Consider the following 532,694-nt stretch of genomic DNA (forward strand, 5'->3'; position numbering starts at 1 on the left):
GTGGCAAGGACTTTTGCTTCAATAGTGCTAGACCCAGGTTCAGATTTACACATAAGCTAGACAAGCTGGAGCTTAAAACTTCATATCATTACAAGATTCTCCAAAAGAGCTATTAAACCTAAAATTTACTGAGTCCCTTAAGAGGTATAGGCCTTAAGGGGCCACGCCAACTTTAAATCCTGCTCTTGTTAAAAACCTCATAAAAAAGGTACTGTTATAAGTTCGATCCTACTTTCTGGCTAGAGTAATTTTTTCCAACCTGTTATCGAATTAGTTAATCTTTGGTACAGACAATAAGTTTTTTTTTCTTTTTTTCTTTTTTTTCTTTTTTTACAAAAACGCGGGATTTTAATGGCAAACCTAAGAAAATCGATTGCAGAACTTACAATATTTCAGACAATAAAATATAGTGTTAGTGACCAAGACAAAATGGCATTTATCTGCAGTACGCTCCTTCCTGGATGCCTATAAAAAATTAGAAGTAACCTTATGCCAGCTATCTGTGATGGCTAAAGGTGGAGGGCAGTCACCTGCTGTGATCAAAATCTCTTAGCCTGGTGCATTTCCTTTTTGGCAATACAAGGTATTAGTTGATTTTTTTTTTTTTTAAATCAAAATTACTGATGCTGTTATTGGACCATTATTATTATGAAATACAGCAGTGAGGCACTTGTGAGTGAGTGAACGTGAATATTAAGAGTAATCAAAGAATAATGAAATATTGTTTCTCAGGTCCCAAATCTGAATGGGGATAGTCATTAAAATATCAAAAGTAACGGTGGATACAATGAGATATCACCAGTTATCTACAGTCTACACTAATGCTAGTAGAATCAGAAGTAACAGCAAGGAGTTTTCACGTTGATTAGCACAACTTGCCAAAAATTATAAGCGTTAGTAAAAGTTGGTGATAGACATAGAAATAACATGAGAAAAGCGTTCTTTCCGTCTTCCTTGAAAAGTGCATTTTTAGAGACGAGATCCATATTTTAAATTTACATGTTGCCTTAACATAATGATAAATAATAAAATGAATAAGAAACACAGTACTTGGAATTTTATTTTATTACAATATTCATACATTCTTAATATGTAATATTTCTCTGATGTAACACTAGCAATGTCACAGCAAATATAGTGACAATACAGAAAGCTAAATATGGTTGATGATGAGCCTTGAATCGATTATTTTTAGAATTGGGTTAAAGGTTATATAATCAGGAAATCCTACACTATAGACTAAATCGGAAATGTTTCCAATCGAATTCATATCATCCAATAAGCAGAGAGAATAATGATATAAAAAAAAAATCAGCTAACACGTTTTATTTCCTGATAGAGAGTAGGCGAGGCCTATATACCTTATATAGCTTTTGGAGACTGAGTGGGCAGTTCAATCTCCACTAGTAGTCAATCAGAGATAGCTGTCCCATTCTATCACTAATTATAGAAGCCACAGATGAAGAGGCTGGCAAACAAGTGCTGCCATCTCTTGGTGCCTAACCCTAACAAGATATATTATTGTCTGAAATAATGTGGGTAATACGGTCGATTTTCTTGAGTTTACGGGATTAAAAAACCCGAGTTTCAGGGAGGAAAAACCCACTTACCCGTACCAGAGATCGACTAACTCGGGAATCGGTCGAAGAAAGGCTTAGAAAAAGTTCCTCCAATTAGCGACTAGACTTGAACTTGTGCCTGACTTCAAGCAACCAAGTGCAGAGGATGCAAGCACAACTTCCACTGATGTGTATTATTATTATTTTCCTGACCTCGATGTGTCACAAGACTCATCATGGATTGAAAGCATTAGTCAAGACAAAGTCTATCATACAAAGTCTGTCATACCACTCCTTAAAATCATCCATAGTTTGCATATTCACCACCCTCTCAGGCAATGGATTCCATGCTAATACCACTCTCCATGTAAAAACTTACTTCTTATCCTTTTACTCACCACCTTTTTCAACTTCTAGGGATTGCAACTTGTATTTGATCATTCCTTCAACAGTTCGAAGGTCTTGATCAGATTCCCCGTTTGGCTTCTGTTCACTAAACTCTGCTGTCTGCATGCTCTCTCAGTCTTCCCTCAAAATCTATCATACAGTCCTGATATCATTTTTGTTATCTATCTCTAAACCCTCTACAAGATTACTTCATCCTCTTCAAATCCCAGTGATCAGATCTGAACACAGAAATCCAGATTTATACAATGGGACTAGCATAATATTTACTCTTGTGGGCAAGTCATGTCAATGTTGTCCTCAACACTGCAACAATTCCCTGAGATGTCTTTACAAACTTTGCAATATGTCCTCAAAACTTCAAATCCACAATCACCTCAAGATCCCTTGCGTTCTTCACTTCTTCCAGTACAATAAGACGAAGTTAGTATGAAGCATTCCGTTTAGGGATCCCAAAATGTAAAACCTTGCATTTAGTTGCATGAAACCGACATCCCCATTTATGAGGGTGGTCGAAAGGTTCTCGGCCTAAAAATGAAAAAGCAAATTTATAATTTCAAAATTATTTTTATTTTTTAACATAATCTCCCTTAAGACTAATACATTTATTTCAGCAATGCTCCAGCGCCATTAATCCCCTCCCTGGTGTGGTTCTCAGTAAGATCTGCAAAATATCCCTCTACATCTGCAATTAGCTCTTGACTCAAAGAAAAATGCTGACCAGCAAGGAAGAGTTATAGTTTGGGGAAAAGAAAGAAGTGAGAGGAAGCCAAATCTCGGGAATAGGGTGGATGTTCCAACAATTCATAGTGCAGATTCCTTAATTTTCCCTTGATTTTATGATTTTATATGTGTTATTATTATGTGACACCTGTTTTCTTCGTAATGCTTTTAAATTAAATAAAATGTTCAGATTCTTTAATTGGAAACAATAATGTGATCGAGAATAAGTGACTGAATTTGCTAAATTCGCAAAGTTTTAGTGATGTAAATTATTTTCATTTTTCCTTTTACCCTATCTAAATCGATCTTCTGAAGCAGACGACACATGCCTATGCCGTCTGTTTATCAGTGGCAAAATACGCGGGATATTCGTTAGTGTTCAATTTCCGTAGGTTAGTTTTCGTTGCGTATTAATTATGTCGAAACCTGGTAAGTTGAGCTGTTGACCTAAACTTCTACATATTTATATGTGAATTTTATTCTGGAATCATGATGATACACCTACCTTTGATTGTTATGTATAGGTTATAAATTTGCATTTTGACATTTCTTCTCTATTAATAGATAAATTTATATTTATGTAAGCTTATCGCTTGTAAATTGGCCTTTCTCATATCACCCGCGTAAGTTATTTTATATTTTTAAAGTATTCCACATTTACAAAATAAATAAATGAATGAATAAAAAAAGAAACAAATGAAATAAAAAATCGGAATTTGTTTTGTATCATCGAAGAAATTGCATATCTGATTCATGCCGTACATATCGTTTGCATTAAAAAGCTTACGGAACGCTATATATTACTACGTAGTAGTAACTTTTAAATTTATAGTGCAGCGTACAGATTTTCAACATATAATGCGAAAACAAACAAACATAACAAAAAAAAAAAAAAAGAATGACAGGAAACTGTTTAACAAGTAGTGAGCAGAAACGCTTATTACAGTCCAAGGATTTTTTTCATTATGACATTGCTGGTACACTTCGCTATGTGAATCTATTTAAGTAACATGTCATTAAGGTATTTCATTTGGATGCAGTAGGTTTTATTCCTAGGAAGATGGTTGAAGGGTTAAAAGTGAGTGAAGCAGATTTATTTAGAATGCTAAGTTCATCAGATGCCACCTGTTTTAAGGGAATGTGCTAAGGAATTAATAGAGTGCCACTTACCTGCCTGTTTAATGAAAAGAAGACCCTGAAAGAGGGTGATGGTGGAATGGCACCATCAAATGTAGATCAATATGTATTACTTCTGTGGTAGTTAAGATTTTGGAGAAACGGATAAGAGCTCATATACAGTCCTGGGCAGATAAAGGTAATATTCTGTGCAGGTTAGAATCGATTCGTTAAGGGGCACACTTATTTTTGTAATCTGTCCTTTTTTATAATAAAGTAATGAGTAATTGATGAAGGAAGTGAATACATTGTGACTTTTCTGGATTTTACAAATGCAGTTGATAGTGCCACATGATAATTGATATTTAAGTTGCAACACATAGGTTTAGATATTTGGTTTAGGGAATGGACTGTTTAATAGATATAAAATGGTATGGGGCAATATCACAGAGAGAGAGAGAGAGAGAGAGAGAGAGAGAGAGAAGGAAAGTTGTCAGTGGAGTTCCACAGGCTCTATACTAGGACCATTACTGTTCCACCTATATGTCAGCAGTATTGTTGCTAGACTGTCGAGATATATTCAGCTGTTTGGCTGATGTGAAGCAAGGGGTATTATTAGGTATAATGCTAATGTAGTGGCCCTTTGTGAGGATCGGAATAAGCTGGAAAGATGGGTAAATTATTGGGGATGCCAGTTTAATGTTCCTAAGTGCAAAGTTTTAGACTTGCAGGTTATCAGACAGTAGACTGTATATGCTGTATGTGGAAAAAGTGGAGGTAGTGTGGAATGTTGGGGAGGGGGGAGATGGTGGATAGAAATTTGAAATTCAAGGGACATGTTGCACAGAACAAAACTATTCCCATTATTTATATCCTGGGTGCATCAGAGGATTGCTTCAGTGTTGAGAAGGATGTTGATTAGCATAGATAAAATGGTAGTAGTGGTAGTAGTTCCATTTTATACAGTTCTAATCAGACCACATCTGGACTAATAGTGCTCAGATCTGGTGATCAGGATTTGGAGGGAATGAAGTGACTTGGGAGAAGGCTGATAGCATGTAATTTGCAGAGTTTGGTAAATAGTATTTACAAACTCTGCAAAGCCGAGTCCCCCTGGTGTCCATCTCATCATCATGTGTTGAAAACGCCAAGGGGTTTGTGGCATATTGGTCACAAATGTCTGTTTGTTAGATATATATAAAATATTAAAGTTCTGCATAAAAATTCAAAAAATTCCTTAATCAGTCCTTTTAATTTATTTTACTTTTATTAAATTAAATTAAATTAATTTTATTGTTTTACTATAATAATAATTATTATGATTATAATTAGCTAACACATCTTATTCCCTTATAGGGTATAAATGATGCCTTTTAACCTTATCTAGTTTTTGAAGACTAAGTGGACAATTCAGTAGCCAAAAACCGGTAGCCAATCAGAAATAGCTTACCCATGACTATCTAATTAAGTAGCAATTAATGAAGAGACAGACAAACAAAACTAACTCTAACAGGATATGTTATTGTCTGAAATAATGTGTGTTCTATGGTCGATTTTCTTGAGTTTTGTGAGATAAAAAACTCTAGTTTCTGGGAGAAAAAACCTGCTTGCCCATGCCAGAAGTTGATTAACTCCAGAACAAGTCGAAGAAAGGCTTAGAAAAAGTACCTCAAGTTGGTGAATAGACTTGAACTTAAATCTTTGGGTGGCTTAGTGAGGGGTTGAAACACCACTTCTACTAAGCTACACGGGTCTTTCTTTTATTATAAGCAGACCAAAGGAAATCATGTGTAGCTTAGTACTGACCATCATCACTCGTTAAGGTTAATCTTCAGATGGAGAGAGAGAGAAATGGATAAAATAGTTGAGTTACTGTGTGACCACTTTGTAAGGGCATTTCATTCTAGTGAGGGTACTTCTTTAACCTATGTGACACACTAATGTGGGAACAGAGGTAGATTAATTGGAGGTTCTTAGGATATTGCAGAATCTCAATGTAAATACCACTGTGGGATTAGATGGGATATCAGCTAGGGTTTTGCAAGAATGTGCAAGGGAACTGGCAATGCCTTTGACTAGGCTCTTTTAGTCTCAGCTCTGGTAGAGTTCCAAGGGAGTGGAAAGAGGACAAAATAATTCCTTTGCATAAGGGAGGTTCTAAGACTGCAGTAGCAAATTATAGACCAATCAGTATATCAGGTATAGTGGTAAAGGTAGTAGAAAAATTAGTCAAAAAGAGAATTCAAGAATGGGGAGATAAAAATATGATACTATATGAGGGTCAACATGACTTTGTGAAGGGTCAGTCATGCATAGTGATTTACTAATTGCCTTAATGCATAGCATTACACATATCCGCAAGGAGATGCGCTTTGCATTATGGCAGATACTGGGATAGGAGTGATGAGAGCGTTCTCCACCTTTTGCAATGAGTTTCCTGGTGTTGCACTACCTTACCCCAGTCCTGAAGATACTTTCAGGTGCAAACTTTGTTTGCTCACACTTGGATAAAGGATTAGACTAAACTTATTATAGTCTAGCCAAGTGAAAAATAAGCTCTCACCATCTTTCTCTGAATCCGGAGTAATTTAATAATAAGGTTGCACACCTTTGGTAACTCCTATAGGTTAGGATGACCTCTCATTGCTTCTGCCTTTATATCTCCACTACTGGGCCTGTCTCCCACTGACGAGACCTCAATAAAGGTTGAAACCAGTATGGGTAGTGGCCCTTGCCTTAATGCATAGCATTATACATATCCGCAAGGAGATGTGCTTTGCATTATGGGAGATACTGGGATAGGAGTGATGAGAGCTTTCTCCACCTTTTGCAACGAGTTGCCTGGTGTTGCACTACCTTACCCCAGTCCTGAAGATACTTTCAGGCGCAAACTTTGTTTGCTCACACTTGGATAAAGGATTAAACTAAACTTATTATAGTGATTTACTAACTTTTTACTCTATGATAAAAAGTTAGTAAATCACTACGGCAATAAATAAATATGGCATAAATAAATCTGCAGATTTATTTATTAATAAATTGGTTACTGATTAGGAAAAAAATAAGTTTTTTTAAAATTATTTTGTATAGGCAGCAGCCCCACTTAAAACTTCACGGGCCGACACTGTAATAGAGTAACAGCTGCGTTGGACAAAGGAAATGGCTAGATGATGATTTTGCTGGATTTTGCAAAGGCATTTGACAGAATACTACATGAAACTCTGTTACTCAAATTAAAACAAATGGAATGGATACGACACTGGTTAGGTGGATAAGAGAGTGGCTGCTGGACAGATATGATATCAAAAAGTGATATATGGAGGAGGGCAGAATCGAGGCAAAAACAGGTGACTAGTGGTATGCCAATAAGGTTCAGTGCTGGGACCATTGCTGTTTGGTTTGTACATAAATGATATAGGAAATAACCTGAAAGGAAATATTCAGTTGTTTGCTGATAATGCTAAATTAGGTAGAATAGTAGGTGATGTGGAGAACTTGCAGGATGATTTAAATAGGCTGTCAGTATGGGCAAAAGATAATGTGGAGAAATGTAAAGTTATGCATTTTGAGATACTCTAGGAAATAGATGAAGCTAGAGATTTAGGAGTGGTGGTAGGCAGAGAGTTAAAGTTTAGAGGACATATTGATAAGGTAGCCCATAAGATTACTTGGTTAGTGAAGAACACATTAACATGTAGAGATAAGGAAGTTGTTACTCCTCTTTATAAGACCTTGATATGCCCACATCTGTATTACTGCTCAAGTCTGGGCCCTTGGGTTTTTTGGGGATGAGGAAGTGGTGGAGATGGGATTCAGAGGTGAGTGACCAATATGGTGAGTGACCTGTGGAATGTTCCTTATAAGGATAGATTGAGGGTGTGTGGATTGCAGAAGTTGGTTGATAGGAGAAAAAGAGGGGGATATGATAGAAACATTTAGGTTGCTTAAAGGGTTTTATAGGATAGATGATTCAGGGGAAATGTTGTTTTTCAGCACTTTGCTAAAGGGACCAGAATAAGGGATCATCCCTGGAAATTGAATAAAGGTGTTGTTAGTAGGGGGGTGTGAAGTCTAGATTTTTTTCTTGGAGAGTTGTGTATGAGTGGAAATGGGTTGCCAGATTCAATTGTGAGCACTTTGTCTGTTCATGGGTTCAAGGAGAGGTATGATAAATTGTATGGATAGACTGGGTCTTTCACGATGAGTCTTCGAACTAGATGGAGGTATCAGTATTATAATAATAATTATTATTATTATAATTATCTTTGATATTTACTCATATAAAATGTATGCCTCTCTTTCAAAAAAAAAATAAATAAAATAATAATAATAATAATTTGATATATAACAAAAAAGTATTGAATCACTGGCCTATACACATTAGATACATTTTTAGCACATTTAAACAGCCAACATACAAAAATACACTCTACAATAAAAAAAGGAACAAACAACCGTCTTCCTTTTCTAGATGCACTAGTTACCATATCCATCATATGGTCATTATCCTTCTTTGTTTATAGGAAATTTACACACATTGGAAGGTACATAAGTAATAACATCATCATCCATTCCTTCAGTATGGCATTCTCAACACTTACACATAGAGCTAGTGCTATTTGTTCTAATGACACAGCTCTTGTCACAGAAATCAGTTATCTTTTTTTATAAAGATAGCTTATAGATAGTTCTTCATAAATATAATCTCTGCACCACTTTCAAACCACACATCCAACTATCATTCTCCAAAAGATCAGCTGTATCCTCTTACACATTCTGGAGTTTCAGGCTCATAGCACTTTATAAAGTTCCATATGCCTACAACTTGAAAATTACATTTGCTGTGATTGGTATGGAAAGTTAATATAGGCAGAGTAGGGTGTGAAAGGGTACTCTGGGTACCCTTTCCATGCCAATGAGAGCAAATGTAGTTTGCTGTTATCGATATGAAAAGTCAGGACAGGCACATCATTCTGTGGATGCTCTTACACACAGAATTAAATGGTTCCTATGTGTCTGAAAGACTATTTTTGAGATCGGCATTAACTATGACCCCCCCCCCACACACACACAACCAAACTTCAATAAGTATGGCTGCATTAACTTGCCAAAAATCTGGGAGACAGTCATTTTAAGCTCACATTAATTTCATTTTATCCAGTCCTGAGGAGGGATCATGATAGGATATTATGCCATCTACTGCCCACTATCACCACTAGTATTTTCACAGACAATCACAAAATCCATGCCCATTGCGGGATTTGAACCTGCAGCCTTTGGCTGGAGTGCCAATATGCTAATCACTCGGCCAACCGACATAGGGAAAGATTTAAGAGTAGATATTAAGTTGTTTGCTGATGACGGATAACTGGAAAGAGCAGTAGTTGATAAAGGTGATGTAGATGTGCTGCAGGATGATTTAAATAAATTGGCATTGTGGGCAAAGGCTAATGATTGTTAATTTAATGTTGCAAAATGTAAGGTTATGCACTTTGGGTTGAAAAGGTTGCATATGACGTATCATATTAATGGTATCGGTTTGCAGGAAATTTATGAGGCTAGGGACTTGGGGATAATGGAAGTAATATTGCAAAAGTTGGTAAAAATAGCTCAATGAATTACTTGGATGTTGAAAAATGCACTAATAAGCAAAGATAAGGAAGTTGTTATTCCTTTTTATAAGGCTATAGTTCAGCCACATCTTGACTACTGCCCACAGATTTGGTCACTTGGGTGTCTTGGAGACTAGTAGGTAGTCGGAAGGATTCAGAGACAAGTGACCAAGATTGTGACAGGTTCGTAGATTTGTGGGTTACAAAGTTTAGTTGATAGGCAGAAAAGAGGTGACATGATAGAAACTTTTAAGATATTAAAGGGGTTTTATAAAATTGATTCAAGTGAAATTTTTCAGTATATGACAAATAGAGTACTAAGGGCCATTCGTGGAGGTTGTGTAAGAGGGTTGGTAGTAGGGTGTGTGTGCCCAGATTTTTTTGTGTGGAGAGTGGTGAGTGAGTTGAATGGATTGTCAGAATTGGTTGTGAGTTGATTTGGGTCTCCTGTGATGAGTCTCTGGACTCCATGCAGTTTATAATAATAATAATTATTATTATTCCTGATGCTCGTGGCATTGCCTCAGTAGTGAACGCCCTTTGGAAAGATATGATTCCCAGGCAGCTTGAGAAGAACATTTACGAATGCTTTTCAACTAATGTTGAGATAACCATTCTCATATTGAATAGTAGGTTTTTATCTTATAAAGCCAGCAAAGAACGCATGCAATTTGTAGATATAATGACCTTTCTTCATAGCTTTAGTTTATTTGCTGTAATCTAAAAAAAAAACATCATAATACCAAGCCTAATACTCCTGCAATTATTTTTATAGAGGCAAAGCAGTGCATTTCCAGTATTCCTATTAGCCTCATACCCATTATTGTTCTCTGTAACACATTATAACACTTGAGCTAGTTCCCATGTATGGCCATCTATACTACTTTTGGACTTTGGAACACTATTTACCCCTATTTAATACATCCACATGCTCACTGACTTTTCTTGCATACTTGTTCAAATGTAATCTATTTCTTGCATACAACTTTCTTTCAATCCACTCCAGATATCTGTATATTCCAAACATTTTTTGCATACATATTCTCATTGTGTTGTTCAAAATATAGTTTTCACAATATAAAAATTTATTCCAAAGATGGTGCTTATTTCATTAATATACGAACATATATCATTTCACATGCAATTTGATAAGTGCGCAATAAGTTCATCATCAGGCTTAGGAGTATGTCAGTGATAAATATACCCTGATAAAGTACAAATTAAGAAGCCAGTTTCCTCTTTCTTTGTACTATCCTATATTGTCACATGTTATCTCCATCCAGCCAGGAGGTTGACTATTATGGATCTCTACCTGACATCCATAATGTGCAGTAGAAAGATAATCTGGGTGGGGCTCTAATCTCTTCCATCTCACAGTTAGCATCCCAAGTCTGTAGATGAGTGTGTTCATGGGGCCAGTTTGCCTGTTTTGAGGGAATCAAAAATCAACTTTCTGGGGAGAAAAAAACAACAACTTCACTTCCATAAGATTGGCTAATTTGCCATTTGATTGAAAACACTTAATAAAGGTTCTCACATTATAGATGAGATTAAAACTTAGGTCTTTCCATCCAAAGAGCTTGTCTAAATCAACTGAGTTTTGGAGGATCCTTTTTTTTTTGTACTACTGTAATCAAAAAGTACGGTTGTCAAATGAAGTCTGCATTGTTCCTAACATTCTGCTTATGGCTAAAATGTTTAGATATATTGATTACCTTTCATTTTTAATATCATCCACAAAGTGACAAAATAGTTATTTGCTCTTAAATAAGCATACTTATTTTGCTTATATAGGATCAGTAAAACTTTCTGAGGCAGCACAAAGTGAAAATGAGTCTGCTGAAGAATTTGAAACAGTAAGTATTCTACTTTATTGCAATGACTTATTTATCATTATCTTCAAATCATGAAAGAAATGTTTTTTTAAAAAAAAATCTGTAAATGCTTCATGTTTTCTATAAACTTTGCCATACAAAAACATGTTTTTTCCTTTCCTAATTTTACATCAAAAATGCATCTTCAGAGCTTGTTGGAGGAGGAGTGATAATTGAGCAGAATATGTTGGCCATCTATCTGTACAATATTAATGATATTTTTCTTTAAGTGGAGTTACAGAATAAGAGGCCACCCCTGAAAGTTATATGAGAGTGTGAGGAATGTATTAGTGCAGAAACAGTAAACAGTTGACTTTGTGAAGGTCTAATAATAAACTGGACTACACTCAGTATTTCTCTCTCTCTAATACCTTCTGGTATTATTATTATTGTTATTATTATTATTATTATTATTATTATTATGTGACACCTCCTGGAGCCCAATGACTCATCGAGGGAGGGGCACCTACTCTACAACTCACTGCCTCCACCACTCTATCCACCAACTACAGTGAACCATAACTACCATCATCTACACCAATGGCATCTACTGCCCACCACACCACCACTAGTATTTTCACAGACAATCATAAACATCCATATCTGCCCATGGTGGGATTCGAACCCACAGCCTTTTGGCAGAAGAACAGATACAGTAACCACTTGGCCAATCAGGCCGGCATTGGTATTAGTGATTGGAATGAATAGAGAAGTGATATGCATAAATGAGAAACATTTATGACATTGGTTATTGTGAATTTGTCAAAAATTCTTGACATTATTATATACAGGGGAAGAATGTGAAGAGTATAATATTTTTGTGAAGAGAGAGAGAGAGAAATGGAAAAGGAAGAAAAGTATTGCTGTTTTTTTTTCAGAATGAAGCAATGACAAGGATTGAGAGAAAAAAAAAAAGGACAAAATGTGTAGTTGATGTTATAGATTTAGGTTTCTAGAGTAAGGTTGATGCAAAATACATAGGCAGTCTGTTCAAGTACTACAAGGTGAGTTGTATGATTGGTTTAAAGTGCAATATAATAGAAATTGTAGTATATTGAATATGGACACTTTGACCATTAAGTATAATTATAAATTAACTGGATTTCATTACATTGTAAATAGCTACAAAAATAATGAAACCTTCTAGTTTTGCCCTTAAAATTTCTGGCTTCTTCTGAGTTAAAAAAAAAAAAAAAAAAAAAGAGACAAAAATATATATGCAATAAAGGTAAACATAAACTCTAACATTACTAAAAACAAACTATGTAGGAACTGTTACAATATAAACTGCCCAAAACCACATGGAATATTCCCATATTCCATGTGGTTTTAGGCAGTTTATATTTTGGAAAGAAGACGAGATCACAAGCAGTGTACTATATTGATGGAATTGAACTGCAGGAAGCTGATGAGGTCATGGACTTGGAAGCGACTGTGGACAGGAAGTTGAAGTGCAGAGGATATTGAGAAGGCAACCAAAACAGCGCAGCAGATTGTGTAGAAGATCACATTGCCCAGAATAGAGAAGTTATCGTTCCCCTTTATAATGCTTTAATGAGGCCACATCTGAACTATTGCACACAGAACTGGACACCTGGATTCACTGGGAATGAAGAAGTGATGGAGAAGATCCAAAGCCAAGTGACAAAATTGTGGCAGGGCTATGGAATTCTCCCTATGAGAATAGATTGAAATATCTGTGGGTTTCAAATCTAGCTGAGATGCAGAAAAGAGGAGACACGATAGAAACATATAAGTTATTAAAAGGGTTTTATAGAATGAGCACATAAGATTTCTTCTCAGTACATGGCAGGAAGGGAGATGTAAAGGGTCACATATGGAAATTATGTAAGAGTGTCATTAGCAAGGGTGTTAGGGTTAGATTTTTTTTTGCTTAGAGATCGGTGAATGGGTGGAGTAGGTTACCAGAAGTGGTTGTGAATGCTCAATCATTGAATGAGTTTAAGGAGAGGTATGAGAGGTATTTATTATTATTTTCCTGACCTCCACGGAGTCACAAGACTCATCATGGTAGCTCAACACATAATCCATCATACTACGCCTTGAATTCATCCACTATCTGCATGTTCACCACTCTCTCAGGCAATGCATTCTATGCTCCTACCACTCTCCATGCAAAAAACATACTTCTTACCCTTTTACTCACCACTTCCCTTTGCAACTTCCAGGGATTGCAACATGTCCTTGCTCCTTCCTTTCATTCTGCCATATAAAAAATCTCCTCAGTGTTAACATGATAATAACCCTTCAACAGCTCAAATATCTCCATTATATCCCCCCCCCCTTTATCTTCTGTTCACTAAATTCTGCAGTCTGCATGGCATCAGTCTGTCCTTGTAAATAACATTGTACATCCCTGATATCATTTTTGTTATTTATCCATCTCTGCACACTCTCCAAGTTACTTCATCCCCCTTCAAATCATGGTGACCAGATCTGAGCACTGAAATCCAGATGTTGTTTGATCAAATCTTTATACAATAGGACTATTACACTTTTGTCCGCGCAGTTAGCCTAGTGGCTTTGTGCTTCGCAACCATATGCCTGGGAGAAGGAGTGTCCTAGGTTTGATTCCTGTTGCCGATGTGAGGAGCTCAAAGATCTTCCTCAGCCATAGCCAAGTCAGCCAGTCTTGGACGTGGACAGCAGGGTTTTTTCCCACCAGTTTATCTGGGGTTTTTCATCCCGCAAGCAGGCAAACCAGCCCCACGAACACACAGGGATACAGCCAAAAATACTTCATAGGGGTGACCATCCTATCCTTGTACTTTGGTTACAAAATCCAAGCATGCTTGGAAGGTTGCTTAAAGGCCTGTTAAAGCCATTGGGATAGGACTATTACACTTTTATTTCTCACAGTCAATGTCCTCCAATGTGGAATTTACATAAAAATTCCACATTCTTCCTCCTCAACATTGCGGCAATTCTCTGACATGTTTAGACAACATTTGCAATATGCCCTCAAAACTTCAAATCTCTATCCACAATCACTCTGAAATCCCTTGCTTCCTCCACTTCTTCCATATAACCTGACCAAGTGAGTATGAAGTATCCCATCTGTGGATCTCATATTTTAAAACCTTATATTTAGTTGCATTAAACTGATATCCTCATTCATTTGCCAACCTTTCCAGCCTATTCAAATCCTCTTGAAGAGCCAGAAATCAGCATTTTTACTAATAACCCTTCCAAAGCTTCACATCATTTGAAAAACAACTGATCATCTCCCTGTATTCTGTGACAATATCATTTACATAAAGATTGCACAGCAATGGTCTCAGTATTGAACCCTGTGGAGCTCCACTTGTAACCTTCCTACTCTCTGACTGCTCCCCATATACAACTCTCACTGATATCTACAAGAGAACCAATCACAGATTCAATCCATTAACCTGATATCCAGACCCATATGTTGCAAATTAAAACTCAACTTGTCATATGACATTCTGTCAAATGCCTTTGAAAATCCAAAAAAATGATACTATATGCGTTACCCTCATCCACTGCTCTTGTTACTCTATTGTAAACGTTTACCACATTACTAAAACAAGAGTGCTCTTTAACAAATCCATGCTGGCCTGCATAAATAATATTGCCCTTATGTACCCAATTCTGTATACAAGCTCTTACCACTTTCTCCAAAATTTTAACAGCTACAGAAGAAATACAATCAGGCTTATAGTTTGATACCTCCATTCTTCCACACCCTTATGTGCAATGGCACTATCTTACCCTCCTTCCTGTCCAGGAGCCTGTCTCTCATTGCAAGGCTTTCTTTAAAAAACAGCCAAGCCAATGGCTGTTTCTTTAAACTGGCAAGCCAATGGTACAGTCAGTTCCATAGCATATTCCCATAAAACAATTGGTGAAATTCCATTTATGTCCCCCCCCCCACACACACCTTATTAACATTTAGCCTACTCAGTATTCGGAATACATCCTCTTCCTTCACTTCTAACACTTCATCTAGGAATAAAGCCTGCTGTACCAGGATGAGAAACTCTAATAAATTGATTATTAAATAGCTCAACTCTGTCACGTGCTTTGGTCACCCAATTCCCATCACCGTCCAGGAAGGTGATCCCTCCACTGTCATTTTTCCTCCTACTCACCACATAGCAAAAAAACTCCTTGGCTACAGCCAGAGTCTGCCCTCATATTCTAATTTTTCTCTGCTTATAATACTAGTCACTTTCATAGCCTGAACCCTGTATTACTCATGCAACTGTAAAATTCGATGCGGTGAAATTTTGTTAAAATTTTCCGACATCATTTTACAGAGGTCATAAATCATGTGTAAAGAACAGAATTGTACATTACTGTATTTTGACGGTCAAATACTGATTCTAAACTTGTAAAGATAACTGACTAAAAGAATGACATAGAATTGTTCGTGAGTTATAAAATATCGTAAAGGTTCAATTGTACATCACGTTGAGTTAATATTAAGTTCTGATGTGAAATTGTAAGAATAACAGAATGTTAAAAGTATTTCTGCCTCAAGTTAAGAGGATTAGACAAGATTATGTTGGTGACTTGAAAGTGAACAAAGGCATTGAAGGTCATTGAATTGTGGAGATATTTTGCCGCCAAAACTGAAGGTCAAGACTAGAGTGACGTCAGTATATTTACAGAAGATTTGAGGGTCTCCGATCCTAAAACAAGGAAGTGCAGAATCATATAAAAGAGGTCTCGAAAACCTCAACAGGGAGCTCTGAGTTTTTCTTCTTGTTGCAGTTTGGTGGCCTGCTCGGACTTCCGAGATTTTGTTGGAGCGTGACTCCTAGGCACGGGGAACCAGGAGAGGCAGATTATTCTTCAGAGATGTATTTTCATAATGGAACGTGCGACCAGATACATGCACCTACAGTAAAACTAGACTATGCTACAATTCCCAGAAAAGGACTACAGCAGGATGACCGCCAGGAGCCATTCAGCAAAGGCTAGTATATGGGACGAAGGAAAGCAGTCAGCAGAATCGGCACAAAATCTTCAAAGCTAGTAGGACTGTATATGTTTCTGCAAATTTGTGAGTAGATTCTATTGTATTAATGCTGAGGTAATGATTAAGAATTGTGTGTCCACTGAACGTAGCTCTGTTAAAATAATTGTAAACGCTATAAGAGATAATTGAGGCTGAAAGTTAGCTAGTATATATTAAGAAGAATGTCAGCTATTTTGTTTATTAATTATCTTGAAAAGGGTAAAACAATAACTGGGGAATATTATTCCGATCTTTTAACCAGACTAGATGAAAAAATTCGTGAGAAAAGACCCAGTTTGCAGAAGGAAAAAATCATCTTTCATCAGGATAATGCACCTTCCCACAAAAGTGTTTTGGCAATGGAAAAATTAAGGGATCTGCACTATGAATTGCTGGAACATCTACCCTATTCCTCAGATTTGGCTTCCTCTGACTTCTGTCTCTTCCCAAAACACCTCTTGAATCAAGAGGTGATTGCAGCTATACAGGGGTATTTTGCAGTCTTACTGAGAACCACTACAGGAAAGGGATAATGGCACCGGAGCATTGCTGGAATAAATGTATTACTCTTAAGGGAGATTATGTTGAAAAATAAAAATAATTTTGGAATTATAAATTTGTTTTTTCATTGTTAGGCCGAGAACTTTTCAGACCACCCTTGTATTTATGACTAAACAAAACCCAGTTTACTAGATATTATAGCATTTAAGTGCAGACTTTCTGCACATAACCAGCTTGTAATAATTAAGTCCAGATCTGGTAATAATAATAATAGCATCATTCAAACAATACAGCTAACAGTGCTTTGTGCGATTAATGGATTTCCCACAATGTCTTCTGACTCTGTGGGAGATGCCTGTATAATAATAATAATAATAATAGTTTGTTTTAGTAATGTTATAGTGTGTTTACCTTTATTACATTTATTTTTATGTATTTTTTACCCAGAATAAACCACAAGTTTTATTGGCAAAACTGGTAGGTTTTCATTATCTTTGTAGTTATTTATGACTAAACAAAACCTAGTTTACTAGATATTGTAGCATTTAAGTGCAGACTTTCTGTACATAACCAGCTTGTAATAATCAGGTCCAGATCTGGTAGTAATCATAATAATATTACCACCTGCATTGTTCTTAATCCTGAAATTCTCTTCTTCACATATGAAGCAAAATATACCTTGGTAACTCCTATAAATTCCCTTATTTTCTCCCCATGTCAATATTTTCCTTCTACTTGAAATTTCTCTGCCATCCATACACTTCTTTCTCTCTCTCTCTCTCTCTACAGCACATACCACATCGTTGATTACTTTTAGCCTTCAATTCACTTTCTTGCTCATCTCATCCCTATCGTATATAACTTCTAGAGATGGCTCTTGGTCTTATTCCCACCACTTCTTCATTCTTTTGGAAAATTCAGCAGTATCCCAGTAAGCTCATCTCAACAATTGATGTTGAGTTGAGCATCCTGTTATTCGCCAACTGCTGCTCATCACATTCTTCATTTTGTCTTCATCTCACTAATATCAACTTTATTCCAAAATCTCTCCATGAGTTTCTTATCACTTCAGAAGCCAAATGACCAAATCTTTGTATATTCTTTCTTTTAAGGTTACACATTGGTCAGCATTTGTAGTGCAGAATTAATGGAAACACAAACACACATGTTAGAGAATGGTAGCACGCAAGAAAATGGTAGCATGTGGCGGTGAATTTGAGCTGTGCGGAGGAAGGTGATTTTTAATCAGTGAATAGTTCGCTTTTTTCCCCCTTTTTCTACATTTTTGAGTGCTATATTGTTTCTCTGAATACGAGTGTACTTCAGTGGTTGTTTTTTGGAAGTTAGTTGCTGTCGCGATATAATATATTTTGGTACCGTCGGAATCGAACGCATAACGGTGGAAGACAAAACGAAGCTAAGTTACTGTATTTAGTTATATTTCATTTTATTTAATTATATTTAGTACTTAAATGTTCTGATGTTTGTACTTTTTTTTCCTCTTATTTATTAATTGAATAATTATTAAAGATTACGCTACTCGGCAGTAAGGGATGATGGTGGATTCAGCAGCAGTCGCAAGTGGCATAACACCAAGTCCTCCGCCATTTAAGAACTCAATTATTAGCAATATCATAAGGGACTTTGTGCATGCAGTACTTGCAGCATGTATGCATCTCGGGAATTACATATGTGGCTTGTTAAAGAGAGTGGAGAGCGTATGTGCGTAAAATGCAGGCAGTTGGAGGAAATAAGTAAATTAGATATATCGATATCCGACTTTGTTGCTCCAGGAACAGGGAATGAATGTAGGAAGACAAGTAGTGTGATAGGAGAGAATGAGAAAATAATAGTTGACAGTGTGGAAGGTGTGAGTGACTGTGAAAGTTTAGGAGATGGTTTTGTTTGGGAGAGTGAATTTAGATTAAGAGTGACTGACCTGCAGAGGGAGATAGATGAGTTGAAAGAGGAGGTGGAATGTCTTGTGAATGAGAGCAGAAGTATGAAAGATAAGATTAGGAGAATGGAAGAGATAAATGCAAGGCGAATCAGAGTAGGAGACAGAGAGAATTTAGGGAGTATGAGTGAGAGGTATGGGGGTGCTAGAAGAGGAGAGAATGGAAACAGTAGAAGAGAGGGAATGAGAGAGAGGTATGGGAATGCTAGCAGACGAGAGGATGGAAACAGTAGTAGAGACGGAATGAGAGAGAGAGATATGGAAGTGCTAGAAGAGGAGAGAATGGAAACGGTAGGAGAAATGGAATGAGAGAGAGAGGCATGGGAATGCTAGAAGACAAGAGGATGGAAACAGTACTAGGAGAGACAGAATGAGAGAGGGAATGAGAGAGATGTATGGGAGTGCTAGAAGAGGAGAGAATGGAAACAGTAGAAGAGAGAGAGGTATGGGAATGAAAGAAGAGGAGAGAATGGAAACAATAGGAGCGAGGGAATGGTAAGAGGTATAATGTATGGCGACTCAATGATCCGTGGTGTTCAAGATAGGATGCGTGAGGAATGTTTGCCAGGAGGAACAATAGAAAGGGTGGATGAGATGATTGTGATGGTAGGAACGAATGACTTGAGTGGTGATGTAAGTCGGGCAGTGAGAGATATGAGATTTTTGCTTGAGACTGTATGGAAGAAGACAGAGAGAGGAAAAATAGTGTGCGTGCTGCCTAGGTATGATAATGATGAGCTGAGCAGAAGAGCGGTGATATTGAATGGCATAATAGCGAGAATGTGTGACAAGAGAGGACTGGTATATGTGGATGCTTGGAGTGCGTTTGAGGAAAGAGAGGAATTGTATGCGAGAGACCATTTACATTTGAATGAGGAAGGACGTAGGCATCTGGAGAGATTGCTGTTCTGAACGAGTCAGTGTGTCCCAGGGAGGATGATAGCAGGGGTGGCCTCTTGTGGGAATGGATACTTGGGAGAAGGGAGACAATGTCAGGTAACACTGAGCCCAGTGGAGTCTAGAAGGGATAATGCTGGGTATAGAAGCAATGGCATTTATATGCTTTATACTAATGCCAGGAGTATCCGGAATAAGGGAGAGGAATTGGTGGCGCAGATAGCATCAGCCTGGCCAAAAATTATTGCGATCACTGAGACGTGGTTGACAGAAGGGGATATAACAACAGAAATAGAAGTCACTGGGTATAGTTTTTCGTCAGGATAGGAGGGGAAAGCGTGGTGGTGGTGGGGTACTGCTTATGATAAGTGATGACCTATGTCCTCTAAGAGTGGAGAATTTGGAAGGAAGTGAGACAAATGATTTTGAGAGCGTATGGTGTGTGAGGTAGAGGTAGGCAAGACAGGATATTTAGTGGGGTGTTGCTACAGACCCAGGAGCACAGAGGATGGGGACCAGGAGATGTTTAGACAGCTAAGTTTGGCAAGTGCAAGAAGAATGATTGTTATGGGAGATTTTAACTTCAGTAGTATAAATTGAAGAGAGGAAGATGCATGTAGCAATAGGGGAATGGAAATTCTAGGATTCTTGAGGGACAAATGTCTTAGGCAACATGTAACAGAGGGAACAAGAGGTTCAAAAGTTTTGGATTTGGTTATAGCATCAGAAGAGTTGATAATAACTGAGTTGACGTCTCTCCCACCAGTTGGAGAGAGTGACCATATGGTGTTGATTTGGAAAATGATAGACATGCAGGAATATCAACGAGACGGGAACTTATGTGGAATTATAAGGCAGGTGATTATAATAGTCTTAGACGTCAACTTTGGGAAGTTTCATGGAGGGAGGAATTGGAAGGCCAGGATATCACTAGTGCATGGGAAATTGTGAAAGAATATTTGTTATCAGCAATGGTAAGTTGTATACCACGAGTGAAGAAGAGGACGCAATTTGGAGTAAAGTGGATGACAAACAATATTAAACAGGAATTGCATGCGAAAAAGAGACTATGGAAGAGATATAAGGAAACAGGTGAAGAGATGCATGAGGAATATAAGACACAGGCCAGAAGAGTGACTAGTGTGGTAAGGAAAGCGAAACTGGAATATGAGAGGAGATTGGCCCTAAGATCCAAAGAAAATCCTAGGGAATGTTTTAGCTATGTGGCTAGTAGAAGGAGAAATGACTGTGGAAGAATGATATTGTGGGATAAAAATGGGAATAGAGTGACTGATGCAGAGGACATAGTGGAATTGTTCAATGAACACTTTATTGGAGTATTTCATCCTAGAGGAGTCAGTTTTAATGCTAGAGGGATAGGACTGGTTCAAGGTCTGGAGGTACAGGAGGAGAGTGTGTTTCAGATACTGAGTACTCTGGATGTCAGTAAAGCTGTGGGACTGGATGGTATTTCACCACGAGTTTTGAGAGAATGCGCTAGGGAATTGACAGTGCCTTTAATGTGGCTTTTCAATGAAAGTCTGGCTTTGGCAAAGGTGCCCAGGGAATGGAAGGAAGGTAAGATAGTGCTATTGCATATGCAAAACATATTGCCAGTCTGTGTGTCATCAGTAGTTAAGATCTTGGAGAAAGTAGTGAGGTACCGTATACAGCATTGGGCAGATGAGGGTAATGTTATCTGTGAGAATCAACATGATTTGTGAAAGGAGACGCTCTTGTTTTAGCAATATGCTAGCCTTTTATAATAAAGTTACAAGAACATTAGATGAGGGAAAGGCATATACTGCAATTTTCTTAGACTTGGCGAAGGCATTTGACAGGGTGCCACATGATAAGCTGATATTTAAGTTGCAGCACATAGGTCTGGATGTCAGATTGGTCAACTGGATTCAGGATTGGCTGTCTGATAGGTATCAGAGAGTTGTGTATGGTGGAGCAGTTTCCAGGAGGCAGAAGGTTACAAGTGGGGTCCCACAGGGCTCAGTACTAGGACCTATATTGTTTAACCTTTATATCAGTGACATAGCCAGTGGATTGCAGGGGAATATTCAGTTGTTTGCGGATGATGCGAAGCTGGGAAGGATTATTAGTAATAGTGCAGCTGTGGTAGCCCTGCAAGAGGATTTAAATAAGCTAGATAGATGGGCAAATGAATGGGAGTATTGGTTTAATGCAGCAAAATGTAAGGTCTTGAGGTTTGGGAAACATCGATGGGATGCTGCATACTCTATGGGAGGAGTTATACTGGAGGAAGTAGGGCAGACAAGAGATCTGGGGTTGATGATTGATAGAAACCTGAAGTTTAGGGGACATATTGCAAAGGTGGTGAAGGTTACACAGAGGATTGCTGCTATTATGAGAAGGACACTGACCTGCAGAGATAAGAGGGTTATCATTCCATTGTATAAGTCTCTGATCAGACCACACTTGGACTATTGTTCTCAGATTTGGTCCACAGGATTTGAAGGGGATAAATTAACTGTGGAAAGGATACAAAGACAGATGACAAAGATGGTTTCAGGACTGTACAATGATAGCTATGAGGATCGGCTGAGAGAATGTGGACTGCAGAGTTTGGTGGCTAGAAGAAGGAGAGGTGATATGATTGAGATTTTTAAACTGTTGAGAGGTGGTTACAATGTTGACACTGGGGAGTTCTTTCGCTTGGTTGAACAGCGGGAAGGAGTGATGACAAGAGGCCATCCCTGGAAGTTACGAAAGGAAACTGTGAGCAAGAGGGTAAGGAGTGGTTTCTTTGTGTGGAGGGTGGTTGAACCGTGGAATGCATTGCCTGATGGAGTGGTGGGAGCGAGAACGGTCAGTGAGTTTAAAGAGTGGTATGATAGACTTTGTGTTTCTCAGGGGGGGACCTCCCCTCGATGAGTCTTGACAGACTTTATGTCTTAGGAAGGACCTCCCTCAATGAGTCTTTTGACTCCTTGGAGGCCTGAATAATAATAATAATAATAATAAAAAAAACCTTGATGTTTTAACTTCTATATTAAGGCCATCATCAGGAAAGTGTACATATGTAACAGAGTACAGGTTACATTACGCTGCACAAAAGTAAGATAGATCTAAATTCTTTGTTAATCATTTACCCTAGCCTGACCTCTAGTGGGAAAAAAATTAATAATAGATAAAATATATACAAAAATATAAATTAACAAAATAAAATACATTTTTTATACATATCAGTATATTAACATACAGATATTTAAAAAAAAGTAAATAAATAAAATTAAAGTTTTAGAGTGGAACTACATTAAACACATCTCAATAAAGGCCTCATATATTATAGTTTTCTTGTGTTGGGGTTCTGACATCATGTTCTGGATGCTATACAGATTGCAGATGGGTCCTCCAGATTCTTGGAATTAATAATCCATTTTTGTTAAGATTTGGATGATGTTTCAGCTTCTCACAGCTTCTTTGAACTTTCCCTATGTAGAATAGGTTGCTAATTCCCACACTCCCAGAATTTTTGGCCTGCCTAAAATACACAAAATAAACATGCCTCTATGACCAATAGTTGAAGGAATCGACAGCCCCAATTATCACTTAGCCAAGAAACTAGCAGCTACATGCCTTGAGTGTAGCTGCTAGGAGTTGGTAGAGCTGCTCAAGGAGCTGGTAAGTCATTTCCTCTCATACATAAAAAATACTCAACAGCTCATAAACAGAATTTTGTGATTTGTCAACAAACAAAAAGTTTGTGATTGTCTGTGAATATATTAGTGTCGGTGTTGGTGGTGGTGGTCAGCGGTAGATGGTGTAGGTCAGTGTTTCTCAAAGTGTGGTACGCTTATCCCCAGGGGTACGTCAAAGGTCTTAAGGGGGGTACGTGGCAATTTTCGGCTATGCATCATTAAAGAATGGAATCATTATTAAGAAAAAAAGAATTATTTTAAATGTATATATTTATCAATAAATTATATATTATATATGAATTCTCCTACTGAAATTGTGAGTTACTATCGCCACAATGTTCACGTCCTGGCAATAGTAACTTGCTTTCTCCAGTAAACAACATGCCCTCCCCAACAGCATCACTATACTGAAGACGAAAGAAAAACAAGTAGTTTTATTGTATCACTGAATAAGGTATATAGACATTTGCAGTCTGTGTAATATATTTCTCAACAAAGAGTGCAATTAGAGACAACTGGGATAAATGGTACTATCTAATGAATCACATGTCCCCTTCCCACAGAAACTATGCTATTTAGACTCAAGCAAAACCATGCAACATATGGTTTTACTTGACACTACCCTGTCGTGAACGTGTTAAAACTAAGAAATATATAGTGAATTTGTTTCAGATATTATGGAATTCATTTGAAGAGAATTAGCATTTCAACTCAACTGTTGGCTTGCCTTTGTCTTTGGTTTGCGTGATCTTTTGTTAATACCGCACCAGTCATGTGCACTTCTTCATAGCTGCTCTATCTCTACTGGCCTACTACTGCTGTCTATTTTGCGCTCTGCTTTTACTTCTCATTAGTCATTTGTGAAGGACTGTTCATTACTTACCTCAAGTCTTGTAAATTACTGGTAATATTTGCTTGAAATAATGGGAAAGAAGATGAAGCTATTTTGGTAGATGACTTTGATGCACATAAGGAAACTGTTTTCGATGCCAAAAGTAGCAATAGTGAATAGGAGCTTCTTGGTAAGTCACACCATTTCAGTTTTTTTCTGAAAACTTTAATTTCCCAAAAATCCCCACATATATCTCGCACCATGATTATTTAGTTTTAATTTCAGGAAAAAAGTGTTAGTTATATTCAATACGGTAATTTTTTTAGCTTTCAAATTCTAAAGTATGGATCATTGGTTAAAGACTGGATATATAAAACACACAAAAGAGAGCAATATAGCAGATATCAGTAGCAACAAGAAAACGTTGATATTGTATCTGGATCAAATGAAATTGATAAGGGTGTGTCGTCTGACATCTCTAGAGAACCAACTAGGAAGAAGATGAAAAATCTTCGTATGATACGAATTACTTGAAATGTGGATTTTCATGGACAGGAAATGAAGAAGAACTTATTCCAAATTTTGTTCTATTAAAAAAAATCATATTTTTTTGTTTACATGAATATATAAATTCAAATAAAATAGACATTTACAATGAAATATACTTTATTTATTTATTTATTTATTTATTATTTTGATAAGGGGGTACTTAGTAATAATGAAAATTTAAGAAGGGGTACGTGGATATCTGAAGTTTGAGAAACACTGGTGTAGGTGATAATGATGATGGGAGTTGCAGTTCATTGTAGTTGGTGGAGATGGAGAATTGTAGAATAAGTGCCCTCCCTCGACGAGTCTTTGGACTCCTTGGAGGTGTCATATAATAATAATAAATTAGCCGGCCTGGTTGACCAAGTGGTTAGCATATTCACTCTCCAGCCAAAAGGCTGTGGGTTTGAATCTTACCATGGGCATGGATGTTTGTGATTGTCTGTGAAAATACTAGTGATGGTAGTGGTGTAGATGATGATGGTAGTTGTGGTTCATTGTAGTTGGTGGATTAAGTGGTGGAGACAGAGAGTTTGTAGAGTAGGTGTCCTTCTTCGATGAGTCTTTAGACTCCTTGGAGGTGTCATGTAATAATAATAAAAATTAAAAACATCACACTCAATGACAAATATTTATTAGTCAGCTTTGACATAACTGCCCTTTTCACAAATATCCCAATCAATAATACCATTCTTCTCATACAGAACATATTTCCACCCAATATCACAGCCCTCTTTGCCCACATACTTTGCTCCAGATATTTTGTGTGGTAAACAATTTCTGCCTGCAAAAAGAAGGTATAGTTATGGGCTCACCATTTTCTCCCCATAGCCAACTTTTACATGGAAGACTTTGAGCAATGAGCTCTATATTCAGCAAGCTTAAAGCCCAAAGTCTGGCTCAGATATGTTGATGATATTTTTGCCACTTGGCCCCATGGCCCCATGGCCACAAAACATTAAATACATTCTTAAGCTATCTGAACAAACAATACAATCGTATCCGATTCACCATCGAGATTGAAAACAATAACTCCTCCCTTTTCTAGACATGCTTGTCACACATCTTCCCTAATGTTACCTTTTCACGGTCTACCACAAACCTACACACACACACACACAGGCTAATACATATATAAAAATTCATACTGCCATCCAACACAAAAACTAGGAATCATCAGCACCCTCAAACATAGATCCCTCTCAGTTTGCTTCAGTGAGCAGGCACAACAAAGAATATGAAATTATTAGCCAAACGTTTATAAAAAATGACTATAACAAAAACACAGTTTGCAAGATCCTCCACAATAATACCATTGAGAGCAAAAAAAGATTACAAGAATGCCATACCATACATTAGGGGAATATCAGAAAAAATAGAACAGTATGTAAATTCAGCATTAAGGCAACCTTCAAACCTCCTGAAAACTAAGCAGTCTACTCAGCTCATCCAAACCCCCCCCCCCCTCCTCTTCCCTGCCTTTCCCACCCAAAGGGTTTGCAGAATTCAGTGCACCTGCAACCTACCCTACATACTGGAAATAGGGTGCACTATCCCAGTAAGAAAAGATGAACATAAATGCCACATTACTCTGCCACTAACACTATGGTGTGTGTTCGCACACTTCAAACATATCACAAAATCAACTGGAAAGGATCAAGGTCCGTACACTGCATCAAAACCTGGTTTGAAAGAAAGTTCAGAGAAGCCTGTGAGATGCTGAAACATTATCCAAATCTTATCAAAACCTTACACTACACAAAAGCAAGATTTATCTTGCTTTTGTGTAGTGTAATGTAGCTTGTGTTCTGTATACACATGTATGTTTTCCTGATGATGGCCTCGATATGGAGGTCAAAATGTCGAGGGTTTTTTAATTATAAATATTTTCTTAATTATAAATAAATAAATTACTCTGACATGTATGTTTGTATTTCCATAAATTCTTCACCATGAAATCTTTCTATAAAGAGAGTAATCCAGATATCGTCTGAACCTTTATATAACAGGACTGCTACATTCCTGCCTTTTCATCATCCCAAAGTGTCTTGCTTCCTTTACTCTCTTTGACTTTTTGTAGTATAACCCTATCAGTATATAGTATTTGGCATATACATCACAAATTCCAAAATTGAAAACTTTGTATTTAGACATATATTTGTGTCATTTAAGTTAGCATGAGGTATTTGTACAAAATTAATGTAGAAGTGATTTTTAATTAAAAAGTAAAAAGGGAGTGACAGAACAAGGGCTATCCCCAGAAGTTATGTGAGGAGCAGTTTTTACCGCTTGAAGACTGGTGGGAGAGTGGAATGCATTAGTGCAGAAATACATTAATGCAATATATTCATCTTTGTCTACCTACCTTGTTGGTTCATTTGCCCATGCTGTTGTGTCATTTGTCATCATTCATAACTTCTATCAACTCCCTATCCTTGCTTCATCTGAAAACATAGAAATCTATTTCTCCAAATCATTCTGAATGTCACTGATATACATGTTCAGTAATGTGAAGACCGACACAAGCTTATTATTAATTGGTACCATGGATGAGCTAAGGGTTAGATAATCGTGAAAATTCAACTCAAGAGAATTATTTTGGCCTCCTTCCACTCTCTTAGGACTTTGCCAGAGCTGAGACAAACAGAGTTCCCCTTCAAATTCTTGTAAAATGCAAGCCAATATCCCATCCAATCCCACAGCTGTATTTGCATTCAGATTCTGCAGTATATTAAGTAAAAAAACTTTGAAATTTCTTCCCATAATCTGATTTTGCCTTTCTTACCATGCTGGTCACCTTTGTTGCATGATTCTTATACTGTTCATGAGTTAGCTGGTTACCTTTCTCCTTATATACCTTCCACAGCTTTTTCTTTCTTCTTCTTTTTGCAGCTCATACTACTCGTGATACTACTCATCCATCTAACTCGAACCTGACTCACTCTCCTGACTTTGGGTAAATAATGTGATGCGGTTTCCTCCAGATATCTGTTGACTATCTCCTATGCACCGTAAACATCCTTCTCTTGCAGAACTTTATGCCATTGTACTGCTTCAAGCTGCCTTCTACATTATTATTATTATCCAAGACCCTACGAAGTCAAAGACTCATCTAGGAGGTCCTTTTATCAAACACACAGCTCATCATACCGTGCTTTAAATTCTCTGCAGACACCACATTCTCAGGCAAGGCATTCCAATCATTCACAACTCTGCATGGAAAAAACCTGCTTCTCACTCTCCTACCCACACCCTCCTTACACACTCTCTGGTTTTCCCCCTGATCTCCCACTATTTTCTGTAGAACCTCTCCAGCATTGATCCTATAACAACCCCTTAATAACTTGTAAGTCTCTATCCTATCTTCCCTCCTCCTCCTCCTGTCCACCAGACTCGGCAAGTTGCATCTTCTCAATCTTTCCTTATACTCGATATTCCAGAGATTAGAACCTACCTTAGTCAGTTGCCTCTAGACCCTCTCTCCAACATCTCTTCATCCTTCTGAAAACCAGGTGACCAAATCTGGGCACAATAGTCCATGTGTGGCCTAATCAAAGCCTTATACAATGGAACAAGAATCTCTCTACTTCTACAAGTCAGAGTCCTCTGCATCATTCCCAGAAGTCTTTATGTTGTCTTCACAATTTTGGCTATGTGTCCCCCTAAATTTCAGATCCTTATCCACTATCACCCCAAGATCTCTTATTTCTTCCACCTCCAACAATATATCCTCACTAACCATAAATTCTGCATACCATTTTTCTTTTCCAAATTTTAAAACCTTACATTTTGCAACATTGAACTCGCATCCCAATTCCCGTGCGCAATCACTCAATTTATTCAAGTCTTGCAAGGCCACAACATCTTCTCTACTCTTCATGGTTAGTCCCAACTTTGCATCATCTGCAAACAACTGAATATCTCCATCCAAAATTTCACCAATATCATTAATATACAAGTTAAACAACAATGGCCCTAAAACAGATCCCCTGAGGCACACCACTAGTAACTTTCCTTTTCCTGGATATCGCTTCCCCATACACAACTTGTTGATACCTATCAGATAGCCAGTCTTCAATCTAATATCCAACCCCATCCGCTCTAGTTTAACTATGAACTTATCATGTGGTAATCTATCAAAAAAAGCCTTTGCAAAATCTAAGTATATTACTATGTATCCTTTTCCTCTGTCCATGGAAGCAGTCACCTTATTGTAATAACTAAGTAATTTCTAAGTAATTTCTTTTCCTGGATATCGCACCCCCATACACAACTTGTTGATACCTATCAGATAGCCAGTCTCCAATCCAATGCACTAATCTAATATCCAATCCCATCTGCTCTAGTTTCACTGTCAACTTATCATGAGGTACTCTCTCAAAAGCTTTTGCGAAATCCAAGTATATTACTGTGTATCCTTCTCCTCTGTCCAAGGAAGTAGTCACTCTATTGTAATAAGTAAGAAGATTACTAAAACATGACCTCCCTTTAGCAAATCCATGCTGTCCATCAAAGATCATACCATTGTTGTCAACCCAACTCTGGATTCTAGTTCTCACAAGCTTCTCCAACAACTTAACCACAACACCTGACACAGAGATAGGCCTATAGTTTGATGCTTGAGTTCGATCACCTCCTTTATGAAGTGGCACAATCTTACCCTCCTTCCACTCCTTAAGAACTTGACCAAGTACAAGACTCGTATTAAAAAAATATGTCAAGGCAGGTGTCAACTCTCTGGCACATTCCTTCAGAATACGCAGTGATATATTATCAAGTCCCACAGCCTTATTTACATATGGTTTACTGAACTCCCCCAAACACCTCTTGCTCACTTACTGTCAGTCTCTCCTCCCCATCATCAACTGCTCTCAATCTCTCCATGAAGTCACATTCACAAGATTAAAAGATCTTTATGAACTGCTCATTAAGTATCTCCACCACACAATCTGCAACAGCTGTCTTTATACCATTTCCTCCAATCAATGTCATCCTTCCATAATCATTCTTTCTTTTGCTGGCTACATATCGAAAGAACTCCCTAGGATTCTTTTTGGCTTCATTAGCTAACTGCTGTTCATACCTCTCTTTAGCTACTCTCACCAACCAAGTCACCCTCTTTGCCTGGTCTTTGTAGACTTCATGAAATTGGTTACTTCCACTTCTCTTATGCTGCCTCCACAATGCCCTTTTTCTCTGTATCGCATGCTTAATCTCTTTATTCATCCATCTCACACCTACCTTATTTAACCTTCTCACCCTTGGAATACATTTAGACATTGCATCAACTAAATAGTTCTTGAACCCCCCCCCCCAGCTGCATTGATCTCTTTTCCAGCTAAATCCTCATTCCATGCTACATCTGCAAGCTGTCTCTTGAGCTCTTCATACCCCCCCCCCCCTCCTTGTAGTTTCACATATACCGTTTTCTTACAGAGGTCCTCATACTGCTGGCAACCACCCAGCTAATCACCTCATGGTCACTCTCACCAATTGGGGTGATTTGACACTTCATTTATAATTACATCCTCTGATGAGATGACCAAATCCAAGACCTCACAATCCTCGTGTGCCCTCTGTTACATACTGCTGAGGTAGTTATTCCTCAAAAACTCAAGAAACTCATTTTCTTTACTTCCGGTGTGCTATCTCATCATTCCAGTCTATATTGCCATAATTAAAATCGCCCATAATGATCACTCTTTTCTTATTTGCTTGGCTAATTTGATTATACATTTCATAGTCACTACCATCCACATTTCCTGGTCTATAACAACATCCAACCAAGTATTTCATTCCATTCACCTCTATCTCACACCATACTGCCTCAAAACCACTGGCACTGTTTCCCTCTTGCATCTCTACTTTGTATGGACATAACTCTTTTTCTATCATCAATAGCACTCCCCCTCCACTTTTACCCCTTCTATCCTCACGAAACACATCATATCCTTCCATCTCTATTCCTGTCAGGATGTCGTCCTCATCTAACCATGTCTCACTTATTCCAACAATTTTTGGGTGAACAGACTCAATTAGTGTAACCATTTCGTCTGCCTTGTTTCTTACACTTCTGGCATTTGTATATAACACAACAGCTCATTCCTGGATCTACAGTTAGTTCCACTGATAACACTCATTCGATGTGATCCCTCCATGCTCGAGTGGGGCCATTTCCCTTTCTGCTTATTCATTTTAGAACCCTCTTCAATTCCAACTGTTTCTTCTTGATTCCAGGTCATCCCATTCCTTTCCTTTCCTGTTTACACATGCTCTCACATTCTCTTGGAGCATCCACCTTTCTCACGCTGTGTACCCCTGTCCACCCTGAATCTCCCCATTTCCTTGTTCATCTTGCACACCCATTCTCTCATTTTCCATACTCATGCCACTTACTTCCTCATTCATAACCACCTCTTCAATCTCTCCTATCATACTCTCCTGCTCTTCCACATCACTTCTCACTTGATCTAATTCATTCTCTATACTCATTTCTCTATCTTCCAGTAACAGTCTCTCCAAATGACTCATACCATAACCACTCAAATGCAGTCCATCGCTTCCATACAGTTCACTTCGTCCTTCAAACTCATTCCACACATTAATAAATTGTACTCCCCTCTTCTCACACATTTCAGCCAACATACCATTCATAATCTTTGCTCTCTATCTTATCTCACCACAGTCATACCTAGGCAACACGCTTACTACCCTTCCTGTCACACTATTCTCTTTTATCCGTCTAAGCAGCTTCCTTTGAATCCTGATATCCATTCTGACATGCTCTTTGTTCTCTGTCAAGTACCTATTAAAACCATCAACTCCTTCACTCACTCACTCCCTCCTCATATCCAATGCCTCAATCATTCTACTCATTTTACCGCCTGGAAAACATACCTTGTGCATCCTCTCATCCAGCACACTTTTAATAATGGAGTCGCCATACCATGCCACTCGCTCATTTTTTGTTAACTCTTTTGTACCTACTTGATTTGTTTTAATCGTTTTCACCTGAATTTTCTTAATTTCACTCCTCATCCATTTCATTTCTTGCCTCATCCAACCCAATTCAACTTTTGAATCTCGCATCACATTCTCTCTATCATTCAATCTTTCTAATTTTCGAACTCTCGATTCCCACTTCCCACTTTCACTCTCATTCATCCTTTTGAGTTTCTGTACTTTTGGTCCATGCGTCCAACTTTCGTTTTCATTCATTCTTTCCATTTTTCCCACTTTCGATCCTTTCATCATGCTATTTCTGGTTTCTTTCATTCTCTCAATAATGTACCCCTTCTTAACTAGAATTTTCATGTTCTGCTACTTCCCAAGTCAAGACCACATGGTGACTTTCTACAATTGGAGGCAATGTAGCCACCTTAGTTACAGACAGTTGTTCTGATTATATAACAAGATTCCAACATTCTTGAATCCCAAGCCCTCCTCCCCCCCATCATGTTGTGCTTCAAGTAATTATCTCTCAGTAAGTGTATAAATTCCATTTTCTTTCTGCTGTGTGATCCCTCCTCCTCTCAATCTATATCTCCAAAGTTGAAGCCCCAATAATAATTACTCGACTTGCGCTCATTGTACTAATCTGCTGATGCATGTCTTTTCCACATCCTTCCTGGAACCCCCCCCCCAGCCTATAGCAGCAACCAATTTCATATTTTGTCCTATTAGCCTCGATCTCACACCAGATTGACTCAAAAGAACTGCCATCTGCGTGACTGTTGGCTGCAAATCATTTGCTATCATCAGCAGTATCCCCACCTCCTGTCCTGTTTACGCTATTCTCCCTGAAAATATTAAATCCATCACATTCTATCTCTGTAACTATGCCATCTGCTGTTAGCCAAGTCTCACTAATGCCTATAACTTTTGGCAAGGTTGCACTAACCAATACCGAAAACTCTTCCCTCTTATTCCTGATGCTTCTGGCATTAGTATATAGAAACTCTGGCATCCCTTTAGGTCCTCAACCACCTTTACATCCTGAATTAACTACCCCATTCAATATTGTTTCCTGAGAGACCAGATTCTACATTTTTTATTCATTCACACACTCATTTGCTTCATAGGTGCCTTCACACACAGTCATCTGGATCCGCCCTAATTGCGTTAGATTTTTTTGACTTTGCACTTCCACATTCTCAGTGAACAAAGCTCTCTCTCTCTCCAGACACCTGACTCTGAATCCATTTAAGTGCAGTCCATCAGCATACAAATCTTTACATCTATCAAACTCAGGCCAGATGTCCACAAACTCTACATCATTCCTTCTGTACAACCTTCATATTGATTCATTAGCCATCATCGCTCTCCTTCTCAGATCGCTTCTATCATAGCATGGTAGCAGTCTCACAAACTTCACCCTCACTCTTCTTTTTTGCTTCTTCTAACAACTCTTTCACATCCTCTCTCATGCAATACTTCTCACCTTTTGTTTCCCTGATGCAAAAATTAGTAATATAGTAAAGCTGTGAGAATGCAGAAAGGGAAGGTAAAAGAAATGATTGTTTTGTCAGGAACCAATGTAGAATCATGAATCATGAAATTTTTTCTTACAGTTTTCTTTTTGACTTCAAGCTTCTTGTTTTTTTCTGTTTTCAGTTCAACTTATCTCTTGCTCTTTCTGCAACCTTTCATTCTCACGTTTTGGCTTGTGAAGGGCTACATGCAATTTCTTTATTCAGGTCTTCTATTTTCTCCTGAACAACTTCCACCACTGCATTTTCAGTATTATCACTGTTGTTTACATTTTCCTGTCTTGTAATCATGTAATTTGTTCTCTCTCTCTGCATTCACTTTCAAAGCATTTATTTTGCAAAAGCTTTTAGTAGACTTCCACACAACAAGCTATGAAATAAATTGTGGATTGGATAAGAGACTAGTGAGTCTGATCAATGACTGTCTATCAGATAGGTATCAGAAAGTTGTATATGGGGTTGTGCAGTATCCTGAAAGAGGAAAGTGCACTAGTGGTGTGCCACAGAAGTCTATATTGGAGCCATTTTTGTTCAACTTCTATATTAATGATATTGACACAGGGTTAACTGGATATATGCAACTATTTGAAGATGATGCAAATTTGGGGAGAACATAGAATCAAGCAGATGTTGTGGCCTTACAGGAGAACTTCTATAGATTGTATGAATGGGCAGGTATGTGGAACTGTCAGTTCAGTGTTGCATAGTGTAAGGTTCTGAAACTCAGTAAACAACAAAGGGTTGCAAAGTGTACACTTGGTGTGGAAAATTTGAATGAAATAGAGGAGATGAGAATCTGCAAATGATTATAGACTGACCTAAAGTTCAGGGACCACATTGCACAGGTTGTGAAGTTGTCACATCAGATAGTGGCAATGATACATATGACCTTGACATGCAGAAATAAAATGGTTATGGTTCTATTATATAAGGGCCATGATCAGGCCTTGTATGGATTATTGTGCATAGATTTGATCAGTTGGTTTCATGACAATGAGGATATGTTAGAAAGGGTGCAGAGAAGATTCACAAACATAGTAACTAGTTTTTGGAATGTGGAATTAGATTAAATTAAATTAAATTAAATAGGTGAGTTATCAGAAGTGATACCATTGCAATGGCTCTTGAAGATTTGAATTGGTTGGAAAAGTGGGTGAGTGGGGATAAAGGTAAAATGTGACTAAGTACAGGAAAACCTCGCTTAATGTGAATTCAGCATGTATGATTGAGTGAAATGATACCATTTCCCGCTTTAAGTGAGTGATTAATCAGATAACACAATTTTTTTACATTACGCAAAATTTTTTATCTGCATTCTGCAACGAGGGTGATTATGACGATCATCAAATATTCAATGTCAATGAAACTGGTCTCTTTTGGAAGCATATGCCAACAAAACCTTCCTAGCTAAAACTGAAGCATCTCAACCAGAATGCAAAGGTTCTTAAGATTGTCTTACGCTTTTATTAGGAGGCAATGCAGAAGGTGACTTTAAACTCAAGCTTATGTTTGTCGTGCGCAAAATCCAAGATCATTGTTGGTTAGGATGTAACCAACAAAAACTGCCAGTAATTTGGAAATCAAATAAGGTTTGGGTGATCAAATGGTTCAACTATTATTTTTGTCCTTCTATTGTAGACTACAGCAAGAAAAATAATCTTACCTTTAAAGCCCTTTTGTTATTGGATAATGCTCCCAGTCATCCTAGGGGGCTTGCCGATCTTAATGAAAATGTGAAGATTGTTTTTTTGCCCTGAAATACAGCTTCTTTACTTCATCCAATGGACCAAGGGGTCATATCATCATTTAAAGCATACTACCTTCATAGAACCTTTGCCCAGGTCCTTGAAGCAACAAGTAAGGAGAATGCAATTTCTTTACCTGAGTTTTGGGAAAAATATGATATCAAGCAAGCAGTAGAAACTATTCATTTAGCATGATAGGAAGTCACTGCCAGCAATATGAGATCCATGTGGCAGAAGGTCTTACCCCACTGTGCAAGTGATTTCATTGGGTTTAATAACCCAGCTGATAATATTATTGAAGAAATCAGCATAATTAGAAAAGAAGTTGGATTTAATGAACTGGATAATGAAGATGTGAGGAACTTGCTTGATTCCCATTCAGATATTAAGATATGAACAGTTAAACAAGAATGACTTACAACTAAGAAGCTAATTGCAAAAGAACTTGAACTAATTTTCATTCGCATTGAGCATGCTAAGGAAATTTTGTTCGATGCTGATCCTGTTATGAAACAAAGCTTCAAAGTTTGCCGAAATCTTGATAAAGCAGTCGCAAATTGCATGACAAGATGAAGAAAAGTCGAGCACTATTCAAACATCTTTACTTAATTTTTTTTTTTTTTTTAAGTAGCTCAATCAAAAAAAAAGTAGTTTAGACATTAAATAAAAATTTAAGCAGTTGATTTTTATTAACTTTGATGATTTTATCCTCTAATATATATATGTTTTTTTTTTTTTTTTTTCAAATTTATGCTAACTGCTTGGAAAAATTATAATTATTCCTATTGTTTATTGTATTTGCTTAACACGATTTTGCTTAGCGCACATTAATTGATGGATTAATTAATTGTGTTAAGCGAGGTTTTCCTGTATAAGTGGCTGTGCACATCAGAAATACACAATCAATAATAAGTCAATTGTTAGTTTAATGAAAAAAGAGCCAAAGGATAGTTGTATATCATTGTATGAGAACGCGATCATTAGAGGTGTGATTACTAATAAAGGGCACAAAGCATGCTTTCCTGGTGGAATAATGAAACAAATAACTGATGTGTTGCAGAAAAGGAAAGAGTAAGAAACAAAATTAGTAGTATTTGTGTGCATAAATGACTTAGTTGAGGAAAAAAGAATGTCAATAGAGACTTGAGGAAGTTGTTGCATCAGATAAAGGAAAACAGTGTTATTGGGAAAGTTGTTAGCTTGTTGTCCAGATATGACAATAGTGAATTGTGAAGGAGAGCAGAGATAATGAATAGTAAGATCTCTGAGTTGTGTGAGGCAAAGGGGGTTCAGTTTGTAATCTTTAGAGTGAATTTGAAGGAAAGTTGGAATGGTTTAAAGTTGATAGATTGCATTTGAATGGGTTTGGTGTTGAGTACTTAGATATGCTATTGTTTTTTGAGAAGACACAGAGTCAAGAAGTTAATGCAGTAAAGGATCAGCGTCTATTTGTGAAGCAGGATAGCACAACTAAATGTATTGCACAACAGGAGGAAGATGAATACAAGGTTGAAGATGTGGTTACAGCAGCACAAGGTGATGGAATGTATAAAGGGAGGATGAGACAGGTAGGAATGGAAATCAGGATCAGGGAAACTGGAGTGGTCAGACCAGAGAGAGAGAGAGAGAGAGGGGTGTGGTATAGCAGCTAGAAGGTAGAATGGCCTCAAAGACACAGGGATTATTATGTTTGTAAACAAATGTAAGGAGTATTCAAAACAAGAGAGCAGAGTTTATTGCATTGATTAAGTCAATATGCCCAAAAGATAATTGGAATAAGTGAAACTTGGTTGTCTGAGGAGGATGTGATGTTGGAAATAGAAATAGAAATAGAAGGATATATAATTTTCCTGAAGGATAGAAATTAGAAAAGAGAAGGGGAAAGTGCTGTTAATGATTGCAGAGGAATTGTAAATTAAAGATACCAAGAAATTATATACTTGGTTTAATCCATTATCCAAGTGTCAGCAAACAAAGTTGGTGCCTGAAGTATCTTCAGGACTGGGGCAACTCGTGGCAAAGGTGGTATGACTTCACATCACTTGCCTTAGTCTCCCATAATGCAGTGTTTCTCAACCTGTGGTCCGCAATGATGGGACAGGTGGTCCACAGACAGACTTAAATTAATTAAATAAATATATATTTTTTAATTATTCAGACAAAACAAATTAAAATTGAATAACTAAATAAAAATTATTGAAATCAAATGGAGACTTTAAAAAAACCCAACAAAACTAAAAAACCACTTCACTCCTCTTTTATTATTCGTCATACTGCCGCCACAAATTTAGCAGCGGAATGATTAATAACAAAAGAGGGGTGAAGTGAACAACAATATAGTTTTATTGCTTCCGCTTTCCTCTGCTGTTTTGTCAGATTTGAAGTGAACATGTGTTATCCACATTTCAACCAATTGCTTGTTGTTCATTGATTTTTATTATTGAAGATTTCCCTCCTTCAACCAAGGCTCAGTATATCTTCAGAAGTGTTAAGTGATACTTGAGACAAAGTGTCTTGAGTTAACCCTAGTATTTATATATTTTTCGGAAACGTTTTTTAATAATGGAAAAATGGCTTAGAACTAGGACTTTGAAAAGAAGGGCAAATGAAACAACTGATGATAACCCTAATTGTGATACATGTGTTGTAACGGCACGTAAATCTGATACTATTAAAGTAGAAGAAACAAGCAGTTCAAAGAAAAATACAGTAGGAAATATAATAGTTCATATTTGGAATTCGGGTTTACTTAGTGTGGAGATGAAAGTGAACAGAAACTTCAATGTGTTTTGTGTTATGAAGTGTTGTCGAATGAGTGCATGAAACCTGCGAAACTCTGACAACATTTAGAAACTAAACACTGTGATGTGAAAAATAAGCCAATTGAATTTTTTCAGCGATGCTTAGGGACATTAAATCATGGGAAAGATATAATTTCAGCCATGGGTTCCATTAATAGCAAAGCACTGGAAGCATCCCATCTCTTAAGTTTGTGCATAGCGAAAACAGAGAAACCTCATTCTATTGGGGAAAATTTGCTACTTCCAGCTATAAAAGATGTGGTAAAAATATGTTTGGCAACAAGTGATTCCTCTTTCAAATAGCACTGTCAGTCGCAGAATTAATGATATGGCAGGTGACATAGAATCTCAGTTAATCAAAAGAGTTAAGAAGAGCCCTTATTATGCATTACAAATAGACGAGACTACTGATGTTACAAATGATGTGCAGTTAATATGTTACATAAGATATGCACATGATAACAACATTCATGATGATATTCTGTTTTGTAGAACTTTGCCATCCTGAACAACTGGAGAAGAAATAGTTCACACTCTCAGTTTATTTATTTATTCATATGGAGTTCCCTCCCTTTTCTCCCCCGTCCCTATTGGAGCGAGTTGTGCCCCCTCATGGGGGGGGTTAAGTATTTATGGCTGTAGATCCGTGTGTGTGTTCAAGGGGCCGGTTTGCCTGCTTGCGGGATGAAAAACCCAAGATAAACTGGGGGGGGGAGCCCTGCTGTCCACGCCCAAGACTGGCCAACTTGGCTATGGCTGAGGAAGATCCCTAAGCTCCTCATGTTGGCAACGGGAATCGAACCCAGGACACTCCTTCCCCAGGCATATGGTTGCGAAGCGCAAAGCCACTAGGCTAACTGCCCGGACACACTCTCAATAATTACATAATACACAAAGGGATCCAATGGGAAAAATGTATAGGCTTCTGTTCAGATGGTGCTTGCGCCCTTACAGGCAGGCATAGTGGGGTTGTTTCTATGGTCAAGAAAGTAGCTCTAGATATGAATTGGGTACATTGTTTCATACATAGGGAAGCGTTAGCCTCCAAAGGAATTCAACCGGAATTTAAAACTGTGCTATACAACGTAGTAAAGCTAGTTAATTTTATTAAAGCTCGACCATTAAATAACAAGTTATTTTCAGTACTCTGCGATGAAATGGGCACTGAATATACACACAACTTTTGCTTCATTCTGAAATTCGCTGGCTTTCCAGGGGCAAAGTACTAACAAGGTTATTTAAATTAAGGCACGAAGTTTTATTATTTGTAAATGAACATAATTCTGATTTTACATCACTCCTTGTTGATGAAACATGGTTATCAAACTATCCTATCTTTCAGACCTTTTTTCGAATTTAAATGAACTAAATCTCTCCCTTCAGAGAAATTCTTTAACTTTTCTTGATGCCTACGACAAAATAAAGGCATTCTATAAAAAAAAAAAAACTAGTTTTATGGATTAATTATGTAAAAGACAGACTATTTGCACCTTTTCCAACATTGGAATCCTTTTTAGTGGAAAATGATATTTTTGTTGATTCTGAGTTTCTGGAAAGGGTTTGTGACCACCTCAACAATCTGAAACGGGAATTTTGAAACATATTTTCCGAATAACTTTTATAAGAAATTTCTGTGGGTTCGCGATCCATTCAAGCTTGTGGTCACAAGAACAACCTTTCGTTATCCAAAAAAAACCAGCTAATTGAGCTTTCAAGTGACAGTGGACTTATAATACAATTCTGTGATCGTGGTTTAGCTCAATTTTGGATCTCGCCTTCAGTGAGAAGTGAATTTCCTAAATTATCTGAAGAAACATTGAAAATCGTCATGCAGTTTTCTACAATCTATCGTTGTGAGAAAGGATTTTCATTGCTCCTTCAAATAAAAACGAAATTCAGAAATCGTCTTAGTGTGTATGTGTGTGTGCCGATCTTTGACTGAAGTTGACCAATATTCAGCCAGATATCCAGCAACTCTGCAAGGGCCGAGAAGCTCGGCCATCTCATTAAAAGTAAGTAGTAACATAATTATATCATATTATTTATTTGGTTAATAAAAATTAAAACTTTGTTCAATGATGATACACTTTTAATCATTTACTTCCAATTTAATTAATTATGTTTCCATATGTATTCAAAACATGCTTTTAGATTTATTATGTTATAAATGGCACAGTTTTTCCGAAATGTTGGTAATTCCTACATAGGTTTTTAAAAAAATTACAAAAATCAAAACGACTTTTAGGGAAATAAATTAAAAACACTATTAATGAAAAATAGAAACAAAAGACTTCTCTTCAGTGATGAAAAATTATTTAAATTAAGTGGATATTGAATCCAACATTATTTCTAAGCCGAATAGAGAAATTACAAGTTTCATGCCGAATATAGAAACTATAGAAGTTTCGGCGGATATAAGTGTAAGCTGACCTTTCATGACAGTGCAACTCTTAGTAAAGGTGGAGTAAGATCCAATCACTGTCCTTAGTATTTTCCCATAATGTAAAACACATCTCATAGGAGATGTATGATGTTATACATTAGGGGGGGAGGTCACTACCCAGACCAGTTTTGACCTTTTTTGAGGTCTTGTAAGTGGGAGCCAGACCAAGAATACTCAGGATGAAGTGATGTAGAACTTATACTTTACCATACTAGTTGCTAAAAAAGGTGGCACGCATCATAAAAACCATAAATTACTGAAAAATAGAGCGAAAAGGCTTCACTTCGGCGATGCAAAATTATTTAAATTAAGTGGATATTGAATCCAACATTATTTCTAAGCCAAATAGAGAAACTACAAGAGTTTCATGCCTTTTATAATGTGACACCTTTTTTAGCAACTCGTATGGTAAAGTATCGTACACTAACATCCAGTGATAAAGAGGTTATTATTCCCCTTTATAAAGCGTTGATACTTCCACATTTGGATTACTGTGCTCAGGTCTGGTCACCTGGATTCCTTGGAGATGAGGTTGTGGCGTGGGTTCAGAGGAGGGTGACAGTCGGTGAGAGATGTAAAAAATGCTCCCTACATTCATAGATTGAGAGCTTGTGGATTGCAGAGGTTGGTTGATAGTGGTGAAGAAGAGGGGATTTAATAGAAACATTTAAATTACCAAAAGGTTTTTATAAGATTGATGCAGGAGAAATGTTTCAGCTGTGTGATAGTGATGGAAGAACAAGAGGTCATCTCTGGAAATTAAGGAAAAGTGTGGTTAACAAGGGTGTGAGAACGAGGTGTTTCGCCTGGAGGGTGGTGAATGAGTGGAATGCATTGCCTGACTCAGTTGTGAGTTCTTCGTCTGTAAATGAATTCAAGAAGAGATATGATAGATATTGTTTTGATAGTTTGGGTCTCCCGCGATGAGTCTACTGACACCATGGAGATACCCGTAATAATAATAATTATTATTGTTAACATCTGACCTCCATGGAGTCACAGACTCATCGTTGGAGATACTCACTATCATACACAAAGCTCATTCAGCCATGCCTTAAACTGATTTAGTGTGTTTGCATTCACAACACACTCAGGCAATGCATTTCACTCTCCATGCAAAGAAACTACTCCTCACTTCTGCTGATACCTTCCTTATACAGTTTCCAGCAGTGGCCTCTTGTTCTATCCCCTCTCCCATTCTATGAAAAATCTCTTCCATGTCAACTTGATAACAACCCCTGACTAACTGATATGTCCCAATCATATTCATCCCCCCCCCCTCTTCCTCCTATTCAAGAGCTTTGCAATTTACATTCTCTCAATCTATCCTCATACTCCACATTCTATGACCTACCAACTCTTTGAGTGTTGCCTCTATTTTCTTGGCTAAGTAATAATTAATTTCTGCTGCCTTATTACATCTTTCACATGTCTAACCTTTACCTTATTCTCTTCATGCAGCCTCTCAGTACTTTCCTCCTTGAAATGTCTTCTATATAATATCATCTTCCGCTGCAGTTCCTAAAGTTATGATTCATCCATTTCTTACCTATTGTATTTATTTGTCTAGCTTTCAGGATACAGCCTGACACTATCATCAACTGATCTTATACTAGATCCAGGCATCATGATGGATTGCCCTTTTCATGCCACAGTAAGTCAACATTCCGTTTGTTGAGTTTGTCATAGTAAAATTCAGTGAAGTTTCAACCTACATGACCAAGTTCCTTGTTATGACTATGTGATCATTCCCAGCCAAAGATGCCAAGATCCTCCCCATCTTCTTTTACATATTTTGTCAAATGGCCTGTTATGGCCAAAAGTAACTTAGCTTCTTATAAATCTAATTGTGTAATGTTAGGATGGTAATCTTCTAGTACCTTTATATGTATTTTCAGGCTAAGTTTGTCTGTCTGTTTTATTAAATGAAATATATGAAACTAACTAATTTCGTCACATACTAAATGGTATTTGAATCCCAGCATTTCCAATCAAGGTATTACTGCTACCAACTGTATTATTATTATTAGTAGTAATATGAGTTCTATGCCTCTATGAGGTCAAACTCGGACAGACCACAATACACTTGTTCTTGTGCTATAGATATACTTGTCAATAAAATGTAATTAATTTATGTATACTACTTTAAATATTTCCATAAAAATATGTGCTGTTATAGTCAATTGTGGGGGGAAAAGCATAAATGATGATTTTTATTTATATTAGACCATGATGAAACCAGAGAGGAAACCTGCAAGATCTCTAACAGATGAAGAATACAAAGAGATTTTTGATGCTGTTTTACTTGCTTCGCAGAGTGAATCAAGATCTCTAACAGATGAAGAATACAAAGAGATTTTTGATGCTGTTTTACTTGCTTCGCAGAGTGAATCAGGTCTGTTTTATTTTTTAATATTGTATTACTATTATTGGTAGTAAACCATTTTCATTAAACTGGTAATCAAATCTGACAAAAACTTTTCATGAATTTGGCAAAATTTGTTAGCATATAGTAGGGTTAGTTAATCTGTTGTACTTGTTTGAAGAATAAAGCTGCTCTAGCTAGATGGACTTTTGGTATTTGAAAGAAAAAAAATAAGAAACTCATAGTAGCATCAGTAATGCAATTATTGTTTCAGTATATGCCAAGGCCAGTTGGTATCACTGATGTGTCCAGTGGTGGAAAGACCTGGATTCAAATCCCACTTAGGATATGAAGAAAGTTTATAAGGGCTTTTCAGCTGAAGGTAACTTTCTCATATGGAATCAGCAAAGGTTTTCATTGGGCACAAAAAGCCTAAAGAATACACATAATTGACAAACATAGCACAGTATGCAGATAGAATTAACTTCCCTATCAGAGTATTAATTACGTTTTTATGAGGCCGAGTTACTTGACTGTAAAGACCATTGTGCTAAAATGTTAGGGGGAAAGATGAATAGAACAATTTTAAAGCCTGTTCACATTCTTATTGTACAATTAATCTGGTACAATTAGTCTTTTCTTATCAATAATTTGAAATTGGCTTTAACAGTAGCTTGCATACTGTTAAAACTGCCAGTTTAGTGTTTTGGCTGATTTCTGTCTGATTCTATATAAATTTATTCAACTGATTTCCTGCCATCCAGTTTTGTTTATGTTATTATCTGTTCCAGATTGAATGTACAATTTTCACTAAAAATTTCAAGCCTCTGTAGCTCAGTTGGTTTTGACATTTCCCTTTGATTGAAAAGATCTGGGTTAAGTCCTGTCTAAGATGTGAAGAACCTTTATTAGGATTTTTAGTTGAAGATGAGTTAGCTGGTCTCATACAGAAGTTGAAGAAGTTTTTCATCTTGCAAAATAGACAAATTTTCCAGAAGAACGCATGCAGACATAGGATTTATTTATTTTTTATTTCTTATGTTGCTTCCGCCCATAAAAGATTATTTTCAAATCTATAGTACATTTTGTGCCATGGATGGGCTATGGATTTTTTTTTTTCCTTTGTCAATTTTATATATATATATATTTTTTTGTTTGTATATTTTTATTTATTTTTACGTAGTTTAGACTTTTTCAAGCTACTTCAGGCCTCCGATAAGCAGGGTGGTGGTCTCATAGCAGATGATGAAATCCAACTCCTACCTATCAAGGAGACTATGGGAATAAGGATTAACCATCATATTCCATCTGATCTGGTTTTGACATCCTATGGTACAGTGTGGGCATGTGCATAAGTGTAAAACAGACAGACAAAGTGACTGAAAATTGGACCCTTTTAATTACTGATTTTCATACCAAAAAAATTATCATAGCAATTTAGTTATTGGATTTATTTAGGAGTATAACATCATCTGCATAAATATATGGAATTGAGTTGAATATTTTCACTTTTGACATGAAAAGTACCAGTAGTTTGTGAGTGTTGGATGTAGTGAGTGCATAAAAAGATTTAGAGATATTGCATTCTTGTTGCCTAGATTATTATAATTAGACACCTCCAGGGAGTCGGAGGACTCATCATGGTATCAAGGTACGTCCTCTATAGCTCTGTCTCCACCATTCCATCCACAAACAGAGGGCTACTACACCGCCATCTACGGCCGACCAACATCACTAGTATTTCCAAACACAATGACAAACATCCATGCCCACGGCGGGATTCGAGCCCGCGGCCTTTTAACCGGAGAGCGGATGTGCTAACCACTCGGTCAGCCAGGTTGGCCGACACAGAGGATTGCTGCTATTATGAGAAGGACACTGACCTGCAGAGATAAGAGGGTTATCATTCCGTTGTATAAGTCTCTGATCAGACCACACTTGGACTATTGTTCTCAGATTTGGTCCCCAGGATTTGAAGGGGATAAATTAACTTTGGAAAGGATACAAAGACGGATGACAAAGATGGTTTCAGGACTGTACAAGGATAGTTATGAGGATCGGCTGAGAGAATGTGGACTGCAGAGTTTGGTGGATAGAAGAAGGAGAGGTGATATGATTGAGACTTTTAAACTGTTGAGAGGTGGTTACAGGGTTGACACTGGGGAGTTCTTTCGCTTGGTTGATCAGCTGGAAGGAGTGATGACAAGAGGCCATCCCTGGAAGTTACGAAAGGAAACTGTGAGCAAGAGGGTAAGGAGTGGTTTCTTTGTATGGAGGGTGGTTGAGCCGTGGAATGCATTGCCTGATGGAGTGGTGGGAGCGAGAACGGTCAGTGGGTTTAAGGAGTGGTATGATAAACTTTGTGTTTCTCAGGGGAGACCTCCCCTCGATGAGTCTTGACAGACTTTATGTCTTAGAAAGGACCTCCCTCGATGAGTCTTTTGACTCCTTGGAGGCCTGAATAATAATAATAATAAAAAGATTTGTCTATAACCAAGATGGCTACATTGCTGCCAACTGGGGAAGAGTGATCACACAGTCTTGACATGGGGAGGGGGATGGCTCAACATATGGAACTTTTGGTTAGGAAGGAGTATATGTGGAATTACATAGTAATTCCACATATACAAACCCAGGTGACAGCTTTGAGCAATGCCATGACATAAGAAACTGAAAAATGAAAGGATGTTAGTAGTACATGGAAAATGATCAAGGAGTGTTTGAAGAGGAAGTAGTATGAAGTAACAGTTTGATAGTGATATTTATCCTTTTGCCTCTGTGCATACAGAGAGAGAATTTAAAAAGAAAGGTGATTAGCTAGTTAATGAACAATACAAATAACATTGTAAAAAATGCAAAATCAGAGTTCTTTCATCATGCGGCAGGTAAAAGGAAGGATGATGATGGTAGTATGACTTTGGTGAATACTAATGGTGGGGAGGTGACAGAAATTGACAAAATAGTTGAATTACTAAGTGATCACTTTGCAAGAGTGTATCTTTAACATGTAGATTTTGCTGTAACATATGTGATAGAGACTGATGTAGAAATAAAGTTATATGACTAGAAATGCTTAAGATATTAACAGAATCCTGATGTTATGGCAGTGGTATTAGATGGGACATCAGTTTGTATATTATGAGAATGCGCTAGGTAATTAACAGTGCATCTAACTAGACTATTTAATTTAAGTCTTACTCTGGCAGCGTTCCAAAGGAGTGGAAGGAGGAAAAAATATTTCTATTGCCTAAAGGAGGCTCCAAGAGAGAGAGAGAGAGAAAATTACAATCTGATCACTATCTCAGGAGTAAATGCCCAAGATATTGGAAAAGTTGGTTAAGAAGAAAAATTCAGAAATGGGCAGATATAAATATGGTACTGTAGAAAAGAATGGTTTAGGGAAGGATATGTCATCATGCTTTAGTAACTTACTTGCTTTTTATAATAAAGTAACAGCTGAGTTGGGTAAAAGAAATAACTACATGATGATTGCTGAACTTTTCACAGGCATTTTACAAGATATCACATGGAACTCAGTTATATAAATTGGACAAATGGGATGGATAAGAGGAAGACTAATGAATAGATAGAGAGTAATTTATGAAGAAGTACAATTGGAAAATGTGGGTGACAAGCAGTTATCAAGGCGCTGTACTCAGATGCTGCTGTTTAATTTGTACATTTTAATGATACATAAAATAATCTGTGGAAAAATATTCAGTTATTTGCTGATGATATATAGCTGCATAGAGTATAATAGATAGTAAAGATGATGTGTAGAGATCTTACTGGATAAAAGAAGAATGGCTATCAGTTTAATGTGGGAAAGTGTAAGATTATGCATTTTGAAATGAAAAAGATTACTGCATTAATGGAAATGGACTGCAGGAAATTGAAGCTAGGGATTTGGAGGTGCTGATGGACAGGAAGTTGAATTTCAGATGGCATATTCCAAGAGTGGCTAAAATAGCTCATAGGATCTGCCCTCATAATTTGCATTCCATAATCTCAATATAATGTTTGTAACTCTTCTTTGCACCCTTTCCACAGCTGCTTTATCCCTTCTGAAATACAGGAGACCAAACCTGTGCACAGTATTCCAGATGTGGTCTTATCAAGGCCTTGTAAAGAGGCAAAATGACTTTCATTATCCTTATGAAATTAAATGAAATGCTTCTTATGAGAATAGATTGAAGAGTTGTGGATTACAGAGATTAGTTGATAGATGTTCACTCAGCGAGCACTTTGCAAGAATATATCATCCAGGTGGTGACATTGCAGAAATGAATGAACCAATAGATTATACGGGAATTGTGGTGAATGAAGTGGAGGTGAGTAGTCTATTGCAAAACCTCAATGTCAATACATCTGTGGGATTGGATGGTATACTAGCTTGTGTTGTATGCGAAATGCCTAAAGAATTGTCAATACCCTTGACCATTTTGTTTAATTTGAGTCTCGGGTCTGGGTTAGTCCCAAGGGGGTGGAAAGAGGGGAAAATAGTTCCACTGCATAAAGGAGGTTCCAAGACTGCTATTGTAAATTACCGACCGATTAGCATATCAGGAATCGTTGTCAAGGTCTTAGAGAAATTACTCAAGAGAAGAATACAGGATTGGATAGATGAAAATGGGATACTGTATGGGGGACAACATGGTTTTGTTAGGGGTAGATCATGCCTCAGCAACTTGCTCACGTTTTATAACACAGTGATGGCTGAACTACATAAGGGTTTACAGTGATTCTACTGGACCTTGCCAAGGCCTTTGACAGGATACCACATGGAACTCTAATCAGTAAACTGGAGCAGATGGGGATGGATATAGGGTTGGTGAGATGGATAGGAGGGTGGTTGATGGAGAGATACCAGAGAATGGTTTATCCAGGAGTTGAGTCCAAAGGACGGCTTGTGACTAGTGGTGTGCCGCAGGGTTCTGTTCTTGGACCACTACTTTTCAATTTGTTCATTAACGATATTGGAAAGGATCTAAGAGGAAGTGTTCACTTGTTTGCTGATGATGCAAAGTTGGGTAGAGCAATTGTCAGTGCACAGGATGTCAAAATTTTGCAGATGATTTGGATAGTTTGGAGGACTGGGCTAAGGAAAATGGATGTCAATTTAATGTGGCAAAGTGTAAGGATATGCATTTTGGGGTGAAAAGATTAGCAGCAGTATATCACATTGGTGGAACCGATGACTCCAGGAGATTGGTGAGGCCAGGGATTTGGGAGTGTTGGTGGATAGGGAGTTGAAGTTTAGGGGGCACATCGCAAAAGTGGCTAAATCAGCTCATCAAATCACTTGGCTTCTGCAAAATACTTTAACAAGCAGAGACAAACAAGTTATTGTTCCTCTGTATCGAAGCTTGATAAGACCCCATCTAGACTACTGTGCCAAGATATGGGCACCAGGGTTTCTTCTTGATGGGGAGGAGGTGGAGAGGATCCAGAGATGAGTGACCAAGATGATAGCAGGTCTGTGGAATGAACCTTATGAGAACAGGTTGAAGATTTGTGGGTTGCAAAAATTGGTTGATAGGCGGAAAAGGGGGTGATATGATTGAGACATTCAAATTACTGAAAGGTTTCTATAAGATTAATCCAGAAGATATTTTTGAGAATAGGACTGGTGGTGAGAGGACTAGGGGCCATACATAGAAGCTGGGCAAGAATGTGGTTGGCAGGGGTGTTAGAGCTAGGTTTTTTACTTGGAGAGTGGTGAATGAGTGGAATAAGCTGCCAGAGGCCATTGTGGGTGCTATGACCGTGAATGAGTTCAAGGCGAGATATGATAGATACTGTGTGAATGTCGAATAGTTGTTCTTGACATGATTTTAGGGCCTCCCTCGATGAGTCTGTCGACTCCTTGGAGTTGCCCGTAATAATAATAAAAATGTTTAGTTTTTACGTCTCCCTTGACTATCTCTGATTCCTTTTAAAGTAGGCTTACCTCCATTTCTAAGCTTTCTTAATAGTGTACCTTCATCTTAATTCTTTTTTCCTCTTCTTCTTACCAGAATCTTTCTATGTCTTCTGTTTAGCTACTTTTACATATGCTTGGGTGTATAACATTTTTCTCTGTACTCTCTCAGGAAACCTATTGACTTATTTATTATTATTATTATAATTAACATCTCACCTCCATGGAGTCAGAGACTCATCATGGGAGACATACTCTATTGCACACAATGCTCATCCAACCATGCTTTAAAGTGATTGAATGTGTCTACATTAACAACACACTCAGACAATGCATTCCACTCACCAACCACTCTCCATGCAAAGAACCTACTTCTCACTCCTCTGCTCACACTCTCCTTATACAGTTTCCAGCGATAGTATCTTGTTCTCTGTTATGTCATTACTTTTCCTATAATAATTTACTTTCTTTATGAATTTACCTTTCTACAATGACTTACAAGACTTACAAAATTGCCTCGACTATAATATCTGTATTACTTCTTAGGTGTTCATTCTATAAGGAAAGAAAATTCTATATCTCTAGCTGATTCCTATTTTACTCATGTGCTTACCCTGACTGATTAAGGTTATTCCTTGCTAAAAGAAACAAATCCTCTAATTTCTTTCTGGGGCCGTCTTCTCTTCAGATATTGACAGATTTATTTTTTAAAGCTGTGCCAGCCTATATCTTAGAATAGAGTGGACTCTTATTCAGGGAGACTTTTGGTGCATATAGGTGAATAAATTTAGTGCTTAAACTCATAAATTAAATGCTTTACTGTGGCTAAGTAAATTCTGGTTTACAGTCGTAACTTTTTAACAACATGTTATATCTTTCTTTCAAACCCCCCCCCCCTGCTATGGTTCAGATTAATAAGTGGTAGTTTTGATTCATATCACAGGCAAAACTCAGGTATAGAAAAAAAAACATATTTATTGGAATCTAAAGACCTATACACTTAGACCAATCTCACTTTCAATTATTTCAGTGACATGCTAAATCAAACTGTATCAAACTGATTAATACTCTAATGCATGAACAATAAATCCTTCTTTTGAGTTAGAGATTAAACACACGTAATATACACATTATACACTTCTAATCAATATTCTACCTACAATGTTAGTCTTGCACATTAAACTAGTCACAATCAACTATGATCATTCCAGACAATTTGTCTTATGGACACTAGCCACTGCTAAATAATCACTTAAAGTTCTTAAATACTGTCCATACTCGATTATTACACTACAATGATCTTTCCCTTTTACTGACTGGGTAATTATACAACAAAATCTGTACTTTACCATTTCTTGGGGCAGGATCTCCAGGTCCGTCTGAACTGTCCTTCTTTGTTTGAATTACCTCTCGATACTTCCATAAGCCTGCGTCCACGTAATGGGTCACTATGGTCATCAGATTAAGCTATGCTCTTCACCTGGCGTGCGCTTTTCCCTCGTCTATTCTCGATCTATTTTGGGCCATCCTCATTTCTACTGCCAGTTCATAGGATACGTCCGCAATATTATTCCGTTGGAACTTTCAGCAAAGGAGCGAAGACAGCATATGCCGACATCTCACACTTTAGCACCAGCAGAAATTCAGACATAGAAGGGAAAGGCACACCGTCCGATATCTTACTATCGCCAAGAAACACCATTAAGAACTTCCAGTCCACGGGAGAAGTCGAATAGGCGAAAAAAGCTGTGAGAAAGGAGTGCAAACCCTTTTTATTCTCCCTTCACTCCCCCCCTTTTTAGCACCCTGTTACTAGCTGCGATGGCGCCCTCTTACTTTCTGCGATCTTTTCCCACCCGCTACTTTCTTCTTCCGCGGGGATTTCAGCACATCGCGAGATCTCTAGCAGCATCTTCTGGGAATTTGTCTAATACTAATTTATACACAAAGTTCTTTACATGGTATTACAATTCTACTAAAAGGAGGTAATTCTATTTCTATTTACAGTTAATACTTTATTTCTTCTGCTCGAGTACAAGTTTTTTCTCTGTTTACATTTTAGACTTGTTAGATCCTGAATGAATAATTTCTTTTAATAAATGTTTCATTCAGGATGTAACATTCTCCCCCATCTCTCATTCTATGAAAAATCTCTTCCATCAACTTCATAACTGCTCCTGACTAGCTTATATATCTCAATCATATGTTCCCCCCCCCCCCCCTTTCCTCCTATTCACAAGGCTTTGCAACTTACATTCTCAGTCTGTTCTCGTACTCTACATTCCAAAGACCACTGACCACCGTTGTGAATTTTCTGTGGGACCTTTCCAACATATCCTCATCCCCACAAAAACCTGGCAACGAGATCTGTGCAGAATAATCCATATGAGGTCTGATCAAAGCCATATACAGTGACATCATAACCTCTTTATTTCTGCATTTCAGGATCCTCTGCATCATTGCCATTATCCAATGTGATGTCCTCACAGTTTGTGCAATGTGGCCCTGAATTTCAGGTCCTTGTCCACCATCACTCCTAGATCTCTCATATCCTCAACTTTCTTTAAAGTTTCCCCACCAAGTGTATACTTTGCATCCCATCATTGCTTACCAAATTTCAAAACCCTACACTTTGTAATATTGAATTGACAGTTCCACTTATCTGCTTAGTCATGCAATCTATTCAGGTCATCTTGTAAGGCCATAACAACTGCTTTACTCTGCATTGCTCTCCCCAGTTTGCATCATCTGCAAACAGCTGCATATCACTACTTAAACCCATCCCAATATCATTAACATACAAATTGAACAACAACAATCATCCCAAAACTGATCCCTTCTGTACACCACTAGTGACCTTCCTCTTTTGGGATACTACATCTCCATATATACAACTTTCTGATAATTATCTGACAACCAGTCACTGATTCAACTCAGAAGTCTGTTATTCAATCCCATCTGTTTCAATTTATATACCAGCTTGTCGTGTGCAAGTCTATCAAAAGCTTTTACAGAATCCAAGTACACCACCATGTGTGCATTTCCCCTGTCCAAGGTATTTGTCAACTTGTTATATTACATAAGTAAGTTAGTAAAACATGATCTCCCTTTAGCAAACCCATGCTGATAACCATAAAGAATACTGCTGTTTTCAACCCAATTCTACACCCTACTTCTCACCAATCTCTCTCTCTCTCTCACCTTCACAAATCCAGATATACAGATTGGTAATTTGAAGCTACAGCTTTATCACCACCTTTATTCAGTGGAACAATTTTACCTTCTTTCCACTCCCTTGGAACCTGTGCTGTTGTAAGACACTCTTATTACTGCCAATTCCCTTAAGATGTGTGGTGATAATCTCATCAAATGCTATTGCCATATTGACATCAAAGTTATTTATTTCCTCAAATATCTCCTGCTCACTCACAATTAAGCCATCCTCTCCTATGTTCCCTACACTTAAGTTCCTCATGATTCCACCCTGATCAGGATGAAATACTCTTATAAATTGATTACTGAATTCCTCAACAGTGTCTTTGGCAGCAGTTATCATTTTCATCCATTAATATCATCTTAACATGATCGTTCTGCCTTTTACTTTCCAAATATCCAAAAAACTCTCTAGGGTTTTTCTTCGCCTGATTTGCCAATTTTTGCTCATACTGCACTTTTGTTTTCCTTACTAACTGAGTCACTCTCCCTTCTTGTTCTTTATACTCTTCATGAAACTGATTATTACCATTATTCATCTTGTACTGCCTCCAAAGTACATTCTTCTTTCTTTATGTATATGATATGTTCTATTTTTTGCTAGATGGGTTAGATAAATTTTTAATGCATTTAAATAGCTAACCTCCAGAAATCCACTTCACAATAGGAAAATAATCAAGTACCATATTTTTCAGACCATAAGACGCACCTTTTTACATAGAAAAATTGACTGAAAATTGGGGTGCGTCGTATGGTCCAATGGTAACATTAAAATACGAATCTTTATACTGTACCGAAGCTGTTAGCGAAGTTCAATTATTGGGGCAATATGTTAATAAAATTAGTAAGTACCACTGAAGGTAGTACCTAAGTTATCTCGCTGCATGTGGGTTAATCACTGATTTAGAGCGTCAATAGTCATTAGTGTGTAAACATATGTGCTTTTGTACAGTTCATTTGAATTATTTTTTATAAGTCGTTAAAATTTTTATCTTAAAATTAGAAAAAATTAGTAGAAAACAAAAAAGACTTTCATATAACGTGAGTTATAAATTAAATATGATAAATTATGCAAAACAATATGGAAACAGAACAGCAGAAAGACATTTTGGTCCACCACCAACAGAAAAAATGGTTTGTGAGTGGAGAAAACAAGAGGAACAATTAAAACTGCTATATAAACACACGCAAACATTCCGTTCGCACCTAGAAAAATGGCCAGAATTAGAAGTACAAATAAAAAAATTGGGTAACAAATCATCGAAACATGGGAATATCTGTTTCTACGAAAATGATAATTTTTGAAGCGAAACGATGGGCAACTGCTAATGGAATTTTAGATTTTACTGGATCACCGTCTTGGTGCTTTAGATTTATGAAAAGACAAGGTTTATGCATGCGTACAAAAACCACTCTAGCCCAAAAAATGCTGGCTGACTATGAAGCTAAAATTATAGAATTCCATAGATTTGTCATCAGTGAGAAGGAAATTTAATTTTGAGCTTAATCAAATTGCGAACATGGATGAAGTGCTTCTAACTTTTGATATTCCTTCAAATCAGACAGTAGATTCAAAAGGCACCAAATCCATAGTGATCAAAACAACAGGTCACGAAAAAACTCGCTAGTTTTAGCTTGTTGCGCGGACAGAACAAAACTACCCCCCATGTTAATCTTCAAGAGAAAAATGTTACTGAGAGATGAAATTCCTCGTGGCATTATTATCCACGTTCAAGATAAAGGCTGGATGGACGAAACAGGAATGAAATTATGGATACAAAAGATATGCGCAAAACGTCCAGGTGCGTTGTTTAAAAAGCCTGCGATGTTAATGTGGGATCAATTCAGAGTGCATAAAACAGAATCAACCAAGAAGGTTCTAAAAGAAATGAATACAGAATTAGCTGTCATTACTGGAGGCCTTACAAGTCAATTACAACCCTTGGATGGATCTATTAATAAACCATTCAAAAATTTTATGCGGGAAGAGTGGAACAAATGGATGGCAAAGCCAAATCACGATGTTACAGCAACAGGACATATGAAACGGCCAACAATTTCAGAGGTATGTACCTGGGTGAAAAATTCATGGGAAGCTGTGAAAGAAGAGATGATTATAAAGTCATTTAAGAAATGTGGGATAAGTAATGTGATGGATAGTACCGAAGATGACACAGTTTTTGAAGGGAGTGACAACAATAGTTCAGATGAAAGTAATACGAACGGTGACATTAACGAGAATAGTGATAGTACCGAGAGTGAAGATGAACTTAATATCGCTAATACAAATGATTGTAACAATAAATAAAAATTAAGTAAGAATTTGTAAATATCTTTATATAATAAAATATTTTTTTCTAAAAATCGTCTCATAAATTTGAGGTGTGTCTTATCATCCAAAAAATACGGTAACTATCTGCCCTTCCTAGTTACACTAGTCACAGCACCAACCTGAGCATACTGGAAGATATTTACACAATTACATTGTCATCCAGGCAGCAGTACATATCCTAAAAACACTAACACACAGACCCTGGGGGTATCTCCTCCAGTGATACTGCTTTTACCACTGAACTCACCAAATATTTTAGCCAGTCCCAAAAATATAGATAAAATATTAAATGCCTTTCAGTCTCTCTATTATACAAAACCACAGTAAAACTATCACTACTCTATATATTCAGGACAAGGGGCCTTCATAGCTCCGTCAGTATAGATGAAGCCCTTGGGCAGAAAGACATGGGTTCAATTCCTGTCCAATGTGAGGAACATTTTTCTGGTCTCTTTTGACTAAAGGTGAGTTTAGTCAAAACCCTCCAATCTCATACAGAGTGGAGGGTTTTTTATCCCAGTAACTCGGGTTTTTTATCCCTCAAAACAGGCAAACCAGTCCTGTGAACATATACAGCTACAGTCATAAATATTTATGGCAAGGAAGGCAATGGGAAACCACCTTGCTTCATATCCCCCTAATAATCAGCTGCAACCCTCTCAAAGAGAGAGGAAGCCACAGGATTAGGATTAAAATTCTAGTAGCAAGGCTTATACATTGGTCATACATAACTGGTAATTAGTTTACGGAATTAACAACGCATATAAAGTATATTAATTAAAGGTAACTTTAATAAATAACTTCTATATTTCGGCAACGTCACGTTGCCATCTTCAGGAACATAAAGATATGGTATGTGCATGCAGGCACTAACAAAAGCAAATGAGGAAGAAAGCAAGAAACTAATATTGTTCCTAAAGTCCTAATGGTGCCCTCTGGTGGGCTAATTTGGTTGACTTGGCAGTTGGGCTGAAGTTCTCAAAATGTAAGTCTCTCAAATTTGGGGTAGTTTCATGCACCCAAATTTGTTCAGGTTAGGAACGTTTTTTAGAGTTGCTGAAGATTCCTTGAATAATCTTTCGTATTTAAACTTGCTGCAGTATATTATTTTTGTTTTCTTCCAACGAATTCTATGGTGGGTATCTAAGGCATGGTCTGCCAGCCCAGAGCGGCTGTACTAGTGAAACCGGATGTAGTCTTTGTGTTCTGAAATCCTGATATTTGTTGTTCTGCCTGTTTGGCCAAAGTAGGACAATTTGCAGCTGCAAGGGACCTGGTATACACCAGGTAGGTCTAAGGGAAGTGGTTGGTCTTTGGTAGAGCGGATAAGGGATGCCAACTTTTTATATGGTCTGTAACAAGAAGTAAGGTCATATTTTCTGAGGATATTGGTTATTTTCTCAGAGGTGCCCTGGATGTAGGGGATGGTGATAGATTTGGTGTGATCTTTATTGTGTAGGGGGGGGATTGTGGTTTACTGGTTTGAGTATTTTTTGGATTTTTTTGGGGTTATAGTCATTGGCTAAGAAAGTCGGTTTTCTCACTAAAGCCAAACCTCCAAAAACCAACTTATCCAAAGATGAATATGCAGCCCTACAAGAAATGAAGAATAACAAAAAAATAATAATCACCTAAGCGGATAAGGAAAACGCTACTGTGGTGCTAAATCAAAAGGACTACAAAGGTAAGCTTAATGCTTTAGTACTAGACCGTACTACTTGCCTCCCTATTGAATATAATCCTACCATCTCTCAGATTAGAACTCTCCACAGACTCCTTAAGAAAGTCACTTCTTGGCCTGTGGAAGTCACTAACAAACTAAAACCTTATAACTGTAGACCCCCCCCCCATTGATTATATGGACTCCCAAAAATACATAAACAAAATGTGCCATTACGTCCCATAGTGGATGGCATTGATTCCCCCACATATAAATTAGCCAAATATTTAGCCAAAACGCTCACACACTATACTGGCAACACACCATCACATAAAAAACTCAGCCCACTTTAAAGCCAGTATAGAAAACCTCTCACTCCAACACACTGACATAATGGTCAGTTTTGACGTCTCCTCCCTATTCACTAATGTCCCACTCAAAGAAACCCTAGAGCTCATTCAAGCCAAGTTTCCTCCCGATATCTCAGCCCTATTTCAGTTCACAATGAACTCAGGCTATTTCGTTTGGCAAGGAAAGTTCTACAAACAGATAGAGGGGACAGCCATGGGTTCACCACTTTCCCCACCCTTGGCCAATTTCTTTATGGAGACCTTTGAAGAGAAAGCCTTAAACTCCGCCCCACGAAAACCCACTATTTGGCTTTGTTACGTGGATGATGTGTTTGCTATTTGGCCACATGGCTCAGACTCACTCCACTCTTTCCTAACACACTTAAACAACCAACACCCCAGATTCCAGTTCACCTTAGAAAAAGAGGAAAACAACACCCTTCCCAGATACTTTAATCACCCTCCAGCTTGATGGATCTTTGGTTTTCTCTGTTTACAGAAAACCCACCCATACTGGCAGATACATTCACCAGCAATTCCCCCCCCCCCCACAACAATATGGGGTTATTAAAACACTATATAACAGGGCAAAATTAATCTGCTCAGATGACAAGGCCCTAACTACTGAACTAAACCACATCCACAACACTTTCTTAGCCAATGGCTATAACCCCCAAAAAATGCAAAAAATATTCAAACCAGTAAACCACAACCCCCCCCCCTCCACAATAAAGATCACACCAAATCTATCACCATCCCCTACATCCAGGGCACCTCTGAGAAAATAACCAATATCCTCAGAAAATATGACTTTACTTCTTGTTACACACCATATAAAAAGTTGGCATCCCTTATCTGCTCTACCAAAGACCAACCACTTCCCTTAGACCTACCTGGTGTATACCAGGTCCCTTGCAACTGCAAATTGTCCTACTTTGGCCAAACAGGCAGAACAACAAATATCAGGATTTCAGAACACAAAGACTACATCCGGTTTCACCATTACAGCCGCTCTGGGCTGGCAGACCATGCCTTAGATACCCACCATAGAATTCGTTGGAAGAAAACAAAAATAATACACCTCAGCAAGTTTAAATACGAAAGATTATTCAAGGAATCCTCAGCAGCTCTAAAAAAACGTTCCTAACCTCAACAAATTTGGGTGCATGAAACCACCCCAAATTTGGGAGACTTACATTTTGAGAACTTCAGCCCAACTGCCAAGTCAACCAAATTAGCCCACCAGAGGGCACCATTAGGACTTTAGGAAAACAATATTAGTTTCTTGCTTTCTTCCTCATTTGCTTTTGTTAGTGCCTGCATGCACATACCATATCTTTATGTTCCTGAAGATGGCAACGTGACGTTGCCGAAATACAGAAGTTATTTATTAAAGTTACCTTTAATTAATATACTTTATATGCGTTGTTAATTCCGTAAACTAATTACCAGTTAGGATTACGATTAGGATATTCAGGACATGTCTAAAAAGATATCCTGAGTCACACCACACTCAAACCATATGTATCAAACTAGCAACCTTCATCATTCAACTAAGAACAAACTCCATTCTTTGTCATGTCCAGAGTTGAATGTATGAAGTATCCTGTACTGGTGAACTAGTTTACTATGGACAGACATTTAGAGCTGTTGACATTTGCCTCAGAGAATTTAAGAAATACATTTCTCACTATTACCATTTTAGATACCACATCACAGATGATTAGTTGGGAAAAACCTGTGCTATATAGAAGACATTACAAGTCAGAGAGACTGTTTTTGGAATAAACAGCAACTATAAAGCATTCCCCAAACCTCAACAAGTATGGCTGTATTAATTTATCAGAAATCTGAGAGACAATCATTTTAAGATCAGCAAATATGAAGATGAATACTTGTAAATGTATCCATCAACAGACAGCACCAAATCAGGATTTTAGTTCTTTGGATTGTTCATTATAATTTTAAACTGCCCCACTACTAATAACTAATTATTTTTTTTTTTGCATACTATAACTAACTGTTTACACTCTAAACAGTTAGTTATAATATGTCAAAATATTACCAGATAAATAAAATAATTATCTTATTTATTTATTTGATCAGAGATTAGAGACCACACTATGCAGATTCTTAGTCATATTAAAAATGAAGATAATAGTAACTTGACCTTTTTAGCATTCTAGTCTGAAGTCAGGATTTTGATTGTCCTAGATGGCAGAGCCATAAAATCTGACAATATTGGATTCCTGATAAATAATAGATTAATTAAAGGGAGAGAGTTGTTGATAGGATGGTTGTAATAATATAAGCCTAACTAGTACTATCTATATCCCTTTAGAGTGCATAACATGAATGTTATGCAATACTTCTGAAGTCCTATAAGGCCTTGATCAGGCCTCATATGGGTTATAGTGGACAGATTTGGTCCCCTAGTTTTTATGGTGATGAGGATATGTTGGAAAAGGTCCAGAGAAAGCTGACTAAGACTTTTGGGATGTGGGATATGAGGACAGATTGAGGGAATTGCAATATGTAAATCCTTGTGAATAGGAGGAAGAGAGGGAATATGATTGAGACAATTAAGTTGGTAAAGTGTTGTGACCAGGTTAATGTGGAAGAAATTTTTCGTAGAATGGGGAAGGGTTTAGAACAAGGGGGGGGGGGCATACCTGGAAGTTGTATAAGGAGGGTATGAGTGTAAAGAATAGGTTCTTTGGATGGAGAATGGTTGGTCAGTGGAATGCTTTGCCTGCCATTGTGGGGAAATGCAGATACATTGAATGAGTTTAAAGTACAGTTTGATGGACTTTGTATATAACAATGTTTTTCTCCTGTGATGAGTTGTTTGACTCCATGGAGGTCTGCTGTTAATAATAATAATAAACATGGAGGCTAACTGTTTTATCCGATGCTTATGCTTAGCTCATCCATGGGAAATGCTACAGCATTTACATGCAACCTTTTGTAGTGAATGTTATCCAAGTGATACTTCATAAATGTGATTAGTGTGGAAATTTACTTACATAATTTTTATTTCAAATAGATTATTTTTTACATAATAGAAGGGGACTATAAAGTAAAGTAATGAGTGTAGTAATTTATTATTTTAATAAATTTTATTTTTGTAGAGGTAGTTTAATCTGTAAATTGTTTACAATAAACCCAGAGTGTTGCTGCTGTGGTGATTAAGACACTGACAAGTTTTTTTTTTTTTTCACTTATGAGACATTGCAGTGCATGTAGCAAATTATTACATTGTATGAACATGGTTAAGAGAGGAGGAATCTATTGATATTTTTTGTATAGCTGTAGATCATAGTCCTTGGGATATACTTTGTGACGAAGGATGCTTCAGAGAATAGCGACATTAGAATGTAAGAGAAGGAGAAGAGTGGATTTCACGTGTTAGCAGTCGAACTGTAATGGATGTTATGCAAAAGGATATGAGAAGGATATCAAGCATTTTGTAGGCTAAGTGACAAATATGGATGTGATGTATTTTTGCCAGGAAATGCTACATGTAAATGGCCATCAAAGAAAAGGAAGACCGAGAGAGAGAGAGAGAGAGAGAGAGAGGGGGGAGGATCTGATTTTGTATTGGTATTATCAAAGGTAAGGGAAGTGAATGAATATCAATGTTTTCTTGTGAGACAGAAGACAAGTCTTTGTTTTGGAATCACTGAAGTTTGTTCTCAACTTACTGAAGAATGATTTTGATACATAAAATATTAGAGCATGGATCATCAGATGAGCAGGAGGAATGAAGCATACTGTCATTAGCAAAATATGTATAGAAGAAAGAGAGTAGATTATAGATCAATTGGGAACTTGACGTGCCTGTGTTTGTGATTGTTCCCTTGTATAAGCCTCTGATCAGATCTGATCACTTACTTTTTTGAGATGATATTTATTCTATAATCTTAGAAAAGGTGCAGGAGGTAATAATTAAGTAACTCAGATAATTTCAGGCTATGGAATGTAAGTTATGACAGTGGATTGAGGAAATGCAAATTGCAGAACTTAGTAAATAAGAGAAAGGATGATACCTTCTAGATGAAGTTGGATTTTTCACAGGTTTAAAGGAATAAGAGTGAAATTCCATCCTTGACAATTATGTAAGCTTGTGTGTGAATAGGAATGTGAAGAGTAGTGTGTTTGCTGTATGTAGAGTGGCAGATGATTAGAATGTATTGCCATAGAATGTCTTAAGTGCAGCAACTCTAATTGAATTTAATTTGTGGTATGACAGGTATTTGGCATTTAAGCGTGTTGTAATAATATGATCATAGCCATTTCTTATTAAAAAATAAATTTATGCTGAAAAATATAGATGGCCAAGTAGAATCCAGTATAACATTTTACAATGTTACAAAGTATGTTATACTTGATGCTGTGTATATTATTCTTGATGCCGAGTTAATCAGCCATGTATGGTCTGTTCTTATGAAACATTTAAATTTAGCAAACATGGGATATTAAAAGATCAAGAATGATCATTGCATTTGATGATGTTGTGCATATGAAGTGTAACTGTACTTAACCAGATGATATCAGTAAAAGTTTTATCTTTTTGATTATTATTATTATGTAGTATCTTATGGAGTCAAGACTCATTGTGGGAATCCATTATTCACAATATCCATCATACCTCTTCATAAACTCATTTGCTGATGAAGCATCCACATCTACCTCTGGTGATCCATTCTGCCCATTCACCACCCTCCAAGAAAAAAATCTAATCATCTTACTAACCAAACTCTTACACAACTTCCACTAGTGATCCCTTGTTCTCTTCCTTCTTGCCATGTACTGAAAAAAAAAGTCTTCAGTGTCAATCCTATAAAACCCCTTTAATAACATAAATGCTTCTATCATGTCTCCTCTTTTTCACCGATCAGCTAATTTTTGAAGCCTACAGACTGTCAATCTATTCTCATAGGGAACATTCCACAGGTCTGCCACAATTTTTATCACTCTCCTCTGGATCTTCTCCACAACTTCATTCCCAAGGAATTCAGGAGTCCAAATCTCTGCACAGTAGTCCAGATGTGGCCTTATTAAAGCATTATATAGGGGAACAATTACCTCTCTATTCTTGCTTGTTAGTGTGTTCTTCAACAATCATGTAATCTGATGTGCAATTTTGGTGACCTTCACAATATGTTCTCTAAACTTCATTTCCCTGCCCACACTCACATCCAAGTGCATGGCTTCATCGATTTCATGCAGTTTGGTTCAATCAATATAATACACAGCTTCTGATCTCCTCCCAAAGTTCATCACTTTATGTACCTCCAAATTGTATCACCTAATGTTTTGTGTATTTAACATCTTTTAAATATATTTAATATTGATCCTTAGGAAGCAGACCATACACTCAGAAAAACTGAGAATATGATTTCTTGTCAAGCATAATATACTTTCTATCCCCCCACAAAAAAAAATATTATATTGATTAGTCTCATCCATCCCTTTAGGATGGGTAGAGTCCCCTAACGAGGGGGGTTCATGATGAATTTAATGTGGCTGGTTCATCACTCCTCGCTGCATCCTCTGAGGGCAGTATTCATGACTAATCTTGTCTGTTTACGGGATTGGTTTGCCTGTTGTGGAGGATGAAAAACCCAACTTTCTGGGTGAAGAAACCCCTACCTCCGTATGAGGCCGGCTAACTCATCTCTCATTGAAAGAGACTAGATAAAATTTCCTCACGTCATGGATGGGAATCAAACTCAGGTCTTTCCGCCCAAAGAGCTTTGTCTATACCAACTGAGCTGTGGAGGCTCTATATTGGCAGTTTTTAATCTGTATATTTTTATATTAGTTTCACTGTATTGATTATAGCCACTTGCATGTTTTCAGCTGCTACCAAAACTAAAAACATTTATACAATGGTACTTAATGTTTATGTATACTAAAGGTTGCCAAGTTTAAATCAGAAGCAAATTTTTCATAAACTTTTGTAAAGATGCTAAATACAAAATCTCATGAAGATCTTTCTGTAGCAGTGGCAGGGTTTTCATCTTGTACATGCAAAAGGCAAACCGGTCAGAAGAACACCACACTCTTGACAGACAGACATATTCCGGAATCATAGCTCAGTGGCCTTGGCCATAATTCCAAAACAACAACATATATCTAGGGCTACTTAGAAGGCTTTTTTTTTTTTTTTAATGACCACATAAATAGGCAAAGGTAATGTTAAAATGCTGACCTCTGTTGTGAAGAAAGCACCTATTACAAGTTTTTTTTAGTAGAGTCAGGAGTATTCGTGAAAGAATGAATGTGTGTGTGCGTGCTTGCGCGCGCGCGCGCGTGTGTGTGTGTGTTGATGTATGATTTAATTAGACTTTTTTTTTTTGGAAATGCATGGTAGACATAATAATGCATGAAAAAATGGTTTAATAAATGTAAAGGAAATTCAGTTTATTAAGATCCCCTATATACTTTGCTCACTGTAACAGAATAATAATAATGTTCTAATAAACAAATAATAATGTTCTATTTGTATAAGCCAACTTTTTAACACTTATTTCTTTCTTTCTTATATCTGGCTGCATATTATTGATGATATATTTGCAGTTTGATCCCACTCTGAAACAGAATTACTTCAGTTTGTGGACAGAATAAACTCTTTATACACTTGCATCAGGTTCACTTGTGAATCTAACAACAGTTTTCCCTTCCTGGATACCTTAACAATTCATAACTGTACAGGCAGTATTGAATTTTCATCTACAGGAAGCTTTCCTTCACTGGCAGGTATATCCACCCAGCTTCACATTATCATCCTTCACAAAAATTGGTATTATGAAAAGTCTTGTACACAAGGCATGCACAATTTGTTCCTCTGACTCCTTTCTGCTAATTACTAAAGATAAATTGCCTCTGCTATTCTTATCTAATGTTTATCAAGTACACCATCATGTTGACTTTGAGCAGACTAGCCATTATCAGAATCAAAGAACATCAAGATTACATAAGATTTCTAGAATCAGAGGTACCAGGCATTGCTTCTCATACCATCGACACTAGACGTAGAGTTCGATAAAATCAGACAAAACTGTTACACTATAGTAAATTTAAATTTGATCATTGTTTCCTCAAAATCTTGGAACACTGCATTATCGCTTAATCTTAATTGAATAGACTGCATGTGTATCTCCAATTTTTTGGAACTAATTGCCGTAAATTTCTCATTAATATTTTAAAATTTTTTCTTATTTTTTTATTGTTAATTTTATTATTTTTTTAAAAAATTAATTTTGATTTACAGAACTATACCTGGTTCCCTGGAACTTTAATGGTTTTATCCTGTTCACTCATCTGCAGCTGAGATACATGGAAATATACTCATGCCGTTTGAATCGTTCTTGTGTTATATTTCAAATGTGTAACCAATTTTTTTTTTCTCTCTCCTTGAATTGATGCTCATATTACAGTGAGTGAAATTTATGGGAGATTTTGATAAATTCTAATTTCCCTTATATGTTAAACTGGTTTTCAAACATTACTATGATTTAATGAGATTATAAACTGCAAACATAAATTTATTGATTAATCTGTATATTTCTGAATATATTTTAGAGACTGATAGAGATGATAATGAAGAAATCCAGGAACAAGATAATGTTATGCAGGGATTTTTTCTTGAAGAAAACCCACGAGACAATTTAATGTAAGTAATATTTTATTCAATAATTTTTTAAAAGATGTATAATCATTAACTGTCTGTAAAAGTAGGCTTGAATCCTCTATAGAATTTGAGGAACCTTTATAAGCACTTTTCAACTGAATATACAGAGAGTACAAAGATGACGTGGTTGGTTTTTTCCCCTTCCTAGAAACTTGAGTTTTTATTGTGGAAAGAGGAACTGTTTTTTTTTTTTCAAACATTAGTTTGAAATGTATCGTGTTTGGTCTCTAGAGAACTACATTATCTAAGACTTCAAGCTTGGCTTTGATACTAAATGTGTAGTAGGTTTACAACCTTTCTGCACAGGATCAGCATTAACAGAAACAAAATGTATATATATGAGTTCAGTTCACTGCTCCCATTCAGCATAGCATGGTTAAGATAAGCAACTGCCTGATGCTGGTCAGAGAGCAATATGGCTACATTGTAATATAATTCAGTGTGTATACATGCAGAGCCTCTATAGCTCAGTCATTATAGACGAAGTCCTTTGGTCAGAAAGACCTGGGTTCGATTCCCATCAGTGACGTGAGGAACCTTCATCTGGTGTCCTTCAACAAAAGGTGAGTTAGCCAGTCTCATACAGAGGTAGGGGTTTTTTTGTTCCCCCCCCTCACCACCCAAGAACAGGCAAAGTAGCCTCTTGAACACACACACATATCTATATCTACAGACATAGGATACACCAGGGAGGCATAGGGCTAACTACCTTATCCTTGCGTACAGTTGCAAAGTCTGAGAATAACCTGGACACCGTAAAAGGTAGAAGAGGAGGAGGAGTAAGTAAAGTAAAGTGTATGCATGCATAAATCAGTGAGGTATACGTGGCTGGTCTGTGAAAAAGTTCTCGGCCTTGAACATAAATGGCAACGCTATTGGCAAGATTTTTTTTTTTCCTTAGTTGATGCATCTGTTCATAAGCATCCATGTGAAATTGCAAGTCATCCTATCAAGTATTTGTTTTTATACAGCTTCATAAAAGTTTATGGGCACTCTTCTCCTTCCATTTCGACAATTAAGAAATGGGCTGCCGAGTTTAAACGTGGCCATACCAGCCTTGAAGATGATCCACGTGAAGGATGTCCAAAAAGTGTAACAACACCAGAAATCATTGATCAGGTGCACAATATGGTATTGGATGACCTGCGAGTCAAAGTGCATGAAATTGCTGAGACTATAGGCATTCCAAAAGAATGTGTAGGATATATTTTGCATGAAGAATTGCAAATGAAAAAGCTTTACACAAGATGGGTGCTGCGCTTGCTCACAGCAGATCAAAAATGCACTCACATGAAAATCTCTGAACAGTGCTTGGAGTGTTTTAACAAAAAAAAACTGATTTTGTATGTTGATTTATTACTATGGATGAGACTCTGATTCACCATTACACACCAAAACCCAAACAGTAGTCAAAACAGTGGACAGAAGCCTCTTGTTCAGCGCCAAAGAAGACAAAGTCAGTTCCATCAGCAGGAAAGGTCATGGCATCGGTGTTTTGAGATGATAAAGGTGTTTTGTTTGTTAATTATCTTGAAAACTGTAAAACAATAATTAGAGAATATTATTCCGATCTTTTAACTAGACTAGATGAAAATATTCTTGAGAAAACATCCAGTTTGGGGAAGAAAAAAAATCATCTTTCATCAGGACAATACACCTGCCCACAAAGGTGTTTTGGCAATGGGAAAATTAAGGAATCTGCACTATGAATTGTTGGAACATCCACCCTATTCCCCAGATTTGGCTTCCTCTGATTTCTGCCTCTTCCCAAAACTAAAACTCTTCCTTGGTGGTGAGCATTTTTTTTTTTTAATCAAGAGGTGATTGCAGCTATACAGGGGTATTTTGCAGATCTTACTGAGAACCACTACGAGACAGGAGATAATGGCGCTGGAGCATTGTTCCAGCGGCATTATCCCGTATTAGAAATAAGAAAAATCTCATTGACCATGCTATTGTAGATAGTGATGTTTTCTCCCTAGTGCAGGACACCAGACTCTGCAGAGGATTTGAAATTGGAAGTGATCACTATTTAGTCTTGAGCAGGATAAAATTTAATTTCATATTGAAAAGAATAATATGTAAGAAAGTTTTAAAGCGAATAAAAGTTGAGTGGCTCTCAGATGTGAACTGTAGACTAAAATGCACAAAGATGATTGAAAAAAAAAGAAAGAGTTTGAGAACAGGAACCAAACCTTGGAGATTCATTGGCAAGCCTTGAAGAAAACCCTGATTGATTCAGCCAGAGAGGCATGTGGTGAGGTTGTCTGCAAGGATAGAAAAATCAGAACTCCATGGTGGACACAGGAAGTTAAAGAGGCAATGAAGGAAAAGAAGATACATATCAAAAGTTCCTGGCAAATAAGTCAGATTGTGCTCTTAGAGAATACAGAGACAAATGTAAGAAAGCTAAACACTGTGTAAAACCTAGCTAAACAAAAGTCTTGGGTGGACTTTGACAAGAACATAGAAAATAAATATCAAGAAGGTTTCAAAATATTTTGGAGGTTGTTGAAGAAGCTTAGAAATGGAGGAAAGAGTGCTGTAAAAGGAGTTAGAGATGATAAAGGTGACATGAAAACGGGAGAAAAAAGATATCTTTGAAGTATAGAGTAATTACTTCGAAAAATTGCTAAATGAAACAAGCAGTGATAGCACAGTGGTAAAAAACACTCAACAGGCATGCAGTTAGGAATACATATCCATACTTTAAGTAGAAAAAGCCATCAAAGGCTTGAAATGTGGAAAGGCAGCAGAAGTAGATGATATTCGACCAGAAATGCTGAAGTACGGTGGTTATAAAAGCCTTACCGTGGCTTACATTTGAAGGAAGTACAGGAAGATGGTTTAATGTTGAATCTGGTGTGAGACAAGGATGTATATTAGCCCCTCTGTTATTCATGAAATAGGAGAAAAAGATATCCTTTAAGTATGGAGTAATTACTTCGAAAAATTGCTAAATGAAACAAGCAATGATAACACAGATATCCATACTTGAAGTAGAAAAAAACCATCAAAGGCTTGAAATGTGGAAACGCAGCAGGAGTAGATGATATTCGACCAGAAATGCTGAAGTATTATTATTATTCAAGCGTCCATGGAGGTCCTTTCTAAGAAACACAAGTCTATCAAGACTCATCGAGGGAGATCCCTCCTAGGAAACGCAAAGTCTTTCATACCACTCCTTAAATGCATTGACTGTTCTTGCTCTCACCACTCTATCAGGCAATGCATTCCATGGTTCAACCACCCTACATACAAAGAAACCACTCCTCGCTCTCTTTCTCACAGTTTTCTTTTGTAACTTCCAGGGATGGCCCTTGTCATGACTCCTTCCCACTGTTCAACCAAGCGAAAGAAGTCCCCAGTGTCAACCCTGTAACCACCTCTCAACAGTTTAAACGTCTCAATCATATCACCTCTCCTTCTTCTATCCACCAAACTCTGCAGTCCACACTCCCTCAGCCAATCCTCATAACTATCCTTGTACAGTCCTGACATCATCTTTGTTATCTGCCTTTGTACCCTTTCCACAGTTAATTTATCCCTTCAAATCCTGGGGACCAGATCTGAGAACAATAGTCTAAGTGTGGTCTGATCAGAGTCTTATACAATGGAATGATAACCCTTTTATCTCTGCAGGTCAGTGTCCTTCTCATTATTGCAACAATCCTCTGTGTTGCCTTCACTACCTTTGTAATATGTCCCCTAAATTTCAGGTTGCTATCAATCATCAATCCCAGATCTCTTGTCTCCCCTACTTCCTCCAGTTTAACGCCTCCCATAGAGTATGCAGTGTCCCATTGATGTTTCCCAAACCTCAAGACCTTACATTTTGCTGCATTAAACCGATACTCCCATTCATTTGCCCATCTATCTAGCTTATTCAAATCCTCTTGCAGGGCTATCACATCTGCAATATTACTAATAACCCTTTCCAACTTCGCATCATCTGCAAACAACTGAATAACCCCTTGCAATCCACAGACAATGTCATTGATATAAAGGTTAAACAATATAGGTCCTGGTACCGAGCCCTGCGGAACCCCACTTGTAACCTTCTACCTCTTTGATATTGCTCCACCATGCACTACTCTCTGATACCTATCAGACAACCAATCCTGAATCCAGTTGACCAATCTGACATCCAGAGTACTCAGTATTTGGAACACACTCTCCTCCTGCACCTCTAAACCTCGAACCTAACCTATCCCTCTAGTATTCAAATTGATTCCTCCAGGATGAAATACTCCAATAAAGTGTTCATTGAATAATTCCACTGTGTCCTCTGCATCAGTCACTCTATTCCCATTTTTATCCCACAATGTCATTCTTGTACAGTCATTTCTCCTCCTACTGGCCACATAGCTAAAAAATTCCCTAGGAATTTTAGCTGTGTGGATCTAAGGACCAATCTTTTCTCATATTCCAGTTTCGCCTTTTACCATACTAGTCACTCTCCTGGCCTGTGTCTTATATTCTTCATGCATCTTCTCTTCACCTATCTCCTTATATCTCTTCCAGAGTCTCTTTTTTGCATGCAGTTCCTGTTTAATATTGTTTGTCATAGACTTTACTCCAAATCGTGTCCTCTTCTTCACTCGTGGAATACAGCTTACCACTGCTACAATAATAAATTTAGTTTAATCCTTTATCCAAGTGTGAGCAAACAAAGTTTGCACCTGAAAGTATCTTCAGGACTGGGGTAAGGTGGTACAACACCGGGCAACTCGTTGCAAAGGTGGAGCAAGCCAACATCACTCCTATCTCAGTATCTCCCATAATGCAAAACGCATCCCCTTGCGGATATGTGTAATGGTATACATTAAGGGAAGGGCCACTACCCAGACTAGTTTCGACCTTTATTGAGGTCTCTTCAGTGGGAGCCAGGCCCAAGTGGAGATACCAGTCAGAAGCATTGGCAAGGTCATCTCCACCTATAGGAGTTACCAAACAGTGCACCACCTTTTTATTAAATTACTCTGGATTTAGAGAAAGATGCTGAAAGTTTATTTTTCTCTTGGTTAGACTATAATAAATTTAGTTTAATCCTTTATCCAAGTGTGAGCAAACAAAGCTTGCACCTGAAAGTATCTTCAGGAGACTGGAGTAAGGTGGTACAACACCGGGCAACTCGTTGCAAAGGTGGAGCAAACCAATATCACTCCTATCTTAGTATCTCCCATAATGCAAAACACATCTCCTTGCAGATATGTATAATGTTATGCATTAAGGGAAGGGCCACTACCCAGACTAGTTTCAACCTTTATTGAGGTCTCTTCAGTGGGAGCCAGGCCCAAGTGGAGATACCAGGCAGAAGCATTAGCACGGTCATCTCCACCTATAGGTTTTTTCACCACTCTCTATGTTCACTGGGCATTTTCAGAAGCCGTATGGTCACTCCGATGCCCGATGATGTTCCACACCAGGCCTCACCATGTAGTCCTGTTGTTTGCTTCTCTGGCATCTTCAACTCTCTGAAGATCAGTCACTGCCACATGCCATCCATCCATCCGTCCATCTCATTGATGGTCTACCCCTGCCTCTTTTTCCAGGAACTTTACCTTCTATTACTGTTCTGAGAAGTCCTCCTTCCATCCTTTCTATGTGTCCAAAATATTTTAACTTTCTTCTGTCAATAACCTTAAGGAACCTTAAAATTCTACTAATCTTTTCTAACACCCATTCATTTGTACGCCTTTCAGTATATGATATTCTCAACAGCCTTCTGTAACACCACATCTCAAAAGCAGATATCCGTTTCTTATCTGACTTCTTTAGGTTCCAAGTCTCGCATCCATAAGTCGCTGTTGGAAAAACAACTGCATCTAAAATCCTCAACTTTGTTCCCATGGATATAGATCCATCCTTCCAGATTTTAGACAGGTCTCTGACTGTTGTTTTAGCCATTCCTAACCTTTTTCTGACATCTTCTGAACAGCAATTCTTCACATTAATAATGGATCCCAGGTACTCAAACTTGCTGACTTCCTCAATTCTTTCTCCATTAAGATACACTTGTTTCTCAAGAGCTTCTCTGTTTGTTTTTCCTTTGAGAACCATGATCTTTGTCTTGCTAGAATTGAGTTGAAGTCCTCTGTTATTACTGATCTTGTTAACTTTGCCAAGAATTAGTCCTAGTTCTTCCATGTCATTACAAAAGAGTGCTGTATCATCAGCGTACCTCAGATTACTGATCAATCTACCTCCTATCGTAATTCCTGTCCTGAGCTCATCCAATGCTTCACGCTTGATGTCCTCTGCATATATACTAAACAAGTGAGGAGAAAGTAAACATCCTTGTCTAACTCCTTTTCCAACTTGAAGCCAGTCAGTCAATCCAACACCTGTTCTTACTGTGGCTTCTTGCTCCTTATACAAGTTGGCTATCAACCTGATAGTGTGTTGAGGAAAACCCATTCTTTTTATTACTTCCCACAGTTTCACATACTCAACACACTCAAAAGCTTTAGAGTAGTCTAAGAAACACATTACCAGAGGGAGGCTGAATTCTTTATATTTTTCTATGATCTGTCTAAGGCAAAGGATCTAATCTCTGGTGCCCCTACCTTTCCTAAAACCTGCTTGTTCCTCGGGCATCTCTGCCTCAACTTTGGCCTCGATCCTATTTAGCATGATCTTTAATAAAATTTTGCTTGCATGAGATATTAAACTAATAGTTCTATAATTCTTGAATGCCTTCTTATCACCTTTCTTGTGTAGTGGTATAAAAACTGACTTCTTCTAGTCTCTAGGCCATGATCCTATCTCAGTGGTTTTCACCACTACTGCTAACAAATATTCCTTCACAATTTCCCAAGCACTAATGATATCCCAGCCTTCCAATTCCTCTCTCCACGAAACTTCTCCAAGTTGACGTCTAAGACTATTATAACCACCTGCTTTATAATTCCACATACTTTCCCGTCTCTTTGATACTCCTGCATGTCTATTTGTTTTCCAAGTCAAAATCATGTGGTCACTCTGTCCAACTGGTGGGAGAAATGTCATCTCAGTTATTATCAACTCTTCTGATGCTATAACCAAATCCAAAACTCTTGAACCTCTTCTTCCCTCTGTTACATGTTGCCTGAGACATTTGGCCCTCAAGAATTCTAGAAATTTCATTCCCTTATTGCTACATGCATCTTCCTCTCCCCAATTTATACTGCTGTAGTTAAAATCTCCCATAAAAATCATTCTTCTTGCACGGTGGTATAAAAGTTTTACAGTGGCTGCACTGCATAATTCAGAAGACCTGGACAGAGGGACGAATTCCTGATGATTGGAGTAGAGCTCTCATAGTACCCATATATAAAAAGGGAAATAAAACTGAATGAGAGAATTACAGCGGTATTTCCCTACTGAGTGTTCCTGGTAAGATCTATGCAAGTATACTTGAGAAACGGTTCAGAAGAATTGTAGAAGAAAAACTTGGTGAAGAACAAGCTGGATTCAGGCCAAATAGAGGCTGTCAGGATCAGATCTTTCTTCACTTTATGACAAATAGTTGAGAAATCATGGGAATAAACAAAGATCTGTGTTTAAGTTTTGTCGATCTGGAAAAGGCATATGAGAAGGTGCCAAGAGAGAAGATATTCAAAACACTACAGTTATATGGTGTTAATGGGGCATTATATCAAGCAATACTTAGTTGGTATTTGAGTTGTACATCAGCAGTTAGAATTGAAGAAGTACAGGAAGATGGTTTAATGTTGAATCTGGTGTGAGACAAGGATGTACATTATCCCCCTCTGTTATTCATTATCTATATGGATCATCAAAATTGGAAATGTTAATATCAGCTCTTAGTTTTATGCAGACAATGTTATACTTCTAAATAAATCAGCTACAAGTCTGTAAGATTCCCTGACTAAATTGAATAACTGCTGTAATAGATATGGTATGAAGGTCAGCAATAAAAAGACAAAGGCAATGAAAATAGGCAAAATCGTTGGAAATGTCTGCTGTGTTGTGAACGGAGAACCTGTAGAACAAGTAAAACATTTCAGCTACTTAGCCACAATTTTTAGTGAAGATGGTAAATTAAATATGGAAGTAGACAACAGAATCAACAAAGCTGGTATGGTAGGAAGTCGATTGAATAAATTCATATGGAATAAGAGAGAAATTAGTCGGAACACTAAATTAGCTGCATACAAGACACTGTTCAAACCAGTTTTAACTTATAGATCTGAGAGCTGGGTCAGAAGTAAAACACTTGACCAAAGACTAGAGATTGAAGATGTGAGAGTCCTGTGAAAGATTAGAGTGTGAACAGATGGCATCAGTTGCAATATCATATTAAAAATGAGGATATTAGGAAAGGTTTTGACATTGTCAGCATCCAGGAATGTGTTAGCAGAGCTAATCTCAGGTGGTATGGTCACTTAAACAGAATGGACGAGGAAAGATTAGCAAAACAAGGGTTCTCTGCCACGTTGGCAGGAAAATGACCCAGAGGAAGACCAAGATATAGGTGAATTGATATGGTACAAAGTGCCTTAGATGATAGAAATATAAGATCCGATAATGTTGGAGTCTTGACAAGTAACAGACTGATTTGGAGGAAAATTGTAGATAGGAAGTTAGTAATGATGTAAATTTTTCATGTAGTACTATCATATCCTGTACATCCCTTTAGTGTACATGGCAGGAATTTGATGATGATGATGATGCCTACCCCTCTATATTCCTTGAAGAATCCAGTTATCGTATCTGAGGGGGGGGGATGGCCACCCTCCATGTGACTTATGCCCTCTGGTTTGTAAAGACCTGAATTTTAATGATTCTCATCCTGATGTGAGGAACATTTATGAGGATTTTTTTTTTTTTTTTTCAATAGAAGTGAGTCAACCTTATATGAAGGTGACAGGCTTTTTCTCTTTGTGGAAATTCATTTTTCCCTCTGTAGAGCACATAAACTGGCCTAAGAAGTATATATTCAATTTCATGTTATTATGATTATTATTATTACTATCATTAGCTCTCTGTAGAATGAATGTTCACAAAGATCATTTATTCCACTGTCATGTTACTCATCAAACTGTATCTGAAACTCATTCACTGTTTATGCACTCATAATATTTTCAAACAGAGTTTCTCTCCTTAGAATCTAAAAGGAGATGGAAGATGTTCTTTTCAAGATAGTCAAGATAACCTCCATGATTGCATTGTCTAAGGTTAAATCTCAGAAGTAGTGTTGATGGAATTAATGTTAAAGCCCCATAGTGTGTATTAAAATGAACATTTGGAGAAATCTAGTTGATTTGCAGCTGCTAAATCCTCTGCTTGCACCCACATTGGTGGACTCATTTGTAGCCCTGGATGTATATACTACAGCCAAGGTCATTAAACCATCAGACTAGAGGAACTATCTAGGACGGAGTTAATAGTCAAGAATTGAGGTGAATTGATATTGTGGCTATGCAGATCCAATAATTTAGTTTTGATCTCTTCTCCCATGCAGCAACATTCACGCAGCCACTCTCATTTACTTTTGTTTTGTTTATCAAGAACTCATTCATGAGAGGTTGGTCAACTCATAGTACACCAGTATTGTGGATGGGCAGTTTTATACATGAATAATTTTTTCTACATTTTCTAAGATGAGATCCTGTGGGATGACTTAAATAGACTAGCAGTATCGGCAAAGGTAAATAGCTGCTAGTTTAACATGTCCAAGTGTAAGGTCACTTTGGGATGAAGAGATCACAAGCTGTGTATTATAATGATGGAACTGAACTTCAGGAAATTGATGAAACTGAGGATTTTGGGGTTATTGTCATGAGGAAGTTGAAGTTTAGAGGACATATTGTAAAGGGGGGGTCAAAAAAGCACATCAGATTATGTGCTACTGAAGAACTCACTGACAAGCAGGAATAAAGCAGTTAATAATCCATTTTTATAAAGCTTTAACAAATTCACATCTGGACTATTCTGTGCATATCTAGTCCCCCCCCCCCCCTGGATTTCATGAGGATAAAGAAGTTGTGGAGAGTATCCAGAGGTGAGTGACCAAGATTGTGGTCACTCAATCAGGTGAGTCTATGGCAGGTCTATGGATTGCTCCTTATGAGAATTGATTGAACATCAGTGTGTTTTAAAAACTAGCTGAAGCAATAGCAGGCAGAATAAGAAGGGATGTGATAGAAGCATGTAAGTTATTAAAGGGGTTTTATAAGATTGACACCAAAGACTTTTTTCAATACATAGTAGGAAAGGAATGAACACATGGTCACTCCTGGAAATTATATAAGAGTGTGGTTAGCAAGGTGTTAGAACTAGATTGTTGGTGGTCGTGAATAGGTGGAATTAATTGCTAGAGATAGATGCAAGGGCTTCATCAGTGAATAATTTCCAGGAGAGGCATGATAGATATATTTTGTGAACAGTGGTTAGAACAGGCCTCCTGTGATGAGTTTTTGACTCCTTGAAAATACCCAAGAAATAATAATAAGAAGAAAAATACTAAGTGGGTCAATGTTTACAATTTTTTTTCTTTATTTCCTTGGTTGGATTATTGTTATTTTGTTTTGTCTTCTAATCCATGCATTTGTACCAAATGCATCACCGAATCAATTTTTATTTGTATGAGATCATCTATTTCCCCATTACACTCTAAATTCTCATGCCTCTATTCTTTGTTTCTCCAAAAAGTGTGCCAAAGCCATACATGTGAATTATCAAGAATAATCAGTTTTGGCTTTCATCAAAATCTTCTCCATCTTCTTTTTCTGTTTAGACTAAAGCCAGAAATAGTTACAAGCAAATTATCAGTACATCTAAAACTGATTTTGATAGGGATGTGGTTATCAAGACACTGCATGCTGCAATAGCAGGCAACATGCAGTGTCTGAATGGCAGTCATGCTCTTAGGTTTATGGCCAAAGCTTCTGGATATAACTTCTTTCCAATTGTGCTTCCAGCTATTTTGCATTTGGATGGTTCTTGCGTTGTTAATTATGGAAAAGCTAGTCATCATCGTGCATCTTTATTTTCTTTCAATTCTTGCATTGACAATCTTGTTAAATGTCCTCCTATCATTCCAAACATGCAATATTCAATGGCTGCTTTGATTTTTTGTGAGAAATAGATCATGAAAATCTTGTCCAAATTGATACCAATAAGTCTCCTGGTTCTACTGGAATTTTTCCAGTTGTTGTGAAGGTTTGTGTCCCAGAATTGACTCCTGCTCTATGTCACCTCTTTATTCTCTCCTGTTCTACTGGTATCTATCCATTAGCCATGGATGCTAAATTAAAGATATGGAATTTTCATTTTGAGTGTTGTTCTCCAACCATACACACAAATTTTTATCTGATTTGGAATAAAAACTTTTTTTTTTTCAGATATTGATTTAATTGCTATACATAACTATCCCTCTTATATATATATATATCAGTTTATTTTGGCCTAGATCTGTGCAAGGTGCTCAGAAGCTTAATGAATCAACACCACCAGGTTCTGATGATGAAAGCATTGATGTTTCTCTTTTGCAACCTCCAGTGAAAAAGAAAAGATTCTTTTCAGCTAAACGGGCTGTTCTTAAACCTAAACAGCTTAATTATGAAACCAGTGAAGTCACAGAGAATTTAAAAAATGGTAAAAACGCTTTTAAATATTTTCATATTAGCTTTTGTTAAAATAGTTCTTAAACCTAAACAGCTTAATTATGAAACCAGTGAAGTCACAGAGAATTTAAAAAATGGTAAAAACGCTTTAAAATATTTTCATATTAGCTTTTGTTAAAATAGTTCTTCCAAATTAAGAGAAATAGTTTTTTGATATCGGTCTCATGTTATCACTCTTTTTGAAGTTATAATAGCACAGATCAACATTCTAAACTCTAAATCAATAGACTCTGAATTATTGACCTTCATTTCAAATTTTTACAAAGACACAAAAGCACTCATCAAATTTAATAATATAAAAACAGAAGAATTTAAGATAGAAAAAGGAGTCATGCAGGGCTGCTCACTTTCACCACACTTATTTAACATATACCTAGAGAAAATATGCAAGGAAATCTCCAATGAACCAGGTATAAATATAAACGGAAGAAACATCAACTACATTTGGTCTTACAGATGATATAGTAATCCTGGTAGTATCCAAGCTACAATTAGAAAAAACAGTCCATCTTTTAAATGAAGTGTGTAAAAACTTTGGAATGAGGATCAACAGGCAGTAAGACCAAAATAGTGACAGTAGGAAGAGAAGCTGAAAACATCTCAATAACCCTGAGAACCAAACCCTAGAACAAGTGAAATTCTTTGTCTACTTAGGAAGCACCATTACACACAATTTAGACAGTACTGAAGCAGTGAAACACAGTATTAACATTGGATGGTCAAACATAAATAAACTAAACAATATATGGAACAATAACAAACTCTTGAAACATCTTGAAACCAAACTATTCAAAGTCATGATCATCCCTATAGCAACATGGAAATGAGTAATGGTGACTCACTAAGAAGGAACTACTCAAAAATAAGCATTCGAGGGGAAATGCCTAAGAAAAATAAAACACCACTGGAATAAACATAAAACCACAGAACAAGTAAAGAAGGATTGCAGTTGCCAGGACAACCTCACAGACATTATTCTTCAGCAACAGCTCTGTTGGTTCGGCCATGTCCAGAGAACATATACCTAGAGAAAATATGCAAGGAAATACCTTCTCACAGACTTCAAAAGCCATGAAAGCAAAGAGGCAAATACCCCAACTTCATTACTATGTTCGAGAAGACTAGAAGTAGAACCATTTGGAGACAGATTGTACAAAGGGGACTCAACCTGTCACTAGATGGATGAGAAGAAGAAGAAGAAGAAGAATAGCATAGATTATACTGGAAGAGGAGAAGAAGGCAAAGGTCATGAATACAAATAGCATGGTGAGGAAGATGCAGATCAGCAGAGATACGGTTATGGTATTTCCATAATCTGTGTGGTCTTACATATTATGAACTGCTGTTTTTTTTTCTTTTTTTTTTTCAGAGCCACTTGTGTCATAATGAATATACTTTTAACAAGTAAATATAAAAAACAGTAATAATATTTTATTTGGAAATATTTTGGCTTGAAATTAACAAGCCATCCTCAGTAGGAACAGTTGAACAAGGTACAATGCTAACAAGATTATATCCAAAGATATTAGTGCCATGTGAGCACCTGATGTAATTACATTGAGATATGAATAGGATACTTAAAAAAAAACTAGTGATGACTAAAGAGAATGAGACTCTACCATATTTTTGGTAAAGACATACAATAATTTCAATTCAAGTTTAGGCAGTTTACTCAGGCTTTGGCACTTTCATTAAATAAATGTTTGTATTTAAAGATATTGATGAAGCAATTGGATTTGTGACCAAAGATATATGTTTGTCATCTGCATTATGCTTTTCTCAGCCAGACTTTTCAGGTAGTCGTTTACCCACACCAGTTTGTCCAAAATAAAGAAGCTACATTCACATGGACTTGGGACAGGCCTGGAAGGGCAAGAGGGAGTTGTCTGTCCTTAGAGGAAGCCAAGATGAGAGTTTATTAATAAGAAAGAATGTTGGTATCAAGTTATATTTCTTTAACATTCTTGAAACAAGTTCAGAGATGCTGAAGATGTAAAGAATTGGAACTCTTTGCACAGTTTCTTGGAATTAATTTCAACATAAAATTTTGTAAATAAAATATTGTTATCCTTTCTTGTGTGTACATGTTAAAAAAAAGTATATTATGAACTAATGTTTACAGGTTTGGTCACTTGGATTTCGATGAGATGGAGAGACTAGAAAATCTACAAAAGGTTGCTAAGAAAGTTGATATCAGGACTGGAACACTGGCTGTGAGGACACGTTGAAGGAATGTCATTTCTGTAGATTTTTCAGTAGGAGAAAAGAAAAAAAAAGTTGATATCATTTATGGTATCAGAACATATAAGTTGTTGAGAGATGCTACCCAGATGAATTCAGATGTTTTCCAAAGGATAGAACAAAGGGAAGTGATAAGGACCATTCATAGAAATTGAGCAAGTGAGAATTTAGGCTTTTTTGCATGGAAAGTGGTGTGTGTGTGTGTGTGTGCGCGCGTGCGTGCGTGCATGCACGCACACGCTTTTATTTTTTCTGTTTTGTGAAACTAACTTGCCTTCATTGAAAAAGCTCATATAAATGTTCATGTCCCATAATTTTAATTAGCAAAACCCAGTTGCTTTCTTCAAGTTCAAAAACCTCATAGTTAAATTTGTTGCAAATCTGTTGCATCTGCTGTAGACTTAATTAGATTTATGTAATAAACAACAATAACAGCAGAAGAAGACTTCTGTTTGACCTGACAGTCTGATTTCATTTGAAATTGACCAGTTTTCATGCCTTCATATACCTATAGGTATATTGAAGACTATACCTATCTTCAGCACATCTTCTGTGTCTGAAGATGTCTCAGTTATCCACCTACTAGGCAAATCGAGGAGTGCTATTGTTATCTTCTGTTATTGGCTTAGCCATTATGAAGATCATATTCAAAACTATGTTCATTCTACAAGAACCTAGAATAGCAGAGTTGTCCCTTGAAGACTACAGTCACATTCTTCTAGTATTATATCACACGTTAATACCGCCTGAATCGAAGGGCAAAATATTTTTGCAAACTTGATACTGGATCACATTGTCCCCACCTCTAATCTGACATTATCAGAACACAGAATAACTTCTAAACTCTTTAATATTACCGTCATATCACATCAAACAAAATATCCCTATCTAAAATAGTTTTTTGCATTCCAATTCTCCTATAGCAACAATTATTATTATTATTACATGACACTTCCAAGGAGTCCAAATATTCGTTGAGGGAGGGCACCTACTCTACAACTCTCCATCTCCACTACTTATTCAACCAAATATATGCAGAATTTCACTAACTACCATTACATCCATGTCTCACTCACATCACTATTACATTCTTACTTTAAAAAAAAAAAAAGGAAGTTTTTATTTATTTATTTTTCCTTTCAAGTGATATAGCCAGAAATTTAAGTAATAATAATAATAATAATAATCTGCTGTAGCTATAGGTCCTTACATCTCATGACCTGCCCAGATAGGGTTTTGTAATCACAAGTTTAGAATAAAGTAGTTAGTTTTATGCTTAAGTGTATATTTTTGTGTGTAAATTGTGTAGTTCTTCACTACCTCCAGTTGTTTAAAAGCCCTGATAAAGGTTCTTTTCACCCCAGATGAATTTGGACCTGTCAAAAGGCTTCATCAAAAAATATTTCCAGTCAAAAGGCTTCATAAAAGCTGACTGAGTTCCACAGACTCTAATTTAATTAACATCAATTTATTTGAAATAATTCTTATGCAGAAAAAAAAAAAGTGAATCATGTTTTTTAGCTTAGAATCATTATTATTAGACTCCTTTTGTCAAAAGACTTATTGTGAAAGATTGAATCAGTTTTGTATTCTGTAAATAGTCCTTGAAGAAAATGTTCAGCTCTTGAGTATGTAACTTACCAGGCTATTATTTGATGCAGTATCTTCACAAGAATCTGTAAACAATTACTTATCAATATGTGTATATGCAACGAGAACTTCTAATGGATAATTGATGTGGTATATACAGTCTTCCCCTTTCATTTGTCAACTGGCTTCTCATTGTGGCTTGTTTCCATAAAATGGGCTATTGGTGTGTGTGTGAGAGAGAGAGAGAGACCATTCCCACTGTAAAACAATATCTTCCCAGCTGGAGAAAATACCAGTTAGGTTGGAGATTACTTTCACCCAGTGAAAACACCACTCTGCTTATTGAAGAATACAAAGTATTATTATTATTTATTATTTTGTGATGCCTCTAAGGACTCCAAAGACTCATTGAAGGAGGGTACCTACTCTACAACTGTCCACTACCATCACCATTGGTATATTTTGTCTGTAAATTGTGTGTGTTCTGAAATGGTCAATGTTGTTTGGTCTCTAGAGTAGGGGATTCTGGTTTCTTTCTCCCTTTCCATGTCATGTAAGTACATGTAAAAATATTTAGAAACCCCAATCCTCCATTTTGTTGATGAAAATAATGCCTTATCATTTTGCAGTAACCTGTCAGTATGCAAGTTAGTCTCATAAACAGAAAACACAAACACAATTTTTACAAGCAAAAAAAAACACACACCTAAATCTCACTTGCTCAACTTCTAAGAATGTCCTGAACATGTCAGTAACAAGTGAGGAAGCTTTCTGTTCAGCTGGTGATAATCCATCTCCCATATACTCTGCCAGGTCACCTGGAGGAGGGTAGAGTACAAGTAGTGGTATGAAGGAGGCATTGTCAAGGCCATGTTTGGCAAAGAGACTGGTTACTCTCAATATGGCATCATGTCCAAGAATCTATCTACTCTCATTGCATGTCCCTGTTCTCTTTTCAACACTATTTCCTAATCAAAAAATGAAATGTGCAACAAATAGTGATAGTTTCATTGTGATTTAATAAAACCTCCCTCAAAATCTAACTCAGCAAAAATTACAAAACATACCAAAATGTATATGGGAAAAAAAAATCACTTTTGTGTCCACTTTACAAAAGTGATTTTTTTTTTACTTAAATATAAAGAGCCAACAGGCTTCATTTCGGCAATATAAACATTAATTAAATTAAGGGGATATTAGATCCTACATTGTTTTAAAACCGAATAAGAAACTCAAAGATTGGAATCAGAGAGCTTCTTATTCGGTTTTAAAACAATGTGGGATCTAATATCCCCTTAATTTAATTAGTGATTTTTTTTCCCTATATCTGTGGCATAAATGCCATCATAAAAGCATATATAATCACTTGCAGATATCTAAACCATATCTCTCATTCTTGACAGAAATCCAAATTCCAACTACAACAACTACCATCCACACCCACTGTCCAAATTACATTCAGTATGGTGCCTTTAGATCAGACATTGCTTGCCTGAGAATGCCAAACTTAGAATCCTCAGCTTTTGGCTTCACCTAGCTTAAGGTTTCCTTACCCCATTCAGTAACATTCATCTGCTATATTTACTGCTTTCCAACTTCCAAAAATCACCCTGACCTCTTCTCATATTTCTGAAGTTTGACTTTCTGTACTCCAACTATTCAAAATAGTGAAGTTATCTTCCTAGGTGGTTAATGAGAGAAGGGTCATCTATTAAGCAATTAGCTCTCTTCTGCATACATCAGGCATTCTGAGGAAGGTTTTTAGCATGCCATTTCAGATGTCTGTGAACAGTATTCTAAGATTTACACAAATCTGGATTGTAACAAATATTGTGGCATCAGCTTACTTAGTACCTGTTATAAAGTATATGCAAAAATCTTAGCATATAAACTTAAATGTTTAGTAGACTCAAAATTAATAAAACAAAATGGATTCAGAAAAGGCAGGTTTTGCATACACTCTGCATTTACGTTAAAATTACTAATTGAAAAACACAGAGAAATGAACATAGAAACACACATAGCTTTTATGAATTACATCAAAGCATTTGATAAAATTATCAGAGAAAAACTACAGGAAATCCTGGAAGAATATGAAATACCAAACCAACTCTTTAGAGCCTTATTTGATATATATATCAGATAAAATACCTGTGAAGTACAATAATTTAACATCAAGCTGGAAACCAATAACTAGAGGAATATGCCAGGGCTGCCATCTCTCACCAGTTTTATTTAATATATACATAGATAAAATCATAAAATAATGGAAGATAACTAATGAAGGAGGATTCAAGATAAACTGTAATAACAGATTAGTTACCCTACTGTTTGCTGATGACCAATAATACTTGGAAACAATGAAGATTAATTACAAAAATCATTATGCAGTCTAAATAATCTGATAAAAACATATGATATGGAAATATCAACAGACAAAACAAAAGTCATGGGCTTCAAAGGTGCTAATCCAGGCCTGGTTGGCCGAGTGGTAAGTATCTGCTCTCCAGCCAAAAGGCTGTGGGTTCAAATCCCACCATGGGCATGGATGTTTGTGATTGTCTATGAAAATACTAGTCGTGGTGGTCGGTGGGAGATGGCGATGGTGTAGATGAAGAAGGTAGTTGTGGTTGGTGGAGACAGAGAGTTGTAGAGTAGGTGCCCTCCCTTGATGAATCTTTGGACTCCCTGGAGGTGTTACATAATAATAATAATAAGAAGAAGAAGCAGCAAAATAGTAACAAACAACAAAATAATAGAGCACGTAAATGCATTCAGATATTTAACTATGTCATATGAAAATTCACATGACACGATGTCATGTGAAAATGAAGCTGATATAGAACTGAAACTATCAAACTTTTTAAAAGTAACAGGCATTATAAATAAAATTTTTCAAACCCCAATTATGTACAAAAACACACACAAATAAGAATCTATACAGTAGTTAAACCTACCTTACTTTATGGCAGTTAAATATGGACAATAAAAAATGCAGATGAAAGAAGAATTGAATCATCCGAAATGAAATTTCTGTGCAAAACTGATGGAGTCACAATAATGGATAAAATGAAAATCAGCGAAATCAGAAATAAACTTGGAATTACAAACTCCCTAAACGAAACAGTTATTTGCTATAAAGAAAAATGGAACGAACACGTACTGAGAATTAATAGAAGTAGAATACCCAATTCTAAATTACCACCCAAAAGGCACCCGATGCAGAGGAAGACTCTTAAAAAGATGGAATTGAGTCCAGAACATGCCACTTGGCCTATAAGCCTAGAAAGGAAAAAGGAGATGTTAGGAGTTAAGTAGAAAAGAAATAATGTTTAAAACAATAAAAAAAATACCAAGTTTTTTTTTTTTTTTTTTTTTTTTTTTTTTTTTTTTTTTTTTTTTTTGAGGCTCAAGATGCTATATAGAATGTGATGTGATTATACCAGGATGGACTGATCTTGGTTGGTAAGTGTGTTATCAGAAGTGAAGAAGAGTGAGGCGTGGATATAAGGGAGAATGTAGATAGCATGCATTGGCAAATTAGCACAATGAATGATTATTATTATGGGAAGGAGACTTCATCTACTGGGACATAGATTGGAAGGAAGAATGGTCACAGGCAGGAAAAGAAATGGAATTTATACAGCTTCTAAGAGATATTACCTAAGACAACATGTTATATAGGGGACTTGAGAGCACTGCATTTGGTCATAGCATTGGAAAATATAGTAGTAACCAGTGTAGGTACAATGCTTCCAATTCAGAAACCTGGTAGATTTCCAGGCATCACAATTTTTGGTTAGGAAGGGGTATATGTGGAATTGCAAAGCAGATAATTATGAGAAACTGAGCACATCAGAGAATTCTATGTCATATGAATTTGGACTCTGGAATTTGGAGAGATGTTAGTAGTGCATGGGCGATAGTCAAAAGGATATTTGAAGAAGTATCCAACTGCATACAGAGTCAATAAGATCAATCAGGTAGTGGTTACATGGATAAATAATATCATTAAGCAGGAGCAGCAGAAAAACAAAAAAGTTGCAGAGGAAATACAAAGAGAAAGATGATTTTCAAGTCCATGAGCAGTACAAGGTACAGACAAGAAGAGTGACCTGTATGGTAAGGAAAGCCAAAGCTAATTATGAGAGGAAGATAGTTAATAATGCCAAAAGAAATCCCCAAGTTTTTGCTGTGTGGTGAGTAAAAGGAAGAATGACTATGGAATGATGACTGTAATGAGTGCTAACAGTAGGAATAACAGAAGAACAAGAAATAGTTGAGTTATTGAGAAATCATTTTGCAAGGTTTGTACTGTCCAGGTGAAGATGTTTAGTACCATATGTCAGTGCTTCCCAAACTTCTGGATGTCAGGGCCCCCTTTGCAAAAATTAAAATATTTCATGCCCCCCCCCCTCGAAAAAAATTGTAATAGAGAGATATATTATTATAATATTTATTGTATTTATATTCAGTACAAAACATACACAGCAAATATTACAAAAATCAAATGCATATATTACATTTTTTACCTCCTATTGGTTCTGAAGACGATCTGGGCTGTTCTGGTAAAATATGAAATACTGTCCTTATTTTTGAGTCTTTTCTACTTCTTCTGATTGTTCGCGGGATTTTTTTTTTATTTTTTATCAGCCACTTATCCATCTCAGGGTTAAATTTTTTAATGTAGAATAGATCAAATAATATCACCACTTACCGATACTGGCACACTACAGACTGATAACATGAAATTAGGGAATATTACCTGAATAAGGAAATCCCCAGACCAGGAACATTTTTCTCTTTTGTGACTTTTCTCCCTTTATGGTAATTAAGCCTAACGCGAAACAGACAGTAAAGGCAGGTTATTAAAACATGCATATGATTGGTGCGGTATTAACAAAAGATTGCACAACCGAAAGATAAAAGCATAGTTGACAATTGAGTTGAAATGCTAGCTCTCTTCAACCGAATTCCATATGTGAAACTGCCATAACATTCATTATATATATATATTACTTAGTTTTAACACTTTTACGAATTTTAAAACGTTCGGTTGAATTTTATTGCTGCCTTGGGAAATCAAACTCACACACATCTAATTAATAACAATAGTTTTTAGTTAGATACTGTGTTTACCCATGCAACATATGGTTTTGTTTCAGTCTATATAGCATAGTTTCTGTATGAGGGGGACATGTGATTCATTAATTAGTTTTTATCCCAGTTGTCTCTAATTGCACTATTTGTTGAGAAATGTATTACACAGACTGCTCATACCTTATTCACTGGCATAATAAAAGTACTTGTTTTTATTGCCTCTACAGTATAGTGGCTGTTAGGGAGGGCGTATTGTTTACCACTGCAAGCGTGTTACTATCTCCCCACATGAACTTGTTTAAGCTTTTTTTCATGTGTGAAGTATATATGAAACTTTTATTTGTAACAGAAAACTAGCTTGGATGACAGTGATAATATAAAACAAGTTTTGATATGTATATAAAGTCAATATCAACAATTCCTGATTACGAACACGTGATGAAAGAGACAGGAAGATTTGAAGCTTCCCTGGAGAGCATTCGTAGTAAATACAATTAACCACTGCTTTGAAATGAAACATATGAATAAGTAATATTTATTAATGTATATTAAGCGCCGAAATACGCAGGAAGCAAAGTTTGTGAACCAACACCAATGTGTGAATTTTTCCATTAAAATATAAAAAATAACAAAAAAGAAATAATAAATGAAAGTTAAATACATTTCTTTTAAAATAAAAAAATCTGCTTAGTCTTAAAACATTTTAAATTTGTTTTCGTTATTTCACGGCCCCCCTCAACCAAAGCTACGTCCCCCAAGGGGGCCGCAGCCCACAGTTTGAGAAGCGCTGCCATATGTGACAGTGACTGATTGGAGAATACAGGTAGATGAATTGAAGTTGCTTCTTCTTATTATTATTATTATTACCCCAAGACCTCATGGAGTCAAAGACTCATCTGGGAGGTCCTTTTATCACACACACATCTCATCATACCGAGCCTTAAACACACTCAAACTCCTTGCAGACACCACATTCTCAGGCAAGGCATTCCAATCATTCACAACTCTGCATGAAAAAAACCTGCCTCTCACTCCCCTACTCACACCCTCTTTATACAGTTTCCAGGGATGACCTCTGGTTCTCCCCTGATCTCCCACTATTCTCTGTAGAACTTCTCCACCATTGATCTTATAACAACCCTTTACCAACTTGTAGGTCTCTATCATATCCCCCCCTCTTCCTCCTGTCCACCACTCTGCAAATTACGTCTTCTCAATCTTTCCTCATACTCAACATTCCAGAGGTCAGAAACTACCTTAGTTAGTCGCCTTTGGACCCTTTCCAACATCTCTTCATTCTTCTGAAAAACCAGGTGACCAAATCTGGGCACAATAGTCCATGTACGGCCTAATCAAAGCCTTATACAACTGAACAAGAATCTCCCTACTTCTACACGTCAGTGTCCTCCGCATCATTCCCAGAAGTCTTTGTGTTGTCTTCACAATTTTGGCGATGTGTCCCCTAAATTTTAGATCCTTATCCACTATCACCCCCAGATCTCTTATTTCCAACAATATATTCTCACCAAGAATAAATTCTGCATCCCATCTTTGTTTTCCAAATTTCAAAACCTTACATTTTGCAACATTGAACTCACATCCCCATTTGCTTGCCTAATCACTCAATTTATTCAAGTCTTCTTGCAAGGCCACAACATCTTCACTACTCTTTATGGTTCATCCCAACTTTGCATCATCTGCAAACAACTGAATATCTCCATCCAAATCTTTGCCAATATCATTAATATACAAGTTAAATAGTAATGGCCCTAAAACAGACCCCTGAGGCACTCCACTAGTTACTTTCCTTCCTGGATATTGCACCCCCATACACAACTTGTTGATACCTATCAGATAGCCAGTCTCCAATCCAATGCACTAATCTAATATCCAACCCCATCTGCTCTAGTTTCACTGTCAACTTATCATGAGGTACTCTCTCAAAAGCTTTTGCGAAATCCAAGTATATTACTGTGTATCCTTCTCCTCTGTCCAAGGAAGTAGTCACTCTATTGTAATAAGTAAGTAGATTACTAAAACATGACCTCCCTTTAGCAAATCCATGCTGTCCATTAAAGATTATACCATTGTTGTCTACCCAACTCTGGATCCTAGTTCTCACAAGCTTCTACAACAACTTAACCACAACACCTGACACAGAGATAGGCCTATAGTTTGATGCTTGAGTTCGATCACCTCCTTTATGAAGTGGCACAATCTTGTCCTCCTTCTACTCCTTAGGAACTTGACCAAGTGCAAGACTCGTATTAAAAAAATATGTCAAGAGGTGTCAACTCTCTGGCACTTTCCTTCAGAATATGCGGTGATATATTATCAAGTCCCACAGCCTTATTTACATCTAGTTTACTCAACTCCCCAAACACCTCTTGCTCACTTACAGTCAGTCTCTCCTCCCCCATCATCAACTGCTCACAATCTCTCCATGAAGTCACATTCACAAGATTGAAAGATCTTTATGAACTGCTCATTAAATATCTCCACCACATATTCTGCAACAGCTGTCTTTATACCATTTCCTCCAATCAATGTCATCCTTCCATAATCATTCTTTCTTTTGCTGGCTACATATCGAAAGAACTCCCTAGGATTCTTTTTGGCTTCATTAGCTAACTGCTGTTCATACCTCTCTTTAGCTACTCTCACCAACCAAGTCACCCTCTTTGCCTGGTCTTTGTAGACCTCATGAAATTAGTTACTTCCACTTCTCTTATGCTGCCTCCACAATGCCCTTTTTCTCTGTATCGCATGCTTAATCTCCCCATTCATCCATCCCACACCCACCCCATCCAACCCCCTCACCCACGGAATACACCCAGACACCGCATCTGCTAGACAGCCCTTGAAAATCCCCCAAGCTGCATCGATCTCTTTTCCAGCTATCTCCTCATTCCATGCTACACCTGCAAGCTGTCTCCTGAGCTCTTCATAATCACCCCCATTATGATATTGCAGAACCTTAAATTAACACAGTTGTAGAATTTAATAACATATCAGCCTAAGTATTATGAGAATGTGCAAGAAAATTGGCACCTCCTCTGATCAAGCTGTTTAATTTAAGCCTTAGTTCTGAGAAGGTGGTGAGGAAGTGGAAAGAGGACAAAATAATTTCAATGCATAAAGAGGTCTCCAAGACATAAGTGGTGTGGTGGTTAAAGTATTAGAGAACTTGATAAAAGACAGAATTCAGAATTGTATAGACAAGAATGTGATACTCTATAGGAGGCAACATGGTTTTGTGAAAAGTAAGTCTTTCCTTAGTAATTTGCTTACTTTTTTTTAATAGAGTATCAAATTGAGTTGGATAAAGGAAGTTGGCTACTTAGTAATACTTCTGGACTTTGCAAAGGCATTTGACAGGATTCCACATGTAACTCTGTTGCTTAAATTGGAGGAATGGTGATGAATATAAAGCTAGGTGGTTTTGATAAGAGAGTAGCTAATGGACAGATAACAAAGAGTGATTTATGGGGGATAGGGTTGAGTACAAGAGAAGATTGGTGATTAATAGTATACCACAGAACGTAACTACTTGGTCCGCTGAGATTTAATTTGTATGACAGTGACAATAAATGATGTAAAAAGCAATAGTCAGTGATAATGGTGTAGAGATCCTGTAGGATGACCTAATAAATAGACTGGTAGTATGAGTAAAGTTAAATCTATCAGTTTAATGTAGCCAAGTAATGTCTACAGGTGATGGCTTATTTGGACAGAAGAGAAGGATGCACAGTAGTATACTTAGATTTTGAAAAGGCTTTTGATAGATTACCACATGATAAGTTGATAGTCAAATTAGAGCTTGGGGTTGGATATTAGATTAGTGCATTAGATCGGAGACTGGCTATCTGATGGTATCATCAAGTTGTGTATGAGGGAACAATATCCCGGAAGAGGAAAGTCACTAGTGGTGTGCCTCAGGGATCTGTTTTAAGACCATTGCTGTTTAACCTGTATGTTAATAATATTGGCAAAGATTTGGATGAAAATATTCAGTTGTTTGCAGATGATGCAAAGTTGGGACGAACTATGAAGAGTAGAGAAGATGTTGTGGCCTTACAAGAAGACTTGAATAGCTTGAGGGAATGAAGATGCCGGTTCATTGTTGCAAAATGTAAGGTTTTAAAATTTGGGAAACAAAGATAGGATGTAGAATTTACATGGTGGGGTTATATTATTGGAGGTGGAGGAAATAAGAGATCTTGAGGTGATAGTGGATAAGGATCTGAAATTTAGGGGACACATTGCCAAAATTGTGAGGACAACACAAAGAATTCTAAAAATGATGCAGAGGACACTGACTTGTAGAAGTAAGGAGATTCTTGTTCCATTATATAGGGCTCTGATAAGGCCACACATGGACTACTGTGCACAAATTTGGTCGCCTGGTTTTCACAAGGATGAAGAAATGTTGGAAAGAGTCCAGAGGCAACTGACTAAATTAGTTCCTGATTTCTGGAATGTTGAATATGAGAAAAGGTTGAGAAGATGCAATTTCCAGAGTCTAGTAGATAGGAGGAAGGGGGGTGATATAATAGAGACCTACAAGTTAGTAAGGGATTACTATAGGATCAATGTTGGAGAGGTTTTACAGAAATCGGTGGGAGATCAGGAGATAACCAGAGGTCATCCCTGGAAGGTGTATGAGGAGGGTATGAGCAGGAGAGTGAAAAGCTGGTTTTTTGCATGCAAAGTTATGAATGATTGGAATGCCTTGCTTTAGAGGGTGGTGTCTGCACAGAATTTGAGTGTGTTTAAGGTGTAGTATGAAGAGCTGTGTGTGTGTGTGTCTGTGGAATGCTCCCTGTGAAAATAGATTGAAGATCTGTGAGCTTCAAACACGAGGTGATAGGAAAAAAAAGAATATGCATGATAGGAACATATACGTTGTTAAAGGGAGTTTTATATGATTGACACTGAATACTTTTTTCAATATATGGCAAGAAGGGAGAGAACAACGGGGGGGGGGGGGTCATCTCCAGAAATTGTATAAAAATGTGGTTAGCAAAGATGTCAGGACTAGATTTTTCCTTAGAGTGCAGTGAACGGATGGAATAGATTACCAGAAATGTGATTGTGCATTCTTCATCAATGAATGAGTTTAAATAGAGGTATAATAGGTATTTTGTGAACAATGGTTATAGACAGGTCTCTCACCATGAGTCTTTGACTCCATGGAAATGGCCAAGAAATAATAATAATATCTACTGAACAAAACAGTTGATGGTAGTAAGAATGAAAAAAGCAATACAAATGTAGCAGAAATTGAAAAAGAGTGCAATTAACAGTAAAGTGGCAAGAAGGGTTGATGGAAAACAAGCATGTGTCTGGAGATAAAATAGCAAGAACGAATGATAACAAAAAAATTACACAAGATTTAAAAGCTGAGTTCGTGAAGATGAGGCAGATGCAAAGTGAAATGAAGAGAATTGTAGATATGTATGTAAGTGTGAAGAAGAGGAAAACGAATGTGTCAGTATGAAAGAGGTAACGAAAGACTCATGGGTGGCATTGTATGGAGATTCAATTATTTCTATATGTTCACTGGGCTCCAGATGCTGTATGGTCACTCCGATGCTCGGTGATGTGCCACACCAGGCCTCGCCACGTAGTCCTGTTGTTTGCTTTTCTGGAGACGTCAACTCTCTGAAGATCAGTCACTCTACACACACCATCCATCCATCTCATTGATCCCCCCCTCCTCTTTTTCAAGGAACTTTACCTTCTATTACTGTTCTGAGAAGTCCCCCTTCCATCCTCTCAATGTGTCCAAAATATTTTAACTTTCTTCTGTCAATATCCTTAAGGAGCCTCAAAGTTCTACTGATCTTTTCTAATACCCATTCATTTGTATGCCTTTCAGTATATATGATATTCTCAACAGCCTTCTGTAACACCACGTCTCAAAAGCAGATATCCATTTCTTATCTAAATTCTTTAGATTCCAAGTCTTGCATCTATAAGTTGCTGTTGGAAAAACAACTGCATCCAAAATCCTCAACTTTGTTCTCCTGGAGATCAATCCATCCTTCCAGATTTTAGATTGCTCAGATTACTGATCAATCTATCTCCTATCCTAATTCCTATCTTGAGCTCATCCAATGCTTCGCGCATGATGTCCTCTGCATATATACTAAACAAGTGAGGAGAAAGTAAGCACCCTTGCCTAACTCCTTTTCCAACTTGAAGCCAGTCAGTTAATCCGACACCTGTTCTTACCGTGGCTTCTTGCTCCCTGTACAAGTTGGCTATCAACCTGATAGTGTGTTGAGGAAAACCATTCTTTTCATTACTTTCCACAGTTTCACATTGCTAAACCCAATCAAAATTATTAGACACATCTCAATTATTAGAGATGTGGTAAGCAAGAAGATGCAAAAGGTTTGTTTTCCTGGAAGTAAAATGAATAGAATGATTGAAGTGTTGGATAATAGGAGTAAGCAAAACAGTTGGTAATGGGGACAAATCACTTGACTGGAAACAAGGAGAACGTAACAATGGATATCAGGAGGTTGTTGAGAAGGATTAAAGATAATAGTGTGATAGGAATGGTAGTCAGTGTGTTGCCGTATGAGAGTGATGAGATGAAGCAGAGAGTTAGGATATGAATGATATGTTAGCAGAAATGTGTGAAGAAAAAGGAGTGAGTTTGTTAATGTGTGGAATAAGTTTGGAGGACGAATTGAACTGTATAAGCATGATGGACTACATTTGAATGATTTTGGTGTGAGTCATTTGGAGACTGCTGCTGGAAGGGAGAAAATGTGTGCAGAGAATGAATCTGAGCAAGTAAGAATCAATGTGAAAGAGCAGGAGAGTAAGGAAGGAGAAATTGAAGTGGTGCTTACAAATGAAATAGGTAGCATGAGTGTAGAGAACAAGGGTGCAAGACAGACAAGGAAATAGGGAGACTCAGAGTGGACAGGAGAACACAATGTGAGAAAGATTTAATGCTCAAAGAAGATGTGAATGCATGTGTAGACAAGAAAGTAACGAGATGGCCTGAGATCTGGGGAAAACAGCGTGAGAAAGATTTAATGCTCAAAGAGGATGTGAATGCATGTGTAGACAAGAAGGGAAAGAGATGGCCTGAGATCCGGAAAAAATAGTTGGATTTAAAGATAGTTCTGGGATGAGTAAAAAGAAAAATTAATGGCTTGAGGAGTTTATGCAGAAGCCACATCTAATAAATGGTATCAGAGAAATTTGTTATAGATTCAGAAATAAGCTGTTATGTTTGTATACAAATGCTGGAAGTATCAGAAACCAGAGAAATGAAATGGTTACATTCATTAAGTTCATTCACTCAAAAATTGTTGAAATAAGTGAGACATGGTTGGATGAGGTGACATCATTAACAGGAATAGAGATGGAAAGGTATGATGTGTTTCCTGAAGATAGAAAGAGGGGGAAAGGGAGGTGGAGTGCTATTGAAGATAGAAAGAGTTATGTTCATACAAAGCAGAGAGGCAAGGGGGAAATGGCAGTAGCGGTTTTGATGCTGATGTCGCTATAGATCTGGTAATGTGAAAAGTGGTTAAATTAAGACCATTAGATGTATAAGCAAATTAGCCAAGCAGATAGGAAAAAGGTGATCATTATGGGTGATTTTCATTATGGCAATATGGCATGTGATGATGAGATAGCAACTGGAAGTAAAGAAAATAAGTTTCTTGAGTTTTTGAGAGACAAATACATCAGGCAGTATGTAACAGAGGGCACATGAATGAGGATTGAGGATCTTGGATTTGATCATCTCATCAGAGGATGTTATTAACAATGGGATGTCAAATCTTCCTCAATTTGTTGGAAGTTTTTCCACTTGGTCATACTATAAATTAAAGATACCAAGAAATTATATACTTGATTTATTTGGTAGATAGGCAGTTGAAGTTTAGGGGGCACATTGCAAAAGTGGCCAAATCAGCTCATCAAATCACTTGGTTGCTGAAGACTACATCGACAAGCAGGTTATTGTTCCTCTGTATCGAGCCTTGATAAGACCCCATCCTGACTACTGTGCCCAGATTTGGTCACCTAAGTTTCTTCTTGATGGGGAGGAGGTTGAGAGGATCCAGAGGCGAGTGACCAAGATGAAAGCAGGTCTGTGGAATGAACCTTATGAGAACAGGTTGAGGATTTGTGGGTTGCAAAAATTGGTTGATAGGCGGAGGAGGGGAGATATGATTGAGATATTCAAATTACTGAAGGGTTTCTATAAAATTAATTCGGAAGATATTTTTGAGAACAGGGCTGGTTGTGGGAGGACTAGGGGACATCCATGGAAGCTGGGCAAAAGTGTGGTTAGTAAGGGTGTTAGAGCTGGGTTCTTTACTTTTAGAGTGGTGAATGAGTGGAATGGGCTTCCAGAGTCTGTGGTGGATGCTGTGACAGTGAATGAGTTTAAGGCGAGGTATGATAAGTACTGTATGAATGTCGTATAATTGCGATGAACATGATTTGGGGACCTCCCTCGATGAGTCTAAGGACTCCCTGGAGTTGCCCGTAATAATAATAATAATTTAATCCTTTATCCAAGTGTAAGCAAACAGAGTTTACGCCTGAAATGTAATCAGGACTGGGGAAACTCATATATAAAAGCTAATGACCTCCCATCACTTGCTTTAGTATTCCATAATGCAAAGCACATATCCTTACAGGTATGTATAATGCTATGCATTATGGGAAGGGTCACTACCCAGACTGGTTTTGACCTTTATTGAAGTCTCGTCAGTGGGAGCCAGATTCAGAGGTAATACTAAGGTTGAAGTAATGCCAGAATCATATTTTCACATAAGAGTAGCCAAAAGGTGTCACACCTCTGGGTATGGCTCCCACTGATGAGACCTCAATGAAGGTCGAAACTGGTCTGGGTAGTGACCCTTCCCATAATGCATAGCATTATACATACCTGTAAGGTTATGTGCTTTGCATTATGGGATACTAAGGCAAGTGATGTGAAGCCATTAGCTTCTGTATATGAGTTGCCCCAGTCCTCATTATATTTCAGTGCAAACTCTGTTTGCTTACACTTGGATAAAGGATTAAATCAGGTACAATGGTACCTTGAGATACAAGTTTAATTCATTCCATGACCGAGCTCGTAAGTCAAAATGCTCGTATCTCAAATCAGTTTTCCCCGTTGAAATTAATTAAAATGAGATTAATTCGTACCAGCCCCCAAAAAACCACTCCAATTTTTTTATAATAATGTATTTATAATGAACAAATATTGTATACAAACAAAATAAAACCAAATGCATACATACATGTAAAAGAGAATCTAAAGAAATAAACAGATGTTGGCAGAGCCGATTAGCATATGGTATTAATTTTTTCTTTCACTTCACTTTTGCTTAACTTAATTTTGTTCTTCACTAGTTTTTTCTTTTTTGCCATGCTTTTGTCACTTTTATCTGCAGGGCGTTTCAATAGAAACCTATCCAAGGAGCTTTGTTTCTTCCTCCCTTTTAGAATGTTTCTGAAATGAGTTAGGCAAGTGTCATTAAATAACACTGCTGCACGACCAGTTGCAACTTTTTCAAGGTGTTTCTTTTCAATAAAGTCTGAAACTTTTTCCCACATTGCCAACACTTTCTTTATCTCACTTGAAGAGATAACCTCCCCTGCCTCTGCAGTTGTACCAGTCTCCTGCAGAACCTCTGTATGTTGCTGCGTGTGCAGTTCCGTCAACTCCTCCATCATCATCAGTTCCTCGGAATGTGCGGCGACAAGGTCTTCGATGTTGCTCTCATCCACCTCCAGGCCCATGGACTTTCTGAGGGACACAATCTCCTCCACCACTTCCTGTTCAGGTCTAAATCCTTCAAAGTCCCTTTCAGCCACAGTTTTTTCCATGCAGAGGTCAAGTTCCTTTTTTGTAACACCCTGCCAGGTCATATCAATAATTTTGAGGCATATGACAATGTTGTAGTGGTCCTTCTAGAACTCTCAAAGGGTGAGGTTTGTATACTCTCCGTAACCTCAAAGCAGCTTCGGAACATGTGTTTGGTGAAATGTTTTATGAAATTGGAGATCACCTGTTGGTCCATGGGCTGTAGGACAGGGGTGGCATTGAGTGGAAAGTAGAGAACCTTTATAAAGCTGAACTCCTCGAGAATGTCATCCTCAAGGTTTGATGGGTGGACAGGAGCAGTGTCAAGGACAAGAAGGGCTTGTAGGGGTAAGTTATTGACCTTGAGGTATTCCTTAACGGCAGGACCAAAGACCAAGTTGATGCACTGCACAAAAAACTGTCCCTGGTGACCCACGCCTTTGGGTTTGTCCTCCACATAACTTGCAGTTTTTCTTTTAAAACCTTATGCGTCTTGAAGGCTCTGGAGTTTTCTGAGTGGTATACGAGCAGCGGCTTGATCTTGCAGTCGCCACTCACATTTGCACACAGTGCAAGGGTCAACCTATCCTTCATGGGCTTGTGACCTAGCATCGTCTTTTCTTCTGCTGTTATGTAAGTTTTGCTTGGCATCTTCTTCCAGAAGAGCCCTGTCTCGTCGCAGTTGAAAACTTGTTGGGGGGGGGATGTATCCTTTGGCTTCGATCAATTCAGCAAAGGTTTTTACAAATTCCTCAGTTGCCTTAAAATCAGAGCTCGCTGCCTCACCATGCTTGACAACAGAATGAATGCGGTCCTTTTTTGGAAATTTTCGAACCACCCACGACTGGCTTTGAACTATGGTGAAGCCTACTGTGCTGAAGTATCTGGGGTCTGCTGCAGCAAATCTGTGTAAATGGCTCGTGCCTTCTCGCAAATTATGGTCTCTGTCACAGTGTCTCCTGCGAGCTGCTTCCCTGTCAACCAAAAAATCAGCAGGTTCTCCATCTTTTCATGGACAGGGTTGCGTAACTTTGAAATAATTTTAACGCCCTTAGCTGGAGTTATAGCCTTTATCGAGTCCTTCTGCTTCAGAATAATACATATCGTAGAAGTAGTGCGATCATACTGTGTTGCCAAGTCTATTACTCTTATACCTTGCTCATGTTTGTTTGTTATTTCACACTTTAATTCCATGGATATCACCTTTTTCCTTTTCTCACCACTGTTCTTTACACTCACCTTCTTTGCACTCAGGTTATACGAAAAAAATTAGCTAAATAACTGTACATACAAAAAAAAAACACAAAATTAAAACTCAACACGACAGAATGAATGAATGAGTGAACTGAACGATGCGCAAGAATCAGGAATCTGAGCAGCGTGGTGGTTGTGGCGTCACTGAAGCAGGCTTGTATCTCAAATTCTAGCTCTTAACTCAAGGCAGAAAATCGACCTAGTGACGGCTTGTATCTCAAAAAACTCATATGTTAGGACACTCGTATCTCAAGGTACCACTGTATATAATATATTGGTATCTTTAATTTATAGTATAACTAAGTGAAAAAAAACTTCCAATATCTATCTGTTATCCAGAGTATTTTAATAATAAGGTGTCACACGTTTGGCTACTCTTATGTGAAAATATTACTTCGGTATTACTTCAACCTTAGTATCTCCTCTGGCGGTCCTCCACTGATGAGACTTCAATAAAGGTTGAAACTGGTCTGGGTAGTGACCCTTCCCATAATGCATAGCATTAAACATACCCATAAGGATATGTGCTTTGCATTATGGGATACTAAGGCAAGTGATGTGAGGTCATTAGCTTCTATATATGAGTTGCCCCAGTCCTGATTATATTTCAGGAGCAAACTCTGTTTGCTTACACTTGGATAAATGATTAAGCCAAGTATATAATTTCTTGGTATCTTTAACTCCCTCCATTTGGTAAGAGTGACCATGAAGTTATTACTTCGGTGGTTGCAGCCATTTAAAAGTGGAAATGGGTGGAAAAGAGATCACTGCTGCTTGGGTGATATTCAAGAACTATCTAGTAGACACAATGTCTAAATGTATTCCAAGGATCAAAAGGTTAAATAAGGTAGGTGTGAAATGGGTGAATGAAGTGATTAGGCAATGTATGGACTACTGTGCACAAATTTGGTCACCTGGTTTTGAAAAGGATGAAGAGATGTTGGAAACGGTTTAGTGGAAATTGACTAAGATAGTTTCTGATCTCTAGAATATTGAATATGAAGAGAAGTTGAGAGGATGAAACCTATAGAGTCTAGTGTATAGAAGAAAGTGCAGTGATAGATGCATACAAGCTGGCAAGGGATGCTATAGGGTTGACATTGAAGATGTTTTTCATAAAATGGTTGGAAACGAGGGGAGAACAAGAGGTCATCCCTGATGTAATGTGTGTGTGTGTATGTGCATGCAAGAGAACAAGAAGCATGTTTTTTGCATGGAGAGTTGTAAAAGATTGGACTGCATTGCTTGAGAGCATAGTGTCTGCAGAGAATTTGCATTTGTTTAAAGTGTGGTATGATGAGCTGTGTGTATTATAAAAGGACATCCTAGATGGGTCTTTCACTTTATGTAGTCTTAGCATAATAATAATAATATATCATACAAACATATTAACATTTAGCCTACTGATCATCTCATATGCCAGGATTGGTTATTTATTTATTTATGCTAATGGCTACATGAAAACTGGTAAGTGAAAAGTACAATCACAATTTCCAGAAACAAATGATGAAAATCTTAACATATAAAAGTTCATTACATAAAAGGCACAACCTGCTTTCTAAGTCTTTCTTTTTTTTAAAAAAAATATAAAGCAAAAGTAACTTGTTGTAATTAAGCCAGGGACAATTATCGTCCTGCTGCACCAAGAATGACAAGGCTGCATGTTCTCACAACACTTCACAACATAAAAGTAGCTGTATCTGAGGTTTAAGTAGAGAGCAGTTGTGTCTTGTGTGAGAAAACTTGATCCATTAGAGGAGGCCCATTTCACACTGTATCATCATCTTCTAACATGAAGAGGAGTTCTGCTGATACTATGACGAGAATAACGTCTTTGTGGTGAGACAGGACCATGATCTTCTGTTTCCTCCATAGCCAATGCCATCATCATACCAACTACAGGTCAAGGTCCAGGCTGGAAAGCCAATTCAAGGCCTCATCTGTCACCTTGTGGTTGTCTTGTAGGCCACCACCATGAAATTGGCACCTTGGGCAGTCATACACAATATGAGTAATCGTCTGAGCCATGGGAGAACAATCACAATAAGGGTGATCTGACAGCCCCCATTTATGTAGAAGATAGCCACATCTGCCCTGACTAGTTCTGATCCTGCTTATGGATGACCAAATCTTCCTAGGAAGATCAAAACCAGGCTGCAGAGCACAGGGATCTTCTACCAGGAAACCGTTTGTTGGGAGATTGTTGGACCAGTATTCTCTCCATATGTCAGATATTGATGGAAGCACAGCTGAAGAGAGTTCGTCCATGGACCAGAGAGGCTTTCTAGATTTGAGGCATAGACTAGGTGGGTTTATGAGAGTCTGGTGTTGGGGTAGGAGTGGGTTGCTCATTGCTTTATTAAATTCCTTAATCGAGGCTTGTCTTCTCCGTATGTGTGGTGGAGCAATGTTGGATAGAAACTGTGGTACATTGTTGGTGCTAAAGAAAAAAAGAAACCCCAGAGATGAATCACAGGCAACATGAAGCTAATGTCTCAAACAAGGGGTCCAAAGGTTTCCAAGCCTCCTGGACTACTTATAATTATGATTGGATTATTAACTTCTAGTCTCTCTGGTATTTGGCTTCTGGGTTTTGCTCAGCATTACACTTGACAGTATGTTGGCAAAGTCTTCATTAAATATTTCACTACATCTTTTGTTGTGTGCACTTGCCATAATTGCCATCTCCCATTGCCACCCTTTCATAATTTTTCTTTCTCTTACTTGATATTATTATTATTACATGACACCTCCAGGGAGTCCAAGTACGCATTGAGGGAAGGCACCTGTTCTACAGCTCTATTTCCACTGTTCAATCCCCCAACTAGAACTAACTGCAACTACACCAATGCCATCTACCAACCACTACTAGTACTTCTATGGACAATCACAAACATCCATGCCCACGGCAGGATTCGAACTCACAGCCTTTTGGCTGGAGAGTGGATACGCTAACCACTTGGCTAACCAGGCTGGCAATATATAAGAACTGCCTTCAATTTCTGTTGTAACAATGCTTCTGTACTACATACAAGGTATATGCTGAAATTGTCTACCAGTGGGTACATTTCATTTGAAGAATGAAATTTACTGATTAGTTAGAAAGACCTAGATTCAAATCTCATGGAAGACATATTATTATATTAATCATATGACCTCCATGAAGTCAGAAATTCATCATGGGAGGTACACACTATTTTACACAATGCTCATCCAACTGTGCTTTAAACTGATTTGTAGTGTCTACATTCACAACAAACTCAGGCAATGCATTCCACTCATCAACCACTCTCCATGCAAAGAACCATCTCCTCACTCCACTGCACACACTCTCCTTATACAGTTTCCAGTGATGACCTCTTGTTCCACCTCCCTCTCCCATTCTAATAAAAATCTCTTCCATATCAACTCGATAACAATCCCCCTAGCTTAAATGTCTAAATCATATCCCCCCACCGCTCTTCCTCCTATTCACGAGGCTTTACAACTTACATTCTCTTAATCTGTCCTTGTACTCCACATTCCAAAGACTACTGACCACCATTGTGAATCTTCTCTGGACCCTTTCCAACTGTGAAAACCCAGCAACCAAATATGTGCACAATAATCCACATGATGCCTGATCAAGGCCTTATACAATGGCATCATAACCTATTTCTGCATGTCAGGGTCCTGTGCATCATTGCCATTATCTGATGTGATGTCTTCACAACTTATGCAGTGTGGCCCTGAATTTCAATTCCTTGTCCACCATCACAACTAGATCTCTCATCTCCTCTACCTCCATTAAAGTTTTCCCACCAGGTGTATACCTTACATCCCATTGCTACTTACCAAATCTCAAAACCTTACATTTTGCAACAGTGAACTGAAAGTTCCACTTCATGCAGTCTATTCAAGTCATCTTGTAAGGCCATAACAGCCGCTTAAACTCTGCATTGCTCTCCCCAGTTTTGCATCATCTGCAAGCAGCTACATATCACTAGTTCAACCCATCCCAATATCATTAACATACAAATTGAACAACGGTGGTCCCAAAACTGACCCCTTCAGTACACCCTAGTGACCTTCCTCTTTCGGGATACTGCATCCCATATACAACTTTATGATATCTATCTGACAGCCAGTCGCTGATTCAACTCAGAAGTTTGTTATCCAGTCCCATCTGTTTCAGTTTATTTACCAGCTTGTAGTGCGGCAGTCTATCAAAAGCTTATTCAAAATCCACATACACCAATGTATATGCATCTCCCCTGTCCAAAGTATATGTCACCTTGTTATAGTACATAATTGAGTTAGTGAAACATAATCCACCTTTAACAACCTATGCTAATAAACACAGAGAATACTACTGTTATCAACCCATTTCTGTATCCTACTTCTCTAATCTCTCCAGTACCTTCACCACAACTCCAAATATACAGATTGGCCTATAATTTGAAGCTACAGCCTTATCACCACATTATGCAGTGGAAAAATTTTACCCTCCTTCCACTTTCTTGGAACCTGTTCTGTCGCAAGACTTTTATTAAACAGGTATGCCAATGCTCTTACTAGTTTCCTGGGACTAGTTCTATTTTCTAATATATGTCCTGCTCTTCACAATTAAGCCATCCTCTACACTTGAGTTCCTTGTGAATCCACCTTGGTCATGATGAAACACCGTTATAAATTGATCACCGAATACTTCAACAATGTCTTCTACAGTAGTTTCCATTCTAACACTTCCATCTATTAACATCATCTTATACTGATCATTCTTCCTTCTGCTTGCCACCAATCTAAAAAACTCTGTAGGGTTGTTCTTCACCTCACTTGTGAATTGCTGCTCATACTGCATTTTTATTTTCCTTAATAACTGAGTCACTCTTCTGGCTTGTTCTTTATACTCTTCCAGTAACTGATTATTACCATTATTCATCTTGTACTTTCCCCAAAGTATGTTTTTTTTTTTCCAGATTTCATGCTTAAGCTCTACATTGATCCATTTTACCACCCACCTTATTCAATCTTTTGGTCTTCAGAATATATTCAGCATTTATTTCCTTACTGCTCAACTCCTCATTCCATGTTATAGCTCCAAGCTGTCTCCTAAGCCTGTCATAATCACCAGCTTTATAATTTCACATCTATCTTTTCCTCATAAAAGTCTGCATGTGACTAGCCACAACACAGGTACTTACTTCCTGACCACTTTCACCATCTGGATGAAAATGTGAAATCCCTCTCACAATTATATCTTCTGATGAAATGATCAGATTTAGAACTCACAATCCTCGCATGCCCTCCTTTACATGCTGCCTGAGATTGTTATTCCTGAAAAACTTGATTTTCCTTTGTTCTCTAATTCAAGTTGTTTATTCCTATTACTATTATTATGTGAGACTCCAGGGAGTCCTTAAACTGGAGGCCCTAAACATCATGTCCACACAACTGTACGACATTCTCACAGTATCTGTCATACCTTGCCTTGAACTAGCTCACCGTCATAGCACCCACAACAGACTCTGGCAGCTTATTCCACTCATTTACCACTCTAAAAGTAAAGAACCCAGCTCTAACACCCCACTAACCACACTGTTACCCAGCTTCCATAGGTGTCCCCCTAGTTCTCCCACCACCAGTCCTGATCTCAAAAATATCCTCTGAATTAATCCTATAGAAACCCTTTAGCAATTTGAATGTCTCAATCATATCTACCCTTTTCCGCCTATCTACTAATTTCTGCAACCCACAAATCTTCAACCTGTTCTCATATGGTTCATTCCATAGACCTGCTATCATCTTAGTCACTCGCCTCTGGATCCTCTCCACCTCCTCCCCCATCAAGAAGGAACCTAGGTGACCAAATCTGGGCACAGCAGTCGAGATAAGGTCTTATCGAGGCTCGGTACAGAGGTACAATAATTTGCTTGTCTCTGCTCGTCAAGGTATTTTTCAACAACCAAGTGAGTTGATGAGCTCATTTAGCTATTTTTGCAATGTGCCCCCCTAAACTTCATCTCCCTATCCACCAACACTCCCAAGTGTTGTTGGATAGGGAGATGAAGGACTCCAGGATATTGATGAGGACTCCCTGGCCTCATCCATATCCTGGAGTACAGTTCCACCAATGTGGTATACTGCTGCTAATCTTTTCACCCCAAAATGCATAACCTTACATTTTGTCACATTAAATTGACATCCATTCTCCTTAGCCCAGAACTCCAATCTATCCAAGTCATCCTGCAAGATTTTGAAATCTTCTGCATTCACTATTGCCTTACCCAACTTTGCATCATCAGCAAACAAATGAACTGTTTATTGTTAATGAACAAATTAAACAGCAGTGGTCCAAGAACAGAACCCTGTGGCACACCACTAGTCACAGGCCGTCTTTTGGACTCTACTCCTGAATAAACTACTCTTTGATATCTCTCCATCAACCACTCACCTATCCATCTCACCAACCCTATATGTTGTAGTTTACGGATTAGAATTCCATGTGGTATCCTGTCAAATGCCTTAGCCAGGTCCAGCAGTATCACCGTAAACCCAATACCCTTATCCAGTTCAGCCGTCACTGTGTTATAAAACTTGAGCAAGTTACTGAGGCATGATCTACCCTTCACAAAGCCATGCTGTCCCCCGTACATTATCTCATTTTCATCAATCCATTCCTGTATTTTCCCTTGACTACTTTCTCCAAGACTTTGACAACGATTCCTGATATGCTGATCGGTCGGTAATTTGCAACTGTAGTCTTGGATCCTCCTTTATGCAGTGGAACTATTTTCCCCTCTTTCCACACCTTCGGGACTAAACTAGACCCGAGACTCAGATTAAACAACATGGTCAAGGGCACTGATAATTCTTTAACCACTTCACATAAGACCTGTGCCAGTATACCATCCAATCCCAGAGATGTATTCACATTAAGGTTCTGTAATAGACTATTCACCTCCACTTCATTCATCACAATTCCCATATAAATGAATAGTTCCTTTATTTTTTTCAATGTCACCACCTGGATGATATACTTTTGCAAAGTGCTCGCTCAGTAACTCCACTATATCGACTGATTCAGTGACCTCCTTACCATCGTCATTCCATGAAATCATTTTGCCATGTATAGTTTTTTTTTTTGCTCGCAGCATATTGAAAGAACTGTTTGGGATTCTCTTTAGCTTGCATAGCTAGTTTCCTTTCATAATCTGCTTTTACTTTTTTTACCACACTCGTTACCCTTCTGGTCTGCACTTTATACCATTCATGTGCCTGCAGGTCACCTCTTTCTTTAAATTCCCTCCACAGTTGTTTCTTTTTTTTTGCAGCTCAAGCTTAATGGTGTTATTCATCCATTTAACCCCTAGTTGTTTTGCTATTCGCACCCTAGGTATACAATCAGCCATAACCTCCTGTAAATGCTCCTTGACCACTTCCCATGCTCTGTCGACATCCAGCCCTTGCAGTTGTACATGCCATAGCACTGATCCAAGCAATCTCCTAAGCTTGTCATACTTGCCAGCACGGTAATTCCACATATACCCTGTCTTAATCGAAAATTCCACACCTTTAGCCACCTCCCAGGTCAAGACCTTATGATCACTCTCACCAGTAGGTGGCAACATGGTCATATTCATTACAGTCAAATTCTCAGATGCTATTACCAGGTCAAGCACTCTCACACCCCTAGTATTTTCAATTACTTGCTGTCTCAGATAGGTATCTCTTAATAATTGAATAAAATCCATTTTCTTCCTCACATGTGTCCTCTCCTCCTTCCAATCGATGTTACCATAGTTGAAATTCCCCATAATAATTACCCTCCTTCCACTCATTTCATCAATTTGTTTATGCATACTATCTCCACCATCTATTCCATCACCTGGTCTATAGCAGCACCCAACTGTATATTTTGTTCTGCCAGTCTCAATCACCAAATAGCCTCAAATGAGCTATTTTCACTATCCTGCGATACAACTTCAATTCTCCTTGGCTGCAGTTCATCAGCTATCATCAGTAACACTCCTCCCCCCATTTTATTCTCTTTGTCCCTCCTAAACACACTATAACCTACACATTCTATCCCACTAACTATATCATCTTCTGTCAGCCATGTTTCACTAATGCCAATAACCTGTGGCCAGGAAGAGCCAATCAAGGCCAAAAATTCTTCCTTCTTGTTCCTAATACTCCTGGCATTAGTATACATGAAATGCAGTGGTCCCTTTGTCCCGCCCCCTATCTTGATGCGTTATTCTAACTATCCCATTCCGATTTTTTTGTCCTTAGTACTGGCTTGGGTACATTCTTACACTCAACTGTCTCACTGATGTCTGCATTCCCCCCCCCTCCTTGGTAGTTCTAGTTTCCCTGGTTCTGCACATCCATTTTCACTTCGTTCAGCAACACTTTTTCCAGTCTCTGCCAAATCCATTCAAATGCAGGCCATCAGTTTGATGGGCGAAAAACCATCATTTGCGATTATGGCCCTCCTTCTAAACTCCTCTCTGTCATACCATGGCAACAGACTCACAATTCTAACTCTCTCACTCTTTTCGTTTACTACCTTTAACAATACTTTCAAGTCCTCTCTCATAAAAAATTTATCTTTTTTCAATTCATTTGTACCCACCATAACTATTAATTCTTTCACCCTCTGTTTTTGCGCTCTAATACTCTCACTTACATCCTTAAATTTCGCACCTGGTAAGTACAATTTAGTTTAACTCCCATCTATCACTCCTCTTAATAACGAGTCACCATACAACACTCTTTCCTTCATTTCAGAAACTCTCTCGCTCTTACGCTTATTTTTCCTTTCAAACACTTGTTTATTTCCGTTAGCCGAGGCACTCTGGATAGAGTTTTGCAGGTGCTTCAACTGCCGCTGCGCACTGTGTATCACTGTGCTCAACCTAGCGATCTCACTCCCTACAAATAATTCATTTTTTTCATCATTTAAACTATTTTCTCTCTCTCCCTGTATAGTTGCTTTCACTCTTTCTTTGATCACCACTTTCATTGCCATCTTGTACATTTCTTCATCACCACTCTCCATGTTCCTAGGCCTATAGCAACATCCAACTAAATATCTGGAGGAAAATGTGAAATCCCTCTCACAATTACATCCTCTGATGAAATGATCAGATTTAGAAATCACGATCCTCGCATGCCCTCCTTTATATGCTGCCTGAGATAGTTATCTCTGAAGAACTTGATGTGAACCTCCATGTTACATCATACTGCCTCATAACCATTGCCACTATTTCCCTCTTTCATGTATACCTTATGTGGACTTAATTCCCCTGCTATCATCAGCAGCACTCCCCCCCTTCTTTTCCCTCTATCCTTCCAATTATTGCTGTTAGAATATTATCTTCATTCAACCATGTTTCACTTATTCCAATGATTTTGGGACAAATGAACTCAATCACTGACACTATTTCATCCCCCTTATTCCCACCTTAAACACAGGTGATTATTTCATGATCACTTTCACCATCTCGAGGAAAATGTGAAATCTCTCTCACAATTACATCCTTTGATGAAATGATCAGATTTATAACTCGTGATCTCGCATAGTCTCCTTTATGTGCTGCCTGAAATAGTTATCTCTCAAGAAATTCATTTTCCTTATTCCCAAATGCTATCTCTTCATCCCATTCTATATCACAATAATTAAAATCACCCATTATAATCATCCTTCATTTGTTCACTTATCCAAGCTGTTTATACATTTCTTCATCACCAACCTCCACATTCCTTGATGTATAGCAACTTCCAACTAAATATGTCTTCCTGTCAACTTCCACATTACACCACACTGCCTCATAACCATTGCCACTATTTCCCTATTTTTCACGTCCTCCTTATGTGGACTCAATTCCTCTGCTATCATCATCAGCACTCTCCCTCCCTTCTTGCCCCTCTATCCTTCCAATTAGTCCTGTTAGAATATCATCTTCATTCAACCATGTTTCACTTATTGCAGTGATTTTGGGGCGAATAAACTCAATCAGTATAACTATTTCATCTCCCATATTTCTGGCATTTCTAAACAAACACATTAATTCATTTTTAAGTCTATAACTAGTTCTATCCAAGCCACTTGTTGGTTGTGATTTTCCCCACCACATCTGCCCAATCACCACTTACCTTTACATAGAATACAGTACATATATGTGTACTGTATTCTATGTATTGTATGTCTTTATGTTTAAATAAGCTTCCTCCTATTAGGGATTATTCATTTCACAAAATGCCACCAAGTAAGTCACCATTCTCATTTCTTGGACAACATGCCTCATTACCTAGTGCTCTCATCTTCATTATTTCTTTTGTCAACGTTAGCATTCATTTCACCCATAAGAATATTCATGTCATGCTTGAGTACTTGTTCTATACATTCTGTAACTTATCATAAAAATTCTCTTTCTCTTCAATATCTTTTTCATTTCTTGGTACATAAACTTGTATTATGGTTAATTTAATACATCTTGCATATGATTTGGCCATTATTATCGGATTACTTATGGGTTTCCAGTTTTGTCTCTGCACAAGCAAATTCTGAATACAGTATTTGATATCTATCTACATTTCTCACCCCTCTAAATCCTGTCCAGCTCAGCTCATTTTTTCCTAAAGTATCTATTCCATATTTCCCCATTTCCTTAACAACTTTTTGTGACTTTCCAGTTTGAAACATGGTTCTAACATGCCATGTTGCAGTTAACATTTTCTGTTTACTTGAAAGCAGTGACACCTGATATACAGTTTTTCTTGGGCTCTCAGTTTCCATAATGGGGGAATTTTTACAGTGAAGGATGATTATGCATTTGCCCAACCTTCCTCCTTTATCTGGAATTGATATCAGCATAGGGGAAGACACCTCCCCCACAAGGAAGAGTTATAACACAGTACTGTATATATAAAAAAATACAGTATATACTTACATTTCTGTAAATTATAAAACTGTATAAAATTACAATAACAATTCTAAAAATTTCCAAATTTTGTTACAACTTCTACTTTATTTCAAGAATCCTAACACTCAACAGTATAATTTCACTTAAAGGTGTCAGATATCATAAAAAAAAGGAAGAAAGGCAACTATTTTCAAAAGAAACAACAAAAGATCGTCTGCTATTAATACAGAAAATAAGAATAGAAGAAAATAATGGAACATGGGTACAATGTTGTCATGAAACATGCAATAAGTGGCGTTATCTTGATTATATAAAGGAACCTTATCAAGTACCAGAAAATTGGTATTGCACCATGAATAAAGGTATGTCTCTTTCTCTCTCTCTCTCTCTCTCTTTCCTTCATTTTTTATATCAGAGTAATAGCGTTAACTCATGATGATGATGATGAATAGTGTTAACTAGAAAAAATGCTACTATTTATTAAGACTGAAGAAACCTTTAGTAGTCTTTATAATATGTAATCAGATGTTTGTTTTTTGTTCTTGTTTTATTAATCTATAAAATAAGACCTTTGTTTGAATGTTTAGAGCCTCCTGTGGCCACCAGGGAACTAGTAGCAGAAATATTATGGTTTATTGTGTTATTTTTCATACAATTTGATAAATTTAGTTAGTTTAATATATGTGAAGTTTTTTTGCATTAGTTTTTACCAGAAGGCTCAACCTAATAGTTACCTCTCTTTATATCCTGATCCATTTGCACATGTCATTAAGGCCTATAAACCATTCCAACGTTGTTTTAATATTTTATTACATTTTTGTGTGGTGCATTAAAACCTTGAATTAATCTGAGGATAAGCTGCAATTTTTATTATTATCTGATCTCCATGGAAAGACTCATCGTAGGAGGGCCATATACTCTCATGAAAAAAGATCATTGAACCATGGTTTAAATCCATTCACATTTTCTACACTTACCACACTTTCAGATAATGCCTTCCACTCACCAAAAACTCTCCATGCAAAGAACCTGCTTCTCACTCCCCTGCGCACATCCTCCTTATACAGCTTCTGGGAATGGCCTCTTCTTTTACCTTTGTCTCCCTCTACTCTGCAAAAAATTTCCTCCACATTAATCTGGAAGCAATCCCTCAAAGACTTGTACATCTCTATTGTATCCCCTCTGCTTCTTCTATTCACAAGGCTCTGCAAATTACATTCCCTCAATCACTCCTCATATCTGACATTATATAAACCTGCACTGACTTAGTAAACCCCTCCGAAACATCTTCATTCCATGAAAAACTAGGTGACCAAATCTGCACATAGTAGTCCATATGTGGCCTGATCAAAGTCTTAGACACATAACCATAACCACTTTTCTTCTGTATGACAGTGTCTTCCTCATTTCTACTGTAATCTGTGGGGATGTTCTTACAGTTTTAGCAATGTAATCCCTAAACTTCAAGTCTATCCACCATCACTTCCAGATCTCTCATCTCTTCCACCTGATTCATAATTTCCCTATTAATTGTATACTTTGCATCCTAACCTTGCCTACCAAATTTCAGGAACTTGCACTTTGAAATTTTAAACTGAAAGCTCCATTCACTTGCCCACTCTTATAGTCTATTGACATCCTCTTGCAAAGCCACAACATCTTCTCTACTTTTCATAGTTCTTACGAACTTTGCATAAGTTCGTTTACGAACTTATGCAAAGTTACGAAACTCCCACCTCATATCGCATTGGATATGAGGCGAGAGCGAGCAAAAGAGTTAATTGTATTAATTGGTACAAATGATTTCAGAGAGAACAAAGAGCATGTCAGAATGAATGTCAGGAGGCTGCTTGGAAAGATAAAAGAGAATAGTGTGACAGGAAGGGTAGTCAGTGTGCTGCCTAGGTATGATTGTGGTGAAATGAGGTAGAGAGCAAGGATTATGAATGATATTCTGGCTGAAATGTGTGAGGAGATGGGAGTTCACAGTTTGTTAATGTGTGGAATGAGTTTGAGGGAGGATGAAGTGACGCTGTATGGGAGCGATGGACTGCATTTGAGTGGTTATGGTGTGAGTCGCTTGGAGAGACTGCTGCTGGAAGGTAGAGAAGTGAATAGAGAGAATGAATCAGATTGAGAGGGGAGTAATGTGGAAGAGCAGGAGAGATTGAAGAAGTGGAAATGACTGGGGAATTGAGTGGTATGAGTATAGAAAATAGGAGAATGGGTGTGCAAGAGGAGCAGGGAAACAGGGAGGCAGAGGGTGGACAGGGGTACACAGCGTGAGAAAAGTGGATGCTCCAAGAGGCGGTGAGAGCACGTGTAGGCAGTAAAGAAATGGGATGACCAGATCAAGAGGAAACAGATGAAATTGAAAAGAGTTCTAAAATGAAGAAGCAGAAAGGGAAATGGCCCCAGTCCAGCATGGAGAGATCACATCAAGTGAGTGGTATCAGTGGAACTAGCTGTAGATCCAGAAATGAGCTGTCATGTTTGTATACCAATGCTAGAAGTATAAGAAACAAGGTGGATGAAATGGTTGCACTAATTGCGTCTGTTCACCCAAAGATTGTCGGAATAAGTGAGACATGGTTAGATGAGGGCGACATCCTGACAGGAATAGAGATGGAAGGGTATGATATATTTCGTGAGGATAGAAGGGGTAAAAAGGGAGGGGGAGTGCTATTGATGATAGAGAAAGAGTTATGTCCATACAAGGTAGAGATGCAAGAGGGAAATAGTGCCAGTGGTTTTGAGGCAGTATGGTGTGAGATAGAGGTGAATAGAATCAAATACTTGGTGGGATGTTGTTATAGACCTGGTAATGTGGATGGTGGTGGTGATAGTGAAATGTATAGTCAAATAAGCCAAGCAAATAAGAAAAAGGTGATCATTATGGGTGATTTTAATTCTGGCAATATAGACTGGAATGAAGAGATAGCAACTGGAATTAAAGAAAATGAGTTTCTTGAGTTTTTGAGGGATGATTACCTCAGACAGTATGTAACAGAGGGCACGCGAGGATTAAGGGTCTTGGATTTGGTCATCTCATCAGAGGATGTAAGTATAAATGAGGTGTCAAATCATCCACCAATTGGTGAAAGTGACCATGAGGTGATTACCTACGTGGTTGCCAGCAGTGCAAGGACCCCTGTGAAAAAAAGGTATATGTTGAACTACAAAGGGGGGGGGGTGATTATGAAGAGTTCAGGAGACAGCTTGTGGATGTAGCATGGAATGAGGAGTTAGCTGGAAAAGAGATCAATGCAGCTTGGAGGATTTTCAAGAACTATTTAGTAGATGCAATGTCTAAATGTATTCCAAGGGTGAGAAGGTTAAATAAGGTAGGTGTGAGATGGATGAATAAAGAGATTAAGCATGCGATACAGAGAAAAAGGGCATTGTGGAGACAGCATAAGAGAAGTGGAAGTAACCAATTTCATGAGGTCTACAAAGACCAGGCAAAGAGGGTGACTTGGTTGGTGAGAGTAGCTAAAGAGAGGTATGAACAGCAGTTAGCTAATGAAGCCAAAAAGAATCCTAGGGAGTTCTTTCGATATGTAGCCAGCAAAAGAAAGAATGATTATGGAAGGATGAGCAAGATCTTTCAGTCTTGTGAATGTGACTTCATGGAGAGATTGAGAGCAGTTGATGATGGGGAGGAGAGACTGACAGTAAGTGAGCAAGAGGTGTTTGGGGAGTTGAGTAAACCATATGTAAATAAGGCTGTGGGACTTGATAATATATCACCGCGTATTCTGAAGGAATGTGCCAGAGAGTTGACACCTGCCTTGACATTTTTTTAATACGAGTTTTGTACTTGGTCACGTTCCTAAGGAGTGGAAGGAGGGCAAGATTGTGCCACTTCATAAAGGAGGTGATCGAACTCAATCATCAAACTATAGGCCTATCTCTGTGTCAGGTGTTGTGGTTAAGTTGTTGGAGAAGCTTGTGAGAACTAGGATCCAGAGTTGGGTTGACAACAATGGTATAATCTTTGATGGACAGCATGGATTTGCTAAAGGGAGGTCATATTTTAGTAATCTACTTACTTATTACAATAAAGTGACTGCTTCCTTGGACAGAGGAGAAGGATACACAGTAATATACTTGGATTTCGCAAAGGCTTTTGATAGAGTACCTCATGATAAGTTGACAGTCAAACTAGAGCAGATGGGGTTGGATATTAGATTAGTGCATTGGATTGGAGACTGGCTATCTGATGTGTATCAACAAGTTGTGTATGGGGGGTGCAATATCCAGGAAAAGGAAAGTCACTAGCAGAGTGCCTCAGGGGTCTGTTTTAGGGCCATTACTATTTAACTTGTATATTAATGATATTGGCGAAGATTTGGATGGAGATATTCAGTGTTTGCAGATGATGCAAAGTTGGGATGAACCATAAAGAGTAGTGAAGATGTTGTGGCCTTGCAAGAAGACTTGGATAAATTGAGTGATTGGGTACAGAAATGGGGATGTGAGTTCAATGTTGCAAAATGTAAGGTTTTAAAATTTGGAAAACAAAGATGGGATGCAGAATTTATGCTTGGTGAGGATACATTGTTGGAGATGGAAGAAATAAGAGATCTGGGGGTGAGTGTGGATAAGGATCTAAAATTTAGGGGACACATCGCCAAAATTGTGAAGACAACACAAAGACTTCTGGGAATGATGCAGAGGACACTGACGTGTAGAAGTAGGGAGATTCTTGTTCCATTGTATAAAGGCTTTGATTAGGCCACACATGGACTATTGTGCCCAGATTTGGTAACCGGGTTTTCAGAAGGATGAAGAGATTTTTGAAAGGGTCCAAAGGTGACTGACTAAGGTAGTTTTTGACCTCTGGAATGTTGAGTATGAGGAAAGATTGAGAAGATGTAATTTGCAGAGTCTTGTGGAGAGAATGAAGAGGGGAGATATGATAGAGACCTACAAGTTGGTAAGGGGTTGTTATAAGATCAATGGTGTAGAAGTTCTACAGAGAATAGTGGGAGATCAGGCAAGAACCAGAGGTCATCCCTGGAAACCGTATAAAGAGATAGTGAGAGGCAGGTTTTTTTCGTGCAGAGTTGTGAATGATTGGAATGCGTTGCCTGAGAGTGTGGCGTCTGCAAAGAGTTTGAGTGTGTTTAAGACGGTATGATGAGATGTGTGTGTGATAAAAGGACCTCCAAGATAAGGCTTTGAATCCATGAGTTCTTGTGAAATAATAATAATAATAATAATCATCAGCAAATAGCTGCATACCTCCATTTAAGACATTCCCAATGTCGGTAACATATTAATGGTCCCAAAACAGATCCCTGTAGCAATCCACTAGTACCTAACCTAACCTAACCTGACCTTTCTCTTTTGGGATACCACTCCTCCATACACAACCTGTTGATACTTATCTCACAGCCAGTTGGCTATCCAGCTGACCAGTCTGTTATCTAATCCCTGTTTCAATTTAGCTAACAGCTTGGCATGTAGCAGTCTGTCAAACTCCTTTGAAAAATCCAAGTATACATGACTACATATGCATTTTCCCATTATCCAGCGAATTTGTCACCATATTGTAGTGCATAAGCAGATTGCTAAAGCATGACCCCCCCCCCCTCTAATAAGCCCCCATGCTGACCATCATAAAGAATACTACTTATATCAACCCCATTTCTGAATCCTATTCCTCATCAACTTCTCTAACATCTTAACTGCTCCACACACACACACACACACACACACACACACACACACACACACACACACACACACACACACACACACACACACACACACACACAGATTAGCTTAAAATTTGCAGTTTAGGTCTTATTCCCCCACCCTCCACTTTTGTGAAATGGAATAATTTTTTCCACTCTCCATTTCTTTGGGACTTACCCTGTTGAAAAACTCATGTTAAACAGGAGTGCCCAAGCTGCTGTTAATTTACTAGAGCATTTCTTCAAGACATGTTGTGATATATTTTCAATTACTATTACCTTATTAACATCAAGGATACTTACTGTATTTTTCTGTGTATAAGATGATATTTTTTTCTAAAACTTTTAGACCAAAAATTGGGGGTCATCTTATATAGGGGGTAACCGGTTGAGAGACCTGCAGTTGCCTTGGCAAAACTGCTGGTACCTTGTCTCCGCAAACAGGCTTCTGCCAATCACTAGCCTTTGTTAACTCTGTCGATTTTTGTCATTAACAGTTGATTCTGAATAAACCAATCAGAACTCTGAAATCATTCATACGTCTGCAACTTGTTAGCAGGGTATGTAAATGTATTAACAATATTTTGAGCACTAGCCCAAAAAAATGTCCTAAAATAAAAAAATGATTGTCATATTCTTCAAATTCTAGTTAAAAGTCATCAAAAGTCATAAAAAAAAAAGTCAAAATATTACGTAATTACTAAATATACGCAGTTAGCCTCGTGGCTGTGCATTTCGCAACCATATGCCTGGGGAAGGAGTGTCCTAAGTTCGATTCCCATTGGAGACGTGAGGAGCTGAAGGATCTTCCTCAGCTATAGCCAAGTTAGCCGGTCTTGGGCGTGGACAGCAGGGTTTTTCATCAGGCAAACCGGCCTTGAGAACACAACACTCTGGACATAAGATACACTGGGGCGTAGGGCTGACCCCCTTATCCTGTGAATGGTTTGAGGTCCAATGATTAATAAACCCACGACACCGCAAGGTAAAAGAGGGTAAAAGGAAGATGAGATGAGATGACTTTGAATATTTACATAAGTATCAAATGTGTTCTGCTTTATGTTTAAAATATTGATTTCTTAATTTTGGATTCGAAAAAGTAGGGTTTGTTTTATACATGGGGGCGTCTTATACACAAAAAAATACAGTAATTCCTCATATACCTCATGCTCATTCACTATCAATCCCTCCTCCATCATACCCTCTACACTGCAGCTTTTCATGATGTCTCCTTTATAAAGATGATTTTTTTTTTTTTTTTTTTTTGAGCTGTCTTCCATAGGTTGAAAAACTACTAATGTAATTAATTTTTATTTTATATATATATATATTAAAGTGGGGTGCTTAAGGGTCAAAGCTGTATAACTGAGAGGAGACCTCCACATAGCCTTTAAAGGAATGCAGAGAACCGACCAGGGCTTCTGACCTAATGTCCAATCCTCACCTTCTCGTGGTGCACCCTGTTGGGTATCTACTTTGATACTGAACGAACGAGGATGGGCTGGCAATTTGGGATTTAGCCGACCAAATTGTATTCTTATTGGTTAAACCAAAATAAAAAATGATGGTACAACATGACAAAATTTCATGCCGGCTGGGGCGTCGCCCGGTTAAACAAGGCCCCCGTTGTTTTCGCCAGGGAACCAGGGCGAACAGCGAAAAGTCAGCTACTGGAACAAATCTGAAAACAAACCCCAACTCAACATCACCAGAGTTAAAGATCGGTACTATCAACGTAAGAAGCCTGAATGGCAAAGAAATGGAGCTAGCTGAGGAATTAGATAAGTACCAGATCGACATAATAGGGGTGACTGAAACAAAAAAGACCAAAACTGGTGAGATCTTTCTGAGCAATAAATACAAAATGTTATATTCAGGCAATAACAATCAAGGAAAAGAACGAGTAGCCATAGTATTCAACACAAAATACGAGGCTAATCTTCTTGAATGGCAGTCAGTCTCAAGTAGAGTAATGTGGGCAAATATGAGAATGGGGAACTGGACAATGAGACTTATTTGTGCCTATGGTCCCACAGAAGGTTCTACTAAGGTAGAAGTGGAGGAATTTTTTGAGGCTTTAGAAAAAGCAACTGACACAATGAAAAAGGAAAAGTTGGTCCTTGTTGGGGATCTAAATAGTAGAGTAGGAAATGATTGTGAGACATACAAAAATATTTTGGGAAAATTTGGAGAAAAGAGCAAAGCTAATAATAATGGCAAATATCTGTTGGATTTCTGCTCAGGACATGGACTGGTTATTACTAACACCATGTTCCAACATAAAAATGTGCACAAATTCACATGGAGAGAAGAGGCTAGGAATAAGAAAAGTCTCATTGACTATGTTATTGTTGATAGTGATGTTTTCTCCCTGGTGCAGGACACCAGAGTGTACAGAGGATTTGAAATTGGAAGTGATCACTATTTAGTCTTGAGCAGGATAAAATTGAATTTCATATTGAAAAGAATAACATGTAAGAAAGTTTTAAAGCGAATAAAAGTTGAGCAGCTCTCAGATGTAAACTGTAGACTAAAATACAGAAATATTATTGAAAAGAAAATGAAAGAGTTTGAGAACAGGAATCAAACCTTGGAGATTCAGTGGCAAACTCTGAAGGAAACATTGATTGATTCTGCCAGAGAGGCATGTGGTGAGGTTGTGTGCAAAGATAAAAAAATCAGAACTCCCTGGTGGACACAGGAAGTTAAAGAGGCAGTGAAGGAAAAGAAGAAAGCATATCAAAAGTTCCTGGCAAATAAGTCAGCTTTTACTCTTACAGAATACAGAGACAAATGTAAGAAAGCTAAACAGTGTGTAAAACTAGCTAAACAAAAGTCATGGGAGGACTTTGGCAAGAATATAGAAAATAAATATCAAGAAGGTGGCAAAATATTCTGGAGGTTGTTGAAGAAGCTTAGGAATGGAGGAAAGAGTGCTGTAAAAGGAATTAGAGATGATAAAGGTGAAATGAAAACAGGAGAAAAAGATATCCTTGAAGTATGGAGTAATTACTTTGAAAAACTGCTAAATGAAACAAGCAGTGATGACAGCACAGTGATAAAAAACACTGACCAGGCATGCAGTCAGGAATACATATCCATACTTGAAGTAGAAAAAGCCATCAAAGGCTTGAAATGTGGAAAGGCAGCAGGAGTAGATGATATATTCGACCAGAAATGCTGAAGTATGGTGGTATAAGAGTCTTACAGTGGCTGCACTGCATAGTTCAGAAAGCCTGGACAGAGGGACGAATTCCCGATGAATGGAGTAGAGCTCTCATAGTACCCATATATAAAAAGGGAAATAAAACTGAATGTGAGAATTACAGAGGTATTTCCCTACTGAGTGTTCCTGGCAAGATCTATGCAAGTATACTTGAGAAACGGTTGAGAAGAATTGTGGAAGAAAAGCTTGGTGAAGAACAAGCTGGATTCAGGCCAAATAGAGGCTGTGAGGATCAGATCTTCACTTTACGACAAATAGTCGAGAAAGCATGGGAATATAACAAAGATCTGTATTTAAGTTTTGTCGATTTGGAAAAGGCATATGACAAGGTGCCAAGAGAGAAGCTATTCAATACGCTGCAGTTATATGGTGTCAATGGGGCATTATATCAAGCAATACTTAGTCTTTATTTGAGTTGTGAGTCAGCAGTTAGAATTGAAGGAAGTACAGGAAGATGGTTTAATGTTAAATCTGGTGTGAGACAAGGATGTACATTATCCCCTCTGTTATTCATTATCTATATGGATCACATTATGAAGGAATGTGGTATTAAACCTGATATCAAAATTGGAGATGTTAATGTCAGCTCTTTGCTTTATGCGGATGATGTTATGCTTCTAAATAAATCCGCTACAAGTCTGCAAGATTCTCTGACTAAATTGAATAGCTGTTGTAATAGATATGGTATGAAGGTCAGCAATAAAAAGACAAAGACAATGAAAATAGGCAGAATCATTGAAAATGTCAACTGTGTTGTGAATGGAGAACCTGTGGAACAAGTAAAACATTTCAGCTACTTAGGCACAATTTTTACTGAAGATGGTAAACTAAATATAGAAATAGACAACAGAATCAGCAAAGCTGGTATCGTGGGAAGTCAATTGAATAAATTCATATGGAATAAGAAAGAAATTAGTCGGAACACTAAATTAGCTGTATACAAGACTGTGTTCAAACCAATTTTAACTTATGGATCTGAGAGCTGGGTCAGAAGTAAAACACTTGACCAAAGACTAGAGACCACAGATATGAGAGTCCTGAGAAAGATTAGAGGCGTGAACAGATGGCATCAATGGCAATATCATATTAAAAATGAGGATATTAGGAAAGAACTTGACATTGTCAGCATCCAGGAATGCATTAGCAGAGCTAATCTCAGATGGTATGGTCACTTAAATAGAATGGGAGAGGAAAGATTAGCAAAACAAGTGTTCTCTGCCAGGTTGGCTGGAAAACGACCCAGAGGAAGACCAAGATATAGGTGGATTGATACGGTACAAAGTGCCTTAGACGATAGAAATATAAGATCTGATAATGTTGGAGTCTTGACAAGTAACAGACTGATTTGGAGGAAAATTGTAGATAGGAAGTTAGTAATGATGTAATTTTTTCATGTAGTACTGTCATATCCTGTACACCCCTTGAGGGTATACATGGCAGGAATTTGATGATGATGATGATATATTAAAGTTGAGCATTATTATCAAATCTGATGTAGAAAAGCAAGAGCTTATACAACTTCAATATTAGAACACAAACAGAATCCTAAAGAGAAAATCAATACAGGTATTCTTACTAAAGCAGACTCGTCGAACCCACAGGAATAGTTTGTTATAGTGAATAGTCTGATTCTTTTAGCATAGGACAGTAGCTTTGGTTTGGACTTTTCAGTTGTTTGTTATAGTGAGCTAATTGATTGCTCATTATTAGGTTTATTAGAATGAATACAACTCAAAGAAACAATTAAAAATAAGTTAATGGATCCTATGTTTCATCTTGGTCACAGAGGCATAATCAGGGATACAATCTTAAAATTGTAAAAGCACACACAAACACACTCAAAACAATAAGAGGGGAAAAAAAAAGTTTCGCTAAAAGCCTAAAGTCACTTCCATTTTACCAACATCCAGGACATCAGTTCAAGCATTAATTATGTATACTACTTAACAGGAATCAAAATTTGATCTGTTATTCCTAACCAAATCTCAGTTGATGTCCTCCATGACTTTGGTCTACCTCAGCTACATCTAGCATGATACCTTCCATAAAAATAGGGAGGGACATGTATGTTTGTCAAGTCTGACATTCCTTTCCAAAGGTTATCAAACCTGAAATCCCTGTTTTATGATCTACTCTGACTTAAGATTTCCTTATCTCACTTTACAAGCAAGTCAATTCATCTCCGTACAGTGCCATAAATTGCTCATTTTATACCTCCTCTGATCTTTTATCAGAAGGACATCAGAAAAATCCTGATTAGTCTTGATACTAATAACTCTGCTGGTCTAGATGCTAATTATGCTCAAAACTTATGCTCCCAAATTACACTCATCCTGTATCACCTATTTAAGCTATGAAACTCATCTGTCTACCTAACAGCATAGAAGCATGGGTTAATCTTACTGTCTCTAAAAAGAGGAGATAAAAGTCAGCCTTTAACCTATGGTCCACTTGCCAGCACCTCAGTACTCTCCAAAGTTATGGAGAAGATCATCCATACCACTGCCCTGAGACCAATAAGTTAATTAGTGATTGCTAATATAGATTCTGTCATTCTCATTCTACAGCAAATTTCCTCACTGACCTTACCCACCTTTGACCCCAGGCCATTGGAAAAACTCATACAATCACCCTGGTATTTCCAAAGCGTTTAATTATATCTGACATTTAGGTCTTCTCAGTAAGCCACTATCTTAGGATCTCCCTCTTCATCAAGGATATCATAAGATGTCTTGGTGAAAAAATTACATTTCAGTAGATTTTTTTTTTATTCAATGTTGGAGCACACTAGGGTTCTGTACTCTTGCACATGCTATTCTTATATGTCAATTAGAGTTCTTGTCAGCAAAACTGTCCATAGTTTTGCTGACAATAACTCTCCATTCCTCTTATTCATTCGATAACCCTTGGAATCTCAAATGATACTCAAATGATTCAAGAGCTTCACCATCCTCCATAACCAGTATCTCGAACCCTCATCTCGCTGTTCTCAAGTGTAGTGAAGATAGAAATAAATAATTCATGGTAAGGCTTGTAATGATTTATTTAAAAAATTAGACAAACTTTGACATGTTTTTAGCTGACAGCATTGTCAGGAAAAGCAGTAAAGAACATACAATAAGATCAGAACACTTTACCAACTTTTTTTTTAATGAATGAGTATTTTTGCATGAAATTTGTAGGTGGTTATTGGTATAACAGCAGTCTTGTATGTTATGAATAGGAGTCTTCCAGATATCATGAAGTAAAGGTTTTGGTTTATGTTCGATCATCATGATCAAATCGCTTTAGAAGATTCTAATGACACTTGTGGCTAACTAACTATTATTCTATCAGTTGCTTCATTAAAAAAAAAAGGTCATTAAGGTATTCAGATCTTATTGTATTCTCTGCTGCTTTTCCTAACATTGTTGTCAGCTAATTGATGGAAAAACATGTTGAAATTTGTCTAATTTTTTTAACAAATCTGTGAGCCTTTGCCCCACATTATTTATTTCTGTAACTCTAGTCCTCGTAATTATCACATTAACTATGCAGTGAAGATAATCATTGCTGTAAAAATATAATCCTGTCTTATTACCCAGAAGAAAGATTCTGCTTCTTTCTTTTGATAATGTTATTACAAAACTTTGTTTGCTCACACTTGGATAAAGGATTAAACTAAATTTATTATAGTCTAACCAAGTGAAAAATAAACTTTCAACATCTTTCTCTAAATCCAGAGTAATTTAATAAAAAGGTGGCACACCTTTTGGCAACTCCTATAGGTAAAGATGACCTCGCTATTGCTTCTGCCTGGTATCTTCACGTCTGGGCCTGGCTCCCACTGAAGAGACCTCAATAAAGGTCGAAACTAGTCTGGGGTAGTGGCCCTTCCCTTAATGCATAACATTATACATATCCGCAAGGAGATGTGTTTTGCATTATGGAAGATACTGAGATAAGATTGATGTTAGCTTGCTCCACCTTTCCTACGAGTTCCCGGTGTTGTACTACCTGACCCCAGTCCTGAAGATACTTTCAGGTGCAAACTTTGTTTGCTCACACTTGGATAAAGAATTAAACTAAATTTATTAATGTTATTACAGTAATACACTGCCTTATAACAATCCAATCATATGATGATTTTAGTGACGTGCACTGCCACGAATCAACTGATTATCTACACAATCGTTTACTATGGAGATGTAATGAGCAATGACACATTTTTATTTCTCTGTGAATTATAAACTGTTTATAACTGTTGTTTTCTTTTATTGTTGTTATGGCAGATAAAATTCAAAATAAGGGCAGTGTTTCTCCAGTTTAAAGAAGATGCATAAATCTATCACATTGTATTCTATGATGAAAATTATTAAATTCACTGATAATGGTGTATCAAACACTGAGATAGGCTGCACACTAAACTTACTCACATTGCTGTTGTTACAGTTGTTAAAAAAAGTAAGTAAAATGAAAAGTACTATAACAGTTAATACTACAGTTATCTGAATGTGACAATCTTATTGCTGAAATGGAAAAACTTTTAATGGGACAGATTGATGACCAAACCTGCTGGGGTGTTTCCTTAAGCCAAGCTATTCGGAATAACTTTTTTGTTTGCAAAAATTATTCTAAATTTTTCATTGGCATATCTGATACATAAATGCTTTATTTACATCATTTACACACATATGAAATATGTTCATCCTGAACAACTGCAATGCAGTTCTCACAACATCATGCCATGCTTAACACCAAGTGATTCAGGAGTTCTTGAGGTAAACTAACCCACTTCTTCAGAACAAGGATAAGGCCTTGTTTGTTTTCTGGAGGGAATTTCGAGAAGCAATACACAGTGTGCCTATTAAGTAATGAGATTGGTTTTTTACAGGACATGTTTGTTGCAAAAGTAACAAATATGTTTATAGTTTTTGACTGCTAGAGTGTGTTGTTGTAATCACAGATGAACTTTCAAGTCGAGTCATGCAGCAGTTTTTTTGTGGCAACTGTTGAAGTAAGTGTGTCAGAAGTTGTGTCATGGAGTAAATAACTATGATATACTTTTACTGTAAATTAGAAAAAACTGCTACAGACGTGTACCAAGACCTAAAAAAATTTTATAGCGATATTGTCTGAACCAAGCACAGGTGTTCTGCTAGTTTTCAATGTTTAAAGAGGAGAGGGAGTCCCTGGAGGATGAACCACATTGTGGATGGCCAGTTTCTGCATGGACAAATGAAAATGTGAAAGCTAGTGAAATTGTTATCCATGACAGGCAAATAACCACTCAGATACTCGCTATACAGTTTGGTGTCAGGAATGAAATGGCCAGATTAATCTTAAGAAAGAGATTACAAGAGGAAGATTTCTTGGAGGTTTGTGCCACACATGTTGACACATGACCAGAGAAAGCACAAATTGCATTTTGTCAAAATTTCATCCATGCAGTTGATCAAGATTGTGATTTGTTGCAAAGAATTGTCACCGGTGATGAAAGTTGGTGTCTTCAGTTTGATCCGGAAATGAAACGGCAGAGCATGGAATGGCATGGAACATCTCCCCAGCAGAAGAAAGTTAAGTTGCAAAAATCACATATGAAGATAGTGGTCTTTTTTTTTTTTTTGACATTGCTGGAATTATTCACCACGAATTTGCTCCTGAGGGCACCACAGTGAACAGTAAGTATTATTTAGGAGTAATGCAATGTCTGTATGCCCTCATGCAGTGTGTCAGGAAAGAACAGTTCCACAATAATTGTTGTTGGTTTCTGTTGCACAACAACGTGCCCTCACACTGTATGCTGCCTGTGAAGCAGTTTCTGGCTTCGAAGTTGATCTGTGTGATCGATCATCCCCCTGTTTTTTCAGATTTGGCTCCTAAGACTTTTTCCTCTTCCCAATGATGAAGTGTGTCATGAAAGGGAAGAGCTTCAGTGTCATTGAAGACATCCGACATAGTGTGACCCAGACACTGAAGGAGGTTCCTGTTCAGGACTTCCACCTGAACTTTCGAACACCTTTATGACAGATGTAAACATTGCGTGGAGTTGGAAGAAGATTTTGAATCTGTATAATTGACAACAAATATAGTTCTTTGTTTTGATATAATAATTGTTGTCTCATTACTTAACTAGTAATCTCCTTCCCAAACATGTTCTATGGGAGTTGAGATCTGGGGTTGAGAGCTGGCCACTCAATTTGATTAATATCCTCAGTCTCCAGAAGTATCTCCACTCCATATATGATGTGGTATGGCATTGTCATCCATAAAAATGAATTCTTTGCCTACAGCACCACAGAACAGTCAAATATGATGTTGAAGAACTTTGTTGCAATATCATTCACCAGTCATAGTTCCTTTTTCCAGCACTTGTAACTCGGTCCATCCATTAAGCATAATGCCTCCCAACACCATGACCTCAGCACCACCATATCTATCCCTTTCGAGAACATTCTCACGATGTTAAGCAGTACCACTTTCGCATCAGACCAAGTATCATCTAGAATTGGAGGAAAGAGTAAAACAACTGTCATCCTTTCTCATGCTACATCTGCTGCATCTTGTTATTAGAAATTCTCCTGAATACTGAATAAACAAGGATGGGCTGTCAGTTTGAGTGAAAAATTGAAAAGAATTATAACACCAGAGGAAAACACACATAAAATACTTTATTAGCATAGAATTTTCACCTTAGTATCATAGGCATCATCAATACAAGAACACAAAATGACAATTAAACATCAACAGACAATTCCAAAAAAGTACCACCTAAGTAATTAATGTGAGATAACTATAAAGGTTAGTAAATTTTCTAACTTATTTAAAAAAAATTATATATATATTTCCAAAAAAGTACCACCTAAGTAATTAATGTGAGATAACTATAAAGGTTAGTAAATTTTCTAACTTATTTAAAAAAAAATTGTGTATGTATATATATATATATATGTAGACAATATAAAGTTTGGAAAGATTAGTTGATTTAAAAAGTACTATCTCACACAAAGGGGATAGATATAGGCCATTGGATGTGTTTAAGTTCGGACATTGAAGTAAAGTTTCACATGTTTCTTTATAAAGCTGTTCTATAAGGAAATGACTTTTATGAAGAATTCTTGTCTTGTTCCAATGAGCTGTATGTTGATGGCATGCTCTGCAAGTCCAGACTGTTCAGGCTCATAGTACTTAATATAAGACTTGTGTTTTTCTAGTCAAATAAAAGCAGATCTTCCTGTTTGTCTGAAATCAGATAGTCACAAGAGCAAGAAATCTGGTAGGCATCTGTAATAATTGAGAGGTGGAAACTTTTTCTCAGGAAAGGTGGAGATTTTTCTGATGGGACAAAAAAAATATTCAGTGGTTTTTTTTAAAACTTTTGTTATGTGTTCACTAATGCCTTGCACATAAGGGATAGGAATGCAAGTTATTTCTTCTGTATTTGAAGAAGTAGACATACCATAACTGTTAAAAGCTCTTTTGATGAATCCTTAAAACCATTAGATAAAAAGATGGAATTAATATGTTTTAATTCTTTCTGTAACAGTTCATTTTAAAAAGTTCAAAATTCAAAAGTTTTAAAATTACCGAATATTTTTGTTGCCTCTTGCTCCATCAGAAAAATCTTCACCTCTCTCGCTTCTCCCTCTCAGTTATCCGGGAGATTCATTGCTCTTATGGTTTATCTTATTTTGGTCAAACAGGAAGATCTGCTTTTATTTGGCTAGAAGAACACAAGTCTTATATCAAATATGATGAACCTGAACAGTCTGGAGTTGTAGAACATGCTATTGGCACTAAATATAGAGTTCATTGGAACCAGATAAGTGTTCTTCATAAAAGTCATCTCCTCATAGAATGGCTTTATAAAAAACATGTGAAACTTTACTTCACTGTCCTACTTAAACAGATCCATCTATCCCCTTTGTGGGATATAGCACTTTTTTAATCAGCTAATCTTTCCTAACTTTATATTGTCTAAATATATATATATAATTTTTTTTTAAAATAAGTTAGAAAATTTACTGACCTTTTTAGTTATCTTACATTAGCTACTTAGATGTCGCTTTTTTGAATTATCTATTAATGTTTAATTTCTATTTTGTGTTTTTGTAATTAAAATGCCTATGATATTGAGGTGAAAATTATATGCTAATAAAGTATTTTATGTGAGTTTTTCCTCTGGTGTTATAATTCTTTCCAAAATGCCTACTCATGATATTGCATTATTGAAACAAACTGATAAATTATATTCTGTATTGCTTAAACTCCCAAAACAAAAATGGCAGTACATCATTTATTATTATTATTATTATTATTATTATTATTCTACATCCCAGACATGCTAAATAAACTACCTTTTGAATACAGGAACCTTACAAACTACAATAGCCTGAAAAGAGCCTTAATGACATACTATGAACAAGCAATATTCACCCTACTCACCTTACATAAATTTATGAAACAATATATTAGTTCAAGCTTTCCAGTTCAGTGATGCATCATGACATTCCAAATTATTGTGTGTGTCCCTGCATGTATGTGTGAATGAATTTCTCATCCTATGGCTGTAGTAAATATCAGACCTATCAAACATCAAACCAATAAACAATAACTAACCAGTGTCATCCTCAGATAAGCTTACTAAAAAGCTTCGAGGATGCAAGCTGAGACATTCTTCTTCTTCTCTCCCGAAGTCCTAACTGGACCGTTGGGTCACTCATGGCTGGTAGATGATGTTCTTTGTTAGCCTCCTCCAGTCATATTGGTCTCTTGTTCTTGATGTCAGTTGAGAAAGGGAAGAACTTGTCCATTTTTTGATGTTATCAATCCATTTTAATTGGGGTCGGCCCCTAACCCTTTATCCCAGAACAATTCCTTCTAGTGCTTGCTTTGGGATGCCATTAGCCCTTTCCACATGTCCGAACCATTTCATCTGTCTTCTTCTGATAAATGTCAGGATGTTTTCCCCCTTTTTTTGTTTTTCTGTCTATTGAATCAATCAGTTTCCAGACATTTTCATTAGTTTCAAGAGCGGTATAAAGAATTCTCAAAAGTCTTCTGTATGTTTTCAGTTCGTTCTCATTTCAAAAGGCAGAAGTCTCCTCTCATCTTCCCTCAATAAAGTCCAGGCCTCACAACCATACAGTAGGATAGAATTCATCAAAGTGTCAATTAGTCTTAGTCTGGTTGTGATTACTATTTTTTTTGTTATCTCTCCACAATGGTTTTAGCTTCTGTAGGGCCACAGTTGCCTTGGCAATTCAATATTTAATGTCCGTTTTTGTGTGACTATCTCGACTCGGGTGCTACCTAGGTAAGACAACTTGTTTACGTTCTCAATTTGTTCATTGTCAGTTCAATGTTGAATTTTGAGGTAATCATTCTTTTTGTTTTTTGCAGGTTTATGTATAATCCATATTTTTTTAATGTTCTGAAAGTACAGCTGGTTATCTCTTGTAATTCTTCATTTTCTGCCAGTAGATCGATATCATCTGCAAAACATAAGTTATTTATTCTTATCGCCAACTGTGATTCCATTGTCATATTCATAATGAGCTTCATCTATGACATATTCCAGAAAACAATTAAAAAGAAGATAGGACAAGATGCATCCCTGTCTTACCCCCCCCCATTCTGCCAGAAATGGTTCACTGCTATAGTTTTTAATTTCAATTCTTATATCGGATGAGGAATAAAGAGATTTAATAATCCTAATGATTTTATTGTCTATGCCAAAATGCTCCAAAATTTTCCATAATACCTCGTGCCATATTGAGTCAAAATCTTTTTGAAGGTCTAAAAAGTTATGGCAGATTATTTTGTTATGTTCTATGTATTTTTCGCTACTATGTGGATTTCTGGAAGCTTGCTTGTTCGTCTGATAGTCTACTTTCTATTTTCTTTTAGATTTTTGACAATAGTATTTTTAACAGGATTTTGCTTGGATGGCTAATAAGGCTTATTGTTCTGTAGTTATTACATTTACTGCTGCATCCCTTTTTAGGAATAGGTACGAGGACAGAAGTCTGCCAATCAGAAGGCCAAGTCTCTGTGTTCCATACATCCAGAAATAAATTTAGCAAAGTGTCTATGATAATATTACCTCCTTCACGTATCAGTTCCATTGTAACACCGTCGATTCCCGGTGATTTTTCTATTTTTGAGGAGTTAACTGCTGCAATGACTTCTTCTTTTAATATTGGATAATCTCTTTCCTCCGAACCTCCTGGCAAAATTCCGTCTAAAATATCGTCGGTCAGTTGGGGGTCCTTTTGGAAAAGCTTGGTTGTGTAACATTTCCATCTATCGACTATTTTCTGGTAAGGGTTCCATCTTCATCTTTTATACTTCAATTAATTGCTGTAAAAGGTTTGGTTAACTTATTGATAATTTGAAAAGCACTTTTAGGATTATTTTTATTTAGGTCCTCTTCTATGTTTTTGCATTCACCTAGGTAGGTTCCTAGCCTGTTTAACTTCTTTTTTAATAATCTTAATAATATTTTTATACTGTTCTTTGTTGTCACCACTATTAATATGAAGTTTCAAATTTCTTCTTTCATCACAAAGGTCCAGAATATTTTTGGTTATCCATGATTTATTAACTTTCCTTTTGTATCCAAGAATTTCTTCATCTGTTTCAGTTATCTTTTGTGAAAAGTATTTGGTTTTAGATTTGATATTGTTATATTTCTTGAAGCTTGTGTCAAAAATTTGTTTTAATTTGTGTTTATATAATGTATTTGTTTAGGGATCTTTTTTAATTTTTCTATATTATATCTTTTACGAGTTAGTTTTGTAGGTAATATTTCCCTCATTTTCATATTTACAGTCGGCTCCAGTAAATGATCTGGTTCTTGTAAGGTTGATGGAGTTTTTAAATTTTGTGCTTACAAGGATAAAGTCGATTTGGTTGTGTGTTTTATCATCAGGGGAAAGTCCATGTCCATCTTCTGGAAAGTTTATGGGGAAATAAGGTGTTAGAAATGGTGAGTTCGTTTTGCAAGGCAAAATTGATCAATTCAAAACCTCTTGTTTGTCTCTCCATAACCATACGGTCCAACAAATGGAAGAAAATTTTACCGATGTCTGTTCCAATTTTGGCATTCCACTCGCCCTGTACAAGCAGAAGGTCTTTTCTATTCATTTTGGTGATTGCTGTATTAAGCTGACCATAAAACTCCTCTACTTCAGAATCCTCATGGCCTGTGGTTGGGCCATAGGCCTCTATGATGGTGATATTGAGTGGTTCCCCTCTTAGGCAGACTAAAGCAATTCTGATATTGATAGAATTGAATTCCATGACAGAATTTCGTGACGTTTTGTGTATCAAAAACCTGACACCTTCTTTTCCTTTTCAGTCACATCCAGAATAAAGAAGCAGATGTCCTTCATCTATTGGTAATTCTCCTGTTTTGGGTCCTAATATTCCAAGTTCCAATCATTAGATGGTTGCAGAGTCTAAATCTGGGACCAGTTTTTCATTATTTTTGTCAGTGATAATGGTAGTGGTAGCGCCACTCGTTAACTTTTCATTGCCATCCCTGGTGCTACTACCAAATGGCAACATGGACCTTGTTGAACCAGGTGATGTCTGAGCTGGCATAGTGAAGGATATATAAATAAATCCTTCACCATGAATGTCTAGTGGGCAGTAGATTAAGACAGATGCCACCCATCTCCTCTTCTGTCTTCATCTGTTAGTATTTAACTGGGCATAGCGAGATGGCCTTCACACCTTGAGTGGCCCTAATAGGAGTAGTAATACTCCCGACATACTTCATCCATCCCCCACCGCAGTGAGGCAGCATAGCAGGACTCTGGGAGGGGGGAGACATCATGATTATTATTATTATTACATGACACCCCCAAAGACTCGATGAGGGAGGGCACCCACTCGTCTCCACCACTCAGTCCACCAACTACAGCAAACCGCAACTACCATCATCATCATCATCATCTACATTCATGCTCATGGTGGGATTAACCTGCAGCCTTTTGGCTGGAGACCAGATACACTAACCACTCAGCCAACCAGGCCAGCAATTGCATCTGAACCAAGATTAACAAAGAAAAAAAAAATCTATTTATTACATTTAAGTGCTGTAGTGACAGTGCTTAATAAATACATTATGGCAAAAATTGTAAATATATTATATAGTTTATTGTTATTGTATAAATACTGTAAAAATGTAATCTTATTCAACTGCAACTATAAATTACCAACTAGAGTAACTACTATTAATATATTATACAAAACAAGGAAAATTTATAAGAATTTCATTGTTAAAAAAAAAAAAAACAGAACAATACCTTTTGCAAATGCATAATATATAATCATAATTTTAATAATCAACATCATAATCATCATGTAGCTTCCTCAGTGAGAGGGTGCAGTACCATGTCCTTTCAGTTCTCTCTGTTGATGGCTTTCCTTTTTGTTTCTACATATCCATGTGATCCTGTCCATGATCTTATATCTTCAAGCCATGTCCTTCGTTTTTTGCCTCTTGATCCTTTTCCCATAATTTTTCCTTCTAAAAACCATTAGTATCCTCTGTCCTGCGGAACCTCTCAGTACATGTCCTGCCAATCTCATCTTTCTCTGGATCATTTCCTGTAATAAAGATCTATGTGTTCTAATTCTCTGTCCTTTCAGTTCTCTCTGTTGGTGGCTTTCCTTTTTGTTTCTGCATATCCATGTGATCCTGTCCATGATCTTATATCTTGTAGCCATGTCCTTCGTTTTTTGTCTCTTGATCCTTTTCCCATAATTTTTCCTTCTAAAAACTGTTAGTATCCTCTGTCCTGCGGAACCTCTCAGTACATGTCCTGCCAATCTCGTCTTTCTCTGGATCATTTCCTGTAATAAAGATCTATGTGTTCTCATTCTCTGTAGGACGTCTGTATTTGTCACATGTTTTCTCCATGGGATTTTCAGAGCTCTCCTATAGCACCACATTTCAAAGGCCATTATCTGTTGTCTTACTCTCTTCTTGAATATCCAGGTCTCACTTCCATATGTGAAAATTGGCCACACTAATGTTCTTATCATTCTTTTCTTTGTCTCAATACTCAAGAACTTCTGAGCAGATCTTTATTTTTCCAGAATGCATCTTTAGCTATGGCTGTTCTTATTTTTATTTCTTTATCTTGCTTTCCATCTGCAGTAAAGTAGGTGCCTAAATATTTGTATATTCTGTTGTATGTTCAATTTTCATATTGTTTATGAATATTTCTGGCTCGGATCTGCTTTCTTTTGAGATTTTCATAAATTTGGTCTTTTTTGCATTTATGTCTAATCCAAACTCTTTACCTTTTTCAATTAGTAGCTGCATTAATTTGATTAAGTTGTTACCATTCTAATAGCAGAAAATGGAATCATCAGCATATCTGAGATTGTTTTATTTTATACCATTGATACTAATTCCTATTTTTTGTTTTTCAATCTTTTTCATCACTGTCTCACTATAGATATTAAATAGATTTGGTGAAAGGATACATCCTTGTCTAACTCCTCTTTATATTTTCACTACAGAAGTCTCATTGTTAAACAGCTGCATTTTCTGTTTGGTGTAAATCATTTTTATAATCTTAAGTACATAATCTTCTATGTTTAATTTATCTAATATATTGAACATTTTATTATGTTTTACCCAGTCAAAAGACTTCTGAAAGTCTATGAAGCATATGTAAATGTTCCTATTTCTTTCTAGTGATCTTTCTATTAGTATTTTTAGTTCCAGGATAGCATTAATGGTTCCCATTCTTCATCTGAAGCCTTTCTGTTGTTCACTCAGTTCACCGCTTATTTCTCTTTCAATTTGTTTGTTAACGATGTTTAAAATAATTTTAGATGCATGGGATATTAGGCTCACAGTTCTGTAATCCCCTTAATTTTGTGCATTATGTTTCTTTGGAATTGGTATGCAGATAGATGTTGTAAAAACTTCAGGTAATTGTATTGTTTTATAGATGTCCTGAATGGATTCCACTAAATAGTTGTTATTATTGCCAGTCAAAGCTTTCAGCAGCTCAGCCGGAATATTATCACACCCAGGGGATTTATTATTAGGAAGATTCTTAATTACATGTTCTACCTCCTTTCTTGTGGGTAGAGTGGTATCTGTTGTTATGTTTAACTTAAGGTGTCGTGAATCATCTAACATGTTACGATTATCATCATCATAGAGATCTGATAAGTACTCCACCCATCTTCCATTTATCTTTTCCTTATCAACGAGTATGTTTTCATCTTTGTCCTTGATGCTATTAGACTGTGTACATTTTGCTTTTCCATTAAGTTCTTTCACTTTCAGGAATGCTTCTCTGGTTTTGTTCCTATTTTGTAATTCTTCTATCTCAGTGCAATTTTAATAATAAAAACTATTTAAGTTTTATATAGAAATCTAATGTGGGAAATGAGCCATAATCTGCAGCACTTAGTTGCTGTACTTTTTAAAATAACATGTTGGAATGTCACTTAAGATGATTATAGTATATATATGTAAATATTTTTAAGATCAATAAAAAAAATATATTATTATTATGTGACACCTCAAAGGATGCATTGTGGGAGGATACTCTACCCCACCATACACAACTTGCCATCTCCCCCTACTTAATCCTTCAACTACTACTACCACAACAATAGCACTACCATCAATACATAATGCTGTCTATTGCTATTTTATAATAAGGTGACAGCAGATGGCTGTCACCTTATTATAAAATGTGAATAAATTACTGTAGCATGACCTGCCTTTTACAAAGCCACTGTCCCTATAGAGCAAGTGTGGCCACAACATGGTTCACGAGCCACATGTGGCTCGTGTCCACACATCACGCAGCTCTTCATGCTCTACCAGGAAAAAATAAACAAAAAGAGAAGAGGGTCTGGAACTTGCTTCCAAAACTCAATCATGAAACATCCAATTTGCTTCAGTACTTCATCCTCTTGAATTTCCAAATTCTCCAGTTCTGCAGCTGCAACATCCATCACAATTGGTTTTGAAATAGGACAACTGCACTCAAGCACGTTCGTGAGGAAATGATTTTCCAGAAAAACGAAGGTTGGCTTAAGTTCTCCAAGGTTACAAAATCGACTGTTGAGTTCTTATTTAGTTTGATAAGATCCTGTTTCTAATTTCCACTCCTGGCGAATTTGTCAGTATTTTTTTCAGACAAACAAAGTGATTGAAAGTTATATTTTCGAAGTCTCTATGGAAAAATTGCAGTTTGCTTTGGAAGCTTAGCATGGTCTGTGCAAGATTGGTTATTAGTTTTTCTTCTCCTTGAAGTGAAAAGATTAATATCTGTAGATGCTGCAAAACATTGGTGAAAAATGCCATGTCTAACAACCATTGAGTGTCTTCAAGATCAGGGGAAAATTTCTCCTTCTCCCTAAGAAACTGTTTGATTGGTTCTAACAACAATAAAAACTTGTTTAATACAGTACTAACTGAGAGCCACCTTACTAAGCAAAACCATGATACGTCATTAGGAATCTCGTCACAATTCAACTCATCAAGAAAGCTTTTGAATTGTCTATGTGTTTTAGCACTTGAACGCATAAAATTTGCAATTCTTAGAACTACTTCCATTATGTATTCAAATTTAAAACACTTGGCAACTAGATGTTCCCTGTGAATAATGCAATGTACAGGTAGGAAAGTAGGATATGATTCATCATTCTCAAGAAGCACCATCAGTTGCAATGCTGACGATTTTTTCGCGTGATACCGAAAGAGCTTCTTTGATATCAGAGCCACATGTACTTTCAACACTCTCAAGTCCAATAGCTCTTCCTTGATGTTCAGGTCGTGAGATACAAAGTGGACAAATGTAGCTATTTGTGGATGGTCCTGAATATCTGTAGAATCATCCAAAGCCAGACTAAATGCAGCAGAGTTTTTCAAGTTATGGTGTAAGTTATTTACAATGTCAGCACTGATAACAGAAATTCTCATTTCAGTTGTATATCTGGAGACTGGCATCTGTTCAGCCAGTATGAGTAGTTTATTATTATTATTATCTGGGTTTAAAACTGAAATTATTTCTGCAATATTCTTCTGGACAAATTCTCTTTCTTTGTACGGACGTTTTGGCTGTGCAATATTAAATGCTAAAATAAAACCAGCCTTTGTAGTAAACATGGACATCAATTTACTCTGACCATGCAGTTGTTCTTTCAAAGGTGAAAGTTTAGTTTGCCTCGGATCAGAACCAAGAGGAAATTCTTTACTAAAATTACTGTGATTTGTGGCATAATGATGCTTGAGACTGCTGGCTTTGAATTGCGCAAGTGTTATTTGGCATATGGCACATATTGGTTTACTTTTCGTTTCACAAAAAGAAACTCCTCTTCCCACTCTGACCTAAAACTTCTGTATTCCTCATCATATTAATGTTTTTTATGCAACATTTATGAGCTTGAAAAAGAGTTCAACGATAACAAGCACTGTCAATGGACTCATCAACAATATGTTGAACGATACTGATAGATGAGAGCAGGAAGTGTAACTAATGTGTTGTGGCATAGTTTCTGCATCCCCACCGCACTTGTACACATTCACTCCTGTACCATTGCATCGGTCAAAGGTTGCAGCTCTTCTAAGTCTTACAGGAATTATTTTGCCTCCAAAAGGATGCATAGTTGGCCACCCTTGCTATAGAGTATCATATTCCTATCTGCACATTACTGAATATTTATATATAAATATATACTAGATATATCTATATAGATATAGTAACCAGCCTAAATATATATTTAGATTGTTCACAGAATTTTTTTTTTCTTTTTTTAGATAAGGAAAAATGTAGCTGTGATATACCAGAAGATAACTACTTAGACAAAGAGTTTATTTTAACAAGATTTGTTCCAGGTTCTTTAGTGTGGGCAAAATTACCAGGTTATCCATGGCAAGTATTTCTGTTTTTATTATTGTTAAAATTATTAGATTGTTTTTAAGCAGTGTTATGTATTTAGTTTGTTCAAAACAAACCCTATACCCTATAACAGCATAAAAATATATGTTGGTCAGATTGACTGAGTAGTTAGCGTATACATCCATTAGGTTTTGGGTGGGTTCAAATCCTGCCATGGATGTGGATATCTGTGGTTGTCTCTAGATTGGAGACAAACTTTATTGCCAGATATGAAATTGTCCTTCTTAATGGAGGACAGAAGTGGCTTGAAAAATTTCTATTTTTGGTCTCTAGAAAGGGTTCTGGACTATGTAAGAAATACCGTATTTTTCCGTTTATAAGATGATACTTTTTTTTTTAATTTTTAGACCAAAAATTGCGGGTTATCTTATACATGGGGTGAGGGGGTAACCATTAGAGAGACCTGCGGTTGCCGTGGTAAAACTGCTAGTACATTGTCTCCACGAACAGGCTTCCGCCAATCACTAGCATTTGTTAACTCTGTCGATTGATGTCATAGCCCATAAAAATGTCCAAAAATAAAAAACGATTGTCATATTCTTCAAAATTCAAGTTAAAAGTCAGCAAAAGTTATAATAGTCAAAATATTACCTAATTACTAAATATACTTCGAATATTTTAAAAAATATCAAATGTGTTCCGTTTTATGTTTAAAATATTGATTTCTTAATTTAGGTTTTGAAAAAGTAGGGTTCGTCTTTATACATGAGGACATCTTATATACGGAAAAATACAGTAAATTTTAAAAAAAAAAATACAAAAAATATATATATCATCATCATTATCAGCTATTGTCGATCCACTGCTGGATGAAGGTCTTTCCAAGATTACTCCAAAACTGTCTGTCCATGTCACTCCTGCAAATCTGATGATATCGTCAATTTACCATGATTTTGGTCAGCGTCGTGGTCGTTTTTCCTCTCGTGGAATCCAATCCAGTACTTCTTTCATTCATCATTGATCTTGTCTTTGAGCAGTATACCCAGCCCATTGCCACTTCAGCTGTTTCACTCTTCCTGTGATGTCAGAGACTTTGGTTTGATTTCTTATCCATGTATTCCTTTTGTAATCCAGTCTTGTGATACCAAGCATACTTCTTTCCATACTAAATTGTGTTGTTCTTAATTTCCTTTGCATTTAGCGTCCGTGTTTCACAGCCATATATCAATATAGGAAGAATACATTGGTTAAAAACTTTTCTCTTCAGGCATAATGGTAGTTGGCTTTTGAATATCGAATGTAACTTTCCAAATGCTTTCCATCCAAGCATTGTGCATCTTTTAATTTCGTCTATGATATTTTGTTGTCATTGATATCTGTTGTCCTAGTATATGTAATGGTCTACTTGTTTAATTTCTTCGTTATTGATTTTTATTATTTCTGGTCGGACATACTATTGAGCATAACTTGGGTCTTCTTTAAGTTTATCTTTAGGCCAGCTAGCAATTTAGAGTTCATGGATTTGAGTCTGTAATTCATGCATAGTTGAAGTAAAGATAACTATGTTGTGTGCAAAGCGTAAATGGCTTAAATATCTTCGATTTATTTTCAGACCTTTCCCTTCCCAATCAAGAAGTTTGAATATTTCTTCTAGGCATGCTGTGAATAATTTTGGAGAGATTGTGTCACCCTGTCTTATACCTCTCTGTATTTTCACAGCAGAAATGTTTCCATTGAAATGAATTGCTGCTGTGTCATTGGTGTATGCTGATTTGATGGTTCTGACATATGGCTCCTCCACTTGTTGGTTTTGTAATGCTTTTAGTATTGCACAAGTTTTTAGCGAATCAAAGGCTTTCTTGTAATCAATAAAACCAAGACATAATGGCAATTGATATTCATTACACCGTTCAATAATCTGCTGTACAACTTAAATATGATCTATTTCAATGCCACTTCGAAAGCCTGCCTGTTCTTTTCGTTGTGCTAGGTCTAGTTGTACAAAGCCTATGAGCTAAGACTTTTGTAAACCACTGATAGTAGACAGATGGGTCAGTAGTTCATCAAGTCTTCTACCTCAACTTTTTTATGTATCAGAATTAGGGTAGCCTTCTTCCATGTTGTTGGTACATCATTTTTCTTCAGGCATAAAGTAAATAGTTTTGCTATGAGTTTGTAGATTATTTCTCCACCTGTTTGTAGAAGTTCAGCTATAACTCCATCCTCACCTGCAGCTTTTCCATTTTGCAAGCTTTGGATGCTCCACATAACTTCTTCTGGTAGAATCTGTGGTACTTCAGCTGTTTCGTAGTTGTCTTCTTCTTCTTCATTTAATTCATCATCCTGATATAATACTGAGTAAAATTCTTCAATTCTTTTTGCTATAGCATATCTATCTCTGGTTATGGTCCCATCTTGTAGTTTGACTTCAACCATCTGTTTATTGCTGTGCATCAATTGCTGTTTGGCTTTTTTGAGACTACGATTGTTTTCAATTGTTTTCTGACTGAATACACAATTCAGTTTTATTCTGTAGGTCAAGATTTCCCAAACTTTTTTTTCCGTGGTCCGGTTATTTTAATACTTCATCTTCGTGACTCACTAAAATTTTTATGGCCAATAGGTAAAATAAAACAGATTTGAATGTTGATAAAGTTTTCATTTATTATTATTATAATAAAGAAGCATTTACTCTTACAAAAATATAAAGAAATTAAACTAAAGCCAAGTAATTTATTAATAAGAAGTGCGATGCTGTTGTTTGTTAACTAGAAACCTCAGGTTTGGAGGCAAGGTACACGTAATCAGTAAATACAAAAAAATTACTCTCTCTCTCTCGATGCTTAACATGGCAGGCGAGTAAAACAAACACCAGACTGCCAAAGGATTCGACTGGTGGCATGGTTGCTGCTGCGCAACCTCGCCATTAGTTGAGCTACTTTACCACGAAGAGACTGTGAAATGATGATGCGGACAGAGCGCGTTTTTTGTCTCTATTAATTAAATTATTTATTCATTAGTCCCGATTAAATGCTATTTACTTGTATTTTAGAGTTTTTTCGTGAAGAAAGGAAAACCCAAAAACGAAGCACCTAGGTTTTCAAGAGTTTTTTTAGGCTACCCGGCATTTAGCTTTCGTGACCTGCCATTTGGGGAAACGCTGCTATAGGTTATTTGATTGTCTCATTTCTCTTCGCGTCTTCATAAGCTGTTTTGTTTCTTCAGATATTTTGTCTTGTTTCTGTTCTGTGGTACCAACTATTTCAAGTGAGCATTGTAAAAGGTTTTGGGTGATAATGTCATTACTTTCTGATGGATCAGCATTGTCATTGACAAAAGAAGCCCCAGAGATGAATCACAGGCAACATGAAGCTAATTGTCGCAAACAAGGCATCCAAAGGTTTCCAAGCCTCCTGGACTACTTACAATTATGATGAATTCAAAACATAAAAAAGTTCCATGGCGGCTCGATCATTGCCAGGAATAACAAGGATCGCATTGCTTGTTTAGGTGGAGAGCAAGCTTCAAAAAATATGTTACAGTCCCCTAATCAACACTACCTCAAGATATGTTCCCTAAACATAGAAGGGATATCTAAATCCAAAGTCGAAGTCATCGGCAAAATAGCCAAAGATAAAGCAATTAACGTCTTGAATCTCCAGGAAACCCATGTGCCTGACACAGCCCTCAATAGACTAAAGATCCCAGGACTCATTCTCGTGTCTTATAACTACCACCTCAAGCATGGCCTAGCAACCTATATCCGGCCTGGTCTCTAGGATATAACCCAAAGTGTTCCTGATACAGAATACTCCATAGGTATTAAAGTTCAAAAGATCACTATCTGCAATGTCTACAAACCTCCATTGCAATCCTGGCCTGATCAGATAGACTGACCTCCTCCTCACCCTGCTGTCCATGTTGGTGACTTTAATTCGATCACACCATGTGGGGCTATTCCTCTAACAACCGGGAAGGTAATAATCTAGCTAACTGGATGGATACATATAACTTGTATTTGAATTATGATGCCAAGCAGGACGGCACTCTTTATTCAGCCAGATGGAACAGAACCTACACTCCAGATCTGTGCATAGTCACTAAAGATTCTGAAGACCATCCCTGAACCATTCTTAACAGATTCCCTAATAGTCAACATCATCCCACATTAATAGAGATAGGAACATCAATCCCAGTCATCAGCAGCTGAACACCAATTGTTAGATGGAATCTCTGCAGGTCCAACTGGACTGCATTTCAGAAACAAATTGAGCAAACCATTAGAGCAATTCCATCCACTCCTAATTTCTGTCCTAGATTTGTTAAACTATTCAAATCTGCAGCAAAAGCCTCAATCCCTAGAGGCTACAGAAAACAATATATCCCATGTTGGAGTAGAGAAAGTGAGGAACTCCTAGCCAAATATGAGGAAACTGAAGATACAACTATTGCTAAGGAGCTCATATCAACCCTGGATTAAAACAGAAAGGAAAGATGGATCTCAACCAATGAACTCGATTTTGTCATATCTAGTCGGAGAAGCTGGTCACTTTTGAGGTGGAGCAGAGCCAACGACACACAAAATAACAGAGATGACTCTTGATCAAATGGCTAACCATTTATTGAAAACCTCTAAGATTCATCCCAGCTCTACCAGGAAAATTGCTGTACAAGCTTCCATCAGACAAATCCTGAAGACGGAACCCGAGCTTCCTGAACTCGTACACCCAGTATCTCGGGAAGAGGTACAAATAGCCTTAAAACTTACCAAGAATGGCAAAGCTGCAGGAGCAGATGGTATACTCCCTGCATTCCTAAAACATCTTGGTCAACATGGCTGGCTGCCCTTTTCTCAGAAATCATCATGACTGGTAAACTACCAAAGTTGTGGCAGGAAGCCAAAATAATTGCCATGCCCAAACCAGGGAAAGATCCAAATGATGTGAAAAACCTACGACCTATCTCCTTGCTTTGCACCACCTTTATTCTCTTTGAAAGAATTCTCCTTAAAAGAATTTCACCACTCATTGAAAGAGCACTCCCGACTGAACAAGCTGGCTTCATGCCAGGAAGAAGTTGCTGTGACCAGGTTCTGGCCCTGACAACTCAAATTGAAGCAGGCTTCCAGAAGAAACTTAAATCTGGAGCTACTTTCATTGACCTAACATCTGCTTATGACACTGTCTGGATCAGGGGCCTTGTCCTAAAACTAGGAAATATTATAAACTTTACGACTTTTTGAATCTATTCTCTCCAACAGAAAGATCTGGGTCCATATTGGTGGAAAAAATGAGCAGGCCCAGATTTCTTCACAACGGTCTTCCTCAGGGCTCTGTGTTATCCCCTATACTTTTTAACATCTACGTGTATGATCTACCTCATACCAGATCAAGCAAGTATATGTACGCCGATGACCTAGCGATCTTACATCAATCCACCTTGAAATACAGACCTAGAATCAACCTTGAATATAGACTTGAAAACCCTGGAAAAATACTTCAAGCAGTGGTACTTGAAGCCAAATCCAACAAAAACAGTGTCCTCAGTATTTCACCTGTACAATGCAGAGGCAAATCGACAACTCAACCTTTCTTTCTGTGGAAAAATGGTAGAACACGAAAGCTGTATAAGTAGAGTGAGCCTGGACAGAAGCCTAACCTATAAAAGGCACATCATCAACCTCTCCAATAAAATTAAAACCAGAAATAATATTAAAAAAAAAAAATTTCAAGGCTTGCTGGAACAACCTGGGGTTGTGGTGCAGAAGTCTTAAGGTCGTCTGCACTAGCCCTCACATTCTCTGCAGCAGAATATTGTGCCCATGTCTGGGAAAGAAGTACACACACTAACATTATAGACACCCAGCTAAACTCTACCATGCACACAATTAGTGGGACAGTGAGAAGCATCCTTCTCTCCTGGCTGCCTGTTCTATCTAACATTGCTCCACCACACATCCAGGGAAGACAAGTCTCGATTAAGGAATTTAATAAAGCAAAAAAGGAAAGACTTTGGAAGCAGGTTGTGCCTTTATGTAATGAACTTTTATATGTTAAGATTTTCATCATTTGTTTCTGGAAATTGTGATTGTACTGTTCACTTACCAGTTTCATGTAGCCATAAGCATAAATAAATAAAATAGCCTTAAGAGGGATAATAAATTCCCTATCTTTACTTGTTAGCATATTTTTCAACATCTAAATAATCCTTTGAGCTATTTTACCAGCTTTTGCAATATGCCCTCTGAACTTCAACTCTCTGTCCACCATTATATACTATACATACTACCGTCTAGTATCTATCCATTACTCATCCTCCTATCCACGCTACTAGCTTCATATCATTCCAGTTTGCTCTGACTTTTGTAATAGTTTTCCATGTGATATTCTGTCAAATGCCTTTACAACATCCAGCAGCAGCAGCATCATGGTTTTACAGAAAATGGTGAGAGATCAGGGGAGAACAAGAGCTCATCCTTGGAAGCTGTATAAGGAGGGTGTGAACAAGAGAGTGAGAAGCAGGATTTTTGCATGCAGAGTTGTGAATGCCTGAGAGTTTTAGTGCACTTAGGATGTAGTATGATCTGTGTATATAACAAAAGGACCTCCTAGATGAGTCTCTGACTGCATGTGGTCTTAGCTAATAATAATTCCCCAAGTCCCTAGCCTCATTAATTTCTTGCAATCCGGTACCATTAATATGCTACACCATATATACAACCTTTTCAATTCATAGTGTATAACCTTACATTTTGCAGCATTAAATTGATAGTCATTATCCTTTGTCCACATTGCCAATTTAATGAAATCATCCTACAGGATATCTGTATCACCTTTATGAACATGGTGCTCTCTCCAGTTTTGCATCATAGCAAACAACTGAATATCCCTTTTTAAATCTTTCCCTACATCAGTGATATACAAATTAAAGAGTCCTAGTACAGAACCCTGAGATTATAATACTAGTGACCCTCATTCTCCTAGATTCAACTCCATCATATACTCTCTAGTATGTCCATCAGCAATTCCCCCCCCCCCCCATCCACGCTACTAGCTTCATATCAATTCCAATTTGCTCTGTTTTTTGTAATAGTTTTCCATCTGGTGTTCTGTCAAATGCCTTTGAAAAATCCAGCAGCAGCATGGTGTAACCATTTCCTTTATCTAATTCCATTGGCATTTCATTATAAAATGTGAATAAATTACTAAGACAGGACCTACCCTTTACAAAACCATGTTGCCCACTATAGAGTATCATATCCCTTTCCATCCACTGTTGAATTTGACTTTTAAACCACTCCTGATATATTAATTGGTCAGTATTAAGTGCTACTTCTGTCTTGGATCCACCTTTATATAAAGGGAACTATCTTACCTTCTTTCTGCTTTGCCCGGAACCTTGCCAGAGCTGAGACTCAAATTGAACAACTTCATTAGAAACTATGCCATTTCTCTTGCATGTTTACATAGTATATGGGATAATATGCCAGTCCATATTTCTAGTCCCACTGTTGTATTCAACTTAAAACAATTAACAAACAATTAAAAACAGTGATGTTTTTCAATATGCTGAATACCTCCTGTTTATCTACCTCAATTTTGACATGCATGTCTGTCACATCAGCAACTGCAAAATCTTTACCTGGACGATACACCTTCTTAAAATGATCACTTAGCAACTCAACTATTTCTTTTGCCTCTGTCTCCTGCCTAACATAAGCGTTAATTAAAGTCATCCTGCCATAGTCATTTTCCTCCTACTTGCCTGCTTAGCTAATTTTCTCTCATAATATAATTTGCATTTCTTATCATACTATTCACCCTTCTTGTTTTGCACTTTGTACTGGGCCTGTTGGCCGAGTGGTTAGCGTATCCGCTCTCCAACCAAAAGGCTGCAGGTTTTGAATTCTGCAGTGGGCATGGAGGTTTGTGATTGTCTATGAAAATTATATGGTGACAGTGGACAGTAGATGCGTTGGTGTAGATGAGGCGGTTTGTGGATGAGTTTGAGTGGTGGAGACGGAGAGTTGTAGAGTAAGTGCCCTCCCTCGATGAGTCTTAAGACTCCCTGGATGTGTCAAATAATAATAATATTCCCTCCACTACGGTTTTTTTTTTTTTCCAGCTCAGCTCTTGCTTTATATCTCTACTCATCCACTTAATCCCCACTTAGTTTATCCTCCTGACCTATCAGACTGCATACCATAGGTCAGTTTATCCTCCCGACCTATGGTATGCAGTCTGATACTCTTTTTTCAAACAATCTCTGACCACTTGCTAGTGCCATGACTTGAGCTTCTCAAGTCAGGGCACTTCTACAAGATGCATCCTAAGTCTGTTTTAATTACCAGCTTCATGGTTCAATATAAACCCTTTCTTGAAAGAGAATTCCACATATTTAGCAACTTCTCAGAACAAGACTGCATGTTCACTCTCTCCCTGATTGGAGGCAGAGTGTCTTCTTTGGTTGTGGATATAGCTTCTGATGCTATTACCAAATTCAGCACTCCCAAACCCCCTGGTCCTCTCTATAACATGTTATTTCAGGTAATTATTTCTTAGCAACTTTATAAATTCCACTTCCATCTCTCCATGTCTCTTTTCCTTCCTCCAACGTATGTCTCCATAGTTGAATTTTCCCATAATATTTGTTCGGCCTGCACTCATTTGTGCTAATCTGATGATGCATGGCATCTTCCTGTAGACCTCCTAGTCTACAGAAACTAAACAATATATTTTGTGCTATTGGCCTCTATTTCACACCATACCAGCCAGCCTCAAACGAACCATCTCTCCCAAACCTAAAATCCTCTTTAATTTCTAATTTTGTTCATTGTAGTTCTTCAACTATCAGCAGCAATACCTCACCTCCTGTCCTATTTCCTCTGTCTTCCCTGAAAATACAATATCCTTTATGTTCTATCCTTTTAACTATATCACTTTCTTTCAACCAGGTCTCACTGATGCTTATAATTTTTGGCCAAGTCAAGCTGACAATACCAAAAACTCTTCTCCTTTATTTCTGATATTTTTGGTATTTGCATATATACATTTCAACATTCTTGGACCCACAATTACTCTTGTGTAATGTCATTACCAACCCATTTGAATCAAACCTGTGAAATTGCATTTAGCAATTACATAATAATTTCTGTACTCGCACTCATTTATCCTAGGGATGGTTAGTCTCATGTTTGATTGCATCCCCCCTAATATCTCTAGTTCTCTGGTTTTGCACTTTCAGATTCTCACTAAACAACACTTTTTCAAACATGTAATGCCCAAAACATTCAAATATTGTAATCCATCAGGCATATATATGTCCTTTTGTCCACCAAATTCACTCAATACATCTATAAACTGCACACCTACACAACTTCTCATTGACTCCTTAGCAACCATGGCCCTTCTTCTCAAGTGTGTCATGTCATATCAAGGTAACAGACTGACTCACAATCTTCACTTCCTTACTTTTCATTTTCACTTCTTTCAGCAACACTTTCATATCCTTTCTCATTGCATATTTCTCCCCTTTAAAATTATTCGTTCCTGCCAAAACAATCAATTCTTTCACTTCTCCCTTCTGCAAACTTACAGCTCCACTAACATCCTTTATCTTCACACCTGGGAAATATGCTTGTGTTGTTTTCTCATTAAGTATATCTCTTATCATTGAATCTCCTTACAATACCTTCTCCTTATTTCCAGTTACTTGCACTTTCATACTCTCCTCCATTCATTTTTTCTTTCATTCTTCCACCTGTTGTACCACATGACAATCGTTTCTCTAGTTGCTCTAGCTCCCATTTTGTCCTGTGAAGGACACTACATAAACATGCTATTGTCACCTCATCATTCATGTTACTTTCAGTTACTTCTTTTATGCTCTCATTCATATTTTGCACACTACTTTCACATTCTCCAGAACACTTTTGCTATCTTTCCTTACATTGTTAATATTTCACTTAATTTTTCTGCTTTCCATGTGACTCGCATTTCTTACATCTGCACATTAAATATTTACAACACATTCTACAATGACATAAGTAAGGTGTCCTTATTACTGCCAATTGGTGAGAACGATCATGTGGTATTGATTTGGGAGGTTGCAAAATTTGTGGATTCTTCTCTTAAGAAGGGGTACATACAGAACTACAATTATAACAAGCTTCGGAGTGAGCTTGGAGCCATCCCATGGCAGAACATATTGCAGGGGAAAGATGTTAGCAGTGCATGGGATAAAATCAGCAGATATCTGAGGAAGTCAATATCAGATTGTGTCCTCATGGTCAGGAAGACAAACAAGGTAAGTGTTAGATGGATGAGTAGTAGTATCAAGCTTGATCTGCAAAAAAAGAAAATGTTATGGAGAATTTACAAGGAGAAAGGTGATCAGTACACCCATGAGCAGTACATAGAAAGGTTACCAGCATAGTAAGAAAAGCTAAATCTGATTACGAGAGGACCTTAGCCAAGGAGATCAAGGGTAATCCCAGAGAGTTCTTCCGCTATGTGGCAAGTAAAAGGAAGAATGACTTCAGAAGGATAACCTTAGTGGGTGCTGATAGTATTGAGGTGACAAATTCAGATGTAATAGTAGAGTTACTGAGTAATCACTTTTCAAAAGTCTATCACCTAAGTGAGGATATCTCTGTGCCTGTAGCAATAACCGATGTGAGAATTGAAGTTAAGAAATCAGAGGTGCTTAGTATATTGCAAAATTTAAATGCAAACACTGCTGTAGGTTTAGATGGAATATCAGAATATCAGCTCGGGTGTTGCATGAATGTGCAAAGCAATTGTCAATGCCTCTTACTTGGTTATTTAACTTAAATTTGAACTCTGGTATGGTCCCTAGGGAGTGGAAGGAAGGCAAAGAAGTAGTTCCATTGCATAAAGGTGGCTTTAAAACTGCGGTAGTTAATTACAGGCCAATTACCATCTCAGGAGTGGTGGTAAAAGTATTGGAAAATTGGTTAAAGAAAAAATTCAAGAATGGGTGGATCAGGATATGGTACTCTATAGGGGCCAGCATGGTTTTGTTAAAGGTCGATCCTGCCTTAGCAATTTATTAACTTTTTATAATAGAATGACATCTGAGTTGGACAAAGGAAATGGCTACACAGTGGTACTTCTGGATTTTGCTAAGGCTTTTGACAGGATACCCCATGGAATACTGTTGCACAAATTGGAGCAGATGGGGATGGATACTAAACTGGTGATATGGATAGGAGAATGGCTCAGGGAGAGATACCAGAAGGTGGTGTATGGAGAAGCAGAGTTCAGGGTTAGGCAGATGACCAGTGGTGTGCCTCAGGGCTCTGTGCTTGGGCCATTGTTATTTAATTTGTACATAAATGATATAGGAAATGGCTTAAAGGGAGATATTCAGTTGTTTGCTGATGATGCAAAGTTGGGTAGTGCAATACAGAATCAAGCTGATGTTGAGAGCTTGCAGGATGATTTAAATAAGCTGGTAAAATGGGCAAAAGGTAATGGATGTCAGTTCAATGTGGAAAAGTATCAAGTTATGCATTTTGTTATTAAAAGATTACCAGCTGTGTACTACATTGATGGAACAGTACTCCAAGAGATTGATGAAGCTAGGGACTTAGGGGTGTTGGTGGATAGGGAGATGAAGTTCAGGGGACACATTGCTAAGGTGTCCAAGATTGCATATAGGATCACTTGGTTATTGAGGAACACACTTACATCCAGAGATAAAGAGGTTTCTCTTTATCTTTCCCTACATTGATAGATTGAGAGCTTGTGGGTTGCAGAGGTTGGTTGATAGGTGGAGAAGAGGGGATATGATAGAAACATTTAATTTACTAAAAGATTTTTATAAGATTGATGCAGGGGAAATGTTTCAGCTATGTGATAGTGATGGAGGAACAGGAGGTCATCCCTGGAAATTAAGGAAAAGTGTGGTTGACAAAGGTGTGAGGACGAGGTTCTTTGCCTGGAGTGTGGTGAATGAGTGGAATGCATTGCCTGACTCAGTTGTGAGTTCTTCATCTGTAAATGAATTCAAGAAGAGATATGATAGATATTGTTTTGATAGTTTGGGGTCTACTGACTCTATGGAGATACCCGTAATAATAATAATTCTCTCCACTCTCACTTTTTTTATTCTATAACCCATTTACTCTCAATGAATACAGAAAACATACACTACATTGTATGACAAAATTCCTCATGCTAAACTCATCTAGATTAATAATAAACTCAGTTAACAAGAAGCCTTGGCTTCCATTTTCCTAGTATGCAGTTTCAACATTGAACATTTACAACACTACTATTACTCTGCACTATGCTAATGCCACTTTGATTAACTAATTTGCTGGCCTGGTTGGTCAAGTGACTAACGTACCTGATCTCAAATTAGTAGGTTTCATGTTTGAATCCTGCCACCAGGATGGATGTTTGTAATTGTCTTTAGTTGGGAGACGAATTTCATCACCTGGTGTGAGACCACTGCCTCATCTTGGAGGATGAAGTGGCTTGAAAAAGTTCCATGTTTGATCTCTAGAGCAAGATTATGTAAAAATAAATAAAAATTGTTAAAAAAAAAATTAAAGTCTTCTCACTGTACCTGATTCACTATAGGTTTGCAACTTTTGTGGTTGGGAGACATATTAAATAAAAAAACTGTAATTCTGAAAAAATGCACATTACATTGTATGAAATAATTGCTAATAACAGCTTACAGGATAACCTAGTTATAAAAGAACACACACACACGCACACACACACACACTGATAAACAGAGATGAGGAGGTTATTATACCTCCTTATAAGGTTTTGTTAATGTTCATGGACTACTATGCACAGATCTGACTACTTGAGCCTGGAGTTGTTTAAGAGATGGAGAGGATCTAGAAGCAAGTGACCAAAATTGTTGCAGGGTCATTGAATGTTTATTATGAGGATTTGATTTGTGAGTTATAGGGTATTGGTAAATAGGCAGAATGGGCTAGGGATGGGGCATAGAGACATGTTGTTACAAGTATTTTATAGAATTGATATAGAGAAGTTTTCAGTACATGACTAGCAAAGGAAAAATTAGGAATCATCTGTAGAAAAAATGGAGTAAAAGTGTGGTTAGCAATAATCTACAATAAGGTGACAGCTTCATTGGACAAAGGAGATGGATACACACTAGTATACTTAGATTTTGTAAAGACTTTTGATAGATTACCACATGATAAGTCAAACTAAAGTGGATGGAGTTGGATATTAGACTAGTGCAATGGATTGGAGATTGGCTGTCTGATAGGTATCAGCAAGTTGTATATGGGGGAGCAATATCTGGAAGAGGAAGGTCACTAGTGGTGTGCTTCAGGGGTCTGTTTTAGGGCCCATTGCTGTTTAACCTGTATGCTAATGATATTGGAGAAGATTTGGAAGGGGAATTCATTTGTTTGCAGATGATGCAAAGGTGGGACGAACCGTGAGGAGTAGAACAGATGTTGTGGGCTTACAAGAAGACTAATAGATTGAGTGAATGGGTATGGGAGTGGGAATATCAGTTCAATGTTGCAAAATGTAAGGTTTTAAAATTTATATATATTTTAAAATATATAAAACGAGATGGGATGTAGAATTTACACTTGGTGGGGGATATATTGTTGGAAGTGGAGGAAATAAGAGATCTTGGAGTGATGGTGGATAAGGGTCTAAAATTTAGAAGACAATACAATGAATTCTGAGAATGATGCAGAGGAAATTGATCTAGAAGTAAGGAGATTCTTGTTATTTTGTATAAGGCTTTTATTAGGCCACATATGGACTACTGCGCACCTGCTTTTCAAAAGGACGAACAGATGTTGGAAAGGGTGATTGACTAAGGTAGTCAAGTAAGGATTGACTGAGATCTGGAATGTTGGATATGAGGGAAAGGTTGAGAAGATGCAATTTTCAGTCTAGTGGATAGGAAGAAGAGGGGTGATATGATGGAGGCATATAAGTTGGTAAGGGGTTGTTGTATGATCAGTGTTCAAGAGGTTTTTCATAAAATGGTGGGAGAACGGGAGGTAATCTCTGATAGTTGAATAAGGAAGGTGTGAACAAAGGAGTGAGAAGCAGGTCTCTTGCATGCAGAGTTGTGAATGATTGGAATGCCTTGCCTGAGAGTGGGGTGTAAAGTGTGTGCAGAGAATTTGAATGTGTTTAAGGCAAGGTATGATGAGCTGTGTGTATGACAAAGGGACCTCCTAGATGAGTCTTTGACTCCATGGGGTCTTAGGGTAATAATAATAATAATAATTTTTAATCACTAAGAAGCATTGATATTTTTACATTTTCTTTTGAATGCTGTAGAATTTTATACTTACAGTGCATGTAAGTAAAAATGTATTATTATATACACGATGGGTCAAAAGTCATGAAGAGGGTTTCAATATTTAATAACTCCTTTATTTTTTGTTTTAAATTTACAATACCTTAGCATCATATATAGTATATATAGGAAATAAAGTTACACTAGGTGTGAAAAATCAAATCTTCTAAATGACATCCATTTTCTCCATCACACAAACATACCCACTCTAAGGCGTTTTTCATGCCACCTCGTAGTGTTTCAGGTTCCAGCACTCTGATTTCAGCCTGAATATTGTTCTTCAGCTGTTGGAGTGTCTGAGGCTTATTAACATAAATTTTTTCTTTGAGATAGCCCCATAGGAAGAAATCAGGAGTCATCAGATCTGGAGAACACGATGACCAGCTTACGTTCCAACCACAGGAAATTATTCTTCCCTCAAAAATTTCCCTGAGCAGTTCGATTGTGGCCCCTTGCTGTGTGAGCTGTCATTCTGTCCTGTTGGAACCACATGCCATGTTTATCTTGAAATATTTGATCATAGACTGATATTCATCTCCTGTAACATTGATAGGATTTCTCAACGTTGTCTTCAAAAAAGTAAGGTCCAATCACTTCTTCCGACGTCACCCCTACACCAGACCGTATACTTAAGAAGGTGCAATTCCCTTTGTCCTAGAATTTTCTGTACTACCCAAATCCTGCAATTTTGTTTGTTAATGAAGCCATTCAAATGAAAATCTGCTTCATCTGACATTATCAGCTTGTGGATAAATTTGAGATCTCTCCTTGCTAATTCTTGAAATCTGACTGCATATTGAAATCTGTGGGCATAATCTGATGGCTTCAGCTGTTGCACCAACTGGATTTTATATGGAAACAGCTTCAAGGTTTTCAGAATATGCCAGAGTGACGTCCAAAAGACTCCAACCTGTCCAGACTGCCTTTGAGTTGATGTGCTCTGGTCTTCTGCAACACTCTCCCTTACATGCACAACTGTGGCTTCATTCCTAACCGAGCCGGTTTGCCTGTTCATGGAAGGTCGCTTATTGAACTCTGTTCCTCAAAACGACCAATCAAATGTTTAATCATTGATTAGCTTGGAGAATCTCTCATGCCATAATGGCGACGATATGCTCGTTGGGTCAGAATTATTGATCCTTGGTTTTTATAGTAAAATTTCACAATTTGTGTTCACTGTTCAGTCACAAATTTTTCCATGGTTAATCTTCAAGGTCTTCTCTATAAAATCTATAAAGAAAAATAAAAATATAAAAACAAATTAATTAAAAAAGTTATTAAAACTTCAGAGACTCTTTGTGACTTTTGGCCCACCCTGTATAATAGTTGTTATTATTAAATATGATCTAGTTATTAGAGTGGATAGTAATATCCACTCTAATGAAGCAATGGTAAATTGACATGGTGGATATGAAAGAAATATCAGTAAAAAATCTCAATAGTTATTTGAGGTCTCATCAGTGGGAGCCAGACCCAAAAGTACTTGATACCAAGGTTGAAGTAATGCAGAAGTCATATTTCCATATATGAGTAGCCAAAAGGTATCATACCTTATTACTGAAATACTCTGGATTAGAGATAGATGTTGAAAGATTTTCCTCTTAGTTATACTATTAAGTAAAGATGCCAAGAAAATATATTTTCAGTTTCATTGTTTATCCAGTGCAAGCAAAAAAAGGTTTTGTGCATGAAATCTCTTCACGACTGCATTGCATTATGGGATACTAAGGCAATTGATGTGAAGTCATTAGCCCCCTATATACAAGTTATGTATGTATAAATGCCGGCCTGGTGCTGAGCAGTTAGCATATCCACTCTACAGCCAAAAGGCTGTGGTTTCGAATCCCACTGTGGTCATGGATGTTTGTGATTGTCTGTGAAAATACTAGTGGTGGTGGTGGATAGCAGATGGTATTGGTGGTGATGATACAGTTCACTGTAGTTGGTGGATTGAGTGGTGGAGACAGAGAGCTGTAGAGTAGGTGCCCTCCTCGATGAGTCTTTGGACTCCTTTGAGGTGTCATGTAATAATAGCAATGATAATAATAAACTGATACATGTAAAAGAAAAAAAAACTTCATCTGGAAAACGTGATAAAACTGAAATTAAAACCAAAATCAATTTTTCTAAAATCTTGAACTTGAATCAAAACTCGAGTCATTATTTCTTTCAGTTTCCTGGTTTGTAGATGCATAGATGTATGCTGATGTAATTCCACAGTCAGGATATACTTGATGAAAGAGTGGTAGAATCACATTTTTCTCTGTATGAAGATTAATTATAGCTGTAGAATATCAAGGAGGAAAGGTGAAAGAGTTAATAGTTTGGTAGGTACAAATAATTTGATAGGTGATGTATAAAATCAGAGAATATATGAATGAACTATTGGGAATAAAAAAAAAAAGTCAGAGAGGAAAGATTATAAATCTGTTATCATGCTGTTATAACATGTAGAATTTTCAGTTAAGAAGGGATATATTTGGAACTACAGCACCAGTGATTATAATATACTCAGGAGGTAACTACAAGCAGAGCCACGGCATAAAGAAACCACAAAAAAAAGAATCTTAGCAGTGCATTGGAAATGAAAGGGGGGGGGGTAGGGAATTGAGACCAACAATAATACTCTGTGCAGCCCCAGCGTAAGTAGAATAAATCCTATAGAAGTTGAATGTATGAGCAGGTCATTAAATAAGAGTTGGAAAAAAAAACAAAACTAAATAAATTATTATTATTATTATTATTATTATTTGACACCTCCAGGGAGTCCAAAGACTCATCGAGGGAGAGTGTGCCAACAGCATCGAACTATTGGACCCCTTCCAAATACTAACCATGCTCAAACTTACTTAACTGAGCCATTAGTAGCAGAGGCGTTACCAATCGACCAACCTTTGCTGGCATTGTATTATGCAGGGAATGTAAAGAATAAAATGTAATTATTATTATTATTATTATTTCGGGCGACTCCAGGAGTCTTTAGACTCATCGAGGGAGGCCCTAAACATCATGTCCACACAATTATGCAATTTCATTCTCACAGTATCTATCATACCTTGCCTTGAACTCGTTCACCATCATAGCACCCACAACAGACTCTGGCAGCTTATTCCACTCATTTACCACTCTAAAAGTAAAGAACCCAGCTCTAACACCCCTGCTAACCACACTCTTGCCCAGCTTCCATAGGTGTCCCCTAGTTCTCCCACCACCAGTCCTGATCTCAAAAATATCCTCTGAATTAATCCTATAGAATCCCTTTAGCAATTTGAATGTCTCAATCATATCTCCCCTTTTCCGCCTATCAACTAGTTTCTGCAACCCACAAATCTTCAGCCTGTTCTCATATGGTTCATTCCATAGACCTGTTATCATCTTAGTCACTCGCCTCTGGATCCTCTCCACCTCCTCCCTATCAAGAAGGAACCGAGGTGACCAAATCTGGGCACAGTAGTCGAGATGAGGTCTTATCAAGGCTCGATACAGAGGTACAATAATTTGCTTGTCTCTGCTCGTCAAGGTATTTTTCAACAACCAAGTGAGTTGATGAGCTGATTTAGCTACTTTTGCAATGTGCCCCCTAAACTTCATCTCTCTATCCACCAACACTCCCAAGTCCCTGGCCTCATCAATCTCTTGGAGTACAGTTCCACCAATGTGGTATACTGCCACTAATCTTTTCACCCCAAAATGCATAACCTTACATTTTGTCACATTAAATTGACATCCATTCTCCTTAGCCCAGAACTCCAATCTATCCAAGTCATCCTGCAAGACTTCGACATCTTCTGCATTCACTATTGCCCTACCCAACTTTGCATCATCAGCGAACAAATGAATTGTTCCACTTAGATCCTTCCCTATATCGTTAATGAACAGATTAAACAGCAGTGGTCCAAGAACAGAACCCTGCGGCACACCACTAGTCACAGGCCGTCTTTTGGACTCTACTCCTGAATAAACTACTCTTTGATATCTCTCCATCAACCACCCTCCTATCCATCTCACCAACCCTATATCCATTCCCATATGTTGTAGTTTACGGATTAGTATTCCATGTGGTATCCTGTCAAACGCCTTTGCCAGGTCCAGCAATATTACTGTAACCCATTTCCCGTATCCAGTTCAGCCGTCACCGTGTTATAAAACTTGAGCAAGTTACTGAAGTATGATCTACCCTTCACAAAGGGTAGATCTGCAGGCATCTTGAGCAATACAAAACACAGGCAGGAAGGGTGATAATTATATGAACTAACATTAACGAGCCATACAGAAATGGCAAATATAAAGGCAAAAAAAAGAAAACAAGTAGAAACAGAAATAATTTCATTACTGGAAAATTTAGTATTAATAATTTACAATCGTGTTATTATATTTGTGTGTTCAATAAGTTGTCAGGGTGGAGTGAATTACACGAGATTCTGTAAAATCTAGATATGCATGTTGAGATTTATGATGAGCATAATTAAAATATATATATATATATATATGAGGAGAGAAAGAGTTGTTTGCAAAATATAAATAAATAACCAGTAATGAGCAGCACTTGTGTACATTTCTAGCTCAATAATTAACTATAAGAAGGAGATTATTATCTAATGAACTAATAATGTTAATCTGGTGATTGATCTAGTTGTGGCATTAATATGTGTGGGTTGATGGAGCAGCAAATCATCTTGTACAATTTGTTATGCTTGTTATTTATTTCTATGTATTATTTATATAATATTTTATTTTATTTTCTAAGAATTTTCTTTTATTCACTAATGATCAGTATACACTATTTATATAATAATATATACATAAATATTTTACTAAAATAAAGAGCCAAAAGCACTTCAGCAATGCAAAATTATATAAATTAAGTGGATATTAAATCTAACATCATTTCAAAGCCTAATACAGAAACTATAAAAGTTTCATGTGGAAATTGACCAGAGAGCTTGTGGCAATACACTCGCCACCATACTATGAGTAGCCCTAGCCAAACCTTATGGGAAGCACCCTACTACGAGTAGCTGAATCTATAGGAAGCACGAACACTCAAAGTGCCCATATATTTTCCTCCTATTGGTCCATTTTGCAGTAGACCAGTGGAACCTTATCAAAATAGACCAATAGGAGGCAAATATACAAGCACTTTGAGTGTTTGTGCTTCCTATAGATTCAGCTACTCGTAGTATGGTGGCGAGTGTATTCCCACAAGCTCTCTGGTCAACATTTTTTTCTGCATGAAACTTTTATAGTTTCTGTATTCGGCTTTGAAATGATGTTGGATTTAATATCCACTTAATTTATATAATATACATAAATAATTTCTGATCATCATCAGAATTATGGACCTGTTCACGAATTCTACCTTTATCATGAGTTGTTGTTGTTTTTGTCAACAGCTCTTCCATGTTATCAATAATAGATATCATGCATGGTGAATATGTTGTTGGACATCAGAAGTTGCAGTCCTCTTATAATACATCATTACTAACTAAATATCAAAAATTTTTCTCCAGATTAGCCTGTTATTTGTCAACATTCCAATATTATCAGATTTTATATTTCTGTCTTCTAAGGCACTTTTTATTTTATCAATCCAATTACATCTTGATCTTCCTTTGGGTCTTTTTCCATCCATCCAGGCAAATAACATAACATAAAGATTAGCTAAACATAAATTTGTTTAGCTAATCTTTTCTCTCCCATTCTGTTCAAGTGTCTATACCACCTGAGATTAGCTCTGCTAACACATTATTGAATGCTAACAATGCCAAGTTCTTTCCTAATATCCTCATTTTTAATATGATACTGCCACACTGATGCCATTTGGTCAGTTGCCTAATCTTTCTCAGGAATCCTTGATCAAGAGTTTTTATTTCTAACCCAGCTCTCAGATCCATAAGTTAAAATTGGTTTGAACACTGTCTTATATACAGCTAGTTTAGTGTTTTGACTAATCTCTCTCTTATTCCATATAAATTTATTCAGTTGGCATCCTACTATACCAGCTTTGCTAATTCTGCTGTCTATTTCAAAACTGAATTCACCATCTTCACTAAAAATTATGCTTAAATAGCCGAAATGTTTACTTGTTCTATAGGTTCTCCATTCAGGGTGCAGTTCATGCTTTCAATGTTTCTACCTTTTCATTCTCTTTGTCTTTTTAATGATGATTTTCATACCAAATTTATTACAGCAAGTTATTCAATTTAGTCAGAGAATCCCTCAGATGTGTATTGGTGCATTGATGCATAAAGTAGGGAACCAAGATTAATGTTACCACTCTTGATATCATATTTAGTACCACTTTCTTCATAATGTGATCCATATAGATAATGAATAACAGTGGAGATAATGTGCACCCATGTCCCACATCTGATTTTACCTCAAACCATCTTCCTGTATCTCCCTAAATTTTAACTGTTGACTTACAGCTTAAATGGAGACTATATATTGCATCACTCCCAGATTTCTCATCTCTCTCTACTTCCTTCAAAGTTTCTCCACCAAGTGCATACTTTGCATCCCATCGTTGCTTACCAAATTTTAAAACCTTACACTTTGCAACATTTAACTGATAAATCCACTTACCTGCCCATTTATGCGATCTATATAAGTATTCCTGTAATGTAAGGTCATAGGCTCTTGACTGTGCACATTGCTTTCCCCAATTTTGCACCAGCATTTGTAAATAGCTGCATATCACCAGTTAAACCCATCCCAATATGATTAATATACAAATGGAACAATAGTCCCAAAACTGATCCCTGCAATACACCACTAGTGACATCAATCTTACGATATACTGCATCCCCATATACAACTTTCTTCTGAGTTGAAGTGATAACCGATCACTTCAACACAGAAGTCTGTTATCCAATACCATCTGTTTCAGTTTATTTACTGTCTTGTGGCAGTCTATCTTTTGATAGACTGCCACAAGATCCAAAATCCAAAATCCACTTTTCAAAATCCAAGTAGACTACTTTATATGCAGCTTCCCTGTCCTGGGTATTTGTTACTTGTTATAGTACATAATTAAGTTAGTGAAACATGATCTCCCTTTAACAAACCCATGCTGATAACCACAGAGAATATACTGTTATCAATCCATTTCTGTATCCTATTTCTCATTGATCTCTCCAGTACCTTCACCCCAACTCCAGATATACAGACTGGCCTATAATTTAAAGCTACAGCCTTATCACCACCTTTATGAAGTGGAACAATTTTACCCTCCTTCCATTCCTTGGAACCTGTGCTGTTGCAAGAGTTATTAAACAGACATGCCAATGCTACTGCCAATTCCCTGGAACATTCCCTTAACATACGTGGTGATATGTCGTCAAATTCTATCACCTTGATATTAAGTTTATTTATTTCCTCAAATACCTCCTGCTCACTCACAGTTACGCCATCCTCTCCTATCCCCTCTATACTTACATTCCTCATGATTCACCCTGATCAGGATGAAACACCCTTATAAATTGATCACTGAATACTTCAACAGTGTCTTCTGCAGCAGTTACCATTCTAACACTTTCATCCATTAACATCATCTTACAATGATCATTCTTTCTTCTACTTGTCACACATCTAAAAAAACTCTGTAGGGTTTTTCTTCACCTCACTTGTGAATTGCTGCCCATACTGCATTTTTATTTTCCTTACTAACTGAGTCACTCTCCTGACTTGTTCTTTATACTCTTCAGGTAACTAATAATTCATCTTGTACTTTCTCTAAAGTATGTTTTTTTTTTTTTCAGATTTGATCCATTTTACACCCACCTTATTCAACTTTGTGGTCTTCGGAATACATTCACACATTGATACTGTTATGTATTTCTTTGTCAGTTCCCATTCAGCATTTATTTCCTTACTGCTCAACTCCTCATTCCATGTTATAGCTCCAAGCTGTCTCCGAAGCCTGTCATAATCACCAGCTTTATAATTCCACATCTGTCTTTTCCTCATAAAAGTCTGCATGTGACTAGCCACAACACAGGTACTTACTTCCTGATCCCTTTCACCATCTGGAGGAAAATGTAAAATCCCTCTCACAATTACATCTTCTGATGAAATGATCAGATTTAGAACTCACGATCCTCGCATGCCCTCCTTTACATGCTGCCTGAGATAATGATCTCCGAAGAACTTGATTTTCCTTTGTTTTTTTTGTTTATACATTTCTTCATCACCACTCTCCATGTTTCGAGCCAATCCAACTATAGCAATTCAACTAAATATTTCTTCCTATCTACCTCCACGTTACATCATACTGCCTCATAACCATTGCCACTATTTCCCTCTTTCATGTTTACCTTATGTGAACTTAATTCCCCTGCTATCATCATCAGCACTCCCCCTCTCTTCTTGCCCCTCTATCCTTCCAATTAATCCTGTTAGAATATTACCTTCATTCAAACATGTTTCACTTATTCCAATGATTTTGGGACAGATAAACTCAATCACTGACACTACTTTACCCCCCTTATTTCTGATACTTCTGGCATTTGTAAACAAATACAACAGTTCATTTTTAGGTCTATGACCAGTCCTATCCAAGCCACTTGTTGGTTGTGATTTCCCCACTACACCTGCCCAATCATCTTTATCACCATTTACTATATATATCTGCTCTGTCTCAACTTCCCCACCCACATCGCAATATACTTCATACACACACACACATTCACTGCCACTTTCATCATCCATTCTCCCTATGTCATTGTCATGTCTTCCTGTCCACCTGGGCTTTCCTCCCCCCCCCCCCCCATGTATCCTTGTTCCTCTTGCATTCCCATTCTCTCTCTCTCTCTCTCTCTCTTCATCTCTCAAACTACTACTGTTTCCACTGTCAAGCACTCCTCTCTTTCTCTCTTCAATACCAATTTATTTAAATACATTGGCAAAAATAATTTCTGGGCAAAATAAAAAGAAGTTTTAAGCAGTGTGTTTAATATTAACAATTTATTTAACCATGAAGGTTGTAAATATGCTTAAAGGAAGTTATCGTTATTTTAGAGATACCTGTGCCATATGGTTTCTTCATTTCACATGGAAACACATGGAAATAAAGTGAATAATATTTATTCAAAGACCATATATTTCAGCCTGAAATTGCAGGCTATCATCATTGACAAACAGTAGTTTAATACAAAATAGAATGCAAATAGTAGATTGGTTTGAAACAGTGAGAACCTCTTAATGTTTCACATGACACAATGCAAAGGCATAACTGAGGGGAGATTATATGTTATTAATTAAAATAAGACTCTCCCATATTTTTGATATTGAAAGGCAGTTGTTCCAGTTCAAGTTCTGACAATGAAGCAAGGCTTCATTGCTTTTTTTAAATAATCATTCAAATTTATAGCGACAATAATATGTTTCAGACCATATGATATTGTGGTCTGTATCTATTCCATTCATATTTAAGAATTTAGGGACACAAAACACATGTGTTGAAATTATTATTTTACTTATTATTAATAAAATAACACTTGAACATTTTGACCCCTGTATTGAGGTCATCATCAGAAAGATACATGTGTATAGGAAACCAAGCTACATGCTCATACACTCTATAAAGGTAAATTAAATATATGCTGTTAATTAATCTTTTTCTTAGCCAGACCTCTAGTGATAAAAAAAATAAAAGATTAAATTAAATTTAATTTAATTAAAAAAATAAATAAATAAATAAAAATAATAAAAAAAACATTAATAAATAAAATAAAAACTACAATAAATTCTGCTAAAGTCCTCCTGTACTAAGATTCTTCTGGAGTTATACATTTCAGATTGTTATACTATGATTTTCTTCAGGACTTGTACAGTTCATGTTGCTATCGAATGTTGGGGGGGGGGAACCTTCACAAGTTTTCTTGTATTGGGATTTTTTTTTTTTTTTTGGTTGCTATAAAGGTTGCAAATGGGTCCTCCACATTCTAGGAATGGATTGGTTTGAAACAGTGAATGGAATAATAGATACAGACCACAATATTATATGGTCTGAAACATGCTCACTCTATCATTGTCGCTATAAATTCGAATGATTATTTAAAAAAAGCACTGAAGCCTTGCTTCATTGTCAGAACTTGAACTGGAACAACTACCTTTCAATATCAAAAATATGGGAGTCTTATTTTAATTAATAACATAATCTCTCTTCAATTATGCCTTTGCATTGTGTCATGTGAAACGTTAAGAGGTTCTCACTGTTTCAAACCAATCCACTTTTTGTTCAGATTTGGGTTATGTTTGAGCATTTCACATGCTTCCTTAAATTTCCTCTCGAACCAGGTTTGGTGCGGTGTAGGGACTTGGTAAATTTCCAATAAATACTGTGGTATTTTTGGAGTGCATAATCAGAAAGGCAGGGTTTTCCAAAATGGAGGTATTTAATGTGTCGTTTGTGTTTGTCCTTCCTAATTGGGGTGGTTTGCTCTGTTTCCCCTATGTATGGTAGGTTACATGTGCATTGTATTTTGTAAACCCCCTGTGTGGGCTAGTTGTGGCAGAGGATCTTTGGAAGAAATGAGTAGATGTCTTAATTTTGTCAGGGTTTAAAGGTGGTTTTGATGTTGTATTTGTGTACTGTTCTGTATTTTCAGAAATGCCTCTAACATAAGGTATGGCAATAGCATTCTTGAAATCTTTTTTGTTTTTTCTAGTATCTCTGTGGAGGATCTTGTGAATAGTTTTTTTACTGTATCTATTTTTTATAAATGTCTGGTTGATGATCTTGTATTCCTGGTTTAGAGCTTGTTCATTTGAACAAATAGTTCGAGCTTTGTGTTTAAGCATGCTTATGACCCCTAGTTTTTGTGTTGGGTGGTGATAAGAATTTTTGTGTATGTACTGGCCTGTGTGTGTAGGTTTGTGGTAAACTGACAAGCCTGAGGGAAGACGTGTGACAAGTGTGTGTGTGTCTAGGAATGGAAGCGAGTTGTTTTTTCCCTATTTCAGTGGTGAATTGGATACGTTTGTGTTGTTTGTTCAGGTGGCTAAGGAATGTATTTAATGCTTCACGGCCTTGGGGCCAAATGAGGAAAATATTGTTGATGTATCTGAGCCAAATTTTGGGCTTTAGGCATGCTAACTCTAGAACTCATTGCTCAAAGTCTTCCATATAAAAGTTAGCTACTGCAGGGGAAAGTGGTGAGCCCATTGCTGTATCCTCTTTTCGAAGGAAAAAATTGTTTTGCCACACGAAATATCCAGAGCAGACTATGTGGTCAAAGAGGGTCATGATATCTTGTGGAAATATGTTCTGTAGGAGCAAGATAGTATCAGTGATCAGGACATTGGCGAAAAGGGAAGTTATGTCAAAACTGACTAATAAATCTTGGTCATTCAGTGTAATGTTTTTAATTTTGTTTATGAACTGTTGTGTGTTTTTTATGTAGGAAAGGAACTGACCTACTAATTCCCTGAGTGTGGCCACTAATTTTTTGGCTAAGTGGTAATTGGGCTGTTGATTCTTTCAACAATCAGACATAGTAGTGTGTCTGTTTTGTGTATTTTTTTCTATGTAAGTTGTCCGATCTAAAACCACAGTTTTTCCGTCTGGCCCTTAAATCCCTAAAAAATAACCAGGACATTATAATCACAAAAGCAGATAAAGGGAATGCCACTGTTGTTTTAGATCGGACAACTTACATAGAAAAAAATGAACCATTTAGTATTGGACCACAACACTTACCAAATGGTAAACTACAACCCCACGAAATGCACCAAAAAGAAAACAAGTGAATTAATTAAATCCGTTAACACATGGCCAGAAGAAACAACTAAGAAACTAATACTTCATTATGCCCACATGCCCAGAATTTATGACCTGCCAAAAATACACAAAACAGACACACTACTCCGTCTGATTGTTGAAGGAATCAACAGCTCAAATTACCACTTAGCCAAAAAATTAGAGGCCACACTCAACGAATTGGTAGGTCAGTTCCCTTCCTACATAAAAAATGCACAACATTTCATAAACAAAATTAAAAACATTACACTCAATGACCAAAATTTATTAGTCAGCTTTGTCATAACTTCCCTTTTCACAATGTCCCGATCAATGATGCTATCTTGCTCCTACAGAACATATTTCCACACGACATCATGACCCTCTTTGCCTACATACTCTGCTCTGGATATTTTGCGTGGCAAAACAATTTTTTTCCTTTGAAAAGAGGATACAGCAATGGGCTCACCACTTTCCCCTCCAGTAGCTAACTTTTATATGGAAGACTTTGAGCAACGAGCTCTAGGGTCAGCGTGCCTAAAGTCCAAAATTTGGCTCAGATATGTCAACGATATTTTCGCCATTTGGCCCCAAGGCCGTGAAGCATTAAATACATTCCTTAGCCACCTGAACAAACAACATAAACATATCCAATTTACCATTGAAATAGAAAAAAACAACTCTCTTCCGTTCCTAGACACACTCGCACACGTCTTCCCTCATGCTGGCTCTCCTTCCCAGTCTACTGCAAACCTACACACACAGGCCAGTACATACACAAAAATTTTTATCACCACCCAGCACAAAAACTAGGGGTCATAAGCATGCTTAAACACAAAGCTCAAACTATTTGTTCAAATGAACAAGCTCTAAACCAAGAATACAAGATCATCAACCATACATTTATAAAAAATGGATACAGTAAAAAAAACTATTCACAAGATCTTTCACAGAGATACTAGAAAAAACAAAAAAGATTTCAAGAATGCTATTGCCATACCTTATGTTAGAGGCATTTCTGAAAATACAGAACAGTACACAAATACAACATCAAAACCACCTTTAAACCATGACAAAATTAAGACACCCTACTCAGTTCTTCCAAAGATCCTCTGCCACACCTAGCCTACACAGGGGGTTTACAAAATACAACGCACATGTAATCTACCATGCATACGGGAAACAGGGCAAACCACCCCATTTAGGAAGGATTAACACAAAAGACACATTAAATACCTCCATTTTGGAAAACCTGGCCTTTTCTGACCATGCACACAGAATTTATTGGAAATTTAGCAAGTCCCTACACTGCACCAAAACCTGGTTCGAGAGGAAATTTAAGGAAGCATGTGAAATGCTCAAACATAATCCAAATCTGAACAAAAATGATGGCCTAACCATTCCAAGAATGTGGAGGACCCATTTGCAACATTTATAAAAAAAATCCCAAACAGGAAGACTTGGTGAAGTTTTTTTTTTCCCTTAACATTCAATAGCAACTTGAACTGTACAAGTCTAGAAGAAAATCTTAGTATAGCAATCTGAACTGTACAAATCCAGAAGAATCTTAGTACAGTAGGACTTCAGCAGAGTTTATTGTAGTTTTTATTTATTAATTAATTATTTATTTATTTTTATTTAATTTTTATTTTTTTTTATCACTAGAGGGCATGCTAAGAAAAAGATTAATTAACAGTGTAGATTTAATTGACCTTTATAGAGTAAGAGCATGTATCTTGGTTTCCTATACACATGTATCTTTCTGGTGATGACCTCAATACAGGGGTCAAAATGTCAAGTGTTATTTTATTAATAATAAGTAAAATAATCATTTCAACACGTGCATTTTGTGTCCCTAAATTCTTAAATATGAATGCTGATCACCATGTAACCTTAAAAGAAAGTGTATCTATTCCATGTTTTGCAACTGATGAAAGATGCAGCAGCCCTGCATAAAATAAGATTAGATCTTTAACTGACTGTATCACAGAAATACCAGGTGAGTGTTGTTATAGCATTTATGATATAATGACCTCTCCCTAGCAGAGGGAGAGGTCACTATAAGGTTTTTGCCATGTCTTGATATTTCTTTTAAGAACACCACCAGTCTTATATCATGAATAGGAAATCCAATAAATTGGGCCTTGCAAAATATGGAATATATAGAGACAATCATATCATATGGGCTGAAACATGCTTACTCCATCATTGTTGCTATAAATTTGATTGCTTATTTAAAGAAAGCATCAACGTCTTGCTTTATCATCCAGACTTGAGCTGGAACAACTCTCAATATCAAAGATAAGGGAGAGTATTATTTTAATTACACACCTTTTTAAATTAATAATACAGTTAATTAATGATATAATGTCTCCTCAGTTATGCCTTTGTGTTGCATCATATATAACATCACATGGTTCTCACTGTTTCAAATCATTCCACTGTCTGCAATCTACTTTGTATTAAACTACTGTTTGCCCGTGGTGATATCCTAAATATTCAGGTCAAAGTATATGATCTTTGAATAAATATTATTCACTTATTTTCTTGTGTTTATGTGTGAATTGAAGAAAGGAAGTTATGTTTTGCAATTCATCACACACACACACACACACATTGCATAGCATGATGCAGCAGCCCTGTATAAAATAATAACTAGCTGAGGGGGGGGGGGTTTACGAAGTTTTTGCCATGTCTTGAGATCTGCTCTAAAATAAGAAAAATAATAATAATAACATTTCTTTTAAGCACATATCACACCTTTTTTAATGCAAAGCACATCTCCTCATAGACATGTATAATGCTATGCATTATGAGAAGGGTCACTACCCAGACTAGTTTTGACCTTTATTGAGATTTCATCAGTGGTAGCTAGACCCAGAGATGATACTAAGGTTGAAGTAATGGAGAAGTCATATTTTCATATAGTGGCTATTTGTATATGAAACCGTTTGGCTACCTGTATATGAATATATGACTTCTATTTCCAGTCATACATGTTTGTTTGCCATCAATTCCGCTTGCCACCTTACCGTTAATTGTACTTTATTTTTCAACTTCTGCTACATTCGTATCTCTTTCGCTATTCTTATTACCATTGATTGTTGTGTTTGTTTGGCAGATCACTTGTTCACTTTTTCATAACTTTTACCAATATTTCACTGCTTTCTTGGCATTCTCACTTCTAACACCTTCAATTATTGATTACTACCGGTCAAGTCCTCATTCAGATCACTCTCTTTTCATCTGCCTTAAATATCCACAATTTAACAAATACATATAGCACATGTCGCATTTCACAAAACAACTAAAATCGTAATTAAACTAAAATAAAGAGCCAAAAAGGCTTCATTTTGGCAATGCAAAATTATATAAATCAAGTGATATTAAATTCAGCATTATTTCAAAGCCGAATGCAGAAAGTATGAAAGTTTCGTACGAAATTTGACCAGAGCTTACGGGAATACATTTGCCAGCATTTACGAGTTGCCCTAGCACAGACCTTATATGAGACATGATTGCTTTGCCTAAGCATCCATATATTCACCTTCTGGACCTAAATGGACCAATTGAAGGCAAATATATGAACTCTTGGACAAAGCGATCATGTCTCCTATAAGGTTTGCACTAGGGCAACTTGTAAATGCCGGAGTGTATTCCCGTAAACTCTCTATTCAAAGGTTTGTACGAAGCTTTCATACTTTCTGAATTCGTATTTGAAATAATGCTGGATTTAATATCCACTTGATTTATATAATCAAAATTAAACTTTTTAAAGACAGAGTCGCCAACATTTTTCCTTTGCCAGTTATTATACTTCACTCTAAGTTTAATTATTTTTTAAACAAACAAGTCCAGACACTGCAAGCACACAATTCTACCACTACACAAACCTTCCAGCAAAATACCACTTGGTGATTATCCAATATGTCAGATAAATAACACACACAATACACACACACACATGCACACAGATCCTTCATGCAATATAAAAGAAAAGTGATGCACTAAGTTTTTATCATGAACAGATGTGGTTCATTTTTGGAATATAACATGCACAAAATGGACCATGTTTGCATACTGCTATGTTGCAAGTTTATCTAGCAAGAAATTAGAGAATATAGATTGCACATATGAGAAATTTCAATTTGCATTCTCTACTATTTACTACCTCATTGTAGACTTAAAGTTTGTTACAGAACTTTTACTGACTTTTCATAGTACTTGAGAAGCCATTAGAAGATAAACTGGAGGATAAGGGAATGATATTGCAATTTTTAAATAACACTGACAGAATACTGTATAAAATGATCTTGTAGATTTGGAGCAGATAGAGATAGAAAATAAGCTGGTGACATAAATAAGAGGACAGCTCACTGATACTGATGAATATGGGAAAGTAATGTGTAGAGAAGCAGAGTTTAAGACAATGAGGGTGACCAGTGGTGTACCATAGGACTTAATTCTTTGGCCATTGATGTCATTCTAGTATCAATGATAATGCTTTGTCATTAATATTGGAATGGTTTGATTGAGGTATCTGGTTGTTGCTATTGTTATTTGATTGAATGAAGTATCCAGTGCTAAGCTGGAGAGAGTCATATGGAGTTCTTGCAGGAAAATTCAAAGTGATGAGTATTATGAATACATGATTGGATGTCAGTCTGTTGTTGTCAAGTATCTAGTAATATACTTTGGAGTGAAAAGATTATAGGCTATGTATTATATAATGGACTTTCACTGCTGGCTTGGGTTGGATTGTTTGGATTTTACAGCCAAAATAGCTTGAAGTTTAAGAGGCCAATGGACTTCATTTTAAGAAACTGATGAACTATCGAACCAAAAGCGATATCAAGTAGACAGAGTTGAAGTTCAACTTTCATAATACAGATACTGGAATGCTATGACAGACATAATCTTAATATGATTATATCTAGATCACTCTACTCAGATTTAGTTGCCTTGGTTTTTTTTTGGGATGAAGAAATAGGGCATAAGATTGGTACTGTTGTGTCCCATTTTATGATTTTTATTCTAACTAGTAATTTCCTCTTATCTATGCTCGTGATATCACCAAAATTTTTACTAATATCTAAGTTATTTCTCCCCTTAGTATCCCTAATATTTGTATTATACTGCGCCTTTTGGGACATTTAGTTTAAGATATTATATGCAAAAACAAGGAGAAAGAACTAAAATATGTCAGAAAGTGTAATGTTGCAGTCGTGACACTTTATCTCGTTTCTTAACACATTAATTTCCCGCGTGATTAGGTTCGTAATTTTTCAAGTGGTGCATTGGACAGCAATTTCAGACAACTGTTTTATCATTGGACAAAAGGTTTATTAAATTCTTTAACATGGTACAATTGAAATTTTAGTTATTACTCAATTCAATGCTATACTAAATATTTACAAATTGACATTAGCTTATCATAAATAATTAAGCTATGATCCTATAATGGGTATTACGATCATGCCGCCATACACAATCAACACATAACTTCATATGACATGGACATATAAGATTAATTCACACTATTTAACTATCCAAACTTAAGTATCTTAACTAAACCATTTACTGCACTAACACATAACTATGACATTTAAACTTTCTTATACAATATAATAGACATGCAAAATTCTCAGGACACTTAATTACTCATATAACATTAACACTAGCTAGCTTACTTTCAATATATTCTGTCAGATACTAAAGTCCTAATATTGTTTTCTTGGTCACTTCAACAGTTCAGTATTAGAATAATGATAACTAATACAGACGAATCTTAGTTAACACGAGATATAATTTACTGTACCTTTCTTTCCTGAGTTTTCCATATGGGCCTCCATCTTTTTCTGATCGAAGTATCCTGGTATAACCTCTCCGATAATCTGCTTCTCCTATGTTCCCTTTTGAATTGAACTATGCCTACATGGTCTTTACCTTTCGTTATTCGGGACACACTTTGAATCGTCTAAATAATGGCTGCGCAACTCGCAACGTGGATATTGATTTCTTTACAGCTTTCCCTTTTTCGTGGTTGTCACTGAAGTTGAAACACAAAGAATATGCTTTCTTTTCCTGAACTATATGCTTCTTACATAGGAAATACGGAACTGAAATTCCGCTCACTTTTGTTTCCGTGTTGTGACGACAGAGATATAACTCCAATCTCACCACTCAGGAAAACACCGTGAAACCCATACGAAGGAGCTTGCGAAGAACTCTCCTGGAACAGAACCAAAAACCAAAAGCCAAAAAGGTCTTAAAAGCCTCCTAAGTCTAAAAAAGCCATGTGTGTGTGGGGGGTTCCAACCCTTTTATACCTGCTCTCCTAACGGTGCCTTCTTTAACTTCTTTTCCCCGCCCCTTAATTGATTTTACTTCACCGACCAATTAGGGTGGCGTTCTTCTGCCAAACATCCTTTGGTCGGCGAGCCCATAACGATGTCTCAATCCGGGAATCGCCCCTGAGCGATAGTCTGTTGTTTTTCTTTTGCTAGCCTCTAACTTAATCCCCTTTCCAAAATTTCTCTATGAATTTACTTAATATTTTAATCTTTAGCCTCTCACATACCATCTCTTATGACTAATCCTTTTCTCTCTTATTTAGTTAAATTTTCTCTTTTATATCATATTACAACATTAATATATTCTTTCTTTTTGTTAGTTCAACAAACACCTTTATATTATATATATTTTATTGGATGCAAGAATATTTCTTTTTCTTTTAAATAATTCATCTATTATCTTTTATGCACGGTTTTTAATTTATTTATTCCTCATGTTACACCATGATAGCTGAGAATTCTACATTCTTAAGATATCAGGTGTAACAGTATCTAAAATAATATGATTGTGGAGTGCTGACTATAATGGTAGATTGAGAAAATTCTCACTATAATGATTTATTAAAGATAATATAAAATAAATAAACAGATAAAAAGAAAGTAAATAACCAGAAAAGTATTTCTATTTATTATGAATATTTCCTCTTAAATCATTTCCTATATCATTGACATACAAATTAAAACATCACTAGGCCAAGTAAAGATTTGGTTGGCTATCCACTTGGGGAAAAAAAAATGGAACAAATAAGCAGACATCACTTTTTTTATTTTATTGCTATGTGACTTTTCACAGAAAAAGCTGCATATTGGTAATATTAGACATTATTTTTATGTGAAATTTTAAGATTCTTTATTACATTAAATAAGTAGTTTTATTTTCAAAGGTGGCCAGCTATGATTGAAGATGATCCTGATATAGCAGAATTTGTGTGGACAAATGAGTTGTCTGAAATTCCTGTAAGTTTGTGTATTAATTACTTTTCTAGAATTTTATAATTACATGATAAAATATTATTATTATTAAGAGAGACCTCCAGGGAGTCAGGGACTCATCAAGGGAGGCCACATACTACATGCACCAGTTATCATATTGTTCTTGAATTTATTCACACTGCTTGCACACATAACATCTAATGGCAATTAGATGTTATGTGTGCAATTATTCATTCCAATCACACACTACTCTGAAAGAAAAATCTAGCCCTAATCCCCTCTTCTTTACAGCATTCATTCTCAACTTCCATGGATGCCCTCTTGTCCTTTCCCCATTCTCCATAAAATGAAAAATTCCATCAACTGAAATCCTGTATGACCCTTTCAGAAGTTTGTAAGTCTCAATCATATCATCCCTTTTTCTCCTTTTTTGCTAGTAGTGTCTGCAGTCTACAAATTCTCAGTCTGTCTTGATAATCAGTATATTCCACAATCCTGATATCATTTTTAATGCTCTCCTTTGCACACTCTCTCTCTCTCTCTCTCTCTCTCTCTCTCTCTCCCTCCCTCTCCACTGTATCAGAATCATCACAGAAACTAGGAGACCAGACCTGCACACAATAGTCCAAGTGAGGTTTTATCAAGGCCTTGTAAAGAAGTAAAATGACATCCTTATCTTTACATGTCAAAGTGCTTTTCAACATTGCAATTATCTTTTGAGTTGTATTTGATCTTTGCTGCATGGCACCTGAACTTCAACTTTCTATCTACTAACACTCCAAGATCCCTAGCCTGGTCAGTTTCTTTTATCATAATTCCACCAATATAATACTCTGTTGGATATCTAATCTTGCCAAAATGCATCACTTTACATTTACTAACATCCATTTTCCTATGCCCACAATTTCAGCCTATTCAAATCATTCTGCAAGTACTACATATCATCTGCATTCCTGATTACCCTACCTATCTTTGTATCATCAACAAATAGTTGTATGTCGCATGACAAATCCTTCTCAATGTCATTAAATAACAGTGGACCAAGGACTAATCCAGACTCACATCCTCCCCCCTTACACCACTTTTTGATTTCTGCCAGTCAGCCATCCTCTTATCCATGCTAATATTTTAGAATCCAAGCCCATATTCTCCAATTTATGCAATAGTCTTCATCCTATATTCTGTCAAAATCGTTAGCAAAATAAAATATCATGATGTATCCATTCCCTCTTGTTCTGTTCAATTATTATAACATTAATATTTTTTATACAATGTGAGCAAGTTGCTAAAACATGACCTTCCTTTAGTAAACCCATGCTGTTCATTGCAAAGTAGGGATTCTCTCTCAACCCTTTTCTGAATGCAAGCCCAAACCAACTTTTCCTAAATCTTCACCACCACTCCTGAAATACTGATTGGTTGATAGTTGGATACAATGGTATTTGCACCACCCTTGTGCAATGGGATTTCCATATATTCTTTCCACTCTTGTGGAATATTCTCTGTTTTGAGATTCAAAAATATTTTCTCAGACTCAAATAGTTTCTAGAATGCATTTATTTCAACAGGATAAAAATTATTAAAGTATTCATGACTGAAATTATTATTCAGGCCTCCACTGATTTGTTATGTTATATATATATAATTTTTTTATGAATCCCTAACATGTATAGTAACACAAGTGATATACAAGCCACAGATTCTTCTCTAAAAACCAAACAGAGAATTTTTTCAAGTCCCTTCAGGCTTTTATTTAGTGCGGTGCTCTTCTTGGATATGTACTAAAAATTTTCACAAGCATCTATGCCACTGTGTGATTTGAACCCCCCCCCCCCCCACACACACACCTGTAGATTAGAGATCTGAAGGACTATCCACTTAGCCAACCAGGACTGCATATAGTAAAGTATGAAAGTACAGTAGCCCCTCCGTATCTGCGGTTCAAAAGAAACGTGTGAAACGGTCGAGCACCGCGCCGGTTGAAACATGCATATGTGCAGGCTGAAAACTTGTCGAAACATGCTTGTTTTGCTAAGGCACATGGACTTAAACCTGCGTGTTTGTTCATGTTTAGTTTTACTCGAATTGTCAAAGAAAGCAGTCAATTGTCTGTCATTGCAATTAAAAATTGCATTTAAATTCAAGAAATAAAATGTGAAAAATTTAAAAATGGCTTCAAAACCAAAGAGAAGACATGAAGTGCTCAGTATTAACGAAAAATCAAAGATTATCAATATGATTGAAGTAGAAAAAAAGTCAATTGCAAACTGTTACCAAGATCTGTAATAAAAATGAATCTTTGATACGTGAAGTGTTGAAGAACAAAGAAAAAATTCGTGCCAGTCTTCCCATTGCGCCCAAATCTGCAAAAGTTACAGGTACAGTGCATGATAAGACGTTACTTTGAATTTGTGGGTGGAAGACATAACAAGAAAAAAGATTCCTATTGACGGTAACATGTTACGGCAAAAAGCATCGATCCTATATGAAGATATGCAGCCGCAGACGAAACAGAAGAGGAAGAAAAGTCATTTACAGCAAGCAAGGGCTGGTTGCATAGATTCAAAACTAGGTTTAATCTAAAAACATAAAAATTACAGGAGAATCTGCATTGGCTGATGAGAAAGCTGCTGCATTGATTCCAGCAGAATTTTAAAAAATTATTGCAGAGAAAGGTTATCATCCTAAGCGAGTTTTTAATTGTGATGAAACCGGCCTCGTTTTGGAAGAAAATGCCCCAACGGACCTACATTCATAAAACTGTGAAGCAAGTACCAGGCTTTAAAGCATTTAAGGACAGATTGATGCTGGTACTTTGTGGCAATGCAGCTGGTCATATAATTAAACCTGGCCTTGTTTACCGAGCACAGAACCCACGTGCCCTTAAAAACAAAAACAAAAGTTGTCTGTTTTTTGGCAATCAAATTCGAAAGCATGAATTACGGCTGTGTTATTTACAGAATGGTTCCGTCGATGTTTTATTTCGGAGATGAAAAAATACTTTGAGAGGGAAGGATTGCCACTTAAAGTTTTATTGATAATAGACAACGCTCCAGGGCACTCTGAGTCACTAGTCACTGAAGATGAAAATGTTCAAGTGGTTTTCTTCCCACCTAATACGACCTCATTGCTTCATCCACTCGATCAAAGTGTCATTAGATGCTTCAAAGCCTCATATGCTGGGCAGGTTTTCGATATGATTCGTGCAATGGTTGAGGATTCTGCTGATGTTGGAGTCATGGAATGCTGGAAATCATTCGCAATTGCAGATGCAATTGTATTCATCAAGGGAGCAATGGACGAATTGAAACCAGAAACGGTAACTGCATGTTGGAAGAATTTGTGGAGTGATGCCATTCATATTTCTCAAGACGTCGCTGATATTAACTCACAGATAACAATGATAATTAACACAGCACAGAAAATAGGTGGAGAGGGATTTGACGACATGACAGAAGAAGAATTGAATGATTACATAGATGGACATCGTGAAGTACTCGCTAACGAGGAGTTTTAAAGATCTTACCAAATCTTCTACTGAAGAAGATGACGATGAGGATGAAAGTGAACAAGAACCGCCAGCTTGGTCATTCGAAAAATTGGCCACGATATTTCGAACGGCTCAAACATTAAAGGAACAGATAATGAATTATGATTCAGTGATGGAGCGCAGCATAAAAATTACTCGCACAATAACAGAAGCTTTGGTACCTTTGCAGAACCTGTTTACTGAATTGAAGAGACAAAAATGGCAGCTTCCGATAACAATGTTTTTAAAAAAAGTCGACAAAGCTTCTACTATCGATGATCTTCAGCCATCCACATCATTTGCTCAATAGGCAAACAAGCAGCAGACGGCCAAAGATTCAGAAGATGAACAAATATGTAGCTGAACACAACGAAGTGTTCTGATCTTAGTTGATTCCTCCTAATAAGAATAAAAATGTTAAGATTTTATTAACAATTGCATTTTCATTAGCATGTTTTCTCATTTTGTTCTACATAATTATTATGTAGGTTAAATTTTATTTGTCTAAAGACGAAGTTTTATTGAACGAGACAAATTTTTGGTTTGCCACTTCAACCGTACTACTCAGGGGTGCTTTCTACCTCATTTAGGCACACATTCCATTGCTCCTTGTAGATTCTAAAGAGTAAAAATTGTTTCATGATAATTTTAAATAAATATGTAATATTATTATCAAGGAGCAATGGAATGTGTGCCTAAACGGTAGATAGCATCCCTGGATAGTACGGGTGAAGTGGTAGTCTAGAAATTACCTCATTTAATAAAAAAATAACTCTTTTTATTATTATTTATTTAGCCATACAATTTAGTGTATACATTATATATTAACTACATAACATATTCACTAAAGAACTCTACAGTCCTAGCACATGAGACTAAGTCAATTTACTAATAATTTCCTGCTCTAATTTTGCTATATATGCAAAAATCTGGGTCTCACTAGTGGTTCGCTACTATCAGGTATCCGCAGAAGATGATGGAACCAAATCCCGCAGATATGGGGGCCTTACTGTACTTTTATTTTTTAATGTTATCATTTAAAATTAAATACAATAATAGTAAAATTAAAAAATCAATAGTAAAAAAAAATAGTAAAATTAGTATTTTTTTTTTGTATATTTTTTCCATTCTTTAAAATGTTTATAAAAAATGTAAAATAAAACAAATTTAAATTTTTATATTATATACTGGCAGTATACAATTATGGGTTAGGTGCAACCCGACTTTCTACATTGTGTGAATTGTGTCATAAATTGTGATTCATTCAGAACATATATACTTCAGTAAGTAACTCAATTATTATTATTATTATTATTATTCACGCCTCCACGGAGTCGAAAGACTCATTGTGGGAGGTCCTTCCTAGGAAACACAAAGTTAGAACACCCTCCATGCAAAGAAACTACTCCTCATTATCTTGCTCACAGCTTCCTTTTGCAACTTCCAGGGATGGCCCCTTTGTCATCACTCCTTCCCACTGTTGCACCAAGCGAAAGAACTCCCCAGTCAACCCTGTAACTATCTCTCAACAGTTTAAAAGTCTCAATCATATCACCTCTCCTTCTTCTTTTATCTACCAAACTCTGCAGTCCACATTCTCTCAGCCGATCCTCATAACTAACATTGTACAGTCCTGAAACCATCTTTGTTATCCACCTCTGTATCCTTTCCACAGTTAATTACCCCCTTCAAATCCTGGGGACCAAATTTGAGAAAATAGTCTGTGTTGTATGATCAGGATCTTATACAATGAATGATAACTCTTTTATCTCTGCAGGTCAGCATCCTTCTCAGTATTGCAGCAATCCTCTGGGTTACCTTCACTACCTTTGCAATATGTTCCCTGAATTTCAGTTTTCTATCAATCATCATCCCCCAGATCTCTTGTCTTCCCTACTTCCTCAGTACAGCTCCTCCAATCAAGTATGCTGCCTCCCATCGATGTATCCCAAACTTCAAGACTTTACATTTTGCTGCATAAACTGACACCCCATGCATTTTTCCATCTGTCTAAGTTATTCAAATCCTCTTGTAGGGCTGCCGCATGTGCACAAACACAAAGATGGATCTGATCACATCAGCTGTGGTTGGGCCTAAAACCTGCCTGTTCTGTAGGTATTGGATCCATGATGATGCGATTAATTCTATTGAAAATAAGCCTTTTTAGGAGTTTGTATGTGCAGCTAAGTAGTGCAGTGGGTCTGTAGCTCTGGGGTTGATCCTTTGGTTTACAAGGTTTTAGTAAAGCAATGATTTTGTTCTCTTAAATTGTTTTGATAGGATTTTAGTTTTTAGAATATCAGGAAAGAATTTTGCAAGCTATATTTTGGGGATTTGTTTTCCAAGTTTTACATCTTTCAATGCTAAATCAATGTTTTCAACAGAGAATGATCTTGAAAATTCTGATAGGCAAATTGATTTAAATTGATTTTAAATTCTCTTTTAATAAGTTTTGTATGTGTTCTATCATTCATAGATCTTGAAATATATACGATATGATTGGTAATCACATTTGGTGTAACTTCAGGTTGTTTCTTGACTCTAATATAGTCTAGCTTAGCTTGCGTAAAAAGTTCCATGCTTTTCTTCTTGAGTGTTTGAAATCTACAGTCTCCAGTCATCTTTGGACACTTTTTGAAGTGTCCAAACTAGAAAAGGTCTACAGCAACCGCAGAATCCTCACTCATAAGGAAATCATGACATAGTAAGTCGCTATGTTCATCCAAGCCTGGAATCTAATCCTTTTGATATCCTCTTGTTGACAAGTTGTTGATATAACTGCTCCAACAAAATGATCGTAGGTAGGTTTTGTAAGTAGAAAGGATAAAGCAGATACATTTCTCTAAGTCTCTGGTAAAGTTTTCCTAATTGGCTTTCTTAAAATTCCATCTAGAGCAGGAGTCGCCAAACTTCTTTGACCTTCGACCCCTTTAAGAGTTTCTTGACTTTTTATCGACCCCCTCTATTTTACTATTACGTAATTATAATAGGACAAGCAAAAAAAGACGCTTATGTGAGTTTTTAGATTGTTTGTTTTATAGTTACAGTGTTTATTGTGTGTATAATATAGTATATATTATTATATTACTATTACTATCACTAGTAATATCACTGGTATTACTACCAGTCCCACTCAACTCTTCAACATAGAGAAGTTTAGTTCATGAATGGATAACGAGTGGATTATAATATGTATATTGATGAATTTTAGAACATTGTTAACGCTCACTTGTATGTCGATGCGCAAAAATGAAACTGGGATCGAATACATGTAAGTATAAGTAAATAAGCAACCGCGCACGTGTTGCAATCTCGTTCCCGCCATGCCGGCAAAGCAGGAACCACAGACATCTGTTTATTGGTAAATACGTCATTTTGCCTCCATAACTATTTTCATGACCTTGCTCCATCTTACGGTCCTATTCATGTCACTGTTCCTGCGATTCACTCTTAATTGCATTGTCATTCAGGATGGAGGTAATCCAAGTTAACCGAATTAAATATTACCCGTACAATACATCTCTTATATTTTTCCATCGACCCCCTAACAATGTTATATCGACCACTTTGGCGACCACTGATCTAGAGCAATGAATGGATTTAATCAGAGGAATATTATTATTATTATTATGCGTCACTTCCAAGGAGTCCAAAGACTCATTGGGGGAGGACACCTGCTCTACAGCTTTCTGTCTCCACTACTCAATCCACCAACTACAGTGAACTGAAACTACCAACATCATCTGCTGCCCACCACCACCACTAGTATTTTTTCACAGACACTCCCAAACATCCATGCCCATGGCAGGATTCGAACTTGTAGCCTTTTGGTTGGAGAGTGGATATGCTAACTACTCGGCCAACCAGGCCTCCCAATCTAGTCTGCATTGACTATGCAGAAAATTTCCTAACACATAGCTGGAAGAGAGTAAACTTGATTATTGAAAGATAAAAATCTCAAGTCAGAGTTGTAATCTCTGTTCCAAGCAGCAGATCTGAATGTTCTCTGATCTTTAGCATTGAAGGTTTTTTTTTTTTTTTTTTCCCAGTCCTATTCCTTATTATTCTTCTTCTATCCTAAACCTTCTGGTTGTAGGCAGGGGGGGGGGGGGGATAACAATATGCAACTTTACTATGGAATAATGATTATGGAACAAAGTGGTTTCCCGTTGCCTTCCTTGTCCTATTGTAAGTATTTATGTCCATAGATGTGTGTGTGCGAGTGTTCACGAGACCAGTTTGCCTGTTTCAAGGGATGAAAAAAACCTGAGTTTCCTGACAAAAACCCTCCATCTCTGTATAAGACCATTTAACTCACCTTTAGTCAAAAAATTCCTCTCATTATGGATGTGAATTGAATCCAGGTCTTTTGGATCAAAGGGCTTCGTCTATACCAACTGAGCTATGGATGCTCCAAATATGACAAGAGACAACAGAATTAGCAAAGCTGATGTGTTAGGAGGTCAGTTGAATAAATTTATATGGAATAAGAGAGAATTTAGCCAAAACACTAAACTAGATATATACAAGACAGTGTTCAAACCAGTTTTAAATTATGGATCTGAGAGTTGGGTTAGAAATAAAACACTTGAATAGAGATGGTAGACCACAGAAAAATTAGGGGAGTGACCACATAGCTTCGGTGGTGGTATCAAAATAAATGAGGATATTAGGAAAGAATTTGATGTTGTTAGCATTCTGGAATGTATGAACAGAGCTAATCTCAGGTGGCATGGTCATGTTGGAGAGGAAAGATTAGCAAAACAAATATTTTTTTTTTGCCAGGATGTAGGAAAATGATTCAGAGGAAGACCATGATATAGGTGGATTGATAGTAAACAGTGCCTTACAAGACAGAAATCTAAAATCTGATATTAGATTGTTGACAGATAACATGTTAATTTAGAGGAATGTTGATGAAGTTAATAATGATGTTATTTTTTCATGTAGTACTATCATAATATCTTTTTCACTCCCTGAGGTTAAATGTCAGGAATTTGATGATGATGAGATAAAAAGTGCCTCGTTATTGCCGCATGTCTCAAAATTAATTTCTACTTGTTGGATTCACCGAAAAGGCTGTTCTATGAATTTTAGATAAAATGATTTAGACAAGTGCCATGGAAAAGTTCAGAGAAATGTGTGCTCTTGCCCTTTATATTTCCAGGGCTTTCAGTCATATTTGGGATCAAGACCTGCTTTTCAAACTGCCTTTCATTGGTCTACTTGCCACTCCTCTGTAACTGGATAGCAAGCTTTCTCTCTGGTTATTTACTCCATGTCATGGTGGGTGGCACCCTCTCTCTCTTTTCAAGCTTTGTCACCAATGCCAGAGTCCTCAGAGCTCAGTTCTATCACTTATCCTCTTTTTCTCTTATACATAAATAACCTACTCTCAATCACCAACAATCCTATCCACAGGATGAAAAATCTTGCTTTGGGCTGACATTTACCTCCAGCCTCTCTTACGACGAATGGCAAGAGGGGAAAGCATACATTTATTTAACTCACTAATATTTTGCTAGTTTTCTACCAAGCATCACCAGAGCACAATGGTAACTGTGACAGGTACACAGCACTGAACAAAGTAATTGTAGAAACAATTTAAATTTTAACTGACACCTAATGTCCTTACATGACACCCTCTATGGGTCAGATAACTACAAAGTGACTGCCTGTGACAGTTATCATTGTTCTCTGATGATGCTGGGTAGAAAACCAGCAAAATATTAGTGAGTTTAATAAATGTATTTTTTTTCCTCTTGGTGTTGATTATAGTGTTAATCATTATTATGAATAATGAACAACACTTGAGCCTTTTCTTTACATTCAAATTCTACATGGAGAAGAAATTGTAAATAAAGTAATCGCCTTGGTAAGTGGAAACTGAAATTTTCACGACAACTCAATCGACTGGCCTTCCTTAAGAGATATCTGGATACAAATACCATTCCAAACTGTCTAAGAGATTGAAGTTTAATTCTGCAAAAACTAGACATATTTATACATGGGCAAGTGTAGCACTAATTCATGAACGGATCAGTGGTACTTTCATCTGTTTGGCAAAAATCAACACTGTCATCACCTCATTGTCTAATTCCATCCCAAAAAATGCTGGTAGTAAAGAATTTGAAAAAGTTAAGGATCATTATCTGAAAAAATTTGCAGCACTTCAGCAGTAGTGCTGTTGCTTACTACAACTATGATAAGAATGTGTGGTAGTAAATTTATCATCGCAAACACACAGAGGACATAGTCAACACACTCCAAAAAAAAGTACCTTTTTTAAAAACTATGACCAGTGTAGAATGTGGTATCTGTGAACTTGCATCAACAGTGGCTAACAACATTCAGTTGGATGTGGCTAATATTCTAAGTAATTCAAACCTCCCAAGAATAACATCCCACCAAAAGAAATGCCTGCACTTAGAAAGCTATATAGAAAAACAAATTATTGTAACTAAAGCCAATAAGGGAAATGCTACTGTCATTATAAATAAAGCAGAGTACAACAGAAAAATGAATTAATTAACTTCTTAAAGACTCCTCCACTTATCAAATCATAGATTAGGCTCCTACAAAATCCCAAAAGAAAAAAGTATACAAATTATTTAAAAAATGTTACATCCTGGCCTAAAGAAATTACCAAAAAACTTAAACCTTATCATGTCAGACCACCCTGGATATACTGGATCCCCAAAATTCACAAACCCAATACCCCCATCCCTTCCCTTCGTTCAATAGTAGATAGCATAGACAGTTCCACCTATAAACTGACTAAACGTTTATCAAAATCACTTTCCTTCCTTAGAGGCAACTTTTCCTCATCTATTAAAAATTCTTTGCACTTTAAAACATTAATAGAAAATTACTAAAATAAAGAGCCAAAAGGCTTCAATTCAGCCATGCAAAATTATATAAGCAAAGTGGATATCAGATCCAGCATTATTTCTGTCAGTCTCTCTTCAGAGATAAGGTATGAAAAATATATTTCTCTGACATTTCAATTTCCTTAGTGCTAAACAAGAGTTTTTGCTCTCTTAAGGTTTCTACCTGATCTCTGAAGAGAACCAACCAGTTTGAAAGAGCTGTCTGGGCAGTGAAACCTTATCAGAATGGACTAATAAAAGGCAAATATATAGGCTTGGGCAACACCTGTCTTCTAAGTAGTCAACACTAAGGCAACTCATGAATCCGGGGAGGGGTCAGTATATTCCCGTAAGCTCTCTGGTCAGCTTACCTTACGAAACTCCTCATAGTTTCTACATTCAGCTTTGAAATAATGCTGGTGTTATGTCCCTATGCTTGTTGTTTATTTTATTTTTATTTTATATACCTTTACTCTTATTTATCTACGTTTAAGACCTTAACTTTAATACGAGCTTTGGTGCTAGATATAGAAGTTATCTAAACAATCTGGCTGATCCATAGATTGATCACATGCACATACTACTTAGACAAAGGGTTTATTTCAGACTGGAGTCAAATCCTTTGTTATTACTGTCTGGAGATATTTCCTGACTAGATACTGGCAAATTTATTTGTTTTGCTGCACCAGCCAATATTGTTAGGTTAGAAAGTTTCCTCAACCATGGAAAACTCTCAGATAAACATACAACGATGATCAATCTACCATTAATATTTAGCACTTAATTATCTATATCACTTTGCCGATTGTCGTTTGCAGTCGTGGTTATTGACTTACTATTCTGTCCTGCTCTGGTTCTAGATTAAATGAGTGGTGCACTGAATTCAATCTCAGGCCAAATTTCAGGTAAAATACAAAGCACATTTATTGAGATCATGAGATTACAAGTTCACATATATACACTCTACTAAATTAACATCATTCTAAGTTATAGAGCAATTTAGGACAACTAAATCTCAACTCGACTGGATTCTATCATGAGTGCTCTCTACAAGGTTAAACATTCCCTCCATACAATATACTGATAAAATTTGCATCCATACAATTATTCTACTTAATTTCAATAATCATTTCACATAACTTTATTGACACAATGCATCTATTTAACATTCTCTAAAGAAACGTTCATTGGAGTTATGCAGTAGCTATCTACAATAATCACTTAGGAGTTCTACACTAAATGTCCTTGCACACTATCTTACAACAATTCTTCTCTTCAAAAGGAAAAGAAAAACTAAAGGCAGTACATCACCAATTTTTAGGATCTTCAATAGGTCCGTTACTTAGTTCTTAATTCAGCTTGCACTGATTGATTGGTCCTTTTTCCTCTAATGTGACTAGAACGTCTCAGTCTGGCTTTGACCCACATGGTCACTCATGGCAGTCCTTCGATCTGGCTATCTCGATAGGCTGTCATTGTGCCCACTCTTGACTCGTCCCGTTGCCATTTGTCCTCGTCTGCATTGTCGCCTCGACTGCCATACTCGGTTATTCCTTTCCAAAAACGTACCGAGCCAGGACTCTGGAATGACGGTTGTCGACATCAAACTACCGAAGGCGATCCGGAATCCATGAAGAGGTGAGAGAGAGACCCGACATCCACGAAGAAAGAAAAAGCCTTGTTGAATGAGAGCAGACTCCTTTTATGTTGCGCCTTTGTTAACCTCTTTACTGCTACGTTTTTTCTGTGGCGTGTATCCAGACCATAGTCTGCAAGACCAGAATGGCTGTACTATTGTGAAAACAGATGTAATACTTGTGTTCAGAAATTCTGATATTCGCTGTCCTGCCTGTTTGGCCAAAGTAAGACAGTTTACAGCTGCAAGGGACCTGGTACACACCAGGTAGGTCTAGGGGAAGTGGTTGGTCTTTAGTGGAGTGGATAAGGGATGCCAATTTTCGGTATAGCCTGTAACAGGAGGTCAGGTCATGTTTTTTAAGATTTTGGTAATTTTTTCCGAGGTGCCTCAGATGTAGGGAATGGTGATGGATTTAGAGTAATTCTTGTTGTGGAGGGGGGGGCTGTGGTTTGTAGATTTTAATATTTGGGGGGGGTAGCCATTGGCTGAGAGTGTTGAGGATGTGATTTAGTTCAGTGTTTAGGGCCATGTCGTTAGAACAGATTAGTTTAGCCCTGTTGCATAGTGTTTTCACCACTCCATGTTGTTGTGAGGGGGTGCTGGGATTGTTGGCGAATGTATCTGCCTGTATGGGTGGGTTTTCTATAAACCAAGAAAACCAAGGTTCCATCAGGCTGGCAAGTGACTAGTGTGTGTCTAGGAAAGAGAGGCTGTTGTTTTCCTCTTTTTCCAGGGTGAACTGGATTCTGGGGTGTTGGTTGTTTAAGTGTGTTAAGAAGAAGGAGAGGAGTGTTTCAGAGTCATGTGGTCAAATAGCGAACACATCATCAATGTAGCGAAGCCGTATGGTTGGTTTTTGTGGGGCAGAGGCTAAGGCTTTTTTTCTTCAAAGGTCTCCATAAAGAAATCGGCCAAGGGTGGGGAGAGTGGTGAACCCATGGCTGTCCCCTCTATTTGTTTGTAGAATTTTCCCTGCCAAACGAAAAATCCTGAGTTCATTGTGAACTGAAATAGGGCTGAGATATCAGGAGAAAATTTAGCATGGATTAGCTCTAAAGTTTCTTGAGTAGGACATTTGTGAATAAGGAGGAGACGTCAAAACTGACCATTATATCAATATGTTGGAGTGTAAGGTTTTTCTATGCTGGCTTTGAAGTGGGCTGAGTTTTTTTATGTGTGATAGTGTGTTACCAGTATTGTGTGTGAGCGCTTTGGCCAAATGTTTAGCTAATCTGTATGTGGGGGAATCAATGCCATCCACTGTGGGACGTAATGGCACATTTTCTTTATGTATTTTTGGGAGTCCGTAAATACGGGGGGGGGGGGTATAGAGTTAAACGGCTTAATCTGTTGGTAACTTCTGCAGGCCAAGAAGTGACTTTCTTAAGGAGCCTGTGAAGTTTTTCTGATTTGTGAGTTGGTGGGATTGTATTCAATAGGGAGGTAAGTAGCCCGATCTAATAGAAGAGCACTATGAGCAGGACTACATCCATTTTCACAAGTACAGCCATTTTGGTCTTGCAGACCATGCTCTGGATACACACCACAGAATACAGTGGAAGAAAGCTACAGTAATACACTGTAGCAAATACAAATTCGAAAGACTATTTATGGAATCAGCCTAAGCCCTAAGAAACTCTCCAAACCTCAACAAATTTGGTTGTATGCGACTGCCCCAAATTTGGGAGGCTTACATCAGCAGACCTTCAGCCCAATGGCCAAGAACACCTACTTAGCCTGCTAGAGGGCACCATCAGGACTTTTAGGAGAACAATAGCTTCGTCTCTTCATTCTCAGTTACTGTGTTGTATTGCCTACATACACGTGTCTTTTTTTTTGTAAGTTCCTTTTGAAGATGGCAACGTGACGTTGCCGAAATATCGGAAATATTTATTAAAGTGTAATTTAATTTATATTCGTATCTACGTTGTTCAATTCCTTGAGTGATTTAGTAATGCATAAGCAACGTAGAAGCCTGTCTACGAGAATCTACATCCCATGTAATAGATAAAATATTACATACACCCACATCCCTCCTACACCCAACACGCAGGATCACAATAAAACCATTCCCATTCTCATTCCATATTAAGGGTACATCAGAAAAAATAGCCAAAGTTCCCTGCAAATATGATCTCTATATCACTTTCAAACCTTTCATTCGCCTGTTCTCTTAAAGATCGACTATATCATATAGTTGATCATATATGTTATTCAAGGTGGATGGAAACTGATCAGTTAGACGATCAGTTTCCATCCACCTTGAATAACATAAAAATTAGATCCAAGATCATCTGTATGGCAAGTCAGAATTTGCAGACCATGCTCTGGATACTCCTTCACACAGGATTTGATGGAGATAAACAGACGTCCGTCATTACAAGTTTGATAGACTAATTTTAGAATCAACATCAGCTATGAAGCACTTTTCCAATCTCATTAGTATGGTTGTATTAATTTACCAAAGATCTGGGAGGCTATCATTTTAAGACCAAATAGCCAGACTTCTCTAAATCAACTTTGTAGTTATCTGACCTATGGAGAGCACCATGTAAGGACATTAGGTGTTCAGTTGTAATTTAAATTGTTTCTACAGCTACTTAGTTCAGTGGACAGCATTAAGACCTTTTAAGGAGATTTTAAGTGCACCACCCCAAATGTTTGAACAGTATTCTAAGGATGGGCAGATTTGGGATTTATATAGGATTAGTAGCTGGGTGGGTATAAAATGTTTAGCTTCTTGAACAGAATAGAATGCCTAGTTTTTTAGAACTGAGAAAGCTACTGATGTGATGTATATGTAAAGAAAGGCTAAGATGTTGTTCATTATTCATAATACGAGCTTAATGGTATAACCAAGACCAAGAGGGAAAAAATACATTTATTGAACTCACTAATATTTTGCTGGTTTTCTACCCTGTGTCTGTCATAGTTATTGTTCTCTGGTGATGCTGGGTAGAAAACCAGCAAAATATTAGTGAGTTCAATAAATGTATTTTTTCCCTCTTGGTCTTGGTTATACCATTAAGCTCGTATTATGAATAATGAACAACATCTAAGCCTTTCTTTACATATACATCACATCAGTAGCTTTCTCAGTTCTAAAAAACTAGGCATTCTATTCTGTTCAAGAAGCTAAACATTTTATACCCACCCAGCTACTAATCCTATATAAATCCCAAATCTGCCCATCCTTAGAATACTGTTCAAACATTTGGGGTGGTGCACTTAAAATCTCCTTAAAAGGTCTTGATGTTGTCCAGAGGAGAGCAATTCAGCTTATAGCTGACCCTTTCCTCACATGTTCACTTCAACCTCTATCTCACAAATGCAGTGTTTTAGCTCTTTGTCTCTTCTATAGGCTTTCATGGTCACTTTTCCAATGAATAGGCTAACATCATTCCTCTACTTGCTGTTGGGCCTGTTAAAACAGGAGTAACAGCTGCCCAACATCCATTTTCAGTACAACTGTAAACATATTGAACCTGCTTGCCCTCTCCCTCATTTATTCCAACTACCTCATCCTCTGGAACAGCCTTCCTCATAATGTGTTTACCAACAACTTCAACCCTAGCTCTTTAAGAAAAATATTAAGAGATTTCTTCTTTCTCATTCCTTATCTACACCTCGCAAAGAGCACAAATGTGTTATAGGTTCTTGCACCTCTCGTGTGCAGGATAAATATAAAAATAATAATAATAATAATTTCTGATTGAACAGAAAAAAATTAAGCAATCTTACTATCTTATTGGAGGCTTGAATTTATTTAAATAACATTCTGAGCCACTTGAATTTCATCTTTAACAGTATAACTTATTAGCTCCAGGATGAATTTTGTTTTTAGAAATAGAAATAGAATCTTACCTTCACATGAAGTTAACTTGAACTGTTCTGCACCATATTCCTGATGTTGAACCAAATATTTATTTAACAAAATACATTTACAGACCTTCAATATATTCTCCATTCTGCCTTATCACTTCTGCCTGATATTTCAGTAAGTTTAGTATTTCTGGCAGCAAAACTTCTCTGTTGATATGTTTGATAAGTTGGGTGACTTCATCAGTCATGGTATTAACAGTAGTGGCAGAAACCTCATCAGTGGTAGTAGAACATTTCCTACAGAGTGGTTCTCGCAACTTTGTGAGCAGACCAGAAGGATCGATGTCAGGACTGTATGATGGGGAGGAGGGTTGAGGGAACACTTGCCATCCATTCTTTTCTACAAGATTAGATACTTTATGTGAAACATATGGTCTCATGTTGCAAAATACACGATATCTGACCTGAGGCAGATTCTTCCTGCATTATCAAGGCTTATTTCATGGAACAATAACACCACAAACAGAAAACAAGTGCAATGTATTCCTCAATCTAGCTTATAACTGATATGAAAATGGAGATTATTACATCATCATCCCAATGTTCATTCATAGTATGCAGAACTTTTGAAATGTCCCCAGCAATGTTGAACAAAAAATGGAATTTCTTATGATGTAGATGGCATTTTTAAAATGCCATCTACATCATAAGAAATGAATGAAGTATTAAGCTGAAATACTGCTTTTGGATTTTTCAAACCATGACGTGGTGAGACCAGGATAACACTGATGATCAGTTTTCTTCATTCTCACTTAGGCATCTTTCCAGAAAATTGTGGTGTAGTAAGTGATGAGCAGGACCAGGAACCATTCGTCCTGCTAATGTAACAATGCCAAAGAAAATGAAATGCTGGTTTCATCAAAGATAAGTATGCAAAGAAAAGGAAACAAAGTATTTATAAGCACTTTTAAATTTGTGTTTATTTTCAGCATTTTTTTTCTTATTGTAAATATGATAAAATATTTAAGAGAATAATTTTGACTGTTTATTTTCATTTTACAAAATAAATTTTTTGTCCTAATTAATATTTTATCATTGAACAATCCTTAGCCTTCAATATATATTTTGCCATACCTGTATCAAAGAACCCTGACATTCTAGAGGGGAAAAATCTCTGTTCTTATGTTTTTTTTTCTGTTTTTATTCCTTTAGACTCATTATCATGTTGTATTTTTGGATAAAAACGTGTCAAGGTCATGGATTAAAGCCCCTTCTGTTCGTCCATTTACAGGAAAAGAAACACAACAGGTGATTTTATTAATGCTTAAGAAACTGCATTATTATTATTATTATCACATCATCATCCTCATCATCAGATCCTCATGGAGTCAAAACTTATTGTGAGCCATCCAATGGTCATACACATATAGCTCATCATACCATGCCTTAAATGCATTCGCTGTCTTTGCACACTGACAAACTCTCGGACAATGCTTTCCAATTATCCACTGCTCTTCATGCAAGACACCTTCCTCTTACCCAGCTCATAAGCATTTCATACATCTTCCAGGGATGGCTCCTTGTTCTTCCCTGTCTCCCTGAATCTATGAAAACCTTCATTCACATTAATCTGGCAATAACTTCTTACAACTTATATGTCTCAGTCATATCCATCCCTCCTTCCACCATTAGACTATGCAGATTGCATTTCCTCAATCTTTCTTTATATTGAACATTCTAGAGACCAGAAATCATCTTAGTAAGTCATTTCTGGACCCTTTCTGATATCTCTTCATCCTTCTGAAAACCAAGCAATCAAATCTGTGTACAGTAATCTATATGTGGTCTGATCAAGGCTTTATATAATGTAACCATAATTTCTACATGTGCAGAAATTTCTCCTAATTTCTACACGCTTCACTTTCCTCCACATCGCTGTCATCATCTGTTATGCTGTCCTCACAATGTAAATTGTGACAGCTACAGTATGCTGTCCTCACAATTTACATTGTGAGGACAGTACAGCCTAAATATTTGGTCCTTATCCAGCATTACCTCAAATCTCTTGTCTCTACTTCTACTAGGAGATATTTCCATCTGTTGTACACTCAGCATCCCATCTTTGCTTTGGGAATTTTAAAACTTAATACTTGACAACATTGAATTAGTAACCTCACTCATTTTCATGTTCCTCCAGTCTATCCAAGTTCACTTGCAAAGCACAACATCTGCTCTACTCCTCATAGTTTTTCCCAACTTTGCCTTATCTACAAACTTCATATCATCATTCAGACTTTTCCCAATATCACTGTCATATAAGTTAAACGGCAGTGGATCTAAAACTGACCCTTGGGACACATCACTAGTGACTTTCCTCTTCTGAGATATCACTTCCCCTTATGCAAGTTGCCTGTACCTCTCAGCCAGCCAATCTCCACAACACGTTAATTGATTGTCCAGCTCTATCTGTGACAGTTTAATTACCAGCTTGTCATGTGACAATCTATCAAAGGCATTTGCAAAATTTAAATATACCACTTGAATGTATCTCCCTTATATATATGCATATACATATGATTACTGAAACATGATCCTCCTTTAGCATACCCATACTGTATATCAAAGAGAATGCTATTGTTGTCAATCTAATCCTGAATCATGGTCTAACTTTAACCACAACTTCAGGCACACAGATTGTCCTGTAATTTGAAGCCTTAGATTTATCACCTACCTTATGAAGTGGAACAATTTTTCCATGAATTTGAAACTTGGCCCAGTGTAAAACATGTTAAACAAGTATGGCAGTGCTGTTGTTAATCCCTGTAACATTCCCTATATGCAGTGATATGTGATCGAACCCCACAACCTGATTAACATCAAGTTTACTCAATTTCCATATAATTTCTACTCCCTCATCATCATTAGTCCTTTCTCTACCCTTCTAATTGCATCGAGTTCTACATTCACAAGGATGAAACACCTTTATTAACTGCTCATTTAGTATCTCAAGTTTTACCTCTGCAGTGGTTCAGTCTACCATTTCTGCTAACCAATATCATCCTTCCATAATCATTCTTTCTTCTACTGGTCACATATCAAAAGAACCCCTTGGTTTTCTTTTTTTCTTTTTTTTTTTTTTTACTTTCTTATCTACTGCAGTTTTGGCACCCTTACCAAATGAATCACCTTCCTAACTTACTCTTTATACTTCTCATGCAAATCATTACCTCTGATCTTCTGCTACCACCATAATGCCTTCTTCCAGACTGCATACCTCACCTATTCTTTCATGCATCTCACACCTGCCTTATTTAACCTCCTGACACTTGAAACACATTCAGACTTTGCCTCTCATATAGTTCTTGAGCAGGGCTCAAGCAGCATTGATCTCTTTTCCATCCAATTTCTCATTCTACGACATAACTTCGGCTGTCTCCTGGCATTTTCATAATTGCCAGCTTTATAGTTCCATATATATAGCTTTCTAACAGAAGTCCTCATATGCCTGGCTTCACCCATGCAATCACTTCATGGTCACCATCATCAATTTGAGGATGATTTGACACCCTATTTATAATAACATGATGTGATGATCAAATCCAAGATCTTTGATCCACTCTCTATTACTTTCTCCCTAAAGTAGTGTAGTTGCTAAAATTTCCTAAAATTACCCATAATGAACCTTTTAGGCTAATTTGTCTATACGTTTCCTTCTCACTGTCTTCCATATTACCAAGTCTATAGCAACAGCAAACTAAATATTTCTTTCTATCCACTTCTGCCTCACACCAGACTACCTTGAAACTGTTGCTACTATTTATCCCATACATCTTCACCTTCAATGGACACAACCACTACTATCAACAGCATTTCCCCTCCCTTACTGCCTTGTCTATCTTCATGAAAAGGTCAGGATGTCATCCTTATTAATCCAGGACTCACTTATCCAACAATGTTTTGGAAAACAAACTCAATCGATTCAACAACTTCATTTCCCTTATTTTGGGTACCTTTGGCATTTGTAAGTAAACGTAACAGTTCCTTCCAAGTTCTCTTACAAGTCCGACCAGCATTACTTCTCATATAAGTCTAACTACTAACCATAATTTTATAAGACATATAAGTCTAACCACTTCACCAGCCTGGCTGACTGAGTGGTTAGCGTATCCGCTCTCCAGCCAAAAGGCTGCAGGTTCAAATCCCACCGTGGGCATGGATGTTTGTGATTGTCTGTGGAAATACTAGTGGTGGTGGTGGTCAGCGGTAGATGGCATTGGTGTAGTTGCTGTCAGTTGGTGGATTGAGTTGTGGAGACAGGGTTGTAGAGCAAGTGCACTTCCTCAATGAGTCTATGGACTCCCTTAAAGGTGTCAAACAATAATAATAATAATAATGATGTCCTGACCATTCCTCTCTGTCACCACTGCCCTCTGAAGACTCATAAGTCACACCCCCCCCTTTTACATGTCAGACCATACTAATCCTTTCTTGCCTGCACACACATTCATAGTAACTTAAAGTTTGATATAACTGATGACTTACATTTATATATCAAAGCACACAACTAATAAACTGCGAAAATGCAAAGTTTAATTTGTTTTAAATATAAATTGATAGTCACATGGTCTTATGTAGCAATGGCATCTAAACAGTCATTGACAAGAAAGCTGCTTAAAATGAAGGTTGTTGAAAGTCATTTACCAAAAATTAAACTCATTTATAGAATTACCTCTCTCCCCCTCCACATTAGTCTACAGAATTTCAGCTCATGGAAGATAAAAAGATTGTCATACAGTGTGGAGAGAGAGAGAGAGAGAGAGAGAGAGAGGTTTTATAACCTTTTTTGGTTGCTAGAGATTTTATGACCTTTTATTTGCAGGCCTGATAAAAACATACTTTCCCCACCAATTCCCTAAAAGTACTGTACATTATTAAATCATTAGCAACCCTTTATGCAATACAGAGAATATCAATCACCCAAACAACCATATGTCCATGTTGCTTCAATAGTATCCAAATATTTCATTTTCCATGGACGTATCACATCTATGCATTTATTCACATGTAAAATCATCAGGATCAGTATTGTGGTTAAATAAAAGAATAAAATCACTTGAAAGTAATTAAAAGATGGTAAATTTTTGTCACAAAAAATATATGATGTACAACACTGTGGTGATACTGTATTAAACATAGACATAGCTTGAATATAAATAACCATAGCTATGTGAGGACAATAATGATTGCAGATCTACAGAGTGCAGATATGATGATAATGACAATGAAGTCATTAGCCTCTATATACAAGTAGCTCAGTCATGTGACTTCATGCGTGACGTCATGTATATTTCCTTAAACTATATTTTGTTGGTATGGCATTTATGCATAACAGAACAATGGTAGCAAGATATCTTTGTTGATAAAGGATGAAACCAAGAATATAATTTCTTGGTATCTAATTTATCCATGAGTTTGCTATTCCATTGGCACATTGAAACAGCTCAGAAGTTGTTTAAAGGATCCAGCCAGTTTGATCTAACTCTTCTCCTGCTACTGTCAACTGTTTTCCAGTCCCATAAAGAAACTCTTCCTCCAAGTCTACAAAACCTTCACGTCCCATTTCAAGTGACAACAGTGCATTTTACTTCAGTGTTAACTGTTGATAAAGTTGTGAAGTCATTTACTCCTCCTTTCACATGTTCTCCGGTAGGCATTCATGTTTTGAACTTAGCTCATTCACAGTATACACAATCCTTTTTCTGGATTATCAGTGCTGCACTTTCAGAATTGGCTGGCATCAAAGCAATGGCACTGATAATCCAGAAAAAGGATTGTGAATACTGTGCTCAAGAAGTTGAAGGAGTAAAGGTGATATGGGGGAAAGGAACACCACTTCTGCAATTGAATGAGTCTGGGTTGTGCATTGCATTGATTCATAATGCTGCAATAAGATAAGTAATTTTTTCAAATTTTTGCCAGTGATGCTGAATTCATTTATTGTTTTTATTTGTTTTCTAAGTGTGCAAGATAGACTGAGTTATTTAGTCATAAGCAAAATATATATATTTCCTTAAACTATATATATATTCTTGGTATAGCACTTATGCATAGCAGAACAGTGGTAGCCAAGATATCTCTGTTGAATGAACTAAATTTGCATGATTTTGTCCATTGTAAAATTTGTGAAATGTACTCATCGTGAAAGTTGAAAGATATATGGAAGAAGAGCAAAACTAGTGAGCGAGTGTGTAATAAATGTTTTAAGAGTGACTGCAGAGAAAACAAATTATGTAATAGAGAGAGCATTGATAGTAGACTGGAAAATGTAAATATCGGTGATAATATGGAAAGTGAGGTGGCAGAAGTTCAGCAGAACATAGAAGGCCTGAATAAATAGTGTGCTTGCATGTAGTCTTTCACAGGACAAAGCTCAAAATTGAAAGGCTATAGGAACAGCAAGAGATCAGTCAAACTGAGCACAGAAAAAAAAATGGAAGAGGTCCGAAGTCAAAAAGGAAAGTTGTCAGGAGAAAAAGCACAAGCAGATAATTTTTTATGGCAATTCTATGATAAGGGTAGTACATCACAGAAGCACTACAAATTCTTGTTTATATGGTGCAAAAATTAATATTAGTAATGCTGTTAGATTTCTGAAAGGGAAAGTGAAAGAATTGGATGTTTCGGCTGGAATCAATGGCCCGAGAGGTGAGAAGTATTGTATGAGGGAGGATGTGAAAGAGCTTTTCTTTTTTGATTCAAAGAAGCCAAAAAGAAAAGCAAGAGGGTGAAATTTGTGAGTCTACTGTCACACTATGATAGAGGCGAACTGAAAAGAAGGGCGATGATGGCTCATGAATATATGCAGTTTGTGCAGAAGGAATGATGTAGTTTGATGGACAAAAAGATTTGTACAATGTTGATGGACTGCACTTAAATGGATTGAGCATTGAGAGAGGTTTGTTTGCTGAGAGCATGAAAGCCAAAATCAGGAAAACTAAAGAAATCAAGGCAGTTACAAATGAGTGTCTGTGATGGCACCCATGAAGTGAGTGTGTGATCGAACAAAAAATGCAGAATCTAGTCTCTCAGGCAACAATATTGAATGGGGTAGTCAATTCGGAATATAAAGGTGATTGTTGGCATAAGAGGATGCTACAATTTCTATATACTAACGGTAGAAGCCTCAGGAATAAAAGAGAAGAATTTTGGACATTGGTCATTGCAACCTTGCTAAAAGTTATAAGCATTAGTGAGACTTGGCGAGCAGCAGATGACATAGTTACAGGAATAGAATGCGATGATGGATTTAGTATTTTCAGAGAGGACAGAAGAGACAGGACAGAGGGTGGGGTAAATATTCTTAGCAGATGAATTGCATCCAACAAGAGTTGGAGTCAGTTGGGCAGGTGGCAGTTCTTTTGAATCAATTTGGTGTGAGATCAAGGCCAATACAACAAAATATAAAATTGGTTGCTGGTATAGGCCAGGGGATGCTAGGAATGATATGGAAGACATGTATCAGCAGATTAGTGCAAAGAGTGTAAGTCAAGGAATTATTATGGGGAGGACTTCAATTTCGGAGACATAGATTGGAAGGAAGAAAGATCACATGGCAGGAAGAAAATCGAATTTATCCACTTATTGAGTGATAATCACTTGAAGCAGAATGTGACAGAGGAGACTTGGGGTGTGAGAGTTGGATCTTGTTATAATATCAGAAAACCTGTCCATAAGGAAAGTGATCATGTGGTCCTGACTTGGGAAGTAGCAAAATATATGAAAATTCCAGTTAAATAGAGATGTGGAACTACAAAGCAGCTTATTATGATACATCTAATAGGCAGCTTGAAGCAGTGCCATGGCATAAAAATCTGCAAGGGAAGGATGTTCACAGTGCATGGGGGAATAGTCAAAGAGTATCTAGGGAAGGCAATATCACACTATACCCAAGGTCAGGAGGGAGTTGAATGAGCAATATTATGCCTTATATACCCTCCAGGACAGCTAAGTTCATGAGTTGACCAGCCAACTCATGAACTGTACAAGGAACAGGCAAGAAAGGTGACCATTATGTAAGGAAGGCAAAATCAGATTATGAGAAGAAGTTAGCCAAACAGACGAAATGAAATCCCAAAGAGTTTTTTTCATTATGTGGCAAGTAGGAGGAAGAATGACTGTGGAAGGATCACTTTAATGAGTGATGCTGGTAGAGAGGTAACAGAAATAGACAAAATTGTTGAGCTATTTTGCAAGGGCATATCATCCAAGTGAAGATATTGACAGCTGTTATGGCAAAGGTGACACAGGAGTTAATGTAAGAACAGAGGTTAATGAATTGGGGGTACTTGGGATATTGCAGAATCTGAATGCAAATACAGCTGTGGAATTGGATGGGATATTGACTCACATTTTAAGAGAATATGCAGAAGAGCTGACAATGCTTTTGACTAGGCTGTTTAATTTAAGTCTCAGCTTTGACAAAATCCCAATAGAGTGGAAAGAGGGCAAAATAATTCCTTTGCATAAAGGAGGTTTTAAGCCTGTGGCAGCAAATTATAGACCAATGAGCATCTCAGGAGCAGTGGTAAAAGTACTGGAAAAGTTGGTCAAAAAAGAGAATTCAGGAATGAGTGGATAAGAATATGTTTTATGAAGAATTGGTCATGCCTTATTAATCTATTAACTTTTTGTAAAAGGGTGACAACTGAGTTGGATAAAGGGAATGGCTACACAATGATACTGCTGGATTTTGCAGAGGTGTTTGACAGGATACCACGTGGAACTCTGTTACGCAAACTGCAGCAAATAGGAAATGTATATGAAACTGGTGTTATGGATAAAAAGTTGCTGATGGACAGGTCTCTGTGCTTGGACCACTGCTGTTTAATTTGTACATAAGTGATATAGGAAATAAGTTAAAGGGCAATATTCAGTTGTTTACTGATGATTCAAAGTTGAGTGTGGTAATTGTTAATCAAGGTGATATAGAGAGATTTACCAGATAATTTAAATAGCCTGACAGTACAAGCACAACATAATTGATTTAATGCTGTTGATTTAATATAAAAAGTGTAAGCTGTGTACCACATTGAGAGAACTGTACTCTGCAAAATTGATGAAGCCAGCGATTTGGGGAGTATTAGAGATAGTTGAAGTTTAGAGGGCATATTTCTAAAGTAGCAAGAGCAGCTCACAAGATTATTTGGTTATTGAAGAACACACTAGCAAGCAGAGAAAAGTGTTATTATTCCTCTTTATAAATCCTTGATTGATATGACCGCATCTGGATTAGTGTGCTCAGCAGGGTTTCTTTGAGATGAGGAATTGGGGAAAGAACCATAAGCGAGTGATCAAGATGGTGAGTGGTCTATGGAATACTTCTATGAGGATAGATTGAGGGTTTGTGGATTGCAAAAGTTAGTTGATAGGCAAAAAAAAAGTTAGGATATATGATGGAAACATTTACGTTACTTAAACGTTTTTATAGGATTGATGCAGGGAAAATTTTCAGCATTTGATTAGAGGGGGCTGAACAAAAGGTCAGCCCTGGAAATTGGGTAAGAGTGTGGTTAGCAAGGGTATGAGGACTAGATTTTTCACTTGGAGAGTGATGAATAAATGAATGGATTATCTGTGATTAGTAAAATGTTGAACTGAAAGTTATTTGATTTCAAATATTTTTCTGCTTCTGTTTTCTTGACTGCCAATGGGCAAGAAATTCTTGTTCCTTTTCCTCATTTCTCTTGGATTCACAGAACACACAATAGCCAAGCCTGATTTGATGAAGTGATGTACTAACAAATAAAGCAATAGAATAATTCTGACCTTGACCATCTTAAATCTTTCTCCTGTAATGAGAGAGATCTTGACATCCACCGTCATCAAAAAACATGTTTCATCAGCATTAAACACTTGCCCTAGCCTATACCCCTTCTCCACTATTAGCTTCTTCAGTTGGCAAAGGAGTAGCTTTCACAACACAGCTTTTGGTTTAATATTGCTAAGTGTAAAATGTTGCACTTTGCAATATTTCAATAAAACAGCAGCTCCATGATCTGCTCAAGCTACCAATCTCATTTAGCCTCTCTACTGGCCATGATTTGTTGTCATGTCCACCAAAATATAGATGTGAAACAACATCTCCATTAATATGCATGATAATCCTTCACACTCAGGAGAACACTTAACCAGGTTAACTTACACTCATAGCACCATCTTCTCACAGCCATTGCTACAGAAAGCACAAAATGTGAAATTCTGCACAGTCTACAGGATAGCTTTAATTTTAAATAAACATGCTAGATGGCCTATATACATCTTTTATATTTCTAATCCTTTTATCTTATTATAGTTTGTTGTTATTATTATTGACATCCAACTTCCATGGAGTCAGAGACTCATCATGGGAGGTACACACTATTGCGCACGATGCTCCTCCATTAAGGGACAGTTAGATGAGCATTGTGTACACACTATTGTGCACAATGCTCATCTAACTGTGCCTTAATGGGGGACAAAATAAAGAGAAACTTCCACACTGTAATATGTTCTTTTATCAGCAGGAAAAAAATTGCCAGCAGTGGGTATGAGTAATTGTTGTAATCACGTTCTCTACATAAATATTTTATCAGATGGAAAAGGCAATGCTGAATGAATTGCATTTTGTTAATTTTGCCTAGTTATGCATAGCTGATAGTTAATTTTTATTTTCAATGAATTGCCCATGTCTGTTTTTTTTTAAAAAAAAATGCTGTTTGTATTGCTATTATTTTTCTCACTTATATCCTTTTTTCTCTCTAGTAAACAAAGCATAAATCTTTACCATATTACATTTATAAAAATTCATAATTTTATTTGCAATACACTGAGCCACTAGAATAATCCCCCACTAGAATTCCTTGTTACATTTATGAAACAAGGCAAATAAGGTAGACAGCATAAAGCATCATTAATAATATTATTGTAATTATCTTCAATGTTTAGAGGGGGGGCGGGACCTTCCACACTTTTGTTTTGGGAAAAAAGGAAAAGCTGTATGTTACAGATGGAAAAGGCAATGCTGAATGAATTGCATTTTGTTAATTTTGCCTAGTTATGCATAGCTGATAGTTAATTTTTATTTTCAATGAATTGCCCATGAAAAGCTACAGTCGCCCGTATAACTGAAAACCTAAACAAGAATCAAGGTCTAATTTTACCAGAAATTTGGAAAACTTTTGTCAGATCATTAAACATCAAAGAAATGAACTTTCATAACAGTTACGTCATGAGTCATCGCGAATAAATCACGTTAACGAGACACGCACATTGTCACGCACAATACCAATTTTTGTATGATTTGGAACCATCGGTTATAACTTAGTCTGTAACCTTCATTTTGTGCTTACTGATTTGTATTCCCTGAGGATGCCAATAGAAACAGATTGGCGAAACATGTAGGAGGATAAAAATAAAGCTACTTGATAAAGATTTTATAAAAAAGTGTAATAGTCTTATAAAAGGAAAAGCTGTTGGGAATAATTTAGTCATGAAAATCATGCTTTATGAAGAAGAAAATATTACACATCTGAAAACAATATATTTACTACTAGTTTTGATACCTAGCATTTCTGAAGTAACTTTACTTTTCCTGCTGTTTTACACACACCCATGTATAGGTATTTGTTTCTAAAATGAAGTAAATTGTTAACTCTTTTGTGAACAGTTCAAAAATAAACTATAATCAGAATATCTATAGTTTGAATAGTTGGCTAAATACCCCTTCTCAAAAAAGAAAAGTTGACTGTGTAACATATGTAACAAAAATCACCAGGTGGTGTTTCACTGGAAAGTTTATGTAAAGAAGGCTCCCAGTTCAGATAAGTTTTTTTTTACTAATTAATTGTAAATAAGTATGTGTTTACATGTAAGAGTCGTAGTAGAAGTTGTACACTTGAAGTGTTTGTAGTGAGTGGGCTTGTTTAAGTATGTTTACAAAATCATTAAACTTAGTACGCTGATACAACATGGTGGTGAAAGACAAATCGTTGCATAGGTCTGTGGGAAAGGCAAATAAGGTAGACAGCATAAATTCTTCAAAGATGGTAATGAGCCATGAGTGTAGTATGTATATGTGGGGAGATATAACAGATGTTTATGTGGAGAAGCTGAATAACAGAAAACAACAAAGTATGTGATATTCTAATGGACTATGAAGCTGGTTTAAATATCAGTAGGGAACATGGTATTGTAAGTGACATGGCAGTTGAAGATTGTGCGAATGTTCAGAGAGTGTGTGGAAATGACAGCACAGAAAAAAAAAAGTTCCATTGACAATTAATGATCAAGTGGGCAATAATGACATCAAAAAACAAAGTTCAGTTAACAGTAAGGTGACAAGAGTGGTTGATGGTGAACAAGTATATGTGTGACTGGTGATTAAATAGTGACAGTGAATGATTACGAAAACAGGATGCAAGATTTCAAAGCTGAGTTGGTGAAGGTGAGGCAAGATATGATGCAGATGTGGAGCGAAATGAAGAGAATTGTAGATAGGTTTGGAAGAGTGAAGAAGGTGAAAACAAATGATGTCTGTATGAAAATGATAACAATAGACCTGCGAGTGGCATTGTTGTATGGCGATTCGATTATTAGAGGTGTGAACAAAAGAGAGAAGATGCATAAGGTTTGTTTTCCTGGAGGTAAAATGAATAGAGTGATTGAGGCATTGGACGTGAGGACTAAGCAAACAATGGAGTTGGAACAAATGACTTGACTGGGAACAAGGCGAATATAAGTGTTGATTTCAGGAGGTTGTTTAGAAGGATAAGAGATCATAGTGTGATAAGAAAAGTAGCCAGTCTGTTGCCCATGTATGACAGTGATGAAATGAGGCAGAGAGAAAAGATTGTGAATGATATGTTAGTCAGAAATGTGTGTGTGAAGAGAAAGGAGGGCAATTTGTTAATGTGTGGAATGAGTTTGAAGAACAGATTGAACTGTATAAGAGTGATGGACTGCATTTGAATGTAATAAATAAACTTCCAACAATGCATTTGAATGGTTTTGGTGAGTCATTTGGAGAGACTGTTGCTGGAATGTAGAGTAATGAGTGCAGAGAATGAAACTGATCAAGTAAGAAGCAATGGGAAAGAGCTGGAGAGTAAGGAAGGGCAGATTGAACTGGTGCTTATGAATGAAGAAGTGAGCATAAGTGTAGAGAATGAGAGACCAAGTATGCAAGATAAAAAGAGAGACTCAGGGTAGGAACACACAACGTGAAAAGGTTGATGCTCCAAGAGAATGTGTGTGTAAACAAAAAGGGAAGCGGATAACCTGGGATGTAGAAAAAAGAGTTGGATTTGAAGAGGGTTCTGGGATGAGTTAGGAGAAAAAGAAATGGCTCGAGAAAAGTATGGAGAAGATACATCTAATAAGTGGTATCAGTGAAACTCGTTATAGATGCAGGAGTGAAGGAATGAGCTGTTATGTTTATATACAAATGCCAGAAGTATCAGAAATAAGGGAAATGAAATGGTTGCATTGATGAGTTCATTTACCCCTCAAAATTGTTGGAATAAGTGAGACATGATTGGATGAGGATGACATCCTGACAGGAATAGAGATGGAAAGGTAATGCATTTCGTGAAGATGTAAAATGGGAGGTGGAGTACTATTAATGATAGAAAAAGAGTTATGTGCATACAAGGTAGAGATACAAGAGTGAAATAGTGGTAATGGCTTTGAGGCAGTGTGGTGTTAGGGATGATGAGAATGAAATACTTTGATGTCGTGATAGACCTGGTAATGTAGAGGATAGTGGCCAGGAAATGTATAATCAAATTAGCCAAGCAAAAGGGAAAAGGATGATCATTATGAGTAATTTTAATTACATCAATATAGATGGGATGACGAGAAAGCAACTGGAAGTAAAGAAAAGCAGTTTCTTGAGTGTTTGAGGGACAACTATCTCAGGCAGTATGTAACCGAGGGCACACAAAGATTGTGACTCTTGAATTTGATCATCTCATCAGAGGATGTTATTATAAATGAGGAATCAGATCTCTCTCTAGTTGGTAAGAGTGATCATGAGGTCTTTATCTGGGTGATTGCCTACCATGCCAGGACTTCTGTGAGGAAAGGGTATATGTGGAACTACAATACTGGTGATTATGAGAAGCTCAGGAGACAGCTTGCAGGTGTAGCATGAAATGAGGAGTTGGGTGGAAAGGCAATCAGTGCCGCTTGGGTGATATTCAAGAATTATCTACTATTAACAATGTCTAAATATATTCCAAAGGTCAGAAGGTTATATAATGTAGGTGCGAATTGGATGGAGATTAAGCATGCAGTACATGGAGACAAAGTACAAGGAGTGGTAGTAATCAACTCCATGAAGAATACAAAGAATGGGCAAGGAGGGTGACTTGATTGGTCAAGGTAGTAAAAATGTTCAGTATGAGCAATAGTTAGCTAATGAAGCAAAAAAAAAAAAAAAAACCAGGGAGTTTGTTTGATATGTAGCCAGCAAAAATAAGAATGATTATGGTAGGATGGCACTGATTGGAGAAAATGGTATAAGGACAACTGCTGTGGAGGATATAGTTGAGATATTTAATGAGCAGTTCATAGAGGTCTTTCATCCTTGTGAATGTGACATCATGGAGGATTTGAGAGAAGTAGATGATGAGTAGGAGAGACTGACTGTGAGTGAGGAAGAAGTATATAGAGAATAAAGCAAACTTGATATTAATAAGGCTGTGGGATGTTATGATATATAACTGTGTATTTTGAAGAAATGTGCCTGGGAGTTGATATCCCCCCTTGACATATTTGCTTAATATGAGTCTTACATTGGGTCAAGTTCCAAAGAAGCGGAAGGAAGACAAGATTGTACCGCTACATTAAGGAGGTGACAGAAGTCAAGCATCAAATTATAGGCCAATCTGGGTATCAAGTGTTGTAGTTAAAGTGTTGGAAAGATTGCTGAGAATCAGGATCCACAATAAGGCCTTATCTTTGATGGACAGCATGGATTTGCTAAAGGGAGATCATGTTTTAGTAAACTACAATAAGATGACAGCTTCTTTGGACAGAAGAGAGGGATACCCAGTAGTATACTTAGATTTTGGAAAGGCTTTTGATAGATTACTGCATGATAAGTTGATAGTGAAATGTAAAGTACAGAAATAACCATTTATATATTAATGATGTTATCAAATATGATAGTATATAATAGTAGAATTCATTATTGAAGACATTGATTGTGATTTATGTAATCTTTTCATTTAGGAATGTTCCCATAGAAAAAGTTATAGTAAAATGATAAATGCTGCTCAAGAAATTGCAATGAATGCCTTAGGAATGTCTCTGGAGGTTGGACTTGTTTCTTTTATGTGTTGCTTCTTTTGAAAGGGTATATATATGTACACAACACATACACACAAATAACTTATCTGTAACATCATAAAAAATCACATTACAGTAATTCAAGTATAACATTTAATGAAAATACTCATACTATACAAGCTCAGATTCCATTCATGTTGTATAACACATGAAGCAATTAAACAAGAATAATCCTATTTCTTTCTTGTATAATGAAATACAGGGTGATCAAAATTAAAGTATCCCTGTTTAAGCCTTGTGGAATGCTGCCCAGTGATCCAAATGCTGCAAAACTTTGCAGGAATACATTGTGCATCATGTAGAAGCAATATCAGAAGGGGAGGGGTAGTTACAAAATTCACAAGAAGAGGGTACTGTATGATGTACCAAATGTACATGTAGTAATTTTTTTGCATGTGTGTAAGAACGTAAAAAGCAACACAAGCATAAATAATTCACTTCCATTCCATTCCATTATGCATTCACAGGCTGTACTCTTAAATGTGATGCACTTTCTGGTATGCCACAAACAGCATCCTTTGCACAGTGTGTTCAACAACAAAATGCAACTGACTTGGGACTGATGTTGTGTGCATGTTTGCTTTATGTCGCATTTCAGCACTGGCAAATTATCAGGATAATCCTGATAAACCTTTTGAGAAATCCCCAGATCCAGAAGTCAGGGAGATCAGATCAGGTGAACGAGGCAGCCATGCAGTGGGAAACACACGGCTGATCACCTGGCTTCCGTGAAATTTTCTTGAAGAACCACCTGTACAGATCAATTGATTTGTAGAGGGATCCATCCTGCAGGAAAATGACTAAATCCATGCACAGGCACAGCTGTAGCTGTGACACAACAAAATTGTTTATCATATTGCAATACCTCTTGGGAGCAACTGAGCAGGTCACAGAACCTGACTGGCAAATGTCCTCAAAGAAGAGTGATTCAGTGATAAGATAAGCAGTAAACCTGCACCAGATAGTAACTTTTGGTTATTATTATTATTATCAATACCCGACCCCCATGGAGTCAGACTCATCGTGGGAGGTACTCACTATTGCATACAATGCTTATCCAACCTCGTCTTAAACTGATTCGACGTGTCCACGTTCACAACACACTCAGGCAATGCATACCACTCACCAACCACCCTCCATGCAAAGAACCTGCTTCTCACTCCTTTGCTCACACTCTCTTTATACAGTTTCCAGCAATGGCCTCTTGTTCTACTTCCCTCTCCAATTCTAAGAAAAATCTCTTCCATATCTGCTTGATAATAACCCCTAACCAGTTTATATGGCTCAATCATATCTCCCCTCTTCCTCCTATTCACGAGGCTCTGTAACTTACATTCCCTCAATCTGTCCTCGTACTCCACATTCCAAAGACTACTGACTACCTTTGTGAATCTTCTCTGTACCCTTTCCAACATATCCTCATCACCATGAAAACCCGGTGATCAAATCTGTGCACAATAATCCATATGAGGCCTGATCAAGGCCTTATACAATGGAATCTTCTCACCTCTCTATTTCTAAATGTCAGGGTTCTCCACATCATTGCCATTATTTGATGTGATGTCTTCACAACTTGTGCAATGTGACCCCTGAATTTTAGGTCCTTGTTTACCATCACACCTAGATCTCTCATCTCCTCTACTTCTGATAAAGTTTCCCCACCAAGTGTATACTCGGCATCCCATCGTTGCTTACCATATCCCAAAAACATACACATACAAAACCCATTTCTGTATTCTACTTCTCACCAATCTCTTCAGGACCTTCACCACAACTCCAGATATAGAGATCGGTCTATAATTTGAAGCTACAGCCTTATCACCACCTTTATGCAGTGGAACAATTTTACCCTTCTTCCACTCCCTTGGAACCTGTGCTGTTGCAAAACTCTTGTTAAACAGGCATGCCAATGCTACTGCTAGTTCCCTGGAACAATCTCTTAAGATGCATGGTGATATTTCATCAAATCCTATTGCCTTATTAACATCAAGGTTATTTATTTCCTCAAATACCCCCTGTTCACTCATAATTAAGCTATCCTCTGCTATGTCAATAATAAATTTAGTTTAATCCTTTATCCAAGTGTGAGCAACCAAAGTTTGTGCCTGAAAATATCTTTAGGACTGGGGTAAGGTAGTACAACACTGGACAACTCGTAGCAAAGGTGGACCAAGCTAACATCACTCCTATCTCAGTATCTCCCATAATGCAAAACGCATCTCCTTGCAGATATGTATAATGTTATGCATTAAGGGAAAGGCCACTACCAAGACTAGTTTCGACCTTTATTGAGGTCTCTTTAGTGGGAGCCAGGCCCTGTAGTAGAGATACCAGGCAGAAGCAATAGCGAGGTCATCTTTTCCTATAGGAGTTGCCAAAAGGTGTGCCACCTTTTTATTAAATTACTCTGCATTTAGAGAAAGATGTTGAAAGTTTATTTTTCACTTGGTTAGACTATAATAAATTTAGTTTAATCCTTTATCCTAAATTTATTATAGTCTAGCCAAGTGAAAAATAAACTTTCAACATCTTTCTCTAAATCCAGAGTAATTTAATAAAAGGGTGGCACACCTTTTTGGCAACTCCTATAGGTAAAGATGAATTGCTTCTGCCTGGTATCTCCACTTCTGGGCCTAGCTCCCACTGAAGAGACCTCAATAAAGGTCGAAACTAGTCTGGGTAGTGGCCTTTCTCTTAATGCATAACATTATACATATCTGCAAGGAGATGTATCCACATTCATCCATTTTACACCAACCTTATTCAGCCTTTTGGCCTTTGGGATACATTCGTACATTATTGTTGCTACGTTTTCATACATTCGTAAATAATTGATGCTATTATGTATTTCTTTGTAAGTTCCCATGCAGCATTTATTTCCTTACCACTTAACTCCTCTTTCCATGTTATAGCTCGAAGTTGTCTCCTAAGCTTATCATAATCACCAGCCTTATAATTCCACATATATCCTCTCCTCGCAAAAGCCTGCATATGACTAGTCACAACACAGGTGATTACTTCATGATCCCTTTCACCAACTGGAGGAAAATGTGAAACCTCTCTAACAATTACATCCTCTGATGAAATGATGAGATCTAGAACTCTTAATCGTCGCGTGCCTTTCTTTATATTCTGCCTGAGATAATTACCTCTCAAGAACTTGAGAAATTCACTTTCCTTATTCCCAAATGCTATCTCTTCATTCCTATCTATATTGCCATAGTTAAAATCGCCCATAATAATTACCCTTCCTTTGTTAACTAATCCAAGTTAGTTAATGCAAAGAAAATTGTTGTTCTGCATGCAAGTTTTGCATAGCCCATACACAGCAGTTGTGGGTATTCACATCTCTGTTCAAGTGAAAGTGAGCCTTATCTCTCCACAAAATCATTCATAGCCCCACAGCATCCAATTTCCCCCTCGAGCAAGATAATTTAAACCAAATGTCAGTTGACTTTCATAGTCCTGCAACCGCAACTCCTATATCAGGATTATTTTGAGTGGGTAGAAATGCAGAATCTGCCATAAAATTTTCCAGACAGTTGTGTAAGGTACATCCATGCGGCTTGATATAGCACATGCATTGCAAGAACCAATGCTGTTATTCATGGTCTGCTCCACAATGGTAGTAGCAACTTCATTCATTTGTTGGGAACTGACTGGTTTGTGACTCTGCCAGATCTAACTTCCAACAGTCCCGTTTCTTCAAAACAACTAATCATTCATCACAGACCACATGAAGGTAGAGGACCCCATCAGCATTTCTTCAAGTGACAAAATTTGTGGAGTTTAGCAACAGCATTGCAATTGTTTAGATAGCACAGCTTCATGAGCAAAACAAGTTGAGACAAGTATCAAGGTTAGTGCCATCACTGTGGATGGTATTAAGAACTAGAATGAAGGAAAAATTCTGTGTCCATATCTTTAAACCTTCCTGCCGTGTTGCATGATATGCAAATTCCATGCATTTGATGTTTACAACACCCTATGGTGAATTTTGTAACTACTTTGTGTTTTTTTTTTTTTTTCTCAGATATTGCTTCTGCATAATGCACAATGTAATGTTGCAAATTTTCACAGCATTTGGATCATTCGATGGCACTCCACAAGGCTTTAAACAGAGATACATTAATTTTGATTACCCTGTACATTTAAAGTATTTTAACAAAATAGACTGAATAATATCCACATCCATAAGGATGATGTAGTGATGGTAAGGTGACTATTGAAGAAGACCTAGTGGAATTACTGAATGTTAATTTCATAAGGATGCTATTTCATAAAGAGCCTCCATAACTCATTTAATATAGACAAAGCTCTTTGGTTGGAAAGACTTGGGTTCAATTCCCGTCAGTGACGTAAGAACCTTTATCTGGTCACTTTGGTGAATGGTGAGTTAGCCAGTCTCATACAAAGGGAGGGGGTTTTTTTCACCTGAAAAATGGGTGTTTCGTCCTCCAGAAGACACGCCAGGCGGCATGGGGCTAACCACCTTATCATCGAGTTACGGTTGCAGTTATGAAGTCAAAGAATAGTTGGAAGGTCGTGGGCACTTAAATGCCTGTTAGGACCACAAATGATGCTGATGATGATGGTATTTCATAAGGTTGCCAGTACATAATGGTGGTAGCAGACTAGAAGTGTCAATTATAGGCCAAACTTGTGTTTCATCAGTAGTTGCTAAGATTTTGGATGTAAATAAGGCTGTGGGACTTGATAATATATCACCACATATTCTGAAGTGCCAGGGAGTTGACACCGGCCTTGACATACATTTTTAATACGAGTCTTAAACTCGGTCAAGTTCCTAAGGAGTGGAAGGAGGGCAGGCTTGTGCCACTTCATAAAGGAGGTGATAGAACTCAAGCATCAATCTATAGGCCTATCTATGTCTCAGGTGCTGTAGTTAAGTTGCTGGAGAAGCTTGTGAGAACTAGGATCCAGAATTGGGTTGACAACAAGGGTATTATCTTTGATGGACAGCATGGATTTGCTAAAGGGAGGTCATGTTTTAGTAATCTACTTATTTATTACAATAAGATGATTGCTTCCATGGACAGAGGAGAAGGATACACAGTAATATACTTAGATTTTACAAAGGCTTTTGATAGATTACCACATGATAAGTTGATAGTCAAACTGGAGTGGATGGGATTGGATATTAGATTGAAGACTGGCTATCTGATAGGTGTTATCAACAAGTTGTGTATGGGGAAGTGATATTCAGGAAAAGGAAAGTTACTAGTGGTGTGCCTCAGGGATCTGTTTTAGGGCCGTTGCTGTTTAACTTGCATATTAATGATTTTGGATGGAAATATTCAGTTGTTTGCAGATGATGCAAAGTTGGGATGAACCATGAAGAGTAGAGAGGATGTTGCAACCTTGCAAGAAGACCTGAATAAATTGAGTGATTGGGCACAGGAATGGGGATGTGAGTTCAATGTTGCAAAATGTAAGGTTTTAAAATTTGGAAAACAAAGATGGGATGCAGAATTTATGCTTGGTGAGGATACATTGTTGGAGGTGGAAGAAATAATAGATCTGGGGGTGATAGTGGATAAGGATCTGAAATTTAGAGGACACATAGCCAAAATTGTGAAGACAACACAAAGGCTTCTGAGAATGATGCAGAGGACACTGACTTGTAGAAATAGGGAGATTCTTGTTCCATTGTATATGGCTTTGATTAGGCCACACATGGACTATTGTGCCCAGATTTGGTCATATGGTTTTTAGAAGGATGAAGAGATGTTGGAGAGGATCCAGAGATGACTGACTAAGGTAGTTTCTGACCTCTGTAATGTTGAGTATGAGGAAAGATTGAGAAGATGCAACTTGCAGAGTCTGGTGGACAGGAGGAGGAGGGGAGATATGATAGAGACCTATAAGTTATTAAGGGGTTGTTATAAGATCAATGCTGGAGAGGTTCTACAGAAAATAGTGGGAGATCAGGAGAGAACCAGAGTTCATCCCTGGAAGCTGTATAAGGAGGGTATGAGTAGGGGAATGAGAAGCAAGTTTTTTCATGCAGAGTTGTGAATGATTGTTTAAACATACTCAAATTCTGCAGAGAATTTGAGTATGTTTAAAGTACAGTATGATGAGCTGTGTGTTTGATAAAGGACCTCCGAAAAGAGATCACTGCTACTTTCATTGTCTGAATGTATTCAAAGATCGAGAGTTTAAATAAGACAAGTGTGAAATGAACGAATGAAAAAAAAAAAAAAAAAAAAGAAGTTACCCTACAGAAAAAAGTTGGTCAAATGATTTTAGTGGACATAAGGAGAATTTAAGAATGAATATCAGGAGATTATTGAGAACAGTGAAAGATAACAGTATAGTGGGAAAGGTTGTCAGTGTGTTGATGAGGTATGATAATGATGAGTTGAGATGGAGAGAGCCAGAATCTTCAATGGTTATGCTATTGAAGCTGTGTGAGGAGAAGGAAGTACAGTTTGTGGATGTATGGCATGTATTTGAGGGAAGAACGAAATTATACAGATGTGATAGATTACATTTGAATTGCTTTAGAGGCAAGTGTACTGCAGAAACTGTTGCTAGGTGGAAGTGTGATGTGTGTTGCAGCCAAGAGATCAGAAGTAAGAGATGAAGTGAAAGATCAAGAAAGTGGTACTGAAGAGTCAGAAGTGCTTGGCAGTGGAAACAATAGTAGTGTGAGAGATGAAGAGATAGCAGAAATGCAAGAGGAACAGGAGGAGTCCTGGTGGACAGATTAAGATGGCATAGGGAGAGTGAATGTTGGAAGGAGTAGTAAATGTGTGTATGGGGGATGATCAGCATAGAAATGGAATAGATTGGAGGTTAGTTGGGAAGTTGAGACTGAGTGGATATGTGGTAAGCAGTGATAAAGGTGATTGGATAAGGGCAGGTGTGGTGGGGAAATCACAACCAACAAGTGGTTGGGTAGGACTGGTTGTAGACCTAAAAGTGAACTACTGTGTTTATTTACAAATGCCAGGAGTATTAGAAATAAAGGAGAGGAAATAATTTAACTGATTGAGTTTATTCACACCGAAATCATTGGAATAAGTGAAACATAGTTGAATAAAGATGATATGCTAATGGGAATAAAAATGGAAGGATACGATATTTTTCAAGAGGATAGAAAGAACAAGAAGGGGGGGGGAGAATGATGCAGATTATAGTAGGGGAATTATGTCCACATAAGGTAAACCTGAAAGAGGAAAATATTGGCAGTGTGGTGTGTGAGATGGAGATTGACAGGATGAAATTTATTTGGATGTTACAATAGGTGGAAATGTAAAAGGTGGTGATGAAGAAATGTATAAACAACTTGGGTCAGTGAACAAAGGAAGGGCAATTCTGGATGATTTTAATTATGGTGGTATAGATTGAATTGAAAAGAGCATTTGGAAATTAGAAAATTAATTTTTTGAGAGACAACTCTCTCAGGCAGCATGTAAAGGAGGGCACACGAGGATCAAGAGTTTTAGATCTGGTCATTTCATCAGAGGATGTAATTGGGAGTGGAGTTTTGCTTTCCTCCAGTTGATGAAAGTGATCACCTGGGCATGGTTAGTCATATGAAGACCTCTGTCAGGAAAGGATATACAGGTAACCCTCATATAATGCAGTACTTATACAATGCAATTTTGACATGGTCTACAAATTGTAGAAACCCTTTATCTTTTCATATATTTTTCACCACACGACTCAAAAATCAAATTTTATCTTCATTAAATTTGCATCTCCGCATATTGCGCATATAGTTATAAGTATTGAATTTATATTAGGAGAAATACCCTTTAGCATGCATGTACGTCAATTGTTTACCATATAAAATGTTTATTGTTGAAAATTGTCTTCGTTTGCTGCCAGGAAAGCACATTAAAAATCATAAGCGTGTTAATCTCAAGTGCACTTTATTTTCTAGTGTTACATACAATATGTAATGCTTTTTTATGTAACAAAAATTATTTTTATAGTCATGGCCACTTAGAGGACTTACAATATGGTTGAAAATGAAATTAGTGAATTAATTGATGGAGAAATAGATTTAAATGAGGAGAAACTGACAATTAATAGATGATGTCGAACCAAATGGCAGGGAAAGTTCTGCCTAAGATTCTGATTGGGATGAATCTGTTAAAGAATTCAGTTTAAAGAAATTAGCAGAAGGATTGGACTTGACAAGAAAGTTAGGAAGTTATTTTACAGATAATGATCCTTCAATGGAGCACTCTGGAAAATTCACAAGACAATTGGATATTTGTTTAGCTCCATATTATGAACTTAATAAAAAATTGCAGCATAGTGGTAAGCAAGGTCTTTTTACTGACTTCTTGATAACTAAACTAGCCAATGTATGCATTGAGAATTGTACAAATGATGTCCAAGAGATATCAAGTGATGATGACATCCAACCACTCATAAATAAAGAACATCTACAAAATGTTCGTTTTGAAGACAGTGATGACGATTAAAATATGCACTTTATTTTATTTTGCCTAAAACATTTGTGCATTATGTGCAAAAGTTTATGTACAGTTTATAAGTTTATACTATGTATTTGTTTCATAGTTTGTTTTCTAAACTTACATGAATTACCTCGATTAAATAGAATATATTTTGTTGAGTATGTCATTGTTGTTTATATAATTTAAAATAAAAAAATAAATAAAAAACGATTTTGGAACATAACCCTACTTTTTCTATGTGATCTAAGTCTCGCATGATGCGATTTATATAACACGGCATTTCTATGGAACCTAATATCCGCGTTATACAAGGGTTACCTGTATATGGAAGTACAAGGCTGGTGATTATGACAAGCTTGGGAAACAGCTTATAAATAGCATGGAATGAGGAGTTGAGCAGTAAGGAAATAAATGCTGCTTGGAACCGACCAGGGCTTCTAACCTAATGTCCAATCCTCACCTTCTCGTGGTGCACCCTGTTGGGTATCTACTTGAATACTGAACAAACGAGGATGGGCTGGCAATTTGGGATTTAGCCGACCAAATTGTATTCTTATTGGTTAAACCAAAATAAAAAATGATGGTACAACATGACAAAATTTCATGCCGGCTGGGGCGTCGCCCGGTTAAACAAGGGCCCTGTTGTTTTCGCCAGGGAACCAGGGCAAACAGCGAAAAGTCAGCTACTGGAACAAATCTGAAAACAAACCCCAACTCAGCATCACCAGAGTTAAAGATCGGTACTATCAATGTAAGAAGCCTGAATGGCAAAGAAATGGAGCTAGCTGAGAAATTAGATAAATACCAGATCGACATAATAGGGGTGACTGAAACAAAAAAGACCAAAACTGGTGAGATCTTTCTGAGTAATAAATACAAAATGTTATATTCAGGCAATGACAATCAAGGAAAAGAAGGAGTAGCCATAGTATTCTACACAAAATACAAGGCTAATCTTCTTGAATGGCAGTCAGTCTCAAGTAGAGTAATGTAGGCAAATATGAGAATGGGGAACTGGACAATGAGAATTATTTGTGCCTATGGTCCCACAGAAGGATCTACTAAGGTAGAAGTGGAAGAATTTTTTGAGGCTTTAGAAAAAGCAACTGACACAATGAAAAAGGAAAAGTTGGTCCTTGTTGGGGATCTAAATAGCAGAGTAGGAAATGATTGTGAGATATACAAAAATATTTTGGGAAAATTTGGAGAAAAGAGCAAAGCTAATAACGGCAAATATCTGTTGGATTTCTGCTCAGGACATGGACTGGTTATTACTAACACCATGTTCCAACATAAAAATGTGCACAAATTCACATGGAGAGAAGAGGCTAGGAATAAGAAAAGTCTCATTGACTATATTATTGTTGATAGTGATGTTTTCTCCCTGGTGCAGGACACCAGAGTGTACAGAGGATTTGAAATTGGAAGTGATCACTATTTAGTCTTGAGCAGGATAAAATTGAATTTCATATTGAAAAGAATAACATGTAAGAAAGTTTTAAAGCGAATAAAAGTTGAGCAGCTCTCAGATGTGAACTGTAGACTAAAATACACAAAGACTATTGAAGAAAAAATGAAAGAGTTTGAGAACAGGAATCAAACCTTGGAGATTCAGTGGCAAACTCTGAAGAAAACATTGATTGATTCTGCTAGAGAGGCATGTGGTGAGGTTGTCTGTAAGGATAAAAAAATCAGAACTCCTTGGTAGACACAGGAAGTTAAAGAGGCAGTGAAGGAAAAGAAGAAAGCACATCAAAAGTTCCTGTCAAATAAGTCAGCTTTTACTCTTACAGAATACAGAGACAAATGTAAGAAAGCTAAACACTGTGTAAAACTAGCTAAACAAAAGTCATGGGAGGACTTTGGGAAGAATATAGAAAATAAATATCAAGAAGGTGGCAAAATATTCTGGAGGTTGTTGAAGAAGCTTAGGAATGGAGGAAAGAGTGCTGTAAAAGGAATTAGAGATGATAAAGGTGACATGAAAACGGGAGAAAAAGATATCCTTGAAGTATGGAGTAATTCTTTGAAAAACTGCTAAATGAAATAAGCAGTGATGACAGCACAGTGGTAAAAAACACTGCCCAGGCATGCAGTCAGGAATACATATCCATACTTGAAGTAGAAAAAGCCATCAAAGGCTTGAAATGTGGAAAGGCAGCTGGAATAGATGATATTCGACCAGAAATGCTGAAGTATGGTGGTATAAGAGTCTTACAGTGGCTGCACTGCATAGTTCAGAATGCCTGGACAGAGGGACGAATTCCCGATGATTGGAGTAGAGCTCTCATAGTACCCATATATAAAAAGGGAAATAAAACTGCATGTGAGAATTACAGAGTTATTTCCCTTCTGAGTGTCCCTGGCAAGATCTATGCAAGTATATTTGAGAAACGGTTGAGAAGAATTGTGGAAGAAAAGCTTGGTGAAGAACAAGCTGGATTCAGGCCAAACAGAGGCTTTCAGGATCAGATCTTCACTTTACAACAAATAGTCGAGAAAGCACGGGAATATAACAAAGATCTGTATTTAAGTTTTGTCGATTTGGAAAAGGCATATGACATGGTGCCAAGAGAGAAGCTATTCGATACGCTGCAGTTATATGGTGTCAATCAGTGGGCATTATATCAAGCAATACTTAGTCTTTATTCGAGTTGTAAGTCAGCAGTTAGAAATGAAGGAAGTACAGGAAGATGGTTTAATGTTAAATCTGGTGTGAGACAAGAATGTACATTATCCCCTCTGTTATTCATTATCTATATGGATCACATTATGAAGGAAAGTGGTATTAAACATAATATCAAAATTGGAGATGTTAATGTCAGCTCTTTGCTTTATGCGGATGATGTTATACTTCTAAATAAATCCGCTACAAGTCTTCAAGATTCTCTGGCTAAATTGAATAGCTGTTCTAATAGATATGGTATGAAGGTCAGCAATAAAAAGACAAAGACAATGAAAATAGGCAGAATCATTGAAAATGTCAACTGTGTTGTGAATGGAGAACCTGTGGAACAAGTAAAACATTTCAGCTACTTAGGCACGATTTTTACTGAAGATTGTAAACTAAATATAGAAATAGACAACAGAATCAGCAAAGCTGGTATGGTGGGAAGTCAATTGAATAAATTCATGTGGAATAAGAGAGAAATTAGCCAGAACACTAAATTAGTTGTATACAAGACAGTGTTCAAACCAGTTTTAACTTATGGATCTGAGAGCTGGGTCAAAAGTAAAACACTTGAACAAAGACAAGAGGCTGCAGATATGAGAGTCCTGAGAAAGATTATAGGTGTGAACAGATGGCATCAATGGCAATATCATATTAAAAACAAGGGTATTAGGAAAGAACTTGACATTGTCAGCATCCAGGAATGCGTTAGCAGAGCTAATCTCAGGTGGTATGGTCACCTAAACAGAATGGGCGAGGAAAGATTAGCAAAACAAGTGTTCTCTGCCAGGTTGGCAGCAAAACGACCCAGAGGAAGACCAAGATAGAGATGGATTGATACGGTTCAAAGTGCCTTAGACCAGTGCTTCCCAAGCTTCTGGATGTCAGGGCCCCCTTTGGAAAAATTAAAATATTTCACAGCCCCCCTCGAAAAAAATCGTAACATAGACATATATTATTATAATATTTATTGTATTTATATTTAATACAAAACATACACAGCGAATATTGCAAATATTAAATTTTTAGCATCTTACATACACACTTGACATGGCACATTATCTCATATTTTTATATAGATAGATATATTGTTATTGTACATATGCAGTAGTACAAGCACATGAAACGTAAAACGATTAGTAATAAAGAAAGAATTAAAAACATAAAAGAAGTTTAATAACAATTTAATGTGATAGATGTGTTTCAATGCTGCTACACCAATATCAGGTGAAATATTTGAAACTGCAATTCTTAGATTTCTGCTTTGAAATGAAACTTTTATGAATACTCATATATTTACTAATATTCATTAAGCGCCGAAATACGCAGGAAGCAAAATTTGTGAACCCGCACCAATGTGTGATTTTTTTTCAATTAAAATATAAAAAATAAGAAAAAATAAAAATTAAATAGATTCTTTTAAGATTAAAAAAAATCTATTTAAGTCTTAAAACATTTTCAATTTGTTTTCATTATTTCACGGTCCCCCTCAACAAAACTTGCGGCCCCCAAGGGGGCCACGGCCCGCAGTTTGGGAAGCGCTGCCTTAGACAATAGAAATATAAGATCTGATAATGTTGGAGTCTTGACAAGTAACAAACTGATTTGGAGGAAAATTGTAGATAGGAAGTTAGTAATGATATAATTTTTTCATGTAGTACTATCATATCCTGTACACCCCTTGTGGGTACATGACAGGAATTTGATGATGATGATGATGATGGGAGCTGGCAAAGAAATACCTAACTCCATCAATGTGTGAATGTATTCCAAAGGTCAAAAGGCTGAATAAGGTTGGTGTAAAATGGATGAATGAGGGGGGGGCAGGCTTAAACATGGAATCTGGAAGAAGAACAAGAAGACACTTTGGAGGCAGTACAAGATGAATAATGGTAATAATCAGTTACATGAAGAGTATAAAGAACAAGTTAGGAAAGTGACTCAGTAAGAACAACAAAATAGCAGTATGTTATGGTAACAGCTGCAGAAGACATTGCTGAGGTATTCGGTGATCAGTATATAAGGGTGTTTCATATAGAAACTTAAGTGTAGAGAAGGATAGTTTAATTGTGAGTGAACAGGAGGTGTTTGAAGAAATAAGTAACCTCGATGTCAACAAGGCAATAGAACTTGATGAAATATCACCGCACCTCTTAAGGGAATATTCCAGGGAATTGGCCATAGTATTGGCATGCCTGTTTAATATGAGTCTTACAACAGCACAGGTTCCATGGAAGTGGAAAGAAGATGAAATTGTTCCACTGCATAAAGGTGGTGGTGATAAGGCTGTGGCTCAAATTATAGGCCAGTCTGTATATCTGGAGTTGTGGTGAAGGTACTAGAGAAATTGGTGAGAAGTAGGATACAGAAATGGGTTCATATCAACAGTATTCTCTGTGGTTATTAGTATGTTGTTTTTTAAAGGGGGATTATGCTTTACGTAACTAACTTATGTATATCAAGGTGACAAACGTGGACAAGGGAGATGCATATAAAGTGATATACTTAGATTTTGCAAAAGCTTTTAATAGACTGCCACACAACAAGCTGTTAAATAAATTGAAAGGAATGGGATTGGATTGGATCGGTAACTGGTTATCAGATAAGTATCTGAAAGTTGTATATAGGGGGTACAGTATCCTGACAAAATAGGTCACTAGTGGTGTGCCACAGGGGACAGTTTTGAAACCATTGTTGTTCCGTTTGTATATGAATGATATTGGAATGGGTTTAACTAGTGTGATATGCAGCTGTTTGCAGATAATGCAAAATTCAGGAGAGGAATAAAGAGTCAAGTGGATGTTATGACCTTACAGGATAACTTGAATAGATTGCATGAATGAGCAGGTAATTGGAACTATCAGTTTGTTGTTGCAAACTGTAAGGTTTTGAAATTTGTTAAGCAATAATGGGATGTAAAGTATATATACAGGGTGTTCGGGATAAATTTGACAGTTTCGTAAGGAAAAAGAAAATCTTTGTATCTATTAAATTTAATGAATTGACAAAAAAACATTACAGGCAGAGTTAATTACAATACTATCAACAAGATTTACTCAAAATAACCACCATTAGCATCGATCACAGCTTCAATTCTGCTTCGGAACCTCGAACAAGCTGATGCTACAGTCTCCCTGGGAAGGGCCGCAAAAACTGTTTTAATTTTATCCATTAACTGGGCTTTTGTATTACTGGAAGTGCGATTGGTGTCTTTTTCAACTGCGCCCCATACAAAATAATCCATGGGGTTAAGGTCTGGGGAGTTTGGAGGCCAAACATTTGGACTGGTGAAGTCGTAGAAATTTTCAGACAACCATTTTTGACTTTTCCCAGAGGTGTGGCAAGGGGCCGAATCCTGCTGCCATACATACGGCCTACCATTGGCTACCCTTGTTATCCAGGGCTTGACTACAGTTAGCAACTCCACGAACAAAGCCCGAATTCCAATGCCAGGGTTCTTCAACACCTGTTCCTGCAGATTTGTGAGGAATTCTGCTGTACGAACGCAATCAGATCGTCTGCTAGGGATCTTTCTTCTTGCTACATCCTCGTAGTCACCATTGCAAGTCTCTAGTTCATGCCTGATTGTTTTTACTGTATTCAGGGAGCATTGGGCAGCAGTCGTAATATCCTTATTTTGATGGCGGGCACGAATCATCATGATACAAGTTATTCTCTTCCATGATTCAGGTGGGTTCCAGCTATCCATCCTTTCTGACATCTTGTATATGAATGAAGAAGGGTCCAAACTTTTAAATGAAGAGAAGTGTGTGTTAATACATGTAACTTACGGAAAAATATAATTAATTATAAATATGTCAAATTTATCCCGAACACCCTGTATATATATATATATATATATTCTTGGTGGGGAAACTTTAAAGGAGGTAGAGGAGATGAGAGATCTGGGAGTGCTGGTGGACAAGGACCTGAATGGCAAAGGCCACATTGCACAAGTTGTGAAGATGTCACATCGAATAATAGCAATGATGAGGAGAACCCTGACATGCAGAAATAAAGAGTTTATGATGCCATTGTATAAGGTCTTGATTAAGCCCCATATGTATTATTGTATACAGATTTGTTCACTACGTTTTCATGGTGACAAGGATATGTTAGAAAAGGTCCCGAGAAGATTCGCAAAGTTGTCAGTGGTCTTTGTAATGTGGAGTACAAAGACAGATTGAGACATATAAGTTAGTCAGCGGTTGTTATTGGGTTGACATGAAAGAGGGTGTTTCATGGAATGAGAGAGGGGGTAAAACAAGAGACAAGCCCTGAAAATTGTATGAGGAGTGTGTGAGCAGACAAGTGAAGAGGAGGTTCTTTATGTGGAGAGTGGTTGGCGAGTGGAATGCATTGCTTGAGTCTGTTGTGAATGAAGACACATTGAATTAGTTTAAGGTATGGTTGGATGAGCATCTTGTAATAATAATACAATTGGGATAAAGACAGCATTATGATTATATGAGTACAAATGCAGACAAGGAGGGTGACTCTTTTGATAAGTGTAGCAGAAGTGCAGTATGAGCAGCAGTCAGCTCATAAAGTTGGTGGCTGGGGGAGAAAGAAAATGAAAACATGAAATTCTTTTAGTATGCAGGCAGTAGAATGATTATGAAAGATGATATCAGTTTTTGAAAGTGGTAGAATAATAACAACTGTGTATAATCGAGCTGATATATAAAATTAGTAATTCGTCAAGGTATTTCATCCTCATGAAAGTGATAGAAGTTTAATAAACAAGGTAAATGAAATTGTTGCATTAATTGAGTCTGTTCACCCAAGAATTGTTGAATTAAGTGAGACATGGTTGGACGAGGATGACATCCTGACAGGAATAGAGATGGAAGGATATGATATGCTTTGTGAAGTTAGAAATGGTAAAAAAAGGGAGGTGGGGAGTGCTGTTGATGATAAAGAACAAGTTATATTCATACAAAGTAGATATGTAGGAAGAAATAATGGCAATGTTTTTTAGCAAATTTTAGCAAATCCATGGACAGCATGGATTTGCTAAAGGGAAAGCCTAATGTGGGTTTTGGTTCCAGAATGTTGATTATAAAGAAACATTGAGGAAATGCAATTTGCAGATGCTGGTGAATAGGCATAGGAGGAGGGGCAGGGGGTATGATTGAGACATATAAGTTGGTCATTACCAGATTAATGTGGACGAAATTTTTCCTAGAATTGGGAGAGAGAGAGAGAGAACAAGAGACCATCTCAAGAAGCTGTTTAAGGAGAGAGTGAGGAGTGTTTTTTTGCAAGGAACGTGGTGAGCAGTTGAGATGGTGAATGCATTTAAGGTATTGTATGATCAGCTGTGTGACAGAGAGTCCATGGAGGTCTGATGATGATAACAATTCCACTCTTGCTGGATGAATAATGAAATTTGATGCTTTGAACCTCATTTCAAATTTGTCAGGTCATCTCAGTTTTGTTTTCAATTGAGCTATTTTTATTGGCAAAATTATCTTCTTCTCTTCCGTAGTCCTAAATCGACTGTTGTGTCGCTCATGGCTGGTAGATGATGTTCTTTGTTAGCCTCCTCCAGTCATCCCGGTCTCTTGTTCTTGATGTCAGTTGAGAAAGGAGGAATTTGTCCATTTTTTGATGTCATCAGTCCATTTTAATCGAGGTTGGCCCCTAACCCTTGATCCCGGAATGATTCCTTCTAGTGCTTGCTTTGGAATGCCATTAGTCTCTCCACATGTCTGAACCATTTCATCTGTCTTCTTCTGATGACTGTCAGAAAATTTTATCCCTGTCCATTGAAAAATCAGTTTTCGAACATTTTCATTTTTTTCGTGAGCCGGTATAGGAAATTCTCAAAAGTCTTCTCTAAGTTTTCATTTCAAAAGACCGGAGTCGCCTCTCATCTTCTCTCAAAGTCCAGGCCTCACAACCATACAAGAGAATAGAATTCACCAAAGTGTCAATTATTCTTAGTCTGGTTGTGATTGCTATTCTGTTATCTCCACAATGGTTTTAACTTCTGTAGGGCCACAGTTGCCTTAGCATTTCAGTATTTAATCTCAGTTTTTGAGCGACCATCTTGACTCAGCATGCTTCCTAGATAAGTGAACTTGTTTACATTCTCAATTTGTTTATTGTCAGTTTGTATCTTTAAGGGTTCAATGTCTGATTTTGAGGTTATCATTGTTTTTGTTTTTTTGCAGGTTTATGTATAATCCATATTTTTTTAATGTTCCAAAAACGCAGCTGGTTTTGTAGTTCTTCACTTTCTGCCAGAAATTATACAAAATTATAGAAAACGAAATTGTCTGAAGTACATAAATCAAAACTAGCTATTCATTTTCAGTTGGTGTGATAATTCACTGTAAAATGCATTAGCACCTATTAGATGCATTTGGTATGTTCATTCATATAGAAGTTATTCCCCAGCTCCAGCTAGATTGATTTTATTGAAATTTGGTATTTTACATTCTTATAAAAATTTGTCTTCCTAAAATTCATTTCATTCATAGCCATTTAAGTTCATAAATTGGTGAAACATTTTGAAATTATTATTATTATTAATAATTATTATTATTGACAAAAAAATCACAGAAATTATAAGTATTATTGTTATTTTTTTGACCTCTATGAAGTCAAAAGACTCATTGTGAAAAGATAGTACTAGTCAATACAAAGTCTATTGTACCACTCTTAAATTCATCCACCATCCTCTTAGGCAGTGCAATCCAAACTCATTTTACTCTCTATGCCAAGAAATTACTTCTTACCTTTTTACTTACTACTGCCTTTTGTAACTTTCAGGAATGGCCCCTTCTTCTACCATATGAAAAATCTCCTCACTGTTAATCCAGTAATAACCCTTTAAAAGCGTAAATGTCTTGGCATGCCTTCTGTCTCTTCATAATCAACATCGTACAAACCTGATATAATTTTTGTTATCTCTTTCTGTACCCAAATAATAAAATAATTCTGCTCTGGCTAGCTGAACTCCTAAATACCAAATTTCATTAAATTCCATCTGAAAGTTGTTGAGTTTCTCAATTTTGATTTTATTTAGACCATTTTAATAGCAAAATTAGGCAAAACAAAATTATTTATTTATAGTACATGGCTAGTGTTACATTTCTTTGTGAACAGCGGAAAGGAGCGATGACAATGGGCCACCCCTGGAAGTTACGAAAAGAGGCTGTGCGCAAGAGAATGAGGAGTGGTTTATTTTGCGTGGAGGGTGGTTGAATCTTGGAATGCATTGCCTGAGAGAGTGGTTGGAGTGCGGACGGTTAATGAGTTCAAGGAGTGGTATGATAGACTTTGTATTTCCTAAAAACGACCTCCCACGATTAGTCTTTTGACTCCATGGAGGCCTGGATAATAATAATAATAATAATGAATGAGCCACTATAGAAATGTTATTATGAAATGTGTCTGTTTCTAAGCAAGAAAATGATTGAATACAATCATTTTCTTGCTTGTATAGACTTTTTATTCCTCTGTTAATATTAACAGAGGCACAAGAAGTTTTGAAAGTCTGCATGCATTTTCTTGATATGCAAAACTAATATTATAAAAGGTAATATATCAGTTTATATTAGTTAGCTTTATTAACTGAAATTCTAATTTCTCTCCAAATTGAAGGAACGGTTGAAAATGCTTAGTTTTGGAAGGAGATATAAAGGCAGATGGCCAGAGGCTGAACCTGAGTCCAGTGAAGATGGTAAGTATCTTTTCATTTTATAAACAAAACAAAAGATGCACAAGGTTTGTTTCCTCTGGGAGTAAAATGAATAGAGTGATAGAGGCATTCGATATGAGGATTAAGCAAGCAAAAGTTAGTAGTGGTAGTAGGGACAAATGTCTTGACTGGGAACAAGGAACACATAAGATTGGATATCAGGAGGTTGTTGACAAGGATAAAAGATAATAGTGTGGCAGGAAAGGTAGTCAGTGTGTTGCACAGGTATGACAGTGATGAAATGAGGCAAAATGTGTGAGGAGAAAGAAGTGCGGTTTGTTAATGTGTTGAATGAGTTTGAAGGATGAATTGAACTGTATAAGAATGATGGATGGCATCTGAATGGTTTCGGTGGAAATCATTTGGAGAGACTGCTGCTGTAAGGTAGAGGATGAGTGCAGAGAATGAATCTAATCAAGTAAGAATTGATGTGAAAGAGCAGAAGAATAAGAAAAGAGAGATTGAAATGGTGCTTATGAGAATGAGAGAACAAGTGTGTACAAGAGGGAAAACAGGGTAGCTCAGGGAACATAGTGTGAGAAAGGATGATGCTCCAAGAGGATGCGAATGCATTTGTAGACAAAAAGGGAAGGGGATGACTTAGGATCATGGGAAAACAGTTGGATTTGAAGAACATTCTTAGATGAATAAGAAGAAAAAGAAATGGCTCAAGTCAAGTATGGAGAAGTCACGTCTAATATACAGTATCAGTGAAACTTGCTGTAGACTCAGGAATGAGCTGTTATGTTTGTATACAAATTCTAGAAGTGTAAGAAACAATGCAAATGAAATGGTTTGCATTAATTAAGTCTGTTCAGCCAAGAATTGTTGGAATAAGTGAGGCATGGCTGGATGAGGATGACATCCTGACAGGAATAGAAATGGAAGGGTATGATGTGTTTTGTAAAGATATAAAGGGTAAAAAGGGAAGGGGGGGGGGGTCCTATGGATGATACAGAAAGAGTTATGTCCATACAAAGTAGAGATGCAAGAGGGAAATAGTGGTAGTGGTTTTGAGGCAGTATGGTGTGAGATAGAGTTGAATAGAATGAAATACTTAATAGGATGTTGTTATAGACCTGGTAATGTGGATGGTAGTGACCATGAAATGTGTAATCAAATTAGGCAAGCAAATAAAACAAGGGTGATAATTATGGCAATATAGACTGGGATGATGAGATAGCAACTGGAAATGAGTTTTTGAGGGACAACTACCTCAAGCCTCAACCATCCTCACCCAATCATGGGTGAGGATGACAACCTGACAGGAATAGAGATGGAAGTATATGATGTGTTTTGTGAAGATAGAAAAGGGAAAAAGAGAGGTGGAGTGCTATTGGTGATAGAAAAAGAGTAGGTCCATACAATGCAGAGAGGTGGGGGGGGAATAGTAGCAGTGATTTTGATGCTGATGTTGCTATAATCTGGTAATGTGAAGGGTAGTGATCATGAAATGTTTAAACAAATTATCCAAGTAGATAGGAAAGAGGTGATCATTATGGGCGATTTTCATTATAGCAATATGGACTGGGATGACGAGATAGCAACTAGAAGTAAAGAAAATTAGTTTCTCGAGTTTTTGAGAGACAACTACCTCAGGCAGTATCTAACAGAGGACACATGAGAATTCAGAGGATGTTATTATAAATGAGGTGTCAAATCACCCTCCAGTTAGTGAGATTGACCTGGTGATTATGAGAACCTGAGGAGACAGCTTGCAGGTGTAGCATGGAATGAGCAGTTGGCTGGAAAGGAGATGAATGCAACTTGGATGATATTTAAGAAGTGTCTAGTAGAAACAGCATCTAAATATGTTCCAAGGGTGAGAAGGTTAAATAAGGTAGGTGTAAAATGGATGAATGAAGAGATTAAGCATGCGATACAGACAAAAAAGTCATTATGGAGGCAGCATAAGAGGAATAGTAATAATCAATTCCATGAGGATTACAAAGATCAGGCAAGGAGAGTGATTTTGGTAAGAATAGCAAAAGTGAAGTATGAGCAGTAGTTATACTTCACTTTTGCTATTCTTACCTTTTGCTATTCAAAAAGAATCCTAGGAAGTTCTTTTGATATGTAGCATTGGCGCACCCAGGGGGGGGGGCAAGGGGGACCTGGACCCCCCCCCCCCCCAAAAAAAGAAAAAAACACCAGAAAAATTTCCAAAAATCTTTTCCTAATTAAAATTCTTTTTTTTTTTTTTAATTTTTGTTGTGTTGTGTCTTCTATTTTTATGCTACTTATGAATTAGCAGTCACATAAGGTGGGAATATCCTGTAGCTCTTGGGAATCCTGGCTGCTGTGAACGCAAGGCGAATGAAGTAGAGTGCTCAAGGGCTACTTCGTTTGCCTGAACCTAGCCAGAGGAGATCACAGGCATCGTGTATTGGCGATCACTGCAGATGCTCAGTCATAGCTCGTATGCAGTAGTGTGTATTCTCAAATCGTCTACTCAACTTGCCCCCCCCCCCACCAAGATTAAATCTTGAGTGCTCGGCCCCCGTCCAAGATTAAATCCTGGGTGCACCACTGATATGTAGTCAGCAAGAAAAAGAATGATTATGAAGGTGATGACATTGATTGAAGAAATTGGCAGAAGAACAACTGCCGCAGAGGATATAGTTGAGATATTTAATGAGCAGTTCATAAAGGTCTTTCATTCTTGTCAATGTGACTTCATGGAGCATTTGAGAGCAGCTGATGATGATGAAGAGGAGGAGAGACTGACTGTCGGTGAATGACAGTCAACTGTGAACAGGTGAATAACAGTGAACAATATATTATCAAGTTGAACTGACTGTTAGACTTGATAATATATCGGCACGTATTTTGAAGGAATGTGACAGGAATTTGGCAATATACCTTGACATATGTTTAATATGAGTCTTTCACTGGGTCTAGTTCCAAAGAAGTGGGAAGGCAAGATTGTGCTGCTTCATAAGTGAGGTGACAGAACTCAAGCATCAAATTATAGACCTACCTGTGTGTGTCAGTTGTTGTGGTTAAAGTGTTGGCGAGACTGGTGAGAACCAGGATCCAGAACTGGGTTGACAACAATGGTATTATCTTTGATGGGACAGCATATGTTTGCTAAAGAGAGGTCATGTTTTATTAATCTGCTTACATATTACAATAAGGTGATGGCTTCATTGGACAAAGGAGATGGATACACAGCAGTATACTTAGATTTTTTTGCAACGGCTTTTGTTAGATTACTGCAAGATAAGTTGATAGTCAAACTAGAGCATATGGGGTTGGATATTAGACTAGTACATTTTATCAGAGAATGGCTATTTGATAGGTATCAGCAAGTTGTGTATAGGGCAATAATATCCAGGAAGAGGAAAGTCACTAGTGGTGTGCCTCAGGGATCTGTTTTAGGGCCATTGCTGTTTAACCTATATGTTAATGATATTGGCAAAAATTTGGATGGGGATATTTAGTTATTTGCAGATGATGCAAAGTCGAGATGAACTATGAGTAGAGAAGATGTTGTTGCCTTACAAGAAGAAGACCTGAATAAATTGAGGGAATGGGGATGTGAGTTCGATGTTGCAAAATGTAAAGTTTTAAAATTTGGGAAACAAAGATGGGTTATAGAATTTGCACTTTGTGGGGATATATTGTTGGAGGAAGAGGAAATAAGCAATCTTGGGGTGATGGTGGATAAGGATCTAAAATTGTGAGGATAACCATGCCAGCCTGCTTGGCCGAGTGGTTAGCGTATCTGCTCTCCAGCCAAAAGATTGCGGGTTCAAGTCCCACCGTGGGCATGTATACTTGTGATTGTCTGTTTTGATTTATTCGTGTGTGTGTCCCCCATTCTTCAGCCACCCGTTAGGACTGGTTGAGCCTTTCTGATGAGGGATAAAGTACTATATCCTGTGATGTAGCCTGTGTGTTCATTGGGCCAGTTTGCCTGCTTGCGGAATGAAAAACCTCAGATAAATTGGTGGAAAAAATCTACTGTCCACACCCAAGACTGGCTAACTTGGCTATGGCTGAGCAAGATCCTTAAGCTCCTCACGTTGTCGACAGGAATCAAACCTAGGACATTCCTTCCCCAGGCATATGGTTGTGAAGCGCATAACCACTTGGCCAACTGTGTGGATGTGATTGTCTGTGAAAATATTAGTGGTGGTGGACAGTAGATGATGTGGTCTCTGTCTCCACAACTCAATTGGTGAATTGAGTTGTGGAGACAGAGAGTTGTAGAGTAGGTGCCCTCCCTGGAGATGTCACGTAATAATAGCACAACAAATTCTGAGAATGATGCGGAGGACACTGACTTGTAGCAGTAAGGAGATTTTTGTTCCATTGTATAATGCTCTGATTAGGCCACAGTGTGCAAAGATTTGGTCACCTGGTGTTCAAAAGGACAAAGAGATGTTGGAAAGGATCCAGAAGCAACTGACTAAGATAGTTTTTGATCTCTGGAATGTTGAGTATGAGGAAAGATTCACAGAGTCTAGCAGATAGATAGCAAGAAGAAGGATGATATGATAAAGATGTACAAGTTGGTAAGGGGTTCTCATAGGATCAGTGTTGAAGAGGTTTTTCATAAAATGGTGTGAGATCAGGGGAGAACAATAGGTCATCCCTGGGAGCTGTATAAAGAGGGTATGAATATGGGAGTGAGAAACAGAATTTTTGCATGCAGAGTGGCGAATAATTGAGATCCCTTGCCTGAGAGTGTGGTGTCTGCTGAGAATTTGAATGTGTTTCAGGTGGTATGATGAGCTGTGTGTATGACGAAGGACCATAACTAGAAATAGATATGCTATAGCAAAAAGAATTTCATTCAATATTATATCAAGATGACAGATTAAATGAAGAAGAAGAATACAACTGTGAAATAGTTGAAGTAGTACCACAGATTCCACCAGAAATTACATGGAGAAATTTTCTACAAAATCTTAGCAAAACTATTTACCTTCTGTCTGAAGAAAAATAATGTACCAAGAACATGGAAGAAGACTACCCTAATTCTGATACATATAAAAGGTGAAGGAGAAAACTTGACAAACTACTGACCCATCAGTCTACTATCGGTGATTTACAAAGTTTTACAAAAGTCTTAGCTCATAGACTTTGTATGACTCTAGACCAGTGGTTCCCAAAGTGGACAGTGGGATTACTTAAGGGGGAGTCAAGCAGGAAGCAGGGGGGGGGGTGCTGAAGGTATGCTGAAATGTGCAATAATTAATTGCTGGCATTTGATTATTATTATTATTATTATTGTTTCCAAGACATTTTTCATTGTTTTCCATGTTGTTGTTTTCCAAAACATTTTTTGAGTTTTTTTGTTGATAATTTCTGAAGTGGTCCTTTTTTTACCTTAATAGTACTGAGCGTGTTATAATGTATTTTCCCATATTCGTATTTACCGAACAAAAATGTGAAGCTTTTAGCTATGTAAGTGTTGTGTCACAGCTTGGCAAATTATAGGTTCTGTTATATTGTGAGGATATAAAGATAAAGATTATTATTTACAAAAACTGCTTTCAAATATGTACGCACGTTTATTTCTGCATGCTCCAGAATAGAAATGGCAGATGCAGATACATCAAAGAAGAAATGTAGGCAGTATAGCATTGAATACCTAAAATATGGATGCATACCAGCAGCTGCCAATTTGTGAAAGGGTCTTCTCTAATGAGGCCATGAAGCCTTCCAGAATAATTGAACATTTCAAAAAGTACATCCTGACAAGGCAAGTAGATCAAGGATTTACTTTCATTGGAAGTTCCAGATTAGGTAATAAATCCATTTTCCGATACTGAAGTAGTGAGAGCCATGGAGTAAGAACTAATTGAGCTACAAAATGACTTTGAGCTGAAGCCAAAATTTAAGAAATCTTAAAATCTTATGAAGAGTTTTGGTTGCAGAAAGAGATCTCTACTCTTTCTGCAAAGAGATTTCAAAGCCAAATAGAGAAACTACAAGAGTTTCATGATGAATATAGAAACTATAAAAGTTTTAGTGGATCCAAACGTAAGCAAACCTTTCATGACAGGAGCAACTCGTAGTAAAAATGAAGTAAGCTCTGATCATAGGACAACAAATATCAATGGAACAAAATATCATGGATGAAATTAAAAAACGTACAATGGTGGAAAGCACTTGGAAAATTATATTCAATATTCAAATCCAACTACCATTATACCTGAAGAGAAAAGTTTTTAACCAATGTATTCTTCCTATATTGACATATGGCTGTGAAACATGGACACTAAAGGCAAAGGAAATTCAAAAATTAAGAACAACAGAAAGAAGTATGCTTGGTATTAAGACTGGATCACAAAAGGAATACATGGATAAGAAATCAAACCAAAGTCTCTGACGTCATAGGAAGAGTGAAACTTCTGAAGTGGGCTGGGCATATTGCTCGAAGACGAGATCATTAAATCTTCATCCAGCAGTGGATTGACAATGGCTGATGATGATAATTATCTGCACATGGACAAAACCAATAGAATGGAATATGAGTATAATAATACCTATATTTAAAAAGAGGATGAAAGAAAATCTGCTAATTACAGAGGTATTAGTCTATTGAATACATGCTACAAAATATATAGTTGAATACTTAAAGAAAAATTGAAAATATACAGTGAAAAATATTATTAGAATGTCAAAATGGTTTTAGAAAAGGATGCTCTACATGGATGCAGCTTTTTGTTTAAAACTGCTTATAGAGAAAAGAAGAGAATCTAATTTGGAAATTCATCTTTTTGTTTTAGATTATGAAAAAGCATCTGATAAAATTAAAAGATATATAATGTTTGATATATTACATACTGTTTGATATCAATAAGTGCAAGGTGTTGCATTTTAGAGTGCAGAAATATATTGATGGCATCATATTGCAGGAAGTGGATGAGATTAGAATTTGGGAGTGATGGTTGACAGTAAACTGAAGTTTAGAGAGCATATTGCTAGTGTTGCAAAGGATGCACATTGTAGTGCTGTATGATAAGAAGTACTCTAACATGCAAGAATAAGGAAGTGTTTGTGCCACTGCCAGTGCAGTAACGAGGGTATGAAGCACCTGTGGCAAGTGTCTGACTTACACCCCCTAACCCGAAAATTTTGAAAAATTTAAATGTAACAAGTTAAATTTTATTAAATGCAATATGTTAAATACGTACTATTAACCCCATCAAAATGAGTTGCAGTGTGTTGCAGAATTATTTGTGTGTCTAAAGTGACGTATTGCCGAAATTTAAAAAATACAATAGAAATAGTGGACTTTTATATCTATTTATTCATTTTTATTTTTTATATTTTTTTACATTTTGCACCCCAAACCTAGTTGCGCCCATGCAGGTGCCTCTTTTGCCATGCCCTCTTTATGGCACTGGTTAGACCACACTTGAACTGTTGTGCTCAGATCTGATCACCCTGGTTTTCAATGTGATGTGGAGACATTGCAGAGAGGCCAGAGACAAGTAACTAGGACAATATATCAGGAGTTTGGAATGCTGGCTATGGGGCGAGGTTGAAGAGATGTAGATTTGGTGGATAGGAGGAAGAGAGAGATGATATGATAGAGATGTTTAAATTAGTGAGAAGATGTTATCAGATTAATCCAGAGGGATTATAAAAAGTGTAGAAGGTGAGGGGGGGGGAGAACCAGAGGTCATTTCTGGAAGTTATGTAAAAGTGTGGTGAAGAAGGATGTGAGGAGTAAAGTTTTTATAAGGAGAATTGTCAATGAATGGAATGCATTGTCAGAATATGTTGTTAATGCAAGCAGTGTTAAGGACTTTAAAATTCTATATGATAAATATGTTGTCAGTTGAATGAACCTCCCACGATGAGTTTGTCAACTCCATGGAGGGTGTAATAATAATAATAATAATAATAATTTATTATTATTATTTATTTATTATTACTTCACGCCTCCATGGAGTCCAATGACTCATCGAGGGAGGGCTCATCTACAACTCTGTTTCCAGCACTCAATCCTCAACTGACCTCAACTACACCAGCACCATCTACTGCTGACCACCACCACCATCACTAGTATTTCCACAGACAATCACAAACATCTATGCCCATGGTGGGATTCAAACCCGCAGCCTTTTGGCTGGAGAGCGGATGCGCAAACCCTAACCACTCAGTGGTTAGACTTAGTGGTTATTATTTGACGCCTCCAGGGAGTCCAAAGGCTCATCGAGGAAGGGCACCTGCTCTACAACTCTCTCTCCACCACTCAATCTCCCAACTGACTGCAACTATACCAACACTATCATCTACTGCCGGCCACCACCACTAGTATTTCCACAGACAATCACAAACATCCATGCCCAAGGCAGGCATGGATGTTTGTGATTGTCTGTGGAATTCAAACCCGCAGCTTTTTGGCTGGAGAGTGGATACACTAACCACTCGGCCAGCCAGGCTGACAGCTTTGTAATAATATATTACAAAGAATAAATATACCTATATTTTGCTACATGTAATATTGAATATATGCAAAGATAATAAAATAAAAATAAATGAAAAAATGTCTGAAAAACAATCTATAAACCAAGGAGTAAGACAGGGATGCCCTCTGTCTCCAACACTTTTTAATATTTATATTAATGAAATATTAATACAATGGAACACCCAATTGGGTTATATAAATAACCCAGATATCGAAATTTGCCATACTAACAAAATAAATATGCTATTATTTGCAGATGATTAGGTAACAATATCAGATAAGGAGGACAATTTACAAGAGCAATATATAATTTAAACATTATAGTAGAACAGTTAAAATGAAAATATCCATGGATAAAACTAAAACAATGGCATTTTGTGAACAAGCTCCAATTAAAATTAAAACATTTATTAATAATAAAATAATGGAACAGATAAATACTTTTTCTTATCTTGGATGTGAAATGTCATATGAAGGAGAAAAAGACATAAAATTAAAAACTTCGAAACTTTTACAGATTATTGGTCTAATAAATAGAACACCCAATCCAAATATTGTACAAAAAGAAACACGCTTGAAAATATACAGTACTTTAGCAGTGCCTGCATTATTATATGGCAGCGAAATTTGGGCAATAAACAAACAAGTGAAATAAGAATCATGAGAAGAACTGCAAAATACACATTATTAGACAAAAAAAGGAACGAAGATTTTTAAAAGAACTAAAAATAAAATCAATAGAAAAAAACTAAACAATTACGAACAAAAGGAATAGAACATGTAAACCGAATAGCCAACACCCGATATCCTAAACAATTAATAAAATATAAACCAGTTGGAAAGAGAAGGCCAGGTAGACCTCAGAAGAGAGTATTAGATATTGAAACTGGAACAGACCAATATGGTCTATATCTGTAATTAGTTGTTGAAAGTTTTTCACTTGGTTATATTATATAAATTAAAGATACCAAGAAATTATATATAGTTGGTTTAATCCATTATCCAAGTGTAAGCAAACAAAGTTTGTGCCTGAGTATCTTTCAGGACTGGGGCAACTCATGGCAAAGGTAGTATGACTTCACATCACTTGCCTTAATATCCCATAATGCAAAGCACGTCTCCTTGCAGACATGTATAATGCTATGCATTATGGAAAGGGGATCACTACCCAGACTGGTTTCAAACTTTATTGAGGTCTCACTGGGAGCCACACCCGGAGGCAAGAGATACCAAGGTTGAAGTAATGCAGAAGTCATATTTTCCTATTTGCGTTGCCAAAAGTTGTCACACCTTGTTATTAAAATACTCTGGATTAGCGATAGATAGTCGTTGAAAGTTTTTCACTTGGTTATATTATAAATTAAAGATACCAAGACATTATATACTTCGTTTAATCCATTATCTAAGTGTAAGCAAACAAAGTTTGCGCATTATGGGATACTAAGAAAAGTGACGTGAAATCATACCACCTTTGCCATGAGTTGCCCCAGTCCTGAAAGATACTTCAGGTGCAAACTTTGTTTGCTTACGCTTGGATGATGAATTAAATGAAGTATATAATTTCTTGGTATCTTTAATTTATAATATAACCAAGTGAAAAACTTTCAGCAACTATCTATCTCTAATCCAGAGTATTTTAATAACAAGGTGCGACACCTTTTGGCAACTCAAATAGGAAAATATGATTTCTTCATTACTTCAGCCTTTGCATCTCACTTCCAGATCTGGCTCCCATTGATGAGACCTCAATAAAGACATAAGAGCAATATATAATTGGTCTGGGTAGTTACCAAATAAACAAATAAAATGGTCTGGGTAATGACCCTTCCCATAATGCATAGCACTATACATGTCTGCAAAGTGATGTGCTTTGCATTATGGGATACTAAGGCAAGCATGTGAAGTTATACCACCTTTGCCATAAGTTGCCCAAGTCCTGAAAGATACTTCTGGTACAAACTTTGTTTGCTTACACTTGAATAATGGATTAAACCAAGTATATAATTTCTTGGTGTCTTTAATTTATCTGTAATTAGTGTTATGATGCTGATGATCTGAAAGAAAGTCATCAAATACTCCACAATGGGCTGCTCTTAAGAAAAAAAAAATCCATCTTAAAAAATGTCTTATTCTTATTTTTGTTATAGAAAATGATGTATTTTCCTTTTAGCAGATGGTCCTATTTATTATTATGTGTCACCTGCAAGAAATCCAAGGACTCATCACAGGAAGGCACTCTACTCTGCTATACACATCTCACCGTTTTCCTTACAACTTAATTCTCTGACTACATGCAGTGACACTGCTACTATCAACAGCATCTACTATCCATCACCACCAACAACAGTATTTTTTGTTTGTAAATTGTGTGTATTCTCATGGCCAATTTGCCTGTATATGGGATAAAAAACCATGCTACTTCCTTATGAGATTAACTAACTCACCTTGAGTTGAAAAAGCTCAAATAAAAATTCCTCTGATCATAATGAAAATTAAACACAGGTTCTCCATTTGGCCACATGGCCTGGATATGCCCCACAATTTCCTAACACACCTAAATAATCAATATTCTAAGATCGAGTTTACCTTAGAAAAGGAAAACAACAACAGTCTCCCATTCCTATACACTTTGATTACACGCCAGCCTGATAGATCCCTGGTATTCTCTGTTTACAGAAAACTTACTCATACAGGTAGACACATTCACCAGCAGTACATCCCCCCCCCCTCAACAATATGAGATTATCAAAACCCTATATAACAGGGCAAAATTAACCAGATTTTCTTGAACAAATTCTCAACACTTTCTTATCCAATGACTACAATTCCCCATAAAGTTCAAAAAAAATTAAAATCCTGTAACCACAACTGCCCCTCCCCCTTCAGAGTAGAGATTACTCATGATCTATCACCATTCCATATATCTGGGGCACATCTGAAAATTGACAAAAATTCTAAGAAAATATAACCTTACAACCGCTTACAGACCACATAAAAAACTGGCATCTCTTATCTGCTCCACCAAATATCAGCCACATTCTTCCATAGACCTACCAGGCTCCTTGCAGTTGCAAACCATCCTACTATGGACAAACAGGAAGGACAGCTAATATCAAAATTTCTGAGCACAAGGACCACATCTAGTTCCACCAATACAGCCATTCAGATGTTAATGACCATGCTTTGGACACCCACCACAGGACATGCTGGAAGAAGGCCACTCTATTACACTGCAGCAAATACAGAAGGCTGCTCCTTGAATCTGCCTCGGCCCTGAAAGAGAGTGATCTTCTTCCAGCATGTCTTGTGTTGAGGTTTGTCCAAAACCTGTGTGTCCTGCCAGAGGAGTAGAATGATACTGGGTATTGTTCTACTATAAAAAGTTATCATTTTACTTGGAGGTATTACTTTAGGTTTATTATCTTCTGGACTTTTCTTACATAAAATACCCAGTATTCACAAATAAACTTCTAATATTTACAGGCAGTTTCTTGTTTACTTTGCTCTCTGCAGTTAGTATTAGGTAATCATCTCCTTAGAAAGGCTCCTCCTTTTGTGCTGAAATTATTCTCTCTGTATTCCATTCTTCCTCACTCCACAATTTTTTTATTTTGTTGTTCAGAAGTTGAAAATGGGAGAAGGAGTTCTTGCCTTAGAAGCACTCTCCTTTTCATCTGGTACATGTTCTTCAATGTGATCTTGAGAGAGAGACAGTTTACCCCTAACTTTTTAATTCCTGGAATACAGTTAACTTTAATATTAAATTCTTGTATGTCTAAGGCCCATCTAATTATTCTTTGATTTTTATCCTTCATGTTATTTAACCTCTCTACTGGCCAATGTGGATGAAATTGTGATACCAAATTGCACTTCTTATCTGTGTTATTCAGTGAGTTTTAGAGCTTCGTATCCAGATTTATCTGGACATCTATAGACATTGTGGCAGGTTGGGGAGTTAAACAAAAGAAAAGAACCTGAGTATTAAAATTATCCAAATGTGTTCACCAGACTATTCTCATGAAGTAGAATATACAGAATTTTTAGAACAACTACAAGAAGAAACAGATGTACAAATAAGAAAGAAATATCCTGACAATCTGAGGAGATTTTAATGCGAACATTGGACAATTTTTAGATTCTTATGCAGATGTTATGTGTGCAAGCGCCCCTTGAGGTGAATAAGTGTAAGAGTGGAATGAACAAGCAATGCTGATTGCAGTTTCTCAAATCTTGAATTTGAATGGAACACATTACTAGATATGAGAGTAGTTGTCGGTCCAAGGGAATATTGCAATTCATGTATAGCCAGAGGGATCAAGAATAAGAGTGAGGATAAAAATGTAAAAGGGTATTGTATTTTCAGGGAGGGTAGAAGGAACAGAATGGGGGAAGGGATGCGACTAAAGGTAGCTGAAGAATTGGAACTATCAAAATTTCAGGAGGAATTCAAGGTTGAGAGAGATGCATCTTTGAATTTCTCCTGTTAACTTCGTAATATTTAAGGCTGTCTGGTGTGAGATTAAAATTAAGACTAACCAGATTGCTACTATAGATTTGGGAGACACAGAAAGATGTGGAAACCATGCATTGTGAGATTAGCATAGTGAGTGCAGGTTGAGCAAATTATTTATGGAAGCTTCATCTGTGGGTACATAGATCAGAAAGGTAGCTTTCTACTCAGCCTCTAATTGGGGGGGGGGGGGGAGAAGTGATCATGCAGTCTTGTCCTTGGAAGTTGCTCAGCATGTGTAATTTTCAGTTAAGAAGAGGTATATGTGAAACTTGAGCTGATGATTATGATAAACTGCATAGCTTGAAGGAGGCAACTAGGAATAATGCCATGTTATAAAAAACTGCAAGGGAGTGATGTCAGTAGTTGATGGGAAATGGTCCAGGGTGTTTGAAGGAAGTAGTATCAGACTGCATACCTATGGTCAACAGGATAAACCAAGTGATAGTTAAATGAATGAATAGCATCATTAATTAGAACTTAAATATTGCAAAGGGAAAATATAAAGGTGATGAGCACAGGCAAGAAGGGGTGACCAGCATAGTAAGGGAGGCAAAATCAGGTATTAGAGGAAATTAATTGAGAGGCTAAAGGAAATCTCCCAAAGAGTTACTTCACTGTCTAGCAAATAAGAGGAAGAACAATTATGGAAGAATAACTTTAATGATAACTCGAAAACTATTTCATAGATGAAGTAGTTATTGAGTGATCACTTTACAAGAGTGTATCATCAAGGCAGAGATACTATAGTTGAGATATTGCTCTGGAAAGGTCTCGAGGATGTGGAAAGAAAGCAGGATAGTTCTGTTAAATGACAATCCTAGACAAAAGTATAAAGTTACTGTTAGGATATCAGGAGGTTCAAGTATTGGAACGGTTGGTTAAAAGCACAATTCAGGAATGGGTGGAGGAATATGATACTCTATGTAAGGACCAGTGGTGTAGCTAGAGCTTTTGCCGCCCCTCTCAATACACATCAAAAATACTACAAAAAGTCAAAATGATGTATAGGGAAATAAATTAAAACTCTATGTTTATTTTTGATTTCAACATTCTAAAATTTCTTGCTTTTCTGTTAGCAAAATCATCGATGACATTGGCGAAGTCTATTTCATAGTAATGTAAGGTAATTCTTAATCAATTTTATTTAGAAAAACTCCTCTCACAACGCAACACTTACAGGAATTGTGAGGAAAATTCGCAGCAGTATTACAATATTTGGAAATGACTTCTCGAGACTGTATTTTAGAATTAACTGTAAAAGTTCAAAAAGGTTCAAAGTACTGCCCAGGGTGGGACTCCCCCCCCCCATCTAGCTATGCCACTGGTAAGGACAGCATACTTTTGTGAATGTTAGGTTCTGCCTTAGTAATTTATGCACTTTCTATAAAAAAGTGACATTTGAGCTGGATAAGAGAAATGGCTATTCTATGATAATGCTGGACTTTGCAAAGGCATTTGACAGAAAACTGTGGAAATTTATTATGTATTTACTGAATAAATTTCCATGTAGTATATGTGGAACAAATGAAAAAGTATATAAAGTGGCAGAGATAAGAAGGGTTCTACCTGAATTCCACTCTACCATATGGTGAAACGGAATGGAATTCAGAAAAATATGGGTGATCAACAGAATACTGCAGAACTCTCTCTCTCTGTTGGAATCACTGCTGTATAATTTGTACATTAGGGAATATCCAGTTGTTTGCTGATGATGTAAACCTGTGGAAAGCAATAGTTAATAAAGGTGATGCAGAGATCCTGCATGATGATTTAAATAGATTGACAGTGTGAGTAAAAGATAATAGCTGTTATTTTTATGCACTTTGGGATGAAAAGATTTCATGCTGTGTAATACATTAACAGATCTGGACTGTAGGAAATTGATGAGGTCTGGAATTTGGGTATGATGGTAGACAAGGAGCAAGTTAGGGTTGGCAGGGAGGGGGTGCTTATTGCATAAGTTGATAAAATAGCTAAAAGGATTATTTGGATGGTGAAGAATACATTGATTTTCCTATTAACTAAAAAGCAGAAGAAATTATAGGGACATGTAAGTTAATAAAATGATTGTAATACTAACAAAACTAACAAAGAAGACTTTTTCACTATATGACAATGACAAGTGGAGAAAAAATGGGGGGGGAAATCACTCATGGAGGTTGTATAAGAGTGTGAGAATTGGATCTTTTTTTGCTGGCACAGTTGTGAATGATGCAATAGATTCTTTGTCAGTGAATGACTTGAAGAGAGGTATAATAGTTATTATGTGAATAATGGTTAGTGTAGGCTTCCTGCAATGAATCTTCAGACACTTATATTATTAATAATATCACAAGAAAACATTTGTTAGCACCAATGGCAAATTCATACCCAAGTGTAAAAGGTGAAGTGATTTTGATAAATAAGGAAATGAAACAGGAATTGCAGATGAAAAAGAGGTTATGGAAGACAAAGAGGCAGGTGGAGATCATTTTTATTAGAAATATAAGGCTCAAACTATGAAAATGGCTATTGTAGTAAGGAAATAAAAATTAGAACACAAAAGGAGACTAGCAATGCTAGTCTCCTTTCATGTTCTAAAGAACTCCTTTTCAAAGGGAACTTTACTATGTGGCCATTAGGAGGAAAAATGATTGCACCCAAAATAACCTTGCTTGATGGAGGTTATAGTTGAATGACCAATTCAAATGATGTGGTAGAATTGTTTAATGGTCACTTTATTAAGCTTTTCCATCCTTTTAAAGCCAGTTTTATTCCTAGAGGAACAAGGTCAAAGGATCAGAAAATAATGTATTCCAAATACTAAGTGTCAATAAGGCATTTGGACCAGATGTGAATTTACCATGTATTTTATGGGGATGAAAGAAATTGATCTGGCTGTTTAATGAAAGTCTTGCAACATTACAAGTTCTTAAGGAGTAGATGGAGGGGCAAAACTGCATAAGGATGGTAGTAGAATGAAAGTATCAAATTTATAGACTATTTTAATAGTCTATAAGTGTTTCTCCTGTAGTTGTTAGGACTTATGTTTGGAAAAATGAGTAGAGCTCGTATACAAAATTGAAAAAATAAGGGTAATATTATTTAAGAAGGCAGCATGGATTTTTTTTAAGAGATGTTCTTGTTTTAGTAATCTGGTTGCCTTTTATAATAAAGTAAAAAGAATAGTGGGCAAGAGAAAGACATTTATTATCATTTTTCTGGATTTTGCAAAAGCAATTGATATGGTTCCACAAATAAATTTATATTTAAGTTGCAGCAAACATATGGGTTTAGATATCAGAGTAATGAATTTGATTAGTAACTAGCTTTGATAATTATCAGAGAGATATGTATAGGAGAGTATCATGGTGTGTGTATGTGTATGTGCGTGCATGTGAGTAGGAGTGGAAAAGTTACAAGTAAAGTTTCACAGAATTCCAGTACTGAGACTATTAATGTTCAACTTTCATGTTGATGCTATTGTCAGTGGAAGACATTCAGCTTTTGCAGATTATGTGAAATTTTGGAGGGTTATTAGTAATAGTATTGATGTTATGGCTATTGAGGATTTGAATAAGCTGGAAAGGTGAGCAAACAAATAATCAATTTAATATAGCTAAGTATAAAGTTTTGAGATTTGTAAATGGGAGATTTCATTTGTAATATCTTGGTGGTGGTATACTGGAAGAAGTGAAAGAAACAAGAGGAAATAAATGCTGCATGGGAACTGATAAAGAAATACACAACAGCATCAGTGTGTGAATGTATTCCAAAGGCCAAAAGACTGAATAAGGTAAGTGTAAAATGGAATCTAAAAAAAAGAAAGTACTTTGGAGGAAGTACAAGATGAATAATGGTAATAATCAGTCACGTGAAGAGTATAAAGAACAAGCCAGGAGAGTGACTCAGTTAGTAAGGAAAACAGAAGTAGAGATGAGCAGAAATTGACAAATCGGGCAAAGAAAAACCCTAGAGAGTTTTTAGAATGTGGCAAGTAGAAGGAAAAATGATCATGGTAAGATAAAGTTAATGGATGAAAGTGGTAGAATGGTAACTGCTGCAGAAGACATTGTTGAGGTAGTCAGTGATCAATTTATAAGGGTGTTTCATCCTGATCGGGTTGGAAATCATGAGCAACTTAAATATAGAGGACATAGGAAAGGATGGCTTAATTGTGAGTGAGCAGGAGGTATATGAGGAAATAAATAACCTTGATGTCAATATGGTGATAGGATTTGATGACATATCACCACGAATCTTAAGGAAATGTTCCAGGGAATTGGAAGTAGAAATGGCATGCCTGTTTAATAAAAGTCTTACAACAGCTCAGGTTCCAAGGGAGTGGAAAGAGGGTAAAATTGTTCCACTGCATAAAGGTAGTGATAAGGCTGTAGCTTCAAATTATAGGCCAGTTTCTATACCGGGAGTTGTGGTGAAGGCACTGGAGAGATGTAAGAAGTAGGATACAGAAATGGGTTGATAACAGCAGTATTCTCTGTGGTTATCAGCATGGATTTGTTAAAGGGAGATCATGTTTCACTAACTTAATTATGTTCTATAACAAGGTGACAAATACCTTGGACAGGGGAGATGCATATACAGTGGCGGACTTAGATTTTGAAAAAGCTTTTAATCAGGGGCGAATTCTTCATGCTTGCTGTGCAAGCTCATTAATTGAGAAAGAAGTAATACTTATTTGTTAAGCATGCATTTATAAGCATGACATTTAGGCTTTTATTTTTGTAGACAGAAGACGTCTTACGCTTGCACAGCAATAATTGAGTTTTGCATTGTATAGAAGGCCGATGCTTGCTCTTCTAGTCAAAGCTACCTTTGCTTGCTCGGTTGTGTGAGCTTCCAGGTCCTCGCTACAGCACTGTGATTTCATGTGCGCACGTAGCCATTTCTGCTCCCTTCACGTCATCTTAAACACAGGCCATATGCAGTGAAAGTAGCTCTAGCCAGTGAGCTTCAGTCAGCCTTTACAAGTGTGCATGTTGCTTGGGAAAATTAAGTTACAACCAACTTTTTATGACAATGTTATTGACCAGTTCATAAAGAAGAACTGTAGGGTATAATTTGTATTCAAGTAGCTAAATTGAAAAAGATAGAATATCATTTGTAAAATAAATGTTGTATTTGTATAATTAAATATACATACATTTCTAAATATATAGTTCTAAATGGTCAGTAATTCATTAATCTGCTAATCAGACTTCAATCACACCTCTCACTCCCTGAATGATAACAAGAGCATTCGCACCTGCTTTTAATAGACTGCCACATATGCGACTGTTTGCAGATGATGCAAACAGTTGCATATGTGGATATGCGACTGTTTGCAGATGATGCAAAACTGGGTGAGCAATGCACAGTCAAGCAGATGTTATGGCCTTACAAAGGGCTTGAATAGATTACATGAATGGGCAGGTAAGTGGAACTGTCATTTCAATGTTGCAATGTGTAAGGATTTGAGATTTGGTAGGGAACGATGGGATGCGAAGTATACATTTAGTGGAGAAACTTTAATGGAAGTGGAGGAGATGAGAGATCTAGGAGTGATGGTGGACAAAGACCTGAAATTCAAGGGCCACATTACACAAGTTGTGAAGACGTCACATTGGATAATGGCAATGATATGGAGCACCCTGACATGCAGAAATATAAAGTTTATGATACTATTGTATAAGCCCTTGATCAGGCCTCATATGGATTATTGTGCACAGATTTTGGTCACTGGGTTTTCATGGTGATGAGGATATGTTGGAAAGGGTCTAGAGAAATTTAACAAAGGTGGTCAGTGGTCTTTGGAATGTGGAGTACGAGGACAGATTGAGAGAATGTAAGTTGCTGAGCCTCATGAATAGGAGGGAGAGGATATGATCGAGACATATTAGCTAGTCATGAATTGTTATCAGGTCGACATGGAAGAGATTTTTCATAGAATGGGAAGGGGTAAAACAAAAGACCATCTCTGGAGACTGTATAAGGAGGATGTGAAGAATAGGTTTTTTTGTATAGAGCGTGGTTGGTGAGTGAAATGCATTGTCTGAGTGTGTTGTGAATGTAGACACATTGAATCAGTTTAAAGCATAGTTGGATGAGCATTGTGTGCAATACCGTGTACTCCCATGATTAATCTCCAACTCCATGGGGGTCAGATGTTAATAATAATAATAATGTGAAACTTGTAATCTAAAGAAGTATGATGAGAAAGGGATAACTGGTTTTGAGATGTGGTTTTATAGAATGCTGTTGAGGATATCATATACTGAAAGGCAGACAAATAGATGGGTTCTAGAAAGGATTGATGGACTTTTAAGACTCCTTAAGGGTATTGACAGAAGAAATATGAAATACTTTGGACACATTGAAAGAATAGAGGGAGGACTTCTCAAAATGTAATAGAAGGTGAAGTTTCTTGAAAAACAAGAAATGATAGACCTTCAATGAGATTGACGAATGGTGTAACTGGTCTTCGGAGATTAAAGCCTCTAGAAGAGCATATAACAGGACCATGTGGCAAGGACTGGAATGGCACATCACCGAGGAGCAGAGTGATCATACGGCATTAGATGATATCCAATGAATTAATGGATGGATAAATAAATATGAATGCACTTTAAACATTTTCAATGACTGTCCTGTGTCTAGACCTGAAAATCATCACTACATGGTGGCACCAACAACCTGAACGTTTGTAATTCAATAGGTATAGTAGCAATCATATAGTTAAATATTGTTTCTTCATATTATGTATGGAGATATAAAAGTTTTACAGTGGCTACACTACAAGACAGTGATCAGAGGACCTGGTTAGAAGATCAAATTCCAGATGATTGGAGTAGAGCTCTCATAGTTTCTATCTATAAAACAAGAAATAAAGCTAAATGTGAGAATTACAGAGGCATTTCTCTACTAAGTGTTCCAAGTAAGATTTACACAAGCATACTTGAAAAGAGGTTGAAAAAAATTGTGTAAAAGAAACTGGCAGGAGAAGAACAAGCTGAATTCATGCCAAATAGAGGTTGTCAGGATCAGATTTTTACTTTACAATAAATAGTTAAGAAGTAATGGGAATATGACAAGGATCTGTACTTTTTTTTTAATCTGGAAAAGGTATATGACAAGGCACTCAGAGAAAAACTTTTCAAAATACTGCAATTGTATGAGATAATATAGTCTATATTTAAGTTGTAATTGAAGGAAACACAAGAAGGTGGTTCGATAGGGGTAAGATAAGAATGTACATTATCTCCACCCTTATTCATCATCTATATCAGTGTTTCTCAACCTGTGGTCGCAGGCAGACTTAAATTAAATAAATACATTTTTTTTTTAATTATCCAAACAAAACAAATTAAAATTGAATAAGTAAGTAAAAATTATTGAAATCAAATGGAGCCTTAAAAAAACTAACAAATAGTGTCAGAATGTTCAAAGGCAGAAGCAATAAAACTATATTGTTTTTCACTTCGCTCTTTTATTATTCATCATTCTGCCGCTAAATTTGTAGCTGCAGAATGACGAATAATAAAAGAGGGGTTAAGTGAAAAACAATATAGTTTTATTGCTTCCGCTTTCCCTTGCTGTTTTGTCAGATTTCAAGTGAACATGTATTATCCACATTTCAACCAATTGCTTGTTGTGTATTAATTTTTATTATTGAAGGTTTCCTCTCAATATATCCTCAGAAGTGCTAAGCGATACTTGAACAAAGTGTGTCATGAGTTAACCCCTGTATTTATATATTTATATATTTTTCGGAAACATTTTTTTAATAATGGAAAAGTTGCTTAGAATTAGGACTTTGAAAAGAAGAGCAAATGAAACAGGTAATGCTAACCCTAATTGTAATACACATGTTGTAACAGCCAGTAAATCTGATACTATTAAAGTAGAAGAAACAAGCAGTTCAAAGAAAAAATACAGTAGGAAATATAATAATTCATATTTGGAATTCAGGTTTACTTGTGTGGAGATGAAAGTGAACAGAAACCTCAATGTGTTTTGTGTTATGAAGTGTCGAACGAGTGCATGAAACCTGCGAAACTCCAACGACATTTAGAAACTAAACGGTGTGATGTGAAAAATAAGCCAATTGAATTTTTTCAGTGACGCTTAGGGACATTAAATCATGGGAAAGATATAATTTCAGCCATGGGTTCCATTAATAGCAAAGCACTGGAAGCATCCCATCTCTTAAATTTGTGCATAGCGAAAACAGGGAAACCTCATTCTATTGGGAAAATTTACTACTTCCAGCTATAAAAGATGTGGTAAAAACTGTTTGGCAACAAGTTACTAAAAGATGTTGATTTGATTCCTCTTTCAAATGACACTTTTGGTTGCAGAATTAATGATATGGCAAGTGACACAGAATCTCAGTTAATTGAAAGAGTTAACAAGAGCGCTTATTATGCATTACAAATAGACGAGACTATTGATGTTACAAATGATGTGCAGTTAATATGCTACATAAGATATGCACATGATAACAACATTCATGATGATATTCTGTTTTGTAGAACTTTGCCATCCTGAACAACTGGAGAAGAAATATTTCACACTCTCGATAATTACATAATACACAAAGGGATCCATTGGGGAAAATGTATAGGCTTCTGTTCGGATGGAGCTCGCGCTCTTACAGGCAGACATAGTGGGGTTGTTTCTAAGGTCAAAGTAGCAGCTCTGGATATGAATTGGGTGCATTGTTTCATACATAGGGAAGCGTTAGCCTCCAAAGGAATGCCACCAGAATTTAAAACTGTGCTATACAACGCTGTCAAGCTAGTTAATTTTATTAAAGCTCGACCGTTAAATAACAGGTTATTTTCAGTACTCTGCGATGAAATGGGCACTGAATATACACAACTTTTGCTTCATTCTGAAATTCGCCGTCTTTTCAGGGGCAAAGTACTAACAAGGTTATTTCAATTACGGCACAAAGTTTTATTATTTGTAAATGAACGTAATTCTGATTTTGCAGCACTCCTTGTTGTTGAAGCATGGTTATCAACACTATCCTATCTTTCAGACATTTTTTCGAAATTAAATGAACTACATCTCTCCCATCAGGGAAATTGTTTAACTGTTCTTGATGCCTACGACAAAATAAAGGCATTTGAGAAAAAAACTGGTTTTATGGATTAATTATGTAAAAGACAGACAATTTGCACCTTTTCCAACATTGGAATCCTTTTTATTGGAAAATAATATTTTTGTTCATTCTGAGTTTGTGGAATGGGTTTGTGACCACCTCAAAAATCTGAAACAGAATGTTGAAACATATTTTCCGAATAACTTTTATAAGAAATTTCAGTGGGTTCGCGATCCATTTCAGGCTTGCAGTCACGAGAATGACCTTTCGTTTTCGAAAAAGGAACAGTTAATTGAGCTTTCAAGTGACAGTGGGCTTAAAATGCAATTCCGTGATCTTTGTTTTGCTCGATTTTGGATCTTGTCTTCAGTGAGAAGTGAATTTCCGGAATTATCTGAAGAAGCATTGAAAATCGTCCTACAGTTTTCTACAACCTATCTTTGTGAAAAAGTATTTTCATTGCTCCTTCAAATAAAAACGAAATACAGAAATCGTCTTGGTGTGTATGTGTGTTCCGATCTTCGACTGAAGTCGACCAATATTGAGCCAGATATCCAGCAACTTTGCAAGGGCCGAGAAGCTCAACCATCTCATTAAAAGTAAGTAGTAACATAATTATATCATCTTATTTATTTGTTTAATAAAAATTAAAACTTTGTTCAGTGATACACTTTTAATCGTTTACTTCTAATTTAATTAATTATGTTGCCATATCTTTCAAAACATGCTTTTAGATTTATTATGTTATAAATGGCACAGTTTTTCCAAAATGTTGGTAATTGCTACATAGGTTTTTTAAAAAAAATTACAAAAAGTCAAAATGACATATAGGGACATAAATTAAAAACACTATTTTATTTTTGAAGTAAAAGTTTAATTCCAACATTCTAAAATGTTATTTTTCTTGCTTTTCTGTTCGCAAAATCGTCGATCACATTGTCGAAGTCTATTTCATCACTCAGCTGCTGTTTTATAGACAGTAAGGCAAGATTTCATAAATGCCAAAAAAGGTGCTGCCAGGGGCAGATCCCCCCCCCCCCCCCAGCTACGCCTATGTATCTTGGTGGTCTGCAGAATTATTTTAGGCATTTTACTGGTCCTTGGGCTTAGAAAGGTTGAGAAATGCTGATCTATATGGATCACATTATGAAAGAAAGTCACATTGGGTCCACTATTAGAATTGGAGATGTTAAACTTGTACAGATGATGTTTTACTCCTAAACAGATCCAGTACAAGTCTCCAGGATTCTCTAACTAAATTAAAAACACATCCAGTATAAGTCTCCTGGATTCTCTAACTAAATTAAAAACACATCCAGTATAAGTCTCCTGGATTCTCTAACTAAATTAAATAGCAGATGTATTATGAAAGCAGGCAGAAACATTGAACACATCAATGCATTCTGTGAATGGAGAACCTATAGAACAAGTAAAATATTTCAACTATTTAGACACTCTCTTTTAGTGAAGATGGAAAGTTAAATCTGGAAATAAACAACAGAATAAGCAACACTGGTGTGGTGGGTAGCCAGCACTGAATTTATATAAAATAAGAGAGAAATTAGCCTAACTAATTTGTAACTAGCAAACTAGCAGTACACAAGACCAGTTTTAAGTTATGGTTCAAACCAGTTTTAAGTTATCGATCTGAAAGGTTGGTTAGAAATAAAGCACTCAATCAAAGACTAGAGACCAGAGATGTGAGGGTTCTGAGAAAAATTTGGGGAGTGAACAGATGGCATCAATGGCAGAATTGTATTAAAAATGAAGATATTAGAAAGGAACTTAACATTGTTAGTTGAGTTTTAAGTGGCCATATACCACTTAAAGAGAATAGTTGAAAAAAGGATAGCAAAACTGGTATTTGATGCTGAGATGGCAGGAAAGAGACTCAGAGGAAGACCAAGGTCTAGGTGGATTGATTCAGTCAGAAGGGCCATAGAAACACGACATGTTCGATATATCAATATTGAAGTGCTGACAAGTAATAGACTAATCTTGAGGAAAATTGTGGATAGGAGATTAATAATAATGTAAACTTAATCTTGTAGTGCTGTAATAGCAACCTGAACATCCCCCTTGTGGGACATATCAGGAAATTGATGATGATGAGATTTTAATTAAGTTACTAATTGCTCATTTATTTATGTAATCAGCAAGTGCCAAGCACTATCCAAAATTATGTCAGGTAAGCTTCACATACATTTCCCAACAATGTCTTTGCTTTGGCTTTGATGATTGAATTCAGTATTGAAAATTTATATATTTTTTTTTTTCAAGCATCTCAATTTTGATTTTCTTAAGCCATTTGCACATGTGGAATTTTTTTTTATTATTATTATTACATGACACCCTCCAAGGAGTCCAAAGACTCTTCGAGGGAGGGCACCTATTCCACAACTCTCTGTCTCCACCACTCAATCCACCAACTACAACGAACCACAACTACCTTCATCATCTACACTAGTGATAGCGAACCTATGACACGCGTGTCAGCACTGACACACTTGAGGGTTTCAGGTGACACACCTTGGATGTTGAAAAATATTGATATTCTGATGAAAAAACTGCGATAAAACATGTAAGATAGCTCTCAGTTAAGGCGAAGGTAGGTTTGTTCATTGAAAGAACTTTCTACCAGTAGTCAGCAACAGAAAAGTCATTAAATGTAATGCAAGTTTGTAATTTCAGTTTATTAAATTAATTGTATAATATGAATTCATAGATTTTATATCAATGTCCTATTAAATAAATAGCCTAATATATGTATAAGTCACCATCTATGATTATGTAGTTACATTTATAATGCATGTATGCAAGTGGCACATCAGCAACGTCAATATTTAAAAAAAAATAAAAAAAAAGTTTGACACACGTGGGTAAAAAGGTTCGCCATCACTGATCTACACCGATGCCATCTACCACCGAACACCACCACTAATATTTTCACGGACGCTCATAAACGTCCATGCCTTAACAACTTGCAGCCTTTTGGCTGGAGAGTGGATATTTTGGTTGGCCGAGTGGTATGCTAACCACTCGGCCAACCAGGCCGGCAATAACTCTATTCTGGCAGGATGGAATTAAAGTTTTAGTTTGGTTATTATATGCTAAAATCTCTCCACCCAACTCAAGTTTATTATTATTATTATCATCATCATCATCTGACCTCCATGGAGTCAGAGATTCATTGTGGGAGGTACACAGTATTGCATACAATGCTCATTCAATCATGCCTTAAACTGATTCAATGTGTTGACATTCACAACACAGGCAATGCATTCCACTCACTAACCACCCTCCATGCAAGTTTAATTATAATTAGACTTTTTAATAGCAAAATGATCCATTTTTGCCAATAAAATGGGCCAGTTATAACTAGATGATGTGAAGGAAATTATAATAATAATTCCATTTTGTTTAAATGAAATTCAATGAAATATTTATTTAGAACCTGAACTAAAATTTGTTGAGTGACATCAATTTGGTTTCAGTTGGACTATTTTAAGTGACAAAACATGCAGTGTTTGTTTGTGATGTGTGTGTTATTTGAAGCTTTATTGTTATAAAGTATTATTATGGTGCAGTCAGTGGCACATAAGCATAATAGGATAGTGGCAGCCAAAACAATGTGTTCAGGATTGCAAAGATTCTGAGATCTTTTGTGAGATATAGTGTATGTTTGTATGCACAATATATTTGTTATTGAAGATAAGAGGCATGGGTGGAAAGCAAGAATATATGTTGGAAGTGCTATGAAAGTGAGTGCAGAAGTGTTCTTTATGTCAAATGAAATATAAGGCGAATAATGTGATAAAAGACACAGAAATGTCATAGAAAATGCAGAGAGGAATTCAGGATTGAGTGAAGGTGAATGAAATACAAATGATGAGAGCAGTGGTGGAAGATGAAGGGAATGGTGAGGTGGCCATAAAGAGAAAAACATCACATTTATACAGTCTTTCACATGACAAAGCAGAGGCTTTCTTGAAAGGAATAGTGTCTAATGAATATTCATAGAAGAGTAAGAAAAGAGAAGTTAGAGGAAACAGAAAGGAAATCAATGAGCTCAATTGGTAGGAGAACAGCTTCTGATGAGAATTACAGTAGAGAAGAGTAAGAAAGGAGAAGTGAGAATATCATATAGCGATTCCATGAACAACAATGTGTGTTGGGGGGGAGGATGACAAAATCATCTTTTCCCTTGCAAAGATCAAAGATGTTAGTAATCCTGTTAGAATGCAAATAGGGAAAACAAAACATTAATAGTTTCACCAAGTATATGAATGATTTAAAAGTGGCTAACATGGAATATTAAAGGAAGTATCAGTGGATGAAGTAGTGGGGGGGGGATTAAAGATTCTGAGTGTACCATTAAGGTATACCAGGTGTGAACTCAATCAACAAGCCGTGATTGCAAATAAGTTGATGTCAGTGGTGTACAATTTTTTTTTTTTTTTAGCCATACAAAGTGAATTTGATGGATGAAAGAACTTGCATAACTTATAGATTGCACTTGAAAGCATATAGAGTTAGGTGTTTGATTTTGCACTTCCATTCTCTCACTAGTGAATAGAGGGGGTCTTCAACATAAGACAAGTGAATATAAAAATGGGAAAAATCAGAGAATGTTGAATGGAGTTTCTCATCTTAGATCTGAATGGGACAGTCGTTAAAAGGTGGAAGGTACCTGTGTGCCCAAGGAAATATTACAGTTCATGTATACTAATGTCAAAGGCATTGGGAACAAAAGTGAGGAATTATAAGCATTAGCGAGACTTGGTTAGCAGAATAGCATAAATTATAAGAGATATTGTATTTGCAGGGAAAACAAGACAGAAGAGGTGGGATGGAATATTACTTATCAGTGATAGTAGAAGCATTGCTGCCATCAACAGCAGAAATTCAGCAAGCAGGAAGGTAGAATGTACAGGAAGGCAGCACATTTCAGATTATCTAGTGTAAGATAAAAGCCAACAGGAAATTATATATATATATATATTGATTGATTGATTGCAGTTATATAGGCATAGGCCAAGGGCTGCAAAGGAAGATATAAATGATGCATTGGCAAATTAGCTCATTGAGCACAGGGAGAGTAATTATGGGGGGAGAGGGAACAATATAGAATGGAATTTATGTAGCGCTGATCGAGAGATGTTTGAATGGACATAGGGAGGAACAGAAACATAAGCAGCAAAATAAGAAACAACAAGGATGGAATCAGATAAGTAACATTGTCTGTAAAAAGGATGTTATTGATATGTTGACTTTATCATAAAACATGCTGTTGATGAGCGGATTATAATGTAAAGTTTTCCAGGAGCTAAAATTAAAAATATATCACATATAATTCATAAACATAAAAGTAAACTAGATCGTAATTGTAGTAGGTACTAACAACTTAACTATAGATAAGTTCAGTATGAGACATGGCATGAAAGGATTGTTGGAAGAGGTGAGAGTGAAAAGTGAGAAAGCGAAAATAGTAAGTATATACCTCGATATGATGGCAAATGATTCAGTGCATGGACTGTGTAGAAGGAATGGATGCAAGTTTTTGGATGTGTGGAGTGAGTTTGAGGGAAAATTTGAATTTGTGTAAAAGGGATGTCCTACACCTGAATGCATTTGGTATCAGGAGTCTTGAAAAACTAATAACTGGTATGAGACCTAACATAAGAGCGTCAGGGAAACTAAATTATAATGGGAAGAATGGTGAGAGCATGAGCGTAAGATGGACAGTGTTATATAATTGTGCTAATGGCGGGAATAGGCAATATCATGGAAATGATTACGAGGAGAAAATGATTTCGACTTTGTGTTCGCCTGGTTCAGACCTATCAAACATATGTAGAGAGATATTTATATGTATAAGGCACTACACTACAGAAGAATAGAGATCTGCAAGTGATCCAACTGTATCATGCAGACTGCAGACAAGAGTACAAAAGAATATATAGGTAGCTTATTATGTCTATATACGAATGCTAGGAGTATCAAAAACAAAGGGTTGGAGTTTGTTGCCTTGGTCAATATGTTGAGACCTCAGATTGTAGGCATTAGTGAGACCTGGCTATCAGAATCAGAAAAACTAACTGGTATCAAGTGTAAAGGGTACAGTATTTCTAGGAAAGATAGACAGGATAAGAGAGGCGGAGGGATGCTGCTAATGATATCGGATGACTTGAATTCAGTTATAGTTGAGACCTGCGATTTAGTACTAGTAACAGTATTTCATGTGGCAGTGAATTTCAAACCATCTGGTGTGAGGTGAAATCTAACAAGATCAATTACATAGTGGGGTGTTGTTACAGACCTGGTGGATTGGTTGCTAGTGATGAAGAAATGCATCAAAATAGAGACGATGAGCATGAAAAAAGTAATCATAATGCGAAACTGTAATTATCCAAATATTGGTTGGGTAGCAGTAAAATCTCATGAGAAGAATGAAATTGAATTTATTGAGCTGTTACGAGACAACTTCCTCAAACAGCATGTGACAGAAGGAACTCGAGATCAAAGAGAGTGTTAGATTTGATTATAGTGTCAGAGGGCATTTCAGTTAAAGACGTAACTATTCAAGCTCTGGGCTTTAGGAAGGCTGAACACAAACGACACATTAAATACCTCCATTTTGGAAAAACCGGCCTTTCTGACCACGCACTCCAAACATACCACAGAATTGATTGGAAAAATACCAAGTCCCTACACTACACCAAAACCTGGTTTGAGAGGAAATTTAAAGAAGCATGTGAAATGCTCAAACATAATCCAAATCTGAACAAAAATGGGTCCTCCCATTCCAAGAATGTGGAGGACCCATTTGCAACCGTTATAGCAACCAGAACAAGCCAAAGAAAAATCCCGCTACAAGAAGACTTTAAGCTTTTTTTTCTCAACATTTAATAGCAGCTTGAACTGTACAAGTCCCAAAGAAAATCGTAGTACAGGTATCCCCTTGCTTAATGTGGATTTGATTAACACGGCAAAATTAATTGCGGCAATCCCTTGATATACGCGGCAAGAGTTTTGATTAACGTGCCTTTATTGTTAACTAAATGTTTAATATAAATATTCTTACACAATTCAGTGTATAGCATGGAGGTGATAAGTAGCTGTGCATTCATATGTTGCAAGTGATATTCTGCACTGTTTTTGCTGTCAGTTTGGTTTAACACTTTCCATGTTATGGAAAGATTTGTGATATTTGACGGTAAATTGTATCTGAGAGATACCGCGACCTCCGATGTCACTATAGTATGGTTTAGTTTTTTTTTTTTATTATTATTAATTTATTTATTAATAAATAAATCTGTAGATTTATTTATTAACAAATTGGTTACTAATTAGGAAAAAAAGAATTTTTTTAAATAAATCTGTAGATTTATTTATTAATAAATTGGTTACTACTTAGGAAAAAAAGAATTTTTTTAAAATTATTTTGTATAGGCAGCACCCCCACTTAAAACTTCACGGGCCGCCACTGAATGAGTGCCTATTTGTTAAAAGCTATTAACCTGGTGTATGCAACATTGAGTTCACTGCTACCTCTTCTGAAGAAACTCAGGTGTATGAAGAAGAGGTATTAGAGCTGTTGCATAAACTGAATAAGAATTCAGCAATAGGGCCTGATGAGATATCAGCACGTGTGCTAAAAGGGTGTTCAGCTGAATTGGCTATTCCTTTGACCAAGCTGTTTAATATGAGTCTCAAAACAGAGAAGATTCTGCAGGAATGGAAAGAACTATGGTAATTCCATTTCATAAGGGTGGTGCAAAGACTGATGTATCCAACTATTGACCAATTAGTATCTCAGGAGTGGTGGTGAAGATTGTGGAAAAACTGGTTAGGGCTTGCATTCAGAAATGGGTTGACAGCGAATCTCTACTTTGTAATGAACAACATCGGTTTATTAAGGGAAGGTCGTGTTTTAGCAACTTGCTAACATTCTGTAATAATGTTACCATTGAACTAGACAAGGGGAATGTATACACCATGATACTTTTGAATTTTGCTAAGGCTTTTGACAGATACAGCATAGAAGATTGTTGCATAAATTGGAAAAAATGGGTTTGGATTATAAAATATTAGCGTGGTTAAGAAGATGGCTGACTAACAGATATCAAAAACTGGTATACAGGGGATGTGAGCCTGGAAGATTTAAAGTAACTAGTGGTGTACCTTGGTCCAGTTATTCAATCTACATCAATGATAGTGGGAAGGATTTGACAGGTGACGGCTATTTGCTGATGATGCAAAGTTAGGTGGGAGTAATCAGGAATGCAGCTGATATGCAGTACTTGCAGAATAATTTGAATATGCTGGAATTGTGGGCATGGGAAAATGGATGTCAGTTCAATGTTAGTACATGTAAAGACATGCACTTTGGCTTGATTAGATATCCAATGTCATATTATATTGGTGGGATTATGCTAGAAAAAATAGATCGGGCTAGGAATCTTGGAGTGTTAGCAGACAGGAAGTTGAAGTTCAGGGGCCATGTAGCAAATATTGTAAATACAACTCAAAAGATAATTGCAATGCTGAAACGAACTTTAACATGTAAAGATAAGAATGTCATTTTGCCTCTTTACAAGGCCTTGGTAAGGCCTCACTTGGACTATTGTGCACAGGTGTGGCTCTTGGTTTCCATTGTGATTCTAATACAGTGGAGAGAGAGAATTCAAGAGTGCAAAGACAGATTGAGAATTTGTAAACTGCAGGCACTAGCAAACAGGAGAAAGAAGGGGTGATATGATTGAGACATAGAAACTTCTGATATGGTCATACTGTATTTCTATTGATGGAATTTTTCATTTATAGAGGTTGGAGAAAGGATAGGATGGCATCCTTGGAAGCTGAGAATGAATTCTGCTAAGAAGGGGGCTAGATTTTTTCTCTCATGGGGTGGTGCTTGATTGGAATGAATTGCCATTGGATGTGGTATGTGCAAGCAGTTTAAATGAATTCAAGAATAAGTAAGATAGCTGGTGCATGTAGTATGTGGCCTCCCTCAATGAGTCTTTTGACTCTCTGGAGGTCTTTCTGAATAATAAAATTGCCAGCCTGGTTAGCTGAATGGTCAGCATGTCCTCTCGCCAGCCAAAAGGCTGTGGGTTCAAATCCCTCTGTGGGCATGGATGTTTGTGATTATCTGTGAAAATACTAGTGATGATGATGGACAGTAGATGGCATTGATGGAGATTATGATGGTAGTTGCAGTTTGTTGTAGTTGGTGGATTGAGTAGTGGAGACAGAGAGTAGGTGCCCTTCCTCGATGAGTCTTTGGACACCCTGGAGGTGTTACATAATAATATTAATTATGATAGCTGCAGAGTCATATCAACCAAAGTTTGAGAGTGTTAGATTTGATGATAACATCAAAAGATTGTCTACATTCAAGATAATCTGGGAGAATGATCAAGCTGTCTTGTCATGAGAGCTGAATAAGCCTCCCCCCCCCCCCCCACTCATGACATAGCTGAATTACTGAGTGATCACTCAGTAATGCAAATATGTCATGAGGACTGATGTGAAATTAGAGGTAGATGAACTGGAAGTGTTTTGGGTATTAAGAAATCTCAATGTGAATACAGCCATGGGGCTGGATGAGGGTATCATCCTATCGAACCTCATGCAAAAGAAATGCCAGTGCACCGAACCAGACTGTTTGAATTACTTGGTCTGGCAGTGACTCAAGGAAGTGGAAAAAGAAGTAACATAGTTCCGCTACATAAAGAATGTCCCAAGCCAGAGGTAGGAGATTACAGACAATCATCTCAGGAGTGGTGGTTAAGAGCAGAATTCAAGAATGGGTGGATTACCATTAGTACTTCCAAAACACATTGACAGTTCTTTTCTCATGATTTTGGTAATACTCATTTCAACAGTCAAAACAAGATCTCTCTTCTTGGACTGAAACTTACCATAGCCTTTCCCAACATAAACACATCACTTCTATATTGCAGACTTCAAAAAACTCGAAGAGTTTTGTCTGTCTGGCTACTAAGAGAAAGAATTGAGGAATTCAGCAAGTACCTGAAATCCATTATTAATGTGAACCTGTTCAGAAGAAGTCAAAAGAAGATTAGAAATGGCTAAAACAACAATCAGAGACTTGTCTACAATCTGGAAGGATGGATCATCTCCACATGAACAAAGTTGGTTGAGGATTTTGGATGCAGCTGTTTTTCAAAGTAACTTATGGATGTGAGACTTGAAACCTAAAGAAGTCTGATAGAAGAGAGGCTGCTTTTGAGATACAGTGTTACAGAAGGCTGTTGAAGATATCGTATACTGAAAGGCAGACATATAGATGGGTGCTGGAAAGGATTGTAGAACTTTAAGGATATTGACAGAAGAAAGTTGAAATACTTTGGACACATTGAAAGAATAAAAAGAGGACATCTCAAAACAGTAATAGAAGTTAAAGTTCCTGGAAAAAGAAGAGGGGTAGATTGTCAGTGTGATGGATGGATAGTGTGTCTGGAGCCACTCATCTTCAGAGAGTTAAAACCTCCAGAAAAGCATATACCAGGACCACCTGGCAAAGACTGGTGTGGCACATCACCGAGCATCTGAGTAACCATACAGCATCTAATGATGTCCAGTGAAGAGATGGATGAGCTGCTATGTACAAATCCCAAATCTGGCCAATCTTAGAATGCTGCTTTTACATTTGGGATAGTGCATCCAAAACTCTCTAAAAATTGTTAATGCTGTGCAGAAGGATAGTTTATATAATTGACAAAACCTCTCTCCAGCCACCATCACTGTCTCTTCTGCAGATATTTTCATGTGTGTTGTTCAGCAGAACCATTAAACCTTCATTTTCGTTAGACTTACAATAACACAAACTACCACTTTCCAACATCAGTCTATAGTTGAAATGTTACGTGGTTCTACCACAATTTCTTCATGGTGATTATCACAACTTTTCATCACACACTTGTAGATGGTGTGGTAGAACCACGTAACTTACACATTATTCTACATAATTCCCCATGAAATATTATACACTTGTTACAATGCTGCTGCATAATTTGCAATCCACTGAGAAAAAAAGTCTTTCCCTTATTTCACAAACCAGTTCTCATCTGCAGATATGACTTCATCATCTGTGGTAACATTTGTTCCTTTCAAGAGTTTCATTAAATTTGGGAATAGAAAATAGTCAGATAGGGCTAGGTCTGGTGATGAATAGTGTGGATGAGGCAGACATTAAAAACCCAAGTTGTGTATTGTCTGTTGAAATTCACGAACACTGTGAGTAGGTGCATTGCCCTGCAAAAGCAACATGCCTCTTCTCTGTTTCCTGTGGCATTTTTCCTTCAGTACCACCTTCATTTCCTTCAGAGCTGTTGAATAAACTGTTTCTGTAACAGTTTCACCTTTCTTGAAATACTTGGTAAGGATTACACCATCCATATCCCGAAAGAACCTTGTTCCAAAAGAATGACAAAAACCTTCCCTGCTGACTTTCGTTCGGAACTTCTTTAGCCATGGAGTACCTTTGTGTCCACTCCATTGACTGTTGTTTGGTCTCGGGGTCATAGTGATGAAGTCATGTTTCATCAACAGTCACAAAATACAAGCCAAAAATATTTCATCTGATTTCTCAAAATAATCCAAAATTTCTTGGGTCGACAGTACACGTTACGTTCTCTCTTTTGATTGACATTCAAACATTGATTAACAGTACACCATTATTGAATATTTTTTCACTTAGTTATAAATTAATTTAAAGAGGCCAAGAAGATATATTTTTGTTTAATCCTTTTTCCAAGTGTAAGCAAACAAACTTTATGTATGAAGCAGCTTCACGACAAAAAGATTAAACAAGAATATAATTTCTTGGCATATTTAACTTAAACAAATAAAAAAAATTTCACCATCTAGCTATAATCCATAATATTATGGTAATCAAGTGATACACCTTTTCACTACTTGTACATGGGAAACATATGACTTCTGCACTACTTCAACCTTGGTATCTCTTCTGGGTCTGGCTTCCTCTGATGTGGTGTTGGTCACTGCATTCCATTAGATGCTTATGGTATAACCTCTACTGACATGGTCTTTATTGAAGCCCTTCAGTGGAAGATGAGCAGTTCTGCTCTGTGGTAGGGTGTGCCTGTCATTAAGTAGAACCACAGTTGAATATCTTTGAGTGATCAAGTTAATGAGTTAAAATGATCCTTTGCATCACTCATTGAGTTTAGAGCGATGTGAAGGATTGCCTAGTTTTTTGGAAAAGAGCTTTACTTATACAAAGGTCGAAACCAGCCTAGGCAGTGGTCCTTTCCATAATGAATAGTATTATATATATGCCTGAAATGATGGGTGCTTTGCATTATGGGAAACTAAAATGATTAATATGATGTCACTAAGCTCTATATGCAAATAGCTTAGTCATGAAGATACTTAACGCACAAATTTTGCTTGCTTATTACTCTTGGAAAAAAAGGATTAAACAAGAATATAATTTCTTGGCATCTTTAAGTTAATACACCATTGAATTTTGATATTATAGTGTGTTGTTAACCAGCACTTCATACGACTATGAAAATACTTCTGAAGTGGAACAGTAATTTGTATTATCTGATACATACATTACACAATATTAGTGAATGATTTACAGACTATGAGCAGGCTTTGAAATAAGCATCCAGGTATAGCATCAATCTGGTAGTTGAATGTATTATCAGTTTCGCATCTTATCTTATGTTACAGGATACATATTTGTCCCAAAAGTCAGTCATAGCCAAGCAGCTTGGCTTTTTACAGACCTCATTTTAATAAAACAGTCAATCCTCTCTCCACTGGATTTTGTTAAACAAAAACTTAAAAAATGTAACAGAAATTTCACTATAAAATATGTGTTTATAAATAAAAATGTTTACTATCATTGCATTTGTTATGTAAAAATTAAATATTATTCGAACTGTGCAGAAAATATGAATACTGTAGATGCCTACATTTGAAATATATTTCTTATATAAATAGATATAAAGTGTATGGAAAAGCATAAAAACAAGATTGAAAACAAGAATACCATTGAACAGAACAATAAGAATGATTACTTTCATGATTTATCTGCATTTGATGATTCCTTAGATACCTCAGAATATTTTCTTTTTGAAGAACTAGAGACATCATCATCTGATATAGGTAAATATTCCTTCAATAATAGTAACAACTTTTATTTTTATTGTAATTTTAAAAAATACCATGTTTATTTAAATCTAAGATCACCTTTAATTAATTTATTTATTTTCTTATTCTCTGCACTCAGATTTCAAATGTCATAAATAGTGAAACACCAAGGGAATTCATCTGTTCTCTTATATATACATGGCTTTAGGTATTGCTAAGTATTCTTGTAACTATCTAATTATTTTTGACCTTTTTTTAACGTCTCAAAAGCTATTTGGCTATAAAACAAAGGATATTTACAGTATTATCCTTGCTTTTAATTAGATATGTGTGCACGCTTGCATTCATGCACTTTCCACATGAATTTATGCACATTTTTTTTGTTGAAACAGGGTGTTGATGACAATGTCTAGGTCCTTAGTAGGAATCTTTAGATGCATAAACTCACCAGTATTATTAGTTTTGCCTTTTCTCCAAAATTTCCCATTTCTGTATGTGTTAATTTCCTATTCTGTTTAGGTCATCAACAGGTACTAGTTTTTCCTTTTTTTTCTTTGGCATCTGCCCTCTAATTTATCTAGCTTTAATAAGCAAATTCATAAATATTTCATTTTTTAAGCACTCTTCAAATGCTACTTTGAAGACTGCATAAAAAAAATTGAATTTAGGAGTGAAGTGTGCCTCCTCTTCAATTGTTAATTCTCATTTTGTGTACAGATATTCCTTTGGCATCTTCTTTCATTTTATCCATTGCTCTTTCTAAATGTGCGATGAAAATGCTTGGTGATATTGGGTCTCCCTGTCTAGTACCTCTGCTTGTTTTAAACCATTTCCCCAAATCATCACCTATTCTAACTGCTGCAACTGCATTATGATAAATATCTTTTAATATAGCTATTATTTTTTTTTATGAATTACATAGGACGCAGAGGTTGTTAAAGAAACAACACAGAGGTTGTTTCTTTAACAACCTCTGCGTTAAATTATGTGTTATATAACGAAATATACTTAAATACACTCAAATAGCTTCATTTGATAGTGTTTGCAATGTCACTTTCTGGTCAATACTGTCAAATGCTTTCTGAAAATCAACAAAGCAGGTATATATGTTTTTGTTTTTTCTCCTAGCTTTTTCTGCTATTAACCATATTGTCAAAATCTGTTGAATAAATCCTGCTTGCTCGTCTGCAAGGTATGCTTCCAATTGTGTTCTCAATCTTTCTGTCAATATGATCATCATCACTTTACCAAGGTGACTTAGCAAGGCAATTGTTCTATAATTTTTACATTCTAGCTTATTTCCTTTCTTGTATAATGTTACTAATATTGATTTCACCCACTCCTCTGGCATTTTCCCTTCTTTCCATACCATATTACATAGTTGGTGCATTTCTGTAACCATACTTTCACCACCATATTTAATCATTTCTCCAGTAATGTTATCGTTACCAGGACTCTTGTTGTGTTTTAGCCGTGCTATTGCTTTTTCTATCTCTCCTCTTAAAATGTCCATATCATGCTCATTACTTGGTGATGATATCTGCTTCAATTCTTCAGTCAGTTTCCCAACGCTATCTGAATCTAGTTTTTCTTCATATAACTCACTACAGTATCTTGTGCCACCACTGTACGATTTTTTCTTTATTCATCAATACTTTGCCTTTTTCATCTTTAATTGTGGTCTGTTTTGGTTGCCACTTTCTATTAATGGTTCTGATCATTTTGTATACCCCCCCTTGTTTTATGCTCTCCATAGTACTGTTCTATATTATTGCATTGGGCTTCTAATCATTTCATCTTATCCATTCTGACTGCTTTTTTCACCTCGTTACACTTTCTTCTATATTGTTCTTCTATTTGTTCTGATGTATCCCTTCTTATCTTCAACATTTTTTTCTCCTGTACTAACTTCAGTGTTTCTTGTGTAATCCATTTCTTCTTGATCTTCTCTTCTTCTGGTACTGTTTCTTCAACTGCATCTTCTATCACCTTCATTACTCTTTTCACTCTTAAATTCGAGTTTTTTTTCTTTCTCCACACTTTTAAGTTTCTCTTCTAACACTGTTCTGTACCTTCTTCCTATTTCTGCTTCAGTTATTCGTGCTGTTTCTCTTCTATTCTGATGTTGGGGTTTATATTTCTTTTTTAATTTCAACTTGATGTTTGCAATCACTAAACTATCGTCTGAGTCTATATCCGCTCCTTGAAAAGTTCGACATTGCTGTACTGATGTTATCCATCTTCTTTTAATCATAATCATATCAATCATGTTTTTGGTTTTCCCATCATTTTGATTGCCACATCCATTTTCTACACTCCTTTTGTGGGAATCTCGTGGTCCACAGCAAATTCTAACAATTTTTCACCTCGTTCATTTCTTTCTCCGAAACCATATTTATCCATGACTCTTTCCCAACCATCATTATCTATTCCAACTTTGGCATTCCAATTCCTTCAATAATTAGCACATCTTGCTTTGGTATTATTTCTATTGTCTCTGTCAGATCTTTGTAGAATAAGTCAATATCCTCATCTGTGCTCTCAGATGTGGGTGCATATATCTGGACTATTGATATGTTGAATGGCTTTGCCTGAAATCTTGCTACTATGATTCGTTCATTAACTGGTTTGTAGCCTAACAGTGCCTCTTGAGCTCTTTTGCTAAGAAGGAAGCCAACTCCTGCTTCATGCATGGTGTCATGTCCTGACCATATTACTTTGCATCCATTGATCTCTCCAGATGTCCATCTCATCTCTGCCAATCCTAGTATATCCCACCAATATCTCTTCATTTCCTCACAAAGTAGTTCTAATTTTCCTGACATCCTGAGTGTCTGCACATTCCACATCCCTACTGATAACAGTTCTGTTAGTTTCTGTTTCCTTTCGTTATCCCACTTTTCGATCCAACCCTGATCACTCGATTGGTATTGCGGGCGTTGTTTATCCAGGCGAGGCCCGAGCCAGCATGTTGTAGCTGTTGATTGTATAGGCATCAGATAATAATCATGTTTTTTCTTTATGGTCAGAGCATCGACACTCATCTGACCGACCCTCATTCTTAATCCAGGCTTGGAATTGGCATGAGATCCCCTAAGGATCCCATGGTGGAGTTCTATCACGATGTTATATCACTAAGTATTAAAGGAAATATTTTAAGCAGAGACATGATTGTAATAAAGATATTAATTAAAAATTTCAATAATTATGGGGGTGATTATGAAGAGCTCAGGAGACAGCTTGTTGGTGTAACATGGAATGAGGAGTTAGCTGGAAAAGAGATGAATGCAGCTTGGGGGATTTTCAAAAACTATCTAGTAGATGCAATGTCTAAATATATTCCAAGGGTGAGATAGTTAAATAAAGTAGGTGTGAGATGGATGAATAAAGAGATTAAGCATGCGATACAGAGAAAGGGGGCATTGTGGAGACAGCATAAGCCAAGTGGAAATAATCAATTCCATGAGGTCTACAAAGACCAGGTAAGGAGGGTGACTTGATTGGTGAGAGTAGCTAAAGAGAGGTATGAACAGCAATTAGCTAATGAAGCCAAAAAGAATCCTAAGGAGTTATTTCGATATGCAGCCAGCAAAAGAAGGAATGATTATGGAAGGATGACATTGATTGGAGAAAATGGTATAAAGACAGCTATTGCGGAAGGTGTGGTGGAGATACTTAATGAGCAGTTCATAAAGGTCTTTCAATCTTGTGAATATGACTTCATGGAGAGATTGAGAGCAGTAGATGATGGGGGGGGGGAAGAGACTGGCTGTAAATGAGCAAGAGGTGTATGGGGAGTTGAATAAACTAGATGTTAATAAGGCTGTGGGACTTGATAATATATTGCCATGTATTCTGAAGGAATGTGCCAGGGAGTTGACACCTGTTTTCAGTGGTGCACCCAGAGGGGGGGGGGGCAAGGGGCCCGGGCATCCCCCAAAGAAAAGGAAAAAACACTAGAAAAATTTCCAAAAATCTTTTCCTAATTAAAATTCATTTTTTTATTTATGTTGTGTGCTACTTATGAATTAGCGATCACTGCAGATGCTCAGTTATAGGTCGTATGCGATGTGTAGTGTGTATTCGCAAAACATCTACTCAACTTGGCCCCCCCAAAAGGTTAAATCCTGAGCGCTCGGCCCCCTCCAAGATTAAATCCTGAGTGCGCCACTGCCTGTCTTGACATATTTTTTTAATACGAGTCTTGCACTCGGTCAAGTCCCTAAGGAGCGGAAGGAGGGCAAGATTGTGCCACTTCATAAAGGAGGTGATCGAACTCAAGCATTAAACTATAGGCCTATCTATGTGTCAGGTGTTGTGGTTAAGTTGTTGGAGAAGATTGTGAGAACTAGGCTCCAGAGTTAGGTTGACAACAATGGTATCATCTTTGATGGACAGCATGGATTTGCTAAAGGGAGGTCATGTTTTAGTAATCTACTTACTTATTACCATAAAGTGACTGCTTCCTTGGACAGAAGAGAAGGATATACAGTGATATATTTGGATTTCGCAAAGGCTTTTGATAAAGTACCTCATGATAAATTGATAGTCAAACTGGAGCAGATGGGGTTGGATATTAGATTGGTGCATTGGATTGGAAATCGGCTGTCTGATAGGTGTCAGCAAGTTGTGTATGGGGAAGCGATGTCGAGAAAAAGGAAAGTCACTAGCGGAGTGCCTCAGGGATCTGTTTTAGGGCCATTACTGTTTAACTTGTATGTTAATAATATAGGTGAAGATTTGGATGGAGATATTCAGTTGTTTGCAGATGATGCAAAGTTGGGATGAACCATGAAGAGTAGTGAGGATGTTGTGACCTTGCAGGAAGACTTGAATAAATTGAGTGATTGGGCACGGAAATGGGGATGTGAGTTCAATGTTGCAAAATGTAAAGTTTTAAAATTTGGAAAACAAAGATGGGATGCAGAATTTATGCTTGGTGAGGATACATTGTTGGAGGTGGAAGAAATAAGAGATCTGGGGGTGATAGTGGATAAGGATCTGAAATTTAGGGGAAATATAGCCAAAATTGTGAAGACAACACAAAGGCTTCTGGGAATGATGCGGAGGACACTGACGTGTAGAAGTAGGGAGATTCTTGTTCTGTTGTATAAGGCTTTGATTAGGCCACATATGGATTATTGTGCCCAGATTTGGTCACCTGGTTTTCAGAAGGATGAAGAGATGTTGGAAAGGGTCCAAAGGCGACTGACTAAGGTAGTTTCTGACCTCTGAAATGTCGAGTATAAGGAAAGATTGAGAAGATGCAATTTGCAGAGTCTGGTGGACAGGAGGAAGATATGATAGAGACCTACAAGTTGGTAAGGGGTTGTTATAGGATCAATGCTGGAGAAGTTCTACGGAAAACAGTGGGAGATCAGGGGAAAACAAGAGGTCATCCTTGGAAACTGTATAAAGAGGGTGTGAGTAGGGGAGTGAGAGGCAGGCTTTTTTCATGCAGAGTTGTAAATGATTGGAATGCCTTGCCTGAGAGTGTGGTGTCTGCAGTGAGTTTGAATGTGTTCAAAGCACGGTATGATGAACTGTGTGTGTGATAAAAGGACCTCCTAGATGAGTCTTGGACTTCATGAGGTCTTGGATAATAATAATAATAATAAATCATAATAATAGTCCATGCCACTTTCTGATCTATACCGTCAAATGCTTTCTGAAAGTCGGAAAAACAGCCATTTTATATCTTTATTTTTATTTATCATAAAAATATCTTTATTTTTATGCATTTAAAGTATTCTCCACAATTAATCTTAACATTAATATTTAGTGCACAGTACTCCCACCTCTTTTGAATCCTGCTTGTCTTTCTGTAAATATCATCATTAGTGCTTTTCCCATATGACTCATTAAAGCAACTGTTCTATAGTTTTTGCAGTGCATTTAGCTGCCTTTCTTGTTGATCTTGTCCATTTTCTTTTTGGTACCTTCTCGTTGTCTCATGCAATATTACATGACCAGTGGAATTCATCTGTCATTGCTTTCCACCATATTTCAGCATCTCCCCAGTGATCTCATCATTCCCAGAGCATTTATGGTTCTTCAGTTAACATTCTTGCATTGTTCCTGTTGATTTATCTCTTTATTCTCTTGTTCTAACCACCTTCTTCACTTCATTGCATTTTGTTTTATACTGTTCTTCCATTCCTACAGAAATATCTCTCCTAATCATTAGTGCTCTTTTTTTCTTGGATTAACTTTAATGCTTCTTGTGAGATTCACTGCATTGATTTATCTCTTCTGATCATCTTCTTAACTTCACGCATTTTGTTTTATACTGTTCTTCCATTCCCACAGAAATATCTTTACTAATCTTTAGTGTTCTTTTTTTCTTGGATTAATTTTAATGTCTCTTTAAAGTCACAGAAGGAGTGATGACTTCTTTGGCTTCCCTGTCTCTGGGACTGTTTATTCCACTGCAGATAACACTTTGTTATTTGTATCTTTGGATTCCTTTTTTTGTGATGGATTTCAGTTTTTCCTACAGCACTTTCCTGTATGCTTTCCCTGTGATTTCTTTACTCAGCATTCTGATATCTCTCTGACTCCGAAACTGTGCCTTCACTTGTCATTTGAGTTTCAACTTGATATTGGCAATCTCTAAGCTATGACCTGATTCCATGTCTGCCCCTTGAAATGTTTGACACAGCTGACTGATGCAATCCAGCTCTTGCTTATGAATATCATGTCTAGCATGTTCTTCATTCTTCCATCAGGTGATCACATCCACTTTTTTTTTTGCCATCCTTTTGCTCAAATTTTGTGTTGCAAATTACTATGTCATTTTTCAAGGCAAACTCAAGCACTCTTTCTCCTCTTTCATTGCTTTCCCCACATCCATATTTGGCCATTATTCTTTACCACCCCTCATTGTCCATTCCAATCTCCTTCAATAATGGTATATCTTTTTTTGGTACTGACTTCGAGATTACTTCCGAGTTGCTATAGATAGTTCTTCTTCAGTACTTTCTGAGGTGGGGGGATAGATCTAGGACAGCTGTGATGTTAAATGGTTTTTCTTCAAATATTGCCATTATTATTCTTTCATTTACCTATTCATATCATAATAATGCTTCTCTTCCTCTTTCATTGAGAAGAAATCCAATTGCTGCTTCATGTTTTGTACTATTGCCAGATCAAATGATTCACCTTTCATCTCTCTTGATTTTGTCCAGAGCATCTCCACTATTCCAAAGATGTTATATTGGTATCATTCCATCTCTGCAAAGAAAATCTAGCTTCCTAGGAGCCCATAAAATATGGACATTTCATGTTCCTGCTGATAACATATCTCTTGCCAGTTTTATTTTTATTGCATTTCTTTCAATATCTTACTTGTTGATCCAACCCCGATTTCTCAGCTTGGTATGCAGACCTTGCTTATTCAGGTGACCTCCATACCAGCATGGTGTACGTTCTCATTGTACTTTCCTATTACACCAGATTTCAATCATGTTTTACTTTTACAGTCAGCACATTGATATTCATCTGACCAACTGTAATGGCTTGTTCAACATCTGTTTCTCCTAACATGGGTAGCAGATGCTTATAGTTCCATCATCTTAATTCAATGTGGTCATATAGTCATTTGCAGGGATGAAAAAGGAAAATTGATTATCTTTGGCTATGATGATATAAAAGAAACTGAGGCCTTTTCTCTCTCTCTGTCTCTCTCTCTCTCTCTCTCTCTCTCACACACACACACACACACACACACACACACACACACACACACACACACACACACACACACAATCTATCAATCCATTGTACTTTCCTATTACACCAGATTTCAATCATGTTTTACTTTTACAGTCAGCACATTGATATTCATCTGACCAACTGTAATGGCTTGTTCAACATCTGTTTCTCCTAACATGGGTAACAGATGCTTATAGTTCCATCATCTTAATTCAATGTGGTCATATAGTCATTTGCAGGGATGAAAAAGGAAAATTGATTATCTTTGGCTATGATGATATAAAAGAAACTGAGGCCTTTTCTCTCTCTCTCTCTCTCTCTCTGTCTCTCACACACACACACACACACACACATACTATCTATCAATCCATGTGTCTTTTCTTTCTCCTAATACTATCAGGCTCTCTTGCATCCCTATACTAACTACTCTAGGCTTATGATGAGCACCCCTTTACTTTTTTCACCTCAATAAAGGTTGAAATTGGTCTGGGTAGTGACCCTTTCCATAATGCATAGCATTATATATGTCCGCATGGATATGTGCTTTGCATTATGGGATACTAAGGCAAGTGATAGGAAGTCATTAGCTTCTATATACAAGTTGCCCAGTCCTGAAGTTACTTCAGGTGCAAACTTTGTTTACACTTGGATAAAGGATTAAACTAAGAATATAATTTCTTGGTATCTTTAATTTATGGTAACAGATGTTGTTTGCAGCCACCCACTATGGATCAGACACTTCTTGCCTATTGGTCGATGGAAAGTATTTCATTTCCTTCCTACCACTCATATCTGGACAGGACCTCTGCAACCTATTACTTTTTATTCTTGCAGTGACTTCATTCCAAAATGCTAATATGGATGTGCCTTATAATACATCACATGCTGCATCAGTTGTCATGCAGAATAATCAGAACTGGGTTCAGGTCTTTGTCAGAGGGTCCTGTTCAAGAAGTATATTACAGTCTCCAACAAAAGCCAATGATATTATGACTGAGGATACAGAAGGTATAGGATTAATCTTAGAGGGTAATTTTACATAGATACATGGAATGTTCAGGGTCTGCAGATGGGTACATTTGATAACTTTCTGTAAAGAGATGGAGAGGTATAAAATTGCCATTATGGGAATTACAGAAACCAGATGGAATGGAGAAGGTCGCTTCAAAAGACAGGATGATAAGCTAGTTGTTTATTCAGGATGTGACTCAAAGCATCACGGGGTAGCTGTGATACTAAAGACAGTTCAGTCAAGAACCCTTCTTGGTTATAATCCTATTAATGATAGGATACTTTGTATTAGACCTAAGGTTCCCACTAATGTGTCAATCGTGGTAGTTTATGCACCCCATGGATTGGCCTGATGAAGAGAGTGAGGAATTCAATGAAAACTTACAGATTGTTTTATACTGCCTACCAAGCAGAGATGTACAATACATCTTAGGGGACTTTAATGCAAAAGTGGAAAGGGTACTGTGAAACTACAGATGCAAGACCCCCCCTCGACACTTCTGCGCATGGCAGAAGAAGGTGAATCCATTCTGATAATAGGAATCAGTACATTTCATGGAATGAGTGTTTATTATTACAAGTCAGAAAATTAGTTTTTCTATTATGAAACTTCTAGTTTTTAAAGTGGAACTATTTTGCTTGTACAACAGTTGGAAGTTGGAAAATTTTACGTATAAAGCACTTGATTTCATATGTTAGTGACAAATTTGTACATCACCTTATTCCTTTCTCCCCTTCAACATGAATTTACTCTTCTAGGCAATCTGCCGACAGCTCTCGCTTCTGTGGTCGGATAGTATGAGAGTTATGCCTGCATGTGCCAACTTTGGTCTGGGTGAATGTAACACTTGTGGTGAAAGACTTTTGGAATTTGCCCATGCTAACAAACCTATACTTGGACATCTTACATTGATAGGTCACAGCACCAAATTGATGTGCATACTTCTCCTAGAGCAGACTGTGGAATCAGCTAGTAAGAGCCAAAGTAAGACTAAGACTCCAAAACCTTCCAAGTCAGGCACATCCCACTAGACTGGATGTCAGGGTAATTCCTGGTGGGTTCACAGAAGAAACATCAACTCGGTTGGATGATTTTTTGGACACTAGTGAGGAGAGCTCACTAGAAATGCTTGGGAAAGGAGTCAAGGTTATAATACAGAATATACAGCCGAGAAGTATCTCAGTCCCATAAGAAGACCAAGGGACCCATGGATATCTGATTCAAAATGGGATCTAAATCGAAAGAAGGCAGTTGGAAAAACAAAGAGACACAGGGACTGAAAAATATAAGAAATTACACAGAGAAGTTAGAAGATCCATCAGGCAGGACACATAAAAGTTTTATAATAATAAATGTGAAGAGAGATATAGTTCCAGATGAGGAAGCAAAGGGTGTTTTGTTTAGTTTGTGACCTAAAGCACAAGTTTAAGTCCAAATTTAATGTCATCAAAGACAGGAATGGAGCAGTACTAACAGAAGAACTGGAAATCAAAAAACAGATGGAAATAATACTGTTGGAACTGTACGATAGAGAAGATAAAGAAAATTTGGAGGAGCCCTCTCAACAGGAAAATTTAGATTTGGAACCTCCTCCACTTAGTCATGAGGCTGAAAGAGCAGTTAAACTGCTAACTAGCAATAAGGCCCTGGGTGCAGATGGAATATCAACGGAGCATTAATTAAGGCTACAGGGAATAGAGAGATAAGAGTGTTTCATAGATTCATTAGAAGGATGAGAGACAGGATTATGGTCTAGAGACTCGAAGAAGTCGGTTTTCGTACCACTATATAAGTAGGGATATATGAAGGATTTCAAGAACTATAGAACTATTAGTTTAATATCTCACGCAAGCAAGATTTTTATTAAAGATCTTTCTAAATAGGATTGAGACCAAAGTTGAGGCAGAGATGCCTGAGGAACAAGCAGGTTTTAGGAAAGGTAAAGGTACCAGAAATCAGATCCTTCCTTAGACAGATCATAGAAAAGCAAAAAGAATTCAAACTCCCTATAATGTATTTCATAGACTGCTCTAAAGCTCTTGACCATGTTCAGCATGTGAAACTGTGAGAAGTAATAAAAAGAATGAGTGTTCCTCAACACATTATCAGGCTGATAGCTAACTTGTACAGAGAAAAAGAAGCCACAGTAAGAACAGATGTTGGATTAACTGATTGGCTTCCAGTTGGAAAGAGAGTTAGGCAAGGATGTTACTTTCTCCTCACTTGACTGTGAGGAGGAAGCCTTGACCTTTCCTAAAACCTGCTTGTTTAGTATCTATGCTAAGGACATCATGTTTGTAACATTGGAGCCCAAAACAGGAATTAGGATAGGTGGTAGATTGATCAGTAATCAGAGATATACTGATTATACCATACTCCTCTGCAATGAAGAACTGGGACAAATTCTTGACAAAGTTAACAAAATCAGTAAGAACTGAGGATTTCAGCTCAATCCTAGCAAGACAAAGATTATGGTTCTCAAAGGAAATACAGACAGGGAAGCGCCTGAGGAACAAGTGTGCCTTAATGAAGAAAGAATAGAGGAAGTCAACAAGTTAGACTACCTGTGATCCATTATTAACTTGAAGAATTGCTGTTCAGAAGACATCAAAAGAAGATTAAGAATGGCTAAAACAACAGTCAGAGACTGTTCTAAAATCTGGAAGGATGGATCTGTCTCCACTAGAACAAAGTTGAGGATTTTGGATGCAGCTGTTTTTCCAATAGCAACATTAGTTTTAGACATGTGTTTTATTCCATTAAATTTCAACACAAATGACTACAGTATTTACTATACTACTGTACTGTACGAGGGTGGTCTGAAACGTTCTCGACCATAGATGGCAACACTATCAGCAAGATTTTATTTTTCCAAGTTGGTACATCTGTCATAAGCATCCATGTGAAATTGCAAGTCATTCTATCAAGTAGTTTGTCTTATACAACTGTCTGAAGCAAAAGTGTTGTCGGATGATACTCAATTTTATCCTTGAAATGGATAAAATTGAGTATCATGCGGTTATAAAATTCTTTGTAAAAGAAGGTTTAGTGCCAAAAGAAATTCATTCGAAGTTCACCAAAGATTATGGGCACTCTTCTCCTTTGTTTTCAACAATTAAGAAATGGGCTGCCGAGTTTAAATGTGGCCGTACCAGCCTTGAAGATGATCCACATGAAGGACTTACAAAAAGTGTAACAATACCAGAAATCATTGATCAAGTACATGATATGGTATTTGATGATTGGCGAGTCAAGGTGCACAAAATTGCTAAGACTATAGGCATTTCAAAAGAACGTGTAGCGTTTTGCATGAAGAATTGCAAATGCAAAAGCTTTGCACAGGATGGGTGCCGCGCTTGCTCACAGCAGATCAAAAACACACTCTCAGGAAAAATCTCTGAATAGTGCTTGGAGCATTTTAACAAGAATAAAACTGATTTTGTGCATCAATTTATTACTATTGATAAGACTTGGATTCGTATTGCACACCAGAATCCAAACAGCAGTCAAAACATTGGACAGAAGCCAGTTGTTCAGCACCAAAGAAGACAGTCGGTTCCATCCACAGGAAATGTCATGGCATCGGTGTTTTGGGATGCTAAAAGCATTTTGCTTATTAATTATCTTGAAAAGGGTAAAACAATAACTGGGAAATATTATTCTGAACCAGACTAGACAAAAAATTCATGAGGAAAGACCGAGTTTGCAGAAGAAAAAAATCATCTTTCATCAGGACAATGCACCTGTACACAAAGGTGTTTTGGCAATGAGAAAATTAAGGGATATGCAATATGAATTGTTGGAACATCTGCCCTATTCCCCAGATTTGGCTCCCTCTTGGATTCTAAAAATGGATTTATAATTTTTATATTGAAAACTAAAAATATTTTTCAACGTAAAAATTATAAATCCATTTTTTCATTGTTAGGCCGAAAACTTTTCAGACCACCCTCATATTTATGTATTAGAATTAAAGATGTTTAAAATTGTAGCAGCATTTTTAATGGTATGTTTTTATTTTTATTTATTTTTTTAGCATTAAGGTATAACTTACAAGACTGTACAAGCTTTGAATATTCTGTTCCTAACCCTATTTTTCCTATAAGGCCTGTTATTTTTATTGCACAAAATTCTATAATGTGGTGATTTTTAGGAACTCATATGCCACATTATATGAGAAACAATGGTATGACAAAGCTTTTCTTTCTGTTTTCTCATAAATGTTGATCTTTCTCACAGGCCCATGCCTGTGAAAAATTATTTCATTGTTAATTATTTTTTCTGTTCATTTCAATTATTCAGTTCAAATGAAGTACAAGGGTGGTCTGAAAAAGTTCTCGGCCTAACAATGAAAAAAAACCGGATTTATAATTTCAAAATTATTTTTATTTTTCAACATAATCTCTCTTAAGACAAATACATTTATTCCAGCGATTCTCCTTCCCTGTAGTGGTTCTCAGTAAGATCTGCAAAATACCCTTTTACAGCTGCAATCCCCTCTTGATTCGAAGAAAAATGCTAACCAGCAAGGAAGAGTTTTAGTTTTGGGAAGAGATAAAAGTCATAGGGAGCCAAATAATGGGGAATAGGGTGGATGTTCCAACAATTTATAGTGCAGATCCCTTAATTTTCTCATTGCCAAAACACCTTTGTGTACAGGTGCATTGTCCTGATGAAAGATGATTTTTTTCATCTAGTCTGGTTAAAAGATCGGAATAATATTCTCCGGTTATTGTTTTACATTTTGCAAGATAATTTATAAACAAAATGCCTTTAGCATCCCAAAACACCAATGCCATGACCTTTCCTGCTGATGGAACCAACTTTTGTCTTCTTTGGCACTGAACAACCAGCTTTACATCTCTTTTGACTGCTGTTTGGATTCTGGTGTGTAATGGTGAATCCAAGTCTCATCCATAGTAATAAATCAATGTACAAAATCAGTTTTGTTATTGTTAAAGCTCTCCAACCACTGTTCAGAGATTTTCATGTGAGTGCGTTTTTGATCTGCTGTGAGTGAGCAAGGCACCCATCTTGCGCAAAGCTTTTTCATTTGCAATTCTTCATGCAAAATACACATTCTTTTGAAATGCCTATAGGCTCAGTAATTTTACAAGCTTTGACTCGACGGTCATCCAATACAATATCATGTACTCGATCAATGAATTTCGGTGTTGTTACACTTTTTGTAGTTTAAGTCCTTCACGTGGATCATCTTCAAGGCTGGTACGACCATGTTTAAACTCGGTAGACCATTTCTTAATTATCGAAAATGAAGGAGAAGAGCGCCCATAAACTTTTATGAACCTCGAATGAATTTCTTTTGCAATTAAACCTTCTTTTACAAAGAATTTTATAACTACACGATACTCAATTTTATCCATTTCAAGGGATATCAACAACACTTTGCTTCACACAGCTGTATAAGACAAACTACTTGATAGAATGACTTGCAGTTTCACATGGATGCTTATGATAGATGTACCAACTTAGAAAAAAAAAAAATCTTGCTTATGGTGTTGCCATCTATGGTCGAGGCCAAGAACTTTTCAGACGACCCTCATACATTATAAATGGGGTATGTTTGTTTGTAGTCATTCTTTTACATGTAAGTTCTCCTTCTACTTACATATCTGGTATCAGTAACTGAACCTCCCAGTTATTTTATTTCCAAATTTTGTATGCATCTATTTCAAAATGTGTTTTCCATGTGTTGATTGCATCTGTAATACAGTTGGAAAAACAACAGGGCACATGCTCTTTGATAAGACTTGGATTCAAATCTTTATATAAGTTTTTTCAATTGTAGATTATCTAGCCTCATTCAGAGGTAACAGGATTTTTCCTTCCAGAAGCTTGGGCTTTTACTTCCGTAAAATGGGAAACTGACCAAACACAGTTAGCAGATAATAATAAATTATGCTTGACTAATCATATATTCAACAATACACAATTGACTAGTAGATTCTTGATACTAAAGTGCATTTCACACTCAAAAGAGTGTGAAACATGTTGCCATTTTAGCAGTAGTTGTTAGATTTGGCAATTTTATATTTCAGACCTATAATTCTCAGTATAGTTATTACTTTTGAACAATATTATGCATACTGTAAGAGCTATATTACTTATACTGTAAACAATACTTCTCACCTCTTGACCCTTTTATAAATCTGAGATCTCCCTGACCTTAGAATATTGGTCTCACATTTGGGATGATTCACCCAGGACTTCCCGAATGCTGGTTTATATACAGAATAGAGCTATTCAATGGCAATGTGCAGGTCATACTGCAAGATGTAATATGTAATACTTAAAAATGGACAAAATTGATATGTGAATGGTATCCCAGAGATGGAAGGAGAACTATATGAAGACCAAAGAAATGGTAAGAAGATGAGAGTAAAGAGATGACTGGAACTTAGTGGCATTGTAAAGCTCAAGATTTCTGAAGTCCTTCACAGAAAGATTTCAGAAAAGACCTTCATCCAGCAGTGGATGAAGAAAATGGCTGAATGAATGAAAGAATGTTGAGTATATTTAATAATGTTTCCAAATTGTAGGACCACACATATAGAAGGCAAATAAGGGTTTTTTCCATCATGGTGTATTAATCGGTTTGATGATCTTAAGAAAAAATAAATGAATGATCTCGTGTTACAAATGTTATGGCTTTAGTTAGTTGTAATGGATTTTACTAGATGTCAAAGATGCCTGTGTTCTTTAAATAATCATCATCACCATCATCATGCGTATCAAGGATTTAGGCCTCGCATGGCCTATTCCGGCCTTAGAAGTCATCGTTGAATCGTTTAAGAGGACGTCCTGGTTTTCTTTTTCCTAACGGCTTGTACTTTAAGGCTTGTTTTGGTAATCATTCTGTTTTCATTCTTTGAACGTGTTCCATCCATTTATGTTTATATTTTTTAATTTTTTCTATTACTGGTTCTTGGTTTAATTCTTTCATAATTTCTTCGTTTCTTTTGTGATCAAATAGGGTATACTTTGCAGTTTTTCTCATAAACTTCATTTCTGCTGTTGTTAATCTTTGTTTGTCTTTTTGTTTTATTGTCCAGATTTCACTTCCATACATTAAGACTGGTAGGGCTAATGTATTGTATGCTTTTAGTCTGGTTTGTTTTTGAACTAGGTTGGTTTAAATATAGAGTTTATTACACCTGTTATTTTTAAATATTTTGCAATTTTTACGTTTATATCTTTTTCATTTTCATATGTGATCATACATCCTAGGTAGTAAATGAATTCACCTGTTCTAAGATCTTGTTATCTATTACTATTTTAGTTCTTGATGGATCTTGTCCATTAAAGGCCATAGTTTTTGATTTTTATGTTGATATTATCATACTATAATCTTTGGATATCTCATTTAGATCTAAAATAGCTTTCTGTAAGTTATCTTCAGAATTTGTAATTATTATTTGGTCGTCGGCAAAGAGGAGAGTGTTTAAGTTTACTGTAGGAGAAAGTTTAATTCCTTGATGTAAGTTTTTATTCCATTTTATTATTATTTCATTTAAGTAGGGGACATCCCTGTTGGACCACTTGGTTTATCTCTCTCGTATATGATAGCTCGTGATTTAATCTTATTTGTATTTGATTATTTTCATATATACTTGTGATAGCTTTTAGGATATTATTTGGTATTTGTCTTTCTTTTAATATGTTAAATAATATGTTTCTTTTAACTTTGTCAAATGCTTTTTCAAACTCAATAAATGCAATATGTGTTTCTAAATTGTATTCTCTTCTTTTCTCTATTATTAATTTTAGGCAAAAGGCTGGGTCTATACATGATCATCCTTTTCTAAATCCATTCTGTACTTCTAAAATAAAGTTTTCGGAATATTTCATTAGTTGGCTATTTAAGATTCTGCTATATATTTTGTAACAGGAATTTAGTATACTGATACCTCTATAGTTTTTAGGGTCATCTCTATTACCTTTTTTAAAGATAGGAATCACAATTGCTTTTTTCCATTCTATTGGGGGGATACCAGTTGAGTAAATTTTATTTAAAAATAATAAGAGTCTTTCTTTGAATCTTGTTCCTGCGTATTTCATTAGTTTGCTATTTAATTTCATTAGTTTGCTATTTAAGATTCTGCTATATATTTTGTAACAGGAATTTAGTATACTGATACCTCTATAGTTTTTAGGGTCATCTCTATTACCTTTTTTAAAGATAGGAATCACAATTGCTTTTTTCCATTCTATTGGGGGGGATACCAGTTGAGTAAATTTTATTTAAAAATAATAAGAGTCTTTCTTTGAATCTTGTTCCTGCGTATTTATATAGTTCTGAACCTAGCTTATCTTCTCCAGGTGATTTTCGTTTCGTGTTTCTTTCAGGCTGATTTCTAATTCTTCTTTAGTTATTTTCTTTTCATTTTCGTTAATTGTTTGCCAGTTATCTTTTTTAAAATATTTGTCAGTCCACAGTTCTGCGTAGTAATTTAGAAATTCTTCTAATTTCAATTCAGTGTTTATTTTTGTTTTCTTTGGTATCTGCATTTAAGTGTTTTTTAATCTTATATACATTGGGTCTTATTTTATATAAATCATGTTCTAAATTAGAAAGAAATTTGTTCCATGATTCTCTATGTCTTTTTCTGACTTCTCTTTTAGCTATGGCTCTTATTCTTTTATATTCTATTTCATCTTCTAATCTTTTACTGCTTAACCATTTGTGGTAGGCTTCTTTTTTCTTTTTGATTATTTGCTTGTATCATCCCAGATCTTCAGTTTTTTCCTTTTATTGAATTTTTTTGCCTTTCCTAATCTTTCATTTGCCGCTGCATTTAGTATTGTTTTTATATTAAGCCATTCTATTTCTATTTCTTCATTTTGTTTTATTTTATCTGGATATTGGTTAATTCTTTGTTTATATAGCCATTGTACATTTGTGTTATTCTATAGTCTAGTTTTATAAACAAAGTTTCAATTTTTCTTTCTGTTCATGTTACTTGTAGCCATTTAGGTGGCAATCTTAATTTTATTTTAACAAGGAAGTGGTCACTGCTTATTTCATATCCTCTGTTAACTCTAACATCTAGTGAAAATTTTAATGTCTTTTCATTTAATATAAAGTAATCTAATATTGATTTCCATCCTCTTGATGCCCAAGTATATTTATATGTCTTTATGTTTATAGAAGGAATTCATTATTTTTAGGTTACTATAAACTACAAAGTCAATCAATTTTTTACCATTCCTGTTTAGAGTATGTTCTCCATGTATTCCTATATTATTATTAATTTTCGTGTTTCCAATTCTTGCATTTAAGTCTCCTGCTAAAATTACGTAATCATTTTTATTTATTTTATTATATGTGTTTTGTAGCTGATTATAAAAATCAATATTATCCTTTTCTCTTCCCTCTTCTGGGGCATATACATCAATTATTGTTAAATAGCCTCTATCTATTTTTATTCTAGCTTCTATTATTCTTTCATTCCATAATTTATAATGTTTTAACTGTTTTGAAAGGGAGTTATGAATCCAAATCAAGACTCCTGCTTGTGCTCTTTGGTCTCTGTCAACTCCACTGTTTATGACATTCAAATTTTCGGTTCTCATAGTTCCTTTTAATTTCTTTTTTGTGTCAATGATTACTGCTATTTTAAAATTTCTTTCATTTAATAATTGGTTAATTCTATTTCTTTATATGCTATTCCTCTTACGTTCCAGTTTGCTATGTGTATTATATTTTGTCGTTTCCATTTTTGTTTTACCTTTTCCATTCCAGGGTTGTTTCCTATAGATTCAATCCGATTATCTTTTTCTGTCAGCTTACAAGTAGGATTATGTTCTCCATGTCAGGGGACTAGCCTGACGATGGAATAGTTCAGTGGTAGGGCTGCTACTTTAAGGCTACTGAACTAGCCTTCTTCCAAATTTAAACCCATAGCAGGAATACCATATATTGAAGGGGAAAGAGTAGATTATAGAAAATTCTAGTAAGGTTTATAGAGAGTTCTTTAAATAATAATAATTAAAAAGTTAATTATTTAACATTTTGAATGCAGGAGAAAATTTATTGGAAAACTAATGAAAATATTCATGACTGCCAAACTTTACACAGTACATAGAAAAAATATTAGTGGAATAAAAAATACTTAAAAGGCCTATAGTAAAAAGAAAATATTAATACAGTGGTACCTTGAGATACGAGTGCCCCAACATACGAGTTTTTTGAGATACGAGTCGTCACTAGGTCAATTTTTTGCCTTAAGTTACGAGCCAGAATTTGAGATACAAGCCTGCTTCGGTGACGCCACAACCACCACGCTGCTCAGATTCCCGAGTCTTGCGCGTCGTTCAGTTCACTCATTCATTCGTTCTGTCGTGTTGAGTTATAATTTTTTTTTTGTTTTTTTTTTTGTATGTACAGTTATTTAGCTAATTTTTTTCGTATAACCATGAGTCCAAAGAAGGTGAGTGTAAAGAACAGTGGTGAAAAAAGGAAAAAGGTGATATCCATGGAATTAAAGCATGAGATAATAGACAAACATAAGCAAGGCGTAAGAGTAATAGACTTGGCAATGCAGTACGATCGCACTACTTCTACGATATATACTATTCTGAAGCAGAAGGATTCGATAAAGGCTATAACTCCAGCTAAGGGCGGTAAAATTATTTCAAAGCTACGCAACTCTGTCCATGAAAAGATGGAGAACCTGCTGATTTTTTGATTGACAGGGAAGCAACTCGCAGGAGACACTGTGACAGAGACTATAATTTGCGAGAAGTCACGAGCCATTTACGCAGATTTGCTGCAGCAGACCCCAGATACTTCAGCACAGGAAGCTTCACAAGAGTAGTTCAAAGCCAGTCGTGGGTGGTTCGAAAATTTCCGAAAAAGGACCGCCATTCACTCCGTTGTCAGGCATGGTGAATCAGCGAGCTCTGATTCTAAAGGCAGCTGAGGAATTTGTAAAAAACCTTTGCTGAATTGATCGAAGCCAAAGGATACGTCCCCCCCCCCCCCCCAACAAGTTTTCAATTGTGACGAGACAGGGCTCTTCTCGAAGAAGATGCCAAGCAAAACTTACATAATGGCAGAAGAAAAGAAGATGCCAGGTCACAAGCCCATGAAGGATTTGTGTGCAAATGCGAGTGGCGACTGCAATATCAAGCTGCTGCTCGTATACCACTCAGAAAACCCCAGAGCCTTCAAGACATATAAAGTTTAAAAGAAAAACTGCAGGTTATGTGGATGGCAAACCTAAAGGATGGGTTACAGGCAGTTTTTCGTGCAGTTGGTCAACTTGGTCTTTTGTCCTGCCATTAAGGAATACCTCGAGGTCAATGACTTACCCCTGCCTACCCACCGAACCTTGAGGACGAAATCCTCGAGGAGTTCAGCTTTATAAAGGTTCTCTACTTTCCACCCAACACCACCCCTATCCTACAGCCCATGGACCAACAGGTGATCTCCAATTTCAAGAAACTTTTTACCAAACACATATTTCAACGCTGCTTTGCTACGGAGAGCGCAAACCTCACCCTTCGAGAGTTCTGGAAGGACCACTACAATTTTGTCATATGCCTCAAAATTATTGATATGGCCTGGCAGGGTGTTACAAAAAGGACCTTGACCTCTGCATGGAAAAATCTGTGGCCTGAACAGGAAGTGCTGGAGGAGATTGTGTCCCTCAGAAAGTCCATGGGCCTGGAAGTGGATGAGGGAGACATCAAAGAACTGACGATGGAGGAGTTGACGGAACTACACACGCAGCAACATACGGAGGTTCTGCAGGAGATTGGTACAACCACAGAGGAGGTTATCTCTTCAAGTGAGATAAAGAAAGTGTTAGCAATGTGGGAAAAAGTTTCGGACTTTATGGAAAAGAAACACCCTGAAAAAGTTGCAACTGGTCATGCAGCAGTGCTATTTAATGACACTTGCCTAACTCATTTCAGAAACATTCTAAAAGGGAGGAAGAAACAAAGCTCCTTGGACAGGTTTCTATTGAAATGTCCTGCGGATGAAAGTGACGAAAGCGTGGTAAAAAAGAAAAAAACTAGTGAAGAAGAAACTTAAGTTAAGCAAAAGTGAAGTGAAAGAAAAAATTAATACCATACGCTAATCGGCTCAGCCAACATTTGTTTATTTCTTTAGATTCTCTTTTACATGTATGTATGTATTTATTTGGTTTTATTTTGTTTGTATACAATATTTGTTCATTATAAATACATTATTATAACAAAATTGGAGTGGTTTTGGGGGGGGCTGGTACAAATTAATCTCATTTTAATTAATTTCAATGGGGAAAACTGATTTGAGATATGAGCAATTTGACTTACGAGCACGGTCATGGAATGAATTAAACTCGTATCTCAAGGTACCACTGTACTTATAATTTTATTGAATTGGAGCTCTCTTATTTTTTGATAGTGTTCACAGAATGAATTGATAAAACATTAATCTGAAATTCAAAGTAATGTTGTATTTAATCATAGGATGAATTTTTTTATGATATTATTAAGAGAGACCTCTAAGGATTTAGGGCCTCATTGAGGAAGGCCACATGTTACCTGCATCATCTGTCATACCTGTCCTTGAATTCACACTACTTACACACACAACATCCATTGGCAGTTCATTCCAGTCGTACACTACTGTTACATCCTGAATGAAGAACTTTTAAAAAGAAACAATTCATTCAGGATTTAACAAGTCAGAAAAATCAGCTGAGAGAAAAAAACTTGTACTCGAGCAGAAGAAATAAAGTACTAACTGTAAATAGAAATAGAATTACCTCCTTTTAGTAGAATTGTAATACCATGTAAATAACTTTGTGTATAAATTAGTATTATATGAATGCATCATGTATACAATGAATGGGTAAATTAGATGTAAACAATAGTCCAAAGGTCACAGGCGGGCCTGAGGCATTGGCAATCTTGGAAAGTGACGCACATTCGTTTCCCGGAAGACGCTGCTAGAGATCACACAGTGTGCCGAAATTCCCACGGATGAAAGAATAGTGGGTGGGAAAAGATCGCAGAAAGTAAGAGGACGCTATCGCAGCTAGTGAGAGGGTGTTAAAATGGAAGGAAGTGAAGGGAGAATAAAAAGGGTTTGCACCCCTTTCTCGAGGCTTTTTTTTGCCTATTTTGCTGGATGATAATTCGACTTCTCCTGTGGACCGGAAGTTCCTGATGATGTTTCTTGGTGATAGTACGATATCGGACATGCACATTTCCCTTCAATGTCTGAATTTCTGGCTGGTGCTAAAGTATGAGATGTCTTCACTCCTTTGTTGAAAGTTCCGACGGAATAATATCGTGGACGTATCCTCTCAACCGGCAGTAGTAACAAGGATGGCCCAAAACAGATCCAGAATAGACGCAGGAACAACGCCAGGTGCAGAGCATAGCTTAATCTGATGACCATAGTGACCCACCATGTGGACACAGGCTTATGGAAATATTGAGAGGTAATTCAAACAAAGAAGGACAGTTCAGACGGACCTGGAGATCCTGCCCCAAGAAATGGTAAAGTACAGATTTTGTTGTATAATTACCCAGTCAATAAAAGGGAAAGATCATTGTAGTGTAATAATTGAGTATGGACAGTATTTAAGAACTTTAAGTGATTATTTAGCAGTGGCTAATGTCCATAAGACAAATAGATGATTGTGACTAGTTTAATGTGCAAGACTAACATAGTAGGTAGAATATTGATTAGAAGTGTATAATGTGTATATTATGTGTGTTTAATCTCTAACTTAAAAGAAGGATTTATTGTTCATGCATTAAAGTATTAATCAGTTTGATACAGTTTGATTTAGCATGTCATTGAACTAATTGAAAGTGAGATTGGCCTAAGTGTATATGTCTTTAGATTCCAATAAATATGTTTTTTCTTCTATACCCGAGTTTTGCCTGTGATATGAATCAAAACTACCACTCATAAAAATGAACCATAGTGGGGAGAATTGAAAGAAAAGTATAACATGTTGTTATAGAGGTTACGACTGCAATAATTTATGAGTTTAAGCACTAAATGGTCCCAGAAAGAAATTAGAGGATTCGTTTCTTTTAGCAAGGAATAACCTTTAGCAGTCAGGGTAAGCACATGAGTAAAATTAGGAATCGGCTAGAGATATAGAATTTGCTTTTCTTATAGAATGAACACGTAAGAAGTGATACAGATATTAGAGTCAGGGAAATTTTGTAGTCATTGTAGAGAGGTAAATTCATAAAGAAAGTAAATTATTTAAGGAAAAGTAACAACATAAAACTACTCTATGAAAGAAAAATTTAGCTCTCACCCCTTCTTGATGGCATTCATTCCCAAGTTCCAAGGTTGCCCTCGCCTTCTTTCCCCACCTTCTATAAAATGAAAAGTTACATTTACTGAAATTCTGTATAATCCTTTCAGAAGTTTTTAACTCTCAATCATATCACCTCCTCTTTCTCCTGTTTGCTAGTGTCTGCAATCTACAACAAATTCTCAATCTATCTTCATAATTGGTATTCCACAATTTCGATATCATTTTTAACCTCTCCTTTGCACTCTCCACTGCATCAGAATCACCACACGTAAATCAGGAGACCAGACTCGTGTGTGTGTGTATATATATATATATATATATATATATATATATATTACTGCAATGAGGAGTAAATTCATTTAACTGCATGATCAAATTATTCACTTGGGCATGATATGAATTACTTATGCAATGGTGGGATGCTTACTGAGCAAGGCAATCTGTATTTGATTGTGCACTTTTTTATGGCAATAATATAAATGAAATTTGTCTATTTCTTTGTGATGTACATTTATTTTTCTCCTTTCATTTGCCCAAAAAAAGAAAGGGAAAGAGGGAAGCAACTTCCTTTAGTATATTTCTGAGAAATTCAATAAAAACTGCTCCTATTTCTTGAATCTTAGTGTCTTCACAGTGCAGTTGCAAGGAGGTTGTGACATTTGTCATTTCCTTGGAAAGACCTGAGTTCAAAGCTCAACCAAAAATGAAGAACCTTTATAAGGTATTTTCAACTGGGAAATGAGTTATCTTGTCCCCTTTGGGAGTATAGGGTATTCCAACCAATCCAACTCTTTAATCTTGTTTTTGTAAATCACCTGGGTAAAAAGATAATATAAGAAATCTTGAAGTTTTAAAAGATCTGTTAATGTGCATTGGCATTATTTGATATGATGTGTGTGTGTGTTCGTGCACTTGTGTGCACATTTTCCTCCCAATAGTGACCCTTCTTCTTTTTCTACTTAGCCTTTCTTTGTCCACAGCAGAACACAGGCCTCCCCTAACTTCTTCCAATTTTTTTTTTCTGTCTCCAGCCATCATTTCACTCCTTTCCATGTCTAGATATCATCTCTCCATCTTTTTCTCTGTCTACCCCTTTTCCTCTCTCTTGGTTGCTATTCCATTATCAATCTTGTCCCTCTCATCTTTTCATCTCTCATTCTCCCTACATGACCAGGCCCATCTCTATTTTGAATTTTGTGTATGTACATATTCCAATCTTTACATTCATATTTATATTTATATTTTTATATATACATATATTTACATTATGTAAATTATGTAAATATAGGTCATTGTAATGTAACATAAATTACAATATCTGTAATTTATGTTACATTACAATGACCGGAAGGTTGATCTTGTTGGCAAAATTAATTAATTCTGAGTAATACTTTTGAATAAGTCTCTATTTTGACACTGGCCACTTCTTTCCAGAAGTGATGATGTGTTGTATTAGGAGCATCTAGATGGAGTTCTTGGTTCTTCTGAGTGTTTGGTTGCTGGAATTTTTCAGACCTGATGGACACACAGAAGCAAGGATTCTATATTGGCTTGTGCTGATGCTCAGATGGCTAGGTTTTTGTCTAAGCTGAGCCGTTGTTTGCTGATCCCATTAAAGTAATGCTCTGAGATTAGGCATGCAAATTCTCTTTTTTAATGCTTTTACAAATATGTCTAGATTGGTGGAATACTTGATGTTAATGCAGTGGTCACGGTTATCCTAGTGGCTATGCACTTTGAAACCTAGGTTCGATTCCCATCAATGATGTGAGGAGCTTAAGGATCTTCTTCAGTCATAGCCAAGTTCGTCGGTCTTGGGTGTGGACAGTAGGGTTTTTCCCCCAGTTTATCTGGGTGTTTTTTCATCCCGCAAGCAGGCAAACTGGCCCCATGAACACACAGATACAGTCACGAATACTTAAGACAATCTCTCCAGCCATAGGTCTGAATTGTCAGCTATGCCAGTCCCGAGCCCGGATAAAAATAGGGGGATTGAGGTGGTACTATACATCCCCATAAAAGGGGCTCACGGCCGTTGAATCACCAAACGAAATGAAAATGAAATGAAAAATGCGATGGTTTGTCTTTTGTATTCCATTTAAATTTTTGTTACTGATAATGAAACTTAATATGTAATGATCAGAACAGCTTTCCTCTTTCTTGCATCTCTTTGGAAACTCAAGGTAAAATAGCATCATTTGGTATTGTCAGTTCAATGAAACTGCTTTCTCTGGTATTTTCAAATGATGAGATATAGCCATTGTTTAGTATGTGTAGGGGAATACGATGCTAAAATTTCTTCCAGATTTTTACTTTTATTGTTTGTGTTCTCATTAAACCATAAAAAACCAATGGACATTACTATCTATTCCAAAAATTAGGATGTGATGATGGTAAAATCCATGATGTTGTCCATTTTTTCTAAGTTGTATTTTATGATAGTCTAGATACATACTCGCAGCAAAAGTCTTAATTCCCCTGTATGTAATTTCGATAAGTACTGAGTCCTCATTGCTGAGAAATTAATATTGCCTCAATTTCATGGTTGATCATGAATATTTCAGCTCTCTTTCTTTCTGATCCTTTGGAAAATATTTTAAAATTTGCTACATATTTTGTTGTTGATGTTGTAGGGGTTCTTGTATTAATTCTAGTCCTATATATTTTTGTATTTATGAGTTCTGTTAAGTTATTTACAGCCTTGATAGAGTGTTGAAGATTTATTTGAATGCATTCCAGGGAAGCAGTGCTGTTTCTGCTAACTTTATTATTGCTTTCCGTAATCTGTTTTGAATTTTGAGCTGTCTATAATAGGTTGTATGTCAGGCAGTCTGCTTGGTGTGTTTGCAGTCATTTTTAGTTTTGGCAATTTATACAGTTCATCTTGGACTCATTTCATTGGCTCTAGCTGAACTTTTGTTCTTTGGAGCAAAATGGACATGTCTCTCTCTCACCCCCCCCCCCCCACACACACACATTCTCATATATGATGGTGGAACTTATTGCATTTAATGCATCTCAGAAAGCTTGCTTACATAGCTGCACAAAGGCAATTCTCCACAGCATTTTAATTTAATGCCAGTTTTCAGCAATTTGGTCCTCATTGTTGGATTTACTTCAATAATTTTCTCTTGTTCGTTTTTTTTTATTTGTCATAATAAATTTCAGTGTCATCTTTGTATCGTCACTGAAGAGTTCTTTGTTCTGCATGCATATTGAGTCAATTGCATGGAGTTTGCTTGACTATATTTTTTTTTTTTTTCGTTTTTTTTTCCATGTAAGAAGTTTCATGAAAATCACATTTTCAATTATGTTCTCTGAACATACTTCTCTGAAGTATGTTCAGAGAAAACTCATAAAAGCAATGTATATTACTTCTTACTGGAGTCTGTGATAATTTATTAGAATCCTCACATAGTAAGACTATGATTTTGTGTTTATAGCCCGCTGCATAATCTTCATATACAAAACAGGTGATTGTTGTGAGGCTTTTTTTTTTTTTTTTTTTTAAAAAAAAAATGCTGTTGAATGATAAACTGAGCTTTCGACATTGTTCATATCGATTTCGCTGGGCATACCAAATGTACGCCTTGGAAAATGCTTCTTACTGGGATTTGCTACTAACATGTTTTTGCATCCTTAGAGATTTCGTTATGTAGCAAGTCTATGTCGGTCTTTGCTTTGGATTCAATTAAGTCTCTTCTGTTATTAATACTTTTCTTTTTTGTGATTCCTATTTTGATTTTTCTTAGGTCTGTTTTTTCTTTTATGATATTTTTGGCTTCTTCGCTGTTTAGTTGAGCTATCAGTTTCATTATTAATTTATAGCAAGGATTGTTTTCAGGTTCATCTTTGTTTTTAGCATTGTTTTTTAATGACTTGTGAGTATAGCTGAGTAGGCTGAGCTAAGTTAGCTTGTTCCTGCTTGTTTGTAGTAGACTGTAGTTCTTTTGATACTTTTGTTTCATTTTTCATTTTATTGAATACCTTCATTAGTTTGCTCACTGTAGTTAGTATGGTCTTTGTTTAAATAATTTCTTATATTACCACTTACTTTGGCAATGTTACACAGCAAATCGAACTTTTTTGAACTGTAATTTGTTCCATGCCGCCATATTTTATACAAAATTGTAAAATAACTTTCCTATTGAACTGCTAAGTTTTCTGAGGTACAAAGTTTAAGAGAATGTACTTATGGTTTTGCTGCTTGCTCCTAGAAGTGACACTTCCATTGAATTAGACTTCAGAGAGTTGTTCCTTGTGACCTTTGTGCCTTCAAGTGGCAGCTGTGTGTGTATGTGGAGGAGTGCTATAGCAGTTTAATCCTATTATGAGAAGGACGTCTTTAAGGGTAGCTGAACAATGGATACAGTCTGACCAGCAGTATTTGGTCCATAAAGAGAGAATAAAAAAATACTTGCTTAAAACTATAATACTATGGAGTAAATTGCTCACTGTTAGAAAGAGCACTATACAAGTTATCAGTTGGTGCTAGTTACATCCATTGTTGCTGTTTGATACTGCACAAAATCAAGGTAAAAAGAGGGGCAATATGAGCCTACTCTCTGTGTGTGTGTGTGCATGCGTGTGTGCGTGCACGCATGCACTGATTATTTCAAAAAAAAGTAAGTTAAAAAACATAACAATAATTATGTTTCTGTATTTAATGTTTTAAGAAGTTTTTTTTTTTTTTTGCTGTGTTTTAGTGGCTATACTGAGAGAGAGAAGAATAGAACCTCTGTAGAAAGCTCGGTTTAGTATTCAACAGCTTTTTTTAAAAAAAAAAAAAAAAGCCTCGCAACAATCACCTATTTTGTATATGAAGATTATGCAGTGGGCTATAAAATCATAATCTTACTATGTAAGGATTTTGCACCTAATAAATTATCACAGACTCCAGTAAGAAGTAATATACATTGCTTTTGTGAGTTTGTAAGTTTTCTCTGAACATGCATAATCGAAAATGTGATTTTCATGAAACTTCTTACATGAAAAAAAAAAAAAAAAAAAAAAAAAAAAGATATCTAGTCAAGCACGCTCCAACCTAATGCATGATATACAACTCAGTATGAATGCATTAAATGTTAGCATAATCATAGTATACTGAATTGCACCTTGTAATCCAGCGATTGCTAAGACAGACTCAGTAAAATAATAATAATAATAATAATAATTGAAAAAAAGTGGAAACCTTCTCACCTTACTTCTTTTCAGCAACTAAAACTAAAACATATCAGTCAGTGTTAACATTCATTATTATAGTTTTAAAGCTATTTTGTCAAATTCTTTAACTCATTAGATATTTAACTCTATTGATTTTAAAAGTTCTTTTTGGCCTGCCACACCACATTTTATTAATGCTTTCATCAACTTCTTTTCCCATTAATGTTGTAATGTTGTAACTTTGAACTCCACAAATATTGTATCACTAAACTCAAAATATTATTATTATTATCTTAAGATCCCATGGAGTCAGAGACTCATCTAGGAGGTCCCTTTTGTAACACAGCTCATCATACCACATCTTAAACACATTCAAATTCTCTGGATACCATGCTCTCAGGTGATGCATTCCAATTATTCACAACACTCCATGAAAAAAAAAACATGCTTCTCACCCCCTTGCTCACAACCCTCCTTATATAGCTTCCAGGAATGATCTTTTTCTTCCCCAATCTACCACCATTTTATGAAAAACCTTTTTAATGTTAATCCTATAACTCCTTATCAACTTATACTTCTCTGTCATATCACCCCCCTTCCTCCTATCCACTAGACTCTGCATATTGCATCATTTCAACCTTTCTTCATATTCAACATTCCAGAGGGCAGAAACTATTTTGGTCAATTATCTCTGTACCCTCTAACAAAAATCTCTTCATCCTTTTGAAAACCAGTAAACCTGCCACACCACATAATAAAATGTGGTATGGCAGGCCAAAAAGAACTTTTAAAATCAAAAATAGTCCATATAGGACCTAATCAGAGTCTTATACAATGGAACCAGAATCTCCTTATTTCTACAAGTAAGTATCCTCCACATCATTACCAGAATTCATTGTGTTGTCCTCACAATTTTGACAATATGTCCTCTAAATTTTAGATCCTTATCCACCATCACTCCAAGATCTATTTCTTTGCCTCCAACAATATATTTCTTCACCAACAGTAAATTCTACATTCCATCTTTGTTTTCCAAATTTTGTTGTCAGCTGAATGAATCTCCCTTGATGAGTCTGCCGACTCCATGGAGGATGCAATAATAATAATAATAATATTTTGCATCATTGAACTGAAATCCCCACTCCCATGCTCATTTACTCAGTATATTCAAGTCTTCTTGTAAGACCACAACTTTGCATCATCTGCAAATAACTGTATATCCCCATTCAAATCTTCCCCAATATCATTAACATGCAGGTTAAACAGCAGTGGTCCCCCTAAAACAGCCTCCTGAGGCACACCATCAGTGACTTTCCTCTTCTGGGATATTGCACCTCCATACACAACTTGTTGATACCTATCAGACAGCCAATCTCCAATTCAATGCACTAGTGCATTAGATTGTTGGTTGCAATGCAGTATCTAATCCCTTCTGCTCTAGTTTGACCATCAACTTATGTGTTAATTTATCAAAAAACCTTTGCAAAATCTAGCTATGCTCTTGTGTATCCATCCATCCATCTAACTTGTCCAAAGCAGCTGTCACCTTATTAATAAGTAAGAATATTACTAAAACATGACCTCTTTTAGCAAATCCATGCTGTCCATCAAAGATAATACCATTGTTCTCAACCCAATTCTGGATCCTGATTCAAACACTTTAATAATACATGGGCCCGTCCAGAATTTGAAGACTAGACTTCTTGTACACAAAGAGAGAATCCCCTAGACCAATGGGCCACAATTATAGTAACTTTTTTTAATACTCATGACATGACATGACAAATGCAGAGATATATACATTAATAAATTCAGATAACATTAGCTACTCAATGGATAAATCATGTTTTACATAAATAATAACCCTTTTTTTTTAATCACCTCTGATTAAAGAAAGAAGTTCTCTTTCTCTCAGTTAACTGGCTAACAAACTGTTTTTATAAAATATATTTTAAATGATGTTACTGTATTCAAGTGCAACAAAACTGCTTATATTATAAAATCTTGATTAAAATTTGGCAAAGCAAGCAAATTACATTACAAATAAGTTTTAAGTCATATCTCTCCATATCAGTACATAGAATATGAAGAATATGTATGTTTTCTATTTACAGGTTTCATCTCTGACTCTGAATTTAATGGTATTAAGAAGAAGAAGAAGAAGAAGAAGAAAAGGAAGTCTAAAAATGGTAAAGATTCTGTAAGATCTACTAAGCAAAATGCATCAACAGTTCTAGAAATAGGTGGAAAACATGTAAATCATAAAAGATATGATAAACACTTTCAAGCTAATCTGCAACAAAAGCATAAAACACATTCCTCTATTAATAAAAAAAAATTACCTCTTGATAAAACTATGAAAAAGTTAATTTATCATAAGAATATCCTAGATTCTGTTCACACTGATAAAATGAGTAAAGGTAATGAAAACCTGAGCAGAAAAATTCATCTTATACCAAAAAAGGATTGGTATAATACAGTGAGATCTGTCAATGAGTATAAAAAGAAAACCAATATCCCAAAATCTACTGCAATAAATGATCAAATACCAAATGAGAGACAAATTCATAAATCTCTAAAATCAAAAAGTGTGCATAATAATAAACAAAATAATCAAGAGAAAAGAGCTGTGTTTTCTGACACAAAAATAAGCAACAATTATTCCAAAAATAATCACAGTTCTAAGGATAAAAATCTTGCTATCAGTGAGAAAAAAATAAAAAGGTTAACTCAGGGAGGTATACCTGTAATGATTCGATCAGAATGTGGTTCTTTAATTAATAAAAGTAAAAAGAATTCAGATGTCCATTTGGCAGGAAAATTTTTGAAATTCCATTTGAAATGTAAAGAAAAGAATAAGAGTTCACCAATTAAAAAAGATTCTTATTCAATAAACAAATCTAAAAAGAAAATTATCTTTAAGCCTCCACAATTAAATGAAGCCAAGAAGAAATTACTGAGTCCACCAGACACATCTGAAATGGAAAAAAGCAGTCCTGATTGTGTAACAGAACTAGCCATGTCAGAAGAAATAACTGAAAATAACAGTGAACATAAAATTGAAGGAGGTACCTTTGAAATTTTCAGGACTGCATCAAATTTTATTGATTCTGATTGCAAAGAAGGAACAGATGAAAGTGAAGCTTCAACTGTCAGTCTGGGAAACTCTCAACCTACATATTTTAATTTAAATTCTAGTGAGTCTAATGAAATATTAGATAAAGCTAACAAACAAGGAACTCCCATTGACATGGAGGAATAATTTTTTTTCCCTTTAGAGAGTGAATATACTAATTTTTGTTTTGTTTTTTACAACTATTCCCGAATAAGTGTTTTATATATATATATATATATGTATTGTTCTGGAGAAAGAATTGTATTTTTTTGTTTTAATTACAATTATATGTGTGTGTATATAGTTTAAAGAACTGTTTAAAACAATCACTGACTTCATTGAAATATAAAAAAAATATTGTTATATATACACACAGTATATATATATAGACAGAGATTGACTTTTACACCATATTTAAAATATATAATAAGTTAAACTGTGTTTAACTTATATCTTTATTCCTTGATAGTGTATAAGTACTTATTTACCTATATTTGTTTAGCTCTTTGTTAAATATATAAATACAGATTAATATATTTAATCTGAATTTAAATATGAGAATTTTAAAATGTTTAAAATACAATTGTTAATCTCTTTAAAGAATCCTATATATGTAATGCAAATATCAGAAAATATTTATGAATTTTATTGAAGCTTCTTTCTGTTAATTAAAAATTGTTAATTATTTACATATATGTTTGTGTTATATGTTTAAATATGTTATATGTTTAAAACAGCATGATATTGCATTAAGTAATGGGCTTTCAGTTATTTATGCAATAAATCATTCATTTACATGTGGTTTCTTTTTATTTTTTTTATAAAATTTTATGCAATTTTCACTCTTTAATAAGGATAAAATGAATATCTTAATTAATTGTTTATAACTGAACTACATCAAAAGAAGGAGCTTGTTTTGGAGATAACTTAGTCATTAATCTCATTAAGAAATGAAATTAATGACTAAGAAAATGGGAAGACACCATCAGTGATACCCAATTTGGCTTTATGAACAGTTTTGGGAACAAGAGAGGCTCTTTTCTGTTCTCAGATCTTATTCCAAAAATGTATTGACCAAAACAAAGAAATGTTCATTTGCTTCATCGACTTCAAGAAAGCATTTGACAAAGTCCAACAAGCTAAAATGATTGCACTATTAAAAAGAATTGGATTAGATGGTAAAGACATCAGGATCTTTGAAAACTTATATTGGAAACAAAAGGCATCTGTTCAAATTGATGACATTATTACACACTCCATTAACATCAAACGAGGAGTAAGGCGATGATGTGTGTTGTCACCTCTTTTTAACATATACTCAGAAGCCATATTTCAAAAAGTCTTGAAAGGAAGAAAGGAATGGATTAATGTAAATGGTGAAATCATCAGTAACATCCGATACGCTGATGATACAGCTCTCCTGGCTGACAATATTCAGGATGTTCAAAATCTTCTGGTGAAAAAATGGGATTAACAATAAATATCACCAAAACTACATTCATGTACATAAGCAAAAACTAAATTCATGATCATAAGCAAGAAACCAATTCTTAATGCCACTCTTTCTATTTGTTTTTCATTTAAAGAAAAACAAATAGAAAGAGTGGCAAAGTGGCAAATGGAAATAAAAGTTAGAATTGAAATGGCAAGAAAAAATTTTCTCTTGATGAAATAAACACTGTGTAACCGCAGTTTAAATTTAGAGCTTAGAGTACGGATGGTAGTACCAATCTTCTTGAATGGCAGGTATCTATCCTCAAGTAGAGTGATGTGTGCAAATATCAGAATGTGGAAATGGACAATGAGATTTATTTGTGCCTATGGTCCCACAGAAGGTTCTACTAAAGTAGAAGTGAAGGAATTTTTTTGAGATTTTAGAGAAAGAAATTGACACAATGAAAAATAAAGTTGATCCTTGTGGGGGATCTAAATAGCACAGTAGGAAATGATTGTCAGATATACAAAAATATTTTGGGAAAATTTGGAGAAACAGCAAAGCTAATAATAATGGCAAATATCTGTTGGATTTCTGCTCAGAACATGGACTGGTTATTACTAACACCATGATCCAACATAAAAATGTGCACAAATTCACATGGAGAGAAGAGATAAGGAATAAAAAAAGTCTCATTGACTATGATGTTTTCTCCCTGGTGCAGGACACCAGAGGATTTGAAATTGGAAGTGATCACTATTTAATCTTGAGCAGGATAAAATTGAATTTCATATTGAAAAGAATAACATGTAAGAAAGTTTTAAAGCAAATAAAAGTTGAGCAGCTCTCAGATGTGAACTGTAGACTAAAATACAGAAAGATTATTGAAAAGAAAATGAAAGAGTTTGAGAACAGGAATCAAACCTTGGAGATTCAGTGGCAAACTCTGAAGAAAACATTGATTGATTCTGCCAGAGAGGCATGTGGTGAGGTTGTCTGTAAAGATAAAAAAATCAGAACTCCCTGGTGGACACAGGAAGTTAAAGAGGCAGTGAAGGAAAAGAAGAAAGCATATCAAAAATTCCTGGCAAATAAGTCAGCTTGTGCTCTTAGAGAATACAGAGACAAATGTAAGAAAGCTAAACACTGTGTAAAACTAGCTAAACAAAAGTCATGGGAGGACTTTGGCGAGAACATATAAAATAAATATCAAGAAAGTGGGAAAATATTCTGGAGGTTGTTGAAGTTTAGAAATGGAGGAAAGAGTGCTGTAAAAGGAGTTAGAGATGATAAAGGTAACATGAAAACAAGGAGAAAAAAGATATCCTTAAAGTATGGAGTAATTACTTCAAAAAATTGCTAAATGAAACAAGCAGTGATAGCACAGTAGTAAAAAAAACATTTAACAGGCATACAGTCAGGAATACATATCCGTACTTGAAGTAGAAAAATCCATCAAAGGCTTGAAATGTGAAAAGGCAGGAGTAGACGATATTTGACCAGAAATGCTGAAGTATGGTGGTATAAAACTCTTGCAGTGGCTGCACTGCATAGTTCAGAAGGCCTGGACAGAGAGACGAATTCCTGATGATTGGAGTAAAGCTCTCATAGTACCCATATATAAAAAGGGAAATAAAACTGAATGTGAGAATTACAGAGGTATTTCCCTACTGAGTGTTCCTGGTAAGATTTATGCAAGTATACTTGAGAAACGGTTGAGAAGAATTGTGAAAGAAAAGCTTGGTGAAGAACAAGTTGGATTCAGGCCAAATAGAGGCTGTCAGGATCAGATCTTCACTTTACGACAAATAGTTGAGAAATCATAGGAATATAACACAAATCTGTATTTAAGTTTTGTCGATCTGGAAAAGGCATATGAGAAGGTGCCAAGAGAGAAGCTATTCAATATGCTACAGTTATATGCTGTCAATGGGCATTATATCAAGCAATACTTAGTCTGTATTTGAGTTGTAAGTCAGCAGTTAGAATTGAAGGAAGTACAGGAAGATGGTTTAATGTTAAATCTGGTGTGAGACAAGAATGTACATTATCCCCCTCTGTTATTCATTATCTATATGGATCACATTAGGAAGGAAAGTGGTATTAAACATGATATCAAAATTGGAGATGTTAATGTCAGCTCTTTGCTTTATGCGGATGATGTTATACTTCTAAATAAATCTGCTACAAGTCTGCAAGATTCTCTGACTAAATTGAATAGCTGTTGTAATAGATATGGTATGAAGGTCAGCAATAAAAGGACAAAGACAATGAAAATAGGCAGAATCATTGAAAATGTCATCTGTGTTGTGAATGGAGAACCTGTGGAACAAGTAAAACATTTCAGCTACTTAGGCACGATTTTTACTGAAGATGGTAAATTAAATATAGAAATAGACAACAGAATCAGCAAAGCTGGTATGGTGGGAAGTCAATTGAATAAATTCATATGGAATAAGAGAGAAATTAGTCGGAACCCTAAATTAGCTGTATACAAGACAGTGTTCAAACCAGTTTTAATTTATGAATCTTAGAGCTGGGTCAGAAGTAAGACACCGGATATGAGAGTCCTGAGAAAGATTAGAGGCGTGAACAGATGGCATCAATGGCGATATCATATTAAAAACGATTATGTTAGGAAAGAACTGGACATTTTCAGCATCCAGGAATGCGTGAGCAGAGCTAATCTCAGGGTGGTATGGTCAACTTAAACAGAATGGGAGAGGAAAGATTAGCAAAACAAGTGTTCTCTGCCAGGTTGGCAGGAAAAAGACTCAGAGGAAGACCAAGATATAGGTGGATTGATATGGTACAAAGTGCCTTAGACTATAGAAATATAAGATCTGATAATGTTGGAGTCTTGACAAGTAAGAGACTGATTTGGAGGAAAATTGTAGATAGGAAGTTTGTAATGATGCAATTTTTTCATGTAGTACTATCATATCCTGTATATACCCCTTGAGGGTACATAGCAGGAATTTTATGATGATGAGTACGCAAGGTTAAATGATACGTATGGTCTGTATTGCTGTACGATGCACAAACTTGGACTTTGAAGACAACACCAATAAAAAGACTTGAAGCCTTTGAGATGTGGTTATACAGATAAATGTTAAAAATTCCATGGACAGCAAAAATGTCCAATCAGGAAGTACTGGAACAAATGAGGAAATTATGTGAACTTTTAGATACCATAAAAAGAAGAAAAACTACATATCTTGGTCACCTATTTCAAAATGAAAAATATAAGATATTTCAATTGATTTTGAAAGGGAAGATAAATGGAAGAAGAGGACAAGGAAGACAAAGAAAATCTTGGCTGGCAGACATCAGACAGTGGACTGGCATGAACTCTGAGAGACTGCTCAGAGTGGCCCAGAATCGCTCAAAAATTGCCAAGGTGATCATTGACCTCCGATAGGAGATGGCACCTAAAGAAGAAGTAATCTCTTTACTAAAGCTAACAGTGATATCACATAAAGCTGTTGAAGAGTTGGATAATATAAGTAACAATGCTGCTGCCTTCATTAATGTCAACTAGGAAGTAATAATTCTGCATCTCATCTTGTTAATGGATTAGGTAAAAAACTAGGAAATTTTAGTTCTCAAAAGAATCATTTTGAAGTTGATATTTCGTGTAGACTGTTGGTTCTTTATACTCATATATTAAAAGTGCCTCAGCATTCCATTAAGCTCTTAGTGAGAAATGTTGTATGAAAGGAAATTGCAAATGGAAGTTTCAGTTCTTTTATGTACTCATTCTATAATTCTAATGATCTGTTCACAGACCAATTGCCTTAGGCCAGCAGTTTGAACCTTTCAGTTCTTTTATGTACTCATTCTATAATTCTAATGATCTGTTCACAGACCAATTGCCTTAGACCAGCAGTTTGAACCACATACCCTTGGATCAGTTTTACTGACACACTAAGATTGCAGCTTAATAAACCATAGATCTGCTGCTGTGTTTGCCATATGATTTATGTTTAATATACAGTGGTGCCTTGGTTAACGACGGTAATCCGTTCCAGGATTACCGTCGTTATCAAGGCGTGATTTCCAATAAGATTTAATTGAAAATCGATTAATTTGTTCTGGCTCCTCCCCACAACCATAGTACATATTAAAAATGCAGATAAAACTCATTTAAAATGTCATAAAAATATGGTAAATATCATTTATTTATTATACAGTATATGTATTTGCTATAAAAAAAATTAACATGAATAAAATGAATCGTTCATGAAAACAGTTTTTAATTATCAATCTTCACCATAAGGACAATTGGGCTCACTTCAGAGTTTTATGACAAATGGACCTGTAAAAAACATGTCTAGGGTTGTTTGCTTCTGCCTCTTTTTTAAAATGTTTCTGAAAAACTGCATGGACTTTTCATTAAATAGATCTGCAGTTCTGATAACCTCAGATTTGTTTGGATTCCATTTCATAGCAACATTTTGAACTTCCTCCCACTTTGCCAAAACATTTTTGATTTCATCAGTCGTAATTTGTTCTTTCTCTCCAACCTCATCTTCAGATGAAATTTTCATTTCCTTTTCTTCACATTGCTGCTTGAAAAGTTCTTTAGCTCGTCAGTAGTCAATTCTCGATCATACATCTCCCTCCTCTACTTCCAAGTTAAGATCATGAGCAGTTGCCACAATATCCTTTACCAATTTATGTCCTTCATCTGAAGTTTCTTCATTACCAAAGGAAGGACACAGTTTCCTCCATGCTGCTTTTTGAGACATTTCATTGTTACTTCTTGCCAAGCCTTTACAATTAACCTAATTGCTATGACAATGTTGAATTCTTCCTTCCAAAATTTTCTTAGTATGTTGGTAGCCTTACACATTTCAAAGCACCTGGTAAAAAGTGCCCTTGTGTAAAGTTTTTTAAAATTTGCAATTATCAGCTGATCCATAGGTTAAATCAGAGATGTAGTCTTGGGAGGAAGAAAAATCACCTTGATAAAATCTAATTCCTCTGGTAGCTCTTCTTGTATGCTTGTTGGATGGCCAGGTGCATTATTAGAGGCAGATTGTTTTGCTCAAGATAGGCTTTGACAGTTGGTGGAGACACTTCACAAATCCAGTCTCTAAATTCTATTCTTGTGACCCAAGCTTTGCTGTTAGACTTCCACAAAACACCGGGAATAGATTTAGAGACATTGAACTTTTTGAATGCTCGGGGATTCTCTGAGTGGTAGATTAACATTGGTTTTACCTTGCAGTCTCCACTTGCATTTGCTGCTAAAAGCAATGTTAACTTATCATTCATTGGTTTATGCCCAGAAAATGTTTTTTCTTCTTTTGTGATAAATGTCCTGTTGGGCATTTTCTTCCAAATTAACCCAGTCTCATCACAATTGAAGACTTGTTGAGGTAGGTTTTTCTCCTTCTTCTATAATTTTTGTAAAGCTATTGACAAATTTATCTGCTGCTGCTTTGTGAGCACCAGCTGCCTCTCCGTGTCTGACCACACTATGAATTCCTGTTCTTTTTTTAAAGTTGTCAAACCTACCTGTACTACCTTTGAAATCATCATCTACCTCAGAAGTTGGTAACGAAGTCTTCTTTTTCAAATCTTGATAAATCTGTTTAGCTTTCTGACAGATTGCATTTTGAGATGTAGTATCGCCTGCTATTTCTCTTTCTTAGATCCAAATTAGTAATAGATTTTCCATTTGCTCAAAAAGAAGCCCTCTGACATTCAACTTTGAAGTTTCCTTAGCAACATTAGCTACCATAAGTTCTTCTTTCTTAGCCAAAATGTTGAAATTGTAGAACTGGTTTCATATATTCGAGCTAGCTGCTTAACTTTCACACCTTCATGATATTTTGCTATTATTTCTTTCTTCTATTCAATAAAGAAAATTTTTCTTTTTTTTTTTTTTTTTCCCCAGCTTTCTTTTTGGGACCCAAAAAATTCACTCTATAAAAAAAAAGATACGCAAAATACAGTATCATTACAAATTGTACAACACTAAGACAAGGGATACAAAGAACATATCGTCACCTGAAAATAAAAGTAAAAGTTCAAAAAAAAAAAACTTTTTGAAATAAAAGTTCATCATCAAATTCCTGCCATGTACCCTCAAGGGGTGTACAGGATATGATAGTACTACATGAAAAAAATTACATCATTATTAATTTTCTATCTACAATTTTCCTCCAAATCAGTCTGTTACTTGTCAAGACACCAACATTATCAGATCTTATATTTCTATCGTCTAAAGCACCATATCAATCCACCTATATCTTGGTCTTCCTCTGGGTCGTTTTGCTGCCAACCTGGCAGAGAACACTTGTTTTGCTAATCTTTCCTCGCCCATTCTGTTTAAGTGACCATACCACCTGAGATTAGCTCTGCTAACACATTCCTGGATGCTGACAATGTCAAGTTCTTTCCTAATATCCTCGTTTCTAATATGATATTGATACTGATGCCATCTGTTCACGCCTATAATCTTTCTCAGGCCTCTCATATCTGTGGTCTCTAGTCTTTGCTCAAGTGTTTTACTTCTGACCCAGCTCTCAGATCCATAAGTTAAAACTGGTTTGAACACTGTCTTGTATACAGCTAATTTAGTGTTCTGACTAATTTCTCTCTTATTCCATATGAATTTATTCAATTGACTTCCCACCATACCAGCTTTGCTGATTCTATTGTCTATTTCTATATTTAATTTACCATCTTCAGTAAAAATCATGCCTAAATAGCTGAAATGTTTTACTTGTTCCACAGGTTCTCCATTCACAACACAGTTGACATTTTCAATGATTCTGCCTATTTTCATTGTCTTTGTCTTTTTATTGCTGACCTTCATACCATATCTATTACAACAGCTATTCAATTGAGTCAGAGAATCTTGCAGACTTGTAGCAGATTTATTTAGAAGTATAACATCATCCGCATAAAGCAAAGAGCTGACATTAACATCTCCAATTTTGATATCATGTTTAATACCACTTTCCTTCATAATGTGATCCATATAGATAATGAATAACAGAGGGGATAATGTACATCCTTGTCTCACACCAGATTTAACATTAAACCATCTTCCTGTACTTCCTTCAATTCTAACTGCTGACTTACAACTCAAATAAACACTAAGTATTGCTTGATATAATGCCCCATTGACACCATATACTGCAGCATATCGAATAGCTTCTCTCTTGGCACCTTTTCCAAATCAACAAAACTTAAATACAAATCTTTGTTATATTCCCATGCTTTCTCGACTATTTGTCGTAAAGTGAAGATCTGATCCTGACAGCCTCTATTTGGCCTAAATCCAGCTTGTTGTTCACCAAGCTTTTCTTCCACAATTCTTCTCAACCGTTTCTCAAGTATACTTGCATAGATCTTGCCAGGAACACACAGTAGGGAAATAACTCTGTAATTCTCACATGCAGTTTTATTTCCCTTTTTATATATGGGTACTATGAGAGCTCTACTCCAATCATCAGGAATTCGTTCCTCTGTCCAGGCATTCTGAACTATGCAGTGCAGCCACTGTAAGACTCTTATACCACCATACTTCATCTTTTATGGTCGAATATCATCTACTCCAGCTGCCTTTCCACATTTCAAGCCTTTGATGGCTTTTTCTACTTCAAGTATGGATATGTATTCCTGACTGCATGCCTGGTCAGTGTTTTTTATCACTGTGCTGTCATCACTGCTTGTTTCATTTAGCAGTTTTTCAAAGTAATTATTCCATACTTCAAGGATATCTTTTTCTCCTGTTTTCATGTCACCTTTATCATCTCTAATTCCTTTTATAGCACTCTTTCCTCCATTCCTAAGCTTCTTCAACAACCTCTAGAATATTTTGCCACCTTCTTGATATTTATTTTCTATATTCTTCCCAAAGTCCTCCCATGACTTTTGTTTAGCTAGTTTTACACAGTGTTTAGCTTTCTTACATTTGTCTCTGTATTCTGTAAGAGTAAAAGCTGACTTATTTGACAGGAACTTTTGATGTGCTTTCTTCTTTTCCTTCACTGCCTCTTTAACTTCCTGTGTCTACCAAGGAGTTCTGATTCTTTTATCCTTACAGACAACCTCACCACATGCCTCTCTAGCAGAATCAATCAATGTTTTCTTCAGAGTTTGCCACTGAATCTCCAAGGTTTGATTCCTGTTCTCAAACTCTTTCATTTTTTCTTCAATAGTCTTTGTGTATTTTAGTCTACAGTTCACATCTGAGAGCTGCTCAACTTTTATTCGCTTTAAAACTTTCTTACATGTTATTCTTTTCAATATGAAATTCAATTTTATCCTGCTCAAGACTAAATAGTGATCACTTCCAATTTCAAATCCTCTGTACACTCTGGTGTCCTGCACGGGAGAAAACATCACTATCAACAATAATATAGTCGATGAGACTTTTCTTATTCCTAGCCTCTTCTCTCCATGTGAATTTGTGCACATTTTTATGTTGGAACATGGTGTTAGTAATAACCAGTCCATGTCCTGAGCAGAAATCTAACAGATATTTGCCATTATTATTAGCTTTGCTCTTTTCTCCAAATTTTTCCCAAATATTTTTGTATATATCTCACGATCATTTCCTACTCTGCTATTTAGATCCCCAACAAGGACCAACTTTTCCTTTTTCATTGTGTCAGTTGCTTTTTCTAAAGCCTCAAAAAATTCCTCCACTTCTACCTTAGTAGAACCTTCTGTGGGAAGGTTCAATTAAGTCTCATTGTCCAGTTCCCCATTCTCATATTTGCCCACATTACTCTACTTGAGACTGACTGCCATTCAAGAAGATTAGCCTCGTAGTTTGTGTTGAATACTATGGCTACTCGTTCTTTTCCTTGATTGTCATTGCCTGAATATAACATTTTGTATTTATTGCTCAGAAAGATCTCACCAGTTTTGGTCTTTTTTGTTTCAGTCACCCCTATTATGTCGATCTGGTACTTATCTAATTCCTCAACTAGCTCCATTTCTTTGCCATTCAGGCTTCTTATGTTGATAGTACCGATCTTTAACTCTGGTGATGTTGAATTGGGGTTTGTTTTCAGATTTGTTCCAGTAGCTGACTTTTGGCTGTTCGCCCTGGTTCCCTGGTGAAAACAACGGGGGCCTTGTTTAACCGGGCAACGCCCCAGCCGGCATGAAATTTTGTCATGTTGTACCATCATTTTTTATTTTGGTTTAACCAATAAGAATACAATTTGGTCGGCTAAATCCCAAATTGCCAGCCCATCCTCGTCCATTCAGTATCTAAGCAGATACCCAACAGGGTGCACCACGAGAAGGTGAGGATTGGACATTAGGTCAGAAGCCCTGGTCGGCTCTCCACATTCCTTTAAAGGCTATGTGGAGGTCTCCTCTCCGTTATACAGCTTTGACCCTTAACAGTTTAAATTTGAAACACCTGCAATTTTTGACTTAGTGCATTTTGCTTGTAAAGTGACGATATTAGATACAGCACTTGCCGTCATACGCTGATTAGCAGCTTATAGATACGATTATTATACAGATGAGATTTGATTTTGCCTTTTGATGGCGAACGAACAGTGACACGCACCCACCGATTTATTGTCTATATGAACCAACACATTTAAATTAAATGCTTAAATACTCATTTTCATCATAAAATGCATTTATAACCACAAATTTTAAAATAAAGCACAGTACACTACAAGCAAAGAAACAATAAACAGAAAACGTAAACAACTGGCTATGATGGGTCAAACATATGAGCTTCACAGCTATGTCGCGTGGCTGTTCTCTATTCGACAATGTCTTCCCGCGCGCGGCTGAGTGCGATCAGAAAATTCTGGTTTTTTTAGATCGGATAGAGGTTCACATAATTGAGTCGTTAACCAAGAGATTTTTTTCTTACAGCCACTCGTCGTTATCTGAGGCCGTTGTTAACCAAGGCACCACTGTATTTCATATCTTTTTATTCTGTTGAATAGATCAAAAAAGTATTTACATCAAAACTGGTTGATATTAAACTTTGAAACTCACATCTTTTACTTTGTTTTTCATACTTAAAATTAAATAGGTGCTAGAATATAATGAAATGGCATAGACCAGTGGTCGGCAATCTTTTTAATATGAAGGGCACAATTCTGCAGGGATTGCGTTGCCAACTCCTCCTGATTTAAATAATTAAAATTACAATTGGCATGAACGGTTTTGAAATGTCTTTCCATATTACTTTTTTTAGAAATAGCCACACTAATGAATAATAGTGTGGCTATTTATTGAATAACTTGAATAACACTATTGAATAATAGTGTGGCTATTATTAGAAATAGCCACAATATTATTGCATAATAATAAACTTGTCATTATAATTGATAAAGCAAGGCGCTCACATCTGATCTGACAGATACATGCTAATTCTTAACATGAATATTCTTTTTGTGTTCGTTTATTTTTATTTTTTATGGTATTTATTTTTTGTCACATATTCATTCATATGTGACAAAAATATGTTGTAAAAACGAGGTAAATAAAATGTTAAAATTTGAAATCTCATTTTTCTTAAAAACAATTAATCATAGAATTTCAAAGCCTGAAATGAGAGAAAAATTGCCTGTATCATGAGCCCTCCGTAATTTTCAAATTTTATATTGCACTCTTCATATTAAAAAGGTTGCTGACTTCTGCAAGATGTGCTTTACATTTATGGAAAATACTAAGGAAAGAGGTGCGGAGCTTGCTCCACCTTTACTATGAATTGCCTATAAAGCACTACTTATGCTTGCATCCACTGAAACTTTTAATTTCTATAATATTCGGCACAAAACTCTTGTAGTTTCTATATTCGGCTAAATGAAATGATGTTGGATTCAATATTCACTTAATTTGTACCATCATGTATTATATTTGCAGTGTTTTTTCTTTTATCTTTTTTTTTTTTTTTGCATTTTAGCACATACTACTAATGAATGTATCTCTCAGATATACTGCGATCTATGCTGCAAAATTACCGCTGCGAGCTCCAAAGCAGTTTACAATAATTTCTCTGAGGGTTGACTAAAAATTCACTGTGGGTGCTATGTTGCCGACCTCTGGCATAGACTATTTTGCAAAATATCATTCTTGTATATACTAATACCATTCATTATTATATTAGAGCCATTTTTAGTACATGTCCGCTGTAGATATAGTTTGATCTTTTGTCACTACAATGGTTGACATCAAAATTGAAATGACTAGACAATCAGTATACAGATCTTAAACTGCATTAAATTCCATCAAGCAAGAGAGAAATTGCTGTTATTGTTTTGCTAATAAAAACATTTTAGTTACAGTAAAATAACTAAGGAAATTGTTTTACAATCAGAAGAAAAAAAAGTGTATTTCACAATAGTATTCTTGTATAGAGAACCATTCATTATGACAATGAACCTAGATCTGGTTTTGCATGTGTGCTGGTGGAAATTAAAATGGTCCATTTGATGTGACAAATTTAAGTGAAACTAAATTTCAGAACACCAAGTTTCATTTAAATCTACCAAGCCAGGAAGCAGTTAGAATGTGGGGGGGGATCTTATCAATCAATCTTAAGCCTAGTGGTTCATCATCATAATGTTAAATATGGATATAGCCCTTATGATCTGTTCTGGTCTTATTTGTAATCAAATAGCCTCATTTGAGTCTAGTTGGACTTCTCTTTCTGGTTTATATTGTATTAATTGTTTAGGATATCAGGTAATTGGCCATTCGGTTTACATGTTCTATCCAATTTGGTTTATATTTGTTTAGTTTTTCTTCTTTATTTTTAATTCTTTTAAAATGTCTTCTTTTTTTTTTTCTTTTGTGTCTAATGTGTATTTTGCAGTTCTTCTCATGAATATCAATAAACAATACATCACTTATTTGTATTGTTTATCATTATTGGCCCAGATTTCACTGCCATAATGTAGATACTGTTAAAGTATTGTACATTTTTAAGCGTGTTCCTTTTTTGTAAAATATTCAGATAGAGCATTCTATTTATCAGATCTATAACCTGTAAAAATTTTGAATGTCTTTTTCTCCTTCATATATTTTACATCTAAGATAAAAGTATTTATCTGTTTTATTACTTTATTATTAATAACTATTTTACTTCTACCTGGAGTTTGCCCACAAAACACCATGGTTTTAGTTTTATCTATAGGTATTTTCATTCCAAACTGTTCTATTGTAATGCTTAAATTATATGTTGTTCTTTGTAAATTTCTGCATATAATAACATATTTGTTTTATTATTCCAGGAAATTTCTATACCTGGATTATTTAAAGGGTTCCTCTGTATTAGTATTTCATTAACATAAATATTGAAAAGCATTGGAGACAGAGAACATCCTTGTCTTATTCCTTGGTTATAGATTGTTTTTCAGACATTGCATTATTCTGAATCACTAGCAATAAGACCCACCCAATGTGGCATAAATATCAAAAAACCCTATTTACTGTTCCCCCCCATCATAGCAATTAAACAAAATAAATTACTCCCCTGTACTCTTAAATTAGCCCAATTCCCAAATACCCTCAAACCAACCAAACTCCTCTTAACACATTTCACAAAAAAAAAAAAAAAAAAACATGCAGCTAGCTCACATTTAGTTTTCAGCTTTTCTTATCTGATGACGTTTTTGTAAACATGCCAGTACCAATCATGATTTTTGCTGGGTTACTATGTATATAACATAACAGACTAAAAAGCCTGTTATGTTATTCTGAGTTCTTTCCAAAGTTTTTTTTTCGTTCTTACATTTTTATAGAATGTATTTTCAGCACTCATTTATCACTATTTTGCTCTCACTACTTTTAACTACGCGCAGTTAGCCTAGTGGCTTGGCGCTTTGCAACCATATGCCTGGGGAAGGAGTGTCCTAGGTTCGATGCAAGGAGCTTAAGGATCTTCCTCAGCCATAGCCAAGTTAGCCGGTCTTGGGCATGGATAACAGGGGTTTTTTTCCACCAGTTTATCTGGGGTTTTCATCCCACAAGCAGGCAAACCGGTCCAGTGAACACACACGGATTACAGTCAGGAATACTGACCCAACCATAGGTCTGATTTGTCAGCTATGCCGGTTCCGGAGCACGGATAAAATTTGGGGGGAGACTGAGATGGTGCAGTACCTCCCTGTAAAGGGGACTCACAGTCGTGTATCATCATACGATTACTGCATACTGTCTTTGCTCTGGTCAAGTTTTTAACCTTCAAGCCTTTTATGCAGATTCGTAAATTAATATCCTTCAATTAAAATCTCATCAAAATTAACATTTAAGCTAGTCATTAAAAAGGGATGATTTATATAAAATAAGACCCAATGTATATAAGATTTTGAAACACCTAAATGCAGATACTAAAGAAAACATAAAATTAAACACCGAATTGAAATTAGAATTTCTACACAGAATTGTGAACAGATAAATATTTTAAAAAAGAAAACTGGCAAACACTAATGAAAATGAAATAACTAAAGAAGAATTAGAAATCAGCCTGAAAGAAACAAGAAACAGAAAATCACCTGGAGAAGATAAGCTAGGTTCAGAACTGTATACATATGCAGGAACAAGATTCAAAGAAAGACTCCTATTATTTTTAAATAAAATTTATACAACTGGTAACCCCCCCCCCCAACAGAATGGAAAAAAGCAATTGTGATTTCTATCTTTAAGAAAGGTAATAGAGATGAAGTACAGAATGGGTTTAGAAAAGAACAATCATGTATAGACACAGCCTTTTGCCTAAAATTATTAATAGAGAAAAGAAGAGAATACAATTTAGAAACACATTGCATTTATTGACTTTGAAAAAGCATTTGACAAAGTTAAAAGAAACAGTTTATTTAACATATTAAATGAAAGACAAATACCACCCTAAAAGCTATCATAAGTATATATGAAAATAAAGACAAATAAGATTAAATCATGAGCTATGCTATCATATACGAGAGAGATAAACCAAGGGGAGTCTGACAGGGATGTCCCCTCTCAGCAACTCTTTTTAATATTTACCTAAATGAAATAATAATAAAATGGAATAAAAATTTCCATCAAGGTATTAAACTTTCTTCTACTGTGAACTTAAACACTCTCCTTTTTGCCGACGACCAAATAATAATTACAAATTCTGAAGATAACTTACAGAAAGTTATATTTTAGATCTAAATGAGATAGCCAAAGATTATGGTATGATAATATCAACAGAAAAAATAAAAAACTATAGTCCTTTAAAGGCTATAAAATACAAGATATAGTAAGAAATAACAAGATCTCAGAACAGGTGAATTCATTTAACTACCTAGGATGTATGATCACATATGAAAATGAAAAAGATATAAACGTTAAAAATTGAAAAATTTTAAAAATAACAGGTGCAATTAACTCTATATTTAAATCAAACCTAGTTCAAGAACAAACCACACTAAAAGTATACAATACATTAGCCCTACCAGTCTTATTGTATGAAAGTGAAATCTGGACAATAAAACAAAAATACAAAGATTAATAACAGCAGAAATGAAGTTTATGAGAAAAACTGCAACGTATACTCTATTTGATCACAAAAGAAACAAAGAAATTATGAAAGAATTAAACCAAGAACGAGTAATAGAAAAAATTTAAAAATATAAACATAAATGGATGGAACACATTCAAAGAATGAAAACAGAAAGATTACCAAAACAAGCCTTAAAGTACAAGCCATTAGGAAAAAGAAAACCAGGATGTCCTCTTAAACGATTCAATGATGACTTCTAAGCCCGGAACAGGCCACGCTAGGCCTAAATCCTTGATGTGCATGATGATGATGATTAAAAAGGGATTTGCTCTATTGCCATAAAACAGCTTAGCTTTTTCTTTCCTGCTTTAAACATTTTGGAGTATCACGGGATTCTTTTAGAAATTTACAGTATATTTCATTCTATTTGTATATATATATGCAATATTGCTTGTAGTAAAATATTAAGTATATTTATTCTTTGTAATATAACAAACAAGTCATCATCATCATCAAATTCCTGCCATGTACCCTCAAGGGGTGTACAGGATATGACAGTACCACATGAAAAATTAAATCATTACTAACTTCCTATCTACAATTTTCCTCCAAATCAGTCTGTTACTTGTCAAAACTCCAACATTATCAGATCTTATATTTCTATCGTCTAAGGCACTTTGTACTGTATCAATCCACCTATATCTTGGTCTTCCTCTGGGTCGTTTTCCTGCCAACCTGACAGAGAACACTTGTTTTGCTAATCTTTCCTCTCCCATTCTATTTAAGTGACCATACCATCTGAGATTAGCTCTGCTAACGCATTCCTGACAAACAAGTCTTTACTTTATGAAATGCTTTTCATAATCTATTAACAAAAGGTGAGTTTCTAAATTAAATTACTTTATTTTCTCTATAAGTAATTTTAAACAGAAAACTACATCTATTTTAGAGCATCCATTTCTAAATCCATTTTGACATTCTTCGTCCATCTGTTCATTGGACATCAATAGATGCCATGTGGTCCTGTTGTATGGTTTTCTGGATGCTTTGAGGTCCTTCTATTCTTTCAGTGTGTCCAAAGTATTTCAACATTCTTCATTCAATAGAGCCTTAAAGTTCTGATCCTTTCTAGCAACCATCATTTGTCTGCCTTTCAGTATCCTCAACAGCCTTCTGTAACACCACATCTCAAAATAACTATCCATTTTCTATGAGACTTCTTTAGGTTCCAAGTCTCACATCCCTAAGAAGTCGCTGTTGGAAAAAACAGCTGCATCCAAAATTCTAAACTTTCTTCCATGGAGATAGAGACTCTGTTACCTGGAAGGATGGATCTAGCTATTGTTTTAGCCATTTCTGATCTTCTTTTGAACAGCAATTCTTCACATTAATAATGGATCCCAGGTACTCAAACTAATGATTTCCTCAATTCTTTCTCCATTAAGGTACACTTGATTCTCCTTGTCTGTATTTCTTCTGAGAAACATAATCTTTGTCTTGCTAGGATTGAGCTGAAGTCCTCTGTTCTTACTAATCTCTTTAACTTTGTCAAGAATTTGTCCTAGTTCTTCCTTGTCATTGCTGAGGAGTACTGTATCATCAGCAGACCTCGGGTTACTGATCAATCTACCACTTATCCTAATTTCTGTCTTGAGCTCATCCAATGTTACACACACATGATGTCCTCATCACAGATACTAAACAAGTGAGGAGAAAGTAGACATCCTTGCTTAACTCCCTTTCCAACCTGAGGTCAGTCAGTTAATCCAACTCCTGTTCTTACTGTGGCTTCTTGCTTCCTGTACTAAATTCCTCAACACAATATCAGGTTATTAGCCTGATATTGTTGAAGAAAATCCATTATTTTCATTACTTCCCACAGTTTCACATGCTGAACATAGGGTTAGAGTAGTATTTTTTCCATAGGGAGTCTAAATTTATCATACTTTTCTATGATCTAATGCAAAGGATCTGATCCCTGATACCTTTACATTTCCTAAAACCTGCTTGTTCCTCATGCACCTCAATCCTATTTAGAATGATCTTTAATGAAGTCTTACTTGCCTGCCTGAGAGATTAAACTGATAATGCTATTGTTCTTGCAATCCTTCATGTCTTCCTTCTTATGTAGTGGCATGTAAACGGACTTCTTCCACTCACTAGACTATGACCCTATCTCTCATATCCTTATAATCAATCTGTGAAATACTTTTATCCCTCCATCTCCTGTAGTCTTAACTATGCTGGAATTCCGTCTACACCTGGGGCCTTACTGCTATTAAGCTGTTTAACTGCTCTTTCAACCTCATGCCTAAGGAGAGAAAATTTCCAAATTGAAATTTTTCTTGATGAGAAGACTCCTCCAAATTTTGTTTATCCTCTGTTTTGACATTCTAATATTATTTCAATATGTATTTTCAATTTTTCATTCAGTATGCTACCGTATGTTTTGTAGCATATATTCAGTAGATTAATACATCTGTATAATAAATTTAGTTTAATCCTTTATCCAAGTGTAAGCAAACAAAGTTTGCGCCTGAAAATATCTTCAGGACTGAAGTAAGGTGGACCAAGCTCTCATCACTCCTTCTCTCAGTATCTCCCATAATGCAAAGCACATCTCCTTGCGCACATATATGCTGCTATGCATTAAGGTAAGGGCCACTACCCAGACCCAAACGTGGAGATACTATGGCAGAAGCAATAGGAGAGGTCATATTTACCTATACGAGTTGCCAACAGGTGTACCACCTTATTATTGAATTACTCTGGATTTAGAGAAAGATGTTGGAAGTTTATTTTGCACTTGGTTAGACTATAATAAATTTAGTTTAATCCTTTATCCAAGTGTAAGCAAACAAATATTGCTTCTGCCTTAGTATCCCCACGTCTGGGTCTGCCTCCCACTGACGAGACCTCAATAAAGGTCGAAACCAGTCCGAGTAGTGGCCCTTCCCTTAATGCATAGCAGTATATCCATAAGGAGATGTGCTTTGCATTATGGGAGATACTGAGACAAGGAGTGATGAGAGCTTGGTCCACCTTACCTCAGTCCTGAAGATATTTTCAGGCACAAACTTTGCTTGCTTACACTTGGATAAAGGATTAAACTAAATTTATTATAGTCTAACCAAGTGCAAAATAAACTTCTAATACATCTGTAATAATAACTGGTTTTCTTTTACTCTCCCCCCCCCTCCCATTTTTATCTAAAAATTTTGAATGAAATGAAATTTTTTCCAGTAAATTTATACAGTTCAGAGTTTATCCAATCTTCTGATTTTTGTTTTTACTTAGGTTGTCCTTTAATTCTTTCACTGTTATATCATTTAAATCATTTTGCAAGTTTTTGGTGTAATTTTGTTTGTGTGTGTCCAAGAATTTTATATCTACTCTGCAACTTATATTTGGAGTTCTTTTATATATGCCTTTATAGGCATGGGTCTTTTTTTGTATATATCATTTCTAGGTATGATATACAAATTTTTTCCAGGTCCCTTTCGGCTATTGCTCACTTTATATATATATACACATATATATATTGTTATGTTCCATCGAGTCATTTTTGACTCCTGGTGATTCAATGAACATACATTCTCCATTCAGATCTGTTTCTGGCCATATCTTTCAGAATTTGCTCATTCCAGTGGCTTCTTTAATTCCATCCAACCATCTAATTCTTGGTCTTCCTCTTCTCACGCTTCCATCAACTTTAGCAAGCATCATCTTCTCTAGACTGTCATTTGCTCACATAATATGTCCGAAGTATGACAATTTTTGCTTGATGATCATAGCTTCGAGGGAGCAATCTGGCTTTATTCTGTCTATCACTGATTTATTGATTTGCTTTGCAGTCAATGGTATTCTTGGTAAGCGTCTCGAAACCCATAATTCAAATGCACCTATCTTCCTTCTTTCACTCTTTCTCAGGGTCCAACTTTCACATCCATACAGTACCACAGGGAATACCATTGCTTTCACAATTCTGATTTTTGTTGCAAGGCTAATATCTTTAAAGATCTTGCTTAAATTTGTCATTGCTTTCTTTCTGAGTAATAATAATCTTCTACCTTCTTCAGTACAATAACCATCTTTATCAATTCGGGATCCTAGGAGCACAAAATTGTTAACTGCTTCCATTTTCTCCCCATCTACTTCAAAATCATTAAGTTCACATGTGGCCATAACTTTTGTCTTTTTGAGGTTAAATTTAAGGCCATATTTAGCACTTTCTTCTTTAACTTTCATAACAAGTTCCTCCAAATCTTCTTTACATTCTGCTAGCAAGGTGGTATCATCTTCTGCATACCTCAAATTATTAATATTTCTTCCACCAATTTTAATTCCAACTGAAGACTCCCAGCCCTGCCATTCTTAAAATGTATTTGCTGTACAAGTTAAACAGGTACGGAGATAAAATACATCCTTGTTGTACCCCTTTACCTATAGTGAAATACTCAGTTTCTCCAAGATCTGTTTGGACAGTAGTTTCTTGTTCATAATAAAGATTCCTCGGAAGGATAATGAAATGCTCTGGTCCTCTACTCCCATTGTTCTTAACACATTCCACAGTTTCACATGATCTACAGAGTCAAAAGCCTTGCTATAGTCAAGGAAACAAAGGTAGACATTCTTTTGAAATTCCTGTGCACTTTTTATATTATCCATCTCACATTGGCAATTTGATCTCTTGTTCATCTGGCATTTCTCTTTTCTGAATGATCTTAAGTAAGACTTTACTTGCATGAGAAATCAGTGCTATGGTTTTGTAATTTTTGCACTCTCTTGCATCGCCTTTCTTCAATAAAGGTATATAAACTGATTTTTTCCATTCCCTAAGCCATGTAGTTGTGATCCAAATTTGCTGACATAGAGCTGTTAAAATTTTAACTGTCTCTTCTCCCAGGGCTTTGAGCAGCTCAATAGGTATTCCATCTCTTACTGGATAGCTGTTGCAGTGCCCACCTCACTTCACTTTCCAGTGGTACTGACTTCTGTGTATAATCCTGATCTTCAAATTTCTCAGTAATTTTGGAGTCCTTTCTGTAAAGGGCTTCTGTATACTCTTTCCATCTTTCTTTGATGTCTGCAGCTTCTGTAAGATATCCTTTGTGCTTACTTTTCAATATTGTCACCTTGGCACTAAACTTCCCTGTTAGGTCTCTTATCATTTTTAAAAGATCTCTTGTTTTGGTCTTTTATTTGTTGGCATTCCTGGTTAAAGTATTTTTCCTTGTCTCTTCTGGCTTGTCGTTGAAACTCTGCATTCAAATGCCGTACTTCCTGCAAATTTTCTGTGGCCTTCATTTTCCTCCTTTCCTGAGCAGTTTTGATGGCATCTTCTGACAGCCATTTAAATTTCTTTTTCTTCTTACAAGCTGTTGGAATATTCTTCTTTGCTTCTGTTTTAATTATATCTAATCTCTTCCCACAGTTCATCTGGTTCTCTTTCACACAAATTAAGTGTGTTGAATCTGTTCTTTATACTAATATTGTATTCAGCTGGTATGTTTCCAAGATCATATCTGATTGACATTTGTGTTGTTTTCAGTTTCTGTAATTTTACATGTATCGTAGCCACTAATAACTCATGATCTGTTCCACAGTCTGCACCTGGAAAATGGAGAAGTGCAATTCAGTCTGTCAAGACTGAATTGCACTTCTCCATCTTCTTTGTCCAAGTATATAGTCAATTTGATTTCTGTATTGTCCATCAGGTGATATCTGTGTGTATAATCTTCTTTTGTGCTGTTTAAAGCAGTGTTAGCAATAAACAAAGAATTGCAGCATATTGAAATTGCTTCTTTTTTGTTTCTGTGAGAACTGTGATTTCTGTTTTCTTCATGTTATGCTTCTTTACGCTACACTGCATGTCTAACACTGATTTCTGCAAAATATAATAAACTGGCAGACTCAGTGTCTAGACTTCAACCTACCTCAGATCCTTTCCTATAACATTAATGTACAAATTAAATTAAACAGTAGCAGCCCAAGAACAGAGCCCTGTGGCACACCATTAGTCACAGGTTTTTCTGGGCTCTACTCCTGAATAAACTACTCTCTGATATCTCTCCATCAACCACCCTCTTATCCACCTCACCAACTCTATATTCATCCCCATGTGCTACAGTTTATTGATTAAAATTCCATGTAGTAGCCTGTCAAATTCTTTTGCAGTCCAGCAGTATCACTGTAAACCAATTATCTTTATCCAACTCAGTCGTCACTGTATTATAAAACGTGAATAATTACTAAGGAAGACCTACCCTTCACAAAACCATGTTGTCTCCCATACAGTATCCAATTTCCATCTATCCATTCCTGTATTTTGCTCTTGACCAACATCTCCAGTACCTTGATGATGACAACTCCTGATATGCTGATCAGTTAGTAATTTGCTACATCAGTCTTGGAGTCTCCTTTATGCAATGGAACTATTTTCCACTGGGTTAGTTCTCCCCCCCCCCCCTCTTGGAACTAACCCGGAGCTGAGACTTAGGTTAAACAATGTGGTTAAAGGCACTGACAATTCCTTAGAACCTTCACGTAAAACTCAAGTTAGCATACCATCTAATCCCATAGCTGTATTCATATCAAAGTTCTGTAATATGCTATGCACCTCCAATTTCATTTACCTAGTTCCCATATAAGCCTTTTACTCTCTCAATACTGCAATATTTCAACCTGGATGATGCACTCTTCCAAGTATTCACTTAATAATTCTACTATTTTGAGTGATTCAGTTGCCTCCCTACCATCAGCATGCATTCATTCATTCAAATCGTTCTGCCATAAACATTCTTCCTTTTACTTGCAGCATATCGAAAGAGCTGTTTGGGATTATCTTTGGCCTGCACTGTTAATTTCCTTTCATACTCTGCTTTTGCCTTTGTTATCACACTGGTTACCCTTCTAGCCTGTGCTTTGTACTGCTCATGTGCCTGCTGGTCACCTTTCTTCTTGTGTTCCCTCTAGTTATTTCTATTTTTGCAACGCCAGCTTAATGATAATAACATTCATCCATTTAACTCCCACTTGATTTACTCTCGACTCTAGGTATGCAGTCTGCCATTACTTCCCTAAAACACTCCTTTACCACTTCCCATGCGCTATTAACATCCAGTCCTTGCAGTTTTCACATGCCACGGTACTGATCCAAGCAATCTCCTAAGCATTTATCATACTTACCAGCTCTATAATCCACATATACCTTCTCTTAACTGAAAATTCCCCACATTTAGCCACCTCCCAGGTCAAGACCATATGATTACTCTCACCAAATGGCAGAATGTAGTTATATTGATTACAGATAAATTCTCAGATAGAATTACTAGATCGAGCACACTCTGAAATCCCTAATATATTCCATCATATGTCTCAATAAATTATTCCTTCTTAACTGCATAAATTCCATTTTCTTCCTCCCATGTTTCCTCTCCTCCTTCCAATCTATGTTCCCATAATCAAAATTCCTCATAATAATTACCTGCCCTCCAATGCAAGCCTATTTGCTGATATATACCATCTCCATCTTTTCCATCCCCTGGTCTATAGCAGCATCCAACTGTATATTTTGTTCTGCTGGCCTCTATTAATATTGGTGTGCACTATTCTAAGATTCAACCTGGCAGAAGAAACCAATGTTTAACAGCATATGTTTAGCAAACTCCATCTTATAAATAGTGCTAAATATATTATTCAAAACTTGCTAGAACTCCTTTACAAAATGTGTATCAAATGTTTCTAAATCTGAATTCTACAAACATTTACAAAAAAGAAAGTCAAATTTTTGCATCAAATGTTGCTGAGATGAAATGATAAATAAGCCAGTGAAAGCCACTGCATAGTTTGTGTTACTTTGTAGAATTGATAGTACTGCCTTTTATGAAGAACCAGCTGATAAGCAGTTTTAAAAAAGTACAACTAACAAGATTTTATTCCTAAAAATTAAAAGAAATACTTCTTTAAAAGTGAACAGGAAAAATTAAAGCATTATTAAAATGCCAACCAAGTTGGCAATTAAAGTTGGCCGAGTGGTTAGCATATCTGCTCTCCAGCCAAAAGGCTCTAGGTTCGAATCCTGCAGTGGGCATGGATGTTTGTGATTGTTCTGTGAAAATGGCGGTAGAAGGTGTTGCGTGGATGATTAAGGTTGTTGCAGAGACGGTTGTAGAATAGGTGACCTCCCTCAATGAGTCTTTGGACTCCCTGGAGGTGTTACATAATAATTATAACAAAGACTTAGTTCAGGGCTAATTATGAGATTCTCATATATATTATGAAATTCATTTATCACCTAAAAGCAAACATATGGTAATTTTCATTACCATCCTAGTCAATAATCAGGCACCATTAAAATCTTTACTATTAAACATTGATCCAATGCACTGTGTTCTATGAATTAGAGAATTATAGTTTATCAAATCTGCCTTTCTAATAATTACAGTAGTTATCTCACAGGTGAGATAATGAAGTTTGGTCACATATTGTGCTGTCTCCTTCAGAAAACAAGTGGTTCCATTTCATATATATATTCAAGGTACCTCAGAAAAGACAGCGAGATTTCTGTACTCAAGAGATGTGACAGTATCATCACTAATGCAAGTGAGTAAATCTATCCTCTCAGTTGGTCCTCTTTGCATGTTCTCTGAAGAATAAACTTTATCCATTGTTGCATGCAGCAGTGGTTTACAAAGTGCTGTATTCTTGCAGTCTCTCTCACTTTAACACCAAGTCATTATAGGAATCTAAAGCATCATCTTTCTCAGTATTTCCTCCAGTAAATGCATCCATCAGAATGACACCAGCGGACTCCTCTGAAAGACCATACAAAGAAATTCATGTGATCTTCTCCACAGATTGAATTTAAACAAATTCAAGATTTAGCTGATATAATAGACAAGATAATAGAATAGACAAGCCTGTTTTCACGGAATTGAGTATAATTTAAGGGATTATACCCTATTTTTAGACCTTTCTTTATTCCTTTCACTGTCTAGGTTTATACTTATTTCCTTTGGCAGTGTTCCATTCATTGTACTGTATGTGCTCTCTCTCCACTTCTTTTAATGTTCTTTTATCATTTATTTGTATTTATCTATTTTGCACATCCTCAAAATACTTAAGAAATTTCAGCTGCTTGTATTCTTTCTTCCTTTGTTCTCTCTATCCAAATTTCTGAACCATAAAAATTGTATGATTTATTACACTGTTTTCAAGCAACAAAATAAGTAACATTTTCAATAGTTAATGTGAATAATATGTGAATAATGTGAATAATATTATCAATATCATACTTGACAAGAAATTATATTCTTGTTTTAATCCTCTGGATATTTGTTTGAATCTGACTCCCACTGATGAGACCTCAAAGGTCTAAAGTGGTCTGGGTAGTAACTCTTCCCATAATCTTTTACATTCAAGGATAATAAGGCAATTTCTGTGAATCCAACTTGTATATACAAGTAGACTAGTCATGAATAGAGTTATGAAGGACAGAGACAGATGGAATAAAAGAGAAAGAGGAGAAGCAAGTTATACTAAAAAGGGATGTTGAGGCCTATAGAATAGACAGAGCTAAAAATGTGAGATATAGTTCTTGAACAGAAATGAATGCCTAGTTTTTTTAAGAGACCGAGGAAGCTACTGATGCAATGTGCTTTTTGCCAGAAGAAGCTAGAGGTAAATGTCAGTCCAAAGAAATCTCATCCTGTCTGGGAAAGTAAGCTGAGATCCCTTTTGCAAAAGAATAAGAAAGATTGCATGTTGATGGCCAGGTTATCTTCACCCCATTGAAGGATGATATAGAGATCAATGTTTATGGCACTAGCTGCAGATGATTTAATCTGGGCTGTTTGAGTACTGCATAGTTTATCAAATGAGTAGGATGAGTGGATGAATATTTAACTGATGTAAGTGATAAACAGATGTGAGGTTTTTTTGGGTGATTGCTTGATCTGAAAGAAAAAAAAAATATATATATATATATATACTGTTATATGCTGACTGATGTTTACTCTCAGGTTTACTATAGATTTCTGCCTCCTTATCAGGGGGGAAGGCTACATTTCTGTTGAACCTCCTGATTAATTTCCATTTTTGCTGTTATACATTTGCTGATATTTTATTACTGTTGTACTGTCACATAAGCTCTTATTAAATGACAAAAGAACGAGCATTTCAAACTTTTCCAATTTGGGGATGTGATATTATTAAACATACTGCATTTCTGTTAATTTTCTTTTTCCCATAAATCATTTCTTAGCTTTGTCTAATGTAGTTCACATTGATCTCAGTGCAGTCTCTTAATTACATCATTTATTGTTATAATGATACTTGCACATTTAATTTTGTCTACAAGCCATTTTCACTACTTTAGTAAATCAGGATAAAACTGATTCATATTAAAAAGACATGCATTGGCTTTTCAAATTGCAATCAAGAATTCTAAAAAAAAAAAAAAAAAACTTAAATATACATAATCATTTTTTATATAAAATTATAAAAAATAAAAAATGATGGTACAACATGACAAAATTTCATGCCGGCTGGGGCGTCACCCAGTTAAACAAGGCTCCCGTTGTTTTCGCCAGGGAACCAGGGCGAACAGCCAAAAGTCAGCTACTGGAACAAATCTGAAAACAAACCCCAACTCAACATCACCAGAGTTAAAGATCGGTACTATCAACGTAAGAAGCCTGAATGGCAAAGAAATGGAGCTAGCTGAGGAATTAGATAAGTACCAGATCGACATAATAGGGGTGACTGAAACAAAAAAGACCAAAACTGGTGAGATCTTTCTGAGCAATAAATACAAAATGTTATATTCAGGCAATGACAATCAAGGAAAAGAAGGAGTAGCCATAGTATTCAACACAAAATACGAGGCTAATCTTCTTGAATGGCAGTCAGTCTCAAGTAGAGTAATGTGGGCAAATATGAGAATGGGGAACTGGACAATGAGACTTATTTGTGCCTATGGTCCCACAGAAGGTTCTACTAAGGTAGAAGTGGAGGAATTTTTTGAGGCTTTAGAAAAAGCAACTGACACAATGAAAAAGGAAAAGTTGGTCCTTGTTGGAGATCTAAATAGCAGAGTAGGAAATGATTGTGAGATATACAAAAATATTTTGGGAAAATTTGGAGAAAAGAGCAAAGCTAATAACGGCAAATATCTGTTGGATTTCTGCTCAGGACATGGACTGGTTATTACTAACACCATGTTCCAACATAAAAATGTGCACAAATTCACATGGAGAGAAGAGGCTAGGAATAAGAAAAGTCTCATTGACTATATTATTGTTGATAGTGATGTTTTCTCCCTGGTGCAGGACACCAGAGTGTACAGAGGATTTGAAATTGGAAGTGATCACTATTTAGTCTTGAGCAGGATAAAATTGAATTTCATATTGAAAAGAATAACATGTAAGAAAGTTTTAAAGCGAATAAAAGTTGAGCAGCTCTCAGATGCGAACTGTAGACTAAAATACAGAAAGATTATTGAAAAGAAAACGAAAGAGTTTGAGAACAGGAATCAAACCTTGGAGATTAAGTGGCAAACTCTGAAGAAAACATTGATTGATTCTGCCAGAGAGGCATGTGGTGAGGTTGTGTGCAAGGATAAAAAAATCAGAACTCCCTGGTGGACACAGGAAGTTAAAGAGGCAGTGAAGGAAAAGAAGAAAGCATATCAAAAGTTCCTGTCAAATAAGTCAGCTTTTACTCTTACAGAATACAGAGACAAATGTAAGAAAGCTAAACAGTGTGTAAAACTAGCTAAACAAAAGTCATGGGAAGACTTTGGCAAGAATATAGAAAATAAATATCAAGAAGGTGGCAAAATATTCTAGAGGTTGTTGAAGAAGCTTAGGAATGGAGGAAAGAGTGCTGTAAAAGGAATTAGAGATGATAAAGGTGACATGAAAACAGGAGAAAAAGATATCCTTGAAGTATGGAATAATTACTTTGAAAAACTGCTAAATGAAACAAGCAGTGATGACAGCACAGTGATAAAAAACACTGACCAGGCATGCAGTCAGGAATACATATCCATACTTGAAGTAGAAAAAGCCATCAAAGGCTTGAAATGTGGAAAGGCAGCAGGAGTAGATGATATTCGACCAGAAATACTGACGTATGGTGGTATAAGAGTCTTACAGTGACTGCACTTCATACTTCAGAAAGCTTGGACAGAGGGACGAATTCCCGATGATTGGAGTAGAGCTCTCATAGTACTCATATATAAAAAGGGAAATAAAACTGAATGTGAGAATTACAGAGGTATTTCCCTACTGAGTGTTCCTGGCAAGATCTATGCAAGTATACTTGAGAAACGGTTGAGAAGAATTGTGGAAGAAAAGCTTGGTGAAGAACAAGCTGGATTCAGGCCAAATAGAGGCTGTCAGGATCAGATCTTCACTTTATGACAAATAGTCGAGAAAGCATGGGAATATAACAACGATCTGTATTTAAGTTTTGTCGATTTGGAAAAGGCATATGACAAGGTGCCAAGAGAGAAGCTATTCAATACACTGTAGTTATATGGTGTCAATCAGTGGGGCATTATATCAAGCAATACTTAGTCTTTATTTGAGTTGTAAGTCAGCAGTTAGAATTGAAGGAAGTACAGGAAAATGGTTTAATGTTAAATCTGGTGTGAGACAAGGATGTGCATTATCACCTCTGTTATTCATTATCTATATGGATCACATTATGAAGGAATGTGGTGTATTAAACCTGATATCAAAATTGGAGATGTTAATGTCAGCTCTTTGCTTTATGCAGATGATGTTATACTTCTAAATAAATCCGCTACAAGTCTGCAAGATTCTCTGACTAAATTGAATAGCTGTTGTAATAGATATGGTATGAAGGTCAGCAATAAAAAGACAAAGACAATGAAAATAGGCAGAATCACCGAAAATGTCAACTGTGTTGTGAATGGAGAACCTGTGGAACAAGTAAAACATTTCAGCTACTTAGGCACGATTTTTACTGAAGATGGTAAATTAAATATAGAAATAGACAACAGAATCAGCAAAGCTGGTATGGTGGGAAGTCAATTGAATAAATTCATATGGAATAAGAAAGAAATTAGTCGGAACACTAAATTAGCTGTATACAAGACAGTGTTCAAACCAGTTTTAACTTATGGATCTGAGAGCTGGGTCAGAAGTAAAACACTTGACCAAAGACTAGACACCGCAGATATGAGAGTCCTCAGAAAGATTAGAGGCGTGAACAGATGGCATCAATGGCAATATCATATTAAAAATGAGGATATTAGGAAAGAACTTGACATTGTCAGCATCCAGGAATGCATTAGCAGAGCTAATCTCAGGTGGTATGGTCACTTAAATAGAATGGGAGAGGAAAGATTAGCAAAACAAGTGTGCTCTGCCAGGTTGGCAGGAAAACGACCCAGAGGAAGACCAAGATATAGGTGGATTGATACGGTACAAAGTGCCTTAGACAATAGAAATATAAGATCTGATAATGTTGGAGTCTTGACAAGTAACAGACTGATTTGGAGGAAAATTGTAGATAGGAAGTTAGTAATGATGTAATTTTTTCATGTAGTACTGTCATATCCTGTACACCCCTTGAGGGTACATGGCAGGAATTTGATGATGATGATGATATACATAATCTCTAATAAGAGCATAAGAAATCTATCACAACTTAAAGTAATCATTTTCAAATAAAAATTTTGAATATTACAATCAAATATATAAAAAAAGAAAAACAGTACTTTGTAAAGGAAATTTATTTCTTCATATTTATTTTCACAGTACAAATAAACTTGAAGGAAAAAAATTATTCTGTTTTATCTTTTGTATTAAGATCTTTATGATGCAAAAATATAAGGCTGAAAATAAATACTCCAAACATCATTGAAAATGCACTAAGGTAATATGGGTATGCAGATGGAATAAATCTCTCATACTGTGTGTGCTCCAGTGGCCGGACAGACACCTAAACAATATAACAGAGACAAGTTTACTTTCAATCTTATGTAGTTAATATATTCAAAATTATATACCGTTCTCTAAGCACCACTTAAATACTACTTGCACATTATCATCATTCAGTCATACAATTAACAGCGTTTCAACTGGTCTGAATTTTTGACATCTTGTTAGATATTAAATTTTTAAAAAAATTAGAGATTACTATCAAATGCAGTGCCTTCCTAACCTCTTGGTAACTTCTATGAAGCTAAATTTGTGGAAGAAAGACAGTGGATGAGTAGAATCAAAATTAACTACTTCGAACTAGTTCCTGAATTAGTCAATCTTTGGAGGAGCAGGTAAGGAAGGTATTTCTCTGAGAAATTCAGGTTTGTTTGTTTTTTTAACTTGAAACTCATAAAACTCACACAATTTTTTGAACAGTAACAGTATTAATGAGGGACAACATCACATGGCAGAAGGAATATTGCTACGAACCACTATCTTATCTAGAAAAACTGGAAGAAATGCATAACCATCACTGGATAAAAGTGAAGACCAAATTTAAATTAACATCCATCCTAAATTGCCTTAACACTCTTTCATACCTGTCCAGCATCTATTTACCCTGCAGTATGGAAGCAATCCAATATTCTGCCTTTCCACAGAGAGGGAGAGATAAGAGTCAACCATCAAACTATCATCTCATTGCCCTCACTGTGGTTCTCTTGAAAATAATGAAGAATGCTATCAACAACTATCTTCATTATCCAGAAGATGACTACCAATATGGATACTCTGAAATTATATCAAATTATATATTTAGTTTAATCCTTTATCCAAGTATAAGCATACAAAGTTTGCGTCTGAAGTAGCTTCAGGACTGGGGCAACTCGTAGCAAAGGTAGACAAAGCTTCACATCACTTGCCTTAGTATCACATAATGCAAAGCACATCTCCTTGCAGACATGTATAATGCTATGCATTATGGAAAGGGTCACCACCCAGACTGGTTTCAACCTTTATTGATGTCTCTTCAGTGGGAGCCAGACGTGATAAAAAGGTTGAAGCAATGCAGAAGTCATGTTTACCTATCTGAGTTGCCAAAGGGTGTGACACCTTATTATTAAATTACTCTGGATTTTTTTTCCACTTGGTTAAAACTATAAATATAATATGTGACACCTTTTGGTATCACACTATTGTTTGGGGAAAAACTGTCAGCTATGAATGATTAACCAGGTTTGACTCAGACTTTCATTCAGTAAAACTAAATGTTAAATACTGTAAAATTTCGATGTTGCTAAAATAAATTATCTAAAAACATAGACTTTTGACAGTAGAAATTCACCTGAATTTTCTTATACAAATGTATATTTTATTCTCTATGTAAAGCCATCTGTATAAAGAGCAAAATAAGCCCAAAGGGAATTAACTCGCTCATTGTTTAAGAAGGGATATAGTAGTATTGAAACCAAGCGCATCGCCCGAAATTCAGCATGTCTTTTGAAGAATGTTCACAAGACCCATCGCAGGTGACCTTCAAGGTCAATATTGAAAGCGCGCAGCGTGAATCAAAAAGAAAGGCCTGTAGGCAAGATTAAGGCAGTAAAGGGTGGAAGTAAGATTGTCGGCGAATTTTCGAGAAACATAAAAGGTTCTCCAAATTACTAGCAAGATTCGCACATGGATGCTAGTGGTCCCAAAAACTTAATCAAAGTGCAGGGACTCTGGTGTATAAAAGGGTTGGTTCAAAGATGAGAGAGGCTTCCTTTTCTGTATCCTGAGTGATCCATCCAAGAGAGAGAGACATCGAGGACGAGGTGTCGTATTATTCTCAGTGGGAAGACTGAGAGGCCCATCCACAGATAGTCGTTCCAGTCACAGCCGAAGATATCCAGAGGCAAAAAGTTATGGAGAAATCTTGCCGTATTGGTCCTGATGTCAAGTAAGCACGCGACCTGACCTATGCAGAAATCCTTTGCCGGACAGTTCAAGACGCCGGAAAAAGCCTACCCTATATTTCGCCAGCTGCCACGACTATTCCTCGGTGCCTGGTGTCGCTTCGAGGAGAATTCCAAAACGCGAAACCGAGGAGAGAAACCCCACTCAAGTGTGGATAAGGAAAGAAGGATGGAGGACGCATACAAGATAGGAAGAGACCCATGTGACTATTTTTTTATAGTTTGTTTGTGATTTAAGAAAGGATTCCCAATCGAACTGCTAAGTTGTCTGGTTTAAGGAGATAGTATTTAGAATGTTAATATTCCTCGAAAATGTGTATAATCGCAAATGAGTGAAGCATGAGCGCAGTTAATTTCCCTGGGAGAAAATATTGAGTTATTGAAATTTCTTTGATTGATTATATGTGTACTTATGATTGAATTTTTTGATAGAGTATGTTCCTGATGTCATACCATTGGAATGTTTGAAACTCAATGAGGTGGATTGTATAAATATTATTGCCTAGGTTATGATTAAGTACTTGAAAGGAATGAGATTCTGAGAGATATATTTGTATACATGTATGTTGTATTTTGATAGCCACTAAATTGGGAATGTTAAGCGCACCTAACGAATTCATGTTATGTGTATAACTTCCTGATAGTTTTAATATAAAGTATGCTGTTTGAAAGTCTAAGTAAGTGCGGGAGAGATCAATAGAAACCAAAGTTGAGTGATTGAGGAAAACTAAGCATTACCTTCTATAAATGAATCTTGTGATTTCATGTGATGTATAATTATTTGATTAGAAATTAAACTGTTATTGTTGATAAAAATAGCTGTTCGATTCAATCTTTTTGCAATGCACTGATTCAAAAATAAACTCTGACCTGATAGTGGAACCCCAATGATTAGTAGTGATTAATGAATAAATTTTGCTATGACTGCAAATCTTGGCTAAAATAGGATATAAGTGACTAATTGATCTACTAGGGTATAAAAACTTTCTTTTGCCTATAAGGGAATTTCAGAGGCACAGTCTTCAATCAAATAAATATCTGGAGATCCCAGGCAAGAAAAATTATACTTATGGTAGAAGAATAAAGAAGAGAAATGATAGAAAACGAATATTAAGTTGAAGAAGCATTTAAGATACGAGAATATATATATAAAAACAAAACCTCACAGTATTACAATGGTGCAGTTGACGCAAGAAATGTCCCCGTTTACAATGGCGCAGCTTCGACAGGATAAGATCCACAAATAGATAAAGGATTAAAAAGGGGATCAGGATCAGTATTGCAAAAGATCAAATCTAAGTGCATTAACAAGTGTGTATATATGTGTGTGTGTGTGTGGTTAGTGATCAGAACTACTTGAAATTTTATATATAGATATTGTACAAAATTTCTTTTCAAAATAAATGTGGATAATTTAAATTCTGAAGCCATGAACACAATGGGCGATAAAGAGTTCTTTCGAACAATTAATCCCCAACTCATTATACCACAATTCTCAGGGGAAGATCATGATGATGTGTTATCATATTTTTAAATTTGTAGAAGAAATTAGGAACCTAGGAAACTGGTCGGATTTCCAGCTTCTGATCGTTGTGAGGAACAAATTAATTGGAAAGGCTAAAAACTACTAGTACTCTTCTCCAATATTGAGAGATACTTTAGCATATAACAAGTTCAAAGAAGCCCTAATATCCAAGTTCTCCACGGTCAGAAGTGTGGGTCCAAGCCTATGGAAGTTGCAAAGGTGCATGCAAGAAAAAAAGGAGTGCACCACAGACTACTATAACAGATTGCTAACTTTGGCAAACAGCCTTAGCATATCTGTTGAAGACAGGAGCCATCTAGATTGGGCAACATTTAACTAATTTAGACTAGGAGTAAGGGAAGAATTCCGTGAGACTGCATATAAAAAGAAATTAAACAATTTAGATGAGTGTTTCCTTGCTGTAAAAGAAAAAGAACAAAGAATGGGTGACTTTCATCCTGTATCTAGCACCAGTCAAATTCATGTCAAAAGTAAGGAATCTAACTCCAAGAAGGACGAACGGAAGGACAAAAAACCAGAAATTTTGAGAGGGGAGTGCAAAAGAACATTGAAAAAACTGAAGACAAAAACGGAGCGTTGTTCATAAATAAAATTGAAGATGAGAGAATGACCACCCCAAATATTAACGAATCCTTGACAAGGGAAGAAGTACAATTGATGATAAAACAAGAAGTAGAAAGATTACATCAGCCCCTAATAGAAAGACTTGATTTAATTGTTAAACAACTACACGAAGTAGTGAATAAAACAACTACAGAAACTCAGAGTTACAAACGAAAGGATAACAGGGGGGAAGGCAAGGGGGGAGCACCCCAATGCTATAACTGTAACAAAATAGGACATATAGCCAGGAACTGCTTCCAAAATAGAGGAAGATTATACAGGAACAACCAATTTGAAACTAATACGATGGGGGTAAGCCAACATCACACAAACTGGTCAAATAAATTTAGAGAAGAGAATCCATGTCAACACAACAAACTAATGATCATTATTCGTGGAGAAATAAAGGGGATACACTGTAATGTTCTGTTGGACACAGGATCACAAGTCTCAGTTGTGACAGAATCCCTGTTCAAGAGACTAAAGTCTAGAATCGATAACGGAGTCACAAAACTTCAGAAGCCAATCAGACTACATGCTATAGCGAATTCTACCATTTATGCTAACAGAAAACTAAAGATAAGCATGTGGTTGTCCAATTTTGATTTGAATGTCTTACCTGAGCTACTCATTCTCCCAGAGACATCTAGATGTGGGTCTCGAATAATACTAGGAACCGACTTCTTAAAAAGGCATGGGTTCTCGTGTAATTTCAGCACCCAGGAAGAAGTCTCCCTGATGGGGATGAAGCAAGCTACTCAGAGATTTCGAACTGATAGAGCCAGTGAGGGTAGAATGATAAACAACCACTATTATAGAGAAAATAACTTGAGGTGAGTGAGAATGTAAACGGAAAGGAAGAGAATGATCCCCCAGTAATTAGAGACACCCAACAAGATGATGTGAAAAAAAACTTTCACATTTCAAGTGTGGCAGTAAATCAGGAGAAGGATATAGAGCCCACAGAAGGTAATGATAAAGGCGCAATAGAAATAAACTTTATAGAGGAAAAAAAAAAAAAAAAGGAGAAATGACAGACGTCCTACATGTCCAGATCACATGCAGTTACGCACCCTACCAAAACTATGGAGAATTCAAAAGGCGAAAAAAGGTAATAGTAATGAGCGCACTAATTGTGAGGGATCTAAGATAAACAGAAGTTCCCATAACGATTCAAAGTGGATCAGGCACAGAAAACATGAGGCTAATGTACAATCACAGTGGCAGTTTAATTATGCCAACTTCCTTTGTTTTCTTTTCATGCTTAGAAGAATGATAAGTGGATTGTTAGGATGGAATTTAGCTATTGCTACAAAGGCTGCATCCTTACTAACTGATTGTGCAAGTCTTATGAATAAGTTTAACAGAAAAATAAGTAGGCACAAAACTTTGAAAGATAATAGGGAAATTAAATGAGAAAGGAGCACCGTATAAAAACATTGGGGGGGGGGGGGGGGGGATGACAAACCTGGGTATTGTCCACTCCAGAGAGAGAGAATAACACACAGCACACAGTTAACGTAAAGAAAAATTTTTATCATCCACATTCGTGTTCGAAAAAAATTTTTCATGAAGGATGGGCCTATCTAAAATTTCGATGTTGCTAAAATAAATTATCTAAAAACATTGACTTTTTACAGTAGGAATTCACCTGAATTTTCTTGTACAAATGTATATTTTATTCTCTTTATACATTAACTCGCTCATTGTTTAAGAAGGGATATAGTAGTATTGAAACCAGCATCGCCCGAAATTCGGCATGTCTTTTGAAGATTGTTTGCAAGACCCATTGCAGGTCACTATTGAAAGTGTGCGGAGCAAATCAAAAAGAAAGGCCTGTAGGCAAGATTAAAGCAGTAAAGGGTGGAAGTAAGATTTCTGAGAAACATACAGGGTTCTCCAAACTACTAGCAAGACTTGCACATGGATGCTAGGGGTCCCAAAAACTTAATCAAAGGTGCAGGGACTCTCGTGTATAAAAGGGTTAGTTCGAAGATGAGAGAGGCTTCCTTTTCTTCATTCTGAGTGATCCATCCAAGAGAGATCAAGGACGAGGTATCATATTTTCCAGTGGGGAAGACGGAGAGACCCTTCCAGTCACAGCCGAAGATATCCGGAGGCGAAAAGTTATGGAGAAATCTTGCCGTATTGGTCCTGATGTCAAGTAAGCACGCGACCTGACCTATGCAGAAATCCTTTGCCGGACAGTTCAAGACGCCGGAAAAAGCCTACCCTATATTTCGCCAGCTGCCACGACTATTCCTCGGTGCCTGGTGTCGCTTCGAGGAGAATTCCAAAACGCGAAACCGAGGAGAGAAACCCCACTCAAGTGTGGATAAGGAAAGAAGGATGGAGGACGCATACAAGATAGGAAGAGACCCATGTGACTATTTTTTTATAGTTTGTTTGTGATTTAAGAAAGGATTCCCAATCGAACTGCTAAGTTGTCTGGTTTAAGGAGATAGTATTTAGAATGTTAATATTCCTCGAAAATGTGTATAATCGCAAATGAGTGAAGCATGAGCGCAGTTAATTTCCCTGGGAGAAAATATTGAGTTATTGAAATTTCTTTGATTGATTATATGTGTACTTATGATTGAATTTTTTGATAGAGTATGTTCCTGATGTCATACCATTGGAATGTTTGAAACTCAATGAGGTGGATTGTATAAATATTATTGCCTAGGTTATGATTAAGTACTTGAAAGGAATGAGATTCTGAGAGATATATTTGTATACATGTATGTTGTATTTTGATAGCCACTAAATTGGGAATGTTAAGCGCACCTAACGAATTCATGTTATGTGTATAACTTCCTGATAGTTTTAATATAAAGTATGCTGTTTGAAAGTCTAAGTAAGTGCGGGAGAGATCAATAGAAACCAAAGTTGAGTGATTGAGGGAAATTAAGCATTACCTTCTATAAATGAATCTTGTGATTTCATGTGATGTATAATTATTTGATTAGAAATTAAACTAAGTTAAGGGGATAAAAATCCCTTATTGTTTTTCAGCCAGTAAATGAAACTAAGATCGAACACTACGATCTGTAACGTTTCATGCCGACGAACTGTCAGCGTATCCAAGCGTAAGTGACCACTTGGTAGTGCCACACCACGGCAACTCGTTGCAAAGGTGAAGCAAGCTTCCTCACTGTTCTTGATATTTTCTCATAATGTAAAACACAGCTCTTAAGAGATGTGGTCCTGTTTTACATTACGAGGAGAGGTCACTACCCAGACCGGTTTCAACCTTTTTTGAGGTCTCATCAGTGAGTAGCTAGACCTACTTAATATCAGAGTTTAAGTGAAGAAAACTTACATACTCTTGCTATACGATTGACCGAAAGGTGTGTCACTATATTACATTATATCAACCTCGCCAGAAAAAAATAGCCTTTTGGCTTTTCATCGTAGTTATACTATGTTATAATGTAATATAGTGACACACCTTTCGGTCAATCGTATAGCAAGAGTATGTAAGTTTTCTTCACTTAAACTCTGATATTAAGTAGGTCTAGCTACTCACTGATGAGACCTCAAAAAAGGTTGAAACCGGTCTGGGTAGTGACCTCTCCTCATAATGTAAAACAGGACCACATCTCTTAAGAGCTGTGTTTTACATTATGAGAAAATATCAAGAACAGTGAGGAAGCTTGCTTCACCTTTGCAATGAGTTGCCGTGGTGTGGCACTACCAAGTGGTCACTTACGCTTGGATACACTGACAGTTTGTCGGCATGAAACGTTACAGATCGTAGTGTTCGATCTTAGTTTCGCTTACTGGCTGAAAAACAATAAGGGATTTTTATCCCCTTAACTTATATCAACCTCGCCAGAAAAAAAATAGCCTTTTGGCTTTTCATCGTAGAAATTAAACTGTTATTGTTGATAAAAATAGCTGTTCGATTCAATCTTTTTGCAATGCACTGATTCAAAAATAAACTCTGACCTGATAGCGGAACCCCAATGATTAGTAGTGATTAATGAGTAAATTTTGCCATGACTGCAAATCTTGGCTAAAATAGGATATAAGTGATTAATTGATCTACTAGGGTATAAAAACTTTCTTTTGCCTATAAGGGAATTTCAGAGGCACAGTCTTCAATCAAATAAATATCTAGAGATCTCAGGCAAGAAAAATTATACTTATGGTAGAACAATAAAGAAGGGAAATGATAGAAAATGAATATTAAGTTGAAGAAACATTTAAGATATGAGAATATATATATATAGAAACAAAACCTCACAGTATTACAATGGCACAGTCAACGTAAGAAACCCCCCCCCCCTGTTTACAGTACCATTGTTTTAATGGATAAAAAGTCTACTAGCAGTAGGTAGTAATTCACTTACAGTGAATAACACCTGTCATTAATCTTCAAATCTTATCGGCAATTGTGCTAATGACAATATTTCATTCATGCTCCTCATTTGGCAAACCTTGCGATGCTTATATATTCAAAGCTTCTAGAGCACCTAAGTTGTTTTGCAACCAAAATGAAATCTTTTCTCCTCATACAAAAAGCTCTTCTTCCTCACCTAGGGCAATATCCCAAACCTCAGAAAAACAATGGATATCTCTTCTAGGATATATTAACCCAGAATTGTTCCAAAGCACAAATAGTTCATGTACACTAGTGTACACAACCTACAGCAAACGCTATTTTTGAAGATTACAACTGCAAAATTCAGACGAATCAGCTTGTGGCAATTTGTATAACTGACGATTTCAAGTAGAAAGCAGGTACACATTTATATTGGGTGCAAAGGGGGGTAACATGGCGCCACTCAATAAGATAAGCTGCACTAGATGAACTGTGTTTGAGGAAAGTTCTTTTTGAGAAGAAATAAAGTTGCACACTTGGATGTCTTGTAATGTCTCAAAGACATCTCGATCAAAGCTTCTCAAACTGCTGGTTGCCATCCCATGTGAGGTTGAATAACTGAATGTGGGGATCATGAAAAATTTGGCAACAGTAAAAAGTTTCTGAACACTCAACGACCAAAAATTAATTCAAAATCAAACGCATACTGAATCCGAGGTGTTTTTGCAGTGCTCACCAGTGTTGTATCACGCGACTTCACTGCAGCCTTGGTTCTGCACACAACATGTGCACCTAATGCAACGCCAACGAACACTGCCAGAAACACCTCGGCTCAGATTCGAGACTATTGTATGCTATGAATTGCAGTGTTTTTACTGTATATACAAAGTTTTCTGCTCTTACAAAAAAATTATGGAAAATAAAGACTTAATATTTTCCTACCGTCTCACAACTGAAAAATATTTTTTCGGTTATGGATAAGTGGCTAGATTTAGACAGAAGAGGTAAAAATACTGCTGACAACATGGCAAAGTCTTCACTATCGGGTTGTAGTACACCTAAATTGACAAGAAAATATGTCGAATCATTTCTGCGATATGGATTTACTTCTAATAATCACGATGGCATGGAAAAACCTTTTTCGCTTAATTTGTAATGAAGTTTTGGCTGTGGAGAACATGAAACCAGCCAAACTAAAATAACATCTTAATACCAAGCATGCAATGTACTGAAATAAACCAAAGGAATATTTTGAACTACTTTTAAAATCTTCAATTAAAGAAAAACAATGTTTTGAGAAATTTGTTACTGTCAACGAAAAGTATTTACTTGCAAAAACTAAAAAGCAAAACAAGAGGAGAAGATCTCATGTTACCTACTGCTATTAAAATGTCAGAATTATTTATGGAAGAAAGTATGGGGATGAAATTTGTAAAATTACTTTATCGAATGATACTGTCTCCAAAATAATTTCTGAAATTAGTAATGATCAATTCCAGCAGCTTATTACTAGGCTTAAGGGCAGCCCAAAGTTTGCAATTCAGTTAGATGAAACAACTGATATTTCTAACATGGCACAGTTGTTACTTTATATAAGATATGTTTATGAAGGAAGCATACATGAGGAATTATTGTTTTGTCGCCCCATTGGAAGGGCACACAAGAGGCGAAGATATATATATACCTTAAAGTCGATGAATGTTTCACAAATGAATATTTACAATGGAAAAATTGCGTTACAGTCAGTACAGATGGTGCTGGAGCAATGATGGGCGAGAATGTTGGATTTGTAGCAAAAGTTAAAGCAGGTTGCAATGAGCATATCACTTTTACTCACTGCACGATCCATCAGGAGGCACTCGTAGCCAAAAAAATATCACTAGAGTTAGATGTTGTGCTTTGGGATACTATCAAAATCATTAACTTCATTAAACCTATGCCCTTAACAGTCATTTATTTTCAAGCCTTTCCAAAGACATGGACTCCGATTACAAAAGCTTATTACTACATCCAGAGGTAAGGTGGCTCTCAAGAGGGCAAAGTTTAAACAGATTATTGAAATTGAAAGATGAAATTGTTATATTTTTGACTGAGCAGAAATCTGATTTTGTTAATTTTTTTCATAATGACTTATGGCTTTCAAAACTATTTATTTGTCAGATATTTTCTAAAAACTCAATGATTTAAACATGTTGCTTGAAGGAAAAAATTGTAACATATTTATGTTAAAAGATAAAATTGAAAGTTTTGCTAAAAAAGTTAACATATGGAAGAATAGGGTGGAAAATGGTTCTTTAGAAATGTTTACAGCTACAGATGATTTTATAATTGAAAATAACCTTCCCAAAGGATTTAATTGTAAGAGTAATAATTGATCATCTGAAGTGCCTAGAGACACAGTTTCCAAAATACTTCCCTTCAAATTTTGATTCTAAAAAACTAAGTTGGGTTCATAAACCATACTAAATTGAAATCAAAAACTCAGTCATCTGCCGTTAAAAGTTCAAGAAGAATTTGCCGATTTATCAAGCAACACGGGTTTAAAACTCGAGTTTCCCAAAAGATATTTAAATGAATTTTTTTGGCTTGGGATTAGGACAGAATTTCCAGCAATTTCTGAAATGGCCCTAAACATACTTCTGCCATTTTGTACTACGCATTTATGCAAAGTGGTGTTCTCAGCATTGGCGATTATAAAATCAAAATATCGATCACTGTGAAAAACGTTGAAGATGCTGTACATTCTGCAGTTCAAATATTCAGCCAAGATTTAATTCTTTATGTAAAAATAAACAAGCACATCCATCTCATTAGCATGCAAATTTGCTTTCGTCTTTAATAAATGGTAAAATTATGTATACGAAAGAATTATTTTAAAATAAATTTCTTTATATTTATTTATTATCAGTAAATGTTTGATTTGTATACCTAGTTTATATACCTATATACCTGGAGGCACGTAAAAATTTCTTGGGTGAAAAGGGGTTGCAAGTGGAAAAAGTTTATGAAGCCCTGATCTAAATGATTTCACACAGAAAAGAATTAATGGAAAGCTTGAAGAAGGCCACAGAATTACTGATATTGCCAGAGAGTTTGGAATCTCACATAGCATTGTATTTGGGCTGGCTCTGCGCAGCATTTGGAACCAATGCAATGTGTTCCAGACATTTGCTAAGAGGTCACCCTCGCTCTACCATGGAGCATGAAGACATTTTTGGTTATAACAGCAAAATGTAATTGACACACTCCATCAGAATGGAGACTTACAAGACAGCTTGCAAGTCTCCATTCAAGCACAGGTATGCAGATAACTCAACAAAACTGTTTCAAGGCATCTGCAACGAGTAAGCCAAGAGCCTGTAATCTGCATCCCTTTATCCACAGCTCATCACAGATCACATTTTCAGTGGTGTTGTATCTGCAAAAATGGGACAAGATACCAATGGGTTGATGTACTCTTTACAGATGAGTTGTTTTAGTCTTTCCTCCGATTCTAGACGACACTTGATCTGGCACACAAGAGTGGTACTGCATACCATCTCAAGAATGTTCTTGAAAGAGATAAATAGGACTGTGCTGGAATCATGGTGTAGGGAGGTTATACTTAATGGATGCATTGAGTTACAAGTGCTGGAAAAAGGGACTAACTGGTGAGTGATATTGCAATGATGTTCTTCAATATAATGTTCAATTGTTCTGTGGTGCTGTAAGCAAGAATTTATTTTTATGGATGACAATGCCACACCAGACAAACCCACAGAACATGTTGGGATGCAATAGGGAGACACACTGCTGCTCGAAATTCCCCTTCAGAAAACGAACGAGGCTGGCCCACTCCTCCTTGCTCTGAAAGAAGGGTGGGTCAGTTTTCCTCAACGTGAGAACTGCATCGCAGTTTGGGGCGGACACATTCCATACTGAAATGTCTTTACATAGTTTCTGTAAGCACTTGTCCATTAATTCCTTAACTACATCCTTAGGAAATTTGTAACTGCAATTTAATTTGTACAAAATGACACATTTTTTGTGTAATATAATTGATTAGTATGCTGGTAATAAATTTATGTCCATATTTGGCTGTGGTCATGAAAATGGTTTTTCATATACAAGTAAAATGTAATTCATCCTTAGCTTTTGAGCTAACTTAAAGAAAAAAAGTTTGCTTTCACTTCTGCTTCACTCACTCTTCTGTGAAAAACTGCTCACTTTATACAATCCTAAATCTGCCTTATCCCTAAAATACAACTCATATTTGAAGTATATATTTATATATACTTCAAATACATGACTATGACAAAAAAAAAACTCCTGTGATAGAATGAATTTTTTGTGTTGGGCAGGTACATTGCTGGATAGATGTTCCTGTATGTATAGCCAGTGGAATGACAACATAATTTCCACCTTCACATCAGTTGTAAGCTAGACTTCTTCTTATGCAGCTTTTCCCACTTAAGTAGGGTCACTTGCAATGTACAACTAAAAGGTTCTTCATACCTCCCCAAGGGAGGTACACTTCACAATTTGGGTACCCCTGATATAGACTATATTCAATTCAGATTAGCGCTATAAGCTAAGATTAAGTTGTAAGCTAGACTAAAAAGTAAAAACACAGTATGTTCATTTTCTGTTTCTGGTATTCTTGTTCTGCAAATAGGATTTCAAAATAGGAGAAGAATCTGACTCAAGATGGATATGTACTTTGCATGATAATGCAAGGCTGCAGATTAGAGACTAATGTAGAAAGGGTTTTTCACTTGGTTACAAAGTAAATTATACTTTCCAAGAAATTATATTCTTGTTTAATCCTTTACTTGAGTGTGAGCAAACAAAGTTTGTGCATTTCTTGGCAATTTTAACACAAGCCTACATATTTCACATCTGATTCTTCCGAAGTATTTGATCTTATAGAAAGGTATGGATGTCAAGTAATTCCTCATCCCTACACATGGACCTTTCAGACTTTAATCTGTTCTGAAGTTAAAAGAACCACTCTGCAGGAAATGCTTCGCTACCACTGACTGTTGAAGTACCCCAACTTATCAAACACATCAGCAAAGGACTGCTGACAGAATGCAACCCAATGTTGGGCAGCAGTGAAAGAAGAATAGATATTATACTGAAAGCCTGTAAATGTATTTTGTTAAATAAATGTTTGGTTTCACAACAAGAATACAGTGTTCAGAACTTTGTAAAACCATAGACACTTCATTTTAATTTACTTAAAAATACAATATTTGAATCTATACAGTGAATTGTTAAAAACTCATTAATAATATTCTATTAAATTGTACAAGTTTTCTGCAATAATAAAATATTTGACTGATGTTCAATTCTATATAAATATTTTTCTAAAAAACCAGTAACAATTTCAGATTTTAAGATTTCATTCCTATATCTTGTCTAAATTTGATATTTTACTGTTGGAATTTGATTAGAAGACAAGAATGACTTTGCAAATTATGCTTTGTATTGAAAATGCATAAAAACACTGATGAAATTTAAAAAATAAATAAAATTCTGAAGGGCCCACAATATTATTTAGTGATGAAAATAAATCAGCTGAAATACAAAATTACTCCTTATGTTAAAAAAAAAAAAATAATAATAAAAAGAAATAAAACAATTTATATAATTATTTTTCAAAAATAAAATAAAATGTGCAAAAAAAAAAGTTAATATCAATCAAATAAAATTAGCTGGAATAGGTGAATGATGCCATCACTTGACTACCAACAGACTGCAATTTTGAATCCCACAATGGCAAGGATATTTGTGAAAGCCCTTTAGGTGATACATCATTTTGCTACCAGTATAAGATCATTATCTTGTTTACCAAAGGCCTGAAATAGCTTGAACAGTGACCATGTTTAGTTCCTAAGCAAGTGCTGACCATAGGATTTGTTATAGTAAATTTCCTTTAGAACACATGCTTGTGTGGATTTGGTCAGAACTTTTCAGTAGTTTGTTACACTGAGTGGTTTTTATAATGATGCTTGCTATGGTTTTTTCCATATGTCATGGGTAGGATTAACATAAAAAAAAAAGCTCTACAGTTGGCAATAAAAAAAAAACTACTTTTTTTTTTTTTTGCTAAACACTTCTCCACTCTTAAGTAGCAATGTATAGTTGTCCTACTTTCTCAAAAGCTTTTTTTTTAAGTTATCAAATTCCTGCTATGTAAAAAATTAAGTTTGATATTATCTCAAAAGTCATATTGGAATTACAGACACGTAAACTTATAAAAACAATACAAATGAAATGAGTTTGTATCGATAAAAGACTCAAAGTTTACAAGACTACAAGAAATTACTATATGAATGTATATGCATCAATAATCAGACCCTTTTTGAAAATGATAATGTAAGAATGCCATGAGCCTAAAAAGAATTTTTAATTATGATTTGCCCATTCCTGTTAAATTCAAAACCTCGAGTTTAACTGAATCAGTGAAAAACATTTTACACATAAGAATAATGAAATGAATTCTAGTTACCTGAGTTGTTGTATACAAATGAGTATAACCCATTCTGTTGTAGTCTACTTTAAACTGGTAAACTCCATAAACATCAGGAAGTTTAAATTCAGCCATATATTTGCTACCTAGAAGATAAACTTTAATTCAATATATAAATAATATGCATATTATTATATGTTCAGATAACATATTAGATAACTACCTCTGTTCAAATCCATTATTTGGTTATTTATATGTGCTAACCTCAAGTAATTCAACATCCAAATAACTAAGTAGTTGAGTAATGAAAAAAACTAAGTATCCAAGAGTAATATAAGTGATGAGATAAACTGTACAAAACTTCAAACTCAAAAAAACAAAGTTTTTCCCCTCATTAAAAAAAGAGGCAACTATGCTGCTACAACCCATATTAAATGGCCTCATTAGCAACCTGCACACAGAACGTCAAGGGCAAAATGTACTTGTTTACAAAATAGATGATTTAACATAAATCTAACACATCTAATAATAGCATTTAACACTATTTATTACTCATTGTGACTGTATATTCTCAATTAACTACTCATATTGGTAAATAACTGACTAGTTTTATTGATCACCTAAACCTACAATTACATTGCTATGTCCAGGATTACCTGGACTTCAGTTAACTGAAGGTTTGATTACTTGTGGATCAAACAATTAAGAGTTCACAGTATAAGAAACCTCAAGTTTTTTTAAATAAAAAAAAAAGTGAAACAGCAGAGTATCGTCATTTTTTTGGTGGTTGTCTTGTCCTTTAAAGAATCTTAAATGTTTCCATGTGCTCCTTGAACTGCTTTGGCTATGTCAATGATTTTGTTTGTACAGAGCTGTTGTTCAGGATTAGGATCTATTTCTTGCAAGGCTGCTGTAATTGCTGGACAGGTAAAGATGTGAGTGGGTGTCAGTTCAGTATTGGGGCAGTTGCTGCAGTTTTTATATATTCTGGTATCATCTGTATTGATCTTCATTCCTCTATAATGTCCTGTTCATAGTTTTGCTATCGTGATGGAGGTCTTTCTGTCAGCATTGATTTCGGGAATTTGTTGTTGTATCACTGATTTCAGCGGAATTAATTTAGCTTTTGCTAGTGCGTTAGCAACAGCAAGAGTTATCATGCTAGTTTCTTGGTTGAGTTCTCTGGCCTCTTTTGCTAATTTATCAGCTGCTTCATTGTAATCAATGCCTACATGAGCAGGAATCCATTGTAAAATGCAACTTTTTCCTAAGCACATTAGTTGATTTAAGAATTTATGGGTGTCTTGTGTGAGCTTGGTATTGCCATTTTATTGCCTCCATAGCTGATCTTGAGTCACTGTAAATTATAATTCCCTCAGATTGTTGAGATGATGATAATTTTAAGTAGGCTTCGAGTGCTTTATTTATTGCATAAAGTTCGCTGGTAAAATTGGAAGCGATTCTCCCAGATCCAACTTTTATTGAAAGTTTTTCGCCTTTCGGGAGTAGAAGGAGAACACCAGTGCCCCCATTAATCATATTGGTGTGTCTGACAATCCATCAGTATAAAAAATAACCTGTTTGGAGGATGAAAGAAGGTTAATAGTATTTAGGCCTTTTTCTATGAGCATTTCTTTTGATTCTTTTTTTTGTACAGAGTTTGGTAAGGTTTAGATTTATGGAGGTATTTGAAGGTAAAGGACTGGAAAATAGGGGTTCTTTGTTTATGTGGACAATTAGCTGATCAAGATCTATTTTCTTCCTGATAGTGTCATCATATTGTAAAGTTGATGATCTGTGAAGTCTGCATTTTTGATTCCAATATTCATAAGTTTTTAGGGAGATATGATCGTTTTGATAGCTTCTGATATTATTTATGAATTTTATGGTGGCAAATTTTCGTCTGTCCTCCAGCAAGTCAAGCCCACATTCCTGTTGGGCTCTTAGTGGATGAGACTGCACCAATGATAATCTTGGATGCTTTTGCTTGTATTTTGTCTAATTTTTCCTTTACCGATGAGGCTGAAGGTAACCAGATAGGTGCTGCATATTCCATTATTGGCCTTTTCAGTATATTTCATTTTTTTTAGAGTTCTGTTAGAAGTTTTAGAGATGTATTGTGCAAAACGTAATTCCTGACCAAAGTATTTTGGATTTGTGACTTTTTCAATTAGCTTGTTGTTGATCATGACTTTGGGTTTTCACTATATAATTTAAGGAAATTACAACGTACTAGGATATACATTAAAATAAATTTTAATATATTTCAATATTTCGGCAACATCACCTTGCCATTTTCAAGAACTTAAGTACAAGACACGTGCACGCAGGCACAACAAAACAGTAAGTAAGGAAGAAGTAGGAAGCTATTATTTCTCCTAAAGTCCTGATTGTGCCCTCTAGCGGGCAATGTTGGTATTCTTGGGCGATTGGGCTGAAGGTCTTCTGATGTAGGTTTCCCAAATTTGAGGAAGTCTCATGCAGCCAAATTTGTTGAGGTGTGGATCGTTTCTTAGGGCTGAAGCTGATTCCATGAAAAGCCTTTCATATCTGTATTTGCTATGGTGTATTATCCTGGCTTTCTTCCACTGTATTCTATGGCAGGTATCCAGCGCATGGTCAGCAAGACCAGGGTGGCTGTATTGGTGAAAACGGATGTAGTCCTTGTGTTCTGAAATTCTGATATTTGCTGTCCTGCCTGTTTGGCCAAAGTAGGACAGCTTACAGCTGCAAGGGTCCTGGTATACACCAGGTAGGTCTGGGGGGGGGGGGGGGGAGGTTGGTCTTTAGTAGAGCAGATAAGGGATGCCAATTTTTTATATGGTCTGTAACAAGAAGTTATGTTTTTTTAAGATTTTTGTGATTTTTTCCGAGGTGCCTCGGATGTAGGGTATGGTGATGGATTTAGAGTAATCCTTGTTGTGAGGGGGGGGGGGAAGGTTGTGGTTTACTGGTTTCAATATTTTTTTGATTTTTGGGGGGGAGGGGGGATAGCCATTGGCTGAGAAAGTGTTGCGAATGTGGTTTAGTTCTGTGGTTAGGGCATTGTCATTCGAGCAGATAAGTTTAGCCCTGTTGTGTAGTGTCTTAATGACTCCATATTGTTGTGAGGAGGGGTGGTGGGATTGTTGGTGAATGTATCTGCCTGTATGGGTGGGTTTTCTATATACTGAGAAAACCAAGGTTCCATCAGGCTGGCGGGTGACTAGTGTGTCTAAGAAAGGAATGCAGTTGTTTTTTGCCTCTTCCAGGGTGAATTTGATTCTGGGGTGTTGGTTGTTTAAGTGTGTTAAGAAGGAAAGGAGTGCATCGGAGCCATGTGGCCAAATAGCGAATACATCATCTACATAGCGAAGCCAAATGGTTGGTTTTTGTGGGGCAGAGTTTAAGGCTTTCTCTTCAAAAGTCTCCATATAAAAGTTGGCCAAGGGTGGGGAGAGTGGAGAACCCATGGCTGTCCCCTCTATTTGTTTGTAGAATTTTCCTTGCCAAACAAAATAGCCTGAGTTCATTGTGAACTGAAATAGGGCTGTGATATCGGGAGGAAATTTAGCTTGGATTAGCTCTAAGGATTCTTTGAGTGGGACATTTGTGAATAAGGAGGAGACATCAAAACTGACCATTATGTCAGTGTATTTGAGTGTAAGGTTTTCTATGCTGGCTTTGAAGTGGGCTGAGTTTTTTTTTTTATGTATGAAGGTGTGTTGCCAGTATAGTGTGAGAGTTTTGGCCAAATGTTTAGCTAGTTTGTATGTGGGGGAATCAATGCCATCCACTATGGGACATAATGGCACATTTTCCTTGTGAATTTTTGGGAGTCCATAAATACGGGGGAGGGGGGGGGTATGGAGTTATATGGTTTTAATTTGTTAGTGATTTCCACAGGCCAAGAAGTGACCTTCTTAAGGAGCCTGTGGAGTTTTCTAATTTGTGAGTTGGTGGGATTGTGCTCGATAGGGAGGTAAGTGGCCCGATCTAACAATAGAGATTTCAGCTTACCTGTGTAATCTTTTTGGTTAAGCAATACTGTGGCATTCCCTTTGTCAGCTTTGGTGATTATTATTTTCTTTAATTCTAACAGAGATTTAATTTCTTTACTGGGCATGTTGGTTTTAGGTGGTTTAGCTTTGGTCAGAACACAAGCTACATCCAGTCTGATATCGTTGGCGATGTGGCTTGGAAGGTGTCGAATCCCGCGTTCAATTCATATCATGATATCCTCAGCAGGTATTCTTCTGGGCGCAATGGTGAAGTTGTGGCCACGTGCGAGGGCGTCGAGTGCTTCAGGTTTCACACTAAGTGACGACAGGTTAACTACCGTTTCGGTAGGAAGTTGCGGTTTCAAGATCGCGTCCTTTTTTAAATTTTCAAATTTTTTGATGTGTCGATCTCGTACTTTTTTAAATTCTTTCTCCGCTGCGCTTTCTCCTCACTTACTGTTTTGTTGTGCCTGCGTGCACGTGTCTTGTACTTAAGTTCTTGAAAATGGCAACGTGACGTTGCCGAAATATTGAAATATATTAAAATTTATTTTAATGTATATCCTAGTACATTGTAATTTCCTTAAATTATATAGTGAAAATGCATAACCAACGTCTAAGCCTTTCCACGAGAATCATGACTTTGGGATTGTAGGAATGTCTATTTTTCCTGTCTGTACTAAAGGTGCTTAGTTTTGTTTTGTCTGGGTTGATTTTGAGTTTAAGTTCATCTGACCATTTTTCTAATCCTCTCATGGATTTATTTAGAATCTCCTCTGATTCTTTGATTTTAGCACTAGTGTGCCAGATGGCTATATCATCTGCATAGCAAGCTACTTTTGTGTCTTCTGTAAGGTAGGGATGAATATTACTGACATATAAAAGGAATAGTAAGGGACTGTGTACTGAGCCCTGGGGAACATCAGTCATTTTTTGGTGTACTATATATAATACAATACAATAAATATTTCATAACAAATTTGTGATCAACTTTTTTATCCAAATATTTTATAATCAGCTCATAAATTACTTACCCTCTTTGTACTCCATGTTATTTCCTCCAGTTATTATCTCTGCAACTTTCCAGCTTATGCATGTCACAAAAATTATATAGAATTCTATATAATTTTTGTTACATATGTAAATTGTGAAAGTTATTAATTTATTTGTAATAAATTTGTCTTAAAGTGAAAAGTGATCATCCTGACAATCTCTATTTGGCCTGAATCCAGCTTGCTCTTCACCAAGCTTCCTTCCACAATTGTTCTTAGCTGTTTCTCAAGTACACTTCCATAAATTTTACAGTAACACTCAGTAAGGAAATATCTGTGTAATCACAAATTCAGTTTTATTTCCCTTTTTATAGATGGGGTATTATGAGAGTTCTGCTCCAATCATTCAGAATTCAACCCTCTGACCAGGCCTTCTGAATTATATAATGCAGCCACTGTAAAACTTTTATACCTCCATATATGAGCATTTCTAGTCTAATTTCTGTAGCAAAGAGTGCAAATACAACTCAAAAGATAATTGCAATGCAAAGATAAGGATGTAATTTTGCCTCTTTAGAAGGCCTTGATTAAGACCTCGCTTGGACTATTGTATGCAGGTCTGGTTTCCATTGCGATTCTGTGGAGAGAGAGGGGGAGGAGGAGAGAGTAGGTATGCAAAGGTGAGTGTTAAAGTGATATCTGGATTGGGGAAATACTGATTATGAAGACAGATTGAGAATTTGTAGACTGCAGACACTAGCAAACAGGAGGAAGAGGGGTGATATGATTGAAAGGGTCATACAGGATTTGAGTTGATGGAATTTTTCATTTTATGGAAGGTGTGAAAAGGACAAAAGGGCATCCTTGGAAGCTGAGAATTAATGCAACTAAGAAGGGGGTGAGAGCTATATTTTTCTCTCATAGGGTGGTGTGTGATTGAAATGGACTGCCATTAGATGTTGTACATGCAAGCGGTGGGAATGAATTCAAGAAAAGTATGATAGCTGGTGCATGTAGTACGTGGCCTCCCTTAACTCCCCAAACCGGCCACGATGTCTATAGACGTCCAGCTAAATCAGGATACGAAGCTCTATAATCCATTGAATAACATGGATAAGAAGTGCAATTTGGTGTCACTATTTCATCCACATTTGCCGGTATGGAGGTTAAGGAGTCCTTGACTCCCTGGAGGTCTTAATAATAATATTTTCATCTATTCCAGCTGCCTTTCCATGTGTCAGGTTTTTGATGACTTTTTCTACTTCAAGTATGGATATGTATTCTTGACTGAATTCCTGTTGGGAGTTTCTACTATTGTGCTGACACTGCTCGTTTTATTTAACAGTCTTCCGAAGTAATTACTCCAGACATCTAGAATATCTTTATCTTCAGTTTTCATGTCACCTTTATCATCTCTGATTTTTTTTTTTTCCCCTCCATTTCTAAGTTTTTTCAAGAATATTTTACCACCTTCCTGATATTTATTTTTTATGTTCTTATCAAAGTCTTCCCATGACTTTTGTTTAGCTAGTTTTACATAGTGCTTCACTTTCCTATATTTTTCTCTGTATTCTCTACGAACAAGCTGTCTAACTTGCCAGGAACTTTCCTTGACTGCCTCTTTAACTTCCTGAGTCCACACTATGGAGTTCTGATTTTCTGTCCTTACAAACAACCTAACCACATACCTCTCTGGCTGAATCAATGAATGTTTTCTTCAGGGTTATTTGCCACTAAAACTTCAGTTTGGTTATTGTTTTCAAACTCTTTCATTTTTTCTTCAATGATGTTGAAGAAAAAATGTGTATTTGTTATATATGTGTTTGTGTATTTGAGTCTACAGTTCACCTCTGAAAGCTGCTCAACCTTGAAATGAATTTTGTCTTCTTATGTAACCTGAAAGAAAAGATATTTTCTAAAAAAAAAAAAAAAAAAATTATGAAAAAAATTTTAGGTGTTTTTCAGAACTTTCCATATACCTCTTCCCCCATATACTCTTGTGTCCTGAACCAGTAAGAAAACATCCCTATCAACTATAACATAGTTAATGAGACTGCTTATTTCTTATATCTTCTCTCCATGTGAATTTGTGCACATTTTTATGTTGGAACATGCCGTTAGTAATAACTAATCCATGTCCTAAACAGAAATCCAGCAAGCATCATTTTACATTTATTATTATAAATGTAAAATGATGCAATCATTTTACATTTATAATAATAATAATGGTAAATGGTCATGGTAAATATAATAATAATAATGGTAAATGGTCAAATTCCACATGACAGAATGTGGAATCAGAATCTCCTTATTTCTACAAGTCAGTATCCTCTGCATTATTCCCAGAATTCATTGTGTTGTCCTCACAATTTTGGCAATATGTCCTAAATTTTAGATCCTTATCCACCATCCCCCCCAAGATCTGTTATTTCCTCTACCTCCAACAGTATATCCCCACCAAGAGTAAATTCTACATCCCATCTTTGTTTTCCAAATTTTAAAACCTTATTACACTTTGAAACATAAATAACTTTATTTTGAAATACTTTCCAAATTCAAAAAACATAAAGTGCTTTACCTTTTTTATTAAGAGGTGTCCTGACAAATGGATCTATTCTCACAAATTCTAGCTGCAAGTCATTGGCATCAAATGGAATCCATTTGCCATCCTTTAAAATCTCCACTTCAATACTGTATATCTATTTTTAAAAAAAAATGAATTTTTATTATTCAGTATTTTTAATTAAATTGTCACCTATCTATGTTATTTAATGAGAGATTAAAGGATACTTAATATGAAGAATTTGCTGATTGCAGAGCATCATTATTCACATAGGATTCTATGATTGTCCAACTTATCCATATGTGCACTACCAATTTCTTACCAACATTGTTTTTTTTTTTTTTTTTTTTTCAAATTAGTTAATTATATCATCTCTACTATGATCACTTCCTACCTTTTCATCCTCTGAGATATTCATAATTGCATCATGCCATCTAAATCTTCTTCAAAAATGGAATGGGTATTTCCCATGCCAGTTTTGCTTCAAATCCATTTTGCAAATCTTTCATCTTCCTCATCTGTTTAAGTGACCATACTACAATAGAAGTTTTTTCACTTCGTTAAACTATAAATTAAAGATGCCAAGAAGTTATATTCTTGATTTAATCCTAGAATCCAAGAAGTTATTAGCCTCTATATTCAAGTCATCTGGTCTAGAAGATATTTCAAGTACAAACTTTGTTTGCTGGACAAAGGATTAAACCAAGAATATAATTTCTTGGCATCTAATTCATACAACAATAGATTGACATTGCTTCCACATTCTTAATCATTAAAATATCATGTTACTTCCTAATATCTTCAATTTTTAATATGGTTTGTATTTAAGCCATCACGTTCCCTCCTCTTATTTTCCTTAAAACTCTCATATCTGTACCCTCCAATCTAACTCCTTACATTAAAAACTGGTTTTAATTAGAACTAGCTCCTAAGCATAGCATCATCAAATTCCTGACATATACCCTCAAGGGGTGTAGTGTACAGGATATGATAGTACTACATGAAAAATTTACATCATTACCAACTTCCTATCTACAATTTTCTTCCATATCAGTCTGTTACTTGTCAAGACTCCAATATTATCATTAACAGATCTTATATTTCTGTTGTCTAAGGCACATTGAACTGTATCAATCCACCTATATCTTGGTCTTCCTCTGGGTCATTTTCCTAAAAACATGGCGGAGAAAACATGTTTTGCTAATCTTTCCTCGCCCATTCTGTTTAAGTGACCATACCACCTGAGATTAGCTATGCTAACGCATTCCTGGATGCCGACAATGTCAAGTTCTTTCCTAATATCCTCGTTTTTAATATGATATTGCCATTGATGCCATCTGTTCATGCCTCTAATCTTTCTCAGGACTCTCATATCTGCAGTCTCTAGTCTTTGGTCAAGTGTTTTACTTCTGACACAGCTCTCAGATCCATAAATTAAAACTGGTTTGAACACTGTCTTGTATACAGCTAATTTAGTGTTCTGACTAATTTCTCTCTTATTCCATATGAATTTATTCAATTAACTTCACCATACCAGCTTTGTTGATGTCTATTTCCATATTTAATTTACCATCTTCATTAAAAATCGTGCCTAAATAGCTGAAATGTTTTACTTGTTCCACAGGTTTCCCGTTCACAACACCGTTGACATTTTCAACAATTCTACCTATTTTCATGGTCTTTGTCTTTTTAATGCTGACCTTCATACCATATCTATTACAAGAGTTATTTAATTTAGTCAGAGAATCTTACAGACTTGTAGCGAATTTATTTAGAAGTATAACATCATCCACATAAAGCAAAGAGCTGACATTAACATCTCCAATTCTGATATCATGTTTAATACCACTTTCCTTCATAATGTGATCCATATCGATAATGAATAACAGAGGGGATAATGTATATCCTTGTCTCACACCAGATTTAACATTAAACCATCTTCCTGTACTTCCTTCAATTCTAACTGCTGACTTACAACTCAAATACTGACTAAGTATTGCTTGATATAATGCCCCATTGACACTATATAAGTGTAGCATATTGAATAGCTTCTCTCTTGGCACCTTCTCATATGCCTTTTCCAGATCGACAAAACTTAAATACAGATCTGTGTTATATTCCCATGATTTCTCAACTATTTGTTGTAAAGTGAAGATCTGATCCAGACAGCCTCTATTTGGCCTGAATCCAGCTTTTTCTTCACCAAGCCTTTCTTCCACAATTCTTCTCAACCGTTTCTCAAGTATACTTGCATAAATCTTACCAGGAACACTCAGCAGGGAAATACCTCTGTAATTCTCACATTCAGTTTTATTTCCCTTTTTATATATGGGTACTATTAGAGCTCTACCCCAATCATTGGGAATTCGTCCCTCTGTCCAGGCTTTCTGAACTATGAAGTTCAGTCACTGTAAGACTTTTATACCACCATACTTTAGCATTTCAGGTAGAATATCATCTACTCCTGCTGCCTTTCCACATTTCAAGCCTTTGATGGCTTTTTCTACTTCAAGTATGGATATGTATTCCTGACTATATGTCTGTTGAGTGTTTTTTTACCACTGTGCTATCACTGATTGTTTTATTTAGCAATTTTTCGAAGTAATTACTCCATACTTCAAGGATATCTTTTTCTCCTGTTTTCATGTCAACTTCATCATCTCTAACTTCTTTACAGTACTCTTTCCTCCATTTCTAACCTTCTTCAATAACCTCCAGAATATCTTACCACCTTCTTGATATTTATTTTCTATGTTCTTGCCAAAGTCCTCCCATGACTTTTGTTTAGCTAGTTTTACACAGAGTTTAGCTTTCTTACATTTGTCTCTGTATTCTCTAAGAGCAAAAGCTGACTTATTTGCCAGGAACTTTTGATATGCTTTCTTCTTTTCCTTCACTGCCTCTTTAACTTCCTGTGTCCACCATGGAGTTCTGATTTTTCTATCCTTGCAGACAACCTCATCACATGCCTCTCTGGTTGAATCAATCAGGGTTTTCTTCAAGGCTTGCCACTGAATCTCCAAGGTTTGGTTCCTGTTCTCAAACTCTTTCATTTTTTTTTCAATAATCTTTGTGTATTTTATTTAGTCTACAGTTCATATCTGAGAGCTGCTCAACTTTTATTCGCTTTAAAACTTTTTTACATGTTATTCTTTTCAATATGAAATTCAATTTTATCCTGCTCAAGACTAAATAGTGATTGCTTCCAATTTCAAATCCTCTGTACACTCTGGCGTCCTGCACAAGGGAGAAACATCACTATCAACAATAAAATAGTCAATGAGACTTTTCTTATTCCTTGCCTCTTCTCTCCATGTGAATTTGTGCACATTTTTATGTTGGAATATGGTGTTAGTAATAACCGGTTCATGTCCTGAGCAGAAATCCAACAGGTATTTGCCATTATTATTGGCTTTACTGTTTTCTCCAAATTTTCCCAAAATATTTTTGTATGTCTGGAAATTACTCTGCTATTTAGATCCCCCCAACAAGGACCAACTTTTCCCTTTTCATTGTGTCAGTTGCTTTTTCTAAAGCATCAAAAAATTTTTCTCCATTTCTACCTGAGTAGAACCTTCTGTGGGACCATAGGCACAAATAAGTCTCATTGTCCAGTTCCCCATTCTCATATTTGCCCACATCACTCTACTTGAGACTGCCTGCCATTCAAGAAGATTATTAGCTTCATATTTAGTGTTGAATAATATGGCTACTCCTTCTTTTTCTTGATTGTCATTGCCTGAATATAACATTTTGTATTTATTGTTCAGAAAGATCTCACCGTTTTTGTCTTTTTTTGTTTCAGTTGCCCCTATTATGTCGATCTGGTACTTATCTAATTCCTCAGCTAGCTCCACCTCTTCGCCATTCACGCTTCTTATGTTGATAATACCGATCTTTAACTCTGGTTATGTTGAGTTGGGGTGTTTTTTCAGATTTCTTCCAGTAGATGACTTTTCGCTGTTCGCCTCGGTTTCCTGGCTAAAACAACGGAGGCCCTGTTCAACTGGGTGACACCCCAGCCGGCATGAAGTTCTGTCATGCTGTACCATTATCTTCCATATTGGTCCAAGCCAATAAGAATGCAATTTGCTCGGCCAAATCCCAAATTGCCAGCCCATCCTCGTTCGTTCAATATCCAGGTAGATACCCAACAGTGTGCACCACGAGAAGGTGAAGATTGGACATTAGGTCACAAGCCCTGGTCGGTTCTCCACATTCCCTTAAAGGCTATGTGGAGGTCTCCTCTCAGTTATTTTATTTATTTCCATACATAAATATGCCATCTTCACTATACATGAAAAAATTCAACCATTCTATACATTTACAATTGAGAATATAGTTAACGCTTTAGATTGGATCATTTTCATCTTTTCAATCTTGATTTCCATACTAAATTTGTCCCAGCAGTAATTTAATATAACAAAAGCAGGGGTTGTTTAAGGATCAAAGCTAGATATCTGAGAGGAGACCCTTCTAGACTTTTAAGGAATACAGAGAACTAGCCAGGACTTCTTTACTTAATGTCCAATTCTCAATTTCTTGTGATACACTTCATTAGTAGGTATTTACCTGGATATACTGAATGAAGAAGAATGGACTGGCAGTTTGGAGGTTAGCTAACCAAATTGTATTCTTGATTGGTTTAAACTAAAAGACAATGATGAAACAAGATCAGGAATCATGCCAACTGAGGCGTTGTCCAGATAAACAAAGCCCCTTACTGTTTTTATGAAATGAATGAAAACCCTCCCACTGGTTTAGAACACAGACTAGTCATCACTAATGCCATGTTCCAACATAAAGATGTGCACAGACTTAGATGGAGAGAAGATATAAGGAATAAATGTCTGACTAAGTTATTGTGGATAGCAATATCTTCACATTGGTTCAGAACACAAGAGTACATAGAGAATGTGAAATAGGAAGTGATTGCCGATTAATTTTGAGCAGAATAAAATTAAATTCCATAATGAAAAGGAAAATATGTAAGGAATACAGAGAACTAGCCAGGACTTCTTTACCTAATGTCCAATTCTCAATTTCTTGTGATACACTTCATTAGTAGGTATTTACCTTATTTACCGAATCAAAGTTAGGCAGCATTCAGAGACAACCTACAAAATGAAGTATACAAATAATATTGGAAGAGAAATGAAGCAGTTTGAAAACAATAATCAAACCTTGGAGACACAGTGAATCTGAAGTAAACTGACTGATTCAACCAGAGAAAGAGGCATGGTAAAGTTGTATGCAAGGACAAAAAAATAAAATCTAAACACAAAAAAAAGTGAAAGGGTGCTGGAAAAGAAGAAAAGCTTATTGAAAATTACCAACAGGTTGACAGATGCCCTAAAAGAATACAGAGAAAAATGTAAGAAAGCAAGGCAGATTAGGTAAAGATAAGCAGATATATAAAGCCAACCTGATTGGCCAAGTGATTAGCATACCCCACTCGACAACCAATAAGTTGTTTGTTTGTTTGAATCCTACTGTGAGCATGGATGTTTGTAAAAGCCTGCTCTGGGTGAGCTTGAATAGCTTTGAGTTTATTTATAAGGCTTGTCTGTTGTTGTTGTTGTTTTTTTTTAAATATAAAGGAGGTGGCTAAATATACTGAAAAATCTTAAAAATGGAGCAAAGAATACTGGAAGAAGAGTCAGAGATAAAGATGACATGAAAACTGAAGTGACAAATCTGGTAGAAAATATTGAAGAGAAATACAATGAGTAGTACATATTAATACTTGAATAGAAAAAACCATCAAAAACCTAAAATGTGAGAAGGCAGCTAGAGTAGATATTCAACCAGAAATGCTCAAAAGTTTTTACAGTAGATACAATGCATAATTCAGAAAGCCTAGTCGAATTCCAGATGATTCAAGTACAGCTCTCATAGGACAACCATCTATAAAAAGAGAAACAGAACTGAATATGAGAATTATAGAGAAATTTACCTGATTGTTTCTGGTACTCAGGAAGTGGATTTAGAAAGTTAAAGAGGCAATAAAGGAAAAGAAGAAAGCATATCAAAAGTTCCTGGCATTAAGTCACCTTGTGCTCTCAGAGAATAGAGAGAAAAATGTAAGAAAGCAAAGCATTATGTAAAACTAGCTAAATAAGTCACAGAAAGACTTTGGTAAGAACATACAAAAATAAATAACAGAAAGGTGGCAAAATATTCTGGAAGCTATTGAAAAAGCTTAGAAATGGAGGAAAGAGTACTGTAAAAAGACATGCTCTCAACTCCAAACATAAGGGTTCTTTTGAAGAAGACTAGGGTCCTTGCTAGAATGTAGTGCTGCTTAACACTGCTCATCTAGCTAACTTTTTTTTTTTTTAACTACACATTGTTAGGACTTTAGTTATAATTATTATGCAGCTAATTTCACACTTTGTTTCTTCTGTTATATATGCTTGCAATTTCATTCCAATTTTTTTTTTCCATATTGAAACTGCCTATGATAGGTATAAATGAAAATTTTGTTTTTTCCCCCATGTAAGTAATCCATTTTTGTCTGAGATGACCATTTACAATTTCATACTATACTGTATATTTCAACTTCATAAAATCTCATTTTTATCTCCAATAATGTCTCTATGAAGAGAAAATATCAGTTGCTGTATAATCAACTCTGTTCCTCAGTAATGCATCACATAAACCCTCACCAGGTAGTCCTGTCATAGGCTTTTCTCGAGACTTCAGCTCTCCGAAGACCAATCACTCCAGCCAACACCACCCATCTATCTCATTGAAGGTCTTCCACTTCCTCTTTTTCCAATAGTTTTACCCTCTATTACTGTTTTGAAATCCTCCTTCCATGTACTGAAAGCATTAAATTATCAGCTGCACTCCTCTGTACTTCATTACCATTAAGCCTACAATATGACATCTTATTTTTTTTTTTTTTAATTTGCTATGATTCACAGCAGAGGATTTTGTTTAATGCAATATCCCATGCCAGCAAAATTTCTGATTATATTGTACCATCTGAGTACATGTTTTTATTTCAATCAAAACAAAATACACTAGTCTGCTAAGTCCAAATCACTAGCCCAACCCTATTTCTTCAGTATTCAAGTACAGTGGAACCTCTGTTCTCGAACACCTCTGTTCTTGAACAATTCAGTTACCAAACATATTTTCTGAACAAAAACGCCCCGGTTTCCGAACAGACAAATGGCAACCACGTGCTCTGAGTGCTGAGCTGTAAGGCAGGAAAGAGTCAGTTACGCGGCAGCCTTCATTCAGTGCAGACACCTGCTCAAATTTGCAGTGAGTTTTCAGATGATTCGAGTACAGCTCTCATAGCACAACCACCTATAAAAAGGGGAACAAAACTGAATATGAGAATTGTAGAGAAATTTACCTGATTGTTTCTGGTACTCAGGAAGTGGATTTAGAAAATTAGAGAGGCAATAAAGAAAAAGAAGAAAGCATATCAAAAGTTCCTGGCAAGTTAAGTCAGCTTGTGCTCTTAGAAAATAGAGAGAAAAATGTTCGATTTTCTTTGTGTTTTGTTTTCATAAATTATTATTAATTAAGCCACCATGGGGCCGCAGAAGAATAGTGATAGCAGCAAAGTGAAAAGAAAAGTTGTTAGAACCACCACGATAGAGATGAAAAAAGAAATCATATGCAAACACGAAAGTGGCGTTCGTGTCTCCGATCTTGCTATGCAGTTTGGTATGGCGAAATCAACGATCTGTATAATACTCAAAAATAAAGAGGCGATCAATTTTCGTCTATATTTTATCTATTTATTGTGTTTATTCTTTTTATGTAAGAATAAGATTTTATGCATTTTCATTATGTTTGTATACGATCTTATGCATGAAGTACTGTTGCAAAGGTTCAAATAAACAATCATCTGGGGTTCGGGAATGGATTAATCCATTTTACATTAATTCTTATGGGAAAATGGTTTCAGTTTTCGAACAATTTGGTTTCAGAACAGCCTTCGGGAACAAATTAAGTTCGACAACCGAGGTTCCACTGTATATATTTATTAACTGAGTGCACCACAGGAAAGTGAGAATCCTAGTGAATTCTCCATGCTCCTTATGTAAAGATCTCGTCAAAGTAGTACAGTTTTGATTAGTAGACAACTTCTAAACAAGTTATGCAAATGAAAATTACTCAACAAGATGTCTAAACAATCAGCCCAGAATACAGTTGTTCCGAGATTTTAATATATTAACACACACACACAAAACCCATTTCTTAGATATTCTTGATTTACAATTAAGCTATCAATGATAAGAAATATATGATAATTTCATGCATAAAATAAATATTCTGAGTTTAGGTGGGAAATATCTAAAGAAATAGCCTAGCTAATGCAATACACTTTTCTAACTGAACAGAAAAATTAAGGCATTTTATACCACTTCGTCCAAAATAGTGTAAGAGTCACATGGCCGGACATCTCCTTTTTTGTAATATCTTATGTTACTTGATCTAAGAACTCCTCTTTCTTTAAATACCCACTGAGCTAATGCGCTAGAAAGTACTTGATTGCCAGATTTCTCATACCTACATATGTGAAAGATTAAAAAAAGTCTAATGAAGCTCATCATAAACAGAATTTTAAATAACACAAAAAGTAATTGTACAATGCCGTTTCTTAATAAATTATTTACAATTTTATTTTTGAACATTATCTTAAAACAAATATACCCAAATTAATAGAATTTTCTGAACCCTTAGATTCATATTGCTCGAATTTTACACTAAGAAATGCGATCAGTAAGCTTGAATTTCTGGAGCTATACCTTATTCCATTTTACCTTATTCCAAAAGCTATACCCTTGATTTAATTCCTCAGACTTGTTTAAAATACTAGAAGAATTAAAATTAGAAAAAAAAGTTGTACAGCCTATAGATGTCATTTCTATTTCTGTTCTTATTCAAATACCATCTTGCAGGTATATTATTTTGATAGGTTAAGTCAAACAATTTATAACTTAACTTCAAATTATATAGTAGTTGTCATAAATTAACTATAAAAAAAAGTGAAAGAATGAAAGGAACGAAAAATAAAAATGAAATAAGAGGTGAATTACAAAATCAATATGATGATATTATTATTACCTAACACCTCCAGGGAGCCCAAAGACTCATCAAGGGAGGGGTACGTACTCTACAACTCTCCTTCTCCACCAATCCACCAACTGCAACTACTACTTTCATCACCCACACGAACGCCATTTACCTAGTAATTTCACAGACAATCACAAACTTCTATGCCAACAGCAGGATTTGAACTTGCAGCCTTTTGGCTGGAGAGCGGATACGCTAACCACTCGGCAAACCAGGCTGGCATTTGTGGCATGAAACAATATAAAACTAATAAATAATAAAAAGATTAAAATATTAAAAGATACCTTTGATCCATAATTTTAAATTGGTTTGAACATTGTTTTAGGTTGTTTTTTTTTTACCTTATTCCAAAAACTTATTCGACTAACTCCACACCATATCAGCTTTGCTCATTCTGTTACATATTTCCAAATTTAATTTGCCATTCAAAAAAATTGTGCCTAAAATAGCTGCAATATTTTACTTGTTCTGTAATTTGCCACTGAGAATACAGTTGATGTTTTTGCCATGTTGCTTCTGTGTATTCCTGTTTTTATAGATGGATACTATGATAGTTCTACTCCAATCATATAGAACTAACCTTCAGACAAGGTGTTTCAAATTTTGCAGTATAGCCACTGTAAAACTTTTATACCTACATATTTGAGAATTTCTGGAAATTTAAGACACTTTTATAAATCTGCATCTCAACTCACACTTTACTATTTACATCTTCAACTGACAAGAACCAACATTATTGCTTTTTTCTTTGAGTTGTCCTTAATGACAAAAATTTTCTGCTCCTTTAGTACCTTATCTAAAAACGTAAAGTATGGATAAGTAGTATTGTCCAATTTTCTGACAGTTTCACTTGTCAGTCCACTTGAAATTATATCTCATTCAATGAAAATCATGTCTAGTGCTCATTTATATATATCATCTCATTTTTTTCAGTTCCTTATTGCCTGAATATAACGTATGAATTATTATCAAGAGCTGATTTTGTTTTGTTTTATTTATTTATTTTCCAGCTCCAGTTGAAGTAAATTAGTTAATTACAACGTTCAAATATCTGACACTTCCAGGAAATCAAGGATGCATTGAGGGAAGCCATACATTACCCATACCAGCTATCATACATTCTCTTAAACTCATTCATGCTACATTTACTCACTATTTCAAACTGTTTCACTCTCACTATCTGTGCAAGAAAAATCTAGCTCTTATCCCTTTCTTAACCATATACAAACTTTCATGGATTTCTTCATGTTCTCTCCCCACCTTCCATATAATGAAATTTCCAATTTTATGAACTCAGAAGTTCATAAACCTCTATCCTGTTACCCCCCTTCTCCTGTTTACCAGTGTCTGAAGAAGTATCCAATCTATCCTCAATCTACATTCTATAACCCCAATATAATCTTGTAATCCTCCAAACCCAGGAGACGAAATCTACTAACAATCATCTAGGTGGAATAATATCAAGGCCTTGTAAAGAGGCAAAATGACTTCCTTATCCTTATGTTAATGGTCATTTCAACATTGCAGTTATCCTCTGAGTTGTATTTGCAGCTCAGAGGATAACTCACAAACTTTGAACTTCAAGTTCCTATCCACTACAACTTCAAGATTTTTAGACTCTTCAGTTTCTTGTAGCATAATCTTGCCAAGATAATATAACATTGGAAATCTCATCAAGGCATATTACAATTGCAGGGTTATGCTACAAGAAAATAATATGCAAATGATAAATGTGGGATCTTGGAGTTATGGTGGATAGGAATTTCAAGCTCAAAGGTATTATAGCGATATTACTTTTCAACCAATAGAGGATACAACTTGCTTATGTGAAGTCTCAAATTATTATTCTATCTTCATTCTTACAGTAACTAGATAGCGATTTTTAAATGAGAAGGAATGATCATTTGTTCAGAACAAGTTCTGTCTGCATTTCTTTACAGGATATATGACAGTTTCATCCTATTTAGGTCTCTGAGCAGGTCCAAAATTCCCTACCGCCCATAAACAACCATCAACATTGAGAAATGGCAAAAATCACAGAAATGTGATTGATCTGGTTTGAAATGATTAATAATAATTAAATTAATAATTAATCATTCTCAAGATAGCAGAAGGGCTGTAATTTATTCAGACCAATAAAAATTCAGAGCCTGAAGAATTTTAACCAAGGAATCTACATGCATATGAAAAGACAGATGGAACATGATATTTTTAAGAAAGTTTTATGCAGGTCAGATCTTGCTAAATAATAAGCATAGGATGTTATATTTGAACAATAATGATCAAGAAAAGGAGTAGGGATAGCATTCAACACAAAACACGAAGGTAAACTTCTTGATTGGAAGGCAGTTTCAAGTAGTTATGTGGGCAAACTTCAAAATGAGGAAATGGGCAACGTAACTTATTTTTACCTATGATCCCACAAAAGGTACTCCTAAGGAAGAAAGGCAGGAATTTGAGTCATTAAGTAGATGAAGAAATAAGAAAAGTCTCTCATTGACTATGTCATTGTGAGGCTTTTATTTTTTTTATTCTTATTTGTGAGGCTTTATAAATTTGTATGTACACATAGAAATATAAAATTTCATTTTAGTTTTTCTTATCTTGAAGATAGAATATGGTAGTTGCATTTGTACTAGAAGACAGTGATTTTAAAATATTTAGCTTTGCCTTCTCACATTTTTTTATACAACTCCCAACCATAAAAGGTTGTAAACCTATAGTACATTACTACTGTAGGTGCGATAAGGATTTTTTTTTTTTTAAATTAACACCACACTCGGCTGTGTTTCTAATGCATGTCATGTCTGGCAGCCTCTCACTTGTCTGCATAGTATGTCCTAACTGCATCGAACAGGTACATTTTTACACATTTGTTTAATATATGTGGTACACCAGTTTCAAGTTTTTTCATAGAATTTTCATTATATCTAATATTTATGAACTGTCTTCATGGTATAGAAAATATTTTCTTATTTTGAGTTTATAAATATATAACGTTTCCTTCTAAAACTATTTATGCACCGAATAAGTGAAGTACATATAAATATCTAGCAATACGAGGGTGAATTTATAATTTCAAAATTATTTTTATTTTTCAACATAATCTCTCTTAAGACTAATACATTTATTCCAGAGGTGCTCCAGCGCCATTATCCCATCCCTGTAGTGGTTCTCAGTAAGATCTGCAAAATACCCGTCTACAGCTGCAATCAGCTCTTGATTCGAAGAAAAATGCTGACCAGCAAGGAAGAGTTTTAGTTTTGGGAAGAGACAAAAGTCAGAGGGAGCCAAATCTGGGGAATAGGGTGGATGTTCCAACAATTCATAGTGCAGATCCCTTAATTTTCCCATTGCCAAAACACTTTTGTGGTCAGGCGCATTGTCCTGATGAAAAATGATTTTTTCTTCTGCAAACTGGGTCTTTTCTCACGAATATTTTCGTCTAGTCTGGTTAAAAGATCGGAATAATATTCTCCAGTTATTGTTTTACAGTTTTTCAAGATAATTAATAAACAAAACACCTTTATCATCCCAAAACACCGATGCCATGACCTTTCCTGCTGATGGAACTGACTTTGTCTTCTTTGGCACTGAACCACTGTAGAATATATTTTACATGAAGAATTGCAAATGAAAAAGCTTTGCGCAAGATGGGTGCTGCGTTTGCTTACAGCAGATCAAAAACACACTTGCATGAAAATCTTTGAACAGTGCTTGGAGCGTTTTAACAAGAATAAAACTGATTTTGTGCATTGATTTATTACTATGGATGAGACTTGGATTTACTATTACACACTAGAATCCAAACTTCTGTCCACTGTTGACTGCTGTTTGGATTCTAGTGTGTAATAGTAAATCCAAGTCTCATCCATAGTAATAAATCAATGCACAAAATCAGTTTTATTCTTGTTAAAACACTCCAAGCACTGTTCAAAGATTTTCATGCAAGTGTGTTTTTGATCTGCTGTAAGCAAACGCAGCTTGCGCAAAGCTTTTTCATTTGCAATTCTTCATGTAAAATATATTCTACACATTCTTTCGAAATACCTATAGTCTCAGCAATTTCACGCTCTTTGACTCCAGGGTCATCCAATACCATATTGTGCACTAGATCAATGATTTCTGGTGTTGTTATACTTTTTGGACATCCTTCACATGGATCATCTTCAAGGCTGGTATGGCCCGTTTAAACTCGGCAGCCCATTCGTTAATTATCGAAAACAAAGGAGAAGAGTGTGCATAAACTTTTATAAACTTCGAATGAATTTCTTTTAGTGTTAAACCTTCTTTTACAAAGAATTTCATAACTGCACGATACTCAATTTTATCCATTTCATGGAATACAGACACCACTTTTGCTTCAGAGAGCTGTATAAAACCAACTACTTGATAGAATGACTTGCAATTTCACATGGATGCTTATGACAAATGCACCAAATTAGAAAAAAAAAATCGTGCTGATAGTGTTGCCATCTATGGTCGAGGTTGAGAACTTTTCAGACCACCCTCATATGTCTGTTTAATGATTACACCATGGCGTATTATCTATAAAAACATCACAATAAAAAGAAGGGAAACTGTTGCAAGGTTGACATAATTTATAGAACTGACAGAACATATAATTACACTTCAATAAGTAATACAATAAACCACTATGAGCAACATTTTCTACAAACCTGATATATGCAATTCACAAATATCCCCTCCTCCTTTATATATGATTCATTTATCTGTAATTTAATAAAATTACAGATAAATGAACTGCTTTCACCAGAGTTCAAGATCGGTACTATCAACATACGAAACCCGAATGGCAATAGAAATGGCACCAGCTCAGGAATTAGATAAGTACCAGATCGACATAATAGGAGTGACTGAAACAAAAAAAAAAAAAAAAAAAAAAAAAAAAAAAACTGGTGTGATCTTCCTGAACAATAAATACAAAATGTTATATTCAGGAAATGACAATCAAGGAAAAGGAATAGTAATAGTATTCAACACAAAATACTAGGCTAATCTTCTTGAATGGCAGGCAGTCTCAAGTAGAGTGATGTGGGCAAATATCAGAACGGGGAATTGGAGAATGAGACTTATTTGTGCCTATGGTCCCACAGAAGGTTCTACTAAGGTAGAAGTGGAGGAATTTTTTGATGCTTTAGAAAAAGCAACTGACACAATGTAAAAGTAAAAGTTGGTCCTTGTTGGGGATCTAAATAGCAGAGTAGGAAATGATTGTCAGACATACAAAAATATTTTGGGAAAATTTGGAGAAAAGAGCAAAGCTAATAATAATGGCAAATATTTGTTGGATTTCTGCTCAGGACATGAACTGGTTATTACTAACACCATGTTCCAACATGTGCACAAATTCACATGGAGAGAAGAGGCAAGGAATAAGAAAAGTCTCATTGACTATGTTATTGTTGATAGTTTTGTTTTTTTTTTCCTGGCGCAGGACACCAGAGTGTACAGAGGATGTGAAATTAGAAGCAATCACTATTTGTTCTTGTGCAGAACAAAATTGAATTTCATATTGAAAAGAACATGTAAAAAAGTTTTAAAGAAATTAAAGTTGAGCAGCTCTCAGATGTGAACTGTAGACTAAAATACACAAAGATTATTAAAGAAAAAATGAAAGAATTTGAGAACAGGAACCAAACCTTGGAGAAAACCCTCATTGATTCAACCAGAGAGGTGATATTGTTTGCAAGGATAGAAAAATCAGAACTCCATGGTGGACACAGGAAGTTAAAGAGGCAGTGAAGGAAAAGAAGAAAGCATATCAAAAGTTCCTGGCAAATAAGTCAGCTTTTGCTCTTAGAGAATACAGAGACAAATGTAAGAAAGCTAAACTCTGTGTAAAACTAGCTAAACAAAAGTCATGGGAGGACTTTGGCAAGAACATAGAAAATAAATATCAAGAAGGTGGTAAGATATTCTGGAGGTTATTGAAGAAGGTTAGAAATGGAGGAAAGAGTACTGTAAAGAAGTTAGAGATGATGAAGTTGACATGAAAACAGGAGAAAAAGATATCCTTGAAGTATGGAGTAATTACTTCGAAAAATTGCTAAATGAAACAAGCAGTGATAGCACAGTGGTAAAAAACACTCAACAGGCATACAGTCAGGAATACATATCCATACTTGAAGTAGAAAAAGCTATCAAAGGCTTGAAATGTGGAAAGGCAGCAGGATTAGATGATATTCAACCAGAAATGCTGAAGTATGGTAGTATAAAAGTGTTACAGTGGCTGCACTGCATAGTTCAGAAGGCCTGGACAGAGAGACGAATTCCTGATGATTGGAGTAAAGCTCTCATAGTATCCATATATAAAAAAGGGAAATAAAATTGAACGTGAGAATTAAGAGGTATTTCCCTACTGGGTGTTGTTCCTGGTAAGATTTATGCACGTATACTTGAGAAACGGTAGAGAAGAATTGTGGAAGAAAAGTTTGGTGAAGAACAAGTTGGATTCAGGCCAAATAGAGGCTGTCACGATCAGATCTTCACTTTATGACAAATAGTTGAGAAATCATGGGAATATAACACGGATCTGTATTTAAGTTTTGTCAATCTGGAAAAGGCATATGACAAGGTGCCAAGAGAGAAGCTATTCAATATGCTACAGTTATATGGTGTCAATGGGGCATTATTACATCAAGCAATACTTAGTCGGCAGTTAGAATTGAAGGAAGTACAGGAAGATGGTTTAATGTTAAATCTGGTGTGAGACAAGGATGTACATTATCCCCTCTGTTATTCGTTATCTATATGGATCACATTATGAAGTGGTTTAAACATGATATCAGAATTGGAGATGTTAATGTCAGCTCTTTGCTTTATGCGGACGATGCTATACTTCCAAATAAATCCACTACAAGTTTGCAAGATTCCCTGACTAAACTGAATAACTGTTGTAATAGATATGGTATGAAGGTCAGCATTAAAAAGACAAAGACAATGAAAATAGGTAGAATTGTTGAAAATGTCAACTGTGTTGTGAACAGGTAACCTGTGGAACAAGTAAAACATTTCAGCTACTTAGGCACGATTTTTATTGAGGATGGTAAATTAAACATAGAAATAGACAAGAGAATCAACAAAGCTGGTAAGGTAGGAAGTCAAATGAATAAATTCATGTGGAATAAGAGAGAAATCAGTCAGAACACTAAATTAGCTGCATACAAGACAGTGTTCAAACTTATTAAGATAGTGTTTTAACTTATTGATCTGAGAGCTGGGTCAGAAGTAAAACACTTGACCCAAGACTAGAGACCGCAGATATGAGAGTCTTGAGAAAGATTAGAGACGTGAACAGATGGCTCAATGGCAATATCATATTAAAAATGAGGATATTAGGAAAGAACCTGACATTGTCGGCATCCAGGAATGCATTAGCAGAGCTAATCTCAGGTGGTATGGTCACTTAAACAGAATGGGCGAAGAAAGATTAGCAAAACATGTGTTCTCTGCCAGGTTGGTAGGAAAATGAACCGGAGGAAGACCAAGATATTTGGATGGATACGGTACAATGTGCCTTAGACGATAGAAATATAAGATCTGTTAATGATAATATTGGAGTCTTGACAAGTAACAGACTGATTTGAAGGAAAATTGTAGATAGGAAGTTAGTAATGATGTCAATTTTTCATGTAGTACTATCATATCCTGTACACCCCTTGAGGGTACATGTCAGGAATTTGATGATGATGAACTCCTTTGAAAATGTGTATTTGAATTATCAATTCCATGAACTTGAAATTAGTTTATTAACTGATGCTGAATATTACTGTTTAATTAATGAATCCATTCTTATTTCTCTCCAGTTCAGTTATCAAAAATAAATCAAATATTATACAGAAAATGGTAGTTGTCCCTTTAATAAAATAATCACTTTTTTTATATCATTTACAGAAGAAAATTCAAAATCTTCTAATATAAAATGTTTCCTTTATTTTAGTCTTAAATAGTTTACAGATATATAACCAAATTTAAAAATGGCTTTTGCATAAAAGCTTCACAATTCCTTATTTGACTTTTTTGCTGAAAGGTGGTTGTGCATACTGCTAGATGTTGATGTTTCAAGAAAATAGCAGTTTATGCAAGATAAAAATAGTTCAGGTTAACAGGTTTCAATTATCAAGGCTGCATTTGTATTTTGCTTGCCTTGCTTCAATAAGTGGTAGAGTGAACAAAATATGGAAGCCAACTGAAAATTAAAACAATTAAACCAAAAACTTACGCTATGTGCTGCATGTAACTAACAGAGTTGAGAGGAACTATTAAGTTAATAAGACAGTATTTCTAATTTAGCAGTTTCCAAACTTGAGCAACATGAGTTTTCAGAGAAAATCAATCAAACAGCACTTTGCCATTTCTCAGCTTCCTTATCAGACTTCCTAATGGTTAATTATTAAGCATCTCTATGTATAGGGAGTCTACAGTTATTGGTGAACATGGTCACAAAACTTCTTAATCATTCTGCAAATCAGAAATTAGGCATCATTAAGAAATTATCACACAGCTAAACAGCAGTTCTAATGCTCTACTTTCACACGAATATGAATGCATCACTTCTGGTGTTGTAGGTTTACAAATTGAAATCATTTAAAGAAAACTACCTACAACAAAAGACAGAAAAAATATCAAAGATGCTATCAACTGTGATTTTGCTTATTTATTTTTTATAGCCTGGGTAGCTCAGTAGAAGTGGTGTTTGCACTCTACAGCACTTGACCGCACGATGAAAGGCGTTCAAATCTAGTCGCCGACAACAGGAACTTTTTCTAAGCCTTTTCTCTACCGGTTCCAGAGTTAATTGATCTCTGGCACTGGCTACTGAGTTTTTCCTTGTGGAAACTTAAACGTCCCATAAACTCAAGAAAATCGGCCGTCAAACCCACGCTATTTTCAGACATTAAAAATATTGTGTTAGGGACCACCAGATGGCGGCACTTACTAGCCGCCTTCTTCACTGCTTGCTGATTAATTAGTGATAGCCTTGCGCCAGCTATCTCTGATTGGCTACCAGTGGAGATTGAACTGCCCACTCAGTCTCCAAAAGTTAGATAGGGCTAAAAAACGGCCTCACCTACTCCCTATATGGGAACAAAAAGGCGTTAGCTGATTTTTTTTTTTTATTATTTTTTTATGTATCTAGTCTATTTTCATTAAGATGTACCTTCTCTCCTTTAAGCAGTTAACTGCATTACCTCACTACTCAAATTTGTTTTTGCTTTTATCTACCTCCTAAAACAGACCAGTTTCATGCAGACACCTTGAAACCATCCTATGGACTCTCTACATCAATATATTTTAAGGCTAGTTCTTCCACAACATCTAAATAATTCATCCTGGTAAATCCTAATAACATCAGTGTTACCCATTGCTGCAGCATTAACAATAACAGGTCAGAGTGCATTTTCTCACCTCTGCATGTCTAGTTTCCAAACAGAACTTGAATATTTAGTTCATACTTAGTTCTTGTGGAAACCATTAGGTGAGACAAGTGTAAATATCTTGTAAATATCTTTATGCTTGAAATAAGTGTTGATTTGATTATTCACTAGAATTACTAGAAACTTACAATAAGAAATCAGCAATAAACTACTGACCACCTCTTGTAAACTATACCCAAAATTTTTACTTACCTTTTACCACCATGGGCTTTTTGAATACTAGATTGAAAGAAGTGATCACTAAAAAAATCTAGTGAACCTGAGAAAATAACCCTTGCGTTGTTTCTCGACTGAAGAGCTGAAATTAGGAGAGTGCTTTTGCCTACAGCATGTGGATACTACAATGAAAAAACAAAAAGAATTAGTTCAGACATTCCAGGGAAGGGAAAAAGGCTGGAAATTAAAATCATTAATATCATTATAAAATATATTTAAGAGATTTGATTTTAGTAATTAAAAATGCCTCCTTAATGGTATCTCCAACTTGAAGTGGTAAGGAGGTTTGCATACACCAATGACCTCAAGAGCTATGCCAGCAGTAGCTAAGCTACTTGTAGGGCCTCCATAGCTGCACAGGTCAAGAGGTAGGGGTTTTGCATAAGGCTGGTTACCTTACCTAGTAAAAAATTTCTATAACTCAAGACACTTGAACTGGAAAATTCATCAGACCAAAACAACAGAAAATGACCAAGTAAGGATAAAGGTAACCGATTAGGAATTTCAGACATTTTTAAAGTAGCCACATGGAATATGTGAAACATAACAACAAAGGAATCAGAATTAGTAAAACAACTAAAAATTAAAAATATTAATATAGTTGTGATAACAGAAACAAAAAAAAAGGAATTAAAGGGAACAAAAGATATAGATGCTTTTGCTATGCTATATAGTAGAGTGGACCAACATATCAGAGCTTCTAGTGGTGTGGCCATTTTAATCGATAATAAATGGGAAAATAGAATACAAAAGTACAATTTTGTAAATTACGGGATTATAACAGAAATTAAAAACAAATAGAAATTACTTATATATCATAGGAGTATATTCTCCTGAAGAAGGTAGGAAAGAGGATTCCGAACAGTTTTATGAGGAACTACAAAAATCAGTTAAATAAATGTAATAAAAATGGCTATATATTAATAGCAGGAGATCTTAATGCTAGAGTTGGAAATAATCCGATCCCAAATGTCTAAAGAAAATATGGGGAAATTTGCATGAATAACAATGGTCAAGAACTATTAGATTTCTGTACTTTCAATAACTTTAAAAGAACCAATACTTCTTTTCAAAAAAAAGAAGTATTGGTTCTTTTAAATACATATACTTGGAATTACTAATCAGAAACTAGCTCCACGACTGAGAGATGTACATGCTTACAGAGGAAGTGAAATTTTTTCAGATCATTACTTAGTAGTCTTTAAAATAGAAATACTAGCAAAATGGAGAAAGGAAGTAAATAAGAAAAAACAAAAAAATAGAACAAATATACAAAGTATATCTATTACAAGGAGAAAGCATTAGAATATTATATCAATCACGATTAACAAATTACCTAAAAGAAGCCCAAATCAGTGAAGATATAGAACAATGGAAAAGCTTAAAGACCAGAATAAAGATAATCCATAAAGCAGCCTCTGAAGTACTTAGAAAGAAAAAGAAAACATTAAAAATCTGGAACACAGATATAGAAAATGCAATAAAAGAAAAACAAATGGCATACAAATCACTTCTTCAAAAGCATACAAAGGAAACATAAGAAATATACAAAAACAAAAGAAATATAGCTACAACCATAGTACAGAAAGCTCACCAAGTTTCTTGGGATAGATTTATTAATAAAAGAGAAGAAGACATAGCCTACAAAATATTAGGAAAATTAAACAACAAAGAAAGATACAGCACAAATCAACATAATACAAGAGAAATAATGAACAGAACATAATAAGAATTTATGGTATGACCCAAATTTAATAACAGAAAATAATAATAAAGAAATCAGTACTGATATAGAACCAATAAAATTGGAAGAACTAAAAGCAATAAAGGTATCAAAAAATAGAAAATCAACCAGATTAGATGGCATAAATACAGAGCTTTGGAAATATGGTGGAGAATACAGGCAGCCCTCGGTTTACACCTCAGTTCCATTCCTGAAAAAAACAGGTGTAAACTGAATCGGCATAAAACGAACCCAATTTAATGGAAGGCATGAAGTTATGTTCTGCGCAGTCAAAAAATATGCACATGAAGTATGTGTAACATTATTATATTTAAAACTTTGATAATACATACATATCTATTTGTTAAGATAAAATTATTAATAACGAAAACAAAACAAAATTATATACAAAAAATATGAAACTTCAAAAAGATATTACATATTTCTATGTTGAAGTTCCTGGTTTCAGATCACCTGCATTTTTTTTAAAAAAAGTATCCCGCGTTAACTGCCTAGATTTTCTTTCTTTAAGGAGTTCAGTATAAGGTTGAATAGATGCGATTACACTCCTTTTTACGTTCGTACTCAGTTCCCAATCGTGGTCCATTTCACAGAGTTCATCAGTCAATGTTTCTATGCTTGCAAAGATATTCTGTAAATTGGCCATCTTCATCTCTCTCAGAGGACCTTCTTTTTTTTCTTTCTCCTCCTTTGGATGTTGACTTAATTGTTTGGCTAATTCTTTTAAGTCTTCATTGGAAAGCAGATTATCGTGGTCCTCTAAGACTTCTGTCCCATCTTCAGCTGTAATATCGTACAATCCCACTTCTTATGCAAGCTTGGTAACATCTTCAATAACATTCTCCTCTTGCTCTAATTCCTCGAAGTCATGCATAAATGCTGGAAGAAGTTTTTGCCATGCTCCTTTTAAACACTTTGCTGACACGTCATTCCAAGCTGCCTCAATGTTGTTAATGCCCTTTAAAATATCGAATGACTGCCAATAGTCTTTAATAGTTTTTCCTGAAGTGTCAAAGACTCTTACCATTTCCATAATTATATGGAGGTAATAGACATTGAAAATTGATATAATCCCCTGATCCATCGGTTGCAAGAGAGATGTGTTTGGGGACATGTAAACAACCTTGACATCCAATGGTGTTCTTACTTCAGCAAGGTTTTCAGGATGTCCAGGGGCATTATACAAGAGGAGCAATGCCTTGGCTGGCAAATCATTTTCTTTACAGAAGCGAAGCATGGTAGGACAAAAATAATTTGTGTACCAATCTATATAAACGTCTTGTGTAACCCAAGCTTTCTTGTTCCATTTCCAATAGACTGGCAGCATAGCTTTGAGACCCTTGAAGGTGCGTGGTGTCTGTGAATGATACACCAACATTGGTTTAAGCTTCAAAGTTCCAGAGACATTTGCACCCAACAAAAGCATAAGTCTATCTTTTGCAGCTTTAAAACCTGGAGCAGAACGTTCTTCACAGGAAATGAAGGTGCATGATGGCAATTTTTTCCAGTAGAGCCCAGTCTCATCAACATTAAAAATGAGATCAGGAGGATAACTTCCTTGTTCTACACAGTCTTGAAATTCTTTAGGAAAAGCAGCCGCTGCCGCAACATCTGCACTTGCCGCCTCACCACATAATTTGACGCTGTGGCACTTACTTCGAGACTTAAATCTCGTGAACCAACCTTTGCTTCCTAAAAATGTTTCTTCAACCCCTGCCATAGCGTACATGTTTTGCATTTAGTGCCTGCTGTAGATTGTTGTGCAGACCATTTTATTCTATCTGCATTTTTCATAATTGTAGTAACAGCCGATGGAGGTAAGTTCATACTTCTACAGACATTAGCACGTGTCTGCCCATCTTCCATTCTTCGAATATCCTCCATCTTCTTTTCAAGTGTGATTGATTTCTACACCTTCTTAACACCAAGTTCTGTTAATTTTTCTGAACTTCTATTATCAGACATGGTATGCAATTACGTACTTTATCAATTTAAATATGCATGTACATAAAAAAAATTAAATAGAACAATTAGGTAGATTCAACATTAAACATATGTTGTATATGTTGAGACATATACGTCGTAGTAGCTCGGTAAACACTCAAACACTAGAGTGCCTGCTAGCATCGTTTCTCAGTCAACCACACCACAGTAAGAAAGCACGCACAGGCAACCGGCATTATTGTGAATCGGCATAAACCGAGGGCTGCCTGTATTTACATCATAGATTCTTAAAATTAATAAATAACTGTTGGATAAAATGTGAGGTTCCATCAGAATGGTTAAAAGCTAAGATTATATCTATACTTAAGAAAGGAGACAGAGACGATTGTGGAAATTACAGAGGAATAAGTTTATTAAATACAGGTTACAAAATTGACAGTAAAATCCTCAATAAAAGACTTAGAAATATTGCAAACAATCTACTCTCAGAAGAACAAAATAGCTTTAGACAAGGAAGATCACGTGTAGACAATATTTATGTGTTAAAACAAATTATTGAAAAAAAAAAAATGAGAATTTAATTTAGAGACTCATGTGGCCTTTTACAGATTATATAAAGATACAAAAATACAGTTAGGTAATAAATTAACAGAAGAGATTGAAATTATTTATTCATTATCTATATGGATCACATTATGAAGGAAAGTGGTATTAAACCTGATATCAAAATTGGAGATGTTAATGTCAGTTCTTTGCTTTATGCAGATGATGTTATACTTCTAAATAAATCTGCTACAAGTCTGCAAGATTCCCTAACTAAATTGAATAACTGTAATAGATATGGTATGGTCATCAATAACAAAACAAAGACAATGAAAATAGGCAGAAGCATTGAAAATATCACCTGCATTATGAATGGTGAACCTACAGAACAAGTAAAATATTTCAGTCACTTAGGCAGGATTTTTAATGAAGATGGCAAATTAAATATGGAAATAGACAACAGAATCAACAAAGCTGTTATGGAAAAGTCAACTGAATAAATTTATATGGAATAAGAGAGAAATTAGTCAAAACATAAATTTTAACTTATAGATCTGAGCACTGGATTAGAAGTGAAACACCTGACCAAAGACTAGAGACTGCAGATATGAGAGTCCTGAGAAAGATTAGGAGCATGAGCAGATGGCAATATCATATTAAAAATGAGGATATTAGTAAAGAACTTGACATTGTTAGCATCCAGGAATGTGTTAGCAGAGCTAATCTCAGGTAATATGGTCACTTAAACAGAATGGGAGAGGAAAGATTAGCAAAACAAGTGTTCTTTGCCAGGTTGGTAGGAAAAGACACAGAGGAATTTGATGATGAGAGATTGAAATAAATCAGGGTGTCAGACAGGGATGTAGCTTATTTCAAACTCTATTCAATATATATTGATCAGATTATTAAAATATGGAAAACAACAATAAAATAAGGTATACAGTTAACCAGAAGCACTGTTATCAATATAATGCTGTATGCAGATGATCAGATTATATTACAAAACAATGAAGATAACCTTCAAAAATAAGTTTACAAATTAAACAAAATAAGCAAATAATAGAATTTAAAACTCTTACAAAAGAAAACAAAAGTAATAGCATTTAAAGGTCGAGAGCATCTTAGATCAAAACACTTATAGAAAATAAAATAATAGAACAGATAACAGTTTAAATATTTAGGCTACATGATAACATACCTAAATGATAAAGATATAGGTGAAAAAAAAAAAGAAATTTCAGAAAATTTGTGGAAAAATTAAAAAGACACTGAATAAAAAAACAAGACAAGAAACTGAACTAAAATTTTACAAAGTAAGGCCACTCCCACTCTATTATATGGTTCAGAAACATTGACTATTAAAAAGAAAGATGAAAGTAAAATACAAGCTGCAGACATGAGATTTTTAAGAGCAATAAAAAAATGCACACAGTTGGACCATATCAGAAATGAAGAAATCAGAAAAGAACTAGATATTTATAACATAAATGAAAAGATCAAGGAATATAGAGAGAAATGGAAAGATATTGGCTACCAAATGGATAGATAAGTGGATAGATATAGACCAAAGGGAAAGAGAGAGAGAAAAAGACCAGTGAAGCCAGAACAGGCAAATGCCCAATCCTTGAAGAGAAGAATTAAAAATGGAAATCTATAATATTTTACTAGCTTTTATTAACTTTTAAAATTTTACACCTTCACCAAATCAATAGCATTTTTTTTTATTATTATTCCCACACATGAAAGGCCACAAGGACTGTACCAAATCAGATGTGTGTGTGTGTGTGAATATGGGTCAAGAGAAAAGTAACCTGTTGAGATTCTTTTTGAGGAAGTTGAGGTTGTAGTCTTTCGGGGAATGCTTCATGAGGAAGACTGCTCCACAGAACTGAGATAGATGGCATAACAGATGAATGGGAGGCAAGTTCAGTAAGTGGATGTTAGCAATGGTTGTTCATGTTATTGTTGGTTTAGCAGAAACAGTGAGGGTGAGTAGAGACATTATACATACAGTTCTACTGAAAAGCAGAAATATCTGGAGAAGAGACAACACAGAAATGACTATTTTTGTAAGATGAAATCATAGCACTTTATGACTGCATACAATTTAGCATTCACAGTGATGTCCTATCAGTTTATTCTGTGGAAGCATATAGAAATGAAACAAATGTTCCCAGTTCTTGTATAAAAGTCACATTCAACAAATTCCCAACTATAATTTACATGTGCTGCAATATAGTTAAACTTTTTTTTTAATAAAAAATTTTGACCTAAAGGGATTTCATTTTAATTTTATTCTTTGAACTAAATGCATTTGCAATATAAATCAATAAATTTACAATATCATGCAAATTTCATGATCACAAATATGAAATGTACTTCACATTCAAAAATCCAATGAGAAGTATTAAATTAACAGTTTGCCATGCACTATTTCTTAACATTCACATGAACTAAATTCTAAAAATGAATAAACCTACTGCAGTTTTTTTTAGATATTAGAAACTAAGTGACTACGTATATACCATGACTAATGAGCATTCTCTAATTATAAAGAATGTGTTTGAATGCAATTATTTACTATTTAAATTACATAATTAACAAGTATCAAAGAAAACAATTCACATATGACAAGTGATAAATCTGATTGCATCACAGGATGATAAGAATTTAGAAAATAGGTTGAAAAACTATTTACATATGAAATATGGCATTAATATTTATATTACAAAGGTTATTTACATAGATAACTTTGAAAGATCCTGTAACAAATCATATTTTAGATCATTTGTTGTTTTAAATAGGTCTATAACTTCATGAAAATAAAATTTTAGGTGAAAAAATAGGGTTAATTATAATGCTAGACAACAATTCCTTAAATTTATTACCCAAATACTAAATGCAGCAGAACAAGGATACAATATACAGATTGCCAAGGTAAAGTTCTGCAGAGGTACTAGTGCAGTACATGTTATATGTGTTGGGAATGAGGAAGTGGTGAGGATTCAGAGGCAAGTGACTAAGATAGAACAGCTATATATAATGCACCCTATAAGGTTACAATGAAGATCCTTAAGATCTGTGGGCTATTACTAAAGTTGGTTGATAGGTAGAGAAGAGGGAAGATATGATAGAAACATGCAAGTTACTAAAGGAGTTTACGATTGACACACAATTTTTTTAATACTTGACAAGGGAGAGAATATACAAAGAATTCCAGTACACCACTTTCTGGATACTGTACAAGAGTGCATTACTATGGGTGCGCAGACTAGAATTTTTGCATGAAAAGAGGTGAATAAGTGGAATGGATTATCAGAAGCAGTTATGAATATGTCAGTGAATGGGTTCAAGGAGAAGTATCAGACAGACATTGTCTGTGATTAATAGTGTGAGCCTCCAGTAATCAGCCTTCAGATTCCATGGAGATGCCCATGTAATAATGATAATATTGATTATATGGTGGAGAAATAAAGCTCTCCTCAGTAGGAACTAGACTCAGGAAGACACTACAGTTAAATTAATGCAAAATGTTGCAGTTCCCATATACTTCAGAACCAAACAAAAAATTTTTTAAATTCTCTGAACCAGTGAATTTAAGTGAAAAAAAGAGGGTTATTCATAATGCTTTGTATAACTTGTATATAGGAAATATATGACTTCTGCATATTTAACCTCATTATCTTCCTGGGTCTAACTCCCACTGAGGAAGATCTCAATAAAGGTCAAAACATAGTTATTAGCAATATAAACATCCAAAAGGAAGTATTCTTTGCATTATGGGATACTAAGACAATTGATTTGAAGTCAAGAGCCTCTATATACAAATAGCTTAGTAGTGAAAATACTTCATGCATAAACCATGTTTTCTTACACTTGAATATAGGATTAAAACAAGAACGGAATTTGTCTATTATAATTCACTTTCAATTGAAAAGCTCATAAATATTTCTCATATCCTGGTTGGAATTTGAACCCTGAGTTTGTTAAAAATGGCAGAATACATATCTCTTGTAACTTTGAAGGATAAATCATAAATAGATTTTAACTAATATAAATAAACTTACTTCAGTGATTTTATTGTCTGGATTATAACAATAAGCTGCAGAAGAAGCAGTCAGAACTTCTAATATCAAAGAATTTTCTTGATCTGAAATGATTCTGAAACCAGACAATAATACAAAAACTATTAATAAGAATTACGATTCTAAAAGATACAGAATCGCATAATTTCTAAAATTATAAAATGCAAACATATTACTGTACAAATATGAATAATTTTCTAAAATCCAACTGGATGTTATTTTCATTCACCATTGATAACTACTAATTTTCCAATTTCCCAAATTGTTGGTATAAGTGAGACATGGTTGAACAAGGATGACATTCTGACAGAAATAGAGATGTATGATATGTAATCTTCCATGAAGACAGACAAAGCAAAATTGATGATGATGAAAAACTACTAATGGAGTTGTACCCATACACGGAGATGACAGGAACAACTACAGAATGGTTTTGAGGCAGTATGGTGGGAAGTGGAAGTGGACAGGATGAAATGTTTAGTAGGGTGTTGCTATAGACCTGGTAATGTGGAAGGCAATGAGAAGGAAATGTTTAGACAAATTGGTCAAGGTAATAAGAAGAGTGATTGTTATGGGTGATTTCAATTATGGCAATATAGACTGTGAAGAAGAGACAGCATCAGGAAACAAAGAGAATGAATTTGAGTTTTTAAGAGATAACTACCTTAAGCAGTATGTAACAGAGGCCACACATGGATCGAGAATATTGGATTTGATTATCTCATCAGAAGATGTTGTAAATGAAATATCAGATCATCCTCCAGTTCATGAAAGTAACCATGAAGAAATCACTTGGGTGGTGGCCAGCCATATCAGGACTTTTATGAGAAAAAGTCATATGTGGAACTATAAGGCAGGTGATTATGGCAAACACAAGAGGCAGCTTGCAGTGATATCATGGAATGAGGAATTGCATGGGAAGGAAATCAATGCTGCTTGGTCTCTACTCAGAAATTATCTGGCAGAGGCAACGAATTAGTGTATTCCAAAGGTCATAAGATTAAATGAGGTAGGCATAAAATGGATGACTGAATGCAATCTAGAAGAAAAAGGCATTGTTGAGTTTGCACAAGATGAGAGAAGAAAATCAGTTACACGAGGAGTGAAAAGAACAAGCAAGGAAGGCGACTCACTTAGTAGGGGTAGCAAGCATGCAGTATCAGCAGCAGTTAGCAAATGAAGCTAAAAGAAATCCTAAAGAATTTTTCTGAAATGTGGCCAGTAGAAGGAAGACTAATTATGAGAAGATGATGTTGGTCAGTGATAATGGAAGAATGATGAACACTGAGGAGGACATAGTAGAGATGTTAAATGAGCAGTTCATTAAAGTATTCCATCCTTGTGATTGTAACATAATGCAGAACTTGAGAGCAGTGGGAATGGGAAAGAACCAGCGATTGTGAGAGAAGAGGAGATATATGAAGAACTGAGTAAACTTGACGTCAACAAGGCATGGCACTTGATGGTATATCACCACGTTTCTTGAGGGAACGTTCCAGGGAGTTAACAGCTTTAACGTACATTTATTTTTAACATCTTAGATTAGACGGGGTCCCAAAGGAATGGAAAGATGGCAAAATTGTTCCGCTTTATAAAGGAGACAATAAGACTAAAGCTTCAAATTATAGGCCAAATCTGCTTGTCTGGAGTTGTGGTCAAGATGTTGGAGAAGCTAGTGAGGACAAAGATTCAGAACTGGGTGGATAACAATATAATTCTCTTTAACAGACAGCATCATCAAATTCTTGCCATTTACCCTCAAGGGGTGTACAGAATATAATAGTACTACATGAAAAACTTGCATCATTACTAACTTCTTATCTACAATTTTCCTCCAAATCAGTCTGTTACTTGTCAAGACTCCAACATTATCAAATCTTATATTTCTATTGTCTAAGGCACATTGTACAGTTTCAATCCATCTACATCTCTGTCTTACTCTGGGTCATTTTCCTGCCAACCTGGCAGAGAACACTTGTTTTGCTAATCTTTCCTCGCCCATTGTGTTTAAGTGACCATACCACCTGAGATTAGCTCTGCTAATGCATTCCTGGATGCCGACAATGTCAAATTCTTTCCTAATATCCTCGTTTTTAATGTGATATTGCCATTGATGCCATCTGTTCATGCCTCTAATCTTTCTCAGGACTCTCATATCTGCGGTTTCTAGTCTTTGGTAAAGTGTTTTAATTCTGACCCAGCTCTCAGATCAATAAGTTAAAACTGGTTTGAACACTGTCTTGTATATACAGCTAATTTAGGGTTCAGACTAATTTCTCTCTTATTTCATATGAATTTATTCAATTGACTTCCTACCATACCAGCTTTGTTGATTCTGTTGTCTATTGCTATATTTAATTTACCATCTTCACTAAAAATCATGCCTAAGTAGCTGAAATGTTTTACTTGTTCCACAGGTTCTCAGTTCACAACACAGCTAACATTTTCAACGATTCTGCCTATTTTCATTGTCTTTGTCTTTTTATTACTGACCTTCATACCATACCTATTACAACAGTTATTCAATTTAGTCAGAGAATCTTGCAGACTTGTAGCGGATTTATTTAGAAGTATAACATCTGCATAAAGCAAAGAGCTGACATTAACATCTCCAATTTTGATATCGTGTTTAATACCACTTTCCTTCATAATGCGATCCATATAGATAAGGAATAATAGAGGGATGATGTACATCCTTGTCTCACACCAGATTTAACATTAAACCATCTTCCCGTACTTCCTACAATTCTAACTGCTGACTTACAACTCAAATAAAGACTAAGTATTGCTTGATATAATGCCCTATTTAAACCATATAACCAGTAGTGAGCTATGGAAATTTTTTTAACAAAGGGCTCACATCGTCAAGCAAAAAAACATCCGTATTTCACACAAAAATTTTTATTAATACAGCTTGTGTACAAATTCCAATCAAAAAGTATGAGAGGACAATCAACCTCTAATGGCTATCATTTTTAAACAAATATTTCATGATCTAAACAAGAACTATTTACACAATCAACTGTGTTAATTTATCTTATATAACAAAAACATTTTTTAACTATCAAAATATAATAAGAATGAAATCTTTTATAAAAAATTTGATTGGCTACTGATTTTACCATACGATTGGCTACCAGAAGGGACAAAGATAAAGATAGCGCATGCGCTTATTGTCAAACTTGGGAACATTCGTTATAGAGGAGTTGAAACAATAATTCGAAATAATCTATACACTGCCGAATAGACTAATTTTTGTTAGGTTATGGTATGAATTTGTTGCTTAATACGTTTAAAATAAAAAATTTTTTTTTGAAAAAATAAAAAAGCAAACAAGAAGAACAAGGGACTCGCAAATTTGAGAAAACTTTAACAAAGGGCTCGTGCGAGCATCTTATCGTTCACCACTGCATATAACTGTAACGTATTGAATAGTTTCTCTCTTGGCACCTTGTCATATGCCTTTTCCAAATCGACAAAACTTAAATACAGATCTTTGTTATATTCGTTTGATTTCTCCACTACTTGTCATAAAGTGAAGATCTGATCCTGAAAGCCTCTAGTTGACCTGAATCCATCTTGTTCTTCACCAAGCCTTTCTACCACAATTCTTTTCAACCGTTTCTCAAGTATACTTGCATAAATCTTACCAGGAACACTCAGTAGGGAAATACCTCTTAATTCTCACATTCAGTTTTATTTCCCTTTTTATATATGGGTACTATGAGAGCTTTACTCCAATCATCAGAAATTCGTCTCTCTGTCCAGGCTTTCTGAACTATGAAGTGCAGCCACTGTAACACTTTTATACCACCATACTTTAGTATTTCTGGTAGAATATCATCTATTCCTGCTGCCTTTCCACATTTCAAGTTTGACGGCTTTTTCTACTTCAAGTATGGATATGTATTCCTGACTATATGTCTGTTGAGTGTTTTTTTTACCACTGTGCTATCGCTGATTGTTTCATTTAGCAATTTTTCGAAGTAATTACTCCATACTTCAAGGATATCTTTTTCTCCTGTTTTCATGTCACCTTTATCATCTCTAACTCCTTTTACAGCTCTTTCCTCCATTTCTAAGCTTCTTCAACAACCTCCAGAATATCTTACCACCTTCTTGATATTTATTTTCTATGTTCTTGCCAAAGTCCTCTCATGACTTTTGTTTAGCTAGTTTTACACAGTGTTTAGCTTTCTTACATTTGTCTCTGTATTCTCTAAGAGCACAAGCTGCCTTATTTGCCAGGAATTTTTGATATGCTTTCTTCTTTTCCTTCACTGTCTCTTTAACTTCCTGTGTCCACCATGGAGTTCTGATTTTTCTATCCTTGCAGACAACCTCACCACATGCCTCTCTGGCAGAAGCAAGCAGGGTTTTCTTCAAAGCTTGCCACTGAATCTCCAAAGATTGGTTCCTGTTCTGAAACTCTTTCATTTTTTCTTCAATAATCATTGTGTATTTTAGTCTACAGTTCACATCTGAGAGCTGCTCAACTTTTATTCGCTTTAAAACTTTCTTACGTTATTCTTTTCGATATGGAATTCAATTTTATCCTGCTCAAGACTAAATAGTGATCACTTCCAATTTCAAATCCTCTGTACACTTTGGTGTCCTGCACCAGGGAGAAAACATCACTATCAACAATAACATAGTCAATGAGACTTTTCTTATTCCTAGCCTCTTCACCCCCATGTGAATTTGTGCACATTTTTATGTTGGAACATGGTTAGTAATAACCAGTTCATGTCCTGAGCAGAAATCCAACAGATATTTGCCATTATTATTAGCTTTGCTCTTTTCTCCAAATTTTTCCCAAATATTTTTGTATGTCTCACAATCATTTCCTACTCTGCTATTTAGATCCCCAACAAGGACCAACTTTTCCTTTTTCATTGTGTCAGCTGCTTTTTCTAAAGCCTCAAAAAATTCCTCCACTTGTACCTTAGTAGAACCTTCTGTGGGACCATAGGCACAAATAAGTCTCATCGTCCAGTCCCCATTCTCATATTTGCCCACATCACTCTACTTGAGACTGCCTGCCATTCAAGAAGATTATTAGCCTCATATTTAGTGTTGAATAATATTGCTACTCCTTCTTTTCCTTGATTGTCATTGCCTGAATATAACATTTTGTATTCATTGCTCAGAAAGATCTCTCCAGTTTTTGCCTTTTTTTGTTTCAGTCACCCCTATTATGTCGATCTGGTACTTCTCCAATTCCTCAGCTAGTTCCATTTCTTTGCCATTCAGGCTTCTTATGTTGATAGTACTGATCTTGAACTCTGGTGATGTTGAGTTGGGGTGAGTTTTAGGATTTTTAGTATTTGTTCCAGTAGCTGACTTTTCTGTATTTGCCCTGGTTCCCTGGAGAAAACAACAGTGGTCTTGTTTAACCGGGAAACGCCCCAGCAGGCATGAAATTTTGTCATGTTGTACCATCATTTTGTATTTTGGTTTAAGCCAATAAGAATACAATTTCGTCAGCTAAATCCCAAATTGCCGGCCTATCCTCGTTCATTCAGTATCCAGGTAGATATCCAACAGGGTGCACCAAGAGAAGGTGATGATTGAACGTTAGATCAGAAGCCCTGGTCGGTTCTCCACATTCCTTTAAAGGCTATGTGGAGGTCTCCTCTCGGTTATACAGCTTTGACCCTTAAGCACTCCTTAACAGACAGCATGGGTTTGCTAAAGGAATATCATGTTTTAGCAATCTACTTATTTATTATAACAAGGTGACAAATACACATACATAGTGGCATGCTCCAGAGGTCTGTGTTGAGGCCATTATTGTTTAATTTGTATGTAAATGACATCAGAAAGTGCTTAAATGGTGATATACAGTTGTTTGCAACAAAGTTGGGGAGAGTTATGAGAAGTATAACAGATGTGTAGCTTTGCAAGAGGACCTAAGCAGACTGTCTGAATGGGCAAGGGTGTGGATGTTAGTTTAATGTTGCAAAGTGTAAGGTGTTAAATAGGAAGCAAAGATGGGATGCAGGTATAGGATTGTTGGGAATATTTTGGAGGAGATGAAGGATTTGGGGGTTGTGTGCTGGATAGGGATTTGAATTTTTGTGGACATTTTGTTGAAATTGTGAGGACAACACAGTGGATTATGGGAATGATGTGGAGAACACTGACATGTAGAATAAGAATGTTTTGATTCCATTGTAGAAGACTATGATCAGGCCACATATGGATTACTATGCACAGATTTGTTGCCAGGAGGTTTTAAAAGGATGATGAGATGTTGGAGAGGGTTCGAAGATGATTGACTAAGTTGGTTTCTGGTCTCTGGAATACGAGGACAGATTAAGAGAATGCAAATTACAGATCATCTCTCCCCCCTTCTTTCTATCCACTAGCGGATAGAAGGAAGAGGGGAGACATGATCGAGATGTATTAGTTGGTAAGGGGTAATTACCAGATGAATATGGATGAGATATTTCATAGAATATCTGGAGAAGTGGTAGAACGAGAGGCCATTTCTGGAAGCTGTATAAGGTGGGTGTGAAGAAGGGGGTGAGGAGTAGATTTCTGCATGGAGAGTGAGTGGAATGCATTGCTTGCAATGAGTACAGGGACAGTGAATGCATTTAATTTGAGGCATGATGATCTGTGCATGTGAAAGTGGTACCTCCCACAGTGAGTCTCTTGACTTCATGGAGGTCTGTTAATAATAACAAATTAATGGAATAACCAAATGTTTACAATAATCTTTGAAATATCGATGCTAAATTTAAATTTTGTTTTATAACCATACAACAGTCCAATACAATTTTGATATTTCATGACCAGTTTCTGTCCAATAATTTTCCTTCAAATTAGTCTATTATATATCAAATATCTGATGTAATCAGCTCTTACATTTGAATCTCCTGAAGCACTCCTAACTTCATTAACTCCTATATCTTTCTTTGGGTCTTTCCCTGCAATTTTTGATTAGCACACTTTGCTAATATTCCACATTCTGTTTGAGTCATGGATCATCTATGCTTACACATTCTTGAATACAAATAATACAGTGGGGTGGCTGCACAATTTCTCTTCTCTTGGATCAATCACATCATTATGTTAAAAGAAATCTCATTCAAATCAATTCGCTATTTTCTGAGAAAAACAAATTTCTCAGATCAAATGAGTGAAATTTGATACCAACTATTACTAAACCTGATTTATACTCCTGACCTTGGGCATGCAATCTAATACCACTTTCCTTAAATACCCTTTGACTATTTCCCATACACCATACATGCTTTGCAAATTGTTATGCTATAACACTGCTGCATCCTGAATTTGTCAATCACTAGCTTTGATTCGACAGCATGTACAATTCTGTAAATGCTGTCGAAAGTTTTTTCACTTGGTTATGCTATAAATTAAAAATGGCAAGAAATTATATTCTTAGTTTAATCCTTTATCCAAGTGTAAGCAAGAAGTTTTTATGCAAAGTACCTTCACAAGTGGCTACGTGTATATATAGAGGCTAATGACTTCATACCAATTGCCTTAGCATCCCATCCTTTCACTTACTTAGAGGCAATTGATGTGAGTCATTAGCCTCTATATACAAGTAGCCCACTTGTGAAGATACTTCACATAAAAACTTCTTGCTTACACTTGGATAAAGGATTAACCAAGAATATAATTCCTTGGCATTTTTAATTTATAGTATAACCAAGTGAAAAAAACTTTCAACATCAATCTCTAATCCAAAGTATACTTTAATAATAAGGTGTGACACCTTTTGACTACATATATATATATGGATAATATATGACTTCTACATTACTTCAACCTTGGTATCTCTTCTGGGTCTGGCTCCAACTGATGAGACCTCAATGGTTGAAACTGATCTAGGTAGTGGCCCTGCCTATAATGCATTGCACTATACACATCCAAAAGGGTGTGCTTTGCATTATGGGATACTAAGGCAACTGATGTATATAGAGATTAATGATTTCACAGGTGCAAACACTGCTTGCTTACACTTGTAAGCAAAGGATTAAACCAAGGATATAATTTCTTGGCATCTTTAATTCTGTACATGCTGCTCCTTAAATTGAAAATTCCACATACTTAGCACTCTCTCAGGCCAAAGTTACAAAGCCTATTTGCTAATCAGATGCAAAGTGATTACCTTGGCTATGGACGAAATCTCTGATGCCATCATCAAATCAGATACTCTCCAACTCTAGGTACCTTCCATCATATGCTGCTTTAGGTAATTATCTCGGAACAGCTACATAAATTCCATTTCCTTTCCCCCCACGTCATTTTCTTCTGCCTATCTCTGGTCCCCATAATGATTACTCACTCTGTACTCATTAAGCTAATTCATGTCTTTCATATCTTCTTTGGGTCATTCCATGTGAAATCATCTGTATCCAATTTTCCTTTGAATATTAGTACTCAATGACCTGTCATGGCAAAGTAACTTGGCTTCCTTGAAACCTAGTTAATACTCTGATAGGGTCAGTTAATCTTATCTGCATGGTGTATTGTGGATGTTAATTTGTGTTTTCTGACCAGTTTGTTAGGATGAAAAACCTGAATTTCCAGGAGGAAAAACTTTGCCACCTCCATATACAATCAACTAACTCACCATCACATGAAATGATCTGATAAAGATCCTTCATGTGCAAGATGAGACTCAAACACAGGTCTTTCCAAACCAAGTAGAATGTTGAAACACTGAGCTACAGAATCTGTCATGTGAGAAATTAAAAATTAAATTGAAGCTGCCTAATTTTGTAATTTGATTAAAGTGAGTTATTTGGTTACCCTATCCTTTAGGGTAGAAGAAAATATTTTGTTTAGTTTTTCCTCACATTCTATTATGTCAGCCATTTTTATTTTGGCAGATCCACAGAATTTTTTTACAGTTTCACAGGGTTTTAAAATTAATCACAGTTCATTTCCATATTGTCAAATTTCTGATTTTTATTGTCATTTTAATAGGTAAAACCTATATGCCCAAGTCGAATCCACAAGTCTGATTGATCGTGTTTTAATGCATACACGTAGTGGAATTTGTATGTCCAAAATTATCTTGACTGAAGCATTTCTAATATGAAAAAATTGCTTTTTGAGAATTTTTCAAAAAAGCTGATTTGAAGCCCAAATAGAGTTGTGATCATGTTTTAATGTTTTAAAAAAACTTGATACTCTTGATAGGTTGCTATAAAGAAAAATTCGTCCCATTTTATTTTCATTATCTTAGTCAAGATAATGTTTTAAAATGTTTAAAATTTTTTGTTGTTATCTTCTAGCATATTTAGTACACTGCCTATCAAGACAATTAGGATCATGAGTGGCACTATGTGACAAACAGTAAATGAAAAGTAAAACTGTATAAATGCTTAAAAGGAAGAGAGAGAAAAAAAAAAAAAAGTAACATTTATGTATATTGCCAGCCTTGTTGGTCAACTGGTTAGCACATCTACTCTCCAACCAACAGGCTGCAGGTGGGTTTGAATCCTACCCTGGGCATTGATGTTTGTCTTTAGGTGGGAAATGGATTTCATCACCCAGTGTAAGACCACCCCACTTACTAGAGACCTAATGTAGCTTGAAAAGTTCTGTGTTTGGTCTCTAGAGATTGGTTTCCAGACCTTGCAACAACAAAAAAAAAAATCTATATAAAATCATTAAATACAGAAATAAAAAAAAAAATCCTTAACCCATAGTACGAATGTCCTATAAATTTACAAATAAACCTTTCATGAGCGGAAACACATAAAGAGGGTACATAAAGCATCAAACATTGGCAACATAAGATTACATTGCCCTCATAGATAAGTTACAGTTATAAAAGTTAAAAAAAAAAAAAAAAGTGTATTTTTGAAATTTTTTATTCCACTTTTACATTGCCAGCAAAGGTTGGTCGATTGGTAGCGCCTCTGCTACTAATGGCTCATGCAAAAAGTTAAGCAAGTTTGAGCGCAGTTAGTAGTTCGAACGGGATCAATCATTCGATGCTGTTGGCACACTCTCCCTCGATGAGTCTTTGAACTCCCTGGAGGTGTCACATAATAATAATAGAAGGTTTTTTAACTTGGGTATACTATGTTAAAGATACCAAGCAATTTTATAAGCTAGATTTTAATTCTTTTTTCCCAAGTAAGCAAACAGACAAGTCAAGTTTGCACCTCCACATAGTGCAAGTCTGAGGCAACTCGTGGTAAAGGTGGAGTAAGCTCTGATCACTTTCTTTAGTATTTTCCCCTAATGCAAAGCACATCCCCTTGCAGAGATGTATGATGCTATGCATTAAAGGCAAGGGCCACTACCCAGACCGGTTTCGACCTTTATCGAGGTCTCATCAGTGGGAGCCAGACCATAAAAATGCCAAAGGCGAAGTAATGCAGAGCTTATAAATTTTACCTAAACAAGTTGCACAAGGTGCTTTGACCTTATTAAATAAAAATCTCAGGATGAGAGTAAGATGTAGAAGGATTTTTAACTTGGGTATGCTATGTTAAAGATACCAAGCAATTTTATAAGCTAGGTGGGATTCAAATCCTTGGAAAAAAAGGATTAAAACCTAGCTTATAAAATTGCTTGGTATCTTTAATAATAATAATAATTAATGCTGGTATCATGTGAATGCAACATGATTCCTTCACAACACTCAGGAGGTCTTAAAAAAAGTGTCTTGAGGATGTACTAAATATACAACAAAAAAATTGAAATTTTCTTCATTATCAAAAGGCCAAATGGATGAAAATAAAAAAATGGGGCCAATTTTGCCTTATAGCCAACTATCAGGAATATTGCTTATAAGTTCTAGATTTTATTATTATTTGGATCCCCTCCCACACACACACACAACTTTTTTGCAATTCAGTCAACTGTTTTTAATTTTTTTGCAAATTTTGAGCTTTTTTCTGTCAAAGAAACATCAGCCAAGGTAATTTCAGCTAATGGAAAGAGTATCACAAACACCTAAAGCATTGGCTGCCCATCTTGAAAGAAATTGGCCTGAAAATGCAAATAAGTAGTGGTGTGCATGTATGCACAAACAGAGAGAGAGAGAATATAAATATTGCAGTAAAAAAAAAAAAAAATCAGAAATTGGGCAATCTTGAAATAAGCTGAGATTAATTTTACACCCTCCAAAATTTTGAAAATTTTATGAATCTGCAAATTAAAATGACCCATAATTAATTGGATGACAGAAAAAAAAATCTTTAAAAATATATTTTCTTCCATCTAAAGGATAGGTGACAAAATAACTTGCTTTCATCAAAATCAAAAATTATGCATAATGACTCCTCTCTGCTACTTTCCAGTTTATCAGTAACCCTATCCATTCTACTACTGGCTTTTATTACATACCAAATAGCCTCAATTATTTTGAAATTCTTTTATTAGCAATATCCCTCTCCCAAGTCCTGTGTTTGCTATCCTCTCAAAAAATATAATAACCCTTACATTCTATTCCTGTGATAATATTTTCTATTGTCAACCAAGTCTCACTAACCTACAAATTTTGGTCGTCATGCTAAATAATGCCCAAAACTTCCCACCTTTGTTAGTGCACATATACTGCAATATCCTCTTAGGCCCACAAGGTACTTTGAATGTTTTAGTGAGTGTCTTATTCAAATTTCAGACCTGAGAAACTGCATTCAGAATATTATTATCTTTCTCATTCTCACGCTCACCTCAAGAAAGCCTGCATTTTCTCCAATGGCTTAGTTTTCTGATTTTACAAATCCATTCTTTCACTATTTTGAATTTTTTTCCACATGGCATTCTTTCACTTAACTCCAAATCCATTATGTGCAATCTATCAGGTATATACTAGTTCATTCATCCATCAAGAAACATTACACAGGTACTCACACATAACCTATGCAATGACTCATGCAATCACAGCTTTCTTGAATTCATTTTTATAAGACTTCGGCAAGAGAAATTATTCCCAATATTTCTTCTCCCTCTTCCTGTGACTTCTTCGTATCCTCTTTCCATACTATTCATCCAGTCAAACCCTTTTTGAAATCTGATGGCATCACTCAGTGATTAATATCATTTAATTTAATACACCAGGAAAGTACAATTTTATCAAAAACTCATCAAGTACACCCAGGATCATGAAATCACCATTCAATGTTGTCTTTTTACTTTGGCTTTTTAGCATGTTAATTCTCTTACTTTTTTTTTTTTTTTTTTTTTTTTTAACTCTCAACTTTCTTTTCTTCTTCCATACTGCTTGTCTGATGCTGCTTCTTCTTCAAATGATCTAGCTTATTTTATCCTGTGCAAGACTATTTCACTCATTAACAGGACTTGATAAATTCTGCAACATCCTATTTGCTACACAAAAAATGTACTCATCCACGATCTCTCCCCTTTTTTTTTTTTTAATGATAATCTCAAGAAGTTAACAGGAGTTCCACAAAATGATTAGTGGTGCTATATCATTTTATGGTGGAGAAGATTCCCTTTGTGTGAGAACCAATCAAAGAGAGAAAAATTAGAATAAGAACAGTAAAAACCGTAAATTATAATTTTGGAAAATATAATTTATTACATTAATTTCTGTTACTAGAATGGCCTTTTATTATGATGCATATGCTTCTGTGCAGAGCCTCCATAGCAAAGTCAGACAGACGAAGTCCCTTTTTGGAAAGACCTGAGTTCGAATCCCTACTAAGACATGAAGAACCTTATCAGGGATTTTCAATTGAAAGTGAGTTGGCCAATCATACAAAGGGGACAGAGTTTTTCCTCCAGCAAAATGGCCCTGTGAGGGATACAGCACAAGAAAGGTAAGCTGGCTGCATTAAATTGCCCAAAACTCCTATTTAGGGGGGATTCAATCCATCTCGAAAATACACGAAATTGGTGGATGGATTTAATTTTTAGATTTTATTTAAATTAAATAAAGTTTATGTTGTCTGCAGCTACTTGCCAGCTGGGAAAAATCTACCTGCTACATGCAAGTAGATAAGCACATTTATCAAGCAATGCTCTTATAACCACATTGCTATTCTCATCCACCATTATCACTTGTGTTTTGTGTTATATCTTTCTTCCAACTCACACTTTCACCCACTTTGTCTTCATTTATTACTGTTTCCTAAACATTCACCACACTGTTATCTCCCTTTTGACACAAACATGTAGCACTTCTAACACAATATCTCTGACCATTTTTGTTCAGCACTCGCAAATCACTCAATTTCAATAGTGAATACACTGCATATACGCTGCATCTCAGTCTGTCATGAATTCTCTGAATAATAACAACTCTTCCCTCATTGTCCTCATTCATTTTGGCACATTATCTGCACTATAATGTGGAGATAATGTGGAGAATATAAATTGTTTCCGTCATCAGAAATAATGAATATAACTAGTATATCAATCAGAAAATCTGGGGTCAAAACTAATAGCTAAATTGATAATACACATAATTTAATACAGTTTTTATCCTGCTGCGGGTTGCACAAAATCACGTTGCGGCCCACTGGTCTGCTGTTGGCCACCTATGATTTAGATTACTTTAACTTAATGGCTTTCTTATTTTTGTTTATATTATCTAGAAGCACATACGTCTGTGGCCAACTCAATCAACAATTCCTTCAGGTTTTATCAATCAGTCTATAAAGTTTTGTCATTTTCAAAATTCTTTACATTTTCCCACAATAAAATTTACATATTTCAATCTACAATTCACATAGATTGAAATTTCTTTCAGTAAACTAAAATAATAAAACAATACTCATTTTTACATTAAAGATATCAAGAAATTATATTCTTGGTCCTGCTCAGCGCTTGATCACTTCCTATTTCAAATTATTTATGCACTCTTGCATCCTAAACCAATCTAAAGACATCATTACTAACAAAAACATAACTGATAAACTTTTTTGGTTTCATGCATCTATGTTCCAAACAGCTCATTATAGCCTATATATAACAAAAGTATTAATTCATAGCATGCCCACTTACCCAACACCTCGAAACAAAACAGGTGCAATGTTCTTATTGCCTACAACAGTAGGAGCATCAAGAAGATCTGAAGGATCTGCTACAATCAGAGTATGCTGAAAGGATAAAACATGATATTTTTATTAAAATAGCACAAAAAAAAATTAAGTGATCAACAGTTTGATGATTATAATATTACTACATTAGTATATGCAGTAATATGATATTCAAATATTCTCTAGTTTATTAATATTCAAGACTGTATTTTGATTTTATATCATCTTATGTAATTATAGAAATAATCAAAAATCAACAAAATGTATCCTCCATTCTAAACTTTAATCCTATTTCTGAACTTCTCACATGAACGTCTCAGCTTCAGCACCATAAAACCATTGTCTTGACAAGCTTGGATGAGAAACAACTGCTAAATCGATTCCTTATGATCTACCAAGTCAGCCAAATATATAACCTATTACAATGTCAGAAATAATAACATTGTTTACTGACCTCACAGTAAGTACAACGAATAATTCCGTGTGTGTGTGTGTGCGTGCGTGCAACATAATATCATACATACATACATGAATATTTTGTGTAAAAAATGGTGTCATTATATAAAAACGCAAATGCAGAGTGATGATGGGTATGATTTCTGTCTCTATTGTAGTATGTGTGTCACAAAATTACAGTCACTCATTCTCTCTGACCAATAATTATATCAACTTTGTTTTGCCAGCCTGGCTGGCCAAGCAGTTAACATACCCACTGTCCAACCACAGAGTGCAGGTTCAAATCTTGCCTCAGGCAGTGATGTTTACGATTATCTTTGGATGGGAGATGAATTTCAATGCCAGGTGTGAGACTACTGCTCCACTTATTAGTGGCATGAAATGGCCTGGAAAAGTTCCATCATGTTCAATCTGTACAGATTTTCCAGGTTATGTGAAAAATAAATAAAAAATATAAATTTTCTTAGCCTGCCCACAGTACTGATGTACTATAAGGTTTCCAATCTCTCAAAGGTGTGACACACACACACAGTAGTAATTATAATAACAATATATTATTATTATTATTTGTAACACTTAAAAAGCTAAGGTTACGAGACAAGTTTTCCTACCCACTATGTATTACAGGAGGAAAAAAAAAAATTCAAGTTTTTTTTTTGAGGGGGGGGGGGATGAACCTACCACCCCAGAGATTAACTCAGCTTCAGCTAAAAAGGCTTAGAAAGTGTTCCTTCCATCTTTAGTCTGCAGACCCTTCTGACAAAGGAGAAATGTATTATTCTTCTGAGTATGCCAACACTTTATGTCTAATTAGATATAGAATATAATAGGCACTTGCAGTACTGTGTAGCTAAAAATTAAAATTTTACCCAGTAGCATAAATAACTTAAAAGCATTATTTAAATAACGTTGAATATTTCAATATCTTTACTGCTATTTAATGAGAGCTAGTTGATTGAATTGGACTGACTACTAACTCTTCATCTTCATTCATTCATCCTTGCCCTCAAAAATTAACAATATCCAGGCATTTAAAAGAAATGTTAGTCAGAAATTTATTAGGATGCTATATTGGTTTTCAGTGCTTCAGGAATAGAAATGCTCCATTTAAAATAAAAAAAAGGTGTGTATTATATAGTTCTGGAAATTTCAATGATCAAAAGAAGAAATCAAATATAATAATAAATTTACCAACCACCTTTGAATAAAAGTTAAAGCAGAAACAGATTTAAAATATAGAAAATGTATAAAACTTTTAATTAACTCAAAATAAAATAATCAAATGATTCTGTTTCTTTAGTAGAGTGTGCTTCTATTTCACCAAGCAATATGCTTCTGTACATTTTTTTTTTTTTTTTTTGCTAAAGTCGAAGCAAGCATTCCTTCTAACTCTAAATTTAGCTGGAATGATGAATCTTCAGACTAAAAGAAATTGGCTGACTTAGTTAAAAATATGCACAAATTGCAATAACTGGAAGCAATAATAAAAGAAAAATTTTGAATTGGTATTAAATTTTAAATTTAGAATATACAGTAATCTCCTATTTATCCGACCACTCTGGAAAGACAGTTTGCAACTCTGATAATTGAAGGGTTGGATGTTTCTGTATAAGAAGTTGATCAGTTAATTAAAGTGTCATTTTGAAAATTGAATAAACAGATTACTGTATTAACTATCCCAGTTCACAGAGTAGATTGGAACAAGTTGGACAGGCATTTGTGATTCAAGAATCATTACCTGTTTTATATTTTATGCATTCTGCTAATTTTGCAATCCAAATGCCATACAAACATTTCAAATGAATAAATCTACACATTAAATCCATTACAAACTACTGAAATCTAAAATAGAGAATATAGTACTTAGCATACTTATACTGAAAAAATGACTAAGTGAAATATCTATAATAAAAAATATTTAATAAAATATGAATTCCATTACTATGTTGCTTACTTTTCCATCATCTGAAATATCATAATTAAGATGATCAATAACAGCTGTTCCTTCCTCATCGATTTCAAAGCCACATTCATTTGCCAATTCTCTTATGACATCCCCTAAAGATAAAATAAAATAATCAACTTAATGAAGAAATGTTAAGCATTTCGTCAGTATTTCCAATCCTATTTCCATTATTCAACATTAGCATCCACAATAAAATATAATAAAGTATATAAAATACTAGCCAACATATCTTACAATCACAGAAATAGAGCCTTATATTTCTGATATTTTAAATTGAATTATTAGATATAATTATTCATGTACCACAAACTGCAGATGTAAAGCTTATAAAAAAAATTTTTTTTTTTAAATTCTTAATCAGAAATATGGGCATTACCTAAAAAAACTCACAAAAATGGCCATGCTACCAACTTACTGGGAAGGGAGATTTAGCAATCTCCCCAACTACCCTTTAACAGAGGATGAAATGAAGATAATTTCTTGAGGTCACAGATTTGCATGATCCATAAATGTTTTCATATCTTGATTCTTCCATAGTCTTAGTGATTGAGCTAAGATGTTGTTTCACTTCAAATTCACAAAAGCCATTTCTAGTCACAAAATGTCAAGCTTAAACATTCCTGTTTCTGAAATAAAAGCCCATTGTTATTTGAAAAACAACATAAATCTAGTATTTCTGGATCTCTACAGGGACAACAGTCATGGATCCAAAGAATTACAGCAGAAGGATGAATCTTCTATGAAAATGCTAAATCAATAAGCTTAATAAATTCTTAGATAATACAATGTTATACCAATTGTTAAAGTAAAAAAACTAAAGACATATCATGCCAGATACCATATCTTCTTCCACAATTCCAAATTGAGTTGTCCTTTGAAAACAAAAGTTGATTGTATTAGCAGTTTTGAATATAAAATTGCAAAATTTCTGTATGACATTCTCTGTCCTAATACAGGTTATTCAAATTCATACAATCAAAATTCTGCCTATTTCCTTTCAAAATTAAGTGCATTAAATTAAGTATTTAATGCATTTAGTACTCATTCCTTCAATATCAATGGTGAGGATCACACCTCCCTTTCAAATTTTCTTGCTGATGATTCAGAACATTTATCTCAATAAATGTCTCAGAGCTATTTAAATTTGCTAAATCCGGTTATGTCACCTGGAAGAATAAACTATATAAACAAGTTGAATAAAATGCCATAGGCAGTACATTAGCTCACTGACTACTACAAACTATATTTGAGAACATCTGCTTTATTCATCCATCTTAAAATCTTTGCATTCTGGGTTAACTGATGACATTTTTGCCATTTGGAATTCCAAACATACGAATCAAGATCTACATTTCATTTAAAAATCACTCCCATCATCCCCTTTTGTGGTTCAACAGCCAAAAAAGAGAAAATTTTATGTCCCCAGGCTTAATAGCTGACATATGCAAGTTACTTAGCTTCTTAGACACTAGCTTACTACTTATGATAAAGCAGCTAATCCTATCTGTAATAGATAATGCAAATTATCTATTACAGAAATTAAACATGAGTTTCCAGGAGGAAAAATCCTGCAAAACCTCTATATGAGACTGCTAACTCATCTTTAGCTGAAAAGTTCTGATAAAGGTTCGTTGCACCCTAGAATTCAAACCCAAGTATTTCCAAATGAAGAGTACAGTCAATACTGGCAGTTGTGCAGGCCCTGGTGAAGTCTTGAGGAGCAATACCTTTCATTGATGTTCAACCCAAATGTGAAATTGATGGTCATCTATTTCTTGCAAATCTACTTCTTTGGGAAGTGCATCAGTTTTTCGCATTAAAAAAATATTCAGTAGTCAAAAATCTGATAAGAATTCAGGACTTACATAATTTGGCCAGAAGTACTTCAGAAAAAAAATCTTCACCATTAAGCAATGCTTCAAAAAATTCTCCTTGTCTACAAAATTAAAGTGAAATGCACAGGATCCCTATTATTTGTGTTTAAAAAAAAAAAAAGAAAAAAAGTGCCTATGAATGTGCTGTGAGGGTTCCAAGCATTTCGCTAATGCTACCTTCAAACCTATCAACAAAATTTGCCAATTATTCCAAATCTTAACAATGTTTCTATTCATTAAGTTTGAAGAATTGCAATTTTTAAAACAAACTGCATAAAATAAGTTTTCTCCCCTTTCTTTTAAGTTTTCCCCCCCTTAGTGTTATAGAAAACAATGTCTTTTTTTTAATCTTAATTGACTGCAAGCACATACATAAAATTAAAACAATATATTGCTAGGAATGCAGTTATAATCACAACTTGCATTTCAATTTACCACTGTTTCTAGATTTATATACTAATACTCTTGAAATATTTAAAATTAAATTTCTTATATTTAATGGCCACTAGAGTGCTGTGTTTGTTTGAGATAGCTGTGAAATGATAAGTTTAAAATTGTGTGGCATTAGCAATAATTGTTTTTTTTTTATTATTGTTAGCATGACAGTTGTGATTGGTATGTGGTGTTCAGTGTAGTTACAATTCTGTATTTATATTTTTTTGTTTCTTGCATGCAAGCTTTGAGTAAGAGTTAAATGGTAGTGAAATGCAAGATTGCACAAAAGACAAATGCAAGTGGCATGGATTTTTCGAAAAAGATCAGCTGCCGTGAATGCAGTATGTATGATTGGGAAGAGATTGGAGATATTTATGTGAAGAGGAAAAATAAGAGAGAGATGAGAGTTTGGGTATGTAAGAAGTGCAGCATAATTATGGATTATGAGATATCATTGAATGCAAGTGGTAGCAGGCAAAAGATCATGGATGTAGCTATGGAATAAGTGGAGTTGACAGTATAGCTGAGTGCTTGAGCAGTAATGGTAAGACAGCAGGCGAAAGTGGCGATGAGCTAGCGATGTTAATTGGTAAGACAGCATGCATAGATAACAGCAAGTTAGCAGTGGTAAGTGGTATGAGAGACAGTGGTGAGTTAGCAGTGTGACAGCAGATGTGCAAAGTAGTGAAAATGTAATTTGCATAAATGGCACTGAAAAACTAAATGTATGAGGAATGAACTGAGGAGAATTACAGATTTACATGAATGTGAAGAAGAATGGGACAAAAGATTTGAAAGAAATATTGAATGATTTGAGAGTACATACATTTGATGATAAGAGGTGTGGTGAATGAAAAGGAGCACAAGGTCTGTTTTCCAGGAGGTAAAATGAGCAGGATGGTTTAGTGGTAGTTGACACAAATGATTTGACTGGTAATAAGAATGTAAGGAGGGATGTCATGAGGCTGTTAATAAGAGTGAAAGATAACCGTGCGGTAGGTAAGGTAGTAAGCATGTTGTCCAGGTATGATGATGAGTTGAGAAGGCAAGCAAAGATCATGAATGGTATGCTAGCAGAGTTCTGTGAGAAGAAAGTAATTCATTTTCTTTCATTTGAGAGGTAGATAGAGTTGTATAAAAGAGATGGACTATATTTGAATAGAATTGATGTGAGTCAGTTGGAGAAGCTGTTGCTGCAAGAGAGAATGACTGAAGTGAATGTAAGACCTGAGGAAGCAAGTGATGTTGTGGAAGAGCAGGAGAGTAAGGTAGGCAAGTTGGTGAATGGAGAGGTAAGTGGAACAAGTGAAGAGAATAAGAGAGAAGGGAATACAGGTGGAAACACAGGGAAACGGGGGAGGTCAGGGTGAAAAGTGTACATGATGGTTTCAGGAGCAGCGAGTGTGCAAGAAAGGATTACGACAGTCAAGGATGTGGAGGTGACATTTCGGTCTGGAGAGAGGTGTAATATCAGTGATGATAAACAGGAATGAACAGCAGACAGTGTAGAGGAGAAATGTCTGAGAAGTGGGATTGTGGGACTTGTTATAGAAACAGAAATAAGCTAGTGTGTATGTTTGCAAATGATAGAAGTATTCAAAACAAGGAATGAAATTGTAGCATTAACAGAGTTCATTCGTCCCAAAAATTGTTGGTATGAGTGAGACATGGTTGAACAAGGATGACCATGGCCGAACCAGGCTGACCACTATCTAAGTGACCATGAAGTGATCATTTGGGTGGTGGCCAGCCATATCAGGACTTTTGTGAGAAAGAGTTATAACTATAAGACAGATGATTATGACAAACTCAGGATGCAGATAGCAGCAACATCATGGAATGAGGAATTGCATGGGAAGGAAATCAATGCTGCTTGGTCTATACTCAAGAATTATCTGGCAGAGGCAACGAATTAGTGTATTCCAAAGGTCATAAGATTAAATAAGATAAGCATAAAATGGATGGTTGAAAAAGTGAAGTGTGCAATCTAGAAGATATTGTGGAGTTTGCACAAGATGAGAAGAAAATCAGTTACAATCAGTCACTTAGTAAGGGCAGCAAGTGTGTAGTATGAACAGCAGTAAGCAAATGAAGCTAAAAGAAATCCTAGAGAATTTTTCCGATATGTGGCCAGTAGAAGGAAGACTGATTATGAGAGGATGATGTTGGTCGATGATAACGGGAGAATGATGAACACTGGGGAGGACATAGTAGAGATGTTAAATGAGCAGTTCATTAAAGTATTCCATCCTTGTGATTGTAACATAATGCAGAACTTGAGAGCAGTGGGAATGGGAAAGAACCACTGATTATGAGTGAGAAGATATATGAGGAACTGAGTAAACTTGAAGTCAACAAGACCATGGCACTTGATGGTATATCACCACGTGACTTGAGGGAATGTTCCAGGGAGTGAACGTACATTTTTAACATGTCTTAGATTAGACTAGGTCCCAAAAGAATGGAAAGATGGCAAAATTGTTCCACTTAATAAAGGAGGTGATAAGACTAAGCTTCAAAATTATAGGCTGATCTGCTTGTCTAGAGTTGTGGTCAAGGTGTTGGAGAAGCTAGTGAAGACAAGGATTCAGAACTGGGTGGATAACAGTAGAATTCTCTTTAACAGACAGCATGGGTTTGCTAAAGGACGATCGTGTTTTAGCAATCTACTTATTTATTATAACAAGGTGACAAATACATTGAACAAAGGGGATGCATATACAGTAGTATATTTAGATTTTGCAAAGACTTTTGATAGATTACCACATGACAAACTAATAGTTAAATTGGAACATATGGTGTTGGATAGTAGATTCGTGCACTGGATTGGAGATTGGCTGTCTGTATCAGGTTGTGTAGGGGGAGTGATATCCCAGAAGAGCAAAGTTACAAAGTCACTAGTGGCAGGCCTCAGAGGTCTGTTTTGGGTCATTGTTTAATTTGTACATAAATGACATTGGAAAGGGTTTAAATGGTGATATACGGTTGTTTGCAATGCAAAGTTGGGGAGGGTTATGAGAAGTAGACCAAATGTGTAGCTTTGCAAGAGGAACTAAACAGACTGTCTGAATGGGTGAGGGTGTGGATGTTAGTTTAATGTTGCAAAGTGTAAGGTGTTAAAATTTGGGAAGCAAAGATGGGATGCAAGTATAGGATTGTTAGGAATATTTTGGAGGAGATTAAGGATTTGGGGATTGTGGTGGATAGGGATTTGAATTTTCATGGACATTTTTGTTGAAATTGTGAGGACAACACAGTGGATAAGGATATTGACAAGAAAACCTGGCCTGCCAGATTTTCAAAAGGATAATGAGATGGTTTCTAGTCTCTGGAATGTGGAATATGAGGATTCAAAGAATGCAAATTACAGAGCACAGTGGATAGAAGGAAAAGGAGAGATGTGATCAATCAGTTGGTAAGTGGTAATTACCAGATTAAAATGGATGAGATTTGTGATATGGAAGGAATGCTGATGCAAGAGAAACAGAAAGAAAATGTATGAAATAGGACTTACTAAAGAACTGAATGAATGTGTGCAGTGACAGATGCTGGTGAAAAAACCAAGGTAGATGGAAGTGCAATGTGAATAATGTTAGATGGGATTTTGGTCTGCATGTTACAAGAATGTACATGCTTCTGATTAGTCTTTTACTTCACATCTCAGCACTGGCAAGGTCTTGTGGGAGTGAAAAGAGTAAAAAACAGTTTTGTCACACAAAAAAAAGATACTCCAAAACAGAGTTTGTAAATTACAGAACAATTACTATCCTAGAAGTGGTGGTTTCAGTATTATAAAAGATGATCAAAGGCAGAAATCAGGAATAGATGGATAGGAATACAATATGGCACCAGTTGTCATACTTACCTTTTTTTTTTTTTTTTTTTGAATTCATTCACATGCATTCACCACCTCCAATGGCAAGCCATTCAAATTAAACACTGATCTACGAGAGGAAAATCGAGTTATATCATCCCTTTCTTGATTGCACACATTCTCAACTTCCACAGATGTCCTCTCATCATCTCCCTAATCTCTATAAAAAGAAAAATTCCATCTACTAGTCCTCTATATGAACTTTCAGAATTTTGTTGATTATCATATCATCCCTCTTTCTCCTGTTTACTAGTTTGTGAAGTCCAGACGTCTTCAATCTATAATCCACAATCTCAATACCACCTTTAACACACTCCTTTGCCCCTCCACCAGGCTTTTCCATTTATAGAACAGAATCCTGAAGAAGGTAGGTGACTAACAGTGTAGCACAGGGCTCTATACTTGGATTGCTGCTATTTAACATCCACAGCAGGCACCATACAAACTGTATCGTTACATACTCACTCAATGGGTATGACATAACAAATTGTCACAAATGATGTGAAGAAATAATAGCAATGTAGAAGGATCTGTTGCTTTCAGGATATTGGTAACGAATATGAGAATGTCTATAATTGGTTGGTATGTTTAAATTTCTATAATATAGTAATTATATTTCACCCTGCATGGATCAGATGCAAACCATTTGTGTATGGCACATTAAGGAAAAGAACAGGCAGCATGAATACAAATACATTTGTTATAGATAAACGTCCAATTTACAATTATAATATTATAGATGAGCAAGAAATTACTATGACAGGGAAAAAATTACATATAAACTAGTTATGCATGCGTGCATCACTGGTAAAGAAAAAAAAAAAAAGGTAGAGGATTCAGAATAAATATTACAGGCTGGCCTTGATTAATGCAATTAATTCATCCCACAAGCACATTATGCAAAATAGAAACATGTTAATCAAATATAATAATCAATGCAAAAAATTATAATTTCTCCTTGATCAGGCATATTCCATTAAGAATTTTAAAAATACCTTTTAAATAACATTTTGAATTATTATTACGAGCACCTCCATGGAGCACAAAGACTCATTGCAGAAGACGTAATCTATCATACCTCTCCTTGAACCCATTAACAGAAAAAAGCACTCAACTGACTCTGGCAACTGATTCCACTCATTCACCGCTCTCCAAGCAAAAAATTTAGTCCTTACACTCCCTATTGACAACACCTTTATTCAACTTCCAGGGATGATCCCTTGTTCTGGTCCCTCTAGCCAAGTGCCGAAACATTTCCCTGCATCTATCCTATAAAATCTTTTAAGCAACTTAAATCTTTCTATCATATCCCCTCTTTTTCTAATATCAACCAACTTCTGCAACCCACATACCTTCAATCCATCTTCATAGGGAACATTCCACAGGCCACTCGCCTCTGAATCCTCTCCACTGATTCCTCATCTCTAAGAAACCCAGGGGACGAGACTCGGGCACAGTAATCCAGGTGTGGGCATATCAAGGTCTTATAAAGAGGAATTACAACTTCCTTATCTCTACTTGTTAATGTGTTCTTCACTAACCAAGTAATCTTATGGGCTACCTTAGCAATATATCCTCTAAACTTTAACTCTTTGTCTGCCACCACCCCTAAAATCTCTAGCTTCACCCATTGCCTGGGGTACAGTGCAATCAATGTGATACATGGTTGTAATCTATTTTAAAATCCATAACTTTACATTTTTCGACATTAAACTGAACCCATTAATTTTTGCCCATACTGACAGCCTATTTAGATCTTCTTGCAAGTTCTCCACATCGCCTTGAATAACTTACTTTACCTAATTTCGCCTCATCAGTAAACAAATGAATTTCTTTTCAGGCTATATCCTATATCATTTATGTACAAATTAAACAGCAATGGTCCTAACACTGAACCTTGTGGCACACCACTAGTCACCTGTTTTCACCTCAATTCTGCCTCTCCATATACCACTTTTTTGATAACTGTCCAGAAGCCACTCTCTTATCCATTTAACCAGTGTCATATCCATCCCCATTTGTTCTAATTTGTGTAACAGTGTTCCATGTGGTATTCTGTCAAATGCTTTTTCAAAATCCAGCAAAATCATCGTGTAGCCATTTCCTTTATCCAACTCAGCTGTTACTCGATTATAAAAAGTTAGTATATTACTAAGGCATGACCAAACCTTCACAAAACCATGTTGACCCTCATACAGTATCTTGCAAAGTGGTCACTCAGTAACTCAACTATTTTATCTGCTTCTGTCTCCTCGTGATCATCATCATCATCACTCATTAAGGTTAATCTTCCAGTCATTCTTCCTCTTACTTGCCACATAACAAAAGAACTCTGGGATTTCCTTTGGCTTGCTCGGCTAAATTCTTCTCATTATCTGATTCTGCCTTCCTTGCCATGCTGGTCACCTTTCTCTTTATATACCCTCCACAGTATTTTCTTTTTCTGCAGCTCGTGCTTAGTGATATTACTCATCCATCTAACTCCTACCTGATTAACCCTCCTTACCCTAGGTATAGAATTTAATATGCTTCCTCTAGATGCCCCTTAACTATATCCCATGCACTACTAATGTTCTTACCCTGCAGTGTTTAATGCCATGGTACACATTTAAGCTTTTTCCTAAGCATGTCAATCACCTGCTTTGTAGTTCCACAAATACCCCTTCTTGATAGAATATTTCTCATGTTTTACGATCTCCCAAGTCAAGACGGCATGGTTACTTTCACCAATTGGAGGCAATGTTGTCACCTTGGTTATGGATAGCTCTTCTGATCCTATGACCAAGTCCAATACTCTTCCACCCATAGTACCCTCTACCACATGCTGCCTTAAGTAATTATCCCTCAGCAGGTGTATAAATTCTATTTCCTTTCTGCCATATGATCTTTCTTCCTTCTAGTCTATATCTCCATAGTTGAAGCCCCCCATAATAATCACTCAACCTGTACTTGTACTAATTTGACAATGCATGTCTTCCAGATCATCTGTGGAAGTCCCTGGCCTATAGCAACAACCAACTGTATGTTTTGTCTTATTGGTCTTAATCTCACACTAGACTACTTCAAATGAACAGCCACCCTCCTGCCCATCTCCTATTCTTTTTGGTTGCAATTCAGCTGCTATCATCAGTAGTACTCCTCCTCCCATCCTATTTTCTCTATTTTCCTTGAAAATACTAAATCCTTCACATTCAATCCTTATAACTACATTATCTGCTGTTAGCCAACTAATGCCTATAACTTTTGGCAAGGTTCAACTAACCAATGCCAAAAACTCCTCTCTCTTGTTCCTGATACTTCTGGCATTAGCATATAGAAACAGCAACATCCCTTTATTACCCACCCACCGTTACTTTCTAAATTGACTACTTTATTCAATATCTTTGCTTGAGAGATTAGATTCCTCACTTGGTCATTCTCACACTCACTCCCTTCGTGGATGCCTTCACACAAACTCACTTGCTTTCACCCTAACTGTTTAAGTTTCCCTGAATTTGCACATCAGCATGCTCCATGAAAAAGCTCTCTCTCTCCAGACATCTAACACCAAAACCTTTCAGATGCAGTCCATCTGCAATATCAAATCCTTCTTTCCACCAAACAGAGACCATAGATCCACAAATTCTACATCATTCCTTTTGCACAATCTATGTACAGACTCATTGGCTATTAATGCCCTCCTCTTCAGTTCGCCTCTATCATAGTGGTAGGAGATTTATAATCTTCACTTTCTCGCTCTTCAGTTTTGCCTCTTCTAACAACTCCTTTACATCCTTCCTCATAGAATACTTCTCGCATATCACATCATTGGTACCAACCAAGATAATCATTTCCTTTGACTTACCTTTTTGCATCTGGATGGTGTAGCTAATATCGTGAATTTTTGCTCCTGGGAAACATAACTGTATTACACTTTCGCTAAGTTCTCCCCTGATTATTGAATCTCCATACATAACTTTCTCCTTAACTTGTTTTTCTTGTTTGGTCTTTATTATTCTTTTGGATCACCTGCTTCTTTTTTTTTTTTTCAGTCCTGCTTAACTCTTACTGCTTGTGCAGTTTTTCAATTTCGTGCTTTGTCCTATGAAGGATAACATTTAAGCGCATTATTTCTTTACTGATATACATTTCATTCTCCTCCATTTCTGCAGCCACACATTTGACATCATTAACATAAATATATGTATATTGGATGATACCATATATAGATGGCAGAACAAAAGGTAGGATATATAACTGGTCTACTGAAAGAAGACTCAGATTGTTGGAAATTTAATGTTGGAAACATCTAAAATCAACTTTTAGACACAACTATCAAGTGAAAGAAATGTGTCTTACTTCTGGTGTAGTGTTCTAGAGCACTCAAATGAGTTACACAATGCATGCACACACACAATAGATGCATGTAGGTACTGCATATACAGAATGCATTTAGAAGACCATATTGTGTTATGGAGTACAATGAAAAAAATATACTTAATAGAATGTAAAATGCAGATTTTTGCATACAGCTTTAGTTTCTTATTTTTACCTTTGACCACAGGCAATTCCCAAAATTAAAATCAATAAATCTGCAGAGTTTTCTTTGAAATTAACTCTGAACTTAAATGTTTTGCACATATAGTCTTCATCAATGTATATATGATTTGTGCCATCCCAAGATGAATCATGTTATCATATACACTATGATCAGCTTGCCTTTTTTCCCCATCTGTGTAGCTATAATAAAACAGAAAATATTATTTTGCAGAATGATTCTAATTGACATGGTTTCTGTTCCCTTATAATAATGCATGTCAGAATCATGACTATAGATTATAAGCTTAAGTAAACTATCCTATCCCATAGCATTTTACTGCACCATTCACCTACAAAAAAATGGAATTATGAGATATTTATTATTCTATTACCAAATCTCCCTCTTTTTATAATCTTTTTCTTCCCCCTTAAACCCACCACTCATACATAAATGATTCCTGTCTCCAGATTATCAGTTCACAAGTAATTCCCTCTAATTTTACATGCCAAAAATCATGGTGCACTCCTATCCAATATGCAGAGAGAAAAGTATAAGATAACTTCCTATGTCACACTCACAAGTTGAAAATTATTTTTGTCTGTCTGGTGCTATCCTGCAAAAATTATACTAAATTTTATTTCCCCTTCCCAAATCTGAGTATGGCATTCTTGTGTCCCAGTGCATATTGGAAAATAATGCAGATGGTATGCTAATATAACATATTCACACCAATGACACTTACCAACATTACTGCTAGCACCAACAAGCACATTTCCACCATTATCAATGAAGTCAGTAATGGCCTGAACGTTTAATGAACCACCAAACTCTGAAAACAAGGAAAAAAAATAAAAATTGGACTGAATAAAATCCATGTGCATTTGATAAATTATGGTACGAATTTCATAAATATGAACATTAAAAAATTTTATTATAGAAGAAATTAATTCAACAAGCACTATTTGTACCAGTTTAAATTAAATCCATTGCTAAATTACGTAAAAATCAATTCAGTGAAGATTTTTTAAACATTTTGAATTCAGCTTCTAGAATCTATTCATTATAAAGAAATTATCATATTACTTTGAAATTATTTAATTATAAACCCGCTGAGCATTCTTTAAGTCTTTTCTTATAAATATATTTATAATTATTCTGATATATTTATAATTATTCTAATATATTTATAATTTATAAATATATTATGAATTATTCAGTATATGATTCATTTGCTGACCAATTTCTCTCCTACCACTGAGTTAGTCTGTCTCAGGCTATAGCTACAGAATTTGTTAAAATGCTAAAAAATACTTTCACTGTATTTTCATGTTAGGGGGAGCGTGTGTGTGGTATATATCAAATATAACAATTGTTGGATATAGAATCAGAATTAGATAATTCACGAAATTCATGCTGATGTCACCTAGAGTCCTGTCTCTCTTGCTGGAATAATAAATTTGTATATTCACATTGCAATGAGCTTTTGGAAATTTTGCATCCCACCTTTTATTTCACTAAATGTTGTTATACAAAAATAAAAAAATGTACAAACTATGTAAAAGCAGTCCTATACTACCAAAGCAGAACAGAGAATTTAACACTAACATATGTGGTGCTAGGTAATTGACTTAATATTTAGATTTTAGGTAATTCTAAAATTGCACATGTTCTCAGCCATGCTGAGGTACCAAAAAATACACTAGTGTCAAAAATCTAAAGGGACACACTATTTCTGAAGATTACAACCACAAATTCAGATGAAGCAGCTTGTGGCAATTTGTATAACTGATGATTTCAAGTAGAAAGGGTACATGTTCAAATTTTTAAATCACACACAAAGAGGTCACATGGTTGTACTCAACAGGATAAAAGGCAAAAAGCTGTGGTAAGCAAATTCTGTTTGAAGAAAGTTTTTTTATGAAGGAATAAAGTTGCAAACTTGGATGTCTTGTAATGTCTCAAAGAAATCAACTAGATGATTTCATATAGGGAAGAATTATTGGAAAGCTTGAAAGCAGTAGAGTATATCATTGTATCTGGGCTCTGGGTAGCATTTGAAACCAATGGAATGTGTTCCAGACATTTGCTAAGAAGTCGCCCTTGCTCTACCATGGAGCATGACAACAGCAAAATGTTGTTGTATGTGAATATCTCAATAAACTGTGGCAAGATGTCTGCAACAAGGCCTATATGCCCAAAGGTGTGTACTTAGCGTCCCTTTATCCACAGCTCATTGTGAAGCACATTTTCAGTGGTGTCATATCCAAAAAAATTGGACAAGACATCAACGGGCTAATGTACTCTTTACAGATGAGTCATTTCAGCCTTTCCTCCAAATTCTAAATGACACTTGATCTGGCACGAAAATGGTACTGCTTACCATCACAAAAATGTTCTTGAAAGGGATAGATACAGCAATGCTTGGATTATGGTATGAGGAGACATTATGCTTAATGAATGCACTGAGCTACAAATGCTGGAAAAAGGGACTATGACTGGTTAACAATATTGCAATGAAGCACTTCAACATTATGTTCAACTGTTCTGTGATGCTGTAAGCAAAGAATTAATTTTTATGGATGACAATGCCACATCACATCATACATGAGCAGTGTGGAGATGCTTCTGGAGACCAAGGATATTAATTGAATCAAGTGGCAAACATACTCAAAATTCCATTCAGAAAACAAAGTTTTATCCATGCTCTGAAGGAAGGTGGGCCAGTATGCCTCAAGAACTTCTGAATCACTTGATGCATGATATGACGTTGCAAGAGCTGCATTGCAGTTCAGGGTAGACATATATATACTGAAATGTCTCTCCATATAGTTTTCTGTAATCACAGTACATTAATACCTTAACTATGTCCTTAGAAAATTTGTAACTGTTGCCAAAAATGTACTGTAATTTAATTTGTACAAAATTTATAATTTTTTTTTTTTGTGTAATATAATTTATAAGTATGCTGGCAATAAATTTATGCTCACATTTGGCTGTAGTCATGAAAAGTTTTTCATATATAGTAAAAATGTAGTTCATCCTTAGCTTTTGGACACCAGTGTAGTACCAATTCATCTAATTTGTTCATAAGTCTGCAGGGGCATGCAAGTAGTGTCCAGCGCCTGTGTGCAAAACTTTAGTTGGCGCACCTATACCCAGTAGCATGCCAGTAGTGTCCGGTGCCTGTGTGCAAAACTTTAGTTGGTGCCACTATCCCCCCCCCCCCACAATAAAAAAATCACTTTAAAAAAGTGATTTTTTTTAAAGTATTTCCTCCTCTTTGGGGCTGTGTGCATCGCACGCATTGCACATATGGCCGGCGCGCCCCTGTAAGTCTGAGAAAATGCTCAATATGTTCAGACAATGGAATAAATCAGTTTTCAGTTAACAATTATATTATGAGTGATGATGTAAAACATAATATGGCATAATACATACAAATTAAAATGAATTAAAAATTTTTCTTTTTATTTCTAGTTAACAACAAATGGTTGCTAGCCAGAACAAAACATGAATATAGAACCTAACAAAGTGATACCAGACAATGACCCAGATTAAGATGTTATTTTTCAATATATATAACATTCCTTAGAACCAGAAATGGATCTAAATATTCTGCTAGCTGGTTGGCTAAAGTAAATTCTACCTTAAATGGCTAGTAAAAGGTGCATTCCATTGCTTCTAAAATTGACATCCAGAAACAGTTGCCGTCTTGTCAAGCCTGTGTAAAACTATTTTTCGTTTTATCAATACAGGCTATATTAATTTATACAGAAAATGCTAACTTGAGATATAAGGTACATAACATTTCAATAGAACAATTTAGAGATTTTTTTGCTATTTTTACATATCTCATCAAAATCAGAAATTAAATGACAGACGATAATCCAAAAGGGGTGCTTAAGGGTCAAAGCTGTATAACTGAGAGGAGACCTCCACATAGCCTTTAAAGGAATGCGGAGAGCCGACCAGGGCTTCTGACCTAATGTCCAATCCTCACCTTCTCGTGGTGCACCCTGTTGGGTATCTACTTTGATACTGAACGAACGAGGATGGGCTGGCAATTTGGGATTTAGCCGACCAAATTGTATTCTTATTGGTTAAACCAAAATAAAAAATGATGGTACAACATGACAAAATTTCATGCCGGCTGGGGCGTCGCCCAGTTAAACAAGGCTCCCGTTGTTTTCGCCAGGGAACCAGGGCGAACAGCCAAAAGTCAGCTACTGGAACAAATCTGAAAACAAACCCCAACTCAACATCACCAGAGTTAAAGATCGGTACTATCAACGTAAGAAGCCTGAATGGCAAAGAAATGGAGCTAGCTGAGGAATTAGATAAGTACCAGATCGACATAATAGGGGTGACTGAAACAAAAAAGACCAAAACTGGTGAGATCTTTCTGAGCAATAAATACAAAATGTCATATTCAGGCAATAACAATCAAGGAAAAGAAGGAGTAGCCATAGTATTCAACACAAAATACGAGGCTAATCTTCTTGAATGGCAGTCAGTCTCAAGTAGAGTAATGTGGGCAAATATGAGAATGGGGAACTGGACAATGAGACTTATTTGTGCCTATGGTCCCACAGAAGGTTCTACTAAGGTAGAAGTGGAGGAATTTTTTGACGCTTTAGAAAAAGCAACTGACACAATGAAAAAGGAAAAGTTGGTCCTTGTTGGGGATCTAAATAGTAGAGTAGGAAATGATTGTGAGACATACAAAAATATTTTGGGAAAATTTGGAGAAAAGAGCAAAGCTAATAATAATGGCAAATATCTGTTGGATTTCTGCTCAGGACATGGACTGGTTATTACTAACACCATGTTCCAACATAAAAATGTGCACAAATTCACATGGAGAGAAGAGGCTAGGAATAAGAAAAGTCTCATTGACTATGTTATTGTTGATAGTGATGTTTTCTCCCTGGTGCAGGACACCAGAGTGTTCAGAGGATTTGAAATTGGAAGTGATCACTATTTAGTCTTGAGCAGGATAAAATTGAATTTCATATTGAAAAGAATAACATGTGAGAAAGTTTTAAAGCGAATAAAAGTTGAGCAGCTCTCAGATGTAAACTGTAGACTAAAATACAGAAATATTATTGAAAAGAAAATGAAAGAGTTTGAGAACAGGAATGAAACCTTGGAGATTCAGTGGCAAACTCTGAAGGAAACATTGATTGATTCTGCCAGAGAGGCATGTGGTGAGGTTGTGTGCAAAGATAAAAAAATCAGAACTCCCTGGTGGACACAGGAAGTTAAAGAGGCAGTGAAGGAAAAGAAGAAAGCATATCAAAAGTTCCTGGCAAATAAGTCAGCTTTTACTCTTACAGAATACAGAGACAAATGTAAGAAAGCTAAACAGTGTGTAAAACTAGCTAAACAAAAGTCATGGGAGGACTTTGGCAAGAATATAGAAAATAAATATCAAGAAGGTGGCAAAATATTCTGGAGGTTGTTGAAGAAGCTTAGGAATGGAGGAAAGAGTGCTGTAAAAGGAATTAGAGATGATAAAGGTGAAATGAAAACAGGAGAAAAAGATATCCTTGAAGTATGGAGTAATTACTTTGAAAAACTGCTAAATGAAGCAAGCAGTGATGACAGCACAGTGATAAAAAACACTGACCAGGCATGCAGTCAGGAATACATATCCATACTTGAAGTAGAAAAAGCCATCAAAGGCTTGAAATGTGGAAAGGCAGCAGGAGTAGATGATATTCGACCAGAAATGCTGAAGTATGGTGGTATAAGAGTCTTACAGTGGCTGCACTGCATAGTTCAGAAAGCCTGGACAGAGGGACAAATTCCCGATGATTGGAGTAGAGCTCTCATAGTACCCATATATAAAAAGGGAAATAAAACTGAATGTGAGAATTACAGAGGTATTTCCCTACTGAGTGTTCCTGGCAAGATCTATGCAAGTATACTTGAGAAACGGTTGAGAAGAATTGTGGAAGAAAAGCTTGGTGAAGAACAAGCTGGATTCAGGCCAAATAGAGGCTGTCAGGATCAGATCTTCACTTTACGACAAATAGTCGAGAAAGCATGGGAATATAACAAAGATCTGTATTTAAGTTTTGTCGATTTGGAAAAGGCATATGACAAGGTGCCAAGAGAGAAGCTATTCGATACGCTGCAGTTATATGGTGTCAATGGGGCATTATATCAAGCAATACTTAGTCTTTATTTGAGTTGTGAGTCAGCAGTTAGAATTGAAGGAAGTACAGGAAGATGGTTTAATGTTAAATCTGGTGTGAGACAAGGATGTACATTATCCCCTCTGTTATTCATTATCTATATGGATCACATTATGAAGGAATGTGGTATTAAACCTGATATCAAAATTGGAGATGTTAGTGTAGCTCTTTGCTTTATGCGGATGATGTTATACTTCTAAATAAATCCACTACAAGTCTGCAAGATTCTCTGACTAAATTGAATAGCTGTTGTAATAGATATGGTATGAAGGTCAGCAATAAAAAGACAAAGACAATGAAAATAGGCAGAATCATTGAAAATGTCAACTGTGTTGTGAATGGAGAACCTGTGGAACAAGTAAAACATTTCATCTACTTAGGCACAATTTTTACTGAAGATGGTAAACTAAATATAGAAATAGACAACAGAATCAGCAAAGCTGGTATCGTGGGAAGTCAATTGAATAAATTCATATGGAATAAGAAAGAAATTAGTCGGAACACTAAATTAGCTGTATACAAGACTGTGTTCAAACCAATTTTAACTTATGGATCTGAGAGCTGGGTCAGAAGTAAAACACTTGACCAAAGACTAGAGACCGCAGATATGAGAGTCCTGAGAAAGATTAGAGGCGTGAACAGATGGCATCAATGGCAATATCATATTAAAAATGAGGATATTAGGAAAGAACTTGACATTGTCAGCATCCAGGAATGCGTTAGCAGAGCTAATCTCAGATGGTATGGTCACTTAAATAGAATGGGAGAGGAAAGATTAGCAAAACAAGTGTTCTCTGCCAGGTTGGCAGGAAAACGACCCAGAGGAAGACCAAGATATAGGTGGATTGATACGGTACAAAGTGCCTTAGACGATAGAAATATAAGATCTGATAATGTTGGAGTCTTGACAAGTAACAGACTGATTTGGAGGAAAATTGTAGATAGGAAGTTAGTAATGATGTAATTTTTTCATGTAGTACTGTCATATCCTGTACACCCCTTGAGGGTACATGGCAGGAATTTGATGATGATGATGATGATGATGATAATCCAAAAGAATAACATTAACTCGGTACCAGATTTGATATCCTAGGAGAATTAACGCCTTCATTCAATTGATATTATTCATTCTTCAAACAGGTTCTGTTAAAGTCTCCATGACTTTTGTTAAATATTCAGGTTATAACAACTATTCATGTTAAAAACTGTTTTGAATGAGATGGATAGAGTTAAACATTAAAAAAAAAAATTTTTTTTATTTTTGTTTTTTCCTAATACAAGTTAAAATGACTATCAAATAGCTCTTTGGTATATCTAAAAAGAGCATATTTCTGGAAAGAAAATGGCTACATGATGATACTGTTAGCCTTGCAAAGGCATTCAACAGGATGCCAAATGGAATTTTGTTACACAAAACTTGAGCAATAGGGTTGGATCTGAAGCTAGATATGGATAAGAGGGGAACTAATGGAGTGATATCAAGGTAATATATGGGATATATGTACACTCTGTATCTGTGCTGCTCTTTTTTTGGACCTCGCAATATTTTCATAGTCAAGTTGATATGAAGAAGTGGCCAATCGCAGACAATCATCCAAGTGATCATTTGTAATTTAGTTTCTGAATTGATTTTTTATGACGGTCGTATTTGAAAAAGTGGATTCTGACAAGTATGTCATTCCGAAACACGTCAGAATTTTTCACTCCATATCAGTTAATATTGGGAATTTTTCATGTGCATACTTCCAAATGACTTCATTGTTTATTGATTTTAAATGTAAACTATTCTGAATGTTTATTATCTCAAGTTCTGCTTCAGCTTGGTTTATATCAAACAGCCCACTAATTTTATTTGAAATTTCTGTGATGTTCAAGTTTTCTTGAAATGGATTATTGATAAAAGATACAATCATTTCAGTTTTATTAAAATCTTTAAATCTTGAATTTATTTCTTCCTCAACTAATTCTATTTCATGAATAAATTCTTTTAAATCATAGCAAAGCATTTCTTGATTTTGTTCAAAAAAATTTTAATAAATATGGGAGATGTCTAAATTCGCAGTCATTTATATTTTTCTTTAATAAAAGTAAGCATTGTTGGAAAGTTTTTATTGAACTTAACATGTCAATTAAATTTTTATCTCTACCATGTAACTCTAAATTTAAATTGCTTAATTTCGTACAGAAATCTACTAAAAATGATAAGTGTAACAACCATCTTTTATCACTCAATTGTGGATAAATATCTCCTTTTTCATCAAGAAAAATTTTTATATCGTTAATTAATAGAAGAAATCTTTCTAAAAATTGACTTCTGTTGAGCCAGAGAAAATTATTGTACAACAGAAGTTCCCTATCATCACCTGCCTGTAATTTAAATAACTGCTGCTGCAGGGCTTTTCCTCAAACAGAATTTACAATTTTAAATGTAATATACAAAACATCTTTTGTGTTTAATCTTTTACTACACAGTACTTGTTGGTGAATAATATAGTGGTATGTTAAAAAATCTGGATATTTGTCATCGTTTTTACATAATCAAATGAAGCCTGATTTATTACCTATCATTGCAGGAGCACCATCAGTAGTAATAGACACAAGTTTAAAAAGCGGAAGTTTGTGTTGTTTCAGAAATTCATCAAATGCCGAAAAAATGTCATCTCTCCTAGTCCTTCCCAATAATAGTATAATTTTCAAAAGTTCTTCTTTACTTGAATAATCTTCAAATACCATGTGAATAAATACCATTAACTGAACAATATCAGTGAAGTCGTTTGATTCATCGAATAAAAAATAATGAAAATGCAACACACTGGTGAACGTCTAACATTAACCTGGCCTGGAAACTTTTCTCCGGCAATTGGAACTCTTCCTTTCGACGATTTGAAATCTTGTCTGCAGCCTAGAAGTAGTCTCTCTCTAGCGACGTCTCGACCGAGAAGCTCCTTTATGGAAGCGGGAAACTCCTCTCTCAAGCAACGTGGATCCAGGCAGTCTCTCCGATGGCAACTCTGGACCGGGCGGCTTCCTCTCTGACAGCAATTCTGGAACCGGGACCCCTTCAGTCCCTTTTAATTAGGCCTCCTCAGAGACCTCGCATGAAGTTTGGCAACCCCCAAAGAATTGGTATGAGTCTTTCATCTTAAGTTTCAAGTTCAGCATGCCTTTTGTTCTCCTCTGCTTTCTTTTGATTGTAAGTTGCCAGCCATCGGAAAGTTATTTGAACTCTTTCTGACTGACTTCGGAAATGTTTACACTTAGAGCCTGCAAGCCTTTTTCATACATACAAGTTTCAATAACAATCTTTCCAATGCCGCCAAATACAGCTTCGGCAACAAAAACATTGCCTTTGTTTTTAACATCCTAACATATTCTTATTAAAGCAGTATATACAGTTAGCTTCAAAAGAGTTATTTACAAAAACATCTAATACAAACTATACCGAGATAAACAAAGTTTATTTTTTTTACAATATTCACATGGGACATACAAGTAAAAAATCGATGTAATGTGCTTTGGAATATTTAATATTTAAGCTACAATCGAGTTTTTACACTTTGCTTATAATCGTATTCACTCGGCTCGCTGTTTGACTTCCACTGATCCAAATTAATTTATTTACCCGGACTTAGAGGAAAATTACTGATTTGACAATTTTAACGAAAAATAAATAAACAATAGCAATACACTTAAAGCGAATTAAAAATAATTCAAAATAACGATAAATAAAATATTATGTTTTCAGTTTTAATTAAATTTGTAAGTAAGGAGAAATACACAAGAGATCGACCAAAAATCGCTCCGCGATCGACGGGTTGAACACCCCTGCTTTATTAGATGGAACTGGTCTACAGAAAAATCATAAGCCCAGGGATTTGAATTGATTATGGACAGACAGTTGAAATTTAGAGGGAATATTGTAAACATGGCCAAAACAGTTCAGATGACATGAATGGTGAACATGCTGACAAGCAGGGATAGAGAGATTATTTCTCTTCATAAGGCTCTGATAAGGCCACACCTGGATTAATATGCATGGATCTGGTTTCCTGATCTATGGAATGCTTCCTATGTATGAGTATGAGAATAGGTTTTTGGAAGTTTATTTTGCACTTGGTTAGACTATAATAAATTTAGTTTAATCCTTTATCCAAGTGTAAGCAAACAAAGTTCATCATCTTCCTTATACCCTCTTTTGCCTTTGCGGTGTTGCGGGTCCATTGATCATCGGACCTCACTCCGTTTACAGGATAAGGTGGTCAGCCTTATGCCCCGGTGTATCCTATGGCCTGTAGTGTTGAGTTCTCAAGGCCAGTTTGCCTGCTTTGCGGAATGAAAAAACCCTGCTGTCCACGCCCAAGACTGGCTAACTTGGCTATGGCTGAGGAAGATCCTTCAGCTCCTCACGTCACCGACGGGAATCGAACCTAGGACACTCCTTCCCCAGGCATATGGTTGCGAAGTGCATAGCCACTAGGCTAACCGTGCGGACCCCCAGTTTGCACCTGAAAATATCTTCAGGACTGAGGTAAGGTGGTACATCCCTTGGTAACTCGTAGCAAAGGTGGATCAAGCTCTCATCACTCCTTGTCTCAGTATCTCCCATAATACAAAGCATTATGGGAGATACTGAGCACATCGCCTTGCGGACATGTATACTGCTTTGCATTAAGGGAAGGGCCACTACCCAGACTGGTTTCAACCTTTATTGAGATCTCGTCAGTGGGAGGCAGACCCAGAGTGGTGATTCTAAGCCAGAAGCAATGGAGAGGTCATATTTACCTATACGAATTAACAACCGGTGTACCACCTTATTATTAAATTACTCTGGATTTAGAGAAAGATGTTGGAAGTTTATTTTGCACTTGGTTAGACTATAATAAATTTAGTTTAATCCTTTATCCAAGTGTAAGCAAACAAAGTTTGTGCTTGAAAATATTATATGTTAATTTGTATAGGTAAATATGACCTCTCCATTGCTTCTTGCTTAGAATCACCACTCTAGGTCTGCCTTCCACTGACGAGATCTCAATAAAGGTCGAAACTGTCTTGGTAGTGGCCCTTCCTTTAATATACAGTATACATGTCTGCAAGGAGATGCGCTTTGCATTATGGGAGGAAATGCTTGGCTACGAGTTGCAAGTGATGTACCACCTTACCTCAGTCCTGAAGATATTTTCAGGTGCAAACTTTGTTTGCTTACACTTAGATAAAGGATTAAACTAAATTTATTATGAGAATAGGTCTATGATCCTATTAGGACATATTGAGGGTCTCAGGGTCACAAAGGCTAGTTGATAGGTAGAAAAGATGGGATATAATAGAAGAAACATAAGTTATTAAAAGGACATTTATAGGACTGATACAGAACCTTTTTTCAAGACATTGTATGCAGTGAGAGAATAATGGGAGGAGGGGGGGAATGTCATTGGAAGTTGTGTAAGGGTGAAGTTAACAAAGATCTGAAGACTAATTATTTTTTTTTGCTTGGAGATATGAATAATAGTTATTACAGGCCTTCCACAATGACATCATGCAGATGTTAACAAAATATCAATATCTGTTTGCATTTACTCTTAAAGCTTAATGCCATTATTTTGCTGCATGTATATAGGAAAGGACTTTGCCATTAAGAAGTCTTATCGCCAAAGCTCTTCCTCCCACTGAAGGAAATCTTAAAAGGAGAAAAAACACCTGTATGGTTAGTCATGTTCATCATAATGTATAGTATATATATCCAAAAAGATGTGCTGTACATTATGGAATACATAAAAGAAAACTGATGTGAAGGTAACTATTCTCTATATACATATAACATGTCATAAACATATGTCATGAAGCCATTTCATGCACTATATAAAGTGTAAACAAGCTTCTTTTCATGTAAAGAAACATTTGTTTATACCAGGATAAAATAGAGATGAAACTAAGAATACACTTTAGTTATTTTAAAGTATAATTGTTTTTTAAACTCCATGATCCACAACAGCAACAAACAACACATTTTACATTACAAGGCAGTGCATACACACACACTAAACTCAAACATGTCCTTACTATATATAATAAAGCAAAAAGAATAGAAAATCATATTTGATATTAGCTTTGTTAACATTTAAAGACAGGCAATGAAATTCACAAATTGTTTACACACTAATGCAAGTGTAAACATTTTTGCAATCGTAAGATTTGAATACTTGTACAAATCAAATCGAAGTGTTTTAAAGTTACGAAATTTGCAAAGATAACTCGGATATTTTCTATTTTATTTCTATGAATTTTTTTCTATTTTAAAATAATAGAGTAAAAACATTGACCTATTAAATTTATTTTATGATCCAGTTTGAAAAATGCTGAGGTATAATATATCATGATTTAGATGCACATATCAACGTTTCCAATCCATAGTCATGAAAAAACACCTGAATACGGAACACAAAAGAAAGTAAAATACTCATTTACTTACCCTCCACAGATGGTGAAAATATTATGAGATGTTGATAAAGATACTCTCCATATTTGATTAATGTCAAATTTGGGTCATCTGCAGTTTTATAAGTTAGATGAAAACCACGATCTAAAATAAAAATCATTCACTTAAAAAAAATACACACACACAAAAAAAAAAATTGTTCTAAAATGACTATAATTAATCATAATTTAAAATAGTATGTTTTAGAGAAATTTTACAATATACATCTAGAACTTAATCTGAAGTGAAGTGCTCTTAAAAATATAGCATATTTTGATATAACTTGGATGCAAATACAGATCATTTTGTAGTGGCAAGTACCTCGTCACCAAAATAAAGATGCTTGCCTATTTAATAAAATATCATATGCTACATCATAATTTGCATTTAGGTAATTCAAATTTAGTCACAAGCATGATCTTGGATTATGCTAAGACAACTATGAGCAAAGGCAGGTAGACATAAGCAGAACCTGCTATTACCACAGAAACATGGAGCATAGTATTATTATATGCAACAGACACTTCCACTGAGTACATAGACTCATTGTGGGAGGTCCATTTTAAAAAGATTAATCAACATTTGTCAATACCTGTACAATATCTCTCATATTTTGCCTTGAAATGATTCACCAACAAAGCACACAACTGATTCTGGAAATTTGTTCCATGCATTCATCACTCTCCAAGCAAAAAAATCTAGTCCTCACTCCCTTGCTAACCACAACTCTCACTCAGTTTATGTGGATAACCACTAGTTTTTCTCACATTATTCATATAATGAAATATTTCATCCGCATCAATCCTGTAATCCCCCCCCCACTCCCCAAGCAACTTATGTGTCTCTATCGTGTCTCCCTTAGCCACCAATTAACCTACAAATCTTCAATCTCTCCTCATACAGTCCAGCCACCATCTTAGTTACCTCTGAATCCATTACACCTCATCTGCTTCTCCAAGAACCCCAGGTGACCAAATCTGCGCACAATAATCCAGATGAGGCATTATAAAGAGGAATAATAACCTTATCTCTGCATATCAGGATATTCCTCAATAACCAGGTAATCCTATGAGCTGTTTTAGCCACTTTTGCAACATGCCTTCTGAATTTCAACTCCCTTTCCTGGCTACATCAAGTTCTTGGAGTACAGTCCCATCAATGTGGTACAAAGCTGGTAATTTTTTCCCTCCAAAGTGCATAACCTTACACTTTGCCATATTAAATTGACATCCATTATCCTTTGCCCATACTGCCAGTCTATTTAAATCATCATGTAAAATATCAACATCTTTGTTGACTATTGCTCTACCTAATTCTGCATCATTTTCAAAACAACTGAACATTTCTCCTCAGATTATTTCCTATATCATTAATGAACAACTTAAACAGTAGTGGTTCAAGTATAGAGCCTTGTGGTATGGCACTAGTCACATGCCTTCTAGAGGACTGTGTACCTGCAGAAACTACTGTCTGATATCTCTCCACCAACCACTCTCTGATCCACAACACCAGCTTGATATTCATACCCATTTGATGTAACTTATGTATCAGGATTTCATGTGGTATCCTATCAAACGCCTTTGTGAAGTCCAACAGTATGAGAGAGTAGCCATTACCTTTATCCAACTCACTTTTCACCTTATTATAGAAAGTGAGAGGATACTGAAACATGACCTACCCTTCAAAAAGCCATGCTGCCTCCTATATAATATCCCATTCCTATCCATCCCATCCTGAATTTTGTCTTTAACCAATTTCTCCAATACTTCGCCCACCACTCCTGAAATACTAATTGGTCTATAATTAGCTACTTCTGTCTTGGAACCACCTTTATGCAATGGAACTATTTTTACTTCTTTACATTTCCTTGGGACTCAGATTAATCAATCTAGTCAAAAGGTACTACCAATTCCTTAGCATATTCTTGTAATGCATGAGTTGATATCCTCTAATTCCATGGCTGTAATGACATCCAGATTCTGAGATCCTATGTATCTCCACTCCCTCTATCCTTCTTCAACCTTTTGGTTCTGTCCACTGCTGGACGAAAGTCTCCCCGCCATGATTTTCCAGACCACTCGGTTTTCTGCCTCTCCCATCCATCTCACTCCTGCAATTTGTTCCAGTTCATCCTTCCACTTTCTTCTCGGTCTTCCTCTTTGTCTTGTTCTATTCATTGGTCTCCACTCTGTTGTTTTTCTAGTCCATCTCCCATCACTGCATCTGGCAACATGGCCAGCCCATCTCCACTTAGCCTGTTTAATTATTATTACGGGCAACTCCAAGGAGTCGACAGACTCATCGAGGGAGGCCCTAAAATCATGTCAAGAACAACTATTCGACATTCACACAGTATCTATCATATCTCGCCTTGAACTCATTCACGGTCATAGCACCCACAACAGCCTCTGGCAGCTTATTCCACTCATTCACCACTCTCCAAGTAAAAAACCTAGCTCTAACACCTCTGCTAACCACATTCTTGCCCAGCTTCCATGTATGGCCCCTAGTCCTCCCACCACCAGTCCTATTCTCAAAAATATCTTCTGGATTAATCTTATAGAAACCCTTCAGTAATTTGAATGTCTCAATCGTATCACCCCTTTTCTGCCTATCGACCAATTTTTGCAACCCACAAATCTTCAACCTGTTCTCATAACGTTTATTCCACAGACCTGCTATCATCTTGGTCACTCGTCTCTGGATCCTATCCACCTCCACCCCATCTAGAAGAAACCCTGGCGCCAATATCTGGCCACAGTCTAGATGGGGGGGTCTTATCAAGGCTCAATACAGAGGAACAATAACTTGTTTGTCTCTGCTCGTCAAGGTATTTTTCAACAACCAAGTGAGTTGATGAGCTGATTTAGCCACTTTTGCAATGTGCTCCCTAAACTTCAATTCCCTATCCACCAACACCCCCAAATCCCTGGCCTCATCAATCTCCTGGAGTACGGTTCCACCAATGTGATATACTGCTGCTAATCTTTTCACCCCAAAATGCACAACCTTACACTTTGCCACATTAAATTGACATCCATTTTCCCTAGCCCAGTCCTCCAAACTATCCAAATCATCCTGCAAAATTTTGACATCCTGTGCACTCACAATTGCTTTACCCAACTTTGCATCATCAGCAAACAAGTGAACCCTTCCTCTCAGATCCTTTCCTATATGATTGATGAACAAATTGAAAAGTAGTGGTCCAAGAACAGAACCCTGCAGCACACCACTAGTCACAAGCAGTCTTTTGGACTCAACTCCTGAATAAACCACTCTCTGGTATCTCTCCATCAACCACCCTCCTATCCATCTCACCAACCCTATATCCATCCCCATCTGCTCCAGTTTACAGATGGATATAGAGTTCCATGTGGTATCTTGTCAAAGGCCTTGGCAAGGTCCAGTAGAATCACTGTAAACCCATTACCCTTATCCAGTTCATCCGTCACTGTGTTATAAAACGTGAGCAAATTACTGAGGCATGATCTGCCCTTCACAAAACCATGTTGTCCCCCATACAGTATCCCATTTTCATCTATCCAATCCTGTATTCTTCTCTTGACTAATTTCTCCAAGACCTTGACAACGATTCCTGATATGCTAATCGGTCGGTAATTTACAACAGCAGTCTTGGAACCTCCTTTATGCAGTGGAACTATTTTCCCCTCTTTCCACCCCCTTGGGACTAACCCAGACCCGAAACTCAAATTAAACAAAATGGTCAAGGGTACTGACAATTCTTTAGCCATTTCACATACGACACGAGCTGGTATACCATCCAATCCCACAGATGAATTGACATTGAGGTTTTGCAATAGACTACTCACTTCCACTTCATTCACCACAATTCCCGTATAATCTATTGGTTCATTCATTTCTGCAATGTCACCACCTGGATGATATATTCTTGCAAAGTGCTCGCTGAGTGAACATCTATCAACTAATTTCTGTAATCCACAACTCTTCGATCTATTCTCATAAGGAGCATTTCATTTAATTTCATAAGGATAATGAAGTCATTTTGCCTCTTTACAAGGGCTTGATAAAACCTCATCTGGAATACTGTGCACAGATTTGGTCTCCTGTATTTCAGAAGGGATAAAGCAGCTGTGGAAAGGGTGCAAAGAAGAGTTACAATTATATTGAGATTATGGAATGCAAATTATGAGGACAGATCCTATGAGATATTTTATTGTTGTCCCCCATACAATATCCCATTTTCATCTATCCAATCCTGTATTCTTTTCTTGACTAATTTCTCCAAGACCTTGACAACGATTCCTGATATGCTAATCAGTCGGTAATTTACAACAGCAGTCTTGGAACCTCCTTTATGTATTTTACAATATCCATGAATATTAATGTATTTTACAATATCCATGACATCTTGTTTGAGATCTTATACAGGTATTTCTCTTCATATCTCTTAATGTTATTTTTAGCATACTTCTCCCCATGCGATGTTGTGTTGTTCTCAGCTTTTTGTTTAGGGCTTCTGTTAAAGTCCATGTTTCTCCTCTGTATGTTAGGATAGGAAGGATGCACTGGTCGAAAGCTTTCCTTTTTAGACTCATAGGGATGTCACTTTTGAATATGTCTCTCATTTTCCCATAAGCCATCCATCCAAAGTGAATTCTTTGTTCAATCTCTTTTCTTTTGCACTATCCTTACTTCCACATTAATCACTGACATATCTATTACTGTAATATCATCCCTAGATGATATGCTCTTGCGAAATGATTATTCAATAATTTAACTAGTTCGTCTGCTTCAATCACTTCATACCATCTGCATTCTTCAAAATCATTCTACTGTGATCATTCTTTCTTTTGCTAACCACATGCTGAAAGAACTCCTTCAGATTACTCTTAGCTTGTTTGGCTAATTCCCTCTCATGCTCCAATTTTGCCTTCCTTTCCATACCAGTCACTCTTCTGGTCTGTGCTTTATACTGCTCATGGGCTTGCTGGCCACTTTTATCTATGAATCTCTTCCACAAGCTTCTCTCTCTTTTTAAAAAATAATGCTGTGACTCATCCATTTAATTCCCAGTTTATTAATTCTCTTAATTCTTGGTATGCAGTTAGCTACTTGTGCCTTCAAACACTCTTTTACCACTTCCTATGCACTACTAACCCTGAATTATATCAAATTTAAGTAAACAAAACTATTATACAAAAGTTAATTCTTTAAAAGGTCAAAATTACATAACTGGAAGAAGACAATCACATAGCCGTTTAAGGAATTTAGAGAACCAACTAGGCTTCTGACCTAATATCCAATCACTACCTTCTAGTTGTGTCCTGTTAAGAGGTATCTACCTGGATTCTGAACAAACAAGAACAGGCTTGCAATTTGGGATTTAGCTGACCAAAATATTCCATATTAACTTAAGCCAAAAGACAATGTCAGTACAACATAAAATGCCATGTAGGCTGGGGCATTACTGTTACATGATCTCATGCTCTGTGAGATAAAAACCTAGCTCTCACCTCTTACTTAATTGTGCACAAACCTAACTTCCATGGATATCCCTATGCTCTCTCTCTCGAACTCCCAGCCATATAATGAAAAATTTCATCAAACAATATCCTAAAATACCCTTCAGAAGTTTATGCACCTCTATCATATCACCCCTTTTTCTCCTGTTAGCCAGAGTCTGTAATCTACATACACTCAATCTATCCTCAATCTGCATTCCATAATACCAATATAATCTAATCTTTGCAACTCTTTACTTCCCCCTTTCCACAACTTCTTTATCCTTTTCAAACCGAGAAGACCAAATCTGCATGCAGTAGTCCAAATGGGAGAATACGATAGAGGTTGTATCAAGGCCTTGATACAACCTCTATCATATGACAAGGTTGCCAAGAGAGAAGCGGTTTTGAATGCTACAATTATATACTCTACAAATGGGATAACTACAGCAATACAAACGAATTTAAACCAGTTAGAATTTGGGGCTGGGGGGGGGAGCCTTACAGAAAAATCTTTGATGTAAAATCAGGTATCAGAAAAGGATATTCTCCACTGTTACTAATGATTTGCTTCATTTATATGAATTCTCCACTGTTACTAATGATTTGCTTCATTTATATGAAGGGAACCACCTACATAGTACTATAATTATGAAGGAAAGTGGTATTAGGCCTGACATCAGAACAAAAGATGTTAATCTTGGCTCTACTTTATGCAGATGATATACTCTAAGTAAATCCAGTACAAGTCAGTCTGCAGTATTTCTTAACTAAATTGAATAACTGCTATAAAAATTAGTAGAAAAATCATTGATAAACATACTATCAAATATGCAAAAACACTAAAAACAGCTTCATCCAGAATGTGTTGCCTATAGAACAAGAACAGCAGTTATTATTTAAGCACTATTTTGTGTGTGTGTGTGTGTGTGTGTGCCTGTATTTCCATATTAGCAAATTAAATATGGAAATATTAAACAGAATAAGCAAAAGGTGATATATTACTTGTCCTGAAAGGGCTTGAAAAACGTTCCATCTTTGGTCTCTAGAGCATGGTTTCAAGACTCATTAATTAAGCCTTATTATTTAACCACCCATTAAAAATCAAATATGCACCCTCAAAAGCTTCGTATCCATCATAAATTTCAATGTAATATCAATGGTATTACAATTTTAATATGCACTTCGCATCCATGGAAATGTGGACGTCCTGGCCGGTAACATGGTTAATAAAGCTCTCAACACTTTTTTGTATTTTCATTTCCTTCAGCTGGGTTTCACAGAAGCTTTTAAACGTGGTAGGGGTGGCATTTAAAAGAAGACATTACATTAAATTCAAGATAAAATAAAACAAGCAACAATTTAAATATTTAGGTTGTATAATAGCATTATATATAAGGACAAAGATACAGATGAAAAAATAAATTTATAAAATATGCATAAAAATTTAAAAGGATTGAATTATATATGTGTGTGTGCATGTTAACTACACCTGCTGTTATATGGTTCATAAATATGGATTCTTAAAAAGATCAAAATAAAATACAGGCAACAGAACTGAGATTTTTAAAAGCAATTAAAAGATCACAAAATCAGATTATACAAAAACAAAGACATTAAAACAGTCAGGCATTTATAGTTTAAAAGAATCAAGGAACATAAAAAGATATAAAAAGGGTATTTGCACATGATGTAAAGACAGACTACTAAAACAAGTAAATATATATATATATATATAGAGTGAAGGAAAAAGAGGGAGGAAGCCAAACTGGATGATGAAAACTCCAAAGAAGCTAGAACAGGCAAATTGGTTGACAGATGGAAAAGGGGTGATAAGATATTATTATTATCATCATTTGTGACACCTCCAAGGAGTCCGAAGACTTATTGCAGGAGGACACCCACTGTAAACTCTCCGTCCCCACCACTACACCGAACCTCTACTACCAATCATCCACATTAACGCCATCTACTACCCACCCACCACCACGATGTATTTTTTGTCTGTAAATTGCACGTGTTCTGAAGGGCCGATTTGTCTGTATGGAAAACCTGAGTTTCCAGGTTTTTCATACAGACAAACTGCTACCTCCATATGAGATCGGCTAACTCACCTTCGATTGAAAAAGTCCATATAAAGATTCCTCCCATCACAAAAAGAATTGAACTTAGGCCTTTTCCAATTGAAGGGCACAATGTACCATCATTCTTCCAATTGCACTACGGAGGCAAACAATATACAAATTGCTGAAGGGTTTTACAAGTTTAATGCTGAGGAAATTTTTCAGAACATGTCTGGTGGTGGGAGAACTAAGGGCCATCCTTGGATGCTGAGCAAGAGTGTTAGAACTAGATTTTTTTTTGCTGAGAGTGAATAGGTTGGCAGAGTCTGTTGTAGGTGCTATGACTGTGAATGAGTTCAAAGCAAAATATGATAGATACTGCGCAAAGGTTAGATATTGCTTGGCATGATGTGAAGGCCTCCCTTGATGAGTCTAAGGCCTCTATGGAGTAGCCGTAATAATAATAATAAAATGAACATCAAATTAAAATGAATATGACAAAAGTTCTTAAATAAACCCAGATGCTGCAAGTGTCTGGATCTGATGTATTTTGCATCAACAAATCAATTTCTGAATTACTCTGAATGTCCATTTCAACTTTGCCTTTAGTGCAGCTGAGCTGGTGATGACAATGCCCTTTGGTTGGTAAAGATCTGGATTTGAATCTTGTCTAGGCCATGCAAAACTTTTATCAAGTCTCTTTCAGATGGAGGCGAGTTAGTCTCACAAACAGGTGGTAGGATTTTTCGTCCTACAAAATTAGCAAAGGATGATTCGGATCCAAAAAACACACAATTAACTCACAACACTTCATGGCATTAGTTGCTTTGGCCATAATTCAATATAATCGCGAAACCTTCAGTGTGGCTAAAAAAAAAAAGGAAAAGGAAAACAATTTTAATTCATAACTTCCATTTATGTCATACTGTATTTATGGAAAATAAATACATCATATGTAAGCATTTTATAGCATTTATGACGTTTAGAAGTTGTAAGCAAGACTGTTATAGACTGCAATTCTGATAGTTAACACATACATATTACTAGTGATATACGTGTACGTAAATTACGATTTTTTAATTCTTGATATGTAAACTTACCTTGTAATGTTTTAAAAAATATGGAATGAGTCTCTCGTATAGCAAGATTGTCTAATAACACAAGGGTTTCCCCACCTGCACAAATTGTTCTTATAATACTAAATAACATGATGAAAATGCACCAAAGAAAACTAATTTGTTCCATTTTGAAGTTGTATGTAACCGGCACACCTTACAGATATGTGTAGAGCATAAACACGTGGACGGGTCAAAAATTTAATGCGGATGCAATACCACCTGAAGTATCTAAAAAAAATGTACTATGTATTCATTTTAACGTACATATTATATACCTATAAAAAAACTAAAAAAGAAAGATAATAAAGAAACAACTTAGATTTCACCAAAATGAATATATTCACTATCAGGCACTAAAACACACCAACAGTAACGTTTCATAAGAAAGCCAATCAGCTACAGCCAGCGTGGATTAGTTGCATTATATGTGATCCTATAGTAATTCAGGGTCAAGTGTATAGAATCGTGGCGTACAAATCTGTTGAGTTACATAAAAAAGCATAACTATAATGTATTATCAGCAACATATTTAAACAATAACGTGTACCCTTGAATTACTGGTTTAAATTGTTTCAATTGGACAAAAAAAGAAAATGAACCTTGACAAATATTGATTCAGGAGAATTAATTTTTCAAAAAAAAAAAAAAAAAAAAAGACCACAGACCGCCTTTCAGGTTAGAGCTCTTAACATTCTCTTTTTTACCCTCTTTGGCAAACATTTTTATGGCCTCTGTTGTCCTCCGACTCTTCTAATACCACCAATCATTATGAACTTTTTGGTCTGCATTCTTGAAATTCTGTTTTTTTTTTTTAATATAATTTAACTTTCGTAATACGAACCCATCTTTTCAGATATTTTAATGATCAACTAGCTTCCTATACCCCGTTGCACAACTATCAGGTCAGAGATGATATATTTGCTATCACCAATGATTTTGGAGAAATTGTTCATATACTATCAAAATACTAGATAATCCCAATCACTCTCCAAACCGTTTATTCTCTTCTAAAGAACAAACGGGTTTCTTCGCCAATAATCACAATAAGTGTATAATAGGCGTTCTTTGAATTCAAGAAACTGAAGCGCAACTTCTCACTTATTTTTCCTGTTATTTATTTATTTATTTTTTTTTTCGATTCCGGGTAAGATGATCTGTATTCCTAGAAAGTCAGGTTTGTAACCTCACATGGTACAAATATCGACATAGAACGAACACAAATTTACGCAAACATATAACTATTAAGATGAAGACCACGAGATAAGCAAGAGAAAGACAGTGAGACTTTCTGCTTTTATTGAAGAACATGGAGACATAAAGGATTTATTTAAATGGTGTTCCTTTCTTCTCCCATGGAGCAATACTTGCACAGGGGCCACTTTTCCGTTTGTAATGTTTATCATTAAAGAATGCCAAGTGCGATGATTTTGCTGATTTCTGTCCAGCATTTCTTTGTTTATATTACTGTTTTAAATTTTATTATATGTACAGAGTGTATATTCCTCCCAGAAACTCGAGTTTTATTCCAGTAGCTCAAAATAAATAAATAAATAAAAATAGACCATAGCACTCACAGTATTTTAGATATAACATATATACCTATTAGGATTTATGGCCGTGAGATGCAATACTTTTCCCCTAATAGTTTCCAGTGAAAGCAATGATTCATTGATAGCGCTAGATATGTGGTGGCTAAATGGTGGAGCAGATTTCCAAATCTTCAAAACGATTTATGATTATCGTTGTTGTTGTTGTTGTTGTTGTTGTTGTTGTTGTTGCTTGAGTAGATCCACAGAGTTCAAAGATTCATTACACACAAAATATCTGCACAATACCTATTGTACCTTTCCTGGAACTCACTGACAGAGCATCACTACTATAGCACCAAGCTCCACTAATCACCATTCTCCAAATAAAATTAAAAAATCCTCAAATCTCCACTGTTACTCAATTTCCAGGTTGATCGTTATTCTGTTCCTTCTAGCCAAGGGCAGCAAGCTTAACTATTTCTCTCTGAAATATTTCCTATTAAACCCTCTTAAACTTAAATATTTCGATCATATTGCATTTTCCAAATATCAGCAAGCTTTGGAAACTCACAAAGCTTCGATCCATCGTCTTAACAATGATTTCAGACATCTCATAATTTTGATCACTTGCCTCAGGATCTTCTCTACTACTTAGTCATCCCAAAAAAACCAGGTCACCAGACCTGAGCACAGAGATGCATCAAAGATTTAAAGAGGAATGATAACTTCCTTAACTCTTCTTTTTAGTACATTCTTCAATAAAGAAGTAGACCGATATGAGTTATCTTAGCCCTTTAACAATATGTCCTTTGAACTTCAACTCTCTGTCTACCAACACTCCCAAATTCACATTAAAGTACAATTCCATCCAGTGGTCGCCTGTGGAGGTTTAAATGGGGGTGTTGCCTATACAAAATAATTTTAAAAAGTTCTTTTTTTCCAAATTAGTAACCAATTTATTAATAAATAAATCTGTAAAATTATTTATTAATAAATTGGCTACTGATTAGGGAAAAAAAACATTTTTTAATTATTTTGTATAGACAGCGCCCCCACTTAAAACTTCATGGGCTGCTACTGGTTCCATGAAAGTTTTTATAGAAAAATGAATAACTTTATACTTTTCAAACAGTCCATATTAAATCAGCCTGCAAATTCTCTACATTGCTTTGATTAATACTATACTACCCAAATTTGCATCATCAGCAAAAAACAATTCAATATATCCTTCAGATATATTGAACTGTTCTGTACCATTTATGTGCAAACATGAACAGTAGTGATTCACAGAGTCTTATGGCAGACATCTAGTCACTTGCTCTCGTCTGGTTTCTAACCCCTTCAGATACTACTGTTTGGCATCTATGTATCAGTGACACTTGTATTCATATCACAAGCTCCATATCCATCTCTATTTGTTCCAAATTCACAACAGAATTCAAAGTGGTATCCTCTGAAACACATTTTCAAAATTGCGCTCTGCCATCATGTAGCCATTCCCTTTATCTAACTCAGTCGTCACTCTATTAAGAAAAGTTAATAAACTAATAAGGCATGATCTACATTCTGAAAACCATGCTATTCTCCCATGGTGTATCATTCCTGAAGTCTCTCTCTGCGAACAACTTGCACCACCATTCCCGAAATACTGATTGATCTATAATTTGCAACCGCAGTCTTAGAGCATCCGTTATGCAAATGAATTATTTTGCTCTCCTTCCACTTGGATACTGCTAGAGCTGAGACCTAAAATAAGATGATGGTGTGAAACATTCTCGGCCTCGGCCATAGATGGCATCACTATCAGCAAGATTTTTTTTTCTAAGTCGGTACATCTGTTATAAGTATCCGTGTGAAATTGCAAGTCATTCTCTCAAGTAGTTTGTTTTTTATCTGTCTGAAGCAAAAGTGTTCTGTATCCCTTGAAATGGAAAAAATTGAGTATCATGCGGCTATAAAATTCTTTGTAAAAGAAGGTTTAACGCCGAAAGAAATTCATTCAAAGTTCATAAATGTTTATGGGCACTTTTCTCCTTCATTTTCGACAATTACGAAATGGGCTGCTGAGTTTAAACGTGGCCCTACCAGCCTTGAAAATGATCCACGTGAAGGACGTAAAAAAAGTGTAACAACACTAGAAATCATTCATCAATGATATGATATTGGATGACCAGCAAGTCGAAGTGCATGAAATTGCTGAGAATATAGGCATTTATTTCAAAATAACATGTAGGATATATTTTGCATGAAGAATTGCAAAAGAAAAAGCTTTGCGCAAGATGGGTGCTGTGCTGCAGATCAAAAACGCACTCGCATGAAAATCTCTGAACAGTGCTTGGAGCGTTTTAACAAGAATAAAACTGATTTTGTGTGTCAATTTAGTACTATGGATGAGACTTGAATTCACCGTTACACACCAGAATCCAAACAGCAGTCAAAACAGTGGACAGAAGCCGGTTGTTCAGCTCCAAAGAAGACAAAGTCGATTCTATCAGCAGGAAAGGTCATGGCATCGGTGTTTTGGGATGATAAAGGTGTTTTGTTTATTAATTATCTTGAAAAGCTCTAAAACAATAACTGGAGAATATTATTTCGATCTTTTAACCAGACTAGACGAAAATATTCGTGAGAAAAGACCCAGTTTGCAGAAGAAAAAAATCATTTTTCATCAGGATAATGCGCCTGACCACAAAAGTGTTTTGGCAATGGGAAAATTAAGGGATCTGCACTATGAATTGTTGGAACATCCACCCTATTCCCCAGCTTTGGCTCCCTCTGACTTTTGTCTCTTCCCAAAACTAAAACTCTTCCTCGCTGGTCAGCATTTTTCTTCGCATCAAGAGGTGATTGCAGCTGTATTTTGCAGATCTTACTGAGAACCACTATGGGGATGGGATAATGGCGCTGGAAAATAGTTGGAATAAATGCATTAGTCTTAAGGGAGATTATGTTGAAAAATAAAAATAATTTTGAAATTATAAATTCGTTTTTTAATTGTTAGGCAGAGAACTTTTCAGACCACCTTTGTAAGTAGCATAATCCGAGTTAGTTCCATGGCACATTCTTATAAAATGGGACATGATATTCCATCTAATCTTACACCAGTATTGTATTGAAATTCTGCAATATACCATACCTCCAGTTAATCAAATGCTGTTCTGATATCAGTTCCTATCACATCTGTCAAGCCATTATTCTCACTTGGATTATAGTCGGAATTTCTTTTGGCCTGCTCAGCTAATCATGGTGATGAACTTTCTCCTTATAATACTTTCACGATATATATATATATATATATATATATATATATATATATATATATATATATATATATATATATATATATATATATATATATATATAGAGATAGATAGATTGATAGATTAAGGATACCAAGCAATTTTAAATCTGGTTTTATTCCATTTCCCAGGTAAGCAAACAGACAAGTAAGTTAGTTCCAGGTGTAAAACCAGGTTTAAAATAGCTAGGTATACTTAACATTTATTATACCCAAGGTAAAATACTTTCTACATATATATATATATATATATATATATATATGTAGAAAGTATATATATATATATATATATATATATATATATATATATATATATATATATATATATATATATATATATATATATATATATATATATATATATATATACAGTATATGTAGAAAGTATATATATATATATATATATAGGGGAAATTTTGGCGCTGCCAAATTAATTTTAGTGGGTGTGACTGATGAATGACTAAATGGCAAATGAGAGACAGCACACATCAATTTTATGACGTTTATTTTTAATTACAAATGAGGTTTAATATGACCACCATTCATGTTCCAGGAACTGCATACAGTGCACGACATTTTCCACAGTGGTTCGCAACATATCGCAATTGATTTGTCTCACGTGTAAGGTTATTCGATCTTTCAAAGTTGGAATATCGGGAACATGTCCTTGATACACAATGCTTTTAAGAAATCCCACAGCCAAAAGTCACAAGTATTGAGATCAGGCGATCTCGGTGGCCATGGCGTGGGAAATGCACGACTAATGATTCTTCTGTCAGAGAAATGTTGTCGCAAAACATGTTGTACCTGAAATCCAATGTGGGGTGTTGCACCATCCTGCATAAAGATGGTCAAACCGAGATATCCTCTTTGCTGCAGTTGCAGAACCACAAAGTTCTGTAGCATATTGGCATACCTGTTAGCATTGACGGACCAGGTCACTGGTACATTTGGGCGATTTTCCTCGTAAAAGTATGGACCGATGATAAAAGATGCTGTAAATCTGCACCACACTGTGACTTTGGGCGAGTGGATAGGCATCTGCAGACATACATACGGATTAGTTGCAGTCCAAATGCGATAATGCGTGTGTTAATATCGGCCTTCGAATAAAAGTGCGCTTCATCACGCCATAAAATCTGCCACTGCCGTGCATCATCCACTTCCATGCGCGCTAAGAATCTCAAAGATAAGTCGATTCGTGTGGTCGAATCACCAGGGCGCAATTCTTGAACATGACTGATTTTATAGTGGTAAAACTTTAACATCTGATGTAGGTTTTCCACACCGTTGTGAATGTGAGATCCATTTGCTGGTATATTGCTCATGTACTGCTGGTACCCTGCACATTCGTCATCTCCTGTTCGACAATAGCAGTTGCAATGTGTTCAACGTGTTGGTGATTGATTGATTTGCATCCCATGCCTACCTGCACTGCTAGAGTTCCAGTAGTTTCAAATCGCCGAATCAGTTTTCGTAAGTCTGTTACGCTAATCGGTCCTTTTCGTAAATTTTTCATACGCCGAAAATCACGAAGACAAGCACTGGTATTAATGTTCACTGATAATAGAGTTTGACAAACAAAGCATGCTCACGTAAGGTAAGAGGCATCGAAAAGCAGTTCGTCTACGAATGATAAGAAATCTCACAGGCTCTCCTTTTATTGCATGATTGCTCAGAAGAAACGCGATAATGCAAATGAATGCATTTTACTCGGTAAACAGCGCCAAAATTTCCCCTGTTGGCGACTTTTGGTACTATTTTGTTTTTCGTTAAATCGAATCCCATGTTCCACTGTGTACGTCTACCGAATATTGGTGTGTTTCGTCCAATACATTACTCGCTAGAGGGCTCTGAAACACTTGACGTTATTTTATAATCACCAGGTATATCAAAAATATGTGCTTCGCATCCATATAATTTCTATAATGTATTTCTATAGGCAGTTGATTATGATACACTTAAAATATAGCTTGAAGGAGTACCATTCCTTGCATAGAGATCTCCTAAAGAAAGGATGTTCACAATGTGTGGGGATAGCCAAGGGATATTTAGAGGAGGCAATACCACACTATACATAAGGTCAGGAAGGTAGAAGTTAAATCAGGTAGAAGTTAGATGGCTGAGTATTCGTGACCTGAAAAAAAAAATATATATATATATTCTATATATATAAAAAAATAAATGTTTTTTTGAAACGTTTTCATGTCACGTTTTTTGTCTTACCAGCCCTGAACTCGGGGGGGGGGGGTATGCGCCTTAGGCGCCGGTGGGGGGGGAGGAGCCCACCTAGCATATATATATATATATATATATATATATATTTCAGAGGATTTACATAAGAAGAAAGGTTATCAGCTAACTCATGAAAGTACAAGGAAGAGGCAAGAAAGGTGTCCAACATGGTAACGAAAGCAAAATCAGATTATAAGAAGAAATTAGCTGAGCAGGCAAATTGGAATTCCGAAGAGTTTGTTTGTTTGTTTGTTGAATTAGAAGCACTTAGAATATTGCAGAATCTGAATGCAAACATAGCTGTAAGATTCGATAAGATATTACATTTTAAGAGAATGTGTACGGTAATTGGTGATGCTTTGGCAAGGCTGTTTAATTAAGTCTCAACTCTGGCAAAGTCCCAAAAGAATGAAACGAGGGCAGAATAATTCCCTTACACAAAAGAGGATCGAAGTCTGTGATAGCAAATTACAGACTAATCAGTGTCATAGGAGTGGTGGTCAAAGAACTAGAAAAGTTAGTCAAAAGTTGAATTTAGCAATGGATAAATAAGAATATGATACTCTGGGGGTCAGCATGGCATTATGAAGGGTCAGTCATACCTATATAATCTACTAACCGTTCATAATATAGTGACAAATCAGTTGGATAAAGAGAGTGGCCAGATGATGATACTGCTCGACTATGAAAAGGCGTTAGAGAGTGTATACGACGTAACTCTGTTACACAAGCTGCAACAAGTAGGGATGGTAATGAAGCTGGTGTATGAATAAAAAGGGTGGGAGATAGACAAATGCCGAAAAGTAGTATGTTTAAGATCAGATTAATCGAGGAGAATGCAGGTGACTAGTGGCGTACTGTAGGGCTCTGTGCTTGGACCACCGCTGTTTAATTTGCACCTACACTACTTGGAACTTGGGGCATAGGTCCCATGCTACCAAACGCTTTCCCAGGTTGCGGATAGGGGAATGGCCTCTGGATACAGAGATTAGCTGAGAATAAACAGGGAAACCTGTGAATAAGCAGGCGTGGACAATGGGACAGCATCTACCAACAGGAAGTGGTGAGATAGACAGTGGCATGGTTATCTGTATAAAAAGCCACACATTCCCACTGACGGGAATGCGACATGGCGAGATGTAACCACCATTAAATAAGTTACAGCCCGCTGGAAGTTGGGGCAGCAACAACTTTCAACCTGATCAGCGGAAGATCACCATAAATGACAACGGTGCAAAGGATATTGTGGTAGGCGGATAATCATGAAGAATGAGTAACGTCTAGCACACTGAGCCTCTTTAGAACGCTATTGCTGGACAAGGAAGGCAAGGGGATACAACTTTGTTCTATTTTTCCCTAGTAAGATAGAAGTATGGATGGACATTCTAAAAGATAGTAAAGCGCACAATGGCTCAATACTTGTGCACAGCAGGGGAAGATGCAAGGCTTCCCAGGTCGTAAACCAGCGAAATCCTTGTACATTCATTGGGACGTGGAATGAGAGAACCCTCCTACAAATTGGAAAATTGAAAAATTTGAAGAGAGAAATGGATAGATTAAAAATAGCCATATTTGGAATTATTGAAATGAGATGGAATTGGACCGGAAACTTTTGGAGTGGTGATTACAGAATCATTTATTCGGGTGATGTGACAGCAAAAAATGGAATCACTGTGGTTCTCAATAAGGAATGTGGAGGAAGAGTAATCAACTGAGTAAAATGTAGTAGCAGATTGATAATGGTATCACTAGAAGCAAAACCAACAAATATTATAATAATACAAGCCCACATGCCTACTAGTGACCACAGTGATGATGAATTTGAGAGAGTATATGTAGATATTGAGAATCTAATTAAACTGACCAAGAAGGAAGATAATCTTATTGTCATGGGGGATTGGAATGCAGTCATCGGTGAAGGCAAAGATAGTAGAGAGGTGGGAAAGTATGGACTTGGATGTCGAATTGAAAAAGGAAATAGACGTTTGAAGTTCTGCCACCAATGCAATCTGATCATTACTAATACGTTGTATGAGGTACCAAATATAAAAAAAAAATACAAAAGGAGAGTCAATATTTTGGCTTTTTTAATTCCTCCAACTCCAGAATTGATAATTTAATAATTATTAGTTTATGGTTCTAAACAGGGGAATTGGTAACTCCTTTAATTTGTTTTTCAAAAATATCAAACGTTTTCCTGCTACTAATGGAATAAGTACAACTATTGTTCAGGTTAAGTAATCTCTCAAGCAGTGTCCACACAAATCAGGAGAATTATTTTCATAACAAGAGAATTCTCCATGGCCAAGAATTGGTCAAATTCTGTTCAAACAGTGTAAATAATGTATATTATTATGTGATTTACGTCACTGACTTTGTTACAAAGGCAGTTATGTTTAGCTAATATATTTACAATAGCTGTTTTCTATACTAGTTGCATGAATAAAAGAAGCTGGGACAAGATTATACAATTTCATTAATGCTTTTGTTTACATTTCACCATTTCTGCCGCAGGAACAAAGTATATAATACGCTTATCACAATGCCATCCATAAAATGTTTGTAAACCTATCGCACCTTAATAGTGTAGGTAGGGAATAAAAAAAAATCAGCTAACGCTATTTATTCCCCTATAAGGAGCAGGCGATGCCGTTTTAACCCTATCTAACTTTAAGAGACTGAGAGGGGGCTGTTCAATCTCCACCAGTAGCCAGTCATAACTCGTCAAGGATTATCACCGTTTATGCCTGGCATCTGGTAAAGAAAGGATGCTGACAAGTGTGGCCATCAAGTGTTCCCTAACCCTAACATTAAGTTAGGGTTAGGGACCACGTCTGAAAATGGTATGGATTCTACTGTCAATTATCTTGAATTTACCGGACGAAAACCCCAAGTTTCCTGGAGAAAAAATCTGCTTCCCCATGCTAGAGATGGAGTAACTCAGGAAGCGATCGAAAAATGGCTTAGAAAAAGCTCTTCTGAATTTAACTTACAGCGCTCTGGCGGTTTATCCCCATGGATGGCTCCCATCAGTTCCACTGAACTACACAGGCTCTGCTACTCTTGCTCTTTATCCAAGTAGGGAACAGGGTTAGGTAATTCAGGAAATATGTTATGAAAAAGAAACATTACTTCTTTTTTTTTAACTCAGTTCAGGCATCCAACAAACAAGCAGTAATCAGATACCAATAAAACAATCATAATGTAACCCAACGATATTCACATATATCCATTCCTGCAGATGTATAGATACTATTAATTCAGCCAATCAAGATGGAAATCTATCAAAGGTTAAAATACATCTATAGATTCTGTACCATCTGTTCGAAAATATATATATATAATAAAACACTCCAAATTACTTACAGCATATTGCTAGGATTCAGGTTAAGTGATTGCGTTTAACCAAGATATTTGCTGGAACTCACTATGATGTTTACCATTCCAGTCTTAAACCTTTAAAACTTAATAAAAAGCTGCATTTCCATCCTTGGGGTCTCAATGATCAGTGGGAAGATATTGCAGTCTTAAGCAACACATGATTGGATAAGAATTAATTGAATTAGCCGTTAATTGAGGGGTGATTTTGACGTTTGGATACAAAGCTATCAAAAGCTACTATAGTAGCTTATTGATCCCCACAACAAATATCTTTAAGATTATGAAATATTGCCTCTTTGAAGCAATGCAGGTGACAAGTTATCATTTGGCCATCATCGTCATCATTGTCAAAAGGTGACCACGTTGGATTACGTTATTTGAAATTAATACAGACTCCAAATTAAAAAAAATCAGCTAACGCCTTTTTATTTCCGTATATATAGGGAGTAGGCGAGGCCGTTTTTAGCCCTATCTAACTTTTGGAGACTGAGTGGGCAGTTCAATCTCCACTGGTACCCAATCAGAGATAGCTGGCCCAAGGCTATCACTAATTAAGCGGCACAGTGAAGAGTGAAGGCTCAACAAGTGCCGCCATCTCGTGGTCCCTAACCCTAACACTCGTATTTAATGTCTGAACTAATGTGGGTTCTACGGTCAATTTTCTTGAGTTTACGGGACGAAAAACTGGAGTTTCCAGGAGAAAAAACCCTCTTGCCCGTGGCAGAGATCGACTAACTCGGGAACCAGTCGAAAAAAAAAGGGTTAGAAAATTTTTTTTCTAATCGCCGACTAGACCCGAAATCAAGTCTTACTTCAAAATCAAGTCTTACAAATATCTGTCATTGATAAACAGTCAAACCTATCCGAAACAGTTAAACCTCAATACGCATATCTGTTACTCTCACCTACCCAAAACACATTTATTAGCATTTGCGCGCAAGCGAATATCCTATATACTTATTAGAAGCATCGTTCTTTTCCTTTAGCAAGCCTCTTTGAAACCATTTTTGAAATTTATTGCTATAAAAGTTCTTCCATGCACCAGAGAGCGCTTGTTTGCTACTTCTTACTGTAATAGTCTGTGTTTCCTGTTATTTGTATATATACTAGTTCCTTCCTTCAGAAAACCGGATGTGGGTTTCTTCGTATTTCTGATAGCTACATTTTAGACACTGATCTGATATAATCGATAAAGTGAATATTGTCTTAAAAAATGCTATGAATGTGGTTATTAATATTTCTTGTTCTCATTTGTTGTCGTGGTATAATAGCAGTTAGTTCAGTGCACTCGATGTGTTTATATATATATATATATATATATATATATATATATATATTTATATACTGTATATATATATATATATATATATTTTTTTTTTTTTTTTTTCCCACAGTCTATAAGGTAGGTAAACATACCTTTCGGGAAAATAATCATATATTTTACCTCGAGTCCTCAGGAACAACAGATAAACCAATGGAATTCCAAATGTATGTTATTGCTTTTGTAATCTTTGTAACCAATTTCAATGAGTACCCTAAATCAGAACGTGTCTTTTGATTGCAACTCTATATTTTAACATAAAAATTAAATAAAAATCTAATGAAGTCATCATATATTGACTACCTTTGTTGTGCTTTAGCAATAATGATCTTTGAAATATGTAATGGAGATTGCAGATGGTGATGAACGAGTATGATATTAAGTCAGGTAAAATTTGAAATTTAAAGCAGATATGATAAAGAAGTGAAAAGCGTAATAGTGAAGGACTATCATTAAAAGATAAAAATAAAACTGGAAATGAATGATGTGATATGATTATCAAATACACTATAAAACTTGTAAAATTTAAAAAAAAATATTAAAACACTAAAAACTGTAAAGAATAAGAAAAGAATGTAAAGGCATCGAAAATAAAACAGATATAAAAATATATGACGAAATCGATTTACAGGGTGAAGTAAGGCAATTTTGGAAAAGCCGTCATCAGAATAAAAGAATAAAATTTCGTAGTGTATTATGTACGCTGTGTCAATGCCTTTAAGATATTTTGTTTGGATGAACCTTTTTGTTGTTGGGAAGCTTCCAATAATGTAAGGGCGCTGGACATTCTTTTCTTATCCTTTGCAGTTTTTACGTTTTAGTTTTTAAAGTTCTAATATTTGCATTTTTAAATTTTATAAGTTTTTATAGTGTATTTACTAATCATATCGTCATTAGTATCCTATTATTTTGGAGACTGAGTGGACAGTTCAATCTACATCAGTAGCCAATCAGAGATAGCTGGCGCATGTCTATCACTAATTAGACAGGCAAACAAGTGCTCCCATCTCTTGGTATCTAACCCTAACAGGATATGTTACTTTCTGAAAAAATCTTGGTTGGTTCTATGGTCGATTTTTTTGAGTTTATGGGGTAAAAAAACCCGAGATTCCGAGAGAAAAAACCCCGCTTGCTCGTGCCAGAGATCGACTTACTCGGAACCCGGGTTGAAGATAGGCTTAGAAAAAGTTCCTCCAGTCGACTACTACACTTGAACCTAAGTTCTAACATCGAGCGACCTAGCGCAGAGGATGCAAGCGTTACTTCCACAGAGAAATTTTAACTCAATGGAGCTCCAGCTTACTATTTTACCATTATTACCAAATGCACAACAAAGATAGGCAATATATACAAAAACTGTAAAGAATAAGAAAAGAATTTAAAGGTTTTGAAAATAAAACATAGAAATATAAAAATATATAATGAAATCGATTTGGGGAATGAAGTGTGTGTGTGTGTGTGTGTGTGTGTGTGTGTGTGTGTGTGTGTGTGTGTGTGTGTGTGTGTGTGTGTGTGTGTGTGTGTGTGTGTGTGTGTGTGTGTGTGTGTGTGTGTGTGTGTGTGTGTGTGTGTGTGTGTGTGTGTGGTCTCTGGAGCTCCATAACATAATAGCCTGTTTACATCTTTATACCAAAGTAGGCTGGCGATATTTTTCTTGAAGAGCTGGAAGTTGTAGGATTTGGGGAAGGTAGATCCACAGAATTGAGGTAGACGAAATGAAAGAGAAACGGGAATCATAGATAGGTTCGTTGAGTAAGCAGTTCAACTGTAAAATAATGTGAAAGGATGAAGAATGCTAGTTTGGCCATGCAGAGCTCTTGGATAAATCTTGAAAAGAGGTATAATACAGAAGCCACCTGTTTGTGAGACAGTGGCTGTGGGGATTGTCAATTAGCGAAAGAAACCTCTTACCGACAGCATGAGGAATTTTTAGAGAGCTGTTAGGTGCACTACCAAAAATGTAAGAGCAGTATTTCAAAATTAGTCAGATTTGTGATTTTACATATATTGAGTTAACTTTGTATTAGGAACACCCACCTAATACGTCGTTGGTCCATCTCTCTGTGCAATCACGGCTCGCAGATGCATAGGAACAAATTCCACAAGGTGTCGAACCTCCTCCATGTGTAACTTGATCCATGTCCATTGCAGCAACTCCGTCAGTTCACTCTCATTCCGTCAAGGAGCATCAGCAGTTCTTACACCCCATTCTGGCATACCCACACATGTTCAATTGGATTACACTCAGGGGAGTTTGGAGGTCAAAAGCAATATGACGAATTCGTTTACTTGTTCCTCTAACCACTCAGTTGTACAAGCCTGATGACAAAGTGCATTGTCCTGTTGAAAGATGGCACTGTGGTCAGGATAGGTGTGCAGATATAGATGGAGATGGTCGGCTAAAATGTCCCTGAAGCGTTCACCATTTAGTGTTTGTGAGATGAAAACCAAAGAACTTGGGGTGTGTCAGGAAAAATCCCCCAGCAGACCATGACCCACCTCCATGAGCTTGTTGAACTATGCAACTAGGGGGAGGGGAGAAGGGGTCATGCTGTTTACACTAAATGTGAACCCAGCCATCAGCACAGGACAGCAGAAAAATGGACTCATCTCCAGGGTCCATTGCCGATGTGCCTTGCCACAATACCCAATCCACTGTTGTACTGGTGAGTGAGCTATGTAACTGATGCATATTGTTGCTAACATGCCAGTCGGGACACCAGATGCTCACATCTAGGATCCACAACATGTGGCTGACCAATTTGATCCCTTTTGCTGGATGTCTGTTTATGGCTAATCCAGACCTGGTATACCCTTAATATAGTATGGAAGCAACCAACAAGTGGTACTAATTCCGAAATACTGGCACCTGCCCTCCAGGCACCAACTATTTGCCTGCAGTCAAACTGGTTGACATCGCCACGCTTCCCTATTACTGGCAAACGTTTACTGATTACATACGGAGGATAGGTGTGCCATTTAGAGTAACCCCATGTGTAGGCTGACCATACGTACCATTTTGAACGGGACAGTACCTTTTTTTTCATATTTCCCAGCCGTCCCGTTGGTTTAATAAAAATGTCAATTTTTTCCCGTTTTTAATAAAAACTATAAAAACTATACATATACTTTAATATTGGTCAATCATAAATTATTATTCATAATCTAAAATCCTAAATCAATATCATGGATACCAGTAATTTGTATAAACATGGAGTCGCATTGTTCGATACTAAATATCAATATCTGCAGTGATTTATTTAAAGAAAATAAAAAAATACATGTTGGCAACACTTGCGCGTCTCAGACACGGCGTATGTTTTGCTGTAGCGTTAGTTTGGGTTTTGCCTGTATGCTAACCGGGGACTTTGTTATTCAATGACAATGGTTTAAATTTCGTATTTTCAAAGTTCTAAGTCTTATTTTTTAAAGTTTTAATGACGATCTCCAGAAAGAATTCAAATTTATTAAAATGGACAAGCTGTGTAGTGATGGGACAAAAGGGATATGCCAACATTCTGTCTATTTTTCCGTTGCTCGTTGAGGCAGAAGGGACAACAACCAACATCTACGTAGCCAGAAATATAAGGATGCCGAAAAGACTGGCTTCAGTTAAAAGCATCAGCTCGTTTATGGTCAGGTGTGGTGATAGTAAAAGCAATAAAATTGCAGCAAGTGAAGCTCTTGTTGCTTATCATGCTGTGTGTCACGGACAAAGTTTTTGCGCAAATGACTGCTTGTCGACATAAAAAAAATAAGCTAACACCTCTTTGTTCCCGTATAAAGAGTAGGCGAGGCTGTTTAAATCCTATCTAACTTTTGGAGACTGAGCAGACAGTTCAATCTACACTAGTAGCCAATCACAAATAGCTGGCCCAAGGCTATCATTTATTAATCGGCTGCAGTGAAGAAGACGGCTGATAAGTGCCACCATATCGTTGTTCCTAACCCTAATAAAATATTTTTAATATCTGAAAATAGTGTGGGTTCGAAGGCTGATTTTCTTGAGTTTATGGGACAAAAACCCAAGTTTCTGGGAGAAAAAACTCGCTTGCCCATGCCAAAGATTGACTAACTCGGAAACCGGCCAAAAAAAGGCTTAGAAAATGTTCCTCCAGTCGGCGACTAGACTCGAACTTATGTCTTTCTTCGTGCGGTCAAGAAGAGTTCAATTAGAGTTCAAAGCAACTTCAAACTGAGCTACAGAGGCTCCTTGCTTATCGACATTAATAAATAAAATTTATGAACCAAAATTTTCTTCAGTACGTACCAAATCAAAAGCAAGAATTACCAACGTTTTATCACCATACATATTGGGCGAAGTAATACAGGATTTTAATAAAACAAAAAGCATTACAGTCGGATTAGATGCATCAAGCAAAAAAGAAAAACTTTTTCCAATGGTTCTGCTGTACTTTTTGTCAAATTGTGGTGTTGAAGATAAAATTATAGACTTTATTTCCTTACCTTGTGAAACATCCGACACACAGTGTGCTATGTTGAAGGAAGTGGAGTGAGAAATTTGTCATGCAAAACAAAATTGTTGCTTTGCGTGCAGATATAACTTTAAATAATAAATAAATCCGCTAACGCCTTTTGTTCTCTTATAGGGAGTAGGCGAGGCCTTTATACCCTATCTAGCGTTTGAAGACTGAGTGGGCGGTTCAATCTCCACCAGTAGCCAATCAGAGATAGCTTCCCCATGTCTATCACTAATTATAGCAGCCACCGAAGATGGCTGCTATAATTAGTGACAATGAAGAGGCTGGTAAACAAGTGCTGTCATTGTCTGCAATAATGTGGGTACCAAGGTCGATTTTCTTGAGTTCACAGGATAAAAAACCCGAGTTTCCGGGAGGAAAAACTCGCTTGCCCGTGCCAGAGATCGGCTAACTCGGCGATCGGTAGAAGAAAGGCTTAGAAAAAGTTCCTCCACTCGGTGACTAGACTTGAACTTAAGTCTGACTTCGAGCGACCAAGCACAGAGGATGCAAGCGCTACTTCCACTGAGCTACATAGGACTGCATGCAGATAACACGAACACAAATTTTGGTGGTTGCAGAAGATTTGGCAAAAATAATGTGTTTATGTAATAAAACGTTTTTTTTACATAGTCTTACTTTTTAATGAATACAGAATATTACATAACCCCAGTCCCGTTTTTGCCATCCCAATGTCCCGTTTTTGTATCAAGAAAATATAGTCAGCCTACCCATGTGACGTTAATATCACGTGGTACAGGGTGGCGCAAAAGTAGCGAAGGGGATGAAAAAAATCATAATAGATTATGAGAATAGATTGTTAGTATGTGGATTAACTCTGGTTAACAGGAGAAAGAGAGGGTGATATGATAGAGGTCTATAAACCTTTCAATAGGTGTTATAGGATATCGTCTTTATAAGGACTTGATACTTGGATTATTAGGTGCAGATTGGATTCCCCGGTTCCAAGGGGATAAAGAAACTGAAGAAAGGAATGAAATTTTTCGTTATACGGAAGTCAAGGAGAGAACAAAGGGGCATCTATGGGTAAAGAAAGGGATAAGAGCTATGTTTTCTCTCACAGAGCAGTGAGTGGAATAATTTGACTTTAAGGGCAGTGAGTGCATCTAGTGTAAATGAATTTAAGGAAAGGTATGAAAGCCGGTTCGGATAATTTATAGCCTCTGTTGATGAGTCATTGACTCTCTAGAGGTCTTAGATAATAATAATAATAATAATAATAATAATAATAATAATAATAATAATAATAATAATAATAATAATAATAATAGCAGCAGCAAAACAATTTGTTGAAGGCTTTCTGGGAGAAAAACCCTATTTGCCCATTCCACTTCTGTAACTGGTCGAAGAAAGGTTTAGAAAAATTCCTCTATTCAGCGACTAGAATCGAATTAGAGCTATAGATGCGAAACGCCATTTTTCCAGGGCTACACAGTCATTTTAGGCTGTAAATTATCAAGGTGTGTCACTTACTCCATGGGCTGTAAATAGCCATTGAAAACAAGTATCATATTTAGTCCCAAAAATGGATGAATAAATTATCCAGATTTTCCTTTATCCACCAATGGTAATAATGTACTATAATTTTCAATCTTTTTTTTAATTTGAATCGTTATTAAAAAGTCACTAGTTGACCATCATAATTGGTTGAAAACTACAAAACTTGTTTGACAGTAATGGCATTCTTTGAACTAATCGATGAATTCCTTGAGCAGAGGAGTTGTGTGGATTCATTATAAGCATCAGAATTTACTCATAATTTGAGCTCATACATACAGATAATAATTTAGCTAGATGATCAAACCAAGTAATCATCAGCTTCATAGAAGAAGTAAAGTGTGTTTAACCGAAGAAACAATTAATCTACATGTGTCAAGTCACTTTCACCTCAGCATTACACTGTTGAATGTCTCTTTATTGATAAGGTCGCATTATGTGTTTTAAACTGCAAGCAGTCGTTCATTATATTAAAGTGACTGGCAAATTGACAGGGATGATGCAAAGGCCTGGTTGCCCAAGTCGTTAACTAAACTTACCGACCAAGAAGATGGAGGTTCGAATACCGCAGTGAGAGTGGATATTTGTGAGTGTCTTTAAATGAAAGATGAACTTCATATGTGATGCAAGACTAGTCTCCTGCTAATTGGATTTTTTTTTCTGTTTGGTGTTTAGAGTTTGATGTCCAGATTATGTAAAAATAAATAAGTAAAATAAAATAAAGAGTCTGTGTAGCTCAGTAGAAGTGGTGTTTGTACTCTACAGCCCTTGACCGAATGAGGAAAGACTTTAGTTCGAATCCACTTGCCCATGCCAGAGATCGACTAACCCGGTTCCCGAGTTAGTCGATCTCTGTCATGGGCAAGTGGATTTTTTCTCCTGGAAACTCTGGATGTTCGTCCCATAAACTCAAGAAAATAGGTTTGGAACCACGAGATAGCAGCATTTGCCAACCGCCTGCTTCACTACGTACCGATTAATTGGTGATAGCCTTGGGTCATTTATCTCTGATTTGCTACCAGTGGAGATTGAACGGCCCACTCAGTCTCCTAAAGTTAGATTAGGCTAAAATGGGGTCGCCTACTCCCTATACGGGAACAAAAAAAGGTTAGTTGAATTTTTTTTGAAAACAAAATAAAAATGAAGGTCTGTGTAGCTCTGTGGAAACAGCGTTTGCATTCAGAGCACTAAGCCGAAGAAAGATCTAAGTTCAATTCTAGTCATCATCAAACTAGAGGAGCGCTTTACTGCCATAATAACTACAGTCCATTTTAACTGTCCAAGTAAACTATGTATGCAGTAATTCTTTCCACCATAAGAATAGTACCGATGCCCTTGCCAAAAGATGTTCAATCTTATCTCTCCTCTTTTTGAACTTCATAACATTACTTTTCTTCCTCTACAGCTTCTACTAATTATGAAAATCATTCTGACCTCTTTGAATTCTTATTGTTGCAGCTTGCTTTCTTGAAACTGAACCAAGCTAAACAGTATGATCATCTTCCTTGGTGACTTTAAAGTCCATAACTCATCTCCCTATTTATATTTTCGCTCAACAAGCTGGAAGAGATGCTAAGCTGTTTGCTATAAGCAATTAACCTAAAGCAAATTTTTTGTCTACCAACCGGAATAACAAAGAATTCTCTCCTCTTACCCAACACTGTGAATGTGTTTTTAACAAGTTTCATAACTACTGAAGCACTCCTCTCATAGCCATTTACAATTCGTATCATTTAGCACTACTACACCAGCGCTCGCTGGGAGGATCGCCGAGGCTTTCTTTCCTCCTTTCCGTAGTAAGCAGGCTACTGTTTCCGTTCTCCAGATCCAGGTTATTGTTTTGACAGAGTTATAAGAATTCTTTATGTTTGAATGTGGGCCTTCATTGCACACTCCATTCAAAATTCCTACTCAGTTCCAATGCCATGCGTTTCCAAGCCATTGGATATTTTATTGGATCCCTATTTTCTTGAGAACACAAGAAAATAAAAATGCATGTGGTAAGTCGCTTAAGGCACAACTGCAGTAACAACTGCAGTATAAACACACACACACACACACACACACACACACACACACACACACACACACACACACACACACACACACACACACACACACACACACACACACACACACACACACGGCCTACAATGCAACCTGCAGTATGTATGTTTGACTATGAAAGAAATAAATGCAGACAACTTTCCTCCTATATGAATAGCAGACTTGCCTCTGGTCCCTTGCAGAAGCTGTCGGCCATAATTTCTGCCCAGCTCTGCTTTAGCTCTCTCTCTCTCTCTCTCTCTCGCTCGCTCGCTCGCTCACATCCCTTATGATGGCTGCATTGTAGCATCACTGAAAGTTAAAGTGGAAATCCTTGCATCATTATTCTCGTCAAACTCCTGAATAGACTGACCAAGGGAAAATCACTTTCGGCTTTACTTGGAAAAGTGTATCACAAAACATCCGTGTTTTCCACTAGAAAATCATCTGAAAATTCTTGAACGACTTGGATATCAAAGTAGATTTTAGTCCTAAAGTATCCTACAAATTATATTCAATGGACTTCCTCCCGAATTCACGTATGTCATTATCATATCTGCACTATACAGTAATCCCTCGATTAATGCGCCCCCGATTAGTGCGTTTTCGATTAGTGCGTCATTTTTTTTCGATACCCAAATTCGATTAGTGCGCCTCTAAAATTCGATTAGTGTGCCTATATACATCTTAAAAATAAATGTTACAGATTTAAAAAATTTCCTATCTATACATTTTTAGGGCTAACTATTTAAAAAATCACTCACCAGGATGAAGTAATTTATTTACTGATTTAAAACATTTTACAAAATTATTTTTAATGGCCTACTACACTACTTCCATGTACACTATGTATACTATGTTCCAAATTTTTACCGCCAAAATTTATCTCGTCTGCTATAGTGCGCCCACAGATTCGAGACCCTTCGAAACTTCTGCGCATGTCACAAAAAGGAGAATCCATTCCGATAATAGGGTAATCAATCCGTCTTCTGGGATGAGTTGTTTATTATTACACGTCGGAAAATTAACTTCTCTTTTATGATCATTGTAGTTTTTAAAGTGGTAACTATTTTGCTTGTATAACAGTTGGGAAATTTTATCTATAAAGCACGTGATTTCGCGTGTTGGCGACCAATTCGTTCGTCCTTCATTTCTTTTTTCCCTTCAATGAAACGTCCAAGAGTTAATTAAATCTTATTCTGAAGAATTGAGTGATTCCGACCTGCTAAATATAGATGCACAGCGGGAAGATCCCGAAGAATATGAAGAAAATTTAACCACTGATAGTCAGCCAAAAGAGATTTCACAGAAATAATTTGAAAATATTTTTCGTACAATCGAAGTTTTTAAGCAGCAGTACTTAGAGGCTAACCCTGATGAAGAGAGAAGCAGTAAAATTTGCAGAAGAGTAGAAGAGAAAATAGAGCCATACCGTCAGTTGTATGAAAAAAAGAAACAAAATGCCCGCCAAACTACTTTAGCTCAATTCTTTGTTAAGAAGTAGAATAATAAAATTTATATTCTGAATATGTTTTATTGTCTTTCAGCTTCATGGTTTAACTTTAACTAGGCCCTGAGATATACTTTAATTCTTTTATAAAATAATTAAGGTTGAAAAAAGAAATTTGAGGAACGAATTATACTTTTTCCCATAAGTTATTATATTCGATTAGCGCGTTTTCGATTAATGCGCCTGTTTTAAGGAACACATTAGGTACACTAATCGAGGGATTGCTGTATATTACTCAACCGACATCCACTTTGCAGTATGGAATCAAGCTCATATACAGCTAGTTCCAAAAAAAAAAAAAAGGGCACAAATGACTACCACAAGAGTGGGAGAATAGATCGATAGTTTAATGGCAAAAACTAGTCACCTAGTTTTTTTGTTTTTTTTTCTCGGAAACAAACTCTCAACACTCGGAAAACCGTCAATATGGATAATGACAGTCAAGATCGGAAAGTCTTGACTTTCCGATCTTGACACCCTCCTCCTACAGACAAGTGTCATGGAAACGGTTAGAGAAACAAAGGGTTCCGTATTGAGAGTTTCTCAGAAAACTGCCCTTTTATATTCTGTCCTTCACTCTTTGTAATTAGGTCATCAATTTTCTTTCTGCTCACTGCATGTAGTGGAAAATGTTTTCCTTTCCGATTTCTCTATTAATGCAAGTATTTCTCAATGCTATTATTTCATCCATTATCTTCCTCATATAGTCCGCTTAGTCCAATAAAAGTCTGCTTACTCACCTAAAACCCTATTCGCAGTTTTGCTAGACACAACAAATGTGTTCGATGTTCAGACATCAAAAGCTTGAAGATCATTTACAAGTTGATGCCCGTTTAAACACCCATCTACTGTAATATGCCACTGTAAATCTCATCATGCCAAAGTGCATAATTTTACACTTACTACCATTAACAGACAGCCATTTTCGTTTGCTCAAATTTCCAGCCAATTCAAATAATTTTGTAAGTGCTGAATATCAGTGGCATCTCTGATTGCCCTGTATTCGCATCATCGGTAAACAATTGCATATCTGATATTAGACCCTGCATGATGTCATTAATGTATAGATTGAAAAATAATGGCCCATGGACTGAACCCTAAGGTACACTACTGGTCACCTTAAATATGGCAGATTCACACCTACCTACCGTATACCAGTTTTTAATATCCGTCTGTCAATCGTCCACTGATCGAAGTCAAGAGTTTATATTCCAATCCCACATTCTCCAGTATATGCAACAGTCTTTCGTGTCACCAAGTACCACTAATTCCTATAACTTTTGGCTAGTTGTACGTACTAATGCCAGAAATTGCTCACACTTATTCCGAATACTTCTGCCATTAGTATACATAAACTGCAATATCCCTTCTTCCCATAACCTTCCTGTGTGTGTGTGGATTAGTTCATTCTGTACACAATTTATTTTCTGAGAACATTTAATCCCACATTCACAGCGATTATTGACCTTGGCAATATTAACAGCTCACTCTATCACTTGCCTCCCTAGCAAATTCCATTTCCCTATTTTTGTCCATTTACTCTCCCATTTATCAATAATTGTTCTAAATTGCCATGCGCTCAATCCGTTTAAGTGCAAACCATCACTCTTAAAAAATTCCTTCCTTTTATCAAACTCATCCCAGGCATTCATAAAATGAATATTCAGTTTCCTTTCTTTATAAAAGTTTTTACTCAATCTTGACATCGTTCCATTTTCTATAATCGCTCTACTGTTTAATTCATCACTGTCGAATCTTGATAGCACACTCATGATCTTTCCAATCTTGCTCTTTGCATTCATTGCTATCATCAAGTCTTTCAACTCCTGTCTCACAGAAAATTTTTCGCTACTTAAATCATTCGTTCCCATAACTACAATAATCTCATTTACTCACTCTAATCCCTCTGTAACTTCTGTTATATCCCTAATCTTTGACCCTGGATAGCATGCTTAAATGACTCTACCATCTTTCACACTCTTAATTATAGGATCTCCCATACAACACAATATTTTTTCTCCTTTTAATGTTCACGCCCCTTACTGCTTACATCCCATGCACACACTCACTTAATCCGGTACTAAATAATCCTTCTCAATCCCCCCCACACACACTCACCCCTACATTGGTACTGCGAATATATTAAGGATTAAACGTGTTTTACGTGGCACTCGTGACATAAAAACTAAAATATGAAACACGTATACACAAGACAATTTATTATAAATGTATAAAACAATTTGATCTGAAACTTCAAATCTGTCTTCCGTGTAACTGACATTTCTTGAAAGTAGAATAAAAACAATGGATGTCACAAGCGAGATGTGTGCGCCACGTGCTGGAGTGGTTTGGGTAACTTTTTCACAGCAGCATGGTATCACCTGTTGGGGGTGGAGATTACTACAACATCTGCTTCCTTTAACACGAATAGAAAATAGAATAATTAGAGCTATAGCCATTACTGACTTCACATATATAACCAATGATCTGTTTTGCCATTCATAATATTTTGCCATTACCGAAATTCTATTTATTATTGTATATTATATGTAAGAAATAACGTTGTCAAATTTTCTAGATTTATATAATGTAGATGGTTTACGCTGTGACCGGAACTTGCTAGTAGTTCCAAGACAAAACAAATATTTCTAAGTCCTTTGAACACCTAGCAACAAGCAGCTACAATAAACCTCCAAATGAAATAAAGTCAGTAACCTCAGAATATGCATTCAGAAAGCAATTGAGAGACTATCTCATGGGACTAAATAATGTTGACTTTTATTTTAAACGTGTATTGCAAGAGATCAGTGTAATTTTTATATATTTTAGTCTAATTATGATTCTAATATATTATATACCATGTTACGTGAGCCATCATAGTACAGTCATTTGATTTAAAGTGATTGTATTGCCTAAATTTAATTTTTCTAGTAACCAGTATGGGTAGGTCCTCGGTTACATACATACTGTACAATTCCTTATATTTCTTTTTCTTGTTTATTATCATAAGCATTTTCCTTAACATATCTCTACATTAATGTTCAAGTGTTTATACTTGCTTTATTGATATTGTATTATGTTGTCATTTGTATTACTTTTTCAGTTCTTAATAAATTTATTTTCACCACAGGAGGTGCAAGTGAAGCAACAGAAAAAGGAAACTTTGTGTTAGATTCTGCCATTAAGACTACGCTAAAAAGTCACAAACTATTGACTACTAAATGTGATGGGTCCAGTAGTCAATAGAATTTCACAACAAAAAAAAGAAAAAAAAAGAGGAAACTACTGTGCTCTTCAAGAACAACAGAGAGGTGGCGAGTTGTGCTATATTAACTTAATGTTGACGTTTGTGTTCATTTTATTGTGTAAGCACCTTTTTAAAATAATCTCTATCTTGCCAATTTTTTTCTATCTTGCCCATTGCTTTGTTTTATACTTGTATCCAAAATGTACATTTGATGGATAGTCGTAAAAGTTCATTGTAAACTAAAACGAGAACTAAACACAAAGCATCGTTTTTATTCAGATACTGAATGACTTTATTTGACTTTATACTTCATTTCCCCTCATTTAGGATGCTGAAATAAGCAGTTGCTTTAACACTTCCGTGATTGGCTGGCCAAACTAGGACCAGACACTATTCGGAATATCCGTACGACAAAAATTCAGATGATAGACAGTACATAAAGCAGAAGTCGGTAGCAAATGCAGTTCATGTATCCCAGGCAACAATTCACAACATAATTAAAAAGGGCTTGTACCTTAAAAGGCTGCATCGGTCTGTGTTATTTTGGGGTCGCATTTAATAGAATAAAATCGCAATTTCAGAAACTATTTTTATTTTCCCCGTTTTTAATTTTTTTTATTAAGTGTTGAACGGTTATAGAAGAAATAAACGAAAGTTGTGAATGGGTAAGCAAAATTCTGAAAAATAACGGAGTAGTAATTTGCAGACATAAATCACTGTTCTCATAGTCGTAGGTTGCGTCAGCTGTATTTCCAAACTACCACAATCCACCTGAATAACAGATGAAAGGGATTAATTCTTAAATGACGTCACACACTGTAGAATGGAAGAAGGAGTACAGGTATACGAGTGCATGTTATATTATTACACCGGATAGCACTCAATGAGATAGGAATTATACAACAATTCTGTGTCATTTTCAGTTAGTATTCATTTAATTTTTGGTATAATCCAATGGCATCTACGTTTATTTCTTTTAGAATTGTTTTCCTAATTTAGACAATAAAAATTATATGATTTCAAGAAAAGGGAATGGCTAAAAATCTTGAATACCAGACTTCACTAAATCAATCCAACCGCCATATATGACATGTGTACATACACAAATAATAATGATATAGGTATAATAAGGGCATAAGAAATGTCTAATATCCAAAGTTCCGCATAAATCGAAAGCCTATCTTGTACTAGTGTGTATGAGATAAGTCTACATAGACACGGAAAAAAATCTTTATATAATAGAATTTGATAATCATTGCAGTCTAAATAGTGAAGTGACTTGATATTATAAAAATTTTTTATGAAGCTACGGAGCATAGCGAACTGTCTTAATCATAGTTCTTAATATTTTTATTAAGGCTTTCCCTCTCCTTCAAAAGATTTAAAAAAAAAAATTAACTTTTATTTGTGTTCATTATTTTCTAAATAACGCAATTACTAAGGCAACTCATGGCGAAGACGTATTTTTGTGAGCGCTAGATTATTTTCGGAACTCTGTCATAAAGACAAGCATTCTCTGCCTACATAAAATGGATATTTAATTATCCTTTTGGTTTACTGCCAAAATAAAGACTTTGTGCCTTGTTTTTCCTTCATTAAATGAATATTTATTTTAAAAATAATTCATAAAAGATTTTATTTTAAAAAAAAACTAAAATTAATTAATGAAATATAAAATTATATTATGTAATGAATTTTAATAATTCATTTTATATCTGAAAAACTTGAAATATTATAATTTTTCTAAGAAAATGCTTTGAATTTTTTATGATGTGGTATTCTTTTACCGCCTTCACCAAATGTCACATTTTCCAGACTTTTTAAGGAGGGACATATTTTAAAGCTAATCCCTAATCTTTATTATCAGTACTTCAGAGATTTTTTGGCTATTTTAGCTGATCTGAAGTACCATAGCGAATATTATTAGTAATACTTTTATGTTATGTTACTGCAACATGGCTTTTATAAATAAGACAACCTTTTTACACATTTTACGTTGTACTTCGAATAAGTAGAAAAAGTTATTCAAAGTACAATGAACATTTTTTATATTATACGTTCGGTGAACGGCAAGTTGCCAAATGGATCTCAGCCATGAGTAGGTCACTGGTTTATTGAAAACGTGTGAAGTTCAAGAGACCTGCTCTACTGACTGAGGGATATCTATTTATATTTGTTTCGGAAGGGTGTAAAAACAAGACTAGACGGGGAGTCGTTGACTAACCTTGTCATGTGCAGGAGGATGCTTCCTTTAAGTTATTTGAGATCTCTCTCTCTCTCTCTCTCTCTCTCTCTCTCTCTCTCTCTCTCTCTTGTGCGTTATGTGTTCAAGTTTATGTTTCTTAAGAACTTATTTCTTTGAAACATTATCATACAATTATAAACTCAGTAAAGTTAGCACTAACTTTCAATGTTGTGTCGAAATAGAGATGTAATGTAAACTGTTGGCATTTTTTATTGATTGTCTACAAAGTAATGAAAGGATGCGGTTTCAGATTCTGAATAATTTTAGTACTTTTACATAATATTGCTAAGGTTAACATACAGTAAACAATATAGGTTAATGTAGTCTAGAAAAAACAATTTTCTAGCCTATTAATCAGTTCAAATTATTCTTTTATATCTTATATTAGGCTTAAATCGAAACGCAGCATAACACAGTTAAATTTCCTTTTCTTTTTTTTTTCGCAAAAAAATAAAAATAAAATATTCGCTTTGAATAATAAAAAAAAACAGAAAACGAAAACAAAGAAAGAAAGAAGAAAAAGCCAGTAAACTGACAGCTAGCATATTTCCATAACAACTGCCCAAAATACTAAATCGAACACTATATCTCCCAGGGGCCATCTTTAACTGTTGCATTGAGTTCATCCCCCCCCCTCCTGCATCCATGTTTGATGACTTCCTTATATCTTAAATCTTTATCATTTAAATATAATAATATAAATAATTTAATTATTTTTTTGAAAAAAAAGGCTGCTTTATAAATCATAGATTTGCCATTTCTTAATAAGCAGTTATTCGTGGGCCAAAAGTTTCCGAGTTCTTTAAATTAATAAATATATTTATGATTAATATCCAAAATTTTAATAAAAGAATATGATATCTTGATTTAGGCTTAAGCTCATGAAGGTATTTCCACTATATTGTCACCTTAACTCAGCTTATCTTTCTTGAAAAATGAATTATCTCCACAGTAATCTTTTGTGTAGTAGGTGCATGTTAGTTTTACTTTTCTAAAATATTTTATTTTAGTGTGAATTTTTTAATATAACATTATGTTTACAAATATATCCAAATATAAAACTACACAGAAGTTACATGGTTCACTTGCTTTTGGCTAAAATAAGCTTTTATAAATTAAATGTCAGTAGTAAAAAAAAAAGTACAGGAAACGGCAAAGTTTAAGAAATGTTGAATTGAACAAGTAGATCATTGCATCATGCCAGACACAGATTCAACACAAACCAAAATAGGGCCGTGACATTTCCGGCTGGAACATTGTGCAATTGCATGGCGTATTTTTTTCTTACTCACAGCAGCATAAGAAAATTATTCAAAGTGAAAGGTCATCAAGATTTGAAAGTTAAAAATTTTAAACCGAAAGCAAAGTTTAAAAAAAAAAGCAATAAGGTATTATAAAAAGTATAGCCACAAAAAGATATTGTTTATAGTATAGCCACACGCAAAAAAGATGTTTATATTATAGTCACAAAAAGATATTGTTTATAGTATAGCCACACGCAAAAAAGATGTTTATATTATAGTCACAAAAAGATATTGTTTATATTATAGAGCAAAAAGATGTTTTAATTATAGCCACTTCGGAAACACGATGTATAATTGATGTAGTACTAAACTTATGCGCATTATTATCCAAAAATGTCGTAAATGCCTCACTGTTTTATCAATTAACACCAGGAAGCGTATTGTAGCTATTGAATGAATGTGTGCTACTACTTATTTATAGTATGGGTCATATAAAATTAACTGCGCAGAAAACCTATTTAGGATTGTATTCTGAAACAGAGGAGGAGGATATAACCTTTGCTCTTTAGACATCCATGTCAGGTAGTTCATTCTTCCGTCATAGAAAGAACAAGCACGTGATCTTTCAGCATCCTACCGTAAGGTTATTTTGAGAATAGGAATCCATGACGTCATCGTCGGCGTGCGCAAGTGAGGTATTGATCGAAGAGTCGTGCCCCCTACCGTCAACGTATAGGAGAGGAGAAACTAGAAGGAGCGGCTAGTTAACGTCTACTTCGTTGTTGACTATAACCGATACCCTGCTCAAGTCACATATCTTTCCATTAATTTGTGTCCGGAAGATCTAATACGATTCCAACATGGACGACCAACTGCGGCTTAGTGAAATGGGTTATTTAAACGTCCCCAGCAGAGACAGATCAAAAAGTTCTTCGCCAGCAGATTCACTTGCTTCTTCAGCTACAGATATTTCCACATTACCGATTACCGGTAGAGAACAGCACAAAGATGACTTCGTAAGTAAATAAGTTGTTGTTAAATATTTCTTGCGTCACCATTGAAATTCCTAATATCACTATGTGTTGATTAAATGACAATATATTGAATAGCATTGAATGTAATCAAATATCGTTTTCAATATTTTATATTAAGTGTACTGTAAATAAAATAGATATTACTGGAAATAAAATGTCTTTAACCAATATTGGTAGCTTTCCCGCATTGCTATCGTACCGTTCGGGGAAGTTCGTCTGCTCGTTCATGATAGCAAATTTCATGTTCGTCTGCACATTTATGACCTTTAATATTAATGGATAAATGTGTTATATAAAATATGCTTTCAGGTATTTTCTTAATTGCCATCCGATTTCAATGTCATTTATATACACAGAAATTATTTCATTATATTAGTAACGATAAAACATAATAAATAAAGGAAATAAAAAATATTTCTATGTTTGATAGAAATTTGTATTTTATGTTTTACTTATAAACAAAGTGTGTTTATAAGTAATGTATCGTTTCATTTAACCGTTCAAATGTTCATTCAAATAATGCTGAATTCTATAACGTATATAGGATATCGTATCAATATTAACTATTACATTTCTGGATAGTATTAGAATCAATGAATCCAGTTTCTATTTATTACATAGTTCATTTCCGAATCAAAAGAACTTTGTAAAAATGTAGTACCAGATTATATTTTCATGCGATTAAATGTTAAAATTTCAAGGTCAATCATAGGTCGGTTTGTATGACCTTGACTATCAAGTGACAAAGTGTTTCGTATTTCGTATTATACGTTTGCCCAACCAAAAATATGTGATTAGTTGGATAATTGCTTTTATTATTATTATTATTATTATTTGACACCTCCAGGGAGTCCAAAGACTCATCGTCGAGGGATAGTGTGCCAACAGTATCGAACGATTGGATCCCTTCCAACTACTAACCGCGCTCAAACTTACTTAACTGAGCCATTAGTAGCAGAGGCGTGCAAAAATGACATTCTCGTAGTAGGTTAGGAATCTTTTTTTTTTTTTATTAAATGTATGTGATTGTTAATATAGACTGGTTGATGTTAATGGTACTGTTGAATTGTTAATATAGGTGATTGCAAATTTAACAAAATACAAAGAAATATTAAAGCCAAATACACAAAATCCTCTGACCAGATGCTTCTTAAATAAGCCTTGACTTGTGTGAGTTTGCAATTAAAAAATAAAATTACAATGGTACCTTGGTTTGCGAGCATAATTCGTTCTGGAAACATGCTTGTAATCCAAAGCACCCGTATATCAAAGCGAATTTCCCCATAAGAAATAATGGAAACTCAGATGATTCGTTCCAAAACTCAAACATATTCATATAAAAATGATTAATACAAAATACATATGCCTTCGTATACCTTATCTATATAAACGTTTTTATATTTTTATTATTTAAATGTAATATACATAAATTAATCGAATTTATTAATTACATTACAATTACATATTACAGTAATTGTATTGGGTAGGACCATTTTCATTGTCACTAACGGAATCACTGCTATCTGTTGACTCTTTTTCTTTTTGTGCGACTTTAGCAATGAACCTATCCAATGACACTTGCTTTTGCCTCTTTAAGGATTTCACGGAAATATGACATTGCATTGTCGTTAAACAGATTCATCTCTCACACTGCCACAGCCTCACTCGGGTGGTGCTTTTCTACAAAATTTTGCACTGTTTCCCACACCTCCCTAATCTCATTTGAAGAGAGGGATGTCTCCGTCTTTTTCTCCTCCTCCTCAGACTAGATCTCTTCTATAACCTCTTGCTGTTGCTCGCGATGCAGATCCATCAGTTCGTCGGTGGTAAACTCCTGGCCATGTTCCTCCACCAGCTCTTGAATGTCTTTCTCATTCACCTCCAGTCCCATGGTCTTCCCCAAGGACACAATTTCATCGACAACTGGCAGCTCTTTTCATGAGCAAACTCCTCGACGCAATCAGACCACAGTTTTCTCCAAGCAGAATTAAGGGTTCTCTTGGTGACCCCATCCCAGGCTTTATCGATGATCTTGACGCAGTTTACGATGTAGAAATGATTTTTCCAAAACTCTCGGAGGTTAAGGTTAGCTCCTTCGTTCACCTCGAAGACGCGCCTTGGTGTAAAGCTTTTTAAAGTTCGAAATGACCTGCTGATCCATCGGCTGGAGTAATGGAGTAGTATTGGGAGGAAGGAACTTGACCTTAATGAACTCGAATTCTTCCAGTAAGTCGTCCTCAAGACGTGGAGGATGAGCAGGAGCATTATCCATAACCAACAAGACTTTGAGTGGCAATTTTCTTTTTAAAAGGTATTTCTTCACTGCGGGACCGAAGACCTCGTTAATCCACTCAACGAACAAGATAAGAGTGACCCAAGCCTTGCTGTTGGACCTCCACATAACGTTTAACTGGTTCTTTTGCACCTTGCATTTCTTGAAGGCTCGTGGATTCTCAGAATGATACACGAGCAGGGGCTTGACTTTGAAATCACCGCTTGCATTAGCACACAGCAAGAGGTTGAGACGGTCTTTCATGGGCTTGACCAAGCATTGTATTCTCTTCTGCTGTAATGTAGGTCCTCTTTGGCATCTTCTTCCAAAAAAGCCCTGTCTCATCGCATTTAAAAACTTGCTGCTGCAGGTAACACTCAGAAACCATAAGCTTCTGGAACTCGGCAACGAACGTTTCAGCTGCCTTTGCGTCCAAACTCGCAGCCTCTCAACACTATCGATGCCACTTCTCCTCTTAAAGTTATCAAACCATCCCCCTGCTCGCCTTGAAGCCTTCTTCGTTTTCTACAGAAAACGAAGAATTTTTAATGGCAGTTTACTTACGAGGTCGGCGTACAAGGCATTTGCCTTCTCACAGATCAAGTTCTCGGTCACAATATCACCTGCTAGTTGCTTCTCGTTTATCCACACCAAAATCAACTTTTCTACAACTTCCAGAATACGTGGCCGTAGCTTTGATACTCTCGTGACTCCTTTTGCTACATCTATCCCCCTTAGTTCTCCTTTCTTCTTTAATACTGTGCAAATCGTTGACGTAGACTTCTTATAAAATCTTGCGATGGCGGCCACTTGCATACCTTGTTCGCGCTTCCCGATGATTTCCTTCTTAATTTCCACCGTAATCATCTCCTTCTTCTTATCGCCTTCCTTTTCAACCCTTTTCTTCATTGGGGCCATTGTCGTAAAACAATTAATAAAGAACTGTCACTGCATTTCGACACAAAATAAAAAATGCTTTATGAACATACACGTGGTCACAACGCTAGCACGAATGTTGACCATACGAATGAGGTATGCCGACTGAGACCGTGCATGCGAGACGATTACCCACAATCCCGAGCGGCTTGTGATCACGTGATGACGCTAGGCAGACAAAGCGTATAGGTAATACTCATATTGCAAGACCTCGCTCGTTTATCAAGTTAAAATTTATTAAACATTTTTGCTCGTCTTGCAAAACACTCGCAGATCAAGTTACTCGCAATCCAAGGTACCACTGTACATTATAAAAAAACCCGACTTTTTAATCTAAGTGAATTGGTAAACTTCTCAGACAGATAATTTCTCGGCAGCTTTCATATTATTATTTTTTGATTATTACATTTGATTCTCAGGTAAATTTGCAAATAAATTTAATGATTTTACTTGAGAATTATTAAAAACCAAGTACTGTATATAAGAAATGTGTGATAAGACGGCTTCATCGTTATACAAGTATGATTTGGTGTGAAGCATTTAAAGATTGTTAAATAATAATTAATATTTAATTTCACTTCCATTAAATGTTAATAATCATAATTTCAAATTCAATTCAATCTTGTTCAATTCCTTTTTTCGAATATTCTTCGCCTTTACTGTTGTCATAAACTAGTCATGTATTTTTGGTTAGCAGCCTTTGTTGTAGCAGACAGAAAAGACATGCTATTTTATCAGGCATCGTGAGTTATTTATAAATCCCGGAAAATGTTGCACTGATTAGAATTTCGAAAAGAAAACGGATTCGTTGACTTTTCTTTGCTTTATTCAGATAATTAAAAAATCGTTTTTTTTTTATAATGTTATTTTAATTTTTAATAGCAAACTCACACAAAGGTGTTTGCTTACGCGGATTGTTGTTTTCATTACATTTTCGGTGAAAAAAATCGGTGATGTACGTTTGCCAAGTTTGAACTATAAAATTAAGGTATCATACGACATGCTATCATCAGAATTTTAATTCCATTCAAATAGCGTGCTTAACACAAACCTAGCTTCAAATTCTACTTCTGCTTCAAGTTATTATATTATTAAATTCTCTGAGTGCGATGACTAAAAACAACGCTAATGCAAGATGCTATTTCCAATGCTACAATATTTAGAAAAAATTGAAAATATGCCAAAAATATGAGATTGAAATTTAAATTCTCTTTTTCTGCATGTGAAATTATTTAATTATGGAATTTTAAACTTTATTTAACTGTTTATTATTCAAGCGACAAGAAGATTGAAACAGATAGAATCGAGTCATATTTGCAATTTTTTTTTTTTTTGTAAAGAATCACTTTTCAACTTCTACAAAAAACGCTATAAGATTCCTCTACTGTTTTATTCAGCTAAATGTGGCATAACAGTATAGAAAACAGCGGTAGTGTCGTACGAAGTAACTTAAATTTTAATGAAATGAGGCTATCATAATGCACTGTATCCTTAAGAACGAGTAACTAACATCAAAATCGATAATCCATAACCGTACTTGAAATACTCTCGTACCAGAACATCCAAAAATTAATTTCAAAAAATATAAAACTTCAACTAGAAAATATGAAATTAGTTACGTATTTTTAAACTGAACATTCGGTTAGCAAACCCTTTAAGTCATTATTCAGATAAACATGCTAATAGATGCATTTTATTCAATTTCGTTTTAAATTCGGCAATATGCATTTTCTATATTACTACGCCAAATAAATAAACACATTTAGAATATTTTAAATATTCTAAATGATGAACCAGGAAGGAGAGAGGGTTGTGAACTTTGCAGTAGCGTTTCATCTGGCAATTGTGAACTCGTTTTTCTTCAAGAGGGAAGAACATTTGATAACATTTAGAAGTGATAACAACAGCTCACAAATTGACTACATTTTGACTAGAAGAAAACATCTTAAGGTTGTGACAAATTGTAAAGTAATTCCAACAGATCAAGTAGCACAACAACACCGACTGCTGTGCGCATACTTTAAAATAAGATCGAAGATAAGAGCTTCTGGTTGCCATGGGATGAAGACAATTAAGTGGTTTCGCTTAAAAGAGGAGAGTGTGAGGAATCGTTTTAGGGAGAGAGTGTTAGAGAGGATTTCGGATGGACTGGAAAGTGTACAAGATTGGTGGAAACATAATTCAAAAGTAATCCTGAGCTGTGCAATCGAGGTGCTTGGTGAGACATCTGGAAAGATTAGAGAGCTGAAGGAGGGTTGGTGGTGGAATAATGATGTACAAGTGGCAGTGACAGCTAAGAGGAAGGCAAAGCAGAAGTGGGATGAGTCAAGAGTGGAAGAGGACAGAGAGGTGTACAAAGAGAGAAAGCAAGAAGCCAAGAGAGTTGTGGCACAGGCAAAGGCCATGGCATATCAAGATCTGTATGATCAATTAGAAACAAAGGAAGGACAGAGAAAAATTTACCAACTAGCGAAATGTAGAAATAAAGCAGCTAAGGACATATTACATGTGAGGCAGATCAAAGACGCTGAAGGAAGAGTATTATGGAGGGATGTGGACATAAGAAACAGATGGAAAATATACTTTGAGGGACTTTTGAATGAGGAAAATGCAAGGACTCACAGAGGAGATGGACAGCCTTCTGAGGGGATGGTGCAGAACATCAGTAGAATGGAAGTGACGGAGGCCATGAAGAGGATGAGGAATGGAAAAGCGGTGGGCCCCGACAGAATTCCAGTGGAGGCATGGAAGGCACTGGGGGAAGAGGGAATTGACCTGCTGTGGGACCTGTTCATGAAAGTTTGCCAACAGGAAAATATACCCGAGGAATGGAGGGAGAGTACTCTTGTTCCCATCTACAAGGGTAAAGGGGATGGCCAAGACTGTAAAAATTACAGAGGAAGAAGCTGTAGAAGAAGAAGAAGATTTAGAATATTTTAAAGCACAAGTTGCATGAATTCCTGCTTTAAGACAATAAACAAAAATAAGCTAATCTAATCTTTACAGCAATAGAACCACCCATTTTATCAACCTGCTTAAGATTAATAGCTTATTTAATTAAATCGACTTAATTATTAATAAATAAATAAATAATTCTTAAATTAGAAAAAGTAACAAATCAGAGATGCCTGAATAATATGAAAACCGAGATGATGGTTTATTTAGTGAAAATTTTGAAAAATGAAAAGTTAAAAGTTAAAATATAATGGATGTCAATTTAACATTAAAAAGTGTACGGTTATGAATTTTGCGAAGATCGACAATTCTCCCCCCCCCTTTAGGAAATTAAAGCTTAACTTTTAAAGCATAACTCAAAAATCTATTTCAGACATAGATATATATATATGTCTGAAATATATATATATATATATATATATATATATATATATATATATATATATATATATATATATATCTATGTATATATATATATATATATATATATATATATATATATATATATATATATATATATATATATATATATATATATATACCCCTGTTAGGATTTATAATCACGAGATGGCAAAGCTTGTCTGTCGTATTTTCTCACCTGAAAGTCTATTCATTGAGCCTCGATCCCACTATAGTGATTGCTGAAGGATGGAGATGGGTGTCCACCAATCTTCAAAAAAGTTACTTAAGATAAAGGAGCCCAGCCTACTTCCTTTGTGAATAAAATACATTTAAGGATTTATTTATTTATAAGTTGCCATGAATGCTTCTATAGCTCAGTTAGTTTCAACAAAGTTCTTTGGTTGAAAAGATCTGGATTTAAATCCCGTCCAGGATATGAAGAGCTTCTGAGAACATTAACTCAGCTGAAGGTGAGTTAACCTCTTTCATACAGCAAGGGAAGGGTTTTCCAAAATGAAACTTGGGTTTTTCATCAGGCAAACTGGCAAGTAAATATCACTCAATTTACACACAAAATATGCATATGGGCAACGGTGTAGGAAAGCAAAGGCACTGGGGGAAGTTTCAAAAGGCATCAGTTGCAAGATATTTCACCAATTACCGAAACTGTCACACTAAATAGATAATAAATAAATAAATGATGATGATGATGATGATAAGCGCGGAGCTACGCATTTGCCAAAAGCGCCAAAAATCTACTTATGGTGTTTACAAAAAGCAATCTGCATAGGATCCAATCTGCATTGGACTTGTAAGCAAGGCCTGCCTTCTCTATAAAGTGATCCAGGTGCAAGAAACCTTTTGGGGTCCTAAAATATTTTTCAGAGGTAAAAATTAAAGGATTCGAAATAAACGTATTGTAAAACCTCTTACTTGCAAATGATTTTGGCACAGGAAAACAAAAACAAAAAAAACAAAAAAAAAAAACATTCGAAATATAATTTCGAATGTGTTTCCGCAAATGTGTACCGACTGTGCCCACTCGATCGTGGGGCCCGGGTGCATTACACCCATCGAACCCCCGAGATGGCCGGCCCTGCTTGTAAGTACTGCAGATTATTTATCATTATCAGTTATAATTGCTTTGTTTATAGATGGTTATTATAGAATTTGTAATCCCATCTGAACTTCCTTTTTCGTGTTAGACTCAGTGTCTTGCCACGGCCAAGCAACCTGGCTTTCTTATAAACCTGATACTGTTTATGATAGGGCGGTTAATTCCATCCGCAATATCTGCTATGGCTATAGATGGCGTGTGTTCTTCAGGCCCGTTTGCGGGATGAAAAACTGCGTTTTGGGAGGAAAAAAATCCGGACTCTTCCTTATGAAACTGGTAACTTAACTTCATGTTGAAAAGTCCTAATAAAAGTTCTTCGCATTCTAGGGACGGGATTCGAATCCAGGTCTTTTCATATAAATTAGTCTATACCGACTGAGCTAGGGAGGCTCTCAGAATTTGTAATATCTTAATTATCTTGCAACTCTGGAATCTAATAAAGATTGAAAATTTTCCATTTTTGCGTGGTGGTGATTTCTTTATAATTATTTCTCTCTTCTTTCTTTTAGTATGGAGGATTGATATTCCTTAAACGTCGTGTTGCATTCTTAATTCTTATTTCATTTCTTGTTGTCTTTTGGCCGATTGGATAACACTTCCACTGCCCAATCAATAATAAGTTTGGTCTTGAATCTCACTTCAGCACGGATGTGTGTAAATGTTTTTTGGTGACAGACAATTTTCATTGTTGCCTGATATGAGACCGCCACCACCACTGCTACCATCACGCTGCTTAGGGGGATGTGAAGTTGCTTGAAAGAGTTCCATGTTGGTTCTCTAGAGCAGGATTTCTGAAATGGCTAAACTCCACCCGCCCAGGGTACAATATTAATCAACTCACTATAGTTTTACAGTCTCTTTGTGAGTGGATTCATAAAAATAAATAAATATATAAAATACAACAACAGTCGGAAAGTTTTCATTTCCTGTTTCTTCATTCTAGGTATAGGAACCATTATTCTGAAGCCTGCATTATAAATTATACTTTTCATTAATAAACGCAACATTTTGTGTATTTTACACGAAAATAATAAAATAGTTTTTTTTTTTAATAAGTTTGTGATTATAAAAATAGTTTATCTAAAAAGAAATCAATAGACAACAAACGGAGCATATTTTAGTTCATTTGCAATATTGCGAATTTTAAATAATGTTCATAGATGGCACCACCTATGCACAAAGCAGCTCAATGTTACCTTTTATATTCTCTACTGATAATCTACTATAATAAAATGTTGGATACATTTCTGATAGATTTTATTAAATCTATGGAACATGAGACATAAATGGGTTAAATTTGTAACATCTTATGTGCTACATTAAGTTAACATTTCTTGTGGAACTCCTTGCAAATATTTTTAGAGTATTATTTATGTCATAATTAGACTCTCCATAGGCGTACACTATCTAGTCAAAATATTATGACCACTGTGCTAACTTCAGCTACGCGATCTGACATGGACTCTTTAAAACCTCTGAACATTGCTGAGGCATGGGTGGATTTAAGGTTGGTTGCTATGGCACCTAAGCTATAACTTTTTAAGAAGCTCTCTCTATATATGAATAAATTGTGGATTTAATTTCTTTTCGGCAGCACTTGTAATGACGCGAGACGTTAAGCTATAGCTTGTATGGCTTATGCATAAATCAGGGTAGGAGGCACGATGTACCACACAGTCAAATCTGCGAGTGTTCGTGGTGAAAATTCAAATGCCGGATCTTTCGATCCACCCCAACAAGGAGTGGATCGAATTGCAATCTGGCGAATTTGGTGGCCATAGTAATCCAGAAGTCACAATCGTGTTCAGCGAGGCATTATCGAACGACACCCTCAGTGGCACGTTGCATTATCCTGCTTTAACACACTGGTGCCATCTGGAGGATCTTTACCACAAAGAGATGTACCTGACTGTCACAACAGGTAGATAATTTATAGCATTCATACAGTAGAAAGGCATCAGGAATCCAAGAGGTTCCCAGGAAAATATCACCATATCATAAATGCCCCCACCTCCTGCCTTTTCTGCTTGACCATGACATCGGGATGGTTCCACTTCTCAGGTTTTCGGTTAACGCTCCACTTATCAGCTATAGGGCATAGCTAGAAAAGAAATTTATTGGAAAAAGGCCACGTCCCCCCCGTCTTTAATGATCGAATGATCTCTTAGATGCAGATTGTACACGTAGTAATAGTAGTAGTAGTACTAGTAGGCGATGATTAGGCATGAACATGAGTACCTTGACTGAGTGCCTGCTTTGGATGCTCATACAAACGGAATTATGTCTGAGAAGCACCGTCATTCGCGGGACAGTCTACGTTCACCAGAAGATGACCCGACGACTGCTGTTCTGCCAAGTATCTTTCCACTCTTGCAACACCTTAACTACAACACTCTGTGAGTAACCTGTACAATACTGGCTAAGTATCGTTCAGTATCAATATATCATCTGCAATACTGGCTTTTCCTGATGATACTGCTCACCTTTCGACTGATAACCTTCAGTCATGCCTCTTTCGGGATGATCTACAGTGTAGATTCTATACATTCCGATGAACAGTACATCATACACTTCCATTATCATGCATACTGGCTTTCACCATGATATATAAATGCTACTTGGCGGGTAAAATGGTCTGTTGTGAAATAAGTGTGTGTAGTAGTAATAGTAGTAGTTTCAAAAGTCAATCTAATAGACATCATATTGTTATAACTCCTTCAGAAAAACTTGAATGCAAGCAAACTTCAACGATTTTCGAAACGCTGAAACGCTTGAAATTTAGAATAAGAAATTCGTGAATTTTTCATAGGTGCAAGAAATATACGCTTAGGGTCCTCGATTTTTAACACCAATAATATTTAAAGCAATAAATACTCTTTTTTTTTATCTCTTTTCTCTTTTCCATTTTCTAAATAGGGATGTTTTAACCTCTAAGTATACTTAGTGTTTTGATTTCTTTGAGAACTTGTTAAAGCTTAAATAAAAGCTGAATTTTGATTGTTTATTGAGAATTAAGAATACTATTTTTAAAAGAATGACATTATATAATATGCAAATAGCAATCGCCATGACATTTTATAATGTGAATTCTTATCTACGAAAGGATGTAAATGGATATTAGTGCTTTGAATGGACTAAGGGGTAAGTAATTTGGTAATGATCTCACAAACGGCCTGTTTCTATCTTTTCCTTTCCTATAGGCGCTTCCATTGGTGATTCCTTTCCTCAAGAATGATGAACTAGTCCCCATCATTCTTCTGCTTTCCAATTACACCAAAAATCAGGAACAGTGGCTACTCCACATTTATTTAGATCCAACAGCAAATGCGCAGAATTCGTATCTCATTCTCTTTTTTCATCCCAGTTGCAGCTATTCTCTGGAAACAACCTTCCTCCTGATGTATATTTACCAAGTACCACAATCTCCAGTTATTGTAAAAAATAATTTAAAAAAAAAACGTTTAATGGGGCACATGCGAAGTGGGTAGCTTTCTATTCACATTGCTGTGGGTAGAAAGCGTGCTCCTCATTCATCCTGCCAAATAACATCTAAAATAACACCTGGAGATTTCCTATATGAAGTTCGACAAGAAAACATTTCTGGTTTGTATCATATTTTCATTTTGTTTTATTAATGAACAATCGTTTGCATATCTGTTTTTAAATTATTCCATTCTAAATGTAAAAAAAAATAATCAGTTTCATCTTCATTTGGGCTTTTAAACAAATGCATTAAAATATACTTTTAAAACAGTGTTATTTGCAACGAATTTCATTTCTAATATCAACTCGCTCTGCAATTATAATACCCTAAAACAAATGATAAGGGTGGTCGATTTTCCAGGAGCCCAAAGTGGCCTTAAAATGTCTCTACCTTTTGGATAAAATATTACTGTTATGAAATTAATAGTTTTTGTTTGTTTGTTGTTGTTGTTGTTACTGTTTTGGACCCTGCATCTACTAATTCAGTTGCTAGAGATAATGAAGGTAATTTCTAAAGTTTCTATTCTTGTTCGATTTCGTATCTTCTTGACCTGAAGAAGAAATTTCATTAAATTCTTTTACAAATACTTTTGAAAATATACGTGAATATCTAAAGTAAAACATCCGCTTCTTTCAGTAGGATAAAAATAAATAAATCTGAACCTTAATCTTGAATATTGCAACAAAGTAACGTCCCCTATAGATAAGTTTTTTATTCCTAATTATATAAGTATATCCCAACGTGATAATACGGTAATATATACTCTTAAGTTCGGTGAGATATCTATTTATAATTATATTATGGCATAATGCCAGTTTGTCGAAGATAACTCTATCATAATTTTCTGCGTCACTGTTACGTAATTGTCCTTTATTATGTGTTTTCCGTGATAAGTAGAAACAGGAACTATTCAAATTAATACCTGGCAATCTGTCACTGTATGATGGAATAAATTTTATGATAATTAATTGAAGTTATTTACTTCAAGGTCTTTGCAAAAAAAAAAAAAAAAAAAAACGAAATGGCCTGAAACCCTTCTGAGTTCAATATGGTACTCAAAAAGACTTTTATGATTCAATGGACTTACTTATGAAATTATATGCATTGATTTACAAAAGCAAAAACAAAAAAAAATTATTTTGCGTATAAAGTTATCTTATCAAATTTATTCAAAATATTTTTTTTTATCTAAAAAAGCACTATTAATACGGTTCCTATGTATGTGGGTAGAAGATTCCTAGTTCGTTAAAAGAGACAGTAGAAATTTCTGTATTAGCTCATAAGTCAAGTTCTCTATAAGTATATAAGTCAATAAGCAAGGCTTATTGAATCATGGCATATTCAAATGGCGCCTTACAAATGACTATATTCTCATAAACAATAAAAATCAGTAAAATTAATTTAAAAATAAAACAAAAGAAATTAGCAAACAGTAAAAGTAAAAACATCCACTTTAACGTCCACAAGTAAACATTTTGAATGAATTAAACACAACTTAAATACGTGGGAGAATCAAGGTTACAAAAGTATTACCTATATTACAGCGATTCGCTTTTTATCATTCATTTTCCTGGTTACCCCCTCCCTCCCTCCTACTAGTAATTATGAAATCTACCCACACACCTGAACCTTCTCTTTCTAACAATAGATGAGCTGACTTAGTAATAAAAACACGTGATCCCTTTTCAGTCTGTTTTGTTTCTTAGGACTTAATTGCAGTTACTTAATGTTATATATTATATTTGAAATATAATATTATTGCAAATTTCAATTAAAGTGTTAAAACTGCTAACTTATGAATATTATTCCATACTAAAGATTAAAGATTTTCTGGTGGTTAGTGCTGCCCTCTAACAATAAATTTGACAATAGCTATAAAAGAGTGTGAATGTATTTGATTATTCTCTGCATACATAATTCGCATGCATTTCAATTCGAGGATAGAAATCGCAGGTGGTTCTGCCCTTAGGTTGATTTTTGTATACTAGTCCTTAAGGAATCCCACTGAGACTAAAATTACGCGTATGTGTATATACATATATATTTATATCTTACGCATAGATTATTAGAATTTCCTGACTCAAGTAGCATATCTGGTAATTAATAATTCAGTTTTTTAACTGTGCAAAAGTAACATAACACATTGTTATATTTCCGTTATTCAACTGCCAAATTGCCTGATTGGCGAAATCAAATTAATAAGAAGTTACCCACGTGTGTTTTCCGGCCGGAAAATTACTTCGAGTTTTCCTGAAAGAAAAATCCTACCATCTCCATATGCGACCGCTTTATTCATCGCTGAAAAACTCATAAAAGTTTCCTTCTTAGACGGGATTCGAACCTAAATGGCCTCCTCTCATTTTTCGGACCCCATCATTAATTCTCAGATACTTCAGTAAATATCAGTAATTCAGATTATGATGAATCCAATTCAATCTGATTTAATAAATATCACTGTATTTTGACGGACCCAGTTCAATCTGATATCCGTATTTTGACGGATCTTTTAGATATCTATTTTCGTAACACGCAACATTAACGAAATGTTGAAGGCTGTGCTATATAGCGGAGAAAATGAATGAAAGAATCGCTTTTCTATCCGTATGCACCAGCCAGAGGGGGGGGGGGAGATCAGCTCCGGGCGGCACTTTGAACCTTTTTGAACTTTTATAGTTAATTCTAAAATACAGTCTCGAGAACTCATTTCCACATATTATAATACCACTGCGAATTTTCCTCACAATTGCTGTAAATGTTGCTAGTTGTGAGAGGAGTTTTCTAAATTAAAATTGATTAAGAATTACCTACACGTACATTACTATGAAATAGACTTCGCCAATGTCATCGACGATTTTGCTAACAGAAAAGCAAGAAAAATAACATTTTAGAATGTTGAAATTAAAGTTTTACTTCAAAAATAAACATAATGTTTTAACTTATTTCCCTATACGTCGTTTTGACTTTCTGTAGTATTTTTGATGTGTATTGAGAGGGCGGCAAAAGCTCTTGCTACACCACTAGCACCAGCGTATTACTTTTTATCCCCACCTCATTTTTTAACAATGTGTAATTTGTTATAACATCCACGTATCTGAGTTTCTCATGTGGTGCATTCTGCGCTTATCGTCTTCACCATGAATTGGAGAAGCCATGTCAACAAATAATCCGAATGTTTTTTAATTAAGCATTAAAATATATCATACCATCATTTCTTCGTATATATACCCTCAATGGTTACGGATGCTATGATAGTTCATGACTAGTTTCCTGTCAACAATTTTTTTCCAGAATAGCTTTTGAATCATCTCTAACTTTTCAGTTTTCTAAACTATTTCATACTTACTCATGAGCCTAAACATTATCATCACATACCTAATAGCGTGTCGGGTATCCTTTAACCGAGATAACCGCTTGCACCTATCTTGCCATTACTCCATGAAGTATTCTGGACCAATTAGACAGCATAATCTCAGAAATCAGCGACCGAGCGAGGCACTGGCCGCCTAATTCGACTAATTAGAATCCTTGGATATGCTCTTCGAATCATGTTTGCACAATGCGAGCCTTGTGAATAGGACCCTTACTGGAAGGGTCAAGATTCATCGGGCCACACTGTCGCCATGTAGGGCAATGTCTCGTCGTAAACAATCCCTAGGTAAGAATTAGCGGTCACGATGTGTTCAGTGCAGGATGAAAGGACCTGATGTCCATGTGATGTGAACAATCCCCCATAACATGATACCGTCACCAACGTCTGTTTCCAGCCAAACGTTCAGTCTGATTGGCCAGAAACAGGTTGATGGCCATAATGTTTTGGCTCATGACTGTATATCTTGGCCTTTCTCTCGGTATTTTTCTTGCCACTTCTATTTCAAACATATATTGTGCTAATCTTAATTAACAGCCGAACATCAGAGATATCATTTATTTTTCAGCATTGAGTTAGTTGATCTCAAACTGTAGCCGTGGGGTTAGTTGCCCTCTGGATGATCATGTTTACTCATCACAGACATAAAACTGACCTTGAAATATCATAATAATTAGGCAGGTATAAATATTAATTTGGGTAATTCCTGAATTTTATGCCATTTCCTCCCTTGATGAACCTGCGTCTCCTAGACCGATGATGATGATGATAAAATCAATAAATATCAACATGGAATACAATAAATTCTCTCAAACGAAATAGGAAATCTCCTTTCTTTTGATGTTTTGCCCCAATCTCCCTTTTGGTATTTCGTAATGAATAAGCGATGGCATGTTTATTATCTGCAGTTTTAGCGGATTGCATATTTTTAGGAAAATGATTTGCTTAATTTCCATTTTGTACTTAATATCGTAGTTTTTTAAATGTTACTTTCTAGTAAAGTTATTAATTCTATTTGATTAATTATTAATTTTCTAGTGTTAACTCCATTACGGTCCTGGATGAATGACAAGTTTAAAACAATGCGGTTATTTATCGTTTATATACTCAAGAAAGTTACCAACTGTCAACTTAAGCCTCTAGAAGGAATTTCTATGGCTTCCAAACGATGCCAGTATTAGTTGTTCCTTTTCCAATTCACCGTCAGACTTGATGAGTGATATTGCAAAAGAAAAAAAGAAAAAAACTCCGAACTAGGAATGCAGCTGGCATAATCATGATCACGTAATAAACATGGCTATTAGAAGAAGAAGAAAAAAAAAAAGTTGGCTCCAGTTGTGGGATGCTCGTACAAAAGGCGATGTGAAAGACCTTCTACTTAAACATCCCAAGCTGTTATGACTGAAAGCGTCTACTTGGTTTAATGACTCCGAAAATACTTCTGTTCTCTGCTAATCGGCGATGTAAATTTCTAACCTTCGGCTCTTTCTACGGCAGCTCATCACTTCCGTCTCTTACCGGAAGGGAACACAGTGAGCGAAATGTAATTAAGGATGGTAAGACTAAACTGTCAGGAAATGCATAACTCACCCAGAAATCCTAGTGAAAATGCTCTGGCGAATGGGATTCCAAGAATCTGACGTCATTTTAACTTTGCTGCAAACAGGGGAGAGAAGGTTGGTGCAGAATGGAAGACTAGCAACCAGTGAACTCAAACGGATGTACATACGATGTTCAGTTGCTAGGGCAACATGCATTCGTAGGAAAGAAACCGTTGAAAATACGCTAACCACTGTCTCCAACTTTCTTTGTACAGTATGAGCCCAGATTTAATTAACTTCCACCTTTGCTGCGAGGCATTTGTTGCGTGGCAGTATGGCCAGTTCCAACCATATTGTGTTACTTTTCACTCCTTGGATTTCATTCGTGTGAGTACTGTTTCAGCGAGATGTTTTAGGACTCGTTGGATATGGGAAGGCAACTAAACAGCTGTAACAACCCTTGCACGGAAACAGAAGTGAATTTCGTCATCATGGATATTCCACCGAAGAAAATTCTTGAACTTCATCTACCGATCTATCTTCACCAGCATTTTCAACATGGATGCGAACCAAGATATCGCATATATACCGATTACAGTCAAAGGGTAGGCAATATTATGTACAGCAAAGTTTTATCTAATTGTTTACATGTCTTACAACGAAAATGTTGAGTCTTAGTTATTCGAAAAAACGTCTCCAGAACTTGATATAGAATACTTCAAATATTTATTTAATTTTCAACTCTTTATTGTTTCTTGCCACCGAGGTTGTAATATAAAATATATAGAAATGGGTTTAAGATTTTGAACGAGGTTCGATTTTTATGGAAAGCAGGTTAACATATTTGAATTGTTCTATGGTTTCAAAATGCTCCATAACAATATGGAGCATTTGTTCCAATATGGAACATTATGCAAGGTGTCTTTTTAACTTTATACAACTTTTAAACACAGATGGATTTCTCTTTCTTTTAATGAAAGTTCTTCAGAATTTAAAATATTTTTTTCCAAGTTCATGCAGATATTTATTTTGTGTAATCATGACCACGTAATAAACATGGCTATTAGAAAAAAAGTTGGCTCCAGTTCTGAGATGCTGGCAGTGACATTGTAATTAAATTATGTAGAAATTCGTGCAATATTCGTTGTGTAATATTTGGCAACAATATTCCTTACAACAAAAAAAAACTACAGAAGAAAAATCTTACTGCTCAGCAACTCTTTTTTAGTAATCTACCTTTTCCCCTTTGGTAGTATTAAGCCTGAAATTAAATGTTCGCCCTTTGGTTTATCTAAAGTCGTGAGACAAACGCTAAGGCATCCCTTAGGCATTTGAGAGTCAAAATGATGACAAAGGAAATTTACAGAAACAAAACAGCTTACGCAAATTTTAAATAAAAATACAAAAAGTTTTCAGTCATGTCTCACGACTACTGTCGATGTAACTGAGTGGTTTAAAAGATCAAAATAACATTAAAAAGAAAAGGCAGCGGTTACAGATATGTTACCAACATAAAAAGAGAGAGAGAGAGAGATCGTTCCATATACCATTAAATCCAAAGTGAAAAAGAATTACTTCGAAAAAAACCGCTCTTATAATGGTTAAGTGTATTTAGTAAGCTCGCGTCCCAAAACGGGGAATGTTTGAGACAATCATTCTTATTTCAAATAGGCCAATAAATGAGAGGTTGCTTTTACAATTTTACCCAATATTTCTAGTAAAAAACGGCTTTGGTATTCTATAAATGGCTCAATACGAGTGGGTAAAAGTGAAAGATATAGCATGATCTGCAAAGCTTCATTTGCCATACTGACGATAACAATTTAATCCTCGTATTCATCTAAATGTACAAATCGCAGCCAGTCTGTCCATAATATGAAAGGTCAAAAGAACAGACAACTCCATATACTCCTGGATGAGATAGAGCTAAACAGTTGATCCTTCTGAGAGCGTCAAATCACTAACTTCGAAAGGATGGAAGAAGACTTGAAGGTTTACATTATGCAGAAGCTTGGATAGTTTTTCTAATAAAGTCCTCATAACGTCCTCTTAGGAAGAATGAAGACAGAGACCATGGTTGTTTATTATTCTAGAAATGCGTTTTCGGTATAACCAGTAGAAAGAATTGTCAGTTTAATATGGTGTAATTCTTGATGTCAAAGCGCATAACCTGTGTACACAACTGATTAAGTTTTGATGGTGATATGACTTTTTTGAGAAGGATGATGATAAGAAATGAAATCGATGCATTTTCCTATACTGTTTTTTTTTTTTTTTAGTAATAGCCTTTTTTTAGATGCGCTAATCCTAAGACAACCAGGATCATAATCTACGGTTTTCTATCTATATAAAGAAAATTAATACAGTAAGATGCATCGATTCCATTTCCTCTGCTTAATGTGAACTTTCATGTCTTTAATGGTGTATTAAATCGATATTTCTTTTTAATGGTTAAAACGTGAATCTAATTTCTAAAATAATTAAAACCATTGCCACCATCCGCATTCTCTTGAAGAGGATATTATTAAGGTTTGTATTCTGGGGTTGACCAGAAAAGCTATCCAGACTTCTGCGTAAACCTGAAGGCCTCCATCCATCCTATTTGAACATTAGCGATGTTTCAACTCACAGAAATATCAACTTTTTTCCTTCATTTCATTCGAGAAGGTGCCTGCTCTTGTGGCCAAAAAATATTACGGTCAGACTGGTAGATGTGTAATGGTATTATTATTATTATTATTATTATTATTATTATTATTATTATTATTATTATTATTATTATTATTATTATTCCTGACACCTCCAAGGAGTCCGAAGCACTCATCGCCGGAGGACGCTTACAACTGTCTCAACCAATACACCGAACCGAACCTCTACTACGAATCATCTCCATCAACGCCATCTACCGCCTACCTTCACCACCACAACTAGTATTTTTTTGTCTGTAAATTGCGTGTGTTCTGAAGGGAATGAGACATGACCGAAAATTCTGTATTGTTAATTAAAATTTATGTGAGTTGTTTTTCCGTTTGTAATTTTTATCAGAAGGAAACTACCGATAGCTTGTGTAACTACGGAAATGGTAGTCGCATCTTGCAACTGTGTAATCTGGATGTGCCGTATTCCTTAACAGATCCGCCTATATGACCACCACAAATATGTATAAAGCTGTAATTCTGAACGTCATGACCAAAGAATCTTATCGATTTTCAGTTGAACTGCGATAATGCGTATAACAGTCAGTAAGCTGATATCGTAGACACTTAATAATACATCAAAGACCTATTATGTTTTTGTAACTTTACTTTTTTTTAATCTTAAATTTTACAAACTCTAAAAAATAATGTAAAATGGTAGGAGGCAACGTCCCTTTCTGAGTTCGTAGTTAAGAAAATTAGTAAACGAATCCATTTTGAAATAAGATTCGTTTAGGATTAAACATTTTTCATTAATATACAGTTTGAGTATAATTAAAATAGAAGATTAAAATACATATTACTTGTAGATATTGGTAAAAATGTATTTGTTTAGGTAATGTCATAAAAACACATCGATCTTCCTCAACCATATGTTTATATTGGGTGGGGGAAAAACAACACACATCATATATATATATACAGTGGCGAACTCAGAGGGGGGGGCAAAGAGGGCCCCCCAAAGATAAAAAAACACTAGAAAAATTTCCAAAAATCTTTTCCTAATTAAAATTATTATTTTTTTATTTATATTGTCATGTCTTCCATTTCTATGCTACTTATGAATTAGCGATCGTTTGAGATGAACAGTCATAGGTCGTATGCGATGCATGGTGTGCATTCTCAAATCGTCCTGAGATTAAATCCTGAGTGCGCTACTGTGTATATATATATATATATATTCAAAAGATGAGTTTCTCAACTCTTTAACAACAGACTACAGTGATAGCAAGAAAAACCTGTTGTAAAGTCTCAGAAATTCCATCCAAGTGATTCTTCAGTCGGATGAAATTATGCGTTTGCGTCACTCTGCCTATTCTCTAGACATTTTTCCATGAACCGACCGACTTTCCCTAAAATGTCTCTGTCTCACCTGGAGGATCGATAATTTTTCATCAATGATACGATAAATCAGGTCATCGTGGCAAAAAGACGTGTTTACATTTCGAAAGGTTGCAAGCAGTGGCTTTCGAAAATGTTATTGGAAGAAAATAAGAAATAAAAAAAACTTTGTTTATTGTTGTCAGTTTGAAAACACAGTCACTATTATCCTGTCATTACAAGCAGGGTAAGATTTACTCACCTTTTTATCATATATATATATATATATATATATATATATATATATATATATATATATATATATATATATATATATATATATATATTATATATATATATATATATATATAGAGAGAGAGAGAGAGAGAGAGAGAGAGATTATTGTTTCTTTTTTTTTTGATTTTTTTTTATTGTAAATATAACAATCTTATGTACAGGATTAACCGGTTTTTGGTTCTCTGCAGTCAGGCAGACAGGTTACACGCCCATACTCTTGTTGAGGTATGTTACATCGAAATATCAGTTATAAGATGAATTGCATTTTTTTTTTAAATAAGAGCCATTAACAGTTATTTTGACATGATACTGTATAAGAACATAAGATCAGACATGCACCTGGAAGAACATAACAGTTACTACAGGAAAATATAATCTGTTTACATGAGAGTGACAGCTAATTAATATTCGCACTGTTAAGCACAAAAATCTTTCTTCCCCTTTTCTTGGGGGGGGGGGGGGAAGATGGTGTCACTTTTATGCTGTAAAGTGGACTATGATGCAGTCGCCCTGCTCGGCCAGGAGTTGATTCCGCGGATTCTAGTCTTCGTGGAAGAAGATCTAAAGTGTTGTTTTGCCTGTGGTGGTGATGCTCGTGTAGGATCCGACTTCTCACCTTTTGTTTGAAGGCTGCAAGGAGTTGGTCAGTTGCCTCTCTCTCTCTGTGAAGTTGCTGAGCTGTCTGGTCTTGTATATCTGAGGTAGAAGCTGTATGACTCCTTTAGCAGTGATGAAGAGGTAATTGCAGAATGAATGATTATTTGACTGTGCATGGACGAGATTGAAATACTCCTCTTCTGTATGAAGACTACCACAGGTGAGAGCTGCCGTTTCCCGAGACAAATTGATTAATTGGGTGTTGGCTGGGCATTCCAAGTAGACATGCCGGACTGTTCCTGATCGGTAGCAGAACAGGTAGTTATCTGAGACATCTGAGTTAAATTTTTGTAATATAGTTGGAGTGGGTAATACATTGTGCCACATTCTCCACTAAATATCTGCGTCGGGTTTGATGGCTCCTGTGCGATACGGTAGGTCCCATTGAAATGGTGTTTGGTGGGATGATACAGGATTTTCCAATAAAGTGCTTGGTTCGACTGTTGTATTAGAGTGCTGTAGATTTTGTTAGTGTTGCTGAGTGTAAGTTTCTCCAATGAATTATTAGTTTTTATCAGAAAGATAGGCACCGGATCTAATGAGTTTGGAGGACTAAGCCCCTTTCCGTTATGCTATCAGGCGTAGCGGCTTGAAAAGCGGCCTTTACAGTGTGTATATCTGCTCAGCCTGATTCCCGTATTCCAGGTTTTCGAGCGATTTTGGAAAGCGCCAAGTGAGGCTCGGAGAAAGAATGTCACCCAAGATCCTCACGCCTCGCCAGCTCCATGGAGGAAAGAAAATCTCTTTCTGAGTGATCGGGTTTCTCACCATCGTGTTGTGGAAGATGGGTTCCATGAGGATTTCAGGAAGAGATGCTGTCTTCACTGTGTGCTGGAGGTTTGTTTGGCTTCTTCCATCTTCGAAGGGCATCTCTGTAGAAGTTTGTTAAATTTTTAAGAGGACGAAACATCTCTCTCTCTCTCTCTCTCTACTTTATTCGGCAGCCAGGAGAAGAAGAAAGGGACTAGAGATGAAAGTTTATGATTACCAGTTTTTAATAAATATTCTAGGCGATAAAGCAAGTCCGTTGTCACGCATTTTCTCTTTACAAATAAAACGACATCTTAAATATATTAAACATAATACTTGAAGACGGCATAAAAGGCCTCAATTTGTGTAGTAAAATTACAGAAATGCCTGATTATAAATACATTATTTCCTAGCCAAATAATTGAATTTGACACTTAAAAGTTTCAAAATTGATGAGACAGTTTATGAGAATACAACCCAGGACATAGAAGTTGCCTTGATATTGAACTACTTAAAAGACACGAACTTAACGCGTATGTTTGCGTTTTATTTGTGGTTAAATAGAGTAGGGTTAATACATTTAATACATTTAACAAGTAAAAATCTGAAAATTACTTAGCGAAAAAATTTTTTATTCTTTTACACATTTTTACTATAATATCTATCCTTCTCCTCCGTCCTAGGACGGGTTGAGTCCCCCTCCTATTGAGGGATTACTGGCGTATTAATGCAGCCGGTTCGCCACTCTTCTGTTGCATCCCCCTGAGGGCGGTATTCATGACTCTAATCCATGTATATTCACGGGACCGGTTTGCCTGCTTGCGGGATGAAAACCTCCAGATAAACTGGGGGGGGGGGGGGATGCTGTCCATGCCCAAGACTGGCTGCCTTGGGTATGGCTGAGGAAGATCCTGAAGCTCCTCACGTCGTCGACGAGAATCGAGCCTAGGACACTTCTTCCCCAGGCATATGGTTGCGAGGCGCATAGCCACTAGGCTAACTGCGCTGACCTTTTAGTATAATAATAAAACGATAATTTAAAGATATTAAAGTATGACAGCTGAAGGAAATGCCTAGTAAGTTTCAGTTTTACCCATAAAACTACATTATTCATGAGGAATCTAAAAAATCAGATTTCCTAATGAGATTGATTAGGAAAGTTCAACCCTAGTTATCCCCATCCTATTTCTGTAATGCGCATTTCGTACAGGTTTGTCTATTCGGTGGGGGGGAAAATGATATCCTAAGAATAAAACTTCTCCACGATCTCTGTATGAGACTGGACATTTCATCTTCACTTGAGATCCATATAAATATTTCTAACATCTTAGATGGAATTCCAAGTGAGGCCTTTCCAACTAAAGAGCACTATATCACTGTTTCTTATATATGCAGAGAAGAGAAATCACACACACACACACACACACACACACACACACACACACACACACACACACACACACACACACACACACACACACACACACACACACACACACACACACACACACACACACACACACACACACACACACGCGCGCGCGCGCACGCACACACACATGTTGTGGTTAAAAGTTCATATGTATTTCTGAGTTTAGTTTCTGTTTTTTTCCCCTCCTCTCTTACGAATTTTGAAGTCTTTGATTTTTTTAAAATAACTGACATATAGTATATAAATCAAGTATGAAATTAAATACTGCACTCCATTCTGATTTCCAAAGCATAAAATATAAACTAACACTAAAATAAAATTATGCGAAGCTCCTTTAGCATAACTAAGGTTTTTGAAGACAGATTGGCAGCCAATCTCCATCCTTCAAGCTTTGCTGATAAGGAAATCAAGCTATCAATTAATCGAGCTTTTCCAGACGAGAGAATATGGCAACGTTTGCCGTCATCCCGTGTATCTGAGAGAAAAATCCTGTTCCAGAGAACGACTAACTCGAGAACCTGCCAAAAAAAAAGGCTTAGTAAAAGTTCCTCAACTCGACGGCTAGAATGAACCAATATCTATCTTCCTATGGCAGCCTAGCGCTATAGATTCAAACGCCATTTCCGCAGAGCTACACAGACACCTCCAAATTACCTTTATCATTGTTGAGTTACTTATTGCATGACTCACAAAGTATGAATCACCGTATTTCCAGGCATGTGTTTAGGGCATTTATTATGTGAAGCAATTGTTCTAAATATAATTGTGCCCGTGGCACTGCCCTACTATAATTAGATGTTTGCGCAAGCATGTTAAAGACTAAAAATGCACTGTAAAAACTAAACATAATTATTTTTACTATTATTCAACTAAAGTTGTTTTAAATTGAAGGTGTTTTAATCTGCTTTAAGGCCCAGGGTACCATTGTACTGGCTTCAATGTCACCAGATCATCCTTCTTAAAACCTTGAAGGATACGATTCTGGTTGCTGATAAGATAAACGTTTTTTTTTTTTTTTTTTTTTTCCTCATAAGAAATAGAAATTGCAGGCTTTAGACGCAGCAGAATCAATCGTGGAAAACACATACACAAAAACTAAACAACAGCTGAGATCGGAAACCATCTCTTGAAAATATTAGGAATAAAAGAGTGCCGCTTACTTCTTTCCTTGGGAAATAAAAGACCACTATTATTATTAACATTTTGTTTATTTTTTCCCCTTTACATTTGTTACGAAAAAAAAACTTTTTTTCGTAACAAATTGTAACAGATTTTTTGTTAATCAAAAATTTTTTGTTAATCAAACAAAAAATCGTAACAGATTTTTTGTTTGTTTGTTTCAGTTTCCAAGTTTACGTTCTCATCAAAAATTCAAATAATCGTACTTGATAATTGTTGTTATATGTTAACTCTCGGACTGAATATATTTCAAATAACTGCGCTTGATAATTTTTGTTTTATTGATTTTAGCTATTCTCTCTCTCTCTCTCTCTCTCTCTCTCTCTCTCTCTCTCTCTCTCTCTCTCTCTCTCTCTCTCTCTCTTCGAGTATGTAAGGCTAATCAAAAATTTACATGATGGTGGTTAAAATGTTCTGAAAAAAACAAAGTCGACTAAAGCTTCTTTGATAACAAAATACTTTATATCTATGTCGTGTTATGATTAAAAAAAAGAATACATATATGATGATAGATTACAAGACATGTTCATCGTGTTCTCGCAATACTATCTCGCAGAATACTTGGTCGATATATCTCACGACCCTGATAAGAAACATGTCTAAAGAAACAATCATAAAAATTATTTTAAACATTTAAGATATAGCAAAATGTCACGAACATTAGCCAGTGAATCAAACATAATATTTAACTAATATCAAGACGAAAAGGGGGAAAAAAAGTGCCTAGCATGATTTACAATAGTGTAATCATCCTACATTCAAAAGAACGCATTGCATTTTTTGTCTGCTACTGATTTTAAATTCTTAAACAACAGCACGCCATGTATTGTAATGCTGATGAGAAGCGACGTTTGGTTGATCTTTTTAAATGAAGAACAGCACATGCTTATTGACGAAAGTTTACTCTGTGTAAACATTTGATTGCATAATGAGAACACTTAAATGAAAGAAGAAGAAGAAGAAGAAGAAACAAAAAAGAACAGCTCCTTCAAGATAATCATTAGCTTTACTTTTGTTATCTACAGCGTTGTTGCATGCATAACAAAATTATTCCTCTATTTAAGGTTAACTCCACAAAGACAGAGTTTAAGACAAATTTTATCTTTTTCTTATATGTAATTGAACATTTTCTTTTAATATACGAGGGTGGTCTGAAAAGTTCTCGGCCTCGACTATAGATCGCAACACTGTCGGCAAGATTTTTATTTTCCAAGTTGGTACATCTGTCATAAGCATCCATGTGAAATTGCAAGTCATTCTATCAAGTACTTTGTTTTATACAGCTGTCTCAAGCAAAAGTGTTGTCTGTATCCCTTGAAATTGATAAAATTGAGTATCGTGCTGTTATAAAATTGTTCGTGAAAGAAGGTTTAACGCCAACAGAAATTCATTCGAAGTTCATAAAAGTTTATGGGCATTCTTCTCCTTCGTTTTCGATTATTAAGAAATGGGCTGCCAAGTTTAAACGTGGCCGTTCAAAAAGTGTAACAACACCAGAAACCATTGATCAAGTGCACGATATGGTATTGGATGACCGGCGAGTCAAAGTGCGTGTAATTGCTGAGACTATAGGCATTTCTAAAGAGCGTGTAGGATATATTTTGCATGAAGAATTGAAAATGAAAAGCTTTGCGCAAGATGGGTGCCGCGCTTGCTCACAGCAGATCAAAAATGCACTCCCATGAAAATCTCTGAGCAGTGCTTGGAGCGTTTTGACAAGAATAAAACTGATTTTGTGCGTGCGTTGATTTATTACTATGGATGAGATTTGGATTCACCATTACACACCAGAATCCAAACAGCACTCAAAACAGTGGACAGAAGCCGGTTGTTCAGCACCAAAGAAGACAAAGTCGGTTCCATCAGCAGGAAAAGTCATGGGTATCGAGTGCAAGAAACCTTTTGGGGCCCTAAAATATTTTTCAAAGGTAAAAATTAAAGGATTCGAAATAAACGTATTGTAAAACCTCAAATTACCTGCAAATGATTTTGGCACAGGAAAACAAAACAAAAAAAAACATTCGAAATATAATACGTTTCCGCAAATGTGTACTGACTGTGCCCACTCGATCGTGGGCCCGGGTGCATTACACTCACTGCACCCCCGCGATAACCGGCCCTGGTCATGGCATCGGAATTTTGGGATGCTAAAGGCATTTTATTTATTAATTATATTGAAAATGGTAAAACAATAATCGGGGAATATTATTCAGATCTTTTAACCAGACTAGACAAAAAAATTCGTGAGGAAAGACCCGGTTTGCAGAAGAAAAAAATCATCTTTCATCAAGACAATGCACGCGCCCACAAAGGTGTTTTGGCAATGAAAAAATTAAGGGATCTGCACTGAATTGTTGGAATATCCACCTTGTTCCACAGATTTGGCTCCCTCAGACTTCTACCTTTTTCCAAAACTAAAACTCTTCCTCGCTGGTCAGCGTTTTTCTTCGAATCAAGAGGTGATTGCAGCTGTAGAAGGGTATTTTGCAGATCTTTCTGAGAACCACTACAGCGACGGGATAATGGCGCTGTAGCATCACTGGAATAAATGTATTCGTCTTAAGGGAGATTACGTTGAAAAATAAAAATAATTTTGAAATTATAAATTTGTTTTTTCATTGTTAGGCCGAGAATGTTTCAGACCGCCCTCGTTTGTTGATATATATATATATATATTATGGACAATTTCCTTCGGTCTAGGAAAGATGGTCTTATAAGATCATAAAATACATACAACGTAACCTGAATATCTTTAATAATTATGGCGTTTCGGCTTTGGTAAGAAAAAATTCTACTACTTAAACACAAAATAAAATAAAAGAGAGAGAGGCTGTAGATGATTCTCATTTTGAAGTGTTTCAGAAGAAACGTACTAAATTTTAGTGAAACCGCCATCTTAATGATAAATGATAGATTTTTATGTAGCCTGTTTCCTAATTGTCTTGGAACTAACGCATTCTTCTAGATGGTAAAGCAAGTGATCTTTGTCTTTGAAGAGCGCAACCATTTTCGAAGAATGCTTCTCTTAGGAGACGTAATTCTTTTATCAGTTGATTGTCTTGAAGAAGTCTTTTGACCCCTAAAGCGAATATCCGTATAATATTAGTTTCTGAAGTTTGCAGTGATACGAATGAGCATATAGATATCGATTCTTTGGATTACTTTTTTATAAATGTCTATTCTTTGAAATTTCTTCTCAGCAGCAAACCTAAGAAGGAATGACCCTCCCCCCCCCCCCCCACACACTTCATAGATTTCCAGTTTTTTTTTTTTTTTTTTGGTTCATATGTCAGGCCAATAGTTATAATATTTCAATGCTCCGTGTTCCAGAACTAGAAAGACATTGTCTTTAAAATGAAATGTCCGACGTCTAATTATCGTGCTAACGATATGTTAGCAAACAAGGTTGTTAAACCAAAACTTCCTAATAATATGCAAGTACGTAATTTAAATATACATTCTACATTCTTATGTAGAAGTTTTGTTGAAGTAGACGAATCGATTGAGTCCACTGTTGGTCTCACTTGAGTATATTGTTTATGTCTCTTCTGACTTGTATACAGCCTCAGTTCATTAAATGTAACGAGAGCAAATGAAATCCGGTAAATATTCTGGGTAAGTAGGTCGCCAGGTTGTTCGTTCTGTCGTGATAGGTTATAATTAAGTCTATTTCCACGAACTCCGTAGGTATCTTCTATTGTATTCTCGTTATAATCTGTTCTTACATATATATTCATAAGAGATTTTAATATATATACATTTCTTTGTATGTACAGAGTGCTTAAACAAAAGGAAAGTTTTAATTTAAGAGCAATTCTACATTGATGAAAGCGCCATTTACAGAACTTCATTGCATCACATTAAACTGTGGATGAGATAGTCTATCGCATCGTGAAATTCTGATTTCACATTATCATATCGATTGTTATTTGTATTTTGCCTCTAACATATCAGAATTTATAATTTCTATTTATTATACGTATTTGTAATTAAAAAAAAAAAGCAGGTCAGGAAGCCGCGGTTGTCGACCTCCTGCTAATGATACAATTCGGAAGTTGCTTATCAGAGAAACTTCTAGTCACACTTCCTGTACTGAGGTAGTATAAATGTTGACAAAAAAAGAAAAAAAAAAGAGGGGCATGTAGCGGTATGTATCATCCGTTTTAATAAACAAAGCAAAACAAACAAGTAAAAAAATAAACTAACCCCATGAACTTATGGGATTTGACGGTCTAGTCAGAAGAACACTTCCGGCTATTCTTCCTGTTCTTTCGGATGTGTCGTTCGTTTTTTTTTTTTCCTCTCTGTATTTTTTTCCTCTCTGTATTTAATTCCAAAACAATTTATTACTCTGCGAAAGAGATACCATATATCTTCCCCCTTTTCCTCGGTGATTTATTAAGAACTAATTGTAATTCCTATCAGAAACCAATATCTTCGTATTTATTTATATAATCATATAGAAACATTCAAAATATCTAAACAATCGTATTTGCTTAAGTTTATTTACTCATTTCGTCTTCTCCTTAATTTTTTGGGCCTCATGGTCTACCAAATCCAAGTTGCTTGCCAAATGCTTGCCACTATTTCTATAATGCTTTTTCTGTAGGTATTTTAATGAATGTTCTGCCCAAAATGGCTACCATTACTCGTTTATTTTCCTTTAGGCATATACAAACATGAGCACTTGCTGACCACCATCTATTCAACATCCATTTACTATTCAGTTTAAACCTACGAACCCAAACCCAACTTATCGTATTCCTTTTTTCATTCTTTTTATAGTTTCTTTACATTCACATGTACTATTGCCTCCAGATTTTCACGAAACCCATCAGCGTTTCTTCTTCTGTGTCTTTAACTAGATGTATTGGTCAGCACATGATAATTAAACCAAGTTAATGCCATCATATGGCGTTCAATCCTGTAGACATGATGTGCTAAGTCTATCAAAGGATGTACTCTCTCTCTCTCTCTCTCTCTCTCTCTCTCCCTTCTTTCTTTCTGTTGTGCGGATGAAGAACCCAAGTTTTGGAGAAGAAAAACAATTCCAGCTCTCTATGAGACTAGGTAATTCACGTTCAGTTTCAAATAGTTATAAATGAGATTAATCAGGTCATTTCACTTACCACCTTAGCAAAGGAAGCTCTAAGCTTGTTTTCTGCTATAAAAGAAATACTTATAGAATTATTTTTATGCTACTGAGAATACTCTTCCTCCCAACTCTGTTTATCTACACTCAGTGTAAGACTATTCACATAATGGTTTTTAAACGTTATTACTTAGCTGAGTAAGAAATATATGACCGCTGCTTTTTTTTTCCCACAATTTTTTTTATATTGTTAGCAATTACATAATTTGGGGCGTAATACTCATTTGTAGTTTTCTGTGGAGTAGCAATTACAAGTGGAAATCATCTATAATGGTACTCCAAGAAAATATTTTATTCTCTTGACATGCATAAATAAAAAAAAATTCATTCAATTCAATTGTAAATCATATTTTAATATTTTAATATTTAATCATTTCTTCTTGAATTATTCACATTTTGTTACAGGAAATAGTCTCGATTTTTATTTTGAACTATATCAAAAAGATCGACAAAATATTTCATTTTTTTTTATGAGATCCTAGCTGTATTTGTATCTTTATTATAATGAAGTAAAATATATCATCAGTCATCTGCTATTATGCTTCAAAAAATATCAGACAGTCATTTTTGATGGTTTTATAATTTCTAGTAGGCAAGTAGTCTCCAATTCGACACATTGCTATCAAGTAACAGAAGAGATTCCTGATGATATTCAAACTTTGAACAGTATTCCTATTTCGAGATTCGAAAACTATATAAAATTACCGTGATATCGCTTTAAAATCCTTTCATGTTCACGCACATTTCGAATATGATAGTAAACGATTGGTGGAGAATTATAGACATGTATATATTTAAAAAAAATAAATAAATAAATAAAGAGTCGAGTTTGGTGTCAGACAGTAGTTTGGTTATATGTGAATTTTTATTTGTTTCTGTTGTCTTTTTCCTTGAAATACCGCACAATCCAAAGCATAGTTTCAGTTGTCATGGTAATATGATTATAACGATTCGCGTTTCTGCTTTTTTATAGATTGCAAACAAAACAAAACAAGATTGGTTGTTTTGCTTTGTTTCGTGTTTTTATGTGTTGATTTTTTTTTTTAAAAGAAAGGAACTTGTCAGCTAATTTTAATATATTACCTTAGTGCAAGAAGCTAGTGCGATAACAATATATCCCCGATACGTTCTGTTTTTATGCTTATAGCCGTTTTATGTCTTTTAATAGAAACTAAATTAAAGGTGTCGTTAGCACTATTTGAGGCTATAATATATAATCAAGTAATACAAACGACTCATTTTATAGAAAGAATGAATAATTTTTTTAAATACATCTTGTATTCCGGAGAGATTAGAAAGGATAGAAAATGATGGAAAGAATGCAAAGAAAGAGCTTGAAATTATATCAGAATATGAACTTACACTATAAACGAAAGATGGGGAGAATGTGGGTTTTAATTTGGTGACCAGATGCTCTATGGCTAAGCCATACATGTTGGTGAGAAAGTAATGAAAGAAACTAGAGATATTATCCACAAAAGTTGCACGAAATGTGATAATTCATTTTTATTCTTCAATGTAGCAGATGAACAGATGGCGTTGCCATAGTAATGATCTCGAATGTGAGTGCAATATGACATAAGTTTTGCGATCAGCTTATCATGAATCAACAAGTCTTTAACTCATAAAGGACTTGTGATGATAATAATAATAATAATCGCTCAACTGCTCTTTAATTTTTTTTATATTTTTATAATAATCATTCGAGGTTCATAATTGTCACATAGAAATGTATATTATTATTATTATTATTATAAAAACCTCCATGGAGTCAAAGACTCATCGTGGGAGGTCCACTGTTATACACACAGTCCGTGCCTTAAATATACTCACTGTCTCTGCGCTCACCACACTCTCGGGCAATGCATTCCAATCACTCACCACTTTCCATGCAAAAAAACCTGATCCTCATTCCCTTTCTCACATCCTCCTTATACAGCTTCCAGGTATGACCTCTTGTTCTCCTGCTATCTTCACCGATTCTGTGCAAAACCTCCCCGACATTAATCTGGTAATAACCTCTTAACAGCTTATATGTCTCGATCATATCCCCCCCCCCTTCCTCCTTCTACCCACCAATTTCTGAAACTTGCATTTTGTCAATGTCTTCATACTCTACATTGTCCAGAAACCACCTTAGTCAATCGCTTCTGAACCTTTTCCAACACATTCTTATCTTTTTGAAAACCAGGTGACCAGATCTGTGCACAGTAATCTATATGTGGCCTGATCAAAGCCTTATACAAAGAAACCATAACATCCTTACTTCTACAAATCAGTGTCCACCGCATCATTCCCATTATCCGCTGTGTTGTCTTCACAATTTTAGTAACATGTTCCGAAATTTTAGGTCCTTGTCTACAATCACTCCCAGATCTCTCATCTCCTCTACCTCTTCCAAGATATTTCCACCGATTGTGTACTTTACATCCCATCTCTGCTTCCCAAATTTCAAAACCTTACACTTTGAAACATTGAATTGAAATCCCTACTCATTTACCCATTCAGCCTGTGTATTCAAGTCCTCTTGCAAAGCTACAGCATCCGCTTTACTCCTGATAACTCTCCCCAACTTTGAATCATCTGCAAACAACTGCATATCGCCATTCAGACCTCTCCAAATATCATCTACATATAAATTAAATAGCAATTGACCCAAAACAGACCCTTGAGGTACACCACTAGTAACCTTCCTCTTCTGGGATATCGCTCCTCCATAGACAACTCGCTGATACCTGTCAGACAGCCAATTTCCAATCCAGCGAACTAATCTCGTGTTCAGCCCCATCCGTTCCAATTTATTTACCAGCTTGTCATGTGGCAATTTATCAAACGCCTTTGCAAAATCTAAATATACTACTGTATATGCAACACCCTTATCCAATGCATTTGTCACTTTATTATAAAAGACGATCCTTTCTGATCACACCGCACATCCACCTAAGCATTCTCATCTCTGCTACTTCCATCCTGCTGATGTTATTTTTCCTCAGGGCCACAGTTTCTATAGCATACGTCATAGCTGGCCTCACTACTGTCCTATAGATTTTGCCTTTCAGATTGATCGGCACCCTCTTATCGCATAACACTCCAGCCATCTCCCTCCAGTTCCTCAAACCTGCTTGTATCCTGCATCCCACTTCCTTCTCAGCTCCTCCATCTTCTTCCACTGTTGAACCTAAGTATCTAAAGTCCCTCACCTTCCTGATGACATTTCCTTCCAGCTCCAGATCTGTCTCCTGGCCACCGCCCACTGTGCAACACATATACTCTGTCTTACTTCTGCTCAGTCTCATACCTCTCTCTCTCTCTTCCAGTACTTTTCTCCATCTTTCCAGTTTAGTTCCCGCTTCTTATCTTGAATCTGCACACAGCAAGATGTCATCTGCATATAGCATTGCCAAAGGCGCATCTTCTCTCACCACCTCCTCCTTCACCACCTCCAACACAATATTAAACAGAAACGGACTTAATGCTGACCCTTGATTCAAGCCAACTGTTACTTGAAAACTTTCTGTCTGTCCCAGACAGGTCCAAACACTTGTCTTCACATTTCTGTACATATCCCGCACCAACCTGACATATTTCTCCGGAACCTTCTTCTCCCTCAGACACCTCCAGACTTCTTGCCTTGGCACTTTATCGTATGCTTTCTCCTGATCAATAAATGCCAGCTGTAGCTCCCGTTGTTTCTCTCGAAACTTTTTCATCATCTGCCGTAACCCAAAGATAGCATCTGTTGTTGATCTACCAGGCATGAAGCCAAATTGTTCCTTTGCAATCTCCACCTCTTTCCGCAATCTTCCATCAAGAGCCCTTTATAGGATTTTCAGTGTGTGTGGACATCAACTTTATTCCTCTGTAATTTTTACAGTCTTGTGCATCCCCTTTACCCTTGTAGATGGGGACAAGAGTATTCTCCCTCCATTCCTCGGGTATATTTTCCTGTTGGCAAACTTTCATGAACCGGTCCCACAACAGGTCAATTCCCTCTTCCCCCAGTGCCTTCCATGCCTCCACTGGAATCGTGTCGGGCCCACTGATTTTCCATTCCTCATCCTCTTCATGGCCTCCGTCACTTCCACTCTGCTGATGTTATGCACCATCTCCTCAGAAGACTGCCCATCTTCTCTGTGAGTCCTTGCATTTTCCTCATTCAAAAGTCCCTCAAAGTATATTCTCCATCTGTTTCTTATGTCCACATCCCTCCATAATACTCTTCCTCCAGCGTCTTTGACTGCCTCACATGTCCTTTGCTGCTTTATTTCTACATTTCGCTAATTGGTAAATTTTTCTCTGTCCTTCGTTTCTAATTGGTCATACAGATCTTGATATGCCATGGCCTTCGCCTGTGCCACAACTCTCTTGGCTTCTTGCTTTCTCTCTCTGTACACCTCTTTATCCTCTTCCACTCTTGACTCATCCCACTTCTGCTTTGCCTTCCTCTTAGCTGTCACTGCCACTTGTACATTATTATTCCACCACCAACCCTCCTTCTGCTCTCTAATCTTTCCAGATGTCTCACCAAGCACCTCGATTGCACAGCTCAGGATTACTTTTGAATTATGCTTCCACCAATCTTGTACTTTCCAGTCCATCCGAAATCCTCTCTAACACCCCCTCCCTAAAACGATTCCTCACACTCTCTTCTTTTAAGCGAAACCACTTAATTGTCTTCATCCCATGGCTTCCAGAGGTTCTTATCTTCGATCTTATTTTAAAGTCTGCGCGCAGCAGTCGGTGTTGCTGTGCCACTTGATCTATATATAAATCTCAACAATTAGTTTAAATGCTTTCTGATTTAAAGAGTGGCTGAACGATTTTTTAAAATTTCATTTAGTGCATACTACTCACAACAGGTGGCATTAATTCTAGGCCATTACAAATTTTAGCGATTAGTAGATTTCAAAAAGAGAGATGAGAGAGAGAAAGAAAAAGCTTCCAATACATAAATAAACGAACAAATAAATAAATAAATAAAATAAAGACTATGGAAATGATCGTAGATTATCGTAAAAATATGCGGTTTGTATTTACATTCTGGTATAGAGACATCATTCGCAATCGACAACTGGAGCTGTTTTTACACTGTATGTAATTTTATTATGCATAATTTGGCCATTAAAAATGGTCCAGTGGAAGCGATTCAATAAATTTTAATAGTCATAATAAGTACCAAATATCAATCATGATAGAGATGTATTATTATCATTTGGAATTCATTTTACTTATAAACGGTCCATTTATATCAAAAATTAAAAAGAAAATAAAGTTATTAATATTTCAACTTGAGGTGCCTGTGTAGTCCTGTGAAAATGGTATTTGCTTTGGATGGTTTGGAAGCCAGACTTTATCGAACCGATAGGTTCGATTTGAGTCACCGACCAGAGGAACCTTTTTTTTTTTTTTTTTTTAATTTAAATTTTTGTTCGACTGGTTCCCAAATTAGTCGATCTCTAGCACATTGTTTTTGTTGCTATTCAAAACTCGACCGTATAACTCACTTTGTTTCATACGTAATATACACTTGTTAGAATTTAGGATGACGATATAGCAACAGTTGCCTGCCGTAATCTCTTCCCCAGAAAGTCTTGCTTTAATGGTCTTGAGCTTAACTGTCAGCAATGGCTGAAGGTGGAGACTGGGTGCCCATCGATCTTCAAAAAGTTGGTTATGACTACAGGTGCTCCGCTACTCCTTTTACGAATAAATGGCACGTTATAGGATATATTTTATTATATTTATTTAAAATTGTTTTGCCAATAAAAATGGAATTATAATTGAAATAAAAAACGGTGCTTTGTTGTTTCTATTATAATAATTATAACGTGAAAAAATATGTATTTTTCATAGATTAATTTTTAACAGAGGACTACTCACCAAAAATAGCGAACATCGCGAAAGGAGACTCCTATAATTGCTTACATAATACACAATGCAAAGTAGAATTTTCAATTGTCGAGATTTACTGCAAATTTCGACACATTTAAAGAACTGTCGTGATACTGGTAACAAAGTTAAGCTCTTCAAAGCACTTTATCGAAAGGTATGACTTTTGTAAAAGCAGTTGTTTCATTGAGCTTATTTTATTTTGTTTTGTTTAATTTCTTCCCTACAAACGGTCAATTGAAATCAATAAATTTTAATATATGCTAAATACTATCAAATTTTATTAAAATCTATCTAGTCCGCATGTAATTACTGATATTAATTCGTTTGGCCAATCGAAATGTTCCAATCCGAACCGAAATTGAATCCCATGGACCTCCCGTGGATCTCAAATGCACAATTTCTATTCAGTCAGAGTGGAGTTATTGTAAGATATTATTTTCACACGTCCATCCCCCCCCGCCACTGCGTATCCTTCCAATGGACTTACTGTAACAAAAAAGGGGGGGGGGGGATTTTTCATCAAATTTTGGCACATGTTTCTAGAAATATTTGAATTAAATAAGTTCAAAGTCTCAGAATAACTTATGTACGGATTGATAAAACTACTCAGATGGTCACTACTTTTGCTAAACCCACGTAAAAAGGAAAAAAAATGAAGAAATTTTGCTTGGATTTCTACAGAAATTTATTGCAAATTATTAAATATTTACACACACACATAGAGAGAGAGAGAGAGAGAGAGAGAGAGAGAGAGAGAGAGAGAGAGAGAGAGAGAGAGAGAGAGAGAAAGAGAGAGTTGTTGAGAGTGTGTGTGGGGGGATTTAAAGACTAAATGAGACAACTTATGCAGCAAATGAAGTCACGTTTGTTTTATTAAAGTATTAGTTCTTATAAGAAATAAAAAAAAAAAAATACGCCAGTAGAAATTTATTTTAAATACTTCAAAACGATGGTAAATTATTATCAATCATATTGCTGAGATTTCAAACAAATATTCGTGGTTTGCGATTCATTACATTCATTTCTAGGACTATAACAAATTATAGATTTATTACAACAATTTATAGCTGAATTATAACAAATTTTATTAAATAATAGAGCGGGACACTGATAAGGCATTTCATTTAAAAGCCTTGTTTGTGTCACGGAATAAGAAGCTATTTAAAATTAACAACGTTTTCCCTTACTGAAATTCACGGTATACAGAAGACTGATAACAATGTTTATAAAACTCTGAATAGGAGATACGCCCCCTGCCAAGGATGTTTATCTCGGTTTTCATAACTGCCTAAATGGGCTGAAGTATGTCAAGTAGTTGTTGCCTTTTGCTATTGCCGTTTTGTTCCACTATTCAGTTAATTATCACTTGGAAATCAATTTACTAAAACAATAATGTTTTTCTTTTAGAAGTATTTTTTGCGATAACATTTTTTGATTACGTATTCCCAGTAAGTCTGTTGCTATCTATTCAACTGTGTTACATTTTGGTTTTTCGTTTTCGCTCTTATCATAAGTGAAACTGACTTTTGTCAGATTTACGGCTTCCTTTATTAACTGGTCTTCTCGGTAAATATTTTTGTATCGTTTGAAAATTACGTATAGAAGGGAAGGAGCAAGCTGATTTGATTATGAATTAATTTTGTAAAATTCATTCTTTACAACAAATATTTCCATAAATAAAATTTTGTTTCTAAATAACTATTATAACGACATCTCACTAAACAGTGGGTTCAAGTAGACTGGAATATTTTTTTCTGTAATATTACTTTTATTTGAAACCTAATATTAATAATATTAGCGTAATAATAATAATAATAATAATTATTATTATTATTATTATTATTATTATTATTATTATTATTATTATTATTATTATTATTACGTGACACCTCCAGGGAGTCCAGAGACTCATCGAGGGAGGATACCTACATGACATAAGGAAAGATAGATGAGAACAATAGTCATAAGAAAAAAACAACAATTATAATAATGGAAAAAATTACTGAACACTTTATGATAAACACCGCAAGGAAAATATAATATAAAAAGTAATGATGGATTGTAAAAATATCAAACGATTACAGCTCCTTCTATCATTTACTCTTCTTATAAAATTTCGATTATTATCTTATGGTGGAGATTACTGTCAAGTTACCATTATAGTCGAAGGCTGTATCAACCATGATGCATCGCTTGCATTGTTCTGTTAACGTGATACAGCAAACATTTTATAAGGATATAATTGCAATATATTATATGATATTTAAACGCAATTCTATTTCAATACATTTTCAGAATGCAGCTTTTCTATAGTAGATTATTCACATTTGACGATGTATGGCCAACCAGGCCAACTCTGTAATTATAGAGATAGCACAATCAATACTACCTTTGAGTAATTTCAGCTGAATCTACTAATATTAAATTGCACTGTGCAAATTAATTCCCTCGTCTCTCCCAGATTTCGATTTCCTTCTGTTTTCTGTTTCTAAACTTCAGAAGATTAGTCATTTTCTTCTTTACCATATTCCCTCACCATTTCATTTATACATTTTTTTTTAAATACCAACTACAACGAAAAGGTAGGTCGCAAGACCTATAGTGCTATGCGTAGCAAAACAAACAAAGAAAATGTATTGGGCCTGTCCGGGATTTGAACCCGGGACCTCTCGCACCCAAAGCGAGAATCATACCCCTAGACCAACAGGCCATATTCAGTTACAGCCTCGTTATTCAAGAAATGTATCTATTATTTAGATAGCTAATATATTGCTTTATGTATAAATTGTTTCATTTTCTTTAACTTCTGTTAAATTATTTGCATTCAATGTGCATAATCTTTTTATTTCAAAATTAAATCAGTTTGGTTCTCTTTTCATATACTGAATTAAAAACAGGCGTTTGTACACCTTAATGGTGGAATTGCAAGCAGTTTAACATTTAATATTTTCGTAATTTTATCACACCTTAAAATCTGAAATAAATCAAATGTTGTGGATCTTATGTTCGTAATGGTTTTAACTAACAGTAAGGATAGGAAGAGAAGAAATAGAGGAAGTCGGAAAAGTCATAAAATTGTAATATTAAAGGCCACTTGCTTTCTTGGGTTATTTTCCACAGAAGTAAGTAAAAAATCTTTTCAAGGAAGCAAGAAGGACATACCAAAAATAAATAAATACCATTGTTAAGCAAGCAGACATAGAAAGATCTTCGTTTGTGGAGTAAATCTATTGGAGCAGGTTGTTATTCGTCATTATTTTAAGCATTGTAGAGTACAATGCATCAGAGAGTACATTTCCTAGACAAAGAATTCTTTGTCTAGGAAATGTTCTCTTCCTAGACAAAGAATAAGAAGATAAATAATAATAAGAAAAATTCTTCTAATTATTATTATTTTGTCATGGATCGACTTTAACAGACATTTGGATGGATCATCTATAAATGGCAAGCAGTTCACTGGTGCATATCTCATTAGCTTTATACTTGCTGAGAGAAAAATAAAAAAACATCTTTTCTGAATTTTCGATTCATTAGATTATAAGGCACAGCCTATAATCTAATAAGTTGGTGCTTTAAGAAAGAAGTTATTCTGTTCCTTCTCCCCCCCCCCCCCAAAGCACGCTTTCAGCGAAGCCGTAATGCCTGATGGCATTCGTTTGTCATTATAGATATGACTCTGCTTATCTTTATGTATTCATATGAAAATAGACCCGTAAATAATTTTAAGATCTATAAAAGAAAAAAAATCCATTAGAATGAAGAAAATACGTCAGTTTTTTGAGGAGGTAGAGGCCCATAAGATACTGTTTTATAATGATTTTTTTGAATCGTCAACATCGGCTGAAATACAGTCGCCTTTATCGCTTTTCATTGCTACTGAAATTAAAACTTCATGAAACGAAACATTGAAGAAGAAGAAGAAGAAAGAGATACATATAGGATAATATAAATACAATGCAACATGAATAATGCAGAATTCTATTTATTTTTAATGACAAAAGGAGTTGTGTAATGACAACTCATTTGTAGGCTTGTACTAATGTGCTAGCCTGCAAACATTTGTCAATTTGTCAAACGGAATATCAATTTTGTGAAGTCATACTGGCAAGCACAAAATAGAGATTAGTTTATGTCCAAGTACTGCATCTCATTTCAGGAAAAACCAACAAAAAAGACAACTGCTATATTCCTTGATATGACCTCTGCTTTCGATCGTGTTTGGATCAAAAAATTAATACAAACAGTACAGTATATTGGAATTAGAGGAAACGCTTTAATCTGGATTGCTGATTTCATCAGAGGAAGAAAGATCAAAGTCAGAATCAATGCAGTAATATCAAGAGAGCGGAGAACCTGGGCTGGTGTTCCCCAGGGCTCAATACTCAGTCCCTTACTATTGTAAGGAACATATAAAAGGATTATTCCTTTTATATGTCAATAACATTCATTCCTACCTTACAGAAGACACAAAAGTAACTTGCTATGCACATGATATAACCATCTGGCACACTAGTGCTAAAATCAAAGAATCAGAGGAGATTCTAAACAAATCCATGAGAGGATTAGAAAAATGGTTAGATGAACTTAAACTCAAAATCAACCCAGACAAAACTAAGCACCTTTAGTACAGACAGGAAAAATAGACATTCTACAATCTCAAAGTCATGATCAACAACAAACTAATTGAAAAAGTCACAAATCCAAAATACCTTGGTATTACGCTTGATCAGGGATTACGTTTTGCACAACACATCTCTAACACTTCCAACAGAGCTCTAAGAAAATTAAATATACTGAAAAGGCTTTGTGAAACAAATTGGGGTGCAAAGCCAAAAATCCTCAAAACTACTTACACTACACTAATAAGGCCAATAATGGAATATGCAGCACCTATCTGATCACCTTCGGCCTCATCGGTAAAGGAAAAATTAGACAAAATACAAGTAAAAGCATCCAAGATTATCATTGGTGCAGTCTCATCCACTAACAACATCAGAGCCCAACAGGAATGTGGGGGGCTTGACCTACTAGAGGAGAGACGAAAATTTGCCACCATAAAATTCATAAATAATATCAGAAGCTACCAAAGCGATCATATCTCTCTAAAAACTTATGAACATTGGAAACAAAAATGACTTCACAGATCATCAACTTTACAATATGATGACACTATCAGGAAGGAAATAGGTCTTGATCAGCTAAATGCCCACATAAACAAAGAACCTCTATTTTCCAGTCCTTTACCGCTGTACAAAAAAAGAACCAAAAGAAATGCTCAAAGAAAAAAAGGCCTAAATACTATCGACCCTCTTTCATCCTCCAAACAAACAGGTTATTTGTTATACCGATGGATCGTCAGACACCAATATGATTAATGGAGGCGCTGGTGTTCTTCTTCTACTCCCAGAAGGTGAAAATCTTTCAATAAAAGTTGGATCTGGGAGAATCGCTTCCAATTTTACCAGCGAACTTTATGCAATAAATAAAGCACTCGAAGCCTACTTAAAATTATGATCATCTCAACAATCTGAGGGAATTATAATTTACAATGACTCAAGATCCATCAATCAATTTTGGAGGCAATCAGAAATGGCAATACCAAGCTCACACAAGACATCCATAAACTCTTAAATCAACTAAAGTGTTTAGGAAAAAGTTGCATTTTACAATGGACTCCTGCTCGTGTAGGCATTTGATTACAATGAAGCAGCTGATGAATTAGCAAAAGAGGCCAGAGAACTCGACGAAGAAACATCTTGCTGATGCTAACGCACTAGCAAAAGCTAAACTAATTCCACTGAAATCCGTGATACAACAACAAATTCCCGAAATCAATGCTGATAGAAAGACCTCCACCACGAACAGGGACATTATAGAGGAATGAAGATCAATACAGATGATACGAGAACATATAGAAACTGCAACAAATGTCCCAATACTGAACTGACACCCACTCACATCTTTAACCTGTCCAGCAATTACAGCAGCCTTGCAAGAAATAGACCCTAATCCTGAACAACTGCTCTATACAAACAAAATCATCGACATAGCCAAAGCAGTTCAAGGAGCACACGGAAACATCTAAGACTCTTCAAAGGACAAGACAACAACAACAATTGCATCTCCTATTCACCATAAGTAATTGTTGTTACTTACAGGAAAGCAGGTGAAGCTACTAATTCTTTACTGACCAAAACAGTCTGAATAGCATTAAAAAATTTGCAGCATCTTATAAAATAACTTATTTAAGCTGGCATCCTTTTCAAATTAGGAAAGAAAGTTAACGGTTTTTATAAGTAAAAACTCTTCTAATGGCTTTTTATTCCTCGGTGTGATTAAGTAGGCGATACTATTTGCTCCATAATTTTTGGAAATCGGTACGTAGCTGGTTCCACCGCCCCTCTCATCATCATCATCAAAGTAGAGTGCATGCCTATGACATGACATGATAGATAGACTGCGATGTCATTAATCCTAACTAATATTTATTTGTATATGCTCGTGTGTTTCATAGTCGATTTTATCGAGTTATGAAATTAAAACGTAAGTTTCTTCAGAGTTGAAAAAAAAAAAAATAAATAAGTTCTTTTCTGCGCAAAGATCTACCTACTCTTTAATTGGCTGAAAAAAGTTTAGAAAGAATCTCTCCAGCAGTCGAATCAACGGTTTCTTCTGAATATTTAATCATAATAAAATTAATTAGGCCTAGACTCTTGTAACTGTTATTATCCACTTTCTCTTCTCTATTTCTCCACAATTATGCTTTAATAATATAATTTTATATTAAAAATATAATGTAAGGGAAGAACTAAACATAACATTCTATGAAAAGTGCATGTCTGACAGAGTTTTTATTTATTTGAATTCTGAAATTGATTCCGTAATATAGAATGGGTGAAAAAAGTTCAGACATGTTTATTATTATTATTACTATTATTTGCCAATAAAAAATAAGAGATTGAACTAGTTTTCTTTGTTTTAACAACACTGTACTGTAGAAGAACAGTCTTTCTCAGAATTTCTTGTATCATGGACAGCTGTTATATTTCTCTAAGTTATCATGGACAATATCTTCCAAATTCTATGTGGTAGAAGATGAGTTTTCTTTTTTTCTTCTTTCCTTTCATTCGTTTATTAAGTGGTCAATTCTTTGTTTTAAAGAAACTGCAGCAAAGTTTTTATTTGTTTATTTATTTTGGAAGGGGACGTGGATATTGATGAGAGATTTTAGAAAATAAATAATTCAAAACCAGAAAATGCTGACAATGACTAACAAAAAAAAAAAAAATGTAGGGATGACAAAAAAAAAAATGGTGAAAGCCACACGAGTCATTGGAAAGACTATGAGTAATCTAGTTGCAGAAGAACGTTGACGAATGACTGCATGTTTTCATTAGGTTTCAAATAAAATAATAATAAAAAGAAAGATAACGAAGGTGGCTTAAATGAGATATGTAGTAAACTATTTTTAATAAACCATTTTAAACACATAACATATTCAACAAATATAAATCCATTAGTAAAATAACCTTCTTGATATTGAATAACCGTAATTGATATTGAATAATTTTAGTTTGTCTCCTTGCTTCTTAAAAAATTGAATAATGAATAAGCAGCATAATATACATTAAGGACTTATCCTAAATACTGTGAATATCAATTTCATTGTTAGTCATCTCTCTCTCTCCTCTCTCTCTCTCTCTCTCTCTCTGAATGTTTTCTTTTTTCTTTATTCTTCTGTTGACGAGTGAACGTTTGCATTTTGATCTGTTTATTAATCTTTGCGCATTCATATTTCGCTACCCCCATTTTGGCACATTTTCAATGTCGAAAAAGCTGCGTAATATTTAAAGGATATTCTGCAATATTTGACGACATGTAGTTACTGGATGGAGTAATTCAAATTATCTTTCATCATCAGCTTGTTGCGAAACAAAGAATTTACTTCAGTCACTCACTTATCTATGCTATGTTAGCTGAACCTTCTTGGTTTCCTTTTTGACGTTCCTTAAAGTGATAATGACGTCATCAATTTCCTGGAAAATTTGGTGTCATGTGTCTGTTTCATGCAGATTTCTTTCTGAAAGAAAACCGGTTTAAGAAGTAAATGTATTCCATTAGTTGAGTTTTCCCCATTTTTTTTTTTTTTCGTTTTCCTCGTATGATATATAATTGGCTATTATTTTCTCTGATTAAAGATAAATGGAATTTATCGATCATACATGGTAGGTGGCGAAAATCGGTCTGTTATTTCTACTGTTGAAGGGTATGGAAACATTAGATCCTATTAAACTCAATTTAAATTACACCTGACAAGTACTGACTTTTTAAAATAAATTGGTTGACCTTCAGCCTTATTGACTTTATATTCAACAAAACATGTTTTCTAATCAAGAATGTCCAAAGTCATGCTATCGACCTGCTTTTAATCAGCCCAAGGGATTTTCTTGATATTACCCCCCCCCCACCCCCCCCCCCCCCCACCCCCCCCCCCCCCCACCCCCCCCCCCCCCCACCCCCCCCCCCCCCCACCCCCCCCCCCCCCCACCCCCCCCCCCCCCCACCCCCCCCCCCCCCCACCCCCCCCCCCCCCCACCCCCCCCCCCCCCCACCCCCCCCCCCCCCCACCCCCCCCCCCCCCCACCCCCCCCCCCCCCCACCCCCCCCCCCCCCCACCCCCCCCCCCCCCCACCCCCCCCCCCCCCCACCCCCCCCCCCCCCCACCCCCCCCCCCCCCCACCCCCCCCCCCCCCCACCCCCCCCCCCCCCCACCCCCCCCCCCCCCCACCCCCCCCCCCCCCCACCCCCCCCCCCCCCCACCCCCCCCCCCCCCCACCCCCCCCCCCCCCCACCCCCCCCCCCCCCCACCCCCCCCCCCCCCCACCCCCCCCCCCCCCCACCCCCCCCCCCCCCCACCCCCCCCCCCCCCCACCCCCCCCCCCCCCCACCCCCCCCCAACTTCATTGTTGAAAAATACCTTGACGAGCAGAGACAAGCAAGTTATTGTACCTCTGTACCGAGCCTTGATAAGACCTCATCTCGACTACTGTGCCCAGATTTGGTTACCTAGGTTCCTTCTTGATGGGGAGGAGGTGGAGAGGATCCAGAGGCGAGTGACTAAGATGATAGCGGGTCTATGGAATGAACCATATGAGAACAGGTTGAAGATTTGTGGGTTGCAGAAATTGGTTGATAGGCGGAAGAGGGGAGACATGATTGAGACATTCAAATTGCTAAAGGGTTTCTATAGGATTAATTCAGAGGATATTTTGAGATCAGGACTGGTGGTGGGAGAACTAGGGGACACCTATGGAAGCTGGGCAAAAGTGTGGTTAGCAGGAGTGTTAGAGCTGGGTTCTTTACTTTTAGAGTGGTAAATGAGTGGAATAAGCTGCCAGAGTCTGTTGTGGGTGCTATGACGGTGAGTGAGTTCAAGGCATGGTATGATAGATACTGTGAAAATGTCGTATAGTTGTGTGGACATGATGTTTAGGGCCTCCCTCGATACGCTGCTTTAGACACACAAATTTTGCAACACACTGCAACTCATTTTGATGGGATTAATAGTAAGTATTTAACATATTGCATTTAGTAAAATTTAACTTGTTACATTTACATTTTTCAAACTTTTTTATCATTTTTGGGTTAGGGGGGCGGCGCAAGTTAGAACCTGCCACAGGCGCTTCACGCGCTCGTTACTGTACTGCTTATAGCACAAAAATTTTTTTCGAATATCGATATTCACCTGACAGTCTTTGATCGTCACCGATGTATCACAACCATAAAAGAGCTCTGCACTTTGCTGGAATTATAGCGTTTAAAAACATGTTGTAAATCACGAGTGGTTAGAGTACCCGCTTTCCAAACAAAAAAGCTACGGATTCGAATTCCACCGCACGCATAGATGTTTGTAATTGTCTTTAGGCGAGAGATGAATGTCATCACTCGATGTGAGACCACCACCCAGCTTATTGGAGGCCTGAAGTGGCTTGAAAAAGTTCCATGTTTGGTCTCTAAAGCAGGGTTTCCGGACTATGCAAAAATCCTTCTTATCCTCGAGTTAAGGTTGCAACCGTAACTCGAGGATAAGGTGGTTAGCGCTACCTCCTGGTGTCTCCTATGTCTGTAGATGCATGTGTTTGTTAACGGGGTCGGTTTGCCTGTTTTGGTGGATGAAAAACCCGAGTTTCTGGATGGAAAAAAAAACCCTACCTTAGTTAGTCGGTCTAGACCGACTAACTAAGTTAAGGTCAACGAAAGTGAGTTAGTTGGTTAAACCGACTAACTCACCTTTCGTCGAAAGAGACCAGATAAAGGTTCCTCACATCACTGACGGGAATTGAACCGAAGTATTTCCGACCAAAGAGCTTCGTCTATATCGACTGAGCTACGGAATAGCCCACCCACGGTCCCAAAATGTACTATAGGTTTGCAAATAACTTTTCACGGATGGGAACAAAATTTTTTATGTTTTTACAACATAAAAAGCCCATATCCAAGGTCTCTATGTGTGCGTGAGATTTCTGATGAACGTTGACATCAGACTTGTGTAGGATAATGCCGTGTTTTTATTGCACTGAATAGGAGTGAGTAACGTTTCTGTTTTCTTCCATAGTACAGGATAATCTTCGGTGATTTATAAGAGACTTTTCTGAATTTATGTTTTCCATCTTTTCCACATCTTTAACATGTTCTGACATGCGGATCTCTCTCTGAACCGTCTTTTGTCCTATATAGATATGCCACATGAACAGTAGCTTTTATAAACCATCGGTTTTTTTAAGGGAATGAATGGGGTATTTTAGGATGATGTAATATATAAAAAAAAATCAGCTAACGCCTTTTATTCCCTTATAGGGAGTAGGCGAGACTTTTATACCCTATCTAGCTTTTGGAGACTGATTGGGCAGTTCAATCTCCACCTGTGGCCAATCAGAGATAGCCTGCCCATATCTATCACTAATTACAGCAGCCACCGATGAAGAGACTGGCAGACAAGTGCTGCCATCTCTTGGTACCTAACCCTAACAAGATATGTTACTATCTGAAATAATGTGGGTACTACCGTCGATTTTTTTGAGTTTCCGGGAGGAAAAACCCGCTTACCCATGCGAGAGATCGACTAACTCGGGAATCGGCCGAAGAAAGGCTTAGAAAAAGTTCCTCCAGTCGGCGACTAGACTTGACTTGAACTTAAGTCTGACTTCGAGCGACCAAGCGCCGGAGGACGCAAGCGCCACTTCCACTGAGCTACACATCATCGAGATATATATACAGCATAAAGGCTATGTGTACGTTATGTTGTCGAAGTATTTTATAACCTTTGTGACATTTTGGAAGGGCTAGTACACCTTTGTATTCTTTTTTTATTGTTACCTGGGGAGTTGCAAGATATTATAGATCATCTTGCACTTAAATATATTTTTAGATAGATTGTGGCTCAGGTATTTAAGTTATTTATCGTTTTTCTCTGCGTTGCTAGAGAGGTTGTATGCTCTGTCTGTTCGAGTTTTAATTATACCTATATTTAGAGGGGGTGATGGTGAGATGTAGTGTGAAGGTATTTTCTAGTGTGAGTAGGCTTCTGTATACACCAAATAAATGAGTCTCTCTCCCTCTCTCTCTCTCTTCTCTCTCTCCTCTCTCTCTCTCTCTCTCTCTTCTCTCTCTCTCTCTCTCTCTCTCTCTCTCTCCGGAGACCTGAATGAGTATATCAAGAAATGGTAGGGCCCTATATTGTTTCCAAGTTCAAGAGTGATATTTTTGCGTGGGGTGTAGTTGTTCAGGTAGTATGTGAATTCTTGTTATTTCGCTGAAAGTGGCCAGCATTTCAATATAATGAGGAAGATCATTATATCAATGAATTTACTATCTAAATAATTACGTCATATTTTCTGCAATTTTGAGAGCAGACCACCTTTTACAATCGTATAAAGTTATCTTTATACGATTCTCAGCACAACTTTATAGTTGTCACGATTTTTTTAGATATGTTTAATGGTTGATTTCTCCATGTCCTTTTTTTTTCGTTCCGGTGGCGGACTATATGACTGCAAATAAGCAGCCAATCTTCGTCGAGATGACATTGCTGATTATACATATGTATATATAATTATGGGGAAATTATTTTTCATTATTTTCAAGTTATTAACATGCAGGATGTAATATTTCCTGCTGTTACAAGAAACATTCAAATTAAACACCTGTAACGAGTCCGCCAGTTGTTTACTTTTAAACTATTTTCCATGAAAGGGTATTTCATCCAAAGATACGACTTAATGTCTTCAGCTAATACATTAGGAGCAAAGTGGAAATTATTTATAAGGAGGAATTTGTCTCTCTTTAGTTGTTCTTTCATCCAAATCTCATTTAATAGAACTGTCAAAATGTGAACCTTTTTAGTATATTTTGCGTTATCTCCAACTTTTTTTTCTTACGTTTTTATTTACGATCACTCTTATGTTAATTTTTTTTGGTAAAAATCTAAATGTTGCTTTTCTCATTCATTTAAAATTCCAAAAATTAAAAAAAAATTAAATTTAAAATGCATCATCAATTTAAGCAAAGTACGACTGTTCCTTTCGATAGAATCAATGCCTTAGCTGATTTTATTGAGGATCAACATGTTAAATAAATGAGAAAAACTCCTAGTGAAATTTTAGCAGGGGAAAAAAAAAAGTGGGGGCGAATAAATAAGCATTTAATTGGAACTCAAGCAAAGTGAATTTTTTTCTATAGTTACCATGAAATTGACCTAATAAATTGGAAACTACCCAAATGGGAAAGGCATCAGTAGAGGTCAAAGTACAACGTCCATATTTCTTTGCGTATTGGCCTCGGTGTTACGAGAATACTGCAAAATTTTTCATCGTCTGATACCACTGTCATGTTTATGTCTTGTGCTGTCAAAACTAGTTAGATTCCAGAGCAGAATTTCGCTTTTCTCCCCCCCCCCCCACCAATCTATCATATGTTGTGAACGTATCTTTTGAACCGCTGGGTCACGAACGAAAATAAACAAAATAATAATAATAATAATAATAATAATAATAATAATAATAATAATAATAATAATAATAATAATAATAATAATAATAATAATGTCGGCTGTATTATTTATTTAAAACAGATCCAGAAATGATCACCTAGAAAAACAAAAACGACTAAACTTCATGGTGATGAACTTCAGGCGTTTCTCGGTCAACTAGGGCAGTGCTTCCCAAACTTCTGGATGTCAGGGCCCCCTTTGCAAAATTAAAATATTTCACGGCCCCCCTCGAAAAAATATCGTAATAGAGAGATATATTATTGTAATATGTATTGTATTTATATTCAATACAAAACATACACAGAGAATATTGCAAAAATCAAATGCATATATCACATTTTTTGCCTCTTACCGTTTGGTTCTGAAGACGATGCGGGCTGTTCTGGTAAAATATGAAATACTGTCCTTTTTTTTTTTTTTTTTTTTTTTGAGTCTGTTTCTGCTTCTTCTGATTGTTCGCAGGATTTTTTTTTTTTTTTATCAACCACTTATCCATCTCAGGGTTAAATTTTTTAACGTAGAATAGATCAAATAATATCACCACTTACCGATACTGGCACACCACAGACTGATAACATGGAATTAGTGAATATTACCTGAATAAGGGAATCCCCAGACCAAGAACATTTTTCTCTTTTGTGACTTTTCTCCCTTTACGGTAATTAAGCCTAACGCGAAGCAGACAGCAAAGGCAGGTTATTAAAACGTGCATACGATTGGTGCGGTATTAACAAAAGATCGCGCAACCGAAAGATAAAAGCATAGCTGACAATTGAGTTGAAATGCTAACTCTCTTCAACCGAATTCCATATGCGAAACTGCCATAACATTCATTATATATATATATTACTTAGTTTTAACACTTTTACGAATTTTAAAACGTTCGGTTGAATTTTATTGTTGCCTTGGGAAATCAAACTCACACACATCTAATTAATAACAATAGTTTTTAGTTAGATACTGTGTTTACCCATGCAACATATGGTTTTGTTTCAGTCTATACAGCATAGTTTCTGTATGAGGGGACATGTGATTCATTAATTAGTGTTTTTATCCCAGTTGTCTCTAATTGCACTATTTGTTGAGAAATATATTACACAGACTCCTCATACCTTATTCACTGGCATAATAAAAGTACTTGTTTTTATTGCCTCTGCAGTATAGTGGCTGTTTGGGAGGGTGTGTTGTTTACCACTGCAAGCAGTTACTATCTCCCCACATGAACTTGTTTAAGCTTCTTTTCATGTGTGAAGTATATGCGAAACTTTTATTGGTAACAGAAAACTAGCTCGGATGACAGTGATAATATAAAACGAGTTTTGATATGTATATAAAGTCAATATCAACAGTCCTTGATGAAAGGGACAGGAAGATTTGGAACTTCCCTGGAGAGCATTGGAAGTAAATACAATTAACCACTGTTTTGAAATGAAACATATGAATAAGCAATATTTACTAATATTCATTAGGCGCCGAAATACGCAGGAAACAAAGTTTGTGAACCAACACCAATGTGTGAATTTTTCCATTAAAATATAAAAAATAACAAAAAAGAAATAATAAATAATAAAAATTAAATACGTTTCTTTTAAAATAAAAAAAATCTACTTAGTCTTAAAACATTTTAAATTTGTTTTCATTATTTCACGGCCCCCTCAACAAAACCTACGGCCCACAGTTTGGGAAGCGCTGAACTAGGGAATAGTCTTACTGCTACTCTCTGGTCAATTTCAAAACTGTTTTTAAGTTTCAAATTTAAGTACTTTTCAAATGATGATAAATTTTTAATGTCTTATTACTATACTGCTATGAGTCTGAATAGTCCTTTCGAAAAATTTAGTTTATTTCTCTATGCGTGTATAAAATAGCAAAACTGCATCACTTTATGGTTTGTGTGTTTGTGTGTGTGCGTGTGTGCGCGCGCGCGCGCGCGTTTTCCTCCCAATAGTAACCCTACCAGGAGGTAATTTATTCCTACATGCTCCATTGCATTACAATGCTTATATTACATGTAGCTTACAAGTACTGATTAACATTTCTCTTTATATTTTTGTATCAATATTCATATTTATATTTTTATATATCCATATATTAACACCATATAATTCACACAATATCAGTAATTTATGTTAGATTACAAGCACTGGAAGGTGATCTTATTAGCAAATTTAATTAATTCTATGTAATAGTTTTCGATAAGTCTCTGTCTTGACACTGGCCACTTGTTTCCGGGAGTGATGACGTGTTGCATTAGGGGCATCCGGATGGAGTCCAGTAGCTGACAGTCGTAAAGTATGTGGTCAATAGTCTGTTGAAGGTGTGGGCTGCAAATGTATGATGGTGATTCCAGGATATGGAATCTGTGTAAGTAGTGTCTTAGTTTTCCGTGTCCCGTAAGTAGCATGATTAAACCTGGAGAAATGGTGTCTTCTCAGCCGGAGTCTGTTTCTGATGCTAGGAAAGAATTCTTTTGTTGTTGATCCGTTTTTTGATGTTTTCCATTCTTCTTTCCACATGTCTAGGTTTTTTCTCTTCTGCAAGTGTTTTTATTGCAGATTTCGAGAATTTCTGGTAACTTGTTTCTAGCCGTTCGTTTCTAGCTGCTTCTTTCACCCAGCAGAATTTGATTTCCCATCCCTCTACAGTGAGATTTCGAACCAGATTTCTTGTCTGTTCTATCAATGCAATATGGTTGTTCTGGTTTTTCATGCCGTCTATAGTGCTTCTACTATCGCTGTAAATTGTTGCTTCTTTTGCCGAGAGGTGTTGAGTTCTAATTCCTGGAGATATATGAGTGACTGAACTATGGCAAGATGTTCTGCTTGGTTGTTGGAACAGAGAGGATGAAGTCTAGAACAGTGTTCTTGTATAACGGACTGTCTGTTGTATGCAGTGAATGAACAACCGACGTTCCTTTCGGTTTTGCTTCCGTCAGTGTATATTTGGAATTCGTCACTTTCAGAGCTTTCCTTCTCCTTAATATTTGTTTTCTTTGCTGTGTGAGGCCACTTACTGTAGTGAAGCGGACGTTCGTAGCAATTTGGATCGATGTGTGTAACTTGTCGATATATCTTGTCCGGAAGTGACTGTCGTATATGAGAGATAATTCTTGTCAGATCGTGTGTGTGTGTGTGTGTGTGTGTGTGTGTGTGTGTGTGTGTGTGTGTGTGTGTGTGTGTGTGTGTGTGTGTGTGTGTGTGTGTGTGTGTGTGTGTGTGTGTGTGTGTGTGTGTGTGTGTGTGTGTGTGTGTGTGTGTGTGTGTGTGTGTGTGTGTGTGTGTGTGTGTGTGTGTGTGTGTGTGTGTGTGTGTGTGTGTGTGTGGTGTGTGTGTGTGTGTGATGTGTGTGTGTGTGTGTGTGTGTGTGTGTGTGTGTGTGTGTGGTGTGTGTGTGTGTGTGTGTGTGTGTGTGTGTGTGTGTGTGTGTGTGTGTGTGTGTGTGTGTGTGTGTGTGTGTGTGTGTGTGTGTGTGTGTGTGTGTGTGTGTGTGTGTGTGTGTGTGTGTGTGTGTGTGTGTGTGTGTGTGTGTGTGTGTGTGTGTGTGTGTGTGTGTGTGTGTGTGTGTGTGTGTGTGTGTGTGTGTGTGTGTGTGTGTCGTGTGTGTGTGTGTGTGTGTGTGTGTGTGTGTGTGTGTGTGTGTGTGTGTGTGTGTGTGTGTGTGTGTGTGTGTGTGTGTGTGTGTGTGTGTGTGTGTGTGTGTGTGTGTGTGTGTGTGTGTGTGTGTGTGTGTGTGTGTGTGTGTGTGTGTGTGTGTGTGTGTGTGTGTGTGTGTGTGTGTGTGTGTGTGTGTGTGTGTGTGTGTGTGTGTGTGTGTGTGTGTGTGTGTGTGTGTGTGTGTGTGTGTGTGTGTGTGTGTGTGTGTGTGTGTGTGTGTGTGTGTGTGTGTGTGTGTGTGTGTGTGTGTGTGTGTGTGTGTGTGTGTGTGTGTGTGTGTGTGTGTGTGTGTGTGTGTGTGTGTGTGTGTGTGTGTGTGTGTGTGTGTGTGTGTGTGTGTGTGTGTGTGTGTGTGTGTGTGTGTGTGTGTGTGTGTGTGTGTGTGTGTGTGTGTGTGTGTGTGTGTGTGTGTGTGTGTGTGTGTGTGTGTGTGTGTGTGTGTGTGTGTGTGTGTGTGTGTGTGTGTGTGTGTGTGTGTGTGTGTGTGTGTGTGTGTGTGTGTGTGTGTGTGTGTGTGTGTGTGTGTGTGTGTGTGTGTGTGTGTGTGTGTGTGTGTGTGTGTGTGTGTGTGTGTGTGTGTGTGTGTGTGTGTGTGTGTGTGTGTGTGTGTGTGTGTGTGTGTGTGTGTGTGTGTGTGTGTGTGTGTGTGTGTGTGTGTGTGTGTGTGTGTGTGTGTGTGTGTGTGTGTGTGTGTGTGTGTGTGTGTGTGTGTGTGTGTGTGTGTGTGTGTGTGTGTGTGTGTGTGTGTGTGTGTGTGTGTGTGTGTGTGTGTGTGTGTGTGTGTGTGTGTGTGTGTGTGTGTGTGTGTGTGTGTGTGTGTGTGTGTGTGTGTGTGTGTGTGTGTGTGTGTGTGTGTGTGTGTGTGTGTGTGTGTGTGTGTGTGTGTGTGTGTGTGTGTGTGTGTGTGTGTGGTGTGTGTGTGTGTGTGTGTGTGTGTGTGTGTGTGTGTGTGTGTGTGTGTGTGTGTGTGTGTGTGTGTGTGTGTGTGTGTGTGTGTGTGTGTGTGTGTGTGTGTGTGTGTGTGTGTGTGTGTGTGTGTGTGTGTGTGTGTGTGTGTGTGTGTGTGTGTGTGTGTGTGTGTGTGTGTGTGTGTGTGTGTGTGTGTGTGTGTGTGTGTGTGTGTGTGTGTGTGTGTGTGTGTGTGTGTGTGTGTGTGTGTGTGTGTGTGTGTGTGTGTGTGTGTGTGTGTGTGTGTGTGTGTGTGTGTGTGTGTGTGTGTGTGTGTGTGTGTGTGTGTGTGTGTGTGTGTGTGTGTGTGTGTGTGTGTGTGTGTGTGTGTGTGTGTGTGTGTGTGTGTGTGTGTGTGTGTGTGTGTGTGTGTGTGTGTGTGTGTGTGTGTGTGTGTGTGTGTGTGTGTGTGTGTGTGTGTGGTGTGTGTGTGTGTGTGTGGTGTGTGTGTGTGTGTGTGTGTGTGTGTGTGTGTGTGTGTGTGTGTGTGTGTGTGTGTGTGTGTGTGTGTGTGTGTGTGTGTGTGTGTGTGTGTGTGTGCGCGTGTGTGTGTGTGTGTGTGTGTGTGTGTGTGTGCGTGCGTGCGTGCGTGCGTGCGTGCGTGCGTGCCTTCCAGATCCTAAGACCGAAATCACCTGCAGTTGAAAATTTCATCACGAGTGATGAAATACATCTCCCACCTACTTAAAGACAATCACAAACACCGACGATGCCATGATGGAATTCAAACCTGCAGCCTGTTATTTGGAAAATGGATACACTACCCATTCAGCCCATCATATGTGAATCGAATCCCCAAGATAATGCCTTGACAGAATTGGTTTTACACTAAACAGGGTCCTAAACAAAACGCATCTGTGAGAACCTCCAGAAAGAATTTCAACCGACGTCCAGACATCCTCTTGAGCCTTCCAGATCCTAAGATTGGTTACGAGTCTTGGATTTAAGCAGTTCTGTTTCCTCTGATATTCTATTGCTATAGTCATCAGAAATTACATCTATAATTATAATACTTTCTTCTAAACTTGCTAAGCGATGTCAATCAACTACCACACTCACAATAAAACTTCAAAGGCATTGAATTTCTTTTATTCATTCTGTTGTCATTTTGAACCGTCTCCTTTCATATGCCATTTCTAAAACTAGCACAGTCTAAAACTAACACAGTCTGCCGATATTAAATGTTATATCGATTTAAGATCTATTATTCGTAATTTTTTTGTGTATTTAATGTTCTGTATAGAGGTGGACCCTTTTAATTAACTAAACTCGTAAAGTGGGACTTTTCAAAATTAATAGTACAGAAGCGTTGTGTGCTGTCCTTCACCAGTCACTCATATTTCTTATTTTTGCTTGTCGTTGGAAGATTAATTATGCTGCCCTTGTAAACTAGTTGAATCAGCAGATAGATTTTTTTCTCATTTAATATATGCGCCGAGTCGCTTAGTATACTATTTTAGTTCATTTCCTTGAAAACCAGACTTTGCCTTTACCTGTTAGAGAGGAAGAATGACAGTTTGATTGCTGAAACTGGTGTTTCTCTATTTCTATTCATCTTTAATTTTTTTTTTTTTTTCTCAGTGCTCGTCGAGGGTGGGGATGCCACCAGTAACATAGTGGCCCTGTCAGCATTAGTTCAAGCTGTAATAAAAAATAACAATAAACATTTTAATATTTTTGAATGATTTTTATTTTATTTTTGTTGGTTATGAATGCAAACGCTTTTCCATTCACCTTTATTGAAGCTTGCAATTTCTAACTTCAGTAATTTATACCTTCGGGCATCGGTGTGCTGCTTTCTGAAGTTTCATTAACCTCACTCAGTTGCATCATCTTCTTGTATCCTTCAACCCATACCTTATCAGTAGGTGGAATTGTAAAAATTCGCCTAAAAAACGAATAATAATAATAATAATAATAATAATAATAATCCTAAGGACATTCAGAAGGTACTGTTGTAATTCTAGACTACCTGTTGTAATTCTAGACCTATCCATGTGATTTATTTTTTACTTTCGGGGATATAAAATTCAAAACAAACAAAAAACAAAAAGAATGAGAAGAAACAATATATTTTTATTTTTTATTTTTTTTCATCTTGTGAGAAAAATATTCATGATTTTATTGTTAATTAGAATAGGGAAAATGCTATATGCGCATTACACTAAACACGTAATTCAGTGGTATTCTAACTTTAATTTTAATAATTTGTAATTTTCAATGAAGAACCTTTGTAGCTCAGTCTCTTTCAACGATGTCCTTTGATTGGAAACACCTGAGTTCGAATCCCGTTTAAGACACAAAGAATCTTTATTAGGGCTTTTCGGCTGAAGATGAGTTAGTCGGTCTCATGCAGAGGTGGTGTTTTTTTTTCTTTCCCGAAACTCGAGTTTTTCATCCAGCAAAACAGACAAACCCCTCCAGAAGAACTTACGTAATATACAAACATAAGACACGGGGATAAGGATTAGCCAGCTTATTCCATCTGATTTGGTTTCAGAAGCTTATATGGTCGATCTGGGATTACGTGTAAAACATGAAATAAGGCTTTTTTCGGCTTTGTATAGGGAATGTTCTGATTTTTTAATACCGTTTCCTCTTGCAGGTAATGTCGGTTCTCGGCACAACAAGTTGAAACCCCCTACTTTTGGAACTTGTTCTGTGTAAATATGCCTAAAACACACACACACACACACACACACACACACACACACACACACACACACACACACACACACACACACACACTTCCGACATGGAAAATACATCGTTATCTTAATGAAACATTATTCGTACTGAGCTAATATGCTTTGATGTGCTCATATTAGTTCATGTGGAATGTGACTTTATAGTAGCGCTTCCGTAACACTGGAGCAGAAGAAAAACCATTAAAGATTCAAAGATTTTTGGCAACTTATTTAGGTAAAATTCATATAAGCTCTGCATTACTTCAACCTTAGCATTGTCAGGTCTGGCTCCCACTGACGAGACCTCAATAAAGGTCGAAACCGGTATGGGTAGTGACCACTGCCTTCAATGCATAGCATCATACATCTCCGCAAGGGGACGGCCTTTACATTAAGGGAAAAATACTAAGGAAAGTGATCAGAGCTTAACCCACCTTTACCACGAGTTGCCTAGAGTGACACTATCATGAGTTGCCTAGAGTCGCACTACCATGAGTTTCCTCAGACTTACACTACGTGCAGGTGCTCACTTAAGAAATAGGATTTAAAAAAAAAAAACGTTTATATAAAATTACTTGGTATCTTGAATACATAATATATGTAGAAAGTTTTTTAACCCAAGTTAAAAAACTTTCTACATATATTATGTATTCATATATTATGTATTCATATGTAGAAAGTTTTTTAACCCAAGTTAAAAAACTTTCTACATATATATATATGTGTGTGTGTGTATGTGTGTGTGTGTGTGTGTGTGTGGAAAGTCTTTTACCTTGGATATATATTATGTTAAAGATACCAAGCAATTTTATAAGCTAGGTTTTTAATCCTTTTTACCAAGTAAACAAACAGACAAGTAAGTCAAGTTTGCGGCTGCAAGTAGTGCAACACTAGGCACCTCGTTGTAAAGGTGGAGTAAGTTCTGATCACTTTCCTTAGAATTTTCCCTAATGCAAAGCACATTTCCTTGCGGAGATGTACGATGCTATGCATTAAGGTAATGGTCACTCGGTTTCGACCTTTATTGAGGTCTCGTCAGTGGGAGCCAGACCTAAAAAATGCCAAGGGTGAAGTAATATAGAGCTTATAAATTTTACCTAAACAAGTTGTCATAAGGTGCTTTGACCTCATTAAATAAAAATCTCAGGATGAGAGTAAGATGTAGAAAGTTTTTTTACCTTGGATATATATTATGTTAAAGATACCAAGCAATTTTATAAGCTAGGTTTTTAATCCTTTTTCCCCAATTGCTTGGTATCTTTACTCTATCTCGACTCTAGGCAACTCATGGTAGTGCCACTCTAGGCAACTCGTGGTAAAGGTGGATTAAGCTCTGATAACTTTCCTTAGTATTTTTCCCTTAATATAAAGCACATTCCCTTGAGGAGATGTATGATGCTATGCATTAAAGGCAATGGTAACTAACCATACCGGTTTCGACCTTTATTGAGGTCTCGTCAGTGGGAGCCAGACCTGACAATGCTAAGGTTGAAGTAATGCAGAGCTTATATGAATTTTACCTAAACAAGTTGCCACAAGGTAATCCACCTTTACCACGAGTTGCCTAGAGTGGCACTACCATGAGTTGCCTAGAGTGGCACTACCATGAGTTACCTCAGACTTGCACTACGTGCAGGCGCAAACTTGACTTACTTGTCTGTTTGCTCACTTGGGAAATAGGATAAAAAAAAAAAGTTTATATAAAATTACTTGGTATCTTGAATACGTAATATACCCAAGTTAAAAAACTTTCTACATCTATCTCTCATCCTGAGATTTTATTTAATAAGGTCGAAGCACCTTGTGACAACTTGTTTAGGTAAAATTCATATAAGCTCTGCATTACTCCACCCTTTATATATATATATATATATATATATATATATATATATGTTTTTATAAAATATCATTGTTGGTCTTAATAGTAAAAAAAAATACTTTAATGATGTATTATTCGAATCAAGCTTTCCCATATTTTTAATAAGGATAGGCAGTCATTCCGATTGAAGTTAGGGCGGTGAAGTAATGCCTCAGCACTCTCTCCTTAAATAGGCGGTCGAATTTTTACCGACGTCTATGTAGAAGGCGTTTTTCAGACCAAAGAATGTTGTGATCTGCCTGTATTCCATGCTGAGCTAATCTATACTTATCGGCTTTTTGGGGAAATATATGATTGATGTTCTTGTATTCTTTTTTCTATTGAGCATCCAGTTTCTCCGAAGTAGGAAAGATGGCAGTCACATACAAAATGGTATACACCTGGAGGAGACATAGGTGAGCGTTTATCTTCAGAAGAGGGGAAATACGTTGAGTGTTTATTAATAGAAATAAAAGTCGCTACTAAATCATATTTCTTCAGAATTCTTAAAATAGGTTCTGAAATGCCAGAGATGTATTTGGATCGGAATTCGACGTATTGATTCCTTGTTGTTTGGGTTAAGTTAGTAGGAATCAAACAGATGTTGTGTAGTCCTTTCTGAGAAGCCATTTAATTTCTTATGTTGTTTGATATTGAGAGTTCTTCCTGTAAATAATGAGGAGTTGAACAATTAGTCTTAGCTCGTCGAATTAAACACTTTATGATTCCTGTCTTTTGAGAAGGATGATGTGCAAATTGTTGAAGAATGTAACGTCCAACGAAAGTTGGTTTTCTATAAACTGATGTTAAATTAGCTGATGGTGAGCAGATGAGAAGAATGTCTAAAAACGATAATTTGTTGTCTCTTTCAATTTCCAAAACTTGTAATAGTGACTAAATAAATTGATAAGAGAATGGCATACTTATATTGTTCCTGGGTCAACTTTAAGTTTCTTCAAAGAACATACGAGCGATGGAGAAGAAGTCTTATTGCAAAGCTTTCTATAAATCAGATCTTTCAGACCCACATAAAATCCCTAAGGCATATGAATTTGAAGAATATCTTAACCTTAAAGGAAGGATCTAAGGCTACTAATCGGCGTAATTGGTATTCCTAAGATTATTCCAAACGACAAGAACAGTCCTGATTTTTATAATTTCTTTAACATATCCCACCAAACATATAGAGCCTCCGTAGCTCAGTCAGTATAGACGAAGCCCCTTTGATCGGAAAGACCTGGGCTCGATTCCCGTCAGTGACGTGAGGAACCTTTATCTGGTTCATGTCATTAATCATAATGCACATTATTCGTTACTGTGACGGATTTAGCGTTTAGATGAAGGTAAAGATATATTGAACAGTTTAGAACCTTTACCTTCACCTGAACAAATGGTCATGAATCAGGAATGAATTCTGGAGATATGACACTAACGAATGTTGCGTGATTTACGTAAATTCCTCGGAGTAAGAACATTGTGGATCTGTGTCCGTTAGATGAAAGCTTTCAGAAGCCGCTGTCAGCGAGTCTAACGGCTGAATTTTTTTCTGAATGTAAAGAGCAACCTCCTTACTGGAAATTGGCAAACAGTAGAAAAGCTTCTACTGAGACTGAAAGTTGGGAAGGATTTAGATAGTCAGAATTCGCTAAGTAGACATTTATTGGAAAATATCCATTGTATTGCATGAAAATGCACGAAATAAACGGTGGAACCAGTCAGTGACTTTTCTTCCAATGAAACAGTGAATGAAATATTGAAGCAATTTCATCATTCCTCCTGACAGGCTTTAATTTTTCTTTAAAACGAAAAAGTTTTTTTTTTTTTTTTTTTTTTTTTCAATAGGCATTTTCAGGATGTTATACATTCCGCAGGATGGTCTCTTAGTCATTCAAAAAAGGATTCACTGGTGATGCAATTTCCCGATTTTATGTACAAGCGATCTGGTGACCAGATGGCTAGTCACCAGACATGAAAATACGTTTTCTTTTTTTCTTTTTCTTTTTCTTTTCTTTTTTTTTTTTTAAAGGAAGCCTCTCGTTGTTAGTATTTTTTTCTTCATCCCTCGTAGTTCATAAAGAGAATAATATTATTACCCAAGATAATCAATAAAGCTTTACGTAAGGCATCCAAGTAAACGCAAGCAGTTATAGCAACATATACGTATTGAAATTTTACAAAAATAAAATATGACATTTTTTTATATAAAGACAGTTCTGAAGCCCTACTACACAGACCAAATTTAAACCGCAACGACGTTCTTACCATTCCTAAAATATGGTAAATTGTTATACAAAATTGTGTAAAATAATTATTATTAGGTTTTTTTTTTGTTTTTTTTTACTTCTGTAACATTACGCACGTATAATGAGTTTCTATTGTAATCATGCGCCTTAACTGTATGCTATTCCTATTATTGTTTAAACTACTGTACTGATGATGTCCTAAGATACTTAGGATGAAATATTTACAATTAAATAATTTTCACCGTGGTTAATACGTGTGTTTCTTTTAATTTTAATTAAAATATAACATTATTTTTTTTATATATGAGCTACGAGGGGTGGGGGTTCCGGAAAGTTCTGATAAACACCTAGATAAAATGCTATTAAAGCAAGATCTGCCACAAGAAAGACCATACTAGTAACAGAGTTATGAAGATAACTTATGTTCTACATTCGTATATCCTCGTATGTTCTTTCTGGTGGTTATATCAGTTGCTTTAATATCATTTTGTTCTGGGTGTTTATCAGAACTTTCCAGACCCCCCCCATATATATGAATAATCTTTCTCTGAAATACCACGTTGTCGGTATTTTGTTGTCAGATTTTGACTAAGCCAGAGATTTTAGAGTAGTAATAGATAGAGCGTTGAAATTTAGAGGGCATATTGTTAAGGTTGCCAAAGTAGCTTATAGGATTACTTGGCCATTGAAGAACAGACTTAACAAGTAGAAATAAGGAAGCTGTTATTCCTTTTTATAAAACCTTGATTATTGGGCTCAGGTCTGGTCACCTGGGTTTAGAAGTCATCGTTGAATCGTTTAAGAGGACATCCTGGTTTTCTTTTTCCTAATGGCTTGTACTTTAAGGCTTGTTTAGTAATCTTTCTGTTTTCATTCTTTGAACGTGTTATATCCATTTATGTTTATATTTTTTAATTTTTTCTATTACTGGTTCTTGGTTTAATTCTTTCATAATTTCTTCATTTCTTTTGTGATCAAATAGGGTATACTTTGCAGTTTTTCTCTTAAACTTCATTTCTGCTGTTGTTAATCTTTGTTTGTCTTTTTGTTTTATTGTCCAGATTTCGCTTCCATACATTAAGACTGGTAGGGCTAGTGTATTGTATACTTTTAGTCTGGTTTGTTTTTGAACTAGGTTTGGTTTAAATATAGAGTTAATTACACCTGCTATTTTTAAATATTTTGCAATTTTTAAGTTTATATCTTTTTCATTTTCATATGTGATCATACATCCTAGGTAGTTAAATGAATTCACCTGTTCTAAGACCTCGTTATCTATTACTATTTCAGTTCTTGCTGGATCTTGTCCTTTAAAGGCCATAGTTTTTGATTTTTCTGTTGATATTATCATACCATAGTCTTTGGCTCTCTCATTTAGATCTAAAATAGCTTTCTGTAAGTTATCTTCAGAATTTGTAATTATTATTTGGTCGTCGGCAAAGAGGAGAGTGTTTAAGTTTACTGTAGGAGAAAGTTTAATTCCTTGATGTAAATTTTTATTCTATTTTATTATTATTTCATTTAAGTAGATATTAAAAAGAGTTGCTGAGAGGGGACATCCCTGTCGGATCCTTTGGTTTATCTCTCTCGTATATGATAGCCTGTGATTTAATCTTATTTGTATTTGATTATTTTCATATATACTTGTGATAGCTTTTAGGATATTATTTGGTATTTGTCTTTCTTTTAATATTTTAAATAATATGTTTTTTTTTTAATTTTGTCAAATGCTTTTTCAAAGTCAATAAATGCAATATGCGTTTCTAAATTGTATTCTCTTCTTTTCTCTATTATTAATTTTAAGCAAAAGGCCGGGTCTATACATGATCGTCCTTTTCTAAATCCATTCTGTACTTCTAAAATAAAGTTTTCGGAATATTTCATTAGTTTGCTATTTAAAATTCTGCTATATATTTTGTAACAGGAATTTAGTATACTGATACCTCTATAGTTTTTAGGGTAATCTCTATTACCTTTTTTAAAGATAGGAATCACAATTGCTTTTTTCCATTCTATTGGGGGGATACCAGTTGGATAAATTTTATTTAAAAATAATAAGAGTCTTTCTTTGAATCTTGTTCCTGCGTATTATATACTTCTGAACCTAGCTTATCTTCTCCAGGTGATTTTCCGTTTCTTTCAGGCTGATTTCTAATTCTTCTTTAGTTATTTCATTTTCGTTAATTGTTTGCCAGTTGGCTTTTTTAAAATATTTGTCTGTTCACAATTCTGTGTAGTAATTTAGAAATTCTTCCAATTTCAATTTGGTGTTTAATTTTATGTTTTCTTTGGTATCTGCATTTAAGTGTTTCTTAATCTTATATACATTGGGTCTTATTTTATAGAAATCATGTTCTAAATTAGAAACAAATTTGTTCAATGATTCTCTATGTCTTTTTCTGACTTATCTTTTAGCTATGGCTCTTATTCTTTTATATTCTATTTCATCTTCTAATCTTTTACTGCTTAACCATTTGCGGTAGGCTTCTTTTTTCTTTTTGATTATTTCTTTGATTGTATCATCCCAGATCTTCAGTGTTTTCCTTTTATTGAATTTTTTGGTCTTTCCTAAACTTTCATTTGCTGCTGCATTTAGTATCGTTTTTATATTAAGCCATATATATTTCTTCATTTTGTTTTATTTTATCTAGATATTGGTTAATTCTTTGTTCATATAGCCATTGTACATTTGTGTCATTCAATAGTCTAGTTTTATAAACAAATGTTTCAATTTTTCTTTCTGTTCTTGTTACTTGTAGCCATTTAGGTGGTAATCTTAATTTTATTTTAACAAGGAAGTGGTCACTGCTTATTTCATATCCTCTGTGAAACTCTAACATCTAGTGAAAATTTTGATGTCTTTTCATTTAATATAAAGTAATCTAATATTGATTTCCATCCTCTTCCTTCCCAAGTATATTTATGTATGTCTTTATGTTTATAGAAGGAATTCATTATTTTTAGGTTATTATAAACTACAAATTCAATAACTTTTTTACCATTCCTGTTTAGAGTATGTTCTCCATGTATTCCTATATTATTATTAATTTTCGTGTTTCCAATTCTTGCATTTAAGTCTCCTGCTAAAATTACGTAATCATTTTTATTTATTTTAATATATATGTTTTGTAGCTGATTATAAAAATCAGTATTATCCCGTTCTCTTTCTTCTTCTGGGGCATATAAACCAACTATTGTTAAATAGCCTCAATCTATTTTTATTCTAGCTTCTATTATTCTTTCATTCCATAATTTATGTTTTAACTGTTTTGAAAAGGAGTTATGAATCCAAATCATGACTCCTGCTTGTGCTCTTTGGTCTCTGTCGATTCCACTGTATATCACATTAAAATTTTCGGTTCTCATAGTTCATTTTAATTTATTTTTTGTTTCAGTGATGACTGCTATTTTAAAATTTCTTTCATTTAATAATTGGTCTAATTCTATTTTTTTATATGTTATTCCTCTTACATTCCAGTTTGTAAGAGGTTTTGTTTTCTATTCATAAAATAGAACTTATGATCAAAAATATTAACTTGGCATTCCATTACCCGTGGAGTACATGACTAAGAGGGCTGGTAAAAATATTCGCTGTCAACCTTTGGAAGAACGAGGATGAGAAAGCCAAGGGATGTGCCTTCAGCACTGAGTTAGAAGCTTTGTACTAACTTTCAACTGTATGGACAGTTGAGTGCGAGGAGAAGAATTTTATATTGTCCCAGTGCTCTCAATAACTGCTTCGAAATCTCTTCTTTGAAAGATCTCTAACATCGTTTATTATTTGTATCGCATTGTGTTAACAAAAGCTAAAGCTCGGTTAGTCAATATACCATTGTCTCTTCACTCCCTCCAATATTTTTGTTCAGATTTTGGGCATTATTAATCTTTTGACTCTAATATTGGGCTTATATGCAATATGATTCATTGATGTTGTCTGTAATATTAAGAGTATGTTAAAAAAAAGATTACCGAATAGTAATTAAGCTAATTGTAGGCTAAGCGGGATTTAATAGACTAAGTAAGATTTAAATGGAAGCAATTTTGATGTAATTTTTATATTTCATCACACTATGCTCTCAGAGGTTTTCACATTATCCAGTATTAGCAATATTCTGTGAAAAATGGGGAAAAATTAAACGTTCGCAAGATTAAATGTATTAAATATTTGTAAGATTTTATCTTAAAAACATTTTTGCAGGTCATTTAAATTGATATGTTAATTATAGACCAATGCAAATCAGTCATACATTTTGCAAAAGTCTTAGAGACTTAATGCTATAGACATCCACAGTGAGAGTTCGGAAACATGTTTTGACTGATTAACAGAATCAACAAATGAATCGAAAACTATCACTGAGAAATATTAGAATATTAGAAGTCCCTCAGCTACCTTTTTATTCATTTAAAAAGCCAGTATAAAGACACTAGCAATAAATATCCCTCCGTATCACATACAATCCAATACGTCGATCATTGAAACTTTGAACCTAAACAAGCATCTGAAGTGAGCAAGTTGAGAGGTTCGCGCGACCTCTCACGATAAAATTGTATTGATACATAAATAGCAGCAATATAGATTTTTCCAATATTGCTGAAGATTTCTATTTTGACTATCTATATTATTCAGAATAGTTTATCTCTCAAAGTATCTAATCTTACTTGAATATAATGATATTGCGAAATTTATTTTCGTAGTGCTGATCTCATAATTATTATTAATTTCCTTGATTTATAAAAAAAGAGTTACTTTTATATTTACAGGATAATGATGAAGTGGGTACCAATTATAATATTGTATTAAGGGATTTTGTTGGAAAACTAAACTCCTAAATCCTGCAATGAATGTTCTGACTATGAAATAATAATACCAATACATCCTATAAAACAGCCCCTTTTCATACTAATGATATATTACTACGGCGTCTATTGTGACGTAAATGGCAAATAATAGCTTGCTTGACTCGTACCTTGCGTTAGCTGTATCTGAACCGTTATAAACAACTGTTAGTAATAAAAATATAAAAGGAAACTATTCTAATATTGCTTGATTCTTTAAGAAATGGACAGATTTCTTCACATACGGAGATCTACCGGTATAACTAGAGGAAATTTAACTATTCTTCAGAAAGGTTGGCTTTTATATCTTTTGAAATTCTCACACTTGAAAGTTTTAACCATTTCGTTTCATTCTTTAGTTGTTGTTGTTTTTTCCCTCTTAATGCTTCTTGTTTGGCAATGTATTTATTACCATAAAATAAATATTTCTTATTCAAAGAATTTCCACTTTTTTTAAGCACATAATGTTTGATAAATTACTTCAGTGAAGAGAAAAGCCGGTTTCGACATAGTCTGACAGGTAAGAGACATCCTTGAACAGAACCAGAAATATGCTCAGTTGCTGTGAAAGTATTAATGTCCATAAGTGATCACGTAATAATGTAGAAAAATACATTAAAAAGAAAAGAAAAGAAATTTAAAGAAACCTAGGTAAGAACCGGTCTTGGAAATGGATAGATATCCATAAGATATAAAACCGATTCAATCACAGTAATATATCGTATGCATTGTTGTTAAATTTAAAGTCACTTCATTATTTAGTAATCCGAGAATTAATCCTTTTGATGTACAATTCAGTTTATTATTATTATTATTATTAATGAACGCTGAATATATTTCCCTGTAAAACAAAAATGCGATGTGTTTTCCCAAGAGTGAAAATTGTGTAAATAACTTTTTTTTTTTTCAAATTATTATTTTGATTTGTTTTGTTCATCTACGTATTAAGGCAAATACGACAAAGATTTGAAATCATCGAATATAATTTTTCTAATAGAAAATTATCAGAAAAATTTTCATTAGTTTGAGGACTCAAAAGGATAAAGGGAAGCGTAATACTTACTATTGGTAATCCTATACCAATGTTCACCTATCGAAAATCTTTAATATTATTATCATATAAATTTCGAGAAATTAATTGATTCAAGTTACTGTTAACAGATTAAATGAAGAAGATAAAGATAATAGTAAATACTATTATAAAATCAATATTAGGTAGTTAATAAACATTCAAAAATCATCGGTGAATTGGTGAATTTAGTTATTTAGATGGATATTTTGGATTTAGACCGAAGCAACTAAGGCTATAAGGCCAGCGTATTATCATCATAAACTGAGGGATTTTCTTCCGACGTTTGCCTGTTGTGCGGAAACAGAACAGGAAAACGCATTTCAGTATACACAGTACTGAAATCCGAATTGTTTTTCAATTTTCACTATTTCACTTTTCCCGAATGTCTCTCATTTCCTTTACATCGTGAGTTGCCCTTTTTTGCTCGTTTTTCGCAAATAGATCTGAGATGTTGTTGTTTACAATGCGTTTGACAATTTGGATCCTTTTTATCGTCTAAAAAACTTGTTATTAATTTGATTAAGTCCAGTATACTTCGATGTTCTTTCAGATTTTATCTGAAGTCAAGTTCCTGATCTGAGTACCCACGAAAAGCTTTTCTTTAGATTTTGATAATGCAAGGAATTTATACATTTTACCATCTAAAGTTTTTATTAGATGTTTCATAAAGATCGGTTTTGTTATGTGAGGGTTAATAGCACTTTTTTTAAAAAAAATATTTATTATTATTTATTTATTGAAAAGGGGGATAACTGAACTTTCACGTTAACGTTTTTGGAACCTGGTAGGCAGCCGCTTTGTAGTAATTAAATTTTAAAAAGTTTTAAATTTTGTATCGATTGTAGTAATTTCTTCTATATTAATTGTTAACTGCCTACTTGACTGCTTCATTCAAGACAAAATTTGGAAAATTTGTGGATTGTTGCCATAAAATCAAAAAAAATGTAGGGATACCAAACTAACGAATAGCGTTCTTCATATCTGACCCTTATGCAGGAGTTCAAGATTTTTGTAAGTTTCAAGTGAACAGAATAAACAATGAGAATGGATTCGTAAAAAATGGGAACACCTCTTAGACTTCCTTTCAAAGGATGCAATATTTGTGATATTACATCAAAAAAGGGTTTGATTTTATAAATATTAATAAAAAAATGTTCAGTGATGCACTAACAGGTTTTTAATTCGACCTGGTTGACAGAGTGGTTAAGGTTGGCTTTCCAACTAGGTTATGGTTTTGAATCATACCATGGTCATGCATGTTTGTGAATGTCTTGTATGGCTAGTAAGAATCCGCCATCCTGCTTACCGGAGGCGAAAAAGGTCTTTAAAATTTTAATATTTGGCCTCTTTTTGAATTACCTAGTTCAGCAATATTAGCATTACTACTGTTAATAATAATACACTGTGAGCTAATAGCCTTTCGTGGGTGGTATTAATTCATTTAAAAAGAAAAATAAATAAATAATCTCCATTAATTTTCATATACTGTACTCTCTCTCTCTCTCTCTCTCTTAAAAACGTTTCTTCAGGATTAAAAATCTAACTGATTTCGAGGAAGAAATCAGTGTTTTCATTCCCCTATTTTAAATTTACATAATTATACTTAAACGATGCATGATCATCGATCGTCTAATGTTCTTCTTTCTTCGTTCTTTCCAATTCACATTTCACCGCTTTCGACAAGTAAAGTTTTGCCTTGTACTGTTATAACTAGTGAACGTCAGTAATGAGGAAGTTAAAGCTTTCGACATTGCTTCCTGGAGTGGAGTAAAATTTAACCCTTCACCGCTATATGCATAAAAATGCCTTGTAAGTTAAGGTTGTGAAACTTTCAAATAGATTGGATATGTTTGTCATTGATATTAATAATGAATATGAGTTATTAATTAAATAACTTAGATAAAAAATAATTAAGATTTTTTTTTAGTATAACTAATTTAGTTTTCTCATCTACAGACAATGATTATGAACAATTATTTAAATTTTTAAAAATTAAAAAAAAAGATTCAGTGTATATAATCGCAGTAATGAAGCCTTATTAGATGTCCATAATTTACATTCCAGCGAAAGTGTTTTGACATGCAGCTAAATTTCTTAATAACAAATCTGCAACTTAGATTCATTCATCATTTAACCTACAAAATATATCTGGAATATAAAGTGGCTCTCAAAGTGAGATATAAATTATCGTTGAAATAATATATTTTCATGTTTTTTTTTAAATATTTTTATTTATTTATTAGAGACGTTTACAAGTTAACACCATCTATTAGTTTCATATTAGCTTCGTCATATTATCCATCCATCAGCATTAAGCAAACTCAAGAATAGATAAATCGATTTTGATTAAACTTAATATTTAAGACTTCGAGGAAAAACTGTCCAGAAATTTCCACTTTCGATTCGAACAATAGTAACTACAACTTTACATTAAAAAAATCCTAGGATTCGATGCTACAAAACCACTCCGCAGACTTGATTCCCCTCTCCACTATCTCTCTCTCTCCAATTCATCCATTACATACTAATATTTTGTATGTTAGTTGCGTGTATTCTTGTATCGGTTCGGGTGCTTTTCGGGTAGAAATATGAATAAAAATCCGAAATATATTTCACGCACAATTCAAACAAGTTGAAATTCGCTAGCAAAAATCAGTAAATATAAACAAATGAAATAAAAAAAAAAAAAAAAAAACTGATTCATTGTGTCAGCAACCGAGTTAGGCACTAACATCGACTGGTAGATGCCACGTTCCACATGATCCCGCAAATGCTCGATGGTATTCAAAACAGGAGAATTAGGCGACGGGATGCGTTGATGTGCGATATGCTTCTCGAACGATGCTCGCATAACGTGAGCCTTGTGGTACGGGATGTTGTCTTGGTGGAACAGGCGAAATCGATCGGACCAGGTCTTGTCCTGCATGTCACCATGTAGGACAAGACCTCGTCTGAAACAATTCCCAGGTAAGAATTAGGGGTGAATGGAAATGAGAGGACTCAACGATGTCCATAAGAACTATCCACATACCAGGATACTGACATCACTGGCTTTTTTCCAGCCAATGGTGCAATCCGGTTGGCGAGAAACAGAGGAGGTAGTCAAGATGTTTTAATCAATGAGTGTATGTTGGTAAAAGAAAGCAAGACACCGAAAAATGTTGTCTATGGATTTCATAATCTTAATGTGGCCTAATTATTATAATTTTATTCTAATAAAGTTTATTTATGAATACTTCATAATTAGTAACACATTCCAATTAAATGTACAAACTTAAAACTTTTCTGATTTTCGCCACTAGGCCTAGTTATATTTAACGTGGCGGAATCGGCATGCATCATAAAATGCATACCGCACGAAATAGTGAAGACGTTCACTGAGAGGGTTAGAGAAGTCTAGCAGCATCCTAAAATATATAGGATGTTCCTGTTATATGCATCTAATATGGTAGTTAATGAAGATGTTTCCTTAAATGGTTTTATTATTTTTTCTGCTAATGCAATGAATTATTTCGTCATTTTATATTAAACAGATACTGTCAATGCCTGTAATAGACTGACAGACAGCTTTATTCTGTTTTCGTGTTGCGTATTTATTAATTCACACAGAGTGCCAATCAATAAATACACAAACACAAAAACGACTTGGTATTTTTTTTTTTTACAAGTTGTAATACTTAAAACCATTCATTGTATAAAGTCAATGTCAAAATATCTTTATAACTATATTTTTATTTAATTATACCATAGACGAGCTATTTAGAACGAAAGATGCCGTTTCATGGATGATAAATGCTATTTTGAAAATTAAGGTCACTCTGTTCAAACTGATGCGCATGTAACGCATTTTGTGCAATACAAGAAGTGTGCACACGTAGTTTAAAAAATAATAATTATTATTGTTATCTTCGTACCGTTGCATGAAGTTCATGCAACGAATCGCAGGACAGAAAAAACGAATATGAATTGTTGGCTGTTCGAAAGGAAATTTAGAATAATGTTCGGTCCACATGATGGCCATAAAAACCAATCATTGCTGTTGTTGCATTACTTTTATTTCCTATGAGGAATTAAGTGCGGATTACCTCTAGATATGAAGTAATAACTGTGATTCCGGTGATATTGGGGAAAACAAAGCAGGTAATTAGGTTTTCCTGTAAATTCAAATTTTTGGCGTTGATTTTAAAGAGTTCTTAATAACAAAACTTATTTCTTCACGAAAAATGTGAAAGATGTCCTCAGAAAAGGAAAAGACAACGATTTTTAAGGAAAAGGTAAGGCAATTTTCTTACAACCACAAATATAATTCTAAAATTCTTAATTAGTAGAAATTATAAGTATCGAAATAGGTGTTCTCAACACTCATCTCAGTGAAAAAATTATCTTGAATGTTGCATATTGCAACGTATGTCTAAGATATTTTTCCGAGATTTTTGAAAGCTTTTTTCGTATTTTACTAAAACGTTTCAAATTTGCATAAATATAAGGCCAAATTTGCATAAATATAAAACAGTAACCGATAGCCCCTTGCTTTATAATTTAATTTGCACAATAAATGCCATCATTTCATGTTTTTTTTGTTTTGTTTTTTCAAAAAATAATTTTCAAGCTAATTTAAAATAATAATTTCAAAAATAACTTCCAAATAATTTTATTTGAATTTCAAAATGAAGGAAATAATATCAAAAAAGGAAGATGAAAAACGATAAAAACAATTCCAAATAATAGTATTTGTGGGTGGGGGAGGTATAACCTAGATCTTTATTCTTAAAAAAAGTTAGTTCTCCAGTTGTTATCATTGAGTTTTCTTATTTATCCACATTTCTAATTCTGGGAAGGGAGCGCGATAGAGAACAACCTAAGACCACTTTGAAATGCTTTTTCAAAATATTTGTCCTATCCCCTAGATCCTGATACCTCCATCCCATGGAAGAACATCCCATCTCACTGGCTCAGAACCAGCATGCTATATAAACCGTCCCGCTTCTTCTTCGGTGCCAGCCTGGTTGTCTGAGTGGTTAGCGTACCCGCTCTCTAACCAACAGGTCGCGGGTTCGAATCCCGCTGCGGATAGGGATGCTTGTGATTGTCTTACCTTGTGTACTGCTCTAACCATCCATATGGCGCAGTATGAGACCGAAGAAGATGACATCATCATTTTCTTCGGTCTCTCTCTCTCTCTCTCTCTCTCTCACACACACATACACACTTCAGACATGGCAAATACATCGTTATCTTAATGAAACATTATTCGTACTGAGCTAATATGCTTTGATGTGCTCATATTGGTTCATGTGGGATGTGACTTTATGGTGACGCTTCCGTAACGCTGGAGCAGAAGAAAAACCATTAAAGATTCGATTCTAGTCTAGATCTGGTCTCCTGAATTCTTTTGGTGATGAAGTGGTGGAGAGGATTCAAAGGCGAATGACAAAGATGTGGCACCTCTGTGAAATGCTTCCTATGAGAATATACTGAAGTTCTGTAGGCTTCAAACACTAGCTGGTAGGCATAAGATAGAAGATATGACAGAAGCATAGAAATTATTAATGAGGTTTTATAGGATCGACACTGATAACGTTTTTTCGGTACAGTGCACGAGGGGAGAGAACGAGGTGTCAGCCTTGGATATTATGTAAAAGTGTGGTTAACAAGGGAGTTAGGATTAGAGTTTTTGTTTGGAAGGTGGTGAAGGGGGAATGCGCTGCCATTCCACCCCTTCACCACCCCAAGAAGGTGTTTGCGAGTGCTTCGTCTGTGAATTAGCTTAAGGAGAGGTATGACAATTATTGTGTGAATAATGGCTAGTGTGTCAATGTAGGGCCGCCAGCGATAAGTACTCTGAGTCCATGGAGACACGCATATCAAAATAATAATAATAATAATAATAATAATAATAATAATAATAATAATAATAATATCATGCAAGTATACCAGTTAGGATCAGAAAGAACACGACATAGCCGCAGCGTCTGTAAAGCTATAAATTGTTGGTTAACTAGTGTTACGACGAAGGTCTTTATCTTTAGTTGTCACTCTAGTTTACGACTGCCTGCCGTTTCCAAAAGAGTAAAAGAGTTCTGTCTGTTCCCTTCGGAGAATTTTGTTTATTTTTACATTTCGATTAGCTATAATCAGCTGCCAGTAAGAAAGATAAGATTCGAAAATAAAATTAAATGGAAGAGAATTGTCCAAGTTACTCGTATATGTCTGTTTTAATAAATCAAGAGTTCTGCGACTCGAATATTTTTTGACTTAAAGATAGTTCCGAAAAAGAAAAAAAAAAAGAATAAGAAAGAAAAGCTTGAAAAATAATTTCAATCCCATTTTGTCTACTTTGCAATATTATACATATGTGTATGTTCAAAATTCGTTCTTAGTTTTAAGAAGCTACACTTTCGGTACTGTTGTTACGTATGTGACTGCATTTATAGGCCCCAGCTAAGGAACTTTTGTAGCTCAGTTGATTCAACTCCCCCCCCCCCTTCAACTGAAGGTGAGTTATCTGGTCTCATATGGAGGTGGAAGGATATTTTCTTCCGCAAACTGAGGTTTTTCATCCTGCAAAACAGAAAAAAAAACTGTCAGAAAAATACATGCAATTTACAGACACAGCGCACTGGCCTCATAGTCTTATTTGCTTCATCATAATAACAAGAGCAACTTGCCTGGTTGGGCAGAATAGATAATGTTTCTCTTCCGTTATCCAACCGATATTCTGCTGGTTCGAATCCCACTGTAGTATGGATGTTTGTGAAAGTCTTTAGGTTCGTAGACGAAGTCCATCACCTAACCACCATGCTTATTGGATGCCTGAAGTGATTTAAAATTGTTCCACATTAGTCTCTAGAACAAGATTTCGGATTATCTAATCCTTATTCCTCATCCACGGTACTAATATACTACTGCAGGTTACATCCCTTCAGGAGTGAGATTCATATAAAAAAGACCACTCTCTACTATGCCAAAATATTTGTCAAAATTTACATCGCTGTAGTGCCATAGGAAATGTGGCTGAGAATGATCAGGAGAAGAACGATCCGTAGAAAAGGAGGCATGGACAGAGTCAGATTTGTGAAGCGGAGAGCTAACATAAACGGCGTATTTAGAGGGAGAGCTGGTTAAGAAAAGGTGCAAGGTGTTGGGAGAAGTCAACACCCAGAGATGTTGACTGGCTGGATAGTTTCTACATTACAAAAGAAGCAAATATTTAAATTTATTACCTGTCCATGCCTCCTTTTCTACGGATCGTTCTTCTCCTGATCATTCTCAGCCACATTTCCTATGGCACTACAGCGGTGCCAATTGAGACGACCTTCGGAACTTCTATGCCTCGCTTCCATGGTTCAGGACCGTATTTAAGATCATTATTGACCCTAAGCTATAACTTTCAAGAGGCCGATATTCTGAGTAAATTTTAGGTAACCTATATAGAGGAAGAGATCCCTTATAAGATGAGGCCCTGAGCCGTAGTTTATCTACTTATGTATAAATCCAGCACTGATCTGATTATGATCAGAAGCAATAATTATTGCTCTGCTCTTTTTATCCTACTGCTGTTATCTAATTACAAATTATTCTCGCTAGATTCAGTGCCTTTATTGCTTGCCCCACTCAAAACCCATCTAGCCTTATTCAAGTCCTGGTTTTCCAATAGTTGTGCCAAATAAATCAAGTCTAAAAGTTAGCACATGCCCAATGGCTTGTCGAAAACTCCAGTCTCTCATTCAGCTTATGTCACACCTCATAACAACTGAAAAAAATATCAACAAATCCACTTCAGAATTTGTAAGGAACAAATACACTAAAATGCGTTAGAGGATGAAGGCGCATATCTGTGTGTCGTATTTTAACTTTGTCTATTAAATGTTTTGCCTGTTGGAAATTGTTAGGCAGACAGTGTCGTCCGCTCTTATTCGTCACCGTTAGTTGAGTTCATGATTTTGAAGACTCTGGGAAGAGAGAACGGCAAACAACTGTAGCAACTTCGTGATCCTGCTATTAAAATATATTAAACCTGCTATTATTATTATCTGAAAAAGTATGAGTAATGTCGATTTTCTATGGTACTGGGTTACAAACCGCTTTTCCGGAAGAAAAAAAAATATAATTGGCTACAAATATTCGACTAGTTAGGGAACTTGGTTGTTAAAAAAAAAAAAACTTGGAAAAAAGTTCTTGTAGCCGGCGAATAGACTCGAACCTATAACGGTTTTCTGGTAGTCCGGCAATATGGAACTCTAATTTTTTCCATAAGACTACACAGGCATCCCATGTGACACACCCATTGAACTCAAAACATTTCTGTTGATCAGTAGTATAAATTCATTTTGGAGACGTCACAGTTTATGGAAAGTGCGCCTTTCCGTAAAACATAAGACTACCAAATCAGATATGCTTTTATTCATGTGTTTCTTCTTATGTCTTTGGTTGTATTGTTCTGTGAATGAAACATTCCCAGTGTTTGTGAATGCATTCTGCCATGTTCCGATTGACATACTGAATGCCCATTGCACAAAAACACATATTTTAAGTTGGCTAGTCAAATGAGGCATTGTGCATTCATTTGCATTGTCGTCATCGTAGTGGAGTTTTCTCAATTTTTTCATTGCAAACACGTACACACTAGGTGTTTGCCATTGCCGTTCGTCAGACATTACGTTGAAACACATCACTCGAATACAAATGGAACTTCGAGAGTTGCTGTTTCATTATTGTGTGCATTCAGATAAACACGGTGGTTGAATATGGCAGCTACTTAAAACCCGAAATGAATTTTTTGTATATCACTAACGTACGCAAGATTTTCCCTTGCAGGACCTGGAGAAAACCAGGTCCTGCAATCTGATTTTCCAAATAAAGCCATGTGCTCTGGGTTTCTTAAGAGGTATAACATTTTTAAAATGCTTAACTTTTTCAACTATTGTTTGCAATATGCTATTAGTAATAACAAAAACGTGAGTAAAACGAACGAGTCGTAATTTTGCTATGCTGATCATGGGTCCAAGAGTTGTAATTTCTCATGAAAGCTATTCTAACTCATATATCTCCTATGAATGTTAACGAAAAAAAAATTATGATGACAAAATGGATACTCTTTTCCTAACCATGTGATTATCGAGAATTTGATCTGTAAATTTTTGAATATTTGCTGAAGACAACCATGCATTCATTTCAGTGTTACCGCCCCACCTTCTCCTCATAACACAGTAGCATTCACGCAAAATAACTTTGCGTGAAATGCCCTGAAAACACTTTCTCCAAAGATTTTTTTCCTGTTTAGCGAAGAGTTAAAAGTCACAGACACCCATATAAAGAGAGTATGATAGATGCTTTAATTTTTCTGATTTCCTGAAATTGCGTGACATATACCATTGCATGACTTCTTGCATTGCTTTATACTGTCACGGACACTTCAAAATGCTTTTTATCCATCTAACAGTAATTCTATATTGGAGTGATTCCAATATGCAGGTCTCATGCGCATATTTGACAGTGTTACGACTCTGAGTAACTTACTTGGATCCGCGGATGTGGAGCCAAATAAGCCACTCGGCTTATTCCAGCTTGATGAACATGCTAGATTATTGCCCTCCTGTCAGAAATGTCATTGTGTAATTTGGCTGCTACTGTTTATGGATCACATGCATTGCCTCTGATCGTCTAATTAATGAACAAAACAAACTTGTGAAACAGTTCTAGCGTCTCTTGAGTCTTTTGTTTACTGAACATTGCAATAAGTTATTCAATATTACATTATGGCAATTGTTATAGTGAAAACATTATGTAAGCTTCTCTGAGCCTTTCTCTGGTGAGGCACATTTTATTATAAGAGATTCATTCTACCATCCTGGCACATTTCAATGTTACTGCCATCTTATCAAAAGGCATTTTGTTTCCCTGAAAAAGTTCCTTAGTAATGGGAGGTGTACTAAGAGCAGGTAATTGTGATTGGATAAAGTAACCCATGTAGACGTTTCTTATAAAATGTGATTGAATAAGGCATTGAAAAATATTCTGAGAGCAACGAAAACTGAAAAAAAACTCAATCTTGAGTCGTAATACTTGCATCTGCTTTAGAATCACTTAGTCGATACATCTTCATGCTGTAAGATACAGCGTGCCTAAATGCTTAGTTCCGTCAATATATAATTAATTTTGTTTATTATTCGTTCAAAACAATCATGTTTTGAACGAAGTAATGTCCCAATGCCCTGTGGAGCTTATCATTGAAGACTGACTGGATCGACTTTGACCTTTGAACGTGCCAAACTTTCAGCCGAATGAATGGTATCCAATCAATGTACAGAATTTAAGTGTTTTCTAATTGTGTATAAAAATAGTACGTTGCTATTTTTTGTAGTTTTATTTTCCTATAAAACCTTGAACTAACTGACTTCTCACAAACATAATAATACGAGTATGTCGTTAGTTTTTTTTTTTTTTTCCAACTGGCAGTTGTAATTATTCGGCAAGTGAAATTCTAAAAGTAACTCCTTATTAGGTCATGTTCCCTGAAGGCAGTAAGTCTATAAATAATGGATATTCGTTTGTGCTATATCATTTGTGTTTCGAGATATTTTAAAGCTTAGTTCATTGCAAGGCGCTTGTTTTACTGTCATTTTTGCGAGTTTCCAGAAAGCAATTCTCAATGAGGAAAGATTCTGTCAAAAATTCCGTCCAACAGGTATGCTTATCTTATTTTTGTTTTCCATGTTCCATATTTAAGTAGTGTTATTCTCTGTCAAAACTTTCATTCAACAAGTAAAGAAAATTCCGAAACCATTTTTTGTATTTAGAATTTGGTAGAATTGGAGAACTGATTTTATTTCCATTCTCATAATTACATTAGAAGAACAAATGTTATTATTCTAATGTAATTCAAGGGATTCCTTCGGATTATTGGTATTATCCTTAAAAACTTAGTTATTCAGCGTTCTTTTCATAACCCATTTTTAATAATACCAATTTATGTGTATTGATTTGTTATCATCATAAAATATAAATTGGTGTTTTGTTAAAGAGAAATTGTTTAAAAGAGAGAGACATTACATATTTGCATTATTTCTAAACACTTATATATAAATGATAACGTTCATAGTTTTCTTTAAATGTATACGTAATTGAAATGAACTAACAGTACATTTTCTACAGCTTTTGGAAGAACGGAGAACAGCATGTGAAGCTAATGAAAAGATTGATGCATAAGGATTGATAAATCCCAAATAAGATGTTTACAGTATTCGAGGATAGTCCTAAATATTAAATAAAAGCTATAGAACTAAATAGTAATATTTTAAAGTATACGTCACTTTCAGTGGCGCACCCAGGATTTAATCTTGGGAGGGGAGGGGGGTGCCGAGTTGAGCGGATAAAAATATTTTTAATACAATGAATTTTCATTAAAAATATTTTTATCCGTTCAACTAAAATTCGTTAAATTTCATTCATTCAATAAAATTCATTACATGAAATTCATTAGGTAATTATAAACATTTATTTAAAGAATAATATCCAGTTTTCTTTTCTTTTTACAAAGCGCTTGAATTATTTCAGTCGTGGTTACATTAATCTCTCTCTGTGTGTTACTGGAAGCATTGCAAATATTTTTAATAAGTTATAGATGTTAGGATTATCATTTTGTCACGCTTTGAAACTGCATCAACGGCATTTTTGCATGGAGCTATTGCAAACGGTTTTTCAAATTTCTTATACCACAATTTGAATTTGGCGTTCAAAATTGCTGGATTTGTATAAGGCAAATCACCGGCATAAAATTCACATAATTGACGAAAATCTTCCATGCACTTGCTGTTGGAGCATCTTTTCCATTTGGTAGAAGAGAAAAAAAATATATTTCAAAATGTTGCGGTGCCGAGTGAAAAGTTCATGAAGTTGAGTCAATATTTGGTCAATAAATGGAATGAAATAGTTCTCTGAAATAAAAATACTCTTCTACAGAATCGGCTGGAAAATTGGACCTTAATATTTGTTTTGATGAAGTCCTTGGCTTTTTTAATGTCAATATTAAATTTATTGGCTTTTATACATGCTTCATCGTAAATATCTTTAAATGAAGAATCTGGTGTTTCACGAACGATATTTAATTGAGCCACAACATCATCAACAAAATTTAGGACAATTAAGAAGTCACTGTCAGATTTTTGCATTATTTTAGACAATGGTAAGGTGCACACAAATTTTTTTGCAAGCTAAATAAAGATATTATAAATCGTAAAAGATATTAATATTATAAACAACAAGGACGTCCTGTCTTTTGGGGGTATTGAAGAAATTGTGCACCTTTTCAATTATGCCAATGCAATTTCTTATTTGTCACAGATATTTCCAAGTGCCAAATTCAAACTATGTGATGCACAATAAACATATAAAGCTTGTCGATATTATTATTACATAACACCTCCAGGTAGTCCAAAGACATATCGAGGAAGGGCACCTACTCTACAACTCTCCGTCTTCACCAACTACAACTACAATCATCATTATCATCTACACCAACGCTGTCTACCGCCGACCACTACCACTAGCATTTTCACAGACAATCACAAACATCCATGCCCACGGCGGGATTCAAACTCGCAGACTTTTGGCTGGAGAGTCGGCCAACCAGGCCGGATATATAGATAAAAAATTAAATTTCGTGGATAAAAATTAAAACTTTGTTTTAATTTTTATCCACAAAATTTAATTTTTGTGGATAAAAATGATATAATTATGTTCCTATTTACTTTTAATGAGATGGATGAGCTTCTCGACCTTGCGGAGTTGCTGGATATCTGGCTCAATATTAGTCAACTTCAGTCGAAGATCGCACACACACACACTAAGACGAATTCTGTATTTTGTTTTTATTTGAAGGAGCGATGAAAATCGTTTCTCGCAAAGATAGGTTGTAGAAAACTGCACGATGATTTTTGACTTCAAACAATTCGGGAAATTCACTTCTCACCGAAGGCGAGATCCAGAATCGAGCCAAACCACGATCACGGAATTGCATTTTAAGCCCACTCTCACTTGAAAGCTCAATTAGCTGTTCTTTTTTCGATAACGAAAGGTCGTTCTCGTGACTGCAAGCCTGAAATGGATCGTGAAATCACAGAAATTTATTATAAAAAAGTTATTCGGAAAATGTTTCCAAATTCTGTTTCAGAGTTTTGAGGTGGACAAGTGGTTAAATTTAGAATTTAACCACTGGGAAAGTGGTTAAATTTCGGGGCCCTATACAAAATAACCAATTGTATTTACCTTTTGAATACTATCCGGGGAAGCTCCAAACCTCCCCATCCGTTTCATCACGCGTTCGTAATCAGACTACTGTTGATATTGATTTATATACACATTCAAAACTGTAAACAACAGTTGAATAATAACACAATAATGTAGGCATAATTACCGTAAAGGAAGAAAAGTCACAAAACAGAAAAATGTTCCTACAAAATAACCAATTGTATTTACCTTTGAATGCGATCAACTGGTCGAGTGTCCAGCAAGTCAGCAAATCTTTCCTTTCGTTAAGCGTATTAATATTATCGCATTGCAACTGATGGGAATTCTGTGTTTCTGTGGATTCGTTACATACCTCTTTCTCTTCAGAAACTACACACAAACTGTCATTACAAACTCGTTTTGTGTTATCACTGTCATCCGGGATATTTTTCCGTTTAAAGAAGGTGCCAATGTACTTATCCATAATTGAAATACCGAACTTACTCGCATATAACTCTCACCCCAGATTTTACCTTTCGAAAAAAAGAAATTAAAAAGTTTCGCATATACCTCACAAATGAAAAAAAGCTGAAATACGTTCAGAGTAGGGAGGTAGTAACTTGCTCCCGCGGTAAACAACACGCCCTCCCCCAATAGCCACTATATTGAAGAGGCAAGAAAAACCAGTACTTTTATTATGTCAGTGAATAAGGTATAAGCAGTCTCTGTAATATATTTCTCAACAAATAGTGCAATTAGAGACAACTGGGATAAAAACGACACTAATTAATAAATCATATGTCACCTCATACAGAAACTATGCTGTATAGATAGACTCAAGTAAAACCATATGTTGCACCGGCAAACACAGTATCTAACTAAAAACAATTGTTATTAATTAGATTGTGTGAGTTCGCTCGGGAGCAATAAAATTCAACCGAAAGTGTTAAAATTCGTAAACGTGTTAAAACTAAGATATATATATATATATATATATATATATATATATAGTGAATGCTGTTATGGCAGTTTCACATATTATTGGAATTCGGTTGAAGAGAGTTAGCATTTCGACTCAATTGTCAGCTTGCTTTTCGCGATTTCCAAAAAATATATAAATACTGGAGTTAACTCACAACACATTTTGTCTAAGTATTACTTAGCACTTCTGAAGATATATTGAGCCTTGGTTGAAAGAGGAAAACCTTCAATAATAAAAATCAATAAACCACAAGCAATTGGTTGAAATGTGGTCATGTAGATAACACATGTTCACTTCAAATCTGACAAAACAGCAAGGGAAAGTGGAAGCAATAAAACCATATTGTTTTTTACTTCACCCCTCTTTTATTACTCGTCATTCTGCCGCTACAAATTAAAATAGTTTTTTTAAGTATTCATTTTATTTTAATAATTTTTACTTACTTATTCAATTTTAATTTGTTTTGTTTGGATAATTAAAATATTAGATTTATTTGGTTAATTGAAGTCTGCCTGTGGACCACCTGTCCCATCGTCGCGGACCATAGGTTGAGAAACACTGCTATAGGGTTCTCTCACTTTATGTGACCCCTAATTCATAGGCCTACCTCTTCGTAAATAAAAAATGAATTTTAATTAGGAAAAGTATTTTGAAAAATTTTCTAGTGTTTTTTAACTTTTTCTTTGGGGGGGGGCTTGGCCCCCCCTCCCTAGATGCGCCACTGGTCACTTTTATATGCAGGGTGTCTACAAAGCCCTTATCAGATTGAATTTTAGATTGAATTTCCTCTTTGTTGCAAAATGCAACAAAGAGGAAATTTATCATACTTAACAGTAGAAATGTTAACTTTCAACATATGTACCATAATTTTGGATTTTGAAGGGCTCCAAAAACGTTTTGCAGTTGTCTAGTTGCACTATTGATCACATTTGCTACCGTAAGAAGGTCATTTAGAGAGCAAGACTGAGTGAACTTCAGTTTTAACATGACCCCATAGAAAAATAAATAAATAAAATAATGGATACGAGTCCCGGAAGCGAGGTAGCTAGGAACTGGCCTACCTCTTCGTATCCATCTGTCAGAAAGAAACATTTAAAAATGCTCAGACACTACGGACGAAGTGACAAAGTGCTCCATCTTACTGAAAGACTGTACTTTCAATACGTCTTGATCGCGCCTCGGTTCAGGAATAAGGTAATTCTGCAGCATGTTCAAATAGCTTCACCATTCACAGCAGTTGTCAAATATATATATATATATATAAAGATAAGCCGAAATTTGAAACGTTTTTATGTCACGTTTTTTGTCTCCGGCTTACCAGCACGGAACTCGAGGGGTTGGGTGCCGTAGGCTCCCGGGGGGGGGGCTAGTATATATATATATATATATATATATTAAGTAAAAAGGTTTTAATATAAAAACACGACTAGTTTCGGCTTGTAACAGTCTTTATCAGGTGACATTATAAAAGAAAGAAAAAAGAAAAAACACTAAAACACTGAAGCTTAAATAAACTACGAACATCATAGAGAGTCTCTATACATAATTGACACTAAATCGTTGTGGTTATATTTAAAGCTGTTCTTTTGTATTGTCGGGAAAGTGCGTGCTAGTAGCATCTCGTGAACTCCATTACATGATTACAGCTGAATGGGTGCCGGTTGTAGTATCTGGGAGGTTGTAGCTCAAGTTATTATTTAGATGAACAGGATTGAAGATGATTTCTCTAGATTCCACGATTTTTCTCTCTAGTTCATCATTGCAACGGATGATGCGAGTAGATTTTTCCCAGCAGACTTTGTAACTTTGGTTTTCATCATTAGGATTATCCGAGAAAAGGATATGACTTGATAATGCACTTGATAATGTACTGAAAACGAACTAATTATGTGTGATTTTTAATGAAACAGGTCTGATTAAAATTTTTCATTCAGTTTATAATTGAATTTCTGTTGGGACGCTTCCTTGTTATAATGAATCCTACATTTTGAAGGCTGATACAGACTTCAACTTAGCTAGTAATAGAACAAAATTGATTTTTCTTCAGTTGAAGTCAGTACAGCGTAGGATTAATGACCTGGAAAATAAAAGAAAAAATAAATTAGAAAAAATAAATTATTAACAATTTTATTTAAATCATGGATAACTTTCCTTCTATGTCGATTTTGCAGATTGTTTGTTTATATATCTTACATAGAAGTGCAATTATTAAAAATCCAATCAGTATATATCATTCTCACTTTTGCCAACGAAAAGTTGGGAAACGTATTCATATCACAGCTACTACACTACTAATGACATCTTGCTGTAAATTCCAAAGATTTCAGATATATTTCACACTGTCAAAAATCGTTTTTTTTTTTTTTATTATTTTAATAGTGTGTTACAGCTCATGCTGTAAATGAACATTGTCTTCGTTTGGAGATGTGTGTTTCCAATTATTCTTTTCGTTTAGAACAGCTGAAGCGAAGAACAGTCCTGCGCATTCAGATTTGGCAGTTGGCCAGGTTTGAACAATAACATTACTTAAGGGCGCGTCGTCTCAGCAATAAAAGTTGGAAGATGTGTTGAGGTTTAACGCTCTCATAATTCAGAATGAAACTATTGATCATAAACTTCCAAATCCTCAATACTGTCTGTTATATTGGCATTTTGGATAACGCTTTCTTAGTACCAACTGTCTAGCAATTAGATTACATATTCATTTCTTGTAGAATTTCTAGTGTAGAATGTCAGTTTATGACACATATCGGCAACACTGTAACCAAATATTTGAACGATAAATAACAATTTTGAAGTTGCATTCTTATGTTATATTTATTTTTGTGTGAAACACTGTACGTTCTGTTAGTTCAAGGCGAAAGAACGAGGTTCCGGGATTGGCCTGGTTATTCAACACAGTACTGACCTGAAATCTCTTAGAGTACCATTGAGACAAGGTTGAACGCCATATTAGGCCGAGGACAAAACTTCACTTTGTTGTAGTGATCACTGTATTGAAGGAAGAATAGTGCCAGATTGTAGCTACATTCTATCACGAAATGATCAAGTATTGAGGGAAGGACAGTCTATCGTTAGATTAAAGGAGCAAGCATACTATCCATTATTTCCTCATTAAAGATAAACTTTCATCAACGTAAGAATGTCTAAATATTTTATGGAATGTAACAAATCTTTAAATGATTTTTAATATAAAGAAAACTCAGATCTTTTCTTTAGTTTCTAAAGAAAAGAAAACTAGGATATCTGTAAAACAACTAAATCGTAACTGTGCATTTGCTTATCGCCAGAAAAAGTAATCCTGGTTTCAAGTGCAGTACAACATGACTAGTCTATGACTTTGTGTGTTGGAAGAGTCGTAAGCCGGCCCTGATTTTTCCTATCTGTTATAAGCCACGTTGCTAAAGATGTTCCTTCTTTCTTGATTCGAAATTTCTGCAAATTTGATCTGTGTAAGGAAAACTACAAGACCCTTGGATGTTTATAGGCGTTACTGTCCTTTGGAGAGCGAAAAAAAGCTGCATATGCTAAGAATAGGCTTAAAAGGCCTGATGTTATAGATTTTAAGGAGGATGTTATTTTAATGGATAGGTTATTGATGTAAGTGATTGAAATGGAGTCTCTATAATGAATGTTAGGAATTGGTCGTGAAAGAGGATTAGAAAATAGTATTTTTTTTGGACTGTTCTCCTTGAATACCCGTTGAGGGCAAACTGGCTGATTAGAAACTGTGTTCTTTTTTTCTCTCTATTTCCATTTTTTACGATGGAGACTGCACATTTTTAAAGTGTGGATGATGCCTGTTTTTTGTGATGGATGGTGAAGAGATGAGAATGAAAATAACATCCAGTATGAGTGAACTTTTGGTAAACATCTAATGAGAATCTGTTCTCAGATGTTTTTGTGATCAAGACATCAAGAAATGGTAACTTGCCTCAATCCTCCATTTCCAGTGAAATGAATTTTGGGGTTAAATGAGTTGAACAAAATTTGAAAAAGTATTGAAATCAGAAATATTCTTCCAGACAATAAAAATGCCGTCAGCGTATCACCACCATTAGCAGGCTTTGGGTTGGTTAACCAAAGAAACTTTTTCAAAAGTTCTCCATACATACACCTGCAGTTGTTCATAGAAGCGATTGTTTCATTTGAAGAATTTAGACTGGAGGTAGCAGTTAAAAAGGTCTGGCTTGGTTTGTTGTTCTTCTTACACACATCATGATATGCAATGGAACAAAGGTTTATGCCATATCTTGTTCGTTGGTTTAAAGAACCTTGCAGGCTTTGGTGAATTATTCAGTGGTTATCTCAACAAAAACCACGGATCAGATGGTCTGGAATTCATTGATTACATCGATTAATATCCTTACCTTCAACGTTTCAACTAATTACCTCTATACAGTATTAGAAAACAACCGGTTATAATGCTTCGATTGTAAATACTATAACGATTTCACTTCTGTTTTATTTTTTACAATAATGTGTATTTTCCGGTCATTTTTATATTTATTTACTGGAAAAAAGTCAAATAATTACAAATGTCCCATAAAAAGTCCATTTTGTTAGTTTATTTGTTTGGCAGATAATCTTAATTGGATGAACCAAGTTAGTAAGCTGTTACAATAATTTTGGCATAATTCGCAGCAACATACCAGGAATTTATGACCCCCATTCATTTTATAAGGACTCATTTTTAACCGAAAGTGGTCTCATATAGAGATTACAGGATTTTTCCTCCATAAGCTTCTTTTTTTTTTAAATAACAAACTCGCCTGAGAACATACAGTATGTTGACAATTAACAGCAAGTATCCTCACCCAGCATCTATAGTTGTGGCATTGTTATCTAAGCAAATAAGAAAATGAGCAATCCACCAACCTATCAAAAGGTGAACATACCAGTCGATATTATACTACATTACTTCCTAATGTAGCTATACACGTAGCTACTGTATGTGTATGAGAGTAAATCGATATCTTCACCTACACTTTTTTTGTAGTCAACATATTTTAATATTAAGAACATTTCCCAATACAAATGAAAGATGACTCTCCATACTGTATTATTCTTTTTTGTTGTTTGTAATTTTTTTACGGCAGATGGCAACCGTAAAAGACAGCATCTTCCTGTCCATGCCTACACCAAAAGATCAATAAAGTATTGTGAGATCTTTATGGTCATTCCAAGTAATATGGCGATGCGAACAGTGCAATCATGAAAACCAATTTTCGGCCGAAAATTGGTTTTCGAAAACCATTGAAAACCAATTTTCGGCCGACCAAACCATTCCATGTCTACGACATGGAATGGTTTGGTCGGCCGAAAAGTTCAGATTGTAGGTGGTGCTAGTGTTGTTATGGAACAGTAAAGAAATCCACAACAATGTTTCTAGGTAAAATGTGCGCAAACATCGTATTTAATATTACATTATTGGCACGTGCATTGAACTTACTCATCACGTAATACGAAAACCCTGACAATTATAGCAATAATAACATTTAATTAAGGTAGACACAAACTAATAACAAGGATAATTTTATTTATTATTAAAATAAATCATCTATGCTTTCTAATTTCTCAGAGGAAGTTCGACACTCTTTAGTTCTTAACTTTTTGGTCAGCAGCCGGTGTGGACCAAGTCATCTAGGAGGGATCCTAGATGGCGTGCATAAACGAAAAGACAAAGAATATATGACAATTAACTGCCAACTACAGTCGATATTTCTGAGTTGCAGATTAAAAATGGAGTCTCTGCGGTTAGAAAACCACTTGTAGAAAAACGCCAAAAAAAAAAAAGAAAGAAAAAGAAAAGAAAGAAAAAAAAAAACCGACTAACTCAGAAACCTGTTGAAAGAGACCTAGTTCTAGTTAGCGATCAGTATAGAACCTGTAAGATATTTTTGCTGACGATATCTATGCTTTATGAACATTATTACGAGACTATATGGACATTACGAGGTGAAACGGCTGTAAATATTTCTAAAACTTAAATTACTTTGCATAAAATTCAAAGATATGTTTCGACACACGGATCATGTGCTCCGATTTTTGCTTCGCAAAATATGGGTTACTATAAGTATGAAGCCTCGATTTTAGATTTGAAAATATGCTAACTCTATTTACAGTTAACATTCCCTAATCCGGATATCATCGGAATTCTCTCTCTCTCTCTCTTCCTTCTCAATTTTATCTTCATATTGCTAGGATTCAGGCCCCAATCTGTGCAAAATAATCCACGATCAATGAGTATTCAAAAATGAATCTCAACATAAAATGACCAGTTACAATCCTTTTAATTTAAGAATAAAGACAGAGCTCATTTTTATGCAAACTGTAACTGACTTTGAATATGCAAACAGAACATATATAATACTGGCTTCCATGAGTCACATAACTCGTGATTTCATTTCACATATTTGATTCTTCTCCATTCCACCATTAAGTATACACTGTGTGTGTGTGTGTGTGTGTGTGTGTGTGTGTGTGTGTGTGTGTGTGTGTGTGTGTGTGTGTGTGTGTGTGTGTGTGTGTGTGTGTGTGTGTGTGTGTGTGTGTGTGTGTGTGTGTGTGTGTGTGTGTGTGTGTGTGTGTGTGTGTGTGTGTGTGTGTGTGTGTGTGTGTGTGTGTGTGTGTGTGTGTGTGTGTGTGTGTGTGTGTTTCGAAATCAGTCTGCTGCTTGCTTGCTTGGTAGGAGGAGGAACTTTTTATCTCCATATGAGACTGACTAATTCACTTTCCTTTGAAAAAGTCATAAATAAATCCTCCTCATGTCATAACATCCGAACATTTTCTAATTAATGAGCCTCTTGTTTTTCTGACTAAACCCAGTTATCATTAAAGCTACTGCAGATTAAAATATTTATGTTTCTATATATCTATGTTCCTCGCATTCAGACGAGATTCGAACTCAGACACGAATTCAACTGGAGGGCATTAGTCGTTCTTTATATTCATTAGTCGTTATATATATATATATATATATATATATATATATATATATATATATATATATATATATATATATATATATATATATATATATATATATATATATATATATATATATATATACGTTTAGACCTTCCGGAATGGAAGTATGAATTATGATCTATAACATCAGAGCATCGAACAAACTTAAAATTGCCTTATCTATAGATTTAAAATAATAAATTGCTATTCGGTTTTATTGTCTAAGGGGTATTATGTAAATCTGCAGAATACCACTTGGTAATTGACAACTCAGTAGTTGTTTTATGGTTTATTTAAAAAATGTATGATCGTTCACTAACTGATTCCAAATTAAGAACAACTAATGCCCTCCAGTTGAATTCGTGTCTTAAGTTCGAATCTCGTCTGAAATGTGAGGAATATGTATAAGCACTTCTAGTCTTATAAAGAGAATTCAAGGATTTAATTCCGAGAAACTCATATTTATCTTCACAAAACATAAATCGCAAGAATGACAAAGACACTCACTCACTCACACAGATTGACAGGCATAATACACGTAGCTCATGATTTTCGTTGCCTTGAGTTACATTAAAACAATCAAGAATCAGCAGCGATTTCCTTGTTTTAAAAAAAATCGCCTAAGATAGGAATATATATTCCTGTTTGGGGGGAATGAAAAAACCGAGTTTCCTGAAGGAAAACCCTTCAGTTCTCACCTTCAGTCGAAAAACTTCTATAAAAGCTCTTTATGTCCTAGAAGGGATTTCAATCTTGTTCTTTCCAGCCAAAAATTATCGTCGGTACCGACTGAGTTACAGATGTTATTATAAGCCTATTATAATCACAGTTATAATTATTATCAATTATGAACATCGTGCTCTCTTAATGGCACCACCTTCAAATATTGACTTCAGTAGCAACTAACAATAATTGATTACCGGCTTGGTTGACCGAGTTATTAGCGCATACACTTTCCAACCAACAGGTTTCGATACCATTGGCGGCATGTATGCTTTGTGGATGACATCTGTAAGTGATAGATAAATTTCATTACTCGGTGAGAAATCGTCAACTTGTTTATCAGATGCTTCAAAGAATTCAATGTTTGGTTTCTAAAACAGGGTTTCCGGATTATCTAATACTCAGCTCCCTCTATGATACTATGGCTAACGGCCTTCCATGGGTTATGGAGGAGACGTACATAAAAATATTGGCACTAACGTATTCTGTCTGTATTACTATTACATGAGTTGGCTTGAGTTTATTATATCTAACTGCAAAAATATGAATATACTCAGAATGCTGTACTGCATTATAACTAAAATGCAGTTAAAAATCGAAAATTGTAAAGTGTAATAATGTTTGTACTATATAAAAATACATACTCTATGTCAGAGCTCGCAACCTTTTTAATATGAAGAGCACAATATAAAATTTGAAAATTACGGAGGCCTCATGACACAGGCATTTTTAATACCCACTCTATTATTGCATAATAAACAAATGCATTTGCCATTAAGATCGATAACGCAATACTCTTTCTCCCAATCGTCATTAAAATAGTACGTTCTTTCCCTTTCACGTTTATCCATTATAAAAGGTTAAAAATATCTTTGTAAACAAAGTATATTTGCACTGATAGCGAGAATGATTCAACAAACACATATCTAAAAAACAAAGGGCTCTAACTTGATAACTAGATGACGTCAACAACTCCAACTACTTATGATCAGTGGTCTCTCATCTTAATAGGCACAGATAAAGCAGTTTACAATAATTTCTCTGAGGGCGCACTAAAAATTCACTGCGGGTGCTGCGTTGCCGACTCCTGCTGTACGTGATAATGAACCAGTTTATTATTATTATTATTATTATTATTAGATTTGGTGTCTTTATTAGACATTATGGTGTCTGAGAATTCATGTGTTCTTCGTCATTTTGCGCAAAGGACCATCATGACTCTTCTAAAATTCATTCATCGTTATTTCAGTGAACGCTCCCCTCTTCATAAGAAAAGCTACTTACTCTTTTGCTTTCCACATTCTTACTGAACTTCACGGATGATCCTTTACTCTCTCTCTCTCTCTCTCTCTCTCTCTCTCTCTCACCTCCTCTCCTGCCATGTGATAAAAAAAATCTCTTTCAAGCAGGTTTTTCTAATTATGATTTCCAGTAATGAAACATACGATTACGTTTATCATAACGGTATCCTACTATTCCTCCTCTATTACCTCGTTTATAATTTTTGAAGTAACGGAATTCCATAGCTGTCCTTTTCCTGACGTTCTTGAATCTTTACGATTTTGCACTCTAACTGATTTTTGATTTGCTCAGCTAAAGAATCATCTTACATGCAGTGATAGCCATGAAGTTTCTTTTTCATTTTTTTTTTTAAGTTGCTCCCACCCACGAAAAGTTATTTGCAAATCTATAGTACATTTTGTACTGTGGACGGGCTAAGAATGTTTTTCTATTTTTATCAATTTCATTTTTTTTTTTTTTTTGTATTTTAATTTATTTTTACATAGTCCAGAAACCCTGCTCTAGAGACCAAACTCTAGAGACCTTATTTCATTCACCATTTGCCATACCTTCCAAATATTTTACGCCGCCTTCTTCGCCATCTGCTACTCACCCACGTAGACATCATGACAAGTATACTGAATTGGAAAAAAAAAATCTAAGCAATAATTCCTTAAGAACGTAACTGCCAGCTTCACATTTCAAGAAATGCAAAACAGAGATGTCAAGCTATTTAAAGTGAATTGTGCAAGAGAAAGCGGAAATGTTAGATGCTCCTGATGCGCAGTATAAAACGTGCACGAATTTCTTCCATTTAATACTATAATCGATCATCTACGTATGTTTTGACCTTCATCGCATGAATTTGACATTGGTTTCGAAACTCTTAATCGATGGACCGCACACCTCCACTGCAGTGTCTTTCTATTGGCTGCAGCTTTGCCGTAACACCTACGTCTTTTCACCCACATCTCTCTCTCTCTCTCTCTCTCTCTCTCTCTCTCTCTCGTTCTCTCCTTTTACGATCTCCAAGGGCAACCATTTACTACGACAGTTTCTTCAGTCTTTGAAGGGCAGCACGTAACACCGCTTCTTGATATCTTCAACGCGGAAGTTGAATAACACACGCCATTAGTTTGAATGAAAACTGATTCGCAGAAGAACGGAAAATTTTCATTGACATAAAGAAGCATTTTATTGTACAAAATTCTTTAAATTGTTATCGAAATGAATTATTGCTTCGAATTCAATTATGTTTTGCAAAGCCGAGTTGAAACAACAATATGTAACACGTTCACGATAGGCCCCGTGTGCCTTATGTTGCACTAGTACATAGATCACGATTACCAATTTGTTTTTAAATATTGAATAAGCGTTTGTGTGTGTGTGTGTGTGTGTGTGTGTGTGTGTGTGTGTGTGTGTGGCTTCCTCTCGCAAAAGGCTGTAAAACTTGTAGTATAGTGAATAGGCTAAGGTTTTTCTTATTATTTTATTTATATATTATTTTCATAGTCCAGAAACCTTACTCTCATCGAACTTTTTTTACGCTACTTCAGTCCTCTAATAAATAGGTCGTCGATAGTCTCACACCGGATGATGAAATCACTCTCATCTAATGATATTCACAAAACATTCTTGCTGATGATGAAATGTGAACCCGGAGAAAATATAGGCTATCCAGGGAGTCAATTCGTATGTAAAAAGCAAAACATCTTATTCATTTCTTTATTTTCCTTTCTCTTCAATTTAAACATCTTACGTAAGTTTCTTTGGAATAAAAGTCTCACATTTGGAATAAGACTACTCCATAAGCTTTATTTGCATTTTGAAGATTTAAAAAAAAAAAAAAAATTGGCATTCATAGGAAACTCGAGTCACTTCTTATTCATATTCGTTCTGCCTATCTGCTTGGTCGAGTGGATAGCGTAAATCGTCTTCGCCATCAAAAGGGATTGGAGTCAAATCTCACTGTGAGCATGGATGTTCGAGAACTTTATGAAACCTTTACTTTACTTATTAGAAGCCTGAAATAGGTGGAAATATTACCATGTTTGATCTGTAGTCAGGATTTTTGGATTATCTAATCCTTAGCCCACCGATGGTATTAACACAAACGCTATTGGCTATAGAGCCTTTTTGTGGGTGGGACTCATAAAAAATAAAGAAGAAAAGTTCAAACGTCCTATGGGATTTCCAATGCGTCTGCAAAACTAGAAATTTTGAACGATATCGTTTTTTATTTATTTTTATTTATTTTTAAGATTTAAAGAAAAGCATCGATCAGGGAATGCAGGTGATCAGATAATACAGATAAGAACACCTATTATTTATCTATTTAATTATTTGTTATTTATTTAGAGTTTCGTGCTTTGCCTTGAACTTTTTTTTTTTTTTTTTTTGTCTATTGTGTAGTCTGCACTGCGCCAACGTCCATGAACCCAAACAGCAAGCGTTTGAGTTCATCGACATTTCACTTGAAGGAATTAAAACAAACCACCTGGGATTTCTATTAAGTTAGAACGCTAAATTTTAGAAACAATCTCGCACAGAAAAGAAAGAAAGGGAAAAAAAAAACTAAACAATGCAAGTAAGAAGGAGATTAATTATAGCAATACTGTTATAGCCTCTTTATATGCATCATTAAACTTTTTTATGCCGTTCTTCTCATTTATAGAAGGAAGTGAATATTGTATTTCCTGTTCTATGCTTTCTGCATATTGTCTCCGCATGGTGACGCCATCGCACTCTTCAATATTTATATCGAAGAGTGTGATGACGTCACACTCACACTCTTCAATATTTATATCGATTGGTATTTCTGTTAACATTTCTCCATTTGACAAAACATCTCAGTTTGATATGCGCTATCACCAAATAATGATCAGATACTGGACGTTTTTTATAAGTGTCTTCCGTTGATTATCATTACGTGGTCTGTTTGGTTGCTTATTGTTCCATCTGGAGAGATCCAATCAATACTTCATCCCCCCCCCCTCCTACTACTACAAATAATAATAATACAGTATTTATGAAAATCTAGCATTAAAAATATCTCAACTTATCTAAAACAGTTTTTAGATAACTGAAGTAAAATACTGGAAAAAAATCTCTGCTAAATCGCAAATTCAAAAAATCTTCACACCGATGAAGCCCTTACTAATGTTTCGCGTTCAAATTCATGTAGTAATTTTTCTGACAGCTTATATAAATCCACCTCTTCTACATCTCCAAGAAACCTAGGAGATCAGATATGCGCACAATAGTCCAGATGGTGCCTTATCGAAGACTTATAAAGAGGTACAATAAACTGCTTATATCTGCTTGTCAGGGTGTTCTTCAATAACCCAGGTAATACTATGACCACTTTTAGCTACTTTAGCTGTATGTCATCTGAACTTTAGTTCCCTATCCATTAGCACTCCAAATCCCTGGCTTCATCAGTTTCCTGGATTACAGCTCCATCAATGTCGTGCACAGTTAGTAATCTTGTCACCCCAAAATTAAACAGACATCTATTTTTCTCATACTGCCAGTCTATTTAAATCATTCTGCAAAAATTAACATCATCTTTCTTGAACATTTCTCTACCCAATTGCATCATTTGCAAGCAACTGAATATTTTATTGATCATTTCCTATATCACGAATTGACAAATTCAATAGTAGTGACCCAAGTACAGAGCCCTGTGGCACGCCGCTAGTCATAGGCCTTTTACTAGACTCAACTCCGGAATAAATTACTACCTGTATCTCTCTATCAACCACCATCTTATCCATCATCAACTTCATATCCATACCTATTTGTTGTAATTTGTGTATCAGAATTCCATTCGTTATCCCATCAAACGTGTCTGCAAAGTCCAGCGGTATCACCTTGTAACCATTACCTTTATCCAACTCAGATGTTGCTTTATTCTAAAAAAAATAAATAAATAAAAGACGTTACTGAAGCATGACCTACCCTTCACAGATCCATGCTGTCCCCCCCCCCCACACACACACATGTATCTCATTCCTATTCATGCCTGAATTTTGTCTTTAATCAACTTCTCCAATATCTTGACCACCACTCCTGAAATGCTGACCAGCAAATAATTTTCTAATTCTGTCTTGGAGTCTCCTTTATGCAAAATAATTATTTTCCCCTCCTTACACTCATTTGGAACTCTATCAGAACTGAGATTCAAATTAAATAATCTACTCAAAGGCGCTACCAATTCCCTAGCACATTCTCATAATACGAGCGCTGATCATATACAAGTCAACCTGCTCTACTCCTATTTCTACTTCAACCCCTATCACATCTCTTACTGAAATATCTTCACCTAGATGATACAACCTTGTAAAGTGATCGTCTGCTTCAGTCATCTCCCTGCGATCTGCATTCATCAAAATTATTCAGCCATGGGCATTCTTTCTTTTACTTGCCACATATGGAAAGAACGCTTTCGAATTATCCTTGGCTCGCTCAGTTAATTTCCTCTACCCACCCATTTCTGATTTAGCGCTTCTTACCAGTCACTAAAGATATCCTTCTGACCTGTTTATATTGCTAATCATGTGGACTTGCTAATCACCTTTCTCTTTGAATTCCTCCCTCCGCGTTTTTTTTAACTCCTGCTTAATGCTGCAGATTATCCGTTTAATTTCCAAATTATTAATTCTCGAAACGCCAGGCATGCAATGAGCTCCCATGCACGACTAACACCTTTCTCCCTGTAGCATTTCTTCCCATGACA

The 532,694-nt window shown here is 36.0% G+C and overlaps 3 protein-coding genes and 1 non-coding gene across 9 annotated transcripts in view; 2 read left to right on the top strand and 2 right to left on the bottom strand.

Annotated features, from left to right (window-relative positions):
* Nucleotides 1-2,800: 2,800 nt before the first annotated feature.
* LOC150107593 (uncharacterized) lies at nucleotides 2,801-282,545 on the top strand. Of its 3 annotated transcripts, none has more exons than XM_090391406.1 (13): nucleotides 2,803-3,116; nucleotides 11,210-11,271; nucleotides 42,406-42,574; nucleotides 63,610-63,700; nucleotides 75,123-75,322; nucleotides 106,449-106,661; nucleotides 132,014-132,128; nucleotides 165,413-165,485; nucleotides 182,533-182,628; nucleotides 196,591-196,674; nucleotides 215,452-215,530; nucleotides 250,589-250,753; nucleotides 281,041-282,543. In XM_090391406.1, the coding sequence occupies exons 1-13, from the start codon at nucleotides 3,104-3,106 to the stop codon at nucleotides 282,186-282,188; spliced, it is 2,508 nt and encodes an 835-aa protein (XP_090247532.1). In that variant the 5' UTR covers nucleotides 2,803-3,103; the 3' UTR covers nucleotides 282,189-282,543. The 3 variants fall into 3 exon arrangements, with proteins under 3 accessions (XP_090247534.1, XP_090247532.1, XP_090247533.1); XM_090391407.1 differs by having other exon boundaries at nucleotides 2,804-3,116; nucleotides 75,138-75,322; nucleotides 281,041-282,542; XM_090391408.1 differs by lacking the exon at nucleotides 196,591-196,674 and having other exon boundaries at nucleotides 2,801-3,116; nucleotides 281,041-282,545.
* A 29,154-nt stretch (nucleotides 282,546-311,699) lies between these two features.
* Nucleotides 311,700-410,279, bottom strand: Ost48 (dolichyl-diphosphooligosaccharide--protein glycosyltransferase non-catalytic subunit Ost48). The gene is made up of 11 exons (XM_090391409.1): nucleotides 409,874-410,279; nucleotides 401,222-401,332; nucleotides 389,298-389,384; nucleotides 377,842-377,945; nucleotides 375,397-375,491; nucleotides 361,408-361,501; nucleotides 353,086-353,231; nucleotides 342,718-342,865; nucleotides 334,346-334,466; nucleotides 326,835-326,941; nucleotides 311,700-311,926 (listed from the first exon to the last, which is right to left on the bottom strand). The coding sequence occupies exons 1-11, from the start codon at nucleotides 410,016-410,018 to the stop codon at nucleotides 311,768-311,770; spliced, it is 1,317 nt and encodes a 438-aa protein (XP_090247535.1). The 5' UTR covers nucleotides 410,019-410,279; the 3' UTR covers nucleotides 311,700-311,767.
* Nucleotides 410,280-438,760: 28,481 nt separating this feature from the next.
* The window catches only part of LOC150107595 (solute carrier family 2, facilitated glucose transporter member 1-like), a 274,124-nt gene continuing 180,190 nt past the window's right edge, over nucleotides 438,761-532,694 (top strand). Inside the window, exons 1-2 of one of the 4 annotated variants that reach the window (XM_090391414.1) lie at nucleotides 508,852-508,914; nucleotides 509,007-509,048. In XM_090391414.1, coding sequence (XP_090247540.1) covers nucleotides 509,007-509,048 — 42 coding nt within the window. In that variant the 5' untranslated portion in view covers nucleotides 508,852-508,914. Of the gene's footprint in view, nucleotides 438,963-455,638; nucleotides 455,660-508,760; nucleotides 509,049-532,694 lie in introns of those variants that run through there. The other 3 variants (XM_090391411.1, XM_090391410.1, XM_090391412.1) reach the window with 3 other exon arrangements.
* TRNAP-UGG (transfer RNA proline (anticodon UGG)) lies at nucleotides 477,068-477,139 on the bottom strand. The gene has a single exon. It is a non-coding gene; the product is annotated as a tRNA-Pro (tRNA).

This window comes from Typopeltis vanoorti, chromosome 4, assembly GCF_054136105.1.
Source record: "Typopeltis vanoorti isolate ZY-2024b chromosome 4, IOZ_Tvanoo_1.0, whole genome shotgun sequence".
Classification (NCBI taxonomy): Eukaryota; Metazoa; Arthropoda; class Arachnida; order Uropygi; family Thelyphonidae; genus Typopeltis; species Typopeltis vanoorti.

Bases quoted from the DNA above. Each gene is read 5' to 3' on its own strand.
- LOC150107593 (XM_090391406.1), top strand. The intron at 11,272-42,405 runs GTAAGTATTCTA...TATTTATATTAG, and splicing joins CTGCTGAAGAATTTGAAACA to ACCATGATGAAACCAGAGAG. The intron at 132,129-165,412 runs GCAAGTATTTCT...TTATTTTCAAAG, and splicing joins AAATTACCAGGTTATCCATG to GTGGCCAGCTATGATTGAAG.
- Ost48 (XM_090391409.1), bottom strand. From the start codon at position 410,018: ATGGAACAAATTAGTTTTCTTTGGTGCATTTTCATCATGTTATTTAGT. The intron at 389,385-401,221 runs GTAAGTAAATGA...CCTTGTTTTCAG, and splicing joins ATTTTCACCATCTGTGGAGG to AGTTTGGTGGTTCATTAAAC. The intron at 361,502-375,396 runs GTAAGTGGGCAT...GTCTGGTTTCAG, and splicing joins GTTTTGTTTCGAGGTGTTGG to AATCATTTCAGATCAAGAAA.